This window comes from Balaenoptera ricei, chromosome 14 (genome assembly GCF_028023285.1).
Source record: "Balaenoptera ricei isolate mBalRic1 chromosome 14, mBalRic1.hap2, whole genome shotgun sequence".
NCBI lineage: Eukaryota > Metazoa > Chordata > Mammalia > Artiodactyla > Balaenopteridae > Balaenoptera > Balaenoptera ricei.
In genome coordinates, this window is record NC_082652.1 from 4,121,532 (window position 1) to 4,609,118 (window position 487,587).

The 487,587-nt window shown below is 41.7% G+C and overlaps 1 protein-coding gene, 2 long non-coding RNA genes and 1 pseudogene across 3 annotated transcripts; 1 reads left to right on the forward strand and 3 right to left on the reverse strand.

The window, feature by feature from the left end:
• Positions 1-152,798: 152,798 nt before the first annotated feature.
• On the reverse strand, positions 152,799-154,963 carry LOC132347422 (uncharacterized). The gene is made up of 3 exons (XR_009497180.1): positions 154,876-154,963; positions 153,619-153,742; positions 152,799-152,917 (listed from the first exon to the last, which is right to left on the reverse strand). It is a non-coding gene; the product is annotated as an uncharacterized LOC132347422 (long non-coding RNA).
• Positions 154,964-197,705: 42,742 nt separating this feature from the next.
• Positions 197,706-199,384, reverse strand: LOC132348060 (V-type proton ATPase subunit C 2-like; annotated as a pseudogene).
• A 28,227-nt stretch (positions 199,385-227,611) lies between these two features.
• On the reverse strand, positions 227,612-302,109 carry LOC132348254 (uncharacterized). Its single transcript, XR_009497394.1, has 3 exons — positions 302,030-302,109; positions 272,171-272,322; positions 227,612-227,787 (listed from the first exon to the last, which is right to left on the reverse strand). It is a non-coding gene; the product is annotated as an uncharacterized LOC132348254 (long non-coding RNA).
• Positions 302,110-302,359: 250 nt separating this feature from the next.
• On the forward strand, positions 302,360-486,528 carry LOC132347501 (transmembrane protein 132C-like). Its single transcript, XM_059894070.1, has 5 exons — positions 302,360-302,579; positions 326,001-326,170; positions 347,320-347,463; positions 386,724-386,862; positions 485,929-486,528. Exons 2-5 carry the CDS (start codon positions 326,006-326,008, stop codon positions 485,964-485,966), a joined length of 486 nt encoding a protein of 161 aa, XP_059750053.1. The 5' UTR covers positions 302,360-302,579; positions 326,001-326,005; the 3' UTR covers positions 485,967-486,528.
• Positions 486,529-487,587: the final 1,059 nt, after the last annotated feature.

Sequence of the window (487,587 nt, forward strand, 5' to 3'; positions counted from 1 at the left end):
ATCAGCTTTCAGCTTGAAACATGCGGGGGGAAAAAAAGCTTCCAAAGAGCCTAGCTGAAGTTTATCTTCGAGTTCATCTTGTCTGTGGATTTTTATCCTTCACCACCATCACTCGTAAGTGAGCCCAGCTTGTTAATTAAGAGGAAAACTGGTCGGGCAGGGATAGAAATGTTGCTTCCTGTCTCCAGAAAGAGACCTATTAGAACTTCAAGCCTGGGTTGTAACATGGCCAGATCAAGACCCTGCTGCCTGTACTGGGTTAAATGGTGTCCCTCCTCCCCCCAGACTCATGTCGACCTGGAACCTTAGAATGTGACCTCGTTTGGAAATAGGATCTTTGTGGATGTACGAAGTCAACATGAGGTCTTACTGGATTGGGTGGGCTCTACCTCCAGTGGCTGGTGTCCTTATAAGATGAGAGGACACACAGGGAGAAGATGTCCAGGTGAGAACAGAGGTAGAAATTGAAGTGATGTGGTTACAAGCTAGAAGACAGGCATGGGACATAGTCTCCTTCAGAAGGAGACCAGTCTTGCCAACACCTTGATCTGGGACTTCTGGCCTCCAGAACTGATGAGAGAATAAATGTCTGTCTTTTAAGCCCCTCACTTTGTGGTGCTTTGTTACAGCAGCCCTAGGTAATGAATACAGTGCCCAAAGAAAACCAAGCTATCAACCATTAAATAAATAGCCTCCTGAGGTCAACAGGCTACACACATCTTTTGAAACGTACCATCACAGAAGGCTGTCAAGTGTTGGTAAATGGTGTTGCCAGTGTCAAGGGTCTGCTAGAGGTTAGATAAGAAATGGATCAATTAATGCCAGAAGATTATTAATTACTGCCAGATTGACTCTCTGATGGTATTTTATATAATTGCTTCTATTTTATTTTTATTTTTTTTTCCTGTCTCCTCATGAGACTGGCAGCTCCCTGAAAGCAATGGAACCTGTCTGCACCGATCATCATATAATTCCTAGTGTCTGGACCAGTGCCAGGGACATAGTAGGCGCTGAGTCATTCCTTTACTCATGCAGGTGTCGACTGAAACAAAACGCGCAGCCTAAAAGTTGAGCATTATGTTTTATTCAGCAGACTTCCTGAGGACTCAAGCCCAGGAGTCAGCCTCTCAGATGGCTCTGAGGGGCCCCTCCAAAGAGGGAAGCCCGGAGGGTGCCAAGATATATAGGAGTTTTTGCTGGAAAAAAACCAAAACAAAAGAAAAAAAACAGGTAGTTGAACATTAAAAGATTACTGCTAATTAAAGAAAAACCAGGCATCTCAAGTTAACGAATTTAGCGCTTTTCCATGTATGGGAAGATGCAAGAGTCTGGGCTCACTGAAATCATTCCTTTGGTGTGAACCTTAAGTATCTAGGGCCAGTATCCTGTTTTCTCCATCCTGAATCCCCTTGTGGGCGAGTCGGCTACAGTGGCTGATTGCTTTACTAGCCAAGCTGCAACATCCTTTGTGCACTGAGATGGCAGGCGACATTCTTTGTCCACACAGGCAACAACCATTTTTTGAGGTCCTGCCACAAGACAGGCAGGGAGGTGGGTAATGGTGTGTGTCTATGTGCAGATCAAGCCCGGTCCCTGCTTCCAGCTCGGAGACTAGAGTAACTTTCAATCTGTGACGTCCAGGGCATTTCAACAAATTGTAATGAACAGAATAGAGTAGAATAGAATAGAAAACATCAGCGTGTATTGTATAGTGTATGTTGTAATGTTAGATTTTTTTAAATGTTTAGGTTTATGTATATGCATTTCTTCCCATTGGTCTTAGGCAAAAAAGGGTTAATTGGGTTAGCAGGACAGGACAGGCAATAAACAAATCACTAGATGAGTGACTGTGGAATATCCCTCCTAACCATGGTAAACGCACCTCCAGGCGAGAAATTTCAGGATGCCTTCGGGTTTCATCTTTTCATTGCTTTCCTTCAATTCTAAAACCTGTGGTTCATAGGCTTTTTGCTCCAGATTCCTTTGCTGACTGTTATGTCGATATGGATTCTTGTGTTTACAGGACACCATAAATAGAAGGGAAAAATGGGCAGCGCTCTTCCACCAAGGAGGGGAGGAGTGGTGGGGAGATGGGGGGCAGGGCACTTCACAGCTGCCCTGTGACAGGGTTATCTCCTGGCACCACTTTTAATCCTCAGGAATAAAGCACAGCAGGAGCTTAGCAGACACCCTATCCAGCTGCCTGGGCTGAAGCAGGACCTTTTTGACACCCAGGCTCTTGAAATCCCTGTGAACATTGGAATAAGTACCCGAGTCCCTGCCCCGCCCCCCCCAGAACACAGACCTGTCAGAGATGAGGAGACGATGCGTCAGATTTGTGGGCGCTCTTTCTTTCAAAGGAGCATTTCTTGTGTGTCGGCGGATGCTGGGTCCTGCTGGTAAGAAAAGGCTTTAAATCTAAAAATAAACCATGTTAACATTTTTTGAAATACACCATCGGGACATTCACCATTGATTTTAGTTTTACACAGACATTTGCTTTCTTAAAAAGGCAAAAGCTAAAGCCTTTGGCAAAACACTCCCTGTTTCAGGTGTTTCATTTGTCTGAGACTCTGTTCCTCAAACTGGATTCGTTTGGGTCCAACCATCCAGCTCTGCCCTGGGCAGGTAACAGCTGTTCTCTCATTTGATATATTTCATTTAAACTGACGTGCCTTACTGAACTATTTACTCCTGGTTTGTCCTAAGTCAAAATATCCATGGAACGATGCATGTGATGCACTAATTCTGCTTCTCCCCTAACATTCAATTAGAATAAAGCCAACTATTAACATAAAAACAAAGCTTGAAAGCACACATAGCAAGATAGGAACAGAAACTTGGTGTTGCATACATGGGTGTTCATTCTACAATTATTTCAACTCCTCCTTTTTTTTAACGTTCACCATAAAATGATGGAAAAGAGCAAATGCTTCTCCGTGTTCCCTAATCGTCTCCCGCGCTCTGCGCGGTGTTTGTGATGCATTTTGTTCATTACTCTTCAGCCTGAATACTTGTTTGCCTTACTTGAGTACTGTTGGTTTTTTTTTTATTCACTTAACATGTTTTTTAAGTGAAGGCACCTTTTAAATTTGAATACGTGTTCTGGGTCTGTATTTCCAGGTCCCTCTGGCCTCAGGATTTCCATCTTTCTGGTGCAAATAAGATGACTACCTGGCCTCCATCTCAGGAAGGAGGTGGGTGACCCTGCAGAAATAAGGGCTGAAGTAGGGAAGCCATTCCCAGCCTGGGTTCTGAGAGTGGACAGACTCGGGTGGTTACAGCTTCACTCTCTGAGGTCCGTTCCGGCTCGTTTCCCAGGGCAGCGGAGATCCCCTCGCATCTTTACCTCTGACATAACCTTTGAAAACAGGTTCGTCCCCACGTGTGCCAGCAGCATTATGCACGCTGCCCTGAGAGCAGAGGTCCCCTGGGACTGGGACGATGTTTTGGGGCATCAGTACAGAGGTGCCCAAGCTGTGGAGCTGTTTCCTTATTAACACAGAAATAGGATGAGAAGGATCCTAGTTCTGCCATCCTAGCTTTATCCGTCTTCCTTCCTCCTATCTTGCATCCTTTGGTCATTTCACTCAAAGTCACTTTCTTTTCTGGGACCCCCTAGAGACGGGTGATTGGGCCAAACCCTTTACAATCCTAGAAGCCTCCCTACCCAGGCAGATGGGATACGGGTGCACGGATAGAAAAGTAAAACCAGATTCGGCTGAGCATCACGAGAGCAAATTCTGGTTTTCCTCTCTTCTCTGCTGCTTCCTAGTGGTGAGCGCTTGTGTGGTCTCCCATCCTCCCTGTGTCTCAGTTTCCTCATCTGTAAAATAAGGATGATAATAATCACAGCCACCCGCAACGAAAAGGAGACAATTGAATGTGTAAATATTGGTAAAGTGTTTAGAATAGTCCCTGGTGCAAGGGGGCAAACAAGTGTTAGCTACTGTTGTTATTATCCAACTGCCAATATGTTATCATTTCCTGGCAAATATGTTACAAGTTGTAACAAAGGTAAGAGGAGAGAAAGAATCCATTCCCATCATCGGCCGTGGTGTCCCCTCCATGCATTATTTATTCCTCATATTTTACTCACAACATCCTGCAAAGAGGGCACTGCCATCCTCATATTTCACATGATAAATATGGAATTTTAATGCAGGTAAGCTGCTTCTAAAGGCACATTTCAGGTGGGAGGCACAACCAGATGTGCCCACAGGGGCACCTCGTCCTGAAGCCTGCACTCTTCTTATCTTAGCGATTTGGATTCACATTTCATTAAAGTTGCACCTTATCTTTTCACCAAACAGCGCTGTAATAAATACAACTTTGTCTCAAGAACTGCAAAAATTGGGGACACAGTTTCGTTGCCTGGTCCGGGAAGAACCCACATGCTGCGGAGCAACTAAGCCCACATGCCACAGCTACTGAGCCTGCGTTCTAGAGCCCGCGAGCCACAACTACTGAGCCCGCGCACTGCAACGAAGAGTAGCCCCCGCTCGCCGCAACTAGAGAAAGCCCGCGGCGCAGCAACGAAGACCCAACACAGACAAAAATAAATAAATTAATTAAAAAAAAAAAAGAACTGCAGGGCTTCCCTGGTGGCGCAGTGGTTGAGAATCTGCCTGCCGATGCAGGGGACACGGGTTCGAGCCCTGGTCTGGGAAGATCCCACATGCCGCGGAGCAGCTGGGTCCGTGAGCCACAACTACTGAGCCTGTGCGTCTGGAGCCTGTGCTCCGCAACAAGAGAGGCCGCGATAGTGAGAGGCCCGTGCACCGCGATGAAGAGTGGCCCCCGCTCGCCGCAACTAGAGAAAGCCCCCGCACAGAAACGAAGACCCAACACATTCACATACCATCCCTGCTTTCCAAGAGGGTTATTCCTTTAAAAAAGGTCTAGATTAGCTACAAAGCTTAGTCCATTTAAATTCACAGGATCCCAACTACCCTGAAAGGACAAGACTGATTTCATAAGAACCAAGAGTAGGTGATTACTGTGGTGTCTGTTCATTCGGCAAGTTGAACCCATGTCGCCTACCGCCTCCCACGCTAAATGTGGGGTTTAGGAAGGCAATTACACAAGTCCATGGACAAAACTCTCAGTTTAAAAGGACAACAGAGCCATAAACCAACAATAAATATGCTAACTTTGTCAGGATTTTCTTTGTTGAAAGCGGTAAGAATGGTGATTAGTTGACTCATACTTTGGAGATCTTCCATGGCTTCAGAAACTGGCTCCTGTGATGCCATCAGGCTGTGGTCTCCTTGTGTCTTACTTCTGCTTTCATGTGTATAGTCCTCACTTTTAGGCAAGTCCTCTCCATAGAGACCCCCATACGCCCCAGACTGCCAGTGTGCTAGAGATAACGTGACCAGGATAGCGAGCCTCTGTTCCAATGATTCTAACAGTGATGGTGACAAAACCCAGCTTGGTTTGGTCCATGGTTCCCACCTGAGCCAATCACCAATGGCCAGAAATATGGGATACTAGGATTAGTTGGGCCTGGGTCTGGTGCCAGCCCTGGATCTCTAGTGGGGGCCACTCTAGCCAAACCTCATGGCCCAAGAACCAGGATGAGGTGCTTCCTCGAAGGTGAATGCAGCGGGGGGGACCCTAGGAGGGGAATGGATGCTGGGTGGGAGGGCATCATAGCTCCAGTTGGACCAATGTTGTGATAACGATCTCAAACCACACAGGAGCATGGAGACAGGCACTTAGCCACGGGGCATTACTTAGGGCTAGAGGCTGGGACCGCTGTCCCAATCCCTGAGGAACAGGGAGAAGTGGGCCAGGTGAAGAGGAAGAAACAGGTAGAGTGTACAGGGCAGAGGGGACGAGCAGAGAGGCAGAATTCAGAGAAACAAAGGCATAGGAAGGAAACTTCCAGTGACTTGGATCAGCTGGAAAACAAGAGTAGAGCTGAATCCAGACCAGGGGGGCCTTTGGGAGCCGTGTTACAGAGTTGGAGCTTTAACAAAGGCTGCCAAATGGATGAGTTTTTATAGGTTTTCTCCCTGGGAAACAGATTTATATTTTAGAAATCTCCCTTTAGCAGTTAGGAGGCATTGAAATAATTAAGATAAAAAATGAATGGAAATGAACAGTGCAGCAATGTAGCTAGAAGGGAGTGGGATGGTTTTATATTATTAATGTGGTTGAATGGCTACAAAATACTGACTGACCGAAAGAGAAGAAAGTTCAAGATAAATCACAGGTTCCTGGAAAGAAAGAGGGTTCTGGAAACAGACATTTGGTTTTCTACTTCCAGCTCTGCCCTGATTAGCTGTGCCACCATGGGCAAGTTCCTTAACCTCTCTGTGCTCCAGTTTCCTCATCTGTCAAAATGGGGAACATAATATTACCTATGCCATAGGGTGCTTGTGAAACCAAAGCACTTAGAACAATCCTGGCCACAAGTGTCAGGTGTTGTTATATTATCTTTATTTTCATTATTCTTTGCATCAGAGAACAAAGGAGGAAGCAGAATCTAGGGAGAAGAGAGAGGAGAGAGGACCACGAGAGGGCAGGGTGGGGGGCACCACAGAAAGCCTCTTTCTGTTGTGACGTTCACGACAGGGCTGGGTGACGGGTGAGCACACTGCACCATGTGGCCGATGTGAGCAGGGGACAGTGCCACTCTGAGCTATATTGGAGTTCCAGGCAACAAGGAAAGTGTCCACGCTCATATATGTATTTAATGTCAGCTGATGTGAAATTCACTTAACATAAAATTAGCCATTTAATTGCAAGGAAGGGGGATTCAGAGCACTGCTGTTTGTCATAGGCAGGCTTGTAGAACAATTTGAATTTTTATCTATGTGCATGTATTGTTTTGATGACTATTTTGAATGTCAACATGTTAATAAAAGAATTTAGCACGTTAAAAAATTAATCATTTAAAAGCAATTTAGTGAAATTTGGTGTGCTCACAGTGTTGTACAAAACCTACCTCTATATGGTTACCAAATATTTTCATCATCCCAATAGGAACCCTGTACCCCCTAAGCATTACTCTCCAATCCCCTCTCCCCCTATCACCTGGTCATCAGCTATCCAAATTCTGTCTCTAGGGATTTCCCTATTCTAGCTATTTCATATAAATTTCATAATAAGCAAGTATTCAGATAAATGCATGGATACACATGTTCACTGCAGCCCTATTCACGATACCCCCAAAGTAGAAACAAATGTCCATCCAAATGTCCACTCATCAGTGGATAAACAGAATGTGGTCTATCAGTACAATGGAATACATATGATTCAGCCATAAAAAGGAATGAGGTTCTGATACTTGTTACAACAAGGATGAATGTCCAAAACATTATGCAGCCAGATGCAAAAGGGTCCATATTTTAATGGATCTTATTCACAATTGCTTTTTCCACTTAAAAAATTCTGGCACATTGAAAAGTCAGGGTATTAAGACTCAAGACGTTCTTTCTAAATTTAAACATTTTATTTCTAGCCCAAACATAATTTATGATAACTTTACTTTCCTGGCTTTAACGGAAGCAAACTCACCACTAATATTTAATTAAAACCATGAACTACTAAAACACTTAAAAACATGTATATAGGGGCACACATGGTTCCTTTTGTCTCCACTCCAGTACAACCCAGCCTGGCTCTGCTGAACTCTGCCTTCAACATTTTGATATTTTGTCCATCATGAATTTTTTGCGTTCATTTTGACTTCTTAACATATGACATTACAATGATTCAATGATTGAATTATTAAATTATGTGTCTTGATTGCTGAGTGTTTTGGCACTCCCTTAAATTCTGTGCCCAAGGCAAGCCTAACTCACCTCTATCCACTGGTCCCAGCTACAATTCAGCCAAGGAGCCCTCAGTGCCTGGTGTCTGGGCTGTTCTGAGGCCTTTACACCTGGGGGCTGGTGAGATGCCCTGATTCTGAGCATTGCTGGATGGTCACTGGGTGCTGATGCTGTGCCAGGACCTTTCCAAAACATCTATCTCTCGAGTTGGCTTTATTCTCCAGTGGTTTAAAACTAGAAAATTCATCATTAATCCTAGCTTTCCATAAGTGCTCATTGAATGAATGAGCTTGCTTCGTTTTACTTGCAGAATTGAGGAAGTGTGGGTCCACTCCCCTGCTGTGGCCCCAGGCCACCAATGGCCAGCCCTCAGATGCATCAGTTTTTTCTGAGTGATGCTCAAAGCATTTTGTTCTTTCAAGCCTCAAGGATCAGTCCCATCCCCCCCCCCCCCAAGCTCCTGTCCGTCACCCAGAGATACCTTAGAGTCCAGTGGAAAGCCCATAATGCAGTAACTAATTTGTTCTCTATGTTTACTACCTGAATAATAGATTCAGTGTCCATTGTCTCCTGGAAAGCAATTAATCATAAACTTTGCAGGGTGGCACAGGCTTGATAAGGTGGCCTCAGAGCCATGCGTGGCTAGATGGAAACCGTGAAGATGTTCAACAGTCCCCCTCAAAAACTATTCAAGACGTTTAATGAAGACATTTTTTCCCCTCTGTAGTTCTCTTGGGGGAGAAAAAAAACCCCCAAAAACGTAGCCAATAGCTTTTTCCTCCCGATTGAAAGGGCTTTCATATATCCTCCACCTTCTTAATGGAAGAAAGATTTCTATCTCCTGGCACCTGTTTGTCTGTAAGATGTAAGGACCAAGTGCTCCAATATATGTGCCAAAGCGAACAAAACCATTTTTTGAAAGCACAAAAAGTCTCACATAGGGCGAAAGCCAAACCCATCCTTCCTTCCTCACTTATTAACTTTGGCACCTGGTTTAAAAGGCAAAGAATCTGAACAAACAGCTCTTTAGAAAAGAAAACAGCAAGAACCACCACCACAACCAAAAAAAAAACGGTTTCACAGATTTGGCAAGCAATTCCAAACTCTGAATGTGTGCCTCAGAGTTGCCCAGAGAAAGCTGCAGCTGCCTGCGGCGGGCCCTCATCACACTTCTGAAGCTGGACTTCAGACAATTTGTTTCCATGATCTTTCTCTCAAGGTGGGTTCTGGAAGGGTCTGGGGAATCGCTTTCAATAATTGGCATAAACTTTTCCTTGCAGGAACCCTGGTGACATATCGTTTAAGTGAATTTCACTTGTTCCATACCAATGGGAAATCTGAGCAGAGTCTGCTATACTGTGGGCTTCCTTTTTGCAGCCAATAAAAGCCAATTCCTGAGAGGATATGGATTGGAAAATTGTGTCATAGTCACCCTCAGACACCCTTCCATTAATTAAGTAATCAATCAATGAATCTATTTATTTATTTATTAACCTTTAAAATTAAAGTATAGTTGATTTACAATGTTGTGTTAGTTTCAGGTGTACAGCAGAGTGATTCAGTTATACATATCTTTTCTTTTTCAGACTCTTTTCCCGTATAGGTTATTACAAAACATTACATCTTTGTTGTTTATCTCTTTTATATATAGTAGTGTGTATATGTTAGTCCCAGTCTCCTAATTTATCTCTCCCCCCACCTTTCCCCTTTGGTAACCATAAGTTTGTTTTCCATGTCTGTGAGTCTATTTCTGTTCTGTAAATAAGTTCATTTGTATCATTATTTTAGATTCCACATATAAGCGATATCACATGATATACGTCTTTCTCTGTTTGACTGACTTAGCACGATAATCTCTAGGTCCATCCATGTTGCTGCGGATGGCATTATTTCATTCTTTTTTATGGCAGAGTAATATTCTATTGTATATATACCACATCTTCCTTATCCATTCATCTGCCGATGGACATTTAGCAGATGTCTTGGCTGTTATGAATAATGCTGCAATGAACACTGGGGTGTGTGTATCTTTTCATGACACCCTTCCATTTAATCTAATGCATATCCATAAATAAAATTGAGAAGGGACAGGATTTCACCTTGCATCAGTCATTGCTTGAAAAGGGGAAGAGTGAGAAAAGCTGGCATCTCCTTGGTTCACATGGACAAGGGAAAGTTTCTAAGTAAATTATTAAGTAGGGAAAACATAGTTTGGCAAGTTAGCTTGTCACAGTAAGTCTGCTCTGGGTCTGGAGATCTTCAAAATGTACAACAGCAACAGAAACTGGAAACATACATCGATTCTATGACCTCATTTAGGCAATGTTCAAACCACACCTTCACATCTTTGAAACACTCTAGAGTGTTTTTAACCTTGAAACTCACTCAAATAAGTACTTTTAAAGATCTTAGCTTTTTCATTATAAAGGTAATACATGCCTTATACATACATCAAGTGAAATTTAGCCAATGGACAGCCCCTCCAAAATCCACTTTCAAGGAGGAAATGCTGTTAATCATTTCTAATGATTCTTCCAGATATCTCCACTCTGTACAACAAAGCCTTCTGTCTTTAAAACATTTATTTTAAAACACATAGAATTGTTGATGATTTTTTTTTGGTCATATACATATATCATGTGTTTTCCCACTTCTAGCATGGCTATCCACAATGGCACTATTAAGCTTGAGTTAGAAAAAGCCACTCTTCCTTAAGACACTTTGCTGCAATCTGCAAGGAAATTGCCGTGATGAACATAGAATTCTATGATGACTACCTAGAGATGGATATGAAGGACACCCCCCTGGAATTGTATGATACACAACCTGCCCAACTGTCCATGGTGATCCTCTACCAATTTTAGGGCCTGTGCATCTCCACAGCCCCTTGCACAGTGTCTCCAGATTCCTGAGACCTCACTTCCTCGTGATCATCCTTGTGTGGTTCTTACTTTTGAGCTACTCCCGTACCCCTTTTTTCACTGGAGATTAAATTTTCCTTTCCGAAGTTTCATACAAATAGAATCTCATAGTACATGCTTGTGGCAGACACCAACCTGCCCTGCTTGGCTCTCCTACTGCAGGGAGCAGAGTTGCTCCCTTCTTCCCCTGGCCCCTTGGTCCCCCCATTGCCTCTGCAGATAGGCCATGCTTACCCCAAACTGTCATAGGGAACAACAACTCTGACTCCATATTAGATCTGTTTCTTTTACTTTAACCTTTGTATTCTATTGCTTTTGCTTCAAGTTAAGAATGCTGCCTATAGCCTGAAATATACAGGATAGCCCATTCTCAAGGCTCTGACCTTTAAGAGTATAACACTTTTCCATTCACATAAAGATACACAGTTGCAGCACAGAGAATAACATTTGTCTTGCTGGAGGTTTATAGGAACATGGTGACCAGACCTATGTGCACAGCCGCAAGAACAAAGGATTCCAGCACCAAGAAGTTAGCAAAGACCAACCACATCCCTCCCCTTTTAGTATAAAAGAAGCCTGAATTCTGATTAGGGTAAGATTGTTCTCCAGGACATTAGTCTACCATCTTCTTGGTCTGCTGGCTTTCCAAATAAAGTCACTATTCCTTTCCCCAACACTTTGTCTCCTGGTTTATGGGCCTGTCATGTGGCTAGCAGAAGGAGTTTGGACTCGGTAACAAGACTACTCCCAGCCAAAAACTATGCAGAGTAGGATACCAGTGCTGGACCACTGCCATGGGACTTTTATTAAAAGATATTTTATCTTGAGACCCACGTGGCAGAACTTTCCCTAGAACTGCATTGCATTTTGGGACTCTTCGTCCAAAATGCTCCCTCCTTCCCCCTTACCTTTCACAGGTATCAAACCTGCATCATAGTATGAAGGTGAATACTGGTTATACCTGCTTTCACCTCTTTGATCTTTATAGGCACCTCTTGTAATGCCTCCTTCCATCTTAATGTCTGCTTCCTGGAGGATTCAAATGAATAAAGGTGCATTTTGGCTGCCCGACTACTTTTGCTCAGCATGTTTCTGAAATCCATTCGTGATGCTGTTTGTCAGGATGGAAATGGAAAGGACAAAAATGATTTTGAAAAAAGGAGAATAACGTCTTCTAAGCTTTCCAATGATCATTTGAACTCATCTCAACCTACCTTCAAATGATATTATATCAAGTCCTGTATGTCTGAATTTTGACAAGAGAATATTTCTGAATCTCTTATCTCATGCTTTGTAATGTTTTTGTCATTTTATTTCCACATATATTTTAAACCTCACTATTCATTGATCTTCATATTTAGACTTTAAGAAGTAAATTGTCTTTTAATTTAAAATTGGGAAAATATTTCTTTTATATTTACCCACATATTTGCTAGAGTCTAGTACTTTTAATTCTTTTATTAAGATTCTTCTTTTGCCTAAAACAGGGGTCCCCAACCCCCAGGCCCTGGACCAGTATTGGTCCTTGGACTGTTAGGAACCGGGCCACACAGCAGGAGGTGAGTGGTGGGCAAGCGAGCGAAGCTTCATCTGCCCTCCCCATAGCTCCCCGTCACTCGCATTACCACCTGAAGCATCTCCCCCGCACTACATCTGGTCCATGGAAAAATTGTCTCCCATGGACCCGGTCCCTCATGCCAAAAAGGAGGAGGCCCTGGAATATTAGAACATGAATGTATATCCAGTGCCTTCAAGGGTACACAGGCCAGTCCCCCAACTAATAGTGGGTTTAACGGACACTCAGGTTGTGATGTTTTCCAACATCATGTGATGAGTTAGTTGAAGACCCAGGATTGGAGCCTGTGTCCTCCGTGTTCACCCACCATTAGCTGCCTTCTCATTTGTGCCATGATTTTTCTCTCATTTAATCTGATGCATGCAGCTATTTTTCTATCTCTCACCCATTCATTCATTTAATAAGTATGATGTCTGTGCTGTGTGCAGGAAATATACCTGGATAATTAACACAGACTCTACTGTTTTCTTTAATTACTAAGCTTCCATTTGCTGACCTAGTGGTTAGGATTCCGGGCTTTCACCACTGTGGCCCGGGTTCAATCCCTGGGTGAGGAACTGAGATCCCACAAGCTGTGTGGCATGGCCAAAAAAAAATCTTGCTTCAATTCTTTATTTTAACCTCATCATTTTCAGTTGATACATCTCACATAGAGCCTATTAGAATCTATACGAAAGCTAGCTCAAAAGCAATCTGAATGTTATATACATTCTCGGCTTCTGATTGCCTTTTCTTTGGGCTCAAAACTTATTTTACACTCCAAAACTTATTTTATTTAAAAATGAATGCTTGATTTCCAGCATTAAAAAACTATAAAGAAATTATAAAATACCTCCTTGAATACCTGACTTGAATTTTCTTCTAATTACACAGGTTGAATTCTTTTCAAATTGCCATTTTAATGTGTGTATACAATAGTACCCAATGATATAGCCTAAGCTGGTCCCATGAATGAATTGTGATAAAATTTCCTACTCCTGGTATTTTCACATTGTTTAGGATAGCAGTTTCTTGGCTTTGTATTTGATCAATTGCCCTATGTGTTTTGAAATTGGATTAAGGACTATATATGGCCATAAATGAATAGGAAATTTAGATGGCTGTTCTCACTGAAGCAGAGAGTGAAAACAAAGTTGTCTTATATTGCAGGACTTGTTTGTATGACATTTCCAAGATCAAGGGCAATGTAGCAGCTGCCAGCCAACTCTCCTGTGTTTAAGTCAGTAAGAACCTGACAATTATTTCAGATTTCATATCTTGGCTTTACTCCTGCTTCTAAGTAAGAATCTGCTTGTACTCACAAGACGATAAGGTATTTAAAACACACACACACATACATAACAACTGATTCTGGGTACAGCTATTGACAAACATTCAAAATTCATTTTCTTAAGATCACACTTTGATCAGAGGGCAGCTAAGTCCTACAGAAAGCCTTATGGGTAACACAACTTTTAGCCTTCCCCCATGTCATTAATGCAGGTGAGACCCATTCTAACCTCTAAAGACACTTCAGCGTGATGACAGGGCAGGTTTTCATTTCTCCCTTCATGAATTAATAATAATATGACGTAACTTTTATTTGAGAACAAGGAAAATCTTCTTCATTGTCCTTGGTCCCAGGGGACCATTTCCCATGGTGTCTGAGTTGGACTTCTCTACATAAAATCTCTTTACTTCATGAGCCCTGCAGACCTATCAGGCTGGTTAGGACTTGCTAGGGAAGAGGAGTCAAGAACTCCACAAAATAAAGAAATAGACTTATGGTGGCTTGAATTTTGGGAATTCCATTTAAAAGCACAGGTGATTTGAGAGTGGAGGAACAGGAGAATGAATTCATAGTGGTCTCTGTCTCATTTCAGCCAGAACCTTTAAGCACAAAAACCTACATCAAAATTTATCTGAATCTTTACATCTCCCATTTGGGGATGATTGGTCAGACCAGTCACATATCATTAAAATCTCCGGTGAGTCAGCTACTCCTGGTCCTGGGAGTGAGTTAGGTGGGGGCAGGAGTAGAAAAATTTAGAAAGACAGGAGGGAGGTACAGGAAGAGAGAGACATTAGTGGGCAGAATTGCAATGAAGTACGCCACATTTGTGGAAATCAGAGTTAATGTGCCCTAAGCGGCTCTAAGGGTTGTAATGGGCATCTAAGCAAATTAGGAAAAATGTCAAGTGTAGGCGAGTTCCAGAAATCTCCAGGGATCTTGGATTCTGCCCCCAGTTCATTTTTGCAGGGCTCGTAGCCAGTCTGCATGATAAATTGGTCTGTGCTTATGTAAATATCACAGTGCCTTTCTTATGAGGCCACGCGGTACTAGTGAGTGAGTGGCTTTTTACAGAAACTGGAAGAGAATATACTGATTATTAGGACTTTCAATGTATAACGTTTCTACGTCCAAACATTGATTGTGGGGTATCATTACAGCAAAATAGCATGGGAAAGGAAATTCATTTGGTTAGAGCTGATATTCTCCATAGCCATCTAGAAACACACTTGTGTTTTAGTATCCATTGTGAGATGAAAGTATTAAAAATTCCTTATATGAGCAAATATAAAGTGAGGTTCTCCCGAAATTACCCCTGAAATAGCATTTCTTAGGATGGTTAAGGAAGATGCATAAGTTCAAAATGACCTCACTCAGTGGTATTTTTGGAAACTTACATGGGTCAGCTGACCCTATCCATGAAAAAGAACAAAAAAAAAAAAACCAGATAAAGTCATTCAGTATAGATTTTGTGATTATTCCCAGGAGGTTGACCTCTTAAGAATGATCGTTTAACTTTGTTATAAAGCAGAAACTAACACACTATTGTAAAGCAATTATACTCCAATAAAGATGATTAAAAAAAAAAAAAAAAGAATGATCGTTTAAGGTGAGATCAAATGGAGAAAAATGTTCTATTGTAATGAAGATGGGTATCTGTGGCCAGGAACAATGTTTCCAGAAAAGAATTATACAGTGGGCTTTCCTCAAATTACCAAGAAATAAGAGAAATGTACTCTGGAAAACTGATCTAGGTGAGTCCAAGACTGATGAAAAATATGCCAATTTGGGGCTTTCCTGGTGGCGCAGTGGTTCAGAATCTGCCTGCCGATGCAGGGCACACGGGTTCGAGCCCTGGTCTGGGAGGATCCCACATGCTGCGGAGCAACTGGGCCCGTGAGCCACAACTGCTGAGCCTGCGCGTCTGGAGCCTGTGCTCCGCAACAAGAGAGGCCGCGATAGTGAGAGGCCCGCGCACCGCGATGAAGAGTGGCCCCCGCTCGCCGCAACTAGACAAAGCCCTCGCACAGAAACGAAGACCCAACACAGCCATAAATAAAAATAAATTTAAAAAAAAAATGCCGATTTGGAAAGGATGTGAATTAAATTGATGAAAAATGATTGGAAAATACACTGTTGCCGAAATTAGGCCTCTGTACACTGGTGCAGGATTAAATCTCAGAGACAGAGTTTTGGGTGAAGTAGAAAGAAATAGCTTTATTGCTTCAACAGGCAAAGGGGGCCACACCCACACCGCGCTAATGACCTCAAGATTGTGTGTCCCAACCTGGAGACAGTAGTGAGGAGTCTTATAGCGTTCAAGAAGCAGGGTGTAATCAGCTCGTGGACCTTCTTCTGATTGGTTGGTGGGGAGGTAACTGGGAGTCGGCATCATCAACTTTCTGGTTCCAACCGGTCTGGGGTCTACGTGCTGGTGGGCAGCATGCAGTTAACTTCTCCCACCTGGAGGGGGTTTCAGCATCTGCAAAACAGCTCAAAGGACACGGCTCAGAATAGTGTCTAGTCCTTGAGGAAGAACTAAAGGTCCTTGACTTTGTTTAATGGCTAAAGTATTATTATCTTGTCTTGCTTGACTGTTTTCCTCTCTTTCTGCATTTTCTCACTTCTCTCATTAAATTTATTCTTTGACTAAAGTTTTTCTACAGACAAAAGGCAGGCTGAGGACAGGTAGGGGTTTATTTTGGGAAGGCCTCATAGGGTCTTGCTCGGTTACAATATGAGTGTTTCCATAAATGTCACTCTGAAAATACACGTGATAGTAAATGAATGACATACGTAAGTTGACTCTTATCCGTATCTCTAAAATTTTACCTATTCAAGTTGGCTAAAGAAACCTTTTAAAAAAAACTATTCTTATAATTTGAAACAATGGGGCTGGTCCCCTTGTACCTGGGTGTGACTCATGCAGCGGATACGGTGATGCTCTACCCAGGTCCCCTCATCCGGAGTCACCTGATGGGAGCTCAGAGCTGAGGGCCTGCATGTGAATGTCTTGGGCCCTGTTCACCCCTCAAAGCTCTGCACCTTCCCCGGAGCAGCCTGCATCCAATGATGGTGGATGAGCACATATGCGTGCTCAGTGTGAGAATTAATCCACACCAAGTGGTCTGTGGAATTTATTTTCTATCTAATTAAATAAATTGGACTGCAGGTACTTTTCTGTTCAAAACTCATTACCGCATTGTTCTATGTACTCCCCACTCCTGTTTTATTTATTTTATTATTTTTACTTCATTCCCTACTCCCACCCCCATTCCCATTTGGTCCATAAGCACAATTCTAGCATGTTTGAAATATGCCCTTAATACACAATACATACATCCTTGAGGTGTGCAGCGTTTGTGTGTGTGCATGTGTATGTGCTTTTCATCTATCTGATATTTCACCTCCATCCTTTCTCTTACATCTTCTACTTCAATATTGCCTTTTAGATATATTTTTGATGTGTGTGTCCACCTAGAGATTTTTTCTTCTTTTGGCTGCATGAGTGTAGTTGACCCTAAATAAAAGATCTAAATATCTGAAAATCCATCATCATAAAATATTCCCTGAACCTCTGGTAAATAGAACGGGGCTGTTCCTTTCCATCCATCAAGTTTCAGGCTGCTCTGAGTCAGCTCAGAAAAACTCTCCCTGCTTCTCATGGGTGAAGCATGCTTCTGTATTGAGTATTGAATTGAAGGATGATTTTTCCCTCCCTGTTTTCCATCAACCAGGGATGCATTTTATTCCCTTCTTGACGAGAACATCCTTCAAGACCCAACTCAAAACCCACCTCTTCCAAATCTCCAGATTCTCAATTTTCACGGAACAGCTGGGGCTCCCAACCATGAGAGCTGTCTGTCAACTCCTCTCTCCAGCATTCCCATGTTCTGCATCTACCTTGGACGATGCTTATTTCTTCACATGCCATGTCCTTCCTCCCTTTCAGACCATGAGAACCACGAGGGCAAGGGCTGTGTTCTAGCTATTTTCTGATTTCCACAGTCACATTCTGGCACAGAGATTGACAGCAAATAATCAAAGAAAACTTACTGGAAAAGTAGAGACCATTTTCTACTGAGGTGAGCAGCAGACAAATTGGTTCCTCTCCCCAGATCTGCCTGGTCTCCCTGACAACTGTGAATTCCCTCCTGTGGTGTAACTAACCACAGATAAACACAGACAAGTGTGTACCACAGCAAACACATTTGCTTAGGATACATGTTTGATCACTGGAAAAATCAAGGCTTAGAGCACCTAAGTGAGTATGAAATACATGTTGTAGTAGCTTTTATCTCCTCTCTAGTAGGATTACCAAAGAAAGATAAAATAAACCCACGAGTATACTCTGAAAATAGCAACATAACTCAACCCTGTGTCCTCAAAACAGTTTGACTTAAAATTGAAAGGAACTATTTGGTCTGCTGTTAAGAATATAAAAGTAGGACAAGCTATAGGAGATCAATTTTAAATCATCTGAGGCTACGGGAAAGATTTTTCCTGAAGCTTTTTTGGCATTGGGATAAAGTGTGTTTCTGCAATGGCCCTTTAATAAAGAAATCATGCATTATGCAAACATTAACATTTAAACGAATTAGTTAATTCTTTTAAGAATATAGAATTGAATTATGACTTTCTTTTTATGGATATGATGCTTTTACTAGAGTAAAACAATGAGAGTTATGTCTTAGGCATTAGCTCACACTGTTGGAGAAAAACTCATTTTCTGATTTTCTCTTTTTGGATGAGGGCACATTATCAATTATTTTATGTGTGAAATAAAAAAAAATTTATGTGTGAAATTTTTTAATGTGAACTCTCTCTTAGTGAATGTGGCAGGTTTAACAATTTCAGGCCATGTATTCACCTCTCACCACCATACTGGGGGTGATCACATCATCCCTGTTTTACAGATGAAAAAGCTTAAGCCCCAAAGGTCTGTTCTTTGCTCCTAGATCAAGAGAGACTGACAATACATTCATTGTTGAGGCTTCTTGTTGAAAATGAGTAAATGCCAAACAGGAAGGCAAAAAATGTATATATTAAAGATTTACACTGAAAAAAAATAATGTTTTAACCCCACAAAACACATTATAATATTATTATGCTATTAACAAAATAAATCCAAGTGGTGTGTGTGTGTGTGTGTGTGTATTTTTCACTTCAAAAGTGTACCCTGGAGGCACTTCATGAATGTGAGGTCAACTTCCCCGTCATATAGGAAGAAGCCCGTTGTTGATGTAACTCTGGAGCTCTTTCTTCTTTTGCTTTGGGAGACGTGGGATTGAGGACATGGGATTATGTATGAGCTAATTTTTAGTTCACGATGACCTTGGTTAAGCTTTTTCCTCTCTCTGGACTTCAGGTCAAGTTTGAATGATGAGGGCGCTGGAGAAATGATTCCTTCTCTGTGTCTTGAAGAAAGAGTTACACCTCTTTGGACCAGGTTTGGTCTGCAGACACGTGGCATGCTTTGTTGGGGTCCTGAAGTCTTTTAAACATTTTCAAGTCAGGAATTGAATATTTGAAAATTTAGCATAAACATCCAGACTTTTTTTGTCTCCTAGAATATCTGAAGTTCTGGCCCGCTAGCCTGCATTTCTTCATGGGCTCCACTGTTTGGAGCTGAGGACCTTCTACCCTTTCAACAGGATGTGCCCTGAGTGACTCTGGTTTGCCAGTCTCTCCCCAGCCCCATTTCTCTTGAGAGACGAGACAATGTCATTGCAATATATCATCTTGTTTGCCTGCTTCTTGTCTTCCAGTAGAGAGGAGAGAGGATTCTTCCTCCTGCATGTGTCTTTCTCAAGGCAGCGCCAGTCATCAACTCTGAAAGATGTGGATTTCAAGAAAGGTACCCTGGAGGCGTTTGGATGTGCCATTCTTCTCCCCAGAATATGAACACATTCGTTTCTACAGACAGGAAATCCCACAGGATTTTCTTTTTCTTCAGTAGTCTTCGTATGTCTCACCTACCTTTGTTGCCTGGATTCAGTTACAATGAAACATTCCTATGCAGGGGGTGGGGAGAGGGAGAAAGCAGATGAAACACCCCTATTTTCTCACTGTGTTTATCCTCTGTTTTGGAAAATCCCAAACCCGTTACAAATACAGATCCTTGTGCAGCACAAGTAATCATAACAGCAGCTAGTTACCGATTCTTCATTGCTTCCTGGAAGCTCTTCTGTGTGTTTTCTCTCTTTTAATTTTTTTTGTTTGTTTTGTTTTTTAATTGTGGTTTAAGAAACCATTAAGACTTACCATCTTAACCATCTTTAAGAGTACAGTTCAATAGTGTGAACTTATATTCACATTACTGGGCAACAGCTCTCCAGAACTTTTACATGTTGCTAAACTGAAAATTTATACCCATTAATCAACTCCCCATTTCCAACTCCTTCAGCCCCTGGAGACCACCATTCTTCTTTCTGTCTCTATGAATTTGACTTCTCCAAGTACCTCCTATAGGTGGAACCCTACATCACTTGTGTTTTTGTGACTGGCTTACTTCACTTAGCATAATGTCCGAAAGGTCCACCCATTGTATTATCTCATTTAATTCGTAAAACAATCCTGAGAGGTGGGTCTTATTTATAGATGAGCAAAATAAGGCTCAGACATGTGTCCATGAGACACGACAGGGATTCAAATCCCATTTTAAATTATTCCCCAGCACTTACCTATCAGAACAGGGCTTTTAAAAGCAAGATCTGGGGCTTCCCTGGTGGCGCAGTGGTTGAGAATCTGCCTGCCAATGCAGGGGACACGGGTTCGAGCCCTGGTCTGGGAAGATTCCACATGCCGCAGAGCGGCTGGGCCCGTGAGCCACAACTACTGAGCCTGCGCATCTGGACCCTGTGCTCCGCAACAAGAGAGGTCGCGATAGTGAGAGGCCCGCACACCGCGATGAAGAGTGGCCCCCGCTTGCCACAACTAGAGAAAGCCCTTGCACAGAAATGAAGACCCAACACAGCCAAAAATAAATGAATAAATAAATAAATAATAAAAATAAAGGAATTCCTTTAAAAAAAAAAAACAAACCTAGATCTGCTGGGAGGTCCACAGTATTTTTCAGAGGCTCTGCGGTTTTCTACAAAGGTATTTAAAATTTAATTTTATTTCAATGGCACCCTTCCTTCTTTCTTTTATTTGGGAGTAGAGCAGGGCTCAGGTGCTAATTCCTAATCGCTCTCCTCATCTCATGATGCAATACAATCACTGGTCTATAGGAATCCCTGCTATTGGTTAATTTCCTTCCGCTTCCTCATCTGTTGATTGTACCTGCGTGGGTTTATTTCTGGGCTCTCGATAATGTTCCATTGGTCTGTATTTTACCGCATCACTCCCTTATTTTCTGATTTACAGCGTATTATTGAGAAAGATGCTCTGATTCCAAATTCTTTTTAAGGCGGTAGAAAATAAAGCCCCTGATTCACCACAATCAAAGGAGACTTGGTTTGTTGTCTGAAGGCAACTGGAGAAGTAGATAGCTGTGGCTCAAATCCCTAATCTCATTACTTCAGGTTTACCTAACAGTTCCAAATATTTTATTTTAAAAATGTGTCTATGTTGTCGGTATATTGTGTGTGTTCTGATTGCCGCGTTGCATTCCATTATAGGCATCTATATCAATTTCCATACCCATTCTTTATTTTTTTTAGGTTGTCTTCTTTTTTTTAAATTTTATTGAAGTATAGTTGATTTACAATGTTGTGTTAACTTCTGCTGTACAGCAAAGGGACTCAGTTATGCATATATATATATATATTCTTTTTCATATTCTTTTCCATTCTGGTTTATCACAGGATATTGAATAGAGTTCCCTGTGCTCTACAGTAGGAACTTGTTGTTTCATACCCATTCTTTAATAATGGAGAATTAAGTTGCTTGCATCTTCCAGCTAACACTAACCATTCTGAGACGATTTTTCTTATTCCTGTTTACCTGCGGCCCAATGCAACAATGACTTCTAATTAATCTGATTCACTAATTTGGTCTCCAGAATGGCCAAACCAGATTCACTCTGCCCCAGCAGTGTGCAAGCCTCCCCACGTCTTTACATGCTTACCAACTCTTGGTATCAATCCATCTTGCTCATTTTTGTCTACCTGATGGGTGTCAAACGGTATCACGTTCTCATCTCTTGAATTCTCAGTTTAACAGTTAACGGGAGTACTTCTATCAATTTAGAACTTTCCTTTTGTAAGCATCTTCGTGGTTTCTGGCATATTCGGGTACATCTAGATGACTGTTTTAAAAGCAAGTAGTGTCTCACCATTTCAGCTCTTCATTAGGGTTGATGCTCATAACAGTTTTGGCATAAATAGATACTCAGATTAGGACAGCATTTAACTTTTCATGCAACTTTGCTCAAACTAGAGATTGTAGACTCCTGGGGATGCAAATATACATTCCCTCGTGTGGATGAGTTGGGAAAGACACCACAATTTCTCTGTTTGTGGAACCTGCATCATTCCACTCTGCAAGAGTGAAGCCCCCTCGGGTGATCTGGGTATCAGTAGTTATTAGGAGTGTTCACTGCGTGGATGGAAGAGGGAGGGGCAGTTTTCTGGGAGGTAGGACTTTGGGTAGACGCTGAGGATGCGGAGGAATTCTCGCTGTTTCTGACAGAAGCTCCACAGTGCTAAGCACATTTGATGAATGAAACCGAGAAGAATGAAACTCCATTAGCTCTTCTTAAACTGATTTTAGCAAATGGTTTGCAGCCTGGGGAAATAAATCAGAATATGAAAGCATGTAAACAAAGTAACTTAAACAGTAAACAGGTACCTAATTTAAAGAATACAAGGGCAAATGCCTTCCCTCAGATACTCAAATACCATTTTTCCTACCACAGTTTGACATTATTCTTGTGATTTTTTTCATAGTTTATTTTAAAAATCCATATTTATAGTGTGAATTATTGGCTTATTTTGTGTTTACTATTCTCTGTACTAGTCAACCTTAGTAGAAATTAATGCTTAACACCTGTGCATGAAATTCTTGACGATCTCTGATATGTGTGCCCTTCTTATGGCTAATGAAAAAAAAAAGTGTCTTTTACTAAAAGAAGCAAAATACTGTTAGAAAAACATTTCCTTTTTATGCTGAGCAGTCTTTTCTATAAATGTCATCTTTCTTTTTCCAGTAACCAAACTAACTTTTATAATAGAAAAGAAGAGGGAAGGCATGCCTATTTTTGCTCCAAGGTAATGGAAAATTGATACCAATGCAGGTTAAATGACCTGAGTCCTGTGGCTCAGCTGTGAGGACACCCATCACTCATATTGTTCAAGTTGCAGTGTATCCATGTTGAAGAGGAAGGATGCTGAGAGTCTAAGAAAAGAGACACATTTGGTCCTTGACCGTACATTCAGCACCTAATTTAAACAGAAGCATGTTTGTCTTTTGCAGACAGAGTTAATGGCAAAGCATGGTTTCCACCAATCTCATTGTCCTTTGGCAGACTTATCCTTGTGAATTTGATTACTTTGGTGGGAAAACATTCCAGAAAACAATTACACGTTAAATAATCATCATGATAGGTACTCTCTGCTTGCAGTAAAATATATAAAAGTTTCCAATTTCTCTCTCATCCATTAAAATGGAGGCCAGGGAGTGATGCAATGCAATTTTCATTGACAGAATGTGGTTGTCACGTGGGCTTCAGAAGAAAGTAGTTCATGACTTATGGTACTTTATTTGAATCTCCTTTTTCTCACTTATTCTAGAAAAAAATGCTCCATAATTCATGGTAAATAATACAGAACCTTTAGTGTTTATGGAGTGGATTCAAGATACAGAACGCTGGGTCAGGAGCGTTTTTTCCTTCCAATATTTTTTCTACATTTTTTAGCACTGTGGGGTAGATAACGTATATACATAACTTTTAAGTTTTTGCTTTAGCAAAGTACAATTCACTAATTATCTCTGTGTATATGCAAGAACTAAACACACACGTGCATGCTCACTCACACATGCACACATATGCAGAGATAATTAGTATATTGTGCCTTGAATTATCACAAAGCGAACACACACATACACACATGTAACCATCACCAAGGTCAAGAAAGAAACAGCAAGGAGCACCCAGAAGCCTCCACAGATCCTCCTTGCAACCACTGGCCCCATATTCTCTGAAGGTAAGCATTCTCCCGTTACCCCAACACACAAATAAGTTTTGCTTATTCTACAGTTATCTAAAGGTGGACTCATTAAGAATATGTTATTTTACATGGGGCTTCCTACATTCAAGATTTTCTTTGGGAGAGCCATTCATGCGGTTGGGTGTGCCATTAGTTCATTCATTGACTGTTACATGAATATACCAACATGCTCTTGCCCAGTTTACTGTTGTAGACGCTTGAGTCGCTTCCAATTTGGGATCTTCTGAATAACACTGTAAAGATCATAAATACAGAAAGAAGGCTATGAACATTCTTGCACATGTGTTTTGGCGTCCTGTGTCTGCAGTTTTGGGGGGTATGTACCTAAGGGTGAAATTACTTAGTCGTGGGGTGTGTATAAGTTCTACTTGAGTAGATAATGCTAAAATAGTTTTCCAAAGTGATTAAAATACTTTTTACTCCAGCATCAGTTAATGAGTTTTCTAGTTTTCAACATCTTTCTAACACATAGTAAAGCTTTAGCATTTTAGCCCTTGAGGTAGTCGTGGGTGATAACTCATTACATTTCACAGTTTTAATTTTCACTGTCTTGGAAATTAAAGAGGATGAACCCATTTTGGTATATTTATAGGACATTTGGATATCTTTTGCGAAGTGACAATTCACATCTATTGCCTTTTTTTCTGTTGGGTTGTATATAATTTTCCTATTGATTTTAGAATTCTTTATGTATTCTGGACATGAGCCATTTGACAAATACATGTATTGAAAATAATTTCTCCTATTCCTTGACTTCCTTTTGGATTCTAAGTTTAACATAGTCCAACTTATAAATTTTAACTTGATAGTTACTGCATTTGTATCCTGTTTAAGATATCTTTGCTTATTCCAAGGTCATGTAGCTATTCCTTGATGTTTTCTTCTAGAAACTTTATTGCTTTAGTATTCATTTTAGATCTACAATACAGCTGGAATTATTGTGTATGAAATTAATGTTCCCATATTATATCTAATGGACCCTGTGCCACCGACTGAAAAAATCATCTTTCCCCACTTCTCTGTGTTGACAGGTATATGATGAATTGAGTGACTATATATGTGTGAAGAGAGTCCTGGATTCTCTACCTGGCTGCATTCATCTGTTTGTCTCTTCTTGCATTGATATCACACTGTCTTAATTACTATAACATTAAGTCTTGAGAGTTGAGAAAAGATTTCTTCTGCCTTTGTACTACTTATTCAAGGCATTTTTTTTCTTATTCTTAGCCTTTTACATTTCCAAATACATTTTTGAATCAGTATGTAAATTTTGACAAAAAAGTATCTATTGAGATTTTCGTGCATTGACTCTGCAGATTAGCTCGGGGGGAAATTGACATCTTTGCAATATCAGTTATTTTAATACATGAACAGAATTTCATCCATTTATGTATTTTGAAAATTTCTCACAGTACTGTTTTGTCATTTTCACTGTTGTAGTCTAGCATGGCTTTCTTTAGATTTATACCTAGGTATTTCATGTTTATGCTGTTGTAAATGACATTTTATATCATTTTATAACACTTTGTTGTTGTGGTATATTACCGGTATATAGAAATACACTTGATTTTTATGTATTGATTTGGTAACCAGCAACCCTGCCAAATTTACTCCCTAATTCTAATATTTTTTTCTATAGATTTGTGTAGATTTTTTCATAAATATGTATTTGTGTGTGCATATATATTGAACATATTATGTGAAAATGATTTTTTTTTATATTGTTTATTAGCTTAAATTGTTTTTCTTGCCTTGTGGACAGTCTGGGCCCTCAGTTTAATGTTGCATAGAGGCGGTGATAGCTGGAAGCTTATGTCATGCTTAGATTCAGAAAGATAGATTTCAACACATGACCATTAGATATAACAGCTGATGTTAGGTTTCTGTAGCTATCCTTTGTCACAGTGGTCAGCAAACTTTCCCCTTCAAGGCCAGATAGTAAATATTTTAGCCTTTGTGGGCCAAATACAGTTTCTATCACACCTTCTTTCTCCTCCTCCATTTTTTTTATGACCATTTAAAATTTTATAAATCTATCTTAGTTTGCTGGCCATATATAAACAGCAGATGGGCCATTGGACGAGTGGAGATGATAATCTGAAAACTCCTGCTTTCAAGTTGTTTTTCTTTTCCTTTTTTGAGTGTATAATAAATTTTATTTTATTAAAAAAATTTCTTTAACTTGAAGTATAGTTGATTCACAATATCGTGTTAGTTTCAGATGTACAGCAAAATGATTCAGCTATATATATATATATATATATATATATATATATATATATATATGTCTTCATATTATTTTCCATTATAGGTTATTACATGATATTGAATATAGTTCCCTGTGCTATACAGTAAATCTTTGTTGTTTATCTGTTTTATATATAATGGTGTGTATCTGTTAATCCCAAACGCCCAATTCATCCTTACCCCACCCTCTCTCTCCCTTGGCAACCGCAAGTCTGTTCTCCATATCTGCGAGCCTGTTTCTGTTTCGTAGATATCTTCATTTGTGTCGTATTTTCGATTCCACATATAAGTGATATCATGTGCTATTTGTCTTTCTCTGTCTGACTTACTTTACTTAGTGTGATCATCTCTAGGTCCATCCGTGTTGCTGCAAAAGGCATTATTTCATTCTTATTTATGGCCGAGTAATACCCTACTTTCAAATTAAGAAAGTTCTCTACTACTTGCATTGTCCAGACCTTCTAAACCTCATCAACAACGTAGAATTCTAGGAATGTTAACAACAATGATCAAATTTACATTTCCCCCCCTAAATCTGTTGAGGTGAATAGAGAATCTTACTCTCTTACACACAGAAAAGTAGGGGATTTTGCAAATCCCTCTTCTTTGGCACTTAATATCGTAGCAGAGCCTTTTCTTTTTGGTGGATTTTTAAGCTGGCTGTGAGAGAGCAGAACAGTGGTTGCCAGAGGGTCAGGGAAATGGGAGCCATTGGTCAAAGGTTACAAGCTTTCAGGTCTTAAGATGAGTGAGTTCTAGGGATTTAATGTACAGCATGGTGACTGCAGTTAATCATCCTGCATTGCATGCTTGAAATTTGCTATGAGAGAAGATCTTGAGTGTTCTCACCACACCAAAAAAGTGGTAACTATGCGAGATCATGGCTGCGTTAATTACTTGATTTTGATAATCATTTCACAGTGTATTTGTATTTTAAATCATCAGGTTGTACACCTTAAACATATACAATTTTTGATTGTCACATATACCTCAATAAGGCTGGAAAAATAAAGGGGCAAGGTAATTGAAAAGAAACAAAGATACAGGGTTCCACACAATCAGATGCTTATTACACCCTGTGATGTGGAGAAAGTTTAGGATGCTCAAGAGAAGAAGGGAGATCTGTTGAGAGGCTATTGCAATAATTGATGTAGGAGATGGTTGTGTCTTGAGTTAATGTTGGAAATGGCACAGATATCGGGGAATGGATTCAAGAGGTAGCTACGGACATAGAATTAATAAGACTTGGTAATTGCACATGTAGATATGTGCACACAAGTCAACAACAAAAAAGCAAACAACCCAGTCGAAAAATGGGCAGAAGACCTACATAGACATTTCTCCAAAGAAGACATACAGATGGCCAACAGGCACATGAAAAGATGCTCAACATTGCTCATTACTAGAGAAATGCAGATCAAAACTGCAATGAGGTACCACCTCACATCAGGCAAAATGGCCATCATTAAAAAGTCTACAAATAACAAATGCTAGAGAGGGTGTGGAGGAAAGGGAACCCTCCTAACACTGTTGGTGGGAATGTAAGTTGGTGCAGCCACTATGGAGAACAGTATGGAGGTTCCTCAAAAAACTAAAAATAGAACTACCATATGATCCTGAAATCCCACTCCTGGGCATATATCCAGATAAAACTATAATTTGGAAAAAATACATGCACTCATGTTCATAGCAGCACTATTTACAATAGCCAAGACATGGAAACAACCTAAACGTCCATTGACAGATGAATGGATAAAGAAGATGTGGTACGTACGTACAATGGAATACTACTCAGCCATACAAAAGAATGAAATAATGCCATTTGCAGCAACATGGATTGACCTAGAGATGATCATACTAAGCGAAGTAAGTCAGAAAGAGAAAGACAAATACCACACGATATCACTTATACGTAGAATCTAAAATATGATACAGATGAACTTATCTATGAAACAAAAACAGGCTCACAGATATAGAGAACAGACTTGTTGATTGCCAAGGGGGTGGGGGAGTAGGGGAGGGAAGGATTGGGAGTTTGGGATTAGCAAAGGCAAAGTATTATAGGATGGATTATATAAGATGGATAAACAACAAGGTCCTACTGGTTGGGGAACTAAGATCCCATATGCCATGTGGCATGGCCAAAAGAAAAAAAAAGGGGGGGTCACAAGTTAAAAAAAAAAATCCCAAGATCCTTAATTGAAACACATCTGCAAAAAATCCCTTTTTCCATGTAAGTTAACATATTCATGGGTTCCTGAGATTAGGTTGTGGACATCTTTGGGGGGACATTGTCCAGCCTACCATAGTTCTCAGGGATCATAAAATGACTGGTAACCAACGTAAATTTTTTTTTAAATGCAATACTCTGCAGTCAACAGATTTCCCCAGTCCTCACCTATCCGTACATGCATCACAGCCGTCATCAGAAACGAGACTGCATCCTGTATTTAGCATCAAAGTGGAGAAAACTATCGACTAAAATCATATTGATCCACACGAAAGCATTTACACAGTCGTCCATGGCAGTCTTATCTGTAAAAGCCAAAATTGGAAACAGCACAGATATCCTTCGCCAGGTGAGTGTTTAAACACACTGTGGGAATCTCCATGGAATACTATTCAGCAATAAACAGAACCGGATTATTCATACAACTTGGATGGATTTCAAAGGCATTATGTTGGGTGAAACTAGCCAAGACTGAAAGGTCACACCCTGAACAATTTCATTTAGATGACATTCTTCAAACAACAAATGTATAGAGATGGGGACAGATTAGTGGCTGCCAGCGTTTAGGGGTTGGTGGGGTGCAGGAGGGCGGGTGTAACTGTGAAGGGATCGATGAGGGGGACCTTTGTGATGATGGGATAGTTCCGATTCTGGCTGTGGTGCTGGCAATGTGAATCTCCATATGGGACAAAATGATGGAACTGGCCACACACACGGTCCCAATGCCAGTTTGCTAGCTGAGGACTGTAGTGAGAGAAGTAATCACTGGGAAAATGAGCAAAGGGGACATAGGACCTCCCTGTAACTTTTCTGTGACTTCCCGTGAATCTATAATTATCTTAAAATAAAAAGATATAGAGAACAGACTTGTGGTTGCCAAGGGGCAGATGGGGTGGTGGAGGGAAGGATTGGGGGTTTGGGGTTAGCAGAGGCAAACTATTCTATCTACGATGGATAAGCAACAAGGTCCTACTGTAGAGCACAGGGAACTCTATTCAGTATCCTGTGATAAACCATCATGGAAAAGAATACGAAAAAGAATGTATATATATGTATAACTGAATCACTTTGGTATACAGAAGAAATTAACACAACATTGTAAATAAACTATACTTCAATAAAATTTTTAAAAAGTATGTAAATCAACTATACTTCAATACAATTAAATTAAAGTAAGACAGTGATTGCACATCTAGATATAGAGCAAAGGACCGGCTTACACAGGCTTTTGGTGATCTATCGGTTTCGAATATGAACCCCTTGTACAAACCTGACTCTGACCATGTTGGGACAGGACCTGGGTGTGTCCAGGATGGACAATGTAAACGTCCCGTCCCCTGTGCTCTGCTATGTGCAGCCTTCCCCCCCGAAGCCTCTGCTTCTCCCCTTTTCTGCAAAACCCTGCTTCTTCCGCGGCCCCGCCTGAGTCTTCACTGCCGTGATGTCCGTCTGGACCAACCCCAGGGTGGAATAAGGGTGCTCCGTCCTATAATGCTGCGTGCACATGGGGTAGCCCTGGCTGTGGTCATTTTCTCTTCCACATTTGGAAGCTAGTTTTTTAAGAGGCTCAGCAAGGCTGGGAATCATTTCTTATATCTTCAGAGTAATTGAAGATGTCTGAAGCTCTGACGCTCAATTTGCGACAACATGGATGGACTTGAGGACGTGCCTTTGATAACCAAACAGGTAAAACAAATGGGTGACGCTGTTGGATTAAGCCAGTGATTGCTAACATTCCTTTACTGTTCCCCAATTAAACATTTACCAGTTATCTGTTTTAAAACATGCTCTGAGAGATTGGCCGGCAGTTGTTAACTATGAAAGATGGATGGTGGGTACTTGGGAGGTACTATTCTTTCTCATTTGAATATGGATGAAATTTTCCATAACAGTAGAAGAAATGTTGCTTGCATCAAATGAAACACATCCACCCCTTGTATCCAGACCATGAGTCACCCTTTTGTGGCTTTTGCAGTGGCCTCTATGTAAGACCCAAATGATGGGGGTGGAAGGAAGATGCCCAGCTTCACCCTAGGACTCAAGGAAATCAATTTATTTATGGGTTTCTCCCAATAAGGCGCTACCCCTGCTCTTTCTCTTTTTAAAATACACGTGTGTACTTTTTATGTACACGTGTGTGTCTTGGGCGGGGCAACTTGGGTCTCAGTCTATCCATGAGGCAGTCGATGTGATCGATGGGTGAGGTGTTTAGAACAGAAAAGCTGGCTGTGAGGTCTGCATATGTCACTACGGGTTACATGTCTAGAGCGTGGACCCCAGCTTGGCTTGGCTGTGAAGTGGGAGATTTACAGGTGGCTGTCATGACTGAATAATACAAGATTTTCAAATAAACCCCACAAACTGTGCTCAGCTTTGCCTATAAGATCGTGATGCTGCGGACACACCAATAACAGGTGCCATTTATGGAGCATTTATGAAAAGAAAGCCTGGGGCTAGAGCTGGCAGACATGACCACCGTTAACCTTTGCAACAGCACTCGGAAGGGATATTGTTACAGTACAAAGAGAGATAAGAAAACGGGGATCCGTGGGGTGAAGGTCCTTGAGCACAGACACCAAGGCCAGGGTGAACTCGAGCTTGCCCTTCACCACAGTCTGCCTGCAACTTGCCCCTGCATTTCAAGGACTGACTGTAGGGCACATGATCATTTCATTGTAAACCAAACTGTGACCCGCAGGTGTGCTTGGGGTACAGGACCTGTATTCTAGTTCAGTGAAGTTCAGGGAAAGGAAATTCACTGTACCTTCCAGCCCAGGAACTGTGCCCTTCAGGTTCCCATCCTGTCGGATTGACTGGGAGGCCAGTGCATCAATGGCCAAGCTGGCCTGAGCCCCCTTCTCTGCCCTTTGTATGCTTCGCTCAGCTGCATTGCTGGGGGGCCCTGGAAACAGCGCCCACAAAACACACAGGGACAGTGTGTGTTACCCATCTTGGGGACTGTTCAGATTTACGACAAATGTTGGGTGAACTCAACTTTATTGTATCAACTCTCCTATATTCCCGTGAGCAGTTTTCAATATTTGTCTTCTTTTATAGGCTCGACAGTTGTAGACCTGTGCAAATGTGTTTTTCAACACGTGCAAAAATCACTCAATTTGATCCCAAAGGCTAATGGTTCCCCAAAGAGGATGATTTATGGAGATGTGAAAAGAAATGAGGGACATCTCATATGGTCTGTGCTGCGTTCTCAGAATGTGTGTCTGAAAATACGACATTCAGATATACTGCTTACTTAAAGAATGACTTCATATCGCTTTGAACTAAAATATCTTTTATCTTTGGAGTCTAGTTGAAAGAGTAAAGAGAAGAAGAAGCGTCAACTGTGGAACTGGTAGATCCATTAAATCGAAAATTAATGGAGATGAATTCGTGAGATGTTATTGACGACATCAAATAACCTTCCTCCAAAGCAGAGAGAGAAAAAAAATCAGAAGCACCTTGGCACCATTTCATATTTGAAATCCACACACTTCGTTTTATTTTTCAGATAATTAGTCATATTTATGCACTTCTCCGTCTTTCTTTTCGGAATGACTTCTAACGAGCTTGAATCTCCAATAAATGGTTCTGGGGTAAGTTGCTAACCCTAATAAAGGGAACATCACCATGCAGGCTTTCTGTGTGGGGAGCTCTGGTCCTCCTGCCCGATTTCTGAGTCACTCCTTTTCATTTAGACCCTCCATCAGGGCCGACCCGAATCCATGCCGCCCGGGAGGGGCCAGAACCGGCATGTTGGAACGACTGCATCCCAGAGGCCGGGTTTGTTTCTGCCCAGTGGTCAGGAGCACATCTGGCCTAACGACCAAGTTCAAAGATGCTTCCAGACGTGGCATCATTCACTGTGTTAATGCCAGCACCTGCCAATAAACTTCAGTGTTGACCTCTTATGTTTCAAAGTGCGTGATGCTAAAAATAGAACAGAAAGGTGACTTTGGGTCATTGGTGTGGATACACGTTCTTTTCATTTGTTAAAACAATTATCCGACTGATACATTATTTGTAAAAATAGATGAGTGCAGAATATACAAAATAAATAAGAGGCTTGAGCTGTCATGAGCACCATCTTTGTGAGGAAAAGAATGTTTCAAAGATGTCTACGATGCAGCAGTACCCCTGGTTCCAATCCAAACCCTGCTGATCAACTCTGATATTCGCCTCTTATCTTTCAAGGTTCATAGTGCTAATCATGGGCTAAAGAGACGTTCTAGGTGGTACTGTATGACTTGCAAATACTGTTTCCAAAAGCTATGTTTTTTTCTCTTTAGACTAAGCAAGTACTGTAGCTTTGCAAAAGAAAAGTCTAGAAATACATGAAACAAATAAGAACTTAAGTATTTTTTCACAAGCATATGTCTCCCCCGCCAAATCTCATTTTCTAGATGATTTTTTTTGAACATTAACCAGAACACTTTCTGTGTTTTTACTAACACACACACACACACACACACACACACACACACACACACACAGATTCATGCATACACATACCCAGGAAAGATCTAAAGAAAGACAGCAGCAGTTTTGTTCTTTTGCTACAACTACAATAAATTATGCAGCTTATTTCAAATGAATATAAGCTATCTTGATTTCTAATATAGTCTCTGGGAATTTGGTTGGCGTAAGCTGTGATCCCGGAGTCCAGCTTAACCTGGGCACTGATAGACTAAATATTCTGAATTCATACGGTGAGCAAGGATTGGAAAGCTTTCAGCATTGTCGAAACTCATGGCAACGTAGATGTTAGAGCCCATGGTCAGAAATTACTACACCGACTATCATTGAAAATAATAATTGAAATAATAAATAAAATTATAGCCACTGAAAAATGACTAAAAATTCAAATTAAAAAAAAAAACGATTGAATATCTATTGAGACGCATTGAGTGCTTGTTGCTTAGGACAGAAATCATAAATATGGCACAGCTTCTCCCTATTTCAGAACTCACTCTCTGATAAGGGAGGCCCACATGTGAGAAAGGAGCAGTGAGTTTCATTGTGCACAGGAGTTGGGCAGGTAACGAGGGTGTGTGGGGGTAAAATGTGTGAGGCTGTAGGACACGGTGAGACTTTGGGATTGACTGAAGGGTCTGTGCCCTTCCAAAGTCAATCAAATAGTTAAAGATGTTCTGGGTGAACAAAAAGTAATCTGGGCTGGATTTGGCCAATGGGCTGACAGCTCACATTTCCTGGTGTGGGGAGTCAAATATAGGATATGGAAATACTGGGCAGAGTAGTAAGAGGAAATTGAATTTTTCATGTGGACAGTAGGGTCTCCAGTGGCCCTTCACCAGGGACCAGAGCTCCCACATGTGAAGTTCAATGCCTTTGCTCCAAGTGAGGCAATGTTTCCTTCCACCCTTCCCCTTGGAGTCAGGATGGGGCCTAGGTATGATGGTCTGGAATCCCACCCTGGTTTGGCTTCTTCCTTCCCTGACCTGGTTCCCCGTTCCCTTGACCTGGAGGCATGTCCTTATTACATCACTTGCTCAAGAATCCTCAACCTGGGTTCTCCTCACGGGGCTGCAGCTCTAAGTCTATGGTGTGATGGTTAAAATGCACACTCTAGGAGGGATGGATTGCGAGTTTGGGGTTAGCAGGTGCAAACTATCATATACAGGATGGATAAACAACAAGGTCCTACTGTAGAGCACAGGGAACTCTATGCAATATCCTGTGATAAACCATCATGGAAAAGAATATGAAAAAGAATGCATATACATGTATAACTGAATCACTTTGCTGTACAGCAGAAATTAACTCAACATTGTAAATCAACCCTAGTCCAATAAAACAAATTAAAAAAATAAAATGAACACTATGGAGTTTGCCAGCACGAGTTCACATCCTGACTCCAATTGACCACCACCTGGACTGAGCAAGTTAGTCTAGGAAACAGGGTTAGCGTAGCTGTTAAATGAAAGAATCCCGATAAGGCGATGTATGCAGGGCACAGTGAATGCTCAGTGATCATGGCTATTCTGTCACCAGAAAGGAGGAAGGATGGACTCTGCAGTCTGTTGCCCCTTCTATAATCCAAAGAAATGGATTTCATCAGTAAAGACCTGATGAAAAAAAAAAAAAAAATCCCAGGTGAAAACTGAATGAGTTCATATTTTTCAATGGGCATGCCTGGCCATGGGAAAGTAGGATGCTGCAGAAAGGAGAAGGGTAGAGGGTCGGGTGTCAGAGAGGAGCTGCAGGGGAAGAGTCGTGAGTAGCCCATGTGCTGATGGTATTTGCGTGTATGTGCTTGTCATCGTGGGGGATGTGTGTCTCCTCCCAGACCAGAAGAGCCGTGAGACAGGAAAGAGGAGGGAGCAGTGCTGAGGGTGTTGGCTAATCTGCAAATCCTCCTTCAGGTGAAAGTGCTTCTTGTTTGGGAAACAGAGGGGTTGAAAATAAGTTTTAAGATTTACTGTTGGGAGGGATGAATGGGAAGAATACTACTGATCCAGGAATGTGACTCCTTCCATGACTGGGGCTTTAGAAATGGAGTGTTCTGTTTTTCACAGGAGTGAGACAAAGCTGGATGTTCAGAGGCCCAGGCATGACTGGCTTCAGAAAGATTGCCTTTGATGGGGGGGCCTGTCTGGTGTGTTAGGGAGAGGTTAAGTGAAGTCAGTGGAAGCAAGGAATAAAAATGAGCCTTCATGTTTTATGACATTTTAGTGCCCAGGCTGAAATTGACCAGAAATGACACATTCTTTTTTGTGATATCCGAGGGTTTTGGATCATTTCTTTCTAACTTACATCCTCTCTTTACTCAAGAGTTAGACCTGACCTTCTGCACACAGCCCTGTGGGCTCCGTAAACATCCTTGCCGCTGCTGTTGCTGGTAATAATTATGTTCAATCTCATCAGGGACCGGCTATGCAGGTGCTAGTTAGGTTATGTGTTAAGTGCTCCATATCATGATTTTTTTTTTTGAAATCTGCACAAATACCTTAGAATTGGTAAGTTGAACTATTATTCTCATTTGACCCATGCATAAACAGCTGTAGAGAGGATAAGAGATTTGCTCAAGGACACACAGCTTGTGTGTGATAAAACTATGATTCTGAACTCAAATTTTAACCTGTTATCCTTTGATAATGTATTCAGACTGTTGAGTGATACACTAACAATTAATCTTGGACCATTTTAGGCAACTGGTTGGAAAATTTTCAGCTTCCTAAATTCATAATTCTGTGGAATTGTCAGATTCTTTAACCCTCTCTATCCCCAGTCTCTTGGTGTTAGCCAGGATACTGTGGGCATTTAAGCTGGTTAAGAGCAGTGCTCTGGTTTTAATCCCATCTCTGCTGTCCCTAACTCTGTGGTCCTAAACAAGGACATTTACTTCTCTGTATTTCAGTTTCATCACCTGTAATAAGAGGATAAGAATCTCTGTCACATGGGGCTGCTCTTGGGATTAGGTGGGGACATATAACTATTAAGCCCTTGTCATAATGCCTCACACCTAGTGGGTACTCATCAAATATTAATCATAATGGACATCCTAGTTCTTCTTAGTGCTTTAACAAAGACCATTAGTCATACAATTTCTGTCTCAGTAGTGTTAACCAGTGTACAACCCTAGGATAACGCTGGGCCCTCCCTTGGAGACTGTTAGGGCAAAAAGAATGTATAGGCAACTTACAAAAAAGAGGAATACAAATGGCCAATGAACATGCAAATATGATCAAAATCACTAAAATTCAACAAAAAAGCAAATTAAAATCAGGAGTGTCAAATAATTGGATAATATCAAATACTGGCCAGCTGTGGGACATTGGGGAGTATTATTAAATATTGCTGGAAACTGAATTGACGTAGTTCCGGTGGAGGGCTATTTGGAAGTATCTGTTAAAATTAAAAATAGGTGAACTCTCTGGCCCTGCAATTAAACATTTGTTTTAATATCTCAAGATAATATCTCACATACATATATGCCCGAGTGCTCACTGCAGCATATTTTGTTGTAGCAAAAAGTTGGAAATAAGCTTAAATGTCCATCAAACTCTTATATCTCCATGGAATACTTAGAGGAAATAGAAAAAAGGAAAAAAAAAAAAAAAAAGAAGAAGAAGAGTTACAAATACTGAAGTAAAAAGAATCCCTAAGACATGTTCTGTAGCTCTAAAGCTCATCATTGAATAACTCCTGCAGTATGACAGGTTGTAGGCAAATACCCACAAAAGCATTATATGTTTTAACTCTTACACTTGGTGAAATATGTTAGTAAATTCTCAGAAAAAGATCTGGAAGGCTATATACCAAACTGATCCCCATAGTTACATCTGGGCATAGGGAAGAGGGATAGAGTGATAATCCAAGGGAAATTAGCTTTCTCTTTAGTGTTCCAGTTTTGTTTTTGTTTTTTGTTTCGGTTTTTTTTTTTACAAGGAACATATCTTAGTCTGTTCAGGCTATCGTAACAGAGTACCATAGACTGGGTGGCTCATAAATAAATAGAAATTTATTACTCACAGTTCTGGAGGCTGAATGAGCAGATTCAGTGTCTGGTGAGAGCCTGCTTTCTTTTTCATGGCTGTCTTTTCCTCAGAACTTTACATGGTGGAAGGGGTAAGGGATCTCTCTGGGGCCTCTTTGATAAGGGCACTAATTCTATTCATGGTGGTGCCACCTTCATGACCTAATCACCTCCCAAAGGCCCCACCTCCTAATACCATCACCTTGGGGGCTAGGCTTCAACAAATGAAATTTAGGGGGACACAAACATTCAGTCCATAACAGAATGCTTACTAAAATTTGCTTATGTGATTAAATGGTTTCAAGAATCATTCAGATTTTTCCATAACATTTTTTTCTATAACATTTCAGCAAAATGACTTTCTGTCTGTGTCCTGGTCCCTGTGTGAATTGTTTTCACGTGTTTATCCCCAGCTCACTATCATCATTCATACCAAGACTCTACAATGTCTGTACTTCCCAGAGTCTCCTGGGCAGGTACATATCATTGGTCCCTTTCTTGCAGCCTGAGGGATGCCCCCCACCCCCCGCCCCCCGGTGGCCTTTCTAGGATGTCACATTCAGGATATTCACAGCACGCCCACAGGTTCCCAGCTCCCCCTCCTACTCTCACTCTCCCTCTTCCCATCTCTCTGATCTCTGGGCATATTGAAATCCCCACCCATCCTTCAATTGCTATCAGAAACTCACTTTCTTCCAAAACAATGTCCCCTATTTCCTATTAGTTCAAATGAACTTCTCCCACTGAATTCGGCCATAGTTCTTCCTTCTGCTGTGTGCACTTAAGGAAGCTATAGCATGTAAGATTGAAAAATCCCAGGAAAGGAGGTATCAGCGATTGGGTTCAGATAGCATTTCTGTAAATTACTAGTGTGGCCTCAGGTGTGCTATTTAGTATCCCTGTCCTCAGTCTTGTGCATCTGTAAAATGGGAGTAGAAGTATTATTTCCCTCAAGGCTTAAATGTGTTAACATTAAGGGGGGGGGGACATAGAAAGGATTCAGTGGGCAGTAAATGTGCATTAAATGTTAGTGCCTAGTATCATCATTAGAATAAGCTCTTCTGCTGGAACCTAAGACCTCTGAGAGAAGAATCCCTATATCTTTACTTTTGCATCTCCTACAGCACTGAACTTAAGTTAACCAGGCAAACAGCAGATGTTCCCTGAACAGATGGGATTCTTTTCATTGCTAGTTCCATGGGGTGGAAAAAGAATGTTCTATTAGCCAACAGTGACAAAGGATCTTAATTCACATTCCCTCTTCTGGTGGATTACCAATGCAATACATAAGCAGGAAGAAAAAAAAAAGAGAAGAAAAGTAATTCCAGTGGACTGCATTTCCTGGGCCAAGGCATTTCTAGGATGCAGTGGTATTGGATGTTTCATTTTCTTTCAAGTAGTAATAAAATAATGACTCTATGTTCACTGAGAATTTCCCTTTCGGACCCTCTGACAAACTCATCGGTTTTCCCTTTCCCAGCTGGCTGCTCACAAGGGTCAGAAATCTCCTCTCCCTTTAATCCAAGTTGAAGGAGACAGCTGGGGTCACTGTGGAGAGGCGTGTCACCCGAGCAGGGAGGCGAGACCTGCTTTATCTCAGGGTCACCTGCACTTATGTGTCGTCAATAGCACCTCAGGCTCAGGGTCCCGAAGACAGGGGTCCACGTATCTCACTGCATCTGTGAAGCAGCCAAGAGAGGGTGTCAAATTATGTGCCACCATGGTGCATTAACTCACATTCTAAGAAGTGTCATTCCTGGCTCAGCTACTCCCTTAAACATGATTTCAGGATCATTGCTTCCTTGTCTGCAAGCAAAGACCAGCAGTCATCATTCATTCATGCCCTAAATGTCATTCATTCTCACATCCTCTGAAGATAGCAGAGCCCAACAGGAAGAAGAAAGGCTCCTCTTCTTTCCTGGCAAGGACTCAGCCAATGAAAAGCCATGGACTCTCTTTCCTGTAACAGCACCCTCTGCAACTTCCTTTTCCTCTCTTTAAAAACATTTCCTTCCCTCGCTGTGCTGGGATTTGCCTGTGGCTCGCCATGATTGCAGACCCCAAACTGCAATTTTCTGCATATCCTGAATAAAGCCATCTCTACTGGAGAAATATCCGGCCGTCTTTTTGTTTTAGGTCACCAAATATAATTATATAGACTTATTGTACATAGGCAGAATTAATTTAGGAAAATGGACTCTCTGAAATATGTGTTTCTAATCCCAACTTTTGTGAACCAGAGAGCTCTTTGTGACAGTTTGAAATTCATTAAAATCTGGAGAATTGGGGGCAGATCTAATTATGTCCATCGCCCTTCCTTTTACAGAGCAAAGCTGTTGTTAATGTCCGCTTTAGGAAACTCAAAGATAGTTGAAGCATAAAAGACGTCTCAGCGGTTTTATTATTCTGAATTTTAGATGTTAGTTTCCTCAACAGTTCTGATGTTCCTGTGTCTCTTAAGAATTCACGGAGTCCTGGCCGTCTTGCAAGGCTTCTTCTGAGTCTATTCTCCCTGGAGGCTGGGTCAGCCTAAGCTCTCGGACAGGCAGTGCTAGCGGCCACTGCTACACTTTGAACAACAGCACCCCGTGGAAATTTTGCTGGGACCTATGATGAGACCATCATTATTTATTCTGTTGCCACCCAACCGGTTGAAACAGCATTCAAATAAAATTCAATCGAACTTTGTCTATCCCTTCAGAAGGGGAAAAACAGAATGGGAAATTATAATAGCTATTCAGAAATTCTACCTGTTTTTCATTCAGCTAGAAGAAATCAAGGTTTGTAATAGCAAAGGATAAGCTGCAAAATTAATGTCTGATACAATGAATTAGGCTCTCTGTTTTCATAATATTTCACAGCTAGAATACTTTCACTCTCTGAAATAGTCTCTGCTTGTTCTTCCCAATAATGATTTCAACTTTGAAGAACCAGGGGATTTCACCCCAAATCGAAACAAACAGGATTTTTTTTCTTAGAGAAAATATTTCAAAACCATGACTTGCCAACCTATTTGCAGTCTCAGATATTATCCAGCCATCCTAAATTCGACTCTTGTATGATAATGACAGTGAAGCAATGCTCAGTGGAAAAGGGGATGCCTAATTAGATTCATTTGATTCAGGGAGCATTTCAGTAAAAACATTCTATGCGAAGAATGTTTATTTTCCCAAGTCTTAGTCTAGAAGCTGGCTTTATTTCAGTAAAAACCTTACGATCATGTCAGTTTTTGTAATAATCAAATACTTATGATCTTCCAATCATGAGTATTTTTATGGACAGCTTTTTAGCTAAGTCCTTTTTAAGTAGACCCGACCTGCATTTTTCAGTTTTGTCTGCTGGGAAAGTGGAGCAGATTGAAATGCACACATAACTCCTACAAAGATACCGTTTTCAGCTCTGATTTCTGACACTGGAGGTTCTTAATTTTCTCCAGCCGAATGTGGTTTCTAATGCAAAATTGGATTTCCCCACGACTCTAAATCTAGCTGCGGAGGGCTGGAAATATCACAACCTCAAGGGAAAAGAAAAAGAGTTTTATTCACCCTAATGACACAATAAACTCAAAAAGAAACTACATTAAGACTGGGAAACACTTCTGTATGATACTAGAATGGGGGGCATTTGTCAAAGCTCACAGAAGGTCGTGGGAATGTAAACTGGTGCAGCCACTATGGGGAACAGTATGGAGGTTCCTCATAAAACTAAAAATAGAGCTACCATATGATCCTTCAATCCCACACTTGGGTATATATCTGGAAAAGACTAAAACTCTAATTCGAAAAGATACATGCACCCTTATGCGCACAGCGGTACTATTTACAATAGCCAAGACATGGAAGCAACCTAAATGTCCATCGACAGCGGAATGGATAAAGAAGATGTGGTCCATATGTACAGCCATAAAAAAGAATGAAATAATGCCATCTGCAGCAACATGGATGGGCCTAGAGATGATCATAGTAAGTGAAGTAAGTCAGATAGAGAAAGACAAATATCATGTGATATCACTTATTTGTAGAATCTAAAAAATGATACAAATGAGCTTATTTACAAAACAGAAACAGACTCACAGACATAGAAAACAAACTTATGGTTACCAAAGGGGAAAAATGGGGAGGGGGAGGGATAAATTAGGAGTTTGGGATTAGCAGATACACACTACTATATATAAAAAAGATAACAAGGACCTACTGTATAGCACAGGGAACTATACTCAATATTCTGTGATAACCTAGAAGGGAAAAGAATCTGAAAAAGAATATATATATATGTGTGTGTGTGTGTGTGTATATATATATATATATATATATATATATATACACACACACACATATATATATATATTCACTGCTGTACCCTTGAAACTAACACAACATTGTATATATATGTATATATATACGTATATATGTGTGTATATGTATATATATACACATATATATATTCACTGCTGTACGCCTGAAACTAACACAACATTGTAAATTAACTATACTTCAATTAAAAAAAAAGAAAATGTGTTTCATGAAATTATGGCTGAAAACCCTCACAGACGGTACAACACCAAGAGTGAACCCTAATGTAAACTATGGACTCTGATAAAGATATGTCAATGCAGGTTTGTTGATTACACAATTGTGTGCATTTGTCAAAACTCAGAAATGCCACTAAAAAGGGTGAGTTTTATCACATGCAAATTATACCTCAGCAAAAGAGAGACAATGATTTTTTTTGAATGGCTAAGGATAGAAATAGAGAAAGCATCACAGAAATAGAGTTTATCAGATGATTATAGGCACTATATAGAGACAGATGAAGCAGGGCAGAGCCATACTGAATGCAGATGACATCATTGGATGCTGTAGAAGACAAGCTCAGGTCTGGTACCCATTTTAAAATAAATCTCTTCTTTTCAAAAGAACTAAGATAGATCTGCCCATCCCCTTCCCCTCACTTCCTGCCCCGAGAAATTTTGCCCGCAAATGTCTCACTGAGAAAGGGAGAAAATCAGACCACGTCCAGCCTCTGAAGCACCAGGTGTAAAGGGGGAAAAGTGCTATTTGTGAGTGACACAATGGGATTGATTTAATATTGAGAGAGGCGTGTGGGGTCTGGCACATGTCAAGCAGGCTCTTAACAATTCAACTTATAATACATGCTACTCCTGCGTTTAAAAATAGTCACATCTCTTCCTCGAAGTACTTCATGTTTTTAGTCCCATTTCACAGATGAGAAAGCTGAGGTACAGAGAGTTTAACTCGCCCACGGACTCACAGCTAATGTCAGAGCTGGAATTTAAAGAAGCTAGTTTACCAGCAGACTCTATGCTCTTAAGAGCTGACTGTGGTCCCTTCATGCTATGCCTGAAATTAACTATCCAAATAGCCATTTGAAACAGAAGTTAATAGATATGACCAGTATCACGTTGATGACGACCAGGGTTCTTGGCCTTCCCCAATCAATAGAAATTGACTAGAGGCCAGAGAAGAAATTCAGGCAAGGCTTTACTGGGGCCCCTGCTGCAGCGGGGGAAGCGAGAACAAGTAACAGGTTCTCTTGCTCGCTGGCTCCTTGAGGGGGAGGGAGCTAGTTCCTTATATGGGGAGAGGGTAGGGGTGTGTCCAGGGGCCCGGCTGGAGGCGTGGCTTAGGTGGTCTGCCCACCCCTCTCGTGGTGTTGAGTGCAGGGGGCATGCGCAGTGCCCTGCTTTTGGTCCCAACACCCTGTTTTTGTTCCCGGCTCTTCAGAAGTGGCAGTTGAGTTGTTTTGGTCTTTTGTATCTTTTGGTCCAGAATTTGCCCCAACTGCACAGGCAAGCAGTTATCTTTAGTCCCATAGAGTTTCTTGGTATCTTGTTGCTGGAGGAGAGGGGTGTCGAGGTGCAGCATGGCAGCAAAGGGGCCCAGGTCCCAGCCCGTCTCAATGTGACTTGCATGTGTGAAGAGTCAGGGTCAGCAGTTGAAGACCTCAGGGAGTCACCACCCTCCACGGTCTTCACAGCAGTTTTTGCACTTAGCAGTGGACTGGCTACCTTTGGTCCCTTCAATGTCTACACCCCCAAAGGAAGCCCCCAAATGCCTCTTCAAAGACTTTTCCACCAGAATTACTCAGTGGTGGTTTTTCTCATTACCTTGAAAATTTTCTCACCTGAGGGGCTGCTTATTGCCATATTTGACCCTAAAACATGCAACAAGTTCTCTAAAGAAGAGAATTTTATCCAAAATGAACCTCTCTAAACCAAGATTACTGTGTATTTATCATTTGAAACGATTTAATTCCCCTCAAAAAGCATTGATTGTTGGTCTGCGATGTTTCCCACTGTATTGGATAGAGATGAAATATGGTCACATAAAGGTCAGTTGAGCTGTTGGATTTGTGGGTTTATAGTTTTCATTATGTTTGGACAGTTTTGGGGACATTATTTCTTCAAATTTTTTTTTCTCTCTTGACTTCTCTGTCTTCATATTAAGCTCTTTGATGTTGTCCCAGAGTTCACAGATGCTCTCATCCTGCATTTTGGGGGATTCTTTTTCTCCCTGTGTTTCATTTTGGATATTTTCTATTGTTATGCATTAAAGTTCAATAACCTTTTTTCTTGCAAAGTCTAATCACTATTAATCCTTTCTAGTATATTTTTTATCTAAAACTGTTACGGAATTAGTTGTATGGACCCCGACCTGGGCCCTAGCCTGGCCGAAGCCCCCTATCTCAGCGGGGAAGGTTCTTTTCCTGTTTGGATTCACACAGCCAGTAAGGAAACAGATACTGGGACTGAAACAGCACAAGCCTTATTCAATGGCCAGAGAATGGAGAAGCGGGAACTTAGTTTGCAAATCGAATTCTCATGGAGGGTGGGGGGCGATCAAGGCAAGATTTTAAAGGTAAGTTAGCGAGGAGGAGGCATATGCATTGATTTTCTGGGAAAAGACAGAGTTCCTCCTGGAACTGGGGTGCCACCTCTTTTTTGCCCTTGTATGGTTCTTTGGCATCTGGGTCTGAAGCGGGTTCAAACAATCCTGGCATGGATGGGTGGGGATCTTTCAATTATAATTATAATTATGTGTGTGTATATATATATATGTATATATATATATATATATATATATATATATATATATATATATATTTGTGTTTTTTCCAGGTTTCTTTGCAACTCTGAGTTACCACGGGGTCCAGTTTACGCCAGTGACGGAAAAGTGGAACTCCTTAGAAGAGACACCTCCTTCCCTCCAAACAAAGCAAAACATTTTGAATAGAAGATTTTGATAGTCCTTTCTTTTTCTTTCTTGCGATTTAGGTGTGATGTATGGAGACAGAGCAGCCATCCTGTGGACATGAGGACGAATATCACATGCTGATATTGGGTGAGAGCAGGAGACTGGCCTTTTGATGGCAACACTGAGTCATCACAACAGCCTTAAATTGCCTGTTTCTGTGTGAAAACAGAATTCCTTCATATATTTATGCTGCTGTAATAGAGATTGATGTTATTTCCACTTAAACACAATACCTGATAATATTTTGTCCTCACTTACAGATGAACAAATGACATCTTTTGGCTTACTTCTCAATAAAGGAACTCTGAAAATTTACATTTTTTACAAACCTTTCTTATTTTTTTTTTTTTAAGATTTATTTATTTTTATTGATTGATTGATTGTTATGTTGGGTCTTCGTTTCTGTGCTAGGGCTCTCTCTAGTTGCGGCGAGCGGGGGCCACTCTTCATCGTGGTGCACGGGACTCTCACTATTGCGGCCTCTCTTGTTGCGGAGCACAGGCTCCAGACGCGCAGGCTCAGTAGCTGTGGCTCACGGGCCTAGTTGCTCCGCGGCATGTGGGATCTTTCCAAACCAGGGCTCGAACCCATGTCCCCTGCATTAGCAGGCAGATTCTTAACCACTGTGCCACCAGGGAAGCCCTCTTATTTTTAATAGAAGAACTTCACTTCTTATCTATAAAAATAGAGACAGTGGTGTATAATAAAAAAAAAAAAATCAATGAGCTTTGGGGTCTCATAAACATAGGTTGAGTCCTGGCTCATCTACTTTTAGTTGAAGCAGAGCTGCTTCTCTGTGGCTTCTTCACAGTATCCATCAACCTTGTGTTGGTTGTTTTATTTCTCTTTTGGTTTGTGTCTGTGGAATCGCATTCACTATGGAGGTCAAGAGTCATAAAAAAATAAAAAAAATCCCAGTCTGCAAAATATGCGACTATGATCTTCTAGTCTTTAAGAACCCAAGTAGGAGAAGCTCTTGTACCCTGCGGTTCAGCTCAGGAGTTGCGAGCTTACAGGTGGGGAACACATCCCCACCTGAACTCTGGCTGTTGTTCATTGCTGTGGTCCTTTGTTCTTCCAACTCTTGGAACATCCTGGTGGAAATTGGATTGAGTGGGATTCTCAGGTGGGAGTTCGTAACACTCAGTTGCATGTGAACGGCTAGTCAATGAAAACTGGTCTCAGAGAGAGTCTGTCACAAAGAAGTTAAGAAAACAACTCTGTGAACTTGGCTCCTGTAAGCCCGTGCAAAATTACGGTTTTTCAGAATAGCATTAAATTGTCATAGCCCGATTGTTCCCGTGATTATGTAAAGTAATTGAGTTATGTTGGCTCAAGCTCATAAAATAAACTTCTTATGCAAAATGTATTGATTAATAAAAGATGAGCCTTTTATTTCAGATGCCCTTGCCCATCTAAATCCTAATAATTTTTATTTATTTTATTCACACAAAGCTTTTTTGATATTTTAGTTTTTAAAATGTAATTACGGTTTAGGACCCTCATGGACTGTTGTTAAACAGCAATGCTGGTCACGTCTTCTCCAGTTATGATTTTCAAAAAGCATTTCATTCAAATGAGTTTTGCACCAGGGTTCACCCTGTGAATTGAATCTTTGACAACAGCATAATGTGCCACCTGCTTCTTCACGGAGTTTTCAAGAATCTTTGTACTGTTATCCATCACTGTCTGGAAAACACCATTGTTCCTCAAGGGGATGGGGAAATAGGGGTTAGAGTGCTATGAATACGGAAACAACCTCAGGACAGAAAGTGCCCATAGTTCTTTTTAAACAGTTCTTTAAACCTTCTGATTTTGTATTGAAAAAAAAATAACGAAACCCTCGGCATCCTAGAAATAGTGTGGGTGAAAGAAAATGGCTTCTGAAGAACCCCTTTGGTGAGATTTCTTTTCAGCATTGCAGTCACTTGGCCAGATGCAACGTTCTTAAACACCCACCTGGATCCCCTCTTCCTGGGGAACTCTGAGGCACCTGGGAAGCCCCCTGGGTAGAGGGCAGTGCATGTTGTGAAAAGATCATTTAAGTGCACGAAAGCCCCTGCGGAAGCAAGTGGTTTACCCGTGGCCTCCTACAAAGTACACCGCATCCATGAAAATGAGTGAGGGAACCATAATGTGATATTCAATTTCCCTCTAGTTAAAAAAAAATCATTTGCTTGGATAGCACAGGGAACGATATTCAATATCCTGTGACAAACCATAATGGAAAAGAGTATGAAAAAGAATATACATATATACACACACACACACACACACATATATGTGTGTGTGTGTATGTATAACTGAGTCATTTTGCTGTGCAAAAGAAATTAACAGAACATTGGAAATCAACTACACTTCAATAACATTTTTTAAAAAATCATCTGCAATCAATTTCATCTATAGACTCTGACTTTATCATTCCCAGGACAATGCTTTGTGCCCCAGGCTCCCCAAAGCGGTCTCACTCTCGTGCACACTCCCCTGTGTTTCAAGTTTGGAAGTTTTCTCCCTTCTATTTTTGTATCCCTGAGACTACAAGCCCCCGGTGGGGAGACAATCCACTGATGAGAACTGATTGTTTTTCCCTCTGCAATGAGAATAGTAGGGGAAAACACACATTTGCATTGCTGTTTCGAAATTAGTGTGCTAGAGTTGCAGGGGATTTATCCATGGACTATAGGGCAGAAGTCCAGACAATGAATCATGTTGTTTCATGAGTGGCACGTGAAGTCAGGTCCCTCTGACAGCTTTGAAGTTATGGAATAAACTCAGAGAGGCCAACAGCCTGTAAGTTAATTATGACAAAGTGGGAGGTGAAATCAATTTCCTATGGAGTATAGTTTGCCACATAAGCGATCAAACATATTTTTCTATGACAGTCATCTTAACAAACATCACTTCCCCTAGCAAGCATTCACCATCTCAATGTTATAAGTCAGCGGTCCTGCCGCTAATGAAACAAACCTTTTTAACATCCAGGAAACCTTTTTGCTCTTCTCTATAAATGATTTCCATGAATCTCAATTTTAGGATGATAATACACCAGGTTAAGTGTCAGCCTCAATTTCATGGTAACTGGTGTATAAATAGTAACAGCCCTTATCGCTACAACATGATGTCAAGTACAACCTGTAGTTTGCCCTCTCAAAGCACCTGAGTCCACAAGGTCCATTAGTCATCTGAACCTTTTAGCTGTTGGCTTTCACTATAATTTCTAGCCAACACTGAACTAAAGGAAAGGGAGCAAGCTTATAATTTTCAGTTTTCCCAAAAGTCCCTTAAAGTAACACTGAACAAATTTTCCAGACCCGTCTTTCTGAAAATGTCACTCACATCCTGGCATAATGCTGGTACTTTTCTGGCCGTTGATCGGATGCCTCTGTCTTCATAAAAGAGTGTTAAAACCACAGATTTGAGTGTCATAAAAGCCCTTCTCCCTACCTAGTCCCCGACATCTACTATGTGGGTCACTAAACATATTTAATGCTCAATTTCCTCATCTGTAAAATAACAGTAGTAACTACCTAGTAGGGTAGGTGAGATTAAGGAGATGAATGAAAGCCCTTAGCAGAGCACCTGGGACTTGAACATGTTTAATAAGTGTGTATTGTTCATAGTGAGTTTTATCTTGTCCTCACAGACAAGAGAAGACGCTGGGCCAAGTTCAACCATCTATCTAGGTGACCTGAAGTACTTGGACTTCTCAGACACATGTGACGGAAACATGAAGAAAGAAGGGGACTGCTTTTTGACAACCAAAATTAGGTTAAATTGGAATATTTAAATAGAGAGCTTTTAAAACAGTATTTTCTTTTTTGTCCTTTATACTATGGTAAATCATTCAACATAAAATCTGCACTCTGAACGGATTTTTAAGGACACAATATAATATCTATAGGCACAAGGCTGTACAGCACATCCCTGGAACGTAGTTATCTTGAATAACTGAATTAGGATCTTCGAGAAATATTAGCATTCCCTTTTTCATCACAGCACTATTCGCAATAGCCAAGATGTGGAAACCGCCTAAATGTCCACAGATGGATGGATGGATAAAGAAAATGTGGTATAGACATGCAATGAAATAATCAGCCTTAAAAAAGAAGGAAATTCTGCCATATGTGAAAATATGGATGAACCTGGAGGACATTATGCACAGTGAAAAAGCCAGAAACAGAAGGACAACTGTGGCATGACTCCACTTATATGAGGGATCGAAAATAGTCAAACTCAGAGAAACCAAGAATAGTATGGTGGTTGCCGGGAGCTGAGGGGGTGGGGGAAATGGAGAGTTGTTAGCATGTATAAAATGCTATTTTCTATTTGTCAATTCATTAACTTTTTCAGGGATCCTGACTTGGGAAATGACAGCAGATTAAGGAAAAAAGGCTTTCAGGGATCCTACTAAATCTGCGAATGGTGAAGTTATGTCTGAGTGGGAACATGAAATGGCTCTAGCAATCTGCAGCCCGCTTGAGGACAAGGCATCACCAAGAATGGAGACCGGAGAGATGGGAAGAACTTGGGTCTTTGAGGACTTATTAAGCCCCTGAAACACTTAGCCCTGAAGCCATTCTTACTCTGGAGTTCTTGTTACATTACTGAAAAAAATGTTGCTGTGATTAAGCCATTGTGAGTTAGGGTTCTGTCATTTATGGTTGGAATCACCCAAACTTGCAAAGACTGTGCTATATATTTTTAAAATTTATGGCATACAACGTAATTTAAGAGACTTGTGTACACAGCATAGGTTATGAGAGCCAGGTAGTGGGAATTGATTGTCGTTATCCTGGATTCCTATTTATTGATGGGAAGAAGGGAGGAAAATTAGGAGAATTATTCTTATATAGAAAGATGGGTGATGACTGAGTGTAGATTACAAGGTGTGCTGATAACAATTAAAACACAGAGTTAATAATATGTCAACTTTCCACGACATTGTAAATCAACTATATTTCAATTTAAAAAAATAAATAAAAAGAAAAAATTCCCATCTTTCATTAGATTCAAGTCCTCATTCCAGCCATTAGACTGACTTCTGAGAAGGAAGGTAAATTGAAAGATGGAATCCCATCTCTTTATCTTTTTCTTCTTATGAGATCAGTAGTCCACTCTCACTGGAGCACGCCCCCCCTTTTTTTTTTCTGACTCTCTGATTATTCACTAGTCCTAAGGGACTGAGGTCACTGAGTCTCCTGCAGACACATGGCTGGGATATGGGTCACAAAAGTGGGTTTGTGTTGTTGTCCAGACAGTGTTTGAAATACAAAGAGTTTGTTACCCTTCCCTGCAAATTGAAGATTTCACAAAGAATGTATCTGGAATTCTGTCCCAGTTGCCTCAGTTTTAGGCAAAGCATGAGCGACCTTGCTGACCACAATCCCCACTATTCCCGAATGCCTTATAATCGCCCACCATTCTCACTCATATTGCTTTCCTGGGCACCTATTAACATGTTAGTTTACTAGCTACATAAGTCATTTTAACCCTGTGCCCTGTTTTTTCCCTTGTTAGAATGGTTTCACCACCAAACAGTCGACATAATAACATTCTATTCCAGGCACATAGATGTTTGTAAGAGAAGACAAAACACTAGTGACAGGCAAATTTCAATTTTGCTGGCGAAATGAGAGATCTTTCACTTTATTTTTATCATATAAGAAGGGAGCAATAATTTTTTTTAGAGTGGGGAAACTTGATTTACTCTATTATTTTTTAAGTTGACATTTATCTCTGAAAATTATCTCACAGTTGAAGAAATAATATCTGAACAGGATCAACATGGTGATCTTAACATTTGTAATCATTTTAATACTCTTAAAATAATTGTTATTAATGTTGTAAAGGTCTGTTTTTCAATAGACCCGAATTTGATTAAGCAAAAAACTTTTAAAAGGTTGTTTGTGAAAGTTTTTCTTCTTAATATATTGGTGAAAGCTGTAAAAAAAAAAAAAAAAAAAAAAAAAAAAAAGAAATGATGTGCCATTTCAAAAGCTATTAGAGAAGTTGGAGCTTACCCAGCACTGTTTGTAACCATATCCAGGCTTTAAAACATAACTCTAGCCCTGTCTCAATGTAATATGTAGCTTTTGATCATAAGGCATTGAAAATCCCATCAACCATCACTAACCTCCACCACCTCAACAGTGCTGGTAATTTAAAATGTGTTTGGATAGGAGTCATCTTTCAATTTCTGTGATTTCTTGGGCTTTCTCAAGGACTTCACTTAAAACATGGTTTAAAAATTGCTTGATAATATTTCAGAAACAAACAAACAAAATGAACAAACAAAAGAACTCATAGAAAAAGAGATCAGATTTGTGGTTACCAGAGATGGGGGCGAGGCAGCTGGATGAAGGCAGTCAAAAGGTACAGTATATAAGGTCTGTATCTTATAAGATAAATAATACAAAGGATGTAATGTACAACGTGATAAATATAATGAGTGCTGCTGTATGTCATATATGAAAGTTGTCAAGAGAATAAATCGTAAAGAGTTCTCATCTCAAGGAAAATATTTTTGTTTCTTTAATTTTTTATCTATATGAGGTGATGTTCATTTAAGTTCAATATCTCACTAAAACCGGAAGAAAATGCAAATAAAATAATGGATAAAATTTTTTAAAAACTTCAATAAAATTGCATTGAATTACCAAAAAAAATTGTTTTCACCTTAGTTAAGGATTGGTGTGGTTTAATTTTAATGTGGTCACGTTCCTTTCGAGAGAAAAGTCTCACACTGTTAATAGAGACACATGATGCTCTGATATGTATTCCTCATTGATTGACAGCAAGCAGAGATGTTTCAGTCTGAGAGGACGCTGTCATTAGTATCAGGTGGGGAAGCAGGACAGGACTCACAGAGGAGCTGGTCCTTTTATAAATCATGAGTCCCTTTGGGTTAAGAATTAGATTCAACAAAGGGAACTATCAAGGATTTCATGGTTATAAAGAATATTACCCACTGAAATGTGGAACAAAGAGAAATAAATTTCTTTGTTATTCACTAAAGATGAGGATTTGGAAGGCTGACCGAGTGAATGAGTGTGAGTAGAATAACGGGGTAAGGATTATGTCTGCTTTACACGTAGGAACTAAGAACATTTTGGGGCGCTGATGGTTTGCCAATTGGGAATTCCGGTCAGTGGCAGATAACATAGATCTCCCCCAAAATAGGGGTTTATTTTTCTCTCACATATTATGGAATCCAAAGGCAGGAAGTAGGGCTAGTCCAGTGGAATATAACTGCCACCAATATCCACACGTATCCTGTCTTTTTCTTTTCTGGCTTTTATTCTCAAGATTACCTAGCTATCACAAGATGGCTTCTGGACACCAGCCATCACTTCAGTATTCCAGACAGGAAAAGGGAGAAAAGCAAAAGGACAACTGCCATCTGAGTCAGCTCTTTACCATAGTTTTCTTTGGATGTCTTATCTAACAACTTCACGACATTCATTTCCATCTTATTGGCCAAAATTGAGTCACAAGGCAATGTCTACCTGCAAGAGAAATTGCTACAGGTGGTTTTTGTTTGTTGGTAGGTTTCTTTAGATATACTTGTTCCACTCCCCCAAACTTAGGACACTTTTAGTGAGGAAGAAAGAGTGAATAGATATTAGACAGAAAGATCTGGTTTTAAGACCAGTCTGCAGAATTTAATGAATAGCAGTGTTGTATGTCCCACCTACAAATATTGCCACACCTGAGGTCTACCTATTCTATTTCTTAGTATTTATCTATAAACTGACACATTGTTGTACTTAAATCCATTTATTTAAGAGGGGGCATTTCATTAAATTCGAAGTGGAAAAATTGCCATGTCTTGCCATAAAAATAAATACAATAAAGATGAACAAATTTATAAAATTCTAGCTATATAGTCTTATTGCCAAAATTCTGAGCATGGATCATATCTCCATTTATTAAACAAGAGATTATAAAGTGTTAAAAATTGCTGTCACCAAAAAGGCTATTTCTCTGTGTTACACCAAGGCTCAAGGAGGTTGCCAGTGGGGAATAAATCCTCATAATGTTATTTCATGTCATGGCTGATGCCACCTGAAATCACCTTGAGTGCCAGGCAAAGCACATGTCCTCTGTCTTAGCAGCACTGACTTTCTCCAAGAATTTTATTTACAGGTGAGAAATGCAGCCCATGTAGGGTCTGTAGGTTTGTCTCAGAGGAAGGGCTAAGACACATGTCACTAATCTCTAAGTTCAAGATCATTCCAGTACATATCATCACCCCTTATCAACACCAATATATTGAAGAATTCTGAAGTCCCTAAAACACAAACTACTTGGCAGAAACAACAACCTGTGAATTTGAGCACCAGCTATGTACCCAGCACTGTGAAAGGTAATGAGCAAACACTGGTTTTTAAGCAAGCGTGGTATCTGCCCTTGTGGAGTGCAAAACCCCCATGAAACCACCACCTCATGGCTGATTTATTAGAAAACAAAACAAACAAACAAACAAAATAAATTCCAGTGTAGGAAAATGCCTGTGATTCACTTCAAAAGTAATAAAAGTCCACTGATTTCTGACAATGGGTCTTGTGGATGTTGATTCACAGTTCTCATGTATTAAAAAGACCCTATCTGTCCATTTGACTCAATCCCTCCATAACGAAAGCACATGATTTCTCTTCTCTCGACATAATAACATTTAATTGAACTGGCAGAGAATAGTAATACAGAGGATTAAAAGAAATTCTCAATTGCTTCATTACTGCCTATAGAAAAAAAGATGCATCTTTAAGTCAGACTTGATGATCATTTTGTTATACTGCAAAACGCATTTCTGAGAGTCTATTTAGGGTTTTGAGATAGCCCGTGAAATATTAAAATTCAGCCAGACTGTGGGCATCTAGCATGGACTCTGGGACTGAATTTTGTACTGAAACTCTCATTAAGTTAATGGGAACAATGGCCACGCAGCAGGGAGGGAGTCTGGCTTCCAGTTAGGAGGAAGGGTTAAAATTATATTTTCCTATCATTTTTTTTTCTTCTTGAACTCATAAATCAAAGCTGAGGTTTAAAACCTTACAAAGCCAAGATGTGGGTGGAGGGTGAAAATAGGTTCATTTCTTAGACTGCTAAAGCCTTTAATAGGTGGGAATCACTTGTGGGCCAGTTATCCAAGTGTATTCTTCCACGCCTCCAGGTATGGGCACGAGCGCATGTCTTAAGTAGCGAAAGGTGGTCCCTCTGGACCACCTTGAGTTCAGACGACTGTGAAAAATATTCAGAACCAGCCACTGCCGGCCCCATCAGGTGGAACTCAACCGTGTAAGGAGAACTCATCTGGAACAACTGGATGCAGATCAAATCCAAAACCAATTCCCAAATCTAGAGGTCTTAATCTGCTATCTGGCGGGTGTATTTGCCCCTGGAGACCTGTTCCTTATCTACTTGCCTCATGCAGTGTTGACCTGCAAAACACTAAGAAAAAGTGACTTGTTTGCCACCTTGAAAAATAAAGATATTTGAGAACAAATGCTGGAGGGTATGGAGAAAAGGAAACCCACCTACACTGTTGGTGGGAATGAAAACTGGTGCAGCCACTATGGAAAACAGGATGGAGGCTCAAAAAACTCAAAACAGAGTTGCCATACGATCCAACAATCCCACTCCTGGGCATATATCCAGACAAAACTCTTTCAAACAGATACATGCACCCCTATGTTCATAGCAGCACAATTCACAATAGCCAAGACATGGAAGCAATCTAAATGTCCATTGACAGATGAATGGATAAAGAAGATGTGGTACATATATACAATGGAATACTACTCAGCCATAAAAAATGAAATAATACCATTTGCAGCAACATGGATGGACCTAGAGATTATCATACTAAGTGAAGTAAGTCAGACAAGGAAAGACAAATACCATGTGATATCACTTATATGTGGAATCTAAAATATGACACAAATGAACTTATCTATGAAACAGAAATAGTTGGTTGCCGAGGGGAATGGTGAGGGATGAATGGATTGGGAGTTTGGGATTAGCAGATGCAAACTAGTATATATAGAATGGATAAACAACAAGGTCCTACTGTATAACACAGGGAACTATATTCAATATCCTGTGATAAAGCATCGTGGAAAAGAATGTGAAAAAGAATGTATATATGTGTATAGCTGAATCACTTTGCTGTACAGTAGAAATTAACCCAATGTTGTAAACCAACTAAAGTAAATTTTAAAAAATAAACACATATGGCGTCAAATTCCAGATATCTGATACCCCTTGGTACATCTGTGAAATCGAGGACCACATTTCATTGGAGTAGCAACCATGGAGTTTTTAGATAGGTGTCTTCATTTTCTGAGGCTGCCACAACAAATTACCCAAACTTGGTGGCTTAAAACAACAGAAATTTATTCTCTCACAGTTCTGGAGGCCAGACTGTGAAATCAAGGTGTCTGCAGGACCAAGCTCTCACCAAAGGTTCCAGGAGTGAATCCTCCTGGCCTTCTGTAGCTCCTGGAGGCTCCAGGCATTCCTTGACTGTGACTGCATCACGCTGATCTCTGCCTCTATTTTCACATAGCCTTCTTCCCCTTGCCTCTGCCTCTCAAATCTCTTTCTCCAACTGTAAGGATACGACTTGTTGGATTTGGGGTCCACTCTAAATCCTGAGAGCCTTTTTTTAAAAACTTTTTATTTTATACTGGAGTATAGTTGATGAACAATGTCATGTTAGTTTCAGTTGTACAACAAAGTGATTCAGTTATACATATACATGTATCTATTCCTCTTCACATTCTTTTCCCAATTAGGTTGTTACTTAATGTTGAACAGAGTTCCCTGTGCTATACAGTAGGTCCTTTTTGGTTATCCATTTTAAATATAGATGTGTGTACACGTCAATCCCAAACTACCTAACTAGCTCTCTCCCAACCCTGGTAACCATAGGTTCATTCTGAGAGCCTTAATGTAATTTTACCTGCAAAAATCCTATTTGCAAATAAGCTTCACAGGTACCAGGGTTTAGGAATTGGACTTATCTTTTGGAGGATCACTATTTAATCTACTGTGATGGAAATCGGATCTCCAGCATCTCATGGTAACTCCCATTCTTTTTTGTCTTGTATCTGGCCAAACTTACCTTGCCTACCTGGTCTGTGCGTGCATCTGAGTTTCTAGGACTTGATTCCAATGTACCTTACAGTGCATAGTTTTGAACTGTCAAAAAAAAAATTTCTCTAGACGAATGTTGAAAGGCAGGGGAGACTTTATCCAAAGCTATTGTGATAGGGTAGAGACACGAGAACTCATTCAGAGCTCAACTTCACTGAAACAAAGAGTGGGAGAATTTTTAAGAGCAGAGGAAGGGGCATCTTAGGTCATCGGTGTGTGCTAATTGACTTTACACAAAGAAATGTGGACTTTTTCATATCTTTTTGGTGGGAGGGACTTTCACAGCTTGGAGCAAGGCTCCCACTAAAGTTTGGTTTCTTCCCTCCCATGGAGACTGAGAATTCTATCTTCCTTGATGTTACTTTTCAAAGGGCTGGCTCCCAGGTCCATTCCTAGGATGAAAAAATGAAAAGAGGCTTAAAAAAAAATTACATATCAAAGGAGCAGAGAAAGAATTTCCCATTACAAGTTTTCTAAAGTAAATGCTCTAAGAAAAGAGACGTCAGGAGCCAAGAGGGAGGAAGAGCCTATGTAATGTTCAGTCAGAGGTAGACATTCAGGTCGTCTTGGTCAGAGCTGACCCATCTTACCTGGTCTCTTCCGTTACATTTATTCAGTTAGATGATCTCTACTTTCTAACTGCAAGTTCCAGGACATTTCTGAGTCTCATTTCCATCATCTGTAAAATAGAACAGGGATTTCTCTGGTAATGCAGTGGTTAAGAATCTGCCTGCCATTGCAGGGGACACGGGTTTGAGCCCTGGTCCGGGAAGCTCCCACGTGCCGCAGAGCAACTAAGTCCGCGAGCCACAACTACTGAGCCTGTGTGCTGCAACTACTGAAGCCCGCACGCCTAGAGCCCGTGCTCCACAACAAGAGAAGCCACCGCAATGAGAAGCCCGCACACTGTGATGAAGGGTAGCCCCAGCTCACCGCAACTACAGAAGTCCCGTGCGCAGCAATAGAGACTCAACACAGCCAGAAATAATTAATTAATTAATTAATTTTAAAAAATAGAACAATAAGGTTACTTAATTCATAAGGTTGTTACTAGGAGGATGTAAGATCATATAGCTAAAGTACTGTGGGGTCATGGGAGTGTGGACCTATGGCATCCAAATGCTCCTATGTCATTTCAACATGACAGACAGTTCTATTCCCTTTTTACTTGGTCTCCTTTGAAGATAGACGGGGCAATTTGACTCACTTCAGGTCAACAAAACCTAAGCATGAATCTCTGTGGGACATTTCTTGGCAAGCCTTTGTTCTTGGATAAAAGGGGATACATGACTGGCATCACCTCTTCTGGCTCTTTTTTTGCTGTGATTATGATGTGATGGCTGGAGATGTAGCAGTCGTCTTGCAACCATGAGGAAAAAAAAAAACAAAGTCTTGCAGGGGATTAATTTCTTTTAACTGCTGAACTAATTTCAACAACTTCTAGACATTTTATTCTGTGAGAAGAACTAAAGCACTAAGTTGTAAGCCACTGTGATTAATTTTACTGTTACTTGCAGATAAACTCAATCCTGCTTGACAAACAATACCACAATGGTCTTCACGCTTTGGAATGGATTATACCTCGTTAAACACACATCTGCTTCTTCTACTACATTGAAAGGTCTTGGAGACAGACCCAAGTCTTATTTACTTCTGTATTCTTCAGAGCCCAAAGGAGAAAGAGTTTCTATAGTATACTTGAAAAGAAAGCCTTAAGAATATTGACAGTTATTCCTACATTTAATTAAAAGATAAAACATACATAAGCATTCACTGTGCCTGGTTCTGGGCATTAAAGAATTAAAAAAAACAAAAAACAAAAAAACCCCACAGTCTCTGCCCTCAAGAAGATTACAGATTTCTGAGAAGAAAAATGGATTTTTCTAATACAACAAGTTTGGTGTAATAGAGATATTGCAGAGGATAACAAGGGCACAGTCATTTACAAAGATGTTGTATCTATTGAACGCTTGCAGCTGTAGCAACAGAAATTCTGACTCATCAGGCTTTTACAATAAGGGGTCTTATCATCTCCCTTGAAAAGCCCAAAGCTCCATGGTAGGAAGTCGGGCTCCAGGGTTGACACATTCAACAGCTCGGCCATGTGACATGTCCCTTCATCTTTCTGCTCTCCAACCTCAGGTTGCCTTCCTCCCTACACTAGTAGCAAGATGGCACCAGAAATTCCAGGGGCCATGAACAGACGTGAAAATCTCCTCATAAAGGGAGGTGTCAGAAGGCAGTAGATTCTGGATATGTGACCAACACTTTTCACTGCAGATACGAAGAAGTCTATATTCAGTAATAAATTATGTCATTCATAAAAATTCCAGAATGTCTGAGCACACGTTATATGGATCATTACAGAAATTACAAATACAGTGCTTTATTTAGTATGTCAGAGTTTTCCAAAGCTGACATTTCAATTCAGAAATGTGTGTGTGTGTCTGTCTGTGTGTCTATATGATCAGGCCACACAAGATGGCTGTTCTCTTGCTCTCTGTACCTCTTCTGCTAGACGGTGTCTGTTTCACCTACACCCACTCATGTGATCGACCTTCCTGCATACTTGACCTCGCCCCCAGCTAGTGATTGTTTTAGCTTTTAGATCAGGACATCTCCCCTCTAAGAGCTTGTCAAAGGGGCAGTGAGAGGTGTACTCCTCTGCTGGTTTCTCTGGCAACTGATGAACCAACCCTGAGGTCAGTTCTCCCTGTAACTGGTAACCTCCTCTTCCTCCTGGTAGCAAACACTGCTGCCCTGTCCTGCCCGCCGTCTGCTGCACGCATCGGGGTGTTGCTCTAGGACCTTGCTTCACACATGTAAGATGCCCTGTCTGTTTGTAGCATGGAAGAACAAAATCTGACTCCATGTTGGATCTGTTTCTTTTACTTTGACCTTTGTTGCCATTGCTTTTGTTCTGTCTATAGCTATAGGCATACATAATGGCCTGCCTCGGGGAACCCTGCGCCTCTGCCTGAATGTTAAACTAAAGTGCCTTTGTTCAGCTCACAGGGAAACACCCTGCCCCTGCCCACCTGCGAATGGCTGCAGAAAAGAAGAAATTAACACATCCCTTCCCAGAGGCTGGCCAAACCATGAGATGTTTTCCGAGACTTATGGCCTTTTTACTTTACTTCCTCACCTCCTCCCCTTCTCTGCTCTACAAAAGAAACTAACATCCAGACCCCGATAAGATGGTACTCTAGGATGCTAGACCACCATCTTCTCGGATGCCCAGCTTTCCGAATAAAGCCACTATTCCCTGCCTCAACACCTTGTCTCCTGATTTATCGGCCTGTCATGCAACGAGCAGAGCAAGCTTGAACTCGGTAACACATTAAACCACTGATGTCTCTGGCTGACTCCAGACTCTTTCTTCAGTCTCAAGGTGGGCAAGTACAGGTCTTGCAGGCCTGAAGGGTGCCGCCCCACAGTGTCTGTGTGCGATGTAAAGAAGAAATGGAAAGACATGTTGCATTTTTCAATAGATAAAGCCCTGGAAACAAAAACAGGGATGATTTCAGGGAAATTCAGCTCCCTTCTGGAGGTCTATGAACATTTCTCCACAGTATTTATTCAACAGCATTTTGTTGATTTCACACTATGTGCCCAGCATATATCTTCATTTAAAAATGGAAATGTAAAGAGTCACATTGCTAGCCATTTCCTCTATGAGGAAGAGCTGAAAAATTCATGCCAACTGAAAACACCACCTCCTCGAATCCACAGCTATTTGCTAGAGCCCAACTGCATTTCAGTAGCAGTCACAAATTGGAGAAATCCACTTAGTGTGAACAAATACAATCATTTAAAAGACATTTTCTCTAATGGAGGCATTCTTTGTAAGTAAAGATTGAATTATGGAAGATCCCGTTTATGGGGAAAACTGAATATTTAGAGTTCATGAAATTGAGAGGAATTGATTATACAGAATTGGAAGGAAGACAGAAGAAGACATTTAGCCCAGACCAGTTCTTCCAGACAAAATTACAAGACTGTGCAATGTCCGATTTCCAAAGGGGCCCTCACCCACACCTGGTACATCTCCGGGAGGCTTTGTTTATGCAGAATTCCATGTGAATGGACTTGTGTAGTGATGGGATTGAGGCTCTTCTGGTCTTTCCTCTGCCTGCTTTACGTACCTGAAGGCCCTAAGTTCATATCCCTGAGCTGGAAGTACCAGGACCCAGGAGCCTGGAAGCTACATCATTAGGTGCTGTCTGTTCTATAGTCAGATCCTATTATAGCCATTCAAGAGGGTGGGCTCCAGAATGCAAGCCTGGCCTTGGACTTCTGCAGTTGCTGTCTTGTCCCATGTATTTAGCTAAAAATCATGAATGCTTGTCCCGCTCACCTGAAGTCCAGTTCACGGTGTTCCTGTACTTTCTGCCAGCAGGGAGTGAGAGTGACCTCAGTGTTCAAGGACAGGGGCAGGCATTTTATAAATGGCTTGAACTGACATTGAGTTGCTGATTTTTTGTTGTATTCTGCCTTCACCTCCCCATCTGAATTTAAATCCAGATTTCACTCTGTTCTAATAAGGGCTATTTCTAGAAATTTTAGAAGTTCTAGAAAATATTTGGGGCCATCTTCAGTAGTGATTTGAATAAGTGGACTACAGAAAAGTCTTAACTCATTCTATCTTGGAGTGTATTTCAGGGGAACATGCGTTATTTCAGGAGCTGGGACTCTAGGCCCTTTCCTGGGTGCCAGAGACCCGCTTTCACAGTGGGACGACTCACAACAACACAGGCCACTTCTATTAACATCTGCCAAAGAGGAACAATCCAGGCAAAGACTGTAGTTGGCTCCATTTATTTCTGCTAAAATATTTATGCAAATTTAATTTATATGCAAATAACCCCTTTTCCTCCTGGCCCCTAGGTGTCTACAAAGGCCGCCATATTGCTGCTGGTGCCTGGAATTACTGGTTGGAAAATGAATTATTCCAGAATTAGACACAGTCAATTCAAAGGCTCCTCCTCCCACAGGACGGATGTTTTCCGTCATTTTCTCAGAATTCACAATGATGCTGCATCTGAATGCACTGTCATCTCAGTAATAGGTCTGGGTTCTACGTTCAACCACCAAATCTAAAGGATGTCTTTCTCATATAGTCCCATGACTGTATCCTGTAGACTTCATGAGTTACATTTCTGAGCACATCAGGTAAAATATTCCTTCCAGAGCTAACTATTTCAACTGGGTCATTAAAAACATTGGTTGTTTTCTATTCTTCAAGTGATAAAGCAATCATAAATGGTAGCAGACTTGTAGAAGGAGATTTTTTTCTGAGTGACCAGTAAGGAGGGCTGGAAGCGTGCTTAAATGATCCTTTCCGGGAATATTTAGCAGTAGACAGCATCAGGCGTGTGTCGTTAATTGCAGTGGCTCTCAGTAACTTCCCAACCTAGGCTACTCTTCCCAACAAAACTACCAATCTATGCAAGTCTTCATCTCTTATTTAATTTTTCAAAAGTATTGGTATAATAAAAGAGCATTTTAAAATGTTTGTAGTAAATATGATACTAGAAATACAGAATTTGGAGGCTTAAGAAATATTTTTTAGAAGAGCTGTCCACAGGAAAACCTTACGGTTGAATACTCCACTTCCTAAAATCAACAGTAAAGAACATTACATGTATTTCAAGTGTTTCCCACTTATTGTAGAGTGTAAATACTTCTTGAAATCCTGATTTCAGTTCTTTAGGTTATATACCGCAAAGTGGGATCTCTGGATCATATGCTAGTTCCACCTTTAATTTTTGATAAGTCTCCATACGGTTTCCATAGATGCTGCACCATTTTACATTCCCACCAATAGTGTACACGGATTCCAATTTCTCCACAACTTTGCTAGCCAGTGTCTGGAGTTTGATGCCTCACAAGACCTCTCAACTTATTACTTAAATAAAACAAACAGATGAGTAAACTCTACATCTTGTACTTTAAACCACATTCTATATTGTTAACATTTCTCCATGCATTCTCTAAGAAATTTAAACAAGAACAGTGGGTTTTGATCCTGCCCAACTGAAAACTTCATTTTCAATTTCCATATTTTTGAAAAAGGAATCACTAGCTCCTTTACCACAAATTTTTTACAAGGTTGAAATGTGCTTAAATGCATGAAAACAATTTGACCATTGTTAAGTGTTATAGACATGCCACTTGCTGTCACTGTTTTTTGTTCAGGTTGTTTTTATGAGGATTATCACTCTTCCTGACTCTGGCCCAGAACCAAAATGAAAAGGCACTAAGTAATTCTCACAGATTGGAAAAATGAGAAATATTTATATCAGTTATATTTGTCCCTTTAGCATTTCTTGGCAGTGGGGTATGTGGCTATATGGGTAATATCTCCTCAGTTTATTCATACTAATTGCATAGGTAACAGAGATGGTCCAAAGACCGTTGTCCTTGGAGTTGAATGCTTTCCAATCACCCTCCAGATCGCCTCTTTGCCCCAGTGTCCCCTGCACCATTCTGAAACCTGGAGGCTGACCTCTTCATAATGGATCAAATGGGCTCCCCTGCCTGCTGGCTTCTGGGTAGATTTTCTAATGGGAGGCACTGGGGTTTGGGGGTCAAGATGAGAGAGAGGTCAAGGGATTTATGGCCCTCATTCTCTCCCTACTCTTCCAGGATTTAGCATCATTTGTGTTGCTTTCACAGAAGCCACAGTTCCCACTGGATGAGACCTTCTCATTGCCACCCCTCTCCCTGTTCTGGAAACTGTTGCTTCCTCTTGGCCCCCTGGTTAGGGTGAGGCTGGAGAGTGGTGTAAAGGCTTTCCTCTGATGCTAGTTTCTGGGTGTGGGACCATCCCCTGTCTACTTATCCTGACAAATCCATTTAAATGCTGCCTTCATTAAATCCTATCCTGCTTTGAGTATGCCATGTATTTTCTATGAGGACTTTAACAATGCAATAGTAGTAATAATAATACTATAATGATAATAGCTAACTCTTACTTTGTGTTCTTTACACTCAGGTCTTGTTCTGGTTGTGTTCCCACAGTCTGGCCCACTTTGCCCTCACGGTGGCCTTATGAGATAGGTGCTGTTATCATCATTCCCCTTTGCAGATAAACAGGTGCACAGAGAGGGTAACTGACTTCACCAAGGTCACACAGGAAGTAAGCAGTGGAACCAGGACTTAAACTTTGATGGCCTCGTGATAGGATCCAGGCTTTAACCTACATTCAGTGCAGCTGTCTGTAGTGCCTCCAAGTTCTGAAATGAGGACAGCTCGGACTGGTGACTTTTCTTATCCAATAGTCGGCAGTGGGACGTATCACATGATTTAGTTTTCATTTGTCCCCACTAATCGTGAGATGTGCCTGTTCAGTGTCGCTAGCTGAGATGCTCCAGCTCGCACAGGGAGACTTTCAATTAATCCACTAAAAAGCTCTTTGGGCCACTAACGTCCGCGTGCTTGTTAACGTGTGATTACTGCACCGGCTCCAATTTTCTCTTTCCCAGACAACGTGAAATCAGGCAGGAGCAGGGGTGGTTTAGACACAACCGAGTGCATTACACAAGCACATTTTCACGTTAATAGGAGCAATAAAAGACTTCACAGCCATATTTACACCCAAGCCTTTCCATATTTTAGAATAAAGGCAGGGAATCAAAGAAGTTGGTATGTATAGCACATTTATTATCTCTCAAAGCTCTCTGCAGCTGCCTGCAGAACTATGGGCTCTGGGGGAAAAGACACAAAAAATGGAAATAGCTGCTGTCGCCAGTTAGGAATTTTGTTTTATAAATGTGAGATATATTTTATATTGTGCAGCAAATCGCTTTGATTAAATAGCTTTTTTGGCTTGTATGTGCTCACACTTTTAGAGTTAATAATGGCTCTCACTTATTAAGGAATGTTCAGAGATTTGTTCTAATGTTATATATGTCTTAACTCATTGCATCGCATAAGAACCCTAGCAGGTAGGTCCTATTTCAGTCCCATTTGCCGGCAAGGAAACTGACACACAAAGGGGTTATTTAGCTTGAATACAGTTCAGCTACTGAGAGTTGAACACAGATTTATAGGACAGATTCCAAAATCTGGACCCATATTCACTGTGCTATTCTGACCATTGCATTTTCCACTCAGTGTTTCAGCTGTTTTGTTTTTCCACTTGGCTTACATGGAAACCTCCGGACTTGCCAGCCCTAGATGCTGAATTATGCTCTGAACCTTTATCAGACCCAATATAGATCCTTATGCTGTCATGAATGACCTCCAGCTGGATCTCAGCATCAGTGACTGGACCAGGGGCAAGAGGACCAGCGGGTGTCAGGAGTAACTCGTGGAAATTTTGGTCCCAGGCTTCCTAAAAGGGCCTGGAGTCAGCAGATTGAATTCCCCAGGAGAGTTGTAACACCCCACCTGTTGCTGGGGGCCCCTCTCCCCATGGCCAGGTGTCCCTCCCACAGATGATCCCAGGATATGATAAGGTACCCAGAGCTCTGGCAGGGGCAAAACTGAATCCACCAGCATCAAAGACATACCCCACGTGAATAATGGAAATACATTAAAGAGACTTTGTTATGACTAACAATAATTATGTAAGCAGTTTGGCACAGTTGTGAATGCACAGGCTCTGGAATCAGGCTGACTGAGCCTTGCTGTAATTCTATCAGTATTAGTATTTTTACCTAAATTTTACTAAAGGTCAACACTGTGTCGGGCTCTACATACACTCAACTTCCTTGTAAACCAACCCTGTGAGGCTAATACCAGCATAGCACTTATTTTACAGGGGAGAAAACTGAAGCAAAAGGAAAGGATATACGAGCTGACCCAGTTCACTCAGGTTGTAAACGGCAGAGCTGCAGTTTGAACCCAGAGCAGTCTGTGCTCAAAGCCTGAACTTCAGGGTCCTGTACCCCGGTGCCCATTATTGAATGCTGCTTTGATGAAAGAATGACTGAATGATTGATAAATTACATCTGCTATTTCCTAGGAGCTAAGAACTTAGCCAGCTTCACAGCTTTGATAGGCGAATCATCCCCTTACTAGATGAGGATGTGAAGGCTGGGGGATTGACCTTGGCCAGAGCCAGGCATCAGCAGAATTAGAACTTAGAGCCCAGGTTTTCCTGAAAGAGACAAAAGAGAGAAGCCACTTCTGGGACTCAGGGACCCCCCTGAGTTTCTTCTGGATGCCTATGAAGAACAAGACGCACAGAAATACAACAGAGTGACAGCCTGAAACCGTAGCAGTGAGATGAGATGGTGGGAGTGATGGATTAAAGGCGACCACACAGGATCCAGGGATGTGCACGGAGGCACTCGACCGCGTGTCAGCGAACATCAGGGAATGTGCCCAGGATGGGCAGGGATGACGCAGGAAGCCTCTGCCTAGGTAACGACTCTGGAGGGGGTAAAGTGAGTGTCTTCCATGAACGGGAAAAACATGCACAGTAATGTCCAACAGAGAGGGACGGAGAGGGAGACAGAGATGGGGAAAGAAGTCCCAAAGGACCTTTCTTCCATCAGAGCGTCTCTGGGAAAGGGAAGTTAATGTATCAATGCTCAAAGCCCTGTTTCTGTGTTTTCCGTGTGTGTGGTCCTGTAACAGGGAAAAACAAATCTGACTCCATATTGGATCTGTTTCTTTTACTTTAACCTTTGTGTTCTATTGCTTTTGCTACAAGTTAATCACTAAAGGGATGTTGTCTATAAGCTTAAATTATACATTATGGCCCATCTCTGGGAACCCGCCTCCCATGTAATGAGTGTTAAGCTGAAATACCTTTGTTTAGCTCACAGGAAACATCCTGACCAGACCCACCTGTGAATGACGGCAGGAAGGAAGACAGGATCACATCCCCTCTGGAGACTGACCAGAACCAGGAAATGTTTGACTTTACTCCCTCCCCTTTGAGTATAAAAGAAGCCTGAATTCTAACTCCGGCCAGATGGTTCTTTGGGTCACGAGTCCACCATCTTCTTGGTCTGCTGGCTTTCCAAATAAAGTCGCTATTCATTGCCCCAACAGCTTCTCTCTTGGTTTATTGGCCTGCTCTGTGGCAAGCAGTGCGAACTTGGACTCAGTAGCCGTCCCCTCACGCTGAACTGATCTCTCTTTCCAAAGGATGAACAGCGTCTAAAGGAAGGTAACACACTGGCTTTTCCAGCATGTAAAAGCATAATGACATTGATGTTTGTGCAGATTTCAACTCATGTGGCACTTATCCCAGGGCCCCAAGCCCAACAAAAGAAAAGCTTCACAGTTAAAGTCTTAGCTAAGAAAAATGAAAATAGGCTAAGGAGTTCTTTTTCTCTAGACCCTTGAAACTGGAAAGACCGACAATGAACTCTGAAATGGTGCTTTCTCCACTTATGCCATTTTCAAAAGCATAGTTACTTTGTCGGTAACGATACTCCATGTGCAAACCGTAAGCGTGTGTCTCATTTTGTTCCGTAATAAGAAATCAAAGGCGTGCTTAAAGTAGCTTAGAAATAAGGATATTGTACATACTTCAGGAGCCCTAAGTGGCCAGAGGTAAATAGAATCACTACTTCTCACACTTTTTGCCCAAGGAGAATAAAGAATCACATTATTCCTTGTTGGAGGATATTAATAATTTACTTAGTAGTTTTTAATGTGCTAAAAGCATTCATTAAATACAATATGTTGAGCATCTTCTATGTGTCACGGATGGTGCCAGGGTCTGTGATACAGAGGGGGGTGTAATCTCATTTTCCATTCGGAGCTGTGTCATCCCAAGCAGACATTGGTCCTCTGCAAAGTGGCAGGTCAGGGGGTGAACTTGTGTTTGACTGATAGGGTGTTTTCCTGCTGATTGAATTCATCATTTGCTGCTGAAACAAATTACCATGAATCTAATTTTAAAGCAACACAATATTTAAAACTTTTTCAGTTCTGCAAGTCAGTAGTCTAAAATGGATCATATTTGGATAAAATCAGTACTGTGTTTCTTCTGGAGTCTCTGGGTGAGAATTTGTTTCCTTGCCTTTTTCAGTCTCTAGAAGCTGCCTACGGACCTTGACTCATGGCTGCATCACTGACCTCTGCTTCCATCACATCTCCTTCTCTGACCCTGACCCTCCTACCTTCCTCTCCTAAGGATGCTTGTGATTCTATTGGGCCACCTGGATAATGCAGGACAATCTCCCCATCTCAAGATCCTTGACTGAATCACACCTTGCAGAGTCCCTTTTTCCATGTAAGGTGACATATTCACAGACTCTGGGGATTAGAATGTAGATATCTTTGGCGGGGATGGGGAATCATTCTGCTTACCACAAAGATCAACATTTAAATACCAAAACACTTACCTTATCAACCACATATCCTTCTGATTAAAGTATAGACTTTACTTGATAAAAGTATTAATATCGGTTCATAAAGAGTGACAAATGCACCCTACAAAGGTAAGATGTCGATAATAGGGGGGACATGGGTGTGTGATATATGGAAACACTCTCTGCTATCTTCACAGTAACTCTGTAAATCTCAAAGTGTTTTAAAATAAAAAGTATATTAAAAGTGATCATTCCTGCTGCCCTTGGAAATGTAGAAAATCAATCAACAGTGGGTTATTCTGCTTGGGAAGCGGTTGACGGGAGCTGAGTCCAAGCTGATCCCCTTATTGGGGTGCATACACCTCCTTTGGTTAACTCAGATCCCCAAGCGACCACTTCATCTCTCTATGTCACTTCTCTGGTGGCTTTGGAATTTGAGATTGTGACTCTTGAAAGAAACAATGACACAGAGAGTTGTGTGATTGACCCTGTGATCTGCGCCAGGTAGGGGGAGGTCAGGGAATTCTGAGAGCCGATCTGAAGGAGGAACGTGCCTTGTCTCAGGTTCTGGCCCCTCATAATCCCTCCAGGTCAGATGGAGACTCAACAACCAACGGGCCAGGCAGGTGAAGCTTCTATTCCTCTCTGTGCCTTCCAGATTGTGGCAATTTCAAACTCTATTAAATCAGGATTTTTTCTTTGCTGGTTGATGTGTATGATTTTCTGGCTAAGTGCATTCGTTGCCAGGAGCTGACATGCTTCAAGGATTGTTGCATAAGAGCGTGACAAGACATCCTAGTTATTGCATGGGGGGCGAAGGAAAGGGAGTTGTAAAAATCTGGGGACCTTGTGCCTGTGGATAAGAATAATGTAAATCCCGTTATTATAACTCTAAACAGGGTACTGAGCCATTACAGCATTCAATTATTTTGATGCTGCGAGGCAAAAGTTTCCATGTCTGAAATACTAGTCTACTTGACATTGGGCAAATGAGGTGGCATTTTTTATGGAGTGATGCCCATTTGTGAAGGTGGGAACTCATGCCTCTCAGCCTGGCCTTCCCTGAGCTCCTCCATTAATGTTCTTTGTACTAGTATTAGTGGTCACATTTAGTGTTTTATAAAGGAAAAGCTTTCTGGAGAGATGGTGCAAGGTCAGGGAAGACCAGGTAAGGAGAAAACTTCCATTTCGTTGTAACTCTGAATTTCGGAACTGAACAAAGTTACTTTATCTTCCTTCCTGCTGGCTAGTGACGCTGAACATGTATTCATGTGCCTGTTGGCCATCTGTATGTCTTCTTTGGAAAGATATCTGTTCGGATCCTCTGTCCATTTTTTTTTTTAATTGGGCTGTTTGTTTTTTTGATGTTGAGGTATATGAGTTCTTTGTATATTTTGGATGTAAAACCCTTATCAGATATATGATTTGCAAATATTTACTCCCAATAAGTAGGTTGCCTTTTCATTTTGTTGATGGTTTCCTTTGCTGCGCAGAAATCTTTTAGTTTGATGTGGTCCCACAGGTGAGGCACCACTGATTTTTCACACTTATAACAGGCGTCTAACATCCTCCAAAGCCTGGAAGCCAATACAGAATGTTGGGACATTTGACTCTGAGTCTCCAGGTAATAAAATTCAGACTGTCATCTTCTCCTCTCATGGTAATTGGCCTTAACGCTGTCCAAGAAAACCCATGGCTGACAATCCCCATTCCAGAATTTGTGTCAAATTCTTCACAAATCAGCATGTCCCATTTCTGACATCCAGTGATTAATCTCAGCACCTTACTAGGAGAGCTATCATTGCCAAATTATAACGATACATGGAGATCTAATTAAATTCATTGATTCAATTTTCGTGTGACTGAGTTATTGACATGGATGTGAATTAACTTATTTGTTTGTAGCCGAAGGCCAGTAACAGAATTTGAAGAGAAATTATGTCTAGATAACACTCAGCAATGGGCGAGAGTATGTCTAATTCAGACACTTGCTCACACAACAAGGGGAGGCCTCCCAGGGCATAAGCGTCAGGGGTCGTTCTCTAGCGTATTAACCCCACCTATGAACAACCTCTTGGATATGCTCTGTCTCAAGGTAATAGTAAACTACAAAGACAAGGACTAAAGAAATCATGTGAAATCTTTTCATGGATGATCCAATTTGGAACTCTAGGAGGGGAATACGTTTTCTGCTATCAAGTCTCAACACATCCTTCATTTCAGCCAACATTCTATGTATTAAACATAACAAATTGAAAAACAATGGGTTGGGACATTATTCTAAGTGAGATGATAAGCCAGTCACAAAACCAAATACTGTGTGATTCTACTTATAGGAGGTCCCTGGAGAAATCAAATTCATGGAGACAGAAGGTAGAATAGGTTTTGCCGGAGGCTGGAAGAGGGCAGATGGGGAGTTAATGTTTAATGGGGACAGAGTTTCAGTTCTGCAAGATGAAAGCAGTTCTGGACATTGGTTGCACAACCATATGAATGTACTTAACGCTACTGAACTGGACACTTAAAAATGGCCAAGATGATGAATTTTATGTTATATGTATTTTACCATAATTAAAAAGAAAATGTAGTGCTTACAACAAACAGCCAATAAGTCTGGAGCCACTAGAAGCTTTTAAGAGGAATTGCTTTGTACAGGGAATTAAAGGTTTACCCAACAGCGGGAAGGACTGGGCAAGCGAGTCCTCTTGTTATGGAAACAAACTTGGGTCTGCTCACCCAAGCGCAGTAAAGCCGATCTACTGACACCAGTTTGGGATGAAGGAAAGTGCAGTGTTTACTGCAGGCACCAAGAATGGGCAGCTAATGCTCAAAAGACCCGAACTCCCTGATGGCTTTTAGGGAAGGGTTTTTTTAAAGACAGGGTGAGGGAGAGCGTGGTGGGGTGTGCGATCAGCTCGTGGACCTTCTTCTGATTGGTTGGTGGTGAGGTAATTGGGAGTCGGCATCATCAACCTTCTGGTTCCCACCAGTCTAGGTTCTACGTGCTTGTGGGCAGCAGACAGTTAACTTCTCCCACCTAATGGGGGTCTCAGCATCTGCAAAACAGCTCAAGGATATGGCTCAGAATATTATCTATAGTCTTTGAGGAGGAACTAAAGTTCTTGACTTTGTTTAATGGCTAAACTATTATTCTTTTGCCTTGCTTGACTGTTTTCTTTTCTTTCTGCATTTTCTCACTTCTCTCATTAAATTTGTTCTTTGGACCTTGGGGAAGGCTTAGGAGGCTAAAGTTTTTCTACAAACAAGAGACAGGTAGAGGACGTGGAGGAGTCAGTCCCAGGAAAGTCCCATAGGGCAGTGGTCCCCAACCTTTTGGCACCAGGGACCAGTTCCGTGGAAGGCAATTTTTCCACGGATGGGGTGGGGATGGTTCAGGAGGTTATGTGGGTGATGGGGAGCGATGGAGAGCAGCAGATGAAGCTTCGCTCGCTTGCCCGCCGCTCACCTCCTGCTGTGCCGCCCGGTTCCTAACAGGCCGAGGACCGGTACCAGGGGTCGGGGACCTCTGCCATAGGGTCCTGCTAGGTTACACTATGTCACTGCCTACAACACCCAAGTATCTGATTCTCGGGAGGGAATCCAGGAAAATGATGGAGGAACTTCATTTTCATCAGCCACCAATGTCCACCTGCTTTTCTGCACCTGCCACCAGAGGTACACCGGAGAATAATGGCTTCTTTTCTTTTCCACCTTTCAAATCATATGCAAGGACCTCTTAGAGGTAGATACTTATCAGAACTCTTCTACTGGCAGGGAATCTAGACCATCTTCCATAGAATTTTAGAGGCACAGGGTTAACGCTAAAGGTTGCTGGCCTCCGAAATAAAAGCAAACTTTTCTTTCCACCAACTTTACCTCTTTACTGGCTTTTGAGTAGTGAACAGCCAGACCTGAGTTTGGTAACATTATGATTAGGGTGGTTTATGGCAAATGTCATTTGAAGTGAAAAGGATATTTCACTCTGACATCTTCCCTACAGAGTGCATAAAACTGCTGACATAAAAGGCGATATTTGGGAAACACAAAGGGCTATAAAAAAATAGGAATTTATTTTAATATGTTAGAGAGTATATAGTTAGCACAAAAAACCTTGTGATTTCAGACGTACAATTACTGATGGCATGGCTAAATTAGTACCATGGTATTGTACCTTTCACAGACAGCATGCGTTTCTACCTTAGTTGAAGACAGGGAAAGAAGTCTAACCTAGGTTTACACTCCAAGGTTTCCTATTTTCTGTGGTGGACACATTCTTAGCTAGAGTTCTCTCCACATAGTGAAACCTAGCTTTTCTAGCCTTATACCCTTCCGGTGATAAGTTTGATTGAAAGAGAACTTCTCATTTCCTCAGACCCATTAATGTTTTGGGTTCATGCCTGGCCTAGAACTGAACTGGGTCAAGTTTCCAGTTGAACAGATCATGGCGGTAAAAGAATGAAATATAGTAATTTCTCAGACTTGAGTCACAGGCTGCTCTCTCTGAGCTGAGGAAGACATCATGTCCACCTAAACACATGGTTGGACAGTGGGGAAGGGGGGTGTCGTCCCCCAGGGCATTTGGGGTGCCAGTAACAGAAGGAGCGATAATGTTTCCTGGGCAGACAAAAACAATAGCTAACTACATCATTGAAATTATTTCCTTAGGACTCATTCTTACAAGTGAAATATGGATTCAAAGTGTAAATACACATTTCAGGCTTCTGATGCAATTGCTAATTGCCTTTCAAAACAAAATGTTTCTGTTTATTTGGATACTCACCCCTGTGTGACTTTTTTTTTTTTTAGTGATGTAAAATGTTAAAGCCTTAAAACTGGAATTTATAAAATTACTTAGAGTATGCCAAGTTGAGTTTTGATAACTAAAGACTTTCTTTATAGATGTTAGCCTGATAATCTTCATTAGTTCAAGTTTCAATTACAGGTAAAATGAGACCTTGATATTTAGCTTTCAAACAGAGAGGCATGAGAAAGAAAGAAAGAAAGGAAGAAAGAAGGAAATAAGGAAAGAAAGAAAGAAAGAAAGAAAGAAAGAAAGAAAGAGAAAGAAAGAAAGAAAAGAAAGAAAGAAAGAAAGAAGGAAAGAAAGAAAGAGGGAGAGAGAGAGAGAAAGAAAGAGAGGGGAGAGAGAGAGAGAATGAATAGGAATAAACCGAGCTTTCTCCTTGAACAGATATGCCTCCATTGCTCCATTCTAGCACTAATAATGGCCCAGGAAAATGGCCATGGTTTCCCATTCTCACTGGTAGGAAAATCAATATCAAGTTTTAAAAAATGAAAGGTAGCAATAAAGTCAAATAGAAGAAAATTGAAGCCAGAAGGGAATAAAAACATTCAAGATGATTGCTTCAACATCAAATTTACCACAAGAAGAAATATCACCATGGATCCATGATCAAGTTAGGAAACTCTCTAGATCTTTCTGAATTTCCAGACCACCTTTCCATCCAGCCTACGCTCCCGATGCTTTGAAATATCTCTCTGCTTTGAAAGATCTCTCGAAGAGTTCTTACAACCAGCTCTCTCATGGCAGGGACCTCTCTGAGTGTGAGTGAGAAGGGACAAAGAGGTGGTCCCCTTGACGGTAATTCTCAGGTCGACCTGGAAGTTGAGTTCTCAGGAGTTCCTCTGCTCCAGAAGGGGGCGCTCCCAGTGCAAACTCTAAGTGTGATGGATAATTTAGTCAGCACCTGCAGAACCCTGCTAGTTAGTGGTACCTCTCCAGTTTCAATCACTATCTGTCTTTTTCCCTCACCCTGACCTTGAAACTTCTGCACAGCCTGAATGTGCATGTATCCATCACTTGGTCTCCATAGCAACTGCATCAGACTATCAGCAGAGCAAAGGAATTCAACCTCCATTTGTTTATGATGCTCTTACCTAGATCAGGGTTTCTCAGTCTTGGTTCTATTGACATGACAGGCCTGAGAATTCTTTATTTGGGGGGCCATCTTTCCCCCTGTAGGATGCTTAGCAGTGTCCCTGGCTTCTACCCATTAGATGCCAGTAGCACCCTTTAATTGTGACAAACTAATATATATCCACGCATTGCTGAATGCCTCATGGGGGAAAAGTTGCTCCCACTTGGAAAACATCAAACTAGATCATGGAAACAGGGGACCAAATTGGATGAGGTCTCATAACTTCTTTTCAGTTTTTTTCTTTTTTTTTTGGCTCTGTGTGGTCTTCATTACTGTGTGCAGGCTTTCTCTAGTTGCAGCGAGCGGGGGCTACTCTTCATTGTGGTACATGGGCTTCTCATTGTGGTGACTTCTCTTGTTGTGGAGCATGGGCTCTAGGCACGTGGGCTTCGGTATTTGCAGCACGCAGGCTTCAGTAGCTGTGGCACACGGGCTTAGTTGCTCCCTGGCATGTGGGATCTTCCCGAACCATGGCTCGAACCTGTGTCCCCTGCATTGGCAGGTGGATTCTTAACCACTGCACCACCAGGGAAGCCCTCTTTTCACTTTTAACACGAACTCATTCTAAATCTTGTCTGGTAACCACAGGGAAACTAGTGAGTAGCTACTTGGCCAGCACTCTGTGAATATTTAGAAGTAACTCAAAACTCTCACCTGTGTGTCACTAATTGAGATAGCATGTCTACAATTTATAAAGTATTTTATTGTTTTTTCTTTTCAGTGTGCTACTAATTGAGCCAGGATGTATACAATTTATAAAGTATTTTAATGTTTTTTTCTTTTATAAAAATAGTGTGTGCCTCTCATAAACGATTTCCAAAATCTTTGAAATTTACTTTGAAATTGACAAAGTAAAAAATGCAAGACACTATTTCTTTTCCTGCAACATCTATTCCCAGCATTCGCGTGCACAACCTTCTGAACAAATTGTACATTTTAAAACTATAAGTCAATGGCCGAAAGGCTTAGGACGAGTCTCGCCTTCATGGCATGCCAAGGAAATGCCATGCTCCCTTTGCCGTCCCCTCTGCCTGGAATGCTGTTCCTCCAGATGCTCTAGAGGAATGCTCTTCCTGTGGGCATACTCCCTCATTTTATTCCGGCTTACTAAAATAGCCCTTCGCCAGAGTAGCTCCCCTGATACCTTACACATCAGCTGCCCAGCTCTGTGACATCTACCTTTTTCAGTGCCTTACTTTCCTTCCCAGTACCTGAAGTTACTATGTGAAATTTTATCATGTGTTTAACTGTCCACTTCATTATCAATCTTTAATGTCTCCCTTTCAAAGGAAAGCTTGTCTTTCTGGTTCCCTGCCATATCTTCAAGACCTAGAACGGTGCCAGCCACAACCTAGGCCCTCAATACATGTTGCTTTAATGAAAGAATAAAAGGCACATACCTGGTGGCGTGCATGCCTGTACCCTCTTATCCTATGCCTGTGGCAGACATTACTAATCACTATCAGAACTTTCCCACTAAGGTCACAGATGGCGTCGGTGCTCTTCTTACTGATGCTGCCGATACAGCAGAGCTGCTGTTAATGTCAACACGGGGTCATCATCCTCTGTCCAAGGCTTAATGCAGGTCACTTTAGAAACACCTTAAAGTTGTGATGGTAAGATTATTAAAGCATATTCCCATTCATTTCCTTTCTCCATATTTGTCAGATAAGTTACAAAATTTTGCAGAAGGAGCTGGGGAATAGTTTTAAGAACATAGGCTCTCTGCTTGTGTTTGGATTAAAGCTCCATGACTTCCCAGCTGTGAGAACTTCAGAAAATTAATTTACCTTCCTGGGCTTAGGTTCCCTCATCTGTAAAGGGAGGATAATAATAGTACCAATTCCATGGGGTTTGGTGATAACTAAATGAGATAATAAATAATAAGTTAATGATAAAAAGCACTCAGAGCTTGGCCTGGTGTCTGTGTGTGTGTATATATATATATATATATATGTATATGTATATGTATATATATATACAGACACACACACTGGTATGTACATTGCTATTATTATCTTTTTTTTATCTTTTATTTTCTTTACTATTTTAATGCAAATACCAAGGATTGGTGTTTCTTTTCAATTAACATCACCCATATCACCATACATGGCTGTTCTCTGCTTTTAAGTATAAATACCAGAAATTTCATGGTATAAGCCCTAGAAACATGATTTTCAAATCCTTTATTTATTTATTTTTTTTTACCACAACCCAGAGAAAGAAACACGTTTTCTATCATGACTCAGCACATAAACCCACACATTCAAACTGAAACAGAAGGTTCCGGAATTTGTGTGTACCCTTACTATCCTCCGTGTGCTTTGATGTATCTTATTCTGTTTTCTATTCTATTCTGTTGTGTTCTAGTCTCTCTTTTAAAATCTGGCACCAGTCCATTAAACTTATTAAAATTATTTTATATACACAGTACATTGCAACCAGCAGTTAGATAGACAGCACTCGAGAGGCAGACCAGCTTTGGGGCAACAGTGCTTGTTTTTCCTATACATTGCTGAGAGCAGACATTCCTGGCTTAGGGGCAGGGGTCTAGCTTTTTAAAGTTGTCCAGGGACTGGAAAAAAGACAAAGGGCTGTCATCTGAGCTGCATGTCACAGTTTCCCCAGAGACGTCCATGGTGTGATGGCATCAGAAGTACAACAGGGTTCTGCATTGCTCTTCTGGTTGTGAGTCCAAACACAGAAAACAGTGCAGACTCCAACTAGCTGTTCACCCTGCCCCCAACACTTACCAGCCACTTGCCTATGGACCCATGGATTGCATTCTTTCAGCCTTGGTGTCCTCCTGCATCTGTGAAAATGATGCTACAATCTGACTTAGCTGCTTTTGAGGGTCCCATGCAGTAACAGAGATCAGACACTTAACATAGTGCCTCCACAGGGGAGTGACCAATCGTGTTGGTGGTTTCTATTAATTGTATGCATAATAGTGTTACTGAATGCAAGTTTGTGCGCCCGCACAGTTGAGGCCAAACAAACCGAAACACTGGAGTTTGGCATAGAGAAAGGTTTATTGCAGGGCCATCCAAGCAAGGAGAACGGGTGGCTCATGCCCCAAAAACCCTGAACTCCCCAATGGTTTGGGGGGGAAAGTTTTTATAGGCCAAATCTGGGGAGAGAGCTGCAGGGTGTGTGACTTCTGATTAGCTGGTGGTGAGGTAAGAGGACAGTGCATCAGGAACCTTGAGCTCAGCCTGAAGTTACCATTCTCCATCTGGGTGGGGAGCCTCAGTTCCCGCATAAGAACTCAAAGCTATCTTTATGTGTATCCCTTGAGGAGGAACCAGGACCTGCCCCAAGGCTGCACTATGGTCTCCTGACTGCTCCCCCCTTATCTCTGCACCCCCTCCCTTCCCTGATTAGCAACTGTTTGAACCTGCCCTTTGGAACTCCGGGAAGGTCACGGAGGCTGAATGAAGCCTATTTCCTACAAACAAGAAATGAGGGACACGGAAAGGATTTGTACCCAGGAGGGGCCCACAGGGTCCTGCTCGGTTTCAAGAGCGAATTATCAGAAACTACCTAAAGACCCCAAGTAGGAGACTACTTAGTTTTGTCAAAGCTCTAGAGGAAATTTCTTTTTGACGTTAATAATGAGTTTGTGAAGAACTTAGAATAACATAGAAGATGTTTGTATTTAATATTGAGTGAACGAAGCAGGATTCAAAATATGTGTCAGGATGAACACAATACAATTACAAGGCATAGAGGAAAATGAAGGCAACGGGCTAATATATTCACAAACAATACACTTGGTTGAGTACTTTCCCCTTCTACTTTTACTATATCTTTTCATTCTTCTATGATAAGATTTGTTGTATAATAATAAAAGGGTTTCATATTTTAAAAGGCATACACTCTTTTAAATTTCAATTGCTAATCTATTATCGATATTGAGAAAAAAGGCCAGTGATGAAAAGGCATCTTTTCCCCTTGAAGGAATCAGGAGGATATCCATTAATCCAGTTAAAATGGCTCCAAACAAGCTCTCTCTGCCAATATTCCAGGCAGGATAAGGCAGCCAGTCACAACGGGAGAGGTAGAAGTATGAGCTATTTCCCTACAGAGCCAGCGACAAAAAATCGACATCAATTTCCAGTCATGAAACTATGGATTCCATAATTACACCTATGAAGGGGTTTTAGAACGAAGCGCATCAAAATAATATCTGAAGTAAACATTTGCAATAAAAAAGAGGAAATATAATCAAGAGAATAAAAAAGCTTGGGGAAAAAAAAAAATTTACCCCTGCTCTCATTCCCACTGGCACATTTTCCTCCTGGCTTGGCTGACGTCTTTGTTCCAATGAGCATAACGGATGGAGAAAACAGATAATGGACCCAAGGCTATAAAATCAGGGAAACAGACAGAAGGGGCCCTCTTTCACCATGTATTTTCCTAAATGAGCCAGTTCCCACCAGTCCTGAAACTATAAAGGGCTCTGCAGTTGTAGCTTGCCAATAAGTATGGCTTGAAAACCCACAAAATGCATGTGTCCCTTCCAGGAAGCCAAAGAGCAATACGTATCACGCATACATAAAAACAGGGCCACTTGGACCTGTGCTCGTTGAACTCTGCAGAAGCTCATATCACTCAGCAAGAAACACAGCTTAATTTGCTACCAAGAGCAGTGTTTTTTTTCTTTTTTTACAATCCAGTCTCAGTTAAACAAAAGATATGTTCTTGAACTGAATTAAGGGTTTTGGCTTTTACTACTGAACCCTGGGAACAAATGTCATTTATATTGGAATTCACTGGGTTTGGCTCATACGCTAAGGATTGAACCTACAGTATTGCTGAAATCCTCATAAAAGTCTGATGTGTGTGTGTGTGTGTGTGTGCGTGTGTGTGTGAGTGTGTGTGTGTGTGTGTTGTATTATTATCCTTTTTTACAGACAAAATACTGAGGCTTACAGAGAAGGTAAATTCAATAACTGATGCAGCCATGGGAGCCAGAATACATCTGAAGCTTTCCCACTTCAGATTCTGTGCTCCTAACCCCGCTAGGGATACTCTTATACTTTTTAATTTAATTTTTACTTTACATTAGAGTAAAACTGATTTACAACGTTGTGTTAGTTCCAGGTGTACAGCAAAGTGATTCAGTGATACATATACACATATCTATTCTTTTTCAGATTCTTTTCCCGTATAGGTTATTATAGAATATTGAGTAGAGTTCCCCGTGGGATAGATTAGGAATTTGGGATTAACATATACACACGACTACATATAAAATACATAATCAACAAGGACCTACTGTATAGCACAGGGAACTCTATTCAGTATTCTGATAATCTTATTTATTCCCCCCAAATTCCATTTATTGCACCAAAGTTTCATTTTTGTATTTGGTGAGTAGAGTGTAAGCTACACCCTTGACGTTCATCTGTGTTTGAACATGCCGATGAAAATGAGAACAGCATTATGGGAACCAGCCCTATTCTTTCAGAACAAAGGTTAGTAACTGATGGCCATCCCGCTCCCCGCATCCTGCAAACACACTGTGCCTGGCACACAGAATGTAGAAAAATGTTTCATCCGTATCCAACGTAGAAAAATAAGACAATTTTATATAAAAGTCTCAATTTCTGGCTTTCTGTGAGACACTGGCTGATTTGGAAATTCTGGAAACACTCTAACTTGGCAAAGCTAATCTGAAGGCCAGGGACCCCCGTCCCTTTAGAGCTTTCTCCACCCACCTGCACCCCTACCTGTTCCTAGGGTCCCGGTGCTGGTAGCCCCCATTCCAGAAGCTTCTTACCCTTCCCCTTGTAGGTCCAGTGGCAAAAAAATGTAGATGAAATAAAAAGAATTTCTATCAGAGAAACAGAAGAGCTTGGCTAAAGAAAGGGATGAAAATTGGAGCCCTAATGAGCTACTGTGTCATAAACGAGCATAAATTACATTGTCAGTGCTATTTACAATTACACGTGGCACAGAACCTGCACTTATGTCTATTTAATTATTCCATGCAGAGGTTTTTTGTTTGTTTGTTTGTTTTAATAGAGATTTCTCATTATGGCCAAATAGCTCATTTAGAAGCTTCTGTTGTACATGAGATTCAAAACTAGCTATAAAAGGTTCATTATCATAGATTCAGAGGAAAACTGTGGCCAAGTATTTAAAGATTGGCAAATTCCTACAGAGATGTTCACGTATTTAGGAATAAAGTATAACACTTATGCCCTCTCTCTGTGGTTGTAGAAATACTGGGTTGAATTCCAAATAGCATGGTGGTCAGGTCAGCATAATCCTACCAGGAAAAATAAAACAAAATTTGGAAAGAAAATGCATTCGGAAATTTTTGCAAGGGTTGAAAAATCCCTTCTGAGTTTTTTTGTTTGTTTGATTGGTTGCTGTCTTTTTTAAGCATACAATTCACAGATATTTCCTTACGTGTAAAAAAACCTATGCCTCTTTTTAAAAATGATTGTAATGCCATTATTATTCTTAAATACAATAAAAATGTCCTTAATATCATCAAATATCTAGTCAATGTTCAAATTCCCCACATGCCTGAGTCTAGTTTTAAACCTCTAATATGTCATGAGTAGATGCTACATTCTTTTTTCCCCATACGGGAGCATGGCAGCTTTTCAATCCACTTTCTTTCCACCAAACTTAGCAAATCCCATAATTACATCCATCTTTGCTGTATTATCTGGAGCTGCTCATTCCGTCATGACAGTGAAGCTTGGTTTCCTATAGGAGTCAGGTTAAATAACTAAATTATGGAGACAAAACCAGGCTTAGTTTGGTTTTATGACCAACAAAATGAATTATGTTACCAGCCTAGTGGAAATGTCCAGAAGTGGATTGGAAGAAATGAAATCTGCTTTTAAACAAATGAAAGTCAACATTAAGCTTCTAGCCGCCGTAGCAGAGGTGAGAAGCACAACCCCTGGGGTGAGAAAGTGGACATTTAGCATCTTCTTACCCTATAATAGTCCCAAACCATCCTGGGCTTGTTTGACAAGTAACTACTACCCCAGATGCAAATAGACAAAGCCCATGATCTTAAATATAAGTGCCACCAACCGACCTATGATGGCTTCAGTGGTTTTCAAGAACAACGGTCAAACAAAAGTTGTACTGGGGGAAATTCTTGGCAGAGTGATGGATAGAAAGCCTATGTTGTTTCTGCGATGCAGGTTGGTCCACCTGTGGCTTCAGTAAACATTCTTACGTGACTTCCTTGATCCAAATGACATCTTATTAGAAAAAAATTAAACACAAAACATCATCAAGCACTGTCTCTATTTGACTATTTTGAAACTAAGTGCTTCAAACCTGCTTCATAAATGGTCTTATTGACATTTGGTTAGACAGTCAACACTCACCCTTGGGTCTGTTTCTATTTCTGGAACAAACAGCTTGTTTCCACCCAACCTTTGCACTTACCCTATGGAGAAGAAATGAGACCCTCCCCCCATCCCACATAATTGTGGATCAGGTCACGTGACAAACACGAACCTGCCAGCCATGGGAGTCTTATTGCAAAGGGATTCCCTGCTCCCAGTCACAGCATTACAGCTGACACCGTAGAGGAGAGTGAAGATTCATGAGCAAAAAAAAATGATTGATGTTATTTTAAGCAATTATGTTTTGGGGGAGGGGATTGTTACCCAGGGATAGATAACTGAGAGTTCACCAAATGCGTTGGGAGGGAAAGCAGCAGAGAATGCTCTGCTTATCTAATGGATTCTTCTCTTCTTGTTCCTGTTTATGCAAATTTTGGATTTGGGGCAGCTCTTTAATATCTCTAAAGAGATGTTGCTTTTTGTATATATTAAATAGGTACTCAGTTGTTCACAGAGAGTTGGTAGACTAGCAGTTGACTCATCTTGGTTGAAATAGAGATATACCAGGCACTAGGATTTTCTAAAACCTCCCAAAATTCTCACATAAGAGTTGGCCTCTTATTTATTAAAATTAAATTATCTTGAAGTCATCTCCCAGTTTTGTGTCTTTGTGTCTATTTTTAGCAACATACATCAAACTGATTTCATTAAAAATTATTATAAAAAAATTTAAATCTGGGTCACTTTTAATAGCTGAAAAAAGAAAGCCGGTTCTAAAAAATGAGTAAGATCTATTCCTTATTCTCAGAGAATTTTCATTCCAGCTTGGGAGACAAAGATAACCCACATTAATGAAGCAGAGACTAACCGCAAACAATTATATTTGATTTAGAACACTGTTATGCTGAGCATAGAAACATATGCCAAAAACAATAAGTACTACGTCTACCATGGCACACTGTGGAATTAGCCAAACTAACTGACAACCTCATTAGCAATTACACATAAAATTTACTAGGAAAACTGAAATGAAAATTCATCTACAAGCAACTTAATTTCACTCTTATAACTTTGGTAATAGGGCGCATTTGCATATTTTAAACACCATTGTGACTTTTATATAAATATAGAAGGGTACTCTTTGGACGCATCATTTTGGTGGAAGTAGGTTTGCTTTAGAAATCTCAATTGCACATGCTTTTATGTGATCCTGGAATAACTTCAAGGAATTAATTTCATGGTTTTGATGTAAATATCTTGGCTGGGTCCACCCTTACCCAGGATTTCCATCGCTTGGCCCATGGGGAGGGGACCAGCCTCTAAGAAGCCCTCAGAAATCTCCATCCCCTGGCGTCCACACCCATGTGTGACCCCCTCCCCTTTAGTATGAGCTGGATTTAATGAATCTCTTCCAATGAACAGAATACGCCAAAGTGATGAGATATCTCTTCTGAGATTAGGTTATAAAAAAGACTGCAGCTGTAATTTGAGGTGCACCCTCTTGCTTTCTCTGAAGGAAACCAGCTGTCATGAGGCAGCCAGTGGAGAAGCTTCAATGGCAGAGAACCAAGACTTGGCAAGGGCCATGTGCATTAGCTTGTAATTTGAGTTTGGGATAACTACAGCTCTGTATGACACTTTGATTGCAACCTCATAAGATTCCTTGAGCCTGAACCACCCAAGAAAAAGCCTCTCCCAGACTCCCAGACAGAAACGGTGAGATAATATGTTTGTTGCTTTCAGCTACCAAGTTTGGGGATTATTTTTGTTACACTACAATAAATAACATATATTGAGATATCTGCTTGGAGCTTTATTTACAGTGATTTATAATTTGTTTAGACTAGAAGGTTGGCTTTGATGTCATCGGGAAAGATTTTTGGAAGGCTGATATTTCACAAGTGCCAAGATACACTGGAAAAGAAAAAATACCAACCTCTGTGTGGAAAAGGCACTCCATTATAATCTCAGTCACTGGTTCACAACCCTGGCTGAGCAACCAAAGTATCCGAGAAGGATGTGTAAAGTACACATTTACGTGTGATTCAGATTTATTAGATTTCAGGTGGGACTCTAGAATCTGGATGTTATACATTTCCCCAGATCATGGTTTCAGTCAGTCAGCTAGGGAGCCCCTTGACTGACAGCTATGAGTTCATTGACCAGGTAATTACACCATATGGTTTTGTCCCAAAATTTCTGGATATGTGATAACTATAATATACGCTCAAATCTATAGTAAGAGATAGACCCTGAAACTCCCAGTAAAGAAAGATTTATTTCTTTCATATTAGAGGATGCTCTTATATTTACTTCACTTATAACTTTTATACTATTTGGAGAAAACACATTAATTGCCTTCAATTAATGATAGTTTTAGATACTTGTGAGATCACCCGACATTATTAATTAAAGATGAAATAAGAGAAGAAGAGGATAGAGGGGGAAAAAAAAGATAACGTTTAAGAAGACAAAAACGCCAGAGGGGAGGAGAAGGGAGAATAGGAAAGAAACAATAATGGGACATTGAAAAAAGATTTAGCGGCTATTTCTTAGGGTACGACTCTAAAATCAAGAACATTAAATACTGTTGCAAACATTGCTTAACAAAGCAATGTGGAAGTTATTGGATTGTGATTCTGCAGTACTCACCGGACAAGGGAACGACATAAATGTCTTAAGTTTAAACAAATGTGCACTAATCGCTTGGGATGAAATTTCTAGCCAAAACATCAAATACACATTCCACATGTGCTTTATTTCAAGCAACTTAGAAGGTGGAAAATTGCGTTAGCCAGTGATGCTAGATTAATAAAGTTGTTGCTGTCAAATGTATATATGATGTATTTAAATAAATTGCTTTAGGAAATACAAGAATGAGAAAAGCAGTCTTTCTAACATCCTATATAACACCCGATTTTAAATAGGATTAACTAAGTTAATACATATTGTAAGTAGACTCATGAATTTGTCATCCACATACCTAGAAGTTTATACATGCAAATTCTTTTTTTTACTTCTCTTCTCTATCCACACACATACAACTATTTCCTGTGGGGCTATTAGTTAGCACAGACTTTAAGACTCAGTTACTACAGCTGATTGGAAAATGAGTTGCACAGTTGACAGAGCATTTGTTGCTGTTAAAGATCTCACTGGAAGATCAAGAGATTCCGACAATGAGGCAGAAGCTGGTATTGAATAAACTGTAACTCTCAACCAACAAGCAGAAGCCATAAAGCAGTACCGCAAAAAAAATCTTACGCATTGAATGACTTTGCATATTACCGTGGTTCCCATGCAGTATGGACATCTAGCAAGAAAATCGAGAGATCAGAGGATTGCAACAGGGGATCAACAAATAATTCCATATATCCCTAGAGGAACACCAATGAGCCTTGGAACTTAAAATGAACAAGGACCGAGAACAACTGTTTAGGTTACTAAGGACTACGGACAACAAAATATAACCAATATAATAGCAGAGTAAGAAATAGAATGACAGGGGCTTCCCTGGTGGTGCAGTGGTTGGGAATCCGCCTGCCAATGCAGGGGACACAGGTTCAAGCCCTGGTCCGGGAAGATCCCACATGCCGCGGAGCAACTAAGCCCGTGCACCACAACTACTGAGCCTGCGCTCTAGAGACCATGAGCCACAACTACTGAGCCCGCGTGTCACAACTACTGAAGCCTCCATGCCTAGAGCCCGTGCTCCATAAAAAGAGAAGCCACCTCAGTGAGAAGCCCACACACTGCAACAAAGAGTAGCCCTCGCTCGCTGCAACTAGAGAAAGCCCACGTGCAGCAATGAAGACCCAACACAGCCAAAAATAAATAAATAAATAAATTTAAAAAAAAAAGAAATAGTATGACAAGGAATTAAAAACACAGTAGTACCACCATTTCAGATTACTGAGGTATTTTAAGTTAGACTTTTGGCATTTTCAGCTGCATGTTTGAGTTCCTTTTTTTCCCCCTCCTCTTCTTATTGAGAAATAGCACATGTGCCACACAGAGAAATATTTGCCTTGGGGCTATGAGTCTCCATTAGGGAGACTTTGAGACTAGGATACTACAGCTGATGGGAAAATAAGTTCAATTACCAGTTCATACAAGTGACATAGTAGGTGTAAGAGGATGGGCTTTGGGGTGATGGTCAGCTGGGTTGCGAGAAACAACCCGAATTTATCAGCTTGAACAAGAAGAAAACTAAGAGTTAGCTTACAAATAACTCAAGTATCATTTTTGGACCTTAGCAGAAATGATAACTCAAAAGGACATCATTGTGACCACGAGTGACCAGGAGAGCTCTTGAGTGTCTGATTTCTTTGTATTGTATATGCACACAGCGGCTAGAACTGGCCCATGGAATCCCGACTTGAGTTTCCAAAAACACAAAATCTCTGTCTACCTGAATTTCATTTTTATTCTGTATATTAAGTAAAGCACACTGGTAATGTTATTTTGAAGAGGTAGTGTCACTCCTGATAAGTATTTACAAATAATTTATAAGCTCATCCACTTTCAAAAATGCAGATGTGTCATGGTTTGGTAAATGGAAGATCTTTATTCTAAATTTTATCTTTCCTAGTTGGATGGAAAGATAGCGTTGGCTTACATAGTACAAAACTTCAGCTGTAGAAGTTTGCTTGCCTACTTTCTATTTGAGGCAGACATTTTGGACCAAAGAAACTCAGTTTTAAAGAAGGTATTCATATTTCATGTACTCTTTAATCAAAGGTGGTGAATTAATTTTAACTAGTGCGTTTCCATAATGGGCATTGTGTGGCAAGCATCCGTAACTTGATTAAAGTGTATAAAAGATTATTTTTGGAATGAAAAAGAAGGCAGTATTACTTTTGAGGAAGAAGACATTATAAGAGACATATTCAGTGTGTTAAACTACCTCCAAAAGAAGATATGTTGGTTCTGAGTTAGTAATGAAGATGATTTTTCTTATTCTTCTCTGGTTCATCTTTAAGGATATTCTATTGCTTATTTAGCTGACAAAGATGAAAAGAATTAGAGAACAAGCTAAGAACAGTCATTTCAAAGTAATTTGAGAATTTCTCCTGCTTATGGAGGAATAATCTCTTTTTAAAATAAGCATTTTAAAAAGATACTAGTAACAAGCACACTATAATTACATTGTTTCTTTCCCCCATGAATCTACTCTTGGGCCCTCTTTGTATTTTTTACCACCCTTCAGTAGAAAGGGCAACAAGTCCATGGACTTTGAAGTATTCCATTTATTTCTTTTGCTTATTACAAGAGAGGAAATTTATACTATTTCAGTTGTGAAACTACTATCAAATGCAGGAATACACTTTAACAAAAATTTTTTAAAGTTTTTGGTTTTTTTGTCTTGGTTATAGAACAGAAGGATATGTGGATAAACTTGAAGTAAGAAAATGATTATGTATACATATGTATACACACATTCATATATATCTATACATATGTATGCATACACACATATATATTGAATACATACACATATAGAAATAAGGGCAGCTAGAAAAGTCGACTTTTCAGTATATTACTTAAAGAAGTATTGTTTTACATGGCAATACCTATTATGCATAATTTCACATATTGCTAAAAAATGAAGACTACCTCTCACTTCTGAATTTTTCTATCTTAATTTTGGGGAGAGGAGGACAGCTGAGGTTAATTGATTGGAAAATATTATGGCACGGACATTAATAGGATTCTTATATATTACAGACTTTTATTTTAAAATTATTTATTACTGTGTAAGAAAACCCAAACTCAGTGATTTTAAAATGACAGCATTTATTTCCCCAGGGATACTCCTCCCTCTCTGGGCTAGAAGGGACATGCTGGTCTCTGCTTTACTTGGCATCAGCCAGGCCAGCTGAAGCCTGGGACAGAGTCACCTGAAGGTGGCTCACACACATGTCCAAGGATGATGAGGGCTACCCACTCAGACCTCACTGGACCTTCCCATGTGGCTGATTGGCTTTTTCAGAGCATGCTGGCTGGATTCAAAGTGGGAGAGTCCCAGGAGGACTAAGAAGAGGTTGTATTGCCTTTTCTATCCTTACATGGGAATGCCCACAGCCCAACTTCTGTCCAGTCTCTTGATCAATCTAGTCACCAAAGACCACTCCATCCCAAAGCAAGAGAAAAAAAAAAAAAACATCCAAATTTTGGGGAGTGCATGTCGTGGCCATTTCTTGCAGATTTAATCCACCGCACTAATAATGCCCAGGATTGTCAGAGTTAGCATGATAATCACAAATACTCAGTGTTTTACCCACATTGTGTAACTTGTCCATCACAGTGGTCACGTAAGGGAGAAACTCTGATTACCCCCATCATCACAGATGAAGTGCAGTTTGAAGAGGTGAGTGGCACGTGTACGTTATACAGACAGTACGTGCAGGAGCTGAGGTTGATACCAAAAACGTGCACAAGAAATTTATTCAGGTCAGTATTGAAGAGAAGTTGTGACCTTTAGCGCAACCTGTACCCATGTTTAGATTTATTTCTTTTTTTGTTTAAGAAAAATCCACAGAATCCCTGTCCTGACACAGCCTAGGAATTTGTGTCCCTAATATCCTTAAGGACTTTCTCTTGACTCAACCAATGAACCTCCTGGACCGAGAAAAATAACACATTTTCTAACCTTGTGACCAGGTCAAGACTTAACATTTAATATGTATAAACGACCATCTTTCCCTCTCCAGGTAATGGAATAGGCCAGTTTAGCAGGTGAAGAAGTTCAGATGCCTGTCATAAGGTCACGGTTTTCTATTCTGCACACCTCTGTGCCCTACATTTCGAGGATGTGAAAATGTGAGTGTGTCTTACAGGGTCATGGGATGTTGCAGGATGAATCGGAGTCCTCACCTCCTGCATCCCCAGGCTGCAGGACAGAGGGGACCCTCTGGATTAGCATGTGTTTTTACTATTTCTGTTTTCTATTGAGTTGACATCTGGGGTCTTGCTGGTTAGGGAGGGACTGCCCCTCTTGATTAACTAATTCCTAGAGATAGATAGCAAACAGTTCCCACCTTCCATTTGTAAACCAACTAATCCAGAGTCCACACCCTACCCCCTCCTCTACTGAGTTCTTACACTCTGGACCACTAACCACCTGCCCTAATCACCTAGGGGCAGCCCCTATGTCCTAGAGACCAATGGAATTATTCAAACTGGCCAAACCTAAGCCTGCTTACCTGCTGTTGCCTGCTCCTTCCCACAGAAATTGCAATAAAGACTCCTGACCCCATTTTCCTCCCAGCCCTCTGCCTCTTGACTGACCTGGTGCTTCCCCGAATGGCCCCTCATGGCCTGGGACACCCCCTCCTCGTAAGAACTGTAACAAACTATTTTTTTTTCTATTTGAGGCTTGTGGTTATAAGTTTGTTTTACTTTATTTTATTGGAGTTGATTTACAATGTTGTGTTTCAGGTGTACAGCAAAGTGATTCAGTTATACATATCATATATTCATTCTTTTTTAGATTCTTTTCTCACATAGGTTATCACAGAACATTGAGTAGAGTTCCCTGTGCTACACAGTAGGTCCTTGTTGGTTATCTGTGTTATATATAGTGTGTGTGTTCATCCCAGGCTTCTGATTTATCCCTCCCCACAGGTTTCCTCTTTGGTAACCATAAGTTTGTTTTCAATATCCATAAGTCTGTTTCTGTTTTGTAAATAAGTTCATTTGTTTCTTTTCTTTTTTGAACTATCTTTTCAATGACAGTCATGTCCTGATCTGTCTGCCTCACCATACCCAAAGGAGGTATAACTGAGAGACCTACATTTGACAACACCTTATGAATAGAAACTTCAAGTTAGCTGAGATGATCTTGTAATTGTCTACAACTTTCTGCAATAAAAATAAAAATAGATAAAAATAAATAATAAAAATAAATAATAAATAATAAAAATAAATAATAAAAATAAAAATAAATAATAAAAATAAAAATAAAAATAGAACTATAGAGCTCTGGGCATATAACTCTACATAATACTGAATGGTCATGATGTTCAAGGTTTTTCATTTGCTTCTGAGTCTGTAGGTCAGAATTTCAGGTGTGATGTATGAATGTATTTTTTTTTTTGCCAACTCTGCTGTCAAAATTGTTGACCAGTTCTCTGTCCGCCTCCATACAGATGCCTTTTGGTGAAGTCTCAGATTACAGAAGAGAAGTGACCTTGGAGACCAGGATAACAGGAAGAAATTCCAAAGGCAATAAATGACCCTTGATTCTTCCACTGGCCTGAAGGGGGAGCCTCTGAGTCTTGATTTAATTAACACATTTTGCATTTGCTAAAACCTCAACCAGCTACAACAGGTGTCTCAGGATTTCAAAAAAGAGTTGTTGGTGGGACTTCCCTGGCGGTCCACTGGTTAAGATTCCACTCTTCACTGCAGGGGGCGCTGGTTTGATCCCTGGTCGGGGAACTAAGATCCCACAGGCTGTGGAGCATGGCCAAAAAAAGAAAGAAAAGAGTTGTTGGCTAATGCAATCTATCGACCCACCTAGCAAAAGAAAAGAAAAGAAAAGAAATGTTTCCAAGAATTTCCATTAGGGAGCATGCAACATAATAAATGGTGACAAATTAAATTTTTGTCTGTGGAGAAAATAAATTAAAATATTGAGTGCCACTTGCACCACCAGGATTAAGACACATTTCTCTGTATGAGCCGTTGGGGATAAATTGGTTCCTGGAAGATGTAATAAATTCAGCCTTGTCTCTGAATTCCAGGATGAATATAAACACATTTCTACAGAGAGCTGGTTTCCAAAATTCCATCAGAAAATGGCTTTTGCTTCACCTACCAGCCAGAAAATTATAGGTCTCAAAACAGCCTTTATTTTTGCAACGATTTACAACTACCCTTTCAGTTACTTTAACTTGTATCTGACTTAGATTGGTTCAGTTAAAGCCACGTTTATCCCAAGCATGGATAAAATCAGAATATAATTAGTACGGGGTGAACCCTTGCTCGGTTATTTTCCAGAATAATTTCTTAGAACTGGAATTTCTGAGTTGAAGATTTTGCACAATCTTGCAGGCTTTTCACGTATTTTGGCTATTTCTCTCAAGGATGCTGTGCTCATTAGCCATCCTGGCAACACAGTATACACTGGCCTGTTTTTCAGCACCTGTAGGTATCTCCCTGGGCAGGAACTTCTCTCCATTACTAGCTGTCTCCTTGGTTGCTTATTTTCAGGACTTGTCATCCCACAGGCTCTAATCCCAGATAACAGCCAACCCAAGACTCCTCCACAAGGAGCCCCAGTACATTTAAGACAGCCCTCAGCTGCAGGCAAGGGAGCTGGGGCTCCTTCCAGGCTGGAGGGGAACCCATGAGACACCCTGTCTACTGGGAGAGCTTGAGAACATGAAAAAATGCCCACTTTCTTCCATCCACCAGAGTTCTTTCTTTTCACCCCAACTCTCCCCAAGTTCATGTTAATGAAAGTTGGATAGTCGTTCCAAGAGGCTAGTATATTTACCACAGCAAGACAATGTCTTTTTAAGGAGGAACATTAAAAAACAAATACAAATAGACGTTTTTAGGTATTCCAGGTTGGCTAGGCAGGCAAAGAAGAAATAAAGTTGGCAAAGTTGCAGAAGGGCAGGTAATATTGAAGAAAGGTCAAATCATTCACCCTCTAAAAGCATTTAATTTCTTAATTTAACGGTTAATCGATAAGTGTTCACTGTTGCCCACTGGACCTGAAACGGAGCAGGACCCTATGATCCGTGCCCCTATCCCCGTGTCCTCCGCCTGCCTTTTGTCTGTGGAAAAACTTTAGCCAAAGAGTAAGTTTAATCAGAGAAGTGAGAAAATGCAGAAACAAAGGAAAACAGTCCAACAAGACTAAATAATAATAGTTTAGTCACTAAGCAGAGTCAAGGCCCTTTCGTTCCTCCTCAAGGGCTATAGATCATATTCTGAGCCGTGTCCTGGGAGCTGTTTTATAGATACTGAATCTCCCACCAGGTGGAGAAGTTAACTACACGATGACCAGACTGTAGCCATGACATGAGCTGCCACAATTCCGAGAACTGGCCTCCACGAAATGGGAACAAACCGACCCTGGAACTGAAGACTCACTGTACTGAAAACCATCAAGAGGACGCTGGTCAGACCACCGATGGCCAGTTTCAAGATGCCTGTCGGAGCTGCCTGTGCTGTTTCTGCACAGAGCCCCTTCCCTCCGTCTATAAAACCTCTGGCCCCCGATTGTCAGCGTGGGGTGGGGGGAGAGTGTCTGCCTTTGGACAGAAGTCAGCCCTCACCTCCCCACCCCAGTTGCCAGCCTCCAAAATAAAGCAAACTTTCCTTTCCACCAACCTGGCCTCTTTATTGGCTTTTGAGCGGCGAGCAGGACCCCACTTCCGGTAACAGACCAACTTTCGCAACTGAAGACACCTGTGTTTCTTTCTCCTGGCTCAAGACACAAAACACACGCGGCACCCAGAGTCCCGTCCTTGGGCATCCTTCCTCCAGCTACGTCTACCTGGCTTCCCAGGGTGGCCACTCAGAGAGGTTAGTTTTGCCTGTGTCTGTCTCTTATATAAATGGATTCATGTAGTAGAAACATACTCTCAGCTTCTTTTACTCGAAATTATGTTAATTGTATCCATATTTTTATATTTTGGATTGTGTATTCCCATCATTGAACAGTTTATATTTACATCATATACATTATATATTGTTTTATATAATACACATTATATTTTATCTAGTACCTATTTGTATGTCATATAAATATACCAGGATTTACGTTAAGTCTTTGGGCATTTGGTTTGTGTCTAGTTTCTGGCTCTTCTAAATACTGCTGTCTGGAATATTCTAATATATGAATTTTGGCAAAAAATACGCAAGCAATCCTACTGAGTGTATAATTAGGGGTGGGATTGCTGGGTCATGGTGTACGCATATGTTTAGCTTTGGTAGGTACTAGCTTTCGCAGATAGTACCGAACAATTTTACAAAGTGGTCCTATCAATTTTGGTTCATCTTTTTATTCTTTTTATTTATTTATTTTTAAAATTTAGTTTTGGCTGCGTTGGGTCTTCGTTGCTGTGCACGGGCTTTCTCTAGTTGCAGCAAGCAGGGGCTCCTCTTCGTCGTGGTGTGCAGGCTTCTCATTGCTGTGGCTTCTCTTGTTGCAGAGCATAGGTTCTAGGCATGTGTCTTCAGTAGTTGCAGCACGCAGGCTCAGTAGTTGTGGCTCTCAGGCTCTAGAGCGCAGGCTCAGTGGTTGTGGCGCACGGGCTTAGCTGCTCCACGGCATGTGGGATCTTCCCAGACCAGGGCTCGAAGCCGTGTCCCCTGCATTGGCAGGCGGATTCTTAACCACTGTGCCACCAGGGAAGCCCTGGTTCATCTTTTTAATTTTCTATTTTCATTTGCTTGAGTAAACTTATTGCCTATTAGATTTTATTACTTTGTCTCCAGTATATGGGTTTTCTAAAATATAGTTTAGGGATTCTTTTTCTTTCTTTCTTTTTTATCCCATTGGGCATTGAACTCTGTGTTTGTTGTTGTTGTTTGGCTGTGCTGCGTGGCTTGTGGGATATTAGTTCCCAGACCAGGGATCAAACCCAGGCCCTCAGCAGTGAAAGCATGGAATTTTAACCACTGGACTGAAAGGGAATTCCCTGAACTCTGTTCTTAAAGGAAAATTAACATCCTTTATGGTATACTCATTTGGAGTCAAATTGCTTGGGTTCAAATCCTGGCTTTGACTCTTACTAGCTGTGAGACATTAGGCAAATTACTTAACCTCTCTGTTTTCTCTCAGAGTTTTCATCACTGAAGGTGAGATAATAATAATTCTTATCTCATAGGTTGTAAGGATGGAATGAGTTCTTACATGTGAAATTTTTGCAAGAGTCCACATCACCATGTAGTGGTTATATGCATTTGTTTCTATTATTTCTTAAGTAAAAAGGTTGACTCAAAATATTTTAAATGGCAAAGGCAATGAGATTTTTTATAGTAGAAAAAAGTGAAGATAGCAGATGATTTACTTTTTCATTTTTGCAATGCGCTTTGAAAATATTTTTTATACAGGTCAAGAGGAAGCATGGTGTTATGAAAAGAATCTGGGACTTCCCTGGTGGTGCAGTGGTTAGGAATCCACCTGCTAATGCAGGGGACACGGGTTTGAACCCTGGTCTGGGAAGATCCCACATGCCACGGAGCAACTAAGCCCGTGCGCCACAACTACTGAGCCTGTGCTCTAGAGCCCGCGAGCCACAACTACTGAGCCCACGAGCCACAACTACTGAAGTCCACGCACCTAGAGCCCGTGCTCCACAACAAGAGAAGCCACAGCAATGAGAAGCCCACGCACCGCAACGAAGGGTAGCCTGCGCTCGCTACAACTAGAGAAAGCCCACATGCAGCAACGAAGACCCAACGCAGCCAAAAACAAATAAATAAATAAATAAATTTATATATATTAAAAAAAGCAGAAAACTTGCTTTAAAAAAAAAAAAGGAAAAGAATCTGAGTGTGGAGTAAAGAATTTCATTGCCAAGGTCATCTCTGCCACTGTCTAGATGATCTCAGAGAAGCTACTTTTCCTCTTGTGTCTCCCTGGTTTCACGTGTCATGTGAAATAAGGACCGGTCCTCAGGGTTGGTGAGACCGGCATGCTGTGTGGGGTCACTGCATCTGGGCCCCATTTGGAGGTGAGGACGTAACAGTCTTTCCTACTCCTTTGCCTTGGGTTGCAGATACTGTTAATGGCTTAACCAGAAGTGTTTCTCCTTCTTTGGTCAGGTACTGGGGTGAATGTTCTCACCTCCAAGCAGTAAGTCCCAGAGTCTTGGAGATGAATCGTGATTGGATTACACGTGCAGACTACTCAGAGCTCTATGGATAAATAAGACACAGCCTAGACACCAAAGAGCTTATAAGGGGGCCCTTTGTACTTTTTAAGCTTCTTTAAAATTTATTTTTAAGTGTTTTACTCTGTTTGGACTTTGCTATTTCTAGTCATTTAATAAACAAAACCCAAAAACATACGTAGAAGTTAGATGTGAAATGGTGATGCCCCACTGGATGGAGATAGGGAGTTGGAATGGAAGTGCCACGTGGGCAGGTGACTCAGGGGACCCATGAGTACAGGTGAGGGAAACCTGTCCCACACACCTGTGACAGCATCAGTGGTCTGTCCTCAAATTCCACCGAAGGAGGCACTTTTTAGGTGATTGGTTCTCTGGGGGTAGTTTGCATCAAAATCAAATCGAGTGTCAAAGCAGTCAGACTAAGCTGTATTTTTAAGGTTTAAAACATGAGAAGGAGGGACCTTGATTGCGTGGAGCTTTGTAGCAGCCTCTGGAGAGAAGATGGGGAGGAAGAGAAGGCCGGGGAAGAGAAGGCAGCTGCAGGGTCCAGGGGCCAGCGTCCCCGCAAACAGAAAAGAGTGTCTGGAATCCACGAGTCTCCCTGTGAATTATTTATGTCGAGATCCGACTTTACAGCTCATTTCAAATGTTTAATTTCCCCAATGATGGCAAAATGAAACCTCCCGCAGAGACTCTAAGAGTCTGTTGGAAGCCATGAGTGCTTGTTTAGCGTTGTCATTGGCCGTCAGATACGTAGTCCTAAATATTTACGGATATATGAATATATAAATCTTTATTTGCTGCTGGTATTAGGTAGTAAAGCCCAGGGTTACAGCAGAAATTGTCCTTTGGCCTTAAGCACGCCAAGGAAAGATTTCATGGTCTGTTTTCTCCTTGCACCGTTCAAGGGAAGGGGAAAAAATGCCTTCCTGATTCCAGACTTTCTGCCTATGGATCCTTCCTGAATTGGGTTTATAAACAACCCTTGTAGCGATTCTGTGTGTCTCCAATTGAATGCTCTTCCTCCTGAGCCTTCCTAGGTCCTCCAGTTTGTGAGTAGTTGGCTTCTGGGGGACTGAGCCCCTGTAAGCTCCGCCCCTACCCCACCCCCTGCTAGAGTTCCCAAATCCTAAATAGAGTACGCACAGTTACATTTGAGTATCAGATTAACAGCAAAGAAAATTTTATTATAAACAGGTCCAGAAATTTCATGGGACCTACTTATACTAAATATATAAACACTATGTCTAAATATTTAAATATTAAATAATAAATTATATTACCATTTAGTTAATTATATAATATATAGCATCTATAAAAATAATAAGCATATAGTACTATATAAAAGATATAATTCTATTACAATGTAAGTAAATATTAAGTAATAAATATATATAACACAGTAAATATGAAATACATATATAAAGATTCATAAAACTGCATTTTATCAAATTTATTAATCTAACAATCATCATTTAATTATTATTTATTATAGTATCATAATTTATCAACCATATTAATTTTCTTCTTTTCCATTATGGTTTATTATAGGATATTGAATATAGTACCCTGTGCTATACAGAATGTTTATCCATTCTACAGATAATAGTTTGCATCTGCTAATCCCAAACTCCCACTCTCCAACCCTCCCCGACCCACCCCTTGGCAACCACAGGTCTGTTCTCTATGTCTGTGAGTCTGTTTCTGTTTCGTAGATAAGTTCATTTGTGTCATATTCTAGATTCCACCTATAAGTGCTATCATATGATATTTGTCTTCCTCTGTCTGATTTACTTCACTTAGTATGATAATCTCTAGTTGCATCCACATTGCTGCAAATGGCATTATTTTGTTCCTTTTTATGGCTGAGTAATATTCCATTGTATATATATACCACATCTTCTTTATCTATTCTTTTGTCGATGGACATTTAGGTTATTAACTGTATTAATAATTGTAATATTGTTATTAACTGATAAGCATAATTTATTAATTATATTTGACTTAGTATACGTAAAACATAGGATATATACTATGTATACATACATATACTATGTTGCATGAATACTAAATTTAGTATAAATAAATATATATATATATATCTCCCCTATATATATGGGAGAAATTTCCCAAGAAATATCTGGGACCTACTTGTACTAAAATTTTATTGTATACTAAATATATCTGTATTTGCATATTGCTAAATCTGGCAACCCTGCCCCTTGCATCTGGGGAGAGAAATTTACAGAGTGTGCGGGGGTCTCAAGGTGGCATGCTCACTGGTGAAGGAGAGTTTGGGGACGGATGGAAATGAGCGTTTGGATGCGACATGCCGAGGGCCTTAATCACCACCTGGGGAAACAGAGAAAGGAGGGCCAGTCCCTACACTTGCTGCGTCTACCTTTCCCACTTTCTACCAGGTTCTTCTACCTTTAGTTTGCTAACCTAGATGACAGCCAGAGGTGATATTTACAGCTCACCTGGATTGCTCCTTCAGTGACAAGAATTATAACTCTGGTTTCTGTGACCTGGGCTAGCTTATCTGTGGGCCCAGAGCGGGTGCTGTCTAAAACTTATGTATTTTTCTTTTAGTAAAACTTTGTTCTTCCTCTGTCATAAAGGGACAGTCTCTCTCCTTGCTTCTTTTCTTTTCCTCTCTACCAAAGTTCCTGGCGTGTCCTTCAGGTAAAACATCTTCCTTCCCGTCGGCACCTGGAGGACCTGTGTTGAAGGTTTCTCAGACGTGGCCAGACTGGAGGTTATTTCAGCTCCTGGACCCCCAGTTAAGATGCTAAAACAAATGATGCTCTAACCTCCTCTTCTGATCTTGCTCTAAACCTGAGCTTTTTGTGTTTGAAATTGTGTTTTTAATAAGAAACCTTAAAATTGGTACAGTGTGATGTCTCCTCTCCCGGAGAGGATATTCGTGGATATATTTAGACCTAAAGCACTTTAAGTGAATTTCCGCAGCATCCACACTACTAACTCTCTGCGAGGCTGTTGCAGGAGTCGGGGGAGGGGCCAGACATTCTGTATTTACTATGCATTTCTTTGTATAGAATTTCTGAAACTGATAACAGAATCCAAGCTCCAGATTCCATCTTCTTTAACTTTAAATAAAGCAAGTAGGGGCTTGAGACTATCATTTTTTTATATGAAGACAAAAAGTCATGGCTAGTTCTTTTAACCACCTGGATATCTTCCCACTTCATTTCACTCAAAACCATATTACCAACCATCAGTCACACTCCTGGATATATTTTTCCATGGAGCAAAATGTCCCCACAAAAAAACCTGCCCACTCTTGTTCGTAACAGCTTTATTTGTCATAAACATAAACCTGGAAACAACTATATCCCTTTGCAAAGGTGAATTGTGAAGCACACTGTGGTGTGTCCAGACCGTGCAATCGCTACTTGGCAGGAAAAGGAACATGCTATTGATACACACAGCAACTTAGATGGGTGTCGGGGACATTATGTTGAGTGAAAAAAGTCAATCTCAAAATATCCCATATTGTATGATTTCATTTATAATATGATAGTTTGCAAATGACAAACTATGGAGATGGAAAAGAGGTTCGTAGTGGTCATGGGGGTTGGTTATGACTATAAACAGATGGCAAGAGGGAGAGGTCTGTGGGGATCTGTGAGTTTTTGCAAGCAAACATGTGAGATGCACCTGGCAAAGGGAGAAAACAATGGGAGCTTCTGCTAAAGGAAATCATCTCTCTTGAAACCAGTGTAACTTCAGTTCTCTTGAAATTCGGTGCAATCCCTGAATGATTCTTTTTCTCATCACCTAGCCCCGATGAATCAACAGTAAACAGGGGCGACAGCTGATGAATCAGTCCTGATAGGCTGCCGTAAAATTAAATCGAAAACAAAGGAATTTGGAGAGCTGATCATTTTGGCGGTGGGAATAAGAGGCAGGCTTTACTGAGCCACAAGCCCGGGAGAGTTCTCTAAACTGCCCGTGGCTTTCAGGAGGCCTCCTTTTCATTTATGTTGTGTTGCAACTAAATACATTATAAACTAACTAAATTGTAAAGTTCACGTGGACTTTTCAGCTCTGCTCTTCTCAAGCCCACATGACAGTGATGGCCCAATGTGATACCATACCCTGTATTGTCTGCAGAACAGCGTGTGACATGGAGCACATAGGGTTACTTACAAGTAACAGCGGGCTTTTTTTTTTTTTTTCATATTCTTTTCCATGATGGTTTATCACAGGATACTGAATATAGTTCCCTGTGCTATACAGTAGGACCTTGTTTATCCATTCTATATATACTAGTTTGCATCTGCTAATCCCAAACTCCCACTCCATCCCTCCCCAACCCCTCCCCCTTGGCAACCACAAATCTGTTCTCTACGTCTGTGGGTCTGTTTCTGTTTTGTAGATAAGTTCATTTCTGTCATGTTTTAGATTCCACATCTAAGTGACATCATATGGTGTTTGTCATTCTCATTCTGACTTACTGTGATTAGTATGACAATCTCTAGGTCCATCCTTGTAGCTGCAAATGGCATTATTTCATTCTTCTTATGACTGAGTAATATTCCATTGTATATAGGTACCACATCTTCTTTATCCATTCCTCTGTCAGTGGACATTTAGGTTACTTCCACATCTTGGCTATTGTGAACAGTACTGCTGTGAATATAGGGGAATAGCAGCCTTTTAGACTTGTAGGTTCCTTTCCAGCTCTCCAGAAGTGTCCATTCACTCTGTAGCGCAGTTTTGCTTTTGCTTTTTGGTGGACCAGCTGTTTGTCCATCAGGTCCTCTGCATCTATCAATTCCTCAGCCCATTTCTCCACATCTAAAATGCCCCACCATTTTTTTTTTTTTTTTTTTTTTGTGAAAAGAACCCTATAGCATGAAAGCCATGTACATTTTCTGGAGCACTTTGCATCTGGTACCCTATTTATGTTATGCAATGAGCATATCAAACTACCTGCATCTGTTCTTTATTATTTATTTTTTATTTTTGGCTGTGTTGGGTCTTCGTTTCTGTGCGAGGGCTCTCTCTAGTTGCGGCAAGCGGGAACCACTCTTCATCGCGGTGCGCGGGCCTCTCACTGTCGCGGCCTCTCTTGTTGCGGAGCACAGGCTCCAGACGCGCAGGCTCAGTAGTTGTGGCTCACGGGCCCAGGTGCTCTGCGGCATGTGGGATCTTCTCACACCAGGGCTCGCACCTGTGTCCCCTGCATTGGCAGGCAGATTCTCAACCACTGCGCCACCAGGGAAGCCCCTGCCCCCATCATTTTTAAACACTCTGAAGCTCATTGGATGCCATCATAAGTGAAACCTCTTTTCTCAGAGAAAATGATTTAAAATCGTAGGAGCAATTTGAACTCAGGAAATCAAAGTTGGATTCCAAATCCGAATGGACAAACGAACAAAAAAAACCCAAAACAAACAAACAAACTAAACTGAGGAAGTCCTGTTGAGCTTGGTTGCCCTTTGACGGAGACATTCTCTTGAGTTCTGAAACAGTCTTTTTTCAAAAACAAGAAAAAAAGATTTTTTTTTTCCCCTGTAAGTGCTTTGGTTACAAGCCACATGGAACAATGAACAACCAAAGTGAATCAGTTCATTCTTTTCTAGGCTCCCTGTCACCTCTTCAAAGATCATCAAACAGTGTTGGAAAAATAGTTCAATTGACCCTTGACCAACATGGGGGTGAGGGGCACCTACCCTCCTCCCAGTGGAAAATCTACAAGTAATTTTTAGTCTATAGTTTGCTGTCTGCAGCCAAGATTCCTCCCTACATGAAGTTCCATACCCACAGTTTCAACCAACCACGGATGGTGTAGCACTGCAGTATTTCCTATTGAAAAATATCACCATATAAGAGGACCCAGGCAATTCAAACCTGTGTTGTTCAAGGGTCAACTGTATATAGATTTCTGTTTTAATGTAGTCTTTTTTTCTGTTCTCCTCCTCAGTGTATTTCCAAATTAGAGAAAGACACTTTACTTGTCCCACACTTTGAAAATACAATTTCATAGCAGGCCAACATTTTAACATCCTTTTTATGGCTTTTGAAGGCACCTGTCTAAGAAGGTGTTCTCCTTTAATTTCTACAAAGTAAATAAAAAAAAAAAAGTCTTACTAAGAGCTTCTGCTCATGTTGAGGAAACTGAAAAGTGACCAGAAGCTTTCAGTAAGAAGCCCTCGATGTCAGAGGCAAACAAATCACACTCCTGCTTAGCACTGTTGTGTATAAAGCAAGCAGGACTTTCAGCAGATCATGACTATTTTCTTCTGCAAGAATTTAGAGGCTCAATGAAATTTGTCAAAATTTACACCTGCCTATTGGCTGAATATGCAGGGAGTTGAGCAAAATCTAGTTTGTATTTAGACAAGATACAAAGAAAAATCTTTTGCTTTTTGATTTGTGTGGTCTTATTAAATTCTTCATGGAAATCAAGAAAACATTTTGAAACTCTATTTTTTCAAATCAGATTACCTGAGAGGTAAGGGCAACAAATTTTTGTTGTTCCTGCGATTGGACACATCACTTGATATATTGTAGGAAGCGTGATCATCAGTAAGAATTGCTAGAATCAGCTCTGTAGATAAGGGGCCAATGCATCTGCTATCCACACTCCCCTGTTTATTTGCCCATAGAACATTTTAGTTGCAATTTCTAAAATAGGAAATGTAACTTTGCTCACTTTCTTAGAGCAATCGAGGGAAGGGTATGACAATGTGTGTTTATTTGTGTGGTATCCAGTGTAATGCAGTGGTCACTATTTCCAAATGAACACTGGTGTGTTTTGGGGAGAAAAAGATACCTTTGTTGACTTAGAAGGATTTGCCAGACTTATGAGTAACACTACCGTGTTACTATGAATATATATTAGAGATAAGATGAAATTCGACACTTCTTCACACGTGCAGAATTTACACCTTTGTTAATATTATTAACATATAAGAGTTGTAACTCATATATCTTTGTGTAAACATATATATATATGCTTAAAACATATATATATATATATATATATATATATATATATATATATATACACACAAACACATTTATACAGCTATGTGACTGTAGCTAATGATACTGTAATGTGTATTTGAATTTTTCGAAGAGGGTGTATCTTCAGTGTTTTCACCACACACACACAAAAAAAGGGAAAGACAAAACAGTAACTATGTGAGGTGATGGGTATATTAATAAGCTTGATTGTGGAGTTTCTTTCTTCCTATCTATCTATCACCTATCTATCAACATCAAGCTGCACACCTTTAACATATGCAATTTTTATTTGTCAATTTTACCTCAATAAAACGGGAAAAAATTTAAAAGGGGGAAGTGAAAGTCTATTAAAAAAAAAGAAAAGCCATTTTATTTTCTATATATTCATTTTCATTTGTAACCTGTACCCCACAGAGGGGCGGAGACATTATTTAATTAAAGTTAGAGTGTTCACGATCAGCTCAGGGTCCGGGGGTGGCGGCGCTGCCCTTCAGGGGCTTCTAGGGAATTGGGAGTGACCCCAGGTCCTTGGTGCTGCATCTTTCCCCTCCTGTCTAGTCACAGCATCGGTACCCGCATTGCCCAGGCATACCCTGGGCTTTGTCACAGCCTCTCCTACATCTCTCGCAGGGGTAGGAAGATGCCCCGAGGCTCCATTCAGTACACAGGTGGGAGGAAAGTCTGCTAACGAACCCTGTAGGCACCGCCACTCCGTCGCTCCTACCTGGGCTGGGGACAGGACCCATCTGAGTCTTGGCATCCCCCAGGCCCCCTGAGATGCACGGCACACAAGTCCCTTACTCTCAGACTCCCAAGCTGTCTATTTCTATCACGTCCCATTTTCTCTCCTTGGGCCTCGGGGCCACCTGGGGAGGACAGGAGAGGGAGACCAGGAGCAGAAAGCAGGCTTTTCTCAGGAACATTTGCTGCAGCTTCTGTTATTCCATTATTTTTCCATTTTCACCCCTTACCTTTCCTGAGGCCACACATGCTTCCTGGTCTGGCTTAAATAAGAGAAAAACCCCATGATGGGCTAGAAAAAGGAATTATCAGGAACAGATGGAAATAAGTTACTAGATCACTGTGTAATCCCATTTTAATCAACATGAAACGTAGAGGGTATACGCTTATATGATATATAAAATATGAGAGCATTTTCTATCCTGAGAGAAAATTAAGAAGCCATAAAGGGAAGTGTACACGTGTGACTATACATTTTTAAACTTCTGTTTATTAAAATGGATTATAAATAAACTAAAAGGCAAACAAAAACTGGGGAAGGAATTGTAATCTAGAAGACAAGGCATTTGCATCCTTAATATGTAAAGATTTCTAAATCACCCAATATAAATGCAAACACTTTAATAAAAGTGTTTTATTAAAAGATAAAGGACATAAACAAGCAAATTAGAAATGAAAATAAAATAATACAGGAAATATATATATTTGAGGAAATATGTCTTTGAGAAAATTTACTAGAAGTGAAAATTCAACATTGTCATTAATAAAAAGCACACACAAAAAAACTGGGAAATGTTAATGTCTTATTCATCACCCTGGCAAATAACTTTTAAATATAGTCTCCTTTGTTGGCAGAATATGATGAAATGGGGATTTTCATAGTGTAAGTGATTTAAGAAAAACAATTTGGCAATATGAATTCAAAGTCTTATAATGGAACATTCTATTTGAGCCCTTTTCACTCCTTGATATTTATTTCAAAGAAATAATCAAGCTGTAAAACCTGTGGGAGCTTCTTTGCAATATAAAGAGTTCCTCCTTTCAGAAAAACTGTAATCAGGGATGGGATGCCGGTTGTTAGGTACAGTAACAGCATTTTTATGTATGGAAACAGGTTATACTAGATGAGCTGACATTTTAGTTAGTTATTCAACTACTCCACCATCAGAACAGAATTAGTAGAGAAGCCTTAATGAAAACAGTGATGATGATGGTGATGATAATGGTGATAATGATCATGACAAAGATGGTGGCGATTATAACGATGATAGTGATGATGATGGTGGTGGTGATCACAAAGGGAGAGAAAAATTAAAAACGGTAAAATAATCTACCACAGATGTTTATAGCATCATTTTAAGGGAAAAAAATGTATGGGGGATTTAATGTCTTTTGTCTATCTATGTATCTATCTATCTATCTGATGTGTGTATATGTATGTATAAGAATAAGGCTTGGGCTTCCCTGGTGGCGCAGTGGTTGAGAATCTGCCTGCCAATGCAGGGGACACGGGTTCGAGCCCTGGTCTGGGAAGATCCCACATGCCGCGGAGCAACTGGGCCCGTGAGCCACAACTACTGAGCCTGCGCGTCTGGAGCCTGTGCTCCGCAACAAGAGAGGCCGCGACAGTGAGAGGCCCGTGCACCGTGATGAAGAGTGGCCCCTCTTGCCACAACTGGAGAAAGCCCTCGCACAGAAACGAAGACCCAACACAGCCAAAAATAAATAAATAAATACATAAATTAAAAAAAAAAATTTACTTTAAAAAAAAAAGAAGAAGGCTTAAAGTTTAATACATGAGGGTTAGGGTGTTTATCTCAGGAAGAATGAGTGTTTCAATGCTATCTTTGGCTAATGTCTATTTTCAGACTTTTTTTGGTAGTGAAGCTGGATGAGCCACATTTTATTTTTAGAAGAGAATGGTGATGTGGTGGGCATTTCAGAGCCTGTGCCCTGGGCTGGATTAAGTCCAGCCTAGACTGACAGCAAAGCTTCTTCTCCAGCCGGGACGCTTCCAGGGCACGGGGCTCCCAGACCCAGGCTTCTCCCTGTCGAGCGCTGGATGTGCTCTCAGCCCGAAGTAGGTGCCGAGCCTGCCAGGAACCGGCCTGGTTTCGAGTCTCCTGCTCTCAGGCAAACCCACGCATCCTTCAGTGCCCTTTTCTAGAGCAGGGAAATGTCAGGCTTGCCCCTATTTCCCGGATGTGGGAGCCTCTTGAAGTCCCCCACTTCATTTAAAGAAAAAGATTCACAAGGTAATTATTGAAGGCTCCTGCACAGAGCGGCAGGACATCACATCAGATGAGGGCAACCGAATGCCGTTCAAGTGCAGCTGTTGCAAATTCAGTGCAGTGTCACCGTCGGGCCCTGGTGCCTCGGTGGCATCGGGAAAATAAAGGATCCATGGGGTGTCACAGTTAAAATATATGCACATGGAGGGCAGTCAGCTGCCCTCCTCCCTTTGCAGCCCTCTCTCCAGGGCAGCCTCTGTGCCACTTGCAAACTGGCTGCCCTGAGGCCAGACTTGCCTAAAGTGTGTTCTATCCAATTTCTTGGTCTTTCAAGGGAGAGTTCAGTACAAGCAAAGAAAGCTTGAATCCCGTATGAGCAATTTAACCATTTGACTGAGCATCTACCATGGGCAAGCCATCCAAGGGGGAGAGAACTGAGCATAGAATTTGCAAGTGTTTAGGACTTGGAAGCTAGACTTTGCTCAGCCAACTCTGTGTGTGTTGACTCACGATTTTGTGTTTGTTTTTCCCAGAGATGAAACAGGTTTTTGGTTTTGGTTTTGTTTTGTTTTCCGTTGGTGGCGGGGCAGGTGCAGAAGAAAGAGATGACTTACATTGAAGCCCCTGAATATCAAAGGGGGGAACTTCTCTGTAGCTTGGGAATCACACACAACACCGTGGGGTGAGGGCAGTGAGACCAACAGAGACAGCGGGACCCCGTCTTTTCTCCCTTTGCACCAGCGCAGCTCAGAATGGGGTTCGAGGGCCTGCTCTGTTAAGTTCCCTCTCTCTCTCAGTTAAAATTGTCCAGTTACAATATACACACTACCATATATAAAATAGATAACCAACAAGGACCTACTGTAGAGCACAGGGAACTCTACTCAGTATTTTGTAATCATCTACAAGGGAAAAGAATTGAAGAAGAATATATGTATATATTCTAAATCACTTTGCTGTACACCTGAAACTAACACGATATTGTAAATCAACTATACTTCAATTTTTAAAAAGTGTGCTACAAAATAAAAAGTGTCCAGTTACATCCATTCATCAGATGACTCTTTAATAAGTTCCCAAGGCTCAGGAAAGCATCTGAACAGAATCCCGGAGATGACACCTGCTGGGAGCTGGTATCTGCCGACATCAAAGGGGACAGTTATCCAAGGAAAGCAACCTGGAGGTGATGCGGTCCACTTGGCCAGGGCTTGCTGATGTCTACAAGGCAGTGAGTGTCCTGAGGCCCCTTCCCTCATTCAAAATCAATGCTAAGAGCCGAGGCTCCAGTCTTGCCTTCTTTCTAATCCACAGGCACTACGTGTAATTTTCTCCCCTGTGCCCATCTTCCCTGTACAGATTGGTTGCTCAAGAAGAAAAGTGAGCTCCTTTGTCAAAACAGGAGCCGGGCTGCAAGCTGCCCTTCCCTCCCCTCCGGGGCTGAACCCACCGCCCCTCGTGTGGGCACCGAGCACACGGAAGCCCAGGGGCCCCGTGACAGTGTCTGGGGCCCTGGCTGCGGGAGATTTGGAGAGGTGATTAGGAAAGAGTACAGGTCCCTGGCTGCGGTGTTCAGACATTTCATCTCAAATACGTGAAATTCAGAAAAAGAGAAGCTAGGTTTCCTCTAGTTCTCTGTCCTTCCTGTGCTTCGGTGAGTTCCCGAAATAACAGGGTCTTAATCCAGGTCGGTCCACGACTTCCAGAGACTCGGATGTGGTTCAGGTCCTTTCTCAATGGCTGCCTCTTTTCCCGCCAGAACCGTGGCTCAGAGGCGGTGGATGTGGAATTGACCGACCTCATTATTATTTTTATCTCCTAAGCCAGGAAAAGAAATTAAACTGTTTGATATCAATTTGATTGTTTTGTCTCTCTTAAAACAAACAACCATTGAAGAAGCACCTTCAGTAGGTAGCTCCGTTCCCAGCAGGAGCAGCCCTCTCCCAGGACAGCTGTGTCTCTGCTCTTTCCCATCACCTTCCAGAAACATGCCCTGTGCTTCCGGCCACTGGCTCCTCCTCCTCCTTCATGTCTCAGCTTCAGCGTGATGTCTTCGGACACTTCTGTCCACCCAAGCAGACCCACCCTCCGCCCCCCACACCACTATTTCCTAACATGTCCTCTGTGTCTCTCCTTCCCAGCACTCATCATTCTTGTAAATCTTTTACAACCACCATCTGCTTTATCCACTCAACTCTTAGGAGACCAGGCAGGAGTTGACCCAGTCTTATCTCTGTAGCCACAAGGCTGAGTAAGCACCAGGCACAAAAGAGCCTTAACATATATCAGTTGAATTCGTGAATGAATAAATAAACCAAAAGTTGAATATTAGACATATCAATACTTAGTGATTTCCATGACTCCCCACCAGAGATTTATCATCAGCCATCATTTTCACCTGTTGCCTTACCCTTCTCTATATTCCAGTTCAAATAAAGTTCTTCCCTTAATAACTATTCAGTTAGAAACATGTTTCACTGGGCCAGAAGAAGGAAACAAATTCCCAGATCAAAAGGAACGGTGGTGTGCGGCCACTAACTTCTGTGTTTCTGGTACACTGACATAATTCCAAGTCAAGTTTACCTCATGACCCAAGATGGCTGCTAGTGCTCCAGTCATTACATCCACATTCTAGACAGCAAGAAAGAATGTCAGGCAGGAGAACCAAGTGGGTTTCACCTCTCACCTGCATCTGTTCCATTGAGGGAGACTTTCCAGAACTCTCACATAACATTTCCATTATTCAGCACTTAATAACAGGGTGCACTTAATTACGAGAGGTGTTGGGCATAGTGTAACCTTGAATATGACTGAGGTTTTGATTCTAAAGGAGAAAGATTGAATGGATATCTGGTAGGCAGCATTCTCCAACTTCTCCACTGTGTTTCCTGCATATCAAAGAGCTATCTTGCCCTGGGATCTATACTGGTATCTGACAGTGACATGCACCAGCAGGAGATCAGAGGAAGGGACAAAAGCCGAGTTAAAGTATTAATTTCCCCAGCAAGCTTCCTGTGGTATTGCAGCAGACTGGCTGCTTCCTTTACTGGCAGTCCCAGGTCCTGCCTGGTGGCCCTCCCAGCACAGCCCTCCCTGTCACTCTGCTACCATGCCGTCCGCAGTCCCTCACCCCTGCATGTGAGAGATGGTGGGTGCCTCTCTATTACTAATCCCCGGGGTTTCCCTGCACAATACTTTACACGTAGTCTATTAAATGCTCCCCAGATTATCCCACTTTATGCGTGCTACCTATGGCTACTAGGACCCTGAATCACATAGCAACTGTTTTCAGCCCTGACATTCTGAGGGTTCAGGAAACACAGGAGTTGCCTTCCGTAGCGCCATGCTCGAGGCACCGCACCTTCTGTGCGGAAGTGAACTGACAGTAATATTATTAGTGGCACAGAAATCGTAGATCTGCTACTGAACGCTGCTGACAAAGTGGCGGCCCCAGTAATGTCACAAACAACGTGCCTGCAGGAGGTAGGAATCTCAGACCACACACTCGGATGCTAGGAATGTACGTTTATATTTTATAGGTGACCACATCACTGTTTCAAAGCCCCACTGTGCTGAGCGGCGGAAACCTACTCTCTCAATGCTAAGCCATCTCAGTCGGTCCAGCCCCGCCCCTTCTTCATTTCCATACCTTACTCTTTGGAAGAGAGTCCCTGTGAGTAGCCCACCTGTAAGAAGTGGGCAGTTAGGCTGCACCTCCTTGAGGATGTAGCATCTGCATAAATTATTTGGAATCTTTTGCTCAGGAAATTTGTCTATTTTTCTGCTGATGTATTTAATCATTCATTCATTTATTTATTGTGAATATCTGGATTTCAGGATGATGGTTTGCCTTGAACTTCAGTGCTCTGCTGGGTCTAAGAAAAGTCACTGACTAGCAGTTTTTTCCAGATGTGTCTCACTGTCAGTACAGAAGTGATGACTTCCAAGCTCTTGACGTGTTGGAGCTGACACCAGAAAAACACCAGTGTTTTTTCAAGTAGGCCTTAAATCCAAATTTGTTTTAACCTGAGGTTGATTCCAAGGAGCAGCTACTGTCTCCTGGAAGGAATGCCGGGTCCTTATATACAGAGCATGGATTAGATGTACCACCTCCGGGAAAGTGTGAAGAGTGGCAAGGGATGGAAGGACCCCACTTCCTCAACCGCTTGGCAACTCTGCTTCCTGCCCTGTCGAGTGGGGCCACGTGAAGCCACCAGAATCACATCTTTCCAAGAGTGGCTTCCCCTGTGCTGCTGAGGTTACAGCCGGGAGAGCGAAGTAGCTTGTATCCGCTCCGTCACCCAAAAGATCCTCACTAGAAAAAATGCCATGCCCCCAGCTGCAGGCAATTGGAAACTGTGACTCAGACTCATTTAAATCAGAAGGAAATTGTTTTCTCTCACCTAAGAGATCAAGAGCTGGGGAAAATTACTCATGTGGTTGACTCAGCAACTCAGCAATGTCATTCATGACTGATCAAGATTTTTTCCATGTCTCTGCTCTGCTTCTCATCAAACCGTAATTCCTCTGGTCCACAAAAGAGGGCTCCTAATGGCAGAACCACGCGTTTATTTTTTCTCTATCACACACGTGTGTATAGACATGTAGATGCAGCCAGAAACTCACCCAATCTAACTCTAGGAACCTTGGCTACCTTCTGTTTGGGTCAACGTAGGTGATGTGTTCTTACCTGGACCAATAAGAAGTTCTAAGGGGATGATGTGCCTTATACAATAAAGGACCTAAGTCTGGAGCTGGGGGCTGGAAGCAGCTTCTTCTAAACTGTGAGTGTGGAAGAGGGTAAGGCACCTCAGTAACGTCAGAGCTGTACCAAGAAGGAAAAGGGGCTCCCAGATGGAGGGCAGGCAGCAGCTGTGTCCACTACAGACCCAGCGCCTGGTCCAGTGCCTGGTCCTCAGAAGATGCTCAGTGGCTAGAGGATGGGAGGATGAATCCATCATCTCTTCTCACCCCTCAGCATCCCTTTCTCCTTCCTCCTCTGTCCTCCTTCCCTGGGCAGCCCGCGCTGCCGTCCGTCATTCAGTACCCACCGTCATCCGGCGGTCGGCTCATAGTCACCAGTGGGTTAACTCTGAAGAGATCACACTGTCCCATAAAGCTGGGGGAAGACACATTTCCGGTGCAGGATGGGACGGGGGAAGTGGACAGGTTCCAGGCAACTGTGAAAACACAGCCAGTGAGTAGCCCTCTACCCACAACCCCACGGCTGGGGCTGGAGGAATAACATGTTTCTAGGATGATAAAGGGTTGGATTCTTTCCTAACTCTGAAATCCATCCCAGCCCCACATACTGACCTCAAGCTATATTTTAGAAGGGTCAGGGTTCCAGTGATCACATAAATACAGTTTTCTGTGACCCAGGGGAGCACCAAGAACAGTGGGAATTACTCACGAATAAAGGCAAATACAACCTAGTGCGTTAAACCTGCGATAATGACAAACCAACAACAAGCCAGAAGCAAAGAAACAAAACTGACATAGTTCGCTAATAACATGCTTTTGAATTGATTGTGCGTATGTGTGTGTGTGTGTCTGTGTAAGAATACACAGGATTTGATTATATATTAAGAACTGTCACACTTTCTAGTTTAACCTATTATAAATATTTTGGACACAAGTTCAGTGTGTAGTAATCAGACCTTTAAAATACCAATATTCATGCAAAGGCTAATAATTATGGTTTTGTGATCAAGTACTATAACCATATTACTGAAGCCTGTGAAAAATCACTTTATGTTTTGTGTCTTAACAATTAGAAAGCACTATTCTCTTTTGTTTCTCTTTTGAAGTGAGAAAAAAAGGCTCAAAGATATTTTTTTACAATATATCATTGTTCTGCACCATTTATTACAAATGTCTGTTCCTATCATCAAAAATTTTCTGGAAGTATTTTATGCGCTCACCTCAAATATTTATAGCGTTCAGGTTTGAGATGACTTATTTCTATTTGCTTTTAACTTCCTCATGTAATGTTTCAAATGGCTCTGAGAGTCGTTATAGATGGTTTAGTGTTAAATTATGTAGAAGTACCACATTGCTCCTGATTGCCTGCATTTGATGAAGTTATGAAAACAGCGAGAATATAAATTACCATAGCAACAAAAGCATACAGTCATAGCCGGTTTCATAATTTTGTGCCTGAACAAAAGTGTACAGCTCTTAACAGCTCAGATGCAGCATGAACACTTAGCTGCTGAGTCATGCGGGCTCCAGAAATCCATCAGAGCTGACAGGTATCGAATCCTTGGAATAGTCAGTATTGACTAGCCTGGCCATATCTTTTTACTTTTCCATTCTTTGGAATTCCTGAGAATGTGCACCAGAAAATTTATCTCCCTGGCATGTCCACGTGCCTGCCATAAACAGGCACTTCCTGAGATTGGATGGAAAAGTCACCACCTTAGAAAAGCATGTCTTTTCCATTTGTGAGTTTCTTATTTTCTCCCCATAAGCAACGGCCTCTTTGCCTCCAAAGTAACAGAGGCACATCAAGGGGAGGGGAAAAAATGATATTACTTATATGTGGACTCTAAAAAAATGGTACAAATGAACTTATTTACAAAAACAGAAAGAGAGTCACAGATGTATTCAATAGAAAACAAACTTATAGTTGCCGGGAGGGAAAACCAGGGGAGGGATAAATTGGGACACTGGGATGGACATAGACTCACTACTGTATATAAAATAGATAACTAATAAGCACCTACTGTAGGGCACAGGGAACTCTACTCAATACTCTGTAACGGCCTATAAGGGAAAAGAATTTTAAAAAGAGTGGTAATATGTATATGTATAACTGATTCACTTTGCTGTACACCTGAAACTAACACAACATTGTAAACCAACTCTATACCAAGCAAAATTAATTTAAAACAATGAAAAAAAGTGGATAGCAATATTACAAGTCCCATAAATAAAGTATATGCCTGGAAAATATTGAAGACCTCAGTATATTATGGGTTATCTTGTCATTGATTGACAGAGCATGTCACTTGCTTGCTGTTTTGTTTGATAATCACCCAGAGATAAAAAGGGTAAGGAGGCACTTGTGTGGCATCTTATAAGCTTGACAGCTATCAGGAGAGTGTGTCTTTGACACAGCATATCGTGCCATCCTGCAAGGCAGCCGAGAAGTGTAGGAAGACATGGATTTAATCCTAATTCTTTTTTTCTGGCTCTAGAGAGTTTTTCTGGAATCTTCTCTGACTTCCGTCTCTCCATCGGTGGTTCTGGATGAGATTCATGTTATAAAATATCACGTGAAGAAGGATGTGTCTTCCCCAGAATTTATACTGCATCAGCATTTAAACTAATTGAATCTCATATTCTGGTACCTGGGACCCCAACAGATTAATCCTCACGTTGTTAGAGACTCAGGACCCGAAAATACATAAACTGTCTTAAATCTTATTGGCAGGATTTTAAAAAGCTAAAGAAAGATAACCATAGTCTTCATGATCTTGAGAAGAAAAATTATAAAATGATGTGCTGTGTAAAGGATTCATTCATTCAGTAAGTAAGTATTTATTCAGCACCTACTACATGACACGCACAGAGCCACAGCCATGAACCAAATGGACAAGGCCCTTCCTGCTCTTATGATGTTGACTTCTTGATGGGGTTGGGGGGTGGGGGAGTGATGAGAGAAGCGGGGGGACCCCGAGAAGGTGGTGGCAGTAATCTTGGTGAGTTAAGAATGCAGGTAATTCATTTCCAGATAGATTTTGGAGTTAAAGCAATGGTATTTTCTGATGGACTAGATGTAGGTTGTATCTAATGAAAGGACTCAAGGATGAATCAAAGGACTTTGGGGTCCACTGAATAAATGTGGTGTCATAAGTGAGATGCAGAAGACCATTCCGGGAGCAGATGGAAGGATGGGTATTTAGTTTGGGGTGTGTTGAATTTCACACACACGTCAGGTAGAGGAGTGGAGAGGCCCAGGAGTTTTCTGGAGGCCCTTGTATGTATCTCTTTGAAAAATGGCATTAAACTAACAAGAGCCAACATTTATTGAGTACTTAGTATGCATGCATCAAGCTGTATACTAAGTCTTTAGCAACCTATAAGGACATTAACATCACTCTTCCCATTTTTTAGATGAGAAAACCGAAATTTAGAAAGGGTAAATACCCTGCTTGAAGACGATAGCATCTATTCACCCATCACGAGAACTCACAGACTTAAGAACATAATAGCCCCAGATCTGAGCAAGACCCCCCTGCCACACTCTTTATGTTTCATGTGTGGCCCCAACGTATTCCTCTCCAAGAACTCAGGAAAGGATAAGCCTTACTACAACATTGACACTACATATTTGCTTATTTGGTACAGATCCCCTGCGATAGAATCTCTCCCCTTTCTCATGGGGATGGCAGAGGAAGCAGAGATCACTGTACATGGGCAGGCACCCTGGAGTTTGAGGTCAGCTGGTCACCCAGAGACAGGAGGTAAATGTGTCATTTCTATCACCTTAGCTGTGATGCCAACTTCTACAACAGCAGTGAAGGTGCCTGGCAGGGAACATGCAGGGCGCGGTGGCGCAGGAGGGGAGGGCGGGAACGTCTGAAGCCCAGACCCAGAGAGGGAGCTATCTCATATTGTAGAGCTTGTGACAATCAGTTCACATTTTTTGGTTTGTTTTTGGTAATTATTTTTTCGTTTACATATATATATTTTTTTACATGGCCATGAAGTAGATCTTTCCAGACCAAACCAGAAACCTATCAATATGTTTTTTGCCCATAATATGATCCTGAAGCATCAGAAGTGTTGAGAACATCAAGAAGGGTCCAGAAGAATTCCTTCTAGTGAAGGAAAGAAAATAATGCCAACACACATTCTCTAACTTTCTTTCTTTTTATTTATTTATTTATTTATCTATCTATCTATCTATCTATCTATTTATTTATTTATTTATTTATGGCTGCGTTGGGTCTTCGTTGCTGTGCGAGGCCTTCTCTAGTTGCGGTGAACAGGGGCTACTCTTCGTTGCGGTGCGCAGGCTTCTCATTGTGGTGGCTTCTCTTGTTGCGGAGCACGGGCTCTAGGCGCGCGGGCTTCAGTAGTTGTGGTGCGTGGGCTCAGTAGTTGTGGCATGCGGGCTTAGTAGTTGTGGCTTGAGGGCTCTAGAGCGCAGGCTCAGTAGCTGTGGCACACGGGCTTAGTTGCTCTGCGGCATGTGGGATCTTCCTGGACCAGGGCTCGAAACCATGTCACCTGCATTGGCAGGTGGATTCTTAACCACTGCGCCACCAGGGAAGTCCCTTTTCTGACTTTCTTGATCTTTCTGCAAATCAACCAGATACTGAGCCAGCATCAAAGCTATTCTGCGAACATTTTTCATTATCGATAAACTCTGACCTGGTCACCTAACCTTCAGGCACTTGTGCAAACATGATTGGAAGATAAAAGCCCGACTCAGCCATATCACAATGCAGCTGGATGCCCAGTCCTGATGCAGGGACCCTTCCTGTGCAGGAGACCCTCCTCCATCCACTCCAGGGCTTACCCAAAGGTGAGACACAGCCAGAGCCACGCAAGCAACCCCACGCAGAGACTTTACATCCCTAGTAGGGAGAGACATCATTTTTCTTTTTATTTTTTTTTTGCCTTTAAAAGATCTGTGTTTCTCCTCTCAAACCCCGTGAGCCTACCAAGACTCTGCCAATTTGGGTCGTCTGCTTGGTTGGAAATGCTTTCTACTCTGTTCAAGACTTAGCTTCTAAGAGGTATTATTTTTGTCTTTCACGTCATCTACTCCCATGGATTAAGTCATAGTAAAGCAGAATCGGGAATTTGGATGGACGGGCAACAGGACCTCACAGTGAGGCCAAGGGAGGCTGTGTGGTGGATAATACCACAGACACTGGCATTAGACAGATGCTTGATTCTCTCATCTGTAAACTTGGGATAATAATAATAATACCACATATCTCCCAGAGTCATTGCCCTAATTAAGTTGAGTGGCCAATGCAAAATGCCTAGCGTAGTTCCTGGAATTTAATAAGGACTCCATAAACGGTGGCTATTTTATCCTCATCATCCAGAGAGGACTCCATAATATACAATAGGATCAGCCACACTGACAGTCCCAAGTTTCTAGCCTAGCTGGCACTTTAAGGGCGTCAAGGAAAACAAACATCTCAAAGAAAATCCTTATACATGAATGTGGCTTCCAGAATCAGTGATCCTTTCTACCAGCTTGATGCTTCCTTCTGCCCAGCTACCAAACTGACACCATTCCCTGGGCTCCTTGAAAGTATTTTTCTCCTGTTTACAACCTGGCTTACACTTGTGACTGTTCCATCATTTCTCCTATTTTAACCACACACCTGGGGCCCTTTCCCCCATTGTTCCCCCGTCTCCTGCCTGTGAAACTTGAACAAACACTGAAAAGGGTCCCACAAGAAAATTCAAGAGCCTGCATCCAGAGGGAATTTAATATGACAATCCAAGGGTTAGTCAGGTATGGAGGTAAGACAGGTATTATTGGAAGGTATTGTTTTGATTGATTGTCCATGTCTGCTTCCCCTAATAATGGGACACAGATTCCCTGGGAAGCCACCTCTTCTCTACTTGGAGTCTTTGTTGTTGGAAAGGGACCCTGACCTTCTGGCCATGAGTCCAAATTTCCACCAATCAACTCATTCATTCCCCTACAGCCCATAATGATTGGTCCTGGCATCATCATGTGACCCAAGATGGGCCAATGAGACTCAACCCTGGGATTTTGCTTGAGTTACCCAACTATTTTGGCAGGATCTGCAACTGAGGGACTATGGGTAGAGAAATCATAAGTAGATGAAGTGCTTGCATCTCTCTTATGCCCATGAGTTTCTTTAGTGAACCTGCTCATGGCATTTGTGTCTTAGTTTTATTTTTAAATTTTTTATTGTTATTATTTTGGCCAAGCAGCATGCAGGATCTTAGTTCCCTGACCAGGGATCGAACCTATGCTCCCTGAAGTGGAAGTGTGGAGTCTTAACCACTGGACCACCAGGGAAGTCCCTGTGTCTTAGTTTTAATTGTCTAGTCCCAAGGACACTTCCAGACTCCTCTCCTGATTAACCAAATCTGAATCCCTTTTTTTGGTAATCCGCATATCAATTGCTCCTGCTTGGGATTGTTTTTGCCCAACACTTTACATTGTTTACCAGCTCCAAATAAAAAATGCCGGTTTCATTAAGTAACTGTTCTTTGAGGTGCTGCTCACAACACATTAACATATGGGTGAATTTTAGATTTAAAACTCGTAAACGCCAACAAGCAATGACCTACTTAAGCAAGCCGTTCCCCCCTACGAATGAAAAACTATTCAATAACAATAAATGCAGAACAGCAGATAAGCTCCCATAAATGAAATCATTCTTGAGAGAGACAATTGGATGTAAAGATGTTCAAAGCTTTTGTCGTAAGGATGGAGATTTCAGGGCATTTGAATACTTGCCAGGTGAAAGCAGTCAGCTTTCAGGTAAAATGGACTGTAGAATGTGTCCGGCTTCAACAATAAGCTCCAGAATCAAGCTGTCACTGAGTTGTTTAATGAGGAAGGGGCCATTCAGAGCCCCACGTCCACACTAATGAAAGTGTAAAATACAGCAGAGTGCAGGAGCAATGATTTAGTGCACGGAACAGTCTCTGGTGGGTTTGAATCTTGGCTCTGAGACAGGCTGGGACCTGGGACCCTTTGCTGCAGGGCCTGCACCTGGACAAACGTCTCTTCCAGCAACAAAATGCAAAGAAACTATAAGGGACTAAAAGTAGCTGCCTGTATGAGCTGTTGGGGCAAATTATAGACAGGATACAAAAAGACCAAAAACCCAACTGCCATTTTTCAAGAGCCAGGAGCAAAAGCAGGGTCCTGTGCGTGCCCCCTGTACTCAATACCACCAGAGTGGTGGACAAACCACCTAAGCTGCCCCCCCCTCCGGCCTGACCTGCAGACAAGCTTTTCTCTTGTTTTTAAATTTTTAAAAGCAGGTTTATTGAGATATAAATCACATACCATACAAGCACACACGCTGTTACCCTCACCTCATGTAAGGAACCAGCTCGCCCCACACACACCCCAGGGAGTCAGCGAGCGAGCAGGGGAATCTGTTACTGGTTCTCACTCCCCCCTGCTGCAGCTGCGGCCCCAACAAAGCCTTGCCTGAATTTCCGGTCTGGCCTCTGATCAATTTCTATTGATTAAGGAGGCCAAGAACCCTGGACGGTAACAGCTGTCCCATCTATGAATATTTTTTTATGTGACCTTTGGTAGAGCACTTTACCATTCTACGCCTTAGTTCCTCATCTGTAAAATGGGGTAATAATTATCCCTACCTCCAGGGGCTCTTGTGAGGGTTAAATGAGCTAATACTACAAAGTGCTGGAACAGTCAGCATGTGTATGGGTACTGGCTGCTCTTGTTCACACCCCGCATTGTGCAACTGCTAACTTGTCTGTGTCTCCGACTGACTAACGGCGGCCTCTGAGGTCAGGAGCTGTTCTCAGTTTATTGCTGTGTCCACGGCACCAGGGATGCGTAGCCCAGAACCGATCTTCTACAAATAGCTGTTAAATCGGTGAATTTTAGAACCTTGAGAAAGATAACACTGTAAGTTGCTTTTAACAGTTTATCTCAGAAAAACGATGTAATTCACTTAGAAGATTCCTGAACTTCCCACGTGATCTTGGCCAAGTTACTTCCCTTCCAAGGCATATTTCTCATCTGCACTGGATTATCTTGAAGATTCTTTCAGATAAATTAACATATAGTTATCCCATGCTATCGTCTAGTGGTTCTCAAGGCTGCTGCACATTAGAATTACCTGGTGACCTTCTAAAAAAATAATGATTCCAGCTACAGTGACATGTATGGTCCCAACTGTATAACATTTGGGAAAAGATAAAACCATAGGAAAAAAAAAAAAAGATCAGTGGTTTCCAGGGACTCAGGGAGGGAGAGATGAACAGGAGAGCACAGGGGATTTTCATAGCAGTGAAAACGTTCAGTACCATACTGCAATGGTGGACACAAGATATTATGTGTTTGTCAAAACCCATAGAACTTTACAGCACAAACAATGAACTCTAATGGAAACCATGGACTTTGGTTAATCATAATGTCTCTATATCAGCTCAGCAATTGTAGCAAATGTACCGCACTGATGCAAGATGTTAATAACAGGGGAAATTGTGTAGGGGTGGAGATGTTACATGGGAACTCTCTGCATTTTTCCTGCAATTCTTCAGCAAGCTCAAAACCACTCAAATTAAATCTATTAATTAAAAAAAATATTGATTCTCTCTCTCCACCACCAGAGATTGGTTTGGGGTGGAACCTGGACCACTGTATTTTAAAGATTCCCACAACATTCTAACGTGCAATGATGCTGAGAACTACTTATCAGGAATGAAAGGTCTGCAGGGGTTGATGGATGTCATGGAAGAGGGTATCTGAGTGTAGGTAACCATCTCAGATACTCTGAGTCTAAATCGCGATGTGTCCTTACTTGTTTGTTGCTCTTTTGGGTGGGCTGTGTATTACTCACAACCGGAAGCAACCTAAACTCTGACCCGTCGTTTCCCTAATCAGACTGTGAGTTCCGGGAGGGCAGTGTGGCAACATATTTGCTTCCTGTGGTCCCTGCAGTGTCTGGCACGTGGTCAGAGGGAGCAGGTCACAGTACTCACCTGGTGATGGGTCTGGTAGAGTTGGTTGAGGTACGAGAGACACATGACTCTTTTCCAACTTGTCTCGAAATAGAATGACCAGTGGACCCAACAGCATCAGGGCACTAAACCACCTCCCTCCTACCCATCAGGGCTCCAAGATGTGGCTGTAATTCTCCTCTTTGAGATTCACAAAACTCACTGAGCTTTTGTCTTTCAAATACAATTCTGAAAACTCAGCCCCAGAGCTGCACGCTTTTCCCTTATCTGATATTTTCAGAAAAGCATGTCCCAGTCTAATTTGCAGGAGGAAATTGAAAATACATCTTCCTCACCTCAAGGGATGATCTTCAGGAGTTTTGGAGAATCTTTCGCTAATTAGAGAGGTATGAGCAGATGAAGGGGTCCCGAAGACAAAACAAAACATCCAGCCCAGCTCGGATGGCACCTGGCAGTGTGAAAGTTGGTAGTTGCTGGGACCAGCTGGAGAAAGAGATATTTGACCACCTTGACATTTCTGTAATTGAACGTAGAGTGAGACGGGGTGGGAGGGTGGTGGCAGTCCAGAGGGTCCACCATGTTTTCTTGCCAATTGAGACAATTCTCTGTCTCTCCTGGCAACTGCAGGGCCCGATGCAAATTTACCACTTTATAGAGAGGTAAAGCGGACTGGCCTTTGAGAGACTCACCTATGCACCAAAAAAGAAAGATGTCTTCACTCTGGAAATGCAAATCTATTTCCAGTGGTACCCAGACAAATACGTGGGGCACATATTTCAGCTCCAGGAATCAGCCTTGACCTTCTCTTTAGATGGGATGAGATAGAAACACACAGCGTGTTTCTTCACCTGAGAAACACTGAAATCTCTTCAGTCCAGACACAGGCAGGGGCTGGGGAGGGTAGAAGCCCTCGTATTCCTGGCCAGGGGAGAGGTGAACTGTTCAACCTCACCCATGGAGAGCAGAAATATAAAATAAGGCATCTGACATGGAGCTTGGCTGCTTGCACCATTTGGAGGAATAAAAGTCAAACTCTAGGGACTTGCCTGGTGGTGCAGTGGTTAAGACTCTGCTCTCCCAGTGCACCGGGCCCGGGTCAGGGTACTAGATCCCACATGCATGCCACAACTAAGAGTTTGCATGCCACAACTAAGGAGCCCGCCGGCCGTAACTAAGACCCAGTGCAACCAAAAAAATAAATTAAATAAATATTAAAAAAATATTTTAAAAACACAACCCCCCCCACCCCCGCCAAAATCAAAATCTAGCCTATGCGTTCCTCTGGCAGAGGGCACTGATGGTAAAAATGGTTGCATAAGTGAGTCAGTCGAAGCATGCATCAGAACCATGTCCAAAGTGAAATGTTTATTTGTTCTGGGTGAAGCATAGTGTTTAACTGCCAGCAGATCAACCTGAAAAACAAGGAAAGCTGCCTCTAGATTTATCAATGTATATATTAATAACTGATGAACCTGAATTATTCATCCTTTTGACCCACGCTTTATAGAATGGCAAGCTTGTTTAGAGACCAGGTCACGGTCATGAAAATATGTCTCTCAAATCTAAAAGCAATGGTAGGAGCCAAGCAAGAGGCAAAAGAAAGTCTCAGAATAATGGAGATTTTTTTCAGCCTCTCTTGCCCACACAATAGGCTGAGCAGAATTTCCCCAAGCACCTCAGAAGGTGTAAAATAATTATGAAGTGTGTGATCTTTAAGAATTAGATGAAGCCTCCTTGGGGTGCTTCTATTTTCTGTCTTCTGAATTTGCTTTCACCCAGTCCTTCTAACCATGGTTGATTTAGCGGTTCTTACACACACACATAACCATAAATGTGTGCGTATATTTTTAGAGGCAAAATAATGGGTGCACGTTATAGAAAATTTGGAAAATTTAAAGATAAAAACGAAATTGTGATGCCCTGTGAACTTCTCACTCAAAAATAGGAATATCCGCATGGAATGGGCTGGCACCCCTACTCAGAAACCATGGCCTGGATCTGAATCCCACTTCTCCATGTCCTTTGACAATTAAATTATAAAATGTATGTAAAACATAGTTGCCCCTGGCACATAGCAAATGCTCAGTAAGCGGTATCTTAGGAAACACATACAAGGCATTTATATAAAAAGATGTTCATTATGAGATTAGAGTGAAATTTTAGAAACGATCAAATATCCACCAATTAAATGATTAAATAACCTTATAGCATCGCAGTTCTATAGTAATACTCCCAGAAATCCCACTAGCTGCAGTGTTTGACTTTCTTTCTGTACCTCAACTTCTCTTTCTGTAAAATGGGAATAGCTGTATGACGTAGTATAGTTGGGAGGATTCAAAGAGAAAAAATATTAAATCCTGGTTCTTGATACATCATAGATGTTCAGTAAATATTAGTCCCTTTCATCCCCACCAATAATATATTGACCCAGCAATTTTCTCTTGGTTCCTTCTCTAGTGAAGTCTGTACATGAAAGACCGAATCTCAGGCTCTTTCAATTTATATTAATGAGCCAAAAAGAAAACACCGTACCTTCCATCACTCTCATTTTTAAGATAACATCCTGGGAAGGTGGAAACTGAAATCCCATCAACGACATAATAAAAGCTAATAAAAAAATTCAGGTCAATAGTGTGTATCTGTTCATCCCAAATTCTTAATTTACCCCTCCCCATCTCTTTCCCCTTTGGCAACCATTAGTTCATTTTCTATGTCTGTGAGTCTATTTCTGTTTTGTTGATAAGTTCATTTCTATCATTTTTTTAGGTTCCACATATAAGTGATTTGGGATTAACAGATACCCACTACTATATATAAAATAGATAAACAACAAGGACCTATTGTATAGCACAGGAAACTATATTCAATATCTTGTAATAACCTGTAATGGAAAAGAACTGAACATATATATATATATATATAACTGAATCACTGTGCTGTACACCTGAAACTAACACAACATTGTAAATCAAGTATACTTCAATTAAAAATTTTTTTTAAAAATTCAGGTCAAGTCTTTAACTTGTTTCTAAGCCGTCAGTTCTGTTAGGACAGCTCTTGCAGTTGGAGAGCTAGCCCGTTCTCATTATGTAGTAGTTGAATAAAATGTACATATATTTTAAAAGAGACTGAGAAATGTAACCAATACTTGCTGTATCCTGGCTGGATTCACAGAATTCAGAACAAAATACACAACACTACATTCTACAAGGACCCTGGTCATTACTTCAAGCTCTTTCCCATGGATTGTGACACATTGGGTAGGGTTAGTTGAAAACAAAATGTGTTTAAACTTTGTTTGGAATCAAGATATTTTTCTCCTACTCAAAAAAAAAAATTAAACAAAGACTGGGGTTGGAGAAACAGCCCGCACCCCGCCCTCTGCTTTTCCCTAGTGGTGCCCACCCTCTGTCATGGGAGCAGGCACCTCCTTACATGTGCACTGCAGTTCTCCATCCACAGCTGAGCAGGGAGTCGAGACCCTCACCCCTATGCAAGAAGCAAAGACAAAACCACATCTACTGCAGCCAACTTGAGAGCTGGCTGACAGTGTTATGAGAGCGGAGAATTACTGCTAGCAGGGACACCATATGTTCTCAGTTCTTATCTTTCAACCCTGTGTTCTAGAAGCCCCGCGAGCCTTCACAGCAGAAAAGGAAATGCAAGTTCAATCAGAACACCGCCTGGTTCAAAATAATCCATAATGGTGCCCGTTTCACTGTTGCCTCTTAAGGAGAGTGTTTTCTCTTGGTTTCTTGTCTGTTCGTGGTATTAGAGTTTTCCTTCTTCTTGCCCTGAATTTCACCAGAAAAAGGAGAGAGCGAGAGAGAGAAAACAAAAGAGAGAGAGAGCAAAGGAAAAGAAAAAAGAGGAGGATGAGGGAGAGAGGGAAGGAGGGAAGGAGAAACAAATATATCTGAAAAGAAAGAAGAAATAAAGAAAAAAATTGCTCTAATGGAGTTGAATATTCAGATTTCTCTTTGACTGTGTCTCCATTTAAAAATAAAGCTACCAAGGAGGGGAAAGGGAGGGTGGGATGAATTGGGAGATTGGAATTGACATATATGCACTAATATGTATAAAATAGATAACTAAAGAGAACCTGCTGCGTAGCACAGGGAACTCCACTTGGCTGTACAGTAGAAACTAACACAACATTGTAAAACAACTCTACCGCAATACAAAAAATAAATTAAAAAAATGATAAAGTTAGAGTGGGAGGGTTCAGTGCCGGCACTTTGCTAACTGTTGTGAGTTGAGCATTAAGCTTCTAATCTACTGTGTATGTGTCGGGGATGGATAACGCATGTGACAAAGCAAGAAATGCCAAGGAAACATGGATAGATCACAGAATAAAGATTATGAGGCGTGATGCTGCTGGTGGTGGAGTGTTCTGATTCTGAATAGATCGGCGTTGGATCCTCTGAGAAGCTGACGTTTGAAAACAAGATCTAAAGGGAGTAGAGAAGGGAGACTGGTTTCTGAGGGGGGATCTTTCCCGGCAGAGAGACCAGCCAATGCCAAGTCCTCAGCGTGATGGAGGACTTAGTATCTGAGGAATCCTTGTGCTGTTGGCCACGGCAGGGGTACCAGGAGCCAAAAGTAGGGGGGGCGAGGCTGGCCAAGCTCACCACCCAGGCCCTCCCCCCAGCGCGCGGGGAATGGCAGGCTGTGCCCGGGCATCAGGGCGTCGCCAAGGACCCTGCCACGTGCTCCTCTCCGCCCCTGGGTGCAGCGCTCATGGTTTATTAAACAGCTCCCCTGACGAATGTCATTTAAAGCTTCTCTCCTGCTTCATTTGAATAGAGATTCGCATTTATCTCTCCTTACGGTGAATTCTGTGTCATGGGTGGGGTGAGGGAGAGAGCGGCCCCATCAGTGAGTTCCTTCCGTCTGTTTACCATCCGTCTCTGGGCCAGGGAGCAGCACCGTGTCACCTGCGGAAGCAGACGCTCCGCTGCCCTGGTGTCTGGGGAAAAGACGACGCCAAGATGAAGGTCCTGGAGCGTCTTTCATCTCCCCGCGCTCGCTGCTTCGTCAGCATCGCGGCCTCGCTGCCGAGACGGATGAAACGCTTAGAAACTTCCCGGCTCCTGCGCTCTCAGTGCCGTGTGCGCTGGCAGCTGCCACCTCGTCCTGCCTGTGACCCACGCGCGGCTTCCCGGAACGGCCAAAAACAAACTCTCTCCACCCATTTGAGTTTCTTCCCAAAGTCGATCAGCCATGCCGATCAAGTCTGTGCGCTCAGTTAGGAGCTTAAAGGCGTCTGGAAACCAGACCGCGTTCCTGGAGGCGGAATGTCTCTGTGCATCCATCGGATAAGTAACCCCTGTCACTGTGCCCAGCGAGGAAGAGGGGGTCCCAGAGGAAGGTGGGTCAGTGAGCTGGGGTCCGGTCATGCAGAGTCTCAATGACCACTCTTGGGATTCTTTTTTAAGACTTTAGTTTTTAGATAAGTTGTTAGTTCACAACAAAATTTCGAGGAAAGTATGGAGATTTCCCATGTACCCCCTGCCCCCCACGAGTGCACAGCCCCCCGACTTACACGTCCCCGACCAGATGGTACATTTGTTACAACTGATGACCAACATTAATTCATCAATATCACCCAAAGTCCACAGCTTACATTAGGGTTCGCTCTTAATGTTGTTCATTCTGTGGATTGGGACAAATATATGTCATATATCCACCCTTAAGGTCGTATACAGAATACTTTCACTGCCCCAGAAATCCTCTGTGCTCTTCCTATTCATCCCTCCTTCCTCCTAATACCTGTTAGCCACTGATCTTTTTACTGTCTCTATAGTTTTGCCTTTTCCTGAATCTCATATAGCTGGAATCATACCTACCATGTAGCCTTTTCAGACTGGCTTCTTTCACTTAGTAACATGCATTTAATATTCTTCCATGTCTTCTCATGGCTTGGAAGCTCACTTATTTTTAGAGCTAAACAGTATTCTATTGTCTGGATGGACCACAATTCATGTATCCATTCACCTCCTGAAAGACATTTTGGTTTCTTCCATGTTTTGGCAATCGTGAATAAAGCTGCTATCAACATCTGTGTGCAGGTTTTTGTGTGGACATATATTTTCAGTTCCTTTAGGCAAATAGCAAGAAGAACAATTACTGGCTTGCATGGTAAGAGTGTGTTTAGTTTTGTAAGGATCTGTGAAACACACATTCTTCCACAGGGGCTGTATCATTTGGCATTCACAGCAGCGATGAATGAGCATTCCTGTTGGTACGCATCCTTGCTGGCGTTTGGTGTTGTCAGTGGTCCAGATTTGGGGCATTCTAATAGGTGTGTAGAGGTAGCCAATCGTTGTTTTAATCTGCATTTTCCTGATACCCTACAACGTGAAGCATCTTTTCCTATGCTTATTTGCCATCTGTACACCTTCTCTGGTGACATATCAAGGCAGTCCAGCTCATCAATTCTTTCTTTTAGGGCTAGTGCCTTTGGTGTTGCAGCTAAAAAGTCATCACAAACCTAAGGTCACCTAGACTCGCCCTTCTAAAAGGGAATTCCCCAGTGCTTCCACCTCCGTAAATCAGGACTCCCTTCATCTATCGTCTGTCAAAACATTTCCTGACTCTGAAAAGAGTCTCACCATCTCCACTTCTGCCACCCTGGTACCAGCATCACCTTTCTTCAGGATCATTGACACCATCTCCTCTGGTGACCTCCATGATTTCACCTTTGCTCTTCTGTTGCCTCTTCTAAACAGAGGTAACAGAAGAGCTGGAACAATTTTGTATCCATATTATTTTATAGTTTAAATTGAAGTATAGTTGATGTACAATATTATATTAATTTGAGGCGTACAGCATAGTGACTCCGTATTTTTACAGATTATACACCATTAAAAGTTATTACAAGATAATGGTTATAATTTCTTGTGCTATAGAATATATCCTTGTTGCTTATCTGTCTTATTTTTTAAATTCATTTTATTGAAGCATAGTTGATTTACAATGTTCTGTTAGTTTCTGCTGTACAGCAAAGTGACTCATTTATACATATATATGTGTTCTTTTTCATATTCTTTTCCATGATGGTTTACCACAGGATACTGAATAGAGTTCCCTGTGCTCTACAGCAGGACCTGGTTGTTTATTCATTCTCTACGTGATAGTTTGCATCTGCTCATCCCAATCTCCCACCCCATTGCTTCCCTGTTTTATACATAGTAGTTTGTATCACTTAATCCCCTACCCGGACTTCCCTGGTGGCGCAGTGGTTAAGAACCTGCCTGCCAATGCAGGGGACACAGATTTGAGCCCTGGTCTGGGAAGATCCCACATGCCGCGGAGCAACTAAGCCCGTGCGCCACAACTACTGAGCCTGCGTGCCACAACTACTGAAGCCTGCGCACCTAGAGCCGGTGCTCCGCAACAAGAGAAGCCACCCAATGAGAAGCCCGCAACGAAGAGTAGCCCCTGCTCGCCGTAACTAGAGAAAAGCCCGCAGGCAGCAACAGAGACCCAAGCCGAAAATCAAAAAAAATAAATTAATTAATTAAAAAAAAAATCCCTTACCCGAGGGGAGAGGGAAGGGGGAGGGGCCAGAGCAATTTTTTAAAATGTAAATCAGGTGACGTTGCTCTTTTGTTCAGTGTCTTGCAAATGACGTCTCACCACACTTAGAATCAAATACAATGTCCTTCCGGAAGCTGCAGGACAAGAGGTGGTGCAGCCCCATTTGCCTCCTGGGACCCACTGCCCTTCGTCCACTCACCGAACCCCAGCCATACCCGCTCCTTGTTCACATCTGGTGCCTCCATCCCATCCCCTCCCCACCCCAGCCTGTGTACTTGCTCTTCTCTCTGCCTGGAGCTTTCTTCCCCTGGTTCTCCTTCTCCCCTTCCTCCCTCCCTTTCTCTCTGGAGGATGTACATATCCCTTGAAAAAATGGTCACATTGTTCTGTCTCAGAAATAAACAAGGAAACAAGAGCTGCTAGCTCCTTTCTCCCTCAGCCCCAAGGACATTATTTGGCTGAACTCCCAGACGATAATGAAGACAGGGAGGTATTTAAGCTTTAGAGTCATTTCTCTGAGGCTGAAAGGATTGGAACAGAGAACTAGAATCTGGCTAAATCCTCCACTGTGTTAAATAAAAATTAATAAGGAGTTTTATTGCACCCTTAGGGGAAGTATGACAAGTGGAATATTTCTAATGGTTTTAATTGGGGTTGACACAGGAGAAGCTTACAAGACAGGCACAGCCCAGTCAGAAGATGCCCCAGTGCAGAGAAGCAGAGAACACACCCGAATTTAAAATCTCAGCTCTATTCCTATCTCATTGTGTGGCACTGAGCCCGCTGCTTCTTTTGTCCCAGCCGCAGTCTTCTCATCTGCACAATGGGGTGACAATACAGCATTCCTCACAAGAGTGTTGCAAAGATTGAATGAGATAATATTGCAAATGTCTTAGCACCTTGTCTGGTACATGGTAGACCTTAGGTAAATAATAATTATTATTAGCAGTGGTCATATTATTTCTTCTTTTAAATTTTTTAAATTAATTTCTTTTTATTAAAAAAATTGTTTTTGGCTACACCATGCCGCATGAGGGATCTTAGTTCCCTGACCAGGGATTGAACCTGTGCCCCCTGCAGTGGAATCTTGGAGTCTTAACCACTGGACCACCAGGGAAGTCCAGTCATATTACTTCCATTACTACTGCAACTATTATTATTATTGACAAAGATCACATAGTAAGTATCTGCCATATCTGGGATTTTAACTTAGATTTCTTTATTTTCAGCCTATTTTTTTTTCTGCTATGGCTAAAAATCAAACATACAAACAAAATCAGCATTCTTTGAGCTTCCCATCATGCATTTATAAACCATCTTGTTTAGCTAAGGGCAAGAATCAAGAAATGAATCAATAGAGCAGACAATAAGAAAGCAAAACTGGGGAATTCCCTGGTGGTCCAGTGGTTAGGACTCCGTGCTTTCACCGCTGAGGGCACAGGTTCAATCCCTGGTTGGGGAACTAAGGTCCCGCAAGCCACACAGCACAGGCAAAACAAACAAACAAACAAACAAAAAGCAAAACTGCTACCAAGTTCTGCCCTCTGTATGGCAGGAACCTGGATTCTAACATTTGGAGGGTAGCGTCATTTCAGAACTGCTGATGGAGAGTCTCCAGGAAGTTTTTACCCCTTGAGGGTCTGCCAGAGCTGCTCTACATAAGTCGACCAATCCTCAAGGTTTTGGGGGGTGCTTTTCTAGGTGCGTCTTTCTGGGGAGCCCACGGTAACCACCTGAATCCATGGAGATGAGCCCACGGCAGGGGGAATGGCTTCAGCTGAAAAAAGCTACAGTGTGAGCAGGTTAAGAATGAGTAACTCACCGTCAAGCACTGATGGCTGGAAAGTGACGGATGGGGCACATATGCCTTGGAGACGACAAAGCCACTGCTCTTTCCACAGCACAGCGCTTCTAGGAAACTTTCTGAAAAAGAGAGAAAGGGCAACTCTTTTTATGTATCTTTTTTTTAATTGAAGTATGGTTGTTTTACAATGTTGTATTAATTTCGTCTGTACAGCCAAGTGATTCAGTTATACATATATAGATATACATTCTATTTTTATATTCTTTTCCATGATGGTTTATCATAGAATATTGAAAATAGCTCCCTGTGCTCTACGGTAGGACCTTGTTGTATATCCATTCTATATATGCTAGTTTGCATCTGTTAATCCCAAATTCCCACTCCATCCCTCCCCCAACCCCCTCTCCCTTGGCAACCAGTAGTCTGTTCTCTATGTCCGTGAGTCTGTTTCTGTTTCGTAGATAAGTTCATTTGTGTCATATTTTAGATTCCACATATAAGTGATATCAAATGGCATTTCTCTTTCTCTTTCTGACTTACTTCACTTAGTATGATCATCTCTATGTCCATCCATGTTGCTGCAAATGGCATTATTTCATTCATTTTTATGGCTGAGTAATATTCCATTGCATATATGTACCACATCGTCTTTATCCATTCATCTGTCGATGGACATTTAGGTTGCTTCCATGTCTTGGCTACTGTAAATAGTGCTGCTATGAACATAGGGGTGCATGTATCTTTTTGAATTACAGTTTTGTCTGGATATATGCCCAGGGTTGGGATTGCTGGATCATATGGCAACTCTATTTTTAGTTTTCTGAGGAACCTCCATACTGTTTTCCCATAGTGGCTGCACCAACTTACATTCCCACCAACAGCGTAGGAGGGTTCCCGAGAAAAGGCAGCTCTTGTGAAAATGTGACAAGAAGAACAGCAGCGCTGAGCATGTATGTTACTCATTTGCAGAATATTTCCCTGTGTGCTTACCTATCTACAGCTCTAAAATTGTAAACAGAAGACAACTCATGATCCAATCATGATCACTTTTGGAGTTTCACACTAGATTATACGGTTTTGTATATCCCCACTTCTGTCTGCTTGGTTCTTTCTACAGATGTGTGTATGAGAGCCCATGTGCACAAGTGGGGAGTGTTAGTCTGACTTTCCCCAAAGAGATGTGCATTTGTTCTCAGACCTGAAAGCAAACACAGCCATCGGGAAAGTATCTGTGGCTTAGTTTTCCTTCCCTTCTCGCTCCTCACCAAAATAACATAGGAGGAAGAGGGAGAAAACCTTAATAATCTTGTTTAACAGGGTGAAACATCGGGAATGTGAAGGAGAGTCTCACCCTATATCTCACTTTGTTGCCTGAAAAAGATGTAACGCTCAACAAAGAACCCCACACGACTGCGGTCTCTTCTGAAGTTGTCAGCAAATTAAATGCCATGCAGACTTCAATTCTAGGTGTTTTCCTGGCTCTGCAAGGAATTCTCACATCAGAATCCCTCCTCAAATTCCCAGAAGACTCCTAAAGAAATGAACATCTGCCTTCTGCCTTTAGTCAGCACATTCATATTTACTGAATGTCTTTCCCCCAATTAGTTTATCTACTAGCTGCCTTCTCCTTGAAAATAGAAGAATTTCCTAAAGGAACTGGGAAACTGAATGGGTTTGTTTTGATGTGAATGGCAACAGAAAATTGCAGGGGGTCTCAACTTCCTCCTTTGGACAGCGTTAAGATTCTGCCTTGCTGATGAGATTTTGTTTGGGTTATTATAAGGGTAAGTTATGTTTCCAAGCAGCGCTTAAGAGAAGGGAAGAGGGTGGGTACTTGAAGGGTGTCACCGTGTAACTTCTTACTGGTGAATTCTTTTTTTTTTAAAGACGATGGCATCGACAATTTTTTTAAAAAATGTATTTAATTAATTAATTTACTTTTGGCTGCGTTGGGTCTTCGCTGCTGCACGCGGGCTTTCTCTAGTTGCGGCCAGCGGGGGCTACTGTTCGTTGCGGTGCGCAGGCTTCTCATTGCGGTGGCTTCTCTTGTTGCGGAGCACGGGCTCTAGGCGCGTGGGCTCAGTAGTTGTGGCATGCGGGCTCAGTAGTTGTGGCTCACAGGCTCTAGAGCACAGGCTCAGTAGTTGTGGCGCACGGGCTTAGTTGCTCCGCGGCATGTGGGATCTTCCCGGACCAGGGCTGGAACCCATGTCCCCTGCATTGGCAGGTGGATTCTTAACCACTGTGCCACCAGGGAAGCACCTCACTGGTGAATTCTGATCTACCATTGACTCTCAAAACGACCATATTTGGTGGTGAAAGAACCTACCTCACGTGTTTCTGCATTTAAACTAGGTCCAGCCCAATGGCAATGAAGAGCTCCATTTAGCAAGACTACAGCTAAAATTGCACAGCGATGATTGACAGTTCAACTTTCCAAAAGTGAGCCGAGGGATCCATTGAGTGGGCAGGTCTTGATATCTGGAAAAGGAAAAGAAAATCCCTTTCATTCTGATGATGGAATTGGTCACTTACGTTCACGCCCCGGAGCAACATCTGAAAAGAACAAGAATGTCTTTCATGAAACAACAGCTGGGAAACACTTTGCAGCCCTTTCTCCTATAAATAATTCACTGTTAATTGATTCCAGGGTCACTCCTAAAGCTGGTATGCCAAGTTGCACAACAGGATGACGCCCAACAGAAAGTGATAATGACATGGATATTTATTCCCACTCACCCTGGCAGGTTATAAGGAAGAGGTGGCCCAGGGTCCTTTCAATTCATCTAGGAATAAATCTTAGATGGATATTTAAAGGAGCAGCGTGTACTGTGCCCTCTATTTTCCAGATAAAGGTGGAGACACTATAGTTTTAGTTTAATAAGGACTTGTTTCTTCTATATTCTGTTTTCATTGGAAGTTAACATCTGCTTGGCTAAAACATCTCACTCTGAGATGTAGTATCGCCATTGGAGTGTCCAGGGGACAAAAGAGTGTGATTAAAGGGTCATCTAACCCAGACCTCAGGCCCACATAGGGATTCCAAGGTGGACATTTGTCATGATCTCAAAAGCAGTCATTATACCTGAGTGCATAATCAATTTAATTGAAAGCATTAAAATACAACACAATTGGTCTATGCTTTCTTCATTTTTCCGTATACAAATAGGAATAAACTGTATGTGGCTGTAGATATTTCTCAACCACTGAAAGACCCGTGTTTTCTGTTGCTCATTTCCTCCACTCCAACCCTCTCCCTCAAATTGATTTAACATCCTTAATAATATAGACTTTTGTTGAAACTATTCTTCACTGGACTTACCACAAGATTAAGGAATCAATTCATTACATGAGTGACTTTTTGCTGAACACCTATCTTTGGTCCCCGACTGTCAACTCAATGAGGGTTAAATTATTATTTAAGTTATTTTATTTTATTTTTTTGTAGTAGCCCAATGAGAAAAAAGAAGAATGGTCCCTGACATCTCAGATAGACCTTGTTGTACTCCTATAAAACACAGACACTTTCACAGGACATAAACATCAGGGAAATCCAGTTTGTGACCAGGATGGATCAGGACAAGACCACTCCGTAATCTTGTCCAAACACAGACAAACACAAACCCTTGCCAAGCCACAGATGGCAAGCCTCTTCCTCTCCTGACTAACACGAGTCCCAGTACATGACCTTCTCTGGCCGTTTTCCCATCTGAAACTCTCACCTGTTGAGGTTTACTTAATGCGACCAGATTGAATCTCTATCCCTGTATATTGCTCTCTGGCTTTTTATTACTCTTCTTACCCCTGAGATTGACCGTAGCTACCTCTTGCTTTATGTGGTCCAGCCACCCTGGCCTTCTTCTGAACTTCAAATCTGCCTGTTCATCCCTGCCTTGAAAATCCCTTAGATATGGGATGCCTTTAAAGCAAAATAGATGTATCTAAAACACGAATCTAATAACTACTGTTTGCTGAGAGCTGACAAGTGCTTGGAGAAATGTGCTTGACATGGTGGCATTAGCTCATTTTGTGATGATGCAAAACCAGTCACGGTTTGTCCCCACCTGTTCAGTTTAAGCGCTAAAAGTCCCAGGTCCTGAGACCCTGCTCAGTCTGTGTTAACTAGGACAGGTGGCCAACTGACCCGGAATGCTCACAACAACAGCCTTACCAGGTGGGAGCCAGGACTATCCCACTTGACAGATGAGAACTACTGAGGCTTAGAGAGGTTAAATGAATTAATTACCTGAGTACCCCGCTCTCAGGTAGAGAGTGATAGAGCTTGCTCTCAATGTCCTTCTACTACAATCTTCCCCAGGCAGTTTTTCTCAACTACTTGTTTGGAACTTAGCTTGGGCATGGATGTTTTTTGGTTTTGTTTCACTTTTTATTTTATATTGAACTATAGTTGATTAACAATGTTGTGTTAGTTTCAGGTGTACAACAAAGTGATTCAGTTATACATGTACACGTATCTATGCTTTTGAAATTCTTTTCCCAATTAGGCTGTTACAGAATACTGAGCAGAGTTCCCTGTGCTCTACGGTAGGTCCTTGTTGGTTATCCATTTTAAATAAAGCAGAGTGGGGACTTCCCTGGTGGTCCAGTGGGTAAGACTCCACGCTCCCAATGCAGGGGGCACGGGTTCGACCCCTGGTCAGGGAACTGGATCCCGCATGCCACAACTAAGGCCCAGTGCAGCCAAAAGAAAGGAAGAAAGAAAGAAAGAAAGCAGAGTGTACCTGTCAATCGCAAAGTCCCTGACTATCCCTCCTCCCCACCCTTCCCCGCTGGTAACCATAAGTTCCTTCTCTAAGTCTATGAGTCGGTTTCTGTTTTGTAAATAAGTTCATTTGTATCATTTATTTTAGATTCTGCATATATTATATGATATTTCTTTCTCTGTCTGACTTACTTCACTCAGTATGATAATCTCTAGGTTCATCCATGTGGGCATGGATATTTTGAAAAAGTGTCCCAGGTGGCTCTAACATGTGACCACCTAAGGGCCATTGTCATAGAGTTAAAAATACAGACTCCAGCTGACCCGCTTCAGGTGACATCCTGGAAATGCCCCTGATTGACTACGTAAAATTGGGCAAGTTATGTAACATCGCTGTGCCTCAGTTTCCCTGTCTGTAAAAAAAGGATCACTATAGGATTTATCTCATAGGGCTGATCAGAGAATTCAATAAGTAGGCAAGTTTAAGGCTATCAGAGCAGTGCTTGGCAAACAGTACGTGCCATGCAAGGGTAGCTATTATAAGATAACAATCTTCTAAATGAAAGAAAATAATGCAGTATGATGATCCAAATCATAGAGGACCTGTATTATTCATTTTCAAACCAAATGTTATTAAAGCTTAAAACATGGTCAAGGACTCAAATAGCATTTTCTCCGTTGGCACTTTGGACAGCACGTTCATGCTGCTATGAAGAAATTGTAGTTGTTGGCTTGCTGGCTTGTTGGCTGCTCTCATTAATTTTAATACAGACACGACTACCTTCTCATCCAAAATGTGAAACATAGATTTTCATTTAGTTCCATGGGTTCCTGCAGGACTGAGGCGACACCCTGGAAAATATATCAATTAGGTTTATTTCCCAGGAAGAAATACTGAGCGCCTGTGAACAGTCCAGGGTAGAAGAAGCCCTGGCTGTGAAGGTGACCTGAGGACTTGCAGAGCTTAATGAGAGGTGCTGGGGAGACAGAATATCCCTTTCCTTGTAAACATATGTTCTTGCTCAGAGGTGGTGCGTGATCTCCAGAAAGGCATCCTACAGCATAAGAAAAGTTGGGTTGAGAGGAGTCTGGTAACTTTCCCTGAAGTTGTAAGTTGAACCGCACACTCCATCTTCTTCAAATGGGAAAATGCTTTCTGCATCCGTGGCTGACACAATGGATGCTGAAGCCGCTTTATCTGGTCCTCTTTAACCCACAATAAAAATTCACTTCATCCAGATGGCTTCACAGGTGAATTCTATCAAACATTTAAAGAAGAGCTAACACTTATCCTTCTCAAACTCTTCCAAAATATAGCAGAGGGAGGAACACTCCCAAACTCATTCTACGAGGCCACCATCACCCTGATACCAAAACCAGACAAAGATGCCACAAAAAAAGAAAATTACAGGCCAATATCACTGATGAACATAGATGCAAAAATCCTCAACAAAATACTATCAAACAGAATCCAACAGCACATTAAAAGGATCGTACACCATCATCAAGTGGGATTTATCCCAGGAATGGAAGGATTCTTCAGTATACACAAATCAATCAATGTGATACACCATATTAACCAATCGAAGGATAAAAACCATATGATAATCTCAACAGATGCAGAGAAAGCTTTTGACAAAATTCAGCACCCATTTATGATAAAAACTCTCCAGAAAGTAGGCACAGAGGGAACTTACTGCAACATAATGAAGTCCACATATGACAAACCCACAGCCAGCATCGTTCTCAATGGTGAAAAACTGGAAACCATTACCACTAAGATCAGGAACAAGACAAGGTTGCCCACTCTCACCACTATTATTCAACATAGTTTTGGAAGTTTTAGCCACAGCAATCAGAGAAGAAAGAGAAATAAAAGGAATCCAGATTGGAAAAGAAGAAGTAAAACTGTCACTGTTTGCAGATGACATGATATTATACATAGAGAATTCTAAAGATGTTAACAGGAAACTACTAGAGCTAATCAATGAATTTGGTAAAGTAGCAGGATACAAAAATAATGCACAGAAATCTCTTGCATTCCTATACACTAATGATGAAAAATCTGAAAGAGAAATTAAGGAAACACTCCCATTTACCATTGCAACAAAAAGAATAAAATACCTAGGAATAAACCTACCTAAGGAGACAAAAGACCTGCATGCAGAAAACTATAAGACACTGATGAAAGAAATTAAAGATGATACAAACAGATGGAGAGATATACCATGTTCTTGGATGGGAAGAATCAACATTGTGAAAATGACTATACTACACAAAGCAATCTACGGATTCAATGCAATCCGTATCAAACTACCAATGGCATTTTCCACAGAACTAGAACAAAAAATTTCACAATTTGTATGGAAACACAAAAGACCCCGAATAGCCAAAGCAATCTTGAGAAAGAAAAACAGAGCTGGAGGAATCAGGCTCCCTGACTTCAGGCTATACTACAAAGCTACAGTAATCAAGACAGTATGGTACCGGCACAAAAACAGAAATATAGATCAATGGAACAGGATAGAAAGCCCAGAGATAAACCCACGCACATATGGTCCCCCTATCTTCGATAAAGAAGGCAAGAATATACAATGGAGAAAAGACAGCCTCTTCAATAAGTGGTGCTGGGAAAACAGGACAGCTACATGTAAAAGAATGAAATTAGAACACTCCCTAACACCATACACAAAAATAAACTCCAAATGGATTAAAGACCTAAGTGTAAGGCCAGACACTATAAAACTCTTAGAGGAAAACATAGGCAGAACACTCTATGACATAAATCACAGCAAAATCCTTTTTGACCCACCTCCTAGAGAAATAAAAACAAAAATAAACAAATGGGACCTAATGAAACTTAAAAACTTTTGCATAGTAAAGGAAACCATAAACAAGACAAAAAGACAACCCTCAGAATGGGAGAAAATATTTGCAAAGAAAGCAACTGACAAAGGATTAATCTCCAAAATATACAAGCAGCTCATGCAGCTCAATATCAAAAAAACAACCCAATCCAAAAATGGGCAGAAGACCTAAATAGACATTTCTCCAAAGAAGATATACAGATTGCCAACAAACACATGAAAGGATGCTCAACATCACTAATCATTAGAGAAATGCAAATCAAGACTGCAGTGAGGTGTCACCTCACACCAGTCAGAATGGCCATCATCACAAAATCTACAAACAATAAATGCTGGAGAGGGTGTGGAGAAAAGGGAACCCTCTTGCACTCTTGGTGGGAATGTAAATTGATACAGCCACTATGGAGAACAGTATGGAGGTTCCTTAAAAAACTAAAAATAGAACTACCATATAACCCAGCAATCCTACTAATGGGCATATACGCTGAGAAAACCATAATTTGAAAAGAGTCATGTACCACAATGTTCATTGCAGCACTATTTACAATAGCCAGGACGTGGAAGAAACCTAAGTGTCCATCAATACATGAATGGATAAAGAAGATATGGCACATATATACAATGGAATATTACTCATCCATAAAAAGAAACGAAATTGAGTTACTTGTAGTGAGGTGGGTAGACCTAGAGTCTGTCATACAGAGTCAAGTAAGTCAGAAAGAGAAAAACAAATACTGTATGCTAACACATATATATGGAATCTAAAAAAAATGGTTCTGAAGAACCTAGGGGCAGGACAAGAATAAAGATGCAGGCGTAGAGAATGGACTTGAGGACACGGGGAGGGGGAAGGGTAAGCTGGGAGAGAGTGGCATGGACATATATACACTACCAAATGTAAAATAGATAGCTAGTGGGAAGCAGCTGCATAGCACAGGGAGATCAGCTCGGTGCTTTGTGACCACCTAGAGGGGTGGGATAGGGAGGGTGGGAGGGAGACGCAAGAGGTAGGGGATATGGGGATATATGTATACATATAGCTGATTCACTTTGTTATACAGCAGAAACTAACACACAATTGTAAAGCAATTATACTCCAATAAAGATGTTAAAAAAAATTCACTTCATGCTTTACTGTCTTTCCATTTATTTCCTCTGCAGTGAAAATTTAGATTTAGATTTTTATGCAGGTTTGCTAGCAGAGTTCACCTTCAAATCCATTTTAAAACAGGCAGGAGTGGAGAGTGTACTGCATTTATTAAAATAATTGTGTTTTAAGAAAGACTAGACCTGTCAAGCTGTTCAGGATTTTGCTTTCTGTTCTTGTTGGGTTTGGATTTTTTAAAATATATTTTTGTTTTTACTCCTTTGGCTTCTTTTCCCCCCTAAGTGAGAACACTAAATGCCAAAGGGTAAGTGGCTGAGACATGGTTGGAGACTGGGGAACAGAAAGATTCCAAATTCAGCCATTTCTGGAAACATTTTTAGGTATTTCAAAGTGAGGCTGAATCACAAGAACCTTTGGATCTCATATTTCTTGGGTGAGCTTCAGAGACATAATCTTCTGGTGCTGGTGGCGCCTTGAACTAGGATCTCTGGAATCCATGCTGGGTTGGGCAGTATGGGGTATAAAGATGCTTCTCTGAAAGGGAACCCTCTTAACATTGTTGGTGGGAATGTAATCTGGTGCAGCCACTGTGGAAAACAGTATGGAGGTTCCTCAAAAGACTAAAAATAGAGTTGCCACATGATCCAGCAATCCCACTCCTGGGCATATATCCAGACAAAATTCTAATTTGAAAAGATACATGCACCCCAATGTTCATAGAAGCACTATTTACGATGGCCAAGGCATGGAAACAACATAAATGTCCATTGACGGATAAATGGATAAAGAAGATGTGGTACATATATTCAATGGAATACTACTCAGCCATAAAAAAGAATGAAATAATGCCATTTGCAGCAACATGGATGGACCTAGAGATGATCATACTAAGTGAAGTAAGTCAGAAAGAGAAAGAGAAATACCATTTGATATCACTTATGTGTGGAATCTAAAATATGACAGAAACAAACTTATCTACAAAACAGACTCATGGACATAGAGAACAGACTGGTGGTTGCCAAGGCGGAGGTGGGGAGGGATGGAGTGGGAGTTTGGGATTAGCAGATGCAAACCATCACATATAGAATGGATAAACGACAAGATCCTACTGCAGAGCACAGGAAACTATATTCAGTATCCCGTGATAAACCCTAATGAAAAAGAATATGAAAAAGAATTTACGTATATATGTATAACTGAATCACTTTGCTGTACAGCAGAAATTAACACAACATTGTAAATCAACTATATTTCAATAAAATAATTTAAAAAAAAAAGATGCTTCTCTGGAGGCAACAACTGCTCCTGCCTCTGGTCTCCCCACAAGGCATCAGTGTGGCTTTTCCATGAGGATTTTCCTTGTCTCCACCCCTCCTCTTCCCTCTCCTCCACGTTCCTCTTGAAGGTAGATGGCGGTTGGGATCTTATTTAGAGAATCATCTGAAAATGTGTGGGTGAAGAACCAATGAGAAAAGAGTGAGACTCCAATTCCCATGTTCTACCTTCCTGGCTCTCCATCCGTCCCTTCCAGATAGAAGCGTGACCCAAGCTTAGTCCTTACTTTTTAGCTTCTCAGAGTGTCCCTTTCACTCTGGAAGTGAGCGTCCTCCACAGTATCTTTTGTAAAGATAAATCCTGGGAAGTGTTAGTGTTATAATGAAATAAGTCGATTCCTCAAAAATAAGCAAGATTCTTTAAGGGGAGTTTTCTAAGATGCATTGATACATTCATGTGCTTTGTGGATCTCTAAGAGGGAGGCGTGAAGTACAGGGTTTTCTGAAGTTATTTCCTCCCTGGGCATGTAATCCTGGACTTGGACTAGTGTTCCATAGGACGTAAGTACTCACTTATGTTTTTTAACTTCATTTTATTTATTTAATTTTTTATCATCATTTTCATTCAACAATCATAGCATTCATTAAGCTCCCAGTAGGTGCCAGGCCCTGTTCTACATACTGGAGGTTAATCCAACCATCAACAAATCAGGGACTTTCCTGGTGGCGCAGTGGTTAAGAATCCGCCTGCCAATGCAGCAGACACGGGTTCAAGCCCTGGTCCGGGAAGATCTCATACGCTGTGAGGCAACTAAGCCCATGCGCCACAACTACTGAGCCTGCATGCCACAACTACTGAGCCTGTGCTCTAGAGCCTGCGAGCCACAACTACTGAGCCCACATGCCACAACTACTGAAGCCCGCACCTAGAGCCCATGCTTCACAACAAGAGAAGCCACCGCAATGAGAAGCCCGCGCACCGCAACGAAGAGTAGCCCCCGCTCGCCACAACTGGAGAAAGCCCGCACGCAGCAACAAAGACCCAACATAGCCAAACATAAAATAAATTAAAAAGAAAAAAAAAAAAAAAAGACTACTCTCCATGAGCTTACATACTGAAGGGGAAAAAATATATTCTATAGGAGGGAATGAAAAGTGATTAGAAGAAAAATATACCCAGGTAAGGAAAGAGAGCAATAGAGCTGGACATGGAATATTTTATACTTTTTTCCTTTTATGCATTTTAAAACTTTTGATTGTGGAAATGATAAAAGTAGAGATAAATGTGTCATGAATGTCCAGGGGCTTATTATTTCACCAATTATTAACTCCTGAGTAATCTCATTTTCTTTTCTGGTGTATTTTAAAACACATTACAGACACCAATCTATTTTCAATAACAAATGCCTTAGCATATACATCTGACAAATAATGACTTTGGAGGCACAATTACAATGCCATTATGACCCTTAACAACATTAATGGGATTCTTTAATGTTATCTAATATTCAGGCAATGTTCTTCAGTTTACTGATTGCCTCCAAATGTCTTTTACGGTAGCCAGTTTATTTGAATCAGGATTAAAAAAAAAAAAAGAAAGAACCACATTGCATTTAGTTGGCATCTCTCCTAAGAGTCTTGTAACCTGTAAGAAGGCCCCCTCCCTCTTTTTCCATGTCATTTATTCACTGAAGAATCTGGAGGCTTGATTAGATTGGGTTTACATCTTTTGGCAAGAATATTTCATGGGTTGTGTCTGTACTTCCTGCTGTACTGCATCTAAAGGCAAGTATTTAGGCTGGCCAATGGGGTCTAGTGGTGCCATCTTTAACCATCTTACATTAAATGGTCTCAGCATTGATGATCCTGGTCTAAATCCATATTTCCATGAAGGCTTTCAGAACGATGACTTTCTAATTCTCGTATTTCTTCTGCATAGTTAGCTAGAAATGTTTCTATACAGAAGAAACCTTCCCCTGTTTTTCGTTTTGTTTTATTTTTCATCTGTAAATTAGGAATATTAATAGAACAGCGGTGTTGCATCTAATTCTGAGGATTACATTCTGAATTCACTGCAAAGGCAAAAAATCTGTTAAACTAAAAATTACTCCTGGAGACCACATAAATGGTCTCAATAGCATCAAGATCATGGCACTCAGAAACGCAAAAGTCAAGATGTAACACAAAGCTTACTCTCTCTTTCCTCATTGGAGCTGAGGAACAGAGCTGTGTGGAGAGGGGGAGAATTGTGGGGCTGTTTCTCTCTCCAAGAAAATATACTAAAATCTGAGTAAGTCAAATGTGCATGTATATGTAGGTGATGTCGCTCTCTACCCTCGAGGGTTCCTAAAGGCACTACAAGAAATAACGAACTTGTCAGTGTTTAAGAAACATAAGCTCTCTTTACTGTTTGTCGCCTGGCTCACCACTCTCTACCAGGTGCCCCCAACTTTTATCAGGTGAGTTTCCTCATCTCAGGTATAGCCTCATCGCTTTCAAGTCTCAGCACCTTTGAACTTACTGCCCATCTGTCTTTCTTCCCACCTAGCCCCAGTCCCAAGGACCAGTGGAGACGCTCCCTAGAAAGATGCGCGCCCCCTACCCCGGCTGCCTGGATACCATCAGCTCTGCATGCGGCCACGCCTTACCTCCAATCCTAGGAGACACGCTGCAGCCTCTTTATTTCGAGATGTCTTCCAGGTGCCTAGCGTAGCTCAGGTAGGAAGAAAGAGTTTAAAATCCTGAACCGATTGATTACCTCCTTGCCAAATTTGCATTAACCGATCCCCTTGCTGAGACTATTACTGATGTTAGATAATGCCTCTACTTTCACCGTCTACTATCGAAGTAGACTGTTACGGGGATAATCAACCATTTTAGGTCCATTCGTTGTTGCTGTCATTTCGCTGACGATAACGATGGTAAGTATGTGTTTTGTTTGCTATGAGACAACCGATATGTGTTTTAGCATATCTGTGTGTGATGCCTAAAGCCTTTTGGAGGAGAGTAGACAAGGACACTCTAAAGTTCACGTGTACTGGGTGTTTTCATGTAAAAATCTACTGCCTGCGGCCCCAGAACTAACTCAGCTGCCTCCGGACTGGAACACATCTCCTAAGGTCAAAGCAATTTTATTGTTCACGTTTTAAAAAACGATTTGGTCACAGTTTGCTTCCAAATGGTAGCCTTTGAGAGTATGGGTATTTTCTGAGGCTGAGTTGGGTGCCTGCAGCCTGGTTTGCTCCAGGGTGCTGCCATAGTTCTTCATTTTCTTGGAAACAAGCCAGGTATGTTGGCACTTCGTTGAAACAGCGATGTTACCTAATCCATCAACATCACAAACAGAACCAAGGTAGATTTGGTAAACCAAGGATTGTTAGAAGGAGCAAGAGACATTGATATTTGTTAATTAAGGTTGATTAATTAGCATGGATATTTCCTACTTAAGGTTGTCAGTCTCGTTCTGAGCACCTCCTAGAGTTTCAAGGCTATGCTCAGCTCTGTTTTTACAAACTTATTTCTGAAGAATAAAATTGTTTTAGTTAGGCAACACGCAAGGCTGCTGACATCGAGAGTCTGGGGAACCAGATATATACACTGTGGCCTGGCTGAATGTTGGGGAGTCAAGGATGTGTCCCCCAACCCCCTGTTGATTTTCCCATGAATGTAATTCTTTCTGCATAAGCTTATGGGCATGATGTCTGCTTGGGTAGCCACATGGCTGAAGGAGTTAATATGGCATTTTCCTTGAACACAAGCAATGGCCCCTCCTTCCTGAAAAAGTTCCATCAGTTGCTTTCTAAGACATTAGTCACGTCTGGCTCTTACTTAAACTCACTGCCCACTTCTCAGGGTCCCGCCCTCGTTCTTCTACTTTCCCCATTCCTTTACATACTGAAATGCCCCAGATCACCATCCTTGGACCCTGTCTCTACCTACTGTCACTCCCTGGCTAATCCCTTCTAGTCTCAAGGTTTCAAATAACCTATTTTGGCTGGTGACGGATACATTTATTTCCAACTAGTATCTCTACCACGCATTCCAGACTCTATAACCAATTGTTTACTGGACATTTCATCTTGGATGCAAGCAGACCTCTCACCCTTCATGTCCAAAGCAGAGTTCTAGATTTCCTCCCCAAATCGCCTCCACATTGACTTTCCCCAGGTCAGTGAACATTGTCTCCATTTTTCTTGTGACTCAGGGCAAAAATCTTAGGTTCATCCTTGAGCTCTCTCTTTCTCTCCCACTTCACACCCAATCCAAGAGCAAATGCGACGGGATCAGCCTTCAAAAATATACTCTAGGGACTTCCCCAGTGGCGCAGCGGTTGAGAATCCGTCTGCCAATGCAGGGGACACGGGTTCGAGCCCTGGTCCGGGAAGATCCCACATGCCGCGGAACAACTAAGCCCATGCGCCACAACTACTGAGCCTGCGTTCTAGAGCCTGCGGGCCACAACTACTGAGCCCGTGAGTCACAACTACTGAAGTCCACACGCCTAGAGCCCGTGCTCCGCAACAAGAGAAGCCACCGCAATGAGAAGCCCGCGCGCAGCACCGAAGAGTAGCCCCCGCTCGCTGCAACTAGAGAAAGCCCGCGCGCAGCAACGAAGACCCAACGCAGCCAAAAATAAATAAATAAATAAATTTATTTGAAAAAAACATACTCCAAATCTAAACAACTTCTGAACACCCCCCCTCCCACCTCCCGTCCTCACCACCGCGTTCTCTCATGTGGCTTATGATATAATCTATATCAGGTTTCCTGGCTGTAAAAATCCTTGCCCCTGCTTCAGCCCTGTATTAGTATAGCGAACAGGTTAATGGTTTTTCTTAAATGGAAGTCAACCATATTATTCATCTACTCAAAATCCTGCAGTGGCTACAATTTTGCTGCAAGCAAAAGGCAAAGAGGCTGGAAGACCTTCCCATTACCTCTCTGAGCTCAACCCTTCCCAGCCCCCTGGGGTGCCCTGGGTGCCATTCATACTGGTCCCCAAATTTTCCAGTCATACCCTTGCCCCGGGGGCTGTTGCACATCCCATTCTTGCTGCCTTGACCCGCAGAGAGCCTGGTGGCTCCCTCTTCACTTTAAAGTCTTTGTTCAAACATTTCTCTTTTTTTGGCTTGGGGGATCTTAGTTCCCTGACCAGGGATCAAACCTGTGCCCCCTGCAACGGAAGCGCGGAGGAGTTCGAACCACTGGACCGCCAAACATCACATTTCAATGAGAGGTCGTCCTTGACCCAACTCAGAATGGCGGCTCTCCTCCTCGCTTACCAGCACTCTTTATCACACTTAATCTTTATTTTTCTTTAAAATTAATTGCTGTTTGACGTATATTTCCTTGTTTGCTGTCTACTGCCACTAAAACGTACATTCCATCAAAGCAACAGGGATTCTGTTTACTGTGGTATTACTAACCCCTAGAACAGTGCCTGGCACATGGCAGGAATTCAAATCGGGGTTGAATAAACAAAAACAAATGAAAAATATTTCTGAATGAAAAGGATCCTATCTCCCACCTCCGGAAAAAAGATTGCTTAGATGGTTAAGTAAATAATTCTCAAGTGTACTTTTCTGATGCAGTCACTACTTGAAATTGACACATTGACATATTGGGATCAGATACGGGCTATGCAGAAAATAGTATTTTTGTAAATAATGGTTAAATGTGTCAAATAGTCTCTTTTGGTTAAATCTAACAGAGGCAAATTCTGTCTCACTTAGACAACTACAACGAAAAGAAAAACTTTGAAATGATATGAGAGTACCTTGAAGGGAAACTCAAAAAGCACTGTGCACAAAGGTAATTTTAGGGAAACAGGCTGTAGGAATGAATGGTTTCTTCAACCAGCTGAAAAAACCAACTACAACCATTTTTAAATTCTTGTACGTTTCTGCTTACAAACCAAATTCCAGGAAGAGTTTGACTTACTTCTGCCAGCCCCTAGTCTCACAACCCGTGCAAGTGGGAGTTATTATCTACATTAACGGTCCCACCAAGATTTGACATAATATTTCTCAGGGGAGAGACTCCTCCAGAAGAAGAACTCAGGAGTTCTACCACAACACACCCCCGCCAAACCAACAGGTGACCACAATATTAAAAGACTGGAGAACCCAAACCAGAGTAATGTCCTGTTCCTGTATTAAACAAGGCTGGGCATATTTTCTTCTTCCTATATTAAATAATACTCAGAACAAGCACAAAATAATTGTCTTCTTGCTCTAAGGAATACTCAAGTCAGAATAAAACTGTAAACAAACTAAAATAGACTACTTATCATGATTTACAGTTTTCTCATCAAGACTCTATTCAAGACCTTGGCCTCTGTACCCGTCAATTCCAAACTAATCCTAACATGTTTCCTGCCTTGTAAGACCTACCTTTAAATCACCCAGCCCAGGCTATAAAACTCTATCAAAATGACCCCTTGATTGTTTTCCCTGCTCTACTACTAAGGCTGTCAAAATGGTAATCCTCCACTTCAGGGGCTATAATATTGGCTATGGATATAACGGATAAATAATGGATGTACTCTCAATCACCTTAGCTTAGTTGATTAATAAGTTTTTCTAATGGTTATCTTATGAAGCTTCCTTCATACACAGGAGCTCAAAAGTCCATCGACAGATGAAAGGATAAAGAAGGTGTGGCACATTTATACAATGCAATATTACTCAGCCAGTAAAAAGAATGAAATAATGCCATTTGCATCAACATGGATAAACCTGGAGATTATCATACTAAGTTAAGTAAGTCAGACAGAGGAAGACAAATATCATATATCACTTATATGCAGAATCTAAAAAAATATGATACAAATGAACTTATTTACAAAACAGAAGCAGACTCACAGACTTAGAAAACAAACTTTTGGTTACCAAAGGGGAGAGGGGAAGGGGGGAGGGATAGATTGGGAGATTGGGATTGACATATGCACACTACTAAATATAAAATAGATAAACAACAGAACCTACTGGATAGCACAGGGAACTCTGCTCAATATTCTGTAATAACCTAAATGGGAAAAATTATTGAAAAAGAATAGCTATTATATATGTATATCTATAACTGAATCACTTTGCTGTATACCTGAAACTAACATAGCATTGTAAGTCAACTACAGTCCAATATAAAATAAAAATTTAAAAAAATCACCCAGCCCAGGTCATAAAACTCTATCAAATGATTGTTTTCCCTTCTTCACTACTAAGGCTGTCAAAATGGTGATCCCTAACTTCAGTGGATATAATGGATATATATGGATATAATGGATAAATAATGGATGTACTCTTGATCAACTTAGCTTAGTTGATTAGTAAGTTTTTCTAATGGTTATCTTATGAAGTTTGCTTCATACACAGAAGCTCAAAGGTGTTGGACAAGAAACCAAAGATTAATACTTTTAACTAAAGGTATCTCTTCATCAGTCTTATCAAATTACCAGAGAATGCAGTGGATTGATCAAATTTTTCTTAGACCAGTCTCTGCATGCCATCTATAAACACCACACCAACCCTTCTCTGCCAGTTTTAAAACACATGGAACAAGTTCTTTTGCCCTGAGTAGGATCTAAAAGGATTAAATGAAAGGATTAACCATGTAAAAGTATAGGGGGAGCAGGGTGTTTTCACATTATTTGGACAAGTCTAGAATGTTTGGGGCAAGCTTCCACAAGCAATTGTCTTAGGATTTTAACTCACAGGCTGTGTGCTATGGACACACACATTGTATGGGGAAGTCAAGTGCATCTGTGGGGTTGTCTGTTGAAGTCATAATTTGCAGTGTTAGGGTGACCAACTGTGAATGGCATGGTCTTAGCACTGAAAATCCTGCATCCTGGGAAATCTTTTATTTCCAGATAAATTTGAATTGTTGGTCACTAAAAATTCTAAACTCACTAGTAACTCTAAGTGAATGATCAGTGAGCAAGAAGGATGAATTCTGTGTTTGGGCGCCCAGCTCCCGTGAAGCCAAATGCGTAACTTACAGGCATTCGCAGACTTGACAAGTCCCCAACATCATTAAATGAATATTTAAAAATCTATGACTTGGCAATTCCCTGGCAGACCAGTGGTTAGGACAACGTGCTTTCACTGCCGAGGGCCCGGGCTCGAACCCTGGTCAGGAACTAAGATCCTGCAAGTCTCACAGGGAGGCCAAAAACTAAAAAATAAAATCAATCAATCAATCAATAAAAATAAAAATCTATGACTCATCGTTTTACCTCAAAGACCACGAAACAACCTAAGTTTCTGCATTTCATCCTGGTGCAAGTTGAGAAGACTAACCTTGCAGCGTCTTTACTTCGGGAAGAGCAGACCATCCTACAAAGCATCACGTCTGCCTTATTTTTTCCCTCGTTAAACTTAACTCAGAGTCATAACTCACCCCCTGTGCCATGGAAATGTCTGAGAACCATTCTTTATCATCAGCAGTATAAACCCCCAGTTCCCAACTGTGAAGGGCAGGAAAACTTGCACAACTAAAGCCACTTATCATAACACAGGTGGGATGTTGGCTGGTCTATGACAAATGACGCCTGCACCGTGTACCATGAGACTTGTTTGTTTACTTCCTTCCTAAAGATTTCGTCATTGTCAACGCACTTTATCATGGGAGAAATCCTTAATATTCTATTGGGGCTCAAGACTTGCCCTGACATATATTTTAATCCAAACAAAGAATCTTGTATTGCAAATATTTCAACAGTTGGCCTATGGTTCTCATCCCTGGCTACACATTTGAATCAACTGAAAAGTTTTTGTTAGTTAGTGTTGTTTTCACAATACTTACCACTGGGTCTCATTCCAGAAAATGTGAGGAAAAGAAAGAAAGAAAGAGAGAAAGAGAGAAAGAGAGAAAGAGAGAAAGAGAGAAAGGGAAAGAAAGAAAGGAAAGAGGAAGGAAGGAAGAAAGAAAGAAAGAAAGACAGAAAGAAAGAAAACATGAGTCTATGTTTCTGGGGGTAGGTCCTGGACATTAGTTGTTTTTTTTGGGGGGGGGGTATAGTTGCCTTACAATGTTGTGTTAGATTCCGCTGTACAGAGAAGTGAATCAGCTATATGTGTACATATATCCCCTCTTTTTTGGATTTCATTCCCATTTAGGTCACCACAAAGCACTGAGTAGAGTTCCCTGTGTTATACAGTAGGTTCTCATTAGTTATCTACTTTATACATCGTAGTGTATATATGTCACTCCCTAACTCCCAATTTATCCCATCCCCCTTTTCCCCCCTTGGTGTCCATACATTTGTCCTCTAATTCTGTGTCTATTTCTGCTTTGCAAATAGGTTCATCTGTACCATTTTTCTAGATTCCACATATATGTGTTAATATACGATATTTGTTTTTCTCTTTCTGACTTACTTCACTCTGTATGACAGTCTCTAGGTCCATCCAAGTCTCTACAAATGACCCAATTTCATTCCTTTTTATGGCTGAGTAATATTCCATTGTATATATGTACCACATCTTCTTTATCCATTCATCTGTCGATGGACATTTAGGTTGCTGCCATGTCCTGGCTATTGTAAATAGTGCTGCAATGAACATTGGGGTGCATGTGCCTTTTTTTTTTTAATCAATTCTTTTTTTAATCATAAATTTATTTATTTATTTATTTATTTTTGGCTGAGTTGGGTCTTCGTTGCTGCACGTGGGCTTTCTCTAGTTGTGGCGAGCGGGGGCTACTCTTTGTTGCGGTGCGCGGGCTTCTCATTGCGGTGGCTTCTCTTGTTGCGGAGCACGGGCTCTAGGTGTGTGGGCTTCAGTAGTTGTGGCACATGGGCTCAGTAGTTGTGGCTCACGGGCCTAGTTGCTCTGCAGCATGTGGGATCTTCCCGGACCAGGGCTCGAACCCGTGTCCCTTGCATTGGCAGGCGGATTCTTAACCACTGTACCACCAGGGAAGTCCACATGTGCCTTTTTGAATTATGGTTTTCTCAGGGTATATGCCCAATACTGAGATAGCTGGGTCATATGGTAGCTCTATTTTTAGTTTTTTTAAGGAACGTCGATATTATTCTCCATAGTGGCTGCATTTTTTAAGATTCCTGAACTGAAGCCAGGGTGATGAAACATTAAATAGACCCAATCAAAAAACAAAACAAACCAAAAAATCCAAAACAAACCAAAAAGTCCAGGTGGATTCAGTTTATAAGTGGGATGGGTGTTTCAGAGTCGTCACTTTTTAATCAAATGTCACTGATACTCACTGATTTTATTACCACAAACCCAATAATTCTGTAAAACAAGGCTACACCCAGGAACCTCTTAGGCCTGGGCTGCGTCCCAAAATTATAGGCAAAGCCAGGCCGGCTGAGGGCTGCCAGGCTCAGGCAGGCCGTGCACCCCCTCCCGGGGGGTGTTCCCCAGGTGGGCCGGCTTGGGGAGGCAGCAGGTGGGCACACCCCCCTGCTCCGTGCCGGCGTTTCTCCCAGCGTGGCCGTCAGCAAAGGCAAGCTCTGAAGCTGGTTTCCTCGTTTTAAACGGAAACAACAAAAGGCCCTGATCACTGGGCAGTAGCTTTGCTTCAAGAAAACTCTTCCCTCTCCTCCTGCAGCTGCACTTTCTTTGTTCTTCCCCAGCATGGGAGACAGCTGTGCTTTATGGATAATCAGCCCAAATTTGGCCAAATATTGCCAAGGAGGCTTTGTGCGTGTGGTGTGTGCTGGGGACTATGTCGACGTGTGGATTTCTGTTTGCAGCAAGATGATAAGCAAAACTAGAGACCCTCTCCTCTTCACCTCTGGGGGAGCCCGCTTCATTTTGTTGAACATATTACATCTTCCTTGATGTTTAAAAAATATATACCCATCTCCAGCTAACACGCTGTCTCCTGGAAATAAAGCTCTACAAATAAAAATGAAGAAGGCTTATGGGAAAGATGCCTTCTCCAGGAATCTACAAGTAGGAATTGCCAAAGAAAGCAACTTTTCGGCACGACAAAGACCATTGGTGCGGGCTGGAAAGACTATGAGTCTGGAATCTACAGCCATTGGGTCTTAGGTTTCCTCCCTTAAACCACTGTCTTTCAAATGACTTTCAAAATAGATCTTATTTTGGCAAAGGCATTTATTTAGAAAAAAACCCCACAAAGCTTATTTCATGCAGCGTCATGCCTTTCAGGTCCATCCATGTTGTCACAAATGGTGGGATTTCCTACTTCTGAAGGCTGAATAATATTCCATTGTACAGTATATATGTACGTATAGCCAAGACATGGAAACAACCCAAAAGTCCATTGACAGGTGAATGCATCTCGTGTACTTTATAGCACCACTGAGACCCATGACCTCTGCAGGAATTAGGTGATGACAATGGCAAAGAGAAAGAGTAAAGACTTCATCATCAGGTAGACTTGGGTCTAGTCCCAGCTCAGAGGCTTACCCTGTGACTCTAAGACAAGCTTCAGTGTCCTGAGTCGTCACACCCTCAACTGTTAAATGGGAAGGATTGCAACTTATCAATGCCACTTCCACGATTTCATGAGATAAAGTTTCTACCAGTACTTTACACAAAGTTAACGCTCAGTTCCTGTAAATAGATGTACCGCAGCTTGGAATGATTTACACCTTATTGACATCAGGGCAAGCAGGGCTGAAATTACAGCCAAGCAAAAATGCGTCCTCCAAATATATTCCATCACTAGAGAAACATTTATCAAGTGTGTCTCATGGTGCCTCTATTTCCAGGTTATTGATCACCTCAATGCAAGGAAAGGCCCGTGAACTATCCATCCAGCTGCCCCCGCTTGTTATGTTAATAGATGGGACAGATGGCATCACTTATGATAAGACACTAACAAAGTGACGTTTGCTTGTATTAAACATCACGAGCAAATTGCCCATTAATTCCAGAAAGGAGCATATGCAGAAAATAGAGAGTAAGTGGAGCCAATTAATTTAGCTTTTATTCAAAAACCCTCCGACAATGATCGACACCCACACATGCTCAATTCTTTAACAATCTTGGGCTCAGGAACAGCTTGTTGTCAGCAGGCAGTAATTCATTTTTTTAGCAGGAAGCCAAAGGAATATTTCTGGATGATGAACCGCCAGTGGATGGGCCTCTGGATTAGTGTTACTTAATATTTTACGATAAGTGGTCTGGAGGAGGGATTTTTTTTTTTTAATGAAATGTTTAACTCTGCAGATGATGCTTAAATCTTCTGAGTTGCAAATATCAAGAGAAAGTAAGAAGCTGAAGAATGCTCACAATATGAACAGGAAAAAAATAAAAACTAACCTTACTATTAATAGGTGCGCATTGTTTCCATTGAAATCAAGAAATGAGTCAGATAGTTTCAGAAAAATATCTAAGTACTGTTAGGGGCATCATGCAAAACGCTAAGAAAATTTACTTCATGATCAGGAAAACAAAAAACTGAAAACACATTTCCAGAGGAGTGAGTGTGTGTGTGTGTGTGTGTGTGTGTGTGTAAATACCTTGATAATAAGTGCTCTGGGGTGTTTTATAGTATCAGAAAGGTCCCGGCTACATCTAATAAAGATTCCTTAAAGGTTATCTGTTTATGTCAACCTTTTCTTATGGAAAATTTCAGATATGCAAAAGTAGGAAAAGAGAACATTTAAACCGATTGTTCCTAAGGTTTTCCTAGTTGTCTATATCCATAAAATTCCCAATTATAAAATTAGACCTTTAACTCTTATGACATGTCCCTATGCCATTCTCACCACTCCTCCAAAGGTACCATTTTATTTAGTTTCTGATTTATTCTTGACAGACTTCTTTTCTGTCTCTGTTTTTTTGTTTTGTTTTCCTTCTCTCTTTCTCTCCCTCCCTTTCTTCCTCTTTCCCTTCCTTCTTTTTAATTATCAAATAAACACCCACATATTCATGCCAATGTACATTTTGTGTGTGTGTGTGTGTGTGTGTGTGTGTGTATCGTGGAAAACATTTAAGAGACAAAAAGAAAGATTTGTTACAAACACTTTTAACAACACTTACTTTGTGCCAGACCCTGTTCTAACGCCCTTGTGCATCTATTACCTCCTTCCCCCGACCCTCACAGCCCCATGCAGTTGGTGTGATTATTATGCCCATTTACAGACAAGGAAACTGAGGCCCAGACACTTTAAATGACTCACCGATGGTCTCACAGCCACAAAGTGCCGAGATTCCAGGCCCTCTGCTGGCAGAGCTGGCACCTTCGTCCCCAAGCCCGGCTGCCTCTCAACACGTTGGGGTCTGTGGGCAAAGAAAGGACAAATGGGCATCCCGCCCCACCCCCCAATCTAGAGCAGGGGTGTTCTGTCACCCTCCCCAATCCATCCGTGGAATGCTTCCTCATTTCTTGTTTCATCCAATCCTCCCCAGCCTGTGGGGCACGGAGACATTCACCAGAGCCTCCCATGTTAATTTCCCATCACTTCCCTGGGGTGGAGGGCAGACTCCCAATCGGATCAGCAAGGACAACAGAAGGGCTGGATGTGGGGTGTAACTGTCCTTATTCAGATGCTACAGACTACCTCCCTCGTCAGCTCCAGCTCTGTGCTACTGTCCAAGGTACCTGGCACCTCTCCTTCTGGGCATTTCCTGAGATTCTACAGCAGACCAGCTCTTCCTGGCCGCCCTCTCTGCAGGCACCAAGATTTCTTTCCTGAGACCAACAGTCCTGTTATTGCTCTGTCTTATTTCCTTGGACAAAACTGTGTTGATATGTCCACCCCTTCCTCGGGTGAAGGAGCAAAATAAATGTGTGTAAGTCTTCCGTGTATAACTGGAATTTGTTTTAGCTAACCTTCATAAAAATCCTATAAATGAGTCATGGTGCCCCATTTTATACACGTGGACACTTAGCCTCACAGCAGCTCTGCAGTTGACACCAGGTCACACAGCCTGTAAGTGGCAGAGGCAGGATGTGGGTCCAGGACTTCCTGACATCTTTCACGGTACCATTCATCTTGCTTCAGCCAAAGCGAGAGAGCTCTCCTGAAACTGCAAGAAAATAAGACCAAGGCATTTCAGGGATAACACAGAACACAAAATGTTGACTTGGAGAAGAGGATGGGAGAGGAGAGGTGAAAAGAAAGAGGAGAGAAGAAGAGGTCAAAAAAATAAAAAGCAATAGCCATTTTAAAGGGTAAGAAACGGGTTTTGAATAGTCAAGAAAGTGTTAGCAATCATTTAAATAATAATAAAAAATGAATGATTTGTTGACAGATCACATAATATTTAGGGAAAGGATTCATATTGGAATCATAGCCTCATTTAGCAACCTGAAAAGAATATTCAGAATGCTAGAAGACAAAACTGTCCTTTTGGTAAAACTCAAGGTTTTCAGTACCATCTTCAGAGAGCTCTTTGGTGCTGTTCTGTATGACCCTGCCACAGAAATATCCTCAAATGCTCCAGATGGTGTGTTCTTCGATTTCATTCTACGGTACTAATACCCTTTGTCTCAGTCATTTAGAGAGAAGCCATTTATAGCTGAAACATATTTTTTTCTCTTAAAAATAATGAGTTTTGCAAACTTCCAGGGTGCTTTCAATGATTGTAAAGTGTGCATTGCTTTGATACAGAACTCTGGGAAGTATTCAGATGCATATTTCATATCTTTATAGAGCTGATTAACTGATGTGTAACAAAGGATTTAGAACCCTTAGAACAGGGTGAAAATAAGAACTTGCACTTGACTTTTGCAAGGCAACAGTATTAGTTCCACTGTGGTTTGCAATTTGATACTTAAGTCTCTCTGTGGTAAAAGAGAGAAGAACAGAACACTGACAACCAAAGATTACTTTTCCAGTAAAACTAGGAAATCTCTGGTACAAATTTGGAGAATTTAAAGACAGTTTAGTAAAATAATTATTTATAAGGTGCTCATAGGGTATAGAGAAACCATGAGGGTTAGTACAAGACCCCCAGACTATTAAGAGTTGGGGAGGCTTCAAGATTGAAATAGAGGAGGGGACAGAAAGATTGTGTGGAGAGAGTCACTAAGGGTTGACCAATTCCGATGTGTGGAGGGTTTCCACACACTTCCAAGCAATTCTTGGACACCAGCTGGGTGTCCTACAATTCAACTCAATTCTGACACCCTCTACCTGGGGACAGCATCAGATCCCACAGGTTAGGGGCTCAGTCCTATGAGACACCCCCATTCCACTTCTGACACCAACTGCAAGTCCAGGTCATGACCTGTGCTTTTGATCAACTGTCTATAATCAGAGGTTCCCACACCACTCCTTGGGTTCAACTAATTTGCTAGAATGGCTCACAGAACTCAGGAAATCAGTTTACTCACTAGATTACTGGTTTATTACAAAGGAGACAGTCCCTGCTGGTTTTAAATTCTGATTTCTCCATCCAGTGTAGTTACGACCTTGGGAAAATTACTCTGTGCCTCAATCTTCACATCTGTGAAGTTGGGGTATGATTATAAGTTACCTCATAGGATTGTTGTGAGAGTTAAGTTGTCTTAAAACATGTAAAATCACAGTCTCAATGCCCAGCAATGGACGGTACAGGCAAAAACAGAATGAGGAGAGAAACTGAGCACATACTGTGGGTCAGGCATAGAGTGAGGGATTTCAAAGATGTTATATCATCATCATCGTCATCATCATCTCAATAATCCTTGGAGAAATGTGACCCTCCAGTGTCATGTGTCTGGGACATCACAGGTACAGGTTCAGAGTTTGCACAAGGAATGGATACTGATGGAGAAAAGGACACTTAGGATCAGTAGATGGGAAAATAATTAAAGCTTTTCATTAGTCTGTTTCCTACACAGGGTAGATAAAAGATCTTAAAAGAGTAGTCAATGGAAAATTCCAACTTGGAGATGCAAACACACATTCTTATTGGACTAAATGAGTAGATAAGCCATTTGGTTTTAAATGATAAAAAAACAACAACAACATCGATGTGCTAAAACCTATATTTATCAGATGTGCCCTAAAAGAAAATCTGATTAAAAAAAAACCCCACTGATGTAATCCTAAATTAACTGAGTTAACAGTGTTAAAAAAAAAAAAGTGAATTATATTTTAAAATCTTTTTGTGAAGCTAATAGGGCAATTACATTTAATACTTTTATTTTTCAAAAATTAATTTGAAGCAAATGATCTCCACTTAAGTAGACATAATAATAGTATCAAGCTAATAGCATCATGTTGAGAATTCAATGAGTATTTATACAACTGTCTATGGTTTTTGTTCAGTGCTAAGTGTAGGCTGTTATTACTATTATTAATAAATTATTTTAATTTTGTTGTAAAGTTCAGAATCAAGTCACTCGTAACCCTTGAAGAGTTTTTAAATGGCTGGGTTATTTTCAGATGATCCTAGAAATTTAGCAAGGCTGTGGCATTAACATTCAGGCATTAACATCTGTAGAAATCTGTTTCCTTTATTCCCAGTCCCTAAATAGGGTATCCATTGCAATGCTGCTATCAAAATGCAAGAAGTCTCACCCTCTTGTCTGTTGGGCCACAGAGACCCCACCAAAATGTATTTCCTGATACTTTTTTCATCAAGGGAATCCTTGCCAAGAGGAAAAAAAATTTAAAAACCTATGTTGTATATGTTATGTATATATGTTATCTATACGTTATGTTATGTTTATATACATAAATAATATAGGTTAAAAAAATTTTTTCCTAAAAATTTAAATGTATAAAAATATATTAGAATGTATAAATATGGAGAGAGAGAAAAACTAAAATATACACAGAACCAAATACACTAGTAAGTAGGGCTTTATTTCATTTTTGAATGTGAATAGAGAGATATGATTGGATTTGTTTTTACTTAAAAAATAAATAAGGTGAATGAGTTTTTCAAAAGTTATATGTGGCATTTTGGGTGACTGTGATTACTTGACCTTCATTCCATTTTTAAATGGATTTATTGAGATAGAATGCACACACCATGCAATTCACCCAATTAAAGGACATAATTCAATGCTTCTTACATTTTTGAAGTTGAACAACCAAGACCACAATCTAATTTGAGAATATTTTCATGACCCCAAAAGAAAACCTCATACCTGTTAGCAGTCCCTCCTGAATCCTTCCTGACTCTATTTCCTTGCAAACATGAACCAACTTTCTACCTTGATGGATTGCCTAATCTGGACATTTTATGTAAACAGGATCATATAGTATGTGGTCTTTTGTGACGGGCTTCTTTCACTTACTATGATGTTTTAAGGTCCATCTATGCACATATCAGTAATACACACCTTTTTAGTGGCAAATAATATTCCATTGTAGGTCCATTTGTCATTCTGTTTATCCATTCATCACTTGATGGACATTTGGGTCATTTCCACTTCGGGGCGATTATGAACAGTGCTGCTGTGAACGTCAGGTCCAGTTTTCATGTGGCTGTATATTTTCATTTGTCTTATCATTCAGTTTTTTAGCTACTTTTCTCCTCTGATGACTGAAATAATTACAGTTACCCACCATGGTAAGGTTTTCTCACCTCTAAGTTTTAGACTTTTTAATACTTTTAATTGACTGCCCACAATAAATTCCTAGTGATTACAATAAACTGAATGAATTATTCTCAAAATCACATCAATAGAATGAATTCCATTTTTTTTACTCAGTGGCACTTTTTAATGTTGAAAGTAGGAGATATAGTTGACATAATTGAAATCTGTGCCTGTTTGTGTCTCTCAATAATGAAAATCCTCTCAAGTGTCTTCACCTGGTAATATTTAATTAAAAATATTGTGATGATTCATTCATTTGGTTTAGTGCCTTCTAATTATCCTCAAACGCTGTAACAAAAGGGTGAATTTCATATGAACACGCAGCCTCAAGCTCAATAAAGATAAATAATTGAGCTGCACAATAAGAGGCTCTTCTCCATTGACATGAGAGATGAGACCTTTCCAATGGGGCGATAGTGCCATCCCCATGAGCAAACCCAGGGTGCCCTTGACACAGGCCTCAATGTCCCATCCCCATCCAGGGGCCCCCAACTGCTGAGATGTTGCAGGAAAGGGGGACCCAGAGGGGTGTTTAGAATGAGGATGAATTTGCTTTCCCCAGGTCAGGAAGGTGTTGATGACCAAACCTGCCATCTTGAAATGTAAATTTGGGCAAGAAATAGAGGGGCCCCAAGGTCACTTTTACCTTCTCAGAGCTGTGATCCAGGAGGGAAAATCCAGGAAGCTCTGTGTGACAGATATCCACTCCCCAGCACCCAGGACATAAGGGGATTTGTGCTACTTTACGGAGGGAGATTCGGTCAAGCACTCTGGTGAGAAAATAAGATTTAAGAAAATCAACATAACGACACTAAGAGGTTGGAGAAAAACAGTACTCCCCCAAATTGCCTTTTTATCAGTCCTTAAGCAAAACATGAACCTTGTTTTCCTATCAATGACAGATGTTTGGCGAGCTACATTGGTGGTAAATGTCATGGTTTGTGCTGAGATCACAATGATTTCATACTGTGAGGTCCAGGTGTGAGGCTCATGTGTCCTGCAGGTTTCGGGGGAATTGAGTGAAAGCAGAGGTGATGACCTGTGTGCCCACGGAATGTGAACATTGACATTTGGGCAACACAGCAGCCTGCTTAGAGGGGAACCGTAAGGATGTTCACTTAAACCCAGTCCTATTCCCTGGTGATTCAAGCCAGCAAGCCACGATGGAGAATATGTTTTCAAAGTCTGTTGGTTTAGAAATGCTTTCAAGGTGTGTCCCTTCCTGAAGTCTTTACTTCCTGAGTTATTCTCTGTGGCTCTGAACAAAGACAACCTCTGACCCTCATTTGTTATCTTCTAGAATGCAAGTGGGCTGTGGGTTTTTTTTTTTAACTTTAGCCCAATTAATTTAGCTTGAGGCTTTTATATTTTAATTAAAGTGGCAGCTTTCATAAATATTCATCAAACACAAATGTTTCCAGGGTCAGCAGGCCATGTGCCAGGAAAGAAAGGCATAGATATTCTTCCCTTCCCTGGAGCAAGCTCACAGATGTGAATACATAAGTAGCTCTCCATACTGCAAAGTCTAGTGTTCGTGTGTTTGTTTAATAAGAATTTGTTGGGGGCCAATAGGTGTGACGTGTGTGGATGGGACCTGAAGATACAGATTGAGCAAGGCGACTATAGCTGCCTACATAACTTTCTGCATCTCTACCCACCTACTGTGGTCCAGCTACACCTTCACTTACGTCCATGGCTCTACCTTTCCCTCGGCACGTATGTATCTGAGATTTACATACGTACACAAACACACACATCTATACATTCATATACATATGTACATATGCATATATATGTAATATGTATGTGTGTATATAAAGTCATGGAGGTGGAACTGTGGACTGAAAAAAAAAAAAAAGCGCAACCTAAAGGTTGAGAATGATGTTTTATTCAGTGGACTTACTGAGGACTTACGCCCGGGAGACAGCCTCTCAGGTAGCTCTGAGGGACTGTTCTGAAGTGGTGATCCAGGATATGTAGGTGTTTTTGCAGCAAAGACCAGGTAGTTGGAAAGTCAAAAGCTTGCTGTTAATTAAAGAAAAACAAGACATCTCAAGTTAATAAGTTAATGAATTTAGTGCTTTTCCGTATATGGGAAGATGCAGGAGTCTGGGCTCATTGAAATCATTCCTTTGAGAAGCACCTTCGCTATCTAGGGCCAGAATCCTGCTTTTCTTCATCCTGAATCCCCTCAGGGTGCTCGGTCCTGGTAACAGGGTGATGTTTCAGGAATCTCAGTCATCAACCTTCTGGTTCCAACAGGTCTGGGGTCTACTTGCTGGTGACCAGCATGCAGTTAACTTCTTCCACCTGGAGGGGGTTTCAGCATCTGTAAAACAGCTCTCAGGATATTATCTACAGCCCTTGAGGAGGAACTAAAGGTCTTGGACTTTGTCTCATGGCTAAACTATTATTATTTTGTCTCGCTTGACTGTTTTCCTTTGTTTCTGCATTTTCTCACGTCTCTGATTAAATCTGCTCTTTGGAACTCACGGAGGCTAAAGCTTTTCTGTAAACAAGAGGTGGGGGACACGGGCTGGGATGTGTCCCCGGGAAGACTTCACAGGGTCCTGCTTGGTTTCAACACTTGGTGATCAGAAGAAATGGAGTAGAGGATTCTGTGAGTAGACAGAAAATAGCAAGAGAGTTTTCCTAAAAACATTTATCCATAGTAGCTACCTTGTTCCAGGCTGGAAAGGAGGCTACGCCTCCCAATATGACACCTGTTCCCTCTTCCTCCAAGATGAAGGAAACCCCAGGCTACTGCTCGTCCTGGGGGACTTTTAATTAATTGAGCATCTTGGCCTTTTATTTGTCAACCACACATTTATAATTAGCTTCATTTGGTTTCCTAGCTTCCCAATAGAACATGTGAGAGAGTTAACTAATTAAACTAATAAATCATTATTTATGGTTTGTTTACTTTCCTCAAGGCTTTGAGGAGCAGTTGCTCTTTTCCAATAATTAGTTAAATGGTGAATTATAGAAAAGGACCTGGTTTACAGGTGGAACATAGCATGTGTGTCACCTGGGGGTCACTTCCGAAGAGACAGTTCCAGAACTTCGGGGCTCACTGATTCTGCCACTGTAAGATCTGTCTCAGGACACGTGGGTCAGGGGATCCATGAAGTAGAACAAAGGTCACACATGAATCTCAGGCGTAAAATAACTGTCCCAAAAGTTAGACTGTGAGTCACTCTCTAAGCCCCTTGATGCTTTTGCCTCCAAGACGCATCAGATGCTTGAGTCTGAAAAAGTTAATTCACACCTCTTGGCCTCCGAATCTTCATCTAGGAAATGCAGATAATATACGGCATCCAGGGATTGTTGGATGGTTGAGAACCAGCACCTGTGTCTGGTCCGTTGTTGATACTCAATGTTACATCATTTCCAGGATTCTCGGGTGCAGAAAAGGTGATAGAAAGTAAATACATCACTGGTAGCAGCTTTTCAGGGATACAGTAATGCTACTATATAAAAGGTTAATATCATTAATTGTAGTAGTATATTTCTTTATTCCTGAAAAGGTGTAACTAAATTAATATGAAAATAGGGGCAGAGTCAAAGGAATACACTTTACTCTTGGTTCCCTCTGTTCACTGCTGGCCATTCACACTCTAATTGTCATAACCCTGGTGTGGGAAGATGCAAGTGAAAATGTCTAGAAAACTTTGATGATTGTAAAGACACTGAACCACTGGATTTGGCTGTTACTTTCTCACCTGCAATGGCTTTTGAGAGGACAGTTTTAGTGAGAATTTGGAGCCTTATTGCAGTGGTGAGAAGAAAGTAAACGTATTTTCAGAAAGAAAACAAAGAAGTCGACCTTGATTAATGCTGGGGTTTGGTCCTTGAAGGTTTGGCTCTCTTACAGCTCAACTGGAGATAAAGGCTGGAGATGTTAATTTCTACCATAAAATTCCATCTGAGTTTAGATGGGTGACAGGGTTTGCTTCACTTAAGATGCTCTTTTATTACTAGACTATAATCATAACAAACGGGGCACTTAGGCTGGCTTTATGGAAGCAGCAATCATAACAATAATAAAAATGCTATTATATCAGCTTCACTTAACCCTACTTTGGAGTGTGTTTTACAAAGAAGTGTTGGGAGATTACGGCTTAAGGCAATCAACAAGATTCCTACTAAATGGCCCAGCAGATATAAAGAAAGGAGGCCATGAAAGGAAGGATTTAGTTCCACGCAGAGTTTCTTTTTTATTTTGTTGACAGTCACAATTTTACCTCCTGCTAACAAATAATACGCTGCCCTATTTCTTCCAAAGCTTGAGGTGCTAATAGCACAGTAATAAGGGAGGATTATTTCAGATACTTAAAGAAATTAGGATCCTAAAAACACATTAATAATAATAATAATAAACAATAAAAATAAATATAAAAATTAGAAAATAAATAAAAAGTAAGTCAACTCTAGTTTAGAAAAAGAAAAAAGCACATCAGCATCAGGGATGCTATTTCAAGATCTCACTTGTGGATGGGTTTGGATCTCAGTTTACAAATGCAGGTTTGGGAGAATTTTCCAAAATAATCATTTTTGTTCTACATCTCACCTTTTTTTCCCTCCTGAGTCCCCATTCTTCAAGGATGGCAGGAAGTCCATCCCAGTCCATCCAGGGTTGCCTTCCCCTTTTCTGAGTCGGTGTCTAAGGATTAGAAATCTACATTGTGCTAAGACATCTGGTCCTCAAGTCATATGAACAAGCAGATGTTCTTTATGCCAGAGCTAGGATTTAAATTCTGGCCTGACTCCAAAATTTATTCCTTTCTATTACCCATCTCTGTACATACGGGGAGTCTGATTTGAGCGAAGTAGAATAAGCAACTTTCACCAAGTGGAAACTGGTTCTGTTGCCTTTTCCTGTCATCCAAGCATTGGAACACTGTTTCCTGGTCCCCCTGAGCATCTATGGAAGCTACACATTCATTTTTCTCTGCATGTGTCAAAGCATCATAAAATTTTGTAAGTGAATTATACTATCCAACTTTTTTTCTTAACCAGTCAGAGCATTCATATCTCTTATTTAGGTCCTACTCTCCTAATAATCTTGTGAAGTAGAATAAGCAGGTACATTCATTAACAAGTGAGCAAACTGAGGCCCTGGGATTTTCAGGGTTTGCATTTGTTAAATGCAAAGCAAGGATATAGCTAGAGATGACCAATATGATGATAGAGAATGATAGAGAAAGACCAATCTCTTTCTTCCTTTTGGCCGATGCAGGTAGAGTTGAGAAGTGTTCAATCCATCTTTTTCTCTTTACTTTCAGACAAGTTTGTTTCCAATCATCTTGGGAATCACACATATTTTAAATGTGAATTTTAATTACATTAAAAATTGCAGTAGGTCATGACATGGCATTAAATCATCAGTGCCTCTTCTTTTTAGAAATTGAAAATTTATGCCCCCAAATGCCACTCTGTCCTTGTAAAGGACCCATTTACAAGTGGGCCAGAGCTATGAGAATAACTGAATGGAAGAAATTTCAGAGAATTTTGCACCCATTCATCCCTGATGGGAAGCAAAATTAGATTATATTAAACAGGACAATTCTGGAATAATGTAGAACTGGGTTTGAGTCTTACTGTTGGTTGACCTTGGATGAAGTAATAAACTTTTGCTTCTTCAGTCCTCTCATAAAATAGAGACTGGTAGTGTGCACATATATAGTTATTATGAGGATTTAAGATAGTAGCCCTTGCAGGATGCACAAAATGGTACCCAGCATATATAGGCAGTCAATCAATATCAGCTATTCATCATCAACATCATCACCATCACCATCACCACCATCATCGCCACCATCATCATCACCATCATCATCATCACCACCATCATCACCAACATCATCATCACCATCATCATCACCATCATCACCATCATCATCATCATCATCATCATCATCACCATAATCATAATCATCATCAACATCATCACCACCACCACCATCATCACCACCATCATCATCATCATCATCACCATCACCATCATCACCATCATCATCATCACCATCACCACCATCATCATCATCATCACCGTCACCATCATCACCATCATCATCATCATCATCACCAGCATCATCACCATCATCACCATCATCATCATCACCATCACCATCATCATCACCATCATCATCATTACCATAATCATAATCATCATCAACATCATCACCACCACCACCACCATCATCACCACCATCATCATCATCATCACCATCACCATGATCACCATCATCACCATCACCACCATCATCATCATCATCATCATCACCGTCACCATCATCACCATCATCATCATCGTCATCACCATCACCATCATCATCACCATCATCACCATCACCATCACCATCATCACCATCACCATCACCATCATAACCATCAAAAAGATATTTCAAACAATAGATACTGCCAACATGAGTAAGTGACAGGTAAATTCTGCTTGATTCATTCCCTTCTTAGGCAGTTCTCTAATTCTCAAATTCTCACCACTGACAATTTAGTTGACAAACTTCTAACTACTTTACCGCTAAGATTACTGAAATTTGGCACATATGACCTTTCGTTCATGGCATTTAGAGTCAAACACAACTGGATTTGGTCTTGGCCCTCCACTGATAATCTTTGTACACTTAAACAAATGTCTTATCTTCTCTGAATGTTAGTTTCCTCATTTTAAAAATGAAAGAAAAAAATGTTCACGGGGTAAGTTGAGGAGTAAAGGAGACAAGTTATAGGGAGAGCGTCTGGTTCATAGGAGGTGTTCCCCAAATTCCAGTTTCTCTTCCCTTTTCCTTTCTTTTCTGAATTTGGTTGAAAGAAAATTCTTTGTGGTCACAGTTAAATAAGCTTCTGATGAATAATGGAAACTTGATCCAACTTATTATCTCAGTAATTCCCAGGTCCACTGAACCCAACTGGGTGTAAGAGGCAAAGAGTTTGGAGAGGTCAGTCCTTGGAGCACAGAGCAGCAGACAGTCACCATGGGCAGTGAAGAAGGCAGGCATCAGCATCAGGCTTCAAGTCTCCACCCACAAGAGAGCTACCCCCAGAAATAGTGGGGGAAGCCATCTCCCAATACACACCCAGATCCTCATTATACAAGCTGGATATTTACTGATACCTTATTATATGGTAAAGCAGTAAAGATGATAAGCATCTTTACATGTCTTATATCATTGAGCTGTAATATTATCCTTATGATGGGCTTATTCCCGTTTTATTTATGGGGAATCTAAGTTTCAAAAAGGCCCAAGAACAAACATCTGCTAAATAACCACGTGAGTTAAATCCTGGAGTAGCCCTAATAAGACAACAAACCTATAAATTAGTTTAGTGTTTTCTTAAGTGTGGATAGATTTGAGTGATAGAAAATAGTAAATGCCATGGTCTCATATGTTAAGAAAGATTTTTCCATTTAATTATATGTTGGCCAGACTCTGAAGGAGAGGATAGAATGCAAACAAAGTGGAAACTTCAGTCTCAAGTGCGTGGTTTAGGAGGCATGCATGGTGTGAGGTGAAAACAAGTGCCACTTGCCTTGGTCAGGCTCAAATTCGGAGAGCCCATTGTCCGAAATCAAGACCTGTAATCACCCATGGATTGATAAAGGCAGTTAAGAGCATATATAGACCTGGATGAAAATAAGTTTCTCTTATACAGTGGAATACTACTCAGCCATCAAAAAGAATGAAATAATGCCACTTGCAGCAACATGGATGGACTTAGAGATTGTCATACTGAGTGAAGTAAATCAGACAAAGAGAAATGCCATGTGATATTGCTTATATGTGGAATCTAAAAAAGTGTTACAAATGAACCTATTTACAAAACAGAAATAGAGTCACAGATGTAGAAAACAAACTTATGGTTACCAAGGGGGAAAGCAGGGGGAGGGATAAATTGGGAGATTGGGATTGACACATACACACTACTATATATAAAATAGATAAGGACCTACTATATAGCACAGGGAACTCTACTCAGTACTCTGTAATGACCTATATGGGAAAAAAATCTAAAAAAGAGTGGATATAGGTATATGTATAACTGATGCACTTTGCTGTACAGCAGAAACTAACACAACATTGTAAATCAACTATACACCAATAAAAATTAATTTAAAAAATAAAATAAAATAACTTTCTCAGTTGCTGTATTACAGCAAAGTTTGAATGTGAAGGCCAGAAGATATTTTGCCAGATTTATTATTCACTGGCTCTAAAATATATACAAAGAGCAAGTTATGTGGAGAAAAGGGAACCCTCTTGCACTGTTGCTGGGAATGTAAATTGATAGAGCCACTATGGAGAACAGTATGGAAGTTCCTTTAAAAACGAAAAATAGAACTACCATATGACACAGCAATCCCACTACTGGGCATATACCCTGAGAAAACCATAATTCAAAAAGAGACATGCACCACAATGTTCATTGCAGCTCTATTCACAATAGCCAGGTCATGGAAGCAACCGAAGTGTCCATCGACAGATGAATGGATAAAGAAGATGTAGCACATATATACACTGGAATATTACTCAGCCATAAAAAGAAACAAAACTGAGTTATTTGTAGTGAGGTGGATGGACCTAGAGTCTGTCATACAGAGTGAAGTAAGTCAGAAAGAGAAAAACGAATACCGTATGCTAACACATATATATGGAATCTAAAGAAAAAAAAAAAAAGGTCCTGATGAAACTAGGGGCAGGTCCTGATGAACCTAGGGGCACAGCAGTAAAGACACAGACATAGAGAGTAGACTTGAGGACACAGGGAGGGGGAAGGGTAAGCTGGGACGAAGTGAGAGAGTAGCATTGACATATATACACACCAAATGTAAAATAGATAGCTAGTGGGAAGCAGCCGCATAGCACAGGGAGATCAGCTCGGTGCTTTGTGACCACCTAGAGGGGTGGGATAGGGAGGGTGGGAGGGAGACGCAAGAGGGAGGGGATATGGGGATATATGTATATGTATAGCTGATTCACTTTGTTATACAGCAGAAACTAACACACCATTGTACAGCAATTATACTCCAATAAAGATGTTAAAAAAAGAAGAGCTAAGTTATATGACTAGTAGATTGAGAAATTCACTATAGACAGCAAATTAACTATATCCAGCTGCCTTTCAGGAATTATAACCTTAGCTCTAGTAAATAGCATGAGATCTCAGAAAGGTAATTGACTTTCCCAATTGCACTGAAACACGAAGTACATTTCACAACTGTGTGATTTAAAATATCCCCCATTATTTCTATTAGGGTCTTAGGAGTATGGCTGCCTTTCCTTATCTGGTCTTTGTAGGTCCAGCTGGAATAATTGTAAAGAATGATTATCTGAATGTCAAAACTGCCTTATCTGTCAATGTCCTAGTACATTGCCAAGTAATTAACAGGAAGGAAAATAATGACCTGCAGAGATCTTTCCTTCTAGGAAAGAAAACATGATGAGCAAGATCCAGAAAAAGCCACGAAAGTAGATCTATATGTGTTGATAGGGAACAACCTTCATGATTTATAACTGAGCTAGAAAAATTGAGGCTCAGAGCTATGGGAAGGGTGTGCTTCCATACATATTTTTAAAAGAGTGACGTATACTTGATTATGTACTGAATGACTCTGGAGAGTGTACACACACACACACACACACACACACACACACACAGACACCACACACAATTTAACAATGACTATCTGTGGAGACAAAAACAGAGAGGCTATAAGATGAAGGGAAATTTTTAATGCAATTTCCCCCCTTTATGCTCCTTTGAACTGTTTATTTTTATCATGGACATTATCATGTTTTTTTATAGCATATAAACATTGATTTATTTCATTGTTCCCTTAAATAATAACAAGAGCAGCATTTATATTACAAAACATTTCTTTCTTAAGTGTCAGGCATTATACTTATAAAGGCTTACGTCATGCTTTCATTTAACCTATGACATTCCCACAAGGAAGGTACCTATCAGTCGGTCCCATTTTACAGACTGGGAAGTAGAAGCTGGGAGAGGTTAAATAAATACCCAAAGGTACGCCACTACTTACCCTGGTTTCAAACCCTGTGCCTGCTTAACCACTGTGCTCTAAATGTTTTCCATTTCAAACAGGTTACAGACAGCAGTCTCACGCACACATTTTTATGACACTTTAGCTCAAATCTCTAGTGTTTTCCAGGTTGTACCAAGGAAAATTGAGCTATCAGTTTAGGATAAATTCTAGGAGGAAAGTTTTTATTGGAGCTTAAGTGCCTTAGACTCATTTTGTATTTTAACATCTTCCATCTCAATAATCAAAAAATGGAATTCTTATTCATTTTTCCAAGTTGCTGAAATTACTTTTTAAAATAGTGATGTTTTTCACAGCAGCTAATTTCTGCAGCTATAATATTCCCACTCCATCGCCAATCTTGACTAAATTGCCTGATGACAATTTGCAACATTCAATCATTACTTGCAAATTGCACTAGTAAAGTTCAGCTTGAAGCGGTGACATTTTCCTCAAATAAGTGGTTCAGAGAAGCCAAATTGCAAGTATTGATCTAAAATTAAGTAAGTAAATATGTGATAAAATCCACTGTGTATCCTGTTTGGGGAAACAAAGGAACTCGGTCCCTAGAGCTCCGTATAAGCTTCCCAGAGAGCAGTCATGTTTAACTTGTTAATTCTTATTATAATGATTAGTGGTAATAGTAACTGCAATTTTTGCAAGAAAGTATCTGGGTGGAACACTTAATGCTGACATACAAAACCTATGTTTTCTCAGTTCTTCTAGGAGCCTTAACTCTGAGAGAGAAAAATGCTAGGTCTCATAAGTAAAAAGCAAATTAATTTAGAGTAGTAGTCTCAGAGAAATAGAAAATATTCTACTCATCTGTTTATGTCTTTAAGGACAAGAAATATGAAACTGTTCAATAATGATAAATAATGCAATCCTTTATTTCGGTCGATATTATGGTCAATTAAGGATGAAAGTGAGGAGATGAAAACAGCTCAGAGAAAAGTGGACAGCCTGACAACGGTAGGTGGGAATCATGAACCCCCCAGTCTGTCTCATCTGGGCTCTACCCCAGGAGACTGGAGTTACTCCAGCCGCAGAAGCAGAGAAATGAACTGAGTGGTCTCACCCTGCTCTCCCTGTGAATTGAGTCAGAGAGGGGACATTCATCAGCAAATAAACAGAAACCATGAAGAGACACTCAGGGAGACACATGCAAGAAACACAGAGGGAACCTGGGAAGCAGGGTACGTTCCACGTTTGTGGAAAATAACACCCATTTTGGATCTGTCAGGGAACTTAGTCACACATTATTTTTTCAAATCACTTGGATTACTGTCCTTTTATTCTTCTTTATTAACTGAAATATTTATTTTTATGATGCTTTATTGAAGTATAGTTGATTTACAATAGTATATTAGTTTCAGATGTAGAACATAGTGATTCTGTATTTTCACAGATTATATTCCATTACAGGATAATGGGTATCATTCCCTGTGCTGTACAGTATACCTTGTGGCATATCTATTTTATAATATATATAGTAGTTTGTATCTGTTAATCCCCTACCCTAATTTGTCCCTCAAGGTTATGAGATATTATGAAATGTTTATTCATCATTTTCATAAATATTTACCTGATGCATCAATTAGCTTTTGATAACCAACCAAATCCTTAGTTGCTTAAAAACACAATCATCAGCTTGCTCACAATTCTATAGGCTGGCAATTTGGGCCAAGTTCATCTGGGACAACTGGTCTGCACTTGATGTGATTGGGCTGGTATCACTCATGCATTCATAGTCAGCTGACAATTGGCCACACTTATGTTTCCCATCATACAAAGCAATGGGAAAACATTATCCATAAGGAGAAAATTGATCAATAGAAATAGATACAGGGATGACACAAGTGACAGAAATAGAGCAACGATATTAAAATAACTATTATAAATACACTCCAAATATCCAAGAAGGTACTGGAAAATGTGCGTTTAAGTAGAGATGTGGAAAGAAGACCCAAATCAACCTCCACAAACGAAATATATGTATCTCAAAAATAAATCACTTGAAGATGGCACTAATTGTTTTATCTTGGTGGTAGGATTATGTACAATAATTATTTTTCTCTGTAATTTTTAATGTCTTCCAAATTTTCTCTAGTGAGCGTGTACTACATTTGTACAAAAGAAAAGGAATTTATATGAAAGGAAAGACATCGTCATTGTTATTCTTAATAAGTGTCCTGATATTGGGCAGATAGTACACGTTTTATACCAAGCCACACAAGAGCTGAGCCGTTGATGTCTGCAGAATTCTCTAGAGTTGAAGTGGCAAACTGGGCTCAGCCTTCGTGCACACTTTCCCCGAAGTTAGTGTTTATTTTAGGGAATGTGATGAGAGGGATTCAGAGAGCAAAGCTTTGGGTCAGAGTATCACAATTGACTATTAATGTCTGTTATGGATGTAAGAGGGGTAAACGTGGTGTGCTTACCATCTATGTTACTGCCCCAGATTTACAACACCGTGGAAAGACAATAGTGATTAAGCATCTTTATTGATGCTGTAAAAGTAAACCTAAATCATTTTTGTTTCACAGGAAACCTCCATGTGACAGAATACATACAAAGCCAATAATGAGACTCTCCTTCTATCAAAAAATTCTCACCACCCTGAGTCTAACATGTAATATTTATACCACCAATATCACCAGGCGTCAGAGCTGTTATCACCCAGAGACTGAAGGGTGCATTAGAATAAATGAATAACGTTTCTCTTATTATATTATCTCTGTATAAATAACACTGAAGGCAATATTAAGAATACAACTGCTTATGTATTCATATAGGCAAATCATGTTTCCAAAAAATAAATTGGGAAATTAAACTCATCCGCTCCACCCTAAGCTAAAAATTGCATGATTAATCCTTACTTTGTTTTCCTTTAAGCAACGTGCAGACTATCAAAAATTGAATCTGATAGGGTACTAAGTGAATTGCTTAAGGAAAGCAGTACTTTTAATTTCACATGTTTTGTCACTTTTGCATGGCAGATAAGCAATTTAGTTACCTAATTACACGTGGTTTTATATAGACTATTTTCTCCCATTTAAATGATGCTTTATCATCCTTCCAAATTGCCTCTTTTTATAGCATTGTTGATTTATAATTCACATAAAATAAACTATATATATTTAAAGTATACAATTTGAAAATTTTTGACATATGTTTATACCCATAAAACATTATCACAATCAAGAAAATGAACATGTCCATTATTCCCCAAAGTTTCTTTATGTCCCTTTGTAATTCTTACCTCCTGCTCCTGGCAACCACTGACTGGCTTTCTGTCACTACAGATTCATTCACATTTGCATAATTTTACACAAATGGAACCCGACAGTATGTCTGCTCTTTCACTCAGCATATTTGTTTGGATATCCATTCATGTTGTTGGCTGTAGCAATTCTTTATTCCTTTTTACTGCTGTGTAGTAGTCCATTGTATGGATATACTGCAATTTATCTGTTTACCTGTTGATGGACATTTGAGATGTTCCCAGTTTTTGGCCGTTGCAAATAATCTTCTATAAACATTCACACAAAATGTGTTGTATAGACATGTGCATTCATTTCTCTTGGGTAAATACTTTGAGGTATAACAGTTAAGTCACAGGGAGGGGTATATTTAACTTTTAAGAAACTGCCAAACGGTTTCCAAAGTATCCTGAAGAAAGTACGTTTTTACATCACCACGAGGAATGTATGAAAATTCCAGTTGCTCTGCAGCCTCACCACTAATTTGCAGTCAATCTTTTCAATTTCGACTATTCTCCTAGGAGTATAGTGTATCTCATTGTGGTTTTAATTTGCATTTCCCTTGTGGATAATGATGTTTAGCATCATTACAAAATTTTATTTGATATCCTTTTAATTTTTTTATTAGGATATCTGACTGTATTACTAGGGGGGAGTTTTTGTATATTCTGGATCCAAGTCCTTTATCATTTCTCCTCTCTCAGTGATCACTGCCCTGAATTGTCTGATGCCCTATGTCCAAAACTCTTGTTTCATATATATATATTTTTCCATTTATTTAAGTTGTCTGAACCAGGAAGGTCAATTCAGACCCTGTTATTTCATCTTGGCCAGAAACAGAAATTCTTTTTAATCTAGTAATAAAACTAAACTTAATCTCTTAATAAAAATGTAAATCTATCTTTTAAAATAAATTTCCTCTTATGAAGTACACAAAATCAAAGCAAATTCTAGAAATCACAGGGTCACAGGACCCCACGTTCACTACTTAAAGTACATCCACAGTTTGTGTAGCAAACTGCTATCATATTTAGTCATGGTTAACTTTCCTGGCAATCAACCCAACCCTGAATATCATCAGTACATGAAAGTCAACTCATTTATATCAGGGAAGGCATCTGGAGTTCAGCTTGAGGTTTAAGTTTCCCCCAGTTAGTTTCACACAAGTTGCATTCTCTCTCTTTCAGGAAAGTGATCTTCTTGTACAGGACTATAAACCTGCACAATCTCATTTATATGGGCATATGTTGTATGCAACTTTTACCATATAGATTTTTCAAGCATTCCCCATTCTATCATCCCATCTTATAACTGCATATAGACAGAGATATTGACAAGGCTTTTATAACATGCAGCACCACATAACCAATTTGTAGCTACTCTATATTTGTTATAAAATATGCCAAGCATGTTGTTCCCATTGATCCATTTTTCCTCTTAAAGTTTTGTTCAATGCTTGTGGGATTTTTGAAACTCTAAAATGGAATATCAATTACAGAGAGAAATGAGGAAATTTCAAGATATTGATCTATCTCTATTTGCGGCATTTTAATTTTTAAAATATTTTTAGTAATGTTGATTTGAACTGGCTGTCATATTTAGTGGTAGATGCTAATTCAAGGAGAGGTCTTTATTTTTCAAGTTTAGTAGAAAGAAAGTCAGAAAATATTACCAGAGAGAAGTCACAGCCTTCATTTATTTTTTTCCAGATGAGTAGTTCTGGGTTTTGTGTATGTGTGTTTTTCTTCTTTATCAGAATAAACAGAATATGTTTCTCTTCTTTATCAGAATAAAACTGACTTGTCTTAAACTTCCATACAAAATACTGTTAATTGCTAACAATATTCACAATAACTTTTCTCCCAAGAATTTGATCAATTAAAGTTTGGGGAAGATCACTGCTATCTAAAAATGTATTTACCTTTTTTGCTCAAAGAGCAGTATAAGTTCATTTTGAATACTTTTCTTCCCCAAATTCTATCTTATTTCTATGACATGGATTTGCAAAGAGAAAGAAACAGTAGAAAAGAAGAGAACAGAGAAGAGAATTAGTGACGGAAATTAACCTGTATGAGTTATCTAAAAGTAATATTTGACAGGTGTTACTTTATACTGGGTCTTTATTTATATTAGCTCTTTTAATCCTAATTAATATCCCTACATAGTACTACTAAGATTATCAGAATTTTGTAAATCATCATAAAATCAGCTATCACTTATTAAATATCTACTATGTTCCATGGGCAATTTAACAGACATTATCTTATGCTTCAAAGTAACAGATGTGGTTGATTCTATCATTAGACTTATTTTCACGGGTTCAGCATTTTCCTGCTGATGAGATGCAGGGCTGGGACTGACCCCAAAGTCCTGGCTGGTACCCAACCACATGGCATGCCTCTGCTAGGAGACCGTCATGCTTTTCAGAGATTCTAACACTCACAGAAATTAGCTTCAAGAATGTTATCTTGGAATAAAGACTGAGCCCAGGAATTGACCCTGCCAAGCCCAGTATAACTGAGATCATTATTATAAAGGAAACAACCAAAAAGAGGGACTTTCTGACAATTATCAGGATGTGTTACCTCTTTGAAGTCACTAGGATTGTGGTATGGGGACAAGAGTAGCCAAATTCACCAATGGAATAATGGAACTGCCCGGACATGTATGAGAACTTGATATTTGATAGTGTCAGCCATGGGACTTAATTGGAAAATAGTAGCAACTTAATAAAGGTTGGCTATCTCTCCACGAATTTAGAATCCTACCTTCCTCCATACACCAACTACAATGAGAACGGCTCCTTGAAGAGGTGCATGCTTTAAATCTCGATTATGAAGGAAGGAGTCAAAGACCATGACGGTGAGTCAGAGAACTTCAAGAACTGTGGAAGAATGAACCAGGGTCTACAAGTGTCTGCAACAAGGAAGGGGAAAGGGTGGTATACCTCGAGTTTCAAAGCTGGAATATTTTAGGAGGGATGGAAACATTGTTCTGGAAGAATCATTGAGGAGAACCAGGACGTCACCTTGCCTGCAAGGTGATGAGTGAACCGATGCAGGAGGTAAGTCAGCCATGACCTAAAGGCTTCAGAGAAAACCGTGTCTTCGGGGGAGAAGGATTCCCCTGAGGAAAGTCGATGTCAAACAAGAGAAGGGATTATCTCAGAAAGGAAGATACTGAGGGGTTTCCCAGGTCAACACAGATTACAAAGCGCACTCAACAAAGTGTGGAAAATCAATGATCTGAAAAGAATCTGAGGGAGTTAGCCTTTTTACCTATAAAACAGGTAACAAGGGTGAACTCTTATCAGAAAATCCAAACCCTTTAGTGTATTTAAAGTTATTCCTTGGAACCAAAGGTGACTTCTCTCAGAGATGCAAGGATGTAACAACCTCAGTCAAATCTATCAATGTAAAATAGAGGAAAAGGAGAAAAAGCACAAAATCATGTCAATAGATTTCCAAAATGTGTTTGTTTAAATTCTATACATTCCCTCCGAACAAAGAAAACCAAAAATAAAACACAAACATGTCATATATCCTCAATTAGCTAGAAATTATATCAATTTCTTCACTCAGAGTAGCCATCAGAAACCTAGAAAAAACCTTAGACAATCTCCTCTGTCACTAATAATATTCAACATTTTGCGAGTGGTCCTAACCAGTCCAGTAAGAAAACAAAGCAAAACAAGAGAGACTGAAGAACACAGAAGGATAAATACTGGCAAACACAAGAAAAGCTGTCACTCTTTGCAGATGTGAAATTAATGACATGGAAAATCTAGTAAAATCCACTAAACCCCATGGGACCCTCTCCCTGTCTCCCTCATCCTTGCTCTCCCCCTCTTCCCGCCTCCACTATCCCTGTCCTTTCCTGTTTCTCACCTCCCACCCCTAAGCCTTACCTGGCACCCCAGTCTGGCTTGGATCTGGCTGGGGACAGTCTCTGGCTTGCAGTCTGAGATCCAGTGGTCCCACCAGCCTCCTTGCTGCCCCGTCTTTCATCTTTCTTAGATGCCATGTCCTGATACATCCACCTGCCCAGACAGGCTCCTCAGATATTCAACTGCCCCCTGAAGACCCCACCGTGGTCCCTCCTGTTGCCCCAGTGTCCTGAAGCCTCTGAGAGCCACTGCCTGACTGGTCACCCCACTCCCAGCCATGCCCATTACACAGGTGCCTCCCTGGCCATTGTCCACCCTGACACCCTGGCCTCCCCACATCCCTAACCACTCAGCTTCCTCTACATCAGCACCCACCTGCTCCACCCCCTAACTGCTTCAGAGGGCCTGAGGGAACTTCCCGGGGGAACAGCAAGCTTCTGCACCCAGATAAGAGCATGCTTACATGGACACCTGCATTTGTTAAAACCTACGGAATGTTACCCGTGAGATTTGTGTGGGTCATTGTTTTACAAGTTACCTCTAATGATAATCTACTAATAATGTTACACTGTCTTTACTGATACAAGTGCAGGAGTTTGGGGGGAGGGAGTGAACTAATGTCTGAAACTGACTTTGAAAAGTAGACTCTAGGTGGTGAGTGTTCAAGCGTCATCAGCAAGTTTCTTTCCTCTTTGAGAGAGTCGGTGATAAAATCGTAATAAGATGCTCAGGAAAAGGATGTCCAGCCACTCCCTGCCCCCAGTACTGCTTTCACCAGTTTGTTCCATTTTCCCACTGGCTTCTAGACTCCTCCCTCCCACCCTCACCACCCCCTCTAACTGTTGCAGGAAGGGGGACCCCTTCCAGGGCCCGAGAGTGGGCTCTTCCTAACACTCGGAAATGAATTGTCCGAGGAGACACACGTGCTGACAAAGCAAGAGACTTGATTGGGAAGGGGCACCAGGGCAGAGGGAAGCAGGGTAAGGGAACCCAGGAGCACTGCTCTGCCATGTGGCTCGCAGTCTCGGGTTTTATGGTGATGGGGTTAGTTTCCGGGTTGTCTCTGGCCGATCATTCTGACTCAGGGTCCTTCCTGGTGGCCCGCACATCGCTCAGCCAAGGTGGATTCCAGCGAAGAGGATTCTGGGAGGTTGGTAGGACATACGGACTGGTGTCTGTATCCTCTCTCCTCTTAACCTTTCCCAAATTCTTCCGGTTGGTGATAGCTTGTTAGTTCCGCGTTCCTTACCAGGACCTCCTGTTGTAAGATAACTCATGCAAGTGGTTACTATCAGGCCTGGCCAGGGTGGGCAGTTTCGGTCAGTGGTTCCCCTAAAATAACTAGCAGGAGATCCCTAGGTTCATTTTCACATCTCCCAGGCTCCTGTCTGAAATGTCGCCTTCCCATTTCCCCAAACGCCCTGACTTAGAGTCCCCTCTTCTTTTCTTTGTTCTCAGCCCCTTCCCTGAACGTAAGTCCTGCCTTTCAGCTTCCTCCTTTGTTTAATTTCCATCACTGACCCACACTTCCCCATCCGTTGGAGCAAGACCAGGTTATGATCTCCATCAGGGCACTGCTAGGTGCCCACACTTAATGGGAACTGAAAATGTCAGGACACCTGGGAAGGGCTCTTTACTGAATTCCCTTTTAGCAAGAGAGCTGTAGAGAAGTAGCAGTGTCCACAGACATCTTCCAAGAGGGTGTTTCTGATTTGCCACAAGCGCTATTGCTGTTGCTGATGTTTTTGTTGTTGAATTTAATATGCAAATTGGGGGCAGAGCTGAATTGCTCAGGGCAATACAAGTAAAAGAGAACAATGGTTGTCTTTTATCCACTCTTCTGCCCACAGATTACTCTGCTTTTCTTCTAAATACTTTTCAATTTCTTTTTGTTTTTAAATATTGACTTAAAGTATTATCAACTTGGTGGCCAATCAAGAACACTTGTTATCTTGGTGCCTATTGTGTGATGCAGGAAATCATTTTCTTCCACAGAAAGTTCCAAACAAGGATCATGTCCAATAACTGTCCAAAGAGTTGGTCTAAAGGTAAGGAAATGCACTGGAAGAATTTAGAGACATTTCTGGAGCTCATTTTTTTGTCCTAAGCCAGTGTCTCTATAAGGAACATAATAATATTCTCCTCTCTAGTATTGCTTTGGGACTCTTTAAAACCCAGGCTTTATTTGCTTTTTTAAGTTTACATAATTCCCAGAGAGCAGCGCCTCAAAGCTTTTCTGATATTAAATAGATTTGTGCCAAATTTGAAAACTCTCACTAGTGTAAGAGTTTTAATTATGTGCCAACTAAACAAAAAGGAAAACTGCCTGCCCCCCGCCCCTTGGCAATAATCCTTATCATTATGCAAAATCTCTCATACGCAGAACTGTTATAAAAGTTCCAAATCAAAAAGGGTCTAGTTTTCTAGGATCCTGGTCTAAATGAGGCCATAGAACTCCTGCTCCATGGAGAATGGCATCCTTCTGCCAGCTGCCAACTGCAGTCTGTGTCACTGTCACCTGATTTTTTTTCCTACAAGTCTCTTGACACATGTGGTTGTTAAGAGGATATGTGGATTGCTCACGAGCCTGCTTGATCTCAGATCCATTGTTGACCTTCTGCTTTGCCCCAAATTACAGGGAACTGCATTTCCCAGACTCTCTTGCTGCTGCCTAGATGTGCCCAATACAGACCCTGGCAGGAGATTGGAGGTGGAAGGCGGGGAGAAGCCAGGCGTTTTCCCACATCCTCTCTCTGCCATGGGCAGCATCTCAGATAGCAGCTGAGTGTCTCTTGTGGATTCTTTCCCCATCCCCCCAACCCGTAGGGCCTGCTATGATTCAAGATTTAATTCTAAGGTCCAGGCTCCCAGCTGTAATAATATTACCATCTCCCTTTGTCTCTCTACTGTCAGTTGTTAATCTCTGGGAAGCTTTTAAGGTCTGCCATCACCACTGTAATGAGTTCCCTGAGTTAAATTCCCTGTTTGCAATACCTGTGCTTTCTGCTTTCGTGACTGACACAGCATAACAAGATAAATTTGCCACTGCAAACATTTATTGAACATCTACTGTTTTCCAACACTGAGAAAATTCCCCATTGCCTTTCTCTAACTGGACATCCTCAATGCTGGCTGTGCTTCTTAGGCTGACCCCCAGTCCCCACCCAGTCCCAAGGCATTTAGCTCCCCTCTTACTGGGGTTTCTTCACCCTGCAGGTGAATATCGGACCACTGGCTCTGAGCTATGAGGACGCAGTTACTTCCTTACGTGGATACCTGTCTGCTCTGATGCCCACTGGGCTGTTCTAGCAAGGCATTGTCCCTGTAGGTATGTTCAGGAGTGGTTCTGATGTCAGGCTTTGTGCCCCTACAACTTCCAGGGCAAAATTTCAGAATCCTATCTCTCACTTGGCTTAAGGTGAGAGGCAAATAGTCCTCTTTCCTGCTCAAGGCAGGCTGCTCTGGACACTTAAGCTTCTGTGACAGTGGCTTTGGCTTGAAGGTTCCCAGTGGACCCTTACAAATGCTCCAAATTTCCTGTAATTCTAGACTCCTCCACCCACCTACCCTTCCTTCCATCTTTTTTTTTTTCCCACAAACAATTGGATTTGCACGTTTGAAGGCTTTTCCCACCTCCCCTGGCTTCCTGCCAAATGTTCCTCAAAATTGTTTACCCTAATCAATCTCTTGCTTAGTTAATCCCATCTTAGTCTCCACTCTCAGAAGACCCACACTTACACACCAACGTTAGAAATTATACTACCTTTGCAGACACCTAAGGACCTTTCCCAAACTTCCCAAACTCTCTCTCTCCACCTGGAGATACCTGCTTTTTCAAATCTGTTTTATCATTCTTGTTGGCTGTTTTAATTTGAGGCTTAGGGCTGTCTGCAGCATGAGAGTTTCAACACACCATCCACAACTCAGAGAGTGTCTACAAAGAGGAAAATTCCCACTTTGACTTAGAGTACCCGATCTAACGGGTTCCATTATTTCATAAAAAAGACTTAATCTATTTCATTCTATTTTACATTACTTAGTCTAATAAATCCCATGCCACCAGAAGTACTGACACACTAAACAGAATTCATGTATAATTGGTCAATATTAAATTGTTAATGCATTTATTCTAAGTTTGGAAGCAGGCCTAGTAGCTACTTTTGTGTTGCCTTCTTGCAAATACTCCATCATTTATAATTATCATTGATTTCAGATGTGACAAGGTGTTTACTTCTATCAAATGGCAAGGTTTGTCAAACACATAAAAATGAATTTGCCTCTAATTACCCGTTTTGATAATGCTAACTTCATCTACTGTTCCTCAGTGACGGACCATTGCCAGAAACAATTTTACTATGATAAAAGCATTAAAGATATTATAGAGAAATGAGCAGAGTTCAGAGGAATCACTAAAGGCGGAGTCACGGAAAGCTGCAAGTGGAATTTATATTTCTTAATTCAGCAAAAAACACATTAGTTTGATTTCAGGCGGCACGAGCCTCATGCAATAGCAACATTTTGGTGAACACTTTAAATGTATTTCACACCCAGGAAAGTGAATTGGAAGCCCTGGGTATTTGGTTATTATGGTCGAAGTTTGTTGGCGCATCTTTGGGGTTAATGGGCTGGTCCCTCAAACCATCTGCAGGAGAGATGCACTAACACGAGATGAATCCGTGATGGCGCAAGTTATCCCACTAGGGGGCGCTGCACTTCATTGAAGTTTCGTGTAAATACAGTATTTGACTGTCAAGAGCTCAGAGGAAAACACTCAATTTTCAGAGAACGTTTGCAGCATTTCCTTTGGAAAACACGTGAAAGTAAAGCGCAGTATTCTTTAGGAAACAGAATGTGAACTGCTTGGCTCTTTCGTTTGGAGAAACACCATTTTTCAGTAACCCGGAGACAGAAAATGTTTTCTCTCGGCAATATTTGAATCCAACCACTCCAAACTTTTTAAATGCTTTTTATATTCGGAAACAATTGGGTTGTTTTCCATAATATTCAGAAAATAATATCCTTTTTAAAAACCTAAAGGCGACACCAGCGCTTAGTAGCTAATTTTCCAAGCATCTCTCCTTAAACCATGCTAAATGCCTATTACTTCAATTTTCAGGGTGCTGTGTTCAGTTGTTTATTTCCATATGGTCATTGTTACCACGACAGAGACTGGCTTCCTTTTGATTAAAATGGGGCTCACAGTATGTAATGGTTTCAGATTGACATATAACACAGGATTCAGTGCAAAAATATGGGCCGGCAGGTCTCTGTCAATGGCTCTCCATGACCTACGTCCATGGGCAGGTGCCCAGCAGGTTCTTCTTACCCTGGCCACCACAGGGATGGGCACCTCCATCTCCACCTGCCCCGGAAGCTTGGTGTCCTCAGGTCAGGGTTGTGAGGTCAGAGCACGGAGGTCCAGCTGCCAGCCAATACTTTTCGTTTTTACTAGTAATTACTGTCATCTGATAGGCTTCTGCTTTTTAAAAAATTTTTATTGGAGTACAGTTGATTTACAGTGTTGTGTTAGTTTCAGGTGTATAGCAAAGCGATTCAGTTATGCATAGACATATATCCACTCTTTTTAAGATTCTTTTCCCATATAGGTCATTACAGAGTATTGAGTAGAGTTCTCTGTGCTATACAGCGGGTTCTGATTAGTTATCTACTGATAGGCTTCTGCTTTAATTCATGAAGCATAACAACAAATTGCAAGTCAATGGTATTGGCAAATTAGCTGTTTTCCTCCTTGGAACTAACATTGTGAGGGTGGAGTTTGTTTACATAATGATGGGTGATGCCGATAGTAAATAGCAAATTAGCCCAGAGAGGCTAGATTCCTTTGTCATGTAGTACCCTGATGGTTGATAAGAGTCTTGTGATGCAAATAATGCTGATCCCCGAGGGGGCTCTGTGCTTTGAGTTGAGGGTAGAAAAAGGTAATGCTGTGAGGCGTTTCCTCCTTTTTTTCCCTCCTCAGTATAAATTCTCTTTTATAATAGCCCCTCAGTGTCGTATGCTGGAAATTACGATGGGTGTTGTCAGTGAAACTTTCATGGTGCTGATACTCATCTGTGCCCGTTACCCAGTGAGATGCTCTTTTAGGACAGGAACAAAACAGGTGAACATCATTCCATTCCATTCCACGGATAAGACTGTTCATATTCTAGATGGTTCCTAGAATGGGATCTCTATCGAGGTTTCAGCCTCCGGAGCAGCCATGCACATGCCTCATCCAATGTTCCCTGCTTACTTCCAACTCTGTGAATCCCTTGTATTCAAGACACATAATCAAAAATCCCAACCAATATTATACATTTAATTTTTAAAAATTTTCATTTAATAAATATAACTCTTGAGTACCAGTTAGTTGCCTGGAATGTGGCTTGGTTTCCTACGGGAAAGTTTTCATCAAAATCCTCAAGAACTTCTCTCCCCAATTATTGTTTACCATGACTATACGACTATATACTTTCATTTTAAAAAGTAATTATAATAAATACCAAAAGTTTTATAAATCAGAAACACAATCAACTGCTTAATGTGAATGTTCTGTATATTCAGAGACCGGTTATGGACCGTGAACGTTTCAGTGAAGAAGAAAAAGAAGTAATTTTGGTTTTCTGTTTTTTTTTTTTTTTTTTTAATTTAAGTATAGTTGATTTACAATGTTGTGTTAATTTCTGCTGTACAGCAAAGTGATATATACATATATTATATATATATATATTCTTTTTTTAATATTCTTTTCCATTATGGTTTATCACAGGATATTGAATATAGTTCCCTGTACTATACAGTGGGACCTTGTTGTTATCCTTCTTTTTTTTTAAAGCTTACATCTGCTGACCCCAACCTCCCGCTCCATCCCTCCCCCAACCCCCTTCTCTTTGGTAACCACCAGTCTGTTCTCTATGTCCGTGAGGCTGTGCTGTTTCGTAGGTAAGTTCATTTGTGTCATACTTTAGATTCCACACATAAGTGATATCCTATGGTGTTTGTCATTCTCAAGAAGAAGTAATTTTGTAACGCTTGGGGGACTATATGTTTTTTAAGCTTTGTAAAAATAGGGATCCTCATTCATTACACACACACACAGACACACACACACACACACACCACACCACACAGAGGACATTTCGGTATTCCACAGAACGAGGAAAGCCTGATGACCTATTTATCCATCTATCTACACACATACAAATATGTATGTATATTTATTTACCCAGCAAATATGTGCTGGATATTTGCTAGGAGCTGTGGAGAAGACAAAAGAGCTTTGAGAAAAGTCAGATCTGACCTTAATCATAGTGTTCCCTTCCTGGGATACAACACTTTAATATTTTAAGCCATTTTTACAATGAACTATTATTACTCTTCACTATTTCTACTTTCATCTATTAACTCATTGTGTCCCAGCTTTCCTGTAAGGTTCCCAAGGCTGGGATCATTAATCCCCTTTCCAGGGGCAGTCACACAGCTAGAAGTGGCTGAGGTGGGACCATACCCCTGAGATCCCATGTTCTCCCCCAACCCCGACCCTGAGGCATCCTGGCATTTATTCAGCCCAAGTAGACATCATATGCCCAGACACGATTGCATGATCTTAAAACCAGACTAAAATTGTATCAGGGAAGCCACAGCTGCCAAAGTAATTCAATAATAAAATATGAGCATTAACTATTAACTTTATCTTCTTTGTCCCCTACCTTTAATAAATCATTATTTTCCTTCCTAATCTTTCACAGGGCTAGCCTACAATCCTGACATATCTGAAATTCCCTGTATTTGCCTAGTATTTAAATCATTTCTTTCCTTTGCCTGCATCCTCTTCCCAGACACCTCCCCCATAACCGCAAGTCTCTCCTGCCTGATACTCTGTGAAGTGCGTGTACAGCATCTGCATAATCAGCCCTTTTGACTTTATGTTTTTCTTCCTTCTCTGAGTTGTCAATCTACAGTGAACGAGCTGCAAAGGGGAGATATTTTAAAAACACCCTCTTATCAATGTCATCTGTCACCTTTAATCTCAAAGAAAAATAAATCAAACATGAAGCTTATGCATAATCCAAATGCCATGTAAAATTATATTTCAGTTATTTAATAAATGCCAGCTTGGGAAAATAGAATTTATAAGAAGGTAATATTAATAGCCTGGTATTCCGCCGAAGGATTTTATATTTTCAAATGTCTCAAGTGAACATCTTAGAGGATGTAAATAAAGTCACAGACTTTGGGAGAACTCAGTAGTCAGAAACACTTATTACTAGCACTCTCTTTCAGATAAAAGCTATTCAAATGTTCCCAATACATTTTCAAAGTCAAAGACTTCAGGGCGGGCAAGGGGTCATTTGGTCACTTTCAGGAGATTTCTGAAGGTTGCACAATTATGTTGAGGAAAATAAATCCTTAGAATTTCATCAGGCAAAACTATTTGAAAAAGAGCCTTGCTTTGAGCAATGCACCTTGCCATCCTCTAGGGTTTTATCACTGCAATCTGGCTGCTGATTACCTGGGTCTACGTTCCCTAATACAACTTGTCATATGGAAGAGTCATCATCCAACACACCGAAACAAGTGAGCAAAACGCTCTGCCCTCGCACCTGCATCAGCCACTGGCCATGAAAGCAGCTGCTCATTTCAAGAGGTGCGCGCGTGCAAACAGGTGCAGGGGAGGCTCAGCACACTCCTAGAATTTCTGGAAAAGACGGGTGACCAAGCATGCGCTGTAGACCCGAGTACGTGAGAAGCCACGTGGTCAGAATACGCGCGTGCAGTGTTCCTCGGCATCATGGCCACACAGCAAAGCCCAGTTGATATGCATGATGGAGACTTCCCAAAGGTTAATCAACAACGACCCGTCTAGAAGAAGACCCGTCTAGGAGAGGTGGCTGGAGAATTTCCCAAAATGAATGGATACGAATCTCTGACATGCACTAGTGCATTCACGAATGACACAGCCAACTATTAGGATGGCATTTTTTTTAAAAAGCATCATTCATTTTTAATTAGTTAATTAATTGATTTATTTTTGGCTGTGTTGGGTCTTCGTTTCTGTGCGAGGGCTTTCTCTAGTTGCGGCGAGCGGGGGCCACTCTTCATCGCGGTGCACGGGCCTCTCGCTATCGCGGCCTCTCCCATTGCGGAGCACAGGCTCCAGACGCGCAGGCTCAGTGGTTGTGGCTCACGGGCCCAGTTGCTCCGCGGCATGTGGGATCTTCTCAGACCGGGGCTCGAACCCGTGTCCCCTGCATTAGCAGGCGGATTCCTAACCACTGGGCTACCAGGGAAGCCCCTAGGAGGGCATTTTTAAAGCTTCTTGTAAGGCATAGACCCACTGAGTCTGTGTGTTTATGTTCACATGCTTTAGGAAAATGGAAGGCCTTTGGATTCTATGAATGATTTCCTCCTGCTTTACCCTGACTGCTATAACTTCACTGTCTGGTGAGACAATATTGAATGAGCCTTTGCTACGGCACAGCCGTGTGCTAGGTACCGGGTGACCAGGACAAACAAGCCCCTTTCCTTTCTACATATAGCTGATTCACTTTATTCTACAGCAGAAACTAACATAACATGGTAAAGCAATTATACTCCAATAAAGATATTAAAAAAAATGTATTAAAGAAAAAAAAAGGAAGAAGAGGTTATCTGTTTTCTTAGGTAAGAGTGTACAAGAAGCAAACTTGATGGCAGGGGACCTGCCCAAGGAGCAAGCTGAGAGCAAGGGACATTGGTAGCAGTGCACTGTAGAAACAATGAAAAAGAGTTTTTTTAAACAGATTTTTTAAAAGCTTGTCAGTAGGAAGTCATATAAAAAAGGAACAAATAGGTTTAGAAAGTAACTCCATAGACCAACACTGTGCATACAAATAAATAAAATAAAAATAAATAAATATATACATATGTAAAATAGTTGACGCTTCCCATGATATTTCTCACACACACACACACACACACACACACACACACACAGAGGCATTTCTCCAGTGAGCTCTGCTTCAGAAACCAAAAATGCAGAGCTCCCTTTGGGAGAATACTATACAAAACAGCTGAAATAAAGCTGTGATGCTCAAAGAGAACAAAACACAAGTTTAGATATAGGAAGGGATTCTCCATCTCAAAAGTGACAAAAAGTCCCATCCTTTTCTTATGTTCATTCAACAATCCTTTTGCTTGTTCAGCTGCCATGGCATTCTACAAATGGCTGTTGTTTGTTGTTATGTCGGGTGTGTGTGTGTGTGTGTGTGTGTGTGTGTGTGTGTGTGTGTGGTTTGTTTTAAACCCAGAGTGGCTTTCCTCCCCATCCAACTCAGCCCATGGCTATGGTCAGCAAAGACATCCAGGTGGGCTCAGCAGCACCCTGGGAGCCTGGATGAAAAATCAGAAACAAGGTGCAGCATGGGAGCTAACAGGGTCACTCAAAAGGAAAAGACATTTAGTTCCTGAGGGGAGGGTTGAGAAGATAAAGCTCCGATCTCGGCCCACACGCAAACTAGATTTTCTGAGAGACAAAACCCAGCAGCTCTGGCGGTGGAATCAGTTGGACCCATCTTATCTCAATGCCCATCAGCCTTAGCTTTGGTACCACTGACTCCCCACCCCCTCTTCTTGACACTAGCGGAAGATGTGTTTGGAAGGGTCCTCTAAAGTACACACGATTTAGCATCTGATGGCAGTTCAGAGCATGCTTATAAACAGAAAACGTTGTCCAGAAACTGAAGGGATTCTTTCTAGAAACAGATTCCTAATGGAAGAGGAAATGGAACATTATTAAAAGTCCAGAACAGAGACACGCCAGGCAGAACTTCAAGGCACTAGGTATTGCTATAAGAATGGAGTTATTCATTTAGTGCATGAGATCTTTAGAAAAAAATTTGCAGCCAGCCTAGGATGAGTTAAATGCCAAAATTGGGATTCAGAAAAGAGTTCTGGAATGATATGGCCTAGGCAACTACAGTGTAGAGAGAGACCCACCACTGCAAGTTTAAAAATACCATCTAATTTTCTGTATCACTGCTTAATGCTTCTAAAAACCAGAAAAGTGAGCAGGGTTGGAGTTGGTCCCAATGACTCTCTTAAAATGTGTACCATATGAATAGTGTAAATTTCATCCAAACAACCAGATGGTTGGTCTAATTTACCCGCCCCAGCGTGAGGATGCTTGAAAATACCCAGATGTTTGACGTCACCAACACAGGTAACGCTGGTGGACCCTGCATTCTCAGGATTGCTCATCCCATACTTGGCCCGTGTAGTCCAGATTGATGGTAATTAGCCTTCTTTCTATGTGATTTTATTAACCCCTCTTAGTCATCTGGGATTTCTTTTAACTCTAGATCACAGTCACTGTAAAATTAAGATAAAGCTTTGACTTTCTAGTAAGTACGAAAGGTAATTCTTAGAAAAAATAACGTTAAGCTTATGCCATTAGAGAAAGGGTAAAGTTGATGGAGTGAAACAATGTGTGACTTTAGGAAAATCAGATACTGAATATAAAATTAAAGATGTCTAGTGTGTAATCCACAAAGGATGAATTATCTACATCTACGGGTAAAGTTTCCCTACTTTGGTTCATGATTTTGCTATTGCACTCCTAATCTTTTTTTTTTTTTTTTTTAAATGGCCAGACCTTAATTTGTCTATTTTTAATTTAATATAATTTACGTCATTTTATTTATTTATTTATGGCTGTGTTGGGTCTTCGTTTCTGTGCGAGGGCTTTCTCTAGTTGTGGCGAACGGGGGCCACTCTTCATCGCGGTGCGCGGGCCTCTCACTGTCGCGGCCTCTCTTGTTGCGGAGCACAGGCTCCAGACGCGCAGGCTCAGTAATTGTGGCTCACGGGCCTAGTTGCTCCGCGGCATGTGGGATCTTCCCAGACCAGGGCTCGAACCCGTGTCCCCTGCATTGGCAGGCGGATTCTCAACCACTGCACCACCAGGGAAGCCCCCACTCCTAATCTTTCTATAAAAGACACCAACAACTGAAGTGTATATTTTGAAAAGGCAACAAACAAGTATTTTTCTAATGTCGTTCTTGATATCTTGTCAATAGAAAGAATATTATCTCTTAGGTGCTGTTCATTTAGCATTCAGCTTTCAAATTATACCAGAAATCTACCATCTTGCAGGGAATGTATCATTTTACATGAACTGAGCGGTAGCTAATAGGAATATATTTAGTAGTAGTAGTAATAGAAATAGTAAGACATAGAAAAACAGGCCAAGGAAATTACAGTACACAGTCATCATTTGAAATGTCAAGGTTAAAAGATAGTTTTTTCTATTATATATAGAATGGATAAACAATAAGTTCCTACTGTACAGCGCAGGGAACTATATTAAATATCCTGTGATAAACCATAATGGAAAAGAATATTTAAAAGAATATACACTTGTGTATAACTGAATCACTCTGTTGTACAGCAGAAATGAACACAACATTGTAAATCAACAATACTTCAATTTAAAAAAAACGTCTTTTGGGGCTTCCCTGGTGGCGCAGTGGTTGAGAGTCTGCCTGCCAATGCGGGGCACACGGGTTCGAGCCCTGGCCTGGGAAGATCCCACACGCCGCGGAGCAACTAGGCCCGTGAGCCACAGTTACTGAGCCTGCGCGTCTGGAGCCTGTGCTCTGCAACAAGAGAGGCTGCGATAGTGAGAGGCCCACGCACCGTTATGAAGAGTGGCCCCCACTCGCCGCAACTAGAGAAAGCCCTCGCACAGAAACAAAACTCGCACAGAAGACCCAACACAGCCAAAAATTAAATAAATAAATAAATATTTTTTTTTTAAAAAAAGAAAAACGTTTAAAAAAAAAACCTATAAAAAATGTTTTTTAAAGATAGCTTTTTGTTTGCCAAACCATGTATCCAATGCTCTCTTTTATTGTCTTGCAAAGTTGATTCTGTATAGAAAATGCAAATTTTACCCATTTTTCCAGTGGTTCATCAGTCATCACAAGATGTTAGCATGTTGAGATCCAGTAATTAGTTATCATTAGATTGGCCCAGAATACCATTCAATCAATTGTAATTCAGAAACAGACATATACATTTTAAACATGCTCTGATCTTTGCCTCTGCCCCAGTAGACCACAGAAGACAAAGTTATGGAGGTGCCTTAACATGTGGAAGTTTATTTGCAGATTGAAGGGTAGGAGAACAATTTCTGCCCCAAGTCTAAGCAGACAGAAAGCATCATAGGTCCCTATTTCCTTAGTTGGTCTTTTAAAAATATAGTTAAATCATTTTTTACAAAAACCTTGGCTTTCATGCAAACCATGTGCAACTTGGGGGAAAAAGTGACTTTGTCATCATGAATAGAAACTGTTGACTTTTTATGTCTTTGTGTTACTGAATAAGAGGAACTAAAAGCAAGAGAACTGAGCATTCGGGACTCATCGAGACCAACAATAAATTCAGGGGATTGAAGATAACCCTGAAATGAACTGAACTATATCAGCATCTGGAATTTTGCACTCAATTATAACGGAAATTAAATAATTCAAACTTTCCACCCCCCCTCCCCCCACTAAATTCAGGAAGTCCATGTTTGGTAAAGATGATGGCATGAACATAAGGAGTTATTTGTACTTGTTCCTCAAATGCCATTGAAATAGCAGTAAGTTGATTTTGTTTTTAAGATACTGACACACAAGGACAAGGAGATGCTGGAGGAGAAAACAGGAATGCAACTTAGGAGGGTGAGACACGCTGAGACAGAGAGTGATGGCTGGGCCACAGGCCAGCAGTGTGTGGAATGGGACACGACCCACTGCAGTTTATTCTACAAATCCACCCCCTCACTCCCACTCCCAAACTGGTGGTACCAGGTACCTCTGCAAGTGGGACATACAGGTGGGATGGCTAAAGATGTTTGATTCCCAGGTAAGAAGCCATTAAAAATTATCTGGACATGGCCAGCAAGCACATGAAAAGATGCTCAAAATTGCTAATTATTAGAGAAATGCAAATCAATACTGCCATGAGGTACCACCTCACAGCAATCAAAATGGCTATCATCAAAAAATCCACAAACAATAAATGCTGGAGAGGGTGTGGAGAGAAGGGAACCCTCCTACACTGTTGGTGGGAATGTAAGTTGGTGCAGCCACTGTGGTGAACAGTACGGAGGTTCCTCAGAAAACTAAAAATAGAACTACCATAGGATCCAGCAATCCCACTCTTGGGCATATATCCAGACAAAACTCTAATTCGAAAAGATATATCACCCCTATGTTCATAGCGGCGCTATTCACAATAGCCAAGCCATGGAAACAACCTAAATGTCCATTGACAGAATAGATAAAGAAGATGTGGTACCTATATACGATGGAATATTACTCAGCCATCGAAAAGAATGAAATAATGCCATTTGCAGCAACATGGATGCAACTAGAGATTATCATACTAAGTGAAGTAGGTCAGACAAAGACAAATACCATATGATGTCACTTATATGTGGGATCGAAAATATGACACAAATGAACTTATCTACAAAACAGAAACAGAGTCACGGACATAGAGAACAGACTGGTGGTTGCCAAGGGGGAGGGGAGGTAGGGGAGGGATGGAGTGGGAGTTTGGGATTCGCAGATGCAAACTATTATATACAGAAAGGATAAACAACAAGGTCCTACTGTATAGCACAGGGAACTATATTCAATGTCCTATGATAAACCATCATGGAAAAGAATATTTAAAAAAGAATGTATATACATATACATATATAATATGAATGAATATATATATATAATACATATATTTGCATAAGTGAATCACTTTGCTGTACAGAAATTAACACATTGTAAATCAACTATACTCCAATATAAAATAAAAATTAAAAAAATAAATTACAAAAAAAGCTTCTTTAAGACTTATGATCTCCAGTGATGATGTTGAAGGCCTTACTCAGAGTGTGGTTCCTAGAACAACAGGAGTCACCGGGGACTGAGTAGAAACACAAGTCCTCAGGCCCAACCCCAGACCTACCGAATCAGAAACGTTGGGCATGCGGCACGTGATTGATGTTTAACGAGGTGATTCACGTGTGCTAACGATTGGGACTCTCCACTCTGGATGATTTCTCAGCCTTGTGGAAGGTGTGGACTTTTGCCCAACTGGCTATAATCAAGAAAGAAACAAAGATGGGTGTGGAAGGGAAAAAGAACTGAGACGGACTTCAGAAAAGAGTAGACTCAATTGTTGACGGCACCTGATGGAAAAAAAAACCCCTGAATATTCTTCCTGCTCCCTAAGCAATTAAGGGGCACTTTTCAGGAGTCATTGGTAATCAGTAAAGTACATTCAGGAAGACCATGAACAATCGGGCCCAACAGAGTGAAATTTCAACATCTAAAATAATAGACATAGCATGGAAAGTTTCCAAACCAGTAAGGAAGATGGGGATAAAAAAAATTGTGACGAGCTGGAACAGGAGAAAAAGTAAGAATTGAAAAGAAGATGTAAGCAAAGTGAAATATGTATCATCTTAACGGTGGACAGCAAAAAGACTATTTCAGCATCCCCCAAATTCTGGCCATCAAAGTTTGTCTTAATCATGACATCCATGTATGAAGATGTCAATGGTATGTAGCATGAATCAGGAAAAATAGAGGTTACAGAATTTGATAAAATAAAACCTTTAAAACCACTTATGGGGACTTCCCTGGTGGCGCAGTGGTTAAGAATCCGCCTGCCAATGCAGGGGACACAGGTTTGAGCCCTGGTCCGGGAAGATCCCACATGCGGTGGAGCAACTAAGGCCGTGCCACAACTACTGAGTCTGCGTTCTAGAGCCCGCGAATCACAACTACTGAAGCCTGTGTGCCACAACTACTGAAGCCCACGCATCTAGAGCCCGTGCTCTGCAACAAAAGTCACCGCAACAAAGAGTAGCCCCTGCTCGCCACAACTACAGAAAGCCCGCGCGCAGCAACGAAGACCCAACACAGACAAAAATAAATAAATAAATAAATTTATAAAAACAAAACAAAACAAAAAAGAAACCACTTATGGTTACCAAGGGGAAAAGAGGGGGGAGGGACAAATTGGGAGATTGGGATTGACATATACACACTACTATATATAAAATAGATAACTAATAAGGACCTAATGCATAACACAGGGAACTCTACTCCGTACTCTGTAATGACCTATAAGGGAAAAGAATCTAAAAAAGAGTGGATATATGTATATGTATAACTGATTCACTTTGCTGTACAACAGAAACTAACACAACATTGTAAATCAATTATACTCCAATAAATTAATTTAAAAAAGGGTGAATTAGATAGTTCTGTACTAACCTGGAATGATGTTCATTGTATGTTAAAAAACAAAGCAAACAGATATCAAACAGTAAATGTGATCTCATTTATGCGAAAGCAAAAACTTCATATGGAAAAAATTATCAAGAAGGATGTATACCAAATAGTTAATAATGATTATCACTCTAGAGTGGAAATAAGAAGGAATTTCTCTTAAAAAAACCCCCACACACCTGCCAAAATTCCTATGAAAGCCTTATAAACCCTCCTTCAAGGGAATGCACCAAACTCATTTTACTGTCAGCCCTATTATGTATTTAAATGTTTGCATATTCAGTACATTTCTTGTTAGGGAAAATGTTTTCTTTGCATTTATGGTAATTTATTTTACTCTCTGTTAAGCTGTAAAGCGCAAATCATCGGTCGCATTAGCACGGAATGTGTGAATACTAAAATGTTTCTCTCCTACAATCTCCAGATCTTAATAATTGACCCTTCCTCCCAATTGAAACTGTCAGTTCATTGGTTCTCTCTAATGATCTCCAAATACTAATCACTTACTACCTCTCATGAACCAAGAATTATCACCGGAGTTTGAAAAACCATATAAATGTCTCCCATACAGTTGGTAATAACATTTTCTAAACTGCGATCAAACACAATCCAAAACCCCTCCAGAGCTGATTGGCTTTAACCTTCTACTTCCTCATCCTGTGTGTCTGGTGGCACAAGGAGAAAAGTGGCATTTGGGACTCATTTTAGTTGATATCCAGGTTTAACAAGCTTTGGATTTTGACGAGGGGGCCATCCATCCTGGCTCCATCACTCAGGTGCTCTAAGACCTTGGGGAATTCACTTCCCCTCTCTAAGCCTGAGTTTTCTCATCTACAAAATGGTAATAATAATAATACTTTACTCCATAGGGCTGCCAGGTGGTCTCAGTGAGATGAAACACATGAAGCATGAGGTAGAGTATTTGTATCATAACGTACCAAATGGTTAATAGTGGTAGTTTTGTCATTGTCTGGCAAGAAAAGACTTTCAGATATCCCCGTGCATTGAAACCTCTCCAGCTGTGTGAATCTGCATGGGAAACCATTCTTAGAGCGCTTTAACTTTCCTGTTGTAGATTTCCTTTCTTTTTTAAAATATTTTTTTTATTGAAGTACAGTTGATTCACAATGTCGTGTTAATTTCTGCTGTACAGCAAAGTGATTCAGTTACACATAGATATACACGCGTTTTTAAATATTCTTTTCCATGATGGTTTATCACAGGAGATTGAATAGAGTTGCCTGTGCTCTACAGTAGGACCTTGTTGTTTATCCATTCTCTATAGAATAGTTTGCATCTGCTGACCCCAACCTCCCACTCCATCCCTTCCCCCAACCCCTCCCCCCTTGGCAACCACCAGTCTGTTCTCTATGTCCGTGAGTCTGTTTCTGTTTTGTAGATAGGTTCCTTTGTGCCATACTTTAGATTCCACATATGAGTGATATCATATGATATCAATTTGTCTTTCTCTGTTTGACTGACTTCACTTAGTATGATCATCTCTAGTTGCATCCATGTTGCTGCAAATGGCAGTATTTTGTTGTAGATTTCCTTTTTCATCCCTTCTGCAAATGCTATTTTGAATATCTGCTGTGTACACCAATGACTGGCAGTAACGCAAAGGTGCCTAAGTGTTACCCTGTCCCTGAAGAGGGGTTGGCGATGTGGGAAGGGGGTTTTACATCTGTGTCCCTGTCCTTTCACAAGGCTCTTCCTCCCAAAATTCCCCACAAAGTCCAGTCTTCTGATGCTTCCCTTCCTTCCATTTCACAGAGATCAATAAATCCTGTCTTCAGCTAAATATCATGTGGAAAAGATTTCATGGACTCTAAACTTTTAAAGATTTTTTAATATGCTCCCATCCCAGGAGAATTTGCTTTTCTATATGATCATTGACTTGGTACCCAAAAAAGCATGAATCACCACGGATGATAGCACCTCAAGCACTGAGGGATAAAGGAATTTTGTGGTAACCCTCAAATCAGACTCCAGAGGAGACTACATCTTTGGCTGGTCCCCAGCCTAAAGCTCCTCCTCCACAAGAAGGCAAAGTTGAACCAGAGACCTTCAAAGGGTCTTTGCTCTCTCTTAAAAGGATGATGTAATGACTGGCATCTAATCCTCAGGTTGTGAACTTTGAGAGGATCAGAGGACTGGAGAAAGAGACATTTTTTTCTTCCTGGAAAACTCTTACACATGCTTCAGGACCCAGTCAGTGCTGCCCTCATTAGGGAGTTTCCACATAGAAACTAACTACCCTGGTCTTGAATGAGTGGAACGTTTCTGTATAGAATAAAGGGGGGAATTTACCAATTGTTCCAGTGAAATAAGGGAGGAAGAAAGAAGGTTGTCACTGGTGAGACAATGGAAGTCCATCCACTAAGAAAAGAGACCAGGAAAAAATTTTTGCCAGCATGTCCTTGGCATCATCATTTTAATATATACAGATGGCTTTCTAGCGCAAGGACTTCTCTGCCGGAGAAGTATTTATGCTGGAGAAGTGTGCTAATCCAACTAGCAGTCTGATTTTGTACAGGCTGTAAGGTAAGAAAGTTTATAATTATTATTATTTACATTTTTAAATGTTTAGAGAATAAAGAAGGAAAAAGTAAAGAATAAAGAAGAGAAGAAGAAGGAGGAAAAGAAGAAGAAGGAGGGGGGAGGAGGAGGAGGAGAAGGAGGAGAGGAAGAAGAAGTGGGAGGGGGAAGAAGGGGGAGGAGAAGAAGCAACGATAACCGTATTTGGCCCACAAAGCCTAAAATATATACTATCTGGCCCTTTAGAGAAAATGTTCGCTGACTCATGCCCTAGATCAAGTAGTCTGTGCTGGGGCACTAACATCCCTGCGAGCAGCCCTCACTCAATCAGCAAGAGCAAGTGTTTCAAGCAAGAAATAGTTGAAGCTCCTTTTTAACTACTAGGCAGTGTCTTCATCCCTAGGCCAGGAAACTGATAGAGTCACTTCCATAACCTACTGGTCAAGGAGCCATTCAACCAAGATTTAAGACGAGGGGCCATAGACTCCACCTCTCAATAGGAGGAGTGGGAAGGAATTTGAAACCACCCTTAAATGATCTTATGGAATGAGGACTAAATCTCAGCCCTCCGTTGCCTTGTCACCTGGATGCTCTTACTCAGTGTACAACCTGAACCGCTGTACATGGCAGCCCTTCCAGGAGATGTCCACAAAAGAACCTCTCACGTCCTAAGTGAACAGTCATCCTTTGCAAGTGACTTCTTAATGCCAGAACAAGAAGAACAGCAGCTACACTGCAGAACACACTTTACTGATTTTCCAACTGACAAGAAAGATCTAGAGGCATTTAGAGTTGTTTAAATCGTTTCCCAAATGTACGACTGTAGAGTTGCCTCTTGATACACGTTTTAGATGGGTCCAGGAAATCATTTCAGATAATGCCATCTAACGGACCAAATGATACAATTAAGTTCCAGTTCCTGTGTTCCATCCCACTTATGCCACGAATTGATGCCAATTTGAAGTTTAAATCACTCACGAGAGACCAATAAAGAAACACCTCTTTGATAAAACGGCGCAACTGGGACTTTTTATGACTTTATGTTCAGCAACATAAATTCAACATTAATAGCTGAGCACGGAATAGATCTATGCACGTCTCCTGGGTAAATGAAAGCTACATTGAGTCTTGGTCCACTCAGTCAGAACCTCTGTGGGGTCCTCTAGAACTTGATCTTCTAAGGACAGTTTTGGTATTATTTTTTTCTAGATATTATGACACCTGGAAAAGAAACAGTACAAAGCCCAGAGCTCCAATATTTTGTAGAGTACAAACCCCTAAATCATTCCTGAGGGGTTCACACACATATGTGCTCAAGAGATGAATGTAAGAGAAGATCCACGAAGACAGAAGAGAGACTTCAATTCAAACGTAGTGCAGTTTGGAAGTTAACAGAACGCTCCATCATTCAGGAGACATCTAAAATTAGAATGTCATCTTAAAAGAACATGGCCACTAAAAGCCCAGCATGGGATGAAGACACATTTTTTTCAGATCCCAAAGATGGACAAAATGAGTGAAAGGCTGTTACCTGAGAGAGGGTTTTTTTTAAAGAATTTTAATTTATCAGATTTGGCTCCAAGTTTTTGTGGATTTTTTCCCCAAATGTTTAATTCACTTAATTGAATAGTAATTATTAGAAAAATAGCGTCTTATGTATTCTCTTGCAAATAAGAGTGGCTCTTTCATCCCATTTTGGGTGATTGAGTCATTCATGGATTAAAAGCCTTCTGGTAATATCTGCAGAAAGAATGTCTCTCTGTTTTCAGTCCTAGCCACTCAACTCCATTTGTGACCACCATCTGAGTCAAGACCAGGTTTTAGAATTAGCCTGGGTGATAAGGGCTACTCCAAAGTTGTGACACTTTGCTCAGATAAGCTTGAGATGCTCATGTGTCTAATTTAATTGAATATTTTAGGCATGTATTCCATTCACACTCCTACTTTTTCATATGAGGCATCCTGGCAAACATTTGAGAAAGAAGTGGATGAATGGATGGAAAACTCAGGCAAATTTAAAAAGCTCTCTTTATTGCAGCACTTTTCAGAATCATTGCTATTGGGTTGGCCAAAAGGTTTGTTCGGGTTTTTCCTTAAGATGTTACAGAAAACCCGAACAAACGTTTTGGCCAACCCAATATTTTTTTAAATTTATTTATTGAAGTATAGTTGAATTACAATGTTGTGTTAATTTCTGCTGTACAGCAAAGTAACTCAGTTATATATAGATAGATAGATAGATAGATAGGTAGATAGATAGATATAGATATAGATATATATATACATACATTCTTTTCATATTCTTTTCCATGATGGTTTAACACAGGATATTGAATACAGTTCCCTGTGCTATCCAGTAAGACCTTGTTGTTTATCCATCCTACATATACCAGTCTGCATCTGTTAATCCCAAACTCCCACTCCTACCCTCTCCCACCCCTCCTCCCCCTTGGCAACCACCAGTCTATTCTCTATATCCCTGCAGAATCACTACTATTGTATTACGCCTGCTGAAACTCCAAGACAGGGATACAATTTGCATGGTCTCCCAGTGCCGATTGTGGAAGAGCTTTGATGCGACCAGGACTCTTGTCCTGCATGTTTCCTACTAAACTCTTGGGAGACCTGCCTGGATCTTACCCAGCCCCCTCACTTTACAGAGGAGGGAAGATAAGGTTGAGAGAAGAAAAGCAAAAACTTACTCAGATTTTCATCTTTGTTGCAGTAAGAACTACATTTACTCAAATCAATTGTTTTATTTTATTTAGTATCCTGTGTGATTCTCTTCAAATATCATAAACAGTGACTATTCAAGAGCAACCACCTTCACATAAATTTGCTGTTGCATCAAAACTACAATTCACAAGAAAGTTAGAGATACATGCACCCTTATGTTCACGGCAGCACTGTTCACAATAGCCAAGACATGGAAACAACCTAAATGGCCATCGACAGATGAATGGATAAAGAAGATGTGGTACATATATACAATGGAATATTACTCAGCCATAAAAAAGAATGAAATAATGCCATTTGCAGCAACATGGATAGACCTAGAGATTATCATACTAAGTGAAGTAAGTCAGACAGAGAAAGACAAATACCATATGATATCACTTATAGGTGGAATCTAAAATATGACACAAATGAACTTATCTACAAAAGAGAAACAGACTCACAGACATAGAGAACAGACTTATGGTTGCCAAGGGGGAGGGATGGATTAGGAGTTTGGGATTAGCAGATGAATGGATAAACAAGGTCCTACTATATAGCACAGGGAACTATATTCAATATCCTGTGATAAACCATAATGGAAAAGAATATTAAAAAGAATGTATATGTGTATATATATATATATATATATATATATATATATATATATAACTGAATCACTTTGCTGTACAGCAGAAATTAGCACAACATTTTAAATCAACTATACTTCAATAAAAAGAGAAAGAATCAGGCTCTTAGTCATTAGGAGAACCCCCTGTTAAGAAAGCCATTACCCAGAACTGGCCCTGTTCCAGCTAAATGATTGAACAGTAAGGACCTTCTTCTTTCTTCCTCGCATTTTTTATACCCAACTTTGCACTTGAAAATAAAACATCTGTTTCTTTGATGGCAACTGTAGGCACTCTGGCATTTATCCCAATGATAATTAATGTTCTGTCCATGCCAAGGTCAGTGTTCACCTAACTGTCTCCTTTTGTGTTGGAATAATAGACAATAATCAAGAAATAGAAAAAATGTCCCCATGCAGGAGGGAAAAGTGGCTTGCAAGACCTAAGAATGATAATTAGAATTTGCACACAAAGACCATTTTCAGGAACTCTCTGGTGGAAGAGAAGGGAAGGAAATTCACAATAAAGTAAATAGAGAATCCAACATAAAAGGCTTCTATTATGCATTATCTCTATAATGGATGCCTGGGCTTAAAGAGCTGTAATTAATTACAGACAATGACAAATGGTCAAGAAAAGCCAATGACAACGGTTCTGTTGGTTGACAGTCTACTGTGGTTTGAGGACATCTTGTCACATCAAGGCTGGCTAATTCATTAGAACTTTAGTCTTCACTGATGGAGCCTCCAAAGAGAAATTACTAGAAATATGGGAAAACTTCAGGGAAATTCATCCCAGTGACAATTGCAAACAGAGTGGATTTTGCAAGTTTGAGGGACTTCCCTCTCGACATGGCCGTCTCTTCACCTGCACCGTGGGGCTCCAGCCAGGCATGGGGCTGCTGCTAATTAATCATTTTAAAGGAATTATTTGAATTCAACTGAGAACAGTAGAATATAATCAAACTGTGGGAAAAAATAACAAGAAGCTGATGTCCCTAAATCTTGTGTGGAAAGAAACCGCCCCAAATTCTCATTGGCTTGGTGCACACTTATTTAGCCCAGATGCTTTGATGACAGTGGCGAACCAGCCAGGTGTGTGGTACCCACAGCACAAGTGGCCTGAAAAAGTGAATTTCCCGGAGTTCATGCTTGTCCAGAAATGGGGCAACATGAGTGGGAAAGGATTATTCTTCATTGGTTTTTCAAGCACAGAACAAAGATCTGGGTGACAAGATGTTACTTTCCTTTTAAAACTCTAAGAATGGTTTCCAGCGAATTTGCTTAGTTATTTGTTAGATATACAGAGTGGCAAATAGGGAAGGTGGCCTTTGCCCTCCCTCCTCAAGCCACCCGAAAGCCAAAGTTCCCTCTGTTCCTTGAATCCAAGCAAGCTTTTACTGAAGATAAATTCAGGGATGACATCTTGGCATCATAGGAATTTGCTGGTGAAATGCTAGGAAAGGTCAATTTCAACTGTATGAGCCAAATGGCAACCTTCTTGGCGATGGGAGGAGAAACTGAACTGAAACTTCGGATATTTCGTCCAGGACATCACTCAGACTTAGCATAACTCCAGCCCCGTCGGAAGAGGAGGGTGATGAATAAGTGATTAAGTGGGGAAGGTCTCCAGGCAGAAGCTGAGCGGCTGGGAGGGGATCTGCAGACGCTACATCCTCCCTTACGCTCCAGAGACCCCCTTCTCCTTCTCCTGGGATAAAGAGGGGAGTGGGGAAGGAAGTCAGGGGCTGTGTTCAGGTTCTCAAAGAAAAAAAAAAAATAAGGCAGAGCTGGGAAAGGTAAACGATTAAGGAGGATAATAAGCGTTTGATGAGAATGCTGATTTAGTTCTTGACGAAATCTCTTAGCCTGGAAGAAAGCAGTGCAAACAAAGGCATTCTTGTACTCTGTCAAAACTAGCCAGGAAACTCTGCTCAATATTATATAACAATCTAAATGGAAAAAGAAGCTGAAAAAGAATAGATATGTGTATATGTATAACTGAATCACTTTGCCGTAAACCTGAAACTAACACGACATTGTTCATCAACTATACTCCACTATAAAATAAAAAGTTAAAAAAAAAACAAACAAAAAAACTAGCAACAGGGAATTCCCTGGCCGTCCAGTGGTTAGGGCTCAGAGCTCTACTGCTGAGGGCCCGGGTTTGATCCCTGGTCGGGGAACTAAGATCCCACAAGCCGTGCAGTGCCGCCAAAAACAAAAACAAAAACAAAAAAAAACAGCCACAAATAGCACACACAGTGACATCTATATGAATGAAAATGCCCCATAAAAGGAAGGAATGATTCACCCCAAACCAACATCAGGTTACCTCTGAGTTAGGTGCTGAAATTGTTGAGGGGAGAAGAGATAAGATTAAGGCTAGACTCTTAAAGAGATTTAGTCACATAGTCAAAGTTTAACTTTACACTAAATCATGCAAGCAGTTCCAGCGTAATTAAGCATTAATTTAAATAGATTTTAACGTAATAGCAAAAGGGCTCTTTATAGCCAGGAGCAGTAAAATATTTAAGAAATATTTACAAAGTCCTTTGCAAGTGTTCCAAATCATCCATGTGTCTACAAGCCACACTTCAAGCCAACAATCATCATTTGTTATTTTTCAAAGTCCATAAAGCTCCGTTAATTAGGATTCCGTTATTGATGCAGAAACTGGGAACAATTAATTTAATTGGGGATCAACAAAACCTTTGTCTTGTCTAAGATGAAAAGGTTTGGTGAGCCAGGAAACAAAGAGGATTGTGGCTATTTAAATTAAGATGGAAGCACTGTTTTAAATGGCATCATATCTGCACATACATGATAGTAACAATAATAATAACTACAAAAGCAAGTGGTTCTGCTCATCTGTCTCCCGAAAAGCATCGTAAAGTCTTCACCTTGGACATCATCGTTAAATCTTCACGCAAGTTCAGAGCAGACATCTAAAATGCACCAGTCCCTATACCTCTTTTAATTCATTCGAACAGGCCTTTTGATTCTAAGAGTCTGAATTTTATATTCAAAACCCAGTCTCCTAGAAGAGGCAGCTCAGGGCAGTGGCAAAGATCATGGGATCTGGACCCACACAAACTGAGTGAGGTGGGCCTTTCTTTTTTTGCCGCTGCGTGATCTGAAGCCACGTGCTTGGAGTCTCTGGGCTTCACTTTGTTTATCTGTCAAGTGGGGGTGATGGTAATGCCTATTTCACATCTATTGTTGGGACTCTATGAGCCACTATAAACAAAGCACTGTGATGGTGCCTTGCTTCCTGGGAAGCACCGCGTGAAGACGAGCTTTATTGTTATTTATTACCTTGTTACATAAAAATGCTGTTCGTGTCTGTACTTCTGGTCCTTCTGCCAATGCAATGCGTTAACACTGAATCTGCTCTCTGGCGTTCACGGGGCAAGGTGCTTAGGCTCTGCGTTGGTTTCCTCTTGCTTCTGTAACCAGCCCCCATAAACTCAGCAGCTTAAGAAAACCCACACATTTATTATCTTATCGTTCTAGAGATCTGTAGCCCTAAAATCATGGCGCCGGCAGGGCTGTGTTCCTTGTGGAAGCTCTAGGGGAGGACCCCTTTCCCTGCCTTTTCCAGCTTCTAGGGACCAGCATCCCTTGGCTTTTGTTCTATCATCATCATGACCTCTGCTTCCATTGTCACATCTTTGATTCTGACCTCCCACCTCCCTCTTATAAGGACCTTTGTGATTCTATTGGTTCTACCTGGATAAACCATGAATTATCCCAAGATAACTGTATATCATGATTCTTAGTTTAATCAACTTGCCAAGTCCCATTTCCCACATAAGGTAGCATGTTCACAGGTTCCGAGGATTAGGACTGGACCATCTTTAGGGGAAATCATTCTGCTTCTCACAGAGACACAGGTTTCTAAGCCCTTAATTTCATCCTTTTTCTCCTAAACATGTTCCTCTCTCCCACAATCTTTTTCCTCCTGGTAAACAGCGGCAGCTTTACTAAATGTATTTTTAATGACCAAAAAATGTCCATGACTCTGATAAATGTCTTAAAGTTATGGCACCCTTGCTTGACATTTAAAAAAAAGTGCCTATTAAGCAAATGAACATTTACAAAAAAAGAAAGAGAGAAAGAAAAAAAGAGAGAAAAAGAGAGAAAGAAAGAAAAAGAGAAAGAAAGAAAGGAAGAAAGAAGGAAGGAAAGAGGGAGGGAGAAAGAAAGAAAGAGAGAAAGAGAGAAAGAAAGAAGAAAGAAAGGAAGGAAGGAAGGAAGAAACAAAGAGGGAAAGAAAATAAACAAATGTCTCTCATTAGCCAAAAAGGGCTTTCAATCTTACCCAACTTAAATTTTCTTCTTTCATGCTCATCAATAAATATGATGAAATAAAAGTTTCAGTCAAATTATCAAATTTTGCAAGGAACTATGTAGAGATGAGACAAAGGCCACATCAGTTAGGCCAGACTTTGGGAAAAGAGATGGCTGCCATTTTTAAGTTGTTCTGGGATCATATGACCACCCAACATTTTATTTAAATAAAATGATTTCCCTAAAGGAGACTTCATTGATTCATTTAGAGTTCGAAGGCAAGTCATAGCATTGACCTTGACCTGACCTGTGTCCTCCACCATATGTGGAGGTCACTGTGCTCAGGGAATTTGGAATGACAGCTTCTGTCTTTACAAAAGAAAATGGGGAAATGTGTATTTTTACGTGATGTGGTCTTCCAATTATTTTTCCCCCAGAGGGCTGAGAGCATTTCTTTATTATAACTTTAAAAAAGAACCACAACTGTAACTGACTTTTGTGAACAATTTCTTTGAACATCTAAATTCTGTAGGATATTAAAGTATTTTCTCGACAAGGGACAGAAGAACCTGTAGTCGTCTGCATGGATATGAGAGCTTAGTGGTGCCAGCTGACCTTTCTAGTCAAGAAGACCAAGGTCAATGAAAAACTAAGACACAAGCAAAGTGACTTCCCTGGTGGCGCAGTGGTTAAGAATCCGCCTGCCAATGTAGGGGACATGGGTTCGAGCCCTGGTCCGGGAAGATCCCACATGCTGCGAAGCAACTAAGCCCATGTGCCACAACTACTGACTCCCGTGTGCCACAACTACTGAGCCCGCATGCCACAACTACTGAAGCCTGCACGCATAGAGCCCGTGCTCTGCAGCAAGAGAAGCCACCACAATGAGAAGTCCGTGCGCCGCAACAAACAGTAGCTCCCACTCGCCGCAACTGGAGAAAACCTGCGCGCAACAAAGAAGACCTAATGCAGCAAAAAAAAAAAAAAAAAAAGACACAAGGAAAGTAGGCTTGGTGTTTGAGTCACAATTCAGGGTCCTCTATAGATGCATCCAATATACTTGCTGCTGCTGCATCATCCACATGACGGAAGACGGAGTTCGGAACCTTCAGAGTTTGGTGGATGCCTTCTACGAGGCTGTAGAAGGACTGCCTGAAATATCGCCGGCTGTCCATACCTGGGCACGGACCCACAGACACTCTCAAGGTTTTTATGTGCCTCCAGGCAGTCAAAGCTTCCCAGAAGTTGATCTGGAGTCTGTGCAGTTGGGGACCTTCCATCTGTGGCCCTGGAAGGTGCATGATCCTTTTTTTTAAGGGCAACACAGAAAGTTTGATACTGCTGCTTCTTATCACACAGCAGTCTGGGCACCTCTTCCCTTTCTTTCTTAATGTCTTTTTCATCATAGGAAAATTCACAGACGAGTTGTCTTCTTTGACTTTGGTTTTGGAATCATCAATCACTTTTCACAACAGGGTCACCGTGTAGCGGCAGTCCTCATCCTGGACCATCAATTTGGTTGATGGAGGGACCACCATATCCAAGAGGGACTCGTGGGCTTTTAGCCATTGTGGGTCACTTGGCTTGGGAACAGGGGCCAGAAGCACGATGAGATATTCAGAATCCAACACAAAGTCTTCTTTGCTCGCAGTACTGATCAGCACCCAAGTGAAGACGTGGACTTCTAATCCAGGCTCTCCAGGTGCGTCCTCAGAGAGCTGTAGGCAGAACCTGGGGATGCCAGGTCACTCTCGATCCATGCTGGCTGCTCTGTTTCTGTGTCCATCATGCTCCCCGCTCCCCAGCGGCTGTCTTGCAGGATACTTGGCTTGTCCAATTCAAAGTGAGCACAAAGGATGTTGGGTCAACTCCGAAGGTGGGAAAGGTCTCCTGTACCTTCCCTTTTGCATCATCCCTAACTCCTACCATATTCTGGGCCATTATCATTTTTTAAAAAAATAAATAAATTTATTTATTTATTTATTTATTGGCTGCATCGGGTCTTCGTTGCTGTGCACAGGCTTTCTCTAGTTGTGGCGAGTGGGAGCTACTCTTCTTTGCGGTGAGCAGGCTTCTCATTGCGGTGGCTTCTCTTGTTGCGGAGCACGGGCTCTGGGCATGCAGGTTCAGTAGTCGTGGCACGCAGGCTCAGTAGTTGTGGCTCACGGGCTCAGTAGTTGTGGCACGCGGGCTCAGAAGTCGTGGCTCATGGGCTTTAGAGCGCAGGCTCAGTAGTTGTGGCGCACGGGCTTATTTGCTCCACAGCATGTGGGATCTTCCCAGAGCAGGGCTCGAACCCGTGTCCTCTGAATTGGCAGGCGGATTCTTAACCACTGCGCCACCAGGGAAGTCCTCTTTTTTAAAAAAGTTTATTTTTTAATCTTTTGGCTGCGCTGTGCATGGCATGGGGGACCTTAGCTCCCCGACCAGGCATCGAATCCGTGCGCCCTGCAGTAGAAGCACAGAGTCTTAACCACTGAACTGCCAGGGAAGTCTCTGGGCCATTCTCTTTATGAGGCTTTCAGCAAAGGTATTGAGTTTCCCCAGCTCATGAGAGAGGCCAACACAGGAATCCAAGGCCCCCACTTTGAAGTCAAGAATAGTGAATTTGGTGTCATCAGACAGGTTGGACTTCGCGGTTACTATCTTCTTGTAAATTTTCCTTATTGCCAAGGGCAGAAATTAAGCAAAACTCCCACATGCTTCCTGTCTTATTTTATGCAGTTCCCAGAGCTAGCAGGACACTGGCTACACTTTGGGGGCTGCAGGCAGCGGTGGGCACGTGGCCAGAGTGCAGAGCCAAGCACACCGAGGGCTGCCAGGAGGCTGCGGCTTCTTGTCTTCAATTTTTATGTGTTGTCAAATATTTCAATTTTTCAAAGCTTCCTGAATAGTTTGGAATCTCCGATGTATCCACGGGAAAGACCATTTTGTTAGTTTTAGTCTCTGGGAAGCAGATGCTGGGAGAATTAGGAGCACACACAGTTTGGGAGGCAATGCCCACATGTAAGATTAAAGAGGAAGCAGAATTGAGCAGAGAGGACTTGGGAAATGGATCTGATAAAGTTTCAGGCAACACAGTGGGGTGGTCCAGAGGCAGAGTTTCCCCACTGGAGGAGTCCTGAACTGGACAGAAGTAACCAGACCCTGCATCCCTGCTGTGATTTGCTCAGTAATTGGCTGGCTGACTGGGAAAAGGGGAAACCAAGGCAGATCCAGAAAGCAACAGGTGGAGCCTGTCCACTAAGGGGACCACTTGCAGCGAAGCGGCACCCTGTGGAGATCCAGGTGGCACACCTCCACAGCAGCTACAAAATATCTCTGTAAAGGATCTACTTCCACTCCTTAGCAGGGCTTGATGAGTCTTTTTTGGAGAAGTGGATTTCAGTCACTGAGTCCCTCACTCATTTAACAGATATTTGCAGGGCTACGGTCTTCACCATCCCTGTGCCAAGGAGAGCATCACTGCCTTCCACGAGCTGGAACTCTAGTGGGCAGTCAGGCCACCACCCAGGGCTCCACGGCGGGGAATCAGGCTGCTAATGCAGGCGTCACAGGGCGCTGTGGTGTGTCAAGGCCAGCTCTACGCCCAGTCTCCTGGACCAGGACTGACCTCCCAGTGGACGCACAAAACCAACCTGTCTATCTGATCTTCCTGGTGGTTAAAAGTCTGGATGACTGGGGACTTCCCTGGTGGCGCAGTGGTTAAGAATCTGCCTGCCAATGCAGGGGACACGGGTTCGAGCCCTGGTCCAGGAAGATCCCACATGCCACGGAGCAGCTAAGCCCATGAGCCACAACTACTGAGCCCGAGTGCCGCAATTACTGAAGCCTGCGTGCCTAGAGCCCATGCTCCACAATAAGAGAAGCCACCACAAAGAGAAGCCCACGCACTGTAACGAAGAGTGGCCCCGCTCCCCGCAACTAGAGAAAGCCCGCGTGCAGCAACAAAGACCCAATGCAGCCAAAAATTAATTAATTAATTTAAAAAAAAAGTCTGGATGACTGTAAATAAATGGTGTTACAACTGCCATGCCTATATTTTCTATAAAACATACATGGCTGATTACTAAGATGAATCTCATTTCAGTTTCAGCTGGGATGTAAGAGCGGATGAGCAGATTTCTTCTCCTTAGGAATCCCCACATCAGTCAGCTGTAGGGAGCTGAGGTCCAAAATCAGGTAGACGTGGGGTCCGAGATGATGCGTGAGACCTCAAAGCCACGGCAAGGAGAGATACCAGAGGAGATGAAGGAAAAGGCCAACAGAGAGGGAAGCTAGAAATAAATCATAAAGATAACAGCCTAGACTTAAGATACTTAACTATAAGCCACACCCTAATCTAAGTGAGAGGCATTAAGACATTTAATAGCGACGCTGATAATAACAGATGCTGTTATCCTTATTTTACAAATGAGGAAACTGAGACTCTTTGGAAATGGAGCAGAAATGCAGAGAGAGACAGGACAAGTTGCATTCAGCTCCGGGGACAGGGTCTGAGAGACGAGCTACTGATAACCCCAAGGTGCAGTGAGATAAACTCCTGTGCAGGATAAGGTACATCTGGGCGCCCCAGGTGGTTCCCATGGGATTCCCCATTAGGAAGAGGAGTCAGGGTCCCTTTCCTCCACCCCCTGCCGCCGAGGCTTGTGACAGCATTGGCTGATTGGTGCACAGATGTCCCCAGTCCCCACCTGGGCATCAGGCACAACTTACATGTATCAGCTATGGCTGGGCTGTCACTCTCATCATATTTGTGGAGGTCCCTCACTTGAGTCTTTAGTGGGCACACAGTTTATTACTCTAGGATATTCGAGTTGCCCACTGGCTGTCCAGAAATTGAAGAAATGTCACTCCAGGCACACATTTCATAAGTTACCATTTGCATTGGCCATGATCTTGGAGTACCTAATGCAGAGAAATCCTGCTGCGGATGGGAATGTGGGTGAAATTTAAGACGAGCCGCCTCCAAATGCAGACACCATGATGAATAGGGGGTGATAAAATGGTCATTTGGCAGATGGCTGGATGTAATAAAGGATGTACAATGGTTGGCCAGGGAGCCTTTTCGAGGAGGGAGGATGGATTTCTTAGGAGGAATAAGGCTCCATCAAAACCCACCTCCCCTCTCGGTGCTGCAGGATTGTCTGGCCTGAAGTTGAGAGCTACATTAATTAAGGAGACGATAACTCTTCACTGAGCAGCTGCTGTGTGTCGAGGACTGCCTGGGGCTTGGGTATAAAACAGGAAAAAAAGGCAGATGGAAATCCCCTCTCTCATGGGACTCTCATTCCAGTGGGGAAGATAGAAAATAAACAGGCATATGTGTGAAATATACAGTACCTCTGAGGCTGCTGATAATAGTACAGCGGGGAAGAGGAAGAAAGAGTGTGATTGGTGGGCAGGGGTAAAATTTTAGGAAAGTAGTTAGCAATATCGCACTGAAAAAGGGATCCCGTTGGAACAATTCAGTGTAGCAACTGAAAGGCAGAATAACGAAATGATAACGATAATTTTAATGATTTTAAGTAGTGGAGCCAAGTCTGTTTGTCTATGGGTTGATCTTTGATGTTTGAGTGGGTTATGGCTACTTCTACAAAATTACATATTCATAGCACGTTGTGTTAAAATGAAGGTTACTCTCTGCTTTGTTACTCAAGCTGAAAATTATCCCCTTTAAATTCCTCATCCTATGATCAAATCTCAATATAACCCGTAAAAGGGCACTCCCAAGAGGAGATTCCCCAACCCTACCTCGAACTGGGGTTTAAATAGGAGGGAGAAGTTGTGGAAATTGCTGTAGTTTGATCAAAGAAGAGTTTAAAAAGCTTCATTTTTAGAAATGCCGTCCAACTGAACTTTTTAAATTTTCCCAAGCTTATTCTAGGGTCCAGACGTGGGGAAAGCAGTCCAAGAAAGGAAAAAGATAATCTGAGGAATGAAAGAGAAAGGGTTAGAGTCTGATTAATATTATTAATTTTCCATTTTACAAGAAGTATGAGGAAACAAGTCAGAGCAGCTATAAGAAAGGAAAAAAGTTGCAAATACAACAAGCTAGTGAGAAACAGACTCACAAAAGAGAAGCAGACTCACAGATGTAGAGCACAAACTAGTGGTTACCAGTGGGGAGAGGGAAGGGGGAGGGGCCAGATAGGGGGAGGGGAGCAAGAGGTATAAAGCAAGCTATAAGGATGTAGTTAGTGTACAACACAGGGAACGTAGCCAATATTTTATAATATCTATAAATGGAGTATAACCTTTAAAAATTTGAATCACTATATTGTACACCTGTAACTAACACAATAAGATACATCAACTATACTTCAATAACAAAAATTAAAGAAGAAAAAAAACTGCTCAAGAGAAAAAAAAGGACAAAAGTGGCAAATGTGACTATACCCTCATCCCTCACCAGACACCTGGGGCCCTTGACAATGTCTTATAAGCCTCTGCAGCTCCCAGACATCAGGTTCCATATCTGATCAAGAGTTCTCATTTTAGGACAAAGTTTATGGGAAAATTAAATGTCAGAAAGAAACTTCGGGTAGCATCAAATGTGACCTTCATACCCTTACATTATTCAAAGGCAAGACTTTACGGCTTTGAAAAGGCCTTGTTAATTTCTGTTTTTCAGAAATAATGGTTTATGGTGGTGTTATGTGATGGTAGAAAATCCTTCTTGAACACTTGAAATCGCCGCATTGACCTTTTGTCGGAATATCCATCCTTAGGTGAGAGAGGACCTCGGTTCCATCACTTTTTTTCCCCAGAAAGTAAGGGAACCCAAGTGCTATGCTCCTTAGAATGGGGCTCACACCACTGGCGGAAGGGAGAGGGTTTCAGCTGCTGTCACAGCCCAAGGCTTAAAAAAGAACCACACTGGGCTTCCCTGGTGGCGCAGTAGTTAAGAATCTGTCTGCCAATGCAGGGGACATGGATTCGAGCCCTGGTCCGGGAAGATCCCACATGCCGCGGAGCAACTAAGTCCGTGCACCACAGCTACTGAGCCTGCACTCTACAGCCCGCAAGCCACAACTACTGAGCCCACGCGCCACAACTACTGAGGCCACAAGCCACAACTACTGAGCCCACGAGCCACAACTACTGAGCCCACGTGCCACAACTACTGAAGCCTGTGTGCCTAGAGCCCGTGCTCTTCAACAAGAGAAGCTACCACAATGAGAAGCCTGCGCACCGCAACAAAGAGCAGCCCCTGCTCACCACAACTAGAGAAAGCCTGTGCACAGCAACAAAGACCCAATGCAGCCAAAAATAAGTAAACAAATAAATAAATAAAAGTAAAGTTCCCTTTAAAAAAGAACCACATTGTTCATTTGCTTTCCAGTTATCTTTCCATTCCCTTCATTACATTAAAATAAATTCTCAAGTTTGGCAAGAGTTTTTATTATGAATGGATGCTGAAGTTTGTCAAATGCTTTTTCTGCATCTGTTGAGATGATCATGTGGTTTTTGTTAATGTGGTGTATCACGCTGATGGATTTGTGAATGTTGAACCTTCCTTGTGAACTTGGGATGAATCCCACTTGGTCATGCTGTATGATCTTTTTTATGTGTTGTTGGATTCGGTTTGCTAATACTGTGTTGAGAAATTTTGCATCTATATTTATCAAAGATATTGGCCTGTGATTTTCTTTTTTGGTGGTGTCTTTGTCTGGTTTTGGTATCAGGGTGATGGTGGCTTCATAGAATGTCTTTGGGAGTGTTCCCTCCTCTTCAATCTTTTTGAAGAATCGGTATAAGTTCCTCTTTGTTTGTTTGGTAGAATTCACCTGTGAAACCAACTGGTCCTGGACTTTTGTTTGTAGGGAGTTTTTTTTTTATTACAGATTCTATTTGTTTGATGCTAATACATGCCAAACACCTCTCTAATACCAGCAAATCATCTTTTTTAACGAAGAGAAAGCTAACCTCAGATCAGAGCCTTTGTCAGTCAACTGAATCTAACTGGAATTTAGTAACATTATTTTGCATCCATTTCATATTTGGAGAAAGTGTTTTTTTTTTTTTTTTTTTTTGGTGATGAGTGATACATATTTCCATTTCTGGTAGAGACATAAAATTTCCTTTATAAATATATTCATTTAAATACAATCAAGGGAGTCAAAGGTAAAAATTTTTTTTAATTTTTAAAATTAATAGCAGAATTAAAAATTATAACTAAAAATTCTTAAAAAGCTTTTTTTTCTTAAAACATATCACTTGCAAAATGGGTTTGCCTATTCTCAGTCTTCCACAGCATGACATTTTGAAAAGTCATTGCCTTAGTCATTCCCATAAAATATTTTTAAACTTGATGAACAGCAAGGGGTCAGTCCTGACTTTATCAGTGTGTGTATTTCATGACACCCAGGTGTTTGGGAATAAAGACGTTTCTTCAGTGCAGACCTGTTTTTCACTTAACAGCTGCACATTAGTGCCTGGGAAAGGGAAAAGATAGATAAAGAGAGAGAGAGGGAGAAAGAGAGGGAGGGAGACAGAGAGAGAAATAATAGATAGATAGATGATAGATAGACATAATACATTGATAGGTAATAGATGACAGATAAATAGATAAATGATAGATGATTGATAGAAAGATAGATAGATAGATAGATGATAGATACAAATAAATCTACATACAGTTGACCCTTGAACAACATGGGTTTGAATTTCATGGGTCTACTTATATGGGGATTTTTTTTTAATAGTAAATAGTACACAGAATGTACAATACCAAGAGTGAACCCTAAAAGTATGGAATTTCATGTTTCTAATATGTCCATATAGGTTCATCCTTGGTAGAAAATATGCTGTTCTGGTGAGTGCTGTTGATAATTGGGGAGACTATGCACGTGAGAGGACAAGGGGTAGAAAGGAAATCTCAGTTTTGTTATAAACCTAAACCTTCTTAAAGATAAAGCTTAAAAAATCGTAAACAGTACAGTGCTACACCATCTGTAGTTGGTTGAATCCATACGTGTGGAACTACAGATGCAGAAGAACTGTGTATAGGGAGGACTTCACTATAAATTATACAAGAATTTTCAACGGCATGGAGGTTGGGTGCTCCTAATGGCTGCACTGTTTGAGGTTCAACCGTAAATACATGCATTCATTCGTACATACATACACACATACAATCCTATATCATGTTTTCTTTGGAGCCCAACTCTCTTCATTCCATAGGATCATGTGATCCATCTATTATTGCATACGAAAGTCTCATCATTCTCAGTGCTGCGTAGTACTCCAGTGAGTGAATAGACCATGATTCAGCCATCCATTCTACTGTGGGTGTGCTTTTGGATACTTCCCCATTTGGGGCTGTGACAAGCAGAGCTGCCACGGACATTCCCGGTGTGTCTCTTGGGGGATTGCACGTGCACTTCCAGGGTGCATCCACACACAGGAGTCAGAAGGAATGCACGTGCACAGCTTTGGGAGATAGTGCCTGAGAATTCATCAAAGGGCTGGTACCAATTCACTCTCCATCAGCAGAGAATATCAGGGTTCTGGTCACCCCTCATTCTTGCCAAGACTTTGCAAATTTCTTTTTCATCTGAGCCATCTTGGTGAGTGTATAGGGGTACTGCATTAGATTTCCCTTGGGAACCTTTCCTAGGTTTCTTGGCCACTTAGCCTCTTCAGTGAGGTGCCTGTTCAAGACATGGGCTCATTTTTTCTACTGAGTTTAGAGGGTTAGAAGTGAGGGTAGTTGTTACTCTTGGGGAACAGTAGGGATGGGAAGAGGACGTGAGTGGGTTTTCTGGAGCCACTCCAGGATTGGAGAGTGGGAAGCATGGGCTGGTACAGTTGATGGGGGTCAGGACCTAGATGAGATCCTGACCTCATGGTCACAGGGTCTACAGTTCTATGACCATGTGTCTTTGCTGCCCAGCCTGGGCTGGAGGGATGGCGGCACTGCTCTGTGTTCCCAGATGCTCTTTCTTCCTCACTCCACAAGCCATAATGGATGTCTTTCCAATCATTAATGTATTTATCACTCATCTGCTTGAAAACCCTCTATAGCTCCCAGGATCCACTGAATAAAGAACAATAGTTTAGCAATAACTCAGAAGACCCTTCACGGTCTGGCTCCCATCAACCAACCACATCACACGTGCTTGTTCCCTGTGCCTCTTCAGCTCCTATCTTACAGGTGGGGTCATAAGTTACCTGGTTCTAAAGTGTAGGAGAATCTCCACTCTCTCCATTTTACATAGGGGATAATTTGGTACATGTGAGAAGGAAGTAGCCAGTCTAAAAGGAGGGGGAAAGCTAGAAACCTGTTACCTTTCTTTTTATCAATAAAAGATCATGAGAGCATTTATTACGTGACTCAAGAAAATATTCTTTCACTTTTCTATGTACTCTGAATATACTCGTATACTCTTCTCTTAGAAGCAACTGCTAGATAAACAAACAAACAATAAATGCCAAACCCATATAAGCACATGAGAGAAGATTAGATACAGGGAGGGGAGGGAGTGGGGTTGCCCTGCTGGTGGGGAGGAAGGGAACCCCCTCTGTCGTATGAATGCAGTCAGTATGGCCTGTTTTCCATTTTTCTTCAGTTTACAGGTCTCAAGCTCTACTCTTTGGGATACAGAATGCATTACTCGAGTCAGTTACCTGTGTGCAGTTTCTTCTTCATCTCTCTCTTAGGCAAAATACTGATTGAAATTCGACCCGGAGTTACGCAGTCATGTCTGAAGGCCGTGGGCCCATAGCATTTGTGTGAATATTGTTTGACAGATGTGAGATGGTTCAATCCCAGATGCCTCCTCATGGTGCTATTCTAGATGCAGAGAGAAATATTATTGGAAGTATTTGTAATTCACAGCAAATGTCGTCAAAATGCCCCCCAGAAACACATATGGGCTCATGAGCTGGCTTTCCATCCATACAAAGGAAGTGACTGAAATTCCATCTTCAGTTATAAATTAACTTGGGGAATTTGGAAATATCCCACAATAGCTCTGTGCTGGAGATACTTGTGAATTTCAATCTGTCAATACCCACAAGTAATTCTGGGACATTTACAACACACAGACGCGGGAGCTCGGGACATCTGGTTTACCAGCCTCTCTCCCGCTCGGGACATCTGGTTTACCAGCCTCTCTCCCGCTAGTTGAGCTGGTCCATGTGCTCCTATTGGCTGTCAGGAGCCATGATGATTTCACGCAGGTGGATGCCTGAGTCAAACACATTTAACTCAATCGATGGGGTTATTGTTCTGAGGCCAAAATGTCTCCAATTCATATCTTACTTTTGTTCCTCATATTATATGATGTGGTGTTAATTTCTGAGTGACAGCTTCCTCCCAGCTCTATGAAAACGATGGAGGAAATAAGAGAACGTCTGCTGAGCACTCCCCTGCCATACCTTTTCATTTCACCAGTCACACCACAGCAGCGAAACAAATATTACAGTCTTGTGTAAAGTTTTATAACTAATCCAATAAATGATAGGAGCCTCCTAGCCTCAGCAATTCTCACTTGGGATGTGCTTCTCCTCCAATATGTTTAATCCTCAATGATTGGTGTCGTGGTGCCACTAAGGTAAAAATCCTTAAAGAACCTGAAATTCATTAGGATATGGCCTTCATTACAGCACAGGAATGGTGGGCTGTAGTCATCTCCCTTCTATGGATTTAATCTGAACCCACATACAGGTATTTGCTGCAGGGGTCACTAATGTGAAAATGGAAAACCGTCAAAGGAAACTTGGAAACCCTGCTTGAAAATTGTGTTTGATTTCCTTCTCCTGTAGCACTGGAAGGAATGCCTGAGTCTCATTACTACCTTTCTTCTTGAAAAGATTGTGCACTTCGTCTTGGCTAATAACCAGTCAAGCCTGCATCCTGAGTTATCTCAATACGGCAAGCTCACTGTCAATGGAAATCCACCTGTAAAGAAGGAGAAAAATTCAGATTAGGTGATATTGCCAAAGTCCATCACTTAATCCATAAAGATTAAAGTTGTCACTCACTAACATGCACCTCTTACCATCCTGTTGAGGATTTCTTGAATTCAGGGAGAAACTGATGCCACAAAAATCTGATTTCTAGGAAAAAATAAGGAAGAAAATATAAAAAGGGATATCTGCTGTTTTGTTTCTTTTATGTTATTTTCTTTTTTAAAAAACTTTTCTCACCCCTTCCAAGCCCCCACCTAACTAGGGATCAGAGTTCTGCATTTAGATGGTCCAAAATCAGCTTTCTGAACAGGGGACACCTACAAAAGGATCATGCAGTTTATTCCCCAGGGAAATAAAAAAGTAGCTATAAACCTTTACCAGGTGCAAGGACAGCAATGAGACACCATCATCATCACCATCATCATCATCATCATCTAACTGTAAAAACAATCATGAACAAGGATTGTGTCTCCTTTATTCACTGTTGTCTTACTTGGCTAGGACTGCCATCAAAAATGCCATAGAATGGGTGGCTTAAGGAACAGAGATGTATTTCTCACAGTTCTGTAGGCTAGCTGTCCAAGACCAAGGTTGTAGCCAATTCAGTTTTTGGTGGGACTTTTCTCGACTTGAAGACAGCTGACTTCTTTTTGTGTGCTCACATCGCAGGGAGAGAGAGACAAAGAGATGGCAGGGCAGGGGGAGAGCGAGAGAGAGAGAGCGAGAGAGAGAGAGGGAGCGCTCTGGCATCTCTTCTTATAGGGGCACTAAACCTATGACCTCATTTAAACCTAATTACCTCCCAAAGGTCCCAACTCTAAATACCATCACATTTGGGGACTAGGGCTTCAGCATATGAATTTTGAGGGGACAAAACATTCAGTCCCTAGCACTGTCACCCCAAGTATAGGACAGTACTGGTGTGTAGTAGATGATTATCCAATATTCTGTGAAAGAAAGAAAAGAAAGAAAGAAAGGAAGAAAGAAAGGAAGAAAGAAAGAAAGAAAGAAAGAAAGAAAGAAAGAAAGAAAGAAAGAAAAAGAAAGAAACGAGAACGAAAGAAAAAAGAAAGAAAGGAAGAAAGAAAGGAAGAAAGAAAGAAAGAAAGAAAGAAAGAAAGAAAAAGAAAGAAAGAAAGAGAAAGAAAGAAAGGAGGAAAGAGGGTTCCAAATTTGTTTTTTCTCTTCCCTTGGTACATACAAATCTGTATTAGATTATTTTTTGCCAATTGAACCCCACCACTACTCCCTTCTAAGCCTGGGGACTACTTTCCAGAAATCTCTTCCACTGAGAGGAAATCAAATGAGATTGGGAAGGCAAAAATGAAGCAAAAGCCATTATCACCCCGAGCCCATGGTAGATAGATGTGACGGCTTCACAGCACTCAGGACAAGCTCAGAGCAGCTTATCAGACTTTTTCTGAGCGCCACTGCTTCAGGCTGAAATCACTGTGACTTCCCCTCTGATCCCCAGCTGCAGCCTCCAGACCATCCCTCTCCCAGGTCTGCCCACAGTCTAATTCCAATAGTAAACCTATTAAACCCCCCATACTTGATACAGACAGATATACTATCCAGACTGACACAAAATCCTAAAGGATTTTTTTGCTTTTGTTGTGTAATATTTTTATCTTCTTGGCATCTCCTCCCAAAATATTTTATCTCACAGAAGTCTTCCTAGCACCTGCTTTTTGAAGATAAAAAGATGATTGGGATTTGTATAGGTTAATGAGAGGAAGATTATACTAGCAGAGAGCACAGGGCAAACAAGGTCAGACCCTGGGAATAACCATGGCATAAACAGGTATGAACAAAGGACATGTGTATACATTGTAAATGCGTTCAGGTGTGAGGCATACAAAACTCAGCCAACAAGAACAGGGGCCAATAGGAGCTTTCTCCTGTTATAATTGCTACCAAAGAGGAAAATGTTTCCCGGAAGGAACCAGAAGACATCTCCTAATGTCTGATTGGCCATAACATGGTCACATGTCCCATCTCTGGCCCAATCACTGACAGGGGAATGGGATTACCTGATTGGATTAGACCAATCATGAAACACCCCCTGAGATGGGGGTGGGGCTAATGTTGCCCATCACTGTGGGTTCCCAACCTGGTCAGTCACAAAGCAGAGGATCTCTACACCAGGGGGTCAGGCATGATTCTGCGTGATAGATGGGTGGAGCTGAAATTACATTACAACTCAAGGTGACTAAGTGATTCCCTTTCTATAACCCTTTGGAACCTTCTGCCTGCGTCGTGAGGTATTTGTTCGTTTCATGCCTATATATCTCTGAATCCTTTCTGATACTCTGGAAGCTTCCTTTCTGACATAAAGTAAGCAGAACTCAGGCTCAAAGCCTAAGGCAAGTAGCAGCATCTAGGTCATGATGTTCTGTATTTGTCTTATTTCCATAATTACCTGCTATTTTTGACACATGATAATGGTTTTCCATTCATAGTATTTATGCAGTTTCCTGTTTTTAAAATTTCCTTTAAAAATACATGTATTTAAGTAAAATAAGAATTTTAAAGTAAATATTATGTAGATAATGGTACAAATATTATTGTAATGGTGGGAAAAGTTGTAAGAACAGTTCAACAAAAATCTGAAATTGGAAAATGCTGATTAAACAATAGTAGAAGAGAAGGTTTGGGAGAGAAATAGGCGTGAAAGGCAACAAGACCCCTAAGGAAAAAATGAAATCTGCCTCTAGATTAAGTTCTAAGGTAAAATATATATTTCTTCCTTCTGACAGCATCTCACCCCACCACAATAAATCTCCAAACACACAAATTGTTGTAGATTTAAACATCAAAATATTGTGTTGTTTCAAAATTCACTTGAGCCAACAATGGCATTTTGCCACTAACAACAATAAAAATTCTTATTATTTCTGAAAACAGCCTGATATGTTCCAGGTCATTACTAACCATCTACTGATTTCTTGTTATGAAATTTGGAACTAAAATGACAGAAGAATACATGAACTGATATATGTGCATGTATAACACACACATCTACACACACATACACAGTGTTTTACATAGTGTTTCTTCATTCTGGTGCATGCAAACAAAAGCTATTTTAAAAATCATGGTGGGTAATATCAATATTTCTCACCCAAAAGAATCTGCTTCTTGCTATATATTTAAAATAGGCTCAGAGGCATAAATATATTGATTCTGGTTATTACATATTTTAACAATGTTTTCCAGCCAGCAGACAGTCCCATTGGTGATGTAAAAAATGACTTTAGGTGACGCTCAGAGAGCATTTCACTTAACAACATAGGGTCACATCATGAGACATTTTATTTCATTTTCGATTTTTATTTCAATTCTCTTTCAACCTTCCACATGATATTGAGGAGAAAGTCTCATTTTGAGGCTGGGATGTCTTTGACATCTCCAGCCCTTACTGGTTTTCCTTTTCATCAGAGACAGCAGTGACCATCACAGCCAGTAGCTTTGGCGAGAATCAGGTGGCATTTCTTTAGACCAGTTAGAATGTTTAGCTATGATTAACATCTGAAGGGGGCAGAGCAGATGATGAATTGGCTTGCACAACCAGCAGTCTGGAGGAATGCAGTTCCCAGAGATCTCAGTCTGTGCTTGTACATGTGTTTGTTTGTTTTTCTTACCTGGATACATATAGTTACCTGGGCTTCAAACATGAAATGCTTACACATTAGCTTCCCAAGCAGGAAAGAGACGAACAGCAGAGCAACAAAAGTCTTTGAAAAGCTCTATCTTTTTCTTCTTGGAAAGTTTTTTTTTTCCCCCCATATTTTGGTTTGTCTCTTTATTTTGTTTTCCCACAAGCTCTACTTTTGACTGCCCTTTCTGACTTTCTGGCCACTACTGGGTCACATGGTCACCCTTAGACCAATCGCAGGCAAGGGGGCTTGGTCTCAGAATGAATCAGGCTTCATTCCTGGGACTGGGGGTGGCATATGGGACCACTCAATTGGGATCAGTTGGCAGGGAAAGAGGAGAAAGGGCTTTGGTTGGGCAATGAGGAGAGTGGGTCACATTTTTATCTGCATAATATTTTTCTATTTAATTTCTGTTTATAACAGTGATCTAAAACAGAAAAACGGTGAGATAATTAGAAGAAACACTACACTGACTCTATCTTATAAGGTAGCTAAAAATGTGGGCTTGTTTAGCCCTTAGAAGAGGTTGTGGTATTTCCATACTTTTGTCATTTTGAACTATTATTTTAGACACCTTTTCTTTGCTTACCAGATATTTTCTTAGTTTACAACTTTTCCTTGACCAAGTTGCCATGAATCTCAAATGAGGAGCATTTGAATTAATGAGGTGTATGGGTCATAAAGTGTTTTTTTCAGAGCAAAGGATGCCTTAATTATGTCTAGAGATACATGGAAAGCTTTCTGTTGCCTATCCCCAGCTATTCTACTTCTCCTCACTTTTGCTGATACAATTCACTCTCTTAGGGTCTTTCTGATCTCCTTTGTCAACAGCATGTGACCAAATCCTTGCCAAAGTTACCTGTGGGAAAATCTGATTGAGGGGTTCTATAAAGGTATTTTTTATTAATTAAAGAGACCCCTGACTTTGTCCTGCTTTTAACTATGATCGGATGAGGGTGTGATGCTTGGAGCGCTGGCAGCTATTTTGGTGTCATGAGATGGTGAACATAAGGACCAAGCTAATAGACTGAAGAAACTGGAGCAGAAAGATGGAAAAATCCTGGGTGTTTAAAGATATCTACAAGCTTCTGAACCAACTATGTGGTCACTCAGCTTTAGACCTGTGTTGTATGAAATAATAAAACCCTATTTTATAAATCCATCTACTTGAGTATTTGTTAGTGGGCACTGATACAAAGGTGCATTGGAGGATTCCCAATGAAACTGAGTTTCTAATGGTCAAATCCCCAAAACTATAATGCACAGGTGAAGAATATATTCTGGGCTCCCATGCAGTTTTCCCAGAGGTTCTAAAAAATGCAGAACGTTTCCTATTGCTTTAGCATGAAACTGACATTAGCACAACTACCCTTTCTTTGACAGTGCAAATTTCACTTTTTCATGTGTATGTTACTATTGGCTTAGTTCATGGCATGCATTCAGCAAAGCATACAGACCCTTCCACCCCTCTATTCAACATTTCAGAGATCTGACCTGGATATGTGAGTTTCAATAAAGAAAGATTGCTAAATGCAGTCAAAACCATAGGGATGTGGAATTGAGTTATGGGGGTCAGGGAGTCTGGCTTATTTCTTTTTATTTCAGCAAAAAGCACTACTTTCTGATACCACAGTCTTTGGAAATATCTCATAAGATAAATATAAAAGTACATTTCTTTTTGTCAGCTTGATGAGTGACCCAGTAAAAATCACCAAACTCTCTTAGCAGACTGAACATATGAAAATTATTTTCCAGTTCAGATATATTTATTCTTCCTAAAAAAAAAAAAAAAAAAAAAATTCCAGCTGAAGCTGAGCTCCCTCCAATAGTGTCCAGGATTTTACTGGGTTTATAAAAAGTAATGATTTTATTAAACTGTAAAACCATGACAGATGGAGAAACTATAATTTAGAGAGATTAAATGAGCTGAATTTTATATGCCTCTAGCATTTAAGGCATTGAAAAATATCAAAATAATTGGGAAACGATGCATTGTAGACACCAGGCTATTTCTCAGCTGAACAGCTAATAATTACTCCTTACAAGGCTCCAGATGTGTGTTTCCTCTAATAATGGGGAGTTAAAAATAACACTCCTAATTCTTCCTCCAAATGATGATCAGCTGTCCCCCGCCAGGCATTCCACAGGAGGGAAGGGTGTTGAGTGCCTCGGAGCCGCTCCACAATAAAGAAATAAGCATGTTCATTCCATTGTTCAAATGCACTCTTAATTACTTCAGAACTTGCTCCAAACTTTTCCAAGTCGACTCATGATAATGAGCTCTTGGGCTTTTGTCTTCCAGCTCACAACTTCATGCTAAATGGACCACAACCGGACATGCTGCCAGATGAATATTTATTCGTACTGGATTGTTGCTGGATTCCGAGTCTCGGGGCCTGCTAGCATAATTCAATTCCCTACTCACCTTCCCAACTCATCCATCTTTGAGGGGGTAAAAAGCATGATGCTGGCATAAGCTTCCGGTGCTGCACTGAACATTTCTCAGCTCAAGGGACTGAGTGTACAATCTGCTTGACTTTACAGCCCTTCTTCCAGCCAGAGCACAGCATGGATGGTGCAGAGAGAGAGGCTGATGGTCTCTTGTGCTCAGTTTCAGAGTCGTAGCAGCCTCCCTCTGCGTGTCCTAAGGGCAGTGTTGGACTTTCAACTCAGGACCGTTAGAATGAGCCACGGATCGGGAGGAAGGCTTGGATCTTAGTTCCAATTCCTACACCAGCTCACTGCGCTGGTGGGCGAGGTCTAACTGCTGGGGCCAGTTCATCCATAAAACGAAATACTAATATTCTGACCTCCCTGCCTCCAAGGTTCTTGACCAGATAAAATAAAGAGACTGTGGGAAAGCTTTTCGCAAGGTAGGAAGCACCTGGAGGTTGACCACCTCTGCCTCTGACCACGTCCTCCTCTTTAGGGCTGTAGCCCCCAGGACCAGGATGTCACCCCGTGAAGACAGACGTCAAACCCCACCTGGTGATTGACCTCCCTGGGGTCACAAGGGAGGAGAGAAGAAAACACAGATCACGTGGTCATAGCTGTGACACAGTCTGCAACACAATCTCGACTCTAATCCCCCCAAGTCCATGTCTGCCTGAGGAGAATGCACTGCAGGCGACGTGGGACGGGAACACAGGTTTTTCTGTCCCGCTGCCCCTTTCAGATTTGCTCAAGGGAGACAACATTTTCCTGCTCCAACGTGGTTTTCTGCTCATGTTTAAACAGTAGACCCTTGGCTACTAAAGACTCAACTTTATTCAAAGGGAGGTTTGTAATTTCCCGAGTGATTACCGTGTCTTTGTTATGGCTGCTCAGACCACTTCTGGGAGTTTATGCCACTGAAGTGACTCAGTGCCAGGGTTGACCAGGCCACAGTGACCAATTAGGTGCTTCAAGGTTTGGGGATCGGAGCCAGGTGATGCCAACCCAACCCCCAGTGAGGGGAGGGGGCTGGAAATTGAGGTCAACTATGTCAGCATGCGCAAATGAACCTATCTGCGAAACAGAAACAGACTCACAGACGTAGAGAACAGACGTGGGGATGCCAAGGGGGGTTGGGGGAGACACGGATTGGGAATTTGGGATGAGCAGATGCAAACTATTATTTATAGGATGGATAAACAACAAGGTCCTGCTGTAGAGCACAGGGAACTAGACCCAATATCCTGTGATAAACCATCATGGAAAAGAATATGAAAAAGAATACGTATATATGTATAACTGAGTCACTTTGCTGCACAGCAGAAATGAACACAACATTGTAAATCAACTATACTTCAATAAAATTAATTTTAAAAAAGCTATATTGGGGATTCCCTGGTGGTGCAGTGTTTGAGAGTCTGCCTGCCAATGCAGGGGACACGGGTTCGAGCCCTGGTCTGGGAAGATCCCACATGCCGCGGAGCAACTAGGCCCCTGAGCCACAATTACTGAAACTGAGCGTCTGGAGCCTGTGCTCCGCAACAAGAGAGGCCGTGATAGTGAGAGGCCTGCGCACCGCGATGAAGAGTGGCCCCCGCTTGCCGCAGCTAGAGAAAGCCCTCGCACGGAAACGAAGACCCAACACAGCAATCAATCAATCAATCAATCAATAAGTAAGTAAATAAATAAATAAATAAATGGCGGTGATATGAACATATGTACATATCAAACTTCATCAAAAAAAAAAAGCTATATTGGCATGGTTCGATCACTCATACCTATGTGATGAAGCTCCAATAAAGAAGCTCAGATGAGCTTCCTAGAAGGCAATGCTTTGCACATGATGTCACACATCACAGCTGGGAGGAGGCAATGCCGTCCAGGATTCCGCAGGGAAAGGTCAGTTGGATCCCTCCCCAGGCATCCCTTCTTCTGACTGGTCCCAACTGTACCCTTTAGCTATAATAAAATTACAACCCTAAGTATCGCACTTTCCTGAGTTCTGTGAACTTATTCTAGTGCATTATTAAAGCTGGGAGTGGTTTTCAGAGACCCCCAAACACAGCAGGTATCAGAAATGTCTCATGGGGACTTTTCCCTCTTTGCTTCCTTCTGTACGACCATTCGTAGCCAGCTGAGGTAATGAACACAAACTCACTTCCTTCATTAAAATATCCCATCCACAGTACAGATCAAAACTATGTTCCTGATTTATCTGCCAACCTTCTCCCTTCCCGTAGCTTGGGTCTCCTTCTGCAGGAAGCTTATGGTGACATGTTTTTGCTTCCTGTCTTCTCCTTTGGCCAATTCTCAGCCTCTGAGTGATTTTGTGACCCCCCAAGGGTCTGAGCAGGGGATCCCGAGAAGAGCTTAAGGGTCAGGAAAAGTCTTACTTGAACTGTTAATTGAGTGAAAGAGCTTCATGCTCTCTGGACCCAGTACACGTTGATGCCACATCTTTGGTCCCTTCCCAAATTCTCTGTAAGGCTCACCTGTCCTGCAGCTTCCATGACCAAGAAAAGCATGTCACCCGTCCATCAGGCCACTGGCTCTCCTTCGGTAGCTGTAGGAAGCTCTGCCTAACTCTCCTCCTGATGGTCGCTGCGTTCACATAGATCCCTCATCAGTCCCCTGGAGGACTTCACCCTGATTCTCCCTCAAACTCACCAGAGAAAGACAAATATCATACGACAGCACTTATATGTGGACTCTAAGAAAATGATACAAATGAATTTATTTACTAAACAGAAATAGACTCACAGACATAGAAAACAAACTTATGGTTACCAAAGGGGAAAGGGTGGGGGGAAGGGATAAATAAACAACAAGGACCTACTGTATAGCACAGGCAGCTACATTCCGTATTTTGTAATAACCTATATGGGAAAAGAATCTGAAAAAGAATATATATATATATATATACACACACACACACATACATATATATATGTCTCTATACATTATAACTGAATCACTTTGCTGTAACCTGAAACTAACACGACATTGTAAATCAACTGTACTTCAATAAGATTAAATACGTACATACATACATACCTACATACGTATGTACATAAGCCCATGTCTGGCCCCAGGAGCCCAGAATTAATCCATTGCTCTGAGACAGCAGTCTGGGGCTGGGGGCTACTGGCTGGCATACACATTTGTACGTGATAAGATAGCGTGTTGTTCAAACACACGTCATAGAGAAGCAACGGTGTTGACATTAATTTGCCACTGGTTTTGCATAAACAACCTTTTCCTCCAAGAGCATGGATCATCGGTAAAATATTAAGTAACAGGTGGATGTGTGTCTTTCACGTTGATTTATAAGCCTTTCTTTTCCCCTGGGTTTGACCATTTCTTTGTGATTTGATTCTCCACTCACAACGCCTGCCCTTCCTGGGTCTCGGAGTTTACCTAAACCTCGGATGGTGTGTGGAGGCTCGCTTAGAACAGCACCCAGCATGGGTGTTGATCTTTTCATCTGTTTTTATCATTCGAGATGCACTTTACAGTGATGACACTTCTAGAAGCTGTTGACTGAAATTAAAAATGCACAAGAGAGCTGTGAGTTTCAGTTTTATTTGAGGACCTTACAGAGGACGATAGGCTGGGAGACAGCCTCTCAAAGAGCTCTGAGGAACTGCTCCTAAGAGGTGGGATGGGGGAGGCCAGTGTCTACACCCGTCATTGTTTGTCATTTCAGTCATTGGGTCAGATTTTATCATAAACTTAACAGGTTGTTTAATTCTAAACCTGCAATAAGGAACTTCCCTGGTGGTCCAGTGGGTAAGACTCCACGCTCCCAATGCAGGGGTCCTGGGTTCAATCCCTGGTCGGGGAACTAGATCCCACATGCATACTGCAACTAAGAAGTCCGCATGCCGCAATTAAAAGGTCCCACATGTTGCAACTAAGACCTAGCACAGCCAAAATAAATAAATAAATATTAAAAAAATAAATCAATAAACTTGTGATAAAATACCAAAGCTGTGAGCAACTCCGTTTGGTTTTTTTTTTACATAATATCAGGCCAAAGAAATAAAGGGAACAGTGACAGGTCAAGAATAACCTTGGCCATTTAACCTGGTAAAATATTTTTTAATGGGTAGAAAAGTCAGCCACACACAGACCCCAGATTTCAAAACAACCCCCATCTCACTGTAAAGTGCTTTTTCCCAGTGAGTAAAAAGGTGGCCTCTACTCTCTCAGCCTCTGCAGTATTTTGAGACCATCCTCAACCTAAAATAAAATAACCACAGTTCATCTAAGCAAGTGACCCAGACCAACAATTAAAGCCAGACTCATTTTCATAATTCTCCTAAAACAAAAAGATTGGCTGGTTTTATCTATCGATAATATTCCAGCCTTCTTAGAGTAAGAGGAAACTTTCCCTAGTGGATTTTAATGCCTTTGGATGGTTACTTTCCATCTACAAAGTAACAGTGTTCCACGGGTCTCCAGCGAGGGAAGAGTTTATATTCACCTCTTCTCTGCACTTGCCGATATATTTTAAGTTTTCTAAAAACAAACAGCAACCCCACCATAACGCATATAAATTGTATAAATGCAGGAAGACATCTTCAGTAGGTGCTAAAGAACTTTGAGACAAAACCAAAACCAAAACCAAAAAACAACAAGTGCAGTATTTGCACTTTGCACATAAACTTCTAAATAAAAACTGTTTTTTCTTTTATGAACGTCATTTTAAACTTTCTCTGTTCCTTCTATTTTTGAATCCAATTAGACTAACAGTTATATAGACAAGCTGAGATCTTGGGAGGAAGGCCTGGTGGCCAGTGGCTCCGTCCTCCTGTCTTCTGTTAGAAAAAGAACTAGATGAAGCTATTAGTGAAAAATATATTTTTTCATATTTCTGAAATAATGCTGATGGGGAAGAATGGACTTGGAAACCAGAGAGAGCATTTCGATTCATATTCTGCCAACTCTTTTGAAGCAGGAAATCACACTGCTGCTTCACACACACAGCTTCACAAAGACCTCTACCTCTCTGTCCATTTATTCACAGGCTCCTGTGGGGCTTGGAGAAAGACACGGCTCGGTTTAGGGGGGATTATTAAGACATAGCAAGCTATTCAAACCCTGGATTTCCAAGGAGAGTTTGCTTTTCATCCTGAAAGCAAAATGTGGTATTTGCCGAAACGGCCAAGGGGATGCTGGCAGTTTTGAAAGTGGGTGCACAGCAAAAAGAGTCTGGAGGGCACTTGGTAAAGGCACTTACCGGTCTGCAGAAACACCTACAGAAATCTTCAGATCCAGCTAGAATTTCCAATGGTTTTAGGTTTTCTCATGTCTCTAAAGGTCTGCCTGGTCTGCAGTATCAACGCCCTGGTGATCTTGGACATATATAAGCCCCTGCCCCTCCCACAAATGCATATACATAGGAGCACACAGGTACATGCAAATTAAAAAAGCTTCTGCACAGCAGAGGGAACCATCAACCAAACAAAAAGGGAATGGGAGAAAATATCTGCAAATAAGGTACTGATAAGGGGTTAATATCCAAATTATTACAAGAATAATCCAAATGATTAAAGTCACACAACTCAGTATCAAAAATATGGAGAATTCACTTAAGAAATGGGCAGAGGAACCGAGAGACGTTTCTCCAAAGAAGGTATCCAGATGGCCTACAGGTGCATGAAAAGATGCTCAACATTGCTAATCATCAGGGAAATGCAAATCAAAACTGCAATGTGACTGCATAGGGGTGATGGTATCTTGCTGATCTACTCTGTCCTCCCTCCTTACTACACCTTCTTTAGGGAGGTGCGGTACGTCTCACCGCCGATGGGAAGCTCTGCCATGTTTTCATTCCTAGTGTGCTTCTTGCACCAAGCCAAGCAAGCATCCCGTGGGAACTGCTGTCATTTGCAAGCTGCTTTCAACAGGCTTCTCATCACTAACAGGGTATCCCTTGCTTCCCACCCCCAAGGCAAACCCCCTTGACCCCCCCCCCCCAAACTCTACAAAGTCTCCCTTTCCAAAGGGAGATGCCTGGCTGACTATGAGTCATCCTGTAATTGAATTTAGATGCTTCTATTCAGAAATGAATTCCCATTATGCCTGGGCCAAATGTCAAGCATCCAAATGGAGAGAACATTGAAAGTACCTCTGAGAAGGGGCAGGCTTCATTTGAATAATGATGTTGCATTAGCACGTACTTCTCTCTACGTGACGCACGCAGGGCCACCTCTCCACTGGTCACTGTGGAGAGCCATGGAATTATCCCCTGGCTAACACAAGAGCTCTTCCTACAAGCACTAGCCATCTTTTTAAATAACATTTGCTGTTGTTGTTAGTGGTGATTTCTGGCCATTTTCACTTATTTTTTATATATGCATGCATTTTCTAGATATTTCACGATAAATACCCATTTCCTTTATAATCATGAACACGATTGGTTAAGACAGATGGATACTGCAAAGGATCCAGGACTTTGGGATGAACCACAATTTGAGTCCAGGTCTGGATGGTCGAAGCATCCTGTGAAATACCCACACTTGGACTTGCTCACTACGCATGTATATTACAGCTGTCATTTCCAGAGTGGCTTTGCACAATCACTGGTGATTTCTCCAGTAACATAAGACACTCCTTCCTTTCTCATGGGGACCCATTAGGCCACGTGCAGCATAGATGAGAGGTAGTGGCTTTTATTTATTTATTTTTTTAGCTTTTTTTTTTTCATTAGTTATCTATTTTATACATATTAGTGTATATATGTGAGAGGTAGTGGCTTTTAAAAGATAACACAAATTTCCTTCTCCTTCCTAGCAGAAAAAATCAAGGGTAAACGAGGTTTTTTTCCCTCTAGGTCACCATGCTAGGTCATATTTTCAGGGTAATGTCTTAGAGGCTCTTATAGGAAGACTTGATTCTACGTACCCACTGCGATGTCTTTTAGTTTTACATCAAATGATTTGGGTCTGGTGGCTTCATTTTCCAGTTAAATTTTTTAAAAATTAAGTTTTACCAGCCTCATTTTTCCACCCCAATTATAACACTCACAAGAGGTGATTTGTACCCTGTCCTCTCTCTCTCTCTCTCTCTCTCACACACACACACACACACACACACACACACACACACACGAACAAGAGATACAGGAAGAGTATACTGGAAGCTGGCTTCAACATTCCCACCCATGAACAATGATTAGAAGAGGCTGATGGTGCCCTGTTGTGAATCGCTGGGTCATCAGCCATTGAGCCTTGGATGACTATTGTAGGACCTTCCTTCCAACCCCTGCTCCTTAAAATTCCATTTCTTAGATTGGGTCATCAGATATGCAAGCTCTACCCTTGAGGTTATGTGAGCTAGCTGTGAGCACAGGCTGAACAAAAGGTTCCATAAACTGACTCACGTAGAATAAGACATCCCCCTAATAAGAGAGCCAAGGCAGGAGGGAGGACCATTGTTAACATAAGAGGGTTGTCTCTTGTACTGTTGGTGGGAATGTACATTTGTGCAGCCACTGTGGAGAACAGTATGAAGATTCCTTAAAAACTAAAAATAGAACTACCATACGACATGCCACTCCTGGGCATATATCCGGAGAAAAGTCTAATTCAAAAAGTTACATGCACCCCAATGGTTATAGCAGTACTAGTCACAAGAGCCAAGACATGGAAGCAACCCAAGTGTCTATCAACAGATGAATGGATAAAGAAGCTGTGGTACATATATACAGTGGAATATTACTCAGCCATAAAAAGAATGAAATAGTGCCATTTGCAGCAACATGGATGGACCTAGAGATTATCATACTAAGTGAAGTAAGTCAGACAGAGAAAGACAAATACCATATGATATCACTCGTACGTGGAATCTAAAAAAAAGTGATACAGATGAACTTATTTACAAAACAGAAATAGACCCACAGACATAGAAATCAAACTTACGGTTACCAAAGGGGTAAGGGTGTGGGAGGATAAATTAGGAGTTTGGGATTAACAGATACACACTACTATATATAAAATAGATAACCAACAGGGACCTACTGTATAGCACAGGGAGCTATATTCAATATCTGTAATAACCTATAAGGGAAAAGAATCTGAAAAATAATATATATATAACTGAATGACTTTGTTGTACACCTGAAACTAATACAACTTACTGAAAATCAACTATACTTCAATTTAAAAAAGAGGGTTGCATCTGAAAGGCAGTGTCAGAATAATAATAGCTAACATTTTTGGAGTAGTCATGGTATACTTGGTGCTCTCCTAAACTCTACCTTTCATATTAAAATTTGTATTATAAAATGATTTGATATTATAGAATAATAATAAGAGACCAATGTACAGAACACATAAATTTAAGATGTTAGTTTTGCGTTTTTGCTTAAGTTCTCTTTTCAATAAATAAAGCATTACTGATTCAGCTTAAAAATTAAAAAGCTTAAAAATCTTAATTCCTCTCTCCTGTCCCTTGATCACTGGTGTCATTCATATTACTTATATTTAAGCATACATAATCGAATACATTGTTGCTACTATTATTTTGAACAGACTGTTATCTGTTAGATCAATTAAGAATAAGAAAAATAAAAATTTTTATTATACCTTCAAAAAGGTTTATTTCTTAGAGATGAAATGGCTCGACAGAGACCATGATGGGCCATTCTAGCCCAATATCCATCTCAGTAGATTCCATCTTTTTTTTTTTAAGATTTATTTTTTAAAGTTTATTTACTTTTTTTGGCTGTGCCGGGTCTTATGCAGCACGCGGGATCTTCGTCGCAGCATGCAGGATCTTTTAGTTGCGGCATGCAGACTCTTAGTTGCGGCATGTGGGATCTAGTTCCCTGACCAGGGATCGAACCCGGGCCCCCTGCATTGGGAGTGCAGAGTAAGTGCATTGGGACCACCAGGGAAGTCCCCAGATTCCATCTTAATAAATAAAAATGGTTTCAAATCTGCCTACTCTCGAATTCTTGCTTTGCTTCACACCATTCCTGTAGTTCATCTAGTAGCATTTTATATTTTATAAGTTATCCAAGAATCCTGCAATATGCAATTTCTTTCTTCTTTGCCACTGATTTCCAGTCCCTGTGTTCTTCCTAATAACGACTTCTTGGTCTTAGAGTAGCTATTTCCTCTTATGATGTGTGTGTCTGTGCATGTGTACCTCTCTCTGTGCTCATCCTGTGAATCTTTTGTCTCTGCCAGAAAAACTGCTGTGAATATTTTACTGGTCATCATATAGATGAAACTGTACATACTGTTAGATGGAAATATTATTCTATTTCTTTCTTTTTACTTTTATTCAGGCATATGGCAAGCCTCCACTGAGGCTGTTTCCTAGGCAATTTCCTTTCTGTGCACACCAATACTTTTTTTAGATTTCGGATTGGATGTAAAAGAATGATGCCCACACAACGCTTGTATAAATAGAGCTAAAAGTAGTTTAACTGAGAGATTCGACCCTCAGAAATGAACCCCATTTGTTCCCCAGGAAGTTAGCGCTACTAGTGGGAAAAAATAAACATGTTTATGGTTCTCTACATTTCCCCAAAATTCATGTTAAAAAAAGCTGCACGTAAAACTTATTTGTTGGGCTTCCCTGGTGGCGCAGTGGTTGAGAATCTGCCTGCTAATGCAGGGGACACGGGTTCGAGCCCTGGTCTGGGAAGATCCCACATGCCGCGGAGCAACTGGGCCCGTGAGCCACAATTACTGAGCCTGCGCGTCTGGAGCCTGTGCTCCGCAACAAAAGAGGCCGCGACGGTGAGAGGCCCGCGCACCGCGATGAAGAGTGGCCCCCGCTTGCCACAACGAGAGAAAGCCCTCACACAGAAAAGAAGACCCAACACAGCCATAAATAAATAAATAAACAAATATTTAAAAAAAAAACTTATTTGTTAAATAGCCCTCTTTTATTGACACTCATTTATTAAATAAAACCCCTTGTCCAATTCAGATATGAGATATTTCAATAAGGGAAAGTAGGAAAGATAAAGTAGGGATAAGAGTAAAGGTACCACCCCTGAACAATGAAGTGAGGAAAATGGGGAAAACCAACATCCAGCATGGATTCCCAGTAAAAGACACAACATGCCAAATCCCAGAGAATTAAACTTACACGCCGATCAAACAGACCTTGAAGAAAAGACTGATCCCCCCACCCCCGCTCATGTTTCTAAAACAATCCAGAAGCCAAAGAAACTAGCTTTTGATGCACACACAGCACAGAGACTGGTGGGGTGGAATGAGGAGCCGAGGGCACAAAATTTAATGAGGACCCCACTCTCAGTGTTGTGCAGTGCACGCCCCTGGCATCCAGCCGGACCTCAGTCCCAGCCCTTTGCATAAGTGCATCAAAGCAAGAGCAGAGTTCACTACAGTGAGATCCCACCTCACACTGGTCAGAATGGCCATCATCAAAAAGTCTACAAATAATAAATGCTGGAGAGGGTGTGGAGAAAAGGGAAACCTCCTACACTGTTGGTGGCAATGTAAATTGGCGCAGCAACTATGGAGAACAGTATGGAGGTTCCTTAAAAAACTAAAAATAGAGCTACCATAGGATCCAGCAATCCCACTCCTGAGCCTATATCTGGAGAAAACCTTAATTCGAAAAGATACATGCACCCCTATGTTCACGGCAGCGCTATTTACAATAGCCAAGGCATGGAAACAACCTAAATGTCCATTGACAGAGGAATGGGTAAGGAAGATGTGGTACATATACACAATGGAATATTACTCAGCCATAAAAAAGAATGAAATAATGCCATTTGCAGCAACATGGATGGACCTAGAGATTATCATACTAAGTTAAGTCAGACAGAGGAAGACAAATATCACATGATATCACTTATATGTGGAATCTAAAAAAAATGATACAAATGGATTTATTTACAAAACAGAAACAGACTCACAGACATAGAGAACAGACTTATGGTTACCAAAGGGGAAAGGGTGGGGAGGGATAAATTAGGAGTTTAGGATTAACAGATACACACTACTATATATAAAATAGATAACCAACAAAGACCTACTCTATAGCACAGGGAACTATATTCAATATCTTGTAATAAACTATAATGGAAAAGAATCTGAAAAAGAATATATACAGATGTATAACTGAATCACTTTGCTGTACACCTGAAACTAACACAAGATTGTAAATCAACTATTCTGCAATAAAAATAAATATTTTTTTAAAAAAGAGCAGAGCTCCCTGTTAACGAGGGTGGCTACCTTCTGTTACCTTTTACACCTACCTGCTCTCAGGCCACAAACAAGGGCCCACCACTGAACTTTACAAAGGACTCAGAATTCAAAAATCAACTCTCAAATCCAAGGCTGTTCACCCAGAGATAATGAGTAACATCCATGAATTCTTGGTTCATTGGATTAGCACTGAGCTGGTCCCAGGAAGTGTGCAAAAACATTGTCCTATGAGGTTCCCAGGACCCCCTTGTAGCTTATCTGGGGGCACATCCTGGCTTCAGACCCAGCTGCCTTTGCTCTCCCTGATGCCTGCTTCAAAAGGGATCCCGCCAGACCTCCACCAACGAAGCTTTGTTAACTCATCCCCTATTGCTGATCAGACGCACGGCTCCACCACTCAAAAAGCAGAAGGCATAAAGGTGAATACAAACATGAGAAAGGAGTTTACATCTGGTCCTGCAGCCTCTCCACGTAGTCTCTAAAGCCCTGGGACGCCCCCAGCCCCATATCTGGGCAGACCCACTGGATGCTGTCATCACTGTCAAACAGGATGGAGTTGGTGTACGGGCCGCCGTCCTCCGGGAGGATGGTGGTGTAGGACGTAAACTTGACCCTCTTCCTCTTGGGGCCGGACGAACCCAGAGGTTCGTTTTTCACGTCTTTCTCATAGACATAGTCAGAAGGTCTGAGCAGCTGACTAGGGAAAGTCTGGGAACCGCCGTTCAGAAGGAAGTTCCTCTCCTCGGGCTGCAGACCCCTGTCGATCATGGTCGTGCACTCCTCCGATGGGAGGGTCACGTCCACCGGGTTCTCCAAAAGCTCCACGTCGTTCCCCAGCCAGACATTGTCGTGGGAATAGGGTATGTCGCCTTGCTCACTCACGGCGAATCTTCTGTGTCTGTATTTGCATTTCATAAATTTCATCCATTATCCTGGCATAAATAATGTGATATAATCCCTCGGGTATGAGGAACAAATTTGTATACTTTCCTGAATGCAGTCCTGTGTATATGAACTAACTGAATGTCATAAAGCAGAATTTCACTTTGAATCTTCCAGAAAGAGTTTAAAAGATCATGTGATGCCTCTGAATCACTTTTGAGCACAGGTCATCAGGCTACTGCTCGAGATACTATCACTTCAAGCACCCTTTATTAGGAAGACAGGCTCGTTTGAAGCATCTGAGAAAAGATGTATCGTATTATGGGGACAGGTGTGCTTGAAAGATGCAATGACCTTGGTATAATTGAAATGAATTTGCTACAAGCTTAACTGTGGAGCAGAGGTTTCAAGTTGTCTATAATTAATATCAGCCAACAGATATTTGGTGCCTGTTAGCCATACTTGTTTAAATAACAGAAATAGAGTTTTCAAGTATCAATGATTACTTACTTTAGAAAAAGGAAGACGTGTGAGCCTTTGGTTGTGGTCTGAGGCAGTTCCCCTCTCACAGATAACCTGCCATAACGTGGTATTTGGACACGTCGTCAGTGTGTAAAACCATATAAGGGGGAAATTTGTCCAACCCACTGAGTACTTTTCTCAGAGACAGGACAGACTAGATAAGAAGCAGGAAGAAGCTTCAAGAGTCACCAGTCCCAGCTATGAGTGCTCTCTCTACGGATCTCCTTTGCAGGATGTGACAGAGAGAGAAGTGGTCTCAGTTGGCCAGGGACGAAAGGACTCTGGACTCTTACCTGTTGTGGGGCTTGAAGAACGCCCTGGGCAGCCACTGTTGAGATGACGGCTCTTTTGTCCGACCTGTGAGGCTTCAGGGAAAGAGACAAGCAGGCCACCAACTGCACGCCCAGGTCCACGATGGTGACACGGTCATCCAGGACGGTCACCGTCTTCTCAGCCAGGATGGAGTCAGAGAGAGGCGACAGCACCTGCAGGGTCAGCGAGAAAGCTCAGGTCTCTGCCCCTCACAAAACTAATGAGGAAAAAAGGAACGAAAAAGGTAAAATGCCTACAGAAGTAAATGGAGGTTTAAAATCAGGGGCTACGTGCTCATGGTCATCAAGTAGTTAACTTCTGCCATTTGGTGGGGGTTTTAACATCTGTAAAGCAACTCAGGAAATGTGCATCTGTTATCTAGGTACTTCAGGGAGGAACTAAAGATTCTGTGACTGCCAGATGGCCAATTTACTGCTTAAATTCTTCCCAGTTCTCCTGTCCCCAATGCGATTTTTGTCACTACATGTTCATATCCTTTCAATCATTAATTCCTGAGCCAGGCTTTTGTAACTCAAGGGAGGCCCGGGAGACTGCTGCTTTCCTGCAAACAAGAGGCAGGCAGAGGATATGGGGGAGCGGTCTGTCCTGGGAAGGCCCCATAGCGTCCCGCTCGGTTACGGACACACGCCATGGCTCGCTGGTACTACAGCGAGCACCCCCTCCCCTCCTCCTTCTCGTCCTCCTCCTCATCACTCTCTTGGTGGTCTTGGGAATCGAACAAAACCAGAGCGAGAGTAATCATCATTAAAGATGTTTTAAATATCTTCAATTTTCCAGTGACTGGGGAATGGTACAGAGTAAAATGACAGGACTGGGATCCTCTCCTGGTCAGACAGGCCCATCACTGATTCATTTACCAATCTCTTCAGCCATCAGGTACTAGGGTGGTGTTTATTTTGTGCCAGAATTGCTGCTTCCTGCCCAGAACCCTGAAGACAAAGACACTGTCTCTTGCCTTCAATTTGGTTTCGCTCAAGTGGAAGATACAGCCCCAGACAGGCCGTTATGGGATGAAGAGGATGAGTCTGTGGTCCCCAAACTTTGCTGAGGGAGCCTGCTAGCATCCCACTGCCCGGTTTCAGCCCTCGGCACTTCACTCAGGACGTCTTGGGGTGGGAGCCAGGAATCCATTAATTTTTAAAGAGCACCTGGGGCTTCCCTAGTGGCACAGTGGTTAAGAATCCACCTGCCAATGCAGGGGACATGGGTTTGAGCCCTGGTCCAGTAAGATCCCACATGCCGTGGAGCAACTAAGCCCGTGCTCCACAACTACTGAGCCTGCGCTCTAGAGCCCGCAAGCCACAACTACTGAGCCCACGAGCCACAACTACTGAGCCCGCGAGCCACAACTACTGAGCCCACGCGCCTAGAGCCCATGCTCCACAACAAGAGAAGCCACCGCGATGAGAAGCCCGTGCACTGCCACAAAGAGTAGCTCCCGCTCGCTGCAACTAGAGAAAGCCCGCGTGCAGCAACGAAGACCCAACGCAGCCAAAAATAAATAAATAAAATAAAATAAATTTAAAGAGCCCCTGCTGTTGCCAGTGTGTAATAAACCTTGGGAGCCACTGGTTTGAGCTCCAGAATGAAACAAACCCAGTTCCATGGTCGGATCCACCCTGACTCAGACAAAGGGCATGAGTACCCCATCTTCATGTAAAATCGGGGCATGCCCACCTCTCATGTGGCTTTTGTAGCACTGAGGAAAATACAAACTAACATGTGCAGTGTGTTTGGCCTGAGGCCAGCACAGAGTCCTCAACAGAATTTCAGAGTGACGGTTATTAAGGACGCAAGGAGGGATTTCACGGGGTTCAGCACAGACTCTGCGGGACACAGAGAAAGGATGACTCACAGGACCTTAGGGAAACAGTTGAGGGGGAAGGGCTTGTTAGCAATGACAAAACCCCCGTGTCACCTCTATGGCTCTGAACTGAGGACAAAAGACCAAAGATTACAACAAAAGATACTCCCATGGCTCTTATGGCTTAAATTCTAAGTCTGGGGAGATGGGAGCCAGAACAATGGATGACAACTAAAATATCTATTTATTATAAATCACGATGTCACACGCAGCCTGTAACATGTCATCAGCTCTTGGGGGGAATATTCCCTGCTACATCATTGTTATTATGTCCTACATAGACCCGATTTCTAATCTTGGGGCTATTTCCAGTTGCCCTCTGTGTTACAGAGGGCATCGGGACCCCCACTAGCACCCACAGCCTTGACAACCCTCCGTCATCAAGCAGAACTCTGTTCTCTTCTACCTTTTTATTTATTTTTAATTAATGTTTATTGGAGTATAATTGATTTACAATGTTGTGTTAGTTTCTGCCATACAGCAAAATGAATCAGTTATGCATATACATATATCCACTCTTTTTTAGATTCTATTCCCATATAGGTCATTACAGAGTATTGAGTAGAAGAAGCCTATGAAAAGATGCTCAACATCACTAATTATTAGAGAAATGCAAATCAAAACCACAATGAAGTCCCTCCTTACACCAGTCAGAATGGCCATCATTAGAAAGTCTATAAACAATAATGCTGGAGAAGGTGTGGAGAAAAGGGAACCCTCTTGCACTGTTGGTGGGAATGTAAATTGATAACAGCCACTGTGAAGAACAGTATGGAGGTTCCTTAAAAAACTAAAAATAGAACTACCATACGACCCAGCAATCCCGCTCCTGGGCTTATATCTGCAGAAGACCATAACCCGAAAAGAGACATGCACCCCAGTGTCCACTGCAGCGCTATTCACACTAGCCAGGACATGGAAGCATCCTTCCATCTTTCTAAATCTGTGCATCTGCCCAGCAGCGGGGTGAGCACGGCGACCCTTCCCCCGAAGCCTGTCTTCTCCAGTAACGGCGTCCACTTAAGAGGCTGTTAGATTCCATGAACACAAACGTCCTTCCCTTCAATTCACTTTCTGTTTATGCCACAGGATGGGTGCTTTATCTTCTCGTTTCAGCCTCTCTTCTGCCTCAAAATCAGATACCCAGCCACAGGCAGTTATCAGCACTCATGATGTTCCCATGCTGGGGAATTCATCGCCTCCGAACTGCTTGATTCTCGGAGCTGATAACTATGTTGAAAGTCAAAGCAAAACAATAACAACAAAAATCACTTATTTATGATGGTACTGGGGAAAGTTTCCTTCTTCTTTTTCTCCCCCTCAGGGTGTTTATACTATAGGTCTCTTTATAGACTCTGCAACACCCATTGTAGAAAAGAAATATTATAAAAGCAAATTTATGTCGCTGTAATTTGTTTTGTGACAATGTTACGGAAAGGGCTCAGGGCAGGCTGTTCCAAAATGTGCCAAAGTGGCATATTGATTATTTTGAAATAAAGTTACTTGAGAAACAGCTGGTGCAAGAAGGATGTTCTGACCCTTTCTTCTGTCTCCCTGAAAGCAGGAAATAAATCTCCCACGTGAAAGGTACCTTCCCTTTACCAGGAGATAGAAAGACATCCTTATCACCAAAGAGGAGGAAATCAGGGCTGTATAAACAAACCTTGTTACTTCTTCACTAATTACTACCCCAAGCCCAAATTTCTTTGTCTTGTCAATTCTTCACAAATGTGTTGTTTCTCTGTCTAAAAAGTGTGAAAGCTACCTGCTCTGGACACTTCTTTGAGCCTCATATTTCTATGAACTCCCATCCGCACAAAATTAAAATTTGATTTTCTCTGTCTCTTGCCCATTTAATTTTTAGGGCAGCCAGAAGAATCCAAAAGGGTAGGGGGAAATGTTACCCCTGCCGACACAATCAAGCATTTGTAAGCACGCTGCTCTAATCTGGGCCACCTTGTTTCTTTATAATATTTCCTTCCTTCCTTCCTTCCTTCCTTCCTTCCTTCCTTCCTCCCTCCCTCCCTTCCTTCCTGTGTTGGGTCTTCGTTTTTCTGTGCGAGGGCTTTTCTCCAGTTGCAGCAAGCAGGGGCCACTCTTCATCGCGGTGCGCGGGCCTCTCACTATCGCGGCCTCTCTCGTTGCGGAGCACAGGCTCCAGACGCGCAGGCTCAGTAGTTGTGGCTCACGGGCGCAGTTGCTCCACAGCATGTGGGATCTTCCCAGACCAGGGCTCGAACCCGTGTCCCCTGCATTCGCAGGCAGACTCTCAACCGCTGCGCCACCAGGGAAGCCCCCACCTTGTTTCTTGATGAAGTTTTTGAATGAGGTAAACCCAGGAGAACATTTTCTAAAAAAAAAGCAGCCCGGTTATGAATAGTATTGACCACTCACTCACTCCTATTTTACGGCAGTGATGACACATTATTCTAGAATTTGTGTTGTACCTTATTTTTCCCCAAAACTGGGAAATTCTTTACCACTGGTCCACACTGATACTCGGCTGCAAGGGACACTGCTGTGTTTCCTTGTGTCTGTGCCGGTGTGATTCGGTGCTTCTGGTTCTGTTTGTGGCATAAAGAATGATTGATTATGAAGACCATAGGGACTTCCCTGGTTGCACAGTGGTTTAGAATCCTCTTGCCAATGCAGGGGACACAGGTTCGAGCCCTGGTCCAGGAAGATGCCACATGCCGCGGAGCAACTAAGCCCGTGAGCCGCAACTACTGAACCTGCATGCCACAACTACTGAATCTAGAGTAGTTAGAGCCCGTGCTCTGCAACAAGAGAATCCACCGCAATGAGAAGCCTGTGCACCACAACGAAGAGTAGCCCCCCCCCGCCGCAACTAGAGAAAGCCCGCGTGCAGCAACGAAGACCCAACGCAGCCAAAAATAAATAAATTAAAAAAAAAAAAAAAAAGAAGACCACAGTCTGGGCAGAAACAAAGGGCAGTGCTCAGAGGTGCTTGGGGAGTTCATAGCCCACATGTCCTTGGACATGACCTCAGGGAACTTTTTATCCCCTACTGATTCAATGCAAGCCAGCAAACTGGGGAAACAGAGCCCACAGAACTTTACAGTTTGCAATACTATTAGAAAAAATGCAGCAGAGACTGTAGGTTTCCCCACCATCCATAGACCCTGGTAACTGCGGACAAGCTCTCTAGCTGGGGGCCGCCTTTCGTAGACACCCTTCTATCCAGGCATGGCCAAGTGACTATTCTCACCAATAGAATTCGAGAAAAAAGAGAAGCCATTTCTAGGGCAAGGTTTAAAAAAAGTGTACATGCCTCTCCTACTCACTTTTCCCATCCAGCAGCCAACAGAGAGATTCTGGGTCCCTGAACTACTAAATGAACAAGAGTCAACTGTCAAACACAAGTACCCACCAGGGAGAGCTGTGTGAGTGAGAAATATACCTACTCTGTTGGAGCTGTTATGCATTTATTTCATCAGATTGTACTGAGCATTGTGTTATGTACTATATACACATATGCAGTTGAACCTGGACCAACGAGGGGGCTGGAGCACCTACCCCCATGCAGCCCAAAATCCGCGTCGAACTTTTGACTTTTCCAAAACTTAACTACTAAAGAGCCTACTGTTGACTTCTCCAAAACTTAACTACTAAAGAGCCTACTGTTGACTTCTCCAAAACTTAACTACTAAAGAGCCTACTGTTGACTGGAAGCTTTACTGATAACAAACAGTTGATGAACACATATTTTGTATGTTATATGTATATATACAGTATTCTTCTAATAAAGTAAGCTAGAGAAACAAAATGTTATTAAGAAAATCATAAGGAAGAGAAAATACACTTACAGTACTGTACTGTATTTATCAGCATTGTTAAGTTCATGCCCTCTGTTTAGAAGATGAAATATTTGTCAGTACCTACATAAATATTTTCTTATATGATACAAAACGCTATAGATGTTACACGTATTACTAACACTAGACATCAAAAATGAAAAGATAATGTGAAAAAGAAATCCATACTTATTTACATGTATAAGGATTCATACACCGATAGCAAAGAAGCAGTAATATGATTGCTTTATGGTCGGCTAGCCTCTACCCCAATAGATAAATCCTTACAAAATTTTTATGGCATACATATTACAGTCATATTCATAATACAGTATTGGAAACTTTGTTACATTTTTTAAATAAACCACTTAACCTGTGATAATAGGCTGATAGGTAGTTTCTCCAATTATAAGAGAGAGAGGCATACTGTACGGTAATGTAATCCTTTGAAAGCAAAGTTACACAACAGTAAGAAAACCAACACATTATTAGTTCTATGTTAAATATCACTCACTTTATGCCTACATAAGAACAGACTAGTATCTACATATATTTTATCCATTCATGACATACCTTTTTCTTAATTTTCTCGATATTACTGGACTACATGTTTTTGTCTGCAAGCTTTTCCAAATTGTCACAAATCTCTGAAAAATTTTCCAACATATTTATTGAAAAAAAATCCACTAATGAGTGGACCCTCGCAGTCCAAACCCGTGTTGTTCAAGGGTCAAAAGTATATGTAGTATGTGTAGTGTATATATATATATATATATATATATATATATATATAGTAATGATATATAATATATAATAATACATATTGTAGATAGATAATATACTACATAGCAATATATATAATTTTTATATATGTTTAATGGATTATAGTGCAGTTCATGTGTATTTTCTATGCATGTAATATATAAGTATTTCATATTTATAGGCATTATATAAGCATTTTATGTAAATATTTATGTTATATATATAATTTGTACGTATGTTTAATGGATTATTGTGTATTTCATTTATATACAATATAAATATTTTATATTTATATGCATATATGCGTCACATAAATTGCACTCTATATGTAGCATATATATGTGTGTGTATATATATACATTTAGTGACTGGATTATTAGAACAACAATATGGAGCAGTATTATCATTCCCAGTTGCATACGAGGAAACTGAGGAATAGGAGGGTTAAGTACCTGTCTAGGGTCACTGAGCTCTAAGGGGCAGAACCAGGATAAGCACCTAGCAGGCCAACTCCAGCACCACCCTCTTCACAGTTACACCACCGTCAGTAAATGTGTGCTGACTTTTACAAGTAGTGAAAGGAAAACGATAGAAGAAAGGGCCAGTGGGGCCACAGGGAATGAATGTATGGCACTATGAAGCTGCCCCCGATGCCACACCTGCACTAATGCTTTACATGCGTTGCTTATTTAATGGTAGTCACCACCCTATGAGGCCAGTGCTATGGCAGCTCCTATCTTCAGATATTAAAACTTAACCCAGAGGAGTTAAATAACATTCTCAAGTCAAGTTGCTAGTGGTCGGCAGAGCCTGGCTCCTGGTCCAGGCCGTCACGACCGCATTCCGGGCTTCTCTCGCCACGAGTGGGTGGCACATCAGAGCCATCAGACCCCAAGCCCAGGCTGCTGTCACCCCCTGTGGATGCTGCTTCCCTGGGGCCTGGGTCCCACCTTCACAAAGCGTCCTGGGCCCACAGAGGATGGGTCCCACCATCCTCTCTCTCGTTCCTCACCTTCTGTCCGAGGCCCCCTGGGATCCTCCATCCTTTGATCTGGCCCAGCTCCATGTCTGGGGCCTCAACCTGCAGGGGGAGTCTAGGCGCCCACACGGTGACCTCTAACTGGCGGGTGAAGTTCACAGTCATGTCCACTCTGCTTTTCATCTCCTTCCCATCACAAGAATGGAATCACAGCCTTAGGAAAGGAGGGGATCTTGAGATGTGTCCGCAGAAACAAAACAAACAAAAAACACAAGCAAAAATCCACAACAATGATGGTTCGTGAAACTACGATGGCTCTGATTTACTGGACATCAAGACAGCTGGAGAAGCAGACTTGTGTCTAACATGTTCTCATGGACTAGTTAGTGACAAATGATGATAAATACATTCCAGAAAGAGCATGTTGTCCTAATCAATCATGACTCACAAAACTGCAGGCCTCGCTTAATGGAAGTACTTAATCTCTTTAGCCTCTATGTGTGTGCATGTGTGTATGTGTGTATATATGTGTGTGTATGTGTATGTTTGTGTATGCATGTGTATGTGTGTGTATGTTTGTGTATGTGTGTGTGTGTGTAGGTCTGTGTGTATGTGTTCCTTACCAGATGTACTCAGTCCTCCATAAATTAAATCTCAGGTGCATTCAGATTTTATGCTTGGGCCATTTCTGACAATTCCTAAGTGCTGACCATATGGAACTAAGAAATAGTTTTATGCCAACCACAAACAGGATCTTTTAACAAATTTAAACAGTAGAGTTTTGTGACAGATTGAAATTCTGCTGGGTGAAGTGCTCAACAAAGGCTTTGAAAAAAAGAGTGTAGGTACTTTTAACTCCTTGAAACTGTAATTTTGCAGCATGAAAGTGATGGATAACGTTTTCATTATGGCCTTGGTCTTCAGCCTTCTGACAGCCATCTAATTAGCAAGTTAAGAATGAAAGAAGTAAGGCCCTGTTTTACGTCACATCTTCTTGTTGAACAAACACCACGCTTTATGACTTTCTTTCCTAGGCCCTCAAGGATGGAGGAGAAGCATAAACAATTATAACTTCCTGTGAAAAAGATGCCAGATCCAAGAAAAGTCCTCCCCAGAATCACAAGCAAAAATGGGTCCCCCAACCTCATTTTTCAAAAAGAGAAATGGAGGCCCGGCACATGACAAGGCTGGATCCAGATACCCAACTACTTTTGGAGACAATGTCAGATTTGGGCTGTTCACAGGGCTCCCCGTTGCCATGAACCTACCATTATTCCAAATCTCTTTAAAGCTCTCAAAACCTTTAACAGACACGTAAGGTCCAGTATATTCCCTAGACTAGGCAGTTTGTCTGTTTTGGTCACTGGTGTATCCCAGGCACGTCAAAAAATGCCTAGCACTTAGTAGGCGCTTCACAAATGTTTACTGAATGATGAGTTTTAAGGAAAGATACAGAAGAAAATGATTGTCAGAAGATGGAATACAGCAGACACAAGAACACTGGTGAGAAAACAGAGTAGGTGGTCCATTCAAATGCTCTCTTTGTGTATCTTCCTCTCCTATTTCAGCACTAATCCCAGGTATTCAAATTTTCCTACTTAACCAAGACCTGGCGATGGTCTGATGAAGGCATCTACCCACAGCACCCATCTGTGAGTCCTATACCTTTGTTTGCTCTGCCAGGATCAGAGACTGGGCTTGCCCAATCCCTTTACTTTCTGCTTCTTCACTCTTGTATATACTTTGAGACTCAGATCCACTAAAACAATATGAAGATTACAGTTTTTAAGACAAAAACAGTCAAGGAACGTTTAGTAAAGAGAAAATACAAAACGTTTTCAATTGTACCGAAAGATACCTAATTTCATTTCTATTCAAAAACATGCCAGTCAAACATGACGGAGAGACCATTTCCTAGATTTATAAACTGTGTGTTAATAATCCAGGTTAGTATAAGCAGTGGGGTGCTAATCCTGGCTCTTTTTGGTTCCTAAGAGGCAATAGTTAAATTCTCAAAAATAATATAACTTGCAGGATTCCCCTAAAGCAAAGGAATTCATGTCAGCTTCTGAAGTGTTAACTTGTTTATTTTCCAATGGAATATTCCACAAGCCATAACTAAATCCTTCAAAGTATTTGGTACTTAAATAGTAATCTCCAGACATTTAAAATAAAAAATATATATACTAGTTTGTTTTAATTTTATATATATTATATAAAATTATATATATATAATTATATAAATTATAGATATAAGTATAGATAGATATATAGATCATATATATATTATATATTATATCTATCTAATATTATATATTATATCTATATCTATATCTGATATAGATATATATATCTATATATTATAGATATATATTATATCTATAATTATATAAATAAATAATTATATTCTTGAGAGCATTCAGCAGCTACTGAAAATATTTATTTGTGATTTGTTTTAATTATGTATATTATAATTATATATAATTATAGGTATACTATATATTATATATATACTAAAATTATATAAATAATTATAGGTTCTTAAGAACATTAACAAAGGCCACTGAGGAGACAATTTAGCCTCCCTCTTAGTAAAAGGACATCAATAAGGACAAAATGTTTGGGGAAGCACAGGCTGTATGCCATCCTGCTTTTGCGGTTGTCATTGTCCTACAGCCAATGCATCCTGGTCCAGCCGTTTAACATCACAAGACTGTTAAGAGGGAGCAGAGAGAGGCGTTTTGATAGCTGTTCATACCTCCTGTGAGCTAGCCCTGCTCATCCGTGCCCGAGGCTATTTTCAAAAAAACCAGCCATGTAAATTACACCACATTAAAAAGGTCACACTGACAGAGCCGTTAACTGGTTTTTACAGCAGTTTTGGGGGATTTAAAACCTCATTATCATGTCCAGGTTTGTACAAAGAATAATCATCCTAGCAGGATTTTCAATCAGCGCTAAAAATGGAATGAATGACCATCTTTTGTTTTCTTAAAAACCCGTGAGGGAGGCGCAAGAGGGAGGGGGTATATAGGGATATATGTATGCATATAGCTGATTCACGTTGTTATACAGCAGAAACTAACACAACATTGTAAAGCAACTATACTCCAATAAAGATGTTAAACAAAAAAATAAAAATAAATAAATTTAAAAAATAAACTAAACTAAAATAAAATCACATACCATTGAAATTTTTAAAAAAACAAAAAAAACAAAAGAAACCCTATGACGCTGACAAAGCTGAGCCTAACAGCCATTCCTCTAAGTTCTTTAAGGAGCCAGAGGAGCCCCATGTAGACGCCTCTCTGCAGAATACATCTCTCCAGAACACAGGCTGGGAGAAATGGAGGGTGAGTACATCCTGCACCAGCCCCTGGGACCCAGTGATTGCAGGCAAGCTCACTTACAAGAAAATAAAGCTCACCTATAATGAACAATTCCAAAAGAGATGCGTAACAGGAGGACTGCCTCTCACCTTCTCCTGTGTTCAAAGTATTCATCATGCATTTCGAGAACTCTCCCCTTCTTACAACCCACAGTTGTATATTCAGTTTTACTTCATTTGGAGAAAAGTCTGATCATTGTTCAACCCCATGTGTTCTTTGTTCCTTTTCTTCCCATAATCCTGCTTCAAACTTATAAATAGCATCCTACCATAAGAAAAAGAATCAGCATTGGAAACCATGAGGAACTTTCTATTCATAAGAAATGAAATGCTGAAATTATACAAAAACCATTCAGAACAATTGTCCACCTTTCAGGACTGGCTGTGAGAGGATCCATGTTAGGTGGGAAAGGCTAGACTCTCTAACCATCACCTTGCTGGTCATTGGCTGACGCCATTCTAAGAGGACTGTGACCTTGGCTACCAACATCTTTCTCACCCATCGGCTACAAGCTGCCTCAAGAAGTGTGTGACCTTAGCATCACCTTGTTTCATCAGTGAATGAAGACTGACCAAGAAGAGTAAAATCTTGGGGCAAAAGCTGAGGTTGATCTTGCAGGAGCTCAGAGTTGGAGAATTTTATCTAACCACACCTCTTGCAGATGTGTAGCAAGTCCCGTGTGGAAGGAAAATCACAGTGTCACCACTCTGTATCGGACCCAGTTCACCCTCAAGCCACACAGACACAATTCTCCATCCAACTGAGAGTAGATGGTTGAGAAGCTTTTCCAGACTTCTGGTCTACCTCCATTCCCGATGACAAACTTAGAAGAGAGATGCTTGTGGGATCAACAGTCTTAGTCACTACAGCAACTGTCCATCAAAACCTATCCTCATTGTGTCTTGTCTATTATCTTTTCTGGATTTCCATCACCCTAACCTACCTCCTGTTCAGGCAGTATGATATTATCAAAGTAACGAATCAATATGCTGTTTTGTCACCTACCCAGGTGGCCCAAATCCCTTTGGAAGATATTCTGGAAAAGGACAGAAAATTGAATAGAGCCCTGGGTGAAAACTGTATGTGTATACTGTTGTCTGTCCTGCATGAATGCAAACTATCTCCAATCCTCTTTCCTGATTGGGACAGAAAATACATGAAACAAATTAATTTGTCATGATAGGCAATATACGTGAGGCCAAGTTTATATACTCCAGCAAATATATCACATCTGGCACTGTAGTTGTGATTGGAGCTACAACTCGGTTGAGATTGTGACCAAGCTCAAGTGACCAGATGCCCACTGGTCATTTCCAAGGTCTATCTGGTTTCCTCTGGGAGCTGTCTGTGTTGGTGAATAAAATGCAGATACGAAAGGACTTCTGCAACTGTTTTCCTCTTTGCTTGGAAAACCATTTTTCCAGAACTTCCCGTGACTGGGATCTCCTTATCATTTATATCAGCCACAGATATTATTGGTGGCTTATTGCATGACTATGTTTATATGCTCCAACACACAGAAATACTTTATTATCTTCTAGAAGAACCACTTATCATAGGCTTCCAGTCATTTTACTCTCATTCTTCTTGCCAGTGATGGGTTTAGGAATGGGGATACATGAGTCAGTACAATGACCATGAGAGAGGGTGCTTCTGGAAAAGGGTTATTTGATTTAAAAAGAGACACAGACATAGGCACCTCCTTCTCCTGTTGGATGGATTATATCATGCATGATTCCTGGAAGTGCCACAACCCAACCACCAAGTTTGACTTGAGGAGGACGCAGTGAAGGAAGAAAAGAATCTGGATCTTTGATGATCTCATGCAATTGCAGAGTTAACCAATCCTGGAAGAGTCCAAAAAGTGCTCAAGAACTATAAACTGATGTATTAATACATCCTTGCTATTTTCTCTGGCCCTATTTCATTCTGTGCACTGGGAATAAATAGTGTAGAGGAAAGAAGAGAAAGTTCTCGTCTTCATCACTAAGGTAAATGAAGATCCTTTCCAATAGTGGGTAAGGGACAGAAAACCCAAACTTTACAAGGTTGACCAGGAAGCAGATAAATATTGGACTTTGCATCCAAAGGGGCAAATATGGCCTTTTGACATGGAATTGAGTCTCATTTGTATCACATCAAACATTGGGTTTGGGGGGGATGGAGGCGGACGGAAGGGGGAGGAAGAGACACATAGAACAAATGTCATAGTCAGCAGCCTGTCATTGAGCTAAATGACACCTGCAGGGCTCTCTGAGTCCCAAGAAGGACAAGGAGAAACAAACGCAAGGCACCTAACGCTGAGAGAACTGAAGGCCACGAGGACTTGGATAGAGAAAGTGGATGGTTTATGCCTTTTTACTTTGTGAACACATGTGAGACGATCTGCAAATATTATCTAGGAAAAGTTGTCTTTGGATATTGCTTTCCTCCTAAATCTTGCCACTATATTACTCTAGAGCCATAGCAGCAGCAAGAGACTCTGGAGGAAAGTATATTTCATCTGCGGATCTCATAAGAAATATCCATTGCTTTCTTCTTGTTTTAGAAGCAAAAATTTGATCTGTGTGATTCCCTCCACGGAGTTTGCCACTGTACTGATCTGTCTCAACTGAGGGACACCTGGTCTTGCATTATAATCCCTCTTCATGACCCTGCTCTCAATGTGAGAAATGTGAAACTATGTTTAAAAGAAGAAAAACTACAGAGTCAGATGATGTTTCTCACATATACACAAAAATGCAAACCACATAAAATCTATATGATCTATATGAAGATATGCAAACTACATAAAAATCCTTTAATAATCAATTTTCCTAAGACTCAAATATTGAACATTCTTTACAGAGTTTTGCAAAGTGATTGCTTAGTGTTTGACACTTAGGGAGAACCTACATCATTTTTTTTTTTTTTTGTCTCATAGTCAAGTAACCCCTGAAATAAGAGTAGGGGTAATAATCGTTACCTTATATGGAGTGCTTATTATGTACTGGGCATTATTCCTAGGGCTTAATATATACTGTGAATGAAAAATGTTGCCTGCCGTATCAGTAAACAAAGGTTTTTGCAGCCATCAAGCCACTACAGCCGCCCCAGATGGTGAGCGCTTAGGGAATTCAGGATGGAGACGAAGGGGCTGCCAGCTCCCAAGCCCTCAGCCACTGCGGCCACCCCCAAAAGTGACCCTGAGGGGGATTCAGGATGGAGAAAAGCAGGATACTGGCCCTGGATAGCTAAGGTGCACATCAGAGGAATGCTTCCAATGAGCCCAGACTCTTGCATCTTCCCGTTCATAGAAAAGCGCTAAATTCATTAACTTGAGATGTCTGGTTTTCTTTAATCAACAGTAATCCTTTGAGCGGTCCCTTAGAGCGATCTGAGAAGCCTGCGTCCCGGGCTTAAGATCTCAGTTTTGTCCACTGAATAAAAGATAATTCTCAACTTTTAGGTTGTGCGTTGTTTTTTCAATTGACAATACAATAGCCACATAATCCTCACAATAATTTTGCAAGGCAAAGTATTCTTATTCTTATACCATAATGCAATAAACGAGGTTCAGAGAGACTAACTGGTCAAGGGTACAGAGCTAGTAAGAGACAGAGCCAGGATATGAACCCATGGCGGCTGAGTGCAAAACCAGTGTTCTTAACAAATTTGGGTTAATACCTTAGCACAAATGCCCAGGGAGGAGAGGCAGGATTGTCAGCTCTGGCAGTGACTAAACCAAGGAAACTTGAACCCCCTGGCATCTTCCGCTGCCTGGCTGTGTCCCAAGTCTGACACTCCTAAAACCTACACGCGTACAAAATAAATAATTAATAAACTAACTGGGGTTTTATATGAGCAAATACATTTTTTAAAAAGAAAAATTAGCTTTGATTTTTCCTGGTGCAAAAAGAGTCTCTTTGTCTTGGAGAATTTACTTTAGACAACTTGTGAATTCTTCCTCTGCCTCCTTTCAATGTATATGAATCTTTTCGAAAGCTAAATAAGCACTTGCCACCTTCACATGTCAGGAATGTTTTGTTGTTTTTTTCCTGCAATGTTAAGGAACAGGATAACACCTGAATCTCCCAGTTTCTGTGGGAGGCGGGGAGCCTAACTTCCGCCGATAGCTGTCCCCACGTTACAAACCCACCCCTCCTCTTAAAAATCTGAGAAGTTTATTCTTCTTTGCATAAGGACGACTAGCAAACACAAGTGACGAACCTAATTAACAGGAGAGTTTAGGATGGACCCCCCTGTGACAAACAGTGCTGTTGAATCCTTTTACTTACAGGACTGGATATTGTTTATCTTGAGAACATGTATGGAATGGGTTGTATCTGCTTGGTTCTGTATAATGGTGAGATGGCTCTCTGTCTCTGTGATCTCTTAGCAACTCGCCTGAGATGCGCACACACTTGGGGTTAATACTTACTCAATAATAATTTTTTTCCCTTCTACCTTTTTTTTGAGAGGTTTTCTGAGTTGGCAGAGATGGTATTTTTCATTATATTTCCCCAAAGTTCCCAAGGGGCCTGGGAGATGTACACACAGACTGGCTTTCATCTCAGAGCCGAAAGAGTCAGCTTAAATTGGGGCACACAGAACATCTTCACAGCAGGGTCCCTGACACCCCTCTCCTTCCTCTAAAATCTCCATTAGACGGTGGGGAATATTTTTTGATTCTGTTTGATGGGTCACCCTGATGGGAAAACCAAGACTTTTCAGTTGTTTTCCCCTAAAGAAAAAAGTCTACCCAAAACAGTTTCAGTAAGGTTTTACCCTTTTAAGACAGGTATCTTCCAAAAAGTATTCCTTATCCAAATTTCAGAGCATCCTGGGCCCCAGACAATGACTCTGTGCAAAGTTTAGCATGTGCTTTATTTGGGGAACGTTTTCATTTTAGCATTTCATCCGTTGCACCAATGGAACCAAGCAGATCCTTGCCCTACCTCCCTCGGTACAAAGGTCCCTCCATGTCCCCTGCGTCTTGTTTATAGAAAAGTACTGAATCTATGGTGAGCACATTTCCAAGAACTGGCCTTAAGGGAATGTCCAGTCTCCTTAAGCAACACTGTTGCTCATAAAAATCTATTATCTTTGCGGGCATCGAAATAATTGTAGCTCATCATGCCCATATATGTAAACGGGCAACTACAACCGTCAGCAAAGAGATGCTACAGACTCATGTCGACGTCTTCCCCTCTGAGAATAGGGCGCCCTATGTCAGCAGGAAGAAGTTACAGAAGAGGGACCTTCACCCAGGATCCCATAGAAATGCCATGATGTTCTGACTAGTGGGGATCTGTCAGCGGCTTTTGGCAGGAAAGAGCTCTCTGCAGGAGGCCCCTTTGTCTTGACACTAACCTTCAACCAGGCTCCCCCATGCTCTACTCATCTCCGGCCCTAGCACACCTTTCCAACCTTTTGATCACACGATACCTTGCCTAATGTATTGGTTCTTTCCATCGATCAAAGAAGTAGAAATGAAGAACAGGTAATTAACACATGCCCAGATCTCTTTCCTCACTTCCCCTTCAGTAATCTCATGAACAAACTGGGTGAACAAGAGCTCATCTAAAGAAAGATCACAGGAAGTCGACAAGCCTGCCCACCGTGGGGGATGGAGATGACTCTGACCCCCTCTCGATGATTAATGGAGATGACTTCCCTGTTTCCCTTTACAGACTTTCACGGCTGAGCAGAATCTTCAGAGATGGTTTCTGGGGACACTGAGTCCACCAACTCCGCAGATGGCCGGCATTCTGATTAAAAGTATCTTTCCTTTCTGCCAACATTTGTCTCTCTCTCTCGAGGATTGATTTTTCAGTGGAGAGCAGCTGGACCTGAGTTTGGTAACACCAACACTTGTTAGTTAGTTTAGGAAAAGATCCAAGCACTTCCTAGTCATCAAACGGTGGCCCAGGTGGGATTAAGAGCTGTTTATCTGGTGAGAGCCCAGCATATCGCACCGCCCAGCCTCCTGCACCGGCTCTGACTGCAGACACTGAACCTGGCGGAGAGAAGCGCTGGGAACGAGGCTCCCATCGGCACAGGTGCTGGAGTCACAAGCTTAGGTGTTCGGGGGTTTGCGCCTCAATTAGTCACATTAAAAAAAGGCACTATGGCAGGATCCATAGATTTTCAAGGGGGGAAGTAAGAGGGAGGTCTACAGAATTTTTCCAACTCCTACGAAAGCTACTTAGTAAAGTGTCTGTTAGGAAAAAAGAAAACACTTGAGAAAAGAAAATTGTGTATTGTGCCTTGTGAACCTAAGGTATGTGGACAAAGAATGTCACCTGCCATATCAGTAAACAAAGGATGTTATGACCATCAAGCCACTAGGGCCACGCCCAACGGTGCCCCCTGAGGGGATTCAGGATGGAGAAAAGCAGGATACTGGCCCTAGATAGCTAAGGTGTATATCAAAGGAATTGAACCCGAAAGGTGTGGTTTTGGGGGGCTCCGAGGAGCCCGGTTCTTTATGTCTCAGAGCAGAGAGAATTCAGTGAGACGCAAAGTGATGGACAAGAAGTGAGTTATTAGAACAGGATGCTTGTGAAGCTTCCAAGTGGGCGAGCGAGAGGGTGCCATGCCCAGAGAACTTAGTGGGCTACAGTTTTATAATCAAAGGAGAAGTGGGGAGGGGGAAAAGACCACTTTCTTCCTCATTTTTGAGTAGATGTCATGCTTCCATCATCAGCTCCTCCTCCAGGCTGGGAGGGGAGTTTTTTCTCTCCCTACATGGTCAAGCTAGGTCCGTAAGTTATTGTTTTTAATGTGTGCAGACAGCATGTCCTAGGGATCATTAACTTACTGAGCTCACTGGGCAGGATGTGGGTCTCATGCCCCCATTGTTTTATTGTTTCGGGGCCTGTCTCGTGCTTTTGTTCATGGTCTTGTTGCTAAGCAAGCCTGCTTGGTTTTGTGGTTAAGCAAACCTGCTTTCTTGAGTCATCATTAACTTATAGGGGTCTCCCATATTTTTTCTACTTACAATCCTCTAGTGGGATTAACTATTTAATCACCTACTTTGTCCCTTTACTCTGTCCGTATCAAAATCATTTCAATGAGCCCAGACTTTTGCATCTTCCCATACATAAAAAGCACTAAATTCATTGACTTGTTTGTTTTTTCCTTTAATGAACAGTAATCTTCTGATGTTCTGGTTTTGTTGCAAAAACCCCTGTATATCCTGGCTCCGCCCTTACCTCTTTGGAGTGGTCCCTCAAAGCTCTTGGAGAGGCTGTCTCCTGAACTTGAGTCCTCAGACAGCCCACCAAATAAAACATAATTCTCAACTTATAGGTTGTGCATTTTTTCCTCAATAACTGACAGTTTACTTCTGTGATTCCAGGGAAAGGGAAATAAGGAAATACAAACGTTGCCTCTCAATCACCTACTCCACAAACAGCAAGTAAAAAAAGAGGGGCTCGGAACGACCCAAGCTGGCGGGACCTGGCCGACACAGACGTGGTCCTTGCCACCAACAGAAGGCTGGACTTTCAAACTCAAAGCCTCAGGGTAAGTGTTTCTCAGGAGACCCAGGAATTCACAATCCAGCCAAACCCTAGTATCTTCATGAGGAAATTCTTGGTGCACAAGCAATGGGCTCCACATTATAAAACGTGTTACAGTGGGTGGATTTTTTGTTCTTCCTACCATGAATAGAGGTAAATGAAATCCTTGCCTTTAAGAGACCTTTTCTGAGCTGCCTAGGAAATTCTGTCTGCAAGCGCTGAACTCACCAATAGAAAGAACTCTTTATTTTATTTTTATTGAAGTGGAGTTGATTTACAATGTTGTGTTAATTTCTGCTGTACAGCAAAGTGATTCAAGATTCAATTAAACATATATATATATATATATATATATATATATATATATATATATATACACACACACACACACATTCTTTTTTAATATCATTTTCCATTATGGTTTATCACAGGATATTGAATAGAGTTCCCTGTGCTCTATAGTGGGGCCTTGTTGTTTATCCATCCTATATATAAAAGTTTACATCTGCTAACTCCAACCTTCCTCTCCATTCCTCCCCCAACCCCTTCCCCCTTGGCAACCACAAGTCTGTTCTCTATGTCTGTGAGTCTGTGTCTGTTTCATAGATACGTTCATTTGTGTCATATTTTAGAACTGGTGGAAATGACTCAATCAGGCAGTGTGAGTCATAGCCTGTATCTACAATGCCTGCCCCTTGCCCCGCACCCGTACTGCCATGGTGAAATGATCCCAGTTTATTACTTCATGGAAAACCTAGATTGACACTAGTACAAACTTATCATCGTCTCATCTTGTACAACCATAATATAACTCAATTTACAGAAAGGTAATTTACCCATAAATTTTCAGTGCTCCTGGACACGAATGGTAGTTCAAGAGGTGCTATTCAGACGACGAAAGCAATGACAAAAACAAACAAACAAAAACACCCCACACGGCTCAGAGAGACAATACGGCATCAGGTCTGGGGTAATGTAATTGGGAACACTGAGGACCAAACGTGAATGAACATCTTTCACTCAAGAGGGGCAGCCACTGCAGCTAGAACTAGTTGTTTCATTGTGCAGAGGCTGGTGGTGTCTTTCTAGAGCATCTGATTTTTCAAGAGAAAAAGAAAAACTAGGTTTGGGGTGAAATCGATCACATTTCAACGTTGATCAACACCGGGGAAACAATAAAACATGATGTTGGCCAAACAGAACAAGTCTTGGGACTGTATCTGCCTCAAGAGCTGCCGTTTTAGGGCCTTTGGTATAATGCTTTCCTTGACAGTGTGATTTTGAGGGCTGGAGAGAAAAACTGAGGTGGGTTAATTAATGTATTTATTTTCAATGTATAAAACCATCTGGCACAAAAGTGCACCTCTTTGACATCATGCTCCAATCCTTATTAAATATTTTTCCTGCTGCCACAGACTTTAACATAAATATTAAAGGATTCATCACATTTGTGAATGTAAATTAACTCACACAGGCTCCTGGGGGAGCCCTGTCCTGAGAAGGAATTGATTCTAGGAAGACACGTTCGGGGGATCAATTAGTGATGTCTTCCTTGCACAGGGGCTAGGGAGCTGTGGCCTGCTTGTTTTGTCTCAGCCATGTTTACTACAAATTCAAGTTTAAATTCCTTGACAGGTTCTGAAGGTCTTCAAATCCAACTAACAACAAAGTATTCAAGATGTTTTCTCAGTAGCCATGATTGGTGTCTTCATCTCTATTGCACGAGAGCCAAACATCACATAAGCAGTGTTGTTTAACAAATGATTTAGTATCCTTATTTCTCCCTAAATTCCACTATCTTTCTGTTTTTTGTGTGACAATTTTAAGTTTTATTTTAATTAATTTTTTATTGGAGTATAGTTGATTTACAATGTTGTGTTACTTTCTGCTCTACAGCCAAGTGAATCAGTATATATATATATATATTATATATATATATGTGTGTATATATATATATATGTGTGTATATATATATATATATATATATACACACACATATATATATATATACATATATATATATATACTCTTTTTTAGGATCTATCCCCATATAGGTCATTACAGAGTATTGAGTACAGTTCCCTGTGCTATACAGTAGGTTCTCCACTATCTTTCTTTTAAGGTAATAACCCTTTGTACTCTTGCCCGACACGGTTCTTTGCACAAACTGTCTTCCCCTGTGGACTCACGGGGTTCCTAGGGTTGAGAGTCCCTCTGAGTCCTTCTCCCATATAACCTGGTTACAGGTCCCTGAGAACTGAGTTGTGATTTTTTAAGATTAAGATAAAATTCACATATCATAAAATTCACCTTGTAAAGTGTACAAGTTAGTGGCTTTTTAGGTTCACAGTTGTGTAATAGTCGCTACTAACTAATTTTAGGATATTTTCATCACCCCCAAAGGAAACGTCCTACTCATTAGCAGTCACTGCTCATTTCTTCTTCCCCGCCTACAGCCCCTGGCAACCACAAATCTACCTTCTGTTTCCAAGGACTTTTCTATTCTGGACATTTGATATAAACGGAATTATACAATATATGGCTTTTCACGACTGGCTCCTTGCACTGAGCACGTTTTCAAAGCTCATCCATGTGGTAGCATCTAACAGTGTGTAATTCCTCTAAGTGGCTGAATAATAGTCCATTGTATGGATAGACCATATGTGTTTATCCAGTTATGCAGAAAATGGACATTTGGGGTTTTTTTTTGACATTACGAATAACGTTGCTATGAAGATTCATGTACAAGTTTTTGTGTTGACATATATTTTTATTTCTCTTGGATGTATACCTAGGAGTGAGAATTCTGGGTCATATGAGAAATCTATGTTTAATATTTTGAGAAATGCCAGACTGTTTCCCAAAGCAGCTGCTTCATTTTATGTTCCCACCAGTATGGGTATTCCAATTTCTAAATCCTTGACCGCCATGATTTTGAGAATAAACTCTCCACAGAAGCTATGAACTGTTACATTCCAGACTTCTCTACCCATCCATCAACAAACATTTTGGAAAGGTCTTTTCTTGGGTTGTCCATCAAGAGGAAAAATTCTCCACTGGGGAGGATGCCCTATTTTACATAAGGAACCACTTGCAGAATCTAAACTGAGACACAGGGACTTCCCTGGAGGTCCAGTGGTTAAGAGTTCATCTTCCTATGCAAGGGGTGCGGCTTCGATCCCTGGTCGGGGAGCTAAGTTCCCACATGCCTCGGGGCCAAAAAACCAAAACATAAAACAGAAGCAATACTGTAACAAATTCAATAAAGACTTTAAAAATGGTCCACATAAAAAAAAATCTTTAAAAAATAAATAAATAAATAAATAAATAAACGGAGACACAGAAGCACCAGTGGAAACATCTTTCAGTTTCTGTTTATCAAGCTGGATATTATTTTCTTCCAAATACCCCCATATTCACCAAGAATGCTCTTTTTTAATGAACCAACTGGAGTAGGTATTCATTAAGTGCTGCATTGAACAGATGACTGGATATATGCATGACTGAATAATGACTGAGTAAATGAAAAATAGATGGATGAATGAACAAGCTCAGGGAATATTTACTGAACACCCTGTATATACCAGATGCTGTGCTGGACGGAGATACAGAAGTGAACCCCAGAGACTTGTGAGAACCCATAGAGATCACGTTCTATTGTGGGCAAAAGACAGAACAAAGCAAATAAACAAGTTAAAGAAAAATTCCAGCCAGGGGTAAATGCTACAAAGGAAACAAGGATTCCAGTAGAATGTTTGGATCTTTGGAAGAGAACTTTAGAAATAACTTTTCCTCTATCCTATCCACATGCTACATTGTTGTCAATTTCATTATTTTCAAAGCTAATTTTCAAAAATTCTCACCCACTGACCATTGTCTAAAATGACCCTTCTCTGATCACAGAGTAAACCCCAAACTCCCTGGGTCAGCTGGCATGCTCTTCATGCTTCTATTATCAAATTGGTCGACCAGACATATACCGGGGTCCTAGCCTGGGTGGAGACCTCCTGTCTCGGCCAGAAAGGTTCTTTTTCCGATGTGATTCAAAACAACAAAACCAATGTTGAGACTGGAACAGCACAGGCTTTATTCAATGGCCAAAGAACGGAGAAGCAGGAACCTAGCTCACAAATTAACTCCTCAACCCAATTCAGGCAGACACCACATATATAAGAGGGTCAAGGTAAAAGGGAGGGATTTGGAAAGAGTGGGAAGAATATTCTTGAGTTATCCAAGAACAAGGGCATGGTTTGGACCTGGAATTGATGCAACTCTCCTTTTCAGTCCTTGTTTGAGCTTTCTGGCTGTTGTCATGGCAATTGCCAACTGTCATGGCACCTGTGGGTGTGTCATTTAGCCAATGTACTACAATAAGCCTATAATGAGGCTCAAGGTCCACTGGAAGTCAACTCTTCTGCCATCTTGGACATCATTGGTTCTAGCTGGTTCTTGTTTTTTCTCTTTGCAGCTTCCTCCTGACACTTAGATAAGAGAATTGGTTTCTATTCGAGGGAGGGGCAGGGGTATGATCCTGGGGGGACAGCCTCGGTAACACTTGTCCTTCGACATCATCTCCAACACTTCCCCTACAATCGGAGCTTTGAGACAACTGATACCTCCCCTATTTTCCCAAGCATGCTGGGTATTTATAAAAAAAGAGCCAAGGCTTTGTCAACGATGAGAACGCCTTACTTCTCGTTGTCTTCCTAATCAAATTCTGTCTGCTCCCTCATACCTCCTATGTCTACTTCCAGACCCTTTTCAATCATTTCCCCAATCATGAAATAGAGTTTCTTATCACCACCTGCTGATATGACATAGCACTTTGTCCCAATTTAGCTGCATATCTAATAAACCACACTGAAAGCCTTTCAGAGGCAGGACACAGGTGAGCTTTCATCTTCATATCCTCAGTGCTCAAGACGGTGAGTGGTACAAAGTATATGACTGATTGACAGAGGGATGGATGAATGAATGAATGAGAAAAGCTTCTTCCTTTCTCCTTAGCAGGAAACCCCTGCCCAACAGGAGATTGTATGAGCCATCTGGAGTCCTTCGGTTCCCTCCCAACACAGACAGGTCCAGAACTGACTTGCAGTAAGTTATGTTACCTAAGCTGGACTAGAGCCCTTCTTCGGAGCTTTTGGACCGAACTTGGTTGGAAAAGATTTTTTTCCATCCTTATTACAGAGTTGCACAGACATGAGCTTCAATCTACTGGTGGTCATGGTCCCTCTTTTGTGAAGAAGCTTATCTGGAGAAATAAAACGCATGCATAGAAACAAGAAACAAAAGCAAGTGTCCAGTCAGTTTCATCTCTGGTTCCAATCATCCCGAAGCCCCCAACCTTCTAAAGATTAGTTGATGAGATTTTATGAGATCCAAGATAGTATCCTCCTTTCCACCATTTTTTCTGCAAGTAGAATTCAGTTCTCAGCCAGGGACAATTTTACCCTGAGGGTAAAAGACTTTCCAGGGGACATTTAGCAAGGTCTGGAGACATTTTTGGTTGTTACAACTCAGGCAAGTGGTTGTCCCTGGCATCTAGTGGGTAGAGGCTAGGGATGCTGATATAAACACAGTGCAATGCACATGATGGACCCTCACAACAAAGGATTATCAGACCGCAAATGGCAGGGCTGAGAAACCCTGAATTAGTAAGAACTCAAGGTTTATAACAAGGATTCTAGTTGGTGCATTTATGCCTGGGACTTGGGAAGGCCACGCCCTGAGGCAGCAGGCTACACCCCACCCTGTGAAGCAAACCACCAGGTAACATCTGCAAGTCAACCTCCGAAACATGCATCCTACAAAGGGGGCATCTCCATGTTAAAGTCATTGATTTCTATTTGTTCTTGGCCTTCCCTGGCATGCAGGTGAAAAACACTTTTCTTCCCTTCTTAATTGTGCTCTCTTCAGGCAAGGTTACCCCACAATCTTGACCTTTGAAGTTAAACAAATAAAAACAGGGCTTATTAGCCTTGGTTTTTTAAACAACTCCATCAACGTTCCACGGTTTATGTAGGCTGGAGATGTGGGTCTATTGATTTGACTTGAAAGAACTCCTTCTTCCTGGAGAGTAGACATCTACTTTTCTGCAATTTGCAGCCTCTGTGCTGTCAGACAGGCCTGTGTCTCCCCAGAGCTTTATCGATTGGTGAGGCCACTGATTTTTTAATGAATCCATGTACAATGCAGAATATGAGTAGCCTTGTATTGATTCAACCTCAAGGGATGCCTTCTTTATAGAGAAAGCCCCCCTCTAAACGTCTCCCATTTCATTTTGTCTTTGTGTTGCTTCATTTTGCTATTCATTTCATCTTCTGCACACAGTGAAATGAGATGCTTAATATCCATCTGGCTCCCTGCGGAAGTGATTGCTTCCAAACGCTTCCCCAGAGGGTCAAAGCCTCTGATTGATCTTAGTACGCTCACTTTAACCTTTCCGCATTCATGAAGAAATGGGTGTTCAGTCATGATTCAGGGCGTCGTCCCACTAACGCAGCAGCCAATTAAAACATCCATGAAGTTCGTTACGTGTTTCTTTAATGCTTATCATCATGCTTTGTCATAGCTGACAAAGCACAGACCCTGGAGTTGGATGAATGGGACTCAAACCTCATTTTACTTGTTTAGTTCATGAATGATCTTGGCATGTAAACTTCCAGAGCCTTGGTCTCTTATTGTGAAATGGAGAAAAAAATCAGTTGTATCCTAGAGGATTGCTGTATCCATCACTTTAAAAACTGGTGCCTGAGAATCATTCAGCAAATTCAGTTCTCCACTCTCTACCCTCCTGGTTGCTGTAAAGAAAAGATGATCTGAAAAAACTTGGGAACTTTAGAAAAATCGCATATTGGCCCTAAAACAAACCAAAGGACCCTTCCATTGCATAGAATGAGTATTTTGAAAAGATTAAGAAACCAAGGCAAGGACCTACTGCACAGCACAGGGCCATATATATACATATATATATATATATATATATATATATATGTATATATGTATATACACACACACACACACACACACACACACACACATGCACTCATATTTCTGTAATAATCTATATGGGAAAAGAATCTGAAAAAGAATCGATATATATGTATAACTGAATCACTTTGCTGTACACCTGAAACTAACACAACATTGTAAATCAACTATACTGCAATATAAAATAAAAATTTAAAAAAAGGACAGAGGGCTTCCCTGGTGGCACAGTGGTTAAGAATCCGCCTGCCAATGCAGGGGACACAGGTTCGAGCCCTGGTCTGGGAAGATCCCACATGCCAGGGACCAACTAAGCCCCTGGCGCCACAACTACTGAGCCTGCGTTCTAGAGCCCACGAGCCACAACTACTGAACCCGTGTGCCACAACTACTGAAGCCCATGCGCCTAGAGCCCGTGCTCCACAACAAGAGAAGCCACCGCAATGAGAAGCCCACGCACTGCAACAAAGAGTAGCCCCTGCTCTCCGCAACTAGAGAAAGCCCGTGCGCAGCAACGAAGACCAGCACAGCCAAAAATTTAAAAAATAAATTAAAAATAAATAAATAAATAAATAAAAGAAAAAGAAACCAAGGCTTGGACAGATGAAACAACTAGCCCAAGGTCACGGAAAGTGTAGTAGAACCAGGATATGAAGCTATGTCATGTGGCTCCAGACTCTGCACTCTGCTGCACAGACATCTAGGCAGGGTATCTACCCACATATGACCACAGTCCTAAAGACTGTTGGAAATGCATTATCACCAATATAAAATAGAAAGGAATGGAGTATTTGATGGCGAGATTAAAATAGGGGCACAGAACTAAGGAAGAAACAGAAAGGCCGGGGGAGAGGTAGCGGATGGTCTATGGGGAATAGACTGAATGTTTACACAATCTGATTTAAGAATCAAAAAGAGGTTCCAAGGGCAGTAGGGAGTAAATATAAAAGTCTCCTGGACTCCCGGTAGCAAGCAGAGCGAAGGAGGGATCAGGTCCCTCCTGGAACGTAGCATGAGTACAAATGTGCCCCGTGGTCCTCAGGCCACCTGCCCGGGAGCTGCCCACTCATCTCGGCTACACCAGGCAAAGGGCCAGGCCACTGCTTTGTTCGATGCCCACTAGCGGGGATTCCTCAGGCAGGAAAACTTGAGTTGCCTGCACACATCCTTAGATGCACTCCACTCTCTCCTTTGCAAGCACTCCACTGCTGAAGTGTATTACGGAAAGATCAGCTTTCTGAGATGGAGCCAAGTGGAAGAGTCAAGCTCCACACGGAAGGTGCGGTCAAGGGCCGGCCAGCTTTACGTGCCACGGCTAGGGGGAGTCTGAGAGGTTGGAACCAAGTGACTGCAGGACAGTGTGCAGCCCTTTGTGTTAGAACAAGGGTTACAGAGGGAGCATTTGACCTTAATGCTGTGACTATTAGCATCTTTTAACGTTTAGTAAAAGGAGTCCAATAAGGGCTGAATGTAGCTAAGCTATGGCCCCTTCTGTCCTCAACACACCTGGACAATGGTCTCTAGTTTAGGTTTTTAACATCCCAGAGACATCACCAGGGAGCCCCCTGAGTTATTTTCAGGAGCAGAAATGCTGCTGCTGCTGCTGTTGATAATAATAATAATAATAATAATAATAACGATGACGATAACGACACATCTGCTTCATGATTTGCATTTTACAAATTGTCAGTTACATGAAATGTCTCACTCGCTGCTTTGCCCATTATGCCTCAAGAAGCACCTGGAAGCATGGACGCTTTTTGATTGGCCGACTGATAAATAATGATATTATATCATATTCATAGAACAACGGGGCTTGGGAGATAGACCGAGCTGACCTTTTCTGTTCAGAGGAAAAGCTGAGATTCCTAGAGTTGAATTGACTTGCTGAGGGTCACGGAGTCACTGGCCAAGAGAGGAGCCTCACTTTTCTGTATTAAAGGCAGAATAGAGTGCGGCTACGAGCATGAAGGGTAGGACACCCACGTGCCTGGGTTCAGACTCCAGCCCCACCACTCACCTCTTGTGTAGACACTGCACGTGAACCCAGAATTGCAGCTGCCTTTTGGAAGCTTCCGACATTCCCCAGAGGTGACGTCAGGTTCTACTTAGTGATCAATTTCCTTTCCATTTCTGAGCAAGCAGCTGGTCACATTACATTTCCTCTGAAGACACTCTGCCTCACCTTTACCCATCAGAGACCGCCTTTGAAACTAAGATGCTTCCCTAGGGCAGGGAAAGCTTTAAAATGTTAATGTAACTACTTTGAGCACTTTAGCATCTCATTAGTATCTGGTCCAGCTGATACTGAAGCCTGAAAACTTAATTATTGCAGAGGAAGTTGGCAGGCGCTCTCTGCCAGGGCAGCAATAGTGTTTTATTTATTTCTCTCTGAGAAGGAAAAAAATCCGGTCCCAGGCTGATGATGCTTGACTGGTTTCTGGTGTTCCGGAAACCAAGGTTCCTTGGCAAGCAGTACAGTCCCTAACAACACAAAGACATGAGCCCATTCTTTAGTCTGAAAGACAGACTCTCAAAGATTACGATATAATCACACCCCGGAAATCGCAGTTTTCTTCCTTCCCCAAAAGACCTTCAAAGAACCTCAGTAAAAAGAAGAAAATGGGCCTTATAGGGGATGTGGTTGGAAACACAGGCGTTTTGAAAATTCAGAAAAGCTAATTCCAACAAACTGATCCCTCTGATGGAAAAGCAGTAGCCGGGGGTACTTTTTCTAATAGCTTTAAGAATGCTCGGGGGCTTCCCTGGTGGCGCAGTGGTTGAGAGTCTGCCTGCCAATGCAGGGGACACGGGTTCGAGCCCTGGTCTGGGAGGATCCCACGTGCCACGGAGCAACTAGGCCCGTGAGCCACAACTACTGAGCCTGCACGTCTGGAGCCTGTGCTCTGCAACGGGAGAGGCCGCGACAGTGAGAGGCCCGCGCACAGCGATGAAGAGTGGTCCCCACTCGCCGCAACTGGAGAAAGCCCTCGCACAGAAACGAAGATCCAACACAGCCAAAAATAAAAATTAATTAATTAATTAATTAAAAAAATAAAAAGAATGCTCTATATCTACACAGCACACTGAAATTCAGTCATGCACAGAGCTGATCAGGGGCAGCTCTGGAGCCAGCAAGCACCTATGGGTACCTAGGGGTCCACCACCTATTAGCTGGGTGATTTGAGGTGAGTTACGTAATGTCTCCACATCTGTAAAGTCACACAATAAATACTATTTTTTGTGTAATACCTACCTCAAAAAGATCTGTGATTTGAAGGAGTCAATATATCAAACATGCTTATAATAGTGCCTAGTGCCAGCTTAGAAATTATTAACCATTTCTTTTTTTTTAAATGTATTTTTGGCTGCGTTGGGTCTTTGTTGCTGTGCGTGGGCTTTTCTCTAGTTGCGGTGAGCGGGGGCTACTCTGTTGCTGTGTGCAGGCTTCTCATTGCGGTGGCTTCTCTTTGCGGTGACTTCTCTTGTTGCCGAGCACGGGCTCTAGGCACATGAGCTTCAGTAGTTGTGGCACGCGGGCTCAGTAGTTATGGCTCACGGGGTCTAGAGCACATGCTCAGTAGTTGTGGTGCACAGGTTTAGTTGCTCCGCAGCAGGTGGATCTTCCCGGACCAGGGCTCGAACCTGTGTTCCCTGCACTGGCAGGTGGATTCCTATACACTGCGCCACCAGGGAAGCCCAGTTATTAACCGTTTCTTTTCATTAGCCTGATTATAACCCTCTACGGGCAGGAGGCAAAGATAGCCCATCCTGGGGGCTCACAAAGCTCTCTGTACATCATTCTGCTCAGAGAAGGTCATCAATATCTAGTCACTATAGTGTAATGAAAGCGTTTTACTAAATCATAATCCTTCAGGTCTCAAGCCCAAGTCAAAGCATGAATGAAGAGTTTCCAAATACCAATCCACGCCTCTATGATGATTCTCAATGTCAGGACATTCACTGGAAATGTTCTAGCAAAGACTATGTGACCACTCAGGAGCTCACTGCATCTTTGGATAGTGTTATGGGCTGAATTGTGTCTCCCCAAAATTCTATTTTTTTTTCTGATATAATTTCTCCTGTTTATTTTATTTTTTTCATTTTTTTCTTGAGGTATAGTTGATTTACAATGTTGCTTTAATTTCTGTTGTACAGCAAAGTGAGTCAGTTATACATAGATATACATTCTTTATTTAATATTCTTTTTCATTATGGTTTATCATAGGATATTGAATATAGTTCCCTGTGCTATACAGTAGGACCTTGTTGTTTATCCATTCTATATAGAATAGCTAACATCTGCTGACCCCAACTCCCCACTCCATCCCTCCCCCAGTCCCCCTCCCCCTTGGCAACCACAAGTCTGTTCTCTATGTCTGTGAGTCTGTTTCTGTTTCATAGATAAGTTCATTTGTGTCATATTTTAGATTCCACAAATAAGTGATATCGGCTGGTATTTATCTTTCTCTGTCTGACTTCCTTCACTTAGTGTGATAATCTCTAGTTGCATCCACATTGCTGCAAATCTCCCTGAAATTCTTATGGACTGAATTATTGAAGTCCTAAGACCTTTAGGGAAGTAATGAAGATGAAATGAGGTCATAAGGGTGGGCCCTAATCTAATAGGACTGGTGCCCTTATAAGAAGAGGCAGAGACACCAAAGACCTCTCTTCCTTCCTTGGATTAGGGCCCAAATCGGTTGCCTTTTAACTTCTACTTGAACTTTTAAGTAGAATTCATTTAAAAAAAAAACAACAAACAAAGACTCCATTGACATGATGGCCCTTCCAGTCCTTAAGAAGAGTTTCTATCCCTTCTTCGTCCCAGCCATGAGCCTTTTTCTTTTCTCACCAGGTAAACACTGATGCTTTCTTTCATCATTTCTCCTGTGGTTTCATGTCTGGGGCCCTCAGCACCACCATGAACACCCTCTTAAAGAACACACTGCAATGCATCAGAGCTCATCACATTACCTGCAATGACAGAGGAGGCACAAAGGGACAAGGGACATGAAGTCTGATTCCTGCATTGGCCAAAGCAAGAGTATTCAGGGCTCACACACCCTAATCCAATGGGTCTTAGAGTGTACACTTTTGATAGAGCAAATGTTTATTTTGCAAATGAGTTATTTAGGGATACTCTTTATTTCCTCAACGACTCAGATCTTTCTTGAAATCCTGGTCCTGCCCATTCGATCTTTTCATGGCTCACTCTTGACAGAGACCGGGTTACAGAGTTCACATTCCTCTGAGCTACAGTTTTAGAAAACAAGCAGAATAAGTGTGAAGAGAAATGGCACGTGTAATTATAGTGCTAACTTAACTTTCTCAACAATGTACGTGGTAAGTACTCTTTTTCTTCTCTTTTATATAGATGATTTGCTTTACATTGATATTAAATTGGGAACTGATAGTGACTTGTCAACAGAACAGAAAATGTGTAGTGAAAATCTGAAAACATGATAATTGAGCTAGAGAAGGTGAAGCAGTGCCATGTTTTACACGTATTTTTTGTTCCCTCTAAATAAAATTGTATTATTTTTTGTTTTATTTTGTTTACTTTTATTTATTTATTTTTTATACAGCAGGGTCTTATTAGTTATCTATTTTATACATATTAGTGTATATATGTCAATCCCAATCTCTCAATTCATCCCACTACCATCCCCCAACCCCGCTTTCCCCCCTTAGTGTCCATACATTTGTTCTCTATATCTGTGTCTCTATTTCTACCTTGCAAACTGGTTCTTCTGTACCATTTTTCTAGATTCTGCATATATGCGGTAATATATGATATTTGTTTTTCTATTTCTGACTCACTTCACTCTGTATGACAGTCTCTAGGTCCATCCACATCTCTACAAATGACCCAATTTCGTTCCTTTTTATGGCTGAGTAATATTCCTTTGTATATATGTACCATATCTTCTTTATCCATTCATCTGTGGATGGGCATTTAGTTGCTTCCATGACCTGGCTATTGTAAATAGCACTGCAATGAACATTGGGGTGCATTGTCTTTTTGAATTACGGTTTTCTCTGGGTGTATGCCCAGTAGTGGGATTGCTGGGTCATATGGTAGCTCAATTTTTAGTTTTTTAAGGAACCGCCATACTGTTCTCCCTAGTGGCTGTATCAATTTACATTCCCACCAACAGTGCAAGAGGGTTCCGTTTTCTCCACACCCTCTCCAGCATTTGTTGTTTGTAGATTTTCTGATAAGGCCCATTCTAACCGGTGTGAGGTGATACCTCATTGTAGTTTTGATTTACATTTCTCTAATAATTAGTAATGTTGAGCAGCTTTTCACGTGCCTCTTAGCCATCTGTATGTCTTCTTTGGAGAAATGTCTATTTAGGCCTTCTGCCCCTTTTTTGACTGGGTTGTTTGGTTTTGTAATATTGAGCTGCATGAGCTGTTTATATATTTTGGAGATTAATCCTTTGTCTGTTGATTCATTTGCAAATATTTTCTCCCATTCTGAGGGTTGTCTTTTCGTTGCTTATAGTTTCCCTTGCTGTGCAAAAGCTTTGAAGTTTCATGAGGTCCCATTTGTTTATTTTTGTTTTTATTTCCATTACTCTAGGAAGTGGGTTAAAAAAGATCTTGCTGTGATTTATGTCAAAGAGTGTTCTTCCTATGTTTTTCTCTAAGAGTTTTAGAGTGTCTGGTCTTACATTTAGGTCTTTAATCCATTTTGAGTTTATTTTTGTGTATAGTGTTAGGGTGTGTTCTAATTTCATTCTTTTACATGTAACTGTCCAGTTTTCCCAGCATAACTTATTGAAGAGACTGTCTTTTCTCCATTGCATATTCTTGCCTCCTTTATCAAAGATAAGTTGACCATATGTGCGTGGGTTATCACTGGGCTTTCTATCCTGTTCCACTGATCTGTATTTCTGTTTTTGTGCCAGTACCATACTGTCTTGATTACTGTAGCTTTGTAGTATGATCTGAAGTCAGGGAGTCTGATTCTTCCAGCTCCGTTTTTTTCCCTCAAGACTGCTTTGGCTATTTGGGGTCTTTTGTGTCTCCATACAAATTTTAAGATTTTTTTGTTCTAGTTCTGTAAAAAATGCCATTGGTAATTTGATAGGGATTGCATTGAATCTGTAGATTGCTTTGGGTAGTGTACTTATGTTCACAATATTGATTCTTCCAATCCAAGAACATGGTATATCTCCCCATCTGTTTGTGTCATCTTTGATTTCTTTCATCAGTGTCTTATAATTTTCTGAGTACAGGTATTTTACCTCCTCAGGTAGGTTTATTCCTAGGTATTTTATTCTTTTTGTTGCAATTTTGAAAGGGATTGTTTCCTTAATTTCTCCTTCTGATCTTTAGTGTTAGTGTATAGGAATGCAAGAGATTTCTGTGCATTAAAATTGTAGTCATTCATTCATGCACCAAGTATTTTCTGAACATATACTCTTGTCAAATTTCTGTTCTGGGCATGAAGATGATAAACAAAGAAACAATCAAAAGGTACAGAGATCAAGCTTGGAAGAGTCCATTCTCACCAGGGAGATTAAACAATCACAAATAGATATTTCAGATATCCATTAAGGAAAGGAAGCCTTGAGGAACTGGGGGTGAAAAGAACTCATTAAAGTTGACACAGAAGTATAGGTGTGGGGCACAGTGGTTAAGAATCCGCCTGCCAATGCAGGGGATACAGGTTCGAGCCCTGGTCCAGGGAGATCCCACATGCCGTAGAGCAGCTAAGCCCGTGTGCCACAACTACTGAGCCCACATGCCACAACTACTGAAGCCTGTGCACCTAGAGCCCGTGCTCTGCAACAAGAGAAGCCAGCACAATGAGAAGCCCGCGCACCACAACAAAGAGTAGCCCCCGCTCACTGCATCTAGAGAGAGCCTGCGCGCAGCAATGAAGACCCAACGCAGCCAAAAATAAATAAATAAATAAATAGTTTAGATGTGGAGAGAAGTTCTTAGGAGCAGAACTAAGGTTTCCATGAAAAAAGGAAGAACTTCAGCCCATGTTTTGCAAGGTCAGCTCCTGTCCGAGTTTCCAGGTGCCCTGTGGATTTCCGACTTGCCTCGCTACCACCTACGACTGCACAGACCAATTCCTTGCAATTCTTTTCTTAAGACATGCATGTACTACTATTTCTGTTCTTACCACTGGGCGGGCAGAGTTAAAGCACTGGCTGCCCAGGGGCACAGCCAAGATTGGACCAAAAACACTTAGAAGTAAATGCTTACTGTTGTAGCTGCCATGGTATTGTGGCAGCCAACCATGTCTTGTGATAAATGAAGTTAAAATTTTATCTTAACTAACCCAAAAAACTAACCCTTTGCATGTAAAAAATCAAATTCCTAAAACTTTGATTCAAACAAACAAACAAGCAAAAATGCCCAACAAAACTGATTAAATGTGTTTTGCACAATGTGAAAATGTGTTTTGCACAATGTGTGTTGGTAGGAGAAATATACAAGGAGATCCAAAGCTCATAAATACTGACCACAAGGCTTGTGGTTGATTATACACTGGATTCTCCTGTGTTCAGAAAGCCCCGGGAGTAATAACCAACTCTGAAATCTGTTTGCTCATATTCTGTCTGCTGGCTTCCCCATGCCAGCCTTTGAAGGGGACTCTCATGACAACTTTCATTTTTCTCTCTTTGCCCTCAGATGTTATGATTGAGTTACGACGGATAAAACTTCAAGAGAGCTGTAAACTTCAGCCCGAGAGAAACTAGGGTTTTGGCTACAACTTAAATCATGATTTTTAATTGTAGTGTTGAGCCTCAGATATCTCTGAAGTCTGCCTAGCCCACCATTTAAACTCTATTTTTGTGGTCTTTGATAACATGTTATCCTGTTATCCTGGCAATAGACGCTTTCGAAATCCAGCTACCTGCTGGTCCCTGAAGAAAATGAAGAGAGATGTTTCTAAAAAGACAGTACTTAAAGGAAAATTCAATAAAAATTCAGCCGCGCTCAAAGCACAGTTCTTGTGTCAAGGGGGTAATAGCTAATATGGGGAAAAGGGAAAAACAGGAAGAAACTCCCATTATCACTCTACGTGCGGACAGAGAACATCCATCAGTAGCGAAGATTAACTAGATAGTAACACCCACCTATCCGACCCCTCTAAGGGGTCACTGCAAAGAAGACTGTGGGCTGGTGGGCTTTACGTATTGTTCAGCAAGTTTTCTTGATCGAGTCTTTCTTCATAATTTGTACAACAGAATATAAAACAGATGAGTCTGCAACCCCTCCATGGAAAGCTTGAAGCTGGAGAAGTGACACTAAACACAAATGTTCCTCTTGGAAAGTGGGGGGAACTGAACCAAGAAAAATCCAAGAAATTGGAAAGCCCACGAAGGTAGAGACCAACTTTCATGACTGGCACATGGTATGTGGTCATCCCATGAGTGTTAAATGGATGTGAAGCCATCAAACAATGCTGTTCTAAATACTCGTTAGGAATTTCTCTTTTCCTGATAGCCATCCCCATGGTAACAGCAAGAGGGACCTTGGCCGCCATGTTGGGAAGAATGACCCTGCCCACCTTGGCCACCTTTGATTGGTCCATTGGTGAACACGTGACCCAAACTGGGCCAATGAGACAACAGGAGTGCAATTAAGGGATGAAGTCTGTCTTAGCTCTATTTTTGAGAGGTAGAGACATAAACTTAGGAGCAGTTGGTGGCTCCACAAACTGAAAAGCAGGGAAAGTTGTTCTGTAGGAAGAGCAATAATGAGAGACAAATGCAGAGAGAAGCAGAAATAAGAGCTCCAAGGCTGGTTCCAGGTCATTCTTGAGTAAGGGATGGTTCATTTCCTGCCCTTGATGTCCAGGAGACGCTCTGCCATCATAATAACAAAAATCAGTGCTCTTTCATCTTGAGTCCACAGGGGGGGTTGCTGACATTGAGTCTCTACATTTTTTATATAATCCTGAAGTATTTAAGACATTTTTCACTTATCAGTGAGAGACAAACACCAGGGCCTACACGACCAGCTCACATCCTTGGCCTCACTGCTAGGAAGGTCAGATGAGTCATTATAAGAGGCACTGAAGGGGGGAGGGGTAAATTGGGAGATTGGGATTGACATATACACACTACTATATTTAAAATAGGTCAACAACAAGGACCTACTGCACAGCACAGGGAACTCTACTCAATACTCTGTAATGACCTATATGGGAAAAGAATCTAAAAAAAGAGGATGTATGTATATGCATAACTGATTCACTTTGCTGTACAGCAGAAACTAACACAACATTGTAAATCAACTAGACCTAATAAAAATTAATTTAAAATAAAAGAGGCTCTGAAATAAGAATCACAGGACGTGGGTTCATCTCTCAGCTATGCTGCAAGTTTCCTGGGTGATCCCAAGCCAGCAAGAATCTCGCTGGTCTCCAGTCCCTCATCTGTAAAATTGGGGATCATAATGGAGTCTGTTGGACTCCCGAAGGATGGAGAGTGATTTGACCATGATGAGAGGTGGAGGGAAGGTACAAGAGGGAGAGAGGGAGGGGAGTGGAGAGGATGGGAGAGAGAAGAAAGAATCATTATATTGACAAGTAGAGAAAAAAGACAGTTTTGAGCTCTGAAAGGAGCAAGAGTCAACAACAAAAATGTCCCCAAAGACCAAGCAGGTGATGGATAGAGGTGAAGACGGAAGAAACAAGAGCGCCCCCAGAGGGAGGTACTATTATTACACCCATTTTACAAAAGAGGAAACTGAGGCTCAGTGAAAGAAGTGACTTAGCTAAGGTCACACCTGGTCAGATGCTGAGCTGGGACTTGCCAAACTCCAAAGCACACGCTCTTAACCGATGCCCCAGAGCCACAGTAATTGAGGTTGGAGGTCAAGTGTGATTGTCTGTGCTGTGTTGGTACCTCAGTAGGACTGTACCACGTCCCAGTGAATAAAAAATATGAGAGGCTTGAGTCGATTCCATTCATGGCTGAGTCTCTCTCTCTCTATTGGATAGATAGTAAAGAACAGGCAAAGTGAAGTCGAGATGTCTTCTATCACTCAGTGCCAACCTCCATCAGCAGACTCTGAATTGGGAGACAGGCGTCTGTCAGGCTTCTGTGGGTGGGTAAAGGATGAGGAATCTCCCGGTTCTGTACCGAGGAGGACCAGCAGAGCACTCTGTGAACAGAACCCTCATCAGAGTGAGTGAGAGAGAAAGAAAACGGGAGATGGGCAGACAGAGAGAGACAAAGAAACTGAGACAGAAAGAGAATCCGCCAGCTCAAATAAAGCCAAGGAACAAAGCAACAGCAGGCAGACGAAACACACGTTTGCACACAACTAGAGAGACAGCTAGAGAGAGTGAAACACAGGCTGCAATGCAGAGAACATGGAAGCTGAGACACAAAGAGATAAAGACAGAGTCACAGAAACAAAGCAGAGAGAGAAAGGGAGAGGGAAGTACAGAGAAACTGTAAATGCACAGCAGCCCTCAAAGGAGGCGCCATTATCGCGCCCATTTTACAGGATAGAAAACTGAGGCTCAGAGGTGGTTACCGGTGTGCCCAAGGCCAACATTTAATAAGCAGCAGGATGGGGATGGTCGAGTGCCCAGCTTCAAAGAACCAGCTCTCGGCTAATGCCCCACACAGCTTGATGAAGATCGTTTTGTGAGAGGAAGTGGTTTCTACAGTCCCAGAAGTGGGAGGTCAAATGTGATCATTTTGTTCCTGTTGGTAAAAGCCTCTTTCAGTCAAGGTCAAGGGAAGTCAGGGGTTCTCTTATGTTCACCTTCTCTGGTCTCCATCCACACGGCTCTGAGTAGGAGATGCAGATCAAGACAGATGTTCCTGTCTGTCTCCTCTGTTAGAAAAGTCAGTTAATTTCTGGTTCTGGACCAGAGAGCAGCAGCTGAAGATTCCTCAGAAAGGCCCCTTCTCTGAGTGGTGAGAGGGAGAAGAGACGGGAGACAGAGCAGCATTCGGAGTGATGGACTGAATACCGGCTCCACACCCTAATCCCTGGAATCTGCAAATGTCACCTTAATGGCTAAAAAGGGACTTTTACAGATGTAATTAAGTTCAGAGTCTTGAGATGGGGATAAGACTGTCCTGGAATATCCAGGCAAGTCCTGAATACAGCTGCATGGATCCTTACAGGAGGAGGGCAGAGGACGATGTGGCACAGATAGAAGAAACCCGCTAGTTTCCTGGGGCCGCTGCAACAAATCACCATACAATGCGTGACTTAACAGTAACATATCTGTTCACAGTTCTGGGGCTCAAAAGTCCAAAATCTGTGTGACTTGGCGGAAAGCAAGGTCAGCAGGGGGGCGTTTTCTCCAGAAGCTCCAGGGGAGAATCTGGTCCTCTGGTCTCCTTGGTTTGTGGCCAAAGCACCCCAATCTCCACTTCCGTGTTCACCTGAGCTGTTCTGCTTGTATCCGTCACCTGCTTGGTCTTTGGGGACATTTTTATTGGTGACTCTTGCTCCTTTCAGAGCTTGAAACTGTCATTTTCTCTACTTGTCTATATAATGATCCTCTCTTCTCTCCTCCCCCCTCCCTCCCAAATCCCCTCCCTCTCCTTCCTTTTCCATCCTCTCTCTCTCCCTCTTGCAGGGGACATTTTTATTGGTGACTCTTGCTCCTTTCAGAGCTTGAAACTGTCATTTTCTCTACTTGTCTATATAATGATCCTCTCTTCTCTCCTCCCCCCTCCCTCCCAAATCCCCTCCCTCTCCTTCCTTTTCCATCCTCTCTCTCTCCCTCTTGCACTCTCCCCCCACCTCTCATCATGGTCAAATCACTCTCCATCCTTTGGAAGTCCAACAGGCTCCATTATGAATCAGCAGGACCCACCTGCATTAGGGAGGTACCTCCATCCATGTTCAACAACCATCCATGTTCAACATCCATCCATGTTCAACATCCATCTGTGCTGAAACTTTGGTGACCTAGGGAGTGGAGATTGGAGTGAGGCAGCCACAAGCTGAGGCAACCAGAGGACCAGATTCTCCCCTGGAGCCTCTGGAGGGAGCTCCATGCTGCTGACCTTGATTTTGGCCCAGTCAAGCTGAGTCTGGACCTTCTACTTCCATAACTGTGAAAGGATATGTTTCTGTGCTTTTGAGTCATCCATTGTGTGGTGATTTGTTACAGCGGCCCCAGGAAACTAATACGCCATCAGACCGAGAGAGAGAAGACAGCAAATACACAAGCTGAAAGACTGGTAAGAGGGAAGGATAGACAAATAGAGAAACAAGGATAAAAGAGAGACTGGGAGAAAATGTCAAGAACACCTAAGTTTAAACGTGGGTGGATTCTGCATTTTATGCTCAGGCTTCCATAATTCAGGTGGGTCCTGCTGATTCACATACCCCAGCATCAACACTGAATAATAAGTGTCTGAGTGTTTATCTCTAATTCCTTCCCGGTACCTGAATCTATTAGTGGTTCAGTCAAGCTCTGCCTAATTATATCTGTAACCTGCTAATACAAGCATCTTTGTTGACTGAAGGAATCTTCTTATCCAGCTTAGACCAAATTAAAATTTAATATGACACCAAGTTACCACCAAACTAGCATGCAAATATCAGTCATATAATTAACACCCAAACCTGATTAGACAGAGCTACTGAGAGAAATACTCCAGAAGACAGGCATACAACTCAAGTTCACAACAATGACCTCATTGAAGGGTGAGTGAGCCCTGTTTTAAGACTCCTGCAACTGGTTACTGGAAGGTCCAGTCACAGGGGAGAACGCAGCTGGGTCTTCGGCTGGTTCCCATCCCTTGGACAAGTCCAGTTTCTGGGTGTCTGGACCAAGAGATTGGAAAGGAGAGGGAGCCAGAGAGAGAGAGACAGTGACAGAAACAGACATAGAGGGAGAAGGAGAGAGAGAGAAATAGACTGAGAACCTAATGCCTAAATAGAGTCAAAGAAGCAGAAAGACAGACAGGAAGACATCAAGCAGGAAGAGAGAACATACAGAGGAAGATAGAGTCAACAGAGAGAGACAGAGAAAGAATGAGGAAGCCAGACTGATTTTAAAAAGAGAGAGAGTTAATCCAGGAGAGGAGACGACAGCTAAGGACACAGAAAGAAATAAAAACCAACAGAACAGGGAGACGGCAAGACAGATCAAGAGATACAGAGAGATAGAGAGTCAGAGAGAAATACAGAAGGAGAGGCACCCCTCTGGCCCAGGGATGCCTGCTGTCAACATCCTGCGGTGCCCCGGGCTCCCTGGAGGACCACTGGCCCATCCACACCTGGAACTAAGTGCTCTCTGACTGGCCAGCCAAGGCTGAGTCACCTGAGCCACAGCACTGGGGCCCATCCTTACCCAGCCTTGTTTAAGCTGCATTCCCAGGGCTTTTCCAGGTATCTGGCATGTAACAGATACTCAACAGACACGTGTTAGGAAGAAAGGGGGAGAGGGAGGGATAGAGAAAGAGAGGAACACAAAGAAAAGGGATTCTCACAAACTCCTGGGCGGGAGGCCACTTGCCCATCCCACTTTGTGAAGGAGCTGAGGTTCAGAGGGGCTTGATTTTCTGTCCCCAAGTCATATGGTGGGTGAGTCACACACATTCCAATCCTTGGGCAGATGAGATGCACACACTTTCTTCAACCATTCATGTTTCATTAGATTTCTCTCCTTTCCAGACACTTCTTCTCGGAACACCCAGCAGTGGGGTGTGATAGCTCAGAGCCCAGGTTTTAGGACAGTCTGCCTGCTCCAAAAGCTACCTATACTTGGGAGAGTCAATTTCCCCAGTTTTCTCATCTGTAAAATGGATATAAGAGTTTCTATAACTCCTACCATTGAATGATTAATAGTAATAAGGCATTTCAAATATGTAAAAGCACATGTGGCACATAGTTGGTGCTCAGTTAAGAGTAGCTGTTGGTTTTATTACTCACAGATCATTGTTCTTCCTGACAAACTCCTACCCATCCTTCAAAACCCCGTTTCAATGTTGTCTTTACTTTAAAGCCTTCCCTGATGAAACACTTTCCTCTTGGGAGAATTAGTTCTTTGTCTAAATATGTAACCATATCACTTGTAAAATACCTCCTCTTACAGATAGGAACATGGCCAGCAGATATCTCTCAGCTTCATTGTAAAAATCTTGAAGGTAAGTGATGGGTATCATTTAATTTTGTATGCCTAGAATCAGAGTGGGTCTGAAGCACAGAGGGTACTTGAATAACTTAATAAATACAACGATAAAAAAGAACTCTACAACAAGGACCTACTGTAGAGCACGGGGAACTCTACTCAGTATTCTATAATAACCTATATAGGAAAAGAATCTGAAAAAGAATGGATATATGTATATGAATAACTGAGCCACTTTGCTATACACCTGAAACTAACACAACATTGTAAATCAAGAATACCCCAGTATAAAATAAAAATTAAATTAAAAAAGAAAGAGAACTCGAGGAGGGTGAGCTGTGTGGGGTTGGTCGAATGCAGGTGAGCTGGGGAACTGCAGGAAATTGGTGGCAGTTTCTTGGCCAGAGAAGGTCTGAAAGTACACCCCCCTCCCCTTTGATCCTGAGCCTGCCCCGCCCTCCCCCATGTCCCACCAAGAAGCAAACTCCTCTCAGGAGAGTTAGTCTGGCTAAGACATTTTTAAAAATCTCTCTGCATAATGAAAAGATGGTTGTGTGTCACTATGGGCAAATCTGATGGAAAGCTGCTTCTTTCCCCCAAATTCTTTCTGAATTATCTTTCAGAAAAGGCTAAACGAATGTGGCAATAAACCAAATTCTATAAAAATTCTATCCCTTGCTCTACTGATTGCCACCCACTGGAAACAGATGCTTTCGGGTGGAGTGTGGGTTCTGGTCCAGCCATCTCTCTATTTAGGCATTGGACACTTAAACAATGGACCCTGTGACTTTGTGCCTATGTCATCATTATTCACCACCTTTTTTTTTTTTTTCTTTAGAGGAAGGCACAAGGGGATATGTCTATTGAGCCAGCTTAATATATAAGTTAGATGATTTGCTGAATTATAATAATCCAAAGCAATCCTGGCATGCTACCCCAGCACCTTTGAGTCATACGTCAGGGCACAAATACATATGGATGGACCTGCTGGCGGCAGCAGTATTTCTGATTTCTAATGTTACAGCAAAGCCAACTCCATCATTTCTCTGCCAAAGTCTCAGAGTGTGCAAGTGGGCTCATTTCTCAAGGCTGTGTGAAATGGGACAAAAACTAATCAGTCCCTGGCATTTATCTTGGTAGAAAAACACAGTATCTATTGGCCTTCACCTTCATGGAGAGAAAATCTTTCTCATCCTCTGACAAATACTTCAGAAGTTTGGGGAAGCTATTTGGCATCCCGTTTTGTCCAATGTCTCTTAAATTGAAAAACAACTGCAAACTCCTAATTTAAATTAGGAGTTTGGGATTAACAGATATGCACTAGTATATATAAAATAGATAACCAACAAGGACCTACTGTATAGCACAGGGAACTCCAAAATTTTATAATAACCTATAAGGGAAAAGAATCTGAAAAAGAATACATACATATATATATATATATATATACACACACACATATATATATATATATAATTGAATCACCGTGCTGTACACCTGAAACTAACACAACATTGTAAATCAACTATACTTCAATAAAAAAGTAGCAACACACAGGGCTTCCCTGGTGGCGCAGTGGTTGAGAATCTGCCTGCCAATGCAGGGGACACGGGTTCGAGCCCTGGTCTGGGAAGATCCCACATGCCGCGGAGCGACTAAGCCCGTGAGCCACAACTACTGAGCCTGCGCGTCTGGAGCCTGTGCTCCGCAACAAGAGAGGCCGCGACAGTGAGAGGCCCGCGCACCGCGATGAAGAGTGGCCCCCGCTCGCCGCAACTGGAGAAAGCCCTCGCACAGAAACGAAGACCCAACACAGCCATTAAAAAAAAAAAAAAAAAAAAAATGGCAACACACAAAAAAACCAACAATTTTCTGGGTCCCCCTTATTAATGGGAAGCATAATCATTAGCATATTATCATAAACATCATCATAAGGGTCTCATTTTTGCCTCCAAAAGTTCCACGCCAGAAAATGATCCTTGTTTATGTTCCTAAGAGAAAAGAAATGTCAACTTTACCCTCCCCTCTCCGATGTTGTCAACACACTGTTCTCTAAAATGTGCCCCTGGGTCTAAAGGGATCTCAGATCTGAGACTGGGCTTCTATGACCCCCTGCCCAGGCCACGCAGGGTCAGCGACTATCGGTGTTGGTGACGGGGGAACGTGCCACTGAGCAGCCCTCCAGAGATGGAAAGGGAGACTATTTATGGCTTCATGGGAGCAGGAAACCGAAAGCAGCTTAGCCATTTCCCTCAGTTTGCTGATCCTGGACGTAAACTCCTCTAAATCCAGTTTGGAAGAGGGGCCCCTGGGCTAACGGTCCTGGATGTTTGATTTCAGCTGATCCTATTATGAGACAGGGAAAAAAAAAAAAATCCATGCTTCTGACCTAAATGGGAAGGAAATCCAAAGAAGAGGGGATAGATGTATAGGTATGGCTGATTCACTTTGCTGTACAGTAGAATCTAACACAACATTGTAAAGCAACTACACTCCAATAAAATTTTTAAAAAAATAAATACTTAATAGATCAATTTAAGGAGCGGTTTTCTTTATCAGGAAAGAGGATGGAGCCTGACGGGGGACGGAGACAGTTCCTGAACCGGGGAATTTATACCGTTTAATGTTCAAGGGGCTCGCTGATACCCAGAGTTAATCTAATTTCTCTTTTTTTTTTTTTTTTTGGCCATGCCACGTGGCTTGCAGGATCTTAGTTCCCCAACCAGGGATTGAACCCAGGCCCCTTACAGTGGAAGCGCAAGTCCTAACCACTGGACCACCAGGGAATTCCTCTAATTTCCACACTCACATGCAGTGATGGAATTTGGAAATGACTTTCATCAGTGATGCTGAAACTCTCCTGTCAACCCCAGACAGCCGAAGAAGTCTTGTGGTCTCAGGAGGAGGGATGCTGGCTGCATCTAGAAACCGTCGAAGCGGATGACCGTCTTCACCTGACAGGGCAGGAGCTCTGAGAAGCTGGGTGTGTTCCTCAAGGATTCCAAGCTAGCAGGTGGGAGAACTTGGATTCACCTCCCAGCCCCCGGTTTCCTTCAATGGCTCCTCAGGAATCCAGCCACCAAATATCTCAGTCTTTTGTGCAATTTGCCAAGAGATCTGGGAAACGATATTCATAATCCCTGAGTCCTGTTCAGTTGCTGCTTCATTATTAAACGGAATCTTCGTTTGGAGAAATAACCTGATATCAAGTGCGGGATGGTGGAGTCAGTCCGCCACATGCAGCAGCTATGATTAATTGTTTGACCTAAGGAAGCCTGGCATGTGTCTATGACAGTAATTTGTACCTTCCTTTCCACACCGTGTCCTGCCCCTGGGACCCCCTTCGCACTTGTAAGTCTCACAACCACCCTGGGAGGTGAGCAGGGGAGAGATGATTATTCCACATAAAGAGACAGGGAAACTGGGACACAGAGGCCAGCTGGCTTGGCCAAGGTCATGCCTGAGTTTTAACATAGTTCTGCCAGAAGGAGAATCTAAGTCCTATGACTTCTAGTGGAATATTTTTTTCCTCTGGGAGTTTCTCTCTGTCTCTCTCTCTCCCTCCTATAAACAGGGTATTTATATAAACTTCACTGGCACACCCCTCACCTGCAGTTCAATACTTAGCAGGGAGCAGATTTTGAGATCCACACCCTTGGCCTGGATCTTTCGCTAAGTGATTTCCTTAAAGTTTTCATTAATTTTACTATGGGGACTAACTCCAGTTTTTTTGTTATGTTACTGTGACTATTAAATATAAAATCTATAGAAATCATTTAAACACACGAAACACGGCCCTCCTCTGAGCAGTCGTGTTTGCTGTTCCCTTGCCTGGAACTGTCACCCCCTGACCTTTGCCAGCTTGGCCCCTTCTCCCATCGGAGTCAGACACCCCTCCTGGCAGGGTCTCCCTGAGCAGCCGTCCTCTCTAAAGTAGCCTTACCCACCCTGGCCTCTGATCCCATTACCTGGTATTGTTTTCTTTTTGACACATTTCACTGACTGTGGGTTGAAAACCTCAGGAGCTTTCCAAGTGGAATCTGAAACCGGCTTGGTACCCAGAGGGCAGGGAGAAACCAAAGGAAAAGGCAGCCACTCCAGATGGGTAGGTGGCAGTTTAACAAGCAGGGAACTTCTCACCTTCAACCAAAATGCTGCTGCATTGGCTTTTTAAAGTCACACATGCAGATGTCTGCGGTGGTTGATGATCAACGATGTTGATAGCAAAGAAAGGATGTGTGTTCTAAGCGGTGACACAGAGGAGTCCGGCTCCCTGATCAGGTCTGGAAATCCTAGGGGAGAAAGAACAGTGGCTTTAACTCCTCCTGTGCCCTCCACTTACGAAAGGTGTGCACTTCTCAGGGGCCATGGGTATCCCTGTGCAGTGTCACCCAGGGATTTGTCTCTGAGCCTCTGAGGATGGCTAATGCATACTCACTCACGCTGGAGGGATGCAGTGGGAGCAGGTGAGCCTGACCTCAGATCTGAAGAAGACACAAAGTCCTTGCTCACCATTGCCCAGATGCTGTCACCTGCGGACACACATTTTACTATATCCACGTCGTCTTCAAAATATGACTTGCTTGATACTTTTCTTTAACTCAGGCCTAACTTCCCAAACGAACTGAACTTGTTGTAAGTAATGGCATTGCAGGATCCTAAGTCTGGTGTGTTAGCTTCACTTTGCTTTCTTCTAATGCACTTTATTTATAGGAATATATACATATAAGGTACATACGCATGTATGAGTCTCTCTCTCTCTATATATATATATAGACACACACATATAGATACATATTCACACACAAACACATATACACTCTCCCTGTGCACCACCTACATTATTTTATTATTTTGTTTGTTTGTGTGGGGTTTTTTTTGGCTGTGTAGCACGGCCTGTGGGATCTTAGTTCCCTGACCAGGGGTGGAACCCGGGCCCACAGCAGTGAAAGTGCAGAGTCCTAACCACTGGGCCGCCAGGGAACACCTACATTATTTTAAAACCTAGAATGGGGTGGGGAGGGATGGAAATGGGAGTTTGGGGTTAGCAGATGCAAACTATTATATAAAGAACAGGTAAATAACAAGATCCTACTGTAGAGCACAGAGAACTATATTCAATATCCTCTAATAAACCAAAATGGAAAAGAATATGAAAAAGAATATATATGCATAACTGAATCACTGTGCGGTACAGCAGAAATTAACACAACATTGTAAATCAACTATACTTCAGTAAAACACATTTTAAAAAAATCTCTAGAATGATTAAGGATGCCACACTTTGACAAACACGAATCTTATTGAAAAATGACTCATTTTACTCAAGAGAAGATGTGGGCCAGACAGGAGAAAGGACTTATCCAGGGTCATTTAACTAAAATAATGACAGAGCCAGAACTAGAAGCCAGAACTGCTGACTCCCAATCCAGACCTCTTTTCCCAAGGTCATAAATGCCTGGCCTGACACCCAAAGCTGCATCATCTAAGGTATGAACAGCACCCCCTTGGGATGCATTTGGGTAGAGCGCCACCTGCAGGGCCATACTGGCACACCTGTGGGTGTGTGCAGGTGTGCCCTAGCTGGGTGGCCACTTAGTGGGAGGGGATGCTCAAGCTGCAGCAGGTGGGTTGAAATCCACGGCCTTAAGTTTCTTTCCCACTGAAGAACTGCCTACCCAAGACGACCCCAAGCTCCAGTCAAACCCCCATGTGTCCTTTCCTGACCCTTCATGGAATGGAAACCCCGTCTTGACCTTTGCAACATCCAGATGTCAAAATGTCAGACTCTAGGACTCCAGAGAATTAAAAAAAAAAAGTAGCAAAGAAAAAAACAAAGCTACTGAACTCTAAGGCCACCCACATCCTATGAGTATGTACAACACAGAACTTGCAAAGAAAAGGATCAGTGACTTTGTGGGCACAGGGAGAGAGCCCTTCTGCAGGGTCTTCAGCACAGGTGAAGGAAACTCAGAAGATGATAGAGTGGTCACTGGTTAGGAGAATTTTAGTTTATTCCCCCCTAATTGGGTTACAACAGCTCATAACTCTATGGGACTCAGGGACACAGATTATTCCAGATCGGAGTTCTCAACCACAGGTAATTGTGTCACCCGGGGCATACTGGCAATGTCTGGAGATTTTCGGTCACAACCTGGGGGGGAGGGGACCGGCATTTGGTGGGCGGGATCCAAGGATGCTGCTACACATCCTACAATTCTCAGAGTGGCCCCTCTCGGCAAAGAATTATCCAAAGAAAAATGTCGGGACTTCCCTGGCGGTCCAGTGGTTAGGACTCCGCGCTTCCACTGCAGAGGGCACAGGTTCCATCACTGGTTGGGGAACTAAGATCCCGCAAGCCGTGGGATGCGACCAAAAAAATTAAATTAAAAAAAAAACAAGAAAAAGAAAAATGTCAATCGTGCTGGGGTTGAGCAACCCTGAGGTCAAGGGGACAGCTCTGAATTTTACTTGAAGTGACTGTGAGTGCAGCAAAGAAGGGTCCCCATCCCACATCCATCCACCAAAACGTCAGAGACAGGCTCCTGCTTTTTTCCCACTAACTCAAGGGGAAACCCACACCGTCCTTCCCACCAGCTGTATTCAACCTGCTCCAGGGGCTGATGGCCGCTACAAGACAGTGATAGGACCACTATTGTAATCATTCATTTTCCTCATCTCTAGCTGCAGAGAAGATTACATTATTTTATCAGATGCTGTTTTAAGCGGGTTTGGGTGTTCATCTTTAAGGTAATGTGACAAGAACTATTACTGGGAGGAAACTGGGAGGAAAAAATGAGAGGTGATTTCTTCATGGAGAGTAAAGGAGAACCAACAGGGACCTACTGTATAGCATAGGGAACTGTACTCAATATTTTGTCATAACCTATAAGGGAAAGAATCTGAAAAAGAATCTACATATGTGTATATATATACATATATATAAAACGGAATCACTGTGCTGTACACCTGAAACATACAACACTGTAAATCAACTATACTTCAATTAAAAAATGTAAAAATAAAATAAAATGAAAACAAATAAATAAAGAGGATGGAGGAGACTGGGGAAAAGACTCCTCTTGGGAGGAATAGCCTTTCTCTCAGGGCAATATATAGATCCTAGCGTCCTGGGACCCACGGACCTAGGGCTGCCAAATAATGAAGCCATCTGTGCACAGGCTGGGTTTTAAAAGACCCCAGGGCTTCCCTGGTGGTGCAGTGGTTAAGAATCCGCCTGCCAATGCAGGGGACACGCGTTCGAGCCCTGGTCCGGGAAGATCCCACATGCAGCAGAGCAGCTGAGCCCGTGCGCCACAACTACTGAGCCTGTGCTCTAGAGCCCGCGTGCTGCAACTACTGAGCCCACGTGCCACAACTACTGAGCCCATGTGCCTAGAGCCCGTGCTCCGCAACAAGAGAAGCCACCGCAGTGAGAAGCCTGCGCACCGCAACGAAGAGTAGCCCCCGCTCGCTGCAACTACAGAGAGCCCGCGCGCAGCAACGAAGACCCAACGCAGCCAAGAGAAAAAAAGGATCACCAGTCACAATAAATATAACTGACACGGAGCTTTTGGTCCAGTCCAGAATGCCCCCGATGCTTTGCTCAGATCAACTCAGCTCCCAGGGGGAAACTAACTCAGGGCTGCCCTTCAAGACACACCTCAGCCTCTTCGCTGCCACCATCACCTACCACCCGGATGACGACAGCAGCTTCCAAAGCAGAATCCCACCTTCTACTCTCTCAGTCCTCCAGTTGCCTCCCCACACCACAGCCGCTTTTCCAGACTGAACTGGTTTAAGTAAACAGAAGTATGATAAAGTCACTCTCCTGCTTAAAATCCCCCAGTCACTTCCTACTGTTCTCAGGGAAAAACAGACAAACCAACCGAAACCTTGTTCTAGGGTCCTGGGGGGCCCCGCACGATAGGGTATCTGCGTGCATCCCCAATCTCACTCTGTTCCTCTCCAGCATTCACCGCGTACAAGCCGCAGGGTCTCGTCCTAATTCCTGAGATAACGGGCTTCCTCCTGTCTCCAAGCCTTGGCCCACACAGTGCCCACAGCAATGAGCTTTTCTCCCACATGCCCTTGTATTCAGCTTGTAGGACACTGCGTAAAGCCATATTCCCATAGACTGTTTCAAACTGTGGATTGCAATCTGCACGCAAGTATTTCCTCTCCATCCGCACGGGGGTCTCGTAAAGGAAGAGGTCTGCAGGGCAGAGCTGCAGTGAACGGCCCCAGAACCTCACTCCCCTCTTAGGAGCAAGACACCCAGAGCCCACAGCCATCCCCGACCGACGTCCCAGGGGGCCACATCCTCCCCAGTATTCAGTTCCTTGAGAACAGAAGAGGAGCAACAAAGGAAGGGGAATAAAATCATTCTCCTTGCCACAAACGCGGTGCGATGCCCTCACTAGATGTACTTATTAAATATCTACCGTGTGTCAAATGCTTTTTTAAAGAATTTTACTGAGGTATACATGATGTAAGATAGAATGCATGTATTTTTAAAAATTATTTACTTTTTATTTATTTTGGCCGTGCCGGGTCTTAGTTGCGGCATGCGTGCAGGATCTAGTTCCCCCACCAGGGATCGAACCTGGGCCCCCTGCGTTGGGAGCTCAGAGTCTTACCCACTGGACCCCCAGGGAAGTCCCTGCATGTATCTTAAATATATAATATTTTGTAAGTTTTGATCTATGTATAAACCTGGGAAATAAGGACTAAAATTGAGATAAGGATAAGGAAGTTTACGGGTACCACTTTGTCATCCCTCCATCCCACCCCTTCCTGGGACACTCACCCCCATCTGCACACAACTGCTGATCTGATTTCTGAAGTTATAGATTTGTTTTCACAGTCTATGATTTCATAAAAATTGAATCATACATCTTCTGCATGACTTCTTTCATTTAGCATAATTATTTTCAGATCCATCCATGTTGTAGCATGTATCAGTATTTTTCATTGTTTAGTTGTATTTTCCTGTATGAATACACCACTGTCTGTTTATCCATTCACCTGTTGATGGGCATTTGTGTTATTTCCAGGTTTTGGCAAGTGCAAGTAATGCTGCTATCAATATTCATGAACAACTCTTTGTATGGCTAGTCCATTTCATTTCTCTTAGGTAAATATCTATAAGTAGAATGGCAAGATTACAGGGAAGGTGTATATTCAACTCTTAAAAAAAACCTGCCAAACTGTTTTCCAAAGTGGTTGTACCACTATTCACAATAGCCAAGACATGGAAACAACCTAAATGTCCATCAACAGATGAATGGATAAAGAAGATGTGGTACATATATACAATGGAATATTACTCAGCCATAAAAAAAGAATGAAATATTACCATTTGCAGCAATATGGATGGACCTAGAGATGATCCTACTAAGCAAAATAAGTCAGACAAAGAATGACAGATATCACTATATCACTTATATGTGGAATCTAAACTATGACACAAATGAACATATCTATGAAACACAGACTTAGAGAACAGACTTGTGGTTGCCAAGGCAAGGGGTGGAGAAGGGAATAACTGGGAGTTTGGGATTAGCAGATGCAAACTAGTATGTATAGGATGGATAAACAACAAGGTCCTACTGTACAGCACAGGGAACTATATTCAGTATCCTGTGATAGACCATAATGGAAAAGAATATATATATACAAAACGGAATCACTTTGCTGTACAGCAGAAACTAAACACAACATGGTAAATCAACTACAGTTCAATAAAATTAAAAAAAAAACCACAGACAAAGTGGCTGTACGTTTTGCCTTTCCCCAGCAGAAAGTTCCCACCCCTCCCCATCCTCTCCAAGACTTGGAATCGTCAATCTTTTCTTAAATTGTAGCCATTCTGATGGCTGTGCAGTGGTATCTCACTGTGCTTTTGTGTTTTCCTAATGGCTAATGATGTCCCGCATCTTTGACGTTCACACATCCACTGGCCATCCACCCACTGTGCTACATGAGGTGTTTGCTATCCGCATCACAAACGCTGCCCTGTGAACCGGGTCTCACGTGGCAATGACGGAGGGATCAGATCAGCCACAGCCTGGGAGAGGATGTTCAGCAGGTTGGGGGAGGGAGATGAGAGTGAGCCTTCTGGAGAGAAAGGCAATGGCTTCTGCCAAATGACTCCTAGTCGTGAGTCAGGTGAGCTGAATGGGCTGCTCCGACGACAGGGTGCATGTCCTACCCGTGACGAGGACAAGGGACGGCCCGTGAGAGTAACGACAGCAAAGCCCTCCTCCTAGAGGTCATCCTCCGCCCCACTGGAAGGCAAATGGTACCCAGGAAAGAGCCAGGTGTCTGGAGATGGAAATTAGCCGGCTGTTCAGTTCTTGACTGTCTGAGTGAGGATCAGTAAGTTCTCTCTGAACCTTGGGAACGGCAGGATGAAGACCTGGAACTCGGAGGTTAAAATTGATTAGAGGATCTCCAAGGTCTCCATCCAAATCAGATACCGTCTGTGAACTCTCTGCCTTTGGATTCCACCTGTTAGAGGCAGGCGGCAACGCTCTGACTTCAAGGAGAGGCAGGTGGGTGAGCGGGTGAAGCAGGTCTGGATACAGTGTGGCGATGTGGTGTGATGATGGAAACGGGGATGCTGGTGCAGACTTCTGCTTACTGGATGTCTGACTTTGGCAAGTTCTTTAAACTGGGCTTCAGTGGCCGCCTCTATAAAATGGGTCACAAACAGAGCCTGCTCCTGAGGTGTGATTGTCACCATGACCACTGGAGGGCACTGTCGTGTCCGCAGGGGGCTGCAGCTCCTGGGTTTCAGCTGCTTGCTCCCATAGGGGAAGGCAAATCCATTTTGGCAAGACCTTCATTTTTTTTTTTTCCCCCCCCAAGATAAGCCAGAAATCTTGACTTCAACTAACATTCCTAAATTCAAATCTTTAATGTACAAAAGCTGTAAGAAAATATTGTGTGGGCCCAAATGCTTTGTTTGTCCAGCCTACAGATTGCAATTGTATGTTATACGAAATGAGACAAGCATCCAATTTTAATGCTCTTATGATAACTACAATTCCGGCCACTTTTGCTCTGCGGCTTCTCATGCATTTACTAAGAGGCGGGGCCACTCTGCTCACCACACCCTCTTTATTCTCTCAACAGTATCACCTCACCTTGGCAGATGCGGAGAAGAAAGAGGCTCAGAGAGGTTGGAGGTCACACATCCAGGAAGTGACAGAGCGGGGATGTGAACCTAGGTCTGAGCATCCCAGGAACAGTGGCTGGATGCACTCCGCTCTGGCAACTCTCCTCCCGCTCTTTCTCTGGTAGATCTACCTCTTCGACGTCCCCTGTCTGGGGACAGATGATAGCCAAACTAACTAACATGGGACCAGAGATCTCCACTGAGGACTGAACAATCTCGGGCAGGGTTTATGGACATCACCCCGGACAGAAGCATCTGCTTTGCACCCTCAAGTGTGTGGAAGCAGCCAATGATGAAGTGGGTCTGAGTCTGAGGCATCTCATTCTGGCAGTGCTCCTGCTTTAGCATCATTAAATAGGGGCTGCTGGGCTTCCCTGGTGGCGCAGTGGTTGAGAATCCGCCTGCCAATGCAGGGGACGCGGGTTCGAGCCCTGGTCTGGGAAGATCCCACATGCTGCGGAGCAGCTGGGCCCGTGTGCCACAATTACTGAGCTTGCGCGTCCGGAGCCTGTGCTCCGCAACAGGAGAGGCCGCGATAGTGAGAGGCCCGCGCGCCGCGATGAAGAGTGGCCCCCGCTTGCCGCAACTAGAGAAAGCCCTCGCACAGAAATGAAGACCCAAGCCATAAATAAATTAATTAATTAATTAAAAAATATATTACAGACACAGTTGAAGCCCTCTGTTATTTAAAAAAAAAAAAAAAAAATAGGGGTTGCTGTTTATCCCACAGATGGGGCTGCTTTGGTGTGGGTACAGCTATGTGCTGTATTTAGAAATCCCATTCAATTGAAATGTTGCAGTCTGGTTCACAATATTCCCAATGGCTGTAAGGATGCAATCTTCCATCTTTGTCAGCATCCTTGTTGCAAATTTCCAGGTAGACACTGACCACATCAGTTTGCTCATCAACTGTGTACATCTCTCTGTGTCTCTCTCCTAAATGGACGCAGGGTCATGGACAGGACCAGATGGGATGGAAATAGTGGTTGGTCTACAAATACCTTGGTCAACCACAGAGATGAGTCTCTTTGTCAATGATGATGCCCGATCCTGGGGGCCATTTCAATGGCAGGATGTGTGCCCTAGGATGTTTGGAGTACCACTGGCCAACAGTAAAGCACTGGGGCTCATCTGAGATGCAAGAAGAGGCAATGGAGGCAAAGCTGACCTTGCTTTTGGAGTTGAAATCATGGTTCCATCATGGCATCCTCTCGGAAAAGTAATTTTTTGTGTTGTTGGGTGTGTTGATTTGTTTTGGCTTCAAAGGATTTATCCTATTATAATGTGTCCCTTCTTGGGAAATTTTTTTTCAACTTCAAACCATTTAATAGATAATAGATGCAGATAACAAGCAATCGGAATACTAAAGAGTACGGGTATCCTGAAACAAATCAGTCTCAACACTGGTAGTGCTTCATTTCTTGAGCTGTGTGAATGACTCACTCCATTGCTGTCCTTTTCACAACACGGGTTCGTTTATGAGAACGTATGTATTTGGTGTATACATCTCACCCCTCTCTGCAGCCGTCTGGCATCTCCATGCAGCAGAGAGGTACACAGATTTGCGGGACTCTGCTCTGGGCCCCCTGTGCCTTCATTCCGTGGCAGGTCGGGGAGGAAGCAGAGTCAGGCAAACCGACACCTAACAAGCAGATCGCAGGGGCGGTCTCACGCACCCAGAGGCAGCCCCCTCCCTCCCTGCTTGGTTTTACAAACCTGCCTCTTCAATGGGAATTTTGAACAGCCCACCAGGAAGCCCCAAACGGGAACTCTGATTGGACGTCAAATCACAGGGTGGCTGGCTGGCTTTCCCAGAAAATTAGATGGTGTTCTGTCCCATTAGGTTCCCTATGGCCTGGGCAGCTCATGGCACTAAGTAGCTGTCTCCATCTGTAAACCGCCCTCCCCTGGGGAGAGACTGGGGCCTCGCAGTCAACATCCGTGAATCAGCGGCCTCATCAGCCAAAGGTACATATTTTCCAGAAGCAAGATGATTCTGTAGAGATCAGGAAAGGCGCCCAAGTCTGCCTGGAGGTCCTCTGCAGCCCTTTTCTGGGTCTTTCCCAAGCTTTCCTGTCCCTTTTCTCTGCTCTCAATTAAAAGCCTATAGCTTCGTCCATCTCATCTTGAATAGGGCACCTCTCTTAAGGGTATCAGAGTTTTATGCATGATCTTTAACTGTGCGGTAAAACCTACAACAGATTGACTGACCAAAAATGTCTGCAAGGATACAGTCACATTATCTTTTTATGTTTTTAAAAAATTTTATTGAAGTGTAGTTGATTTACAATGTTGTGTTAATTTCTGTTGTACAGCCAAGTGACGCAGGGATATATATATATATATATATATATATATATATATATATATATATATTCTTTTCCATATTCTTCTCCATGATGGTTTATCACAGGATATTGAATATAGTTCTCTGGGCTGTACAGTAGGACCTTGCTGTTTATCCATTCTGTATATAATAGTTTACATCTGCTGACCCCAAACTCCCAGGCCATCCCTTCCCCACCTACCCGTCCCCCTTGGCAACCACAAGTCTGTTCTCTATGTCTCATTCACATTATCTTAATGTGACACTGACACTCTTACTATCCCGAGGTGAGGTCCACAGACCCTCCCCTTGACCTTGGACAGACTTGTGGCCCTGGTAGAAGTTACACTAAGTGACCTTTGAGGCTTCATCACAAAAGACCCACTTCATCTTTCAAAGGAGCAAAGTTTTGAAGCTCACCGACGTTATTTGGTTTCTTGTTCTCCTGCTAAATATGAATTAAAATAAATTTCCTGAACAGACTCACAGACATAGATGACACAGCCACGATATGACACGCCCAGAATCCGCTCCACTCCTGCCCTCAAGGCAGACATTGCTCAGCACAGAGCTCCCGAGTGCAACCAGTTAGCCTATGAGACAAAACCTGTCCTCCATCCTCAAACTGGACCAGACTTTAAAGACTGCAGTGGGGAGGAAAACTTGAAAATGTGGATAAATATCCACAGTACGGAGTACTATTCAGCAGTTTTAAACATATGAGGAAGAACTATTCCATTGACTTGGAAAGTTATCCAAGACATGTTGGAGCATGCAAACCAACACACACAGTACACACAACACCCACAAGGAGCCTCATCCATGTCTAAAGGCAAACAAGTAGGCGCCAACCTCTCCCGTTTCATTCCAAGCCCTGGCCTGTGTCACAAGGGAGGAGGTAGGTTTGGGAAGAAGGATTCGGGCACGTGCAGCCAGACATCACATGCGTCTAATTAGCTGCCTAGGAGCCAGAAAGCAAGATTTGGAGGATGCCGCGGGGAGCACGCTAATACACATTTAAACAGAAGCCTTTGGATGGGATGTTGGGAGACAGATGAAAGACTGAGCTGTCATCACTGGTCTTCTTTGGCAGATCAGAGCTCTGACAAATGTGCTGAAGATAACCGTTCAGTGCGCTGGTTCCGTCGGGGTGTGGGGAGGGTGATTTCATGACCCATGGATCCCAAGATTCTCTCGAAGATGGGCCACTTTCGACCGGAAGGATGATTGCTCGGTTACTGGCCTCCTTTTCTTGTAACTTTCTGCCACTCCATTTTTTTTTTTTTTTTAACTTGGATGGATTTCCATCTTGACAGCTGTCTTTAGAGTTCTCTCTTTAGTCCAACCCTGTTTCGCAGAAAAAGATGTTTCTCTTTTCATTTCTACCCCTTTAATGTGATCTTCTTGAAGTATTGCATTGTTTCATCCAAGGTGGGCTCAGAGAAAAAAACCATCCCTCCACTTTGGGGCAGTTGTGGAGCGTTTTCAATTCTTCAACGATTTAGCCCCCATCTACACCAGAATAATAAAGTGTTACTTAGCCAAATTCCCCATAAATCCCTGAGAGCAAATTACTGTTATATTCACTTTCAATGCAAGCAAATTAAAAATCCAGAATGCCCAGATGATTACGTTTGAACTTCCACCCAATGCTCAGTAGTTGATCAATATTAACTCAAACTAATAAGAAAATTTAAGACACCCGCCACCAAATAAATCTTGCCTCAAAAAGGAAAAGATAAATTCAGGTCCTGTTAGAAAAAATACATGGATTTTACTGAGAAAGATAAAGCAAGTGGAGTAAAGAGTTACTTATTTTAGCTAAATACTTTTCCAGAATTCTCCCTCTCAGAAGGCAAGACAGCGGATTAAGAAAGACAGAATATGCACCATAAATCAGAATAATTGCATTATTTCACTACCTTGTTGGCTCAGTTTTCTCCTGACAAAATGTTTAAATTAGGAGGGGGATCCTCTTTTGCATTTAAACCTTTTTGAATACACTCAGCCAGTTCTGAGTCATCGTAAAATATGTATCATTCTAAAAAGAAGGATAGGAATTCAGGTTTGGTTTAAAACTCAAGGGGCAGTCAGCAGTTCAGACCATTAGGACATAAATTATCATTTGCATGTGGTTGAAGAGGGACCAGTTCTGGCAGAGCTGGTAGTAAATCTGAATTAGAATAATGGCTTCTTGAGTCTGATTGTAAGCAGGCAGCCCCTTCTGAAATACACTCAGCTTTCCATACATGGTAAGTTCCCATCCACCAACGAGTATAAATTTGGGTGAAGAGGAAGATTAAACTTTATGACATTCCAGACAAATCATTTCCAAGTCCTAAAACGGTGCATGTAATTAGATTGAATTCTCAGATACTTTCTAATCAACTGGGGCTGTTTATGGGAAAATCAAGCTTTAAACAGCAGGGGTGCCTAGGAAGTAGGCTTCAGCTGGCCTGTACATTAAGCTATCGAGTTTTATAACTATTTTCAAACATTATTCCTTTTTGTCTTTTACATTTTAAAAAGCTAAATAGGCTCATATTATCATATTTTTAAATTCCGTTTTTATTACCACTCTCTCCAAATCTTAACTCAAATGCATTGCGCTTGAAATATAAGATAGGCAGATAGATGGCATTCTTAAGTTATCAGTCTAAAAAGAGTCTAAAAACTAGAGCTATGTCCATTTGCAGCTATTTTACTCAAGATTTATGAAAGCAATATTGGATAAAGTTTAATTAATGATGCAAATGACATCATAATACCTTGGAGATCTTTAATTCCAACCATCTGCTTGGCACTAAAAGAAAATTAATTTTCATCATCACAAAGGAAAGTACGGGCAGCATTAAGATATTTCTTCAGTCTTTCTTCTTGGTCCAACATCTCTTTTAAAAATATGGACTGTTGGCGATTGGAACTAATTAAGATAAAAAGAACTAACATTTAACAGACATAGAAAACAAACTTATGGTTACCAAAGGGGAAAGGGGGGGTGGATAAATTAGGAGTTTCGGATTAACAGATACACACTACTATATATAAAATAGATAAGCAACAAGGACCTACTGTATAGCACAGGGAACTATACTCAATATCTTGTAATAACCTATGATGGAAAAGAATCTGAAAAATGGTATATACATATGTATAACTGAATTACTTTGCTCTACGCCTGAAACTAACACAACATTGAAATCAACTATATTTAAATTAAAAATAAAGAACTAACATTTATTAATTGTTAGCTATGGATGTTCTACATACTTATTTAATGAACCTTTCCTCCATAAATATTAGACAGGTATGGAGGACATCTGTCAGCAACCCCATGCCCCCCCATCCTTTTGCTTACAACAGGGGGACGGATTGCATCATTAACCTCAATCTTCATACCTGTTGCCATGGGATGACGTCAGTTCATACCCCCAAAAGGTCCTTTTGACTTGGAGTTCAACTACAAGCCTTGCTTTGGCCAACAGAAGGAGACAGAAGTGTTAGTGTTCCACTTCTGAGCCTCGGATTTAAAAGGTAGTGGGTTTCAACTGCTCCCGGGGCCTCTGCTGTCTCCATGAAAAGAGCGTGACGGGGCTAGCCTGCTGGTGCCAGCGGAACACGTGGGACACAGCTGGAGGAGCCACCTTTAGCAAGAGCACAGCCCGCACCAACGGGACCCAGCCAACGCACAGACATTTGAGGGACAGTACATTAATAATTTAAATATTTTTTTAGTTTGAAATAGTCACAAAGTTATATAACAGGTTTTTTAAAATTAAAATAAATAAATTTATTTATTTATTTATTTTTGGCTGTGTTGGGTCTTCATTGCTGCACGCAGCCTCTCTAGCTGTGGCGAGCGGGGGCTACTCTTCGTTGTGGTGTGCGGGCTTCTCATTGCGGTGGCTTCTCTTGTTGCGGAGCACGGCCTCTAGGTGCACGAGCTTCAGTAGTTGTGGTTCACAGGCTCAGTAGTTGTGGCTCGCGGGCTCTAGAGCACAGGCTCAGTATTTGCAGCGCACGGGCTGTGTTGCTCCGCGGCTTGTGGGATCTTCTCGGACCAGGGCTCGAACCCATGTCCCCCGCATTGGCAGGAGGATTCTTAACCACTGTGCCCCCAGGGAAGTCCCCTATAACACTTTTAAGTATAGTATAAGGAACCCTTTTCCCCCCTGAACCACCTGAGAGGAAATTGCCAATCTAATGCCTGATCACTTTGAATTACTGAAGTGCGTACTTCCTACAACAAGAATAAAACCTACAAACCCTCAGAACAGACATAAAATCAAGAAATTCACATTGATATATTACCAATATTTAATTATGAAACCTCACTCAACTTTCACCCCATGTCCCAAGACTGCTTTATACAGCAAAGGGCCCAAGTCTGCATTATGGCTGTTGACAGGAGCCTTTGAAGTGTCTCTTTCTATCAGAGTTGCTAAGCTGGAAGGGAAACCTATAGATGCTGATGGTCGTCTCTGGCAACACATGGGGAAAACCTGGAGAGGAAGAATCTGGCACAGATAGTAGCAGAGCTCAAAGATGGAAAGAAGGAGAACGGAGTCCTACTGCCCATTCCCTGAACATCCAGATCCAAAGACACCCACAGGCGCTGGAGCCAGTGGCCACCAGGTACCCTACTCAAGACCAGCTTCTCACCATATGGTCCAGCAATCCCACTCCTGGGCAGATATCTGGAGAAAACCATAATTTGAAAAGATACATGCACCCCAATGTTCATAGCAGCACTACTTACAATAGCCAGGACATGGAAGCAACCTAAGTGTCCATCAACAGGAATGGATAAAGAAGATGTGGTAAATATATACAACGGAATATTACTCAGCCATAAAAAAGAACAAAATAATGCCATTTGCAGCAACATGGATGGACCTAGACATTGTCATACTGAGTGAAGTAAGTCAGACAGAGAAAGACAAGTGTCACATGATATCGCTTATATGTGGAACCTAAAAAAAGGGTACAAATGAACGTATCTATGAAACAGAAATAGAGTTACAGATGTAGAAAACAAACTTATGGTTATCAGGGGGTAAGGAGTGGGGAGGGAGGGATAAACTGGGAGATTGGGATTGACATATACACACTACTATATAGAAGATAGATAACTAATAAGGACCTACTGTATAGCACAGGGAACTCTACTCAATACTTTGTAATGACCTATATGGGAAAAGAATCTAAAAAAGAGTGGATATATGTATATGTATAACTGATTCACTTTGCTGTACACCTGAAACTAACACAACGTGGTAAATCAGCCATATTCCAATAAAAATTTTAAAAATTAAAAAAAGAAAAAGACCAGCTTCTCCCTGGAATCCCAGAGCTGTTCCCTGGAGGATGGACCTGGGTAGAACGATGTTCTTTTCTATTCTATTCAGGGAGTCTCAGCTTGCTACTTGGGGTTTTATCCATTCTCTATCCTTACCAGGCCTATCTACTTATTTACCTATCAGGAAATGTTTACAAACTTAAAGTTACAGATTTAAACCCTAGCTCAGCCTATGAGGTGGTAACTTCACTTTTCAGTGCCTCTGTTTAAGCATCCATAAGATGGGTGCTGGAAGGACTGAATAGCCATATGAAGCCCTCAGCAGAGTTACAACCCACCATAAATGTTCTCTGATGTTGCATGTTATAGGGAACATGATGTGTGCCATGTAATTACCGGTATTATTATCCCTACCCCTCGTCAGGTCATCCAAGAAAACCACAGGCCCATGGACCTTGCTGTGCAGCACAGGATAGAAAACAAAGAAACAAAAAGAGTAAAATTAGCTTCCAAATATGCGGATATTTACTGTAAACTAAAAATGATCAGGGAATTCCCTGGCGGTCCAGTGGTTAGGAATCCAAGCTTTCACTGCCAAGGACCTGGGTTTGAGGAACTAAGATCCCAAAAGCTGAGCGGCGCAGCAAAAAGAAGATCAAATCAGACATTTCTGAAAGAGAAGGGAAGGCTAAATCTGAACTTTAATCATCAAGAAGGGCAGTCTCCCATGACTTATTCATTCCATGTTGCTAGAGGGAATTGTTTTATGATTAACTCCGTTTTCCGTTAAAACAATATTGGTCTGCGGAAGGATCATTAAGCCAGTCATACTTTTGATGCACATAACAGAAATAAATAAGTGTGTTAGGTCCTATTCCCTTCAGTTACTCCATGAAAATATTACATTCGCTTAAGTTAATTAAGCTTATTTAATCTTTGTTGCATTTTAATAAGTTCATTTATAAGAAAATAAACAAGAGGACAGTATATTTCATGTATCAAAACAAGGAAAACAAAAGACTTCCAGATTAGAATCCACAGTCAGGCAACATTCAGCAAATTCTTATTAAATTCATCATCTTATTATTTTTAAATTGCTTGGTATTGCAACTAATTTCAAGGATTAGGATCCAGATTAGTGATTCACATGCCATGTCTTCCAAAGCCATGAAATGATGCTTCAATTCACCATTGCCTGATCTTCCTTTTCCACTTTCAATAATGATTTATCAGCCCTGGAGTGGGATAAGCTCTTCTAGCTGTTTCCTCACATCCTCCTTCTCATGCAAGACAGGAGGAGGTTCATAATCCCACAAAACCTAGATCTCTCCTGCTGGTGTCTACTAGGTTTCTGTTTAAATCTGAGCTCAGCAGAGAAAAAGAAGGTGGTAGAATTCCCTGATGTCACATGATGGCATGTAATAATGTAATACGGTCTATCTGTAATGCTTAGCATATCAGAAGGACTTGATTTTTACAAAGCTCAAGCTGGTCTTGGTCCATGAGATGGCAGCCTAAAATAGTGATCCAAATTCTTTTCCAGCTCATTCTCCAACTGTGAATAGGCCGAGAAGAGATAAAAATTGTCTCTGCATCATCCATCTAACTCAGCCACTGGTCAGTCCCTATAGCTCAACCTCAGCCTCGTGGCATAACAGACTGTGATAATGTTGATTTGTTTGATCCACAAGTATTTACTAAGCACCAGCTATATGCCACACACTTATCTAGACACGGACGATCCTGCAGGGAGCAAACCTAGACTTTGATGATAAGGAAGTTTTTTTTGTTGTTGTTGTTTTTCCCCAGAGTGAAACAGACCACAATCAAATAAATACACAACATGTCAAATGGTAATAAATGCAAAGAAGCCAAATAAAGCAGGATGAGGGAATCGAGAGTGAAGAGTTGTTTTTTTTCTTAAATTTGTTTTACTGAAGTATACTTGATTTACAATGTTGTGTTAATTTCCACTGTACAGCAAAGTGATTCAGTAATACATAAATAGATTCTTTTTCATATTCTTTTCCATTATGGTTTATCACAGGATACTGAATAGAGTTCCATGTGCTATACAATAGGACCTTGTTGTTTATTCATTCTGTATATAATAGTTTGCATCTGCTAACCCCAAACTCCCAGTCTATCCCTCCCCCACCCTCCTCCCCCTTGGCAACCACAAGTCTGTTCTCTATGTCTGTAAGTCTGTTTTTGTTTCATAGATATGTTCATTTGTGTCATATTTTAGATTCCACAGATAGGTGATATCATATGGTATTTGTCTTTCTCTTTCTGACTGACTTCGCTTAGTATGATAATCTCCAGGTCCATCCATGTTGCTGCAAATGGCTTTATTTCCTTCTTTTTCACGGCTGAGAGCTGTTATTTTAAGTTGGGTGTTCAAGGAAAGCTTTAACTGAAAAGGTGACAACCAAGGATGAGGATGATGAAGAAAACTGATAATAACCATAGGGGTTCTTCATTGGGATTATATTCACTTAAGCCTTAGGATTCCGCAAAGTAGATTGCTATTACCTCCTATTTTAAGGGGAATGCAAAAGTTGAGCTGTCTTTTTCACAAGGTCACCTCCACTAGTAACTAGCTATCATGCTGCTGAAGCAGTTTCTTTCTGAATCATGGATTGAGAGGAGGGGCACATTTCCCGGCTCCAAGGTGTGGGGTGATACCAACCAGACTCTGACTCTTTCTTGTTGACTGTTTTGGAGTGGGCTGAGTTGAACCAGCCATTGTTACTGATTGATGTATTTCTAGATAACAGGTGGATCCATCATAGCATCATGCATCCCTTCGTAGAGTCAGTGACTTACCTGATCAATGTGTGAAATATGTATTAGCTGCCTTATTCTAATCATCTCTATCAATGTCGATTTTATCAGTGCTATCTAGAAGTGCTGGGACATTTCTTCATCATACCTTGCTGTATATACTAGATGAATGACAAATTTAAATTTGATATACTTTCTGGGCAATTAGTGGTAACCGGGAAGGAATCGGGACACCAGGATCTACAAGGTTTGAGAAGCAGGATTTTCTTGTTCTTCTATGCTTTTGTATCAGCTGGCTAATCACACTAGGAAACTGGCAAGGAAGGCGGTATGTGCTAGATTGGGAATGGTGGAAACAAGTTCCAGGAACCTGGGGAGGAGTCATAGGCACATTTAATTAATTAGATGCAGTCAATTCATAAGGAGATCGTTTGAATGAAAGCTCAGTCAAGATAAGGACAATTAAGTCCAACCCATGGCAATGGAGAACCCAGGATGCTACAGGTGGGACACTGTTTTGAAATTTCTGCAAGAGGAGATATCACTGAAATTTATAATTGAAGATATTTTAAGAAATCAATAAATTCCCACCTCAAGGATCTTTGTACCACTCTGTCTGCCTGGAATGTCCTCACTCCAAATTTTCTTTTCTTTTTAAATTAATTTATTTATTTATTTATTTATTTTTGGCTGCATTGGGTCTTTGTTGCTGCGCAGGCATTTTTTAGTTGCAGTGAGTGGAGCCACCCTTCACCGTGGTGCGCGGATTTCAGTAGATGTGGCGCGCGGGCTCTAGAGTGCAGGCTCAGCAGCTGTGGGGCACGGGCTCAGCTGCTCCATGGCATGTGGGATCTTCCCAGACCAGGGCTCGAACCCACGTCCGCTGCCTTGGCAGGCAGATTCCCAACCACTGTGCCACCAGGGAAGCCCTCACTCCAAATTTTCTAGAGCTGACTCATTATTCAAATTGCCACTCCAACCTTACCATTCTCCAAGGGGCTTTCCTCCCAAAGCCAAAAGCCCCACCTCAACTATATCATCTGACTGTATTTGCATCAAATTGACCTTTGCTTAATTACTCATTTATTCATTCATCTATGTGTTTTTTCGTCTTTGCTGCTAAAATATAGCTCCGAGAAATTAAGAATCTAGTCTACCCCCATGGGCTGCTCTCCTCCTAATGCCTAGAAAAGTGCTTGCACATAGGAGTTACCCAATAAATGAATGGCTCACTTATTTTATAAGTGAGCAAGTGGGAGAAAAGGAATGTTAAATAATTTGTCTAAGGTCATGTTGTAATAGGGAAGAACAAATCTGACTCCATATTAGATCAGTTTCTTTTATTTTAACCTTTGTATTCCATCATTTTGCTACAAGTTAAGAATGTTGCCTATAGCCCGAAATATACAGGATAGCCCATCCTCAAGGCTCTGACCTTAAAGGTATAACACTTTTCCATTCACACAGAGATAAATAGTTGCAGAACAGAGAATAACATCTGTCTTGTTGGAGGTTTACAGGAACGTCCTGCACAGCTGAGCTGACCTGACCTACGTGCACAGCTGCGAGAACAAAGGATTCCTGCACCAAGAAGTCAGCAACGACCAACCACAGCTCCCCCTCACCTGGCCTTTAAAAATGCTTTGCTAAAACCCGTCGGGGAGTTCAGGGGTTTTTTGGGCCCAAGCCACGTGTCTCCTTGCCTGGCCCTGCAATAAGCCTTTCTCTGCTCCAAATTCCAATGTTTTGGTAGTCTTGGGCATTTGGTAACAATACCTGATACCCAGAGGCAGAGCTAGGACTCAAATGTAAGACCCTTGACTGTTGGTGGATTCAGCTTTCCAGACTCCTAATGAAAAAATTCCTCATACTTGAATGTTTAATGGTGGATATTAAACTGAATGCTCATGCTTTGGAGATGCACGAACATTGGAAAGACCATACTTGTTTTTTGTTTTCTTTTTTTGGGCAGTCAAGCCTTGTCACCCATGAAAGTTTAGTGTGGAGACTTTTCTGAAGCACATACATTTCACCTCCAGAAGGAAATTTGGAAATGCTTTTTTTTTCCACAGACAACATGAGCAATTTAGAAAATAATTTGCTACATAAAGGCATTTCACAGTAATGCCAATAAGACTGAGCAAATCTCATTAATGTAAAATATACTCACTCGGAAATTACCCCAATGCTATTTCACAGTGAAACTATTGTAATTAAGTCACAGTGTGTCTCTGTTATTTAGGGAAATAAGCAATTACACTACGCGTCCTTGAGACCTATTGCTAATTGAGTGCATTGAGCTTATACTCTTGCAGTCTTGTCTGGAACTAAATCTGATAATCCGATGCTGAGGACCCTGCCCAGGGCAACGGACTGCCTCATACAAAAGCATTATTAGTGTCTCAGCAACACTGCCTGATCAACTGCAGGTCACGCAGCAAACTGACCGCTGACATAGACTCAAGTTGTCTTTGATTATGAAACACGCAAGTGTACTCATTCAACAGAGAGAGACTGAGGAACTCCTACATGCTAGGCCTGTGAGGAACATGGGCCACACTGTGGAGCTTGCCACATATGGGATTATAAAGAACCCCAAAAAATCAACTCAAAGATGTAACAGTATCACAAAATAGGGTATCTGAGGGCTGAAAAAAGAATTTCACTCCGTTATTCAAGGCAGACATGGCACACAAAGGGCAAGCATGTTAAAGATCTACAGAGCTAAAGCCCAGCACGATGACTATACTTGATAATACTGGATTGAATAATGGAAATTTGCTAACAGAGAAGATTTCAGATGCTCTCATCACACACACATCAAAAAATGTTAGCTATGTGGGGAGATGATACATGAATTACCTTGACTATAGTAATCATTTTACTATATATCTGTATCTATCAATAGATAGATAATTATCAGGTTGTACACCTTACATACGTAAGCAGCTTTTGGCAGGGAAGAGCTCTCTTCAGGAGGCCCCTTTTGTCTTGACACTAACATTAAATCAGCCACCCCATGCTCCACTCATCTCCCGCCCAAGCACACTTTTCCAATATTTTGATCACACAATACCTTGCCTAACCTGTTGGTTCTTTCCATAGATCAAAGTAGAAGTGAAGAATAAGTAATTAACAGTTGACCAGATAAACTGTGTGAATAAGAGAGCATCTAAAGAAAGATCACAAGAAGTCAACAAGCCTGCCCACAGTGGGGGATGGAGATGACTCTGACCCCCCATCTCAATGATTAACTGAGATTACTTCCCTGTTTCCCTTTAAAAACTTTCATGGCCGAGCAGAATCTTCGGACATGGTTTTTGGGGGACACTGAGTCCACCGTCTCCCCAGATGGCCGGCATTCTGATTAAAAGCATCTTTCCTTTCTACCAACATTTGTCTCTCTCTCTCTTGAGTATTGATTTTTGAGCAGCAAGCAGCCAGACCTGAGTTCGGTAACACATATATAAAATTTTTATTTCTTAAAAAAAGAGGAAGGTGACCTGGCCAAGAATCTAAAAGACAGTCAACCTGTTGAACCAGTCAAAGAAAAGTTCAGACTCAAACCTAACACCACCAGCTCTGGTCTCACTTCTGTCCAAGGCTTTCTAAGGTCTTGTGTCCCAGAGGAGATGATCCCTGGGGGTAGAAGTTCAGCTTGTTTCTGGTTGATATGATTCACCACTAACATTGGGACAACCTTTCAAGGAATGGGTATTAAGAGCTTTTGTCTGTGACCAAAGGGGAAAGAGGTAAACAGGCTTGTATTCACCAGCCCTTCTAATTATACTCCTCCAGACGTTTTGGGCAGGTCATGGCTAGAAATCTTCCTTTTCAGCGAGGAAAAGATGAGATTTCAGTGTCTCTGCCTACATGGAGCCAAATCTTTCTCATATTAGTTTTCCTGTGAATTCACAGCCATGGAATGACTAGGCATCTCAATTACATACAGAGAAAATTGACTTCATAAATACGAAGAAAAATATCCTATGATATGAGGACAAATATCATATGAAAGACAAATATCATATGCTATCACTTATATGTGGAATCTAAAAGAATGGTTCAAAGGAACCTATTTACAAAGCAGAAACAGAGTCACAGATGTAGAAAACAAACTTACGGTTACCAAGGGGGAAAGGGGGGGAAGGATAAATTGGGAGATTGGGATTAACATATACACGCTACTATGTATAAAATAAGTAACTAATAAGGACCTACTGTAGAGCACAGGGAATTCTATTCAATACTTTGTAATGACCTATATGGGAAAAGAGTATAAAAAAGAGTGGATATATGTAAAACTGATTCACTTTGTTGTACACCTGAAACTAATACAACACTGTAAATCAACTATACTCCAATAAGAATTAATTAAAAAAAAAGAAATATGAAAAGGGCTCAAATGGAAGAAAGGGATATCTATATCTATAAACAATCAAGAGTCCTTATCTTAAAGAAGTAAGAGAAAATGGCATTCTGAAATCCCACAATAGTGTAAACATTACCACTTATCCCTATTATGATAATATTGATGAGGGGGTGTAGACTATAATGTGAGTTCTCTTGCCAGCATCATGAATACTGGCAGATTACGAATCTGCATTTAAAAAATATTCTTCCATCAACGAAAACCCACTTGTTACCCAAGTAAGATGTGAGTTAACTACTGTGGATCAGGATAGGATTGGAAGAGTTATCAAATGGAAGCTTTATTGAGCTCATCATAATGGCTCTTCCTTTTTGCCATTACTCAGTATATAAGAGCTAAATTCTTACCTTGCTGTCTTTAAGGCAGGTGGAGAATGACACTCCTGAGACCAAGGTTTAAAATTCCAATCACCATGATGAGCGGTGAGCTTTATAGAGGAAAAATTCAATCCTGAAGCGCAAATTCCACTCCTAACCTTGGCTAGTTAGTTCACTAACAAGGGATATTGGATCTTAGGCAAGAAGATGTAGACAGTCCCACAGAAGAATCACCACCATCCATGGGAGGCCCAGTTTGAAGTACACAAGCTGCTGATGGTGAGTTATTTAAGTTTTTCATGCAGAGAAAGAAAGCACAATCATACTGGTGGTAATCATATTCAGGAGTTCTCTAGAGTCATGTAACTCCTTTATTTATATACTACATATATTAATGTGTTATGTTATTATAATATACATGTTAAATATATATGTAGATATATGTAACATTTGATACATAAAATGATCTTTTTGGATAGTTTCTTTTGCTATGCTTTCAAGTTCAACATTCTGCCATTAACCCCATCCAGTGTATTTTTCATTTGCAGTTTTCATCTTTAGAAGTTTGATTTGAGATTTTTTAATATCTTTCATGTCTTTAATTAACTTTTGAACATATGGAATACAGTTATAACTACTCCAATCTCCTTGTTTGCTAATTCTCACATCCATGCCAATTCTGGCTTGGAATTGATTGCTTTTTCTCATATTTGGTTGTATTGTCTTGCTTCATGGCATATCCGGTAATTTTTTTTTTTTAATCTGGTAATTTTTCACTGGATGCCAGACATTGTGCATTTTATCTTATTGGGTGCTGGGTATTTTTGTAATCCTATAAATATTCTTGAGGTTTGTTTTGGGACACGATTAAGTTACTTGGAAATAGTTTGGTCCTTTGAGGTCTCACTCTTGATAGTTTGCCAGGAGTGGAGCAGTGCTCAATCTAATTATTCACCGCTACTGGGACATGACTCTTCTGTGTGCATTATTCAATCTCCATGAGTCAGGAGGTTTTCCAGACTGGCTGGTAGAAACAAGAACTATTCCCAGCCCTGTGTGTCACCACGGTTCTCATTAATCCATTGTGCTGGTTCTTTCTCCAGACTTAGGTAGCTTTCTCACACCTTGGTGCTGATACCTACTCTTAAGAATATGCAAAGGAATCTTCTGCAGATCTCTGGAATTTTATCTTTGTGCTTCTTTCTTCTCCCCCATATTCTGAAAAATGTAGTTGCCTTTGTCTCCCTTGACTTCAAACTCTATTTCTTCAACTCAGGCAGTCCACCAGGCTCTGTGTAGCTTCTCCTCTCCCATGCTGTGGTCTTGGAATGCTCTCAAGTCAGCATCCCGGGGCAATTGAGGATTTACCTCCTTTGTCTTTTCTCAGGGATGAACTTGCAAAAATGACTGGTACCCAGCGTCTTGAAAACTATTATTTCATACATATTTTGTTTTTGAGTGTTTCAGGTAGAGGGTAAATTCTTCTATTTATTCCACCCTAGCTTGACGGAGAAGTCTTCTTATCATAATTGTAGTTAATTATTTATGTCTTTAAGAACTTCTTTTTCTACTTGAATTATCCTGAATACAGGAACCATACCTGGATTGTTCAGCAACTTACATTATAATTCAGTGGAGGGGCTGGCACACAGTAGGTACTCAAGTTTTAAAAAATGGAATAAATAATGAATAAGAGACTAAATGATTACATATCTGTTTGGGAATTTAAATGATTAGATTAAACATACCAGTTTATAGACTCTAACCTAGCATTACTAATTTAGGTGATGATTCAAGTGGACAAAGGTCTATAGTTTTAGCCCACCTGGCATTCCCTTTACTTTCTTCTGACAACAGCATATTAAACTTCCCGTGGCAAATGGCCCCTTCCCCATTCTCAGTCCAGGAAACTAAAATGGGAGTGATACCACTGCCAGCTTTGGGGTTAGGCTGCAAACCCCGGATAAGCCAATCAGTGGGTCCCATTCTATCATCACAGTTCAAAGAGAGACAAAGGGCTCACCTGCATCCATCAAATTAAACCTGATCTTTTAAGTAATTATTGAAAAAGAAAAGCTTTGCTTCATTCTGAGTATACTAACCGGGATGAATGAAAGCTTGGAGCTTCTGGGGGCTCACCTTCCCACAATAAGGAAAAATAATAAACCCCCAGAAAGCTGAGCAAAAGAAGATCCTAATAATATTATCTCAACACCTTGATCCACATGAATTTCTTATCATGTGAGTTAATGAACTGCCCCTGTGCATTAAGCCAGTTTTAACTGGGTTTCTATCTTTTGCAGTCTTAAATAATATATTAGTGAAGCTAGAAAATAATATGAGTTAACATATAAATTGTTTCTAAAACATGCTGTATACATAGTGAAGGGTAAAATATTGAAGAGACAGTAGAGATCAATGTGGGTGTATCAGTTAGTTGTGGCTGAATAACAAATCACCCCCGACAAGTTGGCATAAATAATAAGCATCTATTATCATGATCACTGGTCTTCATAATAGCTAGAGCAGCTCTTCAGACTAAAGATCTATGCATCTGTGGGTCAATTGAAGATGCACATATATTGATACTTTGTTACCCAGTAATTTCGTTCCTGGGAATACTCAGGCGTATCCAAGGCAACAGGGACAACAATGTTCATGTAAGGAACAACCCCGTTGCCAAGCTCTCTGGAGGTATCTAGTCCCCAGGCAAGAAGTCTGTTAGCTCGACTCCCATTTCCTTTGGCTTGGCGTTAGCTGTTAGAACACTTTCAAATGTGCTCATTCTTCTAATCTCTTCTGTCCTCCTTTGTAATCAGGTGGTTTTCAAATTCATTTACTCACATGGTCTCACAATGAGTGTTCATTACAATACTATTTAAAAATCAAGATTTTTCTGCCTTTCTAACCCAGTGCACTGGGTTTTTGCATTGAACAGCTTTTAGAATTCTTATCACAGTATTTCAGGCAGTTTCTATGTTATATTCTATTAAGATGATTCCACCCAAGGTTGTCACAATTCAGAGATTACAGCTTTTGCAGGATGTTTTGTTAGGAATATATTCATATACTCACTCTGTCAGACACATCCCATGAGCCTGCATTTAACATCTCATCTGATAGCATAATTCAACAAAAAGGATAAAATAAGCAATATTTATTAATATTACAGAATAGATTTTACAGGAATATTAGATAGGCACACACTGTCTTCCCAAAGCAAACGTTTCTGCATTTCTAGCAGCACAAGCAAGGACAAAGAGGAAAAGAGAAGGAATAGAGAGGTAGGGAGGAAGAGGCATGAAATGTGAGGACTTCTCCTAATTATACAACTCTGGTTATATATTTACTTTTTCTCACGCAATCTTTCTTATCTCTTCTAAAAAGAATGCAAAATTTATTCTCACAGAAGTAATAAACACCATCTGGGTTGTTCTCTGAGTTTGACAACATCACTACTTGATCAAATAGTGTAAGAAAATATATGCCCTACACAAAATCCACAGATATCACGATTTTGTACCCAGACAGTATTTTCTGAGGGTGTAGAGTTGGAAAATCACATTTGGACTTCTCAGCCCCAATACCTGGATCGGTAAGACCACAGTGACAGCCTGGCCCCCTCTTGTTTCTGACCTCCCAGTATCTTCCCAACTAGAACCCCTCTGCTGATTTCTAAGCCCGGGCAGGGTCCATCTACTGACCGCCCACCTCCCTCCACTTCCAAGGCTGGCTACAGAGATTGGTTCTGGGTGCGCCCATAACCCAAGGTACTCCAAGCAGAGCAACTAACAAGCAGCCCCAGGACTTGTGCTGCATCTGATGGAGTAGAGCAGTGTTCTCCCTGAAGTGACCAGGCTGGTGGGATGGACGCTGGGAGCTGCTGGTGATCAACTTGCCACCAGGAGGGAAGAGCCTGCAGGAGATGACGCCAACCCAGAGAAAAGGCAAGGAGACAGGTCGCTAAGGATACTGCATCCAGACACCCCTGGTACCAATCCAGCCCTGAACTTCTCCATAAGCATGAGGAGCCTAGGAGCCCTTTCTGCTTGGGTTTCATTCGTGCAGTACCTAAGGCGTCAGTTGGACAAAGCCCACAGGATAAACACCGCAGCAACCAAGAGGAAGTGGGGAAAACAAACACCCAGGGCCTTTGTGAAAAACAGAGAGTCAAACAGATACAACCTTTGGAGAGAGAGGAGGATTATTGGCTACCTATCTAGTAGTCGATTCTTTCTTTGACAACAGGGCCTGCTCCCAACTACAAATCCTGCAAAGGTCCAATATTCACCTTACTAAACTCCTTGTAATCCAGGACAGTGGGATCTGAAGACTAGTGGCAGGCTTTGTGGAGAGGTTTTCTTTCCTGATAAAGAGATATACATGAGGAGAAACATCCCTCTTCCTGCCTTTGGATACAGCTGGGTGAGTGTGTGATGTCCAGAAGAGCTGCAGCTATCTTGTGATCATAAGGAAACACACTGGAGAATGACAGCCAGTGCACTGGGTATCATGGAGTGGAAAAACAAAAACATTTGGATGATGCTGGTGGGCTACTGGATTAACAAACCACAGAACCAACCACCTCTGAACTTCTGGTTATGAAATATAATAAACTCCTATCATTTCAGACACTTTGGGGTGGTATTATACTAACTCCAGCTGACATCATGGTAAGTAATACACAGATCTCATGCCCTCTCCACGTATTTGCAACCGAGACTCGGGGAATGCTCATCAGATATATGCAGGTTTCCAAAAACCCCATGGCATAACAAAGATGCGCAATGATCTTACTAGTTGAAAGAGATCTTCTAAAGCAGACAGAAAACTGTCCCAGACAAGATTCAGTGGAGTCAGCAAGGACATAGCCCTACTGTATAATTCCACCAGGAAAGGAAGCTCCAGCTGATCTCACATGCTCTCATTCACTTACCACTCACAAATTCTTTCATAAGACAAGTACTTGCCAGTACTTCTTTGTGCTTTACCTCGTACAACTCAAATATTTTAAGGATGGAAGACGAAAAAGATAATTTTAAGGCTCTGTCACAACTACACAGCTCTTGTTGGAGCAGGAAATCAGCCAGAGAGAATGAATAAATGGAAATGTGCAGCTGTATTCTAAAAGTTGATCTACAAAACAGATGATGGGCTGGATTTGGCCCCTAACTGTAGTCTTCTGACTCCTGATCTCAGAAAAAGGACGTTTCTGCACTCCTTACATGACGATTCCTGGACAGATAAGGTTGTGATGAGGGAAGTCTGTATGTGGATGGTGACCCCTGGGTCCTCTGTCCCCAAAGTGGAAAGGAGGAAATAAAATTCTATTCAGAATTATGAATAGGAATCTTGGAAACTGAGTTAGGTCCACAAGTAGTTTACAAATGAGCACTATAAATTCTTAACTCCATTTGGTTTGAAATGCCATATTCCTTGTGGGAACTGCCAACAAGTGACTCTACAAGATCCAAGGGGCTATCAGAGTCTGGATGGGGCCATTCTTGCCCATCTTCCTGATCCCACCTCCCTGGACTCTTCTCCTTCCTCTGCTCCAGCCATTTGTTCTTGCAATTTCTCCAACAGAGCAAGCTTATTCCATCTCCACTTGCCCTGCTGTCCTGCCTGGACAGCTCCTGCCCAGTATTCACAGCTCTCTTCCCTCACCTCATTCATGCTTCCCTTCCAAAGTCTGCTTTCTCAAGGAAGCCTTCCAAACCACCGAATCTAAAATAGCCAGATCCGGGAATTCCCTGGCGGTCCAGTGTTTAGGACTCTGAGCGTCCACTGCCGGGGACCTGGGTTCAATCCCTGGTCGGGGAACTAAGATTCCACAAGCCTCGCAGTGCGGCCAAGAAAACCAAAACAAACAAAAATAAAATAAAATAGGGATTTCCCTGGTGGTCCATTGGTTAAGACTCTGCACGCCCAATGCAGGGGTCCCGGGTTCAATCCCTGGTCAGGGAACTAGATCCTGCACGCCGCAGTGAAGAGCCCAAGCCCATGTGCCACAACTAAGACCCAGCGCAGCCAAATAAATAAATGTTTTTAAAAATTAAAAATAAAATAAAACAAAACAAAATAAAATAGCCAGGTCCCTCGCTATTCATTCACCTTCCTTCCTCTGCACCCTGATCCTGGAGATCTGTTTGCCTTTCAGGTTAACAAAAAAAAATTGCCTTCTCCTCATCTCCCCGGCCCCCTACCCACTCCTGCATACCTGGAGTTCCAGGTATTTAAATTTTCAACTTAAAAACGGTAGTGAGGACGTTTCCAAAAAGTGGGTCTAGTCACGATGTCTGGGAACCTGCAGCTTCAAAGAAGCTGGATTTCCAGGTTATTCCCGTCTGTGCCTAGTGACCTTGGGAAAGCAAAAGCAACTTTTTCATTTCACTTGGCAATGCCCCTTCCAATGCGTTTATAGGTCAGCTTTAGGCAGAAAGGCTCCCGGGAGAGAGGCCGTGATTCTCACGATGTGCTCTTGGCTTGCAGCAATCAGCCCATCCTGGGACGGGGGCGGAACCTGCAGCTGCAGCGAAGAGGACGCAGGGCGCAGGTGGTAACCAGGTGGCTTGAGCCTCCAGGGCCCCCCCGCGCACTCAGAGTCCGGACCTGCAGGCCCTTCACCTCGGCGTGGCCATTAGTCTCCCTTTTTCTGCACTTGGCCGGAACCCTGAGGCCCCGAACAGGCGCCTGCATCCTAGGGGAAGGGCGCCCTAGGCTGACTGCTCCCGGGGCTCAGAGGGTGAACACCTCCCCCCATCGTCTCGCCGCCGGCCCTGGTGCCACCGAATCTACGCGGCCACCCCCGCCGCACGTGCCCATGATACAAACAGCAACAGTCACGCCACCGGCTGGCCTGCTAGTGGACGCTCCAGGCGCTGTGCTGTGTGCCCGACGTGCGCATCAAAATCTCTCTACTACACTTGGTCCATTTGCGCCGTGGAGTCCGGTTCCGGAGACTCGCACCCACCTCCTCCCAGCACCAACCACCTGGGAGCCCCCCCCCCCAGTCTCCACCCGCACCCCCAAACTGCTTTGATCTCAATCTCAGATGCCTCCGGGCGGTCCCAGATTTCTGGCAAGAGACTAGCGCTGTGAGCGTGCCTTCCTCCGTGGGCCAACACCGGCTCTTGGGACCCCAGGGTTGGGGAGAAGGGGGCGCAAAACATTGGATTTCCTGGGGGCGATGGAGTGAGACCCCACGGCTGTAGGAATGGAGGCGCTGAGATTCGCTCCATCTCCCGTGCTGGCAGGTTGACTGAGCTGGGAGCGGGGCAGGGACCCCTCGTCTGGGGTGAAGGTGAGCAAGAAGCCAGGACACTGCTACCCCAGGACTGCAGTTTGACTGACCCAGGGGTAGGCAGCTGGGAGACGATCCACAGAACCTTCCCCTTGGCCACACCCCCTCATCGACCCTGGGGCACAACTTAGAGATGCGGGAGCCGCCAAAGTGGCCCCGAAAAGCCGCAAGGCTCCGGACGGGACCCGTCCATCCAGGGAGGAGGAGCTGCCCCTGGGGACAACTAGCCGCCTTTGCCAGATTCCCGCGCACAGACTCCCGGTTCAGGTGCCCTCCGCCTGGAAGCAACCGGAGATGGAGGGAGCTTCCCGAGCCGAGAGCGCCACCGCGACGGCCGCCCGCGCTCGCCTTACCTCTGCCCGGGGGCGACCTCGGAGAGCGTCCTGCGTCCCCCGCCGCTTCCTCGGACTCCGGGGCGCCACCCGCAGCCGAGTCACCGGCCGGGCCGCGTCTCAGATGTGCGCGTCCGGCCCCTCTCCCCTCGGAAGACCCCCTCCCCACAGGGCAGCTGCCCGCACCCCTCCCGGCCCACTGCTTCTGGGCGGCTAGGCTTCGCGCGCTTTGGACCGGACCGCCCCCGGCCACGCCCCGGCCACGCCCCGGCCACGCGCCGGCCACGCCCCACCCGGGCTCCGCCCCCGCCGCCCCCGCCTCCCCCGCCTCTCCGGTCAGGCTTGTCTCAGTTCCACCCCACCTACGACTCCCCGTCCTCACCGCCTCCGGACCCCAGCCCCCTCCCCACCTCCCGCCCCGCTGCGTCTCCGGAACCGTCCCTCCCCCCACCTCCCTCTGCCCAGTCCGTTACTTCCGGTCCAGCCCACCCGCCGGTCGCCTCGTCAGGAGGTGAGCGCCAGGGCGCATGGGGTGAAAAACGCAGAAAGGAGCATTCTTCCAGAGTCCGAGGTAAAGATGCCTACGGGGGAGGACGCGGTGCTCCAGAAGGGTGCGCTCCTCCGACAGAGGGACTTCTTGTGGCCACTGCCTTCCTTCCCGCTCTGGGTCGCAGCCCTAGAGAGTTCTACCCAGATACCCAGGGACTCAGACCTGGAGATGGCCCTTCCACCTTCCCGCGGCCCTGCAGGGCGAGTGATCAGCACCCCCTAACCCCCAAATTTTGGGTGACACCCTGGGAGCGGGAAAAGTGTGGGATTAAAAGTCCCATGCAGGGACTTCCCTGGCGGTCCAGTGGTTAGGGCTCTGCCCTTCCAACGCAGGGGGCACAGGTTCCGACCCTGGTTGGGAAACTAAGATCCCAGGAGCTGGGCAGCGTGGCCAAAAAAAAAAAAAAAAAAAAAAAAAGGTCCCATGGGGCTTAAAATGGAACTAGTTATAATTGCATTTTTTCAGATTCTGCTTTTTTAAAAATTATCATTATTGGGCATAATTGCATACAACATTATGTTAGTTACAAGTGTACAACACAAAGATTTGGTATTTGTATACATTGTGAAACGATCACTGCAATGTCTGGTTGACATCTGTCACCATACATAGTTAGAATTATGTGTGTGTGTGTGTGATAAGAACTTTTAAGATTTACTCTCTTACAGTTGCATTTTTTAAAATAAATTTATTTATTTTATTATTTTATTTAATTAATTTATTTATTGGCTGCGTTGGGTCTTTGTTGCTGCACGCGGGCTTTCTCTAGTTGCGGCGAGCGGGGGCTACTCTTCCTCGCGGTGCGCGGGCTTCTCATTGCGGTGGCTTCTCTTTTTGTGGAGCACGGGCTCTCGGCACGTGGGCTCAGTAGTTGTGGCTCACGGGCTTAGTTGCTCCGCGGCATGTGGGATCTTCCCGGACCAGGGCTCGAACCCGTGTCCCCTGCATTGGCAGGCGGATTCTTAACCACTGCGCCACCAGGGAAGCCCCTACAGTTGCATTTTTAAACAGGAAAAACAAGGTGCAAAAATAGGGACTCTACACATACATATGTCACATCAGGAACTGTGAACAGTGGTATCCTCGAGAAGGGGACTGGGATGTAGGGACAGGAGAAAAAGTAGTTGGTTAATTCATGCTCTTTCTGTACTGTTTGATTTATTTTCTCAATATGCTTGTTTTGTCTATTCAGGGTAAAAATAAGCAAACAAGCGAAAAACATGAGCCACTGCCCCCTTGACCCTGCAGTAGCCGTTTCTGTGCAGTTAGATCCCCCCCTCCCGCCCCCCCCTCCAGTGTCTTTTCTTTCTGGTTTTCCCTGAGCTGCCACCTCTCAGGAGGTGATCCCAGCTACCACCTAGGTGGGGTTCCCATGCTCACCCCCACAGACCCTGGGAGAAGCTGAGCCTTCTGGGAGCAGGAGTCTGACCGCCTCCTGGATTGTTAGCGAATGCAGGTTCATGTGCTAGACCCACAGTGAGGCCAGACAACACTGAAATGTTGGCGTTTGGAGCAGAGAAAGTTTTATTGCAGGGCCCTGCAAGTGGATGGGTGGCTCACGCCTTAAAAAACCCGGAACTCCTCGAAGGGTTTCAGCAAAGCCCTTTTCTAGGAAAGATGAGGGAGGGGCGTGGTTGGTTGTTGCAGACTTCTTGGTGTCAGAATCCTTTGCAGCTGTCCTCCTAGGTCAGGTCACGATGTTCCTGTAAACCTGCAACAAACAAATGTTATTCTTTGTTCTGCAGTGTTTTATCTCTATATGAATGGAAAAGTGTTACACTCTTGAAGGTCAGAGCCTTGAGAATGTGTTGTCCTGTACATTTCACGCTACAGGCAACATTCTTTTTTTTTTTTTAATTTTTATTTAGTTATTTATTTATTTTTTGGCTGTGTTGGGTCTTCGTTTCTGCGCGAGGGCTTTCTCTAGTTGCGGCGAGCGGGGGCCACTCTTCATTGCGGTGCGTGGGCGTCTCACTGTCGCGGCCTCTCTTGTTGCGGAGCACGAGCTCCAGATGCGCAGGCTCAGTAATTGTGGCTCACAGGCCTAGCCGCTCCGCGGCATGTGGGATCTTCCCAGACCAGGGCTCGAACCTGTGTCCCCTGCATTGGCAGGCAGATTCTCAACCACTGCGCCACCAGGGAAGCCCCCTACAGGCAACATTCTTAACTGGGAGCAAAAGCAATAGAATACAAAGGTTAAAGTAAGCAACTCAGCCCGCGCGCCACAGCTACCGAGCCTGCACTCTAGAGCCCGTGAGCCACAGCTACTGAGCCCACGTGCCACAACTACTGAAGCCTGTGCGCCTAGAGCCCATGGTCCACAACAAGAGAAGCCACCGCAATGAGAAGCCCGTGCACCGCAACAAAGACCCAATGCAGCAAAAAATAAATAAATAAATAAATTTATTTTAAAAAAAGATTAAAGTAAAAGAAACAAATCCAATATGGTGTCAGATTTGTTCTTCCCTATTACATTATTATAGGTAGAAGGAGCAGATGGGAAGGCAGAAACCTGCCAAGAGAGGCTTAGACGCAAGTTGCTGCCACCTCCCCAAACCAGCAACACCTGGCCGTCCCCCACAGGGTCCCTGCTTCTCACCCACAGGGCTCGGGTGGCCCAGCTCCCACTGAGCTGGCTCAGTGGAATATCAGAAAGGTAGAAAGGAAGCCGGATTTTTGCATGTGTCATCCTTCCTGGTTACTAGAGAACCCCCAGGCATCCTGATTTCAATTGCTTTAAAAATCAAAACAAAACACAAAAAACAAACAAAAAAACCCAAGAAGAAACAATAACGAGATCCAGAACGACTGCAGATCCATTTCTTTTCCCCCAGACAGGTCCTCCTAGAGAACCAGGGGCCAAGCCCGGGAGGAGGGATGGGTTTGAAGAGCTCTCTCCGGCATCAGTGGCCTCTCTCATCTCCGTGGGGCTGGGATTCTAGACCCAGGCTGGGCGAGGAAGACTCAGGGCTGCTACTGTGCCCTTATCTCTTTAAACCTTGGCAGTTCAGACAGAATCCAGCCACTGGGGATTTCCAAACCCAGGGCCCCTGTTTCCTTGTGGCCAAGTGTTCAATCTCTAGGAGGGCCCAGTGAGAACTGCTTCTTTTTATTATTATTTTTTTAAATGTTATTGGAGTGTAGTTGATTTACAATATTGTGTTAGTTTCAGGTGTACCAAAGTGATTTAGTTATACATATACATACATTCATTCTTTTTCAGATTCTTTACCCATATAAGGTTATTACAGAATACTGAGTAGAGTTCTCTGTGTTCTACAGAGAGCTGCTTCTTAAAATGTATACAGTATGCTGCTTTGGGTGGCGTGGTCTTGCTTTAGAATCCCAAGAGCCTGTGTTGTGATTCTCCCACCGGGACTTCCATAAGCTTCATGCTGCATCTTCTTCCCCGTGGTTACCTCTGGGACCATCGAGTCTGCCTGATGGTTCATCCCAAACATTAGAACTGATTGCACCAAAGCCTGGACTGACCGCGGTGCCCTTTCCTGTTGTTGACTCCACTCAGAGCTGGCAGCCTTGCATGTCACTTGGTCGATGAGCCAGAGCAGCACTCCTGAGTGTGAAACGTGTTTCCTCAAGAACCCAAGGAGAGACCAGCTAGACCCTGTGCTTTCCTCCTTGTGACATTAGGTGCAGCACTTTGCCTTTCACTTCAGAGAGGATGTCTGCCTGCCTGTGACCACTAAATGTGGTACAGCTTCCCTGAAATGCGGGTCCCCAAATCTTCTTGCCCTCTGGAGCACATGTGTCTTTCCAGGGCCTCCAGTAAAAGGTACTAGTCACCTTTTTTACTCATTCCGTCCAATCAGCACGATGTCATTGATGTACTAGACCAACATGATCTTCAGTGGTGATAAAAGAAATTTTCACATATTGAGGTATAGGGAAGTCATTCTGGCTTATAGATGAGTTAACTTGAATTTTATGCTAACTAAAATAGCCCGTTTGGGGCCTATGAAACAGACATTGTACATCTGTTTCAGTTATTAGACCAAAGGTAAAGAATGTTCATGTTAAAAATAAAGATTAAATGGGACTTCCCTGGCGGTTCAGTGGTTAAGATTCTGAGCTTCCATTGCAGGGGGCACGGGTTCGATCCTTGGTCGGGGAACTAAGGTCTCGCATGCTGCACAGTGTGGCCAAAAAAGAAAAAAAAAAGATTAAACGCCTCCCTTCCTAGGACACCGATCTGGTCCTCCTTTGATGATAAGACTGCCTTCCAGGTGCCAAGGCCATGCTGACTCGTTGTGTATGTGCTGGTCTGTGTGTGTGTGTGTGTTTCCATTGAAATGTAACCCTGACTTGTTTAGTGTTCTTTGTTCTGACAAGATATAAAACTGTGCTGAAAACCCTGCTTCTCTGGAGCGGCTTCTCAGAGTAACCTGGGAGGCAGGCTTCTGAGCTAGTCCTCAGTTTGTCTCAAATAAAACTCTTTTCTATTCTTATTATAGATTGTTTATTGATTATTTTCATTGACATTGCAGTGTCCAGGGAGTCCAGAGCTCTGTAGGCTGTATTTTGACAGCAAGAAGGAGTGTTAATCTAGTCCTGAGACAACACTGTCATTTCATATTTTTGTCCATCCACATGAATATAAAGATTTGCACGCGTGTGCGCGGGTGCATATGTGTGCATTCTGAGTTGTCATGCAAAATCTATTTAACAATGTGAGTTACAGTAAAAAAGGTGATGCCAAGACGTTAGGGTCCATACATAGCAGTAGAACCCCTGCATCCTTAGGTATACATACATTTAACTTTCTGTGTTGCCAGATTGCTCCCCCAAATGGTTGTACCAGTTGGCAAGTTGTATCTGAAGTTAGAAGGTTTCTTTACTCTCTGAAATGAGAGTTTTCCAGAAGCAAGGGCTTGTGTATCTTATTTTGGGGTGATGCACATCTGGCTGGGTTTTATAGTTCTGCAGTTGGTGTTTTATTTTCCAGAGTAACACTCATCTTTATGGCTCACCATTTAATTTCCCTACTGTCAAGAGGCAGAATGAAGTTATTCCTCTTTTTAAAAGAATGATATAAGTAGGGAATAATGAATGCAAAATGCTGTAGTTAAACATCAGCAGATAAGCTGATGGATCAGCTATCACTTAGATGATGCTATAAACAGAAAGAAAGTAATATTTACTCGTTTGCAAAAAAACAAGAACGGGTGATGGATTTGGTGTTCTTTGACTCTGAGTGACTCATTACAGCAAATTGTTATTTTCCAGTTAATAGAGGGAATAAAAAGTACAAAGCAGAGAAAAGGCATTGCTTTCAAGAGCACGCCGGGTCTCTTGCACTGTTGAATCACGTGAACTATTGCAAAGTTAACTGTTATGAGCGGACCTGTGTTCTCTCCAAATTACCTGTTGACGTCTTGACTCCCAGGACCCTCAGAATATGTCTATTTTTGGAGATAGGGTCTTTAAAGAGGGAATTAAGGTAAAATGAGGCCATGTGAGTGGGCCCTGAGCCAATCTGACTGATGCTTTTAAAAGAGGAGGACATTAGGACACAGATACACACAGAGCGAAGACCATGTGAGGACACAGGGGAAAGCCAAGAGGGGAAAGTCCTGCCCACAGGAATCTTTCCTTACCTTTTCCAGTTTCTGGTGGCTCCTGGCATTCGGTGCTGTGGCAGCATCACTTCAGTCTCTGCCTCTATCTCTATGTGGTCCTGCCCTCTTCTCTGTTTTTTTTCTCATCTTCTTATAAGGACACTTGCTATTGGATTGAGGGCCCACCTGGCTAATCCAGGGTGAGTGCATCTCAAGATCTGTCACTTAGTTACATCTGCAAAGATTCTTTTTCCAAATATGGTCACATTCATAGGTTCCAAGCGGTCATATCTTTTAAAAAGACCATCCAACCCACTACAGGACCCACCTGAATAATCCAGGGCCGTCTCCTCATGTCAAGATCCTTAACTTGATTGCATCTGCAAAGACCCTATTTCCAGAGAACGTCACATTCACAGGTTCTTGGGATCAGGAAATGCATGTGCCGTTGGGAGCCATGGCCATCACATCACCCAGTAGATGTGCTGTGTGGATTAAACTATTTTATCCATGTAAAGTGCTTGCACCAGTGCCTGGCACTGAGTGAGGGACCTATATGTATTGACTAAATTAACATTTTTATTATCCACACTGTATCAAAAGTGGGGGAAGGCTAGACAGGAGAGCAATGCATTTCAAGATAAATGAGAAAGCACATTTCTTAGTCACAAAGAAGCATATCCCTATATGATTAATATGCAAATGACGAATAAAATGTTGAAAGAATCCATTTACAAACCCATTAGAAATAAACCTTCGCACCACTGTGATAAATACACAGAAAAGATAGTTGATGAAAAACGTAATGAACCAATAAAAAGGCTGGGATTTCAACGGGGGCTGTTTTCTAAGTGCAAATAAGCTGAGTGCTGTTTTCGAGACCCACACTTGTGTGTTGTATCTTCAGGGGTCTGACCCTCTGAGGGTGTCTGCTGGCCCTTCCAACCTTGAGACCCCCGCACACCACCCAGTATTGGGCTGTGACAGAAGCAACCCCCAGTGGGATCTGGAAAGAATCTCTCAGATCCAGGGAAACGGGGGCTTTTTAGAGGCAGGTGTAGCCTGGGGTTCGAAGGTAGAGAGCTGGGTTCGTTGGTGACACCTCTGTCTCTGGACAGCTGTGTGAATTTAAATGACAAACTCTCTGAACCCCTTCTGTGAAGTGGGAATTTCCTTGCAGGCTCACTGTGGGGATTAAATGAATTAAAATAAAAAGAGCGGCCCAGACTTCTAAACATTGTTCTTAAAGCTTTCTTCTTTCAGCAGAAATGCACCCTAAAGAATTGACTCCAAATGCAGTGTGTTTTTTGTTTGTTTGTTTGTCTGTTTGTTTAATTTCTTTTTCAACCATGAAGAAAGAAATTACCAAAAAGCTGATTTTGTAATGAAAACACATAATTAGGTAAATGAAAATAGAGCCTCAAAGGTAATTGCATGCTGTATTTTGTTTTTCTTCCCAGAAACCCCTTTGGGTTCTCATTTTACCTGCTTCAAAGGCAACAAATAAAATAATTGCTTTGTCAGCGCCCAGACCACAATAGAGTCAGCCCTTTTTAAAAAATTTCATTGAAAAGGTAAAAGTAGTTTTGGTTAAGAGCAGAGACAGTGTCTGATGAGGGGCTTCACCCCCCTGAGCTGAGACCCTTGGAGGGTGTTTCTCTGTGGCAGCTTTTGATCATCATGTGTAGATCATAGTCTGTCCTGTAATAGAGTGAAGTTTCTGACTAATAGAAATGCATAGCTTCATATGACATCTATAATTTTGACTTTGACAAATGGTAAGTAGGCTGAATGAAGAAGATCTGGGGGTCAGAGTTGGCCTCTGGTCTTCATTTGGCAATTCTTAGACACTGGCCAATTCCTAAGTGTCCTTGTCAGGGAGGAACAGATTTTCCTCTACCCTTCTGGGTTCTTCTGGTTGGTCTAAGAATTAAACCGACATAAGACAGACTAACAGGAGAACATCAAAGTTTAAAAACGTGTATACATGGGAGAGACCCAGGAAAACTGAGCAACTTGCCAAAATGGCTGAAACCCTCACCTTAAATACCATCCGCAGCTAAAGGCAAAAGAGGATATTGAGGTAGGGAGAGAGCGAGAGAGAGAGAGAGAGAGAGCAAAGTAAGCTAGAGATCACCGCTTTCCTTGCCTTGATTTACCTCTGCGTTTGTTTCAAAAGTACATGGTGTTTGGCAAAGACGCTTTGCAGCTGTCCTTAGAGAGATACAGTGGCTCGGGCTTGACCTCAGGAACGCACCTGCGCAGATGCAACCTGGAGGTGTCCTAAAGTCACCTTTGCTTCATCACCATGCTGAGGTCTCTGCCCAAAGGGGGGTTTGCACCGTGCACAATTTGTGCCATGTGGAAAGGAGCATGGAAGACTGCACATGTCCCAACTGCCCGCTGGAAATCTCCACCCCTTTCCTAGAGCCCTGATGATCTGACTGCCTTCTACCCCTTAAATTCCCTCACTCCCCTTCTGATACCGACCAGGGCTCTCGGCCTCCTTAATCAATAGAAATTGACCAGAAGCCAGACAAGAACTTCAGGCAAGGCTTTACTGGGGCCCCTGCTGCAGCAGGGGGGAGTGAGAACAAACAACAGTTTCCCTTGCTCACCTCAGGGGGGCGAGCTTATTCCTTATACGGGGTGAGGGTAGGGGTGTGTCCAGGGGTCAGGCCGGAGGGGTGGCTCAGGTGTTTCGCCCACCCCTTTGGTTGAGTTGAGTGCAGGGGGCATGTGCAGTGCCCTGCTTTGGTTCCCGACCCCCAGCTTTTGCTCCCCGGCTTTTCGGAAGTGGCAGCTGAGTTTTTTGGTCTTTCGTATCTTTTTGTCCGTAATTTGCCCCAACTGCAAAGACACACAGTTATTTTTAGTCCCATATACTTTCTTTGTATTTTATTGCTCAAGGAGAGGTTTGTCCATGTGCAAGCATTGCAGCAAAGGGTCCCAAGTCCCAGGTCCCAGTCTGCCTCATTCCCTTCCGGGAGATGGTGCCTTTAGAACATCAGTTCCCCTTCTTCATCCTCTGGCCATTGAGTAAAAACCTGCCTTGCTTGCGGCAAACTCAGTTTCCTTCTTGGCAGCATAAATCTGAGCAGGAAAGAATCCCTGACTGACCAGGGGGGATTCAGTTCAGCTGGGGCCCCGAGAGGTAAGCAGTTTCCCTCACCACACCAAGCCCATGTTCTTTGCAGGTATCTGTGGGGATAGCTCTATTCCAGAAATAGGTTCTTTATCTAAATTCTTTAGCCAGCTAAGGGGGAGGTAAAAAGAAAGACTTCCTGAGTCTTCTCTTTCTTAAAAATAATCAGCCTAAAATAATCTTTATTCCAAATGTTGCAGGAAAAAAAAAACGGTGCAAGAGGATGGTCACGGCCCAGATCTCAGGCGAGTCCCTGGGAAGGCCACCAAGTGTGGGTTCTTGGCTTTGTGCAGGAAAGAATTCAAGAGCCAACTATAGTAAAGTGAAGGCAGGTATATTCAGGGAGACACATACTCCATAGACAGAGTTTGGGCCATCTCGGAAAGCAAGAGGAGTGGTTAATTTTTCTAGGCTGGGTTATCAGTGGGAGGATTATTCCAGCTATTTTGGGGAAAGGGGCAGGGCTTTCCAGGAATTGGGCCACCACCCACTTTTTGCCCTTTTATGGTTGGCCTCAGAACTGTCATGGCGCCTGTGGGTGTGTCATTTATCTTGCTGATGTGTTACAATGAGTGTATAATGAGGCTCAAGTTCTAGTGGAAGTCAGTCATCTGCCATCTTGAACCTAGTTTGTTCTAACCAGTTTATGTCGTGTCCTCAATGGCTATGTTATTCTTTTAAAGGTTGTGCCCTGCCCACTTCCTGTCTCACAAAGAGACAAAATTTGGTGGCAAATTTTGCTGCCTCTACAGGGCTGAGCTAGTACTTACACCCAGATTTCATCATTATCCAGACTTCATTCTCATTCCTTTGTGATGCACTAATGAACATGTTTCCTCAAAATGAGGTTTTCCAGTTCTGCTAATGTGAGCTGAGCATCGGGGCTGGTGCACAAGCACTGGTGCCTGAACCTTTCTCTGGACCCTGCTTCCCTTTCCTGGAGCCTAGAGAAGTAACTGCTCTAATGATGAACACCGGGGTCATTTCCTATCCTGAGCCATCTCATTTTGGCTTTCTCTCACTGGACTTGAGCAGGTTTTGCAAGACAAAAGAGAAACACACTTTTCTTTAATACGGTTTACCATTTCCTCCTGCATGATTCTAGCTGATACTTGATGAGCCAGACAAAACAATATCATAATCAACACGTTCTAGATAAGAGCACGTTTCCATCAAAAGAATGTCGGGAGCATTCGCATAGCTATAATTAGCAAAGAAGAAGTTAGAGAAATCAAATGCAGGCAATCCTTTTAAGTATGGTTGACTTAAGACCTAATTACTTTGGAGTAATTGGCCTATAAGAAAGCTTTGGAGGCTGTTGCAGTGAATACAGTGGGCCAAGTAGGGGATGTGATGGAATCATTGAGCTTTAATTAATTGGATACCAGGGAATGCACACTTCCTGACGGAGAGCTCTTCACTTACTCAGATTTATACAGTTTGGGATTTCAGGAGCCTATAAAAGTTTCTTCCATTGAATTCCTGCCCAACTGAGAAGTATTGAAAACCAGCAGATGGGTTGAAATTTCCAAGAATAACTTCTGATTTCTTACTGATGACATTCAGCATGTAAATGTGCTCCTGAAGCTTCTCTCCCTCTCTCCCTTTGTGTCTCTCTCTCAATTTTTTTTTATTGTGGTAAAGTAAAAATGCGATAAACTTTTAACCATTTTAAGTGTCCATTTCAGTGATATTAAATACATTTATAATTTTGTGCAACCGTCATCATGCTCCATCTTGATAACTCTTTTCATTTTGTAAAACTGAAACTCTATACATATTAAATAATATCACCTTCTCCACCCCATCACTCCAACCTTTGGCAATCACCATTCTAAGTATCTCATATAAGTGGAATCATATAGTATTTGTCTTTTTGTGACTGGCTTATTTCATTCTGCATTATGGCCTCGAGGTTCATACATGTTGTAGCAGATGCCAGAATTCCCTTCCTTTTTTTTTTTAATTTAACATCTTTAATGGAGTATAATTGCTTTACAATGTTGTGTTAGTTGCTGCTATATAACAAAGCAAATCAGCTATACATATACATATATCCCTATACCCCCTCCCTCTTGTGTCTCCCTTCCACCCTCCCTATCCCACCCCTCTAGGTGTACACAAGGCACCGAGCTGATCTCCCTGTGCTATGCAGCTGCTTCCCACTAGCTATCTATTTTATATTTCTTAGTGTATATATGTCAATGCCACTCTCTCACTTCATCCCAGCTTACCCTTCCCCGCTCCCCGTGTCCTCAAGTCCATTCTATACATCTGCGTCTTTGTTCCTGCCCTGCCCCTAGGTTCTTCAGAACCTTTTTTTTTTTTTTTTGGATTCCATATATATGTGTTAGCATACGGTATTTGTTTTTCTCTTTTGGACTTATTTCACTCTGTATGACAGGCTCTAGGTCCATCCACCTCACTACAAATAACTCAATTTCATTCCTCTTTATGGCTGAGTAATATTCCATTGTATATATGTGCCACATCTTCTTTATCCATTCATCTGTCGATGGACACTTAGGTTGCTTCCATGTCCTGACTATTGTAAATAGAGCTGCAATGAACATTGTGGTACATGACTCTTTTTGAATTATGGTTTTCTCAGTGTATATGCCCAGTAGTGGGATTGCTGGGTTGTATAATGGTTCTAGTTTTAGTTTTTTAAGGAATTTCCATACTGCTCTCCATAGTGGCTGTATCAATTTACATTCCCACCAACAGTGCAAGAGGGTTCCCTTTCCTCCACACCCTCTCCAGCATTTATTGTTCATAGATTTTTTGATGATGGCCATTCTGAATGGTGTGAGGTGATACCTCATTGTAGTTTTGATTTGCATTTCTCTGATGATTAGTGATGTTGAGCACCCTTTCATGTGTTTGCTGGCAATCTGTATATCTTCTTTGGAGAAATGTCTATTTAGGTCTTCTTTGGATTGGGTTGTTTGTTTTTTGGATATTGAGCTGCATGAGCTGCTTGTATATTTTAGAGATTAATCCTTTGTGAGTTGCTTCATTTGCAAGTATTTTCTCCCATTCTGAGGGTTGTCTTTTCGTCATGTTTATGGTTTCCTTTGCTGTGCAAAAGCTGTTAAGTTTCATTAGGTCCCATTTGTTTATTTTTGTTTTTATTTCCATTTCTCTAGGAGGTGGGTCAAAAAGGATCTTGCTGTGATTTATGTCATAGATTGTTCTGCCTATGTTTTCCTCTAAGAGTTTTATAGTGTCTGGCCTTACATTGAGGTCTTTAATCCATTTTGAGTTTATTTTTGTGTATGGTGTTAGGGAGTGTTCTAATTTCATTCTTTTACATGTAGCTGTCCAGTTTTCCCAGCACCACTTATTGAAGAGGCTGTCTTTTCTCCATTGTATATTCTTGCCTCCTTTATCAAAAATAAGGGGACCATATGTGTATGGGTTTATCTCTGGGTTTTCTATCCTGTTCCATTGATCTATATTTCTGTTTATGTGCCAGTACCATACTGTCTTGATTACTGTAGCTTTGTAGTATAGTCTGAAGTCAGGGAGCCTGATTCCTCCAGCTCCTTTTTTCTTTCTCAAGATTGCTTTGGCTATTCGGGGTCTTTTGTGTTTCCATACAACTGTGAAATTTTTTGTTCTAGTTCTGTGGAAAATGCCATTGGTAGTTTGATAGGGATTACATTGAATCTGTAGATTGCTTTGGGCAGTATAGTCATTTTCACAATGTTGATTCTTCCAATTCAAGAACATGGTTTATCTCTCCATCTGTTTGTATCATCTTTAATTTCTTTCATCAGTGTCTTATAGTTTTCTGCATGCAGGTCTTTTGTCTCCTTAGGTAGGTTTATTTCTAGGTATTTTATTCTTTTTCTTGCAATGGTAAATGGGAGTGTTTCCTTAATTTCTCTTTCAGATTTTTCATCATTAGTGTATAGGAATTCAAGAGATTTCTGTGCATTATTTTTGTATCCTGCTACTTTACCAAATTCATTGATTAGCTCTGGTAGTTTTCTGGTAGCATCTTTAGAATTCTCTATGTATAGGATCATGTCATCTGCAAACAATGACAGTTTTACTTCTTCTTTTCCAGTTTGGATTCCTTTTATTTCTTTTTCATCTCTGATTGCTGTGGCTAAAATTTCCAATACTATGTTGAATAATAGTGGTGAGAGTGGGCAACCTTGTCTTGTTCCTGATCTTAGTGAAATGGTTTCAGTTTTTCACCATTGAGAACGATGTTGGCTGTGGGTTTGTCATATATGGCCTTTATTATGTTGAGGTAGGTTCCCTCTATGCCTACTTTCTGGAGAGTTTTTATCATAATGGGTGTTGAGTTTTGTCAAGAGCTTTTCTTGCATCCATTGAGATGATCATATGGTTTTTCTCCTTCAATTTGTTAATATGGTATATCACATTGATTGATTGGCGTATACTGAAGAATCCTTGTATTCCTGGGATAAACCCCACTTGATCATGGTGTATGATCCTTTTAGTCTGCTGCTGGATTCTGTTTGCTAGCATTTTGTTGAGGATTTTTGCGCCTATGTTCATCAGTGATATTGGCCTGTAGTTTTCTTTTTTTGTGACATCTTTGTCTGGTTTTGATATCAGGGTGATGGTGGCCTTGTAGAATGAGTTTGGCTTGTTCCTCCCTCTGCTATATTTTGGAAGATTTTGAGAAGGATAGGTGTTAAGTCTTCTCTAAATGTTTGATAGAATTTGCCTGGGAAGCCATCTGGTCCTGGGCTTTTGTTTGTTGGAAGATTTTTAATCACAGTTTCAATTTCAGCGCTTGTGATTGGTCTGTTTATATTTTCTATTTCTTCCTGGTTCAGTCTTGGAAGGTTGTGCTTTTCTAAAAATTTGTCCATTTCTTCAAGCTTGTCCATTTTATTGGCATATAGTTGCTTGTAGTAATCTCTCATGATCCTTTGTATTTCTGCAGTGTCAGTTGTTACTTCTCCTTTTTCATTTCTAATTCTGTTGATTTGAGTCTTCTCCCTTTTTTTTTTGATGAGTCTGGCTAATGGTTTATCAATTTTGTTTATCTTCTCAAAGAACCAGCTTTTAATTTTATTGATCTTTGCTATTGTTTCCTTCTTATTTATTTCTGATCTGACCTTTATGATTTCTTTCCTTCTGCTAACTTCGGGCTTTTTTAATTCTTCTTTCTCTAATTGCTTTAGGTGTAAGGTTAGGTTGTTTATTTGAGATGTTTCTTGTCTCTTGAGGTAGGATTGTATTGCTCTAAACTTCCCTCTTAGAACTGCTTTTGCTGCAACCCATAGATTTTGGGTTGTCGTGTTTTCATTGTCATTTGTTTCTAGGTATTTTTTTATTTTCTCTTTGATCTCTTCAGTGAGCTCTTGGTTATTTAGTAGTGTATTGTTTAGCCTCCATGTATTTGTATTTTTTACAGATTTTTCCCTGTAATTGATATCTAGTCTCATAGCGTTGTTGATGGAAAAGAGTCTTGATACGATTTCAATTTTCTTAAATTTACCAAGGCTTGATTTGTGACCCAAGATACGCTCTATCCTGGAGAATGTTCCTTGAGCACTTGAGAAGAAAGTGTATTCTGTTGTTTTTGGATGGAATGTCCTATAAATATCAGTTAAATCTATGTGGTCTATTGTGTCATTTAAAGCTTGTGTTTCCTTATTAATTTTCTGTTTGGATGATCTGTCTATTGGTGAAAGTGGGGTGTTAAAGTCCCCTACTATTATTGTGTTACTGTCAATTTCCCCTTTTACGGCTGTTAGCATTTGCCTTATGTATTGAGGTGCTCCTATGTTGGGTGCATAAATATTTACAATTGTTATATCTTCTTCTTGGATTGATCCTTTGATCATTGTGCATTGTCCTTCTTTGTCTCTTTTAATAGTCTTTATTTTAAAGTCTATTTTTTCTGATATGAGAATTGCTACTCCAGCTTTCTTTTGATTTCCATTTGCATGGAATATCTTTTTCCATCCTCCCACTTTCAATCTGTATGTGTCCCTAGGTCTTAAGTGGGTCTCTTGTAGACAGCATATATATGGGTCTTGTTTTTGTTTCCATTCAGCCAGTGTATGTCTTTTGGTGGGAGCATTTAATCCATTTACATTTAAGGTAATTATCTATATGTATGTTCCTATTACCAGTTTCTTAATTTTTGGGGGTTTGTTTTTGTAGGTCTTTTCCTTCTCTTGTGTTTCCTGCCTAGAGAAGTTCCTTTAGCATTTGTTGTAAAGCTGGTTTGGTGATGCTGAATTCTCTTAGCTTTTGCTTGTCTATAAAGATTTTAATTTCTCTGTCGAATCTGACAAGATCCTTGCTGGGTAGAGTGATCTTGGTTGTAGGTTTTTCCCTTTCATCACTTTAAATATGTCCTGCCCCTCCCTTCTGGCTTGCAGAGTTTCTGCTGAAAGATCAGCTGTTAACCTTATGGGGATTCCCTTGTATGTTATTTGTTGCTTTTCCCTTGCTGCTTTTAATATTTTTTCTTTGTATTTAATTTTTGATAGTTTGATTAATATGTGTCTTGGCATGTTGCTCCTTGGATTTATCCTGTATGCGACTCTCTGCACTTCCTGGACTTGATTATTTCCTTTCCCATATTAGGGAAATTTTCAACTATAATCTCTTCAAATATTTTCTCAGTCCCTTTCTTTTTCTCTTCTTCTTCTGGGACCCCTATAATTCAAATACTGGTGCATTTAATGTTGTCCCAGAGGTCTCTGAGAGTGTCCTCAATTCTTTTCATTCTTTTTTCTTTTTTCTGCTCTGAGGTAGTTATTTCCACTATTTTATCTTCCAGGTCTCTTATCCGTTCTTCTGCCTCAGTTATTCTGCTATTGATTCCTTCTAGAGAATTTTAAATTTCAGTTATTGTGTTGTTCATCATTGTTTGTTTGCTCTTTAGTTCTTCTAGGTCCTTGTTAAATGTTTCTTGTATTTTCTCCATTCTATTTCCAAGATTTTGGATCATCTCTACTATCATTACTCTGAATTCTTTTTCAGGTAGACTGCCTATTTCCTCTTCATTTGTTTGGTCTGGTGGGTTTTTACCTTGCTTCTTCTTCTGCTTTGTATTTCTCTGTCTTGTCATTTTGCTTAACTTACTGTGTTTGGGCTCTCCTTTTCGTAGGCTGCAGGTTCGTAGTTCCTGTTGTTTTTGGTGTCTGCCCCCAGTAAGTAAAGTTGGTTCAGTGCATTGTGTAGGCTTCCTGGTGGAGGGGACTGGTGCCTGTGTTCTGGTGGATGAGGCTGGATCTTGTCTTTCTGGTGGGCAGGACTGCGTCTGGTGGTGTGTTTTGGGGTGTCTGTGGCCTTATTATGATTTTAGGCAGCTTCTCTGCTAATGGGTTGTGTTGTGTTCCTGTCTTGCTAGTTGTTTGGCATAGGGTGTCCAGCAGTGTAGTTTGCTGGTTGTTGAGTGGAGCTGTGTCTTAGCGTTGAGATGGAGATCTCTGGGAGAGCCTTCACCGTTTGATATTATGTGGGCCGGGAGGTCTCTTGTGGACCAATGTCCTGAACTTGGCTCTCTCACCTCAGAGGCTCAGGCCTGACACCCGGCCGGAGCACCAAGACCCTGTCAGTCCCACGGTTGGTCAACAGAGGTCTGTTACTTCAGTACCCACCATTCCTCTCCCTGCTAGTGTTGCAGTGTCTCCTGCAGAGGTGAGGGGTGGATGTGAGTCACCGCAGGGACAAGGACACTGGCAGCAGAAGTTCTGGGAAGTGCCCCTTGGCGTGAGCCCTCCCAGAGCCCGCCATTAGCCCCACCAAAGAGCCCTCCCTCCTTTTTAAGGCTAATAATATTCCATTGTATGGACAGACCACATTTTGCTAATCCATTCATCGGTCTCCAGGACACTTGGGTTGCATCCATGTTTTATCTCTTGTGAATAATGCTGCTATTGTTCCTGGTGAATTTAAGTTTCTCACTTCATCGTGAAAGAATTGGGAGACTAAGTGATAGGTAAGAAATGGATTTACTTAGAGAGAAACACACTCCACAGACAGAGTGTGGGCCATTTCAGAAAGTGAGAGAGCCCAGAAATATGGTGTGGTTAGTTTTTATGGGCTGGGTAATTTCATCGGCTGAGTGGGAGGATTATTCCAATTATTTGGGGGAAGGGGTGGAGATTTCCAGGAATTGGGCCACCGCCCACTTTTTGGCCTTTCATGGTTGGCCTCAGAACTGTCATGGCACTGGTGGGCGTGTCATATAGTTGCTAATGTATTACAATGAGCATATAATGAGGCTCAAGGTCCACCAGAAGTAGGCTCATCTGCCATCTTGGACCTAGTTGGTTCTCACCAGTTTTTGTCTTGTCCTATGGCTATATCATTCTTTTAAAGGTTGTGCCCCGCCCCCTTCCCTCCTGTTTCACTATGGATATGAGTGCACATGTATTTCTTTGAGACCTTGCTCTCAATTCTTTTGGGTATCGAACCAGAAGTGGAATTTTGCTGGATCTGACGGTAATTCTAATTTTTTGAGGAATCACTATAATGTTTTCTATAGCGGCTGTACCATTTTACATTCTCACCAATAGTGCACAACAGTTCTAGAAGGGAACAGAATTTGCCACTCCAAAATATTTCTTTGGCATGCAAATTATTTTGAGCTGAAAACAATCAAGACCCATAAGACTCACACAAAGAAACTTTGATCTTCCCTGTAACTGCCTAAAAAATTTAGACAGAGGGTCTAGTCCCAGAATAGAGCTATCACCGGAGATGTCTGCAAGGAATATGGACTAAGTGTGGTGGGGGGGAAACAGGACCTAGAGATCAGAGTCGACTCTGTGTCCCATTGTCTCTGTCTGGCCCAGCAAACATTTAGTTACTAAACATTTGCTTTTCCATCTCCATGTGAATTGCCTTCCTCCCCTTTAAAGTCCTAAGCCTCTACCTGCAACTTTTGTCTTTAGCTGAAGACGGTATTTAAGGTGAGGGTTTTAGCCATTTTGGAAAGTTGCTCAGTTTTCCTGGATCCCCCTCATATATATAAGTTATTAAAGTTTGATTTTCTCCTGTTCATCTGTCTCATGTCAATTTAATTCTTAGACCAGCCAGAGAACCTATAGTGTAGAGGAAAATTTTTCCTCCCGGACAGTTCCTGCCTCAGCCAGGGCTGCCTTGTTCCCAAGTCCCAAGCGTGGCTCACCCCTTCCCCTCTGGACTCGCAGAAGGATAGTCCTTGCTGGAGCCCGTGGTCAGATGGGGCCATGTGACTTGTTCTGGCCTCACTTCCAGACCAGAGCACTTCATTGCCAGGGAGAGAATGACCAGAGCTCTCCTTTCCCTTTGGGTGAGAGATCAAATATTCTAGAGGCAGAACAGAGTGTGCAATGTACACCATTTTTGTAAAAACAAGGCAAAAAGAATTACTCATGTTCAGGCTTGTAGGTGCCCAGACTATCTGTGGAGGACCAATGAGAAAACGAAAAAAAATTCTGTTTGGCTGATGGTTTGGAGTGTAGCAATGAAAGGGAGAATTTTCAGTTATCTTCTTTTAGGCTTTTGGATTTTGAATCCTGAGAGTGTATTATTTTTATTCAAAAAGTGATACTACAGTATACAATTAAAAATACAAACCCCCAGCTCTGCTCTAAGACAAACCCACAGACCCATGAATATTCACCCCCAGATTTTTACCCCAGGATCCTTAAGGAGAGTTAACAAGATCTGAAAGCCCTTCCCCTGTGCATGTTGCCAGCTTATGCTACATCATTGCTTAAGTCACCCAGACTAGGATGTTTTTCTAACTTAGGGAGATTCATTCAGAAATGGATTCCATAAGTCTTTCTACATAATAAGTATTTTTTATCAAGAGCAATAACAGGAGGAAACAAAAAGAAAGACAACTTCCAAAAATTGTATTTAGGGAGTTCATTTTAAATAATTTTGAACCATCACTTTCTGGGAAGGTTTGGGATATTGTCAGAAAGATAGAGGCAAAGAAAAAAATAATTACAGCAGTTGTCTTAGCTGTGTCAGGACTTGGTCATGATGCTGCTGATAAAATCAGCTAAGCTGGAAGTGAGTGTGAGTTGTTATCATGAGAAATAGCTGTGGATCTGGCAGCCGAGAAAGCAGAGTCTTTGTTCATTATCAAGATTTATTGTTTTCAGCTCTGGGAAGTGTTGACAAAGCAAAAATAAAGGTAAATTTTACTTAAAAAAAAAAAAAGAGCATGAGAGAGAAAGGAAAAAGATTATTTTCCTGTGGTTGGAAAGTAGGGCAAGGGGATGGATTACTTGTTAGGAGATCATTAAAGAGTCAGATGGGAAAATTTCGTAGAGTACACATGCTGGAAAACTGTATTTGAGATTAAAATAATAACAGCAGAATCCACCAAACAAGAGAGATTTGGTGATGCAAGCTTTCCCTGTAACTTCACATGGCAGAGGGGGCTCGGGAGCTCTCTGGGGTCTTTGTAAGGGCACTAATGCTACTCATGGGGGCTGCATCCTTGTGACCTGATCACCTCCCAAAGACCCCACCTCCTAACACCATCACCTTGGGGGTTAGGATTCAACACAGGAATCTGTGAGAGACTCAAACATTCAGGCCATAGCACCTGGCAGCCATGAGTCTGTTCTTTACCTCTACAATGGTGTCATTTCCAGGGTGTTATATAAAGAGAACCACCCAGTATGTAACCTTTTAAGATTGGCTTTTAAATTTTCTTTTAGTCATCCTAATTCCCTTGAGATCCGTCCAAGCTGTTGCTTGTATCAATGCTGCTCTTTTTTGTTTCTTGGTGTTCCCTGGTATGAATGTACATACTACAGTTTTTATAACCATTGTATTTGAGCAACGTTCTAGTTTGGGGCTGTTTCAAATAAAGCTGCTATGAACCTTCATATATAGGTTTATAAGTGATTCATTTTCTTTGAGTCCTTGACAGCATTTGGTTCTGTCTGTCTATCTATCTATCTGTCTATCTATCTATCCATCCATCATTATCTATCTATCTATCTATCTATCTTTAATTTTAACCATTCTGATAGGTGTGTTGTGGTATCTCCTTGTGGTTTTAATTTGCTATTTAACTTTTTAATACAAATTAAACTCCTCTGTTTGATTTTAATGATAACAGTTACTGCTATTTGTGATTAATTTACATGATTGCTAAGGCAGGGACTGCATCTCTTTTGCAGCTGCATCTGTATTTCCATTTTCTGGCACTTAGCGGGTGCTCAGTAAATATTACTGACCAGGGAATTCCCTGGAGGTCCAGTGGTTAGGACTCCACGCTTTCACTGCCGAGGACCTGGGTTCAATCCCTAGTCGGGGGACTAAGATCACACAAGCCGCGGTGTGGCCAAAAAAAAAAAAAAATTACTGACCAAATAAATATACCAGTTACTAAGCTTAAACCCTGGAGTGACGAAGGTGTTAGTAACAGGCTCTGACCTTTGAAAAACTTATAGTTCAGTGTAGGGTTTCTCAGCCCTGGCACCATTAACATTTTGAGCCAGAAAATGATCACGGAGGGTGCGAGGCAGCTATCTTGTCCTTCATAACATATTTAGCAGTGTCTCCAGTCTCTACCCACCAGTAGTGTTACTCAAACGGTGACTCCCAAACTCATCTCCACGCATGGCCAAATATTCCAAAAACTGCCTGCAGTTGACAACTAATGTTCTTTTTTTTTCCCCTTTATTGTAATTTTTGTAGTGCTTTTATTTTTTTTTTAAACTTTTTATTTTATGTTGGAGTATAGTTGATTAACAATGTGTTAGTTTCAGGTGTACAGCAAAGTGATTCAGTTATACATATACATGTATCCATTCTTTTTCAAATTCTTTTCCATTTAGGTTGTTACATAATATTGAGCAGAGTTCCCTGTGCTATATAGTAAGTCCTTATTAGTTATCCATTTTAAATATAGCAGGGTGTACATGTCAGTCCTAAACTCCCTACTATCCCTTCCCCCACCAGAGAACTAATGTTTTAATAGGAGAGACAGAAGTCTCTCCTGGGAAGGAAAGTTTATCTAAATATACTTACCAGCCAAGCACAAGAATATGGTTCAAGACTCAGTTGACTGGTAGTTCCTTGCCTCCCAGAATGTAAATGACATCCCCAGAATTTTACAGGATGTTCTGCCAGAACTTTGAGGATATTTAATTAATTAAACAAATACTGAGTGAATTCCTGCAATTGCCAGGCACCATGCCAGCCCTTGAAGATGGAACCGGGAACCATACAGACACACTTTTGTTCTCATAAAGTTACTGTCTACAGACAAAGTCAGAGGTTGAACAAGTTACCTTGAGGATGAAGATCATTTGGGACATGAAGTCAAGGATGCTTTGGGTTCGTTCGATATAAGTCATCATTCAGTATTTACCTTGCTTTTTGGTTAGCTCTTAAGTTTAATGCTCAGGGAAAAACACTAAAAAAAAAAGAAAAAAGAAAAAAAATAGTCCTAAATACCAGAAGCAACCTCTCTTGTCCCATTTCCAGGACTATGCAAAGTAGGAGAACCTTTGTCATCTGAGCCTCAGCACGTCCTGAAATCCATGAGAGTAAAATAATCTATTAGAGGACATAATCATTAGATCATTAGAGAGCAAGAAGAGTTTTTCTCTCTCTGTATCTCTCTCCCATTTCTTTTACAAAGCAACCTTTATTGTCACTGTGAGTGATAAGCTGAGTAATGATGGCTGGAAGGGGTCCCTGAAGACAAGCTGGTGGGTTCGGCTGTGGTACCCACATCTTTTATTTTCTGTGTCTTGATGCTTTGACATCTGGGCCCTTGCTGACATGGAAGGGACTGTCCTTCCCAAGATGAGCCAATTTCTAAGATAGTAGGAAGCCCTCAAGGGTGCTTTGCAAATAAAACCCAGTCCCTCCGGAGCCTCTACCCCAACCGCTTCCCTTATTGAGCTCTCACACTCAGGGCCACTCACCACCCGCCTTCATCACCCCAGGGCCAGGTGCCAGGCAACCTGGACAGTCTTTTTGTCCCAGGTCCGCTGAAATCATTCGAATTAGTGGAACCTAAGGCTGCTTCCTCTGCCTCACCCACTCCTTCCCATGGAAACCAGAATATTCTCGCTGTCATGTTCCTTGCATCTGGGTAAAGCTAGAAACACGGTGATGGACACAGACTTATGCTACAGAAGTCATTCACAAATCCTGTGCTGGGTGGCTTTTTGTTTGAACTCTCTGTTCAGTGCAAGAGTCAGCCTACAATTTACAAGTCCATGTTCATGATGAGAGGCTCTCCCTACGTAGAAAGGTGCTGAGAAGGACACTGGCCCTTTTCACGTACATGTGCCCCGTCTGCCTTCTTCCCCCTCCTCCAAACACACGTACAGTGTTGTCACTCCATGAATGAAGGCAGGCGGGGGTTTCTTTTTATTTATTTATTATTAATTTATTTATTTTTATCTAGTATAGTTGATTTGCAATGTTGTGTTAATTTCTGCTGTACAGCAAAGTCATTCAGATATACATATATATATATTTTAAAAAAATATTCTTTTCCATGATGGTTTATCACAGGATATTGAATATAATTCCCTGTGCTCTACAGTAGGACCTTGTTGTTTATCCATCCTATATAGAACAGCTTACATCTGCTGACCCCAACTCCCCACTCCATCCCTCGCCCAACCCGCCCCCCCTTGGCAACCACCACTCTGTTCTCTATGTCCGTGATTCTGTTTCTGTTGCATAGATAGGTTCGTTTGTGTCATTTTTTTAGATTCTGCATTTAAGTGATATCATATTGTATTTGTCTTTCTCTTTCTGACTTACTTCATTTAATATGATAATCTCTAGGTCCATCCATGTTGCTGCAAATGGCATTATTTCATTCTTTTTTATGGCTGAGTAATATTCCATTGTGTATATGTACCACATCTTCTTTATCCATTCATCTGTCGATGGACACTTTGGTTGTTTCCATGTCTTGGCTATTGTGAATAGTGCTGCTATGAACATAGGGGTGCATGTATCATTTTGAATTATTAGTTTTGTCTAGATATATGCCCAGGAGTGGGATTGCTGGATCATGTGGTAGCTCTGTTTTTAGTTTTCTGAGGAACCTCCATACTGTTTTCCACAGTGGCTGCACCAACTTACATTCCAGGTGGGGTTTTCTTACATTACATCCCCTCCCATTGCAGGCTGATGACATGGAGAATGCAGCATAGCTCCTTATTAATGTAGCTCAGAGTTGATGTCACGGACTATGCACCTTATGGGGTCCTTTCCCATCCTTGGTCTCACAGTGCTTTCACAAACCCACATAGGCACCAATGTTCTCCCCAGATTCTAAAGCTCAGAGTTTGCACCACGGGTCCACAGCCACACAGGTGAGTAGAAGTAGAAACAGCCAGAATCCAGGCTGTGCCTCACGATTGGAGTAACGGTGGCCCTAGATGAAGGTGTAGGGCCACGTCCCGTGTGTGGTGCTTGGATCGTGGCATCCGCAGGCGTGGGGTTGGGGAGGACCGAGCTGTGGCAGTGCCCAGAGATGCAGTGCTCTCTGAGCTGCTCGTTCAGGGAAGGACAGGGCCCTGAAGACGATGGTCTGTCCACGCGGAGGTGTGGGCCGTCTGTGGGCAGCCTGTGAATCAGGCTCTATCGACACCGCCTGTGACCTGTTGAACTTGGCCAGCCTTCTTTGGGTTGACAAAGAGGAATGTGGCAATTTATCGCGTTCTGGACATTCTGCTGAGTCTCAGGTTTTAAACTGCACTTTACTGTGTGTTTGTTTTGCAGAACAAATGGCTCCTTCTATGAGATCTTGCAAGTGGACTTTGGAATTGACAACAGCAGCGGCCTGGCCGGCGCCCAGCAGATCACCTGGCAGGTGGAGTACCCGGTGGAGGACGTACAGAATGCATCTCTGGCAACTGCCCAGAGATGCACTAAGCTGTGAGCTGGTGCAGGTAACGGGCTTGGGAGGTGACAGGAGAGCAGGCGTTGGGGGGAAGGGCGTGTAGCTCTGAGCAGCCTGAAGAAGGTCAAGCGGGAGAGTTGGGGTCCCACTCGAGGCAAGTGAGTCTCATCCAGCTGGCCGACGAGGGTTCTGCTTGTAGACGGACCATTCACTGAGCACCAGCTGTGTACGAGGCACCACACTAGGTGCTGGAGAAACACCTGCTGAGCAAACATGCCAAGTGCTTGTGAACCAATAGGGAAGCAAACAGGTAAGCATGAATTACAGACTGTGATGTGATCTATGAGAGGGGATTACAGGTGAGCGAGAAAAGGAGGAAATAATTTAGCCAGGTGGTCAGGAGAGGCGTCTCTAAAAGCTGGCCTTTAAGGTGAAAAGAGACAAAAAATTCAGCCAAGCACAAAAAATTCTGGGCCAAGGGGCCCTTATATATTGGGTTGGCCAAAAAGTTCGTTCGGGTTTTTCCTGTAACTTTTCTGAACTTTTTGGCCAACCCAATATAAAGAACTCACAAAACTCAGCAGAAAAACAACAACGACAACAAATCCTATTAGAGAATGGGTGAAAGACGTAGATATTTTCCCAAGGAGGAGATATGGATGAGAAATAAACACATGAAAAGATGTTCAACATCATTTGCCATTAGGGAAAAGCAAATTAAAACCACAATGAGATACCCCTACACACCTATTAGAATGGGCTAAACTAGAGAACACTGATACCACCAAATGCTGGCGAGGGTGCAGAGAAACTGCTTCTCTCTTACATCACCGGAGGGAATGTAAAATGGTATAGCTACTCTGGAAGACAATTTGAGAGTTTCTCACAAAACTAAACAGTCACTCACCAGACAACCCAGTAATCACCACACTCTTTGGCATTTAACACATAGAAATGAAAACCTATGTTCACATGAAAACCTGAACATAAATGTTTATATGTAGATTTATTTGTACTGGAAAAATACAGGGAAATAACCCAAGTGTCCTTCAGTGGTTGAATGGAACATAGGCTGGTACATCCATACGGTGGGGTACCAATTTGTGAGGCAAAGGCATAACTAGGGACACAGAAGTGCTTCGATGGACATGCAGGAATCCCGCTTAGTGAAAAACAAATACCAATCTAAAGGGGTTACACACCCTAAGTTTCCTTTTATGTACCATTTTTTTAAGGGGGATTTAATATTATATTATATTTTATTTTAAATTATTTTTATTTTATTTTATATTATTTTATTGACCATGCCACGCAGCATGTGGGATCATAGTTCCCCAACCAGGGATCAAACCCTTGCCCCCTGTGTTGGAAGCATGGAGTCTTACCCACTGGACCACCAGGGAAGTCTCTATGTACCATTCTTGAAATGAAAAAACAGCAGACATGGAGGAGGGATGAGTCGTAGCCAGGGGAAATGGGCAGAAGGTCGGGTGGTTGGTGGGCGTGGCTACAAATGGGCAACGTCACAGAGATCCTTTGTAATGATGACAGAGTTCTGCACCTAATTTACTGTTGGGTCCACAGATCTGTGTATGGGATCGAATTGCATAGAAATGCACACGTATACACACAAATGAATGCAGGTTAAAAAATGTTGGAAGTTGAGTAAGGTCTGTAGTCAAGTTAACAGTCATGTTACCAATGTGAATTACCAAAAGGAAAGGGGTGAAAGAATAAATTAGGAAGGTGGGCTTAACATATACCATATACCACTGCACAGCAGAGGGAACTATACTCAATATTTTGTAATAACCTATAAATGAAAAAATTCTGAAAAAGAGTGGGTATATATCTATATCTATTTCTATATCTATCCATCTAGCTATAAACTGAATCACTGTGCTGTACACCTGAAACTAACACAACATTGTAAATCAACTATACTCCAAAAACAAACAAACAAACAAACAGTAATGTTACTGACGTCAGTTTTCTGGCTTTATGTATTGTACTTCGGCTACGTAAGATGTCACCGTTGGGGGCAGTGTACACAAGATTCTTTTTCCCATCTTTCAACTTTCCATGCGTCTGTAGTTACTTCAACATAAGAAGATTAATTGTAAAAAGTAAAACAAGTGTACGGAAGTCACTTCACTCTAGCTACAGTAGGCAGAATCTTCCAGAAGGCTTCCATTCAGCAGTTTATGGAATTTGGAGACAGCCAAAACAGCTGATTAAAAATTAACCAAGTTAAGAAGCAACACTACCTACTTTGGTCTCACTTTGTTGAATAGCTCCATTAACTTGCAGCCGTGTCACAGCCAGTTTTCACAGTGAACCCAGCAATGCACTGTAACACTCATCGCCACCCCAGCACTGGGTAATTCAAACTACATGCAAGCCCGTGCTCGCTCTAGAGAGCCTTCCTAAGTAAAACTCAGCCCTGAAATGCGACAGAAATGCAGTGTGCACAACACACATATAACTGGCCTCGCCAGAGAAGCAAGAAACCCAGACAGCACTGAAGGAGGAGAAATCATGCCTGAAGGGCAGAGGCAGCCTGTGGCTAGGGCAGTGTGGTTGTAAGTGATTCACTGTCAGGTCCTTTTTTAAAATTCTATTCTATTTTTTTTTTTTTTGCCCCACTGGGCAGCATTCGGGATCTTAGTTCCCCAACCACCAGGGATCAAACCTGTGCCCCCTGCATTGGGAGCTCGGGGAGTCTTAAGCACTGGACCGCCAGGGAAGTCCCCACTATCATGTGGTTTTTAATCTACAAACTTACGTTAGGCATTCAGGCTGCTGGACCAGCAACTTGAGCCATCCCATTCGACATACTGAAAATTGTCTTCTATCAGCAGGTTTGTTTCTTCCCTCCCTGAGCCCAAGTCATCCAGTGAATACTCTGTGCAAATACCAGCATTAACCATCATTCTTGGATGATCTTGAAACCCTGCACTTTGTAAATGCTGCCGTAGAACCTCTGCACTTGGAAGTGTCCAGGGCGATTCAGCTACCCACAGCTAATAACCCAGCACGTGGACACCAGTGAACACATTCAGCAAACCTGTTACTACAGTGTTCACTTAACAGGGGGTGGGGAGAGGGTGAGGTTATGCCATATACTAGCCCACAATCAAAAACTGAGGAATACAAGGGGCTGCAGAGCAGAATGCAGGCGAAAAGTCAGCTAAATCAAAAAGAAAAAGGAAAAACCCGTTGAGATGTTGAATTCAGGTGACCTGTGTCCACTCCGGAAAACCTTTGTGGATGGAGAGTTTGTGAAGGTGATGGGAAAAAAACAGACCCAGCTAAACAAGTTCAGGAAAGAAAGTGTTGGCTGTCAGCCAGAGGAACAAAGTGACAGAATTCTGGGTGTTTCTCTTGCAGGAATGTGACACGACAAATTTCTAAGGCTCCGTCAATACCATTAATATTTATGACGTATCTCACAAAAAAAGTCCGTCAGGCGGCACATACATCAAAGACTCCTACTCGGGAATTGTTCCGTTTTGTTGGGTGATGAGCCCTGAATGACAAAATTGAGAACGATTATGTGAAGGGTTTTATGTTTCTGTTTAACTCGCCCTCAAAGGTGGTAAAATCATCAGGAGGCTGTATTCTGAGAAAATAATTTTCCTTTTGAAAAAAAAAACAATCACCTTGACTGTTGAGGGAGAAACTGTTATTTATCACAAGGTGGAGTCATAAATATGCAAATGTTTATGAGCGCTGAGAGACATCGACTCTCTCCCGAATCCACCTCATTCTCCTTTAATTTAGGGATTCTGCTTAGAAATGCCAAACCTGGGCCCTGCCTACAAAGTTTCTCTGCCCGTCTGTGCTCATCGGTAGAGGAACAGTCCCTCCTTCTCCGCAGCTGGGAAAATGAGGCTGCCCGTGTGGCCACGTGAGGACATTTACCGACGCCATGGGATCTAAGACAGCTCTTTATCCTTCTGGAGCCCTGCTTTCCTTCTCTGTTAAGGGGGTAATAGGACAACCTCAACAGGTTACTTTGAGGATGAAATAAGGCAACGTTATATGTACAGTTCTTGTTACAATGTAACAATATCATAGATGTCATCAACTTTGTTTTTTATTAGTATGCCAGCACGATTAAACGGGAGACACTTACGAATAGTGGTGAAATTAAAAATATAACGGGGTGGCGTGGTCACGTGACCCATGGGACTAGATGCAGCTTGTAATTGTCGAAGCCCCTCCCCTCCCCCCAGGGCACACCAGCTGTACATCGGCGTCGCCTGAGAGAAACGACAAATAAATGTTGCAATGCTTTTTTTTTTTTTTTTGCATAGCTTATCGCAGAGTCCAGCACATCTTTCTCTAAATAACTTTAATTTTGCAAACCGCCAAGATGGCGTTTTTGATTGGCTTGAACTCTTTTCCCGAGGAGAGGGGACCACAGGCGGCAGTCCCCGGGATGCCCACTAGATGGCGCTCACAGACCGGCCAGCTCGTGGCCGCGCTGGGCCTGCGCTCCCCTCCCCCAGAAGGCTCCCGAACACACCTGCCCCCACACCCCACCCCACCCCACCCCCCCCCCCCCCGGCCCAGTCTTCTCCCCAGTCAGCTGACTGCTTCATCCAGCCCTGTGCTCACTTGGGAGTCCCGGTCGCCTCAAGTGTGAGAAATGAAGGCCCCTCCCGCAGCCCCACCCAGCGCTCAGCACAGCACCTGAGACGCACCTGGCTCGCGGCCCCTGGCCCCTTGGACAGGTGCTGCCTCTCCACCGGCATCACTGCCCGCCCTGCGGCTGGATGGAGCCTGCGAGTGGCTGCTTTTCTCGAAAGGCTTTATCATTTTAATTTGAAATAATACATATTCATTATAAAAATGTTAAACATAATAAAAAAACCCAAATCCCAACACCCCCCATATGACATTAGTTATATCGGAGAATCATCATTTGGGGCGGTCTACATCCATGAATCCACAGCGAGAGGAGTGGCTGGCTGGATAGGTAGACGGTGGTTGGACACCGTATCTTATAGCAACGAAATCCTACTCTAAAGCTGTATTTTATTCGTGAAGGTGTTAAATTCCTTTTTATTTATGGATCAAAGAGGACAAAGAGTCCAAAGTAGAGTTGTCGTATTTCATAAAAGAAATGAGCAAAAAAAGAAAAATTAGCTGACAAGAAGAGATTTTGATTTTTAAAATACCTTGGTAAATTTAAGAAAGAAAAGTTTGTAGAAAAAAACAAGCCAAGGTTTGGAACGATTATTATTATTACTGTTACTATAGCTGCTATTGTCACCTCCACGTCCATCACCACACCAGCTCTGTTTCCTCCATGACACAGTTTTAGCCGGTGAGGTCGGCTCCTTGATTTGAAAGTAGAAGAAATGGCACCGCTGAGAGTTCTTGCCGTTCCCCCATCCGGATATTTATTGGTTTTGCAAGTTTTACATTGTTAAAGCCTGGAACGCGGATACCCTCCGTGGAGCCTCGCTGCGACATGCCTTCACTGTTAACTCTCTGACTATGGGAAGCCGGTCTTGCTGCATCTGCTGCATCGGTCACCCCCCAGCCATCTGCTGCTTTCCATCCTCAGAGACGGTGCGTGTCTTTTATCTGCCGATGGCCCTTTTTTGTTGTTGTTGGGGGATTACATTTTAATTCCTTTATTCCCATTGTAATGTGATCTAGAGGATAAATGAGGTTAGTCCAGTGGTTCATCCACCATAATCCCAACCTTCTTTAGAAACCGTAGCGCGCGGTTCCGATTTAAGGGGTAGGTTGTTGGTCATTCCTTCACACACCTGCCTGTGTGCCAGGCACGGGGGTGGGAACCAGGACGGATGGAGGACACAGTTCTTGGCATCAGTGATGTCAACAAGGACTTTCCGCCCAGGAACAGAATTGTGTGTGTGTGTGTGTGTGTGTGAGTGTGTGTGTGTGAAATTGCTTTAAAGAAGGATGAAATATTCTATCCCACGATTAAAGACCAAGTTAAAACACTGACATCCTTGGCTGGAGTAATTGTGCCTTTATTGATTTAGAGTCAGCTGGAGAAGCTGCTGGTTCTTTTCTGAGAAAAAGAGCAGGGCACTGAGAAAGGACCAAGGGAAGGGGCGCCGTAGGCCTCGGGCGCACCCGCTCCCTCTTCCATTTTCCCAGAACCGCCGTTGACCCTGGGAGACGCCCACCCTCGGCCGGTGAAGGTGACGAGGTCCTGCCGTCTCTGCAGGAGGGCAGCTCGCAGGGGAGGAATAAATCAGCAGGCGGAGCCGTCCTGCTGGAGGAGCCGGCGGACGGGAGGGCTGCGCTCCACCCGGGAGGCGCGTCCACCTCCCAGCTCCCTGTGGTCCCCAGGGCCGCCCCGAGTCCCCGTCGGAGAGGCAGCTGCACCAGGCCAGGCTCCCACGCAGGGAGCTGGGGGCGTCCGCGCAGGACGAGCTGCCCTGCTCTGTCCCCGCGTGGCAGGCGGGCCCCGACCTGCTGCTCCTCTGACCCCTGAGGAGGGAGGTCACGGGCCCTCGAGGCGGGGCTGACCCTGCCACGTCCTGGGGGTGGGGGTGGTGATGCGCTGCCGCTCGGGGGGGGGGGGCCGGGTCACGTGTCAGAGCCGAAGCGAAGCTGCTGGTGATGAGGAGGCGTCGTCCCCAGGGAGGAGGCCATCAGTCGGCACCTCCCAGGTGAAGAGGGGAAAGGGACAGGGAAACAGCAGGGGGCGCAGCACGTGGCCGGGTCCCCACGCCCGGCGGCTCCACGGCGTTCTTGTCTGTGGGATCCTAAGCCTCCCGAGGACAGGCACACGGTCACGCGTTTATAAAACGCCACGGTGCCTGCAGACACCACAGGTCACCGGGCTTGACATCAGCTTCTCCAGCACCTGGTTCCCACGTGGTTGGCTGGGCGGTGGGCATGAGAGCGCAGAGCGCGGATGGGGACAGAAGAACAGGGCTCAGTCCCGCCGAAAGGGGGCGCCACCACTCAGCTCCACTCTTTGCACGTGAGAGTTGGAGCTCAGGTTGGCCCGACCTTCCTGATGTCCATGACCAGCCAGAAACTTGAAGATGAAAAATGTTTCCGATTTTTAATTGTTATCTAAAATTTTTAAAAGGAAGTAAAGTCCAGTGTGGCCGACTGGCAACATTTCCAGGCAGGAGGTTGACAATGGATGGTGCCCTCATTGAGGGCAGGGATTATCCAGTTTTTCATTCTGTATCCTTCCTTTTCCTTCATTGGGAGAGGAAGGAGGGAGCTAGAGAGGGATTGATTGATTTCATCCCTGGCTGTTTCCATGAGATACAGGCAGAGGGAGGAACAGAGGTGGGAGGTCTGGTCCAGCTGCTGTCTTGGCCAGTTTGAGCAGAGGAGGTGAAAGACGGGATCTCTCAGAGAGACAGTAGATGGCAAAGCACTAAATTACAGCGATTAAGAGCATCGGGACCTGGGGTCAGACCAAAACACAGGTTCAAATCTTGCCTTGACACTTCCTGGCTGTCTGACCTGGGGCAAGACCCTGGATATCCCTGAGCCTCAATGTCCCCATCTGCCAAATGGAGATGATAAATCAATAAGGCACAATTATTCCAGCCAAGGATGTCCCCAGAGGCTGCTGGGAGAGTCCAAGGCAGCTTGGCTCCAGAATCCACGCTCAACCCCTGCCCTCCCCCCAATTTTCTGGTTCTCTGCCCGGCCAACCCCACCCCATCCCAACCAGGCCTGCTTCACTCACTTGCACACTCAGCTCTTGTTGACAATGGAATTTATATCCGTGTCTCAATCAGATGTATTTCAATAGCTAAAGGTTGACAGATGGTATTTGATTTGGATGGCATCATTAGAGACCATCTAATAAGCTCAACCTCCCACAGAAACTGAGGCATGGGGGGGTGACTTTTCCTGGTCATTTATTTGTTCTGCTCCAGATTCAGAGAGTATTTGTTTATGATACTCAGCTAGGCAGAAGTTGAATTGACCCCAAAATTCCTGTCTCCCAAGTCCCAGATCTTTCCTGTGATGAGGAATAACCACACAGAGTCATGTGTGAAGAGGACCATGGCTCTGTGGGGTGGTTGTCACTCCTTTTAGTGGTGCAGCTTCTGGATGTCACTGTCCCAGGCAAGGCACACAGACCTTCATCACATCAGACCAGTCAATGCCTCCCAGGTCATTCACTGTTAGACAGTCATTTGGACAGAGGCGATTTGTGTTTCCGCCAAAGTGCATTCTCTTTCCATTGCCAATTGATTATGTGTTTTATTCCCGGTCCGTGAGTGATTACTCTGTGATGCTGGTGTGAGTTCCAGCTCAAAGGGCTTCATTTGTAACTCAGAGAACAAGCCTCTAATAGAGTGAAATTCCTGTTAATCAACTCTTTCAGTAGCGCTGAGTTTTGGAAATCTAATTTGTAAAGGATTTACTAAGCTTTTGGTCATTCCAACGTTCACAACGTTCTTCAAGCCCCATTCTTTGTGTTGACAGACAGAATTTTCCCACCAGATTTCCCTGTCTCAGCAAATGGCGCCTCCCGTGTGCTTGGAATAAAATTGAGTCACAGATGTAGAAAACAAACTTATGGTTACCAAGGGGGGCAGGGGGGATAAATTGGGAGATTGGAATTGACATATATACACGACTGTATATAAAAGATAACTAATAAGAACCTACTGTATAGCACAGGGAACTCTATTTTTTGCTCTGTAATGACCTATATGGGAATGGAGTCTAGAAGAGATTGGATATATGTATATGTGTAACTGATTCACTTTGCTGTACAGCAGAAACTAACACAGCATTGTAAATCAACTATACTCCAATTTTAAAAAAAATAAAAAAAGAAAGGACTCAAAAATCAAGGAGACATCCGTGACGGTTCTCCATTATTAACCATCATGTGGAACCTCAAAGATCTATCCAGAATCCAACCATTTCACTCCATCTCACCTGGCAACACCTGAGCCCAACAGCATCATCTCTTGCCAGGGTGACCACAGTGAACCCCTGGCTAGTCTCCTTGCCAGTTCTATGGCACCCATCCTTTTTATTTCCTTCATAGCACTTAACACTCCAAAATCATCTCGTGACATTGTTGGCGAACTTATCTGTCTCCTCATGGGAATGTTTAGTCCCTAAGGGAAGGTCACGTTTGTCTTTATATACTTCTGTCTCCTCACTACCTAGAAGACAACTTGACATCTGGTCGGTGTTCAATAAATATTTGTTGAAAAAAAGCATCAGAGAGAGGGACAGAAATAACTATTTGAGCCACTTTGGCTTCCTAAATGGATATGGTCTTCTGAGGAGTGTCCCCCTCCATCTGTCTCCTTTTCTCCTTCTTCCCACTCCTTTTCTTCCCTTCTTTCTTTTGCTTTCCCCCCTTTCCCTCCTCTTTGTGTTCTCTGCTCTCCCATCTTTTTTTTTTTTTTTATGACGGTGCATTTTGGGTTGTCCCGTGGGTGGTAAAAGGAGCAAAAAGAATGTTCTCCTACAAAGACACACACGAGACTCGGACGCAGAGAGTGCATGAAGGGGCATCATTATATCGTCATCTCAGTAAACACACGATCATAAACAGACTTGATGCCCTGCAGATGGCTGTTGCATTAATAAATGGAAACAGGACAACTAGACAAAGGGGATGTGGGGCAGGCATTCAAGGCCAGTGAGGATAAAGGGGAAGGTAGGGAGAGAGACGGGGAAAGACTATGTCGTCGGGCCTTGTAGATCCTGTGATGGGCTCTTGACTTTTTTACTTTTTTTATCAGTATTTTTAAAAATTGAAGTATAGTTGATTTACAATGTTTTGTTAGTTTCTGCTGTACAACAAAGTGATTCAGATATATATACAGATGTATATACATCTATATATACATACATTCTTTTTTTGGTTTTTGGTTTTTTGTATTTTTTTGGCTGCACAGCACCACATGTGGGATCTTAGTTCCCCGAACGGGGATTGAACCCGTGTCCCCTGCAGTGGAAGCGCAGAGTCTTAACCGCTGGACCGCCAGGGAAGTCCCTACATTCTTTTTAAAATATTCTTTTCCATGATGGTTTATCACAGGATATTGAATATAGTTCCCTGTGCTCTACAGTAGGACCTTGTTGTTTATCCATTCTCTATAGAATAGCTTACATCTGCTAGCCTCAACCTCCCACTCCATCCCTCCTCCAACCCCCTCCTTCTTGGCAACCACCAGTCTGTTCTCTATGTCCATGATTCTGTTTCTGTTTCATAGATACATTCATTTATGTCATATTATAGATTCTACATATAAGGGGTATCATATGGTATTTGTCTTTCTCTTGACTTTTTATAAAGACCTTATCTTTGTGTGAGATGGGGTTTGAGGAGAGACAGGTCTGACAGGTATTTTAATGGTCTTACTCTGACTGCCGTGTTGAGCAAAGACTGAAGGGGAATAAGGGCAAAAGCCAGATTCCCTAGGAGTGTGCTGCAGTAAATGGTAGCGTCGGCCAAGAATGTAGTTCTGGAGGTGGATTTGGTGAGGATGGTCGTGTTCTGGATGTGCAAAGGGAGATCTGAGAAGATTCACTGAAGAATTTCATGTGGGGTGTGAAAGAATGATGGCAGCAAGATTTATAACTCAGAAAACAGAAAGGGTAGTCCATCGGTGGATGAATGGATAGAGAAGATGTGGTATATATATACAATGGAATATTACTCAGCCATAAAAAAGAATGAAATAATGCCATTTGCAGCAACATGGATGAACTTAGAGATGATCACACTAAGTGAAGTAAGCCAGACAAAGAAAGATAAATATCATAAGATATCACTTATATGTGGAATCTAAAAAAAAAAAAAAGAAAGAAGAAAAAAGATACAAATGAACTTATTTCCAAAACAGAAAGAGACTCACAGACATAGAAAACAAACTTATGGTTACCAAAGAGGGGGGCGGATAAATTAGGAGTTGGGATTAACATATACATACTACCATATATAAAATAGATAACAAATAAGGACCTACTATATAGCACAGGGAACTCTACTCAATATTTTATAACAACCTATAAGGCAAGAGAATCTGAAAAAAAAAAATATATATATATATACATATACATATATATATAACTGAATCGCTGTGCTGTACACCTGAAATTAACATGATATAGTAAATCAACTGTACTTCAGTTTAAAAAAAACCAAAAAACCAAAAAAAACCCAGAAAAGGTAGAGTTACAGCTATTTGAGACTGAAAAGCTTTAAGGAGTAGCTTTGGTGAGCACAGAAGGACGATCATTGAGAACAGAGGTCAGAAAATTTTGACATTGGGCCAAATCTGGCCTGTTACCTGGTTTTGTAAATAAAGTTTTATTGGAACACATCTATGCCTATTCAAGTATTATCAATGGCTCCTTTTGAGATACAACACCAGAATGGAATAGTTGCCACAGTTGTGTGGCCTTAACTATTTACCATACATCCCAATAAGACCTGTGGTCTATAGCACTGAATTATAATTATTTACGAACTAAGTGTTGTTTTTTTGTTTTTTTGTGTGTGTGTTTTTTTTTTTAAATTGAAACACCTGATCCTTGGGTCATTTGCATTCTTAATTTATTTATTTATTTATTTTTGGCTGTGTTGGGTCTTCGTTTCTGTGCAAGGGCTTTCTCTAGTTGTGGCAAGTGGGGGCCACTCTTCATCGCGGTGCGCAGGCCTCTCACTATCGCGGCCTCTCTTGTTGCGGAGCACAGGCTCCAGACGCGCAGGCTCAGTAGTTGTGGCTCACGGGCCCAGTTGCTCCGCGGCATGTGGGATCTTCCCAGACCAGGGCTCGAACCCGTGTCCCCTGCATTGGCAGGCGGATTCTCAACCACTGCGCCACCAGGGAAGCCCGAACTAAGTGTTTTAAAATAAAAATTAATGTCTTTATAAAATTTTAAAAGTACGCTACATGAGAAAACTTAGAATAAATTTGGGAGTGGCATTTTGAAAACAAGACATTTTCTAGGCAAAATTCACATTCAAATCTTAAGTGTCTATATGTGACTTTTTAAATAGGTGACCAGAGTCTGGTTTTAACTGTAGGATCTACATTTTGAGATGAGAGAATGGCTTCAACAGAAGGACAAATGGATCCTTTTTGTCTTATTCACCCCCCCAAGTTTCCTCTGTGAGAAAAAGAAGGAAACTTTCAATTCTCCCTTCATTTCCTTGTAGTAACATTTCCTGACACTTTGTATTCTACATCAATATCCAAGCTCATTGAAAACTCTGTCTAATAAAATAACCTGTATAATTTTCTTCTCAGGTGAAATGAGAAAAAAAATAATGATCGCAATATTATTATAGATACTGGCACAATTATATTTGTAGCAGCTCTGACCTCCTGGTGAAAATGCAGATTTAAATAATAGCTCAGCTTGTGTTTGTCTCCTGAACAAATGCAGTTTACTGGGTCCCTGAAGGTTCACTGTTCACCCGGGGGTGATTGGATTTTTTTCTCAGCAGAGATGGAAAGAAGGGACTTCTGGTCTGAGATTTTGGCAAGGGTACAGGTGAAGGAGCTGTTAACCTGGATCCACTTTTTAATCACTTCCCAGTGGCAGCATGATTTGGAGCTATAGTCTAGACAAAACGGAGTTCTCGTACGATGAAATCTCCTTAGATGTTAATGAATATTATGATTCAGGTAAGGAATTAAGAAAACAGGTGATCCATTATTTTGCAATTTGAGTTTGCTTGTACGAATGGAAAAAGATAATTTGTTCAACATAGTGAATTGATAGACAATAAAAAAAAAAGATGGAACTTTTCTCTAAATTGAGGGGAGGTTCAAAGAGGTTTCTTTTGTCTAGCAAGATAAAGGTCTGTCCTGAGAAATAAGCCCACTTAAATGCTTAAAGATTCAGGCAAAGAAATTATAAAGTTGGATGTAATATCATACAGCTGTGGAGACAAAAATAAATTTATATCTAGCAGTTTCTTTCGTATGCATTTGATTCTCGAAATGCTGTTCATAAATGCTGGAGCAGCACATTAGAATTATTTTAGATTATAATAATTTAACAAAGCACTCACTTTATACGTTAATCTCAATAGACTTATGCCCATTAAGGAAAAAGGTGGTAAATAATTTATCAGATGGGAAAAACTACACATGTTAAAATACATCCTGTTACTTATATTTTTTAATCATGGAAGGTTGGATTTGATCTTAACATCACAGTGTTCCTCTGGGCAAGTTAATATGGGAGACATGGAGTTTGGGGTGGTTTTTTTTTTTTTTTTTTTTTTTAGAAATTCACGTTCTTATTGATTGATTGATTGATTGCTGTGTTGGGTCTTCGTTTCTGTGCGAAGGCTTTCTCTAGTTGCGGCAAGTGGGGACCACTCTTCATCGCGGTGCGCGGGCCTCTCACTATCGCGGCCTCTCTTGCTGCGGAGCACAGGCTCCAGACGCGCAGGCTCAGTAGTTGTGCCTCACGGGCCCAGTTGCTCCGTGGCATGTGGGATCCTCCCAGACCAGGGCTCGAACCCGTGTTCCCTGCACTGGCAGGCAGACTCCCAACCACTGTGCCACCAGGCAAGCCCATGGGGTGAATTTTTACTGAGTTCTGCTTCTTGCTCTTTTCTTTCAGAGTTTTTTTACAGTGATGATAGAAATTTCAAACACTTGGAGAAAAAGTTGCAGTTCTCTGTCAGATTTGCCCAAAATGACATGCTAACTTCTTCACTTAATACATTTTTTATAAAAATGTCTGAACTAGACAAGTTATGCTAAGAAGAGTTTTTGTTCTCAGTGGGGTAGGGGATATGACAGGTTCAGGTGTACATTCAGACTTGTCTCTGTAATGACGTGACATCATGATTTAACTCCTTGCCCTTAATAGCACCCAAGTTAGTCAATGAGAGTCAGCTCATATATTTGTATTTATTGTTTCTAAGCTTTGGATATGAAGAATAAAATGTTTGTAAACATTTATGTAAAAATATTTTGAGGGAAATGTTTTCAAACCCCCTGGGTAAATATCAAGGAGCCATTCTCTTATCTGTTGAGAAGTCTGCTGCCATTCATATCTTTGTTTCTTTATACCTAATGTTTCTTTTTTCTGTGACATCCTTTAATTTTCCTCTGTATCACTGATTTTCAGCAGTTTGATTTTTTTTTTAAATAAATTTATTTATTTATTTTTTAAAAATTATTTTTAGCTGTGTTGGGTCTTCGTTTCTGTGCGAGGGCTTTCTCTAGTTGCGGCAAGCGGGGGGCCACCCTTCATTGCGGTGCGCGAGTCTCTCACTATCGCGGCCTCTCTTGTTGCGGAGCACAGACTCCAGACGCGCAGGCTCAGTAGTTGTGGCTCACGGGCCTAGTTGCTCCACGGCATGTGGGATCCTCCCAGACCAGGGCTCGAACCTGTGTCCCCTGCATTGGCAGGCAGATTCTCAACCACTGCACCACCATGGAAGTCCAGCAGTTTGATTTTCATGTATCTTATATGATTGTTTTAAATGTTTAGACTACTTTGGTACTTTTGAACTTCCTGGAACTGTAGGGTTTCAGTTTTTGTTAAATTTGGATAATTTTTGACAATTATTTCTTGGAAATTGCTTGGTGTGGACATACACACACACACACACATGCACACACACACGCACACACACACACATATATTTTATCTTTTCCTTCTTAGGCTCCAATTATATGTATGTTAGACAGTGTGATGTTGACTCCCAGGCCTCTGACTTTTTAATTGATTTGTATCAGTCTCTTTTCTCTTTCTTCTTCATTTTGAATAGTTTTCAATATATTGTTATGTCTTCAACTTATTTGCTCTTGAAATGTGTGATCTGCTGCTAATCCCATCTTTGCGTTTTTTAACTCAAACACCGTATTTTTCATCTCCTGAATTTCCATTTGGGTCTTTTATTATACCTTTTCTTTGGCTGCCCTCCGGTAGCTGTCTCACCAGCTCTAGAACTTTCTGTTTACTTCTCATCATGCTTATCCTCATGCCTTTCCTCAGTTTGTCACACAGTCATTCTCTCTGCTTGTCTCTGACTCTTTCTGACTTCGTTTAAGCTTACATGTTCTCTTGCTTGTTCTCTCTCTCTCTTCTCACTGTCTCTTTCCCTCTCTCTCCCAATCTCTTTGCCTCTCCCTGTATTTTTCTGTCCTTATCTTCCTCGCATTCCTGCTCTGCCCTCCCCTCATCTCTCCATCCATCCATGGATAAGCCCTGACTGAAAGATTGGGAATCAGCCCAAGGCTCCAGCCAAGGTCCTCACTGCTCAGTGAAGTCACAAAGGCACTGGCCAGCTCACAGTAAAAAATGCACAGAAGGGTTTATTCATATTCAAATAAAATTCTGACCATGGACTTGAGTTTCCATAGTCCTCTGCTTTTCCTCTGGAGTATTTCTCTCAGTGGGGCCATCTAGTCAGGTTTGGGTTTTAATTGACCAGCTGTCATTGGCTTGCTGGTTCTGTGGCAACCGGAAGCTTCATTCAATTTTAACTTAGCCCAAGATGTATAAGGAGCTGTATTTCAGACAACAGAGGAACCATTGCAATGAAGCAGGTCTTTGGTGAAGGGATAATAGTAAGGTTCAAGATAGGAATTAAAGAAAATACTTACGTAATTATTATTTGCTGTCACAACTGAGTTGTGTAAAGGAACAGAGCCCACTGCATGAACAGAAGCAGAGGACACAAGAATGCAGAGAATACAGACCAAGACTCAACCCACAAATACTCTCTCTCTGACTTTTTTGTCTTCACAACTGTCTTTAACTTCCTATGTCTCTATGCTTCATTGTTCTGTCTTTCTCTCTACCTCTCTGTCACTCTTTAGCTGTCTAACTTGTTTAAAAACACGTATAACAATTATACCTCCATAAAGGTGTTTTTAAGGAAAAATTTTTAACTGCAAAAAAAGTGTGTTTTCAAACTAATAATAGAACTACCATATGACCCAGCAATCCCACTACTGGGCATATACCCTGAGAAAACCATAATTCAAAAAGATACATGTACCACAATGTTCACTGCAGCACTATTTACAATAGCCAGGACATGGAAACAACCTAAGTGTCCATCGACAGATGAATGGATAAAGAAGATGTGGCACATATATACAATGGAATATTACTCAGCCATAAAAGGAAACGAAATTGAGTCATTTGTAGTGAGGTGGATGGACCTAGAGTCTGTCATATAGAGTGAAGTAAGTCAGAAAGAGAAAAATAAATACTGTATGCTAACACATATATATGGAATCTAAAAAAAAAAAATGGTTCTGAAGAACCTAGGGGCAGGACAGGAATAAAGACGCAGACGTAGAGAATGGACTTGAGGACACGGGAAGAGGGAAGGGTAAGCTGGGACGAAGTGAGAGAGTGGCATGGACATATATACACTACCAAATGTAAAATAGATAGCTAGTGGGAAGCAGCTGCTTAGCACAGGGAGATCAGCTCGGTGCTTTGTGACCACCTAGAGGGGTGGGATAGGGAGGGTGGGAGGGAGACGCAAGAGGGAGAAGATATGGGGATATATGTATATGTATAACTGATTCACTTTGTTATGGAGCAGAAACTAACACACCATTGTAAAGCAATTATACTCCAATAAAGATGTTAAAAAAAAAAAGTGTGTTTTCTCTACCTTCTCTCGGGCTCTCTCTCCCTGTTTGTCTTCTCCTGCCCTAATTAACCCAGGGTGTTCTGTCTTTCTCTGTCCAATCCCAATGCAACAGCACCGGGTCCATTCTAACTGCTTCCCTGGCCATCCTGTTACTCCTTCCTCCCTCAGTGGAAAAAAGCCAGGTTCTCATGAGTCACCATATGTGTGTTGGTTTGCCCAATCCTACAACACACTAAATGATTTTGGAATTGCCAACTCACATTTCTGTGCAAAAAAAAAAAAACAACAAGCCTACTAAGTGGGTGTAAGACTTGTTCCCAGGTTTTGTTTTTGGTTTTTGTTTGGTTGTCTTTAAACTGAGATGACAGAGTCAAAAGTGATGTGTTCAGTTCTTACTCGTGATCCCTAAGTTTTAATCATGAAAAGAGCAGAGGTTGCTTCTTCCTCTCACTGCATGCGCAGGTCAGCTGGGCCCTCACTCTGCGTTGTCCTCACGCCGGGACCCGGGCTGACACCGTGGTCACCATCGCTGTGGCAGAGAAAGGGCCAGCGAGGGGTCTTGTGCTCTTGGAGCTTCTGTTTGGAAATGAGCACGTGACTCCACTCCATTTATTGCCCAAGCACCAAAACTCAAAGGGGGCAGGAAATGCAATCAGACCACGTGCTCAGAAGAACAGGTGGACACACCTGCCTCATTTCTCAAAGTCAATTTGAAATGTATTATTTTACAGGTGAAAAGACTGAGGCACAAGAGATGAAGTGACCATCCACCCACCTTCGTTCTACCCTCTGCCTCGTGTTCTAACACACACACACACACACACACACCAGTTCACTAGGCAGCTCCCCCACTGATGGATATTTAGAGGCTGTTTCTGACATCTTCCTGTTAAAACTGATGCTCCAATGAACATCCTTGAACGGACTTCCCTCTGACTACTTTTCTCTCGAGTTCCCAGAAGCTGAAGCCCTGGGTAGTTCATATTCTTTCCTATTTAGAGCCTCCATGTACCTTGAGTCCTGTGTAAAATGAAGATGAAAACAGAACCACTGATGTACCTTTGTTCATGGAGATTATATGGGATGATATAGCCCTGTAATAATTCCTGGCACATACCAGCTGCTTACTGGTATCAGAGCTATTATTTTTTCTCTCTTGAGTGGTGGTGCTGGTGACAGCATCTCGGCGCTAAAGTCTAGGATCTAGTTTTCTCCGTTGCCTTTGTATTGGCTGTGGGTCGTTCAACGAACCCACTGGGGCTTCTGTTTCTACACATGGAAGAAGGAGTCATTGCTACCTTCCCTTCTTGAAGGCAGCTTTCTGAAGCCAACATAATCTTGCAGTTCTTTTCAGCCCAAAGATCTCTCTGAGAGTCAATGGTCTCTTAAGATGGAAACTCAACAGAAGTAGAGACATTTACACAGACAGAGAGAACAGACTTGTGGTTTTCAAGGGGGAGGAGGGTGAAGGAGGGAAGGATTGGAAGTCTGGGATTAGCAGATGCAAACTAGTATATAGAGAATGGATAGAAAACAAGGTCTGACTGTATAGCACAGGGAACTATATCCTGTGATAAACCGTCATGAAAAAGAATATGAAAAAGAATATATATATATGTATAACTGAAATTTTGCTGTACATCAGAAATTAATACAACATTGTAAATCAACTGTACTTCAACTAAAAAACAAGTAGAGTCATTTAAAACACTGTGACCATTGACCATCTAAGCAACGTAAAGAGAGATGGAGGGATTGTCATACTCCTGGGCTACAGGAGCCCTAAGGATGGAAGCATTCTTCTGACCTCATTGTACGAGGCTGTTCCTCCCTCTGGCAACATGTCAGCTGGTCAGAGAAGCTGTTGAAGACGTCCTGTGCTAGCTTCTGGTTCTGCCAGGTCCCTTCTCCTCGGCACAGAACTCCTGCTGCCCACTTTCTACCACTGACACACCTGAACTCATAACTGACAGGGAGATCTCAGCCTTCCTACTACTCCCTGCATTCACATCCCCAGTGCACGAAGGGGCAGGAAGTACATTGTCCCTCTACTCAGAATAACATGCAGTCTTAATGGAAATCAGTCCCCATAAAAGGACATAAACATGCTTTCAAGGTGTAAAACCAGAGCTTGCGTACACACACAAAATATACTTGTCTTTTGATAGATGGTGAAATTTTGGAAGTCTCTGACACTAGGGGATGATTTAAGTAAAATATTTAACATGGGGAAATTGTTTACTTAGTGTGCCAAAGACAGGTAGGAATTCTCTTTGGGATTCTTGAGAGGCTGCTGGTGGACATGGGGAAAAACAGTGTAAACATCTCAGCCACTTGTGAACAGGCTGAATTAGGTGAACATGGGTGCAAAGAAAATTGTAAGAAAAGCATAAGCTTATGATTTTTTTGGGGGGGTTTGCAAGCTAGTCACTTTTCTTTGAAACTCAGTTTGGGATAATCATTGCAGGATCCCCTTTGAAGGCAGTGAGCTTCTAGTGAGAATAGATTAATGTTTAATCTTTTCTGTTTCCCTAGCGCTAGTGTAAGCCTGGATTCATACTGTATTAGTAAGAACTCTTTCAGGTTCAAATATCAAAATAGAAGAAAACAAAACATGTAAAAAACCAAATAAAAAAACATGTATACTAAGTCAACTGTTTATGCGGCTAAGTTTCTAGGGATGATAGGCTTCAGGTAGAGCTGAAACCAGGAACTCAGTCATTACTGTCTGTCTCTGTGGTTCTTTGAGCATCAATTGAAATAGTCACTCAGGTCAAAGGGATGCAATGAACTGGCCAGGTTTGAGTCATGTGCCCGCTGGAGTAGAAGACATCACCGCCACCAAGGTACACGTGCAGATGGTCTCTGACTTATGATGGCTTGACTTACAGGGGTGAGAAAATGACACGCACTCAGTAGCAACCTTCGAATTTTGAATTTCGGTCTTTTCACAGGCTATCAACACACGGTACCTCCTCTCTTGTGTTGCTGGGTAGCGAGCCCCAGCCGTGCAATCTTGAGGGTCAGTGACTGATCCATGGGACTTCCCTGGTGGTCCAATGGTTAAGTCTCTGCGCTTCCACTGGAGGGGGTGTGGGTTCGACCTCTGGTCGGGGAACTAAGATCCCGCAAGCTGCGTGGTGCAGCCAAAAAATTTAAAAAAAATTTTTTTAATAAAAAACACATTTACAACCATTCTGGTTTTCATTTCCATTACAGTATTTGATATATTACATGAGCTATTCAACACTCTATTATAAAATAGGTGTTTGTTAGATGATTTTGCACAACTGCAGGCTCACATAAGTGTTCTGAGCACATATAAGCTCAGATAAGTTAAGCTCTGATGTTTAGCAGGTTAGGTGTATTAAGTGCGTTTCAACATAATGATAGTTTCAACTTATGATGGGCTTATTGGGACGTGAGCCTGATAAAAGAAAATTTCACTTAGTGAGATATGGGGAAGTCATTCTGGCTTATACATGAGTTCACCTGGATTTGATGCTAAAAATAGCCTGTCTGTGGCCTATCAAACAGACATTGTAGATAACTAATGAGAACCTACTGTAGAGCATAGGGAACTCTACTCAATGCTCTGTGGTGACCTAAATGGGAAGGAAATCCAAAAAAGAGGGGATATACGTATATGCATAGCTGATTCACTTTGCTGTACAGCGGAAACTAACACAACATTGTAAAGCAACTATACGCCAATAAAATTTTTTTTAAAAAAGGACATTGTACACCTGTTTTAATTATTAAAGAAAAGGGCGCATTGACCAGAAGTAAAGAATGTCCATGTTAAAAGTAAATATTAAATGCCTCCCTTCCTAGGATGCCAATGCTGGTCCTCCTTTGATGATAAGCCTCCCTTCCCAGGTGCCAAGGCCTTGCTGTATGTGCTGTGCCTGTACGTGCTGGTCTGTTTGTATTTTTATTTTTTTTGAAACCTTGAAGAAATGTATCCCTGACTTGTTTAACGTTCTTTGTTCTGACAAATATAAAACTGTGCTGAAAACCCTGCTTCTCTGGAGCGGCTTCTCAGAATCATCTGGGAAGCAGGCTTCCAGGCTAGTGCTCAGTTTGGCTCAGATAAAACTCTTTTCTATTCTTCTTGATTGTTTATTGATTATTTTCCTCCACAAACCCCATCGTAAGCCAAAGAAGACCTGTACTTCTGCCAGGAATGTGCGGTACCCAAATGAAAAATGTAAGGTTGTTATTAAAAGAAAGAGGTGGAGGGAATTCCCTGGCGGTCCAGTGGTTAGGACTCTTGCTGCTTTCACTCCAGAGGGCGGGGGTTTGAACCCTGGTCGGGGAACTAAGATCCCGAAAGCCGTGCAGCTTGGCCAAAAAAAAAAAAAAAAGGAGGGGAGAGAGTGACTGGGCATGATGTAGCAGGGAGATACATGCTGGGCGGGAAAAATGAATAGCTTTCCGATATACACACGAAACATACATGCAATTGAATGAATTGTGTTGGAAGAGGTCACGGAAAGGACGTGACCTCCAGCTGACCAGCCGGCTTGAAGTAGCCAGCTGGTCACCCCTCCCGGGGCTCACGGGCGTGCCTGTGGTTGACACGCGCCCTCTTTTCTCCCGCGCAGGACACGGAGGTTCTGAACACGGCCATTCTCACCGGAAAGGTGGTTTCGGTTCCCGTCAAGGTCGTGGCCGTTCAAGAGGATGGTTCGGTGGTGGACGTGTCGGAGGCTGTGGAACGCAGGTCTGCGGACGAAGACGTCGTCAAGGTACCGCGGGCTTTACCTCCAGATTCCCAGGCGTTCGGTCCTTTCCCTCCCCTTCTGTCCCGGGGCCGCTCTGAGCATCCCAGGCTCCGAAGGGCTTGACCGGGATGAGGATGCCGAGGAGGGCGGGAGTGATGGCAGGGACCCGCCTGGGGTCAGAGGAGGCTGCACGCGCCCTGCTGCTTCCTTCCCCGGGTCTTAATCTTGAGCAGAAACAATTCTCTTCCCCTTCTTTTGCTCATAGGACAGTATTTCCTGAATTTTAGCCATCTACCTGCCATCTTCACAATTTTTGCCAACTTCCTGTGCCAAATAATATAATTTACTCATTATATTTTCTTTAAATGCCTCACTTTTCAACCTTAAATATCTTAAATGTCTCATTAGAAGACAATAAAATCCATGAGCTTGATGTACTAATTTTTTCTTAATATACATGAAAATAAACGACTATTAACTTTTTAAAAAGTCCATCCATGTGCCCCCTAACTTCCCTTGGGTACCAGTGGGACACAGCTCACAGTCAGGGGAAATCTGGCCATGGCACATTTCTGCTGCATCCACCATCCTAATTAGCTGGATTTAGGACTCCATATTCAGCCAGGAACCAGCCCATGACTTTTTTTTTCTTATCTTTGCTGGGGTCCGTTTGAATCACTGAATTTAGAGTTTCTGCCCATTTTTTCTTGCCGCCCTGATTGGCAGTTTCCTCTTGCAGCAGAGACCCCAAGAGAAAGGACTTACATCTTTAGAATGATCCTTTCTCTTTAAGCTGCTAAGAGAGCTCCCAGGTCCTATGTCTTCATTCATTTTAGAAAAACACAGTACCGCTGAGTTCTGCCTTCTTTCTGTTCTGCTGGCTCCTGTTCAGAGGTGAAATGAAACTTGGTCCCCGTCTGAAGAACTTCGTGGTGGACGGAAAATCCTGCAGGGTTTTCCCTGTGGTGGAAAAGATCTGGGAGGGACTCCTTCCTTCTTACAGTGACCTGCAGGAGGCTGTGACTTAAGCCGGAGATGGTTTTGATGAGGAAGAATTGATGTGTCTGTGAGGCCTAATTAAAAAAAAAATTAATCCTTGGGAAACCCCAATTTGGCATCGCCTGCTTCCTGGGTGGAATGCTAATTCTCCCCTCGAGACAGAAGGTGGACCGGCTTCAAAGTACACACAGCCTTGCCCTGGGGCTCCTGGCAGGCCTCGGGCTCTGTGGGCAGGTTTGATTAAACAAATCTAAAGCCTTCGATATTGTGAGTCGAGAAAGATCTGAGCCAAGTCATACAAACTCATCTGCACAGAATGAAAAATATTGATTCATTGCCCTTGGTTGCCTTTGAAAATGCATGTTATTTACCATCCCCCTGTCATTCCAGGAGGGAGACATTGGTGATGGCACACGGAGGTGGCATCTGTGTGATTATGCCACCCTGGGCTCAAACAGATGGCTGAGCTCTGTAGACCCCTCAGCCTTGTTCCCTCCCAAGAGCCTGGTGTGAAGCCCCCCAGGGCGGGGTCTCTGCTCTCCTGCCCTGGAGAGCTCTACCCTACAGAGGCAAGCCCAAGTTCATGGATCCCATCGTCGCTGTATACTTGGTTGTCTCCCCTTCGCAGAAATATACTAAAAATATCCTCCCCTGAGCCCGAGAGAGAAATTGCTTTGGAAGACAGTAGTTTCTGGCTCAGCGGTCGCTTTCGTGGCCTCATGAAGATGGGGCTCTCTTCTAGCGAAGTGTGGCCTGATCTTAGCAAACGAGAGCGTGCAGATCCCCAAGCGCAGAGCTGCTGTAAGACGTTTCTAGGGGAGCCCAGGCTCTGTTGCAAATCCTGGCGCCTGGGTCAATCGAGGGGGATTCACTAAATGGCTGTGGTGCATTTGTCACAGGCTTCGTGTCAATATTTGTCGTGAATTTTGTCACAACGCTAAGACGTACAGCGTCGTCCTCAGAGCTGTCCGCTGGCCTGGGCATCACCCCAGGGGCACCTAAACACGTGGATGCTCATTAGCACCCCAGGGAGAGACCCCCTTGGTCTGTGGATTTGTCACCGGGTCACTTCCTCACGGTGCAGGAAACGCTGTGTGATTCCCCAGGGAGAGTCTTGCAGGTTTCACCAAAGATCGTCATGCGATGGAAATTCTGAGCGTTGGGATTGTGACTTAGTTAAGGGACAAAGTATAAATTCAGGACGGTGTAAATTGTAGTGATACGCAAATTGGCTTCTTTGACTTGGGACCGTATGACATCAGGGGGAATAAATCTGAGGACATAAAGGATTTTGAAGGGCTGGAACCTTGGCAAGATTGGAAGCAATCTGTGTCACATTTTAAGTGGACAACTACTTCTATGTTAAAAAAAAACACATAGAAGATGCATATTAATTGCATGTGTGTGTGTGCAAGAAACCTTGGCAGTTTGTTCACAGTGAGATCTGATGAACCAGCTGTGTTTTTTAATTGAAGTATAGTGGATCTACCATATTGTATTAGTTTCAGGTGTACAGCATGGTGATTCCATATTTTTACAGCTTATACTCCATTAAAAGTTATTGCAAGATCATGGCTCTAATTCCCTGTGGAACCACCTGTCTGAAGCAGCTGCCACAGGCTGATATGATTTTTGTTGGCAATAATGGGTGCGTGACGCCAGAACAGAGGTCACAGGTGGGCAGACTGCAGGCTGCATCTGGTTCAGAGGAGTGTGTGTGTGTGTGTGTATTTAATTTGCTGCCATCCTGTAAAAATTGGCAAATCACATAGAAATCTGGATTTCCAGCCTCTTATGAAATTCACAAGGTCGAGTAGCCCTGGGCCCACACTGCTTCCTGTGACCCTCAACCCGGAAGTGACCAGAGGACGCCCCTGTGCATAAGGCCAGTGCATCCAGATCACCGCAGTCTCCACCCCTCCCTCTTGCCTCCCACATGGAGGTGGAGGGACATTGGTGATTTCTCGTCACACTTGTGCTGCTGGTTTTTTGATAGTAGGTTTCAGAGGAAAGGGAGCTATTTCTTGTCCCTTGGTCTCTATAAGTCACAGATGATAGATGTCACTGGTCCCTCTGATGGAGAATTCTGTGTCTTTCTAGGCATAAGAGGAAGGCTCTAAATTGGATCGTATTCTGTCAAAGAGTGTCTGAGGGGCTGAGGGCCCTTGAAATCAAATCACAGGAGAAATGATTGAAGGAAGTGTGAGTGTTGAGCCTGGTGATGAGAAGAAAAGGCCCAGGGGCAGGTGAAGAGGGAAACACGACAGCTCTTTTGAAGTCTTTCAAGGGCCATCCTTTGGAATGCGGAGTAGATTTGTGCTTTTTAGGTTCCAGCAGTGAACGTTAAAAAGGAACCACTTTTGGCTCCCTATAAAGAAAAAGAATGCAGGGGGAGTGAATTCCTTGGTTAAGCTTTCAGGCAAATGATGTTGGTTCCAATCCTGGTTCCATCTTCTTTTCTATTTGGCCTGGGGAAAATGACTGAATCTCCTTGAGCCCAGTTTTCTTATCTATAAAATGGAATGATAATAGGACAGTGGAAAGATCTGCAGAGATTTGTTAGCGCATGTAAGGTAGAACTACCCATAATCAAAGTAATCCTTGAAAATCCTTTAAAGAACACCTGAGCTTTTAAAAGTTCAAAAGACATTTGGGGTTTGTTTGTTTGCTTGCTTTTGTTTTCAATTTCTTGCATTTGAGCCTTGCAAACTTCCTGTGGCAACGTATGGCGAGGTCGACTTTTACAGGTGGTGTTGAGGGGAATCTTAGATAAGATTTGGGAGAAGTTGAAGATAACTCGAATTTTTCCCTCTTTATTTTAGTCTTCTCTTCTTCATATCTTCTGATGGATGTGTTGTCAGGTGGAAATCTACACTTATTCTGAACACAAATAATTGAATTTTCATTAAATGGTTAAAATGGTGTGTGATACAATCTCAATGTGGAATTTTGGAGGAGGGTAAAATATGATACTGTTTTTTATAATTTTTAAAAAATTTTATTGAAGTATAGTTGACTTAAAATGTTATGTTAATTTCTGCTGTACAGCAAAGTGACTCAGGTATACACATATTCGTTTTCATATTCTTTTCCATTATGGTTTATCACAGGATATTAAACATAGTTCCCTGTGCTATACATTAGGACTTTGTTGTTTATCCATCCTATATATGCTAGTTTGCATCTGCTAATCCCAAACTCCCAATCCTTCCCTCCCTCACCCCCCTCCCCCTTGGCAACCACAAGTCTGTTTTCTATGTCTGTGAGTCAGTTTCTGTTTGATATGTTAGATATGTTCATTTGTAGTATTTTAGATTAAACATATAAGTGATATCATAGGGGAAAATACCATTTTAGAGTGTGACTATATAGTAATTTTTAAAATATTTTATTTATTGATATTTATTTATTTATATTGAAGTATAGCTGATTTACAATGTTGTGTTAGTTTTAGGTATACAGCAAAGTGATTCAGTTATACAAATATATATATATGTTTTTCTTTTTCAGATTCTTTACCCTTATAGCTTATTACAAAATATTGAGTATAGTTCCCTGGGCTATAGACTAGGTCCTTGTTGGTTATCTATTTTATATTATACTGTAATTTTTGAGTGTCTTTCTTGTTAGCTCATGCTGGTGGGCTCTTGTTTTTCTGTGATTAATAACTGTATTGTTTGTCAATGAACTGTAGTTCCCAGAACCCCAGAAGCCAGTCATGCATCACTGATAGGGGATGAGCTCTTCACTCTTGGAGAGAAATAAAAATACAATCATGTGTACTGGTGGGGTGGGTGTGCCGTCTCAAGGATGCTGCCCTCCATCTTATCCCTGCAACAAATCAGTGTCTCAGCTTCCACTATCAACTGGGCTACCAGCAAAGCGACGCAAAAGGACTAACAAAAGGGCATTCACATACTAAAGCCTTCCCATCCCCTGGGAGGCATCGTATGTTCCAACTTGGCCTGCCAACGTTGAAGGCAGAATCTTCTGATGGATGGGCTGTCAGAGGGAAATCAAAATTTCCCTGCTGCTTCCACACACTGTGTGGTTACTAGAGTCCCGTGTCACCTCTGGAAGAAACATCAGCTTTGATAAATCAGCAGAATTTCCTGGGCTAATTTTCAGCAGCTGACAAAGGGCTGTGGGACTAAGTCTTCCTCAAATTTGAATCTTGAGAGTTATAATATTATAGGGAATATATTTCTTGGAATCGGTGCTCTAGAGAGACATGATTGAACTACACTCATTGCGCGAAACGTAACATTATCCAGTGGGTGGGATTGGACAGCTGTGATAGCCCATGGGGTCTGGCAGTTATAACTTGAATTCCCTCCCTAGTTATATCTGGGCATTTTGTTTGTTGATAAGGAACAGAAACCCAAATCTCACTTGCTTCAACCAGTAAAGAAAGTATATTGGCTCACGTAACTAAAAGTGGCCATAATGACCTCAAGCAAAATTGGATCCGAAGCTCATTAGGTTTTGGTTTCTCTCCATCCCTTAGTTCTGTTATCTTCTAGTTTGTATTTATTCTCAGATGGACTCTTTCTATACATTTATTTTTTCTTGAAATATAGTTGATTTACAATGTTGTGTTCATTTCTGCTGTACAGCAAAGTGAGTCAGTTATACATATACATATATATATATATATACACATATTCTTCTCATATTCTTTTCCACTATAGTTCATCATAGGGTATTGAATAGAGTTCCCTGTGCTATACAGTAGGACCTTGTTTTTTATCCATCCTATATATACTAGTTTGCATCTGCTAACCCCAAACTCCCAGTCCATCCCTCCCCCAATCCCCTCCCCCTTGGCAACCACACGTCTGTTCTCCATATGTGTGAGTCTGTTTCTGTTTTGCAGACAGGTTCATTTGTGTTGTACTCTAGATTCCATACATAAGTGATATCATATGATATTTGTCTTTCTCTTTCTGACTGACTTCACTTAGATGATCATCTCTAGTTGCATTCCCATTGCTGGAACTCTTTCTATTTATGGCCTCCGACACCCAGAGGTTTATGTCATTTCATATTCAAATCCAGAAAAACGAAGCTTCTCTTCCCTAATGCTTCCAAGATCCCAGATGTGAATGGAACTGGCTCTTGTGTCCATTCTTGATCCTGTAGTTCTGTGGCCATAGAAGAGAATATACGCCTTGGTCTTGCTTGGGTCAAACACCCACCTGTGGGGCTAGAGGTGGCACCACTTTAGCTGGAAGCACCCGGTCTAGGCATGAGAGAGTGAGGGAGGGTTTGTTCACCAGGGATATTTTCATCTTCCTGTATCCCAAGAACACTGGACCCTACCTAGGTCCCCAAACAGGTGGCGGCTTTGCGCATCTTTTTCCTGGGCCCGTGCTACTTCCTGGGCCCAGCATCCCTCCCCGGCTCCCTGCGTCTGGACACGCCCCAGCTGTCCTCTGGACTCTGGCTCAGGTGCCCCTGCTCTGTGCAGCTGCCTCCTTCCTGCCGTTCTGCATCCTGCCCCCGACACCGGGGTCCTCACCTCTGTGCTTCTGTGCCCTGTGTAGACGCACGTATTAGGGACTCAGCATGTCGTGTGCCCCTGTACAGGTGGCAGGTTTGCCCCTTGAGGGCAGGTCCGTGTCTCACTTCTCTTCCTGCCCCGAAGGGTCTGTGAGAAGGAGCAGCGAGAACAGCCACAGCCCCCGGTGACACCGTGCCAGACTCTGGTCCACTGGTTCTTTACACATCGCAGCCTCCGACCCGCCCAGCACCTCCACAGAGTAGGTACCACTCTTGCGCCCATTTTACAGCCCAGGAAACTGAGGCCGGAGAGGTTTATGTGTCTGGGCTCAGTGGGTGGTGAGTAAGCATTAGTCCACTGCATGTCCAAATTCATGGTACCGAAAAGTGGACAAACAGTCCCTTCCTATTTCCTCTCTCCTGTAAAGACAGAATTAAAGACAGGTGTTTCTGAAAATCCACATTTTATGTAAGACTTTTGATTGTTGGCAAGTCATCCAGTTGAAAGAGATGTGCAGACGCGTTTTGCCCGGGGGCTGTGGTTCTCACCTTCCACGTGTCCTGCCCTGTAGGAGGAGATAAACCTAATGGAAGGTGAGGCCCAGGCACCTGGGGGGTGGGATTGAGGACCTTGTGGGGACCCCGCAGTGTTGATGAAATAGGTTCAGAGCAGTCTCTCTGCACTGACTTATCTCCAAAGGATCCTTGTCTGCTGTGGGCTCCAACGGGGTTCCAGAGAAGGCCTCAGACGGATCCTAATGTTATTAGAAGGAGATGGAGAAAAATCCAAAAGTGGTTTAAGCCCATTTCTTTCTCTTTTGGCAAGGCTTGGCAAACATTCCTACAGAAAACACTGTTCTTCTGTCTCTCGGCATGAATTTCCTCCCCTTCACCCATCACCAGGAGCCAGGCATCTAAGAGTGAGTTGTCAGGCAGTTGGATGTTATTAGTGCCTAATTTTGTCCTTCTTGATGCTGGTAATTTGGACTTCCATTGTTCCATTCTAACGGGAGACGTGTCACATGTTTCCTGTTGGCGAGAGGATACATATTGCTCCATCCCCAACCTTTTGTTCCTGTCAACGTCATTCAGATTTCAATATTAATGAGATCTTTTGTTCCTTTCTGTCTTTAGCATCTCTAATGAAGAACTCACATTCTGGAATTGTTTGGGCATCATGTGGGGAGACCTTGGGACTAGCCAGTGTAGATCTGCAGCCGCCTGGCTTCGCGCCCTCAGTTATCAGAGCTGCAAGTTCCCTCCTCCTCTCCTGGCTGCCTCTCTCCTGCTCTTCTCCATCAGGCCTGCTCAGGGCAAGGTCGGGGGCGGGCGGTTACTGGGGTCCTGGTCTGTGACTATATCTCAAATATCAGGCAGGGTCAACTACAGACACTACGCCTGTGTCCCCTGGAGACACATTTATCCTTTTTTAAAAAAATTGAAGTATAATTGATTAAAAATGTTGTGTTAGTGTCAGGTGTACAGCAAAGTGATTCAGCTATTATATAATATAGTATAATATAATATAATATAATATGAATCTATTCTTTTTCAGATTCTTTTCCATTATAGGTTATTACAAGATATTGAATATAGCTCCCTGTGCTATACAGTAGGACCTTGTTGTTTATCTATAGTAGTGTGTATCTGTTAATTCCAAATTCCTACTTTATCCTTCCCCCTCCTTTCCCCTCTGGTAACCATATGTTTGTTTTCTGTCTGTGAGTCTATTTCTATTTTGTAAATAAGTTCATTTGTATCCTTTTTTTAGATTCCACATATAAGCAATATCATATGGTATTTGTCTTTCTCTGTCTGACTTACTTCAGTTAGTGTGATAATCTCTAGGTCCATGCAAGTCGCTGCAAATGGCATTGTTTCGTTCCTTTTTATGGCTGAGTAATATTCCACTGTGTGTGTGTGTGTATATATATATATATATATATATATGCCACATCTCCTTTATCCATTCTTCTATTGATGGACACTTAGATTGCTTCTCTGTCTTGGCTATTGTAAATAGTGCTGCTGTGAACATTGGGATGCAGAGATACATTTATCCTTGATGCTTTGGAGCTTGGTTCACAATTTCAACTCGTGACCTTCAGCTTTGATGGTGGGTATCCGTTCTCCTGATTAGGGAGTAGAAGAAAGCAACCCCAGGACTGAAGCACCCGAACCCGGGCCCAGGGAGAGGGCGGGGCGTGGGAGCGCTCCGTGGGTGATGTCTGTGCCATCAGTTTGGAGAATCAACACCTTCATTTTCCAGCGGAGGAAACTGAGGCTCAGAGGTTAGGCCATCACATCAACGTTGCACAGCTAGAGAGGGATGGACTTGGACATGAACCCAGTCTTAGGTTATCCAGAGTCCTTGCAGAGGGCGCTGTGACCTTGCTCAGCTGGAGAAGGGCTCCATACAGGAAGGTGGACTTGCCTTTGACCAGAGCCTGAGATCAATCAGTGCCGGGCACTTTTCCCTTCATAACATGGTCCCTGGGGACCTTGGGCTCCAGCTGATGGACACCTCTGGCCACCTCCCTCTCTGCAGGGCTTCCGGCTGGGACTCCAGCTGAAAGTGAAGGTTGAAGGTCATGTGTCCTACCCTGAATGTCACCACATGCTGACCCTTGGGGGAGGAATAAGGAGTAACTTGCCAAGGTCATGTGTGGGCAGTGGCTGAACTTAAGTCCAACAGAGGACTTTGTGAATCCACGTCCCCCCGTTGAGGTTGGCAATGGCCGGTTTCTCCTTCCTCGGACCCACGCATCCGTGCAAACACCAGAGTCTTCTAATAGGTAAGGGAGAACCAGGAGGCAGGTCATCACAGCTGCAGGAGCCAAAAGGATGCGAATCCACTGCCCTCCTCGTGTGCAGCTGAGCACACATTCAGAGACGGAGCACCCCGCTGAAGTCACACAGGCAGGACCAGAATCGGAACCCAGGCCGCCTGCCTCCCAGCCTGGGGCCTTTGGGCCACATGGCCTTTGGGGTTATCCTTGAAGAGGCTGGCTTTTCTTTCTCTTTCCTGCAAGAAGCCAGCAGGAGTCTTTCAAGCCAGCAATCCTGAGTCTTCATCTGACCGCTCTGCCCACAGAGGTGTTCTAGCCAGATCGATTTAACTGCGGTGAAGTTCAATGGCATGGGAGTACACTGCACAAAAACAGAAACACTTTAGGCCCTTGGATAACTTTTAAGAATGGAAAAGATTAAAAAGTTTTAGAACTACGTGTTCTAACCAAAGGAACAGGTCTTTTGAGACATATCTAGAATGGCCAAACTCCAGCCCAATGTATAAATACAAAAATATAGTAATACAGTAATAGTAATCATATAGTAGTAATACTGTAGTAACAATGATAGGTAATGAGTAACACTAATAATAGTAAAATAGTAGTTTGAGGATTTACCATGTACCAGATGCCCTGCTACGTGGGCGCCTGCAGGCACAGGGTCTCATTTCATTCTCGCCCCGGCTGTACCATCTGGGCATGTCATTATCCCCATTTTAGGGGTGGAGAGGACTGAGGTTCAGAGAGGTGGATTCCTTGTCCAAGGTCACACAGCGAAGGGAGGAGTTGAGATTCTAATCCGGGGACACCTGCCTCCGAGACACCCCGAGACAATTTTGCAAAGGTCACTGGACTCAGTGCAAAGCTCCCACCAGTGACCCCAAAGCAAAAGGCGACCTCGGGATTTGGAAGAGGTGGGGTCTCTTCCCCTGGTGCGCGGGGAAAACCTCCCTCCGGCCCTGCCCACCAGCCCCAGGGCCGCGGAGCCTCCCTCCACCGGGAAGGTGGCCGGGCTCAGAGTCTCCGGGTTGGGCTCCGTCCGTCCTTATACAGCGCCCCCTGTCGCCCCCTTGGAGCATCTCCGGGGTCCGCGCGGGGCGGGCTGTGCCCGGGCGCGCCCTCTAGCGTCGGTGGGCGGGAATGCACCGCGCGGCGCCGGGACCTGCAGGTGGGCGCGCACCTGGGGTCGCAGCATCCAGATGCAAATTGCCGCCTGACCTCACAGCGCTGCCTTCTCCCTCCATGTATGTGCCTTTTTCTTTCCTGTTCTGCCCTTTCCCGCCACTTCCCATAATCTAATTAAAGCAATGGAAGTTTCCCCAGGAAAATGCACAAAAGCATATAGAATTCAGCCTGTAATTTCAGAATTTCATAGGCCCCTCTTTATCTCAGCCGTAAATGTCCTCACTTAGTATCTTAGCAGAGCTTCTTGGATGTAACAAAAGAACGAGGGCATTTTAAATACTGCTATTTCCCCCCCAAAGTCCAGTTTCAATAAATAAATGGAGAATAGACAAAATCAGGTTTCAGAATATTGGTATAGCTTAACTGCTCACCATGAACAAGTGAATGCTCTTAAATGCAAACGTTACAATGAAAAGATGTGTTGGAGATACAGTTGACTCTTGAACAACACAGGTTTAACTGCGCGAGTCTACTTATACATGGATTTTTTTTCAATAGTAAATACTATAATACTACATCGTCTTCCCTTGGTTGAATCCAGGGGTGTGGATACAGATAAACCATTTATACCAGGGCCGACTATAAATTCTATGCAGATTTTCGACTGCGCGGAGGATCAGTGCCTCTAATCCCCCAATTGTTCAAGAGTCAACTGTCCCAGTTTCAAGGGGAAATTGGGTCTTGTGATGGGTGCGAGTTTTAAGTAGCACGATGAAAGGATTTTGCAGCAATCCACCCTGTGTGATCTGTCACTGGGCTTGCAGCCTCCTTTGGAGACAGATTCAAAAGTGTAATTCTGCCATCTTTCATGAATGTGAGGCACAAACCCAAACTTCTTGATGTCTCCAGGCAATGTGATCAGTGGATGAAGGGAGTCTGGGTCTTGACTCCTGTTGCTAGCGGGGACCCAGCGCGGGCTTATGGGAAGCTCCCTAGAAAATATGAGCGACCTCAGCTGAACTTGGGGAGCCTTTGCTATGGGTCAGGTAAGCCCTCGAGTGTTTCACCTGTGTGACACCCTGTAACCTTCACAACAGGAGGTGTCATTGATGAGGAAGCCGAGGGGCTGAGAGACATAGAAATGTGCATCACCCCCATCGCAGGGGCCACAGTGGGGTGAGGACTCGGACCCGCCTCTCTCTTACCCAAGGGTCACCCCGTGAGTCTTCAGGAGGAGGGGAGAGGGAAACACAGCACCTCACTGAGCTGCAGTCTGAGCCACAGGAGGTGGGCAGGGGGCAGCTCCCCATCCTAGAGCCCAGAGGCAGACAGGTAATTAACAGAAGGACCGTGCTGGCTACTATATTGGCCTGAAAAATATGCCTCCACTTTCTCCCTGGGATGCAGGGTCGTGGGAATAAACTACCAATTGCCCTGGGATGCAGGGTCGTGGGAGTAAACTACCAGTTGCCCTGGGATGCAGGGTCCTGGGAGTAAACTACCAATTGCCCTGGGATGCAGGGTCCTGGGAGTAAACTACCAATTGCCCTGAGATGCAGGGCCTAAAACTGAGGCATAGGGAGTGGGGCTGGCTGATCTCACGGCAGACAGAGAATCGGCACCACCAGCAGCCATAGGCCCCTGGCTCGTGTGTGATTGGCGAGACGTCAGTCTTGTTAGCACTCCCAATGCAGTCCTGATGACCAGGCGTTTTTTCCGTGTTGTTATTATTCTAACATAATCACTATTGGAAACATCTGTTCTTGAACACGGCACTGTGTGCATAGCCTTGCTTGATTGGTCTATTAATTTCATCCATAAATTATGCATTAAAGTAGTTGCAGAAGCAAAGAGGAATGGGGCAGGAGCTGGGGGAAGGTAAGTCAGCCACGGCCTGGTAAGGTGCGGGAACCATGCTTCTGTTGGCTGATGGCTTTCCCTTAATTTGCATTTTCCTCCCAGCTCAAGACTGATAAAAATCACAGACAGCTAACGATCCATTAGGAGTGCGGGAAAGACCAGGTCCCGGGAGGCTACTTCCCCAGCCTACACTGTGCTCTGTGCAGACCCACGCAAACGCTGCGTCCTGAACCCCATGGGGAGGGCCCCTCCCTGTTCTGAACTCTGAGCCCCCGCCCAGCTGAGCTCTGAGCTGCGGACATCACACTCAGTATCTCAGTTCATCCTCATGATGGTGCTGGGAGGGACCACTCAACTCCATAGAATCAGCCACAGACACTTCCTTCCTATTGGTCAAGGCCAAGGGCTGGGCTCCCTGCCTGGGTGATGCCAGCCTCTGCTGCGTCCTTCAGCCTGCAGATCCAGCCTTGACTCAGGACGCAGACCCCTTCATTCAGGGAGTCTCCTTACTTGCACTTTCCAAGGCGTTACCCCGCTCACTCCTCCTCCGCTGCCTGCTCTGACCCCTCCAGCCTCTGAAGTCTTGAGTTATCAGGCCCCCTCGGGGTTTTGCAGTTCATTTCTGGAAGAAATTCCGCACAGAGCAGAGCTGGGGGCCACGTGCAAAACCAAAGCACCCATTAGACAGCACGTTATGGAAAACTAGGTTTATGGTATCGCCCTCAACTCTACATGGAGCTCCTTTATTTATTTATTTATTTATTTATGGTACCTTTGTACAGTTGATGAACATACATTGACACACCCTAATCTCCCAAAGTCTATAGGAGCTTCTTTAGACTGTGATGGCGTAGCAGCCGTGGGACATGAACCCCGCAGTGCCTTGGGTCTGACCCAGCGATGAACAGGGTCCCGGGATCTGCACATTTCACCTTAGTGCTGCCCTTGGCATGGGGCATTACTCGTGTTGATGTATCTTCACTTTTCGAATTGTGGGGTGACAGCCCAGGAGAGAATGAGGAGACAGATGTCCAGCCTGAGAGTCTCATCATGGGAAAGGTTTTGTTGTCGGGAATGAAACTGTTAGCTGTGTTTCACTCATTATTAATGGAAACGTTAACTAGCACTAAACAGGGAAACTGGTGCTGTCTGGGAAGCAAAATGTCTTTACTGTTGTCAGAGCAGCAATTCTTTTTAGTTTACTGCAAAGGTATATATCTATATACATATACATACACATACACTTATCTCTACAGGAATAGACAGATAATCAGAGAGATATAGTGTACAGGAATACGTATATATATATGAATGTATGTATAGGAGTATATATATATGTAGACAGATAATAGGAATATATATTAGGTACATATTTAGGAATATATCTATGCATACGTATGTACACATGTATGATACACACATATGTGTATGATACAGGTCTCCCAGACACTGTACATATGACATTATCCTGGAGAAGTTGTGACACGGCAGACAGGCACTCAAGGAGATGAGTGATGGCTGGGTAGAGGGAACCTTGACCATCAGGCACCCTGGCCAAGGGACCACAATCTAAGGTCCCTAGGGAAGCCTTAATGAGGCTTAATGGAAATCCATCCTAATGATGATGGTGATTCCCTCTCTGTGAATGAGTGTGGGAGTTTCCCACCACATGTCAGTAGGCAGATAGCATCTAGGCAGCTGATATGTGATCAGCATTTACTGATCATCTAACACTTGGACCATCTTCCCCCCAGGACCGCCATCCCTGCTGCTCTTAAAAATGAATGATAGTGGGTGACCTGAGGTTTGACGTGGGCAGACGTGGGTGAGTGGCATGGCCTGCAATCTATCTGGTAAACAGTGTGAGATCCTTTCACCGTCCTGTGTGGAAAAGAACATTGCTTTCATTTTAAAAAAACGGTTTAAATGGATTTTTCCTTATTACAAGGAATGCCTTCACACAAATGGATACAAACCTTAAAATTGAACATTTTCATTGAAAAAGAGTTTCAGTAGGAAAGTTCTAAAAACAATATAAAATATTAAAATTAAACCGGAATCTAATATAAATAATTCAACTTGATGTGTCTCTACCTTATCCTAGCGCCCAACTCAGAGATAACCATTGTTGGCATTTTTGTGTGGATCATTCCAAATCTTTATCTGGGCATTTCTTCACATATATGGGCCTGTAGAAAATGCAGATCATCGCTGTGCACCTATGCTGGCCTTGTTTTTACATAACACACAGAGAACATCCGTCTGTGTTTCTCTCCACCTGGCTCTTTCCACGTGGTGTCAGGAACAGAATTGGCGTCCTCATTCATGGCTGATTATTTCTCTAGGCTCATTACTTTCCCCAGCTCTGCTGTTTCTATGAGCGCCTGACATCAGGAGGTGTGTCTTTCCTCCCTGAGTCTTATCCCAGGGCAGGGAACGACAGAGGGGTTTCTCTCTGGAGCAGGACGGTGGAATCACTGGGGAGGACGCAAAGTGCCCTCCAGGCCTGGCCCTGACCCAGCCAATCAGCTTCATCTTCACTCCATCATCCATCTACTCCCTCCAGGGAAAGAGGCTGCCCCTGAACCAAATGCACTAAGGAAGGCTTGGGCTCAACATTCAAGATCAAAGCACCCTTCTCAGTCACCAAGCAGGTTGCAGAGAAAAGAAGAAAATCACAAAAAAATGCACACACACACACACACACACACACACACACACACACACATTATAGTTATATTTGCCTCTGGGGAGGATATAGGGGTCCAGGATTGAGAGTTCTGGTAAGAAGGACGTGTGGACCATCTGTCATGTTTCCTTTTCTGTGGTGTGGTTGTATAAATTGTCCTTGTGACGTCATTATCATATTGCAATGAAAAATTAAAATGTGCTTTCGCAGTTGAATCCTGCCCAGTAAAGAACAGCATGACATCTCGATTTTGTGTACCTGCAGACACCTCACCAGTAAAGCAAGAATGGTTTTACTAAAGACTCAGGCGAATCAATTTTGAACTTTTTATTTTATATTACTTTATTTTAATTTTTTTGGCCTCGCCGCACGGCATGTGGGATCTTAGTTCCCCGACCAGGGATGGAACCCATTCCCCCTGTGGTGGAAGGGCAGAGTCTTAACCACTGGACCCCAGGGAAGTCCCAATTTTGGACTTTTTAAAGTGAAAGGCAAACTATTTGGGGTAATGAATGAATTGAAAAAATCACAAGGAACGTTTTTAGATTCTTAATCTTTTCTCCTGCCTGGGGAAGATTTCTGTGATGCCACAGGCCCCCTGACCTCAAGGTCCTATTCATCGTGTGATGTCACTGCCTGGTTCTGAAAGCCACTTGGGTTCCTGGCCTGGCCCTAGATGTGAGGGGACATGAGGGTGGCTTCCCTCAAAGTAAGGGGCTAAAAGCAACGGGGCTGTTCAGGTGCATTAGGGCCACAGAATCAGACCCGGGACAGGTCAGATTTCACGACCTTAGCCTTGAGGTCTTTCCAATTTCATTTCATTAATGTCTATATGAATTCATTCAGTGGAGTGCAATTCATAATTGAAACAAACTTTGAATGAGTGCTTGCTCTGTGCCAGGCCCCGTGTCCCCAGCTCAGAGACGAATAAGGCTCCGTCTCTGCCGCTAAAGTGCTTCAGGTCCAGAGAAAGCAGTGGCCACACAGATGGAGAGCCTCTGAATGTGCAGATTCCACACCGTTTGCAGATCACCACTGGCTTTGCTACTCTCTGGAATAAATGCATAACCTCCTCCTGAGCAGGGTGACCCACTGTCCTGGCTTTCCCATGACGGCAGAGTTCCCCAGGTCTCAGGAATTTCAGTGCAAAAAAAAGAGGAAAGTCCCAGGCAAACAGGAATAAGTTTTGCTCTATTCCCGAGGCCGTATTATAGTTCTAGTAATTTTTCCAGTAGGGGCTGGTTTGTAAGACTTATGGCCTGATCAGTCAGCCTCATGAAATCATCCTTACTGTGAAACAGTTTCCTTGGTCACAGCAAACTGTCAACCATGGGGCCAGTGCTATTGGTTTTTCTTTGGTCATTTGTCCTTCTTCATGATTAATTTCTCTTTCCACCAAGGAATCTATTATAGAAACGAATAATAAGAGAGACCTATTATGTTGCTCTCTCTGTCCATTTGATTGTGAATTTTCTTCCCCTCTGCTACCCCAATTCACATCCTCAGAGAGCCCACATCGTGGGCACTTTTGAGCAAAATCCTAATTATTGTTCCCAGGTTTGCAAGCCACTTTTTCCTCCTACGTTGTGCCACAAGGCTAATTTTCTGATTATTATGTATTATTCCAGCACACAAAGGAGACAATTAGGTGAACACAGGACGTGGCATGAGCAGCATTTAATTATTACTGGGATAAATTCCAGAGCCTCTTCGAAAGCCATCACAGAAATGGTGCAAAAGCAGATACATATTGAAGAGAAGAAAGAGAAGCCCCCATTTGTGAATCTTAGCTCGAGAATATGGCTTTCGTACCCACACTGTTCTCTTTAGGTTGGGGTAAAAGCATGGGTGTACTCTTTCTACAAACACCGTGGTATGGAATCATAATAATTTAAATAATTGTCCTAATAGGTGAGACCTGTGAAGCATCTTCCTTTGTGCTGGGAGTTTTTAGAATATTTTAACGTGTAATAATCATACCTAATAAAAGTCATACCTCATATGTGTCACCTGCTGTCCGGCCAAGAGGACTCAGGTGAGAAATGACCATGGCAGAAGAATCCTGGGACCCTGGATGACCTCAGGGGGCAGTCACTGACCATATTAGACCCTGATATGAATGAGAAATGAAACTTTCTGGTGTTCAGCCGTTAGCTTGAAGGGTTGTTATAGCAATTCATCTAGGTTGTTTGACATCATTATTATAGTCAATTTCCAGATGAGAAAATTGAATATTGAATAGGGTGAAATTTATTGAACCAAGGATATTTATATAGTAAGTGGACGCGTTAGAATTTAAATTCAGGCTCACTTCAATCCAGAGTCCACACTCTACCGAAATTTGAATCTGGTTTCTGTGCCAATGAGTGGCCTGTTTCATTTAATCTTTCACCTTTGGGTTATGCTACAGTTGCAGATTTGGCCAGTAAAACTACTAGATGCTAAAGTAAATTTGAATTTTAGATAAACAATGCTTTTTAGTGTAAGTATGTCCCATGTGATGTTTGGGACATATTTATACTGAAAATGCATTTGCCATTTATCTGAAATTGAAATTTAACTGTGTTATCCTATATTGTATCCAACGATCCTGGTACCATGTCCCATTAATTCTGGTTTCTATATCCCAGAAACTTGCTGAATCCAATATTTGCCAACATTCCTTCCACACTGCCATGTGGCCTGTTTTGTTTTGTTTTATTTCCTGCATTGCAAATCCTCCACATCTGCCTAGGGCAGGAAAGAGGGAAACCCCTTTGGCTTACTGTATCCATATCCTAAGTACCGCCAAAAAATTCCTTTTTGAAAACGATGCCCACTCTAAACATTCGGATGTTGTTCTTATTATTTTAGATAAACAGCATTCTTAGGCTGCCCATGAGTTCTGTGCCGTAAATAGGCTAGTGAAGGCACTTTATTTGGTGTTCATTATAGAGGACATCTGATGCAGATGGTGGCTCTTTGGTACTTAAGTCTTGATGCCCCTAATTGAGACGGAACCTGGGGACAATGTGGATTTTTCATGCAGTGTGGTCCAGCCTAGGATTGCAGCTGCTCTGGTTATTAATAGAAAACAGTCACATGGGACAGACCCGGGGCACCTATTTGATCAGAAGAGAGTATGATCATCAAGTTGTCATTGGTCTTGTCTGTATAACATCTACACAAGCTCCACTAATGACAAGCATTTGAACTTGGATTTCAAGAGGTAAAAGATGAGCAGCAGATGGTGTTTAGTAGGATCCTGCAGGGGTCGGAGAGGCCGTTTCCTCTCTACCTACTATCTTTTTCCCCAGCCTCAAACCCCACCCCCACCAACTGCTCCTGAGTGGGTTTCCCATCCAAAGACAGTTTAGGAGGGTTTGAGTGTGGGAAGGGGCATCTCTGGGCAGAAGTGCAGCGGGAAGTTAGGGAAGCTGCCCACAGTTGGGACAGTATTTCCTTGTCATGCTGCTGTGATGCACCACCCAGACCCTCTCTTAAAGATGGAAAGAGTTATTGTCCCAGATGCTGGGTGTGCATCTCTTCCTGGGGAGGCCTGCCTCAGAGCTCCCTGTGGGATTGACTGAGGCCAGCACTGATGCTACAAGGTAGCACATCTTCTGCCTCTTCCAAATAATGCCACCATCCTTCTGCAGGTGTTCATCCTGGGGGCACTTGCAGGTAGACTTCCTCTGTGCTAATCTCCACCTGAGAGTTAACTTCCCATGAAACACAACCTTAACAACTTGTTACTATTTTCTTCAAGCAAAGCTTTTATCCTGTTCTTATCTTTCACTTTTAGGTATTTTATTCTTCTTGATGTGACTGTAAATGGGATTGTTTTCTTAATTTTTCTTTCAGAAAGTTTGTGATTTGTGTATAAACATGCAACAAATATCTGCATATTAATTTTGTGTCCTGCAACTTATAGAATTTGTTGATGAGTTCTAATAGTTTTTGATGCATCTTTGGGATTTCCTATGTATTGTACCATGTCATCCTAAGCAGTGACAGTTTTACCTCTTCCATGCCAATTTGGATGCCTTTTATTTCTTTTTCTTGTCTTATTGCTGTGGCCAGGACTTCTAATACTATGTTGAATAAAAGTGGTGAGAGTGGGCATCCTTGTCTTGTTCCTGATTTTAGAGAAAATGTTTTCAGTTTTTTACCATTGAGTATGATGTTGGCTGTGGGTTTGTCATATGTGGCTTTTATTATGTTGAGGTCTATTCCCTCTATACCCACTTTGTTGAGAGCTTTTACCATAAATGGATGTTGAATTTTGTCAAAAGCGTTTTCTGCATCTATTGAGATGATCATATGATTTCTATTTTTCATTTTGGAGCAATTTTGCTTCTAAGGATGAACATATTAGATGAAAAAAAATTAAGATTTGCAAATGTGTTGGGGTCATTCAGCTTGACACTTAGCACAGACACTTAAGAGGGGTAGTAATTAAATCCCAGTGTTGTATATTTATATTGAACATCTCACACTTTCAAAATCATTTCATATCAATTATCTCATTCGCTGGCACATCGAGGGCAGCCTCTTTATGTCTAATGATGACTCCCTTTCAGTGCTCTCATAGCTGCTTTTATGCTGCCCTCCCGATTTCATTACCTGATTTTTACCTGGCTGAAGTAAACAGCAAAGGTATCATTACCTTTGTTTTAAGATGAGGAAAGTGAGACTCAGAGGCTGACTTACTCAGATCAGAGTCCAGCAAGGATTGAACCTGTTTCCTGTTCCCTAGTCAACTGCTTGCCTTCCATCCTGTGCCACCTTCATGCAGATTCCTGACCCTCACACTACAAGGACTTGGCCAAGGATTGTCTTATTTTTTGTTCCCACCTCAGTCTTACGAGCTGAACAAGCATCTATTTGTGGTGAATGTTTCAGAGAAGAGGCAGGAGGAAATCATATACTCTTCTGAAAAAGACTATGGGAGTCAGGGTTTTGGATTCACATCCTCACCTCTCCACACACAATGTTGGGTGAGACATTTAACCTCTCTGAGTATCTGTGTCTTCTCTTGTAGCTATAGGCTGTGATGACCACATCCAGTTCAAAGTGCTGTTGGTGAGGATCTGAATGCAATCAGAAAATGAACCCCACCGTTTAAAATACATCCCACAGTTTTTGAAGCAATGGAGTACAAATCACAAAGTATATTGTATAGGAAATCTCCGAAACATGAACTACAAATGGTCAAAGGATGCATTATTTAAAGTTCAAATTCAATAATCATTAATTAAATATAAATGAAAGCAATTACTAGATCTCAATTTATGCTAACCAGATTGCCAATAACTTTACAAAAATGTTAAAGTGCATTTCAAACCTTTTTGTTGGAAGTGCAAATTTCGGGAAAGAATTGTGACAGTCTTTGTACCTATAAGTGAGCATGCCTTTTAACCAAGTAATTTTGTTTCTTTGGAATTATGCTAAGAAAATAGAGATGTGTAAAGACATGGACGGAAAGCTTATTTGCAGTGCTTTCTTATAACCACGACAGTACAGAATTTTAAGCAACATAAATGTCTCAAAATAGAGGTTTAGTTAAATATTATATTATTGACATACATACATATCAATCAAGAAAAATAAAGATCTATCTAAATATATCTAGATAAATAGATAGGTGGATAAATTGATTAGATAGAAAGATGATAGATAATAGATTGATAGGTAAATAAATAAGTAATAGGTAGGTAGATAGATAATAGATAAGAAGATAGATAGATGATAGATGGATGATAGGTAATAGATGGATGATAGATAATAGATAGATAGATATGATGGATGGGTAGATAGATAGATAGATAGATAGATAGATAGATAGATAGATGATAGATAGATATGGAAAATGATACCACCACCACAAACAACAGCATGGACCGTCAGGTTGTCTTCTAACCTGTGCCCCCATGGCATGACTGTCCCCCAGTGCATCCTCTGGCTGAGTCACCCAGTCTAAGACCCTTTCCAGAAGCTGCACCAAATAAGTCCACTTATATTCCTGTGGCCAGCTCTCAGCCCCAAACCTAGCTGTAATGGAGACTGGGAAATGAAGTCTATTAGCTCAGCACATCTCCCTTCTCACCAGATAACTTTAATCTCAGTTACAAAGGTGGAAGAGGAGAAGGGAAAGTGTGGGACCAGCCAGCAGGCTATGACCACTCCTCTTTTCTCTGTTCTCCTGGACAATCCACGTTTTCTCCACTCTAGAGACCACCCTTTGTTGTGATGTTCTAGGTTTCTGAGGAGTTGCATTTAAATCAATCATTTTGTTAATCAAATTAGGCTTTACAGATACCCAAAAGGCTTTAAGGAATAAGGATATTTGGCCAAATATCTTTTAATTCAAATTCTCAGATTGAAATCCACAAGTACATTCCCCATAGCCCATTGTTTCTATGATGAATTTTAGTCACACTGATGTTATTACTTTTTTCTAGTAATAAAAGCACATTTTGGATCTCTTTGTTAACCTTTGTGGCAGATTCTTCTGGTGCCCTCTTCTGAGTACATAGCAGATTGATTTCTCCATTTTCCCTACACTCATCGGAGACCTATCATTAGTTCTCCCAATGGGATGTGAGCAGAGGTCATGTGTGACACCTTTGGGCTCAAGCAATTAAGAGCAGGTCTGACCTTTCCATAGTCTCTCTCTCCCATCCATTGGCTGATTGTAAAAGAGGGTGAGTCCTAAGGACACAGCAGATGTACAAGATAAAAGGTGCCTGGGTCTGTGAAGGATGCTATAGAGCAGGAAACCCCCCTGCCCTGCTCTGCACAGTGACGTGCTGGGAAACAGACCTGTACTGTGCTACGCCCCCCAAGGCAATACAACCCCATATAACTGAGTACCGATGTGTGATCTCAGCACCCATATTGGTATTTTATTCTACTAAGCACGTGGCTAGACCCAAGCAGTGGACTCTTGGGCTAACAAAATGTTAAAAAAACTTTTGCATAGTTGTCGATAATTAAAAATTCAGAATTTCACATAAAATGTAGATGTCATTGGGTTTGGCAGAATTTTGGTTCCTATGACTTTCTCCCCTGATGTCTCACCTGGGAATATGTTACCTTACACGCAAGAAAGACTTTGCAGCTATAATTCAGGTTACTAGTCAGTCGCTCTGAAAATAGGGCAAGCAGCCTGGAGGTGCCCGGTGGGCCCCGTGTAATCACTGAGCCCTTAAAAGCAGAGCTTGCTTGGGACTTCCCTGGCGGTCCGGTGGTTAGAACTCGGTGCTTTCACTGCCGAGGGCCCAGGTTCCATCCCTGGTTGGGGGACTAAGATCCCACAAGCCGTGTGGCTTGGCTGAAGAAAAAAACAAAAAGCAGAGCTTTCTCTAGCCTGAAAGAGAAAGAAGTCGTAGGGCTCGGAAACACGAGAAGGATTTGATGTGTGTGTGGTTGCTGGCTTGGAGACACAGAGGTCACGTGGAAAAGCCCAAGAGGGAAATTAACTCAGCCAGCATTCCAACTGAGCTGGTGAGCAGATTCTCCAGTGAGGAGAACCCCTCTGCCGACATCTTGACTTTTGCCTTGTAAGATGCGCAGCAGAAAACCCAGGTGACCTGCCTGAGCTTCTGACCCAGGGAAGCCAGGAGATGATAAAAGTGGGCATTTTAACCCAGGTTTGCAGTAGAAAACTAATACATTTGTGAAAACACCTGGCACACCTGGAAAATACTCACGGGTGCTAAGTAGTGGTCTGACTTACGGTGAGTCCTGAGATCCCCGGATTATCACTTTCCCTGGCCAACCTCATCACTCGTGCTACCTGCCTGCTCTTCTGACTTGCTGGTACCCACCCTAAAATAGCACGGAGCTACGATGCATTCAGTGTTTCCAAACTGTGCCTCTGAAAAGTGATCTTGGGTTCCATTTTTTCTCAGCTCATAGAAGAGGGTAAAAAATAGTTCCCAAATTTGTAAAACTGGTCTTCATTCTCCTCTTTTCCACGTCTGCCTTTCCCCACCTTGCCTCTTTCAAAAGCCAGGGATGCCCAGACATTTCTAATTTTCTAAAAGAAGTTTTGCTTGAATACAGACCCAGAATCCTTCATTTCATTTTGCTCTGTGTGGTCATACAGAACTGAAATTTTGGGATCAGTGAGTTAGCAGTGGGTCGCCTGTGCTGAGGTTATAAATATCTCCCAGCTGGGTCCCCTATGAGACCTCCACCGAGGGTTCTCTTGATGCATGAAAAAAGCAATTCATTTTTAATTGTTCTTAGAAATGGTTTTTCTGGTGTATCAGTTTAGAACAAGCTTGTTTATCAAAACCCACTGATCCAAATAATTCACAATCCAACTAAAATTACTTTTTGAAATAATGAGATTTTAAAAGAAGAGGTTTAGTTGTAAAACACCCATGGGACTGTGATATAAAGCTTATAAACAGTGCCTTTTATTTCATGGGCAGCATCTCTTGGGGTAGAACAAGTGTTTTTGGAGATTCTCAGGCTGCCAGCTTATATCCTTTCTATTTCTTAGTTTGCCTGTTCAATTAAAATCTAAATATCACTCTTGCTACGCCTTCCTTCCTTTTTTTCTCTTTTCTTCATCATTCCCTTCTTTCTTCAGTATTTTCTCATGTTTTAAAAGCCAGAGAGACCAAGATAAATATGTGGTCCTGACTTTATGGAATCATGTAACTATTTTGCAAGTGACACACAAAAATGGATATGGCTTTAACAAAGGAGGATTTTTAGCTCAGGTACTGGAACATCTGTTGGCAATGTGGATTGCAGGCACAGCTGTATCCAGGGGCTAATGAGACATGGTTTCTCTTGTTCCACCTCCCAGCTCTTCCTTCTGCTGTGTTGGCTGCATTATCAGACAGACTCTTCCAACATGTGGTAATCTGGGCTGTATGCAGATCCAGAATGACCTCTCTCCAGGCTTCTGTCCAGTGGAAAAGAAGCTATTTTTCTTCCCTTTCACTAGCACCCATCAAATTCTGGGTTTCACTCTGATTGCAGTATGGGTCCCGCCTTCCCGGGCTTAGCCCTTCTTAGGTCTTGAGGTGGTGGTGTCTGTCCATAGACTGGGTATTGGAATGAGTTACAAATCATCTGGGAAGATGTGCTATCAATTAATCAGTGTTTATTACATGTGGGCCATTTAGAAAGATGGTACAGGAAGGGTAGTAAGAAATGGAAACTGACCTTGAGTGTTAGGTTCTGACAAGGTGGATGACCAAGGTCAACTTTTGCAGATCTGCAACTCATCAGGTCAGAGTTTTAGGGCGATGGGGTTGGGGAAACGAAAAGCTTAGGGAGCCTCACTCAGGACTTCCGAAAAGCTACGAAGACCTCAGCTTGAACAGTCAGAACGTCCGCACTTCCAGTTCTAAATGGAACAGAAGAATCAAGAAGCCATTCATCAAATGACTCCCGGTCTGCTGTCTCCTGAGACACGTTTGCTTGTGTTCACCGCAGTAAATTGTAAATGCTTTCAGATTTATGCGTCGGAGGGCTCGTTGCCCCCACGTCGCCCATGCTGTCCTCTCTGGGGTTTCTAGGTCATGTGTTTATCTCTGACCCAATTATGGCGGTCACTAGGAACCTTCAAGGAGATTCTGGGCACTCGTTGTCTTCCCATGGTTCACCCTAAAGCCTGAGTGGTGCCGTATTGGAGCATGAACGGGGAGGAGGGCTGTTCTCTCTAAACCTACTCACAAGCCACAATCTGCAAAAGAGGCAATGGATTCTGGGTGTCCAAAACAAGGAGATATCAAATGATTGTAATAAAAACATTTTAGATGTTATAAGGCAGGCAGGTGTGGCCTTTAGGATCAGGATAAGAGGAAACCAAGTCACTTCACCATAAAGTGTTAGAGGGGCCTCCCAGATGGGGTGGGTTGAGGTGGGCCTGGATGGATGACTCAGGATGATCAAGTAGAGAGAAGTGAAGACCATTTGCGAGAAAGGGACTTCTCTCTCTCCCTCTCTCTCTCTCTTTTTTTTTTTTTTTTTGGTCGCGCCGTGTGGCATGCGGTATCTTAGTTCCCTGACCAGGGATCGAACCCGTGCCCCCTGCAGTGGAAGCACAGAGTCTTAACCACTGGACCGCCAGGGAAGTTCCTCTCTCTTTTTTTAATGCTTATTTTCCCCCTTCAGTCCTGCCTTCTTTGGAGTTACGTGTTCAGTTTTTTTTCCCCCATTTTTTCCATTCACTTATAGGAAGTTTAACAATTTATTTCTTGACTTCCCCACTGGCACAGTGGTTAAGAATCCGCCTGTCAATGCAGGGGACACGGGTTCGAGCCCTGGTCTGGGAAGATCCCACATGCAGCGGAGCAACTAGCCCCTTGTGCCACAACTACTGTGCTCAGAGCCTGTGAGCCACAACTACTGAGCCCGCGTGCTGCAACTACTGACGCCCGCGCACCTAGAGCCTGTGCTCTGCAACGAGAGAAGCCACCGCAATGAGAAGCCCGCACACCGCAACGAAGACCCAACGCAGCCAAAAATAGATAAATAAATAGATATATTAAAAGAAAATAAACCAGTTTATTTCTATCCTTCAAATGGCAGCGATTTTACTTTGTTGTGTCTCATTGTTTATACAGCTTATGAACGTAACTTAGCGTCCTTCCAATAAGAGTCATTTCCTTCTCACTGAGGATCTTTTTGCTGTTGTTGTCTTCCGTTTTGTTCAATGCTGGAGCCTTGTAGTTTGAAGAAATTTTCTGCTTGTTAATTCATTCGTGCCCGTTCTGCTTCTTGATCCCCCCAGCTGTGCCCAGGCCAGGCTCTGCCCCAGGGCAGCACCGTCATTCAAGAAAGATTTCCGTGACACTACCACAAACTACTGGCTTCAGAAATACTTTCGAAAAGTCCTCTGTGTAGAAACTTCCTTTGAAACAAACAATTCAGTTTATGACTTTGAATCAACTGTGGAAAACATCAAAACAAGCCGTAGAAATACTCCTTTTAACGGCTACATTTTCTTGCAGTGCAACAGAGAATAATTTCACTACTTTGCCTGTCTTTACATCTCATCATTCCTAGTAAAGAGATTTCTTTGAAGTTTTTGCTGCATTCATATGCAGAATCAAGAACAGTTTTCTCATTCCTAATATGGAATGATTCTTCATGACTGTATCATCAACTTTTTTGAGATCCGCATGGCTGTTGGTCTTTGTGCAATTAATTTTATATCTTGATATGAAACCATATTTTTTTAAGATAGTTTTGAAGTTGATTTTGTTGAAAAGAGTCCAGGTTATGAGCTCACACCCATGGATTGATGACTCAGTTTTCTGATTCACTTTTTCATCTTTGAGTCAACTGTGTTCTGACAGACCTTTAATTACCCTAGTGGAGATTCCACCTGAGAAGGGAAAGAGATTAAGAGAGACAGATAAGTTCGTCTGACCCATACAGGGCTTTTCTGGGAGACTGTTCACATTAAACCCTAATCAACACTAGGAAACATCTTTTATATGATCATGTATGTGAATAGAGCCTTCTTAGTTGAGCAGTGCACAACCTGTACAACTGTTTATGTACAGTTACAACACCTCAATTTCAGACCCTTCCTCATCATGCTCTTATTGCTTCCTCAATGGTAAGGTGCTTGGGCATCAAATTCATAAGCAGTTACTGAGAACCTGCCTTGTGGTCGTCTCTGTGTTGGAACCTAGTGACACAGCCATGAATACAATATCGCCTCTGACTTTAAAGATTCCCAATCTGTTGGGAGAGGTGGACTAAGCAACAGAAATTTTCTGTGCATTATGGTAACAGAATGGTTTATTGGGAGCTTGGACTAAGGTACCCAGAAGGGGTAGATAACAGATCCCCCGGTGAATTTTGAGACAGGCCACCATGTGGACGTCTCAAAGTCACTTACTGATGACCAGTGAGATGACTCTCCCTTGTTGGAAGTGGTAATGGGCCAGGATGGGGTGATGGAGGAGAGGTGGGGAGGGTTCATTTGGACAAAGCTGTACTATAACCCTAACCCTAACCCCAACCCTAACCTGGCCTGGTGAGAGCATCTTGACTAGGCCACTGGCAGAGCTGGAGGTGTATTCCCTGTGGGGAGGTGGGCATAGTGGACAGGGGTCCTACACACTGAGAAAGCTAAAGCAGCCTTTGGTGGCAGCACAGAGAGCTGTCCCTGGGGAAGCAGAGGAGAGAGGGTGCCTCTCTCTGATGGGGGCTAAAGTTGTGCAAGTCCTGGGACCCTTAATAGATCCCACATAGGGGTAGGGATACCAGCCTGGGAATATTTCATACGAGACCCTGCCCAAGGGGGCAGCATGCCCAGGTGAGAGGAGCCCATTATTCTTCCTGGGACAGAGCTGAGCGGGGTTAGGTTGGAAGCGATCAGCAGAGAAAAGGCCTTATCTGGTCCAGGGGGTACACAGCCATCTCCCACTGGACTGATGGAGTAAGGGGCTGACTTACCTGCCTCACCTCTCTGAGTCATTCTGGTTAGCAAGCTGGGCCAGGAGGGGTTTGCTTAGTGGGTCTGTGTTTTGTAGAGCCCCGGAGGGGCCTGGTTTGTTGTTTATTTCTTTTTAGGGTCTCCATGAAATAAACTGGGTTTCTTCTTGGATTGCCTCACATTTGGCATTTGCTTTAGTTTCCAAACTGTGTCCCTCTTAATCCCCTTCTGTCCTTTCTGTCCTTATATATTGTATTTGGCCCTAAAAGAAAAATAAGATTAACGTATTTTCCTCTTAATCTTCATTTGGGGAGAAAGTGAAAATCCTGATTCCCTAAAGTCTTCACATTTTTGTTTGAATGATTTCAATTATGTACGTGATCTGAAAACAGCACCAAAAATGTGAATGTCTAAATGACAATTTGATTCACTGGTAGTTTCAAGCCTCTTCTTTCAGCATGTCAAATTTCTTAGATTTTAGTGCGTACTCATCAGTAAAAAGTAAAAACAAAAGAAAAAGAAAAGAGGAGCAGAAATAACAAAAATTCAAGCCATGGATAAAAAGGAAAAAAAAGGAAAAGAAGGAGGAAAAACAGAGCTAGCAAGGAAATAAACTCAGGTGCACTTATTAATTTTCTGCCTAGGCTTGCTAGAGGGTGTTCTCTATACACTCCAATCTGCTAAATGGACAGGCAAATCCGTGTCCAGCAAGCTACTGACGTGACTTTGCTCCCTGGAGGCTGCAGAAAAGAGGCAAGGGGTCACTGCCTATACAGACTGCATTTCCACCTAAAGCTCAGTTGGCTGGATGAACTTCTGTGTCAAATAACAATTAATCTCAAAGTCTTCAATTGCTAACACCGCACAATGATGAATGACCCCGTGTTAAATAGCAAATATTTGCATGGTCTGTAGAGATTCATCTTAACAGGGAAATAAGATCACATTTGAATATGGTAACTGTCCAGGGAATAAACTGTTCATTTTACTTGAACAATTCAAATGATTAATTCTCTTGGCATCTTTTAAAGATTTTATTTCACTGTTATTACCATATTAGTGTACTCAATCCATACAAATTTATACATCCCATATAAGATGGTGGATTTGGGTATATTTTACAAGTTTAATACTACATTATTTCAATTATTTACAGGATTATTGGCTTTTTATTGACAAGATTAAAAGCGAAACGTTAAAGACGATGTATATATTTCTCCCTTATTTCCTCCCACACTCCCCCACCGCCACCTTCTTACCAAACACTTAGGTATTTGGTCTTTTTCCATGAAGAAAGTAGAAGTAGATGAGAGAAGGTCTAAGGAACCCTGATTACCATTTTTTCTGACTAGTTGACCTTGTGTACTATCAACCAGCTCTCACCTTTAATTTCTATTTCGGTATTTGAATTTTGGAAAGTCACACACTTTCTCACTCCATCTACTTTACCCTTTGAGTACAGCCATGATCTGAAATTTATTTTCATAAGAGTCACCTTTTTTCCTCTACTTGACTTATTTTTGCAGGGATTGCTTTCTGCTTCCCTGGATAACAGAGAAGCTAATGCAATCTCACACAGTTATGACTAATTGGTACCAATCTGGAGGATGCGGGTGAATGTGAGATGAGCCATTCCCCAGAATGCAGTTAGCCACGTGTCTGTGATGTCAAACATCTGGGGTTTTAGACATCCTTATCCTGGGATTGGTAATACGTCGGCCAATCATCTGAATACTGTGCTGACGTCTGTACATTTCATATGGATGTCTGGAGTATTACAGAGACAGATTTTAGTCCTGTTCACATTTCTGGATCAGGGTAGTAGCAATGAATGTTTCAGAAAATTCAACGATATTTTACACATTGCAACAGTGGGCTTCTGCCTACCTTATAGCTATGTGTAGTTTATCATTTTAGAACTCTTTTCTGGGTAGCAATGTTGGCACTTAGCTTACCCCAGGCTGAAGGTCTGTCCCCAAGTTGCCGTGCAGGAATGGTTCTGCTTTTAAAAATAAGTTTAGTGATTTTGATTCCTAAAGGGAATATGCCTGACTGCCACCTGTTTAATTAAGTTTCCAATTCTTCTTCAGTTATAAACCTATTCCTGGAAACAAGTTCTCAGTTCCTAGGGTTTGTTTTCTATTTATACACTTTCTCTGAAATGCCATTATATCCTTTCAGTCATCTGCAGCATTGGGGCAGGGTGTGTGCGGGGTGGCTTCACATGCATGTTCCTCTGGTCTCAGCATGCAGGTTTGTGCTTACAGAACAAACATGGGGCTGTGGAAGGGTCTTCCAACCCTCATCTCAATCCTCCCGTCCTTGATGTGGTGAATCAGTGGATGCGATGGTATATCAGAGCCACTGGCCAAGTTGGATGGGCAATAAAAAGTGTTCTAGGTAAAATAGCCATCGACCTGGCATGCCGTGATGACAAAAGGAACTGGACTGTTGTCAGATAATGACGAGAAATCTCCTGTTCCCAGCAATGTTAAAGCTGAGTGATTCTACCAATGAACTTATTTACGAAACAGAAACACTCACAGACATAGAGGCCAAACTTACGGTTACCAAAGGGGAAAGGGGTGAGGGAGATAAATTAGGAGTTTGGGATTAGCAGATACATACTACTATATATAAAATAGATAAACAACAAGGTCCTACTGTATAGCACAGGGAACTATATTCCATATCCTGTAATAAACCATAATGGAAAAGAATATGAAAAAGAATATGTATATATATGTATAACTGAATCACTTTGCTGTACACCAGAAACTAACACAACATTATAAATCAACTATACTTTAATAAAAAACTGAGTGATTCTATACATATTATAACAAAAGTGAATGCCTTTAAATATTAATCATGTTTCATGGAGAGTCAACCGACTTAAAAGCATTCCACTTCCTTGCCGTCTTAATGGAGGGAGGATTTAAGCTGAATTCAGGTGCAGGACTGAGGGTCACCCTGTGGGTGCTGGTTATTGCTGTGACCCATGCAGAAAACACTGACTGTCACTGGAGCCATTGGTCTAAGCCAGCTTGTTGCCTTATAAATGACCCAAAGGACGAGCTCTTTGGAATTTCACCTTTGATGTTTATGGTGTTGCTGCCATCCACTGTCTGCTGTCACTTCTCCCTGCTCCTGTTTGTTTTTTCCCCGTATCAGGTCCTATACTGACTGTCTAATTTATAAACCACTTTTGCCTAGGAAACCACACGACCTCTATCTAGACTGTAAGCTCCCCAAGGAAGAATCTGTGTCCAACTTGTTCATCCAGCACTCAGTTAGTACAGCACCAGGGCATTTTTAATTAATCAATAAATGTTTGTTGAATGAATAGCCCAATGTGTCCCAACTGTGTGTGAAGTAAGAATACATGGGTCTCAAGAATTCAAAGGAATGCCCTTTGTTCAAAGTTCAAGGGTTTAAGACACAAATTTCTTTTAAGAGGTTTTAAAAATGCTTCTTGATTTTTAGCTCTTTCCAGGGGGCGGGGGATGTGATATTGCACACCATGGGTACCACAGCTTTGCTGCACCCTTCTCCTTTCCACATCTCTTGGGAAATTATTTTTCCCTCTCCATCTATGCAATTCAATACACATCTTCGGCGTCAATACCCCCAGACAACAATTACACTTTCCTATCTGTGTTGTTTTGTATTCAGACTAGGGAGAAACCCTTACAGAAAAATAATCACCCAAACTTCATGGTATTTTTTCCTCCACAAAACATGACCTTCGTAACCATTCTCATATTTTAAAGTTTCAAGTATTTTAGTGTTTTGTTTGCTGCTAGTTACATCAATTCAAATTTCTCCAAATCAACGGAACCCTCTTGCTTTCTTGCCAGTAATTGTCTGAAAAATTTGAAACTGATAACAACATCAGAACCTGAGTTAAGACTTTCTTGTGTTCTCTTTCATAATGTCCATTTTCAGCACAAACGTTTTCTGCTAAAAACAAGGCCCTAGAGATAATGGGAAAGTTGCAGACTTGAAAATTGGCATGACATCCGGCCAGTGTTGCTTTGACACATTGGGCTGAGAGTCTGCTGGGAAAAAAGTGGACATTATTTTGCTGAATAGGTTCAGGTTCTGTAATAAAAGATATAAACCTGGAAAACGTTTATTTTTTCCAGAGCTGTTCTTTTAACCACAAATGGAGACGCTTTTCAGCAAGTCCTTTCTTGGGGGTGGGGCTCAGTAGCAAAATCCTGGAAGGGATAACGTTCAAAATTCAAGAAAGCCATAAACTAAGCCACTTAACATTACTGCCAGTGGTTGATGCCAAGCAAACGAAATCACACAAAAGGGTGGAAGAAAAATGGCCAGTCAAGATATTCAATTATCTTAAAATCATGTGCCATCATCAAGCTAAAATATCTACCATGTGTCCCTAATTCACATTTTCAAATGTCATGGTTATCTTGTGAAGAGTATATTTACAAAAAAAGTATCTCTATGTGTTGAAGGAATTATTTTGGGAAATGTATATATTTAAAATGTACCACAGTTTCTTAAACCATCGATTGCCATTTCTTCATTGAAACATTACATATTTTCTGTCTTTAAATTATTGAAAATATTACTGCATCTTCAAAATGGGATTGTCCAGACCTCTCTAGACCCTGATATAGAACACAGCTGCTCACTGTGATATAATCTATGTGTGTAGATGATGTGGGTGTCATGCTAGGAGAAGGTCACCATGAGGATGGGTGAATCCAGTTGCCAGCAACAACTTGACCAATCAACAAACAGGGTGGGCCCGTGTTCACAGCAGCACTATTTACAAAAGCCAAGATATGGAAACAACCTAAATGTCCGCTGACAGATGAATGGATAAAGAAGATATGGTACATATGTACAATGGAATATTACTCAGCCATATAAAATATAAAAGAAGGAAATAATGCCATTTGCAGCCACATGGATGGACCTAGAGAGGATCATACTAAGTGAAGTAAGTCAGACAGAGAAAGACAAATACCATATGATATCACTTATGTGTGGAATCTAAAAAAAATGATATAAATGAACTTATCTACTAAACAGACTCACAGACATAGACAACAGACTTGTGGTTGCCAAGGGGGAGAGGGGTGGGGGAGGGGTGGATTGGAATTTTGGATTAGCAGATGCAAACTGTCATGTATAGAATGGATAAACAAGGTCCTACTGTAGAGCACAGGGAAGTATACTCAATATCCTGTGATAAACCACAATGGAAAAGAATATGAAAAAGACTATATATGTATAACTGAGTCACTTTGCTGTACAGAAGAAATTAACACAGCATTGTAAATCAACTATATTTCAATAAAATTTTTAAAAAAGAAGCAGCACGGTGGTCAGGGTTCTATTCTTCCCGCTCAGCAGTGAACTAAGGACACCTTCCCTGCAAGCACACCATGAAGCACAGCTGGGCAGCCCCTGTGGCCATCAGGCTCAGAGATGCCTGCTGGACCTCAATCCATGGACACAGGCAACCCTGGTCAGAGTCCGCTGGTCCCGGTACCACATTTACTTATTGATTCCTGAAATATCTCTCACGCAGAAATCAACATACGTTGTGAATTCCATCTGCATTAGGAAGAAGGCTTTGCCTATCTTGGAAATGTGGACCATTTCCAATGAATAGAATAGTGACCACAGAAGATTTTCAGTGTAAACTTTTAGCCTGGTTGAGGCTGAACAGGTTGGAGAGTGACCAGTGAGTATTGGTAACACTCTTATTGTTTTTTAAAGAATATTATTTCCAAGGTCTGAAGAATTAATTGGGAGTTGATCCAATGGCTTCTGAACATGAAATGTCTAAAAGTGTAGAGTTGTTTGATCTAGATTTTGCCACTTTAAAGCATTTTCGGGCTGTTTCTATACAGCTCTCAAGTACTGAATAACAATGTCTCTAGAGAGAAACTATCCTAGCCATCACATCCCATCCTCCAAAGACGAATATATTGGTTTTATGATCACATTTTTAATAGGGAAGAATTTGTTATGGTCTCTGAGGCTTAAATGAGTTGTTTCCTTTGAGTTCACAAAATAGTCAAATATTTTTAAAGGTATTTTTCACATATTTTCAAGGAGGTTAAGTGCTCCAAGTGGGATAACATACATATGTGGTCTCTCTCAACATTGAACAGGTCCCTGGATTGCTACTTCCCATGCCTAGGCTCAATAAATAATTTCTTGGGTTAGAAAGAAAGAATGAAGTCAATACAGCCCTATTTATTCCAAAGCCACAGCAGTAATTCATGGTGCTGAAAATTCCCAGAGCCTTCAATTTACCTATCTGAACACCTGAAATAAATTGCAATTTTTGACAAAAAAAGTTACTCTGGGTCACATACCACCAACAGTCATAAAGCTGACAGTCATAAAGCTGAAACTAACATCTTTTTGCTGAAATAAGCAATGGGAATTCTCCTTGTAGCTTCCTGTTACTCAGACATGTTTTAATTTTTTTCCTCTAAAAGTTGTTTTTATTTCCCCTGGGGTATTTTTATCTATTTATTTTTATAAATTTATTTATTCATTTATTTAATTTTTGGCTGCGTTGGGTCTTCGTTGCTGCGCGCAGGCTTTCTCTAGTTGCGGCGAGCGGGGGCTACTTTTCGTTGCAGTGCGTGGGCTTCTCATTGCAGTGGCTACTCTTGTTGCGGAGCACGGGCTCTAGGCGTGCGGGCTTCAGTAGTTGTGGCTCGCGGGCTCAGTAGTTGTGGCTCACGGGCTCTAGAGCACAGGCTTAGTAGCTGTGGCTCACAGGCTTAGTTGCCCTGTGGCATGTGGGATCTTTCTGGACCAGGGATCAAACCCGTGTTCCCTGCATTGGCAGGCATATCCTTAACCACTGCGCCACCAGGGAAGCCCCCTCCCCTAGAGTATTTTTAAAAGAGTGGCCGGCAATGGCCTGTCCTTGGAGAATACCTACCCTCTCCCCTTTATTTTTGAAGGAAGTGTGTGTGTGTGTGTGAGTGGTCAGCAAACGTTGCCATTTCACAGAATCAAATACCTGTCACGTTTGAAGGAAACAGTAATTATGAATTATGGATCATTTGCAAGAAGCGATACAAAATTAGCTTCTGGGCCTGTTTCCAAAGTTGGAGTGAATTTATGACAAACTGGATATTGATGAACGGTTTCTAAAATCTGTTGAATTTGTCAGCCTAGCCTGTGAATGAGTATTTGTTAGGTCAAATAAATGAAATGGTAATGAAATAGATTGTTTCTTTATGAAAAATGAAATTGCATGAGATCTGGCCATTGTTCATTCTAGATTTGAAATCTCAACTTTATGGGTACTTTTTTTTTTTCAAATTGTGAGAAATGTGTTTAAGCTTTCATGCCAAGAAGCCCACCAAACCCTGAAGTTAAAAGAGCTACGAAAAATGACAAACATCAAATTCAGGATGGTGATGGACAAAGCATATTCAAGGGGCTATATTTGTATCATTTTATTTCTGAGTCACTATGGAAAGTCGCTATGTTATTCTGACACTTCTAATAGAATATTATAAAGGGATGCTTCAGGGTTCAACACAGCAATGGGGACGTGAGAACCCGCACTTTCCAAAGCGAGATGCTAGAGCATCTTTGTAAAGATGGCGCCTACAAATCTTGAGGGTGTACAAAGAGGGACAGTCCAGGAAGCCAAACATGAGACGGGATTCCTCTGGAGAACATCGTCTGTTGTAATCCCTTCTCCTCTCTGCGCTACCAGCAGGGCGCACCTGCCTTTCACCTTAAACTGGGAGTCAGATGGATTTTTGCCTCAATTTGCCCTCCCTCAAAATCAAACCTTGAAACAAGTATTCGAATACAAGTAATTTACGTGGGAGGTGTTCCCAGGAAACATCGGTGGAGAGAGGAGTGACTCAGGGAAGGGAAAGAAGACAAGCAGGGATGCTTTAATAATTTCTTTTTTAAAAACTGAGATAAAATCACCATTTCATAGGATTCACCTTTTGAAGGGAACCATTCCATGTGTTTAGTATATACCTAAGGTTGCAACCATCACCACCATGTAATTCCAGAACGTTTTCATCACTCCCCCCAAAAGGAACCTCACACCCATTAACAGTCACTCCCCTCTTCCTCACCCCCTCTGGAATCCACTCGTCGGTTTTCTGTGTCTCTGGATTTGCCGATTGTGGTCATTTCATATGCATGGAATCACATAACATGTGGCCTTTTCTGACTGGCATCTTTCACGTAGCATCATGTTTTTAAGGTCCATTCATGTTATAATATGTATCACTAATTCATTCCTTTTTATGACTGTCAACAATTCCACTGCGGGGATACAAACCTTTGGTTTATTTTTCAGTTAATGGACATTTGGGTTGTTTCCACATTTTGACAATTATGAATAATTCTGCCATGAACATTTATGCACAAGTTTTAGTGGACATCCATTTTAAAATATCTCGGGTAGTTACTTAGGGGTGGAATTTCTGGATAATAGGGTAACTATGTTTAACTTTTTAAAAATTTAAATATAGTTTAGAAAACAAAAAATAAATATAGTTGATGTACAATATTGTGTAAGTCTCAGGTATACAGCAGTGATTCAGTTACATATATTTTTTTTCAGATTCCTTTCCATTATAATTTATTGCAAGATATTGAATATAGTGTCCTGTGCTACACAGTAGGTCCTTGTTGCTTATCTATTTTATATACAGTAGTTTGTATGTAAACCAAAATCTGTGCTGCATCTACCACCGAACACTCCTACTGATCTCTACATCCCACGAGGCTTTAATCATGATGGGCTTATGACAAAAACCCTAATGAAAGCGACAGCTTAAAACATGTCTCAAATGTCAACAAAAATGACTCCTTCCTCTATAGGTACAAGTAGATGACACATCACCTGGGAGCAAAGGTGTACTTTTCCCTTCCACATGGTACAGTTGACGCACAAATCCCCAAACAGCTCACTGTTTTGGTGTCACTGTAAACACAAGGTTTCTGGAAGATTCAGCTTAGAGAAAAACCAACCTTCACTGAAAATAGAGAGACATCGATAAAATCGCAAGTGGCTGTTTTAATATTCCAAATAGTCCAACATTTCTCTCTAATCCTTTATAAAAATGTGTTGAAGGAGGGGACACCCAAAAGATACAGGAAAAGCCTGGTGTCTATAGGCTATCTTTTTTTTTTTTTTTTTTTTTAATTTATTTATTTATTTATTTATTTTTGCTGTGTTGGGTCTTCGTTTCTGTGCGAGGGCTTTCTCTAGTTGCGGCGAGTGGGGGCCACTCTTCATCGCGGTGCGCGGGCCTCTCACTGTCGCGGCCTCTTTTGTTGCGGAGCACAGGCTCCAGACGCGCAGGCTCAGTAGTTGTGGCTCACGGGCCCAGTTGCTCCGTGGCATGTGGGATCTTCCCAGACCAGGGCTCGAACCCGTGTCCCCTGCATTGGCAGGCAGATTCTCAACCACTGCGCCACCAGGGAAGCCCCGATAGGCTATCTTAAAACACACATTAACATCTGAAAATTCAACACTGGAGAATTTTTCCAATGTCCTCAACCTGATACCTGCCTTTCCACAGAGAGTGTATTTTATGATGGAACTACCTACAACACACAGTAACAGAGTCAGTTATGGACCAAAGTGGACTCACTTTATTAAAAATGTATTTAGAATACTGTTCAAAATTGACTTGCTGTAATCTAATGATGAAGTCCCTTAGAATAAAATTTTATTTACTCCTTTGTATTCTAATTAAAGAAAACCTGAATTCCCAGGGTCTTAGTCTTGGTCTTCACAAAGCTATTGACTTGAGAATGGATTCCAACAAAGTACTAAAGGTAGAATTCAGTACCATTATTGGAAATTTTACTGAAAAAGAGTATCATCAATCATGTATCTAATATTTTCTCAACTATTATAATATATATATATGTATATATATACACATACATATCCAAATTAGGATATGTATGGTCAAATATATGTTATTACCAATTTGGATATGTATGGTCAAAATTTTATATATATATATACATATATCTGTATATATATAATATGTAATATATATTATAATAGTTAGTTGAGAAAATACTCGTTTTCACTTTAGGGTTAAGTGTTAAGGGCCAAATGTCAAGTCCAGACCTCTTTTCAGGAAAATTAGTGGTATTCTGGGTATTCCCTCTTGGTATTTAATTTAGCTGTTTACTTGACCCTATAGGCAGACATTCATTCCTGGGCTAGAATTGTTTGCTGACTTCATTCCATAAAAGGCCATCAGAAGCATCCTTTAAAATAAAAAGGACCAGGAAACTTTCAATGTGAGTAATCAAATCTTATCAGAAATCTCTGTATCAGTGTCTCACCCATGCCCCAGAAGGCCCAACTGAACGTTCATGAACAGCTGTCCAAACAGGTTTAGAGATTTGTTTGCAGGCAACATGAGGGATTTTCTCCCACTAGGCTCTGTGTGTCTACATACAAGACCAAACACCTGGGCAACTGCCAATCCCAGCCATTCTAGAAATCTTCCTCTTGCTTGCTTAAAAAGAATAGTAATGATCCAACCTATAGCAGACATACCGTCTAATTCAGAGCCTGGGCTGCCAGGATGACACAGGGTATATATTAGTACAAAGAGGCAGTAGGTGTGTTTTTCAGCTTTATGTTTGCAGAAAGGAAACCCACTTTTATTCTCATTTATGAGAGTAAAGAAAGGGTGTGCCACACCCCAACTTGATTGGAACCAAATGTGTATGGAAAGTATAGTGCCTATTCATGAGCAAAGCAAGGGCGTCACGGTAGGGAAAGTTGTCTGTGGACAGAGCAAAAATAAGTAACCTTGGTTCTCTCTACTTTTATTTTATGGCCCTTGGCCAAATTATTCTGACATCTAAGTATCAGTTCTCTAATTGCAAGGGGTGAGCAGTGATTCTGTCTGTCTCTGCAGGAGTCATTATGGGGAGGAATGAGAGGAAAACGTTGTTTATTACCTGTAATACTGTTGGATTCTGAGATCTTTACTTGCTACTCAGGAATTTAAAGCTCTTTTCAGCCCTGATGGATTATCTTACTGCCCTCTACATTAAATCATTTGCTTGTTAGAATGATATAAGGGCTCTCACAGGAAATTTGCCTTTGTTAGCTTTTAAAACTCGTCTCTCTCCCTGTCACCACCTTATCAAAGGCCCTAGTTGGAAAATCTGACTTCCAGGTCTGATGTTTAACTCAACAGGTACCTTTTTTTTTTTTTTACCATTTAAAAAAATCGAAGTATAGTTAATTTACAATGTTGTGTTAGTTTCAGGTATCCAGCAAAGTGATTCATTTATATATATCACTTTCATATTCTTTTCCATTATAGGTTATTACTGTATAAGATATTGAATATAATTCCCTGTGTTCTACAGTAGATCCTTTTATCTCTCTTTTTTTTCTTTTATCTCTTTTATATATAGTCGTGTGTATCTGTTAATCCCAAACTCCTAATTTATCTCCCCCTCCCCACTATTCCCTTTGGTAACCCTAAGTTTGATTTCTATGTCTGTGAGTGACTTTCTGTTTTGTAAATAAGTTCATTGGTATCATTTTTTTAGATTCCACATATAAGTGATATCGTATGATTATTTGTCTTTCTCTGTCTGACGTACTTCACTTAGTATGATAATCTCTAGGTCCATCCCTGTTGATGCAAATGGCATTATCAACGTGTATCTTTCTGATTGCCAGATTCTACAGCTTTCAAACAGTGATGATGATACTTTACCTCGTGTGTAGACTGGTGATCATTTCATACTTATCTGAGTCTCTGGAAACATTAAGCATTCTTTAAGAAATGTTCATGTGAGAGCACGTTCTCTTTTGCTGCTTATCTCTTAAGGATTGTCATTAACTAAATGCTTCAGTAAGATGCACCTTCACATCCTATTACAGCTGGTGGAGGGAGAGGAGATGATGGAAGTGGAAGATATGTCCTCTCCTTTTGAAGCTATGACCCAGAAGATGTGTGCGTTGCTTTCCATATCCAGAGGACCAGAATTTCATCACATGACTACATATAGCTGCAAGGGAGGTGGGTGAATGCAGTGTTTGTTCTGCACAGCCAGCTAAAATTGGGGATATTGTTAGTGAAAAAGAGAAGACCAAGGATGTGTGTATGATGGGGTGGCAACAAGCAGGCTACCACAACAATACATCAGCGTTGAGAGCCTAGGCGATAGCTGGGTAAATACACGCTGAATGAGATAAATTATTATTATTGATATTATTTTATTACTATTATTATCTGATACTGGCAGACAATCTCTGGTGTTAAACAAACCAGGAACATTTTTCAAGCCACCCATTAAGACTGCTTACATCTACTATAAATCTGTGGATTTCACTGCACAAGAAGTTATTTTCTGCATACTGAGAAAGCTACTATTTTCTATTTTCCGATGGTTGGCAGAAATGAAAGATAGTTTTCCAGCTCATGAGTAATAGAAAGTAGGAAAATTAAATGTGAGTTAATAAGATACAAATGTCAAAATAAGCCGTAGCCTCATTATTTTTTATACACTTTCAACGCCACTGCTCTGCCACGGAGGAAGTGATAGGATTTTGGGAATGAGCTGAGTTCTACTGACTCTCATGATTAGAAATGCTTTCCTCAAACTGCAAAATTGCAAGAACGCACAAAGCTAAACATGGAACATGACGCATAACAGAACAAATGGACCAGATGTGTGCTTCCTGGACTTATGTTTAGAAATAAGACGCTTGTATCAATTCTCCCATCTTAAAAAGAGGCCCCTCTCCCCACCAAATAAAAAATTCCATGTTCTGTCATTGTTTGTATGCTCATACACACTAGTCCTTTTCTCCTTTGAGAGTAAGTGCAAAATTTAATTTGTGTGCCAAATTTAAATCTATTTCTATAAATTTAAGTAATATCACTGGAGTGAAAAAAAGGTATTTCAAAAGAGGACTTAACATCATTTAAGCGCAGAAATAAATTATTATTTAGGAATTTTAGAATTTATTATATTTTTAGTATATTAATTAATTTATTATATTATTATATATGTAATATATATTATTTATAATTATTATATAATTAATTATATTAATTTAGGCATTATAGGAATTTTCTGACAAACATGTGACCCTATTTAAAATAAGAAAACAGAGTAACTCATTTGCTTAATCTAACTTACTTTGTAGTTTATCAGATTAATATTTTCCATAGGCTACTTGTTTCCTTTTTTTAAAAAATATTTATTTATTTATTTTTATTTTGGCTGCACTGGGTCTTAGTTGCTGCATGCAGGATCTTTAGTTGCAGACTCTTAGCTGTGGCATGTGGGATCTAGTTCCCTGACCAGGGATCGAACGCTGGCCCCCTGCATTAGGAGACCCCAGTCTTACCCACTGGGCCACCAGGGAAGTCACTACTTGTTTCTTAAAAGAAAGACAATCAAATAATTTTCAGCTTAGGGTTGGGTTGACAAGTTTACCTTTCCGATGAGTTATCTAGGAACATGATTTTCATCTATGAACAGCTATGCAATTACATTGATAATATTACAGTCGGGGTTATTAACTGGTGTAGAAACACATCATTAACTTCTCACAACATGCAGCCTTTGGCAAATATCAGTTAGAAGAGCAGTCTCTCAGCTGTATGAATGCCATCTTAGTATTCCTTTTTTTTTTTAGTATTTTATTTATTTTTTTAAAAATTTACTTTATTGAAGTATCGTTGATTTACAATGTTGTATTAATTTCTACTGTACCACCAAGTGATTCAGTTGTACATATATATACACATTCTTTTTCATATTCTTTTTTCATTGTGGTTTATCACAGAATATTGAATATAGTTCCCTGTGCTATACAATAGGACCTTGTTGTTTATCCATTTTATATAATATATAATAGTTTGCATCTGCTAATCCTAAACTCCCAATCCTTCCCTCCCTCATCCACCTCCCCTTGGCAAGTACAGGTCTGTTCTCTATGTCTGTGAGTTTGTTTCTGTTTCATAGATAAGTTCCTTTGTGTCATATTTTAGATTCATAGAAGTGATATCACATGATAGTCGTCTTTCTCTGTCTGACTTCACTTAGTGTGATCATCTCTAGGTCCATCCATGTTGCTGCAAATGTGAATGCCATCGTAGTATTCTAAACTGGAGTTGAGAAGTCATAGGATGAAGGCTCTTGTTCAGCCCTCCCTTGGGCCTGAGAGTCAACACCAGTCAATCACAGCACTCTTTGAGATCAAACCTGCTCTCAGAACCCCTCTCATCACCTAGCCTTAGGACGAGTCGACCAGAATGTGCCCAGGAACTTGTCCTGACTGCCCTTCCTAGATGATTCTGCTCAGGTTGCCTGCTCTGCCTGTATGCTTCTTGGTGTGAAAGATGTAACGTCTCCTAGATCGTTAGGACACTTAGTGAGAAAAGCATTGATGACAGAGTTCCTTTAACAGAAATCCTTTCTTGAATACCACAGTCACATACATCATCTTTGGAGAAGAAAATATTCATTGCATTTAGTCCCACCGCTAACCTGCTGTTGCCATCTTGGTGTCCTGGCTTCCAGTGGGACGCGGTGGTGAGGGATGATTGCCGTGCTTGTTTCGATGAGGATGGGCTGTGTTATGAATCTCACGTTTCCTTGGGAGAGGTCAACTGTGAGGAAGTGAGTAAAGAAATAAACCAGATGGTTTCAGAGAATAATACACATGGGAAAACAGTAACATAGGGTCATGTGATGGAAAGCAATGGGGCTGCTCTCATGTGGGGTTCTCAGTGAAGGCCTTTCTGAGGAGGGCATTGGAGCAGAGATCTGAAGGATGCGAAAGTCAGATATGCTAATAAATTCAGGGGAAGAGCATTTAGGCACCGGGAATAGCAAATGCAACAGCCCTGAGTCAGCCACAGCCTGATATGTTTTAGAAAGATGAAGTGGCCTGTTTTCCTGGCCCCAGAAGATGGTCAGGGTAGACAGGAGAGGTTGGCTAGAGTTGATACTTTAAAAGCGTATTGCAAAGCTGTTGATGGTTTCCCAGCAAGAGAGTGAAGTGAAGACGCTTTGCCATTTACAAAGATCCCTGTGACCCCCGTGTGGAGAAGGGTTTGATGGGACCAGAGGGGACCGTGATAGAACGGTTGGGAGGCTACTGCACTAGTCCAGGCAGAAGAAGATGAGAGCAAAGAGTAGATGGAGAGAGGAGGACCTTTCACTGCTTCAAATGATACAACTTGCTGCTGCATTGGATGTGAGGGATGCAGGACTCAAGAATGACCCACAGACAGACAGGAAGGTGGCACAACAAAACTAGAGGGACCTTAGGACATGCTGTGGGTGTATAGAGGAAGGAGCATGGAAGATTCCATGCCAGGGAATTCCAGCAGGGTTTCCCAAAACTTCATGCTGTGAATCAGGCTGAAAAGATGACCAACAGAGACACTGATACACCCATCACAGCACTGATATTCACATTTTAGCCACAGATGGTACTGGTCAGTGTAGGAAGCAAAACTGGGATATGAAGTAGAATCCCTGAGTGAGAGAAAGGAAGAGCCCTGACCTCTTGGCCACAATGTCTTATCAGCTCCTTGTTGTAGGCTGCCCTGTCCATCTCTCTTCTCTTTGGGCTCCACAGTCTTTTTTTCCTGCTAGGGCCTGGAGGAAAGCCTGTTGGCATGTACCAGCTGAGAGCCTGCTCTGGGGTCCTGGGAAAGACGGTGGGATGGCACTTTAGGATGTCATTCATCTCAGAGGAGGGACCCCGGGGCAGAAGAGTAGGGCAGGTTCCAAGTAAACACCTACAGACCCCAAGGAGGTGATGAGCCAGGTGTGACAATAGGGAGGAGTGGGGACTGTGGCATCAGAAAAGCAAATCCCCATCTGACTGTGGCCGCTGCTCGCAGCTCAGGATTATCCTGGGAACGTGAGCCCAGAGTACCAGATTTTCCTTCTTCTTAAGAGAGGCCTGGAATGTAGATTTTTATGTTAAATAGTGTGGTTTTCCATTGTTGGCTAATGTCTAAGTTAATACTCATAATGGAATGGAAAACACATGTCACTGGATGACTGAGGACCCCTGAACGGTCTTTTTTTTGCAGGTAATGTCATGATCACTCGGGGACCGTATGGCCTGGGGGGTGGAGGGCAGCCCCAGTGTACAGCCACCAAACTGCCGTGGTTACTCAGCGTGGCCCTTTCATTCTCACAAGTGTCCCAGTTTGGATGATGAAGCATTTGGTCATCCTAATTATAAAGTTCTTTCCGAGTCTACCTTCCTCAGTGGGTTTAACATCATTTGACGTAAGAGGCTTTTCAGAAATGGGGTCTTAGTCTGTTCAGGCTGCTATAACAGAACACCATCGAGTGGATGGCTTCTAGACAACACACATTTATTTCTCATAATTCTGGAGGCTGGAAGTCCAAGATCAAGATGCCCACACGTTCCGTGTCTGGTGAGAGCCCGTTTCCTGGTCGATAGATGCCATCTTCTCGCTGTGTCCTCAGTGGGGAAGGGGACAAGGGAGCTCTCCGGGGTCTCTTCTATAAAGTCACTGAGTCCCATAAGGCGTGGGTTGTGCTGTCGCTTGCTGGAGGTGGGATTGGAATCAAGGAAGTCTTGCAGGTGGGGTTGGAGACTCTAACAGTTGGGGAGAGCAGCGTTAGCGCTGGGGGCTGGTGTATTTGTGCTGGGGTTGGTGTTATCCCTAAAGATGCAATGGCTTGGCCAGGCCACTGGGCGCATCTGCTGAGAAAGCGGTGATGGTGGTGGTAGTAGTGTGGGATCATGCTTCTGCCTTGAAAATAGAAGCTACGCCAATCCGTCCCACTCGCACTGGGGAGGGGAAGATGCTCGTTCCTGCTGTCTACAGAAGTGTAGACAAAGCGGCTCCTTCTGTTCAACTCATGCCATGACTTTTACCAACAGCAATGCAGACCCTTCAATATCTCTGCAAGAGGATGAATAATAAAGTTACCAGACAATGGAAGATCTCCTTACCTTTTGTAACCTTTTAGTCAGTGTCATCTACCCATCTAAAATTTCCAGGGAATTCCCTGGCGGTCCAGTGGTTAGGACTCGGCACTTTCACTGCCCGGGGGCCCGGGTTCAATCCCTGGTGAGGAAACTGAAATCCCACAAGCTGCGCAGGGCGGCCAGAAAAAAAAATTTTTTTTTTCCATGAAATTTTGCATTTCTTACTATCTGCCTCCATCCTGCACTCTTCAGAAATTTAGAAATTTCATCTTGGTTTTTGAAGAAGAAGAATTTCGATTATAAGAAAACTGAGGGCCTGGCAGAAGAAAGAATCACACAATTCCACAATGAAGAATCATAATCTGTCCTTGTTCATAATTTTCCACAAGTGATCTATTTATATATATGTATTTTTTTCTTTCGAAAAAGGACATACTTTTGTTATTTGGGTTGTTGGCTTGTTGGGTTTTCCAGTAGACTGTGCTTACATTTCTGATGAAAACTTTCCAGGATGGAGGCAAAGAAACACACGGACATGGAAGAAAACAAACAGCATAACTACTTGTATATTAGCAGTTTGTTAAAAAGCTGTCAGCCAGGGAGAAAAAGGGATAAAAGCAGGGAAAACTGAATGGATATAAATTGCAGCCACCTGCTTACTCATTTCCAAAGCATTTGTGAAATACAGATCAATTTCGTAGAAGCAATGTTGTTGGAGCTTTGCTGTTTAAGCCCCCATCGCTCACCTCTAACCTGACCCAGCCACGTCACTCTGTGAACGGCAAGTGGCCGCCTGTAAGTGGTCTGCTTTTAGGGCCAAAAGGCGTCTGGCTGAGACCACTTAAAATAGCATCACATTGCCCAGATGTAGAGAAGCCAGACAATGCATTGTGTTAATGGGTTACTGATTTCAATCCTGGGGACACATTTATAAGATGTTGATTTGACCTGTGACTAATTACAGAATGGCTTATAAAGATGAGTTAAAGATGGGTAAAGCTGCAGAGAGTCATGCCTTTTAAAGCTGCTTCCAGAGATGCAGTTGAGCTCACACAGAAAAGGCAGAGTCGGTCTGTAAAATATGCATTTGTCACATCGACTCCAGCCCAGGACCCATCAGTAGGAAAAGTGAGAAACCACATCTGATTATTTTGTATTTGTGATATTATCCTTGAAATGCTATTTGTATACACCCTTATTTTAGTCACTGAAGGCACCCTGTGGTTAAAACACACATTTTATATATTTTATATCCATCCACATATCAGTGAAAAGATTACTGGCATATAAACATCTTTTTTCCCCTGGATGGTCGGAATTTAATGATTTTCATTATCTTTTCTAATCTGTGTTTAATGTTATTTTAAAAATAAGTGTGTATTTATGTATTAAATATTTTTTAAGTAGAATAAAAATATTTTTCAAAGGAAGGATAGAGGTCACTAATTTGCAGAAGGGAAGTTGGAGACCTGTCTCTGTGGATGTTCACATCTAATGTCTCCCTTGGAACTGAGGCTCGTGGGCAAACGATGCTTGCCATGACCGTGATTCATTCAAGTCAATTTCCACCACCCTCACCTGGGCTCATGCTTCCCGTGACCTCACTTTAAAAAAAAAACTCCCTTATGGGCTTCCCTGGTGGCACAGTGGTTAAGAATCTACCTGCCAATGCAGGGGACACGGGTTCGAGCCCTGGTCTGGGAAGATCCCACATGCCGCGGAGCAACTAAGCCCATGCGCCACAACTACTGAGCCTGTGCTCTAGAGCCGGCGAGCCACAACTACTGAGTCTGCGAGCCACAACTACGGAAGCCCACGTGCCTAGAGCCTGTGCTCCGCAACAAGAGAAACCACAGCAATGAGATGCCCGCGCACCACAACGAAGAGTAGCCCACACTCGCCGCAACTAGAGAAAGCCTGCGTGCAGCAACAAAGACCCAACACAGCCAAAAATGAATAAAAATAAAATAAATAAATTTATTAAAAAAAAAAAAACTCCCTTAAAAGTTGTGGATACATGAATCACTGACTTCACAACTGTCGCAGAAAAGTCTGAATGAGTGTGATGATTATTTCCTGATGTCTCTCATCAGTGATTTAGCTATCCCCGTAACCACAATAAGCTCATCAAGGCTCGATTCCATGTGGGTGAATTCCACATCCCATCTGAGTCATCTAGGAAAAATGAATGTGGTCCTCCAAAATTAGGACCACCACAATGCATGAAATTTGCATATTATTTGTCAGGATATATTTGACTTAATTGCCAAGTTTATCATCATGGTTGTGTTTCCACTTCACAATGAACCACCCCGAACTCCTTACATGACTATGCTATATGATTTGTCATGGAATGATCAGAATTAATCTGGAAAACTGAACCGATAATGTAATTACAAATCATATCTGTTTGTTTGAATATAAAATAAAATTTCCCCCTCTGCCTAAAAGTGCTTCATAGTTTCTTGGTTTGCTCAGAAAATTATGAAAGAATTCTATTTGTCCACACTTCAAAATCAAACTTTATTTTTAAAAAATTTTTATCATTTCACTCCCCAAAATCTCTCTGACTGCTGCTATAGACTGAATGTCCAAATTCACATGTTGAATTCCTCAAGGTGATGGTTTTGGGAGGTGGGACCTTTGGAAGGTGATTAGGTCATGAAGGTGGAACCCTCAGAAATGGGATTAATGCCCTTTTAAAAGAGACCCCAGAGAGCTCCCTCACGCCTTCCACCAAGTAAGGACACAGAGGGAAGGCAGCGTTCTATGAACCAGGAAGCAGGTTGTCACCAGACACCGAATCTGTGGGCATCTTCATCTCGGACTTTCGGCCCCCAGGAGTGTGAAAAATAAGGCACCCAGTCCTTGGTATTCTATTATAACGGCACAAGGGGACGAAGACAGATGCTAATGGATTGATGTAGCTTTGGTGATCACATTTAATTTGGACAAAGAGCTCAGTTTTTGTAGATGAGACCGGGCCAGAAAGGGAACTTCTAGGAACTTCTTCTTAAATTAAGAAAGCAGTTCATTACCACCTGTATTGTTTTTCTCCTTGAGGGCAAAGAATGACTACAGGCAATGTTTTATCTTAATTGGTGATCATGAAGGGCCCTTTTGATAGTTAACACTCCTAAGCATCTTTCTTCATCACCTCCACATCCATCTGGAAACTAAATTGTGTTTAAAATTATTCAAAGCTACTATCCACCTGTGGCCAACACCCAGAAGGCATTCTTACCTTCTCCCAGTTTACCAAACCCGATCAAATAAATTTTGATATGCTGCATTTCATTGTCATTCAGTTCAAAACACTAATGTCTGGTTTGAGTTCGTCTTTAAAATTGTGTTAGGGCTTCCCTGGTGGCGCAGTGGTTGAGAATCTGCCTGCTAATGCAGGGGACACGGGTTCGAGCCCTGGTCTGGGAAGATCCCACATGCCACGGAGTAGCTGGGCCCGTGAGCCACAACTACTGAGCCTGCGCGTCTGGAGCCTGTGCCCCGCAACAGGAGGGGCCGCGATAGTGAAAGGCCCGCGCACCGCGATGAAGAGCGGTCCCCGCACCGCGATGAAGAGTGGCCTCCGCTTGCCGCAACTGGAGAAAGCCCTCGCACGAACCGAAGACCCAACACAGCCAAAAATAAATAAATAAATAAATAAAGTAGCTATAAAATTAAAAAAAAAATAAAATAAAATAAAATTGTGTTATTTAATTCCCAAATATCTGGGAATTTTTCATAGATCTGGTATTGATTTCTAATTTAGTTCCATTTTGCTCAGGGACTATAAATCATATTATTTTAAAGCTTTAAAATTACTTGAATCTTTTATTAGGACCCAGAATATGATCTATATCCATAAATCCATGAATACTTGAGAATACGTTTTCTACTTGTGTCAATCATCGAAAGAGTTACTGAAGCATCTCTCTCTCTCTTTTTGAATCTCTCTCCTGAACCCAGTCGACAGATAGATCTAAATGAGGCCAAAGAGAGCACCGAGTTTAATAGTCTTCTTGTGCAACAGAGGTGACTCTTGGGATGAAGCCCAGACTCGCCAGACGCCAGGCCTCTAGATTCTCAGCTCTTTCTTAAACCCATTCTGATCTTCTGAGTCTCCGTCCCCCCTTTTATCTCATTTTCCTCCTAATTTACCATAATGGAGAGTCAAAATAAAAGATTAAATTATTTATCATTATATTATTGAGCAGATTTATGTTTCTTGCTCTTCATTATGAAGACTAATGAGTAGGACATTTTCTAATTCCCTAAGCGTATCAAACTAATTCGATTTTTACTTTTATGAGGTCTATAATTATTCTCTTCATGGTTAATTGTCCACGGTAGGAAAAAATAATGGTTTCTCACACCATTACTAAGTTGCAAAAGTCTCATTTATCAATAATCATTTACATTAATATTAATTCCTAGCTTAAATATGCCAGCTCTTACCAGTCTTATGCTAGACTTCAGTAAGCTCATTGCTTCCCAGGACTGGTGACAGGGTAGGGATTCATCAAATGATCTGAATCTAATTTCCTTTATGGATTCTGGTTCTTAGGAGACTTCTTTTCTACTCTGATGGGCACTGAAGCACATTTGTAAATATTAAGCGAAGATAAGAAGATGGCTATTCTTGGATCAGCTCTTGCCTTTACTTAGAAATGTCTCATCTATTGTCTTGGTGCACAGCTGAAACTTCCATTTTTGGAATCCTGTATCATTTACACCATTATTTAGAAAGGTTCACTTTCCTGCTGCCAAAAGACCCATACATGTAGTTTCCTTGACTTACTGTGGCCACCTCTGCCCCTGATGGAAGGTGGGATTGAGTTCCCTATATGTCAATGTGTCAATGTCAAGGCTGTTACATCTCCCACCAGAGGTCAGCCTCTGAGTCAGGATTTCCGGGACAGTAAATTCTATGCAAGGCGCGTAGTGCCTTCTCTGAATTCTCAGAGGAGGAGCCTTCCCAACAGCTCTACGAGGAGTGCAGGGATTGATGCCTTTGCTTTTATCTGTCTGTTCTTTCTGGAAGGATTTTCACGCACAACCCTCAAACCGGGGGGAAAATAAGCCATTCTAGTAATCAGATATCAGCATGCACGGATACATAGAGATAGAAAAAATGTACAATTTTCATAAAAGTTCCAGGGGATGGAGTGAAATTCCTTAATCAGGTAAATTTGCAGTGGAAAAGGTTGACAGAAGCTGAAAGGCGTTGTCAGTTTCACATGCTCTGTGCATGTCTGCTCGTGGCCTGGGACTCCGTGTCCTATACGATCACCTCCCCAACAGCAGCGAACTTTTGCCTCATAAAAAGCATCACTTATCTTGGACAGGATATCAAGGCGACTTTCTTTTCTTTCCTTCCTTTCTTTCTTTCTCTCTCTCTTTCTTTTTTGCCGTGAGGTGCGGGTTGCGGGGTGCGGGATCCTAGTTCCCCAACCAGGGATGGAACCCGTGCCCCCTGCATCAGGAGGGCGGAGTCTCAACCACTGGACCACCAGGAAGTCCCCAGGGTGAATTTCTTAAGTGACCAAGTGAAGAGGGAAGTAACCTTTGTGAGCCTACTGACTATCATTACATTCGATTAAATTTAATAACACAGTTGCTTCCTTGAATGATTTAACACAAAGAGACACAAAACACATGGGTACTTAGAGATGAGGTTATTCACCCGCAAGCTGATCATGGCTTCATTGTCTCGACCGTGCTATGATTTCCATGTTACTGCCCTGAAAGGTGATGATCACACCTGACAGATAGCCAGTGCGTTCCCTGAAGATCATGCACCTTGAATGTCTTGTCACTGAGAAAAAATGATCGCTGTGCCGATTTCACCGTGACAGGGTTAACACAGGCTTGCTGTAAAACCAGAGGCATGCCCACCTTTAGGTAATTAGCTAAACGCTGCTTCCAATGCTCTGTCCATTCATTCATCAGAATCAGCCCCTGTCCAGTGCCAGGTACCATGTGATTCCCAATTGATACCATAGGTACGGGATAGGCATGGGACATGCTTAGACTAAAAACATATTCTCTGTTTATCTGCGATTCAAATGGAGCTGGATGTACAAAAGCCTGCAACCGTAGCCGTCCGTCAGTAGGCAGTCTATCGGGGACGGTCAAATACACAATCGAAGTGCCGTGCAATCACCAGTATGATGGCAGCTGCAGGTACAAACTGAAGCAGAAATGACAGTGAGAACTGGTCCAGACAGAGGAAGTGAAGGTGGATCTTTAGGCAGAGGGAGAAGGTATAACAGACCCTGTAGGTCATCGATCCCTCTGCCCTTCACGTCACTCCTGGATCGTTCAGCCTGTACCATCCACTCTTGCCCTCGACTTGCATATTCTGGTACGTGCCCCTCTGTGCCCAAGGGCTCTCCCTCCTACCCACAGCTGTGAAAAAGTTTGCCATGTGACTGTGGGCTGGGCTGGGAGAGCTGGGCAGTAACTGCAGCCCCTCCCAGGAGCATCCCTTCACCGGTGACTCTTAGGAGTGGAGTATAAATACCCCGGCCCCCTAACACCGCAGATTGGACCATTCTGAGGGGAGTGTGTGTGTGTGTGTGTGTGTGTTGCGGTTTTCCCCAAAATGTCACCACCCGATTAAGATCCAGTAATGCCCCGGGGCAGCTGGCTCGAGGGAGCACCCTTAGTGCCTGCCTTTCCTTCAAGCCATAGATTTTCCGTTTCTCATCTGCTGCCCCCTGAACTTCCCGAAGAAGCCGTCTTCCCTTGAATCCACAGTGTTGGATTTTATAGCCTAGGTGGGGAGGGTGAGAGAGAGAGCGGCCCCATCAGTGAGTTCCTTCCGTCTGTTTACCATCCGTCTCTGGGCCAGGGAGCAGCACCGTGTCACCTGCGGAAGCAGACGCTCCACTGCCCTGGTGTCTGGAGAAAAGACGACGCCAAAATGAAAGTCCTGGAGCGTCTTTCATCTCCCCGCGCTCGCTACTTCATCAGCATCGCGGCTTCGCTGCCAAGACTGATGAAACGCTTAGAAACTTCCCGGCTCCTGCGCTCTCAGTGCCGTGTGCGCTGGCAGCTGCCACCTCGTCCTACCTGTGACCCACACGCATCTTCCCAGAACAGCCAAAAACAAACTTGCTCCACCCATTTGGCTTTTTACACAGAGTTGCTCAAGACAATCAGTCATGAATCTCTGGAGGCCTAGTGAGGTGTTTAGTCTTTCTCATATCAAAGCATCCGAAACCAAGATTCTCTTTCTGAGAAGGTCAATGTTGCTTTGCATCCAGGAATTAACACCAGGTAACTGTGGTCAGTGAGGAAGAGGGAGGCGACAGGAGATGGAGTGAGCGGGGTCGGGTCACTCAGAGCCTCGGTGACCACTTGGGATTTTTTAAAAGTCTAAGTGGAATGGTATGTCCTTGAAGCCTGGGACTAGAGATCGTGGCATGCTGCCGCTTCACATTTAAAATGATGTCTCCAATGAACCTATCTACAAAACAGAACTACGGACATTTAGAGCGGAAGGGTGGTTGCCAAGGTTGGGGGGAGGTGTTCGGGGGAGGGATGCATTGGGAGTTTGAGATCAGCAGATGCAAACTATTATCTACAGGATGGATAAACAACAAGGTCCTACTGTAGAGCACAGGGAACTCTATTCAACATCCTGTGATAAACCAGAATGGAGAAGAATGTGAAAAAGAATGTATATACATGTATAACTGAATCACTTTGCTGTACAGCAGAAATTAACTCAACATTGTAAATGAACTATACTTCAATAAAAGGAGAACTTTTTAAAATTAAAGTGATGTCTCTGTCAAAGGGCAAAAAAGGAATCATGGGAACAGATTGGGGGTTCTTATAAATGTCCCAGAAGGGATGATAGCGGTGTGGGTCTGGATGGTGGCAATGCCCATGGTGACACGTAGTCTGATTTGCCAACTATTTTTGAGATGGAACTGATAGGATTTGGTATTTTATTATATACAAGGAAGGATTTAAAGCCTACTTAGTGTTTATACATTTAAATAAAATCAACATATCGTCGCTGTTGTACGACGTGACATTATCAGGCTTCAGAATCTCAGCAGGTGCTGACCGGTGACCTGAGGGGACTGTTAGTTGGGCGACCAGTGACACCTGCACACCGTTATTCCCTAACAACCACGATTTATGATTTTGTCTCATTAAGTCCGCTACTCAGAGGTCACCAGGAGGCACCCCAGCTTTGTCCCTCCTGAAGATGGCTGTCGTGGTGCATCCAAGGTCCGTGGCAACAGTGCTCTTCTCTGCTGTTACCAAGACAGGGATCGCCAGGGTACGTCACAGAGGCAGAGTCCGAAGCCCTTGCCCTTCTGGGCTCCATCCCACACTTGGACATCTGAGGCCTGTCAGCTGGGTCATCTCTGTCCTTGCAGTTTTTCACTGAAAAACCTCAAACTCACGTTTCCTTAGTCTAAAATACATTATATAATGTTATTTTCAATATAAAAGTGTATTGAGGGGCTAGGGGAGGGAAGGATTGGGAGTTTGGGATTAGCAGATGCTAGCTATTATACATAGAATGGGTAAACAATGAAGTCCTATTGTATAGCATAAGGAACCCTATTCAATATCCTGTGATAAACCATCATGGAAAAGAATATGAAAATGAATATATATGTGTACAACTGAGTCACTTTGCTGTACAGCAGGAATTAACACAACACTGTAAATCAACTAAACTTCAATAAAATTTTAAAAAGTGTATTAAATTAACCATTTAAATGTTTTCAGTAATAACAAAAAATGTGGGAGATAGAAGAAGCAAAGCTTTCATTTTTCTGGGGGGGTAGTAGCCCCATTCTTCCTGCACCACATAAACACATCCATAGGCCGAATTCTTTTCAAAATTCCTTTAAGGAATATTATATCTTGATTATCTTTGTTTCTCCATTGTTTTATTGTGGTAAATACACATAACATAAATTTTACCATCTTAACCATTTTAGGTGGACAGTTCAGTGGTATGAACTCCATTCATAATGTGTCTAGAACTCTTTTCATCTTATAAAACTGAAAGTCTGTTCCATTAAACACTAACTCCCATTCCACCCTCCCCCAAGTTCCTGGCAACCACCATTCTACATTCTGCTTCTATGGTTTTGACTACTGTGGGGACCTCATGTAACTGGAATCATACAGTATTTGTCTTTTTGTGACGAGTTAATTTCACATAATGTCCTCAAGGTTCATCTATATTGTAGCCTGTGTCAGAATTTCCTCCCATTTTAAGGCTGAATATCATTCCACTGTATGGATAGACCACACTTTGCTTATCCACTCATCATCCATCGATGGACACTTGAGTCCTCCCAAACACCATCTAGACAATCATACTTCTCATTACCATTTTTGTGACTGTTGATAAAATTCTCACCAGCACAACCCGCCTTACATTCTCCAAATTTCCCATTAAAATGGAACTGTCTCCTGAATTCAATCAATCTGCTAACAATTACTGAATAGGCTATTCCAAATAAATTGCCCTGTTACCAACCTGCCATCTTGGGAGTGGAAAAGGGATATTGAGATGATACAACGAATGGATGAGTTTTGATGTGGGAAGTCATTGGATAGAAAGTTGCAAATATCTCAACTCATTTCTTTTGAAGCTGTCAATATTTTGACTTCCCAGTAAAGTTTTGCTCTGGTTAACATGAAAGTGTGCATGTTCATAAGTGATATTTTGCAAATGAAGGGAATGTCAAAGTACTGGAGGAGCCCCATCCTGTGAGTTCTACTGCATGATGTGGTGAGTTCTAACCTACGACTGACCGACCCCCTCAGAGTGTCTGCATTTGATGGTGGAAGAATTTGCACTTGGGTTTCCTTATAAGACCAGATCTTGCACAGAATACGATAGCAAATAAGAGTCCTAGCTTGCAACTGTAAAGCTAAAATTGGACAGGAGGATTGATATTTTAGCTTTGCATATGGAGGGTCTCAGTGTGTGACTATGTCTTTAACTTTGAACATGAGATAAGAAATTCCTTACACTTGGTGTTGACTTTGGTTTCTTACATGGGCCTTGGGCAAAATTTTACTAACGCATAACTTCATGAAGCAACAGCTGGAATATACTTGGCAACAGCTGTTCATATAAATAATTCACCACTAATTTGTTCGAGGGGCCCTCCTGAAATGAGATGCCAAACTGGATAATAGGTTGATGGTGCAATGGAAAGTGATAATATTATGATTATTCCCATCTGCCCTCATCAGTTACAACAAAGAGAAGGGTAACACTCCATTTCATAAGTCTGTGAACCTGGCATATTCACAGGTTCTGGGGTTTAGGAAGTGGAAATATTTGGGGGCCTTTGTTCAACTCAACTAAATGTCGCCGTGTGGAAATGCAGGGCGGGTATTGATGAGACTTCTGATTTTTCAAGAGAAGCCAGGGATCTGGATTTTTGCAGAGAATATTCTGATGTTTCAAATGTTATCAAGTTTTCTTTTTTGGAAGTAAGACATGGCCCAACAACATGACACAAAACCAGACCTCATAGCACCATGTTGCTGACTCTAATTTATAATCTCAGATTATTCTGTTTTGTTCTGGGGAATGAATCTTATCTTCTTTAGCAGAAATTGGGTTCCCTGAAGGCTGGAACTGGCTGGGATGCCCTCTGTGTGTTTTCCTCTTATCCTGACTCTTAATGGGCTTTGCTTGGGGGTTGGGGAGTGGTTATGGGGGGTCTAAAACATTGCTGAACTCCCTCCTGGAGGGGTCCCATGGTAGCCTTAGAGGGAAGAGAAGTCCATCCTGATTGACAGGCACCCCTGGAAAAATTGATAAGACAGATGATCTTGTTCTCAAAACTGAAATCAAACCACCCAGCAATATCCCGCAGGACTCCTGTTTGCTTTGAAATATCATGAGGAAGAGGGAACCTTCGAAGATGCTCTCCCAAATTATTGTTTATTTTTATGACAATAGGTGAAAATGTGACTTTTGCAAATACCAGTTGTGGGATTTATAAATATCAGTGAGTCTCAATGTATGCATATACTGTGAAATGATGCTTACACAAAAAGCAGTCTTTTTTATAATTGCACAAATTCAAAGTGTGCAGGTAAAACAAGCTGTAGAATGTGGTTAAGCCATCACTGCAGGGCGGCACCCCTTGGGCTGAAAAACAGAAACATCAGCTATTCCTACACAGAATTGAGAGGTTAGTCGTTCTCCCAGGTGATTTCAATGTGTACCCAAAGGTAAGAACCAGTGTCCTGGGATATTTCTAATCATCCCACCCCCTTGTAATTCATTCTTATACCTAATAATCACATTATATTTATATAGGGAGATTTTTTAAGAGCAGATCCTGTTTAAGATGGTCAATATAAAAGTAGTGGTTAAGAACAGGGACTCTGGAACAAGACTGCTTGGGTTCAAAGCCAGCATTTGCTCCTAACATATTAACTAATAATAATATATGTGTTAGGAACAATATATTATGTAGCATATTATATAATATATTATTATTTATTCATTTGGGTATATAATTATATGCATAAGGATATATATTATATAAATATTAGGATATATATGTCCTATATATATTAATATGTATCTGTTCTATATATTATATATAATCATATAATTTGTCAAGTGTAATCTTGACAAATTTACCTCTCAGGGTTTCTGATTCCTTCCTGTAAGACAATGATTCTACTAGTGCCGATTTGTTGAACTATTAAAAGAATTGTTTAAAGTAATGCTTTTAGGGCAGTGCTTGGCACCCTGATCTCTGACTTCCAGCCCCCAGAATTGTGGGAGATAAATGTCTCGAATGCCTCAAAACAGCAGACTGAATGGACACGGAGTGGTCGGCTGTGCTCCCCCCGTAATGGAGAGCTGAAAGAGAAAGAGAAAGGCACTCGGAAATCCTGGGAAACGTAGGAGAGTTTTTTCAGACAGCCGGGCACCTGGCAGAGATCAAATCCATAAAGAACGTTACATGGTAGCTCCTCTCGCTCTCAGCATGTTATTTTTTTTTTATTGGAGTAGAGTTGATTTACAATGTTGTGTCGATCTCTGCTGTACAGCAAAGTGATTCCATTATACATATATATACATTCTTTTTCATATTCTTTCTGTTATGGTTTAATCACAGGATTTTGAATATAGTTTCCTGTGCTCTACAGTAGGACGTAGTTGTTTATCCACTTTATGTACAATAGTTTGCATCTGCTAACCCCAAACTCCCAATCCTTCCCTCCCCTACCTCCCCTCCCCCTTGGCAACTGCAAGTCTGTTCTCTATGTCCCTGAGTCCATTTCTGTTTTCATGGATAAGTTCATTTGTGTCATATTTTAGATTCCACATATAAGTGATATCATATGGTATTTGTCTTTCTCTGTCTGACTTACTTTACTTAGTATGAAAATCTCTAGGTCCATCCATGTCGATGCAAATGGCATTATTTCATTCTTTTTGATGGCTGAGTAGTATTCCATTGTGTGTGTGTGTGTGTGTGTGTGTGTGTGTGTGTGTGTGTGTGTGTGTATTTATATATCACAGCATCTCTATTCATTCATCTGTCGATGGACATTTAGGTTGTTTCCATGTCTTGGCTATTGTGAATAGTCAGCATGTTATTGAGTTATTTCGTGGCCAGCCCTGTGCTGGAGGCTGCAGAAATTAAGGGGGCACAGACACCCTCTCTATCTTCTGTCAGTCATGGTCCACTGGGATAGATCAAAGGCTTACGAGCCATAAAGAGGGCCTGTCAGCCCATCATGGGAGAATAGGAGAAGAGGTGGCATTTACTTGAACCCCTGCTGCAACGTTTCCAGACTGAAAAAAGGAAAAAGCATCTTGGGGATCTTGGAAGTAGGAAGCAGTGCTTTCAAGCTACAGAAGCAGGATAGAGCTTATTGAGGGCAATTAAGGCACAGGGTCTGCCCTGCGTGTATTTGTCAGGACTCTTCTATGCAAGTGACCAAGACCTAACTCAACCATGAGTAAGCAAAAATCAAAATTAAATAAATAAAAATGAAAATGCATTGCTTGCTGTTGCTGAAAAGTGCAGGAGAGAACCAAGCTCTCAAAAATTGTTTTCAGGTAATGGGACTTCCATCTTTTTGGCTCTGTTTTATGCTGGAATTCTCAGGTAGACCCTTCCCAAGTGAAAACAAGATAGGCCCATGCAATTCCAAACTATTTCACCTATCGGATGAGAAACTTGAGTGAATTAAGAACAACTTCCTCTCAATAGACCCATTTATATAGTCTCTATGGGGTGTGATGCACTGATTGGCCAGGTTTGGGTCAGGTGACCTCCTGCATCCTGAGCTTGAGGTCAGCCCCCCCCCCCCCCCCCCCGCTCTGAACCAGATCCAGGGAGATGCAGTGGATGGGGAAGGTACATCCCCAAAAGAAATCAGGTGCTAATGTGAAAAGGGGGCTTGGCTATGGGAAGAGAGGAAAACTAGGAACACAAAACCAAACCAAATAAACAAAGCACAGATATCTTCTACAAGCAGGCAGACATTAACTAATTTGATGCTCTCTTGTGTTTACGTGCAATGGAATTTTTCCAAATGTAAGGTATTGAGCCATACTGAAATCTGCAGAAGTGAAAGTCCTACAGGGAGAAAATAGGATAAGCAAGGAGCAGGTAAATAGTTCTACATTGTGTGTGTGTGTGTGTGTGTGTGTGTGTCTTTATTTTGGTTTTGTTTGGGGAGATGTTGTTTTGGGTTTTTTTCTCTGTAATTAATGAAAATAAGATGTTGAAGCATTTACAGAAACAGCTATGCTTCCTTGGAGAACTGTAGCTTGGCTGAGTAAACTTTCTTTTATTGCCCACCCATTGTTTACAACACTGCAAGTATAGAAAGGGGTTCAGAGAAATAGAAGGATGTTATTTAAATAGCATTTGAAATATTTTTTTAAGAAATCTACAAATTGGATGTAAAAATTTAAATGCAGAGGACTCAAACTCACAGTTTAAAAGGAAAAGAAAGGGAAAATGATATATGGTGTGTATTTGTGTCTGTTATTCTTTACTTTTTTTTTTTTTTTTTTTTTTTTTTAAATTGTAAGACATTTAAAGTGTACCTCAGGGTGATTTGATATACATATACATTGTGAAAGTCACGTTTTATCTTTTTTTTTTGTTTGTTTGTTTATTTTTAATACAGTTTTATAGCTACTTTATTTATTTATTTATTTATTCTTCGCTGTGTTGGGTCTTCGGTTCGTGCGAGGGCTTTCTCTAGTTACGGCAAGTGGGGGCCACTCTTCATCGCGGCGCGGGGACCGCTCCTCATCGCGGTGCGCGGGCCTTTCACTATCGCGGCCCCTCCCGTTGCGGAGCACAGGCTCCAGATGCACAGGCTCAGTAATTGTGGCTCACGGGCCCAGCCGCTCCGCGGCATGTGGGATCTTCCCAGACCAGGGCTCGAACCCGTGTCCCCTGCATTAGCAGGCAGATTCTCAACCACTGCGCCACCAGGGAAGCCCCTCTTTACTTTTTAAAAAAAAAAAAAAGCTGGTCTTTAGAGCAATAATGACTAAAACTGTCCCCAGTCAGGGAATCCATCCTAGATGAGTCAGCTCTGGACTTAGTGATTTTTGTCAAACTCCAGGAACAGATGTTCAGGTTTATTTATTTAAGCACAGACCCAAAACAAAAGCTGCTGAGTCATTATGTTAAAATATATTAGCGGGTCCTTTGGACACATCTCAGCTGTCTTACTCTGTCTGGGAAGGGGATGGGGATCCCCTGCTCTGATTAAGCTGTATCTTTCATGAGAGGGACCTGGAAAGAAGCCGGTTGCCCTCTGATGGGGACTGTGTGATGCTGTGTCTCATTCAAGCCTGGTCACTCCTTTTAGGGGATGCTGAACGATCACTCCTTTTAGGGGATGCTGAAAGATCACTCCTTTTAGGGGAGGCTGAAAGATCACTTCTTTTAGGGGAGGCTGAAAGATCACTCCTTTTAGCGGATGCTGAAAGATCACTCCTTTTAGGGGATGCTGAACGATCACTCCTTTTAGCGGATGCTGAAATATCACTCCCTTATCAGACAACACCGCTCACTTAATTCTGGTCATTATCGTTAAAAGGGGGGACATGCTTCATTTTTATTTGATCAGAAATTCAACTCCTTCGTCCCTGCAAATCTTCGATATCCTGCCTAGTTCTTCCACGAGGCCAGATGGATGAGGAGTTTCTTCCATCTGATCGTTCCCCTGAGCTAACAAAACCACCTACCGTGGTCCACAGCTCAGCTGCATGAGATCAGCTTCTGAAGAGGCTTATCCATCACTACATGCTCACTCTTACTGGGAGATTTTGCTTTCATTGGGGAAAATGGCTTGATGCACTATATCATTTATTGTTGGCATGGAAGACTATTATATCTAAAGGACACACCCACTTTAATTCACTGTAAGAGTGGTCTCAACTGGAAGTGACTTTGATGAAAGTATATATTTGTATTCAATCTGATGACATAACATATTAGGGCAAAACAATCCTTTGGTATTGGGGAGATAGATAGATACATACATACATACACACATACATACATACAGACAGACATACATAAGGATGGATATAGATATATAGATAGATGGATGTATGGATAGAGTAGATGGATAGATAGATAGATACATAAATATGGATGGATATAGATATATATATATACATGGATGATGGATAGATAGAGTAGATGATAGGTAGATAGATAGGTAGATATATAGATAATGCATAGATAGATACATGCATACATACATAGATAAAGGTGGATGGATATAGATATATAGAAAGATAGATGGCTGGATAGATAGAGTAGATGATAGATAGGTAGATAGATAGGTAGATATATAGATAATGCAGAGATAGATACATGCATACATACATAGATAAAGATGGATGGATATAGATATATAGAAAGATAGATGGCTGGATAGATAGAGTAGATGATAGATAGGTAGATAGATAGGTAGATATATAGATAATGCAGAGATAGATACATGCATACATACATAGATAAAGATGGATGGATATAGATATATAGAAAGATAGATGGCTGGATAGATAGAGTAGATGGATAAATAGCTAGCTAGCTAGCTAGCTATAGGTATCATATAGATATGACATTTATATGTAAACATTCATCAGACTGTACACTTTAAATTTAATCTTTAAATATATGCAGTTTTCTGTACTTCACCAAAGCTGTCCATGATTAAAATAACTAAAATGTGAAGGAACCAGGGAGCATTGTGCAGAACACACGGGCAATCTCCTGCTTGATCGGGCCTCTCCTCTCCCTTGACCTTCTCCCGGATCGACTCCCCAGATTGCCAGGGGCAGGTCTGGCTCCTAGGGGAGTGCTGGGAACATTCTGTGCGGTTTGCCATAGTCCTCAGGGAAGCGGCCACGGAGCACCTCAGTGGGGACTCTCAGAACCATGAAGGGCCTTGGGACGGCCTTGGCCTTGTGTGCCAGGCTTTTAGCAGAGAAGTTATATGGGACCGTGGTAGCTGAAACCATAGGACGAGGTCCTCGTAGCTGCAGATTTCTTTGAGGGATGAGGACATCGGTGCTCATCCTTGGATTTCAATCGTTCTCTTTTTTTGGAGCGAAAGTTTTCACTCATTTCAAAGAAAGTACAATATTGGTAGAAGGTACGGTAAAGCAACACATGGGACACAACTGCAAAGAACTGCACACACATGCACATACACAGATCAGTGAAAGTAAAACTGGTGAAATCTGACTAAGGTAGCTGGATGGTATCAATCATAATTGTTGGTTGTGATATTGACCAATGTGATGCAAAATATTACGCTGGGGAAAACTGGGTGAAAGTGCATATGGGGTCTTTGTGTATTATTTCTTACAATTCCGTGTGAATCTACAAATTATCTTTACAATTTTTTTTACAATGTCCTTGAGTCATCCATGAAAGAGGCCAGCCTTGATCGGAAGCCAGCAGGCCCAACAAGAGGGGAGACTTACCTGAGAACAAAGGGACCAACTCTGCACATTAGGGAAAAGAGATTTTAGAATAAAAGAACTAAAGGAAGAGAAACCTAAACATGCAGACCTAGGTAAATCTGTGTCTTTATTGCCGGGAGAACAATGTCACTGGGGTGAATAGCAGAGTCCATTAAGCCATCAGTGGCTTTTCCAGTTGGAGCCCAGGGCAGGGAGCACAGCTTGTATGTGGCCCCTCCCCAAAGGGCCAGCGAGCATCACATGGCCCTTCCCTCCCTCCCTCCTTCCCTCCCTCTCTCCTTCCCTCCCTCCCTCCTTCCCTCCCTCCCTCCTTCCCTCCCTCCCTCCTTCCCTCCCCCTCTCCCTTCCTCCCCCTCACTCCCCCTCTCCCTCCCTCCCTCTCTCCTTCCCTGCCTATCTCCTTCCCTCCCTCTCTCCTTCCCTCCCTCTTCCCCTCCCCCTCCCCCTCCCTCCCTGTCTCCCTCCCTCTTAGATTCTTAATGGCATCCAGACTGTGTCCCTTCACTTCTAACTCCAGTTCAAGTTCCTGGGTTGCCAGTGTATCCAAAGAGATGGTTCATGACCCCAGGGCCTTCCTTGACTTCCAGAGAAGCATGTAGGAGCCACCCTGAGCATTCTTTCTGTCGGGGAAGTTTCTGGCTTCCAACATCTCTCAGTCAAAATAAGCCATGTCTATCCACCAAATGGGCGTCTTTTGGAGCATTTCCTGTATTCCAGGCAATATACCAAGCACTTTACACTTGCCTTCCAATGTAACTATCACACCAATCTTGGGAGTTAGGTACTAACCCTACCCAAGTTACAGATGAGGACACTGGGACACAAAGCAGTGAAGAAGATTGCTCCGTGACATGGAGTAGCTCAGAGAGGGCAGCACCGGTGCTCCACTCAGGCCTGTCTGACTTGTGCTCATCTCCGCTGCACTGAATTGCCTTCTTCAGACAGAGCCTTTCGTTCTGACACCAGTCAACGCCAAGCCCCGATCCTGTCTTCCTGGGTTCTAAGCAGGGGCCGTCGACAGAGTTTATCATGGCTCCATCCCAGGGGCAGTTTGAACCCATCGGTAAAGAAAGCTGCAGTGGCTGGCGTTTGTCTTTGGAAGCAAGGTGAACAGCCACCTGGAGAGATGCTCTCCCAGGAAAGCTGACCCTCCCTCACCTGCAGGCTGCGGAGTTCCTATTTCCCCAGGTCAGTCCCTTTCCGGAAGAGGTGCTGCCCTCCACGCTGCCTTGAGAGACTTCTCCTGTTCCTGCCTCTGATCTCATCTCTGGCCTTGCTCTCTTGCTCCCGGTGCAGCCGAGGCACTTGATGCCTGGCTAAGGAGCTCCTTCTCTGGCCTTGCAATGCCTCAGGGTCACCGCCAGTGGAAGGACAAGACACAGAAGCTTCCTCTAGAAAAATACCATCAGCCTCTGCCTTTCTTCTTCCAGTAGCTCACATTTGACTCAGTCTCCTTTAAAACTGAGGATTCTGTGGGTGTTTTATTGCATTTTCAGGGTTGTCTCATGATTTAATATATATTGCCTCATATTTAAGAAAAGCAAAAGACAAAACTACCCCAAGTCCCTGTGTCCTCCTCTTTCTTCCCCTTCTTCTTCTTCATCCTCTTCTTCTTCTTCTCCTCCCTTCCCCCGCCTCTCCCCCTCCCCCTCCTCCTCCTCCTTCTTCTTCTTTCATTATCTTTCTCTATGGTACAGTGCCCAGAAAACCAATGGCCAATGATCACCACAGTTCCCATCACCATCTTCAGAAACCCTCTGCGTCATTTCCATTTTCTGAGAAACACCATGAACCTGTGTCTGTAATTCAGCTGCAGTCTGCCTGGGGCTGGTGATGTAATGTGCAGACACTTGGCTCAGCACAAGATTCAGTGTCCTAGGCAGATGTAAAGAACAAATGTATGGAAACCAAGAGGGAAAGGGGTGGGAGTGGTGGTGGGATGAATCGGGAGATTGGGATTGACATGTATACACTGATGTGTATAAAGTGGATAACTATTAAGAACGTGCTGTATAAAAAAATTAATAAAATAAAATTGAAAAAAAAAAAAAAGAACCAATTGAGGGCCGTGGTTCAGCCACTGGCACAAAGCTGCAGAAGTTCGCTTTGCTCTGTCCCAGAGGATGGGCTAGCAGTGCAGGTGGGTGTGGGGGCCGCCATGCATGTGATTGCACTTTCTGCAACTGTGACCTTCCCAGGGGGGTTCAAGAGCAATAGAAACAGTGGACCTGGAGAAGTGGAATGATGTGGTTTGATTGAGATTCCCTGAGATAGGACTAAAGCCCAGCACGGGAGTTCACAGGTTTTCTTTTCCTTTCTTATTTTTCTTTTCCTTCAAGGGATTTCCTTCTCTGTAGCAAAGTAATTGAAGTACAGTGGATGTTTGGGGATGCCAAAATATGAGAAGAGTTCAAAGTAGAGCAGTGGGGAGAACCTCAGTTAATCAAACATTCTAAACAGGATTTCTAATAAAAGAAAGCAGTGAAGGATGGATGAGTGGTTTTTCTTTGCCTTGACCTTCCCAGGGCAGGCAGTACCCAAGGGAGTTTCTGAAGCTGATAAGTAAAGAATAATAGACAAGTATACAAGATCGGATCAAGTAGTAGAATGGTTTCTTCAGTTTGACGTTGGGAAGATGCTTTTGGTGAATACACACTTAGGTGGAGGATAGTACATGTTAAATTGAAATAAAATGACTCTGAGTGTCTAACAACGTGTAGTAATGCCATCTACTAAATCTAAACCAACACCTGTCTGATGACCCAGAGGTCCCCCTCCTAGGTACGTCCCCGAGAGAAATGAGGGCCTGAGTTACTGAAATCCCACTCTGATGGTAACCACCCAAAGTTAACCCAGAACCTATGGATTAAGGGCAAAGTCTCCAAAAGGCCGCCCTCACTTAAGACGCCAATCACAAGTTCAGGGGTCCCCAGACCACTTGTACTTCAACCAGCCGGCTACAAGTTAGCTGTTTTCTCATGACTTCCTCTCTAGGACAACTCAGAAGACTCAGGAAAGCATGATATTACAATTACAGTTTTATTTAATGGATACAAGCCCAGACCAGCCAAATTAAGAGACACATAGGGAGAGGGTCCAGGAGGGTCCCAAACACAGACCTTCTATGTCCTTTCCCCTTGGATTCAGGACACTCCACCATCCTGGTACATCTATATGTTCACCAACCAGGAGGCTACCCAAGCTGTCCAGAGGTTCTATTGGGGTGTCATTGCATCACTGCGATTGATTGAATCACTGGCCCCATGTTTGAACTCAATCTGCTGCCCCCCTCGCCTCCTTAGAGGTCCAGCTGATAGCACGTGGCTCAAAGTTCCATCAGCGATCATGTTTTATCCTTCTCTCAAGGCCAGCTCTCTTCCTGAGACTCTCTAGGGTCCTACCGTGGATTCACCTCATTAGCATAAACTCAGGAGGGGCCGCCAAGGATAATAATACTCCTATCACTGGGGAAATTCCAAGGATTTAGAAGGTCCATCCCAGGAAGCTGAAACAAAGACAAGACACGTTTATTTTCTATACATCAGAGTTACCAGCTTTTTAATTCACTGTCTCTGAAACACAGATTGCATGATGATGGCATGAACAGTATCTCACCATATTTACTCATTTATTTTACCTTCTCCCATTCAAGGGAGCATATGGGCAAGCAAAGCATTGCTGCTGGAATAGGTTATAATAGGGTACTGCAGAGACCATAAGTTGTCCTCCATAGCCATTCTCCCATTGCAATAACTCCAAGTAGAGTTGGGCATTTGACCATCCACAGTAAAGATCGAATGTCCCAGGCTCCTTTGGAGTCAAGTGTGACCATGTGGTTCAGTTTTAGTCACGGAATGGAAATGGAAATGTCTGCAGCACCTTCCCTAAGAGGGTGCAATGCTTGCTCATTTGGTGCTTCCTTTTCTTATTGGCCTGGACCGTCCATGTGATTGCAGAAGCTCTAGTCACTATACTGAATCTCGATAAGGAAAGATGACTCAGGAATGGTGCGGTGATAAACCTTCAGTCACGTAAGTGACCAAACCCCTGGGCTGCTTTCCCCTGGGCTTTTATATGTGAGAGAAATTAACATCTGTTTTCATATGATTATTTTATGACGCCAACCATCATCAATATCTTTATTGATGCTCTATTTTAAGAAATCACTGTGCTCTTCTATTATTTACTTACAGTCAGTAATGAATTACCTTCTACAGACACTATTATCTCAAGATAACACACCTGCTCATTGCCTGTAGCTCTGCACTCAGATGCTCTAATGGACATTTCTTGGGTCTTAGTTACCAAGCATTCACCCACACCTCACTTCTTTGTGGTGCAAGCACCCAATTCCATTTGGGGAACACTTCTTTCCTATTCTTTGTCCACGTGTTTCAAAAGGTTTATACACCCGGATTCAGATATTGGATCATGGAACCCAGATAGAGTTAAACAGATGGTTGCCCCCGGCATGGAAATTCTCCCTAAGTGAGCCCAGATTGGTCTAAGCAGAGTGAATTCAGGTATTTATTCTGGAGCCATTAGAGAGAGATGATTTATTTTCTGCTTATAATGCTAAAATGGAGAGGGTAGCCTGAATCAATGGGGCCACAACATACAGCCCCACGGATGAGCCCAGCCCAGCCAAAGGTGGACTGTGGAGATGGAGGAAAACCAAGCGGGATACTGTCATTTAAGCCCCAGGTTCTAGGCAAGCCTGGAGCCAGCCAGCTCCGTCCCCATTATTTTAGTCATGAGTCAACAAAATCCCTCAGATGTTTTTTTTTCAGTTAAACTGGGTCGACTTGGGATTTGTGTCACTTGCATCTGTAGAGAGTTCAAACTGCTGGGAAAGAGGCCACCAACTAACCCAGGACTATGCTGCTTTCCACCCCATCACTTCCTTACTAGAGGGACCACACCTACCTCTGTTCATTCAGTCCTGTGCTTTCTGACAATGGTGCTCACGTCTACTTTTTCGTGTCTTCTTAAATGGACTATCGGCTTGCCTGACGTCACTAAGATGGAAGCAGCTCTGAGGGCAAGTTATTGCTGTAGCACTGCAGGAAAAGAGCAGCATCTGGAGTTCCTGAACCTCCAGAGACGCTGATTCCAGCCGCCTGTAAAGATTTGTGAAGCGCACCGATACACAAGGCAACAACCATGGCCTGTGAAGTGCAGCCAGGGCTTTCAGACAATAGTTTCGATCGGAGATGAGTTCCGAGAAATAAAGACTCCAGGGCCATGTCTTTATTTTAATGGAAGGGTGATTTAATACGGTCTTCAAAGATAGTATTAACACTTCAGGAAAGGACAGTGTGAATACAGTGAAACGTAATAGGCTACAAAATCCAGGACATTGGAGACGAAAATGGATACATAGGATTACTCATTGGAGGAGTCTTTCTCCTCCCTTCAACAGGGACTATCAAGTAAAACAGGTTCTTATTGAGAAAAAAAAATGCATATTTATTGATCATAAAATATTTCATGAGCCTGGTCTGATCAGAAGGTTTAGGGGTAAGGAAAAAATAAGAAAAAAGAAAAAAAAGCTTTAGTGATTAAAGTTCAAGGACTTTTCCTGATCACAGCAAGGAGGAGAATTTACACCTGTTACCTGTCCTGTTACCTGCTCCATCCTCAAATTCTCTCTCTCTGACTCAGGCAGGGCTGGGCTGTGCAGAGACCAAGGTGGGCACTAGCCTGATGTACCACCCTAGCTATGCACATGGGGACTGGCTCTCCCTGGTTGGCTTTGTAAATGTAGACTCAATGGACCTGGAGACTGGGGTTTTACCCCAGAAGAAAAAGGAAAAAAAAAAAAAACCCTATGTTTTTCTCTTTAGATATTTTATTTGCTCTTGTATTCTGATTGGTTTCTGGGCTGAGAAAAGGGAAGTTGCTTTTAATTGCCTCTGTTCTTAAATGACTAAAATCATACTGTTACGCTTTAGATTGGGGGAATAAAAGCTTTTAAAAATGGTTAATAACAGAAAAGAAGCAGACTCACAGACACAGAGGACAAACTAGTGGTTACCAGTGGGGAGAGAGAGGGAGGGGGAAGATAGGGGTAGGGGGTGGGAGCTACAATCTACTGGGTGTAAGGTGAGCTCAAGGATATATGTACATCATGGGGAATAGAACCAATATTTTGTAATAACTGTCAATGGAAAGTAACCTTTAAAGTTGTATAAAAAATTTTAAAAATAAAGGGACCACGAAAATAGCCTTCAGTAATGTAAAAAAGAATGAATAATAAGTTTACTTATTTTAAGGGAAACATTATTTTAGTCCTATTACTCTACTTCCTTCTAAAAAATCATAAATATAGATTCAATTTTAATCAGAAAAATGGATCCAGAAACTATTTAGGCCAGCAGCAAATAGCTCTTTTTTGCTCTGGTGCTCTGGGTTAACACACGGTGGGTGACTAATTCACCATTCCAGGCAGATCCATTCCCTACCTCAGTTTCAGGAGCAGAAATAGCCTTTATTTGTCTGTGTCGGGGGGGGCTGTTACATAAAGCTGCTGTTTATGCTAATTCTTGCTTACCTGCAAATATGCCTGTGGATGTTTTGTGCTTCACAAGGCTTTGGAAGAATAATTCCCATCCTTGAAAGTGAGCTTCTGTTTTAGCCCTATTGTGAGCCTTCAGGGTCTTGGGTTTATATGGGGAATCATTATGGGGGGGAGCTGGTCCTACATTTTCTTTCCTTTCTCTATTTTCTCTCTTCCTTCCTTCCTTCTTTGCTTTCCTTCCCTTCCTCCCTCCCTCCCTCCCTTCCTTCCTCCCTCCTTCCCTCCTTTCTCTTTCTTCCTTCCTTCCTTCCTTCCTTTCTTTCTTTCTTTTTCTTTCTTTCTTTCTTCCTTCCTTCCTTCCTTCCTTTCTTTCTTCCTTTCTTCCTTCCTTTCTTTCTTTCTTTCTTTCTTTCTTTCTTTCTTTCTTTCTTCCTTCCTTCCTTCCTTCCTTCCTTCCTTCCTTCCTTCCTTTCTCTCTCTCTTTCTTTCTCTTTCTTTCTTCATTCATTCACGTTTAGTTCTGATTCATTTGGAAGTTTTTCTCGTGCGGTGTGAGGAATGGATTATATGGTCTCTGACTGAATACCTCTTCCCTTATTCTGACACCATTTATTTTTAAAGACTATTTTTTGCCCCCATGTTTTGAAAGACAATGTTAACCATGGACTAGTTAATTACATGCAGTTAAGTCTATTCTGCACTTCCTATTCCATTCCACTCACCTGGCTATCATGTGCCGATGTCAGACCCTCACTGCTCTTATTTATTTATTTATTTGATACTTGGTATGTCTAATTCCCCCTCAGACTTACTTTTCAGTAGTATTTTCCTAGCTATTCTTTTTTTTTTTTTTTAATTTATTTATTTATTTATTTATTATTTATGGCCGTGTTGGGTCTTCGTTTCTGTGCGAGGGCTTTCTCTAGTTGTGGCAAGCGGGGGCCACTCTTCATCGCGGTGCGCGGGCCTCTCACTGTCACGGACTCTTGTTGCGGAGCACAGGCTCCAGACGCGCAGGCTCAGTAGTTGTGGCTCACGGGCCCATTTGCTCCGCGGCATGTGGGATCTTCCCAGACCAGGGCTCGAACCTGTGTCCCCTGCACTGGCAGGCAGATTCTCAACCACTGTGCCACCAGGGAAGCCCTTCCTGGCTATTCTTATGTGTTTACTTTCTATATAAAATATAATGTCAGTTTGTGTCACTCCAAAAAATGTATTAAAATTCTGATGAATTAAAATATTGATGATCTTGAGATGTCCTACTGAGAACGAGAGAGACCATATCTATTCAAGTCTACTTTTGTCTTGAGTGTTTTTTTTTTCTTTTTTCATATTGGCTTTGCACATTTCTGCTTACGTTTATCCAGAAATATTTACCTACTTTGTTTCTATTACAAATGAGATTCACGGATTCATTTTATCTTCTAACTAGTTATTACAGATGCATATCAATGCTATTGATTTTTGTAAGTTAATTTTGTGTGTTGCTGTTTTGCTGGATTCTTATAGCCTTTGACTTAGTTTTAGCATTGACTCTCTAGGTATATGGTTAGGTCCTCTACAAATAAAGATGGCTTTGCTTTTTCTTCCCAATTTGTATACTCTTAACTGTTTCATTTGGTCTAATTGCCTTGACTAGTATCTCAAGGGTATCATTAAATAATAGGGGAAATGGTGGACCCTCTTGCCTTGTTCATGATCTCAGTGGGAATCCTTCTAAGGTTCCCCCATTTTATAAATTATTGGCTATAATATCGAGGTCTACATCCACCATTTTTATTTTCTTGACATTTTATATTAGGAATGTGTGTTGAATTGGGTCAATGTTTTGTGAAGCATCTGTGAAGATAACCGCTCTCTATTTTTTCTCCTCTCCTTCTCCCCACTGCCCAGAAGGGATGAAGGGCAAGGGAATTCCCGGGAAAAGGAGCCTGTGTGTCTAGGTGGGATGGGAGTCTCTGGGTCTGAGAGCTCCAAAGGGCAGAAGTGACCTCTGGACTGTCTATGCTGAGGCACTTCCCAGAATGCAACTTGTCAAAGTGCCATCGAAATAAAGGTGTACTACTGCTACCTTGGGATCTCTGTTCCTTGATCAGCCCAGAAATCCTTCCAACTCACCACCTCCTCCCTCCTCCTGCATCTTTTATGTTCCTGAAATGGTTGAAAGGCTTTAAGAACTATTGAACAAGTTCACAGTTGCACCTTTGAAAATCTGCATTCTGGTGTGTGGCCTTATTTTGGAAATGTTGATGTTTTGGTCGACACTTCCTGCTTCACAGACGTTGAGCATCTTCTATATAGACAGTGGTATAACATCATAAGGACACTTGTTTTACGGGATTAGTACCTGATCCACAGGTGAGGTGTGACCCTAAATAATCTCACTGAATCTTCCCAACAAGGAAATCTACTAACATGTGCTGAGATTATAGAGGCTAAGTATTAAGATGGAAAGGAAGAAACCTCAAGGCAGGTTGGAATGCTTGGAAATTCTTCACCATCTCTCATTGACAGCTAAGGATTTGATAGTTATCCTAAAAGAACAATTATCAGGACCTTTAAATGTCTGCTTACAGTCTTTGGTTTTATTTCTTTCTTTGTTGCGTCTCAGTGATTTCCACCTTTTATGAGCTTCATTAGTACAAAGAACAATGTTATGTATACAACAAAACCTATGTACTGCATACTATAAGGATATTTAAAGAGATTTTCGAGAGCCATTTTCTACAGGAGGTTTCCACTTGTGTTCTGAACTTACAAACCATGCACCGGTGTAAGATATGACCCGGTTGCACAAGTGTGTAGGAAACATCATGGAAGAAACAGAACTATGTCAAGTGCTGTTTCTGCACCCAAAGGGCTTTTATGTTAACAGGGGAGCTGAGTTGTCATCTTAGAGGGTTTTATGCTGGTAACTTGTCTAAGGTGACTCAGTGGGGTTGATGCATATGAAGAAGTCGCTGTGGCTAAAGGCGATGAGCAGAGGGTGAAGACGGAGATACAGGTACAGGACGGGAGGCAAGAGTGAGGTCACCCCAGGCAGCCTGGTGGGTGGTGGCCAGGTCTTTGCATTTTACTGTAAGTGAAAATGAGAAATCCGTGGAGTTTTAATCATGGAAAGACAATACCTGACTTATGTTTCAAATAGATCACTTCAGCTGCTCCATGGAGAATGGATTGTGTGATATATATTAAGGAACAGGTTGGTATGTTGAAAGCCTTGGAAGACAGGTTACAGATCTGGCCTGAATTCAAGTCAAATGTGTGCTTCTTTTTAATCTCTGCCTTCCACTCCACTTCTTGGGCTGTTGACAGTAGAAAACAGCTGCGAAGGATGTGACCTTTTTTTTGGCCACGTGGCACAGCTTGCAGATCTTAGTTCTCCAAGCAGGGACTGAACCCGTGCCCCCTGCAGTGGAAGCTTGGAGTCCTAACCACTGGACCACCAGGGAAGTCCCAGGATGTGACTTTTTAAAAAAAATTTTTATTGAGGTATAGTTGATTTACAATTTGTGTTAATTTCTGCTGTACAGCAAAGTGATTGTTATACATATATATATATATTTCATATTCTTTTCCATTATGGTTTATCACAGGATATTGAATAGAGTTCCCTGTGCTTTACAGTAAGACCTTGTTGTTTATCCATTCTATATATACCAGTTTGCATCTGCTCATCCCAAACTCCTAATCCTTCACTCTCCCACACCCCTCCCCCTTGGCAACCACAAATCTATTCTCTATATCTGACTTTGTTTCTGTTTCATAGATGTGTTCATTTGTGTCATATTTTAGATTCCACCTATAAGTGATATCATATGGTATTTGTCTTTGTCTGACTGACTTCACTTAGTATGATAATCTCTAGGTCCATCCATGTTGCTGCAAATGGCATTATTTTGTTCTTTTTTATGGCTGAGTAATATCAATTGTGTATACATACCCCATTTTCTTTTCTTTTTTTTTTAAATAAATTTATTTATTTTTGGTTGCATTGGGTCTTCATGGCTGTGTGCAGGCTTTCTCTAGTTGCGGCGAGTGGGAGCTACTCTTCCTTGTGGTGCACGGGCTTCTCATTGCGGTGGCTTCCCATGGAAGTCCCTCTTGCATTATTCTTGAAGTACATTTGTACTTACTCATGCCATGTGCATCTGTGGATGGCTGGCAAATTTGCACATGGAAACGGATACTTAGAACAAAACATCTCGTAGCTAAGCAGTCTCCTAAATTCGTCCTTTGGAAATATCCACCAGGGACCTTGAGAATTTCTAAACTGAGAAAATGTGGCAACCTAATTGCACAGGAGCTTTGAATTAGGGGAACTTTAAGAAGATTCCAAAGGCAAAGGAAGTGTTGCCACAGTGATATGCAGGAGGATGAAACGGGTGATTTCTCCCTGAGCAAAAATCAAGTTATTGGTACATCTGAAAAGAAAGAATTTGGAATCTAATATAGAAAAATGTCCATTTAGACATAGAGCATTGATTTTAGTTCTCTCGGCTTAGTCTTGTGCTCGGCTTAGTATAGATATATAGAATTTTCTTTGTATGGGCTTTTCAACATCACTTAGTGATAAAGAGTTATCTGATGTTACACAATTTAAACTGTTTTCATATGCTTTCTCAGATTCTGCTCTAATTCAGTAGCACTTAAGTTTTCAAAGGTCTGAAATGCCAAGTTTTCCCAAGTCGGATTAAGAGTTTCCTGGTTTTTTGTTTTATTTTATTTTATTTTATTTTATTTATTTTTTAAATAAATTTATTTATTTTATTCATTCATTTTTGGCTGCACTGGATCTTCGTTGCTGCTCACGGGCTTTCTCTAGTTGTAGCAAGCGGGGGCCACCCTCCGCTGCGGTGCACAGGCCTCTCATTGCGGTGGCCTCTCTTGTTGCGGAGCACGGGCTCCAGGCACGTGGGCCTCCGTAGTTGTGGCACGTGGGCTCAGTAGTTGTGGCTCACGGGCTCTAGAGCACAGGCTCAGTAGTTGTGGCGCACGGGCTTAGTTGCTCCGCGGCATGTGGGATCTTCCCGGACCAGGGATCAAACCCACATCCCCTGCACTGGCAGGCAGATTCTTAACCACTGCACCACCAGGGCAGTCCTGTTTTATTCTTTTAATTCCTATTTCATTATAGATTTTACGTAGATCCTGAAAAAAGTAAAATTGTTTTTCTGACTCACACCCATTCTCTGCCTGCTCCCCGACACTTTCCCCACCACTACATTCTTCCTCTTTACAGACCTGAACAAGAAAAAGACTTTCTAATATCATCCAACTCCTTCCACTACAAAGGACCACCCCTTCAGAACGATGCATTTTATATCCTGATCTCCTTTAGTTCTTGGAATAACCCAGTGATTGTTGCTGATTTCATTGTTTCTGTTTTACTGATGTGGAAGCTGAGGCTTAGAGAATCAGGTCTTGCTGATGGTTGTTTTTACGGGTTGAATTGTGTTCCCCCAAATATACGTTGAAGTCCTACCCCTTAGTACCTATGAACGTAACCTTCTTTGGAAACCTTGTCTTTGCAGATGTAATGGAGTTCAGAGGAGGTGATTAGGGTGGGCCTGGATCTAATCAGACTGCAGCCCTTAGAAGAAGGGGAGATTTTGACACTGGGACATAGATGCATGAATGGAAGAGAATCTGGAGCCTTTCGGAATCTTGAGCATTTGTTCCCTTCCAACCTTTAAATCCCATCACGCAGCCTTTCCTCCTATTCTCACCACGTTCTTGTCTTCATTTCTGTGCCTCAGAGAGCCTGGGTTTGTTTCTGACTCAGGGCCTTTGTCTAATTAACCTCTTCTTATGGAACGATCTGCCACTCCAACTTATGTTCCTGACCCCTGGTCTTTATCTGGATCTCAGCCCAAATACCGCCTATTTGGAGATCTCTGCAGTGACCACCCTAGATAGTATTTCCTACTCATCACCTTACATTCCTTCACACTTACTGCATTATTGTCCATGGAATACTTATCTTTCTCCAAACTTATTAGTCATGTATGCCTCTGATAAAATGTGAGCTTTCTCTGCCCTTGGTCACCTTAATATTCTTAGAATCTAGAATATGGCTGGCCCATAGCAGATTCTCAAAGCAGCACTTGTGGGAATGGTACAAAGAAAACTAAAATGACCTTCATACTCAGGAATACTCTACATCAACACGAAGAAATTATCCATAACTCCATGTACCACAATTGTTACCGAATTAAGTTGTATGGACCCTGCTTGGGCTTTACCCTGGCGGAGGCTTTTTTTTCCATTCAGTTTCGAGCAGCCAAATAATGAATCAGAAGCATAAGCTTTATTCAGTGGTCAAAGATTGGAGAAGGGGAACTAAGTGCACAGATCAACTTCTTGCCCACCTGGGAAGAGGGATTTAATTTTAAGTAGTAAAGACAAAGGGAAGAGGAGTAAGACTTGATGGGGAGGCATATGCATTAGACTACCCGGGCAGGGACAGGGCTTTTCAAGGGAGAGGGGTGCCACCCCCCTTGTATGCTTTTTCGGTTCTTCATGTCTGGTCCTGGCTGCTGGTAGGTGTGTCACTTAATATATTAATGTAGTCAAATCAGCGTATAATGACACAGGGTCTGTTGGAGGTCAGGTTCTTCACCATCTTGGTCCCAGCTGGTTCCATTTGGGTTTTTTGCTTGTTTGTTTGTTTGTAGCTTCCTTTCTTATCTTTGGAGCCTTGAACTTAAAGATTTATGTTAACTCCTGCTAAAGGTGGGGTGGACGGGTTTTGAGCAAAGATCTGCAGCAGCTTTGGCAACATAACGTTTTGCAAAAAAAACCAGATACACCTATCTGGCTAATGGGCAGAATCAACCCCTGTTGCTGTTAGAAGTGAGGGTAGTGGGTGTCTTTAAATGGGTGGTAACAGGAAGGGAGCATGGGCCACCCGGGCTGGCCACATGCGATTTCTTGAGCTGGAAGCTGGTCTCACAGGTGTTGTCATCTTGTGAGTTATTCATCATGCTCTAAATACCTGTGATATAGTTTCATTGAATTGACCTTCGTTCAATATTGAATTTGTTTCTTAAATGTTGTTCTGGTTTGTATGTTTTTTGCCTTTGATATCTGTGATGTCCAAATTTTATACAATGCGCACAGACACAGACACACAGCACACTGAGTATTCTGCTGGCTGGGGAGAGACTGGGAAACTTTCTCCCTCCTAACCGTGTCCTGGGGGATGACGTGTCCCAAGGTTCTCCCTGGATCTCGCAGGAGCCCTCAGCCCCTTGTCTGCAAACTCAAGAGAGACGGCATTGAGCCAGTCTTAGGAAGAGAGTGGGCGGCCCCTTCATACAGAGGCTCTAGGCTTTATCTAGTTTGCTGCCACAAGCCTGTAGTTTTCCAGGGGATGTTAATCCACAAACCCAGGGGACAATTACAGGAGGACAATTTCTGCTCAGGGTAAAATGAATAGATGTTGAGAAACACTCTTAACAGTACTTTCAGATGGGCAAATGTATCCAAATGTGGGCAAATCCCAGAAATTCCACTTCTAGAAATTATCCCAGGGTATAATTGGACATATGTTCAAAGATATTGTGAATAATGTAATTATCAAAGACATGCATATGATTGTGAGAATAGGAGCTAGTCTAAAGTTTCAACATTATGAAACTACATACATAAAATATAGTCTATTTTCAGTTGAATTCAATGAAGGCATTAAAACAGATGCTGTAGAAAAAATAGTTAATACATTGTACAGATTCATGATTTATTGTTTTTTTTATTTTTTAACATCTTTATTGGACTATAATTGCTTTACAATCTTGTGTTAGTTTCTGCTGTATAACAAAGTGAATCAGCTATACATATACATATATCCCCATATCCCTCCCTCTTGCGTCTCCCACCCACCCTCCCTACCTCACCCCTCTAGGTGGTCACAAAGCACCGAGCTGATCTCCCTGTGCTATGCGGCTGCTTCCCACTAGATATCAATTTTACATTTGGTAGTGTATATATGTCAGTGCTACTCTCTCACTTCCTCCCAGCATACATTTCCCCCGCCCTATGTCCTCAAGTCCATTCTCTAAGTCTGGGTCTTTATTCCTGTCCTGCCCTAGGTTCCTCAGAACCATTGTTTTTTGTTTTTGTTTTTTAGATTCCATATATATGTGTTAGCATACGGTATTTCTTTTTCTCTTTCAGACTTACTTCACTCTGTATGACAGTCTCTAGGTCCATCCAACTCACTACAAATAACTCAATTTCGTTTCTTTTTATGGCTGAGTAATATTCCATTGTATATATGTGCCACATCTTCTTTATCCATTCATATGTCGATGGACACTTAGGTTGCTTCCATGTCCTGGCTATTGTAAATAGAGCTGCAATGAACATTGTGGTACATGACTCTTTTTGAATTATGGTTTTCTCAGTGTATATGCCCAGTAGTGGGATTAGTGGGTTGTATGGTAGTTCTATTTTTAGTTTTTTAAGGAACCTCCATACTGCTCTCCATGGTGGCTGTATCAATTTACATTCCCACCAACAGTGCAAGAGGGTTCCCTTTTCTCCACACCCTCTCCAGCATTTATTGTTTGTAGATTTTTTGTTGATGGCCATTCTGACCAGTGTGAGGTGATACCTCGTTGCAGTTTTGATTTGCATTTCTCTAATGATTAGTGATGTTGAGCATCCTTTCATGTGTTTGTTGACAATCTGTATATCTTCTAGGGAGAAATGTCTATTTAGGTCTTCTGCCCATTTTTGGATTGGGTTGTTTCTTTCTTTGATATTGAGCTGCATGAGCTGCTTGTATATTTTGGAGATTAATCCTTTGTCTGTGCTTCATTTGCAAATATTTTCTCCCATTCTGAGGGTTGCCTTTTCATCTTGTTTATGGCTTCCTTTGCTTTGCAAAAGCTTTTAAGTTTCATTAGGTCCCATTTGTTTATTTTTGTTTTTATTTCCATTTCTCTGGGAGGTGGGTCAAAAAGGATCTGTGATTTATGTAATAGAGTGTTCTGCCTATGTTTTCCTCTAAGAGTTTTATAGTGTCTGCCCTCACATTTAGGTCTTTAACCCATTTTGAGTTTATTTTGTGTATGGTGTTAGGGAGTGTTCTAATTTCATTCTTTTGCTTGTAGCTGTCCAATTTTCCCAGCACCACTTATTGAAGAGGCTGTCTTTTCTCCATTGTATGTTGTTGCCTCCTTTATCAAAGATAAGGTGACCATATGTGCGTGGGTTTATCTCTGGGCTTTCTATCCTGTTCCATCGATCTATATTTCTGTTTTTGTTCCAGTACCATAGTGTCTTGATTACTGTAGCTTTGTAGTATAGTCTGAAGTCAGGGAGCCTGATTCCTCCAGCTCCGTTTTTCTTTCTCAAGATTGCTTTGGCTATTCGGGGTCTTTTGTGTTTCCATAAAAATTGTGAAGTTTTTTGTTCTAGTTCTGTGAAAAATGCCATTGGTACTTTGATAGGGATTGCATTCAATATGTAGATTGCTTTGGGTAGTGCAGTCATTTTCACAATGTTGATTCTTCCAATCCAAGAACATGGTTTATCTCTCCATCTGTTTGTATCATCTTTATTTTCTTTCATCAGTGTCTTATAGTTTTCTGCATACAGGTCTTTTGTCTGCTTAGGTAGGTTTATCCCTAGGTATTTTATTCTTTTTCTTGCAGTGGTAAATGGGAGTGTTTCCTTAATTTCTCCTTAAGATTTTTTGTCGTTAGTGTATAGGAATGCAAGAGATTTCTGTACATTAATTTTGTATCCGGCTACTTTACCAAATTCATTGATTAGCTCTAGTAGTTTTCTGGTAGCACCTTTAGCATCCTCTGTGTATAGTATCATGTCATCTGCAAACAGTGACAGTTTTACTTCTTCTTTTCCAGTTTAGATTCCTTTTATTCCTTTTTCTTCTCTGATTGCTGTGGCTAAAACTTCCAAAGCTATGTTGAATAATAGTGGCAAGAGTGGACAACCTTGTCTTGTTCCTGATCTTAGAGGAAATGGTTTCAGTTTTTCACCATTGAGAATGATGTTGGCTGTGGGTTTGTCATATATGGCCTTTATTACGTTGAGGTAGGTTCCCTCTATGCCTGCTTTCTGGAGAGTTTTTATCATAAATGAGTGTTGAACTTTGTTGAAAGCTTTTTCTGCATCTATTGGGGTTATCATATGGTTTTTCTTCTTCAATTTGTTAATATGGTGTATCACATTGATTGATTTGCGTATATTGAAGAATCCTTGCATTCCTGGGATAAACCCCACTTGATCATGGTGTATGATCCTTTTAATATGCTGTTGGATTCTGTTTGCAGGTATTTTGTTGAGGATTTTTGCATCTATGTTCATCAGTGATACTGGCCTGTAGTTTTCTTTTATTGTGACATCTTTGTCTGGTTTTGGTATCAGGGTGATGGTGGCCTCGTAGAATGAGTTTGGGAGTGTTCCTCCCTCTGCTATATTTGGGAAGATTTTGAGAAGGATAGGTGTTAGCTCTTCTCTAAATGTTTGATAGAATTCGCCTGGGAAGCCATCTGGTCCTGGGCTTTTGTTTGTTGGAAGATTTTTAATCACAGTTTCAATTTCAGTGCTTGTGATTGATCTGTTTAAATTTTCTATTTCTTCCTGGTTCAGTTCCGGATGGTCATGCCTTTCTAAGAACTTGTCCATTTCTTCTAGGTTGTCCATTTTATTGGCATATAGTTGTTTGTAGTAATCTCTCATGATCCTTTGTATTTCTGCAGTGTCAGTTGTTACTTCTCCTTTTTCATTTCTAATTCTGTTGATTTGAGTCTTCCCCCTTTTTTTCTTGATGTGTCTGGCTAATGGTTTATCAATATTGTTTATCTTCTCAAAGACCCAGCTTTTAGTTTTATTGATCTTTGCTATTGTTTCATTCATTTCTTTTTCAATTACTTCTGATCTGATCTTTATGATTTCTTTCCTTCTGCTAACTTTGGGGTTTTTTTGTTCTTCTTTCTCTAATTGCTTAGGTGTAAGGTTAGGTTGTTTATTTGAGATTTTTCTTGTTTCTTGAGGATTTTATTGCTCTAAACTTCCCTCTTAGAACTGCTTTTGCTGCATCTCATAGGTTTTGGGTCATCGTGTTTTCATTGTCATTTGTTTCTAGGTATTGTTTGATTTCCTCTTTGATTTCTTCAGTGATCTCTTGGTTATTTAGTAGCATATTATTTAGCCTCCATGTGTTTGTATTTTTTAAAGTTTTTTTCCTGTAATTGATATCTAGTCTCATAGCGTTGTGTTCGCAAAAGATACTTGATATGATTTCAACTTTCTTAAATTTACCAAGGCTTGATTTGTGACCCAAGATATGATCTATCCTGGAGAATGTTCCATGAGCACTTGAGAAGAAAGTGTATTCTGTTGTTTTTGGATGGAATGTCCTATAAAGATCACTTAAGTCCATCTTGTCTAATGTGTCATTTAAAGCTTGTGTTTCCTTATTTATTTTCATTTTGGATGACCTGTCCATTGGTGAAAGTGGGGTGTTAAAGTCCCCTACCATTATTGTGTTACTGTCAGTTTCCCCTTTTACAGCTGTTAGCATTTGCCTTATGTATTGCGGTGCTCCTATGTTGGGTGCATAAATATTTACAATTGTTATATCTTCTTCTTGGATTGATCCCTTGATCATTATGTAGTGTCCTTCTTTGTCTCTTGTAATAATCTTTATTTTAAAGTCTATTTTGTCTGATATGAGAATTGCCACTGCAGCTTTCTTTTGATTTCCATTTGCATGGAATATCTTTTTTGATCCCCTCACTTTCAGTCTGTATGTGTCCCTAGGTCTGAAGTCGGTCTCTTGTAGACAGCATATATATGGGTCTTGTTTTTGTATCCGTTTAGTCAGTCTATGTCTTTTGGTTGGAACATTTAATCCATTTATATTTAAGGTAATTTTCAATATGTATGTTCCTATTACCATTTTCTTAATTGTTTTGGGTTTGTTTTTGTAGGTCTTTTCCTTCTCTTGTGTTTCCTGCCTAGAGAAGTTCCTTTAGCATTTGTTGTAGAGCTGGTTTGGTGGTGCTGAATTCTCTTAGCTTTTGCTTGTCTGTAAAGGTTTTCATTTCTTCGTCGACTCTGATGAGATCCTTGCTGGGTAGAGTAATCTTGGTTGTAGGTTTTTCCCTTTCATCACTTTAAATATGTCCTGCCACTCCCTTCTGGCTTGCAGAGTTTCTGCTGAAAGATCAGCTGTTAAACTTACGGGGATTCCCTTGTATGTTATTTGTTGCTTTTCCCTTGCTGCTTTTAATATTTTTTCTTTGTATTTAATTTTTGATAGTTTGATTAATATGTGTCTTGGCATGTTTCACCTTGGATTTATCCTGTATGGGACTCTCTGCACTTCCTGGACTTGATTGACTATTTCCTCTCCCATATTAGGGAAGTTTTCAACTATAATCTCTTCATATATTTTCTCAGAGCCTTTCTTCTTCTCTTCTCTTCTTCTTCTGGGACCCCTATAATTTGAATGTTGGTGTGTTTAATGTTGTCCCAGAAGTCTCTGAGACTGTCCTGAATTCTTTTCATTCTTTTATCTTTTTTCTGCTCTGCAGTAGTTATTTCCACTATTTTGTCTTCCAGGTCACTTATCTGTTCTTCTCCCTCAGTTATTCTGTTATTGATTCCTTCTAGAGTATTTTTAATTTCATCTATTGTATTGTTCATCATTGTTTGTTTGGTCTTTAGTTCTTCTACGTCCTTGTTAAACGTTTCTTGTATTTTCTCCATTCTATTTCCAAGATTTTGTATCATCTTTACTATCATTACTCTGAATTCTTTTTCAAGTAGACTGCCTATTTCCTCTTCATTTGTTTGGCCTGGTGGGTTTTTACCTTGCTCTTTCACCTGCTGCATATTTCTCCACCTTCTCATTTTGTTTAACTTACTATGTTTGGGGCCTCCTTTTCGCAGGCTGCAGATTCATAGTTCCTGTTGTTTTTGGTGTCTGCCCGCAGTGAGTGAGGTTGGTTCAGTGGCTTGTGTAGGCTTCCTGGTGAGGGGACTGGTGCCTGTGTTCCGGTGGGTGGGGCTGGATCTTGTCTTTCTGGTGGGCAGGGCCACGCCCAGTGGTGTGTACTGGGGTGTCTGTGGCCTTAGTATGATTTTAGGCAGCCTCTCTGCTAATGGGTGGGGTTGTGTTCCTGTCTTGCTAGTTGTTTGTCATGGGGTGTCCAGCACTAGCTTGCTGGCTGTTTGGTGGAGCTGGGTCTTAGCGTTGAGATGGAGGTCTCTGAGCGAGCTCTCGCCGATTGATGTTACGTGGGGCAGGGAGGTCTCTGGTGGTCCAGTGTCCTGAACTTTCCCACCTCAGAGGCTCAGGCCTGACACCAGGCTGGAGCATCAAGACCCTGTCAGCCACAAAGCTTTTGGGAAGTCTGAGGTCTTCTGCCAGTGTTCAGTAGGTGTTCTCTAGGAGTTGTTCCACTTGTAGATGTATTTTTGATGTATTTGTGGGGAGAAAGGTGATCTCCACGTCTGCCTTCTTGAATGTCCCCCTCAAAGGTGAGTCACTGAATCACTGCAGAAACATTCTGGAAATGAAGCATGCTAATATCCTAAGCCCATTTAGAAATACCTTGGAGAAGAATCATGGAGTCCCCCGAGTCTGGTTTTCCTTTCTCCTTCTGTCTTACGGTGCTCTGGCCAGTTTGCCCATCTACCTCTCACTTGACTTATTGTTATGTGAAAAGAGTGGGCTATAATTTTACATATACAGCATGATAAAGAAATGTATGGATTTATACAAATACTATAAGCATACAAGAACATACAATCAATACAGTTATTCTTGGTGGGTGTATGATTGATATCACAAGTTATTTACATTTCCTAAATTTTCTGCAATGAATATATTTTTCTTTTGTAGCCATTAAAAAAGTGTATGAAGGTTATTATTTCTGTAACAAAGTTTTTGAGACTATTAATCTGAGGTTACAATTAAATTGTATCAGTGGTAGCAATTATAAAACCCCTTCTTAGCTTAAAATGTCCATGTTTGTTTATTTGCTGTTTGGTTTGTTTTGCTTTTAGGTGACTGCCCTTTCCTATATGACCGATTTGAAAGAAACAGTATAGATTTCACGTCATATTAGTTATATCTCTATTTTATTTTTGCTGTGCATAAATCATTTTACACAGTTGGACTAAGATATACAGGTGGTTAGATTATTTTACCATGGTAGTGATAAATCACTTAAAAAATAAGAAGAACCATTCTTTTCTGGTTGCCATGTGCTGGTAGAACGCTGGATAAGAGTCTCTGAATGAATTTATGAAGCTGTTTTCCAAAATTCAGAAATCCTTCTGGGGCCATTGCCTCATTCAGAACCCAGTTTGGTCCTGATGAGTCATATAGAAAGAGGGAGTCTTAATCTGACTCTTGCCGCCAAACCTCAACATTGTAATTTAGTTCTTCCATGAACAGAGAATACAAATCACACTTTCATCATGGTGCAAACATGATGTCATTTGAAACTAAAATACATTCTTTCCATTGCTAGAGTGAGGGTAAGGAATACAATGGCCAGATCGCGTTGATCAATGTCACTTTTCTGGAATCCTGGGGCCGCCTCTTGTGGCTGGTTCAAGTTTTATAAAATCCCGACTCAGACTATTCAATTGACTCACACTGTCTGGCCAGTGGGAAGGTCAAGCCTCATCTCTAGATTTTGGCTTTCCTTCCTGTTAATCTCCATCCCGGAGATCACTCTTTTTTTTTTTTTTCCTGAAAATTGAGACCTCTGCAAAAAGTCACCTGAATAGAGTTCTCCCAGGCTGGAGCCTCGCGGGAGAGCAGCCCTGCTAGTGAGCGTGGAGCACAGTGGATTGACATGTCACACCCAAAACTCTTGCCTTTTGCTGTCAGATGGCAAGTAAAGAGCTCTGACACAATAGCTGCTTTTTTTTCTGCCCAGAGTTTCAATAGTGTTGTTTTTTTTTTCCTATGATAAGAAGTTAGTGGAAATTGACATGCTACTTTGAGATTTTTCTCTAAAGGGTCACCTGTCCAGAGCCAAGTGAACAGGGAAGGAGGAGTCCATAATTACCTTCAAACCCTGCAGCCTCCTGTGGTTGTATGAGGCCAACACATGCTTCACGCCCTTGAAATTCAAGGCACAGAGATAACATGGGGCTTCTGAATTCCTTAGCTTAATTTCTTGACCTACTTTTAAACCTGGGTAGGGGAAAGCGGGTATTTAGTCTTGTTAAATGTGGAATCTGTATCCTGGACACGGTGTCAGAAAAATGTTATTATTTTCCTCCAGCTGTGGTGCTCATTTTTTGAGTCAGCAAAGTGTTTTGGAGGGAATAATAGACACAAATCCCCAGGCATCTGCAGACAAGGAATTCAGGTGGCTTTTCTAAAGCAAAGTAGGTTAAATCTGAACATGGACAAGGTTTCCTGAAAAGTGACCTTGACTTCCTCTTGGCTCCTGATTCCAATCAAAATGATTTCTCATGCACGCTGCCTTCTACAAATTAGCAACTAATTTATAGAAGGCAGGAATTGAGGAATCTCCAATATTCTTTTTTTATTGAAGTATAGTTGATTTACAATGTTGTGTTAATTTCTGCTGTACAGCAGAGTGATTCAGTTATACATATACATATTCTTTTTCATGTTCTTTTCCTTGATGATTTATCACAGGATACTGAATATAGTTCCCTGTGCTCTACAGTAGGACCTGGTTGTTTATCCATTCTCTGTATCATATTTTGCTTCTGCTCATCCCAAACTCCCAAACCTTTCCTCTCCCCCCTCTCCCTCCCCCTTGGCAACCACAAGTCTGTTCTCTATGTCTGTGTGTCTGTTTCTGTTTCATAGATAGGTTCATTTGTGTCACATTTTAGATTCCGCATATACGTGACATCATATGGTATTTGTCTTTGTCTGACTGACATCACAGTATGATCATCTCTAGTTGCATCCACGTTGCAGCAAATGGCAGTATTTTGTTCTTTTTTATGGCTGAGGAGTGTGAGGAATCTTCAGTGTTGATGAGATACTGTGCAGGGAAGCTTGAGACCTGAGTGCTGCCTGGGTAAACTTAACATCTCTGGGCTTCATGTCTATCACCTGTACATACGGCATCACAGCTTTTGATAATCGTGTCATTAAAAAATAAGCTGGAGGGAAACACAGATTCATCTGGCTCACCTGCTTGATTTGTTAAGGACAGAATGAGGTGCACAAGGAGGTTATTGAAAGTAGACATCCCAGATTTATGACATTACCCTACAGGCAAACTGCCCTCAGACACACTGGGCTGTTTCCTCTCCCTGCAACATGACAGGCTTTTCTGTGCCTTTGCTTATATTCTTAGCTCAGCCGGATTTCCCTGGGCCCTCCTTACCTGCTTGTAGAATTTCTGCTCCGTTTCTAAAATGAATTTTCAGATTCATTTCAGTAATGAATCTTCCTTGTCGGTCTTCATTCTGTCCTTCAGATTTAACTTATCTTTCCTTCCGCTAGCACTTTGCCTTATGGTATTAAGAATTGTCTTTATATCCCCACCTCTGATTTAGTTGTGGGTGGTGTAGCAAAGAGTAGCTTATATACTTCCATGAATCACCACCGCCCAGCACAAGACCTGGCACACAGTAGGTGCTCAATAAGCACATGCCGATGTAACAGGAAACCTTTCTCAGCAGGGATGAAAACATGTGCCCAGCTTCTTGGCTCTACCCCAAACGACCTTTCAATAGAACTCTTCCTGCATAGGTTCTGGTACTTTCTAACCTTCACTGAATCTTTCTCTCTCAATCGATAGCCATTTTACACAAAGAAACCAGAGTTTACTTTAGAGCACTTAAAGTAAAATCATTTCTGGAGAATCCTTGTCTGCTCAGCGGTGAGCAGAGAGAGGAGAGGCAGTGAAAGGCAGTGGAGGAGAGTGGGGTCAGGCTGGACCACTGCCAAGGGATTTATTCCTGTATTCAACGCCCGCAGCAGGAGACCCAGAAGTATGTCCTAGCAAAATCCCGAATTACTCTTTCTCACAGTTCTGTGGGGTGACTCAAGAACAGTCTAACTGCAAATAAGTATATTTCGTCTGTGAGTACGGAGGGACTAACACCCTGTTTAACTGCAGCTCACATTACTGAGAGCAGAGCTGAATTCACGGAAAGGTCTTAGAAATGCGTGATTGCTGTTTCATCTTGACAACAGCATTGTACTCCACAGAAACAAGCTGTCCATGTGATGCTGGTGGGTTCACTTTTTATATTCCTAGGTGTAAAGAAAAAATGCTTTTTCTCTTTCACTTACTTTATTTTTAAACAGCTTTATGGAGGTCTAATTGACATATCAACATTGCATGTGTTTACAAATGCATAAATTCTTTGAACAGCCAAGAGCAATGAAAACAGTCCCCTAGGTGGTAGGCTAATTCCTACAGAGTGGAAGGCAATGATTGCTGTAGTTCCCATAAAATAGTGGGCTGCACACTGCAGAGAGGGCTGACAAAACAGACATGCAGGCCAGAGCCTGTAAAACTGGGATCTGCATCCTTAAAATGAACTCTGCATTCTCCTTATCAGCGTAAATAAAAAGTTGTCTTGTGACTTTCCAGAAACCTAGAAAGTTTTCTTATAAACTTATATTTAAGTTTCTTAAGTTTTCTTATAAACTTATATTGATGTGTAATAAATATATAATCATGTATTTATTACATATAATAGAATCAAAACAAGATGATTAGCAATTTAAGGCATTTCTTCATTTTCACAGTGAGAGGATAAGAAAAACCTTGAAGGAATCAACTTTAACCATATAGAAAAAAAGTCAAATATCTATTTTTAACAATTACTTTAGCAGCGAATCACATGGACGTATTGTAAATTAGTACATGTGGAAATATTGTCTTTTCTGCTGCCATCTTCCATCCATGTTTTTGACATCATGTCAGTCTAGAGCACTTTAATGCAGTTTTGAGGAACACAGTCATTTTCACGTTTCGCTAGATTGTTTGCAAGAGAGAACATTGGAAATCGGTACCTGAGTTGTCAAGGTGTCTCAAGCTATGCACGCCTGTTTGTGTATGTAGACACATTTTTCATGCCCAGGAGGCATGCACGTACGATTGTACTGCCATCACTTGCCTATTTCTTTCTCTCAATAATCTTTTTATTTTTATTTTTTGGCCTTGCCGCGTGGCTTGTGGGATCTTATTTCCCCCACCAGGGATCGAACCCGTGCCCTTGACAGTGAAAGCGTGGAGTCCTAACCACTGGACCGCCAGCGAAGTCCCAATAATCTTTCTAAAGCTTGCGGATAGCAATAGCGTTGAATACTTCACAATTGTGAAGTCATATCCCCAGGAAGTGCAAACTCTGTAAAATCGCAATCTCTCTCTCTCCTCCATCCTTCATCCCTTTCCCCCTTCCTTTCTTTCCATCTTTCCTCGCTTTCCTCTCCTCCCTCTTCTCTCTCATCCCTCTCCTCTTCTTATTTGGCCAATTATATTATACGATCTCTAAGCATCTAAACCCTGCATTTAGGTCATTTCAGGTTGAATGCTCTCTCTCCACACAGTATTTTTTATTGCTGTCAACCAAGATAAAGTGTCAGAGAACTCAGCCATGTAAGTAGCTTTACAAAGAACTCTAACGTTAGATGCCTCTCTCTTTCTGGAGAGAAATATGGTTTTAGGAAGTAAAATCCCTCAGCGTGTATTTTGGCTTATGCTGTGGTTATCACATGTCAACAAGTTTTGAATCAATAAGGTGAGAAAGGCAGATGGAAGGCTGATGTGTCCATCCAGTGGGTCCCAAACCTGACTGATTTCAGTTACTTGGGAAGAGTGTGCAACATACAGATTTATATGAACTAAATCAGAATCCCCTAGAAATTGATATTTCAGAAAATCCTCCGTAGATGATTTCAATGCTTAGCCAGAGTGAGGGACCACTGGTCTGTGCTATAAAGGACTCAGTTTTCCCAGCAGAGGTTGCCATTTTCCCTGACTGATGCCCCTGGCTATCTCTCACCTTGAAACTCTCCAAAAGGGTTTCCTACTGGTGTTCAAGTCAGTCCCTCCTTCAGATGAATTATACTTTCCTGGAAATAGATCCTAGAACAATTACTTCAAGCCGGTTGCTCATCATGTGAAAAAAAAATGGGGATCCAAAGAATGAACCAAAGACAGCAAGGTATTTATGTCGAAAATACGCAATTAGCAGCTCAAGGTAATTCCAGCAATCAAAACTCAAATCAAATAAGCTTGAGAAAACTGAGGGTGCCTGTGAGAAACATTTTCTCTCATCCCTTTTATTTCAAGTTATTTCCGGATATATCTTTTTTTTTTAAAGTAAATTTATTTATTTATTTATTTTTGGCTGTGTTGGGTCTTCGTTTCTGTGCGAGGGCTTTCTCTAGTTGTGGCAAGCGGGGGCCACTCTTCATCGCGGTGCGTGGGCCTCTCACTGTCGCGGCCTCTCTTGTTGCGGAGCACAGACTCCAGACACGCAGGCTCAGTAGTTGTGGCGCACGGGCTTAGTTGCTCCGCGGCACGTGGGATCTTCCCAGACCAGGGCTCGAACCCGTGTCCCCTGCACTGACAGGCGGATTCCTAACCACTGCGCCACCAGGGAATTCCTAAAATGAAGTCTTGAACGACCGAACTGAGCATTGCTCTGTAAACATGACCATAAGATTTCACCATTTATAATTTTCTGGTTTTGGAAATGTTTTTGAGTGTCCATTGTCATCGTTAGCACCCCCTGGTGGACATAGTTGCAAAGTGACTGGCGGGGGTTTAGGGGTCCGTTTGTCTTCTTCACGTGGGGCTAAACCAAGGAGCTGGAGCCTGTGATCCACTCTCAGCCCAGCATCGAACAGACCACAGAGAGGAAAGGTCATGGCCAAACATCTGTGCTCACTTGCGCTGGGCCAGTGAAGTGTCCTTCCGTGGCGATTCTTTACTGAAGTTTGATTTCTGTTGATAATTAAAAGCATATAGAGAGAGCAAAAAACAAACGCCACACTTAGGATAGATTTTACCTCTGGAGGAGAAGCAGCAGAATGAAATTTGGAAAGAGTATACAGAAGGTTTAATCGCACTTGTACCTTTTATTTTTATATTCTTTGAGGTCAGTGAAGAATAACTTTTCTGTTATATTATTCTCTTTAAAAATTTCATTGAAGTATAATTTATTTACAGTGTTGTGTTAATTTCTGCTGTACAGCAAAGTGACTCAATTATACATATGTATACATTCTTTTTCATATTCTTTTCCATGATGGTTTATCACAGGATACTGAATATAGTTCCCTGTGCTCTACAGTAGGACCTTGTTGTTTATCCATTCTATATATAATAGTTTGCATCTGCTAATCCCAAACTCCCAATTCATCCCCCCCCCCCATCTTCTGTTATTCTTTATGTCTTTTTGTGCACTGGACATTTTTCATAGTAACGTCTTAAAAAGGAATTTGGGGAACAAAGAGAGAAACTTTGGCTAAGTAGTCAGTAAAACAATATTTTTACATGGATGATCTTTGCAGTTTCCATTAAATGAATAAGGTGTTTCTGATGAACATAATTTTATTAGAGCAAAATCCTTCAGTCTCTGGAAACACATCCTTTACTCTACTCCCCACGTATTCAGGAGTTTTGAGTACGGTTGGAACTTAATGGATGCTTCTGATTTTTCTCAGCGGTTTTCACTTGATCGGAAGCACAGCGCTGTCAGAGGAAATGTGTTCCCCGCACATCTCTTGAAAACATGAATAGGCAGGAAGTCAGAGACATCAATATACTTGATTGCTCTTCCCAACCACCTATGAGAGTGCCAGGGAGAGACATGACTCATCTCTGCCGGTGGAAATTGGATTCTAAGTGTTGCTGAAGCCAAAAGATAATTTTAAAAGCCAAGTCCATTCCTCCCTTTACAGCTGGATGACCTACAGAGGATTTGTAACCACATGTGCCACAGTTTTTAGAGATGGGGTTGTAATTCTAAGCTGGGCTACTGTGTTCTTACATTTCTGAGTTTTCAGTTGTTTCCCTAATTACCTAAACTTTCATTTAAAAATACCTTAAGTCAACTATACTTCAATTAAAAAAATAAATTAAATTAAATGCACCCCCAAAATACTTAACATCATCTTTCTCACAGATACATCTCTTCAGCCTGAATAGAAACCCCTTGAAGAAGAAATTTGCATTAAATGAATGGAAAGATATATATTTGTCATCCGTTTGCAAAATGCAGAGTCCCCCTGGTTATGTTTGGGTTTGCCTGGCCCCCAAAGGTCTTGGGGATCCCACCACACTCTTGCTAAGGAATTAAGAGTAATGAGTTGGTAACAGTGAATAAAATGTGGAACAATATCTACATTCGCTTTGGAATAAAGTGATCAATAACAGTGGTCCAGGTGGCTGGGACATCCATCAGTGACATAGTCAGATCAATCCGAATTCAGTATCTAGTACCTTCACCCACTGGGAAGCAAAATCTATTCTACGCTGGGTGCCTTAGATATAGTAATCAACCTCCTGGTTGCCACTTGGAGACCTTGCACTTTGGTTGGGAAGACAAGACACAGCACATAGATAGTGTAGACAGAACTCAGAAACAAGACCAGTGTAGACGGTGTGTGCCATTTGGAGTCACAAGGTTAATGGGGTCCTTTAAGAGTGGACAATCCATAGATTCCTAGAGCGAACATTTCAGGTGGAAGAAGTGACAAGAGGGGAGGCATGGAGATGCATTGGTGCGGAGGGCAGCATGAGGAAGCAGCTCACCCAGGTGGGTAGTGTGTGCTGGGCACAGAGAGAGGGGCAGAGAGGCAGGGCGGCCCAGGTGGAGTCAGGCACACAGGGCTGCCCAGCCTGGCATGAGTAAGAGGCTTACCCTCTAGTGCCCAGGCTATTACAACTTGACAACCTATATACTATCTCAATGATATTCACAAGTTAAACAGCGTTATCCCATGATACATAAGGGTACTTTTAAGATTCAAGGTCACTTGGGAATTCCCTGGTGGTCCAGTGGTTAGGACTCTGCACTTTCACTGCCTGGGACACGGGTTTGATCCCTGGTTGAGGTACTAAGATCCCACAAGCCGCGTGGCAAGGCCAAAAAAACCAGATTCAAGGTCACCTGGGTGCTGTATAGCCCAGCAGGCCCCCAAGTCAGAATGTGGACAGGAGTTCAGACTCCAGAGCCAGACTCCCGGGGTCTGATCCCAGGTCTTGCTCCTCCCGGCCCCGTGGACCCCCCTCAGCCTCTCTGACCTCAGTGTTCTCGTCTGTAAAATGGGGGTGATAATAGCTCCACGTCGTCCCGTGACATCTGGGGTTGTGGGACTTTGCCCTGGAAATTCCATAGACCAAGACAAAATTATTGTCCATTTTCCCCCCTGTGGTTGTAATTCTTACCTTTGCTGGAGTAGCTGGAAACTTCGTGTTCAGTTCTATCATGATGAAAGTTGATTTTACTTCTTCCAGTCGATACTTGAATTTTCCCTAAGGATGATGACAAAAAGCTTTTAGACAAAACCAAGCGTTGTTTTCTCTGTTGAGCGATTTAGATTAACTCCAGCTACAAACTCAACTCTGTCAGAACAAGCAGCCATGGGCAGTTTAGAGAAACATAATCTAATCCCAAGATTTGTTGAGTGTAAAGAAAACAAGCCTGACGTTAATTTGGGTGGGGGGGCAAAACCCATATTATCAACTTGCGATATAACTAAATTTGGGGTATTTTTTGTATTTACACGAAATTTGTAATACTAAGAAGTATTCATTTTCTTTTTTTATTGAAGTACGGTTGATTTACAATATTGTGTTAATTTCTGCTGTACGGCAAAGTGATTCAGTTACATATATATATATATATATATATATATATATATATATATATATATGTATATATACATTCTTTTTAAATATTCTTTTCCATGATGGTTTATCTATCACAGGATATTGAATATAGTTCCCTTTGCTCTACAGTAGGACCTTGTTGTTTATCCATTCTGTATAGAATAGTTTGCATCTGCTAATCCCAAGCTCCCACTCCATCCCTCTCCCAATCCCTTAGCAACCACAAGTCTGTTGTCTATGTCTGTGAGTCTGTGTCTGTTTCGTAGATAAGTTCATTTGTGTCACATTTTAGATTCCACATATAAGTGATATCATATGGTATTTGTCTTTCACTTTGAGAAGAATTCATTTTAAGTGAGATAATTTGTGGTTATTTTCAGGTGTCCTTAACTTATAAGTCCTTGAAAGTATGCTTATGCGTATCCTTAGTCATAACCTGAGCCATATACTTATGATATATCAAATAACTATTCAGAAGATTTTCAAAGCTCATAAGAACCCATGGTCTCAGCTTATCACAAGGTTTTACTTTCTCTGGGAAGACTTATGCTGACCTGACAACTACACTGGGAGTTTAACACAATATTTCAATTCTGCTACCACCCAGACCACAACCTTTCAGTGTTGAGTCTAAAACTCTGAGCTTCTCTTCTCCAGAAACTGGTTCCTCCTTAAAGCCTTGAGCCACCATTTGGTTTCTGAATACACAGCAGCCTAACATTTACAACAGGCTCAGACTCCCATGTCCAGCTTCCAAATGGGTTTTCGGCCATCGTGAGACCCCTTACAGAAAAGTCCTCTGAATGAAATAACTGAATCGACACAATTCCAGGGCTCTGTGCCATGTGAAACTGTAAGTAGCACTGACAATGTAATTTGTGCTCATTTATGACACAGTAGCTCATAATGGCTTCACTTTTCATGCCCTTTATGAGGACGCTCATCTGTTTCTGTGATAGAAGCCCGTTTTGTATGAGCTGTAGCTCTTCGCTCATAGAGATCCTGGGGAACGTGGATTGATGAGAAGCGGGCACGTGTGGTGTGACGGTGGGATGCATGGTAGAAGGGTACCCCAAAAGTGTGTTCTCACCCCATCCAGGTAGAAGCAGATATTATAGGACATGGTGTGAATCTTGTACACTGATTCATATGCACTATGCTTGTTTCAATTGCGGGGAACTCGTATAATAGATAAATGATTAAATTAGCCACTTCCCCGATCTGCGTGTGTCCTCTTGCAGAGGTAAAAGGGAGAGATTAACCACTGTCCGGGCTTCTCACCAGACAGCAGGTGGGAAATGGCCAAGAAAGTCCATTACTGTGAAGAGACCTTCTTGGTCACTTTTACCTGGAGAAGGCAGGGAGATACACTGAGTCTCCTGCAATCACGTGGCGGGTGGAATTATACCAGCTTTACCCTCTGCCACACCTCATTCCAAACTATCTACAATTGATAAGCTGGATCAGATGGTCATGAGGGTGAAAATGGGCAAGCGATGTGGGAAGTGCCAGCTCTCTGAACATCTCCATAGCATGGCACTCCAAGCCCCCAGAACCACATCTCTGCCCTGTTGCTTCCCACTTGCAAGCACATTTACTGGAGTGGGGGTTGGGGGGGAGATCAGGGACGGGATTTTTAAGACAGATTAGAGCTCAAATTCCCTCCGCCTGGCAGTTCTAACCCATGCCTTGCAGCTCAAGGTATTTCATTAGAGTACCGGGAACTTGGGCGAGATCTAGAGAAACAGAGGCAAAATACATGGTTAGGTAAAGTGTGTGTGTGTGTGTGTGTGTGTGTGTGTGTGTGTGTGTGTGTGTGTGTTATAGAGAGAGATTAAGGGGTAGGAAGACCAAGGCAGAGAGACAGACATAGAGAAATATTTAGGAAAATGAATTTCCCAAAATCTTTTCTATGATTTTGTTTTTCTCTTATTTACTTCTGTTTTTAAAAGTCCGGGGTTTAAATGCAGCACTAGGGGCTTAGAGCTTGAGTGGGTGGAGGTCGCTGCCGACCCCTCCTTATAGGATTTTCATATAAAGAAATGAGTAATTTAAAGTTCAACCAGTGCATTTTCGTGGTTATAATTACTCATCCCCTTGCAGTACCTGCATCCTAGGAGAGCGCACATAACCACTACAATTTCTGTCATTTTGTTTTTTTGTTTTTTCCCCACCGTGATCTTGATGTCAGTTTTGGCTTTGACTGTTCCAGACCTGAGATTTTCATTCTGGAAAGAATGATTTCCGTACTATTTTATGAAGAGAATTTGGGGCCAAAGCTCTCTTCACTGGGTCATGGGTATTGCATGTTTGTGGCACGCCAGCCTTACAAAGTAGTGTAGCATGCATTAGGTAGTATCCATAACTTGGTGCAGACTTCTCATACAAAGAAATAAGGTACTTGATGTCACTGTTAAACTGGATCAAAATCTCACTCCCCAATTTAGGAAAATATGTTTATTTCCAATGTGATTTAATCTTTACAGATTCTTAGATCACGCATCCTGTACTGGTTTTCTGGTGCTGTAGCAAACGGCCACAATCTTAGTGGCTTAAAATAACACAAGTTTATGATCTTATGGCTCTGTGGGTAACAGGTCCTACACAGGCCTCTCTGGGTTAAAAGCAAGGTGCCAGAAGCCTGCATCACTTCTGGAGGTTCTAGGGGAGAATCTGTTTTCTTGCCTCTTCCAGGTGTTAGAAGTTTCCCGCATTCCTGGGCTCATGGTCCCTTCTTCCATCTTTGAAGCCACGGCCAGTTGAAACTTTATCATATTGCCTCTCTTGTCCACATTACTTAAATTCCTTTATCCTTATGATTACACGGGACCCACCCAAATAATTCTGGACAAGCTTCCTATTTTAAGGTCAGCTAATTGACAACCTTAATTCCATCTACTCCCTTAATCCCCCCTCGTCGTGTAACATAACACGTGTATGCAGGTTCTGGGGATTTACACATGGACCTCTTTGGGGAGGGGTCATTATTTTGTCAACCACACTCTCTTTTTGCATCTCTAAAACAATACAATTTGTATTTCTCAGCCCAATTTCTCAGCTCCTCTGTTGAATATTAGCTCTTGCTACAAATAGTAAGAAGTTTCCCCAGACCCTATGATTGAAGTAGAGCAGAAATCATTGCCATAGTTAAAAGCAGTGGAGGATGGGACTTCCCGGGTGGCGCAGTGATTAAGAATCTGCCTGCCAATGCAGGGGACATGGGTTCGAGCCCTGATCCAGGAAGATCCCACATGCCACAGAGCAACTAAGCCCGTGCGCCACAAGTACTGAGCCTGTGCTCTAGAGCCCGCAAGCCACAACTACTGAGCCTGCGTGCCACAACTACCGAAGCCTGCACACCGCAGTGAGAAGCCCGCACACTGCAACTAGAGAAAGCCGGCATGCAGCAATGAAGACCCAATGCAGCCAAAAAAAAAAAAAAAAGCAGTGGAGGTTTTTCTATGACTATTTAAAAATATGTTTTTGTGTTTGCACACTTTGTATTTGCAAAACAGCCCCTGACCTTTCAAACTAATCATGGAATCTTCACCATTGGAAATTAATGGTCTTAGAGTTTTACTGCTATAAAAATAATTCCTTTTAAAGCACTCTAAACACAACGTCTTTTGTGAAGGTCTCGTGAAGATGGTATAATCTCTGCTTTTTAGTTTTTCCTTTTTACATTTACATATAAGGATCCCTTTGGCTTTTGCAATACAAATTAATGAGTTATAGTAAGTTTGGTTATAAAGTGAAATTCCTTATGTTAAATTCTGTTTCCCCATTGAGTGCCCCTTTATAAGGACAGAAGGATTACAAAGGGCTCTTTTCTTCAGCGCCGACAACAATACAGGGATATAAACATAGCCCCAGTGAAGGTTTATTCCTGGAACCCAGATTATGGTGCATATAACGAGTCCCTTTCAAGGCAATATGAGAAGAGTCAGTCTCTTTATTCTTAAAGCCTTACCCGCATCCTAAATTGTTGCGATGGGGAATAACTTCATTGACTAATATACTTCTAAAACAACTTAGTTATTTTGTGTTATAAAATAATGATAATAATTTATGGAAAACGTCAGATAAAAGTGAGGTCTTATATAAAATAATTGAATCAATTTTATCAGACAAAAAATTTCGGAAAGCAGACGTTTTGTTTACCAACTCATTTTGTAAGCTACACAAAACAGTTCAAAACTTTTTGAGGTCCTCGATAAACAATTTTTGTGGTAACGAGTTATTTGGAAACCTCCAGTTTAAAAAAAATAATCGAACGATCCATACTTTTTTATTTTAAAAAATGGATTTATTGAGGTATAATTGACATAGACAGAACTGCACATATTTAATGTGTGCAATTTGATGAATGTAAACATATGCAAACACCTGTGATACCATCACCACAATCAAGGTAACAGACATAATCAACACCTTGATGAGTTTCCTTTGTCCCTTTGTGTTTGTTTGTTTGGAGCCGTAACTATTTTATTTGAATATCTTCTTTGTCTGAAGTACACTATGTTTCTCTACAACATAGGGGAGGAAATTCTATTAATCTCTGTAACAATATTACTTGGTAGCAGTGAGCACCTCTATTTTACACATAATGCATCTGACATATCAAAAAATTAAAAGAAGTGTCCAAAATCATTTGGCCAGTATCTGCTGAACAGGCACTCAAAAAGAATCCTTTTAATTTGGTGGATTAGTTTGCACTTTCGTCTTGCTAATTTTTCATGCCTTCTGATACATTTCCCAAATCAGAAACAATATCCACAGCTGTGACTTTTGTCTAATTAAACCTGAGGATATTTGAGGCAAATTGTGCCTGAGTCAGTGTCTGATACATCTCCCTGGTGGGGAGTTCTAATTACCATTTGTTCTAGTTTTGAAGAAAATATATTATCCATGCCCAAGAATTGAAAATTTTCTGTAAACGTGTAAAAAAGACAATTTGAATATTAGAATATATCAGGAGGAATATGCACAGACCCAAGAACACAAGTTTTTAAAAAAGGAATATGCATTTTGCTATTAAAATTGCCTAGGTGAAACCTAAATTGTGTTTAAAAATTTAAGATTAATCACTAAGCTAATATAAATAAAACATAACTTGAAACCAGTGGGAAAAATAAAATTGAATACAGAAGATGTGATGAAGCCATTAGAAATCAGAGAATAAGGAAAAGTAAATATACAATAAGCTTTGTAGCTCTAAGAGCCCAGATCTTCTTCTAGGGTAGTGTCTTTCAAACCACAGTGCACAACACACTAGTGGTGTAAAATAAGTTAATGCATTGGGACCAACATTTATTTTTCAAATCAGAATATCCTAGGTTAGAATAGAACTGAATAGAATAGGATGTACTTGACAGCACTGCAACTCGTAAGGATAAAAATAGTTTTGCGAGATTTTGTTTTAGTATGTGTGTGTATACATTTTTGTGCCCACATGTATTGCTCAAAGTATAAAATGTATTTCTTTAGAACCACCTCTTTAGAACTTATAATCAGGAATATTCATACTAAAAGCAAAGAAAAACTATGTGTTGAGTGATGGTGATAACACAGGTTCTTACTGAATGTTAAAATAATAATAATAACAACCTATAATGATAATAGCAAATACATAAAATTCTCATGTACCAGATTTCTAAGTGCTCTACATATATTAGCATTAAATTCTACAACTCAACTGTGAGGGGTAAGTCTATTACTATCCCAATTTTAGGGTGAAAAAAATCAGTAAAAAGAAGGTAGCAAGTTGGGAAAAGAGAATTCAAAAACAGGTAGAGGGTCTGTTTTTCTTGTAAATGTGGCTGTTTGTGCTGTCTCCTTGGCAGTGTTTCCTTCTGACCCAATGGAGACTGAAGGTTCACTCACTTTTTTTAGGTCTCGTTTGTTTATTTTTTGAACTTTTATTGGAGTGTAGTTGATTTACAATGTTGTGTTAGTTTCAGGTATACAGCAAAGTGAATCAGTTATGCATTAATCCACTCTTTTTCAGATTCTTTTCCCATATAGGTCATTACAGAGTATTGAGTAGAGTTTCCTGTGCTATACTGTAGGTCCTTATTAGTTATCTATTTTATATATAATAGTGTGTATATGTCATACCATAAAAAAGAATGAAATAATGCCATTTGCAGCAACATGGATGGACCTAGAGATTGTCATACTGAGTGAAGTAATTCAGACAGAGAAAGACAAATATCATATGATATTGCTTATATGTGGAATGTAAAAAAAAAAGGGGGGTACAAATGAACTTCTCTACAAAACAGAAATAGAGTTACAGATGAAGAAAACAAACTTATGGTTACCAGGGGGTAAGGGGAGGGAGGGATAAATTGGGAGATTGAGATTGACATACACACATCATTTTTCACTTTTGAAAGTAGTGATGAGGAAAGACTAGGAATGACTTTAACAATCATACTAGCATCTGATCCATTGGTGTTCTGCAGTTCTCAAAGCCACAGATATTAGACCTGAGACCAGCAAGGACAGTGTTTTCTAGTCATTAGCACTTCCAGTGCCTTCTTGGTGGCTTCTAGGAGCACTGGGTGGGGAAGAGTTTTCAAATGATAAGCAGACCTAATGGGAAAATGGAATCATGCAAGTGATTAGACATGTCTGCTCTGAGCACAGGCAGGAGAGAAGAGATACACATAGCATTCTTCCATTTTTCATTGATTTAACAAACGTGTGTATCAGGGTCCCAGCCTGTGTCTGGCGTAGTGATGCTGTGATACACGGTGACCCAGAGGGACAAAGCCTCTGTCCTCATAAGGCTTAATGTTCAAGTAGAAGATGGTCAATAAAACAAATACACAAATATGTAATAACCCCCAGAGGGTGATCGTGCTGTAAAGAAACATAAAGCAGAGGAAAGGTAGAGATGCCTGGAGAGGGAGTGGTCGCTATTTCAGTTAGGGTGGTCAGCAAAGTCTTTGTGAATGCGATATTGTTATCGAGTCCAAGCACGTACTGCTCTCCACACGACAGGCCAATAAATCGAGATATGATGTGTTGAGGCAAGGAATTGCGACTTTATTCAGAAAACCAGCAGACCGAGAAGATGGTGGACTCGTGACCCAATGGCCCATCTTCCCCGAGTTAGAATTCAGGCTTCTTTTATACTAAAAGGGGAGAGGGTGCGGCTGGTTGTTGAAAACTTATGGTGTCAGAATCCTTTGTTCTTGCGGCTGTGCACGTAGGTCTGGTCACCATGTTCCTATAAACCTCCAACAAGACAAATGTTATTCTCTGTTCTGCAACTTTTTATCTCTATGTGAATGGGAACGTGTTATACCTTTAAAGGTCAGAGCCTTGAGAATGGGCTCTCCTGTGTATTTCAGGCTATAGGCAACATTCTTAACTTATAGCAAAAGCATTAGAATACAAAGGTCAAAGTAAAAGAAACAGATCCAATATGGAGTCAGATTTGTTCTTCACTATTACAGTATTTTAGCAAAGACTTGAATGAAATGCAGGCGTGGGAGAGTAATATATTTCAGGCAGAGGGAAGATCAATCACAAATATCTTTAGAGTATCTGGCATAACACCATATAAATAAAACTTACCTAGCTCTGTTAATCATCTGCTTTTGTCTGAGTTAATTTGGGCTGCAAGGCTGGACACTGGAATGCCAGCAGTAGTTATTTTGGGGGGATAAGATGGTGCGGGCAAGAGGAACTTCTTTTATTTTCTTTACTTACTGTGCATTTCAAAATTGTTAGAATCTTTTCCAAAAATCACATCAGACTCTATAATAAAAACATTAAATTACTTACTTTACTTATGCATCACATACACTCTACCTCAGACTTAATGCAATTGGTCTTGAGATTGGACGAACAGATATTTGCCTGACTAGTTTTCCTATGACCAATAGGAAAGCCTCCAGGCAATTTTTTTTTTTTTTTAAGGAAAGGAAGCTATTGATTGTTTGCCAACTCAAATACTTGTGTTCCCACATTTCAGTGACCTGTGTAAAATTATTATACCCTGAATTCCTTGCTCCCTGGCCCTGATCTTCTGATGCAGTTGCCATGGAAACACATGCAGATTCAGTAGACGTGCAAAAGCTCTAAGGGCTGAGATAAGAGAAATAAGACAGATAGCAAATGGACTGGCACAAATGATGCTTGCAGACCGGGTCCTCAGGTGTAAGGATTTTGTCCATCACTTTGGAGGAGGTGCCAGGTGAAGCCTCATTTAAGCATCAGAAATTCTGAGTTAACAGCTGCAAATCAGAGGATGAGAATCCATCCAGAAGAACCCATATTTTCTCCTTTGGACTCAAGTTCAAAGAAGACACGGTGCATGAGGGAGCTTAGTCCAGAGTCGACATTACGCGACCACAGTCCTCATAAACAGGGCTGTTAAAAAGCACAGATGACTCTGGGTGGAACTGTGTTTCCTGGGAAATCCATACAGACTGGAGACTTTGGTATTCTGATAACAAGAACTTTGAATCACATATCATTTTGGTAAATCTGCCATAGAGCCAATCTCTGTTGATTGTTCTGTCTGCTTCTAGGATCATTTTTCTATTTAAGTCTATCATTGCTTCTAAAAATTGATATTGATCTTTCCACCCGTTAAAGAGAGGAGTGTCATCATTTTCAGGGATAGTTAATAATGCTTCAGAATGCTAGAATGAGAGAGTGGAGCAGTCTGATTACGTAGCATCAAAGTGTTAAATCTACTCCAAAAAAGAGGAGCTAATGCATGGGTATAATTTTAGTGATGATTGAAATCTGAACTCATAGGCACTTGTAGGTTAATTCACATAATAAAAGGTCTTTAAGTATTAGGGACTCAAATCGATATTCATTATCTATTTTATATTTAAATTCCTTTTAAAATTATTTTTAGATCTTTTATCTTCTCCATTTTAAAAGAAATGATACAGGGGTAGAGGTAAAATAAATTTGCATTATTAAACCATTAAAATCTAGAATAAAGGAAGCTTAGTGTAGGGTATATATAGAATCGCTTACTATCCTCTCAGTTTTCTTTAAATCTAAATTTAAACTGAACTCAAATCGAAACTAACTTTTTAAATTTGTTTTAATTGATAAGGTCCATTTTTAAAAATAAGGTAATTATCAACATGTATCAAAAGGTTTTCAAATTCCGTTTTCCAAAAATTTGCCGTACTGATATTTCCAGTTTCCCATTCTCTCCAGAACCTCCTGACTCCTGCATCCAGAGGTGGTCTCTCTTTTCCTTTCCCCTGAAACTGGGCTGAATTTGTGATTATCTCAAGGAAGAGAAAGCAGGGCACATGACTCTGTGTGACTTCCAAGGCTGGGTTGGGAAAGGAGACATGGCTTCCCCTCGGCTCTTGATTAGCTTGCTTGCTCACCCTTGGGACACAGACCTCATGGTGCGAGGAAGCCAAGTAGCCTCTTGTCTGTGGTCCAGCCCCATCCCTGGTGATCCCCAACATCAACCACCAGCGTGTGAGGGAGCTGCCCTCAGCCTCAGCTGATCTGAGCCCCAGCTGGCGCCAAGTGAGCAGATACAAAGCTTCTCTTCTGAGCCCTGCCCGTATTGCAGGGGACTGCAGGAAATGGTTAGGTAGATATATAGACCACATCTTTTTTTTAACATTGTTTTTTATTGTGGTAAAAGTCATATCATATAAAACATACTATTTTAACTATATTTAACTGTACAGTTCAGTGGCACTAAGTACATTCACATTGTTGTGCAACTCTCACCATCATCCATCTCCTGAATTTTTCACCTTTCTAAACTGAAACTCTGTCCCCATTAAACACTAACTCCCCATTCCCCTTCCAACTAAAAATAGAACTACCATACAACCCAGCAATCCCACTCCTGGGCATATACCCGGAGAAAACCATAATTCCAAAAGATGCAGGCACCCCAATGTTCATTGCAGCACTATTTACAATTGCCAGGACATGGAAGCAACCTAAATGCCCATCAACCGAGGAATGGATAAAGAAGATGTGGTACATATATACAATGGAATATTACTCAGCCATAAAATGGAAAGAAATTGTGCCATATGCAGAGATGTGGATGGACCTAGAGACTGTCATACAGAGTGAAGTAAGCCAGAAAGAGAAAAACAAATATACCACATCTTGTTTATCCATTCATCTGTTGATAGACACTTAGATTGTTTCCATATCTTGGCAATTGTAAATAGTGCTGCTATGAATATTAGGGTGCATGTATCTTTTCAAATTAGTATTTTTGTTTTTGTTTTGTTTTGTTTGGATATATACCCAGGAGTGGAATTGCTGGGTCCTGTGATGGTTCTATTTTTAGCATAAATTTTGGAATGTCAAGTCAACTAATATGGCAGGCCTGGGAACAACTGCCTTACAACAGCTAAATAATCAAATACTGTAATGGCTTAGCATCTTAAAGTTGAAATATCAGGATTTACATCATTCTCAGCCACAGGCACATTGTTTCAACTGCTTTAAAACGCTTCAGAATAACTAGAACGGCCCTATCAGCCCTGGTGCACACAACTTCTGATGCATATCAGCTCATGGAAATAAATGTATTTAGACAGAATAATATGTACATCACCAAGCAAAGATGAATCCCAATTTAATGGGGCTTGAAATTCCTACGCTGTGTCAAACACAGCAGGAAGTTTCACCTGCCAGCTGTGTCCATTGTTTATGCCTTCAACCTGACTTTGTGGAATTACCAGGGCTTGAAACTGAGACCAGGTAAAGTCCATCTGTTATATAACATGCTGTGCAAACTCCCTGTTGTTTTTTGTTTTTGTTTTTGTTTTTCCCTTTGTAGCACGGATCATGGGTGCAAATAATACACTATTTGTGGAATTTTCTAAGGGTCCCCATCAGCCAAGAAGTGACTTCAGTGAATGAATGAAGCAGGTAGACTGCAGTCAACTGGAAGATTGTGCAAACAATACAAGATGGCTTATAAACATCACTTGAAGATGTGACATGTGCCTGTTTTATAGATAAATAGAAGCTCCAGAAAGAATAACTCCTACTCTCAGAATATTAATACCATATTTCACATGTATGCTCTGTCAAGCAAATCTCTATCTTAAATCGTAGTTGGTAATTTCCTAAAGTAGAAAACATATTTCAAGGTATAAATACTCATGGCATGCCATACCTATACCCCATTAGACAGCTAAAGGAGCTTCAACATTCTCTACCTACTTAGCCACCTAATAAGCAAGGCTATCTATGAAATTCTGATACCATGTATTCATACCCATTAAAATACATATTTGTTACTTATTTGTAATTATTCATATATTTAAATAAGGTACCAGTAACTCAATATATCCTACCTTAGTAAACAATGGTACAAAGAAATGCCTATATTTTTCAGGAATTTACTACCTAGGAGAGGGGAAGTAGGTAATTCTACTACAAGGGAAAGAAGTTGCTATAAAAAGTCTTAATAAAATTATCCAGGAGCATAAATAATGGAAGACTCCCTGTTAAGTTGGAACCTTCAATGAAAGTGCCACGAAGTAGGAAAAAAAATGTACAGGGCTCTGAAAATCAAAGATAGGGAATGGCATCCCAGAGGTAAGGAACAGTCTATGCAAAGCTGCAGAGGTAAGAAAATCATGAGTATACTAATAGCCATGAAAAAAAAAGAATATTTTTGAAAACATCTCTAATCCACTAAATACCAAGCCACAATAAACTCACATAAAATAATCACCTTTATTAAATATACTAAGCAAGACAATCAGTTCTTTCTAAAAATTGAATTATATTAATATTAACTACCATTTTGAGTATCCATCCTAGACCAGAATCTCCTTCTGGCCAAAATTTACTTCCGATATTTAGAACACCTCAGCAAGATTTGTATTGTAGTATCCTGTTCACAAATGGAAAACAAAACACAAACAATCAGAAAACAAAAATGAGATTCAGGTTAAGAAACTTGTTCAAAGCCACTCTTATTCTGGTACCTTTGAAATTCAAACCCAAGTCTCCTTAGTACCAAAGCATTTAACCATTTTTAATGCTTCATGTTATTTCATGGTATAAGGGGAAGGAGAAATGAATGACCTACTTAAGAAAAGAAACTTTCTGATGATGCTTTGAAGATATACTTGACATCAGATTGAAAGAACAGTCTATTTGTATTGTTAATCTGTGGATTTTAATTACCCTCCCTATGTCAATGGTCCAACCGTAGCAACAACTGAGAAATATCTGTTCTGCTGGTAATTAGCCAGTCCACTCTGGAAATAGGTAGCATCTGTAGGGACCCAGGAACAATATGTTTAAGACGGAGGGCTGGAAGATCTGATCATTATTCATAGAATTTCTAAAATGAGCTTGGCTTTAGATTTAACAATCATCACTTAACTGTCATGGCCAAAAGACAGCATCTTTATCTGTCCCAGTGGTGAGAATAGAGGTCATTAGAAATACTTCTGGATTGATTAATTCCCATTGGTAGGATATTCAAAAATATAATTATCAGGAAATAGATTAAATGGCTACTAAGCCTATGGATAATTATCAATTTTATAAGAAATCAAGATACGCTAAATAAAAAAGCAGCATGTACTCTGTCTTTATGATTCTGGGAAGGCCAGTGATCTCAGTGAGGACAGTTAGAAATGGATGAACAAAAGTAAACAAAGGAATAATTGAAAAATTTCCGTGAATGCAATAGGGCACTAAGACATTAATAATGAACCCCAGGCCTGACTCCAGGGAAATGCAGAGACCCTAGGAGGTAAGCACAGCTTCTCAGCTGTGGCTGGTGACTTTGCCTATCAAAGTGTCAGCCCCAGTATTTATTATACTCTTTCGTTTCATTAGTCACCATTAATTGTTTAGAGTGCTTTTCCAAAGTCGTTAGCTGAGATCCTCCAGCTCACTCAGTGATGCTTTCAATTAATGCACTAAAAGAGCTCTTTGTACCACAACAAATATGTGCTTGCTGATGGGCGATGATTAGTGGGTAGTGTCCAATTTTCTCTTTTCCAAACAGTACAACTAAGTAGGAACAGGGATGATTTATCCACAACCAGAGAGGATTTTGTGAACTCCTTTTCAAAGTAGTGGAAAGAATAAAAGATTTAACAGCTATTTTTACATCTAAACCTTCCCGTGGTTTTTAGGGGGAAGAGAAGGCGGTATTGATACGGTACAGATATTAATTTTCAAAGCTCTCTGCAGTCTTCACGCATGAAGTTGAGGAGGACCATAATAAAACATTGAACAGAAAAGCAGAAAGAGCCCTGTTTACCACTTTGCAATCTCCTTGCATAAATGTGAGATGCATCTTCTAATGAATTCTGTGCCTGCCACTGATTCATTCTCAGTAGCAGGCCCTTGGCTAGCCAAAGTTATTCTGGTAGAGATCAGAACTGGTAAAATTTCCTTAGGGTGACCAGACATAGAGCAAGACCGTCTGAAGTAGACAAGGGAAGGGCTGAGCTGACCATGTGCCAGTCAGATGGGGACACCAGCCTGGCAGCAAATCAGCAGGTAGCTAAATGGGAAGCAGATCTGTGTAGCTGAGTCACTAAGCTCCCGGATTCTGGAAGGAAAACTCACAAATCTACATTGAATTCCTGCTTCCTTTACTTGTTAACCTCCCTAAACTTCAGTTTCTTTCTTTCTTTTTTTTTTTTTTTCAGTTAAGATTTTGTTTTAGAGTACTTTTAGGTTCACAGCAAAATTGAGGGGAAAGTGCAAAGATTCCCATATAGAAGAACCAGAGAAGAACATTTGTAACAAACGATAAACCTACATTGACACTTCATAATCACCAAGAGTCCACAGTCTGCATTAGGGTCAACTTGGTATTGTCCATTCTATAAATTTGGACAAATGTATAATGACTTTTTTTTTTCTGTCATTATGGTATCATACAGAACATTTTCACCACCCTAAGAAACCTCTGTGTTCTGCTTATCCAACCCTCTTACCTCCAAACCCTGACAAATCGCAGACCATGATTAGTTTTGCCTTTTCCAGGATATCATATAATTGGAATTGCACAGTATGTAGCCTGAAAAGTAGTCTTTTCGGATTGGCTTCTTTCACTTAGTAATCTGCATGTCAGTTTCCTCCGTGTATTTTCGTGCCTTGATAGCTCACTTCTTTTTAGCACCGAATAATATTCCATCATCGGGGTGTACCACAGTTTATTTATCCATTCATGTTGCTTCTGGGTCTGGAGCTTTCTGTTTTGGAAGGTTATGAATTTTGATTCAATTTCTTTAATAGCTATAAGCTTAGTCGGAGTGTCTATTTCTTCTTGTTGAGTTTTGGCAAATTGTGTCTTTCCAGGAATTGGTCCATTTCATCTAGGTTATAAAATTTGTCAGTATAGAATTGTTCATAGTAATTCTTTAATATCTTTTAATGTCCATGGAATCTGTAATGATGTCCCCTCATTCATTTCTGATATCAGTAATTTGTGTCCTTTCTCTTTCTTTCTTAGCCTGCCTAGAAGCGTATCAATTTTATGGACCTTTTCAAAGAACCAGATTTGCATTTCAATGATTTTCTCTACCGATTTCCTGTTTTCAATTTCACTGACTTCTGCTCCAATTCTTAAGTATTTATTTTCTTCTTACTTTGGATTTAGTTTGCTCTTCTCTTTCTAGTTTCCTAAGGTGAGAACTTAGAATCCTGATTTTCAGTATATTTTCTTTCTTACTATATGCATTCAGTGCTATAAATCTCCCTTTAGGCACTGCTTTTGCTGTATCCCACAAATTTTGATAAACTGTGTTTTCATTTTCATTTGGCTCCAAATCTTCAATAAGCCCAATTAAAGTCATGATATGTTTTGTACCAGTTAGCTGTTGCCATAATAATGCTGTGTACTAAGTAATCCCCAAATTCAGTAACTTTAAACAATAACCACTTATTATTATTCATAAGACTATGGGTAAACTGAGCAGTTGTGCTGATCTTGACTGGTATTACCTTAGCGTTTTGTTTGTTTGTTTGTTTGTTTCCCCAGTTTTGCCTGACATTCATTTACATGCCTGGCTGTCAGCTGACTGTGGGCAAATTTAGGATAAAGTGGCTATGCTTTACCTGGTCTCTCACCCTGAGCAGGTGAGCCCAGGCTTATTCTCATGCTAGAGGCAGAGGTACAAGAAAAAAGCAGAAGCATGCAAGCCCTCTTGCAGCTAGACTCAGAAATGGCACATCGCCACACCTGACTGAAATAAGTCACGTGGCTACACAAGATTCAAGTTTGGAAAGGGTTGGAAAATATTTATAGATTGAGGGCTTCTAGGAAGGAGGAGTGTTCTTTCCTTTGTCCTGCTGTGCAGCTTTCAGCAGCTAGAGAGATGGGGGAGAGCCTTCAAGCACAGGAGATGCATAAAGGACCAGTTGGAAGGTGTCAGGAATGATGAGGCAGGTCTGTGGGTGTGGCCCTGGCGGCATCTGCTACACCTACAGTTTTGTCTGCCCAAAGACCTCCCTTTCTTCTTTAGCTGAGCCTACTTCCAATCAGCCTTGTTCTTCAACATGGACATACTTCTCTAAAAAAGCCTTTCCTCAGCCTTGACGTCCTGATTTGTGCCCCTCTGCAATGTCCCAGGATTGCTTGCACCTCCCATCATAGAATTCATCACCTCGTCATTTAATGGCTCATTGACTCTATTCCCTACTCAGGCACAAGCTGTTCGAAGGCTGGGATTTTGTCGACCATTGAGTTCCACAGTGCCTGGGACATAATACACATTCGATAAACACTTGGTGTATTTTAAAGAGCCTTTAACCATGTCTTTAAATTCAAATTTAAACCTCACTGTATAAACCTGAGTTTGATTCCCATTGGATCCTGAACAAATAATCTACGTCTTCTCAGTGATATGGCATTCAACACACGTGAACTTGGGAAGAGCATCCCCTCTCTGTCAAGGGCAAAAATCACCTTTCAGGACCTCCAAATGGAAACTGTAGCACAGCCAAGACAATGAAGCTGTAATAGGGGTTTTCAGCTGAATAATTGGGTTTCCAAATATATGCATATTTTATGTCTCCTTGTGTTAATCACTAGTGGAAAATAGGTTGCTGTTAAATAAAATAGTGTATGACAACAATCAATAGACACATAATGACTTTTCTCTTTCACACTTGGTTAGGTAAAAAGTTTTTGCCATAATGTGCTGTCAAACAGAGGTGACTGCTATTATTGGGAACAACAACACAGGACTGTTTCATGCACGCTGCTGTTTGATGCAGGACCAGGGGTAGAGTAAACTGTTGGAGAGCAGCCTCAGACACTGAATCTAAACAAGGTGGTGACGGTTACCATTAGCTATTGTCCCAACTTAGTCAAAAGCTCTACTGAGGAATTCAGGAAGCTCTGGAGAAGGAAATGTCTCTCCTTCAGCAAGCTGGCCCAGCCTTCAGTCTGGTTTTCCCTGCACTGTGGTACTTACACACACCTTCCCCATGCCCGAAAGAACTCCCCAGTGCGAAGTCATGCATGATGATGGGAAGGCCATTAACCTCAAGGCTTTTGCTTCCTATGAGGAAAGGGTGCAGAGAGGGGCAGGTATAGGGCTTCAGGCTTTTCCTGCAGCAGCAGGAAAGGTGTGCTCCATTTTCTGTTCTTTATTTCTTCCATTTTTACTAATATATAATTGACATACAGCACTATATAAGTTTAAGGTGTACAGCATAATGATTTGACTTACATCATGAAATGATTATCGCAATATGTTTAACAAACGTCCATCATCTTCCATAGACCCAAAATTAAAGAAATAAAAAAAATTTTTTTCTGGCTTCTCTGGTGGCGCAGTTGTTAAGAGTCCGCCTGCCAATGCAGGGGACATGGGTTCGAGCCCTGGTCCGGGAAGATCCCACATGCCGCGGAGCAGCTAAGCCCATGCGCCACAACTACTGAGCCTGCGCTCTAGAGCCCGCGAGCCACAACTACTGAGCCCATGTGCCACAAATACTGAAGCCCACACGCCTAGAGCCCGTGCTCCGCAACAAGAGAAGCCACCACAACGAAGAGTAACCCCCGCTCGCCGCAACTAGAGAAAGCCTGCACTCATCAACGAAGACCCAACACAGCCAAAAAAAAATTAAAAACAAAAAAATTTTCCTTGTGATGAGATCTCTTAGGATTTACTCTCTTAACTTTCATATCTAACTTACAGCAGCACTAATTATATCTATCACATTGTACATCACATCCTCAGTACTTATTTATCTTAGAACTGGGAGGAGCAATCTCTGAGTTATAAGATAAATAAGTATTGGGGGTGTACTTGACCACCTTCACCCAATTCCCCTTCCCCCACCCCTCCTCTGGTAACCACAATTCTGATCTCTTTTTCTATGAGTGGGTTTGTTTTTGAAGTATAATTGACTTTTTTTAACATCTTTATTGGAGTATAATTGCTTTACAATGGTGTGTTAGTTTCTGCTTTATAACAAAGTGAATCAGTTATACATATACATATGTTCCCATATCTCTTCCCTCTTCCCTCTCCCTCCCTCCCACCCTCCCTATCCCACCCCTCTAGGTGGTCACAAAGCACAGAGCTGATCTCCCTGTGCTATGCAGCTGCTTCCCACTAGCTATCTATTTTACGTTTGGTAGTGTGTATATGTCCATGCCACTCTCTCACTTTGTCACATCTTACCCTTCCCCCTCCCCATATCCTCAAGTCCATTCTCTAGTAGGTCTGTGTTTCTATTCCCATCTTGCCACTAGGTTCTTCATGACCTTTTTTTTTTTTCCTTAGATTCCATATATATGTGTTAGCATACTGTATTTGTTTTTCTCTTTCTGACTTACTTCACTCTGTATGACAGACTCTAACTCCATCCACCTCACTACAAATAACTCAATTTCGTTTCTTTTTATGGCTGAGTAATTATGATACTATGTTAGTTCCTATTACACATCCTAGTGATTCTATATTTCTGTACATTTCAAAGGATCACCATGATTAAGTCTAGTTACATTAAATATGTCACCATACGAAGGTATTACACAGTTATTGACTATATTCCCCACACAGTATATTTCATCACCGTAACTCATTTATTTTGCAACTGGAAGTTTGTACCTCCTACTCTCCCTCACCTATGTCCCTCCCTGCACCACACCTCTCCCCTCTTGAGCAACCACCTGCTTGTTCTCTGTATCTATAACTCTGTTTCTGTTTGGTTATGTTTGTTCATTTGCTTTGTTTTGTAGATTCCGCATGTAAGTGATATCATACAGTATTTGTCTTTCTCTCTCTGACTTATTTCACTTAGCATAATACCCTTTAGATCCATCCATGTTGCCACAAATGGCAAGATGTCATTCTTTTTTATGGCTGAGTAATATTCCATTGTATGTGTGTGTGTATATATATATATATATATATATATATATACCACACCTTCTTTATCCATTCATCTATTGATGGGCACTTAGGTTGTCCATCTTGTCAATTGTAAATAATGCTGCAATTAACATAGGGGTGTATATATCTTTTCTAATTAGTGTTTTTTTTAATCTTCAGATAAATACCCAGGAGTGGGTTTCCTAGATCATATGATAGTTCTATTTTTAATTTTTTGAGGAACCTCCATACTGTTTTCCACAGTGGCTGCGCCAATTTACATTCCCATCAACAGTGCACAAGGGCTGCCTTTTCTCCATACCCTCACCAACAGTTTTGTCATTTTTAAAAAAATATTTATTTATTTATTTATTTATTTATTTTTGGCTGTGTTGGGTCTTCGTTTCTGTGCGAGGGCTTTCTCTAGTTGTGGCAAGCGGGGGCCACTCTTCATCACGGTGTGCGGGCCTCTCACTGTTGCAGCCTCTCTTGTTTCGGAGCACAAGCTCCAGACATGAAGGCTCAGTAGTTGTGGCTCACAGGCTTAGTTGCTCCGCGGCATGTGGGATCTTCCCAGACCAGGGCTCTAACCCATGTCCCCTGCATTGGCAGGCGGATTCTCAACCACTGTGCCACCAGGGAAGCCCTGTCATCTTTTGATGATGACTATTCTGACAGGTGTGAGGTGATATCTCATTTTACTCTGGATTTGCATTTCTCTGATGATTAGTGACGTTGAGCATCTTTTCATTCACGCGTTGGCCATCTGTATGTCTTCTTTGGAAAAATGTCTGTTCTGATCCTCTGTCCATCTCTAAAATTCTTTTTTTTTTTTTTTGCTGTTGAGTTGTATGAATTCTTTGTATGGGTTTGCTCTATTTTCACTCCTGCCTTCAACCTTTCTCATGAGCATGAAGAGGAGGGTCTGTACAAAAGATTCTGCAGGTGTGTGCAAATTCCCCCGTATCCAGGGCAGTTAGAGGTTCCATAACTTCACAGTAGCCCACTCCCAGCTTTGAGCAGATTGTTAAAATTGCTGTTACCCAGTTCAGGTAGCCATCCCTCCCCCTCGTGCTCTGCTACAATAGAAACAGATCATGCCATCCAATTGTCCTTAGCTGAAGGGCTGACCCTGAGCGGACTTTAGGATGTATCTACCCAACAATATCAGTTCTCTGATAGGTTAGATAAAAGTCGTGATTTTTGGTGTAGTTGACCTTTTTCATTGCTAAGTTGAAAGCAGTGCTCTTTCCAGTGAAGCAAAACCTCTTTCATGCTTTGAAAGGAATTAAACAGATGAGTGAAGTAAGAGCCTCAGCAAGGGTGAATATAAATTGTTGGAAACTAATTGTAGCCATGTAAACAGTCATTTTCGATTAGACTAAAATGCAACAGCAAGGAAGATACATAGTAAATATGTCATTGCTGTTTGACAAGCCTGCAGTTTTCTCCTTTCCAAATTAATGAAAAGCCTCTCTCTTTTAGAAAAAAAAAATGCTTTGAAATATTTTTGAAATTTAAAGCATTTCAATTAGATAACAAATTTTAGAAAGAAATTGAAAATGAAAATTAGAAAATAAAAACAAAATTAAAAGGATCCTACCTCCCAAAGGGGAAAATCTATTAGTAATTGGCAAATCTTCCTGTTCAGTAGTAAATGGTTATCTAGGGTTTTATGAACATGAATGTTGGCTTCAGTTTCTAAATAATTTGGTTTCAAATAGCATTTGCAAAATAATGGCATGCATACAAAAAGGTACACTTTCAGGGAAAATAAAAAAGTCAGACATTTCTCGGACTTATTACTGATGAGTACTGGACCTGAGTTTACAGGATAGATGTCTATATATACATATATGTGTATGTGTATAACATGACTACAGCATGGTTTGCTATTCCTTATGTACCTGCATGAAATCATACCCAGATTTAAAACTTGTAGCTCTCTGAACCTGTATCCCTCTTAACCCAGCTCTATTATAAGTCATATTGTAGTTTTCACAAGCCAGTCTAAGACCTTTTGAGTCTGTTTTTTTTTATCATTCTTTATTTTTTATTGAAGTATAGTTGATTTACAGTGTTTCAGATGGAGAGCAAAGTGAATACATGTATATATTCGCTTTGCTTTTTCAGATTCTTTTCCATTATAGGTTATTACAAGACACTGAATATACTTCCCTGTGCTATACAGTTGGTCCTTGTTGTTTATCTTGTTTATATATAGTAGTGTGTATCTGTTAAACCTACATTCCCAATTTATCTCTCCTCCCCACCCCCCACTTTTTCCCTTTGGTAACTGTACGTTTGTTTTCAATCCAAGACCCTTTGAATCTGTCCTCCTATTTAAAGTCAATAACTAATTACCCAGTGGCTTCCCTAGCTCCTCATGGTCTGGGGAGTGGATTGCCATTTGAAATGGGATTGCTGTTTTGACTTCTAAGTCAGTCACAGATGCTCACGTGCTGGTCAGATGGGGCAGGAGCCAAGTGGGCTGGATTCAGGCGATTTAAATAAATGCCTAAGCGACAAAGATGGCCAAGCGACTTTTCTTCCTTACAAAGAAATTACTTCATTGCACACACAAAATCCTTTCCCTCGGAAATAAGATAAGCAGGTGGCTGCAATTTATATCAATTAAATTGTGACCTTGTTTCTGTAATTTGCATTTTTTCTTTCTTAATGATAGCTTTTTATCAAAACTGCTGATGGATAAGCACTTATGAGGTTTGATTTTTCTATGTCTGTCTTCTTTTTTGCACTACTTAGAAAAGTTTTAATAAGAAATATAACCACGCTCCAATTGAAACTTAATGAATGAAAGACTAATGCATTTTCTTTTGATTAAAAAAATTGCAAAGCCAAGTAGAGCACTTTTGGAAATGATGAATATGGAAATTATGATTCTGCATGTTGGTCTTGAAAAAGTTTTGTCTGAGTGATTATTACAAATCAATTTATTTTTCTTGAAAAAAATTTCAAAACTTGAAATAGAGCATAAGGCAAGTTAGATAGCAGCTAATGCAAGGAGGTAACGCAAAATTGGGTGAGTTGATGAGGGACTAGTTACAAATAATGATGCGAGTTGTTTTTGTTAGGAACTAATTTTCCATGATTTTATTTTATTTGATTTTTCCTGCTGTAGTTATACTGATGTGTCCCAGTACCCTGGGCAACAACTTAGTTTGTGGAAGTCATTAAGGCAACAGGAGGGTGGAATGAAAAGCTTGACTTGCAGTTTTGTAGGCATCTGGGATTCATATCGCCCTCCTCTCAGCCATGCAACACTCCATTTTGCATCTAACAGTTTCGCAGTTTTCATTTTCAGTCAACTCCACCATTAGCATCTTCGCCATCAACACGACTTCTTTTTCCTCAAGTCCTGCCTAAATCTTCAAAAACCACCAGACAAACAAAGGTAGCCTGACTCTATCACTAATACAATTCCCGAAAGCATTTTAACAACTGTATATACATGTACACACGTATGTACTTACACACATATAACATGCACGTATATATACAAACATATACCTGTATGCACATGTAATATTCATATTTTAAGTATATAATACATGTTATAAATAGACACACAATAATATGCATACACAACATATCTTTGTACTTTCTTTGAAAGTTCTAAGACTTATGTTCATCCACTCAGACAACAAATATTTCCTGGGGACTCTCTCTCTGCTGGCCACATTGTCACATGCTGTGAGGTGTTATAAAAAAGGCAAAAGCCCATCCCTTATGTCACTTGCAGTCACTGACGATTTAGTGCAATGGGATTTTGAGGGGCAAGTGAGGAGCATGAAGCAGATAATGAGGGTGTTCAGATGGGAAGGAGGGATACTATTACTAATGAGAGCAGAAAATAATAGTGACAGACAGTGATAGAGATTGTGATAATAATGATGATGTCATTCATGAGGAAGACTGTCCAGCAGAGAGCTCTCCGTGCCTCCCCCAAACACATGGGCTAGGTATGCTTTCTGCCCTAGTGATGTCCGGCTTGACCATAGATTTACTTTGGCCAGTGCAACGTGGACAGGAGTGGGAGGGTGCCAGTTAAAAAGTATGCCGAGTTTCCGCCAGCCCTGCTTTTAAAAAATGTCATTGACAGCAGAGCTTTTCATCATATTTTGATGGGCAGAAAACTGCTGACTTTAAGGCACGTCGAATGTATTTGCTTATTGTCAATGATGAACAGGAAAGACCCACAGTAGTGTATCGTTAAAAAAATGTTTGCACGTAAAGAAAATCGCTGGTCCACATATTGATTCCACATTTTCAAAATAAAGCCATCCCCTGGTACTGAAATTTGCAAGGTTCAATGTAAAACAGTGAATAAATAGAGTTCATGTATAAGCAGATAGACTAAGAACAGTTTCCCTCTATTTCAGTGTTTCACAGTTTTGTTCCGTGTTCATTCCCTAGTGCCCTGTGTGCTATCTGGTACAGAGTAAATTGTTGATAAGTATTTCTCAGTAAGCGAATCAAGTTCAGAAACAGCACTCAGTATCTGATCAATTTGTTCATTCAGCAAGTATATATTTGTTGAGTATATAAGCAAACCTTAGAACTAATCACAGGTACCATTTCCCGTGTCCTTCTAAGAACACAGCTGGTCATCTGATTGCCCTTTTTGCAGGGAGGTGGGACCATGTGAATTGTTTGAGCTGATGGAAAATGGAAAAGGAAAAATGGAAGCACTTACTTGCTTGGTCTTGACTTTCCACCTCACTTCTTTGCCTCCATGATTATGAAATCTTGGGGTTTTTTAAAATTTATTGAAGTATAGTTGATTTACAATGTTGTGTTAATTTCTACCGTGCAGCAAAGTGTCTCAGTTATACATATATATACATTCTTTTTCATGTTCTTTTCCATTATGGTTCATCACAGGATACTGAATATAGTTCCCTGTGCTCTACGGTAGGACCTTGTTTATCTACTCTATACATAATAGTTTGCATCTGCTAATCCCAAGTTCCTAATCAATCCCTCCCCCACCCCCTTCTCCCTTGGCAACTACCAGTCTGTTCTCTATGTCCCTGAGTCTGTTTCTGTTTCACAGATAAGTTCATTTGTGTCATATTTTAGATTTCACATATAGTGATATCATTTCCTCTTTCTTTTTTTAACAACTTTTATTGGAGTGTAGTTGATTTACAATGTTGTGTTAGTTTCAGGTGTACAGCAAAGTGACTCAATTAAACATACGCATATAAGCACTCTTTTTTAGATTCTTTTCCCATATAGGTCATTACAGAGTATTGAGTAGAGTTCCCTGTGCTATACAGTAGGTCATTATTTGTTATCTGTTTTATATATAGTAGTGTGTAGATGTCAGTCCTAATCTCCCAATTTATCCCTGGCCCCCTTTCCACCCTGGTAAACATAAGTTTGTGTTCTGCATCTGTGACTCTATTTCTGTTTTGTAAATAAATTCATTTGTACCTTTTTTTTTTTTAGGTTCCACATATAAGCGATATCATATGGCGTTTGTCTTTCTCTTTCTGACTTACTTCACTCAGTATGACAATTTCTAGGTCCATCCATGTTGCTTCAAATGGCATTGTTTCATTCTTTTTTATGGCTGAGTAGTATTCCATTGTATATATGTACCACATCTTCTTTATCCATTCATCTGTCGATGGACACTTAGGTTGCTTCCATGTCTTGGCTATAAATAGTGCTGCTATGAATATAGGGGTGCATGTATCTTTTCAAATTATAGTTTTGTCCAGATATATGCCCAGGAGTGGGATTGCTGGATGATATGGCAACTCTATTTTTGTGAAATCTTGTTTTTTAATTGAGCCTTCACCATCCTGGGTCCATGAGCAACTACAGTGACAGAACCTCTCACCCCGTTGATCCATGTTAGTCATTCAACACATTGGATAAGTATTCTTTGGTTGTTATCAGCTGGTGAGATTTTGATTTGGGGGGCACAATCTGGTTCACCCTGACTGATAGGAGCTCTGCTCTCTGCTAAACGTTATATTAGATGCCATAAACAAGACAGGCTCCACCCTAAAGGTGTTAACACCCAATTAAAATGCCTAGTAGAGACTAAGCAAGAGATACGGTACAGTTGGCAGATGGATGTAGTTGATATCAATCTACCTGTGTATGTATGTGTGTGTGTATATATATATATATATATATGTATATATATATACACATACACACATATATACATCTACTTTATATATGTATATAAAGTAAAGCTTTTATATATATATATATATATATATATATATATATATATATATATATCTACGTTATATTTATATAGAGAGTTGAAGTTTACCATTTTCTCTCCCCCAGCTGTGATCTTTGGCTGTAAGATAACCACTATCCTGAATTTGATGTTTGTCATTCTCAGAAGCTTTTTATTTAGCAGTTTGGGTGCTCCTGGTCATAAGAGCTTAAAGCACCATCTGCAGCTTGACCTAAAAGCATCCACGGAGAGATTACAAATGTAGACTTACAATGACCAGAGTTAATGAATATTAATATTTCATAAGGAGTCAATCTATTTCATTACATTTTACATTGGTTCTAATAAATCTTTTCCCACCAGCAGTCCTGACAAATTTAATAGACTTTATAAATAATTAGCCAATACCAAATGTGTCATAAATTCACCCCAACTTTGGAAAGAGTCCCAGTAACTACTTTTATGCTGTATTCTTGCAAACAAGCCATAATTCACAATTAACTCTGGTTTAAAATGTGACAGCTACTTGATGCTGTCAAACGGCGAGCTTTGCTTAAGTGCAAAAAACCAGTTAAATTCCCTATAATGTTAGATCTGGAGAATGCTAATTTCAGTGTCCTCTAGCCCCCCGTGGCAGGACTTTGCTAAGAATGATTTTAATGAAAGATACTCTATGGGGGGGAAAAATCCAAGTTCAGAGAAACAACTGAAATGTAAATCAGAGTCACAGAAAGCTGCAGTTCTGTAATCGGTTGTACTACTTTTTCTTCCATCAGAAATTTGGTAATGTCAGCTCTGCAAAGTATTATATTCGTTTCACCTATTGTGTGCACCTCTTCAGTAAATGCAATATGGTGATTTATCCTTAAGATGCAGCCATGTCTTTTTTTCTTCTAATATGAAAAAAAGCACCAGTTAAGTTTTGACTTTTAATAAGCACACAGCATCTACATTAAAAAGGTTCAATTCCGTCTTCTTTACAGTCTGAAAGATGACAAAATCTGCCACCATATTATTATTTGAGATTTTCTAGGGAATAAGACAACAAATTAACTCTTATAAAGCTAAGGGAAAGATAGATTTTTGTCATGTTTTGTTTCTCATTTAAAGGTCAAGCTAGATTTTTTTTTTAGTAGATTTGTCCCTTTCATGAGATAGAAGACTAGCTCCTAAGTCAGTTTCAAGTTTTTCAGCATTTTTATGCAGATTTTTTAAAGCTTTAGATTGAAAAAAGCAAATCTTCAAATCTCCATTTCGAAATCCAACTATTCAACTTTAAATATAAGAAAACTATATTATAAATAATATTCTGACATGTTAAAAGAAAATATTATTGAATCATAAAATCACTTTTCAGAAAAGACTTTTTGGAAAGAATTAATACATTGTTTCAAAATAAGGCAGCAGTGCATTTCTCGTGTTTTCTTACAGGTTCCAGGAAAAGTTTGTGTTTTCACAATAATGTTTTATTGAATGAAAGGGAAGTTGCAAAGATTTAGCTGGTAGAGCTAAAGATACATAGTACAAGCCCAGTGGAAGTACTGAAAGTAAACTGAGTTGTTCTCTGGAAATGTGCATACCTTTGCTCCGAATTTTCTACTTTAGAACATTTTAGAAAGCACAGGAACACACAGAGACATCCCATTAGTCTTCACCGTGGTGATGTCATCACACATCACGTAGCCTCTAGAAAATTCCACTGTATTATTATAAACATGTTTCTGATCTCACTATCTTCCTAAAGTGGTTTTCTGAGACCCTCAAGGGTTTCCCTAATCGCATTTGGAGAAGTAGTGTCCCAGCACGTAGAGTTTAGAGGGTTTGAATAATTAAAAATGCTTCCTTCCATTCATATGATTTCTGTCCATGTTTTGTCACATCCGATAACTTATTTGCTTCTCACGCTATTCCTGTATTCCTGTAAATAGGTAAGGCAGAGATCATAAACCAGTTTCTAGGTGTGAAAAGTGAGGTCCCAAAACTTGCCCAAGTTTGCCTAGTAAGTCTCTCTTCCAAGACAAAGCTCCCAAGTTTCAGAGTTCTCTTTGCAACATTTATCACATCCATGATAGATGCCACATGTGTGTACATGATGTCAGAATCTCAAAATCAGAACCGAAGTATCACAGGAAGAGCCAGCTAAACATACTAAAGCACACATAAAAATGCAAACAGAAAAGTTAGATATGAGTTCTCTTTTTACTTGACTTGAATAAACCCCTCATTCCTTTTCTAACTTCTCTCAGAGCTAATTCACAGTCTCTCAAATTGTAAAATATTTCAAGTGGTAAAATATTATAAAATATTTCAAAATTTTCCTAGTCTGTCATTCCTACCCCTGTAGCCCAAAGCATCACCTACCCATGAAACACTTGCCTCTTCCTAGCACTTTTTCTAGCAAATATGCGAACAGGTCCTGCAAAATTATTTCCATCTTAGCTTATGCCTTTCTGGCGTCTTAGAAATGTCAGCCTACAGAGAATGAGATGCCCAGGAAAGATAATTTAAATAACCTACTTCCATATCTGTTGTCTGCCAGCTTTATTCTCAAAGAATAAAAAAACCGAACAGAAAGCAAACACATAATCCATAACCCAAGGCAAATGCATTTCCTTTGACAAGAAATGGTTTAGAAAACTATAATTTATGAGACAATATTTTAAAAATGATAACACTGAATTATTTGACTTTTACCATTTTTGAAGTGAATTTCTCATGGGGTAAGACAAATATAACATATTTAGGGGAACTATCTTAGCAATAGCAATTGTTAGTAAAGCTCATTATCAAATAAAATATATTAAGATGCTTACTGTACATTTTTAAAGGGACAAATAACTTTATAGAAGGCATGGAGTTGGGATCATCTTCAGTCTAATAGAACTTTAAGAAGACTTCTGAAATTGAAAAATTAAATTGAACAAAGTAGATAATTATAATTGGATTGGACAAAACGATTGAAAGATAATCTTCCTTTTAACAATAAGAATCATCATCTCGTTACATCATTGCATTCAAGGTGAGAAATCTCCATTAGTAATATGAAAGGAGAATTCTCCAGTAAAATGGAAAGGGTTGGCAAAAGAACCCATCAACTGTCCCCCCATAATGTGAGCTCCCCATGTTTTCTATAGAAGAATTGATGCACAGGGTAGACAAGAAAAAATGCCAGACCTTGGATTAACTTGCAAAAAATCTGCAAGCAGTAACATCTGGGCCAGTAAATTACCCGGACAAAATAAGCAGCTTTGTTGATGTGGAGAGATTTAAATGGAATTAAACAGCTGTAAATAAGCCAGGAGGGCACTCAAAGAGTTTGGAGAAGTGCAAGGGAATTAAAGTCAAGTGGAGTAGGAAACAGATGCAAGAGGGAATGAGTGTTCAGATCTCTTGGAGGATCGCTCCCCCAGTGAAGTCGCTGACTGGGGATCTCTCACAGGTCAATCATTACAGACTTTTCTAGAACCACTTGGATGGAGAGGAGGAAGGAGAATTCCCCAGAAGTGGGCAAGGATATTTGGATAAAAGCAAATACATAAAATAATAATAACAATGATGATAATGTTAGGAGAATTTGTGACAAGAAAACACACTTCCCAATGGCATAACCAAAAGCTGAGATTTTTCAAAAACCCCTTAGAAGCCAATATCGACCCACCAGGTTTGTGTTTAAACTCCTAAACTGTGAGCAAAGTAAAGCCACTTGGACTCTCAGAACTATTTATTCTTACTTTGCACACAACTACAATGGAATTGGTTATCTGTGAAAGGAATATTAAAGGGCTCTCAGTATAGCCTAGCTATGTGTCAGGTCCTGGATGAGCAAGAGAAAAGAGATCCTTCTTCTTTGGAACTTGCAGAAAATAAATGTTCTCAGGCCAAAGTCGTTTACAAGAAGCAAATTTGCATGGGTCGAACTTTTAAGAAAGCATGCTAAAAGCAATGAAAAGTGACAGCACATGGTAGTAAGACTGGGAGGTGAAACTATAAAAATCAAAGAGAAGAATCTATAAGGCTTGTTTGTCCAGGACAATGGAATAAAGGACCAGGCAGAATTAGAGAATTAGCTCCAGAGAGAATCGCTGCATCCAAGTGATTACCCAGACAGCCAGTGTGTATAGTGATGACAGTGACATGCACACACACATGACCCTATAGTCATAACATTCTGCTTAAAGAGCATGAAAGCAGAACACATTTTGGAAGGATGCCCATGAAAGTGATTGAAATAAAGTTTGGTTGCTTAAAGAGTGTATGAATCGCTGAGGTTTAATGAATCATGTGTTTTTAATAATGATGGATGCATGGGTTGTCCTGCCTTTAATCTGACCTCTGTTTTGCTCTCTTGGCTGCTATGGCATTCCACATATGGCATTCCTATCTGACTCAGGTGTACAAAGGTATCGAATAGGGCTCACCGTGCAGGCTGGTTGGCATGTCAGAAATAAGATCCAGAGGGGAGTTTGGCAGGAGGGCTAACACATGAAATCAACTTCACTGTTAGGGTGGATTTAGGAAATAAAACTGCAAATCCCTGGGCAGGATACAGTGCCATCAATGCCAAGAAACCGTAATCCAGCCGTTGGTTCTTGGCTCCATCACGCAAGGTCTGCCTTGATGTTCCCTAGGTTCTCCTAGGACCAGAGGAAATGCATCTGGAAGGATGGCATGAAAGGGCTAATGTCTTCTCAGAACATAGTTTTAGATGTAAAATGAATTCTGGTAACTGAAGGATGCATTTACAGAAATAAACTTCCAAAAAAGAGTGAATTGGACATTTTTTATGAGTCTATGGTAGAGAGATGCCATTTGGAATCTGAAGATGCTAGTAAGGGTTCCCCTTCCCACCACTGCAAATTACAAAATACATCTAATTCTCTATATCATTTATTGATGCTCCTAAAATCAAGAAAGGTGAGCTGAGTTAGCTACTCTCTTCATGAGACTCTTAGAAATCCATATGAGGAGAACATTTTCCCATCCCAATGTGAGGATAAACGCTCAGATGTTTAACAGCTCAGATGCTTCCTGCCCAGGTTCTCTCTGGCTCTGAGGATTGCTGTCCTTAGCCCAGCGCCTTCAGGTAGATGAAATTAGTCTCCTGTGTGTGGGATTTCATCAGCTTCTCTTAACTCCTTTTTAATTAGGGAGGTATATAGCAATCATTGTAAAATTAAAATAGAGATTTCACTTCCCAGTAAATTATAAAAGGTGACTCCTAAGACAGTAAAGGAAAGGAAGGCTTTAGGGAAAGGATAAAGTCGATGGAGGAAAACAAAGTGTGGCTAAGAATTTCAAATACTGGATACAAAATTAAAATCATGGCTGATTCATAAAACACAAGAATGAGTTAATTTGAGCTAATTGAGTAGTTTTTCCTTTGGTCATTTCTTTTTTCTCTCTCTTTGTTCATTAAAAAAAAATACTAAGGTGTATGTGAAGAAAGAGAGAAAGAGAAAAGGGTGTGGGGGAGGGAGAGGAAGGAAAGAAGGAAGGAAGAAATGGAGGAAGGAAAGAACTAAGGTTGGAAAGAAGGAAGGAAGAACCTTCCCTATGACATCGCACTCATAGGGGATTTTGCCAATAAAAAGCGTATAAGTCTTTAATCATTTAATATGAATCTTGCAAATCATAATAAAATGTCTTTATCCTGTAGAGAATGTATCACTTTCTTTGAAGCTAGTGACAGCTAATAGGATGAAAATAGTAATAAAGAGAAAAATGTGAAAAGAGTCAAGTATACAGACATTATTTTAATTTACAAGCTACAGTGGTGCTTTCATTCACTGGGTGAGCTGAATATCAAAAGCATTCTCTTATTTCCCTGTTGGGTTGGTGGTATATAGAAAATGAAAACGTTACTTATTCTTTGCAAGCTCATTAATCATGGTGTAGTGTTAACATGATAAGACTTAGGGATTAGGTCTAGTTATATCATTACTTGGCATAAAATCCATTCAAGAAATATATCTTTAGAATGAAAATGTGCATTATGAATACATTATGAATATATTTTGACCTTTTGCCTGTGCTCCACAGGACTTCAGGGAGTAAAGTTATGGAGGTACCTTGATTAAAATGGATTTTTTAGGGGTTCAGAGCATTGAGGGGCACAAGGAATTATGAATCAAGCAAGTGTAGGCAGGAAAAATACGTTAATATGTTTTTACATTCTTGTTCTTTTTCTCCCTCCCTCTCCATAAAAGCTTGTTTTACAAACAAATTGTACCTACTAGGAGAAAAAAATTGATTTTGTCATCATGAACCCTCAGTGCTTAATTTTTATGTTTTTTATTGGCAATTAAAAGGCACTAAAAGCTGAGAATGCGCCATAATGGAATAATCAAGAAATTGATAGTAATCATAGGGGGCAGAAAATACATTAAAAGTTGCATTGTGCAACCCATTATAATGTGGTCTGCACAATATTAAATTATTCAGATAAAAATGCTTAATACTCAGTGAATCAGCTTTCAGTAAAACGTGAAAGTTAACAGTTTTTTTTTCTCCCATGCCTTCCCAAACACCACTAAAATAAGAGTATTGGTTTCACCTTTAAGGCATAAATCCAAGGGACAAATGGAAAGGGAGAAGATGTAATAGAAAAAACGGCAACAATTATTGAAAGTTGATGATAGTAAGAAAGCAGAATCCTATCCTAATGGGGAAAGAGAAGGGAGCCACACAGAAATCTGATTTATTCCACAGAGTTCTACCTCCTTCCAGGTCCCATGCATCTGGGTACTTGCCCCTCCCTGATGCTGGGATTTTCGCTGCAGACAGTCAAATAGAGTCTTGGGCACCGTGAGCATCCCATAGGGAACACAAGCTTGGGCATCTGCTTGTGAAGTCATCCGGGTGGAGTCACAAAAGGTGTACTTAATTCCTCCAGCAACATGTAACAACACAACTGAAATGTTATCTACAAGGGAAGCTCATTAGTGACTCATTGCCCAGGTGTTTTTATTGGGGAGCTGGTCATGTAGGCATCCTCTGCTTGGCACATACCAAAATCCCAGACTCCCGTAAGGAAAGCAGGTTGTCAGCATAAATTGTATTGTCTACATAAATCATTTTGACAAAGTGAGCCATTCTTATCAGGGAATGGGGGGAACCCTCCTGAAATCCAACTTTCAACATACCAGCCAAGGGCTAACCTTGTAAACTGGCCTTTCAAAGGACAGCACTCTCAAGACTGCGATGTTATTTTTTACTTCACCCAAGATATGTCCAAGCTCAGGGAAGAAAAATAACTTTCATTTCCGCTAGACATTACGGCTGGAGGAGTGTGAGCCTGGAACTTTAGGCAGCCCATATTGCCTTCACCAGAAAGTGTATCTCTCCTTGGAATTGACACAAAAGAAGAAAAAACTGAGAGATGGAAAAAGAGAAACCACATTCTGCTAAGCCACTAGATACAGCCATACCTGCACCTCAAAGCTTCCCTGGATACTTGTTTTGCAAGCCTATATATTCCCTTGTTTTGTCTAGACCAAATGAATTTTTTTTTCACTTGCAAATGAGACATAATTTATTTATCCCATCGAGTCAGGACCTATTACGATTAATCATGGGATACTGTTTTCTTAGAAAACAGGAGAAGACATTGAAGAAAGGTTTGAAGGAAAGGAGGGAGGAATAAGATGAGTGGGAGAGATGAGAGTGAGAATAAAGCTTAAGTTTTAGCTGAATAGCCAATCTGACAACCAGGAGGGTTTAAAGAGGAAGCCTGAAATTCTCCATAGAAATCTTATTCTTCTGCCCCAAAAGACACCACCCATTAAATAAAATGCACAGTCAAATACATTAATATATCTGAAACTAAAACACCACCCTTAAAGCATCACTATTATGAAAAAGTAAATTTTTATTGGATTATGAGTAATAAAAAGCAGTAGGTTTTGGTAAAGAAGCTTGTTCTAGGCTGATACCCTAGGGAAATAATTTCTAAAAACAATAATGAATTAGATTTCATGCTTCAGGAGAACCCTTAATCAAAGTCTCATATTGAATCTGACATGGTGGATATTTATAACCTTAATACAAATGACCTATTCATTAGACATTGGTCCTGGATTTTTTTTTTAATTTATTTATTTTAATTATTTTAGTTTTGGCTGCGTTGGGTCTTCGTTGCTATGCGCGGGCTTTCTCTAGTTGCGGCGAGCAGGGACTACACTTCGTTGCGGTGCCCGGGCTTCTCATTGCAGTGGCTTCTCTTGTTGTGGAGCACGGGCTCTAGGCGTGCGGGCTTCAGTATTTGTGGTGCGCGGGCTCAGCAGTTGTGGCTCACGGGGCCTAGAGTGCAGGCTCAGTAGTTGTGGTGCACGGGCTTAGTTGCTCCCCGGCATGTGGGATCTTCCCAGACCAGGGCTCGAACCCATGTCCCCTGCATTGGCAGACAGATTCTTAACCACTGTGCCACCAGGAAAGCCCCCCCCGCCTTTTTTTTGGTCTTGCCACACAAGAGAAAAAAGAGAGAAGAGTTATGGGTCTGGATTTCAACAAAACTTCTTTTAGGAAAGAAATCAAATGGTTAAGTCATCCCTTGCTTTTGAGTGAGCCAACTTTTAGAAGTGCAGACGTGGAAAAGAGATGAATGAAGCTTCTATGTCCTTAAGTTAAGAAGCATTTAAACTCCTTTTAAAGGGTAGAATAGAATTCTGATATCGCAGGAATAATTCTCTAATTACAAGTAGAGAAAAACCTGAATTACTAGTTATTCGCTGTCAGTCTGTGGCAGGTGTCACAAAGTCAGGAGAGAGAACAGGGAACGGAATTGCGTGAGGGTGACCCTGAGTGGGTGAATGGGAAATTTAGTGTATTACAAGGCACTTGCTACTCACCTCCCATCATTATATGATCCTGATAGCGCCAAACTTTCCACAGAATACTAGAAATCCATATTATGTATAAAATCTCTGGACTTTAAAAAATTTGTAACTAATTCAACATTGTGCTGACTGAAGAGAACACCTCTGAGATCCAACCTGCTTCTGAGAGGTTGCAAAATTTATTTTAGGGCATATTTGGTACTAATGTGACTCCAAATAAAATGCCAGTTGGGACATTGAGGTCACATGGGATTATTCAGTTATTGGGGACTGTATGATCTCACTGGATTCAATCAATGAGGTTGGGTTTTTGCTTACACTATAGCTCAGTGTGGGATGGTGGGCATTTCTGCTCCATGCAGTCACTCAGGGACCCAGGTTCCTTCCCTCTTGTGGCTCTGTCGTATCTTGGGCTTCATCTTCCTTTGTAACCAACTGATGGAAAGAATAAAGGGAAAGGGAAAGAATATGGAATAGACTCAGCTCTATTACCCCAAAGGTGATATAATTTGTTATCACACTATTACTTTAATTTCCATTTCATCAATTACTAGTGAATTTAAATTTTTAAAATTAATTTTACTGGCCATGTGCCGTTCACCTTTCATGAGTTGCTTATACAATGTACTTTATAATCTGTATTCAGTTTTTCAAATGTGGAATTCATTTATTTTTTCTTTTGAACAATTGGAGTAAACTAGCTTGATTGCCTTCAAATCCTCACAAACTGCTTTATGAGTTAAACTTGATCATCACCATCTGTTTTCACAGACGAGGGAAGTGGGGCTGAGATAGGTGACTGTCTTACCCAGATCGTGTAGCTGAATGGGGAGGAGAGGAGACTGGAGCCCAGGACCCTAGATCCAGGCTTTTCCACAGAATTTGATGTGTCTTTCCTTTCCTTCTCCATCTGCAATGCCCACCACAGAAGAGGGTAGGAGGGGGAGAGGAAAAGGGTAAAACCAAGAACTCTTGATGGCCCTGTAGTGTGGGAACAGGGAATGTGTGTGAAGACAGCAAAATGCCTCTAGAGAATTTGAGGAATGTGTGATTTCAAATCTTGGTCCTATGGCTTCATCATAGAAGTAGCCCTCCCCTCAAAAAAACTTAGTTCTTAAACCAGAGGTTCTTAACGAGAGAGTGCTTTTCCTCACAGGAGAATTTGGTAATGTCTGGAGAAATTTGGGTTGTTATAACTGAATGTAGAGTGTTTGTGGCATCTGGTGAGTAGAGGTTAGGGCTACTTGTAAGCCTCCTACAGTGCACAGGGCAGTCCCTACCGCAAGAATCCTTCCCGAAAGCCAATCTTCTCAAGATTGAGAAACCTGGCTTTATACCAGAAATGCACAACCCAGAGCCCTCTGAACATTAATATTTTTGTGCTTTGTATTAAACACATTTACTTAGCCTCAGGAAATTCCCCTTCAACTCAGCCATAAAAAAGAACAAAATAATGCCATTTGCAGCAACATGGATGGACCTAGAAACTGTCATACTGAGTGAAGTACATCAGACAGAAAGATATATATCATATGATATCACTTATATGTGGAATCTAAAAAAAGTGGTACAAATGAACTTATTTACAAAACAGAAATAGAGTCAAAGATGTAGAAAACAATTTTATGGTTAGCAGGAGAGAAGGGGGGGAGGGATAAATGGGAGATTGGACTGGACATATACACACTACTATATGTAAAATAGATAACTAATAAGGACCTACTGTATATAGCACAGGGAACTCTAATCAATACTCTGTAATGATCTAAATGGGAAAACAATCTAAAAAAGAGTGAATATATGTATATGTATAACTGATTCACTTTGCTGTACAGCAGAAAGTAACACGACATTGTAAATCAACTATACGCCAATAAAAATTTTTTAAAAATAAGAGCAAAATAAGGCTTGTGTCATCAAGAACTTTAATAACCAAGTACACCCCCCCTTCTACCTGCCCCAGTGATTAAGATCTTTGGGACCCCAATAATTCCCAAAGGACAAGAGCAATCCAATCGCCATAAAGCCATTTCGTGGAGGTCCATACTTTGGTCCACTGAAAATGACCAGGAATGCAACACAAATCTGACTGCTGCTGATTCAGTTTCAGGAAGGATAACAACTCATGTGATTGTGGAAATGTGCACCTGTGCCTGCAAAACACAGTCTCGCATTTTGAAATCTATCTGGGCAATAAGGATCAGGAATCCATTCATTGAGCTCCATCTTCATTAAAGAAAATGGAAATAGGTCCTTTGAGACATTATTGACTATCACACAAGAGATAATACATACATCTGCATCAGATGACACAATTTGACCACAAGAAAATGACTTGAAATTTGATTTCTTTTGCCAACATTTGGTAAATTATAGGCATTAAATACATGATTGATGAATAAAGGAATGAAGTGTCCCCTATATTTATTCTCCAATATGGCAAATATTTCCATTTTTTAAAAGTGAAGCCAGATACCAGTGTTTAGAGATGAAACTTTATGATTTAAAAATTATAATTAAATAAATTATTTAGCAATACTATATTGCGTGTCTTAAAAAAATCCCAAATTCTTCTGGTGGTCAAAGACAGAGGGACCCACCAGTATTAAGGCATGTGTGTTTGCTATGTTTGTATTTATTTTCCTCAAAACAAAGGACTATTATACTTCAGCATCATTAGTTGCAGAGAAGAGTCACTCTACTTAATTTAATCAGGAAAGGACTTATTAAGAAATACTAGGAGGCTTAAGAATGGTTCCAAGCAAGGGTAAACAAGACGAGGTTCTTGTTTAAGCTTCCAGCAACAACTTTCAGAGACACTCCATAGAGCCAGAATGGCAAAGAAAGAACGAAGATGGGCCAAGCCATGAGATGGGAGGGACCATGGGATAGGGGGAGCCATCCTATTGGAGGGACCATGGGATAGGGGAGCCATCTTATTGGAGGAGCCATGGAACAGAGGAGCCATCTTATTGGAGGGGCCATAAGATGGGAGAAACCATGGGATGGGCGGACCCTCCAAATAGGAGGGAACCATCACAGCTATGACACTTGGAAAGCCACCACCACCATTGACCCAAGAAATGTGCTGCACATTCACCATTCCTGCATCACACCTGTCTACCCTAATGTACGTCTCATATCAGAATCTCACAGAAAAGTGTCTAATTAACAAAGCCCAGGTCACATGCCTACACATTCTGGACAGTGAGGCTGGAAAAAACAGGGTGTTTTGTTTTGTTTTGTTTTTCTATTTTAGGAAGCTGGATTCACAATGAACGGGTCCATCAAAATGTACAATGAATGTGTATCCTACATGTCTACAATATCTGATTTTTTTCTTCCTGGGTACACAGGTAAACTACATTTCCCAGCCTCCATTGCAGTAAGTGGAGTTTGCGACCTGGTTCTAGTTAGCTAAATGTGAGCAGAATCCGTACGTGGCAGAATCCCTAGTAGCCTCCCAAGTAATCATCTTACCGCTCTCTTTCCTCACCCATTGGCCAAAGGCAAGGAAAGCAGCCAACGTCTTTGAGATCAGAGAAGATGCTGTAGTCAAAAGATGGCAGAAGCCTAGATCCCCAAGGGACCATGTGGCGCAGAGCCCCTCACACCCCAGCAGCTAATTAGAGTCGAAGTATGCTTCCTTGGGTTGACAATGAATTTATCTGTTACTGCTGCTAGATTGCTTTAATTAATACAGAGTACAATGATTTAATCTAGTAATACACAATTAAACCTCGAAAGAATTAGATAAACTATGACATCACTGAAAAGACAATCTCCATCATCCCTCAAGTTTAATCACTAAAGTTTCATAAAGTCGGTGGGGCTCGGTCTTTGTCTTAACACCCCGTAACATTCATGATATTGTTCATACTGCAGTGGTAAGAATCATCAGAAACGCAGATTACAGAATATAATACAACAAAGCCTTAAGCATTCTCAGTAACCCAACTGCCTCTAAAAGCTTCGTACAATTTCCATTAACAAAATGCCATAAGCTTCTTTTTTTTTGCATGCTCTACTAGATATTATATCGTTTGCATATTTATAACATTTTATTGAAAAATAATATTTCTTTTTTTTTTTCTGTATGGGTCATTTACTTTACTGTGTTAAACTAAGGAGTGAAACAAATGTCTAAGATGCCATTCACCCTAATATGTCACCTGATACAAATATGCAGGAGCTGCAGTGGTTTGGTGAAGTAGGCGTGAATTCCAAAATGTGTCTCTCCTTCAGATTTCAGAAAAGGTTCTTGGGATATCATGATTATTGACCTTTTCATGTGATTGACATCCTAGTTCAATTGTTCTATTGTTCTCTAGATACTAATCACTCACCACCTTTTATTCATTAAAGAAATGTCACAGGAGGTTGCAAAACTGTAAAATGTCACCCATGCAGATGATAATGACTTTCCTGGAATATAAACCTCTACAACAAAACCATTAAATCTGAATGCCCCTAAACTTTGAGTCCTTGATCTATTTGTATTTGTGGTAAGGTTGATGCAAGGTGGCAAGTTGGATTTACAGTATGTTAATGGATATCTATCTTTGACATAGCTGAGTAGTTAACAGTCAAGTTCTGGATTTAGAGGGCTTGGATGTGACTTGGGGTTCCAACACTTGCTTACTCTGTGACCTTTGTCAACTAATCATAGAACTGGTTCACACTCCAGAGGATGTAATATGGACCCACCCCCATCTCTGGGAAGAGTGGCAAAGATTATGTGACCGTCTTTAATCTAACACAGAGTGTGAGCGCTAAATACCATCATCACCCACTTACTCCTTCTCCGGGGTGCCTTTATTCAGTGATCAACCTGAACAACTGTACATTACAGCCCTGTCCATGAAAATCCCATGAGTGAACATCTCCTATGCTTCTCAAAATATTTATTCTTTGCAAGTGATTTCCCCCTGACTGATCAGGAAGGAGAGCTGAAAATCACAATATTCTAATCTCAAGTGTGGCAAGGTCAAGAGACATTTGTTATTATCTAAATAGATTTATACAGAGAACATCATTTGGCTTCCAGAAAATCATTTCGGGTAATGGCATCTAATGAACTTGATGGAATAATGAAGTCCCAGTTGCTGGCCATCCCAATCCATCTTTCCCCCTGGTTTAAGACCAATTTTTACTTTAAATCAGCTGAATGAAACTAATGAGAAACTTCCACATAGATAAAATTATACAATAGAAAATATGTTATGTCTGTGCTAAAAAGTTCAAGAATAGAAATCCAATACCAGTCAGAAAGAGAGCGTGTATGTGTGCTTCTTCTGGGTGGACCCTAGATGGTCTGGTCTCTGTTGGCTCACTCAGAATTTCTGGGGTTTTATAATTCTTGGTATTCTCTGTTTACCTACAATGGAAGCCAATGTTTTTTCACCAGGCAATGATCAACATGTTAGATTTCTGACATACAAGCATTGAGAAATTGCCTTAGAATTAATGCCTTTTGGTGACAACCACAGTGGAGATGGTCAGGGCCATGGATAGAGTCCTTTTAATTGTATCTGATACATACAATTTGGTGGTCACATCTCTGAGTATAAACATCCATTTAGACATCACGTTCTCACCAAGATGAGTGAAACTTTCGGCAAAGCTTGGTCCCTATTGCTTCAGAGTACAGGGTAACTCTCTCAAGGGTTCTTTGTGACCTGAGAAACCAAAGGCATATCCCAATGGATTAGAGCCCCATAGCAAACAGTACAGGAGCCATAATGCTTGAGTGGGTGGAGTGCAGCCCCAATATCAAGGTTGGAATGTCAATCAACATGACTCCACTCTCGCCTGGTCTCCATGGCTGGTTGAGGCAGATAACCCAAGGTCATCATTGCATAGCACTGCCCCGGCCATGGGACTAGGATAGGCAAGTAAACCAAACTGGGTCAGTCAGTGATGTCAATACTTCTCCTGTACTGAGGGAGGGACATTCAGGGCAATGTGGTTCAATGATGCCTGGAATTGAAGCAGTAATGTGGACCAAGGCAGCAGAGCTAAGAGAATAACAGAGAAATTGAACCAAACCTCTGATCAAGCATCACCTCTGGCAGCCTTTATTTTTCCTCATCTGGAAAATGGGCATCATAATTATGTCCATTAAAATAGGATGACTGAGTCAACAAACAACCACAGACTCTCAATGGCTTTATGCAAGAAAGATTCACTTCTTACTCATGGTCCGGTGTGAATTGGCGAGGGGGTTCTATTCCAGGCCGTCATTCAGGGGCCCAGACTCCTTCCATGTTTTGGCTCCTCTGTCTCTTACGGGCTTCTCAGAGTCCTCCACTGGGTCAGTTGCAGCTGGCCAATCAATAGGGGAAGAGAGAGAACTCAGGATGGACTGAGCAGGAGGTTTTATTAATCCAAAATGGAGGTGACATCACTTGCACCTGCATTTCATTGGTCAGAAATCAGTCCTATGGCTTCTGAGAAATATTCTCTGGTTGTGGCCCAGGAGGAAAAGGGAAATGGTTTGGTGACCTTGAAACCAGCCTGAGCCACAATAATATTAACTGCCCCATGGGAGTGGGGGTTGAGAAGATTAAAAGGAGAGAATGCAGGTCAGGGTTTCTTAACCACAGCACTATTGGCATTTGGGACCAGATAGTTCTTTATTGAGAAGAGATACGCTATGCGTTGTACCATATTTAACAGCATCCCTGGACTCTACCCACTTGATGCCAGAAGCATCTCTCCGGTTGTAACGACCACAACTGTCTCCAGACTTTTGCAAATATCCCCTTGGGGGCAAACTTGACCTCAGTTGAGAACCACCTATGAAGGTGACGTGCTTAGCACTGTGGCTGGCACATAGCCTAATAGATACTATTATAGTCTTTAAGTGTGAGAATTAGATTTGAAAATCTTCGTAGGAAGACTTATAATAAAAGACGATGCTTATCAGTATTAATTATTATGTTGTTGTTGTGGTTGCTATAGACCCACTGTTGCTGTATTTACACCATGTCTGATTCAGAAACTTTTTATATAAACCACTTCCTTCAGGGTCAGGAAACCATAAGTAGCAAGAATAAACCCCTTTCTCCCTTCCTTCCTCCCTTCCTTCCTTCCTTCCTTCTTTCCTTCCTTCCTTCCATCCATCCTTCCTTCCTCCCTCTCTCTCTCTATCCCTTGCTTTCTGAAATACTTTGATGCTAAGTAGTTTGATATTATTATTTTCTAGAGAGATTATTTAACACAGATAAAGAAATATTTCATTGCAATGAAGGCTCTTCCTTTATCGTAATGCCTGTTCTCTGATCATTTAACAGATCCCAGAGCCAAGATTTTCTATTTTCCTCAAAGCCCAAAATTCTTCACGTAGAGCTAATGTATATATAAATAGATATTAGACAGATAGAGAGAGAGGCTAATAGACATTTCTATATTCCAGGGTAACTAACAGACCCAATAGACTGAGATAGTAAAGAGGACTCATTTCAATTACTGCATGATCTCACTTGTGTGTGGAATCTAAAATAGTCAAACTCATAGAAGGAGAGAGTAAAATCATGCTACCAGGGGCTGGGAGGAAATGGGGTGATGTTCCTCAAAGGGTATAAAATTTCAGTGATGCAAGTTGAATAAATTTCAGAGATCTCATGTACAGCACGATGACTATAGTTAACAGTACTGTACTGCGTACTTGAAACTTGCTAGGAGTGCAGATCTTAAGTGTTCTTACCATACACACACACACACACGCACACGCACACACACACACACACACACAAACACACACACGCACGCACACTCAAACTACAAGAGCTGATGGATGTTAATTATCTTGATTGTCGTGATTATTTCACAATATATATATTTAAATGTATTCCAAAACGTCAAGTTGTACCTGCAATGAGACAATTTTTATTTGTCGATTATACATCAGTAAAGCTGAAAAATAATAAAAGTTTCCTTCTTCTCCAACAAAAGCATCCCATTTACAAGAAGATGCTGTTTCCTTCCCCAGGGGAGAATAATTACTGTTAGAAATACAAAAACTGATCTAAAAGTGTCCCCCACTGTCCTTCACACATCATAGTTATGCATAACAAGGTGAAATGAATGTGGCTTAACTGGATTTGTTAGTGGTACTTTGGCACCTTAATTATTGTAAAATTGTATTCGGAGCCAACAGTGACTGAAATTGGATATCAAGTTTGATTGTGGCTTAAAAATGAAATGTCATGTCCTGGGAGGCACTGTGTCCTAGAAGAGGTACCTGAATGTCAAGCTCCTCACGTGGGCGGAGTTCTTCTGCAGGTCTGGGAAAACATGTTGTATGGTTGATGTCATTTACATATAAACAACGGAAAATTGGGCCGCTCCCCAAAGATCTGACCTAGCCAGACCATAGCATTCACACTTGAGAATCGGAGAGGTCCTCTTCTGCCTGCCATGAAGAGACAGCACATCTACAGCCTCACAGGGCAGTGCCAAGAGGGAAGAGGCGGAGACAAAAACTCCTGGGGTTCCTGAGAGCTTCCCAGTTCCCTGCTTCTGGGGCCACGTTTCAGCTTCACCTGCGTATCCCATGGGACACCCTGTTTCTTATAACTCATTCTCCTTCTGAGCTTTGCTAACTCGTTATGGTCTCTTTTACATGCAAATACAGAACTTTAAGTGGCCAGTGGGTCTTGGATTGGTAATGGCTAAAACCAGATAGCCTGGTCAATTAAAACCAGAGTCATAATAATTTGCCATAGATCAGTATAGTTTGCTTTTCCTTGAAAATTAGAGAGATTGTACACACTTCTCCCATAGATTCTAGCTTTAAATACATTTTGCTTATAAACTTAGGAAGACATTTTGAAGATTATCTATTCTATAAAGTATCCAATTCAGAAGTCCTTTCCGTAATATCTCTCCCTTTCAGGGATGTTTGGCCAGTTTGGGAAGGAAGACTGCCTTGCTTCTCATCAGACTTTCTTTGCAGGGTGAATCCCGCCGCATGAGTGTTGATAAGGACAGGGATCTGCTTCTCTTGAAGGGGTCAGAAGAGGCCAGCAATTCCCTTCCTGCTTTCTGCCAGCTCAGGAATAGAAAGGGGAATGAGACTTGACCTCTCAAAAGCACATATGCCTTTTTCTTGGGTAATTTTCTCAAAAGCACATTCTACTATCTGCCCTATCCATACATATTTACTTGCGAATTTTTATGTGTTTTTTTCCTCTACAAGAATACAAGCTCCCAGAGACCAGACATCTTTTCTGTCTGCTCTGTTTACTTTATATCCCTGGCACCTAAGCAATGACAGTCACAGAGCAGGTGTTCAATAAGCATTTATCATCGGACACATAAATATCTACCTCAGAAACCCAACTCACCTGCAGTTTGGGAGATTTACCCTCCCCTTCTCTCTCCTGCTTCCAAAAAGGTCCCAATTCGGTGTTTATTTCTTCCTGTGAATTCTGTTACATTTTCCAGCCCGCTGGTGAAAAGCTTTGATGCAGACTAAAGAAATTGCAGCTTCCATGAGGAAGAAGGGTTGAGGGGGCTGGCTTGAGAAAGCAGTTAGTGGGTGACCACAAACAAAAATATTCTACTAAGTCACAATGACTAAAGAGACAGCAGGTTGACTTTGGACACAGAGCTACATCTTTAAGAACCTCAAAGAAGTTGAGCAAATCTCCAGGCTGACTTTCGAGGGTTGTTTTGATGAAAATATCACCATTGGTTCAAATCCCAACTCTGCCACTTACTGGTTACGTGATCATGGGCAAGTTAATCATTGCCCTGTGTCTCAGTATGCCTATCTGTAAAATAGGAGTGAGAGTCTACTTCACAGTGTTAATATGAGATTATATGCCTTCCTATATTCTGCAAATATTTATTCAGAAACTGCCATGTTCCAAACACCGTTTCGGTAATCAGAGACACAGCTGTGAATAAGACAGTCCTTGCTCTTAAAGAGCACAGATAAATAAATGACAAGGGTTTTTCAGGTAGTAAGAAGATAACTGGGGATTTCTTCAAATTGATGGTGATTTCTGTTGGGAAAATACCAGAAGTTAAATTGCTAAGTCATAGAATATGTGTATGTGGTATAATAAGAAATATGTTTGGTCTTTGTGCCCAGGTCCTGGCACAGAGCTCCCCAAAACCTAGGAATTTCCTGAGTGATAGAAGTATTTTTGGTAATTCATAAGGAGCTCCTTTTGAGCACATCTGAGACTTTGCTAATGAGGTGACTTAGGGTGGAGCACCTAGGTAACCTCAGGTTGGAGCTGATCACCAGAAAGACCAAGTGATTAGAGGGTTAGAGCTTTCAGCTCCATCCACTGACCTCTGGGAAGGGGAAGGTTGGAGAGCTGATTTAACTCTATGAAAACTCTTGAACAATGAGGTTTGATGAGCTTCCTGGTTGGTGAACGTGTGGAGATGCTGGGAGGATGGTAAGTCGAGATGGGGCATGGAAGTTCCGTGCTCCTTCCCCCATACCTTACCCTCTGCATCTCTTCCATCTGAATACTCCTGAGGGGTGTTCTTTTATAACAAATCAGTAAACATAAGGAAATGTTCCTTGAGTTCTGTGAGCCACTGTAGAAATTATCAAACCCGAGAAGGGGATTCTGAGATTTATAGTCAGTGGGTGAGAAGTACAGGTGACAACTTGGACTTGCAATGGAGTCTGAAAGTGGGGGGAGACCTTGACTTGTGGGATCTGATGCTGCCCCTAGGTAAATATTGTCAGAATTGAGTTAAATAGCAAGACACCCAGTTGGGCTCTCGAGCATCAGAGAATTGGTTGGTGGTGTTGGAAACACTCCGGAGTATATGATTAACTTAAAAAGAAACTGCCAACTAATTTTCACCAGCAATAAAAGAGAGCTTCCTTTGATCCACATTTTCACTAACATTTGTTGCCAGGCTTTTAAACTTCGGTTATTCTAGAAGATATGTTGGGGTATCTTTTTGTAGTTTTAATCTGAATTCCCTTGATGACTGATGTTAAACTCTTCTTTCTTGTGCTTTGTGGCCACTTACATAACTTTCTTGATGAAAAATCTGTTCAAGTCTTTTGCTCATTTTTATATTGGCTTGTCTTTGATTATTGACCTGTAGGAATATTTAAGAGGATCTGTATGAAATTTGTCTGATAGATGTATTACAAATATTTTCTCCCAGTTTGAGGTTTGCCTATTCATTGCTATGATTACATCTTTAATCAGCAGAAATTTTTAATTTTTTTAAAGGTCAACAATTCTATTCTTTTATCATTAGCAATTTTGCGTCCTGATTAGGAAACTTTTGCTAAACCCAAGGTAACAAAGATTTTCTCTTCTGTTTTCTCTTAGAAGCTTTATTCTTTTAATTTTAACATTTGGGTCTATGACATCTCTCAAAAGAAGTAGTGGGTCATTTCAGTTCCAACTTTAACAATAAAAAGTAGAAAGCTGAAAATTACCTCTCTCCCTATATTTTCACATTATCTTTGTGCAAAGAAAGCAAAGGGAAATGTATCGTGTAAAAAGTGACTTAAACCATCTAATGAAGCAAAAAGTCATAATCACATGGACAACAAAATAAAAAGCATTGTCCATTTTACTGTTTGCAAAGTGCTTTATTCCTATGGGTAATGCAAATGTATAAGAAGGTTTTTTTTTTTTCCTCTCAGCCTTTGCAGGACCTAAAGAGACAGCCTCGTATTTTGAAAAAAAAAAATTTTTAAATATGTATGTACATGTATAAATATTTATATATAAACACACATATATATATTTCATCTGAAAAACTGACCTAGTGTAGCAATGACATTTTGAAGGCATCTCATAGAACATGAAGATGGTCCAGTATTATGAATTGAAAACGCTATTGCTTTCTCGGACCGGGAGGATAATTTCCCTAATGAACTACAAAGCCCTTGGATCTTTATTTTCTGCCTGGAAAATAGTAGTGACCTGACCATCTTGAGTCAGAGTAACCCTATAAAAACACCAAAGCCCAGGTCATATTCTTCTGTGAACTTTCTCTTCTATTTAAAAAATCTAAACCGTAAATATACCAGCATAACTTAAATTTTATAAATTCATAGAGATCATTGGTGGGTACTAACAATTCGTCCACAAGAAATCTAAAATGTAGTGTTTGCATTTTGTAAACAAGAAACCCTCAAAATAAAAGGTGTTCACTTTTTCCTGAATGCCATCTTCAAAATTCCACTTTCCCTTCTCTTTTTGGATCCACATTTACTTACAAGCATAGAGACACCTGGTGAGAACACACCGATGTCTGTGGCTCAGGCCTCCAGTATCCCAGGACCAAAAGGACGGGATAAAGCTGTTAGTAGGAGACAGTTATATAAAGTGCTGAGGGCTTCCCTGGTGGCGCCGTGGTTGAGAATCCACCTGCCAATGTAGGGGACGTGGGTTCGAGCCCTGGTCCGGGAAGATCTCACATGCCACGGAGCAACTAAGCCCCGTGCCCCACAACTACTGAGCCTGCACTCTAGAGCCCGTGAGCCACAACTACTGAGCCTGCGTGCCACAACTAATGAAGCCTGTGTGCCTAGAGCCCGTGCTCCGCAACAAGAGAAGCCACCGCAGTGAGAAGCCCGCGCACCGCAAGGAAGACCCAACGTAGCCAAAAATAAATAAATAAATAAAGTGCTGAGCGAAAAGGTGGATGGGAGAGAGAGTGGATTTGCAAATTTGGGAGAGCAATTTGGTTCCTTTCCTGCCAGCTTTTTAGAAGCATGAAAGCATGCTGCTTCACAGATTAGTGTCACAAAGGCAATTTTTATGTTGTATGTCCATTATTATAGGATACCTGCAAGGTCTGGGGAAAGAGCGGAGCTTGGTAAGCAGCGATAATGAAGACGTATGAAGCTATCCAAATGCTGGATTGCCAGAGAGAGCTCCCTTTCCAGAATAACGACAAGGGACGGCACTGAGCACGTGGCAAAGATGATACTGTGATGGTGCCAGGCCCCTGAAGCGCACACATGGACAAAAATAGCCCGAGAAGAATTTGCTCAGTAACGTACCATCATCTTTCAGTTGAAACGTCTGCAGCAATCTTCGGGGATCCAAGCAGAATCCCCAGTGGTCTTGAGCTTTTCTTACCCCTCCAGAGCTCTGCGTGTCTGAGCCACCAGCACCTTGTCACTCCCGGCCCCATACGAATTCCCCCGCCCTCCTCTTCCCACAAACAGACAAAACCAAACCAGTAACTCAAAGCAAGAGGGAAAAGGGGGCCATGGCCTCATCTATCACTACACCTGAGTGGTAAGGTAGTTTGGTCCCCGGACTGGAAAGGGAGAAACATTGGGCCTCTTTCTCTTATCGCCACGTTGGAGCATCTGGAAACATTTTTTTTTTTAGCTTTTGTTTTCAGGATTGCTTTTAATCTCTCCCTGTGTGCAATATAGATTATATTTGGAAAGAAAAGTTATACTGAATGTTATTAGTTCTCTCAAAGAGATAACAGTTGTGTGTACCAGACACCATTATAAACACTTATATGTATTCATTTATTTTTCACTGTGATTCTGTGTGCTTTTAAAGACAAAGCTGGAGCAAGTACAAGCTTTGACTAAGAGTGTTCCTTCAAATAGGCGTTCTGACTTACCACTTCCTTTGAAGTGTCAAAATCTTAAAACATTCTCACTCAAATTTAATCGTGTTTATCTTCAAAAAGAACAGTATCTAAAACCTCTAGTTCTTTTTTTCTTTTTTTAATCAGTCATCAATTTTATACACATCAGTGTATACATGTCAATCCCAATCGCCCAATTCAGCACACCACCATCCCCACCCCACCACGGTTTTCCCCGCTTGGTGTCCATACGTTTGTTCTCTACATCTGTGTCTCAACTTCTGCCCTGCAAACCGGTTCATCTGTACCATTTTTCTAGGTTCCACATACATGCGTTAATATACGATATTTGTTTTTCTCTTTCTGACTTACTTCACTCTGTATGACAGTCTCTAGATCCATCCACGTCTCAACAAATGACTCAATTTCGTTCCTTTTTATGGCTGAGTAATATTCCATTGTATATATGTACCACATCTTCTTTATCCGTTCGTCTGTCGATGGGCATTTAGGTTGCTTCCATGACCTGGCTCTTGTAAATAGTGCTGCAATGAACATTGGGGTGCATGTGTCTTTTTGAATTACGGTTTTCTCTGGGTATATGCTGGAAACATTTTTACCCAGGCTGCTAGGGAAAAAAATGAAAGATCAATTTTTAGAGGTGACATTTCTTGGTGCCTTCTTTTTAAAATCTGCGTCTATTACCTCAAGTTCTGAAACACAGGCATTGAACTCTCTGGAAAGAAAGAAATGCATGCCTAGAAAACTAGTGTCCAATCATATGGAGATTTGCTTTTCCTCATTTCAGGCAGCTGGAGAACTAGGAGCAAAAGTCCAGCTTCGTGATCTCTGAGCGTCTGGATGAAGCAAAGGTCCCCTCCTGTTTCCCAAACCTTGAACGGAGCCGTGAGTATCCACGTGTTACGTGTATTTCAGTGACGTCTTGTGGGATGTTCAATGTTCGATGTAGACCCCAGCAGTCACCACAGCAGGGACGGTTCCTTTTTGTCTGAACTTCTGAGCCTCTCCCCTGTGTCCCAAGCCTGTGTGTGCCTCAGGCGTTGGGAGATCAGAGGGGCTTCTCCCTGTCGTGATGTGCTTGTGAATGGCTGCATTTGAAAAGCAAAAATATATGTGGATGGAATTCAATAGAAGAATGTTGAAATGTTCATTTTCATGTTAAAAATGATGATTTACCCTGTGGTGAGAAGAAACATTTATCCTGGGAAATGAAGTCACTTTCCAGTTCCATCTACAATCCCGACACAGGGCACACCCTTTCCAGGTGAGAATCCCTGGAATCGGTGCATTTTGTGATGTCCTCATCCAGTACATGTCTTTCCCCCATCAGTTGAAATACTGCAGAGTGGGATGTTGAAGGTTTAAAACACATAGCTTTATGGATACCAGGGGGAGAAGGGATGGGCAGTGGGATGAATTGGGAGATTAGGACTGACATTATACACTACTATGTAGGAAACAGATAACTAATGAGAACCTACTGTATAGCACAGGGAACTCTACTCAATGCTCTGTGGTGACCTAAATGGGAGGGAAATCCAAAGAAGAGGGGATATATTTATACGTATAACTGATTCACTTTGCTGTGCAGCAGAAACTAACACCACACTGTAAAGCAAATATACTCTAATAAAAATTAATTAAAAATAAAACGTATAGCTTTGCATGATATAATACAAAAATGTAATTATTCCAAGACATACACCTTTCAGTGTTTCAGTTTACTGCATACAAGCAATTCCATCATCCACATTTTGCCCTAACTTTTCCACCACCCATTTAATGCGCTGCTCTTCTGTACAAGGAATGACATGTATTTCATTCTGCAAGGTGATTTTCCCAGAGGAATCGTCACTTAGTTTAAAAACCTTTTACCCTGTGTCAACACAGAGATTGAAGGCGGGGATGTGATGAAATTATTGAAGTGGCTGAAATGAAGAAAAAAAATAACCTTACTGGTTCAAAACTGTGTGAGGTGTGTGTGTGTGTGTGTGTGTGTGTGTAGGTGCGCGCGTGTGTGTGTAGGTGCGTGTGTGTGTGTGGAGGTGCGTGTGTGTGTGTGGAGGTGCGTGTGTGTGTGTGTGTGTGTGTGTGTAGGTGCGTGTGTGCACACGTGCATGCAGAGTAGTTCTAACGGCTACAGCTTACCCTGGAATTCCCGAAATCTGCACATAAAACAGAACAACACCTTTATAAAGGGTTAAATAAGAATTATGATAAGAATCTGCAATAGCTGGTTTTCAAATAAAGGTTAAAAATTTTTTTAAATGTACATAGTCTAAAGATGTGGTAACAAGACAAAAAATACATCTTTCTCCCTGTGTTGATGTTCTCGATTTCCCAAATATTCTGCCTATATGGCATATGGACCTGTGATAAACATGTAAAAAGCATATAAGAGGAAGCATCACCACGTCCTGGAATGCTGCTCTCAAAGACGTGGAAA

Excerpts from the sequence above, each read along its gene's own strand:
- LOC132347501 (XM_059894070.1), top strand. The coding sequence starts at position 326,006 with ATGGCTCCTTCTATGAGATCTTGCAAGTGGACTTTGGAATTGACAACA. Across the intron at positions 326,171-347,319 it reads TAAGCTGTGAGCTGGTGCAG|GACACGGAGGTTCTGAACAC; the intron begins GTAACGGGCTTG and ends TCTCCCGCGCAG. Across the intron at positions 347,464-386,723 it reads CGGACGAAGACGTCGTCAAG|CTGGTGGAGGGAGAGGAGAT; the intron begins GTACCGCGGGCT and ends ATCCTATTACAG.